Source organism: Pinus tabuliformis, chromosome 3_2 (genome assembly GCF_031772625.1).
Source record: "Pinus tabuliformis cultivar Carrire ecotype Pingquan chromosome 3_2, CPIR1, whole genome shotgun sequence".
Classification (NCBI taxonomy): Eukaryota; Viridiplantae; Streptophyta; class Pinopsida; order Pinales; family Pinaceae; genus Pinus; species Pinus tabuliformis.
Window position 1 is genome coordinate 37,859,202 of NC_142302.1, and position 576,716 is coordinate 38,435,917.

The 576,716-nt window shown below is 38.8% G+C and overlaps 2 protein-coding genes and 2 pseudogenes across 8 annotated transcripts; 1 reads left to right on the top strand and 3 right to left on the bottom strand.

Annotated features, from left to right (window-relative positions):
- Positions 1-23,605: 23,605 nt before the first annotated feature.
- Positions 23,606-422,582, bottom strand: LOC149179703 (GPI transamidase subunit PIG-U). 5 transcript variants are annotated; one of them, XR_016256865.1, is made up of 16 exons: positions 422,233-422,582; positions 335,688-335,735; positions 290,428-290,488; positions 290,191-290,223; positions 289,737-289,861; positions 217,927-218,061; positions 187,772-187,848; positions 135,117-135,397; positions 25,843-25,899; positions 25,572-25,740; positions 25,324-25,381; positions 25,044-25,129; positions 24,575-24,631; positions 24,351-24,465; positions 24,124-24,165; positions 23,606-23,911 (listed from the first exon to the last, which is right to left on the bottom strand). XR_016256865.1 is itself a non-coding variant. In XM_089415759.1 (15 exons), exons 1-14 carry the CDS (start codon positions 422,387-422,389, stop codon positions 24,364-24,366), a joined length of 1,446 nt encoding a protein of 481 aa, XP_089271885.1. In that variant the 5' UTR covers positions 422,390-422,582; the 3' UTR covers positions 23,606-23,911; positions 24,351-24,363. The 5 variants fall into 5 exon arrangements, 3 of the variants coding, with proteins under 3 accessions (XP_089271885.1, XP_089271884.1, XP_089271883.1); XR_016256864.1 differs by having other exon boundaries at positions 24,124-24,465; XM_089415759.1 differs by lacking the exon at positions 24,124-24,165.
- On the bottom strand, positions 179,597-181,288 carry LOC149179704 (kinesin-like protein KIN-14U). 3 transcript variants are annotated; one of them, XR_016257404.1, is made up of 2 exons: positions 180,472-181,288; positions 179,597-180,228 (listed from the first exon to the last, which is right to left on the bottom strand). XR_016257404.1 is itself a non-coding variant. In XM_089418040.1 (2 exons), exons 1-2 carry the CDS (start codon positions 180,618-180,620, stop codon positions 179,920-179,922), a joined length of 408 nt encoding a protein of 135 aa, XP_089274166.1. In that variant the 5' UTR covers positions 180,621-181,285; the 3' UTR covers positions 179,597-179,919. The 3 variants fall into 3 exon arrangements, 1 of the variants encoding a protein (XP_089274166.1); XR_016257403.1 differs by having other exon boundaries at positions 179,597-180,178; positions 180,316-181,288; XM_089418040.1 differs by having other exon boundaries at positions 179,597-180,178; positions 180,472-181,285.
- LOC149179705 (ATP-dependent DNA helicase 2 subunit KU80 pseudogene) lies at positions 338,448-341,704 on the top strand (annotated as a pseudogene).
- Positions 422,583-536,694: 114,112 nt separating the features above from the next.
- LOC149179706 (RAF-like serine/threonine-protein kinase 24) lies at positions 536,695-538,044 on the bottom strand (annotated as a pseudogene).
- Positions 538,045-576,716: the final 38,672 nt, after the last annotated feature.

Consider the following 576,716-nt stretch of genomic DNA (forward strand, 5'->3'; position numbering starts at 1 on the left):
TCCATCATTATTATGTACAAACCATGATCATCCGTGTTACTAAGACTATTGAGATATATATAGAGAATATACCTATGTTTTGTTTTCACCGAAATCACCCTTATCACTATCATCATTTCTCCTTCTTATTATGCCGAGATTGTGAGAGTGTGTATCTCTTGTAATATCCATCCGAAAGCATGTAGACACCTTCTTCAACCGAAATGTTGTAGCGTTGCCTTCATCTGAGATTCCTGTTCCATTACTTGTCACTATAATTATTAGTGAGATTTCAGAGATATCCGAATTTACAGAGGATTATACGAAGTTATGTTTCTCTATGACTTTAGCTGCATATTTATAGGTCTAATGTCTCTGTATTTAGCTGACATGTAAGGGTGAAATGATGTGTCCCTATTTCTAAGACAACTTGTCATTAATATTTATTTTGAGGCCGACTTAACTGTTTTCTTCATCGTTTTGCACGCAAACTTCTTTGTGCTTGTCTTGGAGGGTGGTTCTAGACTTGTATACATTTCATATATGCTCAAGAAGAGCTTTTTACACATGTCATTGACTCTTTGACTTTCCTAGACCTATGGAATGAGCAAGAAACTCATTCTTATAATTTACAAAAATAAATTTCTTTTTCTTTACAAGTACAAAGATCAAATTACATTTGTAAATATCGAACCTAGTTACACTTTCTTCAACAGATCTACCCTTGTAACATTCACCCCTGGCCAAATTAGCATGGCCCAACCAAACCCTTTATGGATTCTTAGGTGAATTTCATCTATCTCCTCTAGTTAAATCAGCATGACCCAGCCAAGTCCTTCTGGCTTCTCAGGAGAAGATTTGTTTAATCTTGCAATTTCCCTGGGCCATTCATGCCTGGTTAAATCAACATGACCTAGCCAAAGTCCTTCATGGCTACTTGGTGAATACATCCATCTCCCTTGGTCAAATCAACATGACCCATCCAAGTCCGCCTGGTTTCTCAAGAGATAGTATGCTCGATCCTGCAAAGACATCAACACTCCCTCTCAACGAGGGAGACACTCTACATCATGCCAAGCTTGTCTCTGAAGTATGCAAACTTCACTTTAAACATAGGCTTGGTGAGAATGTCTATAGTTTGCTCATCTATGGATATGTATTGGGGCTTCACTTCTCCCTTCTGCACCATTTCTTGGATGAAATGACTTGATCAAAGAGTCCTGCATGAAGCTTTTGAAGCCACACTACTTCATGACTTGCGACACTAGCTGTGATATACTCCGCCTTTGTAATCATAATCGATCCCAAGTTAAGGCAACACCTTGAGGTGCTATTTCTGTCTTTTGCACTCCCGACTCAATTTGAATCAGTATATCCCTACAACCTCACTTCACCACTTAAGACATATATCAAACCATATTCAATTGTTCCACGCAATTACTTCAACACATGCTTTGTTGCATGTCTTAGATCAACCATAAATTGGTTAGCGTCCTTCAATAGATCCATCACCATAGTTACTTTCTAGTCACCCTTACTGGGTGCTCCCTCTGACACTGAAGCATATCCTCTTGTGGAAATCCAGGATGACCCCTCTACCGCTGCTGCTCCCTTTATCATTGAACCGTATCCTATTGTATAGCATGGTCCCCTCATAGAAGGCATACTGCTTCCAGAGACCTCCCATCTCTAAGAATCTAATATGACAATCTCAACCCATGACAGCCTCTTGGAAGGTGGTTCCTTCCATTATGCTTGAATGTCTGCTTCCTCAGAACTGGAAGCTCTTTCGGTCATCTGGCATGGTCCTAAATGTCCTAACAATCTATATAATCCTCAATCTCGAACACCAATCACTTATGTTGAACTATGCTCGAGCTCTTAGGCCATACAAGAAACTGACCATATGGCAATTGGAGAAAAAAATATCCTCATAGTCCACTCCCTCTTTCTAGGAGAATCCTCTTGCCACAAGCGTTTCTTTGTACTTCTCGATGTCTCCATCTCTTGCATGAATCATTGCACCTCCACAATTCCTCCTTTCTGCAAAACTCCACTCAGGAGGCCATGGAAGGAAAAAAATATAACGAAGAAAAATACAAGGACAAGAGGCTAACCAAAAAATAAAAATGATAATAATAATCAAGAAAAAAAATGAAGTACTTATCTCTTGATTAAGGAAGAAATTGCCAAGGATTGTCAACTCCCTCTCTGAAAAATATGTAAGAGAAACTTGGAAGCCTGTCATGTGCCTAGAGGCACAACTATCCACAAGTAGTAGATCCTAAGGGAAGAATTATTTTTACTTCTTTTAAGGTGGATGCTCATCATCATCATCATCATTCCTTTTCTTCTCACCAAAAATGTTGATATCTTTCCCTGTTATGAACAAGAGTCAATCTCCTAGGGAATTGTTAAGATTCCGTTTACATTTTTATAGAGGTCATACTCCTATTTTTCACTCAAACCTTAAAATTACTTTTTACAAACAATAAAATAAATATTTTACTATATCGACACCTATGAGTGGACTAGGTGGTTAAAAGGAACAAGAAACAAATAAATTATAGTTGAAAGATCATAACCTTACAAACATAAATAACTAAATTCATTCCATCACATCTATCCATACACACAATGATGGAAACATATTTGAAACAATGTTTATAGATAAAAAATAAGATTGATGATTTAGAAACTCAAAGAGATTTAAATGATTTCATTCATTAAAAATAACAAGATGGATAGGAGAAACATACACAAGATCTCATACTTAAATAAAATATGGAAACGATAAATGCTATGAACTCCTAAAATAGCTCTTTGCGAAAGAAAATTATTACCAATTGATGTTCATGTTCGAATAAAGTGTGTGTCCATTACACAACATAATGTTCATGATACTTAAACGTTTAAAAGAAATGCATTCATCCAAATGGATTAAGATGGGGCACTTGTGGACCACATAAAATAATAGTAGTAACTTGGAGGAAAATGAGAAATGTAGTTAGGGATCAACTTTATAAATGAAAATTACACTTAATAAAGATGGATGATCAAGAACTGAGATGAAAGAAGGAAAATTGCATCAAATAAAATATACACACAAAATTTGCAAATGAATGTTGGATGGATTGATCTCTCTTTTGCATCAAGTTCTTCTCATATATATATTTGGGACTTGAGCATTTCTACTATAACCACATTTTGGTAGTTATTCTTGATTAAGACTATGTGTTAATGATTTTTTGAGCCACTATTTAATATATTATTTTAATGGAGGAATCGTAATATCGTGTTTAACCCCAACTAGAAAAATTACATCTTCAATTTCTTTGAATTCAAAGTGAAGTTGCTCCATTGATGCTATGTGGTCTTCATTATTATTGACAAAAGAGACTAACCACCTTTTAATTTCTTCCTCCAGAAAATCAATGAGACTATCAAACTTGCTAGCCCATGAAGCTTAACCACTTTCATTTATTCCTCCAATTCTTCCTTCATTATAAGTGCATATTCCCTGGTTACAAGTGGTTCCTCAGGATCCTCAACAATTTTAAATGCTTTTCTTTTATCATTGGTCTTTGTGCAACTAGAAATTGATTCTTGTAGCATATATATCCTTGTTGACCATCTTGCTTGTACATGTTTTATCCTTTTATTTGAGGGTTATCTATATTCATTTCTATGAAAATCGCTTAAACTAGATACTCAAGCAATGAAAGCATTTAAATCATTTTTATAAAAACATTCATCATGTTCCAAATCTTTCTACAAATACTCCATAAAATTGGAAATTCTTTGTGGCATATTTCTCATATTTGATTTGACCTCCTAGGTAATATTTAGTTGCTTATTAATGTTTTCTATAGCATACATTCTCACCCCACTAAGTAATTTAGCATATTTCTTTACTCGCGTTGATGTCGTTGTTTTATTTTGAGGCATTTGATCTGGAACAACAATAGCTAATGGTTCTATAAATAAAAGTTTAAGACTTAATGCACCCTCTAGCTCATTTATCCTTCCTTTTAATTTAATAGTTCAAACCCCTACTCTGAAACAAAATGAAGGGCATCCTTAGTAGTCATATGCAATTTTAGGACTCCAAAGGGTCCAACTCTTGCAATGTTCACTTTTGTGGTCCACTTTTGAGTCATTTTATTATTTTTCGCATTATGTTTGCAAATTCCTTTCTTCTTTATTATATTGGGCATTGTGCATTGCTAAATATTGTTCTTAAAAAATAATGGGTTGTTCTTGAGCCAATTGTTTTGTTGTCCTCTAGATTTCAACAATTCTCAATGCTACCCAGTCAAGTACAATAACAATGTGTACTTCCATGTCAGAAATGTCTCTTGACCCTTCAAAATTCTATAACCTTCTTTGCTTTGGTCTCTCTACCTTTCTGGTCTATGTGACTATATATGTTTTCTCAATGTCAACATGGAGGGGTCATTTCCATCACCTCCTCCAACTTGTTCTTGATTATTCTCTTCTATGCGTGTATTTCAGTCTTTCTTTTTCTTTGTAGAGGAGGAACTCCTACATGCCTTTGGAGGGGGAGGGGGAGAGGGGGCGGCAGTTTCAGAAGAAGATTGTCCATTGGTTTCATTTCTGCTTCTTTGTTTCATTTTGGTGCTTTGACATTGAGAATTGGTACACTTCAATTACTAAATCTTCATTGCATGTTTGTTTTTCTCCCTTTTTAGGAGTATTTGGGTCATAGTCGACAATTCCTTCTATAATCCTAGTGAAAAAATTGTCATACCTCATAGATGTCAAACATTCAAAAAATACCCCTTTGAGATTTGATAAGTTTTGCTTCCCTTAGGTCAAATGTATTGAGCATTTCAAAAAATCCTATTAAATGGAAATAATTTCTTATTGTCACATTAGATACATTGAAGGGTAAAGAAATGAATTGCTTCATTTTCTTCTTGTCAAAAAGGGTAGACCATATCATATACTGCCTACAAACTTTAATTACAAAATGTTGAGAAACCAAGTAGAATGTAGTATGAACTTCATTCCTCTATCTTGATAATTACTTGTGAATATTAAACTTCTTCTTATTTCTTATTACGTCTTATTCATCAAGCAATTATACAATATTCAGTCTTCCAAGAACATATAGAGATCACAAAGAAACAAGAGACACAAAGAATTAGGCTCCAAGCCAGGGCAAAACCCCACAAGGGGGAAAACCCAACCAATTCTTCTCTTATAGAATCAAATCAAAATGAGACTTCCAAGACCAAGACAAAGACTCAAAATTGTCACCAAAATGTCAAGTCCAACCCTCCTCCAAGTCACCTCCAAAAGCTTATCAACTCTGGTCAAAATCAACAATAATCAAACTGGTCAAATCTGGTCAACGTACTGAAATTATAGTCCTGCAGTAGGAGGCTGAAATTTAGCCCTGTGCATAGAATTTCATGCCACATGTATGAGCTACTTCTTAGTCAAACTTTTTGTCAAACTTGGAATGTTCTCTTGCTTTTGACTTCAATCTTCTCTCTCTTTTGACTTGTCTTGACTCCTCTTCCTTCGTTGATTTCATATGTCTCTTGTAGGTCAAATGGAAGAGCTCCAATAGGTCGAATTTGCTTCTTATATATCAATGTCCAGGGAGTCGAATAGGTGGTTCTTGGAGGCCTGAGCTGACTTGTCCCAAGGAGGGCCAATTTTGACCATTTTTGGTGGCCTTGATTCGATACAAAAATTCAAAATTCTTTTTCTTATAAATGTCTAAATGGGACATAACTCGAGTACATTTTGTTTGACTCAGAATAATTTTCTTTTTGACTTTTTTGACTCTATGAGCATGAAGAACATGCTTTGACCAAAAATGAAATATAATAATGACTATAATAAATACATCAAAGGTACAATTGTATTACATTATGAAAACCAACACTACTTACATTTTCAACACTCCCTGTTAACTAGGGAGGTATTCATAATGTCTTGTCAGTATTCATATAAGAAAGGATTTGGATTGATGAACATCAATGATGATTACAATATCATAACCAACATTGTCAAAATACCAAGGCCTTGACAAGTAAGCTCTATCTCTCCATAAGGTTAGAGCACAATGCTAGGAGGCATGGACACCACCGCCTCTCATGCACATACCCCACCTAGGTGTTCCCAGAGTATGTCCTCACAGGACCATTTCCTTCTCATCCCAAGGAAAAGCTCATCCTCTAAACCATTCTTACCAAGTCCATGTATCCAACTTAGGATGTTAATCCTAGTCACATGAATCAAGAATGTACATCCCTGAAGCTTATCCAATTCACCATTCTCCCTACCAATGTTCTTTACTAGGCTTACAACTCTTAGTCTTGTCCATAGTACATGACACATGGAGAATAAGGTGTCCATTTGCACTCCCTCTCAAACTGGGAGGAGATAATCACAAGCCTAAGCTTGTCACATAATACTCAACCTTTCCCTTAGGCTAAAACTTCATCAATACATCGACTAACTATTTGTTTGTGGAGATCTGTTGTAGCTTCTCGGGTCCTATCATGTCACGAATCGAAGTGTGCTTCGACCTTCCTAGTTCCTTGGTAATATTCATTAATATCACTATCATAATTGAATACATCATGTTATCAAGTAGTTTATCAAACATCTTGCAGATCCAAACTTCTTCATAGATAATTGTACAAGCCTTCACATCTTCTTTCTTCACAACATAATCTTTCTTTACACTCTTCCAAGAATTTTCATCAAATTCTAAGTATAAATGATCATCAATAGTATCAATATCAGAACTACCAATCTAAAAGATGTGTCCAAGGTTCGAACCAATCAGTGGTTGCTATAGTGTTGGATAAAAAAATCTTCAATGATGTTTGTCATATATCTGAAAACTATCATCCAAATTTCTAGAAAGTATCTTTTGACTTTCTACTCAATCATCTAGAAGTACTATGTTTGACCATCAAATATCATGTTATGCTTCGAACTCCCTTTGAAGATAATATCTCTAATCCATGAATTCTTCTTCAACTAGATTTTAAAGTGCAAGATCTACTATGATCATGAAATTCCCTCTTAAGAAAATAGGACTAACCTCTTCATCTAGGATAAGAGAGCTTCTCCCTCTAATTGATAGCGACTTCTTCTTTCATGCTGCCATCTAATGACTTCTTTGATGCATACTTCAAACTTCTTTCTTCTTGTCTTCATGCATTGCTACATTCTTTCAATTCTTCCATCTATTAGTCAATCTTAGATAGATCTTGTCTTAACCTGCAACTTTTATTAGAAGATTATGAAAGGGCAAGAGGAAAAGTGCATAGACAAAATAACAATAATAATAATTAAAGAAATGAGGTGTATGATACATATCTCTTTTAGTCAACTCCCTCTTAACCTTGATCCTTTTTCATCAATCTTGTTCTTATATCAGTATGATGTCATTCTTGTCATTCTAGGTTTTCTTTTTACAACGGAAATGATTAGTTAGGGTTTCTATTCCTAGGGTTTTCTAACTCAAATCTTTTCTAGGGTTTACAAACCCTAGATGCCAAAGTCATCAAGACTTGTTATTCAAAAATTGCAAATTCTACAAACATACTAGATTTAAAACCCTAGTGATACTATTCACAAGTCTTCTATGCATGAGATTTCATTTCTTGATTAAAAAAACCTAGTCTTCATAAAGAAGAGACTATATCAACTATCTCTAACATATCTTCATAGATATTTTCATAATATGACACTAACTTTCAAAAGAACAAAATATCATTAGCTTGTTTCTCATGTGAGTTCACCATGATCTAGATAACTTAGCATTATATGCAAAATAGTTTGCAAGACAACTTTGAAATGAACAAGAACTATACATACCTCTTTTGACCTTACCTTATCCCTTCTTGCAAAGATATGGTCCTTTGACTTATATTCTTCCAACAAACATACTTCAGATCTAGTAGACTTCAGTGTATCAGATAGGTCAGCTTTATTGATGCAAATAGTTCTTCTTCTATGTATAGGAGGAAGTCTTGGTGGTTGCTTCATACATTAATTTCACAAAGATATGTTTCATATAGCTTGAGATGCCTTGTCACTGTTGGAAATACTGAGGGGAGGGGAGGATGGGTGAATCAATATTTCACATACAATTAGTTATTTTTTCTTTTACAAAGCATTAATTAACTTCACCATCAGATTAAAACATAAATCAATAGTGCACGGAATAAAAAAATAGTAAACACCAAATTTTTAGGTGGAAGCCCTTCTAGGAGAAAAACCATCGAACACTTCTCTAATAATTTTAAGAGTACATCATATGCTTCAACTCCCACTGAAAAGGGAAGCCCCAACCCCCAAGTACTCTAGAAAAGTGTTCAATTTTCCAACTCCAACTGGAAGGTGTTGAAGAATCTAGGGCATGCATATTAAGTTGATTCTTCTTTTAACATGATAACGATTTGTGAAGTCTTTAAACAATTTATCTTAGTTTGATGTTTACTTCATTATTAGCATGTGTTTGTTAACTTCATCAAACTTCTATCAAAAAGAGACAGGAACACAAATGTTTGGCTATCTGCCAAGGCCAAAACCTCTCCCTCTTGGAGGGGAAAACCCATGCGTAAATTCTTCTTATAGAGATTCTAGTGATGAATACCAAGACAATGACCCTTGACACACTCTGCCACTCCAAGACCAAGACATCAATCCCTCACTTCTTTGAACATCATCTTCACTGCATCCTTGAAGTCAATATTGCTTGATGAGATCTTTCATCCTAAGATCATCATGCCATCACGCAACTATTGCATCTTCACTTGTTGTTCCAGGATCCTTATTGATCTGCATCCTTGGAATAATGAGATCATTGAAATGATCTCATGTTTTGTCCATGCTCGAGGTGAGGTTATGTATATACAAAGCTCTTCTCGAAACTTTCATCACAGCTATTCATCGTATCAACCGAGATGCTAGATCTAAGTGTATAACTAGATACGATCATGCCGAGATTGTCATAATACATATCCCTTAAGACTGTGACAGTATCCTAGATACTCACCCTTATATTGATGCTGAGACAGAGATGAGTACGATATTATTATTATGCTCGGAACTACAATTTCGATACTTGAGATTGTACCCAAGAACAATGTTCATCACTGCGGATGGTAGACAAGATAACAATATCACAGATCTATAGATCCATCATCACTGGGCCTCTGTCCGAGATCCATAATCACTGTGCCTACATCCAAGATTTATTATTGTGCCTTCGTCTGAGATCCATTACTGTACCTTCGTCCAAGATCCATCATCACTATGTCTTCATTGATATTTATTATCATTGTGATTTTGTTCGAGGTTCATCACAGGGATGTCGAGATCACTATGGCTTACTATCTTGTTTGAATATTTGCCTGCGGTTATGTCACGTCCAAGGTTGCACCTACCTACACCCAAATGAGATCCTCGACCTGCAATCCATCCGAAACCCAAATCATGCATGCCTGCACTCTATACCCATTGACATTTCAGAAGATCATGCGAGTTCTCTCTCTTCCATTTGTGGATGATTCAATGGGGTATTTATAGTGGTTTGCATCATCTATTTGAGCCGACATGAACCATGAATCGTTATGTCTCTTACCCAAGCTGACATGACTTTCATTAGTGTAATTAATTCATAATTTGAGCCGATATGTAGACTTCTTCATTGCTTTCTCTTGCAGACTTCCAGTGAAGGATTATGCTTGGTCTTTGGAGGGCTTCTTCACATCTTTGTGGAGTTGATTATATTTACATAAACTCATGAAGAGTTTCTATACCCATGACATGACTTTTTGACACATAAATAAATCCTAAAGACATTAAGAAGAAGTATTTCAACTAGAGACACTTCTTGCTCATGAAACCCATGTAGCAAGATTACAAGAATAATTTATTACATCATTTACAAAGATCATGTCACTACGAAGATCGAACCTAGTTATACTTTCTTCAACAAAAGGATGCTCCAACGCCCTAGTTTTATCAGTTGTTATTGATAGGATGCTCCTACACTCTTGCAAGCTCCAACTTTCCCTAGCACCACCCTACCACCTTGAAGTGTTTTCAGGTTACAACCTGAAGGTGACGTCAATCACCTGCCTTGTACCACCCAATCGCCCTGAAAATGATAATGAATTAGACCAACTATTGTGGACTCCCGTACTAGGGACAATGACCCACTTACAAATTATTCAATGAAACCCTTACAATGAAACCTTTAGTGCAAAACAACGATGAAACTCTATCTGATGGACTCCTTCCACTACTGCAGGATGATGTGTCACTGAAACACTTACTATTAAACAATTGCTACAAAAACCCTGCACTTTACTGTCGCAAAATGACAATGATGAGACTTCCTTACTGCTACACAATGACAATAATGTAATTTCTAATAGTGAAACCCAAGCTGACGCAAAACTCAAAAGAAAAGGGTATGCAAATTTGTAACCCTAACTGCAAACCAACATTGCAACACAGAGATATGATGATAAAGCCCTATTGTTTTTCACTGTTGCAAACAAATTCCTAATTGCTTCAAGATGATTACTTCATAACCAAACACTAACAAAGAAACCTTTGCACAAGTTCAAATCTCAATGACAATAGAAAGTTTGTTCTCAAGGTTTACTATACGATGTGTCTTCCATAAACAAGCTTAAGCTGTAATTTGAACATACCTCAATCTTATGATTTACAAGAGCTTCTTTATGATTGTCCTTGATCTAGTACTAACATTTAATATGTCAACTAGTCAACAAGACCTCAAGTATTTGTTCATAGCAAGAGACATAACCAGTGAAAACTTCAAGGAAGGGCCCAGATCAAAGTAAAACAAGAGACATGCCAATGTAATTGCTTCAAAATTACACTAGGCCAAAACATAAGAATTAATAGGGTTGCATGGTTTTTTCCATAATAGTAGTCACAATTATTGAGACAATTTATGTGCTACCAGTGACATAAAACAATCCTCAGATATAGGTCATTCTTTGCACAATCTAAGCACATAAAGAAAAGGTCTGAACCATACCATAGAACAACATAGAATTAGTTATGTGAGTGATTGTCCAAGCCATCGAAACTATTAATGAGACAATGCAATAATTAATCCACAAATTAGCATCGTTTGGCAACGCCAAAATAAAAACGAGTAGGCTATTCAATCAGTTTCCTTAGATCCACAACCTTCATACATCCGTATGTAGAATTAAAACCACATGTGTGATATTGTTGGATAGTTGTTCTAGTGTGTGCAACAAAAAGGCTCAAGCTTCTTTAGGATTAGCTTCAATACACTTAAAGTTCCCACAGGTGGAAAACAACAGGAGTCATAATCACGTTGTCTTTAAACAATGCCTTAGACACAAGTCAGACTACTCAATTTATTGCATAAGAATTTTCTCTAATCAAGGTTGAACCATGCCACTGGATACATAAGTGCAAGTGCTCAGAATTGTTGTTGTAGCCCAGCGAAAACTCCCTTTTGCTCAAAATTTGATGACTGCAGGCACAAAGATGTTTTGGAGTATGTTTGGAGCAAGTTTTAGGCCTTTGATCTAAAGAAAATTCACCCACAAAGATTAAACGAGCCAATGAAACCCTTAAACCCAAAAACATAAGCCATTAACCCACATTGTTCCTCAGAGATCAAAGAGTAGAAAGATCGAAAATTACTTTAGGCCTCTTGTTAGATTAGTCTCTTCTCTACAAGGCTGAAAATATTTCAGAGCTCACACACTTAGATGTGCATTCGATTCATGCCTTTGGAGAGCAATTGACTCTCATTTTATAGTGCTAGAGAGGGCTAGCTAAAATCCCAAAAAGGATGCAAATATTTGGAGCCAACTTAAATTGGAGGGTAATTTGAATTTCAAATTCAAAATCCCTTGATACCCTTAGGCCAACTTCAGTATTGATTTTTTATTCAACTTTTTATGCCCTCAACAAGATATCTTAACCAAAAAATATTTAATTTATTCTTAATAAGAAGACCTTTTTGACTTCATGATTTTGCCAAATAATAAGTTGCCACATCAACCATTTGTTGGGGTTTTTGACCACAAGGTGGGGCTTCAACTTTGAACTAGCATATCTCTTAAACCATGAGGGCTCTCGTGGCGTGCGACATACCGACGGAATCAGTATAACAAGGAGAATCCAACAAGGGTGATATTGACACGAGAAACCATGATTTTCCATGTCATTTTGAACAAAAAAGGTGAGGCATCTTCTAGTGCTACTTGGGTTGACATCAATGAAAATCACATTCCTTGCACAAAATTTTGTTCCTTCCATAGATTTGACAATATTAGTGTTGTTCTTTAAGAAGACTCGGCCCCCAAAGATCTAGTCTTCATAATATCACCATAGTGCCATAGAAGGCTCAGATGTCTTTTGCAATAAAAATTTGGTTGCCTCCACAGAAGGTTCAAATAGTTTTGATATGTAGTGCTCGGATCTTGGACAAGTGTTATTTGGTGTCATCAATGATGCAGTTCTTGCATAGTTCCTCAAGTATTTGATCTTGGATATCACAATATATATATATATATATATATATATATATATATATATATATATATATATATATATATATATATATATATATATATATATATATATATATATATATATATATATATATATATATATATCTTGTCATAATTGACTTGTATGAACCTCAGAGAAGTGCCACAGGATTAGATTCAAGTTGCAGGGGTATAGAGCCATAAGTACGCATTGTAGATTTATTACTGAAGCGTCAACTCGATTCTTCACCAAGCAATAATTGCTCTCATAAATTCTATCTGAGCTTGTCCACAAGAATTCAATGAAAGGTTCCTTTAAGAAGCTCGCATACTGTAGTGCCACAGTCTTATAAAATTTCGTATACCATAATTTCAGAGAGGCTCAGATAAATGTTTTCATTGTAAGTTCGGATACAATAGTGAGTTGTCACAATGATCTCTTGTCACACCAATTACCATAGATCTTTGTATTCTAGCTCATAGTGCATATTTCAGTTCATAAAGTATCACAATCTCAGCCTCTGGCATGGTTGTGGATCTCTGTTCACAATGTACCACCACAATCTAAGTCTCCTAGAATAGATGCGGACCTCTTGTAATAAATTAGGATTTCTTGTAGTACTCTCATAGGTTTGGTTTGTTCCTCATAATTGTTACCACATAATTCAGGTTAAACCACAAATTTTTGTTTGTCACAGAGTTTGGTTATGCATAGGAGATAGGATATATGATTCGTCCTTCACAGATTCATATCAAGCCACCACATATTTGGATTATTCACAAATGCTACCACAGGTTCAAACTACTCAAAATTGACATCACATGTTTGGATGGATTCAGATGCCTAGAATTTTCTTTCATATGCTATGGTTTCTTCATTAGTGCTCCTCCACTGATGAGCTCCACTGCCTCACAAGCCTTGAACAAAGATTCTGACCTTCCTTAGAAGATTTCTCTTTGATTGTCCTAGCTCTTATACTATGTTGAGAAACCAAGTAGAGTATGAACTTGATTCGTCTATCTTGATAATTACTTGTGAACATCAAACTTTTTCTTATTTCTTATTATGTCTCATTCATCAAGCAATTATACAATATTTAGTCTTCCAAAGAACATATAAAGATCACAAAGAAACAAGAGACAAAGAATTAGGTTCCAAGCCAAGGAAAAACCCCACAAGGGGGAAATCCCAACCAATCCTTCTCCTATAGAATCAGATCAGAATGAGACTTCCAAGACTAAGAGCAAGACTCAAAAACTATCACTCAAATGTCAATTCTAACCCTTCTCTGAGTCACCTCCCAAATTTGATCAACTCTGGTCAAAGTCAAAATAATCAAACTAGTCAATGTATTGAAATTATAGTCCTACAGTAGGAGGTTGAAATTCGACCTTGCAACCTTATAAAAATTCAACCTTGTACATAGAATTTCAAACCACACGTGCGAGCTCCTTCTTAGTCAAACTTTTGGTCAAACTCAGAATTTTCTCTTGCTTTTGACTTTGATCTTCTCTCTCTTTTGACTTGTCTTGACTCCTCTTCCTTCGCTAATTTTGTGTCTCTTGTAGGTCGAATGGATGAGCTCCAATAGGTCAAATTGACTTCTTATATATAGTTTTCTAGGTGGTTGAATAAGTGGCTCTTGGAGGCCCAAGCCGACTTGTCCCAAGGAGGGCTGACTTTGACCATTTTGGTGGACTTTGACTCAATACAAAAATTCAAAATTCTTTTTCTTATAAATGTCCAAATGGGACATGACTCAAGCACATTTTGTTTGACTCAAAATAATTTTCTTTTTTACTCTTTTGACTCTATGAGCATGAAAAACATGCTTTGACAAAAAATTATGAATGTTACATTTTCAACACAAAATACCAGTCACAAACAAATGTAGGAAGAAGAAAAGGGTTTTAATTCCTTTTCCTTTGAGGAAATCTTTTGCCTTCTAAATTATTTGTGATGGTTCTACTCCAGTTAACATATGTCTAAATTCTTTAAAAAAATTATCTTGAACAAAGTAGACGACCGACACTAGTTACATTTTCAACACAAAATACTAGTCACCAACAAATGTAGGAAGAAGACAAGGGTTTCCTTCATATCCATATGATATGATGTACGTATGAACTTTCTTCTTAACACAAATTCCTTTTACTTTGAGGAAATCTTCCGCCTCCTAAATTATTTGTGATGGTTCTACTCCAGTTAACATATGTCTAAATTCTTTAAAAAAATTATCTTGAAGAAGGTAGAATTGAAAAGCTGCCTTGTGTTTCTAGAGAATTGGGTACTAGAATTTTATGAACTATTTTTCAACATTTAAATTATTTGTTAAAGGAAATCCCTTAAACACATTATAGTAAGCAATCACCATGACATGATATGCATCCATAAAAAATATTTTAGCTTTGAAGTAGTTGGTCAATTGGTAGGATATCTCTTTCAAGATTACCTCGACCCAATCAAATATGGTTTTATTTTTAAGGAAAGATACAAAACATACAAAACTAACCTGGAAATGTCAGATGTAGACTCTCATCGCATTAAGCATTCAAATAACCATGAAACATCTTGATATAGCTTCATCAATAGAGATATATCAATAGTTGAAAGGTTAATTGATGTTTAGGCTCATGGAGCAAGGAAAACCTTTAATAAATTTGAACCACCACCCTAGGAATCCATAAAAGAATTTGCTTCAAGAAACTTGAGGCATTTATTGGGGTCAAAAAGTCGGAGCATCATTTTGAAAACATTAGGAGTTAACAAGACTGTATTCTTTGTCAGGCCAGGCAGTAACTCCTCAAAGCAAAATTGATTCGTATGTATTATTCCTTAAGGTAGGTCTTCATTATATACATGAGGGATACACTGTTCACTTCATCTCCCGATAACTGCTCATATTACTTATTTATTTATTTACATTATATTCACCCAATCCTGATGATTAGGGGTCAACATTCCCCCCTTAATCTAAAGGGATGTTAGTGAGTCCAAGCATCATTTTGAATCGTTCAAGCTTTTCTCTTCCAAGCACTTTGGTGAAGATGTCTACTATTTGCTCACTAGTGGAACAATGACAAAGATGGATTGTTTTGGCCTCAACATGATGTCGAATAAGATGATATTTAGTATTGATGTGCTTCGTTCGATCATGGAACTTTGGATTCTTGGTCAACTTTATCGCAGTGGTATTATCAATCATGAGTGGAGTTGATTGTACTTGTTTTACCTGCAAATCTTCAAGAATTTTCCTGAGCCACACAATTTCTTTTGTTGCTTCAGTTGCTGCCACGTATTCTGCTTCTGTTGTGGAATCTGCTGGGACTGATTATTTGCGTGATCTCCAGGAGACAACGCCTGATCCAAGACTCATAACATATCCTGAAGTAGATACCCCAGTTTCTTTGTCTCCATCGAAGTCTGAATCAGAGTATCCAATCAAGCTGAAGTCGTCCACCTATGTATACTTGATTCCAAAGTCTTGAGTTCCCTTCAAGTACCGTAAAACTCTTTTTACAGTAGACCAATGTCCCTCACAAGGTTTTTGCATAAACTTGGAGAGGATTCCAACAACAAACGAAATCTTTGGTCTGGTAGTAGTTAGGTAGTTCAAACTTCCTACAAGCTGTCTATACTTTGTTGCATCCTCAAATTATTTTCCTTCAATAGATGTGACCTTTAAGTTTTGTTCCATTAGAGTAGTAAGAGGATTGCATTCTGTCATGCCAAACCTGTTCAATAGATCTCCAATGTATTTCTTTTGAAAAAAAAAATATGGACTTCAGATGTCAGGTTACTTCAATACCAAGATAGTAATGAACATAGCCCAAATCAGTCATTTCATAACTTTTCCCCAATTCCTTCTTTATGGATGCAATGTAGCTTTCATTGTTCCCTATCATTAAAAGATCATCTACATATACCACAAGATATACCACTGTTTTTCCAACTTTCTTGACAAATAAAGTTGCATCATCAAGATCATAATGTTTGAAATTGAGTTTCAGAAGATGCTTAGTTAGTTTTTCATACCAGGCCCGCGGTGCTTGTTTGAGGCCATACAAGGACTTCACTAGTTTGCATACTTTATGTTCATGTCCTTTCATAGCAAATCCTTCAGGCTGGGACATAAAAACATTCTCTTTTAGATCTCCATTCAAGAAACCAGTTTTTACATCCATTTGATGGACTTTCCAACCGTTCTGCTTTGTTAGGGCAAAGAGTGTCCGGATGGTAGCCCATTTTGCTGTGGGGGAAAAAGTCTCCTCATAATCGACCACTTCCTTTTGTGCAAAACCTTTTGCCACAAGCCTAGCTTTGTGCTTGTCAAGTGAGCCATCAGCTTTATACTTGTTCTTGTAGACCCACTTGCAGCCAATTGGTTTGGTTCCTAATGGAGGATCAACTAACTTCCAAGTGTCATTCTTTATGAGGGCATCATACTCCTTTTGCATCGCTTCTTTCCATTCATCATGAGAAGCGGCTTCTTTGAAAGAAGTTGGTTCAAAATCTGTAGACAAGTTCAATTCACAATCATAAGAAACAACCATATCAACAGGTGAATTAGAGTCATGCACATCACCTCAATTTTACCCGTTTGAATTTCTAGTTCCTGTCTTTCCAACCTCATCGGGATGAACACTTTCAAGTGTCTTTGTCAACCACTTTGGGGGACCTTTCTCAGATGGTCCAGGCTGCTTCGTTGATTGAGTTGGTACTGAATCAAGATTGCGTCTCCCAATTCTATCAATCACATCACTTAAAGCATCATCCGTTGTTGGAGTTTCATGCTGGGGAGAGTGTTCTTCAGAAGAAGATTCCACATGTTGATCTAGTATAGGAATCCCCCTTTCAAGATGTGGAATCCTACTATCAAATTCTTGAAATGATTTTGCTTTTGCGAATCTATCCAAGCGATCAAATTGCCGCTCAACAACATTTTAAGTTTTGGATGATTCAAGAAAAATTGCATCCCTAGATACAACAAACTTTTTATTTACTTCATCATAGAGATGGTATGCTTTGGAGGTGTTTGAATACCCCAGGAAGATATACTTACGACTTTTAGCACCAAGTTTGTTTTTATGTACCTTTGGTATCAAGGCATAACAGGTGGAACCAAAGATCCTGAGATGCTTTACCGAAGGAACATGTCCATACCACATTTCATATGGAGTCTTGTTTCTGATAGCATTACATGGACATCTATTCTTTATATATGTAGCACATAGAACAGCATCAATGCAAAACATTATCTTTACATTTTTAAAGAAGCGCATGGATCGTACCATATTTAAGATTGTCCTATTCATTCTTTCAGTTACACCATTCTGTTGGGGATTATAAGCCACAGTTGTTTGATGTTTGATCCCATGTTGGTGAAGATAGTTTTCAAATTCATTTGATGTGTATTCTTTTCTATTATCAGTGCAAATAGACCCAATATGGGATTGTGCATCATTTTCAATCCATTTATGAAAATTCTTGAATGTTTGAAAAGCATCAGATTTGTTCTTCAATAAATAAACCCAACACATTCTGGTGTAGTCATCAATAAATGTCATCACATATTTATTTCCATTTGTAGAAGGAACATGCATTAGACCACATAAATTTGAATGAATGAGTTCAATTTTTCTATGTGTTCTTGAAAGTGAATCATGAAAACACTGTTTGCTATGCTTTCCTAGAATGCAAGCATCACATTACTTAAGTTTCCTAGGAATTGTAGGCAAACCAGCAACACCAATTTTCTTCAACAAGCGGAGGCTGTCATAGTTCAAATGTCCAAATCTAGCATGCCATAATAAACTTGATGGAAGTGTACCTTCTTCATGATGAGAATTATATGAGAAATGTTGTGCACGAGCAGAGGTTCCTTGCAGCTTGAAAAGTCTTTCTTCTTCTATTCCCCTCATGACAAGTGAGTGGTCAAATGCTTTTCTTACCTCAAGCTTGCCATCAAACATATGAAAACATATGAATGGAATGACCTTGCTGACGGATGTGGACCAAGGACAACAAGTTTCTCTTGAGTTGTGGGAGATAGAAAACATGATGCAGAAGAAAGTCTGGAAGACCAGGCAATTGAAGTCTGATTGTGCCAAGACCTGATGGCTTGATTTTGATTGGTCTGCAAAGTATACTGCTCCATCAACATTGTCAATAAATTCTTCAAAAAAAAACTTTTCTACAAGTCATGTCGCAGGTTGCTCCTGAATCAATTAATCAATCATTTTTCCAAGAAGTAAGTGAAGCATTAAATAAATCTTCCTTTACTCCAATATTACATTGTGTCACAACATAGTGAGCGGATTCAGGTGCTTTACCTTTGTCTGTATCATTAGTTTTACCTTTCTGTTGGTTTCTTTGCTGCTCAATTTTGTCCCATGGTAATTTACATGTAGAGGCATTATGTGATCAATTTCTTTTGCAGCATATGCAGTGCAAATCTGCCTTTTCTCCTTGAGAGTGTCTACCCCCCTGCCTCTAAAATATTTTCCTCTTCCTCTTTGACCACCTCTTCCTCTTAAAGAATCTTGAGCAGGATGCTTTTCTTTATGAGCAAGGCACACAGCCTCTTCAGAAGATTCAGGGGCTGTCTTCTTTCCAAAAGCTTTCTCCCTTTCAGCAAACTTTTTCACAAGAGAGTCAAAGGTGATATCTTTGAGATTTCGATTTGCTTGCAATGACTCAAGATAATTGGAGTAAGTAGGATAAAGTGTCTTGAGAAAAGCGATAAGAGGAATTTCCAATTCAACCTTAGTGGATTTGATATCATGCATTATAGACTTTACTTCAGATGCAAGAGCAAGAGGATCATTATTTTGCAGTTTAAGAGTGAAGAGTTTAATCATGAGTTGAACAACTTCAAGTGTTGAATGTGAGTCATAGAGTTCTTTCACCTTTTGTAAGGCTTCAAAAATAGTTGAAAATGGCGAAATATGGCGACTCACCTCTTCATTTATAGATGCTGCGATTAATGCATAAGCTTTGTTGTTCTTGTTTTCCCAAATGACAAGTTCTTTGTCGGAGGTAGGCTGTTCTGGCTCTTTGTCTCCGTCTCCGACACACACTCCTTTCCACAACTCATTGAAAATGAGGGTGTGTTTTATCATCTGGGACCACTTAGGATAGTTCTCCTTGCTAGTGAGAACTATTCCCACAATGGATACGATTGAATGCATTCTGTAACAAAAAACTTCTGCTGCAAAATTTTACTCTTAATGGGAAAAAATATACATCTGATATGATGGGACAGCAGATTCAAATGTCAATCCGCATTCATCTGGACAGCGTTAAAGTATAGAATATGGCAGTGTTTAAACAACACATATATGGCAGCATTAAACAAGATCACTCCATTGATACATGGGAGAGCGTACATTCAATGTACAACACAAATATCAATCTTCACCTATTACAGACCACAGTATTGCCAACAAAAGCGGCAAAAAATATATTCACTGTGTATACATCCATTGATACATGGGAAAGCGTATGTTCAATGTACAACACAAATATCAATCTTCACCTATTACAAACCACAGTATTGCCAACAAGATCACTCCATTGATACATGGGAAAGCGTACCTTCAATGTACAACACAAATATCAATCTTCCCCTATTACAGACCATAGTATTGCCAACAAGATCACTCCATTGATACATGGGAGAGCGTACATTCAATGTACAACACAAATATCAATCTTCACCTATTACAGACCACAGTATTGCCAACAAAAGCGGCAAAAAATATATTCACTGTGTATACATCCAGAAAATCTCATCAACAACGAGAACAATCACAAAAAAAATATTGCTGCCAGAACACTGCATTACAACAACAGCTATATATCATGGAGCGATACCAGATCTCTGCTTCTCGCTGGTCCGACCTGCTCGCTGGAATTGCTGGAAATTTAGTGAGCTCAACGCTAGCAACACAAACACAGTGTCCCCTTAAAGGGCATTCAATGCATAAAAAATTAAATGGCATTCAATGTACATGAGAACGTAGAACTACAAATATACATATGCACCATTAATATGCATACGCATCATCTGAAATTTCACGGTAGGGCATCTCACTGTAGCAGAGTCAGTTCACAAAGGCAAAGTCATTCTGTCTTCCGCACGGAATACTAAGTATCAAAAAAATCAACGCACAGACCAGCTTATGCACAGTCTCACAGTGAGCAACAATGCATAAAATCCAACAGTTTACTACAAGAAAGAAAGAAATGTTTGTCGTATACAGTGAAAACGTTTGACAACCATACGTGCGGCTGCGTGGAGGACCACTTGTTTCATACCACACTTGGCGACCTGTTCGAAGCAGCCCTCACGTTTCACACAAGTATGGTGCGCAACATTCCCTCAAACTTCAACAACACACTCTCTCATCTGCGTTCCTTCACGCTGATACCTAGACTATGGCACGAGTTTGAAAATCAAGGGTGGTACACTGTACAGAGATGGGCACAGGATTTCAGCCAAGGACGTTCAATCATGTGGAGAACGCCTTTTCCAAAACCGCCCTCTGCACTGGAACGCTGTTGCCAGGTCAGAGGTGTCAGTTCTGAAATATGGGCAGAACAAGAAAATAGGCAGAAAATGGAGTTACAAGGGCAGGAGTACTAAAATTAGGACTGGCTCTGATACCATGTCAGGCTAGGCAATAACTCTTCAAAGCAAAATTGATTCGTATGTGTTATTCCTTCAGGTAGGTATTCATTATATACATGAGGGAGAGAGTGTTCACTTCATCACCCAATGATTGTTCATATTACTTATTTATTTACATTATATTCACCCAATCTTGATGATTAGGTGTCAACATTCTTTCCTTCAACTCCTACTCGCATTGTTCTACTCTTAAAATCAAATCATTGAGCAGACCAAGAAATGATCTCCCTTAAACCAAATACTTCAAGTACACACCCTACTTTTACCAAATCAATCATCCAAATCTTGTTCTAGAGTTTCTACCATAAATTTAAATTCAAGAAACATTGATATGCAATAGAGCAATGGAAGTCTTTATCTTGACAAGCGAGGGTATTGATAGTATCTCCACAAAAGGGCTCTTTTCTTTTTATAATTACCATGCTCGTTATTCTTCCTACGCACTTTGATATACGTGTGACTATCACTTCATGAATTACATAGCTTTGGTTGTTTAAATGCTTAATTCATGAATATCATTTACTAAAACATCACCTCATTGTGTACCCTTTTTTATGGGACATGCACATATCATAAATGGAAGCTAATTGAAAATGCTAATGCTTCATGCGAAAATGAGATAATTAATCCACATTAATCCCGAATCACTACCTTTCTCCTTGTGAATTATAATCTCATTAATGAATCATAAGTGACCCTCAAGAAGTGCATAAGGCACATAATTAAAAAACTTTAAATTTGACCAAGTATGAAAAAGTTATTCGGGAGTGCAAAGGTAAAGACATGCAAAGGTGGAACCATAATAATCATTAAACGATTAAGTGCGGAACAAGCCTTGAGTAAGAGAATGTTTTGTGCGGAGTGCGGAGAGCGAACACGAACCATTGTGCAATATGTGGAGAACTTGTGTGGGGGAAAGAGTCTATGTAGAAACGAATATGTGGGGAGGGTGGGGTCTGTGTGGAATGCAAGGAAAGTTTTTAAAGGAAAAAAATTCATACAAGTACTTCCGCACAAGTTATAAATATGATTAAGTGTTGTGAAACTTCACCTAACATATAACACATAAGTTATAAATATGACTAAGTCTTTTGAAACTTCACTTAACATAGAAAGAAAGAAAGAAATTTTAACATCCATGAGGCTAAAGATAGCCTATGGAACAAATTGCTTCTTCATCTGCTTGATGTATTCGGATCTTTTTCTGTGAAGCTTCAAAATAAATGCTCCTAGCTTCTCAACAGACCCCTCGCTAAATAGATTATCCCAAGAGCTAGCTGCTAGCATATCTGCATAATTTTCCCTGTTGTCTTTGAAGGCTAAAATGAAATGTTTTTTTCTTTCCACTTTTCCAGAAGAACAAAAAATAATACTCTTTCCTCCCACACTTCCTTTGGCCTTTTCCAACGCCCTGTTTCACAACGGAGTTGATGAGAATTAGTCCTTAACTGAGCAATAAGAATTTTGGCTCTCCAAGAGATATTGGCCTCTATGTATGCTTTTGGCTGATGACTATGAGTGGGATTAAACACTTCAATATAGTAATTTTCCTTTCTTCCTAGCTCCTTATCCCAAGTACGCTTGTGGAACTTTTCCATAACAAAAACTTTCATCTCTTTGCTGTTTATGGGATATGCGTTCAAACAAATACCCCATTTACTAAACCATTTGTTATTTTGCTGCATCCAAGTTTTTTTGCTCTTGCACAATCTATCATTAAAGACAACCTTATGCCATCTACCCTCTTCCATTTGCTCAATTTTTTTAAATTTTTTTAAAACACCTTATGACTCGCACCATAGCAATTGCTTCAATGAAAGAACAAAAAAGAAAAAGGTGTTATGAATGACCAAATCTAAAAGTGAAAAGTGATACATAAAAATAGATCAATAAGACCATACAACTAGATTCTTTTGTCATTGTAAGTGAAATGAGGCATATGATTGTTCTATAAAATTGCTTACATATGGCTCAATAATCGACTAGTACTAAAATACTTCTTAAAATTCCAATGATATTAGACTCCGTCTTGATTAACCGTACTCATGGATGAGAATCCAATAGAACCATCCTGCTTAGTATTATTCATAGATAGAATCCATCTTAAAATTCTCACAACTTTAGAATCCATCTTGATCGATGGTAATCATAGAATTCAGTACCTTGTGAGCATCAAACCAGATTTGTTGTTTCTTCTTTTCATATTTATATTCTGACCGTTTTCATTTACAAGGTGATAGAAAACACCATGTTAAGAATCAGTCTCAATGCATATAAGTCGAACATATAAAGCTACCTAGATAACTTATAATTGATAACGTTAACTTCTATTGCTCCTTTTAAAGAGTGTAAAATAGCATCGATATAGAACCCGGTATTGATCCATATTGATATTTTTTTGAAGAACGACCAGTACATCAGGCTACAACATCAATGTGCCTCGACTACATCGAAAAAAATAATAATAAATCCCATGCAGGGTAAAATAAAGCTCCGAAGATAATGAGTTTGAGATAGGTGTTCTACATGTCTATTATATCTAAGAATCCCAAGTCGCATACAAAATCTCAGATGTATCCTGAATCTCCAACATTGGGATTAAAAAAACATTATGAAATTCTCTCCTTTTTAGATGCCAAATGATGGTTAGTCTCAGAATTTATGAGCCTGTCATATTTTCACCATGATTGATCATTAATAATCTTACTTTATCATCAAAACATGATGAATAATGAACAACAAATATCAAGATATAAATAACCCTGTGATTCACTGAGGAAATCCCAGTTAGTGTTTGTTCTAACCAAGTGTCATCCAATTGTAGGCAAATGCATAACACGCTTTCCGAACAAAAGAGAGATTTTTCACCTTTTACTCACCTCTACACTTTGCAAAACCTTTTGATAAGAATGTAACTACATCTGAAAAAAATTCGCAAGGAAATTAACAATTGCCTTTCAATGCACAATATATATGAGAATTTTCAAAAGTGAAATAGTCAAGGATAAGACCAAAGATCCTCCAGAAAGTTTAATTGCTTTTGGAGTTTGAAGAGAGAAAAAATTGTGGTAGACAATCCCAAAAGAGAGCTCTTATAAGCAAGAACCTGTAATTTCCTTTCACGTATCACCCGTTTGATGCACTGTATTTAGAGTAAGTAGCTTCCGAAGAGATCTATCATAGGAAAGCATTGTGCCAACACTTTCAACGATCAAAATCAGCTGCAAAAGAAGATCAAAGAGATGCAAACGTTATCAGTAAAATCATGTCACCTCTAATATTTTAGCAGAATCTCTAAATGGGGAGCTAGAGCTTCAGTTTATGCTTCACCTCAAAACAGGCGTAGGCCAAAGCAGTGGCAAAATAGAAGTTTGCATTTCCAGTTCCCTGTGAAGATGGAGACGTTTTGTCACTTGAATTTTCATGAGTTCAAAGTTCACGTGTAATGATGCATGCAATCCTCAAATTAGTAGTCTTTGTAGCGGCATATTTTTATCTAGCAGAGGTACACATTTAAAAGAAATAATGCATGTCCCAAAAAACAGTTGTAACAATTTGATATCAACAGAACATAATTGTGGATTTATTCTGATCACCGATCATCTTAGATGAATTTTAAATAGCAAAACATGATATCACACAGGACAAAAAGTTCTTCCAAAGCATGTGAGTGTCTCTCTTATTATACGACGATCATCGTCAACTGGAACAAGGTAACCTGTTGCAGTTACATGTTAAGGCAAATGTTATAAAGCATATGCATATTTGCAGAGAGAGAGAGAGAGAGAGAGAGAGAGACCCTCCAAATCCAAAGGTTGTACATGACTGGACTCAAAAGAGCAATCCCAGTAAATCCATTCAAAAGGAAGAACGAGAAACGCATCCCTGCACAGAAGTTTTTGAGGTTTCACAAAATGTTAGATGTAAATATATCGAAAAACGAGGAGGTCCCATTAATATGAAAGAAAAACAAAAGAATTAAGTAAAAAATTATAATTGTAAATAATTATGACTCTTGCAGATCATGAGAAAATAAATGTCAGAGTGAATACACCCTTATTCAGATGGTGCAATTTTACCTGCAAGTTCATTAATGAACAAAGCAATGAGGCTGAGGTAAAGTGCAGAGTCACCAACCTGTAGTTTTCAAAGTTAAAAGAGGTTTTGAGTCGCATCCTCTCAATGTAAAGGAAAACAAAAACCTAATCTCCATCATCATATATGCCTTGCAAGCATTCTGACAAGACACATTTCTTGCTTCTATACAGGCATCAATGTTTGCATTAAAGAGAAGAAGAGGGAAGGTCGGATATATGCAATCACTTACAGAAGGATAAGATTTCAGCATTGCTGTGATGGCAACAAAGATGAAGGCAAGAAAACATGGCCGATGGCTGAGGCGTATTGTCAATGGTATTATCATGAACAAAATATTTGCATGGAAGACCAAAAGGAAGAAAACTCTGAAAAAGTCAAAAATCTCGGTGAAGAAGTACCTGCAACATAATGCAGTGTTCATTTGAAATTACAAGCCTACATTGGAACTCTTGAATGGACCCAAAAAAAATACTATCAACAAAAGACACTTTTCCACTCACCAAAAGACACCTAAATTTGGAGACAGATCTTCAACGGTTAATATGAACCCATATGTCCTGCAAGATAAAGTTCACACTAATTCAAATGTGTGTCACATGAACAATCTGGTCAATGAAAAGGAAAACAAAACCTGGTCTGCCATTAATAAGCTAAAAAATGACAGATTCAAAAGAAACTACAGACACACATTGAAATAACGGTTTTCTCCCTTTCAAGTTGCTCTATAGCACATATATGTCCATTGAGACATTTATTCTCATTGACTAGCTTAGTAAGAATCTTGTTCATACACCACATTCTCACAACTGAAAAATCAAGTAGCACCTAAAGAACATAACATGAAGTATTTCATATTTGCAGAGAAGCAGGAGCACAAAAGCATATTATTCTTGTAAGATAAAATTATATGAACTCGAGGGTTTTTATCTGTTTAAAAGACTAGATTTTGATACAGATCTACCAAGTATTAACCTAAGGTGATAAGCTCTGGAATTCCCGTCCTTCAAAAACTTTATATCGACTGTTTATTAATAGATTCATGTGACATCAGAATGTAGATTTCAATTTGGTAAAACGAACAATGCTCTCATAATATACTCTTCATATGTTGGTGAAATTCATTGTCTGATACAACAAAATAAATAAACAAGTTTCTTTTGCCAATTTACAATGATGAATATTTGATAGAGTAGCATTTCTCATCAACTCATGTTGATTTTGAAAATATTGAAAACTGAATTTTGTAACGTGTTGGATTAAATGGACCATCATTAAACATAATCCAAGTCACCTGACATGTTGTCCCCCCCACCCCCCCACCCCCTTGTGTCTTGAATCCTTTGTGTCGGACACAACACATCGGTGACATGTGTCTGACATGAGTTTGACCCGTGTCTTATTTGTAGGACACGAGCCCTATTGGTGTCCCGAAATTTGGGTATGTGTCCTGTGAAAAAAACATCCTAAAATCAATTTATTTCCTCATTCTCACACAATTCGGTCACAATTTTGGAGCTCTCAAAGGCTTTGGAATGCAGGGAAGAGCAATTAAGCAATGTTAGAAGGGATTCCATGTAAGATATCCCCCTAGGAATATCTCAGTTTTTCCACTAAAATTTCTGAGTTTGCTTAGTTTTGTCAAACAGTTTGTATGCACATGGTTTTAGGTCCATTTTTGTATATTCTTCAAATAAAATATACACAATGCCAAATAAACAGACTGAAAATACTTCAAAACAGCAGTAAGTAATTTACATAGAGCCTAGAAATGGTAAATACCATTGACAAAGATAGCCACTGCAATATTAAAGGGAATACAATAATAAATATCAGCAGACTTTTGATGGATACATGGCTATAGATGACTGATTAAAAAACCCAGAAAGGTATCAGCAAATAAGTATTTGCTTCAGCAGTGATAACAATACATGTTCCACCTTCAAATGTGGTCCAAATAACTCTCCAGAGTCCACGCAGTTAGCAGCCAACTCAGCCCAAGAAACAATGGAACGCAGCCCACAAAAGAGTGATTACTCCTACAGCAAATTCAGCCAACCAAGGATGGTACTTGACCCCATCAAAATATTGTTCTCTGCCATCCCAAAAAAGATAGATTCAGCCTGAAATGGATGAGAGATACGCCCAGCAAGAAAGGGTTCTCAACTAGCAAGAAAGAGGGATTTTCGGCCTCCCTTTATGAGTGAAAACTCAGCCAATGAAGCTCTGAACTTGGCCACCCAACAGCAGAATAAATTTGGCCCACTACTCAGCAAAAGATTATGGCAACTCAGCCCTGATATAGCTCAACAATCACCAGCAAATAGAGTTGGCCCAATGCACTAGCTAACACAGTGATAACTTGCCCTGTATAAAGAAAATAGAGAATACTCAAGCACAAATTATAAAATCAATTGATAACACCTTCATACCTTCACCGTTTCTATCAATGCTTTCATCTCCATCAACAATGAAGCCCAATGTCGAAATCTGAATGATTCTACTCCAACACTAACTAGGGTGTATAGTTTCAACTTTCAACACTGAAACCAGCAACTGGAATGAGGTTTTTCAAAAACCTTAGACTATTTCTAAAGAGCTCTCCAAAATTGTAATTTTCAAGTGAGCAAATGTAAGAATGAGGAGGGACTCCTCATTTCCCTTTTTTTATAACTCACATGACCCTTTTGCCAGATTTTTACCTTTTTTTTCCAATTAAATAATGAAAAACACTTTTCACCTCTTTTATTTAATTGACTTTTTATTAACTAATTAAAGTCACTTTTAACTTCCAAAAAATGTGTAATTTGCCACCATGATCATACCGGCCACCAAAAGCCCCTTTTTATCATTCTGTCTCGTAGATCTTTTCATTCTATTTCCAACAAGCTATTACACTAAGGTGTTCTTCCATGTAATCAACCCAAAATCGCACCTTAAGCATAAATAATTTAAATATCCCTGATAATAACTCTATTTTATGGAAATTGTTAGAATGCAACGAAACCAAGATCGAATTGTGTGGAATTGATCCTGATGATGAAATATGGAAAGTGATCCTAGTCAGACCCTAAAACTCCTCCAAAACCCTCTGGGGTCCACCAGTGGTGCAATCCTACTCATACAACCTAGCTGACACAAGCTATGGGAATCCCCTCTAACCACATCACAAGGCAATCCAAAAATTTGGGACATTACATTCCAAGTGTTGAGAAGTGGATTTGTCCAGTTCCTACTAATGCTATTAATGGTAATGTTAAATTCTTAAAGTAATTACTTAAATTTTTAACATTACCATTAATTGATTCGAGATGTTTGAGAGTGGTCTGACCTCATTGGATTTCATATGGAGAAAGTAGAATTTTAGATCCCACTCAAAATACAGCAAACTTAACAGTTTTCAGGATTTTAGGATTGGGGGGATTATAATGTTTCCATTGGAGTTTGTCATGTATGAGGGTATGGAACTAGAATTTAATTAAGAGGACCAAGCCCTCTACCTCGATGTTGGTGGCATTGATTGTTTGAACTCCTTTGTCATGACGCTAGTAAAAATGCACCCATCACTCAAACATAATCTCAATTTGACATGCTAAGTTTTTTCTATTTTTTTTAATGCTTAGAGGGTGATATTTTTTGATTTTTTGTAGCATCGGGAGGTATTTCTGCATGGAAAAAGGGATCTCTAAGTCGTCCTAGAAAATTAAAATAAAATTTGTTTTTGGAGTGACAAGTCGGCCCAGGAAGTCAAGTCGGCTGAAGATGTCAAGTCATCCCAGCTGATGAAAGGGTGTGTCCCTTGGATTATTTTGCCCCATTCAACTTGTATAAATAGACATTGTGATGCCTCATTTCCAAATCAACGAAGAGCAAGCATTTTCTCTCACTTACCTCTCTTGGACAGCAGCATGTGGGAGAAGAATAGGCCAAGTTTGACCAGCAGCATGTGTGAAGGAAAAGTTGAATGTTTGACCAAGTTTGACTTGTCTTGACCGAGTTGTTTGACCTTTGATTTGACCGAAGATCATACAATGTTGACAAAGGGTTTGATTGCAATCTGCACACGTGGATTTGACCTCCGTCTGACCAATTGCAGGGCCGCACATGCACATTGACTAGAGGCAGCAGTTTACCAGGGCCGATTTTTTACTGTTTTGACTAGTTTGACCAATGTTGACCAGCAGATGATTTGACCAGGTCTAACTAGTATTTGGTCTTGGATATTGGCACAGATTTCTAGACAAAATTGTTGATTTATAAACCGTGTTGAAGAATAATTTCTCCTAAAAAAACATCCATTGGGTTTTCTCCCAAGGTTGGGTTTCCCAGGGTAAAATTATTGTCTCTATTATGCATGGTTGTCTTTCTATGATCTTTATTGTTTCTGTTGCATTTACTATTGATATTTTTTGAAGTGTAATTGCTCAATGATATCAGTGGCATAAGAATATTGTATGAAAATCATTAGGAAGTAATTATCTAGCAGAAAATTGTATTTACTATACATCTTGTAGAAAATTCAACATGGTATCAGAGCTTTACTAAAAGATTTGCTATTGAAGTCAGCCTTAGAGACCAGGTATTCAACAACTTGATTGGTTTTTGGATCTCTTGTCAAAATGGCACCAAGTCTCAGAGTTGAAGTTAAGTTGGATGGTGCCACCAATTTCAAATCTTGGAAAGCCAGGGTACTTCTTATCTTGGAAGAAAATGAGCTTCAGGATCATGTGGAGAAAGTCATTCGAGAGCTAGAGGAAGCTAAGGAGAAAGCCAAGTATAAGAAGGTTGAAGCCAATGCTAAGAGAATCTTGATAGATTCAATAAGGATCACTTGATTCCTCATGTTGTTGGTTTGAAGATTTCCAAAAGTGTATGATGCTTTGGTGGGATTGTATGAGAGTAGCAACACTATCAGGAAGCTAACCTTGAGGAATCAACTTCTAAGTGTTATGATGTCTTGATCAAATTATGTTGTTTCTTATCTTATGAGAGTCTCTAAGTTGAGAGATGAGCTTAGACCAATTGGAGATTTTATTGATGATAGCGAGCTTGTTACAGTGACTCTCAATGGATTCCCTTCCTCATGGGATTCATTTGTTCGGGGAATTTGTGCATGAGAAAATCTACCCAAATTTGATAAGCTATGGATTGATTGTGTCCAAGAGGAGGCTAGACCATTGTCGAAGAACAACTAGCAAAATCCTCAGGATGAAGAAACGCAAGCTCTTGTAGCCCATGCAAGGAAAAGGAAGACGAAGAAACTTTCGAAATTTTGATAAGAAGAATATAGGTAAAAGACCTGCTCCAACTCAGGATTAGAAAAAAAAAGGATATGTCAAAGATCAAGTGCTTCAATTGCCATGATTTTGGACACTATGCATCCCAGTGTCCTCAAAAGAAAAGGAAGGGAAAGCAACATGCATTGGTAGCCTATGTTGATAATGATGATGAGCTTCCACCACAGAAGAAGTCTAAGAAATATTTCCTTGTCTTCACTCTTACAACACTATTACAAATGGCAACGATGTTTGATTGGTGGATAGTGGTGCTTCTAGGCACATGATTTGTTTTCAAGATGCTCTCACTGATTTGACAGAGAGAGACTCAACATTGCAGGTGGAACTTGGGGATAAATTCAAGTATGTGGTGAAAGGAGTTGGGTCAACATCATTTCAGCTAGAGTCTGGAGATACACTTCACATGCGATATGTTTGTTTATGTCAGGATTGAAGAAGACCCTGCTTTCTATCTCAATATTGGACGACAGAGGGTACAAAGTTGCATTTGTGGATGAACAGGTTCTTGTATGGCCTAAGGGCTCGAACATAGATTCAACAGAAGTAATTGGTGTTCGAGAGGGAGGCTTATATAGACTGATAGGAAGACCAACCCAAGCATTGGTACATGATAGTATCAGTCTATGTGAGTTATGGCATCGAAGATTTAGTCACCTGCATTACAGAGCTTTACCAGAGTTGAGGAAGATGGTTACAGGTCTTCTAAAGCTTTAGGAGGAGAATGATGGTGTTTGCAAGGGGTGTGCACTTGGCAAGAATGTCAAGGGATCTTTTCGGAACAGTGACATTAGGTCCAAGGGGATCTTCGATCTAGTGCATTTTGATGTATGTGGACAAATGATAGTATCATTTTTGGGAGTTTACTTGCACTATGTGACTTTCATTGATGATTTCTCTCGGAAGACTTGGATTTACTTCATGAAGACCAAGGACAAGGTCTTCAACATGTTCCAGGAGTTCAGGGCTCAGGTAGAGAACTAGAAATGGAAGAAGATCAAAGTCTTGAGGTCAAACAATAGCAGAGAATATACTTCTAAAGACTTTTTTCTGCAAGGAGACAGTGATCAAGAGGGAGTGGATCATTTCTTACAACCCTCAACAAAACGGGGTTGCAGAAAGGAAGAAAAAGTCCATTGTGGAAGTTCTGAAGGTTGCTAAGAACAAAGTTCGCACTTCACAATAATCTTTAGAACACTTCGAAGATGAAGACCTCCATTGAAAATATAAGTATGTATATTGAATAGTATATATAAAAATTGATGTGAGATATTTTGATTACAACTGAGGGTCCTGTATATATACCTAGGCAAGTACCCTTTAACGAATGGGCATGTCCTTATAGACATGCCTTTTCAATACTAATTATTAGTTAATTAATCATTATTAATTTATTACTATTTATTATTATTTATATATTTTATTCATAACATTGCATCCCTCTTTAGAAAGCTTTGTCCTCAAAGCTTTATTGCTGACAAGGCGTAACATGTGTTTCATTGTCTTGGTAATTTATTTGTATCTTTTAGAGTTCTTCAAGTTGTCATCTTCATTGATTTATGATGATAGGATCCTCTGAGAGATAAACAAAATTGTCTCTCTGAGAAGGGAACTGACCACCCTAAATCAATCTTTTGTGGAATCTTCTGATTACTGGAAATTTATAATGAATTGTTATCATCGGACTGAATTGTGCAAACTTCAGTATTCTTCAGAAAATAAGTTTGTTGTTTCTATTCTAAGTGATACAGATATGTAGCTTGGCTGAGTTCTCTACTCTTTTGATATGGATGTTGATAAGGAATTCGTTTGGTTTGACTTTCCCTTATCAAGTGTGTCACAATTTTCTGATTTACTTCAGGTACTGAGGATGTTGAGTTGGGTACAAAATCTTCACTTGGAATTTCCATCGTTTGAACTGCAATATTTGAGTGTGTTTTGTTTTTCAACTGGCTTGTTTTCTTCAGTTGTGATATTCACTGGATTGGTATTCATTCCTTTCTCTTCAACTTGAATTTCTTCATTTGAAGATTTTGATGCTTCCATCTCAATAAGTTGTTGTACCTTGTTTTCCAACAACTTCTTGTCCTTCTTAAGGTTCTTAATTTGCGTTAGTGTTTTTTCATTATGGTCTTTAAGTCGAAAAACTATTTCATTTTTGTTAGCGGTGATTTTGTCAACTTTTCCTAGCATATTTTGTAGTACCTTTTTACCTTCTTGAAAAATCACTTTTGAAATATCTTGTATGTCTTATAATGTTATTGAATCTGAATTCAATGTAATGTCTTGTAGTGTTATTTTTTCTTCCTGTAGGAAAATGTCAAAAACTTCTTTTTCGTATTTAGGATAAAAGACCCTAGTGATTCCATCTAGGGTGAACCTAGAATAATGTCACCTTGATGGCTCCACAGGGATCGAACTGAGAATTGTGATATAAATGTATAATCCCCAATGTTTAGTTGTAAATTGGTTATGTCATATTGTTTTTTATTCCAGTAGTCTAATTTTTCGATAACATTTGACTCAGGAATCACCAATTGGTTAGCAAGGTTAGGGGTTATGAAGTTTTCTTCTTTGGTGGGAGAGGTAGAAATAGTAATATGAAATATCTTTTCTTGCAACAGTCCCCTTAAATCTAAATAGCACGAGAACATAAGTTAATGAGGTTTCTGGAAATCTTCCTTCCTTTATTTCTGAATTAGACTCCATTTGTATTCATAGATAATTTCGTCAACAATTGCTTTGACAAGGACGTATATTTTCTTCATAAGAGAAGCTTCTTTTATATATATAAATATATATTAAATAACCTTAATTCTTTTCTTCAAAATTACCTCCTTTTACTTTGTGGAGATGAGCTTAGCGTTTAATAGATGACCTCCCTTTCTTTTATTAAATATTTATTATTATTATTATTATTATTTGTTATGTTTGATATAATATCTCCTTTTTTTTTAGTTATAGTACTCTTTTAACTTGTAACCTTCCTTATAGAAATTTCAATAAACCCTCTTTTGTTACTTATAATTTGGTACTTCTTTATTATACCCTTTATAAATACTCCATTATTTTTAATTGTCCTTTTAATAATTTTTACTTTAATAAAATAAACTTGTAACATGAATGCTTAATTAAATAATAGTTTGGGCATTAGATAATTGAGGTTGTTTATGAAAAATTACGGCTCTTGATGACTGCGTTCAACTTGATTTTGAGTAAGGGATTTTTTCAGTGGGGGAGAGAATCCCCGCTGAAGAATCATAATGCATCATATATCGCCGAAGCGAGCAGATTCATCATATTCATCATACAATATTTATCGCCGAAGCGAGCAGAATACGTCATCATACGTCATCATCGAGCAGAATACATCATCATCAAACACATTACCAAACACATTACGTCATCATCAAACACATACATGAACATCGAAATGCTGCAGCAGCAATGCGCATCCCGCAGGAATCGAACGTGGTTGGGGGGTGCAAAAGCCAACCGCCCCAACCAACACATCATGCACTCACGTGCTACCCTTCGTGGCTGAGAGATACCCACGATTTCTGATGGCCAGTGATTGTTGGATTTTCTAATCATGTTTTTATCTTTCAGGGATATTTGTTGTGTATAAATTTAGTTGACGGTGAATGTACAATTGTTGCAATTGTGTGTTTGATTACCACAATTTGCAATGAACAGGGTGTGGTGGCGTTTTATTACCACTGTAATGCACAAGCTACGACAGTGATTGGATGAGCTCGTTCAGAGGATGGAAACAACACAAATAGGAGAACATCGATGGGGATCCAGTTGCAGTGTGGGAGTATTTGCTCGATGGGTGTGGATCAGGTTGAAGCACTAGGGTAGAGACAACAGACAATAGACGACGGAGTTGTCATTGCAAAGGCAGAGGCGACAACATTGTTGCAACTCGAACATTGTGGTGGAACTTGTGTGGTGGTGGTGTTGTGAGCGGATGGATCCACCTGGTGGCGGTGGTGCCCAGTTGAGAAGTGGCGGCGGTGGTGGTTGTGTGCCCAGTCGTGCAATGGTTGAAACTCTGTCAACCGCACCACAGATTGTGGCGGCTTTTTTTATTTTATTCGTTTTTTAAATACAATCCCCTTTTTTACAATTTTTTTTATATATAATATATATTTTTTTAAATTCCTTTTTTTTATAATTTTTTATAAATATATAAAATCCTCTTTTTTTCTATTTCCTCTTTTTCTTTCTTTATTTTTGCTCTTTTTATATTTTTTTAATAATTTATTTTCTTGATCCTTTTATATCTTTATTTTTTTTTGTAAAAATCTCCTTTTTTTAATAAATTTTTCCCTTTTTAATTTTTTTTCTTTTCTTTTTATGGCTGAAGGCCTCACAACGTAATGGAAAACCTCCAAATACTTTTATGGCTAAAAACCTAAATTCCAATGGCAATGAACTTAATGAAAGGTTGATGGCCAAAGGTCAGATTAGACTGGCTCTGTGTAGCGGTTGAGTAGCTAGAGGATCAAACAACTCTGATACCAATGTCACGAACAAAGTTCATACTTCACAATAATCTTCAGAACACTTTGGAGATGAAGACTTCCATTGAAAATACAAGTATGTATATTGAATAGTATATATAAAAATTGATGAGAGATATTTTGATTACAACTGAGGGTCCAATATATATACCTAGGCAGGTACCCTTCAACGAATGGGCATGTCCTTAGAGACATGTCTTTTCAACACTAATTATTAGTTCATTAATCATTATTACTATTTATTATTATTTTTATATATTTTATTCATAACAAAGGCAATGATTCATGATCAAGATCTACCCATGTTCTTATGGGCAGAGGCATCCAACACAATCATTTATGTTCAAAATAAGAGTCCTCACCATATATCGGAGAACAAGACTCCTTAGGAGGCATTGATAGGAGAGAAGCCAAATGTTGGTCATTTGAGGATCTTTGGTTGTCCAGTATATGTTCACGTGCCCAAGGAGAAGAAGTTGGAACCTTCTGGTAAGAAGGGCACTTTTGTGAGATACATCGAGACATCTAAGGCATACAAAATCTACATTCTAGGACAATGTTAGATTGAGGTTAGCCTAGATGTTACTTTTGATAAGGAGGTAGCCTTCAAAAGGTCTGTAGAGTCCCACATGGAGATTGATAGTGAAGAGCGGGAAGCTCTGAAGGATGCAAGTACAGGTCCTTCTATTCCAATTGTTCATCCTTCAAGTGATTAGGAGAAGTCGGTAGAACTAGCAGAGCCAGTGGACCCACCAGGAAATGTTGCAAGGACTAGGAAAAGGTCAATATGGTTTCGTGATACTTTGCAGGATGCAAAAGGGTATGCAACTCCAAAAGGTACTTTCCAAGGAGAGCAAACTACCACAAAGGTACTTGGGTTATATGGCATTGATGAGCCACATCATTGATTCCAAGCCTTCTAGTTATGAGGAGGCAACAAGCCAGTAGGTTTGGAAGGATGCCATGATGGAGGAGTATCAATCCATCATGAAGAATGATGTGGGGGAGATAGTTTCAAGAGTAGAGGGGAAGTCAGTAGCGATTTCCAAGTGGATCTATAAGATCAAGCATGTAGTAGATGGCATCATCAAGAAGTACAAAGCGAGGTTTGTGGCGAGAGGGTTCTACCAAAAAGAGGGAGTGGACTATGACGAGACATTTGCTCCAGTCGCCAGGTATACTTCTATTAGAAATGTTGTTTCTCTTGCCTCAGTCATGAGTTGGAAGATACATTAGATGGATGTAAAGACCACATTCCTCAATGGTGTGATTGAAGAGAAAGTGTACATAGAACAACCTCAAGGCTTCGAGATACATGGGAAGGAGTCCCATGTTTGCAGATTGAAGAAGGCCTTGTATGGACTCAAGCAAGCACTCAAGGTGTGGTATTCTGAGATTGATGGATACTTCATGAGCTTAGGCTTCACCAAGAGTGTTGTGGATCGTGACATTTACTTCATGATTCTTGACAAAAATCTTTTGATATTGGCGCTATATGTGAATGATCTGTTCCTTATAGGGGCAAAGAGGCTCATTGTTGGGAGCAAGAGGGATTGGCCTCAAGGTTCGAGATGAAGGATCTTGGCCTGATGCACTATATCTTGGAATTAGAGGTGTGGCAGAGAGCTGATGAGATCTTCCTCAGACAAGGGAAGTACATTGCTTAGATTTTGAGGAGATTCGGCATGATGGACTGCAAGTCCATGGCTACACCTATGGTGACCAATCTGAAGAAGCTAAACAATTATGCTTTAGATTCAAATTTGGTGGATCCAACGATGTACAAACAGACGATGAGATCCTTGATGTATCTGGTTAACATTAAGGCGGATACTTGCTTTGCAGTGAACACCCTGAGCTAGTATGTGGTTGACTCGAATCAGGTACATTGGATTGCAACAAAGCATGTGTTAAGGTACCTGCGTGGTAAAGTTAGGTATGGTTTGAGACATGTCTCAGGTGGTGACTGTTGAGAAACCAATAGGCTAGCAAATTAGGATTGATTTCTCTTACTTGATAATTTTGCTTGTGAATATTTGTTGGTTTCCTATTTCTTTTATTATGTTCTCTTCATCAAATAATTACCAAAACATATAAAACATGAAGATCACAAGAGACAAGGAACACAAAGATGTAGGCTCCAAACCAGGGCAAAAACCCCACAAGGGGGAAAACCCAAACAACTTCTCTTCTTATAGAATCAGATCAAAGTGAGATATTGAGGACCCAAAAACCAAGACCAAGAACTTCCACAAGACCCAAGTCAGTGTTGAGAAATCTAGGGGCAGCAAGTGTAGGTGGTTTATCTTGCTTTGATAACTACTTGTGATATATTTTTACTTAAATTGATGAGCTTCTTCTTTCACTTGATTATTATTAATGTTCTTCTATCATTAAACAACTACCAAACAGTAAAATCAATGAGACAATAGGACACAAGATGTAGGCGATCAACCAGGGCCAAAACCTCTCCAACTTGAGAGGAAAACCCACCAGAATTATTTCCCTTCTTATAGACCTATTGTTGCACAGATTGTCATGACAACGCTCAGACCGGGGGCTGTCACCCTGATCCCTGATCTCTCGGTTTAAGCCGTCTCCCGAGGCTAAGGGGGCTAGACCCTATGGGACAAAGGAAGACCAACTGTGGACTAGTTGGGTTGGCAGACACAGCAAGACAACTTAGCACCTAATTGATTTTAGAAATTAATGGACCAGTGTGTTATGGAGCTAATGATTAAATAATTGTTTATCAAAAGCTACAGAAATATGAACTTTATAATTCCATGATTGACAATCATTTATAAGCAAAATGCAAGATATTCAACAAACGCAGAACGCCTTAACAATAATCCAACAATTAAGAAAAATCAAATGCTTTAAAGTTTAAATGATCATAAAATTTAAATGTTGACCAGTTACCACTTTCACATAGCTAACTTCAAATAAACATTTAAGTGCATTTAACTAGGGAAAAGTGGAACATAGATACCACTAAAGACGCCAAAAAATGAATTTTCAATTTATTTTTTTTTTTTTGTCAATTTTTTTTTAATTTGTATATATTTTTATATTTTTTATAAAATTTTAAGTCTAAAAACAAAACTACAATACTAATAAAAACTAAAATCTAATCTAAACTTAAATCTAAATTAAAAAATAACCTAAAGACTAAGCCTTTTTAACTTTTATTTTTTTTAAATTCTAAAATTAAAAATCAGAATAGAAAAACTAAATCTAAATAAAGCTAAAACCTATTCTAAACTAAGATTTAAAAAAAAAAATGAAAAGGAACCTTTTTAATATTAAACCATTTATGATTTTTTTTTATATATATATTTTTTATGATTTTAAGATTCTAAAAAAAGAACAACTAAAATCTAATGTTTTTAAAACTAATAATAATCTAATTCTAGAACTTAAGATCTAAAAAAAAAAAAAAAGTACGCTAACTTAACTAGCATATATATACATAAATTATAAAATTAACCTGAAGCTGAACTAATTATAAACTTAAATGAAATGAAAATTAAATAACATGAAAAGAAAATGAAAACGCATATATCAAAAGAAATGAAACAGACTATGCTAACCCTAACACACACGATATCAAATAAAAATCGAACGCTTTGTTTGTGTAGGTCGGTGTGCAGGATGGACGGATGAGGGAATGGCAGGTGCGATGGGCAAGGGCTGCTAAGGGAAGGCGGATTGCAGGCCTGGATAGCGTAATGGGGTTGTAGTTCTAGAGCGTGGGATGGAACAGCGATGAAAGGAAGGATATACAACTCGACGGGCAAGGCAAAAAGGTGCAGCATGGGAATAGATGTTGGAGGCTGCAGATTTGAAGGCTTTAATGCAGAGCTGGATAGGAGTGGGGGTGTGCTAGCGTGAGGGAGGAGCTGAGAGCGAGTTGAAGGGAGCTAACGCAGAGAAAGGAGGCCAAACGTTTAGAGGAATAGGCAGCGATTTTGCAGGTTTGCTGAAGCCGCAGAGGGGTGGAAGAGCTGCAGTGGGGCAGGAAAAGCTTCACGCAGGAGGCATCAAGTGAAGGGCAGGTGTATGGCAATGAAGAGATCCGTGGAGAAATGAGCAGCTCGGACCAGGTAGCACGCCAAGCGGGCAGGGATGCGTACAGGTTTGATGGCGTTGAGGGAGAAATGCCTGAGAGGTGGCTGTTGGAAGAGTTGCGTAAGGAAAACAATGATTTTGGCAGCGTTTGGAAGAGCTTCACGCAGAGGAAACGTGGATCTGTTGAGCATGGAGCTGAAATGGATATGAGAGTGGGATTTTCAGTGCGTGAAGGCAGAGAACGATGTAGCAAGGGTTTTGAAAAGCAGCATGGAAGGATGGTTGAGGTTAATAGCTAACTGCGCTTGAATGGGCAACTGATTGAGATTTGTGTGGTGGTTGAGAATGCCAGAAGAAAATGCGGCAGCATGAGAATGAAAGATTTGATGGCCAGTGCTGCAGCTTGAAGGATGCAGTTCTCGGTTACGTGATCAGAGTGTTTAATTTTCCTGATTTCGATCTCCTTATCACGTTTTTCCAGGTGGGTGCATAAAGTTCTCACATCATTGCCGTAATTAGTTTGATTAATCTCCATAATTTTTAACCAGCCGCATTAGTTCTTGCATAATTTGCTTCTGATTTTCTTTTTCATTGTCGACACTGATTTTACAATTTGTCCTTGCTTTTGCACTATCATGGATTTGATCTGCAATGGTATAGGTGGATGGCACATTCTGATATGAAGAATTGTCTTGAAATCTTTCATCGACAGTTGGACCTTTTATAAGATTACTTTCATTCTGTTGCACACTTTTAGGGGCACAAGGCGAGCTATCTGAATAACCATATCTATCTTTAAAAGCATTGAAAATGTCTTCTAAAGAAGTGAAAGAGTCTTCAGGACAATTATTAAACCAATTCAAAGCATAACCCTCTAAAGAAAGGACAAATAGACGCATTTTGAGATCTTCATGATCATATTGAGGAAGTTTACAATACATTAACGTTATACGATAAAAACTCCATAAATGCCTTCTAACAGCGACTGAACCACCACCCGAGAACAAAGGTAATTTAGAAATGGCCACTTCCGGTAAATCATGGAGATCATTAGTAAAATGACATGGTTTAAACGAATAATCCATGATGGATAACGAGGGACCAAATGGATGATAGAAAGAGATCTCTGCTCAAGAAAATCAAGAGATGAAAGAAGTGGAGTCGCCACTTGAACAATGAATCTAATTCTAGGATCCAAAAAGCAACCAACAAGCAGATATGAGGGAGGCTTCTTGTCTGGGAAAAATAAAAGAAATAAAATGGAGTCGCCACCCAAACAAGAAACGAACCGAAAAGTAGTTGCTGATATGACGAAAGATAAGGTGATGAAAAGATCCAATGATGCCCAAGAATGTTGAATCTGCCAGCACAAATGAGAGATGAGAAAGATGAAATAAATGATGAAAAATGAGAAGATGAATGTCGTTGAAATGCCGAGAACAAAATATCCCCGGCAACGGCGAGAAAAAATGTTGTTGCACAGATTGTCACGACAACGCTCAGACAGGGGGCTGTCACCCTGATCCCCGATCTCTCCGTTTAAGCCATCTCCCGAGGCTAAGGTGGGTAGACCCTATGGGACAAAGGAAGACCAACTGTGGACCAGTTGGGTTGGGAGACACAGCAAGGCAACTTAGCACCTGATTGATTTTAGAAATTAATAGACCAGTGCCTTATGGAGCTAATGATTAAATAATTGTTTATCAAAAGCTGCAAAAATATTAACTTTATAATTCCATGATGAACAATCATTTAGAAGCAAAATGCAAGATATTCAACAAACGCACAACGCCTTAACAATAATCCAGCAATTAAGAAAAATCAAATGGTTTAAATGATCATAAAATTTAAATGCTAACCAATTACCACTTTCACATAGCTAACTTCAAATAAACATTTAAGTGCATTTAACTATGGAAAAGTGGAACATAGATACCACTAAAGACGCCAAAAAATGAATTTTCAATTTTTTTTATTTTTCAAAATTTTTTAATTTGTATATATTTTTATATTTTTTATAAAATTTTAAGTCTAAAAACAAAACCACAATACTAATAAAAACTTAAATCTAATCTAAACTTAAATCTAAATTAAAAAATAACCTAAAGACTAAGCCTTTTTAACTTTTATTTTTTTTTTAATTCTAAAATTAAAAATCAGAATAGAAAAACTAAATCTAAATAAAGCTAAAACCTATTCTAAACTAAGATTTAAAAAAAAATTGAGAAGGAACCTTTTTAATATTAAACCATTTATGATTTTTTTTTATATATATACCTTTTTATGATTTTAAGATTCTAAAAAAAGAACAACTAAAATCTAATGTTTTTAAAACTAATAATAATCTAATTCTAGAACTTAAGATCTAAAAAAAAAAAAGTACACTAACTTAACTAGCATATATATACATAAATTATAAAATTAACTTGAAGTTGAACTAATTATAAACTTAAATGAAATGAAAATTAAATAACATGAAAAGAAAACGAAAATGCATATATCAAAAGAAATGAAATAGAGTATGCTAACCCTAACACACAAGATATCAAATAAAAATCGAACGCTTTGTTTGTGCAGGTCAGTGTGTAGGACAGACGGATGAGGGAATGGCAGGTGCAATGGGCAAGGGCTGCGAAGGGAAGGCGGATTGCAGGCTTGGACAACATAATGGGGTTGCAGTTCTGGAGCGTGGGATGGAACAACGATGAAAGGAAGGATATACAACTCGACGGGCAAGGCAAAAAGGTGCAGCGTGGGAATAGATGTTGGAGGCTACAGATTTGAAGGCTTTAACGCAGAGCTGGATAGGAGCGGGGGTGTGCCAGCATGAGGGAGGAGCTGAGAGCGAGTTGAAGGGAGCCGACACAGAGAAAGGAGGCTAGACGCGTGGAGGAATAGGCAGCGATTTAGCAGGTTTGCTAAAGCCACAGAGGGGTGGAAGAGCTGCGGTGGGGGTAGGAAAAGCTTCACGCAAGAGGCATCAAGTGAAAGGCAGGTGTATGGCAATGAAGAGATCCATGGAGAAATGAGTAGCTCGGACCAGGTAGCACGCCAGGCGGGCAGGGATGCGTACAGGTTTGATGGCGCTGAGGGAGAAATGCCCAAGAGGTGGCTATTAGAAGATCTGTGTAAGGAAAACGATGATTTTGGTAGCATTTGGAAGAGCTTCACACAGAGGAAACGTGGATCTGTTGAGCGTGGAGCTGAAATGGATATGAGAGTGGGATTTTGAGTGCGTGAAGGCAGAGAACGATGTAGCAAGGGTTTTGAAGAGCAGCGTGGAAGGATGGCTGAGGTTAATAGCTGACTGCACGTGAATGGGCAGCTGATTGAGATTTGTGTGGTGGCTGAGAATGCCAGAAGAAAATGCGGCAGCATGAGAATGAAAGATTTGATGGCCAGTGCTGCAGCTTGAAGGATGCAGATCTGGAGGTTTGAAAAATGCACACCTAAAACAAATTTCGAAATCCTTCTGCGAAAAAGAAACCCTCCAGGCAGCAGCAGAAAACCCTTGAATTTCCTCAGAAATTGTAAAAAAAAATTAAATCAATCCGCTTCAGATTGCCTGATGGAAACCCTGAAAATTTTTCAAAATTTGTACCTGCAACCTAAAAAAACCTAACACCCAGAAATAAAATGTGCAAGGAAGAAACCTAAAATCTTAAAACCAGCTAAATAATTACAGTAATTATAGCTCAAAGGCTCTAAATAGCCAGATTTTCCAATATGCCACAGAAATATTTTCAGAATTTTAAATTTAATGTGAGGTACTTCAGAAAACCCTTCATGCATTCATAAAAGAAAAAAAAAAAGAAAAAAAGAAAAAAAAGGAAAAAAAATAAAATTCAAATGATAAGCCCGAGATCAAAACTGGCTGCGCTCTTTCAGAAAACGCAATCCGGGAGTTGGCTGGTTCAGCCGAGAACTTCCCCTAACACCCGGTAAGCTTAAAATTAAGGATATCCTGCACAGCTTAAATCAACCATTAACATAGAGGGAGAAAACAATAGTGAAATTCAGATCAAATGGAGATACCTGCCATTATATTTCAGAAATTAAAGTATCATTCAAACCCCAGAGATCAGACAAGATACCTATGCCTAAATCAATCTTCATCAAGCTATCATCAATGACTGAAAATAAAATTATGCAGAAAAATAAAACATCTTACAGCATTTCCAGAAGAGTAACACTAGTAAGATTTCAACCCCAAAGTCTTTCTTTATTGCACAAAAAGTGACTACAAGGGAGCTTTCTTTAGCACACGACTCTAAGATCCAATCTCAAATGACCCCTGACACCCTATTTAAAGGAAAATTTCCCAACAGCTAGTTCGAGTGATTCATGTCAAAATGATCTCAACCATCGATGAGGATCAAAATCCCTTTTAATCTCATTCGTCAAAATTTTAAATGCATTTTAATATATTAAAAAATTAAAATCTTGCATTTATTTTCTCAAAACTTTGACTTATTATTATTTTATTTTATTTTTCAAATTTTTATTTATTTTTGATTTATTTTTTGAATTTTTTGAATTTTTTATTTTTTTAGTTATTTTTTAATTTTATTTATTATTTTTAGTGGACCCTCGAACTTAGCCTTTGGAAAAATCACCTAGGACCTAGGACTAATGAGAGGATTAATTATTTTCTAACCCTCAAGACACTTTACATCATGACTTTTACAATTTTACATCTCAAGGGGGAAAACCCATTTGACATAGACCCTCATAGACCACCCAGTTCTGCGACACAAATATAATCTAGCAGATCAAGCAATTTGTAATAACCTAACCAAATAGTTAGGATTATTTCCAAATTACTTTTACATAAATTCGAAGCACACTAGGATTCCCCTAAGATTCTAATGACAAAATCCATTCCGGCTTTGGGGTTAGGCTGAAGGAAAACTCTGCCGACCATAGGTCGGTGAGACAAAAAACCTTCCGGTACGTAGATTATCATTAGAAAATTAGGTTTGCCTAAGTAATTTACATACATGACTCAAATCTGCTAAGATTATTTACAATTTACACATGCAGACTGGGTTTACAATGTAACACGATCGGGTCGACGATGACTATCGAATGGCACAGACATATCGATCAAGCGCTATCCCTTTTGCGAAGAAAAAAGGGGGTGTACTGCTATGGGTAGTTGACACGTAGTGGTCAACAAGACCTTCAATTAGCAAATTCCAAGACCTTTGACCCTTGACCAAGACCCTCCAAGACTAAGTCACACCTTACTTCTAACGACTTTTGTAAATTTTGACTTCCAGCGGCTTCTTCTACAACTTCGACCTGCCTAGCAGCTTCTTCTGCAACTTTGACCAGCCTAACAACTTCTTTCTACAACTTTCAACTGCCTAGCAGTGTCTTTTTGCAACTTCAACTTGCCCAGTAACTTTTTCTGCAACTTCGATTTGCCCATCAGCTTCTTCTGAAAAAACCTTAACCCTAGCATGAGTGAGAGATGATGGTGTGATCTTGTTCCTTTCTCCTTTACTTGGGTAGATTCTTTCTCCCAAAAACAATTCCAAAAACTTGATTTTCTCTTCCTCCTTCATAATCTTCTTCTTCGCACTCTTTTTCTTTCTTGTGATCGAACTTTTGTGTGTGAAGTGTGTGGCTCCAAGTGAGGTCTAAGTCTCCTTTATATAGGCTTCTCATAAGGTCGAATTGCTTCTTTCAGGCCGACTTGTCTCTTCATGTAGGTCGACTTGATCTTTGTGCCATGACAAGGTCTTGGAGGGTCATTGACTCAATAGATTTTCTTTTACAGTATGTAACAGGCCTAAATGGGTCTTTAGTACATGACAATGACTCTATGACAAACCTAGAAGCACTCAATGCATGCTTGACCTATAAAATAAATTCTCTTAAGCGTGAAACCCATGCCTCAAGACTCACAATAATAAATTTATTTTTCTCTATTCATTAAATACATAAAATCATGATTACATATGTCATTATGAAGACCAAACCTAGTTACATATTTCAACACTCCCTCTTAACTAGATAGGTACTCATAATCCATACAAGGTACTTGGACATTTTCAATTTGAAGAATCCTTATAAGAAGATTCGAATTGGTAACCAATCTATTTAGCATCATATCATCCAACATTATCACATAACAAGGCCTTGACTAACAACTCTTTCTCTCAACAAGATCAACGCACAATGTTGGCGAGACAAATGATTTATAGACACCATCATCATTGTCTATCAAGGAACATATTCCACCCGGGTGTTCACAGAGTATGTCCTTCTAGGACTATTCTTTTCTTGGATTCTCAGCCCTCAAAGAATATCGGTCATCTATGACTACTCTTATCTTGGATGCCCTACCACATCCTCAAAGAGTATCAGATGCTAGATGCTCACCCAATCCTCCATTCTTTCTTCCAAAGTGAAGACAAAAATGAATGGAGGATTGGGTAAGCATTTGGCATCCTATCTCTCCCTCTCAACTAGGGAGGATATACCCATTGCTATGAAGGAATGTACCCAAGCTCCCTCTCAACGAGGGATTTGTCCAAGCTCCCACTTAGTGAGGGACTTGCTTTCCAAGTTTCTTCTTTACCAGAAACTTGCTTTACCAGAAAGATGTGCCTATCTCTCCCTCTCAACTAGGGAGGATATACCCATTCCTATGAAGGAATGTACCCGTTCCTATAAAAGGAATGTACCCAAGCTCCCGCTCAACCATGGACTTGTCCAAGCTCCCACTTAGCTAGGGACTTGATTTCCAAGTTTCTTCTTTACCAGAAACTTGCTTCCAAGCTCCCTCTTAACTAGGGACCTATTTCCAGTAGCAGCCATCTCTTCTTTGGTGGAGATCATGGGACCTTTAGCTGCTTGCAGAGCTCCTTCATTCAATGTCATGAATTTCATCTTTTTCGTCTTGTAGGGCATCAACCATCCATCACATTCCTTCATGAACCATGTCAGTCATGTCATCCTTCCTTTCATCAAAAAGTGATCTGCTAAACCATATATGGCTTTCCTTCATACAACTCCATTTTCCACATCATGTATCCTTCAGGATCTTCCATCCTTCCATATGAGTAGCTATTTGTAGATGACATCCACAATTCTCTTTTGGTAGTCTTGTATTAGCCAATCCAGATATTGTTCAAAACTCAAAATGAACATCAAATCAAAATTACCATTTGAGATGGCCCTTCAGCATGACATTTGCTTGTTGCAATATCAACATCCTGCACACATATTGACACATCTCCAAGATATTCAATGTCAAGGGTCTTCTTTATTTTCAGACTTTACCAAGGTCTTCATATCTTTCCCATGGAGATATCATGGCCAATTCTTCTAGTTATCAGATGTTGATTTCCTTTTTCCATAGTTGCATCTTTCGTGATCTCTTCTTTCTTTCTTCACATATTGCTCTCCAAGAACTTTCATTCATATTACCTTCATCTTTGTCAACCACCTCATATTCCATATGAGGACATATTATGTTGATTTCATCTAATCAATATGTGAACCATGCATCCTTCCAATAAAAGAGATCCACCTTCTCTTCTTTTGGTCATCTAGGCTTTCTTTAGCAACTTCCTTTTCCTTGATTGGGAGAACCTCAACCATCTCGACATGCTGCACTCCTTTGTCATCGTATCATCATTCTTCCAAACAATGAATCCCATGCAAGGTGGAATTCTCAGCAAGACACTTGCTTCTTCCAAGAGATGAACCTTCTAATGAAGATTCCAACACAAGATCTTAATTATCCTTATCCCGTAAATGCTCCTTTCCAATGATGTATGATGATTTCTATACTAGATGTCTCTCTTGTACCCATAAGTTCTACTTATGCTCACAATGAGGTTACCAAGAGCTACCTTTTTCTAATAACGACTGCCATAGACTTCTACTCCAACCATCATTCAAGCTTCTTATGATGATGTCATGCGCTCTTGCTTCAATCGTATTCCCTTATAATGCCATCTCAAAATGATGCATCCTATCATGCTTCTAGAGTTTCCTACAATGATAGCTTTGCAAAAACTGAAAAGAACTTGGTGGAGAAGATTATCTCAATCATAGTAGAGATCTTTCACTTCCTCCTTTGATTTCTTCTTTTCAGCTTCTTCCACTTCTTCAGTGATATGAGCTTCTTCCCTTCCTCTTTTGTTATTGTCCTTCTTGAGTTTGGGACAATCTCTCTTATAGTGCCCATATTCTTGACAGCCATAGCATTGGACCTTCGCCATATTCTTCTTCTTTTTCTGAGGAACAAATTTCCCAAAATTTCCTTTTCTATTTACCATGCCAGCAAATGCTTGTGTTTTGCTTGTTTGATCCTACATCACTTTTTGCCTTCAGCGTTGTTTATTCAATTTCGCATAGTGACTAAAGTTCATTGAATGGGATTGCTTCCTTCTTTCCATAGATGCTTGATGTAAAGTTGTCCCATTCCTTTGGTAGTGCATTGAGCACTATGGTGGTCATTTCCTTATCATACATTATTTCTCCTAACTCTTGTAGTTGGTCTCTAATTTCTGACACCCTCATAAAGTATGAGGCTATTCCTTCTTCTTTTGATATCTTCATCTTGCAGAGTTCTTGCCTTAATGAGATCACTTCTCCTACAGTGCTTATGGAGAACAATTCTACAAGTTTGTCATATATTTCTTTTGATGTTTCCAACTTTGATATAAGGGAATGAGGGGATCTTTGATGGATTCTGTGAGAATCTTTTCAGCCCTTACTTCCCCTTTCATGTACTTTGCAAAAGCTTGAGCTTCTTCCTTAGTAGGTTTAGTGATTGAGCCCTTGACATAGTCCACAACTTCATTTTCTATGAGGATCAAATCTGTCCTCTTCTTCCATGCAAGAAAGTTTGATGCCCCAACCAACTTGTTGTTGTCCTTGCAAAAAGACATTTTGATAGATTCATATGTGGATATAAAGATACTTACTTGTGAAGATACTCCTTGATGACAATATCTTCAACCTGCTACCTTCTTGATTTTGATGATGATATTGATAGTGGAGGATGACTTTTTGATGAAGATGTCTTCCTTCAAAAATGATCCTTGACTCAAGAAGAGGGAGATCACCTTGAATCCTTGATGATGATGATAAACGCCTCTTCTTGCTTCCCTTGAATGTGTTGACTTCAAGATGCTTCAATTTGAGGTTCCTGATTTGAGTAGAGGTAGGGTCTTTTGAGGTCTCCTTCTTGAGGTTCCCAAGAATGCTTGAACTGTAGAGTCCTTCTTTGAACAAACCAGGGTTTTTGACGTCTTCTTTAGAAAATTCTTTGATGATTGATGCTCTTGATGATCTTCTAGTGTTTTGGCCCTTGAGTGTCCTCCTTTAAGCTGCCCTTCCTTGACTTGTCACCTTAGCTCTAAAAACATGTTGAGAAATCTAGGGGCAACAAGTGTAGGTGATTTCTCTTTCTTTGATAACTGCTTGTCATATATTTTTACTTAGATTGATAAGCTTCTTCTTTCACTTTATTATTAGTGTCCTTTTATCATCAAACAACTCCCAAACAGTAAAATCAATGAGACAATATGACACAAGATGTAGGCGATCAACCAGGGCCAAAACCTCTCCAACTTGAGAGGAAAACCCACCAGAATTCTTTCTCTTCTTATAGACCTTCAATTGACAAATTCCAAGACCTTTGACCCTTGACCAAGACCCTCCAAGACCAAGTCACACCTTACTTCCAGCAACTTTTGTAAATTCTGACTTCCAACAGCTTCTTCTGCAACTTCAACCTGCCTAGCAACTTCTTTCAACAACTTTGACCTACCCAACAACTTCTTCTGCAACTTCGACCTGCCCAACAGCTTCTTCTGCAAAAACCCTAACCCTAGCACGTGTGAGAAATGATGGTGTGATCTTGTTCCTTTCTCCTTCACTTGGGTAGATTCTCTCTCCTAGAGAATTCAGCTTCCAGAATAGCTCTTCTTGATGACCTAACTTCACTTCTGCAACTCAGCTTTTATTGCAGTAGCATGAACCCTAATTCCTTCACACGTGTGGAGAGAAGTAGCCCAAAAACAATTCCAAAAACTCGATTTTCTCTTCCTCCTTCGTCCTCTTCTTCTTCGCACTCTTTTTCTTTCTTGTGATTCAACTTGTGTGAGTGAAGTGTGTGGCTTCAAGTGAGGTTGAAGTCTCCTTTATATAGGCTTCTCATAGGGTCAAATTGCTTCTTTTAGGCTGACTTGTCTCTTCAAGTAGGCCAACTTGATCTTTGTGCCATGACGAGGTCTTGGAGGGTCTTTTGACTCAATAAATTTTCTTTTACAATATGTAACATGCCCAAATGGGTCTTTAATACATGACAATGACTCAATGATTTTATGACAAACCTAGAAGCACTCAATCGGTGCTTGACCTATAAAATAAATTCTCTTGAGCATGAAACCCATGCCTCAAGACTCACAATAATAAAATTATTTTTCTCTTTTCATTAAATACATAAAATCATGATTACATATGTCATTATGAAGACTGAACCTATTTACATATTTCAACAGTCAGCCCTCCTTCAAACCTTCCACAACCAAGTCAAATCCAACAAACTGAATGTTGGTCAATGCTCCTCAAATTTGGTCAAACTCTGAAATTTTCGGCCTTGTAGTAGTTCTGAAACTTTCAGCCCCTGCAACAGTCCTGAAATTTTCAGTCCCTACAACTCCTCAAGTGGAGATAATGGGACAACCAGCTGCTTGAAGAATTCCTCCTCACGATGTCATGAACTTCTTTTCGTTATCTAGGAGTCTTCATGTTTGGGACTTTTACATAGGGCACCGACCATCCATCACTTTCATCCATGAGTCAGCCATGTCATCATTGAAAAGTGATCCATCAATCCATATATGGCCTTCCTTCATGCTATGATTCTTTCTTCATGTCAGGTTTACTTGAGGATCTTTCATCCTACTACATGTGCATCGGTGGTGGAAGACATCCATAGATCTTCCCTCAACAGCCCTGCATAAACCCATCTAGATATTTGTTCAAAAATAAAGGAATGAACATTAAAAACAACATTACCTTTGTGATGATCTTTCATCATGACATCTTTTAGTTTGCATCAACATCCTGCATACATATCAACACATCTCCCAAAGATATATATTGTCAAGGGTCTCTTTCCTTTTCAGACTCCATCAGAGTCTTCATATCTTCCATGGAGATATCCTAGTCAAATCTTCTTGGTCATTCAGATGTTGATTGCCTTTACCATGGTTGCATATCCACAATATCTTCCTTCCTTTCCTCACACATTGCATTCCCAGGAGCTTCCAATTAGAGTTCCTCAATTGTAGTCAACCACCTTATTCTTCATATGAGGACATACTATATTTATCTAGTGAATGTGTGACCCATGCATTTCTACATCCCTTTGAGGGAGGAGATCCTTCCTTTTGATTATGCTCTCAATATAGAGCATTGATCCATGTTACCTGCAACCATATGACATGACTTCAAAAATATCAAATGTAAGCATACATACCTCATTATTTTTTTTCTTTGGGTCATCCAGACTTCCTGAAGCAGCTTTCTTGATTGAAAGAGCTTCAATCCCTTGATCTCCTTCACTTTTATGTCATCATACCATCATCCCATAAATTCCACAAGTTTGGAGTTCTTGATGAAACACTTGCTTCTCCTCAGTGAACCTTTCAATGAAGATTCCATCAGAGAATCTTGAGGATCTAAAGTATCCCCATCAACAAATGTTTCATTTTGACAGAAGTATGATGAACCTTGTACTAGATGACCTTTGCCACTTATATTCCCAATAAGATTCCCAAGAGCTATATCCTTGACTTCCATAGATTCTATCCATTTTTCATGCTTCTCTATGATGATGTCCCGAGCTCTTGTTTTCAATGCTTCCATGATGCCTTGATGCATCCCATTTAGTGAATAGCCATATCTTACAACAAAAGACTTAGGAACTTGAAAAGAACATAGGTGAGGAAGACTATCTCAGTAATAGAGATCTCTTACTTCCTCTTTCTTGGACTTCTTCTTTTCAGCTTCCTTTACTTCTTTGGTAATATGGGCTTCTTCTCTTCCTCTTTGGTTGTCCTTCTTGACCATAGGACAATCTCTTTTGTAGTGCCCATATCCCTGACACCCATAGCATTGAATTTTAGACATGTCCCTTTTCTTTTTCCAAGAACCAAACTTTCCAAATTTTCCCTTTCTTCTTGTCATTGCAGCATAAGCTTGATTTTGCTCACCTACTCCCACATCAAATTTGGCCTTTAGTCAAGATTCTTCAATCTTGCATAGTTACCATAGATCCTCGAATGGAGTGGCTTATTTCTTCCCATAAATACTTGAAGTAAAGTTACCCCACTCCTTTGGCAGTGCATTTAATTTAACTATAGTCATTTCTCTATCAGACATGACATATCCCAGATTTTGTAGTTGATCTCGGATCTCAAATATCGTCATAAAGTATGAGGCTATTCCATCTTCCCTTGACATCTTCAACTTGTAGAGTTCCTGCCTTAATGTGATGACTTCTCCAACAGTGCTTACAGAATATAACTCTACTAGTTTGTCATAGATTTCTTTTGAAACTTCAAGTTTAGAAGCATATGGGATGAGGGGGTCCTTGATGGATTCTATGAGAATCCTTTGAGCCTTGACTTCCCCTTTCATATACTTGGCAAGAGCTTGAGCATCTTCCTCTCTTGGTTTAGTGATGTAAACTTTGACATGTTCCATAACCTCATTTTCAATGAGATTCAGATTTGTCCTTTTCTTCCATGCAAGATAGTTTGAAGCCCCAACCAATTTGTTGCTTTCCTTGCAAAAAGACATTTTGATAGATTCAGATGTGGACATAAATATACTTACTTGATAGGATGCTCCTTCTTCTTGCTACTTCCTTGATGTTGATGATGATATAGAGGATATAAAACTTCTCCTTAATGAAGGTAGTTTTCTTCAAGAATGAACCTTGATCCCACAAAGAGTGAGATGATACCACCTTTTGATCTAGCTTCCTTTGGATGAATAGTCTTCAAAATACTTTGACTTGAATAGATGTAGGGTTTTGCCTTTCTCCCTCTTGATGACAATCCCAATACTTCTTTGTAGACTACTTTGATCTAGGGTTATGATGCTTCCTTTGACTTCAAGATGATCTTTGCTTTGATGCCTTCCTTGAGATTTGATCCTTGTGTGTCTCTTGATAAGATGCCCTTTCTTGACTTAGTCACCTTAGCTCTGATACCATGTTGAGAAATCTAGGGCATCAAGTATTAGGTGATTTCTCTGAGAGATAATTTCTTATGAATGCTTTTTACTTTTTAGATTAGATTCTTCTCTTTTAGATTATTATTGTGTTCTTTCATCAAACAGTTAACAATGCATAAACAATAAAGAGACAAGAGACACAGAATATAGGCTATTCGCCAAGGCCAAAACCTCTCCAGTTGAGAGGAAAACCCACATAAATTCTTCTTCTTATAGAGGCTCCAATTGACGAATACCAAGACCAAGACCTATTCAACATCTCCAAGACCAAGACCCTTGACCTATTTAACATCTCCAAGACCAAGACACCTAGCTTCTTGATTTTGACCTCTATTTAGAGTAGAAAATAATCAACTGCCTGCTCCTTCTACTTCTACCATAACTTCCTTATAGATCTCGGCTTCCTTGTCTTTGCTTCAGACCTGAAACTCCTCGCCCTAATTGAAAGGCCTTTGTACATGTAGATGGCCTTCTTCTGCAACTTGATTTCCTTCGTTTAGGGTAGAGACCTTTCCTTGCTTAACTCAGCTACTCATTCTTCTGCAATTTGGCTACCTAGATGACTGGAGTATTTCAGTCCTTTTTCTTGCACAAAACATTCCTACAATCTCGTGTGTGGAGGTAAGTTGGCCCACAAAAACAGTCCCAAATCAACACAAAATAATTCGCTGCTCTTTCTTCCTTCCTCGCTAGAAATTTGGCTCCCTTGATGACCCTCACACTTCAGATCTAGACCAAACTTATCTCTGAAATTCTGTGTTGGAATGGAGTATGAACAACCCTATTTATAGTTGTCTGTCATCATAATTAGCCGACATGTAGGAGGGTGAGCCGATGTGTCATTTGTAGGAGATATAATTATCTTTCTTGAAGCTGACTTGAGGAGAAGACTTAATCTTGGTCTTGGAGGGCTTTCTAACTTATTTAAGGACTTATATAAATATATAATATGCCCAAGAAGGGTCCTTCATACATGACATTGACTCAATTTGACTTTATGATCAATCATAAGGACTCACAATGGGAGTCATACTAAAAATAAAATTCCTTGCTCATGAAACCCATGAGACAAGCATTACAATAATAATTTTATTTTTCTTCTTTTCATCAATTACATAAAATCACAATTACACATGTTATTATGAAGACCGAACCTAGTTACTTTCCAACACCCCCTGTATATGTGTCTCATGCCCTATCACCTACGCCTACTAATTGTGCATTGAGAAAAAAGAATTTGAACTTGAGAGAGAGAGTTGGAGAGACTTGAAGAAGATTGTGAAAGAGAGAGAGACTTGGAGAGTAAGAGCAGAATTTGGTGAGCCAAGGTTGATTCAGTGCTTCAGTGTTTCAGTGTTGATTCAATTGAAGGGAAAGTTGAATCAATGTTTGCATCTGTTGTTGCTACCAGTGATCTTCATGTTGTAGCTTGTTCAAATTTGGGTGAACTTAGTCATTCTCTTGATCTCTCATTCTATTCTATATCTCTGCTAAACAATTGATATCTAATAGTGTTAAAATTGGCAACTAGGGCCAAACTCCATGTGCGTCATCTTATTTATAGCAGCTGATATTTTTCTTGGATTCCTCTCATGAATTTATTTATATTATTTGACAATTTGTCAAGGTCATCCAACAACCAAATTACTACAGCTCAACCTCAATGTTGCATTATAAATAGAAGAGGTCTCAAGTCATTTGACACACACACTTCTCTTATGATCCTTCTCCACTTGTTTGGGTTTGGAGGCTAGAGAGGTCAACAGGGAGAAGCCTTAGACACAGTTGAAGGGAGAGACACCTAGCCACAGTTGAAGGAGATCTAGCCATGCCCTAGCCGCAATCACAAAGAAGGTATAGCCGCGGTCTTGAAGGTGTCCTAGTGCCCTAACTGTAGGCCTTATTTTGCAGCAAAATAAGGTCTAATGCAGCCCTATATCCGCAGTTGAAGGAGGCTCCTATACGTTGTCTAGAGGAAGCCTAATACGCAGTCCTAAAGACACCGCTAAGGAGACAACAAAAGAAGACGTAGCCGCAAATCTAAGAGGCTCCTATCCGCAGCTAAAGAGGCTCTAATCCATAGCTAGAGGGAGGCCCTAATTCCATAGCAAAGAGACCCTAATATGCACAGCAAGCAAAGGATAGGACAACAAGGAATGGAAGGCTGTTTTGGGCAGGCCGAGGTGCTGTCTTGAGGGCTACAGTACTGATCTTGAAGGCCGAGGGTGAGAGGACTGTCTTAGAGCCTTGTTGAAGGGTGAACAGTTCTGTTAAGAGAATGCTGCAGCCATTTTTGGGGTGACAGGTTTGTGCGTTGGGCTTGAAACTGCCCTTAAAGAGCAGCGTGGAGGGCAGCACCCTATTGGAGGACAGCCGCAGTAAGAGGAAGCAATTCTGGGTTAGTTTGAGGGTTTGTTAGGGACTATGGTTGGGTGCCCTAACCAGTCCAAAATTGCAGCAACCTAATTACCCTAGAACAGTGAACTAATGCACACATTCTGAAGTGTATCTTGTATGTGTTGAGACAGCTTGATGGGCAACTTGTAGGAGTCCTTAGGACAACTAGTTTGCTGACAGCGTGGAAGGTTAATGGTTGCCTATTGTGCCCTAACTAGAATTGTAGGAGCAACTAGCAATAAGAGGAATGTTGCATCAACATTATGTGAAGGGCCATTAGCATAGTTTTTAAAACCGGAACCGGTGATCAAACCAGTCCACCTAATGAACCGGTTTACCGACCAGAATCGGTCTAATTGGGACTGGTTTGGTCTAAACGAACCGGTTTTAGAAAAATACATTAAATAATTAATTTTTAATGAAACAAAAATATTTTTAAGATTTAAAACCATGATTCCAAGACAATAGAGACAAAATATGCAAAGTTTTCTCATTTATATACCATGTAAAGGTGAATATATCAAAATGGCACCGAGTGCAATACATATCATCGACAAAATAGCAAAATACATAAGCAATGAGGCTCTAAATGGCCTATAAAGTCCAAAAACAATGCTGCAAGCTATGAGGCCATTGGCCTACTACAAGTCTACAGTGTACACATGATCAATCATCAAGTTCATCACCACTACTAGCCACACAATCATCATCAGGAGCTACATGGACATCATTTGGTTCAGAGTCTGAGGATGCCTCAGCCTGATCTGCAACCTCAGTATCAATGCCACCAATAACAATAGAAGTGGACCTAATGGAAGCACGAGTTTGTTGACCTGCATGACTAGTGCCTTCCATTGGTTCTTTGCCTTTCCTTGATGCCGCTATTGATCCTGGTTCTGATGCCACCACATAATTTGCTTCATCCCCTGCTAAAGCCATGTCGATATCAAAATCAGCCTCAAACACAGGTTCTTCAGTCTCCTCCACCCATTCTGATGTTGGATCAATATCGTCCAACACAATGGGATCTAGATCAAGAGTTTTGCTCATCATTTGGAGCTCCGATTGCATTTATTGTTTACCCCCAAACCATGAAATTCTGAAAACCATTATGTCTGTTGAATTTTGAGTGAAATCTAAAATTTTAGTTTCTCCATATGAAATCCAATGAGGTCGAAACCACTCTCAAACATCCTGAGTCATTTCATGGTAATGTTAAAAAGTTAAGTAAAAGGATGAAAATGAAAATTAAAGGAAATGTCACTTTTACTTTAAGAATTTAACATTACCATTAATTGCCAACATTGTTAGGGTTGAAATGTGTCAGGAAAATGAGAGGGTAGGCCTGTTTTTCTTGGATGGACTATTTTTGGAGGAAAACAACCCTAAATTTCCCTCAAAATAGCTTCAAAACACACAAAAATGCATTTTGTGGGCGTTATACTTGCCCTGGCCATAAACCGGCCGGCTTAGGACAAAACTGGCCGGTTTGACCACAAACTGGCCGATTTCGTCTTAAACCGGACGGTTAGCACCGGTTTAGGGCAAAAATTGGCGAAATGGGCTAATGAACCGGGTTTTTTGGCCGGTTTCGACCGGTGGGCTTGCTAACCGGCCGGTTAGACTGGTAATCGGTTAGCAAGACTGGTTCTTAAAACTGTGGCCATTAGTTTGGTGATCTCCTCAAAGGATTTACTTCAGCACTCTTTGTGATTGGATTCAGGGTTGCATCTTTGAACAGACATCATTGGCAGAATGATGGACTTTCTTTTGCTGTCATAAATATCAGTGTTGTATATTTGTACTATCTCTCTCTTTGCTGAACTATTGAAGAATATAAGAAGATTTGATCAAGCGTTTCCCCACATTGGGGTTTGTCCCTGGCTGGTGCCACATCTTTTGTCCTCTTGTCTTGGCTTGTCTTCTACTGTTTATGTTTATGTTCTATCTGCACTTTACTATCATGCTGATGTTATTGCTAATCTGAATATTGTCATTCGGCTAATATGAAAAAAAATTGAAGTAAATTGCTCTAAACATAGAACATACCTAACATTTAACATGGTATCAGAGGTGAGGTGAAGACGAAGCCCAAGAAAGAGTGAAAAAGCAACACCGAAGACAGTTGGAAAGGACAGAAGGCTCAATGGGTTCCTCATCCCACTTCCCGGCTGAAGACAAGCTCCGTGAAAAATCTAATTATCACGGATGGAAGATGTCTCTTGATTTGACATTGGAAGAACAAGAAGTGTTGGATTATGTGAAGGGTAAAATCCCTGAGCCTCCATCAAATGCACTCGTTGCTACAAAGAACAAGTACACCAAGGGAGAAGTCAAAGCGAAGAAGATTATCTGAGATTCCATTAACAAGCATCTGGTGGCTTACATCTTCAATTTGAACATCTCCAAGGAGATCTATGACAGATTGGTAAGCATGTTCAAGGTTAGTGATGCAAATCAAATTTTGTTCCTCAAAAATAAGTTGAAGGATATTAAGAAGGGCAAGGACGAGGATATTCAATCCTAATTCTTAAGGATCACTGAGATCAAGAATGATCTTCTATCGATTGGAGAAATTATCTCTGATAGGGAACTTACTATCACTACCCTTGGAGGGCTCCCACCCAAGTGGTATATATTTAGAACCACTATTCTCAATAATGATCGAATTCCAGGGTTTGAAGAATTGATGTTGAGATGCATTCAAGAAGAAACCAGGATGGTGGAGCAAGAAATGCCTCTAATAGAGGCAACCCCACTGCTTTCTCCGCTCAAGCCAAAAGGAGAAATAATGCAGGCTCTAAAGGTCACTTTAATGGAAAGCCCAAATCTAAGGGTGGAAGGAAGGGCAGATGCTTTGCTTGCAATAAGTTTCGCCACTATGCAAGGGAGTGTCCAAATAGAAAGGACATATCACATGATGATGATCACAATCATTCCAGGGGCAACTTCAACAACAATGATCAAAGGAATGACAAGTACAATGGCAAAGGAAAAAGGAATGCATGACATCAAGGAAATGGTTGACCCTCCAAGAAAACAAGGAACTCCAGGTATGAAGAATCAAATGTTGTTTTTGATAAGCAAAAGCAGTATTATCTTATATTGGTCCTCTCCACTTCCTCTCCTCCGGACACTTGGGGAAATTGGCTTATTGACAGTGGTGCTTCAATGCACTTCACCGGATACAAGGAAGCTCTCTCTAATTTGATCCAACAATTCTATAAATAGATCAGGGACTTATCACAAGTTCAATTCTACAATTGCCATAAGCATGTCCACTATGCTCATGACTTTCCAGAAAATAAAAGAGTACCAAGATCCAACTACAACAATCGTAGCAACAATTTCAGATTTGATTATAGAAGAAGAGAAGCTCCTGTTGTTCTTAAAGAAAGCAACCGTTTTGTCATGTCCCCGTTTTTATTCTTCTTCATAGTACAGCCAGGTGGGATTTCTAGGACAGGGGATGGCCAGGTCAGTGGAGCAGGTTTATGTCATCAGGGGTCCCAATGGAGTTTTGAGGAGTTTTTATGGGATTTGATGGCATTCGCTTGGCATATTCCATCATCAACACAATTTGCCTTTTGTTCCGTTGCATTCCGACAACTTTCAAAAATCAGCATTATTATTGGGCATAACTTAATTAATTATGCTCGAGGTGGCATTCTGGGGAGATTAATTGATGGAACACCTCAGTGTAATAGCTCATTGGAACCGGAACGAGAAGATCTACATGATGGGACTTTTGGATGGGAGTTTCAGTGACCTGAGGAGACATGGTGGCCAATTTACCCTTTTCCCGCATTAAAAAGAATATTTTAATTAAAATAAAAGAGGGAAAAGTGCTCCATGATTAAAATAATAATAAAATAGAAGATTCTAGAGGGGTCCATCAGATCTATAAAAGAGGAGGAGGAGGCCATTGGAGGACATCTTGGTTTTGATATTGTTTCTTGTATGTGAGGTTGAGAACCCAGTTCTCTACTCCAGCAGTAGCCCTAGGACGGAATCCCTCGGGCAATTTAGTGAGAGTGGGCAAGCACCTATCCCTTCCCTTGGTGAATCCATTCAGGGTTCATAGGTTGCAATGTATTGTTTTTTAGTTGTTTGTAAGCCGATTTGTGGTATTGTTGTAGACCTGTTTGAGGCCATTTTTCATCTCAGTTGTATGGGTTGTATGTGCATGTAAAACCTTGGTTTATCTAATATAATAAAGCTGGGTATTTTTCTGTTCATGGTGTTGTGGGATTGCAATAATTTCTTCGCTTCATTTTTACATGGAAATCTTCTATTAAACGCACGATTAGTTTTATGTGAAGTGCCTGTTCCAAATTTTCTACATTGGGGACATTACAGTGGTATCAGAGCATTAATCTTGGCTCAGCCTACGGGTTTTTAGTTGCAGCTACTATGGTTCGAGGGTTGTTATTTCTTTTATTGTAGATGATTGGTCTCCAAGGAACATAATAGATCTTGTCGAATTGCCAGTATTGGAGGGTTATGGGTTGAGCTCAAGTCGTAAGGCTGCCATCATTGGAGCATTGCATTATTGCATTGTTATTTGAAGGATCAACTTCGAGGGCTGAATAATTGCGTGAAGCCAAAAGTATTTAAGCAGTAACCATCAGTTCAAAAGCAAATTAAACTAGATACCTGTGTTGCACGGGTACCCGCACCCGGGGGTGGGGTTCTTGAACCCGTCCCGGGTTCCCGCACTCAAGTACCAGATTCGGGTACGGGTTCTTCCCAGACGAACCCAGAAGAACCGGGTTCTTCCATGAAGAATCGGGTTCTTCAAAAAAAAAAATTTGGGTTCTTTTCCTTTAACGGGTTCTTGGGTTCTTGGGTTCTTCGGGTGCTTGGGTTCTTGGGTTCTTCGGGTTCTTCGTGTGCTTGGGTTCTTGGGTTCTTCGGGTTCTTTGGGTTCTTCATAAAAAAACTATATTAAAAATTTAATTTTCAAATAATTTTTTTTATTGAAATTTAAAAAGTGATATGCCATAAACAAATGATATGCCATAAACGAATGATATCATTTTTGGAGTCATTGATGGTCATTGGTCTGGATTGTCCTTCAGAGATGGTTGTAACCCTGTAAGGTCTTCTGAATGTTTCTCAAGGAAATTTTCTGCCATCATTTCCAAAGATTACAGTTTCCAAAGACTGTCTTTGTTCACATGCCTTAGCATTGCTCTGTGGGCATGACGTGCTGCTCAAGGGTAATGAATCATTGTAAAAATTTATCAACAGTGATAAGTTTTTCAAAACTTATGAGCGACACATTATTCTGAAATCATATATGATTATGATATCTCAATATTATAAAAGGAACATTATGGGTGTACAATCCCACAAGCAGAATATCATATCATATTGGCTGTAGCTTTGTGGAAATATTTAATAGGGTGATGACCATAGTTGGAAAAAAAAGGGTAGCTGTTTGCACATTCATGAGTCCCTTCCTACCGCAGGAGACTCTTATGATCAGTCTCTCCATTAGTCTTATGCTATAAATTTATAAAAACAATTTCAAAACTTATGCCCAAGGTTTGTTAGAGTCTGAATGTAAATTATGAATCTCCTGTATTTGTGGATCTTCAATGCCTTTAATATTATATGGCATCGAAACCAGAACTGGAAAAGAGACCTCTTACTCTGTAATTTGAGCCTGTAGATTCTTGTAAATCAATTTGGAATGAATTTATGAAACATTCATTCCCGAGCCAAATAAGTTAATAACCATCAAATTATAAACTGTAAATGCACACATACAGGTTCAGACATTTTCTATCAAATACAAAGTAGGATTGAGACCAGCCATAAGCTGTAATCAGCTGATGCTGTTAAATGGCGAAGGGCTATTTTGGAAAATGGCTAAAGTAAGTATCAAAATCTGCCAATTTCTCACAGCATTCTGATAACATCATGTTAAGATTAAAACTAGGAAAATATGCCTAAATGAATAAGCGTGTTTTGTGGAAGGGTAAGGCTGCCACTGTTTTAACTTTTTGGGATTGCTTTACCACAGAGCACACCATGCATGGGGTAGGTGGATGATTAGACATCAAGAAAAGTCTAGACCACTATCAGGTTGAGAAGAATCTCCTATGAAAAAATTGTGTTTTTATATGGAAGAGACTAAACATGTTTAAATGATTATCATTAAAGTTTTCTTGTTTAAAGTTGAAACAATATACAAATTCAAATTTCATATATGTTATTAATTATAAATTTATAATTTATAAAATATAATTATTAAAATTTAATATTATTATATTACTCGACGAACCCACGCACCCTGTTTCCAAAAATGCCGTCCCCGTCCCCGTTCTCGTCCCCATCCCCGTCCCCGCACCCACGTTTCCTGGCAACATAGCTAGATACCCTTAGAAGGTTGAATTGATAAAATCTGGTGGAAATTGGACTGCAATTCGTGGAAAGATAAAATTGGAGATTACGGTCTGCACAGATCTCAGTAGAAGCGAATGGAAAAGAGGGTGAATTCATATTGCACTGTTGAGTTGTCTGATTCATCTATTAAAGAGGTCGCAACACTGTTACGACATGATTAATAGCTGAGGGGACCACTAGGTGGTCGAATTCATTAACGGGCAAACAACAGTCAAGTTTCAGGGGCCGCATTAGATCTCTTGAAGTTGATTCATGTTGCGTGCAATTTAAAATTTCATTGATCGTTGCACATCCCTTGTTCCGATAGAAGAGTGTGTTGACTGAGCATACCAATTCATGGAAGTCATTGTTAACAGAGGAGGGAGCACAGGTCTAGTCTAGATCATCATCAGCTCAATCAACACCTGAAGACGACGGGAGCATTTAGACAACACAATCAATTTGATGCGTTGATTTGAGTTACTCTGGGCGGACATTACATATGCATGGGATCGAAAAGTCAATTATGGTAGCAGAGGGTCGAACGGTGGTCCAAGTTGCCTTTGCAGAAGTTAAAAGTATTGTATAAGGGAAGTGTGCGTAGGAGTTCGAAGATCATCCCATCAGAGAGGGGCATCCATCATAGCATGGCATCCTGCAACCAATCAATGCAGAGATTGACGTCATTATTCATGTGGAGCAACAAAAAATCCATCGCAACATTTCTAATGCGTAATACAATGCGGGTATTGTAAAACCATTTTAAAAATATACATGGAGGTCAGCGTCTAACAAAGGGCCAGAGGGTCGGGCCACCAATTCTAGAGAAAACTCGATCTGCTATTCGAGGAAGCGCGTGACTGTTGTGAATCAAAGAGCTCACTACAAAAAAAAAGTCGATCAACGTCGGCTGTATGTGTGCTAGTACGTTGTCTCCTTGACAAGTCAAATACCGGGCCAAAGCTACCACAAAGGATCGAGCTCGATCTGTTGAAGTTGTCTAACGCTTCATTGCTAAGACAAGAGGTCGAGTCTGCTGACAGAGTTGTGGCTATGCGTGTATCTCATACATAGCATGTACAAAATGGCATTATTATGTTCGAGAAGTTTGATGGTGGTCTGAAGTTTGCGCTGACTTGTAGTCAAGGATCTGGGTATGGTGCACACTTCCAGTTAAGCGCGTGTCATTGGATCGTTGGACTTTACGATGCAATTAACATGCACATAGGTGAAACTAAGCCAGAGTACGCACTCAAAGCGTTCGTATGCAAAATAGATACTTGCACATGTATTCTCCTGTAGCTACGTTTAGAGGGGCGACAACAGAAATTTAAAATCAATGCTATTGGGACGGATGTTGGTACCAATCATGGATTGAGAAGGGATTGAATTCAAGGCGGAAGGTCTGAAAGCTAGATTGACCAATTGAAGGTTGCTTTATTGAAGCAAAACTTCCAATGTTATAGCCAACTATTCTTTGGAAGCTAAGCATCATTGTTGGAATAACATCGAGCATAATTTTATTGGCAGAGTTGGGAGAGTCAAATCGCTGGGGAAAACTTCAGAAGAGTTCCAGACACCAGTCAACAAGCAGCCGATTCAAAATCAGGTTTATTTCTCTATTGAATGTTCAGCCCTCATGTCATGTATTAGTCTCAAATCAATCATTTTCATTGGCACATAACAGAGGTCTATGTAATTTTCTGAGCGTATGATTGCTATCATCTAATGCATGTCAAATATATGATGAGAGTTGTCAATGAAGTTTTATATGCTAGATTTCAGAGACACCCTAATACCATATGCCTATACATTACTGTCATTGGAGCCAAGCCTTGTACATTTGAGTGAGAGTCTGTGTTGTTATAGAATGTGTTTAGGCTGACATTCTGAGAGTAAGATAGTTGAGCTGCTAAGGTTTGAGGAGCTTGATTGAATGTTGATGTCTTGTTGCTATTGAATGATGGAGTACCTAAAACACCTTTTAAATCAACACAATAGAACATCAATGACTGCAATTTGGACCAAAAACCCACACGGAACAACAAACCATTCTAAAAAGAGATCCACACCCTTCTCCAGCGAGAACTACCAAAAGAGTTGCAGAAGGGGCATGAGATAGGAAATAAAAATTTTGCACTAGGGATTGATTTGAAACATATGAGGGTCACCTGGAAGGTTCTTTTCAAACTGGATGAACTAAATGCACTCATTTATGAAGTAAACCAGTTAGAAGGAAGAAAACTGATTTGGGCTCTTAAACCAGGCATGCTTGCTCTCATACAACACAAGTTCTTGGAGGAACCTTGTGAAGGGGTTAGACTTCTAGTTGCATTTTGTCTCAGTAACATCATGAGACTGACCGCCCCCATAGCTCCTTACAATGATGATGTTATGAGGAGAGTTTTCAGACTGCTGATAGAAACTTTCTGAGACTTGGACAACAGTGTAGGCTCTACCTTTGGGAAGAAGCTTGATATTTTAGGAGGCATGGCCATGACTAGAACTTATGAAGTCATGTTTGATCTAGAGTGTGATGGTTTGATCTTGCAAATGTTCCAATGCTTCTTCAGCATTAGGAAACATCATCCTGACAAAGTCATAACACACATGCAGTCCATCTTGTCCTCATGTATGACAGGCCATGATGCCATTTGTTGGGACATGCAGTCGTGATTGTTGTCTGTTTGGAGGAGATAGCAGTGGGTCTCACTCGTCGCTTATGGTCTAGGTGAGAGGTTGGTTGAGCAGAACATTGGGTTGTTCAGGAGACAGTTGACTAGGGAAGAGCAGCTCAAGTTTCAGGGCTCATGCAGCAAGAATGAGATGAGGAAGAAGGCACTTTGCTTCATCTGCAAAGGACCTTGGGGACCTGACCACTCATGCTTGAGTGACACTGAGGAGATGACAATGGTAGAGCAGGGAGATATTCTTTATGTCTGTTAGGATGAGGACTCTTCGTTGGACGAGTCCATGGGTTCATACGATGATACTTTAGAGGAGTGCAAGCAGTTATATGGAGTTGATGACAGTAGCCCAGATATGCATCCATGTGTGGTAGAGGAGTACGAGGAGCAGCTGATTGTTCCCATGTGGGAAAGAGATCAAGGAGCAGATGAGCGGCTGATGATTCAACATAGGGAGCACATAGAGGAGCATGAGTCATGGCGAGTCATTGACATCAAGCCAGATTCATATGATGAGCAGTCCGTGGGTCCTAGGAGAGACATTCAGGATAGTGTGTCACCAGTGATGAGTTAACATGAGCAGCATATGATGGAGCGTGAGTATGCAATGTGCATGATAAGCCTTTTTGGGAGAGCCAATTGGAGGTTCATATTAAACCTGTGATGATGGAGGATGAGAAGCCACCCTTGGGGTCAGTTGTTGATGAGGAGCAGACAGATGTACAGACAGTTGGTAGGGTGACGATGTTCGTTGACACTTGTCCTCAGGAGATGTTGGAGTATGACAGGACAGTTTGGCAGGAGATTGGTGGATTGGAAGAGCGTGGAGTTTCCTATTAGGCGAGGGAGATGGCAATGCATCCATCTTTGGGTCTACCCATTGATGAGGTGCAAACAAGTGTAGTGGCAGCTAGCCGAGCTGCAACATTTTCAGGCAGCAGCCCTCTCCAAGAGTACATAGACAGGGCTTGCAGCACAGTTTGGCTACTTGTACCCATTACAGGGAGAGAGGCAGGACTTTCTCGATGGATATTGTTGACCAACCAGATAGGGCAGCATGAGTTGAGCATGGACCAACATCAACATAGTAGACTTGTTCCTTACACAGGAGTCCATGACTTAGATTGGCGGGAGATCATGAGTTGGTATCCTATTGATGGGGTATCATTCTTAGTCGGGAGCAGTGTACTACAAGAGCCCTTAGAGGTGGGTTGGCAACACATTAGTATCTCAGCGCAGCATCAGTATGGTGAGACTGACCTTGGGGTATGCCAAGGATTGGATTGAAGCGCAAGGTCCGGCAGGGTGCGTAGCACGCTCGACTAATAAGGAGAGGGGCTCGACTGATAAGGAGAGGAAATAAGGTAATTTATTGCTTGTCCGCACCAGGCAAGGAAGGACCGCTACGAGTTGATAAGGTCAATCTTTTGACAATGCATATATTATAAATGTCATTATGCATTTAAGAATGAGATATGTCATTTCGCTTGAAATTAGATTGATCTCGCGAACCTCTGCGTGAAACGATGGGGGCCTTCTAATCAATTAATCTTATGCACGAATCAATTGATCATATTCGATAAGGAGCTCTGCTCCCGGCTAGATCAATCAAACTCAAAATAGGACCGGCAGGGAGTTCATAGCCGGAGCTAGAGCACAACAGGAGCCATGTAGCATTAACGCTCCTTCTTGGTGGCATTGGGATCCAGGTGGATCTACTGGCAGCAGGATGAGTCAGAGATGGACATGGGATCCAAGTATTGGAGGATCCAGTCATGTTTTGATAGCCTGGAGATGTGACATGGACCAGTGGTTTGTATGGGATCCAAGCATTGGGTCTCAGAGGATTTGGGCCACCAGATTGTTCCATAGATTTGGATTGCTTGAGGGCAAGCAATCTTGGGGTGGGAGGACTGTCATGTCCCCATTTTTATTCTTCTTCATAGTACAGCCAGGTTGGATTTCCAAGACAGGGGATGGCTAGGTCAGTGGAGCAAGTTTATGTCATCTAGGGTCCTGATGGAGTTTTGAGGAGTTTTTATGGGATTTGATGGCATTTGCTTGGCATATTCCATCATAAGCACAATTTGCCTTTCGTTCCGTTGCATTCTGACAACTTTCAAAAATCAGCATTATTATTAGGCATAACTTAATTAATTATGCTTGAGGTGGCATTCCAGGGAGATTAATTGATGGAACACCTCAATGTAATAGCTCATTGGAACTGGAACGAGAAGATCTACATAATGGGACTTTTGGATGGGAGATTCAGTGACCTGAGGAGACATGGTGGCCAATTTACCCTCTTCCTGCATTAAAAAGAATATTTTAATTAAAATAAAAGAGGGAAAAGTGCTCCATGATTAAAAAAATAATAAAATAGAAGATTCTAGAAGTTCCATCAGATCTATAAAAGAGGAGGAGGAGGTCATTGGAAGACATTGGTTTGAACATTGTTTCTTGTATGTGAGGTTGAGAACCCAGTTCTCTACTCCAGCAGTAGCCCCAGGACGGAAACCCTCGGGTGATTTAGTGAGAGTGGGCGAGCACCCATCTCTTCCCTTGGTGAATCCATTCAGGGTTCACAGGTTGCAGTGTATTGTTTTTCAGTTGTTTGGAGGCCGATTTGTGGCATTGTTGTAGATCTGTTTGAGGCCAACTTTTCATCTCAGCTATATGGGTTGTATGTGCATGTAAAACCCTGGTTTATCTAATATAATAAAGCTGAGTATTTTTCTGTTCATGGTGTTGTGGGATTGCAATGATCTCTTTGCTTCATTTTTACATGGAAATCCTTTGTTAAATGCATGATTAGTTTTATGAGAAGTGCCTATTCCAAATTTTCTGCATTGGGGACATTATGATAATAATGTAGTTGAAACACAATCAAAGTACTTTCTCATTTCTTCTCTTTCGAGTTCCTCTCCTGCAAATTCTTATGACAACTGGTTGGTTGATAGTGGTGCTTCAAGACACTTTACTAGTTATAAAGAAGTTCTCTCAAATCTGGTTGAGAGGGAGACGGATCTGAAAATCATTCTTGGAGATAACTCTACATATCCTATAAAGGGATCTGGTTCTATTTCTTTTCATTTGGATCAAGGTAAAACTATATCTCTTCAAGAAGTTTTGTATGTACCTGGTTTGAAAAAGAATCTTGTATCTATATCTTCCTTGGAAAAGAAAGGAATGAAATTTGCTTTCATATATGGAAAGTTTATCACTTGGCCAATGAGATCTAGCATGAGAGATGCCTTCACTCTGGGATTAAGATTTGAAGGTCTTTATAAAGTCAATGGAAGACCAATCCATGCGTTGATTCATGACAACAATCATCAATGTGAACTTTGGCACTGAAGGTTCGCTCATCTGCACTATAAAGCATTGCCTCATGTGAGAAAGATGGTTTCCAGAATGTCTGAGATTAGAGTGGATCATGATGAGGTCTGCCAAGGGTGTGCAAATGGAAAGCATGTAAATGGACCATTCCCTTCATGAAAAAGTAAAACCAGTCAGGTACTTCATCTTATACATTATGATTTATGTGGACCTATGTCTGTTACTTCTCTTGGTAGCTACATGTATTATATAATCTTTGTGGATGATTTTTCTCGTACGACATGGATTTTCATTTCGAAAAAAAAAGTCAAGCATTTAACATGTTCAAAGACTTCAAAGCTCTGATAGGAAAAAAAACTGGAAAGCAGATCAAAATCTTCAGATCTGACAATGGAGGAGAGTTCACTTCAAATGATTTCATTGACTTCTGCAAAGAAGTTGGAATCAGGAAAGAGACCACTGTACCATATAACCCTGAACAAAATGGTGTGGCTGAAAGAAAGAACAAAACTATCATGAAAGCAGTCAAAGCTATGTTGCATGATCAAAAGCTACCAAAGTTTCTATGGGGAGAAGTTGCTAACATTGTTGTCTATGTCCAAAATAGATCTCCACATCGAGCCTTAAACAACAAGACTCTTGAAGAAGTCTTCACTGGTGAAAAGCACGAGGTTGGGCAGTTGAGGATTTTGGTTTCCCTGTCTACTTTCATGTGCCAAAAAAAAGAGGGACAAGCTAGAGGCTTCAGGTAAGAAAGGTATATTTGTTGGTTATTGTGAAAATTCTAAAGCTTACAGAATATACGTACCTGGTCAAAGAACTATAGAGTTTAGCAGGGATGTAACATTTGATGAAGATGCAGCTCTTGGAAAGGCAAGAGACATTCCTCTTCCTCTTGCTAATGTTGATAGACAAGATGATGCCTTTGAAATTCAAGAAGATCCTGAGCCTGAGCTTGATCTTGTTGATGAACCCATGGAGCCCATGGACCCCTTGGATCCTCCTCCATGTGATCCTCTTGCTAGAAAGAGACCATTATGGCTTCGTGACACTCTACAAGATGCTAATAGATATGCTGCCCTAGAGGAACCTTCAAAGAAAGCAAGAAACCATGCCGGTTCTAGGGATACGTTGTAGCCATGAGCAACATTATTCAAGTTGAACCATGCACTTTTGAAGAAGCAATGAAAGATCAAGTATGGAAAGATGCAATGGCCAAAGAATATGAGTCCATCATACATAATGATGTATGGGAAGTAGTTCCAAGGCCCAAAGGTAAGTCTATTGTGACTTCTAAATGGTTATATAAAATTAAACATGGTGCAAATGGCAGTATTGAAAAATATAAAGCTAAGTTTGTGGCTAGAGGTTTCTCTCAGAAAGAGGGAATAAACTATGATGAGATTTTTGCACCTATTGCCCGATATACTACCATTTGATCTATTGTGGCTCTAACTGCTAGCCAGGGATGGACTCTTCACCAAATGGATGTGAAGACTACTTTTCTGCATGGCTTCCTCAAGGAAGATGTATTTGTGGAGCAACCATAAGGCTTTGAAATACATGACCGAAAATCATGTGTGTAGACTGAAGAAAGCTCTCTATGGATTGAAGAAAGCCCCAAGAGCTTGGTATGCCTGCATTGATAGCTTCTTGATGAAGCTTGGTTTTACCAGAAGCAATGTTGATCCAAATCTCTACTTCAAAACGGTCCAAGGTATGCCTTTGATTTTGGTATTATATGTTGATGACTTATTCTTGACAGGTGGAGAACCTCTTATCCTCCAATGTAAGAGGGAGTTAGCTTTTGAGTTTGAAATGAAAGATCTTCATTTGATGCACTACTTTTTGGGCCTAGAGGTATGGCAAAGACCTAGTGAGATTTTCCTTTCTCAAGGAAAATATGTTGTCAAGCTACTGGAAAGATTTGGTATGACAGAATGTAAGTCCATGAATACACCAATGGAAATGAATTTCAAGAAGTTATGTGGTGAAGTTGTAGGTCCTGATTTGACAAATCCTTCTAAGTATTGACAATTGATTGGGGCACTGATGTTCTTAGTGAACACTAGACTGGACATATGTTTTGCGGTCAATACTCTGAGCCAATATATGATTAAGCCATCACATGCACACTAGATTGTTGCAAAGCATGTGTTGAGATACCTGCATGGGACCATCAATCTTGGATTGAGATATACTATCGGAGATGTAAGACTACATGGGTACTCTGATGCTAATTGGGTTGGTAACTCTGCTGACAGAAAGAGCACATCTGGATGTTGCTTTAGCTTGGGATCTGCCATGATATCTTGGATGAGCAGAAAACAAAAGTTTGTAGCACTTAGCACGACTGAAGCCAAGTACATTGTTGCTAGCACGGCTAGTTGTGAGGCAGTATGGCTGAGAGATCTCTTTGGAGATGCGTTTGAGCATGTACTAGATACAACAGTAATTTACTGTGATAATAAGAGTGGGATTCGACTTGCAGAAAATCTTGTGTTCCATGACAAGTCCAAGCACATTGAGATTAAATATCACTATATCTGGGATATGGTGCAGAGAGGAGTAGTGGGACTCCACCATATTGCAATTGATAATCAGATAGCTAACATACTTACCAAGCCTTTGCCGAAAGGGAAGTTCTTGGATTGGCGGATGTGACCCTTCCTGGTGGGGTCAGTCATGGATGATCGAGAACACTGAGCTATGCTCTTCCCTCTTTTTTGAGCTCACAAGTTGGCAATGGAGCCAAAAGAGCTCCTAGGATTGAGGGAACTCTTGACTACAGGTTGTACGTGATCCTTGTCATGTGCTGACAAGTGGTAATCCCCCCTACCATCAAGTCTAGACTTGCCAAGAGTATATCCCAGTATGCATCCTACCCACAGGTTGGGCTTGTTGGGATTGCCACCCATCTAGCCAATGAATGTGGTAAATCTTGGTCATGTGTGATCCTTGTCATGTGTTGACAAGTAGTAATCCCCCCAAGCAGAGATAAGAATTGGTTGTGCGTGATCCTTGTCATGTGTTGACAAGTGGTAATCCGCCCAAAGTCTATGGATGTAGGTGTTTTACCACTTGATTCTTATGGTAAGGCTTGGTTGTGCAGATCCTTTCCATGTGTTGACAAGTGGTAATCCCAAGAAGTACAGATGAGACTTGGTTGTTTGTGATCCTTGTCATGTGTTGACAAGTAATAATCCCCACAAATTTGTGTCAAGGTGGGAAGATCAATGGATATAAGGTGTGTTACCCACCATTTTGTGGGTGATATCCCTAGGAGAAATTTTTTATTTTCCAAGATGGTCCTCAGCAGGCAACCAATAGCCACTTGCAGCCACCAGCTAGCTCATTGTGCCATTTCTCCGCCACCTGAGCCAACCATGTGGTCTCTCGCCCATCTACCATGATCGTATGTTTGAATGTGGGCCTCATGAACCTAAAGGTATGCCATGTCATTCGGTAATTGAGTATTGTAGTCTGCTTATCATGGACACTTCCGGGCATGGATTAATGGGGGGATTCGGCAGAAAGAATGGGCAAGGTTTGTGCTCTTGTCCCCTAGAACCTTTTTGGATATTAACCTTGGATTCTAGTCCCGTGGGATTTCTTTTACTAACCATTTGGATTTAGGGATGGTATTTCACGGGGAAACTTTGATTTTGGTTGTGTGGTCCCACTCCCTTATCCACATATATGATTGCCTTTCCACTCATTATTACCCCATTCATCATTTCTCCCACCTGGGTTCACATTCCCCCACTAGGTCCACATAGGGCTAACTCACCCCTTCCCCTTCCCCATACCTTGGGTTAGGCCTGGAATGATGCCCTGGATGTTGATGCAGCTAAAAAGAAAGATAAAAGCATATTTGGCCACATTCAACAAGAAAATGTACCACAAAATGAAAAATATGGTTGGGACAAACACATTTAGCACATGGGCAAAAGCCAATACATGAGCTCTATCCCATCATTGTGGCCATCACCATGGTTCCTACAGGTTCTATGAGCCTCCTTCATCATAGAGGAACCCATGATTGTCCCAATCCCCTGGTGGGCAATGAACTACCCTACCCTAAAAGGGGGTATCCACTACTGTATCTCATACATCATGCTCTTAGACCTTGAGCCCCGAGCAGTTAATCAAAGAAAATCATAAAAAGGAAAAAGGCATATAAAGAAGGGTGGAAAAATCAAGGTCGAGGCACCTCATCTACCACGATTGCTCCCTCTTATACATTATTAACCCAAGTGTGGGCTTCTCTTTTATTGGCTACTCTTGTACACCAGCATGTGGCCCAGGGTTGCGCCTTCTCATCCCCTACTTCATTCACCTATCTGTCACATGCCACCACCTTTTGAAGGATGTACCTTGAGCATATTATCCCCTTTAGAAGTACAAACCACCTAATAGGATACTTGGTTAACCCCATTTGGAGTTTAGGAGACATTGGTGTTAAGTTTAGGTATGTTCTATGCTAGAGCAATTTATTTGAATTTTCACAGTTAGCAATCACATCAGCATTAAGATAAACTGCAAATAGGACATAAATATAAATCGCAGAACACAAGCCAAGACAAGAGGACACAAGATGTGATGCCATCCAGGGACAAACCCCACAATGTGGGGAAACCCTTGATCAATTCTTCTTTTATATTCTTCAAAGTTTAGCAGAGAAAGTGAGAGAGATAGTACATTTACAATAGAAGTCAACATTTTGACTTTTGATATCTACAGAGATCAGTTGAAGACATATTGCTTCAACTGATTCTCTAAGGTGACTTCTTCACCTATCATAGTGCTGCATCTCGTCCATTTCCTGCACCTTACCATGTAGCATCATCATGTTGCTTCATGCATCATCATGCTGCTCATGATCACTATGTTGCCCATACATCATGTTGCCCATGATCTCATACATCATGCATCATGTAGCTCCTTGCTAATGTGCATCATCATCATTATGTTGCCTCTGCTAACATGCATGATTATCATGCTGCCCTTGCTAATGTGCATCATCATGATTATCATGCTGCCCTTGCCATAAGACACTAAGATCTATATCTCAGGATTGTTGTGTGTAATATAGTCCCTTCGTCCAAGATTTTCATCTTCAGATCACTGTTGTATTACACTGTCCAATATGCTTAGAAAGACTGCTTCTTTCCATAGACAGCCTTGGATTTACCACGCTGTCACCTACAGCTTTGTATTACAGCGACTCCACTTCCAAGCTGGACTACGGTTATGACTTCATGGCCTGCGTAATAGACAGCCTTGGATTTACCACGTTGTCACCTACAGCTTTGTATTACAGCGGCTCCACTTCCATGCTGGACTACGGTTATGATTGCAGCTTCATGACCTACATATTAAGCTACAGGTCAGCATATTAGGGCCTCCGTATAAGGCTCCTAGACAGTGTATTCAGGGCCTCCGTATAATACATCTGGATAGTGTAATAAGGTCTCCCTTGACTGCGTTCAGGGCTGTTCCTTTTGACTGCGTGTTAGGGTATCATTAAGACCGTAGCTAGGTCCTTAGATATGACTGCGGCTAGGTCTTCAATGAACAATGTATTATATTGAACAGCGTATTGATTGACTGTGGTTCCATATGCTTTGACTGCGGCTAGGTCTATCCCTGCGGCTTCATATACCTGCTCCTTAATTCGTAGATCAATACATCTCCATTGCCTGCGGATTCATGACTGCGTTCTCCATTAGGGCATCATCATACTAGGCCAGTGTATTCCATAATGTATCTCCTTCTCCAAAAACCCAAGACGTGGAGAGGAGATCACATAAAGAGTGTTGCCAAATGACTTCAAATCCTTGCCAATTTATACTAAAATGTAGATGATGAATAGACATGTCTTTTGGGCTTATTGAGCCTACATAAGATGCTGGCCAACTTGACAATAATTCCATATTCAAAATAAATTCATATCTCCATAAATACTTATTGGAATCGGATGATCTTTAGATCAATCCTACACCTCTCGATGAGAGGGATCCAATAAAAACATCAACTGCCATAAATAAACTGACCCACATGGAGTTTGGCTGTAGTTGCCAATTTTAACACTCCCTCTCAACTAGGGAGAACTCCATCCGCTGATCCATATGTCCAACTGTACTATCTCTGCTATCATTGCTCTGCATTGTTCTGCTCAACTCTGCTAGCTTTGTTCAGCTCTGCTCAGCTCTGTTGGCTTTGCTCTACTCAACTCTGCTAAGCTATGTTGGCTCTGCTCTGCTTTGCTTAGCTCTTCTGGCTCTGCTCAGCTTGGCTCTGCTGGCTTTGCTCTGCTCTGCTCAGCTCTGCTAGCTCTACTCAGCTCTGCTGGCTCTGCTCTGCTTGGCTCTGCTGAACTATGAAGAGGAAGAATTGATCGAGAAAGTCTCATACCATTCTCCACTGACCCAAAGTCAGTCTTAGAGTGCGTACTACTGGTCCCAAACCAGCCTCAACCGACCCAAAGTCAACGTCATAGTGGGTACCACTCCTACCACTGGTCCCAGACCAGTATCATTAGTCTCAGAGTGTGTACTACTGGTCCTAGACCAGTCTCAACCGACCCGAAGTCAGCGTCATAGTATGTACCACTCTCACTGGTCCCAAACCAGTCCTCCACTGACCCGAAGTCAGTCTCAGAGTATGTACCACTGGTCCTAGACCAGTCCTCAACCAACCTGAAGTCAGTGTCATAGGGGTATAACTCCTACCACTAGTCCCAGACTAGTATCATTGATCCCAGATCAATGAAGGTCATCCTAACATAGGGAGTACGGTAGATACAACGATGCATCCATCCGTACTACTATGGTCCCTATCCTCATTTCCCTGCTCATTGATCAGATGAGAGGTACTTCCCATGAGTCCCAAACTGCATGGGTAGGATGCCTCGACAAGAGAACTAATCAATCCTGTCCTCACAGTCATCATGGAGAACACATCATCCAGACCTCACCGGAGAACTAATCATCCTGCTACACAGGAGAGTGAATCATCCTGTCCCACAAGAGAGCGAATCACCTTGTCCAAAGGAGAGTGAATCAGCCTGTCCCACAAGAGAGCGAATCATCTTGTTCACAAGAGAGCGAATCATCCTGTCCACAAGAGAGCGAATCATCTTGTCCACAGGAGAGTGAATCATCCTGTCCCACAAGAGAGTGAATCATCTTGTCCCAGTGCGCATCACCAGGGGAGGGTCAGTCACCCTGTGGTCGTATGTTGCTCTAGTAAGAACCACAAGCCCCCAGAGCTCCCAGAGCTCAATGTATGCAACATGCAGGACCCTTTTACAAGGGTCTCTCGACGACTCCAAGTCGTTCAGGAAAATCACAAATTTGATCTTTCCTCGGGGCTTTGACAAAGTGTAGCGACCTGTACATCATCTCAGTGCGATGGAGCCTCCTTGCTCATCGATTTACCATATCCCAGATAAGGCAGTATCTGATGTCTATCTGCTGGAGCAATACGAGATTCCTCAAAAATCGAATCCCACCTCTGGTTGTCACAGAGAATCACAGTGGTATTCATCATGTGTACTCACTAAAAAGTTTCCACAACCAGGCAACTTCATACGAGGTCATACTCGTAGTTATGTATCTGGTCTCGACGGTACTTATAACAACCGACTTCTGCTTCCTGCTCATCCATGATATTGAAGCAAAATCCAAACAGAACCAGCACTGAGAAGTGCTCTAGTGATCCTTCACACTGTCTACCCAGTCAGCATTCGAATAATCATGCAGTTTTCATATTTCCGACAGTGTATCTCAATCCATGAGAGATTGTGCCCCGAAGATATCTCAAAATATTCTTGGCACCAATCCAGTGAGGCTCAACCAAATATGAGCTCACCATGCTAACTACAAAACATATGTCCGGAATTCAACTCCCTCTTACTTTTGCAAATGAGAGGGTTTGCACCTATTTGAAATAGTTCGTCTGCATAAGGTGTCAGTATATCATCCACAACCTTTGAGTAATGGTTTGGATCGATTTCACTCCTAGTGAATCTCAGCTTCATCAAATAGCTATCAATCCTCTCATACTATGCCCAGGGTGTTTTGCTTCAAGCCATAGAGGGCTTTCTTCCACCTGTATACATGAGATTCTCGTTCATGAATCTCAAACTCCACAGGTTGTTCCAAACCTTGGACCTACTACATGAGGGGAATGGTTCCCTTGTAAGATTTTCCTTCGGTACATCTCAGACATGTACTTTCATGCTCTTTTTGAATTTAGGCATCTCTGTCACCATCTGACTCACAGACCTTCAGTGCTATGTCAATGGACATGGTTCCCAATGGACTTCCTGCAACTTGATACAACCCTGAACTCAATAACATCTTTGAAAAACTGTTTTCAAACACGTACCTTTCCATCGATGAGTGCCACCATGAAACCTTTGATTTCCATTTCCAAGATGGTCACCAGGTTCTTCTTGCGATCAGGTACATAAAAGAGATTCTGGGGTTCCTTACTTTCTTTGAAGAGTCGACCATTTCCTTGATGACCTACATTACTAGTCATTCATTTGATCATTGAAGATGTCCCCGGAATGATTATTATCTTCATCAAGAGATGTGTCCCTGTCCTTCGAACAATCCTTCGCATGATGGCCAAACTTATTGCAACCGAGGCATCTGCCTTTCCTTCCACCCTTAGATCCAAACTTCCCAATGAAGTGATCTTTAAGTAGGCCATCAGAAACTTCCGCTGTGTTGAAATTTGGTACCGAAGGACAGGTGGTTCCCTTAGGCTTTGATCTTTGGCCTAGGGAAAAGTGTCCAAAAGAATTTAATTTTTTCTCCTAAAGTGACTTTATAATTTTATAAAGTTAAATCTAACTTAAAAGTGACTTTAAGTGATAAAGTTATTAAGTCTAATTTTAAAGTGACTTTTATAAAGTCAATGAAAAATTAGAAAGGAAAAGTGACTTTGGAAATAAATGACTAAGTGGGTCTTTATTAAAGTGGGGTGAATTAAAAAATAGAAAGTGAGATTTAAATGAGCATTTAATCTCAGCCATTGATCTAAATCTATTTCAGCCATTGGATTTAGAGATCACCCAAAAGTCACTTGGATCACCCAAAAGTCACTCGGAGTTATATTAAAGGAGGAAAAGGTCATTCATTCTTTCATGAGCAGATTGGGAGAAGGAGAGCAAGAGAGCAAAAGAGATTTCTGAGCAGGGAGGAGAAGGAGACAGCAGCTTGGCACACATTCCAAGGCAGCAGTTGAACAGATTTGTACAGCTGATTCAGCACATAGTGAAAGGCAGATTTTTGCACAAAAATCGAAGAGCAGTTTGCTGATTTTTCTGCACACAAAACGGAGGCCATACAGCATTTATTGCTGTCCTGTTTGCTGTAATTTCCAGATTGCTGTGAGGCACGGGAAAGGAGATAAGTTGTAAATTTGCTTGCTGATTTTTTGCTGAATAATTCTCACTGTAAAAAGGCAATTTTCAGAAATAAAGAAGAGCTCTCAAACTGGTTTTCCCCAAGAGTTGTAGGGGGTTTTTCCAGGGTCAAGTTGACCAAAAATATCAGTGTTTTAATGTGTTTTAATGGCTGTTTTTGATTGCTGATTTTTAATTCTGCAATTTCCAGCATTCTGAAAAAATTTCCAGAATTTGTGTTTTCAGCAATATTTATTTTTTCAGTCTGTTAAATGTATGGTTATGGGAATGGGCATTTAACTACATGGGAGAAATAAGGAGAAACTGAAAACCGGGGTGGGAAAACAGAAATTTTTACACGCTGCGCCATTATGATAATATGCTCTGCTTTGACTTCACCATTTGTGAACTTAGAAGAGAGATGTGGAACCCATTGATCCTTTTTGTCCTGTCCCTATTGTCTTCGGTGATTGCTCTTTCACTCTTGCTTGGGCATTGTCTCCACCTCAACTCTGATACCATGTTAAGTTTAGATATGTTCTATGCTAGAGCAATTTATTTGAATTTTCACAGTTAGCAATCACGTCAGCATTAAGATAAACTGCAAATAGAACATAAATATAAATCGCAAAAGACAAGCCAAGACAAGAGGACACAAGATGTGGCGCTAGCCAAGGACAAACCCCACAATGGGGAAACCCTTGATCAATTCTTCTTTTATGTTCTTCAAAGCTCAGCAGAGAAAGTGAGAGAGATGGTACATTTACAATAGCAATCAAGCAGGCTTCCACAAGCAGTGGTGGGGGCAAAGGCAAAGGTAAAGATAAACAGGGGAACACACAGAAGGACTATTCCAAGGTGAAGTGTTGGAATTGTCAAAAGATGGGACACTATGCAGTTGTGTGTCCGGAGAAGAAGAAGAAGAAGGAGAAAAACCAGGACGTGGCAGCTTCAGCAGAGATTGAGGACTTTGCTGGTCGTTTTGACCGAGAGTTTGCGTTCGCTACGTGTGAGTCCTCTAGTGCAGGATCACCTGCTACACAGGTTCAGAGGGAGCATGCTTTTCCCTCGATTAACGGAGCATCTTCAGGTATCTGGTATGTGGACAGTGGGGCTTCACGTCACATGACAGGAGTCCGTGAGTACTTCTCAGAGCTTTCAGAGAGTGGCACTGATATCGAGGTAGTACTCGGTGATGACAGAGTTGTTAGAGCAGTCGGGGTGGGGACAGTGACATTTCAGAGGGAGTCCAAACCTCCCTTGAAGGTGTCAGAGGTTCTTTATGTGCCAGGGATGAGGAAGAACCTCATATCCGTCTCAGCTTTGGAGGACAGAGGATATGACGTATTGTTCAGGGGAGGACAGGTGTTGATGTATCCCAGGGGCACTCCAGCTGATTCAGCTAGAGTGATAGGTGTACGCCATGCAAAGGTGTACAAGTTTGCATTTCAGCCCCTTTTGGCATTGAGCAGTAGTACCGACAGCAGAGCTAGCAGTTCTGAGCTGTGTGAGATTTGGCACCGCAGGATGGGACATATGTATCATGGAGCCTTGAGGACATTGCGGGAGATCACTACAGGTGTGCCAGATTTCAGTACTGATCACTTTGATACTTGCAGAGGTTGTGCGATGGGCAAGTTTGCCAAATCCCCTTTTCCCAGCAGTGACAGCAGAGCGACGGGGATACTTGATTTGATTCATTCCGATGTGAGCGGTCGGATGTCTCATGTTTCCTTGAGTGGATATGAGTATTATGTTTTATTCATTGATGATCACTCCAGGAGGACCTGGATTTATTTTTTGAAGACCAAGAGTGAGGTCTTCAAGCGGTTTTAGGAGTTCAAAGCTCTTGTGGAGACTCAGACAGGTCGAAAGATCAAGTCCTTGAGGTCGGACAATGGAGGAGAGTACACCCTTGGAGAGTTTGTTGACTATTGTGCGGAGGCAGGCATTAGGAGGGAGTTCACTGTTCCTTACAACCCCCAGCAGAACGGGGTTGCAGAGAGGAAGAACAGATCCATCATAGGGGTTGCCAAAGCCATGTTACATGATCAGGGGTTGCCATTGTTTTTGTGGGCAGAGGCCTGCAACACAGCTGTTTACTTGCAGAACAGGAGTCCGCATCGTGCCTTGGGGCACATGACTCCGGAGGAGGCTTTCTCTGGGAAGAAGCCTGATATTGGTCATCTTCATATCTTTGGATGCATTACATACTCCTATATACCCAAGGAGAAGAGGACCAAACTAGAGCCCACCGCAGAGAAGGGTATCTTTGTGGGCTACAGTGAGACCTCAAAGGCCTTTCGGATTTACATTCCTGCACAGAGGAGAGTTGTTGTCAGACGGGATGTGAAGTTCGAGGAGGACAGGGCCTTTAGGAGGTCACGGGAGTTAGAGTATCTGGATCAGCCAGACCCTCAGCAGCAGTTGAGTCAGTCGCAGGGATCCAGTGGGCAGGGATCAGGAGGATCCGGAGGTACATCTATGAGGATGTCAGGTCCGTCAGTGAGCAGTGGCTCATCGAGCCAGAGGGGTGGTGCTCCGGGCAGCATGCAGAGCAGTTCACAGAGTAGTTCACTAGGGAGTCCACTGATGGACAGTTCACACAGTACCTCAGCTTCTACAGGTTCAGGTGCAGGCAGGAGGACAGCAGACAGACAGTCAGGAGTTCAGGCTACTGATGGTGATGAGGAGGAGGAGTTTCATTCTCCTATGGGAGAAGCATGCTCAGGGAAGAGGAAGCCCAAGTGGCTTCAGGACACCTTGAGAGATGCCACATCTGTTGCTGAGCCGAAGAGGCCGGTCAGAGAGAGTAGACCACCTGAGAGGTTTTGTAGCTATATGGCGATGGTTACCAGCATCCTTGACTCTGAGCCTTCTAGCTATGAGGAGGCAGCTAGCCAGCAGGTCTGGAGAGAGGCCATGCAGGAGGAGTATTCTTCTATCATGAAGAATGATGTTTGGGAGGTGGTGCCGAGGCCTGAGGGCAAATCCGTGGTTACTTCCAGATGGCTTTACAAGGTAAAGCATGCTGCAGATGGCAGCATTGAGAAATTCAAAGCGAGGTTTGTGGCTAGAGGGTTCTCCCAGGTAGAGGGAGTTGATTATGAGGAGACCTTCGCTCCCGTGGCTCGATATACTTCGATCCGCTCCATTATATCGATAGCAACAGAGATGGGTTGGAAGATCCACCAGATGGATGTGAAGACCGCATTTCTCAATGGCTTCATACAGGAGGAGGTGTACATTGAGCAGCCACAGGGCTTTGAGGTGCATGGGAAGGAGTCCCATGTGTGCAGATTGAAGAAGGCCCTTTATGGCCTGAAGCAAGCTCCCAGAGCTTGGTACTCCAGGATAGATGCATACTTGCAGGGGATGGGTTTCACAAAGAGTGAGGCAGATCCGAACCTTTACTTTATTGTGATTGGTGAGGAGCCTCTCATTCTGGTGCTGTATGTGGATGACTTTATCATTACAGGTGCAGAGAGACTCATAGAGCACTGCAAGAGAGATCTTGCGGCGGAGTTTGAGATGAAGGACATCGGTTTGATGCATTACTTTTTGGGTTTGGAGGTGTGGCTGGAGGAGGGGCATTTCTTCCTGGGGCAGGGGAAGTATATTGTGGACATCCTTAGCAGATTCCACATGGAGGATTGTAGACCCATGTCGACACCGATGATCACCAACTGGAAGAAGCTTCATGCTTCGGATTCCGAGTTGGTGGATCCCACATTGTACAGGCAGCTGATTGGTTCCTTGATGTATTTGGTCAACACTAGACCAGATATCTGTTTTGCAGTCAACACGATGAGTCAGTTTATGTGTGAGCCTAGGAAGGTTCACTGGGTGGCTGCAAAACACATTTTGCGGTACTTGCAGGGGACAGTGGATTATGGTCTGGACTACAGGTAGGGAGATGGAGTGAGATTGGCAGGATACACTGATTCTGATTGGGCAGGTTGTGCTTCTGATAGGAAGAGCACTTCAGGGTGTTGTTTTGGGTTGGGTTCAGCAGTAGTGTCATGGTTCAGCCGGAAACAGCAGTCAGCAGCATTGAGTTCAGCGGAAGCAGAGTATATGGCAGCCAGTCTAGCTAGTTGTGAGGCCATCTGGCTTCGCAAGATGTTGTTTGGCTTATTTGGTCAGCCGTTGAGACCTTCAGTGATTTACTGTGATAATCAGAGTTGCATTAAACTCACGGAGAATCCAGTATTTCATGACAGGTCAAAGCATATCGGGATCAGATATCATTTCATCAGAGACTGTTCAGAAGGGAGTTGTGAAGCTTGAGTATATTTCCACTGATGAGAAGGTTGCAGATATCCTTACCAAAGCCTTACCACGGGGCAAGCATGTCTACTTCAGAGACAAGATGGGTGTGGTGAGGAACACCTTCCTCGGTAAGAGGGAGTGTTGAAATTTGGTACCGAAGGACAGGTGGTTCCCTTAGGCTTTGATCTTTGGCCTAGGGAAAAGTGTCCAAAAGAATTTAATTTTTTCTCCTAAAGTGACTTTATAATTTTATAAAGTTAAATCTAATTTAAAAGTGACTTTAAGTGATAAAGTTATTAAGTCTAATTTTAAAGTGACTTTTATAAAGTCAATGAAAAATTAGAAAGGAAAAGTGACTTTGGAAATAAATGACTAAGTGGGTCTTTATTAAAGTGGGGTGAATTAAAAAATAGAAAGTGAGATTTAAATGAGCATTTAATCTCAGCCGTTGATCTAAATCTATTTCAGCCATTGGATTTAGAGATCACCCAAAAGTCACTTGGAGTTGTATTAAAGGAGGAAAAAGAGGAAAAGGTCATTCATTCTTTCATGAGCAGATTGGAAGAAGGAGAGCAAGAGAGCAAGAGAGATTTCTGAGCAGGGAGGAGAAGGAGACAGCAGCTTGGCACACATTCCAAGGCAGCAGTTGAACAGATTTGTACAGCTGATTCAGCACATAGTGAAAGGCAGATTTTTGCACAAAAATCGATGAGCAGTTTGCTGATTTTTCTGCACACAAAACGGAGGCCGTACAGCATTTGTTGCTGTCCTGTTTGCTGTAATTTCCAGATTGCTGTGAGGCACGGGAAAGGAGACAAGTTGTAAATTTGCTTGCTGATTTTTTGCTGAATAATTCTCACTGTAAAAAGGCAATTTTCAGAAATAAAGAAGAGCTCTCAAACTGGTTTTCCCCAAGAGTTGTAGGGGGTTTTTCCAGGGTCAAGTTGACCAAAAATATCAGTGTTTTAATGTGTTTTAATGGCTGTTTTTGATTGCTAATTTTTAATTCTGCAATTTCCAGCATTCTGAAAAAATTTCCAGAATTTGTGTTTTCAGCAATATTTATTTTTTCAGTCTGTTAAATGTATGGTTATGGGAATGGGCATTTAACTACATGGGAGAAATAAGGAGAATCTGAAAACCGGGGTGGGAAAACAGAAATTTTTACACGCTGCGCCATTATGATAATATGCTCTGCTTTGACTTCACCATTTGTGAACTTAGAAGAGAGATGTGGAACCCATTGATCCTTTTGTCCTGTCCCTATTGTCTTCGGTGATTGCTCTTTCACTCTTGCTTGGGCATTGTCTCCACCTCAACTCTGATACCATGTTAAGTTTAGATATGTTCTATGCTAGAGCAATTTATTTGAATTTTCACAGTTAGCAATCACGTCAGCATTAAGATAAACTGCAAATAGAACATAAATATAAATCGCAGAAGACAAGCCAAGACAAGAGGACACAAGATGTGGCGCTAGCCAAGGACAAACCCCACAATGGGGAAACCCTTGATCAATTCTTCTTTTATGTTCTTCAAAGCTCAGCAGAGAAAGTGAGAGAGATGGTACATTTACAATAGCAATCAACATGTTGACTTTTGATATCTACAAAGATCATTTGAAGGCATATTGCTTCAACTAATTCTCTAAGGTGACTTCTTCACCTATCATAGTGTTGCATCTCGTCCATTTGCTGCGCCTTACCATGTAGCATCATCATGCTGCATCATGCATCATCATGCTGCTCATGATCACTATGCTGCCCATACATCATGCTGCCCATCCATCATGTAGCTCCTTGCTAATGTGCATCATCATCATTATGCTGCCTCTGCTAATGTGCATGATTATCATGTTGCCCTTACCATAAGACGCTGAGATCTATATCTCAAGATTATTGTGTGTAATATAGCCCCTTCGTCCAAGATTTTCATCTTCAGATCACTGTTGTATGACACTATCTAATATGCTTAGAAAGATTGCTTCTTTCCATAGACAGCCTTGGATTTACCACGCTATCACCTACAGCTTTGTATTACAGCGGCTCCACTTCCAAGCTGGACTGCGGTTATGGCTTCATGGCCTGCGTAATAGACAGCCTTGGATTTACCACGCTGTCACCTACAGCTTTGTATTACAGCGGCTCCACTTCCATGCTGGACTGCGGTTATGACTGCAACTTCATGACCTGCGTATTAGGCTACAGGTTAGCGTATTAGGGCCTCCGTATAAGGCTCCTGGACAACGTATTTAGGGCCTCCGTATAATACATCTGGACAGTGTAATAAGGTCTCCTTTGACTGCATTCTGGGCTATTCCTTTTGACTGCGTGTTAGGGTATCATTAAGACCGTAGCTAGGTCCTTAGATATGATTGCGGCTAGGTCTTCAATGAACAACGTATTATATTGAACAGCGTATTGATTGACTGTGGTTCCATATGCTTTAACTGCAGCTAGGTCTATCCCTGCGGCTTCATATACTTGCTCCTTAATTCGTAGATGAATACATCTCCATTGCCTGCGGATTCATGACTACGTTCTCCATTAGGGCATCATCATACTAGGCCAGCGTATTCCATAATGTATCTCCTTCTCCAAAAACCCAAGATGTGGAGAGGAGATCACATAAAGAGAGTTGCCAAATGACTTCAAATTCTTGCCAATTTATACTAAAACATAGATGATGAATAGGCATGTCTTTTGGACTTATTGAGCCTACATAAGATGCTGGCCGACTTGACAATAATTCCATAATCAAAATAAATTATTATCTCCATAAATACTTATCGGAATCGGATGATCTTTAGATCAATCCTACACCTCTCGATGAGAGGGATCCAATAAAAATATCAGCTGCCATAAATAAGCTTACCCACATGGAGTTTGGCTCTAGTTGCCAATTTTAACAATTGGCATATCCCGAAGGCCATTAGGGAAGGGCAAGCCATTATGAAGTCCCCACCTGTGGTCCATGGTTGGTAAGTTCATTTACTCGATTTCTCTAATGACTTGTTATATTGGAAGGCTAGGGGATGCATTGGATCTTATGCAGGCTTGCAGATTGTTTCCATCTTGGGTTTGGTCTCCCTATACGGGGTCCTAATTCTTCATAGGGCTACATTGGCACATGTAGGGTGTGTGTTGAGAGCCATGGGCCTCCACAACAGTAAACAGTACTCCATGGATCCCCGAGGATGTTCAGAGATTGCTCAAGATTCATGTATTGGACAAAGAAGATGTACCTAGTTCACCTTTGCCCAGCCAAACCCACAAATGTACCATACACTTGGTAGCTGACCCAGGACTTGTAGGATGATGTGGCATCACCTACACCATCATCAAAGACCTTGCAAATGATCTACATGCATCTTCGACTCATTTGGAGACACATGAGGTTATTATTATGCCCCAACACCCACTAGGAGCACCACAGGTTTATTGATTGGAGAACAATAGGCCAAACCCCTTGTCCATCACTTTTGAGGGTCCAATTCTTCATTATGGCACCATCGACCTCATCAAGCCTCTTGGAGGGCCCCACGACATGTATTATTCATCATTTGACCTCTTAAGAGGCCTACTCTTTCATTTGTGAGCTAGTTTGGTGGGCTTGTCACCAAAAGTTAGATTATTAGCACATTATTTTATTTTTGGGGCATATGTAGGCCAAGGAGACTAATTCGAACTCCTCATTAGTGTATAAATACAAGGGAGATGTGTTCATTTGCTCATCATCACTTTGGATTAAATCTCTTCTCTTTCTTAAGAATTTCGCACTTTTTCTTCGAGGATGAATTGGAGCTTTATGGATGAATTTTTATGTGTGGATTTGGTTTATCTTGGAGCTTCTCCATTGTCAAATTGTGGATGGTTGGATATGTTCTATTACATGTAAGTACATTCTTTTAATGCTATTCTTGTTTTACTTTGTCAGATACATTGGATTGGGGCTTTTGTTATTTTTAGGGCTAATTACTGATGCAATTACTACTTAAATTGTGGAATTTTGTCTCTATATAGCATCTATCAATGTATGGGCTATGTAATTTGAATGAAATCTCCTAGGGGTAATTCTATCAACGAATTCATCTTGATAAGCCATCACCTTTTGCACATCGAAGTATAAAAGAAGCAAGATTGCTTCTCTTTGACCTAGAAGGCTAGAGAAGTAGTCTTGCAGCCTCCTTGACTGAGAACCAAAGGTCCTCATTCATATTTATCATAAACTCCATTCTCCCAAGACTAAGGCACTGATCTACCAAGAGGTGGTCACCTACAATCAATTCCTTTTCACCTTTTCCTAGGTCTAGCCAAGTTAGGTCACCTAGGGCATCATTTTCCTTACAAGATAGCCCTCCAAAAAGTTGGATCTCCTAGCCTCTCCTGTGCTGGTGTCTCCCCAAGGCCTCCTCCAATTTTGAAGCCATTCAGATGATGGAGTTGTGAGAAAGGCCAAGCCCTAGATTTGAGATCAAACATTGCCCTAGAATCCCCAAGGCTAGTGCCTCATAAGATCAACTCAACACCTTTAAGTGAATATTTTTTATTTGATCCTTTCCCCTCCTTGTCTGGGTTAAGAACATCATTGGTTGCTAAACTCTTACCTCCTAACCTAGGTTGGGTCCACTTGGTCTTGTGTGGTCCCATTCCTTTGAAAAGACAATTCTTCAAGAACCATCCAGGATACCAATTTCAATCAAAATTTTAGGGATTGGGAAACTCTTTCACAATTCATATTCCCTAAACCTAACTCTCAAATCCTCCCATCCTTCTCTTAGAAGACATTGTACCTTGCTTAGAAAGAAAGCAAGCTCTATCCTTCAACCTCTTCTGGAAAGGGATCATTTGGGTCACTCCACATCCACTCATTGATTTATCCTTCATTGGTGACTCCATAATATACTGGGTCTCCTCCCATCGGTGAAAGTTCATAAATAGTAGGGAGCCTTAGCTGAGGTGACAGTGGGCTAAGTCTCCATTTGTTGCCCTTGGTCTAGCATTTTCCCTTTAGGGATCCCCTTTAGGTCCCTTGCTAGTTTGAGCAGTAACAGGGCGATAGATAAATCTCCCCTATCATGATTCTTCTTCATTAGATTGAGACATCATTATTCTCGAACAGAGATGAATAGAGATGAGCAGAGAAAGCAGAGATCCTTGTTGCAGAAAGAAATTCCTCCCTAGCTAAGAGGGAATGTTGAAAATTGGCAGCACAGGGATGAATTTCCTTGAATAAAATCTCATTTATGACAATTATTGAGTGACTTTCTAAAAATAAAAAGTCATGTTTAACATCTCAAGTATGACTTTCCAAAAATAGTAAATCACCTTGCATCAATTGGTAATCAAGTATAGTTGAAGGAAAATAACTTAACTTATCATTAATTAATCCTAATAGTTCAATCTCGACTTAATCATCAATATTATTATTATTATTATTATTATCCTTTACGATACTATGATATTATAATTAAAAGGAATTACAAGTCACCTTACCGTCATCACCTCGATCACTTAGAACCTCTCTCCTTAATGACTCACATGAAACTTCGTAACTCTTTCTCTCTCTTAATGATACATTACACTCTCTCTTACGCATTCATTAAAGTCATGGCATATTCCTCTTACACTCATTAAAGGCTTGTAACAAAAGATTCCTCTTGTGCTCTCTTTAATGCATATGTTACACTCTCCTTAACTAAGGCATGCATTCCTCTCCTGATGGCATAAGTTACTAAGGCATGTGTACCTCTTCTTAATGGCATAAGTTACTAAGGCATGCATACCTCACCTTAATGGCATAAGTTACTAAGGCCTATGTTTATCTCCTTAATGGCATGAGTTACACTCCCCTAAATGGCATATGTTACTCTTTCTCAAGGCATGCTTATTGCTCTTCCCATATATGTGTCTCATGTCTTATCACCTACAACTACTACTTGTGCATTGTGAAAGAAGAATTAGTACTTGAGAGAGAGAGAGTTGGAGAGACTTGAGCAAGATTGTGAGAGAGAGAGACTTGGAGAGTAAGCGCAAAACTTGGTGTGCTAAGGTTGATTCAGTGCTTCAGTGTCTCAGTTTTGATTCAGTGGAAGGAAAGGTCGATTCAGTGTTCGCATCTGTTTCCGCTACCAATGATCTTCAAGCTACAACTTGTTCAGATTTGGGTGAACCTACTCATTCTCTTGATCTCTCATTGTACTTCGTATCTCTGCTGAACAATTGATATCTAATAGAAGAAGAATCTGGTTGGATTTTCCTCTTTGTTAATTTGGCAGCGCAGTGACAAATTCCAATCATTGGACTAGATTCCTCTTTCTGAGAGGACCAAAATTGACCTTTGAAGCACTGGATTCGGATAAGGGAAAGTGTATTTTTGAAGTGAAGCCCACAATGACACATTTGATCAGGTTGGCCTAAGGACAAATTGCCCCTCCTCCAACGCATATAAATACAAGTGACCTCAAGCTCATTTGGACATCATCACACAACAACTTCTCTTCTTCTCTCTCAATCTGATTGGTTCGTACAGGTCTGAGGCAGCTATTCTCTTCACACATGTGGGCAAGAAGGACAAAATTACAAGTGGCTGAAATCTGAAGTTGTTCTACAACTTTGACAAACGTTGACTTTGAATTCCTAGGCTGGATTTTGGTTCGATCTTTTGGGAAATTGTCTCTCTAGGCCGCAATTTTGGGCACAAAAACCAAGGCATTTGGAGCACTTTGACTGCAAAAGAAATTGCAGAGTTGACCGCAGAAATTTCTCTCTGCTTTGACCAAGTTTGACTGAGTATCCTTGGACTATTTTGGGTTGACTTTGACCAGAAATTGAGGCCAAGTTTGAGGACAGTTGACCGAGCTTCTAAAAGACAAATTTGACCAGGATTGCAGATTTATATCAGTTGACCAGATTTGACTATTTCATCGTTGGCACATTAGTTTTATGTTGGTTGATTTATTAGATAAGTCAAGGCTTTGACTTTGACTATTGTTGATCGATTTGGGCTCATTGGACTCTGCTAAACATTTTATGACAATCTAATAGAAGAAGATTTTTCAAAGGGTTTTCAACTTTTCCCCCTTGTGGGGTTTTTTTCACTAGTTTTTGACTAAATCAGTGTCTCTCGTTGATGTGTTGATCGTCTCTTATTGTCATTGCATTTACTGTTCTATCTTCAATTATTGTTAATTATTGGAAGAATTAATTGTTACTGAAAAGATTGCTTATTGAAGAACTAAATTGGGCTAAAGTAATTGATATAACATAAAGCATTGGAAAATTAACATGGAATCAGAGCTAAGGTGAAGGATAAACCCAAAGGAGGCAAGAGCTAGAGAAATCATCTTTGAAAAAAATTGGAGTCTATCTAATCAAGTCAAAATGTCTACCTCATGCTTCAAGGAAGCTGAGACGCTGGGAGACTCATCAAATTTTGTTGCTTGGAAGATTAGGTTGGAAATCATAGTTGATGACAATGATGTCTAGAGTACATACAAGGAAAAGTTCATGAGCCTCCGAAAACAGCTACCGCTGTTGTCAAGAACAATACAAGAAAGGGGAGTTAAAAGCAAAGAAAATAATTGTTGATGGTTTACAAGATCATTTACTGGCCTATGTTGGGAATTTGAAGAAGTCTAAGGATATGTATGATAAGCTGGCCAACATGTATGAAGTCAATAATTTGAATGAGATCATCTCCTTGAAAGATCAACTCAATGGTATGAAAATGAATAAAGGAGAATCTACACAAACCTATATCATGACAATATCTCGTCTTAAAGATCAATTGCAAAGAATTGGGGAAACTGTACCTAATAGGGAGTTGGTGTTGGTAACTCTTAGAGGTCTCCCTCCTATTTGGGAAACCTTCATTACCACGATAGGCAATAACAACAGTTTTCCATCATTTCATGAGCTTCTTGTGTTGAAATATGTAACTAGGTTCGGTCTTCAAAATGTCCAATGTAATCTTGATTTTATCTATTTGATGTAAAGAAAAAGAAAATTTATTATTATTATTTTTATAGCATGGGTTTCATGCTCTAGATCAAGTTAATTTTAGGTCAAGCACCCATTGTGTGCTTCTAGGGCTTTGTCATAGAGCCAAATAAGTCAAAGAGTCATTTTCATATTCAAATGACCCTATTGAGAATTTTGTATCAAGCCAAAATAATTTATTTGAGTCATAAATCGTGTCAAAGTCCCTCCAAGACCAAGTCGACCTACAAGAGGACAAGTCAGCCTCATGATGACAGTTCGAGCTCCAAGGGAAGTCTATATATAAGAAGCAATCGACTTCATTTGAGATAGCATCCAAGACATTCGATCAAGAGAGAAAAGAAGTTTGATCATAAGGAGCGAAGTTCAAGGAAGAAAAATCGAAATTTTGAAATTTGTTTTGGGCCTCCATCTCTCACACGTGCAAAAACTAACGCACACTTTTGTAGTAGCAAGAACAAATTGCAGTCATCTCAAGGAGTCAAATTTAGGTGTCAAGAAGATCAAATTTGGAAGCTGAATACCAAAGGAAGAAGAAGTAATTCAAGCGAAGGAGAAAGAAAAGTCAAATTCAACCTATTTCACTCACAGGTGAGAGTTAGGGTTTTTGCAGTAGAGGCTGAAAATTGCAAACTTGAAGCAGTCGCTGAAATTCTGAAGAAGAGGCCGAAATATGAAGTGTTGAAGTAGTTTGACTTGGGTTGACTTTGTGAAGGACAAGCTCATCAAAGGAGAGGTTGACTTGGTCTTGGAGGGGTCTTTGTCTTGGGTCTTAGGTCTTGGAATTCATCATTTGAAGATTCTATAAGAAGAGAAGAATTCTTGTGGGTTTTCCTCTCAAGGGAGAGGTTTTGGCCCTGGCTAGTAGCCTATATCTTGTGTCCTCTTGTTCTATTGATCTTCATAGTTTGGCAATTGTTTGATGATAAGAACACTATAATAATCAAGAAAAGAAGAAGTTGACTACAAGTACACCAAAATTGAAGTAAAGAACATTATAAGCAGTTATCAAAGTAAAGAGAAATCACCCTAATCTAGCTACCCTAGATTTCTCAACATGTTGGAAAACTCACTCAAGAAGAATCCAGGATGATTTCAAGAGGAGAACTCAAAGGTGCGAAGAAGAAGAGCCTGTTGCATTTTTTACTCAAGACGAAAGGAAAAAAGGAAAATGAAGTCCATTTGGTTTAAACAGGCCCTCTCCCAAGTCAAAGGACTCTAATAGAAGATCAAGGGATATCGAATGCTACAATTGTCTAAAGCATGGTCACTATGCCCGAGACTGTCTGGGAAAGAGATATGCTCCAAGATCCAACCGAATCTACAACAATAGGTACAATGATAGAAGAGGAAGCAATGATGGAAGAAGGAGAGATGATAGAAGAAGAAATGATGATAGAAGAAGGTGAGATGATAAAAGAGCAAGAGACGATCGAAGAAGACGAGATGCTCTAGATAATCGTGAAGAAAGTCCTCGTCCTCAAAACAAGTCAAGAAACTCCAAGTATGAAAGTGACGTAGCTACTAGTCAATCTGAATACATTCTTATTTCGGCCCTTTTTGGTTCCTCTCCTCCAGATTCATATCATAGCCGGCTAGTAGATAGTGGGGCTTCTAGACACCTCTTCGAGTATAAGAAAGTATTATGAGAATTGAAGCAAGCTCCCTGAGCCTGGTACACCAGAATTAACAGTTACCTGGTGAAGCTTGGATTCACAAGAAGCAGTGTTGATTTGAACCCCTACTTCAAACTGGTCTAAGGTATGACTTTGATTTGGTTTTATATATTGATGATCCATTCTTAACAGGTAGTGAACCTCTGATGATTAAGCATAAGAAGTTGGATTTTGAGTTTGACATGAAAGATCTTGGTCTGAGATACACTTCCAAAGATATGGGACTACATGCATACATCGATGATAGTTGGGCTAGAAACATTAGTGACAAGAAGATCACATCAGGGTGTTGCTTGGGATCTACGATGATATCATGGATAAACAAGAAACAAAAGTTTGTTAACTTGGAAGAGTTGTTTGAGTGGGTCCTAGACACGTCAGTAATATATTGCGACAACGAGAGTGGGATCCAATTGGCAAAGAATCTCATGTTATATGACAAATCTGAGCACATTGAGATAAGATATCATTACATATGTGATATGGTACAGAGAGGAGTTGTGAGACTCTGTCATACTTCAACTAATGAGCAAATTGCAGACCTGGAGTAGCTTGGACAAATGGATGTGACCTTCTTGGGCAAAGATCCCGACTGATTGAGAGGACATTGAGCTATGCTCTTCCCCCCTGTTTGAGCTCTTAGGGTGAGGAATTGAGCCTTAGAGCTCTTGGGGTTGAGGGACCTCTAGATTTGACAGAGTATACCCCAGTTGGCATATGTCTTTCCCACCCATCTGGCCAATGGGTGTTGGTTGCTTGAGTTAGGCACGATTCTTACCATTTATGGTAAGTGGCATCCCACTCAAGCTAGAGATGCAGGTGTTCTACCACTAACTCTTTAGAGTCAAATTGGGAAGCTCAACAGATAATAGGATAGGCGTGATCCTTACCATTTATGGTAAGTGGTAACCCTCCTAAGTTGCAGGAAACGTGGCCCTAGGGGGCGTTTCTCCAGGGGAAACGAAACGAAACGCGTTTCCCCGTACCGTACGGCCTAGAAACGCGTTTCCGGCCGTACGGCCATGTTTCCCGAAACGGAAACGTGGCCGTACGGCCAGAAACGTGGCCGTACGGCCGGAAACGCGTTTCCAGGCCGTACGGGCCACGTTTCCCCCAAAAAAACATTTGTTTTTTAATTTTTTTTTTTCTAATGTAGATCTCTTACATTTGTTTGCCCTAGTGTTGATATGCAGTTCATGGTAATGTTAAATTCTTAAAGTAAAAGTGATATTCTCCTTTATTTTTCATTTTCATCCTTTTACTTAAATTTTTAACATTACCATGAAATGACTCAGGATGTTTGAGAGTGGTTTCGCCGTCATTGGATTTCATATGGAGAAAGTAGAATTTTAGATCTTACTCAAAATCCAGCAGACTTATCTGTTTTTCAAGATTTCAGGATTGGGGGGATTTCAATGTTTCCATTGGATTTTATCATGTACTAGGGTATGGAACTTGTATTTAATCGAGAGAACAAAGCCCTCTATGCAGGGGAGACTCCCGATAATCAAGAGAATGTAGGGTACTAGGGTATGAAACTTGTATTTAATCAAGAGCACTAAGGTCATTCGACTATGTAGGAGGAGACTCCCAATCAACCACGAGACAAAAAATTAGAAATTTCTCGTGGCTGATTTTGGATATTTCTATTTTCATTATGTGATTATTCATGAGTAAATGTGATGTAAATTTAGATACTTATAGTCTATGCATTGACAATTGACAATTTTATCATAATGTAATAAATTAGAATGTATCATATATGCTTTATGATTGCACATATTTCTTAAATTCCTAATATATATATATATATATATATATATATATATATATAGATATATATATTATTATATTATTATATATTATTATATATATTATTATATATATTCGCGTTTCCCCGTTTCCAAAATTTGGGGAGGTCGCGTTTCGTTTCGCTTCCCATTTCGGAAACTCGTTTCCGTTTCCCCGTTTCGTGCAACTTAGTAACCCTCCTATTATCACCAGGCAGTGGGATAAGTGTGATCCTTACCTCATAAGGTAAGTGGCATCCCTCCTATTGTTTGTGGTTTCCCAGGTCGTGGCATTGATTCCCGCCTGGTAGAGATTCCAGATTCGTAGCAATGGCTCCCCACTGGCAGAGATTCCCAGGTCGTAGCATTGGCTCCCCGCGGACAGAGATTCCAGGGTCGCAGCATTGGCTCCCTGCTGGCAGGTGATTCGTGGGTAGCAACATTGGCTCCCTACTGGCAGTTATTCCGAGTGGTAGCACTGGCTCCCCGACCGATAGAGGGTGGTAGTTGAAGCTCCCCTATGATTCTTCATCTTTGGATTAGAGAGTAATTCAGCAGATAGAGTCATGCAGAGATGAGACAAGATTTGATGATGAGATATTTGCGATGATCACATGATGCAGTTGGAATTTCTCCCTAGCTGAGAGGGAGTGCTAATTTGGCAACTCAACGACAAATTCCAATCATTGGACTAGATTCCTCTTTCCAAGAGAACCAAAATTGACCTTTGAAGCACTGGCTTTGGATAAGGAAAGTGTAATTTTGAAGCCCGCAGTGACACATTTGATCAGGTCGCCCTAAGGACATTGCCTCTCCTCCAATGACTATAAATACAAGTGACCTCAAGCTTATTTGGACATCATCACACGACTTCTCTTCTTCTCTCTCAATATGATTGGTTCATACAGGTCTGAGGCAGCGATGCTCTTCACACGTGCGCAAGAAAGATGAAATTACAGGTGATTGAAATCCGACATTGTTCTGCATCTTTGACTAGCATTGACTTTGACTTAATGGGTTGAATTTTGGTTCGAGTTTTTGGGAAAATTTCTCTCTAGGCCGCATTTTTGGGCACAAAAACCAAAGCATTTGGAGCACTTTGATCGTAGGAGAAATTGCAGACTTGACCACAGAATTTTCTCTTTCCTTTGACCAAGTTTCACTGAGTATTCTTGGACTATTTTGTGCTGACTTTGTCTAGCAATTGAGGCCGAGTTTGAGGATGTTGGCCAAGCTTCTAAAAGACATGTTTGATCGTTGACTTGGGACTGGTTAGGGCACATTGACTATTGTTGACAACTGACCAAGATTACAGATTTATAATAGTTGACCAGATTTGACTATTTCATCTTTGGCACATTAGTTTTTGGTTGGTTGATTTATTGGATAAGTCAAGGCTTTGACTTTGACTCTTGTTGATGGATTTGGACTCATTGTACTCTTTGCTGAACATTTTATGACAATCTAATAGAAGAAGAATTTTCAAAGGGTTTTCCCCCTTATGGGGTTTTCTCCTGATCTTTGACCAAATCGGTGTCTCTTGTTGATGTGTTGATTGTCTATATTGTCATTGCATTTACTGTTTTGTCTTCAATTACTATTGATTATTGGAAGAATTAATTGTTACTAAAAAGGTTACTTATTGAAGAACTGAATAAGGATAAAGTAATTGATATAGAATAGAGCAATGGAAAATTAACACCCTTGTGGGTTTTGCCCTGGTCATTAGACCTAAATTCTCTTTGTTTCATTTTGTTCTTGGTTGTCTTCTATTGTGCATTTGGTTTATGTTCTATCTATAATTTCTTAACTAATATTGCAGTAGAAAGAACATTTTGGAATAAGTAATTGATTTAGCATTGAACATCAGAATTTCAAAAATACATTTAGACACCACCACCGCCTCTCAAGGCACATACCCCATCCGATGTTCACCAGGTATGCCCTTACAGGACTATTCTTGTCTTGTATTCCCAATCCTCAAAGAATGTCGATCCTCGGGACTACTCTTATCTTCAGTACCTTATCTTCAAAGAGTATCAGTCTTCGGGACTACTCCTATCTTCGATACCATTCCTCAAGGAGTATCGGGCCCAGATGATTATCCAATCCTCCATTCTCCCTACCAATGCCTTCACTAAGCTTATGACTATTAGTCTTGGCCATAGTGCATGACACATGGAGAATATGGTGTCCATCATCACTCCCTCTCAATTGGGGAGATAATCCTCTCTCCCTCTCAAACAGGGAGAAACAACCACAAGCCTAAGCTTGTCTCATCAAAGCATCGACTTCATGTTCTTTTGTGGGGATCTGTTGTAGTTGTTGAGCTCTTTATTTGCATCACATCATAACAAGCTTCGACCTTCCTCAATCTTTGTTAACCTTTCATGTAGGTTCAACAAGTCATCAGGTAGTTTCTTCAAACATCTTATTGAGCTAAACTTCTTCACAGTTGATTGCACAAGCCTTTCTTCGAAATAGGATTCTACTCTCATATTTTTCAAGAAATTATATCAGCTTCCAATTATCAATAGTATCAATACTATTAGCTCAATCAATGTATTCCTGAATCGAACCAATCAGTTGTTGATACAACATTATCATAACTCTTCAACTTTATGCCAAACAAATTATAGCTCCCTCTTTCATGACCGAGGTTGATGGACTTCTATTGAATCAATATTGAATCCAACATATCATCAACTGATTAACAAACTATCTCATGACTTCTTGAATCGTTTCTTTGCCTTTCCTGCCATTATAATGTTCATACTTCGGTATATTCTTCCTAGAAGTCATACCATATCCCAAACATAATGATTATTATTTTCCAAATCAATCAGAGTGACCTCTAGTCAAGATGTAAAATCTTTTCATATCAATTTATGCTGCTAGCTCCCTTTAAGGTCAACAATACTTCTTTCGTGTACAAGTTCTGCCAATGATGTGTTCAGTTACTAAACTAGGGCTAGTGATGTTGTCATATAATTGTTAATCAACCATCAAGGAGAGTCGAGGCTTTCCTTCTAACTATTTATACGAGATATGTTATGCTATTGACTTTCTACCCATCTGTATGCATCATGGTTTTCCTTCAACTCCCTCTAAAGTTATGATTCCTTTTTCTAGATGTCTAATGTAGAACCTTTTCTAAGATAGACATACTTCTTTTCATGTTGTCATTTAATTGACTTCTTTATGAATGAACTGCTACTTTGACCTTCTTTGAAGATGATGTTCATGATGAAGTTCCTTCTTCCATGTTGCTTCTAGACTATCTTCTAGATTGCTTTAATGTCGCTTCCATGGTAGTCGAATGGACTTTTGCTACATTATTTTAATTCTTTCATTCAAGTGCTAAACTTTGAAACTTCTATATTGTTTCATAATGACCTTGATTTAGTTATAGCTCTGCTTCTATTGAGAAACTTTTAGTTCTACTTGCTATGCAACTTCTTTTAAATCTTCATGATAGAACTAATTGCTTCGATGATTGCAAAATGCTTGGGACTATTGAATGATGTGTAGACAACTTTAGATGACCAAATTCTTTTATTCTTGGCTAGCTGGTATTCATCATATTCTTCAATAGTAAACATCCCTGTTATCTTCAACTTTAGGTTTCTTCTTTGCTTCCTCTTCTTCTGCAATGTGAGCTCAACTTCTTTCTTTCCTTTTGTTGTTCTTATTGTTTCTAGGATCCTTGGGACAATCTCTTTTAAGGTATCTATATTCATTGCAACCAAAGCATTCTACTTTGGACATGTCTCGATCTCCACATAGTCAATTGTTGTTGTTCTTGTATCTTTGACGAGTTTCAAATCTTTCAAATCTTCCAAACTTCTTCTTTGATCTAGTAGCAAAAGCTTAAGATTGTTCATTGTTGGGTTCAATGTCATCCTTGGCTTTCAATCTTGTTTCTTCTACAACAAATAAAGCCCATAGTTCATCAAATGTTGGAGTATCTTTTCTTGAATAAATGTTGGTCACAAAACTACTTCAATTGAAAGGTAGAGCATTGAGTACGCAAGTAGTTAACTCAGAATCAGATATGATTTCTCGAAGCCCTTGAATTTGATCTTTCAATTTCGAGATATTTACAAGGTATGATGTCAAATCTTCATCTTTTGATAACCTTGTTTTGTAAAGTTGATTCCTTAAGGATATTTTTTGACTTGTAGTTTTGACAGAGTATAATTTGACCAACTTGACATAGACCTCTTTTGATGTGACCAAATATGAAACAAAGGGGATAAGATGATCTTTGATGGACTAGATGAGAATTCTTTGAGCCCTTATTTCTCCTTTATTGTATTTTTCCACTTCTTGAGTCTTGTCCTTGTCTGATTCTGGATTTTTGTGTAGAACGTGATCCATGACTTCATTTTCTGTGAGAACCAAATCAATTCTCTTTTTCCAAGCCTTTAAGTGCAAGTTTGAGACATGGAGTATAGTAAAGTACTTAATTGTCAAAGGAGTGGAGTGCTTGAATGATGATGATACTTCCAAGAATGTAGATGATGCTCCCAAGAATCTTGATGCCTCCAAAAATCTTCAAAGGTGTTCTTGAGTGATGTCTTTTGTAGAGATGTCCTCAAGCTGCTATGATGGCTTCAAAGATGAGTGATGAGCAAGAACTTTTCAATAGAGTCAAAAGAGAGGGATTGTTGCTACAAAGATGATGGTCTTCTTCAAAAAGATGACTACTAATGATGATGATCCTTGTGCCTTTTGTTGAGATTTGTAGCTTGGGAGATACTCCAAGACCTAGGGTTCAAGGTTTGGAGGAATGAGCACCAAAAATCTGTTTTGTGGACTTAGAACCCAAGGAGTGAGCTTTGCACCCAAGCTTGTGTGTGTGAAGCCACAAGGAGATCTTGACATGTGATCTTTGGAGATTGTAGAGGACCCTAAAAGGAGTTAGAGGGCACAAAGAATACCAAGAAAGGACATGTAGTTTGGGAGATATGAATTTATTTATGTGTTGGTTGCACTTGCGCAACAAGAAATCAAGTCGACAAGGGTAAAATTAGCCCTCATGACAGTTCATTGCCACCTCAAAGGAAGCATATAAAATATGTGTGATGTTAAGGCTTGAAAGACACATCCAAGAGCAACGAAATTCATAGAAACACCTTTGTCTAGGCCGCAGATCTAAGGAGCCCAGCGAAGGAGGAAAGAACAAGGCTTTGTGTCTTTTCAAGACTGCTAAGAGGGCCAAGTACAAAAGAAGGCAGACCGAAGTTGTTTGGAGATATTTTGGGCTAGTTTGGTGGAAGTTTAGGGTGGTTTACTCTATGTTTTGGCAAGCCGCAAGCTCTGAGGCATAACAGGAGTACCACAGGTCCTGTTATGGGCTAATTGGAGGGGTTCTAAGGCCTATTTCCCATAGAAAACTAGAGCTATAGGCACCGAGTTGAGGCAGCAAAGAAATGGAGGTAAGTCGCAGTTGTTGAGTGAGTTTTTGGGCAGAAAACCAAGGCTGACATGGGCTAATAACAATCCTAACCAAGTCTCAAAAAGCTATAGCAGTGCACTAGTCCTAGAAGGTATGTTGATGACGTGTTTAAGTTGGATTTGTTGCTAGAGGATAGGTCCAAGTTGGACAAATTTGATTGGGCACCTTCTAACTGTTAGGAGGGAAGCAAGTAGGTGACCCAAGTATCCTTATATCAGCTTGCCAAGAAGGACATTGATAGTTGTAAGGAGGATGAATGTTGGGTAAAGCTCAGAATTGATTCTTGAAGGACAAACAAAGGAGGTCAAGGGAGCAGATTACGTTAGCCCAAGTTCATTGTTGGAGAGGGACATCTTAAAGTGATAGGTGGCAGCGCTCTAGCCCGAAGTTTGTCTTCATTGGAGCAGCGCGGGAAGGCATTAGAGAGAAGAAGTCCCAAAAGAGTTGAGGAGTAGCAGTGGGCAGTTGAGAGTTGTTCACAAACGAAGTTGTGAACAACTCAACAAGAGTCTCTGTGTTGATACGTCGAAGGACTAACGATCAGCGAGAGAGCAGGTGGAGAGTCGTGTTCAATTACCTAAAGGAGTTGGTACATTGAAAAAAGCAAGAGCTGCAAATTGGGAGCACAAGGACCAACAATTGTGTTTAGGGTATGACAAGAGTGTTAGAAAATCAGAAAGGCAAAAAGATTCTCTTTATATTGATAATTATTTGTGATATTCTTATGTTTACTTATGTTCCTCATTTATCTTTAGTTCATCAAGCAATTACCAAAACAATAGCACAAAGATCACAAACACCAAATGTAGGCGGACAGCTAGGGAAAAACCCAGTCAACAACTATTCCTTAATACACCAGATGTAGGTGGGCAACCAGGGGAAAAGCCCTATCTAGGGGAAAACCCAATGAACAACTCTTCCTTAATAATTTGACGAGATAATCCAGGACTCCTTAACCTAGACACAAGCTTCCTCCACACCAAGTCAACCCTTTCTTTCTTTTGTAGATGATAACCCTTTTAGCAACAACTTTGACCTGGCAACTTCGTCTTAGCAGCAACAACTTCAACCCAGCAGTTAACCCAACAAAAACATCGACCCAGTAGTTAGCCCAGCAAAACTTCGACCCAACAGTTATCCTAGCAAAAACTTCGATCCAACAGTTACACTTTGATCCAACAGCAACACTTTGACCCTCCAGTGATAGACTAGAAAATCCACACATGTGAGAGAGAGATGACTCAAAAACTTCGATCTTCCTTCTTCCAGCAAGTCTCCTCTTTCCTCTGCAACTTCGCACTTCTTTTGCTCTTTTTCTTGGATATCGAACTTGTGAGAGAGTTTCCTCCAAGTGAATCGAACTGCTCCAATATATGGGCTTTGGGTGAGGTCGAATTACATTGTTTGAGGCCGACATGATCTCCTTGAGGCCGACTTGGTGTGGAGGTGACAAATAACTTATTTCACTCAATAATAAATCTTTTTACATTATTCAAAAGCCCAAGAATGGTCTCTTTTAATGGCCAATGACTCTAATGGCTTAAGACAAGACCTAGAAGTCCTCAATGGGGACTTGCACCTAAAACATGATGACTCAAGCTTGAATCCCATGCTTTAATAAGTCATAAAAAATTCTTTTTTTTCTTTTGATAAATACATTTCATTGGCTCAAATACAACTTATGAAGACCGAACCTAGTTACATTCTTCAACACTCCCTCTTAACTAGGGAGGTATTCATACATACATATACAAGTACATGGAAGATCTCAAAACACATGAACCATGAAGAGTTTAGGCACTTACAGTGCCACGAACTAGATTCCTGACCAAGGAAATCTATCCGGGTGGGACTAAGATGGACTAAAGATTTTAGCCTCTCTAGGTACCATTAGGCTTACTTGCTAACCATCAACCTAGGGAACTAGGTGCGTAATGAAAGGTCAGAGCTCTATGACCAACGCCACCCTCCCTACTACTTCGAGAACTAGACATCAACACATATGCCGACCATATGTCCTCCCAGGCATTTTACACACACAATGCCTCAACACATCAAATCTCTCTAACCTCAAGCATGTTTTTTCAAAAACTTCGAGAGATTTACCTGAACAGTCACAACCCCAATCAGTAACAAATTTTCAAATACTCATGAGTAAACACAAACCTTAGAGGTCTTCAAACATCTTGATATTGCTTCACAATTTTTCACAATACGACTTAGAGGCTTCCCAAACAAATCTTTGACAAGGATTTCCTCAATCATTTAGCTTCCTCTACTACTTCACATACAACAACCAAATCCTATTTTTCCTTCTTTCAACAGTACCTCAATATTCATTCTCTAATTTCTTCAAGGTATCCATCATGACTATGATATGCCCTCCCTCTCAACTTGGGAGGTATCCTTCCTTTTGTCTCGAATCCTTCTTAACTTAGGGAAATCAACTTCTTTCAATGACATCGGAGAATCTTTCACAACTTCCATCCTTGATCATCATTCATATAGCTTCCTTCATCATGCTTATTCATGTGAAAATTCGATTACCCGAATCACCACTACAACAACTGATTAAGTTCCTTCTATTTGTTAATCACTGAACAAATTATTTACTGTTTCCTACATTAAACACCGAAACTAATACGATGCAGTCTTCACTAATTATATTATAAGAAGAAACAAGAAATTGAGCAAGAAAAAAATACACAACACATTACACTATTGTTTTTGGACAAAAGTCCCCGGAAAAACCCAATGCAGGAAAAGCGGTGCAACACTTGAGGATTTGTATTATTAAGCAGTAGTTTCTTAATAAATCTCTAGATGCCTCGCTGGCTATCCAATACAGAGAATATCACTGACAGAAGAATAGTGAGAAGTATCTCACACTATCACAGTTGATCCCGACTGATCCAACCATAGAATGGCTTGCCCCTCGCTACCTCTGCGTTAGCCCAACGTCACAGCGACTAGGGACAACGTCACTCCCTCTGTTGATCGATTTGCCTCCCAAGAACTTCGATTTACACCTCTCGGTCTCACACCCCGGCTTCTGGCTTTGGGCTTCAAAAATCGATTCCTCCAACAAAAATACAAACCTGCTCAAGGCTCTATGTTGCCTTTGCATCAACCTACATTGGCCAGCTTAGCCTCTGCGTTGCCTCTTCTAGATCTCTCTCTGCCTCCTCTACTGAGTATTCTCGGATCAGGAGAAATCTCCAACCAAAACTATCCCTACCCCTCACTGCAAAATATCACTTCAAATTCTCTTCCCGACAACTGTTGTGCTTCAGAAATTCGATCTTCTGATCTCCACTCGATGTCTCTTCCAAATGTCCATCAAGCCTCCTCTTATAATCCTTTTGTTAAGAACTAACGGCCCAGACTGGATCCTAATCAATGGCTCAGATCATTTTGGCTTAATCCTCATCTTCTTCTAGAAATTTCACCCACAGTTAGATTAATACCCTTTAATTATTTTAATTTCCTAAGTTTAGACTTAGGCACCCATTAAAAATAATTAATTATTTCAATAAAACTGATTCCAGGTGGAATTTCCCAAACCGATTTCTGGGTATTGTGTGTTGATTTGGGGTAGCATCGGATGTGCTCTAACCACGAAAATTGGTGGAGAGGCTAAGGCACATGAGATCTCCAATACCCAGAAAGGGTTTGGACAGATTCTAAACAGTTTGGGAGATATTAAAATAATTAATATTTTAATGGAGTCCCTAAGTCTAAACTTAGGAAAAATAAAATATTAATGTGAATTAATATAAAATTGTATTAGAATGGTCCAAAAGTCATGGATCAAGCCAGATCTAATCTTAGCCTTGATTAGGGACTTAATCTCGATCATTGATTTATCAACGAGAAAAGTATAAGAGGAGGCTTGAGGGTCACTAGGAGAGCACACCGAGTTGATCAAGATTTCGACTTTATGGGGCTGGGTTTGTTGAGGAAGTCGAGAGAGTGATTAGAGTTGCAACTAAGGGGCACTGAATACAAAAGCAGAGAGGCAGAGATAGCACCAGGAGGATCAGCACAGTAGCTGAGAGTGAGGGACGTAGAACCAACCAGGGGTTCATGCAGAGCCAGCCAAGAGTTGCGCAGTGCCTCAGAGGGCCAACATGGGTGACGCAGAGGGCCAAAGGACTAATGCAGTGCCTCCAGAGGCTGACGCAGGCCAAGCCAAAGTGACGCCGGGCAAACGCTGGGCCTAGAAGCGCTGACGCTGTCCCTAGAGGCTAATGCTGGGATTTCGTGGGGCAAATTGGAGCTATGAAGCTGCCGAAGTGATTATCTGGGGTTTCGGCCGGGACATCTGTCTCTCACTGAGAGGTACTACTGCCGAGATTATTCTCTGTTGGGTGAGCTGGTTTTGGCACCCAGATTGTATTTAGAAACTGCATAATAATAAAACCCTCAGATAAATGCACCGATTTTCCCGCATTGGGTTTTTTCGGGGACATTGGTCCAAAAACAACGATGTCATTTATGTGCTTGTTTTGTTTCCTTTAGTTGATGATCTGTAATGTGTTGATTAACAGAATAAGTAGGTAGGAATAAATCAGTATAGTACATGAAGGGTTTCTAACAATTAGACTTAGAAATTCCAACATGGTATCAAAGCGTGGTTGCAGATCACAGGAGAACTGAGGACATCATCCGAGCAGAGCAGCAGCAGTAGAGAACAGTTGTCTCGAGTGATAGAAGTTGTTCCTAGCAGAGTAACAGTAAGGAAGGGGTGACGCAGTGCTTGCGTCATCAAGATTGGGACAGGAAGAGGCCAGCGCAGAGGCTGAGGAGGGCAAATAAGGCTCACGCATAGCCACGCAGAGACCAAGAGGGTTGACACAGTTGGCTAGGGAAGCATTTCAGCCAATGCCTAATTGCACAGAGCCTAGGAGTTCTAACCTTCAGTTTGTTGGGGTTTAGAACGCTGTGGGTAAGTTGCATAGTGGAGTTGGTGGGGTACTAGTCAGAACAATACCTAACAGGGCAAGGCCAATGAGGAGGGAGTTGCTACCAAGGATTTCTAGCCGAGAAATCTGGATCAGTGGTGCAGCTACACTAACGATCGGAGTGGGGGCATCTCGACATTGGCAGAAGGGTTTCTAGGAGGGAAATCGAGGCTCAGAGGGAGTCACACAAAGAACTTCCAGGAGGGAAGTAGAGGAGCAGCAAGATGGCAATGAATGAGGTAAGAGACCAGAACACACTGGACGGAGCCTCAAACTTCGTAGTCTGGAAGGCCAAAATCTTATCCGTTCTAGACAGGAATCATGTCAAGCACTTTGCCTTGAGGACAATAGCAATCCGGTTGACCCAGCTGATAACGACAAGTATGAGGAGGCAATGGCGAGGGCCAAGAGCATCATTCTTGACAGGGTCAAGGACCATGTAGTACCACATATTGCTGAAAAGGGCACGGCAAATAAGATGTGGGAGGCCCTAAAGAAATTGTACCAGCATACTTCTGTGCAGAGAAGGATGTTACTAGAAAATTAGCTGCGGTCATACAAGATGCAGAAGGGAGAATAGATCGACCCCTTCCTCAATCGATTGAAGGAGATTCGGGATCAACTGACTTCCATTGGAGCCACGCCTGATCAAGAATTGATGGTGAGAACAACCTTGAATGCAGTCTTAGAAGATTGTGAGGTGTTTGTCCAAAGCATACTGGGAAAGGCAACCCTTCTAGATTGGGAGGAAATGTGGGCGGCTCTTTGCCAAGACGAGATCAGAAAGCTTAGCAAGGTAGGAAGCAGCGGCAAAGGGATCAGAATCAAGAAAGAGGAGGAGGTGGATGTTGCCCTAGCATCTGAGGGAAAGCAGGAGAAATGAAAGAAGGACCTCTCCAAGGTCAAATGCTTCCATTGTGGGGAGCTGGGTCATTATGCGACCAAGTGTCCAAGGAAGAAGAACAAGGGAGAGGCCTCTGAGACCAAGGTTGTGCCAGCAAGGGTAGAGAAGGAAGTGGAGATAGACGATGATTGTGCCATGAGTGCACACACACCACTTGAGTGGAAGTGGGGAGACATCGAGCTGTAGTCAGACGGACTACAGGCGATGAGGGGCAAGATCCTCGAGGTACCTAGCCTCTTGGATTAGACCTTGCTATGGGAGCCCTGAAGAGGAGTAACAGTATTGGAGAATGTCAGTAGAGACAGATGCAGATGGAGTGACAGAGGGAGCTACAATGCAGGATTCCCATGACAACGTGAAGCAGCAGTGCGAGAAGCACGGGAGTGTTGCACCAGTGCAAGATGGCACAGAGAGGTGTGCAACGTTGCGAAATGCATGGAATAGTTGCAGCAGCGCAGAGGTCAGAGAGGGAGCACTTGTCAGCGACAGAGGGAGCTTCAGCATCATGGGTGTCTCTAGCCTGACAGAGATGTCAGAGTTGGGAGATCAGTTACTTACTTCTCAGTAATTGGGTTGCAGTGCAGCAGTTAGCAGTGATAGTGCTATGGGCAGCACGATGCAACAAGATGAGAGGGAGTTGCAGTACGGATGCAGCAGTGACAATGGTAGGGCCATGGGTAGCAGTACAGGATGCAACAGTGCAAATGATGGGTAGCAGGCCTAGCATCAGCACAGGGACCAATGCCGAATGATCAAGGTGATACTCAGTGAGGAGTATTGCTAGAGCATAGTCCTCGCTAAGAGGGAGTGTTGATTTGGGGTAGCATCGGATGTGCTCTAGCCACGAAAATTGGTGGAGAGACTAAGGCACATGAGATCTCCAATACCCAGAAAGGGTTTGGGCAGATTCTAAACAGTTTGGGAGATATTAAAATAATTAATATTTTTAATGGAGTCCCTAAGTCTAAACTTAGGGAAAATAAAATATTAATGTGAATTAATATAAAACTGTGTTAGAATGGTCCAAAAGTCATGGATCAAGCCAGATCTAATCTTAGCTGCTAATTAGGGACTTAATCTCGGCTGTTGATTTGTCAACGAGAAAAGTACAAGAGGAGGCTTGAGAGTCACTTGGAGAACACAATGAGTTGATCAAGATTTCGACTTTCTGGGGCTAGGTTTGCTGAGGAAGTTGAGAGAGTGATCAGAGTTGTAGTTGAGGGGCAGGGAATACAGAAGCAAAGAGGTAGCGATAGCACCAGGAGGATCAGTGCAGTAGCAGAGAGTGAGGGACGCAGAACCAACCAGGGGTTCACGCAGAGCCAGCCAGGAGTTGTGCAATGCCTCAGAGGGCAGCGTGGATGACGCAAAGGGCTGACGCAGTGCCTCTAGAGGTTGATGCAGGCCAAGCCAGAGTGATGTCGAGCAAACACTGGGCCAAGAAGGGTTGACAAGGGTTTTGTGGGGCAGATTAGAGCTATGAAGCTGCCGGAGTGATTATCCAGGGTTTTAGCTAGAACATCTGTCTCCGACTGAGAGGTACTACTGCCGAGATTATTCTCTATTGGGTGAGCTGATTTTGGCACCCAGATTGTATTCAAAAACTGCATAATAATAAAACCTTCAGATAGCTGCATTGGTTTTCCCGCATTGGGTTTTTCCAGGGACAATTGTCCAAAAACAATGGTGTCACTTGTGTGCTTGTTTTGTTTCCTTCAGTTGATGATCTGTAATGTGTTGAGCATGTATTTGTATTTATTTCCAGTGTTTACATGGTAAATAACTTGTTAATTAACAGAACAAGTAGGTAGGAATAAATCAGTAAAGTACATTGGGTTTCTAACAGTTAGACTTAGAAATTTCAACATTGTGGAATACATGTGTCCAAGCCTCCCTGCAAATTTTGAGGCTTAGAGCACATCTGATGCTACCAGAAATCAACAATTCACCAAATCAACTTTACTTACGAATATCTTCAGCATCTTGAAGATTATGTACCTGCACAACCTAGATAGCAAGTACAACCAAATACATATATGGAAGCATGAACTTAACTATATTAGAATCATATAATAAAGGAAGCATTAAATTTTAGACAACAAATACCTAAACTTAGTTAGGTTCATAAACAACAAGAGACACATTGTTATACTTCAACTTCTTGTTAGAGTTTTGTCATAAACCTTAGACTTCATCATCAAGACTTTTGAGCAACTTAATCTTCATTATATCTAGGGTCTCAATTCTTCTAGAGATAAGACACATTCTACTATAATATATTGCAAACCCTAGAAGCAATTCAAACAAGTATAGTTCTACAATGCATCCAACAACTTTAGAATTCATATGTTAAACTTTTGCCAGGATTTAACGCAAACCCTATATTCCATATTTGAGACACTAAGCCTTAAATGTCAACAAATAAAACAATCACAATGCAATCTAAGGTTTCAACGATATGACCAGCTTCTACTAGGGTTTGTTGCAAACCCTATATTTTATCATCACATTAGAAACAATATCATCTCATCTTATACTAGAAAACTTCTACTAGGGCTTAAACCCTAAAACTTTTAAGAACATCAACACATATATCTAGGATTTCATAATCATGCACAAGCATACAACAATATCCATTAGGTAAACTCAAGACACAAATATCAATACATTTGAAGTTAGGCATATAACAATCTTGATTACACTAGGGTTTTGATCAAACGAACAAACATACACCTAGGGTTCCATTCCTAGGAGCTTATTCTCGATACGTAATGGATTTACTCATAAAACCTAATTTACCAAAACCTCAAGGTTTAGGAACACATTACCATTCAACCCTAAAGGACTAGGGTTTCCTTACTAATACTAAAACTCCAAACATGACATTACCATCAAAACCCCAAACATCAAAAGAATAGTATTTTCTAGGTTTCATTAGTAACCCTAAGTAGACTAGGGTTTTCACATTATTATTGACATACCCTTAGGTTAGGGTTTTACAGAGAACCTATTAGGGTTCCACAAACATAATGATTTTAATGAGGGTAGATTCAATCTAATGATTAATATCCCAAACAAGAATCTCTATGATTCAAAGGTCCTATACATAACACTTGTTACTAATGTAAAGCAGATGAATGAATATACCTTTATTACGAAGAGAAACAAAACTTATAGTCTAAGACATACCTTTGAGTTAGACAAACCTTATAGGACATCAATTCCAATAGAACATCTATTATGCTTTGTCTTGTGAGGTCTTCTTCATAGCCCTTGAGCATATCAGCAAGCTTTTCCTAAACAAGGAAAATATAAAAGGAAATGTTATTAGCATCTAGTATAAACACATCTAGATAAGAAAAGGAAAACCAAATATGAAAGATAATACAATGAGTAAGATACTTATCTTTGGAAAATGGTGAGGGCTCCCTCTTAATCCAATCTCAAGGGATACCTATAACTTTAACAAAACAATTCAACAATGTTTTTCCAAAGCATGTTAAACCTATAAGTACTAAAAATAAAAAATACAAAACAATTCAAAAACTTAGAGTAGAAGGACTTAGTAGTATAAGTCCTTTATTTCTGATTCTTCAGTCTTGTGCTTCTTTGGAGATCCTTCTTCGGCAACATTTGCATGATACCTATTTCTCGGATTCTCGGGACAATCGCTTCTATAGTTACACATCTTGTGACAATTGTAGGCCCTTTAGACTTCTTGAATGATCCTTTGTTCTTGTGATGAGTGGAATAGGCATTTGAAACTTTCTCCTCTTCATTCTCTTTGTTGCTTACTAGAGAAATTCTGACTTCTTCCTAACTGCATGCATTCCATAGTTGTTCGAATGTAGGAGTTTCCTTCCAACTGTTGAGACCTGATGAGAAGGCACTCCAAGATGTTGGTAATCCTAGAAGTGCAGTGATTACAAGCTCCTTTTCAGGTACTATCTCATCAATTGCCTAGAGTTCATCTCTGATTCTAGCTATTCTCACAAAGAAGGATGCCACAGTGTCTTCTTTTGTCATCTTTATAGATCTTAGTTCATTCTTAAGACTTGCTATTTGACCAAGATTCTTGATAGTGAATAATTTGGATAATGCCTCATACATCTCTTGAGCAGAATCTATGTTGGATATATATGGGATGAGGTTATCCTTTATTCCATCCACCATTAGTGTCATGGCCAATATTTTTGTTTCCCTGAATTTTGTCTTCTCTGCATCACTTGACTCATTAGTAGACTTCTTTACCTTTCCTTTGACTAGATCCAAAACTTTATTCTTCTCGAGGATGAGGTCTATCCTATTCTTCCATGCCCTCTAGTTGGATGCTCCTTCTACTTTGTTTTCTCCCTTCATTGAGTTAGACATTGTCCTTGAAGATGGTAGTCTTGACTTATTATATGATCCTTTTGATGATCTTTATTCAAACTTCTTGCAACTCCTTATTCTCTTCTTAATAGATCTTCAAGCTGCCTTTTTCCTTCTCCTTCACCTTAGCTCTGATACCATGCTAGAAAATCTGAAAGGCAGAAAGATTTTCTTCATATTGATAATTACTTGTGATAGTCTTATGTTTTCTTGTGTTCCTCTTTTATCTTTAGTTCATCAAGCAATTACCAAAACAATAGCACAAAGATCACAGACACCACATGTAGGCGGACAGCCAAGGCAAAACCCCTATCTATGGGAAAACCAAGTCAACAACTCTTCCTTAATAATTTTACGAGATAATCCAAGACTTCTTGACCTAGACACATACCTCCTCCACACAAAGTCACCTCCTCCACACAAAGTCAGTGCTTTCTTCCTTTTGTAGATGATAACCCTTTCAGCAACAACTTCAACCTGGCAGAACCAACTTCGACCTAGCAACTTTGACTTAGTAGCAGCAACTTCAACCCAGCAGTTAATCCATCAAAAACATCTACCCAACAGTAAGCCCAGCAAAACTTCAACCCAGCAATTAGCCCAACAAAAACTTTGATCCAGCAGTTAGCCCAACAGAACTTCGATCCAGCAATTACACTTAGATCCAGCAGCAGCACTTCAACCCTCTAGTAGTGGACCAAAAAATCCACACGGGTGAGAGAGAGATGACTCAAAAACTTTGATCTTCCTTCTTCCAGCAACTCTCCTCTTTCTTCTGCAACTTCGCCCTTTTTTTGCTCTTCTTCTTGGATATCGAACTTGTGAGAGAGTGTCCTCCAAGTGAATCGAACTACTCTAATATATAGCCTTTTGGTGCAGTCGAATTACCATCTTTGAGGCCGACTTGGTGTGGAGGTGACTTTGACCTAAAAACATGATGACTCAAGCATGAAACTCATGCCTTAATAAGTCATAAAAAAATATTTTTCTTTCTTTTGATAAATACATTTCATTATGACTCAAATACAATCTATGAAGATCAAACTTAGTTACATTCTTCAACAAAGAGAAACTATGATCGTCGACTACATCAGCTAGATCATCAGAGTATCTTGTTCTTGTACTCTTGTATCAGTGGATGTATGAGGGTCATTATCCCTGATACAGGAGCCCTAAACAGTTGTATTATCAGTTTTTTAATACAAAGAGGTTGTGTTATTGAAAATTGTAAAAAGTTGTTTATATTTGTGCACATGTTGATTTACTACAGTTTTATATTCTATTGTGCAAAGTAGTTTGTCGTGATACTTGGATTGGTAGTGACAGTGATTGTAAGATTCTAACCTAGACTCTAGTATCGTGCAAAAACAACACCACCTTGTTTTAAAATATAGTTGCTACAAGTAGTGTCTTCCTTTGTAGATATGTCTTGAAAGTGAGATGACTATTTTAGAGATGCCTTCAACTATGCCAACAAAAGTGATCTTCTAGCCGCCCTTCCTTTACCTTAGCTTTGATACCATGCTCAAAAATCAATAGGGTAGCAAGTTAGGATTTATTTCTCTTGATAATTGCTTGTGAATATTTGTTGGTTGCTAATTTCTTTTATTATGTTCCCTTCATCAAACAATTACCAAAAGAGCAAGGAACACAAAGATGTAGGCTCCAAGATAGGGCAAAAACCCCACACAGGGGAAAACCCAAACAACTTATCTTCTTATAGAATCAAATCAAAGTGAAATATCCAAGACCCAAAAACCAAGACCAAAACCTGTCACAAGACCAAAGTCAGCCATCCTTCATGTTGAGAAATAAATGTAAGTAGATTAGGGTTTGATTCCTCTTACTTGATAATTACTTGTGATTTAGGTTGCCTTCTTTTACTTTTTTATTATCTTATCTTTCATCAAGCAATTACCATATTATGTGTGTACGAAGATCACAAAAACACAAGACACAAGATGTAGGCACTATGCCGGGGAAAAACCTCCCTTGAGGGGAAACCCAGTGAAAAATTCTCTTCCTTCAATCATATTCGTTGAGACTCTTCAACCTAGACATAGACCAAACCTTCACTCCACACCAAGTCAACCCTTCTAGATCTTCGACTCTTTTGCAGCAACACTTCCACCCCAGCAACTTCGACTATGCAACAACTTACGACATCAAGCAACAACACTTGGAGGACTTCGATCTCCCAAACTAGGGCATGAAAGAGAGAGTAGCACCAAAAATTCGATTTCTTCCTTCACCTTAGACTTGACCCAACTCGCGCTTCCTTTAGACTTCTTTGACCCACTTCGCACCTTTCCAGCTTCACTAGAGATATCGAACTTGCTTGAGATGAGATCCTTTAAATGAATTCGATCTTCTTCTATTTATAGGCTCCAAGTGAGGTCCAATTGGTGTCCCTTAGGCCGAGTTGGTGTGGAGGTTACATAAATTATATTTGACTCAATAATAAACCTTTTTACATGATTCCAAAGCCCAAGAAGGGTCTCTTTAAATGTACAATGACTCTATTGACTCAAGATTAATCCTAGGAGTCCACAATGGGGCCTTTGACTCATATAATGATGACCCAAGCACGAAACCCATGCTTTAATAAGTCATTCATACAATAATAAAACTTATTTTCTTTATTCTTTTCCCAAGTACATTACATGATGACTCAAATACATTAATGAAGACCGAACCTAGTTACATTTTCCAACACTCCCTCTTAACTAGGGAGGTATTCATAATATACAAGTATAATGGAAGATCTCAAACTATATGAACAATGAAGAGTGTAGACACCGCAATGCCACGGACTAGATTCCTGACTAGGGCAATCTATCCATTGGTCTCTCAACAGTTTAGGCACCACAATGCCACGAACTAGATTACTTACCACAGCAATCTATCCAAGTGGGACTAAGGTGGGCTCACGCTTTCAGCCTCTCTAGGTACCATCAAGCTTACTTGCTAACCACCAACCCAGGGACTTGGGTATGTATCCAAGGTTAGAGCTCTACAACCAACGCCACCCTCCCTACTTTGGGACCTAGACATCAACACAAAGTGTCGGCCAGATGTCCTCCCAAGCAATGCTTCACTCGCAAAGCCTCAACAAATCTCTTCCAATCTCTTATCATCAATACAATCAGCAATATCTACTAAACCAAGCATGTTCCTTAGATATTCAAACTTCTTATTAGGAAGAGCCTTTGTTAGTATGTTTGCTACTTGTTCATCTGTCGAGACATACTCCAACTTCACGATCCCATCCTGCACCAAGTTCCTAATAAAGTGGAACTTATTGTTGATATGCTTTGTTCTAGCATGAAACACGAGATCTCCAGACATCTTGATACAACTTTGATTGTCACAATTAATCACAGTAGGACCCAGAGACTTCTCAAACAAATCTGTCAGAAGCTTCCTTAACCAAACAACCTCCTTTCCTACTTCACATGCAGCCACATATTCTGCCTCAGCACTACTTAAAGCAACGGGATCTTGCTTCCTACTCATCCATGAGATCATAGCATCTCCCAAACTAAAACATTCTCCGATAGTGCTCCTTTCATTAGTCTCACTGCCACCCCAATCAGAATCTGTGAAGCCAAATAGCTTGGCTTCCTTACCATCATACTTCAGGTAGTGATGTATAGTCCCACAAAGATACCTTAATATGTGTTTGGTAGCTATCCAGTGATCATGACGAGGCTCCAAAGGAAAATGACTAAGAATGTTTACTACAAAACATATATCTGGCCTAGTATTTACTAAATACATTAGGGAGCCCACCAACTGATGATAGGAGGTAGGATCCATGAGACTAGAGTCAGAGCCCCTCAACTTCTTGAGATTGGTGATCATAGGAGTAGTCATCGGCTTGGAATCCATCATTCTGAATTTCTGCAACAACTTGATGATGTACTTTCCTTGCCCCAAATATATCTCCCCAGGTCTCTGTCATACTTCTAGACCCAGGTAATAGTGCATCAGTCCTAGATCCTTCATTTCAAATTTAGCTGCCAACATCTTCTTGCATTCTTGAATTCTTCGCTCCACACCTGTGATGAATAGATCATCCACATATAGTAGAATAATGATGGTCTCATTATTCACGACCTTGATGTAGAGATTTGGATAAGAAGAACTCTTTACAAACTCAATTCTAAGTATATATGCATCCATTCTTGCATACCATGCCCTAGGTGCTTGCTTCAAACCATATAGAGCCTTCTTGAGTCTGCAAACATGAGAGTCCCTGCTATTAAATTCAAAGCCTTCGGGTTGTTCAATATACACTTCCTCATCAATGGTCCCATTCAGAAATGCAGTCTTCACATCCATTTGATGGATATTCCAACCCATTGTAGCAGTCAATGAAACCAAAGATCTAATGGTAGTGTTCCTTGTTGTGGGTGCAAAGTTTTCTTCATAACCAATGCATTTCTTTTGAGAGAAACCCCTTGCAACAAATCTAGCTTTGTATTTCTCTATACTTCCATCAAAATCATGTCTGATCTTATAGATCCATTTGGAGGTGACAACCGATTTGTCACTAGCTCTAGGAACGATTTCCCAAAACCCATTCTTCATAATGGATTGATATTCTTCCTGTATCGCTTTCTTCCAAACCTCTTGACGAGCACCTTCCTTGAATGTAGATGGTTCGGCTTCAATTAACTTCGTCATATATGCAACATAACCAAAGTATCTCTTCGTTCTTTTACTTTCCCTGGAGGTTCCTTTTGTAGCTTCATGTCCTTCAGCATCTTCTAATGTAGCTTTTAACCAATTTGGTCTTTTCCTTGTGGTTGGGATGACAGTGGAAATTTTTGAATCTACACTTCAGAAACCCCTACTGCAATCACTAGTTTATCATCTCCTACTTGTTCTTTGCATTTAACAAGTTATTTAATTACATAAACATCGATGAAAAACACTATTGCAGCCTACACATACATACAGATCATGAACTGAAATAAACTGAGACAATCACACAAGGGACACTGTTATTTTTGGACAATTGTCCTCGGAAAAACCCAATTCGGGAAAACCGGTGCAGCATATAGAGGGTTTGTATTATTAAGAAGATTCTTGAATACAACTAGGGTGCCAAATGCGGCTCACCCAACAGAGAATAACCTTGGAAAAAGTACCTCTATCTGGAGACAGATATTTCAGCAAATCCAGCAATTGGATGATCAACCCCACAGATGACAAATGTTGTCCCCAGTGCTGGGCAGCGATGGCTACTCCAAGCTCTGCGTTGGAACTGCGTCACCTCCTCTAGGAGCTGTGTCACCCTCTCAGTGAGCCTCCATTGCTCAGAAAGTCGATATGCTGAACTGCTCTCTCTCTGCCCCACAGACAGCGCTGCCTCTAAGGGCCTGCTTCAGTGCCTCTAGCTTCTATGTCACCTACGTCAGCCACTTTGCCCTTTGTGTCACCCTCTCTAGAGCTGCGTTGTCTCTCCTGGTGCTGCTCTGCCTCTCTACTATGTATTCTTCGGCCTTGGACTGAAGTCCCTCTGCCGAACTGCCCCTCACTGCAACTCAGACCACTAGCTCGATTTTCTCAGCAAACCACACCCCAGAAAAATCGAACTCTTTGATCTCTTGGTGTATCTCCAACTGACCCTCAAGCCTCCTCTTATACTTTTCCTGTTGATGAATCAACGGTCGTGATCTAATCTCTAATCAACAACTAAGATTAAAACAAGCTTGATCCTCATCACTTAGAACCTTCTCACCCATATTTTTATTAATACACATTAATATTTTTATTTTCCTAAGTTTACACTTAGGAGCCCATTAAAAATATTAGTTATTTTAATAACTCCTCATCCGGGTGGAATTTCTCCAAACGATTTTTGGGATCTAGAGATCTCATGTTTTCTGGCCCCTCCACAAAATTTCAGAGCTAGAGCACATTCGATGCTACCCAAAATCAACACTCACTCTTAGCGAGGAATGTGCTCTTGCAATACTTCTCCATAGAAGCATTACATTGATCCACTACATTGGTCCTTTGTGTTGTTGATCCTTGGTCTACTACCTTTCATCCACTGTACTGTTGCATCCTGTACTACTGCCCATGACTCTGCCACTGTCACTGCTACATCTTTACTGTAGCTCCCTCTCAAAATGCTGCATCATGTTGCCCATAGCACTGCCACTGCTAACTGTTGCACTGCAACTCAATTGCTGAGAAGTAAGCAACTGAAACTTCACCCAAACATTGACATCCTGGTCACTATGGATGCCCTGTGATCCTGAAGCTACCTCTGCTACTAATCTGTGCTGACCCTCAACTGCCAATGCGCTAATGCAAACTGCTTTGTGCCTCTCATACTACTACAACATTCACTACCCTGCCTCAGACTTTGGCACTCTAGCTCTGCCACTGTCGCTCCATCACACCTCGCTCCAACCGACACCCGTCATTTTGCTATTGTCGTTAAGGGCTCCCGTAGTCGTATGTGATCCAAGAGTTTGGGCACCTCAAGGATCCTGCCCCTCATGTAGTCCTCTCGACTACAACTCGATGTCGCCCCACCTCTTCTCCAGAGGTGCATGAGCACTCATGGCACAATCGTCATCCTCGCCTTCCTTGTCCGCTTTCGCTAGAGCAACCTTTGATTCAGAAGCTTCCCCCTTGCCCTTCTTCCGAGGGCACTGAGTGGCATAATGTCCCAGCTCCCCACAGTTGAAGCATCTGACCTTGGTGATGTCCTTCTTCTTTCTCTTCTGTTGCCCTTGTTGTCCCGACGATGCGAGAGTTGCATCCTCCTCCTCCTTCTTGACCTGGGCTCCCTTGCTGCTACTCCCTGTCTTGGTCATCCTCCTGAGCTCTTCTTGTCAAAGAGCTGCCCACATCTCCTCCCAACTAGGGAGAGTCACTCTGCCCAAGATACTTTGGACAAAAGTCTCCCAGTCCTTGGTGACTGCATTTAGGGCAGTCTTGACCATGAACTCAGGATCTAGTGTAGACCCCACAGAAGTCAACTGGTCGTGAATCCCTTGCAACCTGAGAAGGAAGGGATCTATCTCCTCTCCTTTCTGCATATGGTACTGTCTCAATTGATTTTCTAATAGCATCTTTCGTTGCACGAAAGAGCCCTGGTATAAGGTGGTCAGGGTCTCCCACATCTCCTTTGTTGTTTCCTTCTTAGCTAAGTCACATGACAGGAGGACACGAGACACGGAGGACAAGTAAATACGAGTATTTGACACGAGACGCAACGACCCCGGAAACAAGACAAAAGGGACACGTTTTATATATATATATATGAAAAAATATTGAAATATAGTACCTGATCTATATAGATATGAATCATGATGATATCTATTTAGTATTTAGTATACATTATTTACTATTTAGTAATTTACTAGTTAGTTTATTAATTTACTACATCAATGATGTTCACAGTTCAATGTTCATTGTTCATGTTATAATTTTTGTTATTAACTTCAAACAAGATTGATCATGTTCAAACTTCACATAAGGTAGTTTATGAACTATAAATTTCTATGTGTTCAAACTTCATTGTTGACCAAAGCGTTAATTGAGCTTTCCCTCCCTTTAAACCTTGAAGGTGTAGTGAGCAATGAGCGCATGATGGGGAGTTGGGATTTTTATTTCAACACACGATCTATACGTGGTCACTTGTGTATAATTAAGTTAAGTTCTGTAAGCTATAACACAACTTACAAGAAATTTAAGTGCTCCAAACTCTCAGCAAAGCATGCGAACGCTCGTCTCCTACATCTCCAAGTCCAGGTCGATGTGAAGTTGTAAGCATTGCGCTCGAATCTAAAGGAATTCCTCACACTGCACAACAAATTGGATTCCAGCGTCAAGCAAACTCAACTTCGGTGGCGAACAATGACAAAAAAACCCCAAAAATAAACCATGTTGCAGGTTTTAAATGTCACTTTTCATGGGACACATGTCCTAAGAACCAAAAACGTTAGGGCACGTTTTCGACACGTCCAAAACAAGTGTCTCGATTAGAGGACACAAAGAAAAATGTTTTCGACATGTTTTAGGGCAGTTTTCGTGTCCGACACGTGAAATACGTGACACGAGACCCTAAGGGACGTGTCTTGTGACTTAGCTTCTTAACAATGTGTGGTACTACATGATCTTTAACCCTGTCTAGGATCATGCACTTTTCTATCGACTGGGCCTCCTCATACTTCTTTGCTGCATCAGCGTCAACCAGAACAACAACCACTTTCAAGGCATAGTTCTTGATGCGATGTTTATCTAGGATTGCCAGGATCATGGCCTTCCAAATGACAAAATTGGATGCTTTGTCCAATCTATCCTGATTCGTCAACCCATTCATTACCATCTCTGCTCAAAAATAGGATTGGTTCTCTTCTCCCTCTCCTATTGTCAGTCTAGCAACACTTGGATCTGGATTTCTTTGGCGCGAGAAACCTTCTAAGGAATAAGCTCCTTCTAGACTCCCTCTGAGTCCTGATTTCCTTCACGGAAATCCTCCGGCCGAATGTCGAATCACTTCCTCTCCAATCCTCCTTTGTTGCTGCAACTCGGATCTATATTTCTTTGGCTAGAAATTTGTCAAGTCAGTGACTCCCTCTACCTCGGCTCTGTCTCCACAGACATTGTTCTGCACCAACAGTAACAGCGTCCCACCAGCTCCTCAATTCGTATTTTCTCTGCTCCTCTAGCCCCGGCAACTGGCTAATTCGAACCTCTCAAGCTCTACACTAGCCCAAAGAGCTGACGCAGTCACTGCGTGGGCTCCTCTCAGGCTCTGTGTCACACTCTGCAGCGTCGAAATGCTGATGCAAGCACTGCGTGAGCCTCTGCATCACTCCTGCAGCCGCTCCTCTGCCTCTGTAATAGCACTGTCACTCTGGACAGCTGCTTCTCTGGATCTCTCGACTAGTGTCTTCAATCTCCTATGATCTGCAATGCTCTAATACCATGTGAAAATTTTTTAATCTACACTTCAAAAACCCCTACTGCAATCACTGGTTTATCATCTCCTACTTGTTCTTTGCATTTAACAAGTTATTTAATTACATAAACATCGATGAAAACCACTATTGCAGCCTACACATACATACATATCATGAACTGAAATACACTTAGAAAATCACACAAGGGACACCATTACTTTTGGACAATCGTCCCTAGAAAAACCCAATTCGGGAAAATCGGTGCAGCATTTAGAGGGTTTGTATTATTAAGCAGATTCTTGAATACAACTAGTGTGCCAAATGCGGCTCACCCAAAAAAGAATAACCTTGGCAGAAGTACGTCTATTTGGAGACAGATATTTCGGCAAATCCAGCAACTGGATAATCAACCCCACAGATGACAAATTTTGTCCCTAGTGTTGGGCAGCGATGGTTGCAGCAAGCTCTGCGCTGGAACTGCATCACCTCCTCTAGGAGTTGCGTCACCCTCTTAGTGATCCTCCATTGCTCAGAAAGTCGATACGCTGAACTACTCTCTCTCTGCCCCACAAACAAACCCCAGCATTGCCTCTAAGGGCCTGCGTCAGCCCCTCCAGCTTCTGCATCACCTACGTCAGCCTCTCTGGCCTCTGCGTCACCCTCTCTGGAGCTGCGTTGTTTCTCTTAGTGCTGCTCTGCCTCTCTACCATGTATTCTTCGGCCTTGGACTGAAGTCCCTCTATCGAACTGCCCCTCACTGCAACTCAGACCACTAGCTTGATTTTCTCAAAAAACCACGCCCCAGAAAAATTGAATTCTTTGATCTCTTGGTGTATCTCCAACTGACCCTCAAGCCTCCTCTTATACTTTTCTTGTTGATGAATCGAAGAATCAACAATCGCGATCTAATATCTAATCAATAGTTAAGATTAAAACATGCCTGATCCTCGTCACTTAGAACCTTCTCACCGATATTTTTATTAATACACATTAATATTTTTGTTTTCCTAAGTTTAGACTTAGGAACCCATTAAAAATATTAATTATTTTAATAACTCCTCATCTGGGTGGAATTTCTCCAAACGATTTCTGGGTTTTGGAGATCTCATGTGTTCTAGCTCCTCCACAAAATTTCGGAGCTAGGGCACATCTAATGCTACCCAAAATCAACAATGAGCACAGATTGAATAGGCTCACTTGGTCCTTCTTCTTCTTGATTTGTAGTAGGGTTTTCATGATGATCTTCTTCCTCAAATACTGGAACTTCTTCATCATCAGAATCAATAGGAATATCTTTTGATTTCTTGTAGGCTTGATTTTCATCAAATATGACATCCCTGCTTACTTCGATATGTCTTCCTTCCTTAATGTAGATTCTATATGCTTTTGAGGAGAGACTATATCCAATGAATATTCCCTTGATACTTGTAGAATCCAACTTCTTTCGCTTGTCCTTTGGAACATGGATGTATGCTAGACTTCCAAAAATTTGGAGGTGATCCACACTTGCCTTCTTTCCTATGAATACTTCTTCGGGTGTTATCTTATTAAGACTTCTATGAGGTCTTCTATTTTGAATGTATATGGCAGTCATTGTTGCTTCTCCCCATAAGAATTTTGGTAGGTCTTGATCAAGAAGCATTGTTCGAATGCCTTCTTCAATTGACCTATTCTTCCTTTTGGCCACTCCATTTTGTTCAGGATAATAGGGAACAATGAGCTCCATCTTAATTCCTGCTTCCTTACAATATGCAATCAATTCCTTAGAAGTGTATTCCCCACCATTTTCGGACCTTAGTGCTTTTATCTTTCTTTCGTTCAGGGTTTCCACTTCAGTCCTAAACTCCTTGAACTTTTCAAATACTTCATCTTTTGTTTTGAGAAGGTAGAACAATGTCTTTCTAGAATGGTCATCAATGAATGTTACATAGTAGAGATGACCTCCAAGTGATTTGTCAAACATGGGCCCACACACATCAGAATGAATGAGGTCTAATATCTATTTAGACCTAGTTTCACTATTCGGAAATGGCTTTCTTGTATGTTTTCCCAAAGAGAATCCCTCGCACACACCTTCATGACCTAACATCATATTGGGGATGCCATGAACCAATTGACTAAGAGTAGGGATGACCTTATAATGTAGATGACCATACCTCCTATGTGATAGCTCAATGGGATTGATCTCCACATGAACCAAAGCTTGAGGAGGTGGTGTAATAACTCTATAAAGGCTTCCTTCACGAACTCTAATAACCCTAGCTTTATCAATGCTAGAGACTTTTCCCCAAACCAATACTTTTCCATAAACAAAAACAACTCTATCCCCGTTGTCTTCTGAACAAGAAATAGAAAGAAAATTCTTTTTCAAACCTGGAACATATCGTATGTTGTTGAGGTGCAATTTCGATCCATTTTCTAGCTTCAACAATGTTGATCCCAAGCCTCTAACAGCATAGCTTTTGATGTCACCCAATTCCACTGCATGAGAAGATGAATCCTTTGATAGTGTATGAAGTTGTTTACTTTCTACTATCATGTGCCTTGATGCTCCACTATCAATGATCCATGCATTGTCATCACTAAGAGAACCTGTAAGAGTAGCCAAGAACCCTTGACATTTGACCTTGTTGAATAAGTAATAGATGGCCTTCTTGATCCAGCTTCTAGCAGTGTTGATACCCATTCTCATGTAGTTTATCAAAGAGGGAGAATCCATGCCAAAAAAATGATCTTCAACTTTTCATGACCTTAGCTCTGATACCATGTTGAGAAATCAATATAAGTAGATTAGGGTTTGATTCCTCTTACTTGATAATCACTTGAGAGTTATGTTGGTTTTTTTACTTCTTTATTATCTTATCTTTCATCAAGCAATTACCATATTATGTGTGTATGAAGATCACAAAAACACAAGACACAAGATGTAGTCAATATGCCAGGGAGAAAACTAGTGTTCCACGGGGATGCGCTCCCCCACGCTCCGGGGCTGGGGAAACTCCTGGGGAAATGTTTCCCCCACGTCCCCTTTTTGGGGAAACTCAGGGAAACTCTGGGGGGACGTTTTTCTGGCGGCGAAACGCGACTCCTTTGCAGGGGGGATGGGGGGACGTCAGAGGGACGCAAGGGGGACCGGGGGACGCATATGAGTCCCCCCATTTTTTTGTCTAATAATTTTTATAAAACATTAAAATTTTAAAAAAATACAAATTTAAATATATGAAAAAATTAAAAAATAAAAATAAAAAATGAAACTATATTAAAACTTAAAACCAGTTAAAACTTTATTTTATTTTTATTTATAAATAATTTATATTATATTAAAATTTAAAACTTAAAAAATAAAATAAAAACAATAACAAAAATTAAAAACTTAAAGTATATTAAAACTTAAGACTTAGTATTTATTAATATTATTTAGTATTTTTTGAGAAATTTACTAGTATTTCATTGCTCAGTGCTTTCTATGTTTACTTTTAGTTTAGTATTTTATGGCTATTTTAAACTATGGCTATATTAAAACTTATGATTGTTGTCATATGATGAATTTACATTTTATTGTTCTTGAAAATTTGATGAGCATTGCATAATTTCAATTGTCAAATGATGAATTTATTAATTTAATTTAGATGTGCCTTGCATCATGCCAAATGATGAATTTAGAAGGAACATTGCATAATGTCAAATGATGGATTCAATTTAGTAATTTACTTTTAGATTTACAATGCAGAAATGTCAAATGATAATTCATAAATAATAATAGTCTAATATGTAATGATGATCATATTTAGTCTTTAGATGTACATTTCATAATTATTAAGATTTTCTATTTAGTTATTGACATATTTTTGGGATTTTATTTTTTATTTTTATATATTAAATTTTTAATAATTTATAATTTTATAATTTTTACGACTATGGCATCCCCCTGTTTCCCTGAAAGATCCCTAAAATTTTGGGTTGTTTATATACATCCCCCTTGTGCGTATCCTCACTCCCGCATTTCCCCGTCCTGGAAACTCGATGGAACATTGGAAAAAACCCCCTCAAGGGGAAAACCCAGTCAAAAATTCTCTTCCTTCAATAGTATTCTTTGAGACTCTTCAACCTAGACATAAACCAAACCTTCCCTCCACACCAAGTCAACCCTTCCAAATCTTCAACCCCTTTGCAACAGCACTTCCACCCCAACAACTTCGACTATGCAGCAACTTACAACATCAAGCAGCAACTGGAAGCAACAACACTTGGAAGACTTCAATCTCCCAAACTAGGGCATGAAAGAGAGAGAGAGTAGCACCAAAACTTTGATTTCTTCCTTCTCCTTAGACTTGACCCAACTTGCACTTCCTTTAGACTTCTTTGACCCACTTCACACTTTTCCAGCTTCACTAGAGATATCAAACTTGCTTGAGATGAGATGCTCCAAATGAATTTGATCTCCTTCTATTTATAGGCTCCAAGTGAGGTCGAATTGGTGTCCCTTAGGTCGACTTGGTGTGGAGGTTACATAAATTATATTTGACTCAATAATAAACCTTTTTACATGATTCCAAAGCCCAAGAAGGGTCTCTTTAAATGTACAATGACTCTATTGACTCAATATTAATCTTAGGAGTCCACAATGGGGACTTTGACTAATATAATGATGACCCAAGCATGAAACCCATGCTTTAATAAGTCATTGATACAATAATAAAAATTATTTTCTTTATTCTTTTGACAAGTAGATTACATGATGACTCAAATACATTAATGAAGACCAAACCTAGTTACATTTTCCAACACTTCAAACCTTCCACAACCAAGTCAAAGTTAACATTAGTCAACGTTCTTCAAATCTGGTCAAACTATGAAATTTTTCGCCTTGCAATAGTTCTGAAATTTTCAGCCCCTAAAACAGTCTTGAAATTTTGCATGTGAAAAAATTAGGGAAAAAATCTCAATTTCTCTTTCTCCTTTGTACTTTGCTCTCTCTCCTTTGACTTTGGCTCCTTTTTTCTTAACTTTCGCAAGGTTTTTCCTTCTCTTCTTGGCATAGAAATCGAAGTGATGAATTGGTGCTCCAATGAGGTCGAACTGTGCTCTACATATACAAATCTAGGAGGTCGAATTGCTCTCTATATATACACATCTAGGAGGTCGAATACTTGCCTTTCTAGGCCGACTTGTATAGGAGGGCTGACTTGGTAATGTGGAGGACAAATTGACTCTTTTGACTCAAATAAAAATAATTCTTTTTCTTCCAAGATGTCCAAATGGGACTTTGATTCAAGTACATTTATTTGACTCATGCAAAATTTTCTTTTGACTCAAATAACCCTACAAGCATGAAGAATATGCTTTGAGTAATGAAAAATAATAATAATAATAATAATAAAATTTCCTTTTCATTTGTTTCTCATTTGGGGGTCTAAGTTCCTCGGGAATCAAATGCACAAGGGTGTTAAATCTTTGGTTGCATTCTTTAATAGGTTCTTCTTCTTCTCTTTCGCTGGAGAGGGAACTTTTGTATAACTCAACTATATCTTTCACTTTGAACCATCTTCTTTTGAACTTATTGACAAAGTCATTCCAAGATAAGATAGAGGAAGGACCTAAGGATTTGTACCAAATGTGAGTGTCACCTTGAAATGTTAGGGCAAACATGATCATGCGTTCATCTTCTTTATATTTTGGGTCACTATTGAGGAACTCGAATTGAATGAGATGCTCTTGGGCTTCTTCCTTTCCACTGAATTTTGGTAACTCCAGATGGTAAGGGAGAGGGTGGTGGAAGGCTCCTCGTATATTACCAAAGTTTAGTGGATGAAAAAACAATTCCTTGTGTTTACCTAAGCCTCTTCGTTGGTAGGTCAGAATGGAGGGGTCCTATATTTCCTTGAGAGAGTCGTGGAGTTGTTAGAGGAATATTTATAATGTCGTCAATGAATCAATTCCTTAATGATTCACAAGGAAGGTAGGCATACTTCCTCCCTGCAAAGGTGCCAAAAATGTTGTTGCACAAACTAGCAAGCCTTGATGGTAGGCTAAAACTAGAGGGCACAACAACAATTTGGGACAAAGACGCACTGCCAGAACAACCTATGTAACCTTCTCTACTCGGATTTTCACCGATAGGAGGATTCTCAGTAACCATCACCTTTGATTAATGTATCTATACTAGGGTTTGAAGTGAGGCAAGGATGGCTCATTCAATGGAAAGGCTCAATTGAGGTGTGAACATTGTGAGAAGCTAGAATGGCTTTCCCCAAAAATCCCCGTGGGAGAAAGACTATATTCAACCTAGGGTTGCAGTATGTGACGGTCCAAGGTCAATATAGTCAAGAGAAAAGGTTTTGAATGATATGTTACCAAATTGCAAACCCTCAAGAAATCCCCAAGTCAAAGCAACTTCAAAGGGTTCCTACTTGGTGTGATAGCTAGGGAATCAAATAAAATGAGATTCAATTGTCGGAATTTGTTCAAAATTTGTGGATGCCTAAAGGAGAAACTAAGGAAGAGTTTTGTCTGGAAGGAATCCAAAAATTCCTCCTCCCTAAAATTTTGCGCGAAGCCCTACAGAGGCTCCCTTAGCCTTGAGGGACAAGGGTAAGGAGAGAGAAGAAGGTGAAGAAAAAGAGATTTTTCAAAGAGAAGGTGATCGTCAAGGATTTCTAGACTAGTGCCTGCCTATTGGGAAAATGGAATCAAGAATTACTTAGATTTGATGATATCGCTCTTCAAGGAGACCTAATACAACTTCGTTAACCCTGGAGGAGGCAACTTCGCAGCTACAAAAGAATTTTATACTTCGTTTTCAATATGTGATGGAGTTTCAAGGTTGCAATATGCAAGACTAACCCCTAGCAACATTCATTCATCATTATCCATGAGTAATGCATGTAATACTTCCAATAATTCTAATGTTCTTACATTTTCGCATTAATTAGGGCACATTAAAGATCATGAAAAGACATTCCATACATTAAGCATTAATCATTGTAAAATAGAGCATCAAAATATACTTACAAGACAATGAGAGTATATCCATCCATCAATATTGCAAAAAAAAAAAACTCCAAGAAAAGATAATGAAAATTTCCAACTGTCAAAGTGCATCCCAACATCCAAAATTTCGTCCAAAATTGCAGGTCTGAGTTTCTCAAGTAGAGAGATCGAAATCCAAGTGAACATACAAAATGAGGCTCTCTTCAATTTATATGAGCCTCTCACAAGTTTGAATGGTCTAATTAGCCTAGTTAAGCCTCTAATAATTATTTGAATATGCAAATAACAATAACTTTGGTGACAAGCCAACCAAATAGCTCAAATGTGTAAAATAAGCCTTCCTATTTAGGTAGAAATGATAAAATAATGGTGCAAAGGGCTGTTGGAAGCCCAAGATGGGTCTTGAATGTGCCATGATGAAGAGGAGGGCTCCAAAAATGATGATCAAGGGGGTGGCCCCCTTGATTCCTAAGAAAAACATCTTGTGGTGCTCCCAAGTGATTGTGGGGCACAATCAATGGTCTCATGGGTCTCCAGTGGCTCAATAACAAGTTGATGCTCCATTAGTGAGGGCTAGAAGATGATCTTGGACCTGGATCAACAACCAAGTGTTGGGTGCAAGTCTGTGGTCAGTTAGGCAACGTGGTCCAAGTGCATCATTATTTCTCTAAGCAATGTCTAGTGCTGAAGAAGCTCATGATGTAGCAATCAATGCTTCGTTGTGGTGGAGGCCCATGGCTCTAAACATCCACCCTACAAGTGCCATTATGACCCTCTGGAGGGCTTGGATCCCGTACAGGGAGGCCAAGTCCAAGATGGAGACCCACTTGCAATCCTGTATAAGATCCAATGTGTCTCCTCACCTTCTAGTACAACCAATAATGTATTTGAGTAAATAAGATTGTTAATCAAGGGCAAAAGTGAACACTTCATAGTGGCATGCCCTTCCCAATGGGTTTCAGAATGTATAGGTGTTTCCTTGCTCGACAAGAGAGGTTAATAAAGGACCCTATTTGGTGGTTTCAATCTCTAAGGGAGTGACAAGTCCATGGTACATCCATCAAATGCCAGGTGTCATGTGAAGTGACGATGGAACTGAGTGGAGCAATAGGGAAGGCTCCAAGCCACATGCCATGGTACAAGGGAAGCTATAATGAGGGAATCCTACACCATGGGTAAATGAATGTAGGAGGGAGCAATCGTGGTGCATGCATTACCCTAGCCTTTGTTTTTCCACCCTTCTTCATATGCCTTTTGCCCTTTATTGATTTTTCTTTCTTTTATTGCTCAGGGCTCCAGGGGATGAGAGCATGATGTGAATGATGTAGCAGAGATTACCCCCTTAAGGTTGGGCATTTCATCGCCCACCACGGGTTGGGACAACCATGGGTTCCTTGATGATGCAAGGGGCACAGATAGGGGCCCTAGGAACCAAGGTGATAGCCATGATGATAGGGGTAGAGCTCATGTTTGGCTTTTGCCCACGCACTAAATTTTAATGTCCCGCCAATCTTTTGCATTTTGTGGTACATTTCCTATTGTACATGGCCAAATTATGCTTTTATCATTCCTTTTAACTGCATCAACCTTCGGGGCATCATTCTAGGCCCGACCCAAAGTGTGGACAAGGGGAGGCGGAAGGCTAACACCATGTGGACCCAGATGGGAAAAGTGTGAAAAGAGGTTATAATGCGCAGAGGGGTGTGAAATATATAGTGTTAGGAAGCGGGACCACGCAACCAAAATTAAGGTTTCCCATGTAATGACATTCCTAAAGCTAGTAGCCAATAGAGGAGATCCCATGGGACTATGATACAATATCAACCACCAAGATGGGATAAGAGAACAAGAGTACAATCCAAGCCCATTCTCTCTGTCGAATCCCCCAACTAATCCATGCCCAAATGTGCCCAAGAAAAGCAAGCATAAACACTCGATTACATAATGAAAAGTCATACCTTTGGGTTTGAAAGGCCCACCCTCAAACATACAATCGTAATAAATGGGCAAGGGCACACAATGCTTGGCTCAGGTGGGGGAGAATAGTGGCACATCGAGCTATCTGGTGAGTACAAAGGGTTGTTGGTTGTTGGCTGAAGACAAATCTAGGAGAAAGATTCTCTTATAGGGGTCACCCACCGGTGGTGGGTAACACCTGGCTCCAATTGGGACATGAACTCTCAATAAAGTGCACAGACCATGTACTCGAATGGGGAGGTCATGAGAACACCAACAATCTCTTGGGACAGTAGACCTGTTACCTGCACATAAAAGACTAAGCAAATGGGGCAACCTGCTTTTATGGCATCCTTTGATTGCCCATGCTTATGTTAGTTCATAAAATTCAATAGGAAATAAAATCTACTCTAGAATGCAAATTTAATCGAAATGCATCTAATTTAGCATGATAACATAATATGATATTAATTTCTAATGCAAAAATCAATATGAAATGCATCCTACTCTAACATGCATATGATATTGTGTCAAGTGCCCTCGGCGAAAGTACTCCTTAAGCAATTGCCCATTCATAGGAATGGGAATGGACTCTCCATTAAGAGTTTCTAAATGTTAGGAGTTTATACCGGATATATCAAATATCCTATAGGGACTTACCCATAAATTGTCTAGCGTCTTGTGCATACTGGGCTTTTCTCTCCTTTTGTCCCATAAAAGAACATGGCTTCCAGGCGCAAAGGATTTATTCTTTACATGTTTATCAAAAGTGTTCTTCATTTTCTCATGACTGTGAACAAGCTAGTTAAGGGCTTTCCTTCTAACATCATCAGCCTCAATGAGTTGGTCGATTTGGGCTTGTATTGTATCTTGTTGGTCATGAAACGCCTTTAAACATTCAAGGGCAGGCAACTGGAGTTGGATAGGCAACTTAGATTTAGCGTCGTAAACCAATTGAAACGAGCTATATCCAGTTGAGGCTTTTACGGTCGTACGGTCGGCCCACAAAGCATACTTGATTTTGCTATCCCAATTTCAATTGTTTTCACCAACCATTCGTTTGATTATTTTTATGAGATTTTTATTACTTGATTTAGCTTGGCTATTTCCTTGAGGATAATAGTTAGATGAGTGTGACAAGATTATTCCATATTTATTACACATGGATGTCAAGGCCATAGAATCAAATGCTTTTGCATTATCAGTCACAATCTTGGCAGGGACACCAAATCTAGTAATAATTCTTTCCTCAAGGAAATCCATGACTACTTGATCAATCACTTTCTTGGTAGGTATTGCCTCAACCCACTTGGTGAAGTAATCAGTGGCAATGAGGATCCATTTATGCCCATTGCTTGAATTATCCTTGAATTCACCAATGAAATCAAGGCCCCATTGTTGAAAGGGTGCATCCACAATGACATTCTTTAGGGGCATAGCGGTAAGTTGCTGCTTTCTAGCGAATAATTGGCATGGTTGGCATCATTTGAAAAAATTTAAAGTATCAGCAAAAATGGATGGCCAATAATATCTAGCCCTTAGGATTTTGTGTGCAGTGGTCCTGACAGCATAATGTCCTCCACAAAATCTGGCATGGAATTCCTTTATTAGATTTTTAGATTCCTCTTTACTCACACATCAAAGAATCACCCCATCAGGGCTCATCCAACCAAGGCCTTCTTGAGTCAAGCAATATTTCGCTACCTTTAATCTAAGAGCTCTTCTTTTGTGATCAACCAAGTGAGGAGGGGCAAATAAGTTGCGTAAATAGTAAATGATGTCGGAATACCATTCATCATTTTCCAGTTCAATAGCGGTGGCGCACACTTGCTCCTTCTCTCCTTCTTGGATAGCCTTGTTATTACCTTCAATCAACATTTCAACCAAACCTTGGCACTTAATGATCTTCTTAGGACAAATATCTAAGTCATATTCTTGTATCTTGGCCACCCATTTCCCTCTAAATCCAAGGCAATCAGTTTGTGACAACACATCTTTCACAATAGGGTAAGGAACATAGGCATATATTTTGTTGTACCCCACATATGCTCTAAAATACTTGAGAGACTTGACAAGGGCATAAGCTTGCTTTTCAGTGATAGTATACCTTGTCTCAACATCTCGAAGTGGTTTACTCATGAAGGCTATTGGTCAATCATTTCCTTCATTGTCCTTTTGCATGAGTATGCCAGCGATAGTATCCTTGGAAGCAAAAGAATAAATGATAAAGTCTTTAGTGTAATCAGGACTGGCTAGGACAGGGGCAGAAGCAATTCTTTCCTTGATTTCCTCGAAAGATCTATCCTTTGTACTATCCCATATGTAGGAGGCATCCTTTTTCAACAAGTCATTCATTGGTTTAACGATCTCTACAAAATTTGGTATGAATCTTCTCACAAAGTTGATCTTACCAAAGAATGACCTTAAGGTTCCTTTGTCCTTAGGGGCAGGAATTTTCTTGATTACTTCAACTCTTTCGAGGTCAATACTAATCCCTTCTTTAGATACAACATGCCCTAACAATTTACCTCGATCAACCCCAAAAATAGATTTCTTACAATTTAGAGATATGTTGTAATACCTAGATTTTTCGAACACTTTTCTTGGATGCTTGCAATGATCCCTTCTTTCTTTAGATGCCACAATTAAGTCATCTTGGTATATCTCCTTGATTTTCCCTACAAGGTCTTTTAAGGACAAATCCATGGCTCTTTGAAAAGTGGAACTTGTGTTTCATAGACCAAAGGGCATCCTAAGAAACATGTAATTCCCCCAGGGAGTGGTGAACACAGTTTTCAAGCAGTCTTCTTCTTTTACCACAACTTGATTATACCATCCAAAAATGACATCTTTTGACAACCAGTTATTCTTTATAGCAACTTTTTCATGTTTGGTAGCGGGTAATTGTCTTTTAGACATACCAAGTTAAGATCCCTAAAGTTAGTTCACATTCGAATGTTACCAGTCTTCTCTCGGGCAATCAGAGGATTAAAGATCCATGAAGAGTGACAAATAGGGGCAACAGAGCATGCATCGACCATCTTTTGAAGCTTCTTTTTAACCAAGGGGGTGAACTTAGGATTCATTTTCGTCAACTTTTGCCTGACTGGCTTAGCCCGTTCTTTGAGAGGGATAGTATGTTGTATGATTTTAGGACTATATGCTTTCAAATCATCACAAGACCAAGCAAACACATCTTTGAATTCTCTTCACAATCTTTCAAGTTCATCCTTAGCCAACCCTTTTCCAATCTTGACCATTCTGGGGGAAGATGCAGTTCCTAGGTTGAGGTCCACGGTATCTGGGGAATTGTGATCTTCAGGCTTGACTATATTATGGTCATCTCTATTGAAGCGTTTCTCATTGACCAAATCCTCCTCTTGCATATGTGATTCATCATGGTTTTGGAGCATGTTATTTATCTCGCTGTCACTTTTGAATATAGGCCAATGCTCATTGTAATCAGGAATGGAAGGTCGGTATATGGTGTCTACAACACATCTTCCCAATTTAGAAATATTTTCATCAATGCATTGGGAATTTGATGCGGCCACAGCTAAAGCATCGACAATGGGATTAACGCATTTGGGGGTAGCTCGGAATGAAACCTCCTGGAAACCTTTAATCATATTAGTAACCCTTTCCCTGTATGGTTTTAACCTTTCATGCTTGGTATTAAAGGTGCCCCTTACTTGCAAGACAATTAGGTCTGAATCACCTATTACGATCAATCATTGAATTTTCCTTGATTGAGCAGCCTCAAGTCCCAATAAGAGAGCTTCATATTCAGCCACGTTGTTAGTACACTCAAATTGGAGTTTTAAGGAAAACATCATATAAGTTTCGGATGGGGATATGAGAACTATACCAGCCCTAGAACTACCCTTTGAGTCAGCCCCATCAAAATACATTATCCAAATCCCAAGGGGCACAGGGGTTTCAATGGGCTCATTCTTGAATATCCTCCATTCCTTGAACTCATAATCTTCTTCCCTCCAATCCTCATCAGATTCCCATGAGCAAGTGATCATAGGGATAGTACAATCATGTTTATATATGATGGCGTAAGAAATCTCTCCCATAGGAATGTATATACTAGACTTGTCTTTGTTAGTAGTTATTTTTAGGTCTTGGACTAATTGCTTGGATAAAATCATTCCCCATGAGGAAGGAGTTTGCACAACGAGTATATTCATGATGATTTCTTTTTCAGGATGACATTGGAAACATACTCTTTTCCCTTCTATAACCCCATGAACTTCAACTTCTTTAGAATTAATGATACATTAATTTGGACATGGTTTGGATATCTTCAGTCCTAGCTCTTGCATTATTCTTAAGGGCATAATGTTAGTCGGAGCTCCAGAATCAAGGATACAATTCCTCAAGACACAATCATCAATGTTTAGAGCAATATAGAAAGGATTACTTACATCGAAGTTCACTACAATGGGAGGATCAATTCCTATAATCTTGGGAGGTTTTTCCTTGTGCCTTTTCTTTCTTGTGAAAAATTCACCACTAAAATTCTTATTGCAGCAACTAGAATTATTTCTTCTAATTGTAAATTAATTTAACAACTTATTGTTATAGTAACAATGAAATAATCACACTGTAATCTTCACAAAAATAATGCGGAAAATAAAAGTGTTGGAAACTGAGAAAACACTGCCCCACATACACAAAATTATGACATAGCTATTTTGGACTAATGTCCCCAGAAAAACCCAACTTGGGGAAACCGATGCAGCAACAGAGGGTTTTGATTATTAAGTAGCTGTGAGAAATTCTTAGTACAATCTATGGATGCCCATCTAGCTGTCCAATTAGCAAGTATCTAATAGAAATAATTAGAGAGAAAATTATCTCACTCCACAAGCAATCCCGACACTAGCTCCTCCAGAAAATTTGGTCATCCAAACCCTTGCGTAGGCCTTTTGTGTAATCCTTGCACTGCCTCTCGCACATGTGGCTCTATTCAGCCTCTGATCAAGTTGTCCTACCTGTCTCTGTTGTTGGAAGTGAATCTTCGGGCCTCTGGAAGCTTAATCGACTTCCTCTCCAACTAAATCGAACTGCTTAGTGAAAGCTTTTGCACAGGCCTTGCGAAGCTTTTGCGGGTAATACTTTTGCCACTTGTTGCAGCCTCTCCGAATCTAGAAAACTTCCTCTGAATCATTGTCCCTGCCCCTCCCTGATTCTGCTTCCCTTCTCTGGCTCGAACTCTTCTGACAAACTGTTGCTACTCTCTAGAAAATCGAATTGCCCAAGGAAATCGATCTCAAGTGTGTGTTCTCCATCTACCTATCGACTTCTTCTTATAAGCTATTGTTGGGACTCCAACGACCAAGATTAAAAATTAATCAAGGGCTAAGATTATTTCCTATTCGATCTGTGTGAGTTTCTAGATGATTCGCACCTTTCTCAATTAACACTGATTAATTAACCCATTTTCCTAAGTTTAGACTTAGGAAATATTAAAAAATAGGCTAATGATCTAATTGAGACACTTCTAGGTGGAATTTCTAGAAACGATTTTTGGGTTATGGAGAACTCTTGTGTTTTGCCTCTCCACAAAGTTTCGAGACTAGAACACCTCTAATGCTCCAAAAACTAACATTTTTGACCTTCTTAGCTTTTGACAACATTAAGTCATCATCAGAAGATGGTTCATTTTCCTTTATAGGGGTATCTTGATTATCTAATTGCACAATATTAATGGATGTTTCCTTCATGACTTGATCAAGATCAAAAGCAATGTTTTGATCTTGAAAGAGATCAGTGGGCTTCTTGTTCCTAACATCAAATACTAACTTTCCAGTAAAGGCGCTAAGGTAGGTCACAAGGACGACCTCATTTGAGGGTCTAAGTTGCTCAGGAATCAAATGCACTAGGGTGTTAAATCTTTGGTTGAATTCTTTAATAGGTTTTTCTTCTTCTCTTTCGTTGGAGAGGGAACTTTTGTATAACTCAACTACATCTTTTTCTTCGAACCATCTTCTTTTGAACTTACTGACAAAGTCGTTCCACGATAAGATAGAGGAAGGACCTAAGGATTTGTACCAAATACGAGCGTCACCTTGAAATGTTAGGGAAAAACATGTGTTCCTCTTCTTTATGTTTTGAGTCACTAACGAGGAGCTCGAGTTGAGTGATATGCGTTTGGGCTTCTTCCTTTCCATTAAACTTTGGTAACTTCGGATGGTAATGGAGAGGGTGGTGGAAGGCTTGCAGTATATTACCAAAGTTTAGTGGATGGAAAAATTCTTCCTTGTATGGGGTAGAGCTCATGTTTGGCTTTTGCCCACGGGCTAAATTTTTATGTCCTAGCCATCTTTTACATTTTGTGGTACATTTCTTGTTGTAAGTGGCCAAATTATGCTTTTATGTTTCTTTTTAATTGCATCAACCTCCGGGGCATCATCTCAGGCCTGACCCAAAGTGTGGATAAGAGGAGGGGGAAGGCTAACACCTTGTGGACCCAATGGACAAATGTGGACTCAGATGGGAAAAGTGTGAAAACATGTTATAATGCGCATAGTGGAGTGAAATATATGGTGTCAGGAAATGAGACCACGGAACCGAAATTAGGGTTTCCCATGTAGTGCCATTCCTAAAGCTAGTAGCCAATAGAGGAGATCCCACGGGACTAGGATACAATATTAACCACCAAGTTGGGACAAGGGAACAAGAGTACAATCCAAGCCCATTCTTTCCGTCGAATCCCCCCACTAATCCATGTCCAAATGTGCCCAAGAAAAGCAAGCATAAACACTCAATTACATAATGAAAAGTCATACCTTCGGGGTTGGAAGGCCTACCTTGAAACATACAATCATAACAGATGGGCGAGGGCACACAATGCCTGGCTCAAGTGGGGGAGAATAGTGGCACATCGAGTTATTTGGTGGTTGCAAGGGGCTGTTGGCTGCCTGTTGAAGACGAGTCTAGGAGAAAAATTATCCTCTAGGTGTCACCCACTGGTGGTGGGTAACAGATCCCACTAGAAAAAAAATGATTACTTTCCAACTTCAAATTGGACTGTAATGATGAAAATAAAATCTAGGTGGAGAAGGCCAAGCTTCAATTTTTTTAACTCTTGAAAAAAACCTTTCAATTCACATTTACCACTTCAAAGAAGCCTTTAATTATGCCTTTTTAATAAATCTCGGACAACCTTTATCAACACCTGATTCTTGAATTTGCAAAGGCTTTTCATCATGTGCTTGAAAATCTTGATTATCAAATAATGTCCGGTCACAACCTCTTAATACTTTTGATTTTTATTGCATGTGTTATGTCAGAACAAGAAAATATGCAGCCCTAATGTAGTTGGTGGTTCCTAGAACGCTGAAAGTTGCAGCTGTGATCCCAACAGACTATGGTAGGAAAATAAGGAATGGAGGTTGCAGTGGCAAGCTGCAAACCTGATGGTTGTTGTAGTGATGTCCACAAATGATGTGGAAGGCCCCGGCTCCACAAACTACTAATTTCTGGCAGCTGTAAGCAATTGAATGGATGGTTGGCTGAGATTTCGAAATGGCAATTCCAATAGTGATTTGTGGTACCCTTATGTCTCTGCCAACAGATGCCCACAACCCCGCTGTGCTTCCCTGGTTCAACTTGAATGGTTTATGCCCAAATTCAGTTTTGAAAGAGTGTGAGGGGGTTCCTCATTGGATGGCAGATCAATGTTATCACTCAATTTTCTTTTTGTATTCTTTGGCTTTTGTAGCAATGCAATTACTGGGGCGGCATTTGATTTCACATTGCTTTCTTTGATGAATGGCCTTGGAAAAATTATGGCCACAGCCCTAGAGTTACTTCCAGCAGCAGACAGAATCTTTGGCCATGGACATTGGGGAAACATAACCCACTCTGATACCAATTGTCATGGACAGAGAGGGTTCATAGCTCTACTTGCACACAAAGCACGGAATTTCAAGGCACACAAAGCGCACAATATAAATATGAGCGTATAACTCACATTAAGAATAATGATTGATAGCTTGATGAATACAATGAGTAAATATCTGGGCTTATATAGCCTTAAATAGGAGTGCTCAAAATAAAGAGTTGTGACAGTAGCATCCTAATTGCATTAATAATATAATCTTTAATAAATATATCAAATTAAGTATATTACACACTTTCCACTAAGGAAAGAGGAAAAGATGAACAATAAAATAGTTTTGTCTAATTTAAACAGTTTTTTAGCACAGCTCTTTTCAGTGCACCTTGGTCCTTGTGTGAGAAGAGCTAACTATGGTAACATATTTTCATTTAATATTTGTTTTTAAGATCTATTTTTATCTTCAATTTTAAATTTTGTCATAATTTGGTATTATGTGTATTAGTGAGTAATATAAAGACAATGTTGGCTGGGTTTTGTTCTACTGGTTGATATAGGTGTTGACATATAATTGACCCAGTTCGAATCTTTGCAGGCATAGATCCTTGAATTATAAGTTGGCCTAATTTTCCAGGTTACATTTGCAGCATTATATATATATATATATATTCTCAAAGGGAATCATCCTCCCTCTCAACTCAAGGGTGAGAGTGAGGGTCAATACAATTATATTCATAGGTCCATGGCCATTACATCAATATCTCTCATCATCATGTCACTAGCAAGGAATTGAACCTGGGTGGGGGTGATAACAACCATTCTTCCCAACCACCCGAGATAACCCCAATTGACATATATATATACACAAACAGAGCTACCTGCATAAAGTTCTTGTCTCCACTATCTGCTCATTATAAAACCCTTAATAAAATTAAAAAATTTAGGCAACAAATCGTGGCTTGCCTCCTTTTGGTTAATGCTTTCAGTTGTGAGCATACATATGCCATATTAATATAGACCCATGAAATATACAAAAAAAATTGTAATGATTTTCTCAAAACTCAACCTAAAAAAAAATTGTTAGGTGGTTATACAATGACATGATAAAATTTTAGGAGATAGGAAGAATATTACTCATGCATTTTGCAAGTTCTTTTTGGACAGTTAATGAAGTAAAAAGGTAAGATAAGGATAAGGCATACTCTTTGAACATTTCTTTTAAGCCACCATAACGCTTAAGGGAAATACTGCATAGTCCTAGAATATATATCCACCAGATTGTAGACCAAACCATAAAGCTTGTTACAGGTCGCCACAAGAAATGAAATGGATAGCCTTCAGCTTGAATATCTTTAGCTCCATCTTTTCCATGGATTTGCTTTGCAGGATCTGTATTGTCCTGACCAGAGTCACTAGATTGTTTTGTATCTCTAAACAACTTTCTTGGAGGAGTGTCAGGACCATAACCTAAAAGAAATATGACCTGAGACACATACCAAATATATGTTAGTCCAGAACACAAACAAGGAAGCCATGATATAACAATTATATATACCCAAATAAATGAAATGAAGATAAAAACATTCTGAGATACTTGCTGAAAAATAAAATTGTTTTATCCTAACTTGAATCTACCGTGGAAGGTGTTACCTGCTCAGATGTAACCTAGCTGGGAACAAAAACCCCATTGCCCAATGGACAAGGCACCTATAAAAATTTCAAGTTCAGAAGGCATCAGGGCAATTTTGCCCCTTTCTCTCTCTATCTTCTCTCTCTTCTTCAATGCAAATTCCATGCTTCCATGGGGGAATTGTATAAAATAACACTAGCATGATGAACTTATGTAACAGACTTAGGCCCTTGGGATCTGGTTAGTAAGAACATCACTCTAAAGTGTTTTTTTTTTACTTAATTAATTATTTTCGCTTTTTAGCGATAAATAATTAATTGAGTTTTTTTCACTCATATCCTCCAAAGCTGGAGTGTGATTACTAACTGGGCCTTGAGTGTGTTTTCTAAGTCTAGGGTCAATGTATATTACCATGCTAGGCATTATCTAGAGTCTCACAGAATTGCACTAGGTATTTCTAGGATTCTTTTAATCATTAAAAATTTCCTGCAGAACAGGAATCTTTAATAAATTTCTATATAACAAATAAAAAAGTGGCACTAGGAAATGTTGTATGGCATGCAAGTACTCAAAATTCATAATCACAGTATCAATATTATCCTAGTACCCACTTTGGGGTGCAAAATATCGATTATCCCTCACCAAAAATCACTTTTACTCAAAAAGAGAGGAAAAAGACGAGAAAATTCAGTAATTAAATAACTGGGAACATATTAAAAACATGTTCTCAGTCAACTTTTTCTCACAATCAATGAAGTGAGGTGACAAGGCAAATAAGAGTGAGTTAAATGATGAATTGGAGGCTAAGGCCCATGAGTTGAGGAGACAAGTGGCTGCCTACTAGGCCGAGTTTATTGCCAACTTAGAGGGCTGAGTTAGCTCATTAGAAAGAGGCCAAGTTGATGCATCAATGGACACGAGTTTGACTTCTAGTGAGGGCCGAGTTATGACTTGAGTGAGTCATGAGTTGGGTAGAACATGTGGCAAGGAACTCACACACTTGAAGCCACTCACTCACACATTGAAACGAGTTGTCTCCAGCATGTAGTACGCAATCCACACTTGGCGAATACGTAGCAGCTTGGAGAGGCATACACTCAGCCATTTGGGAGAAGACTTCGAGTTCCTTGAGAGCTGCCACTGCACACTTTGTTGTGCATGATCCCCTTGCCTAACTCACTGCTACACTTCAAGACTGTGCAGCACATACTAAGAGATATTGTTGGACACCTAATCCTCTAAGGGTTATGGTGTGGAATGTGAACAGTGATTGGAGTCCAAGAGACCACTTGGAATATGGAAACCAAGGGTCATAAGACAACGTATTAACATGTAAATCTTTGTGAATAGAATGCATCTCATGATTTATCATATCTTGTCTATCATTTGTGAGTGTTTAACATGGTATCAGAGCACGTGAATTCTTGCCCTGCTCTAATTTGAACCGCTAGTTTTGTCGTCTTCATCAACCTGTTGTTCTTGCAAGTGATCATAGATTGCCTTAGCGGTTTCTTTTACATTCTTATTAGAATCTGGATGCTTAGAGAAGTGGTAGTTTAAGCCTATCCATCAGTTTACCTGCACTTTTCCCTGCAAATATGTTAAATTCCTGAGCCTAGCACAACCGTATTCACGCTCAGTGCCTCGCCTATCCCTTTCCTTGTCAGAACCGCCACCCTCAACCATTTCACTGTGTGCATGCCATTTCGTTGTTGTGTGTCTTTGACATGTTAATATAGGGCGGTTCAACCATATTTAAGGTTCTATGGTCCTTTACAGCCCCAGAAATACAACAAATTTTGATCTCCCTGGTGTTAATAAAAGAACAAGTATTCCATCGGACAACAATTGATTCTGCTCTGATTGCCGAGAATATTGCAGAGTAAAAAAAATTGCGCTCTCCAACATAAAGTTTTAAAGAATTTCGGGAGTAGGGAGAATCTTGAGCGTAAAACACTAAGGACTTTAAGTGTTTAAAGAATGACTTCAAAAATACAGAAAAGCGTTGAAGCTTAAGGGTTTCTGTTGGAATTGAACTCTCTTGCAAAGGTTTGGAAGTTGATAATTCCAAGCGCTTCAACTGTTAGTGTGGAAAAAATTATTGAATGTGGTCTTCCATTGTCTTGCCCTTGGACTAAACCCTACTACATTTTTTTTTTTTGGGAACCAGAGATTTGAGTATATGAGGAGTTTTGTCATCATATCTTTTGATTCATTTCAAAGGATCATTGATATCTAAGAGCATTAATGTGAGAGCTGGAGAGGAAATATGTGAGAAAGATTTTCACCAAAGATTTTGTGGTTGGGTTCAGTGGCGTCCATCACGGTTGCTACAATTTGTGGTCACCCTTACAGTTACTATGGACATTTGACTGAACATTGATTTATCTGTTGTGAGCGCCCCTTCAGTTTCTACAGCTTGACATAAATATTACAAAAATACAGACCTTGTACCACCCTTACATTTTTTGTTGCAGTTGTCCTTACAATTTATAAAAGTTACACACCTCGTCTCAGTTCTAGTCTTGAAGTCAAGGGCGTATTTGTTCTAGCATTGAAGTGTCCTTTCTTCTCATGTAACTTAAGTTGCACGAAACGGGGAAACGGGTACGAGTTTCCGAAACAAGCATGGTTACGAAACGTGACCCCACAAATTTTGGAAACAAAGAAACGCGATATATATATATATTAGAATTTAGGACATTTAAGAAATGTTATGTGCAATCATAAAGCATACATGATACATTATAGTTTATTACATTTAAAGTTTAAATATTATGATTAAATTTACATCACATTTACTCATGAATGACCACATAATGAAAATAGCAATATCGGAATATCCAAAATCAACCTTTATTATATATCCAAATCTCAAAATCAGTGTTTATTATATATATGGGGTTGCAAGTACAATGAAGACTATGAGGTTGCAAGAACTATAAAGACAAAAGACTAATCCTCATCATCATAATCCTCACCAAAAATAAAAGCAGAAGCATGCTCAAGAGTGGATGGTGGTGTTGAAGAAGATGATGGGCCAATTCCACTTCCAGGCTGAACCTCAATATTCAAGGCAGCAAAAGAGAGATCCAAATCAGAACTTTTTGGATCCACATCCCATTCTTTAGAAGGACCATTGTTGTATTCTAGACCCCTATGAGATGCAAGGTGAAGGTTGGAGTGCAAATAAACAAGATCCTCTACCTTCTGTGAGCCCAACCTATTGCGCTTCACAAAATGAACAAAACCATAGGTGCTCCAATTCCTTTTTGTTGATGAAGAGTTTACCACTTGTGAAAGAACACAAATAGCAAGGTTTTGCAAATGTACACCATTTACTCCATGAAAAATCCACCACCTAACTGGAATCATGGGGCTTCTCTCCTCCAAAGTTGATATATCTGAATAATCATCTAATCCTGCAACAAAACTGGCAAATTCTTCCTTTACCTCCCTGTGTAGATGAGATGGAAATATTCTCATAAGGGCTTTTTCCACCACATTAGCCTCTCTATCCTTATGGGGTGCCTTCCTCTTCCCATTGCTTTGAGCAATAAGCTCCTCATCGTAAAATTTGGGGTTCAGTGCATGTGCTAAAGTGTGCAATGGAGTGTTGAAATTTTTCCACCTATCAACAATGATTTTCTTGACTAAATCAACAAAATGATCATCAACAAACAGAAGCTTTGGAGACTCTTGTGAAATGATTTCCATAGTTTTCTCAACCATGGAATCCATGCCATCATATACCTCTCCTAAGAAAGGTTGGTCAATGTCAGCATTCCAAAGAAGCTCAAATGCAAGGGTTGTGAACTTTAACAAGAAATCTATCTTGCTCCACTAGTCTTCATCAGGCACAATCTACACACCATATATCCTTGCTCTGAATCTACTTGTCTCCACTCAACCCAAAGTTGACTCACCACCATAGAAACTAATGCTTGCTTAACCTCAACAAGGCAGCGCAACATCAGGAAGTTTGAGGCATATCTTGTCTCAGCAACTTTTAACAACTCCAATTTGGAGTACTCTCGAAATATTGCCTGAGATTGGTGGTGGTTGGTGATGAATTTAACAATCTCCCTTGCTTCCCCTATGATTTCCTTTATTCACGGAACTTTGTTTTCGATCTCCTCTAAGATCATATTCAGATTGTGGACAATGCATGGTGTCCAAAAGATGTAGTCATACCTCTTGTAAAGCTTTATAATAGTTTACTCTAAAATTTACCTTAAATATAATATGAAAATTGTTATCAGAATTTATCAGTTGATGTCGAATACCTACCTGAATTTATGTGGTTGGAGATGCTACTCGTTTACTCCTGCTCCCATTCCCGCTCTCGTTACCAAAATACCAAAACCTCCCAGCCAAACCGAGTACAACCTAGGTACTTAGTTCCAGAGTGCGTTCCAGTTGATGCAGTCTGGTCCCCCATGCCCAAAATCTTAAGAACAATTGAGGCTCAATGAGATTCCATGATAGGGCATTGACCGTAATCCCACTAGGAGGGGTGGAGGTATTACCCATTGTCTACCCTCCAAAACCTAGAGTCATGGGAAAACTGTGTGAATCACACTCCCCCAGACGTGTCATGATGACTACCAGATGCCTACTGAGAAGTCAGGACATAGTCGACGCAATCGTTCTTAGGATCTATGAATGGTTAGATCAGTATAGCTGACACCATGGCATACTTCAGTAGAGGACGGATAGGATGGAAGCGGAAGAGATTAGGAAGGATAGGATGATTCTAGAATAGCTTGGAACCCCAATAGAAGTAGAACATGAATATTGCAGCTGAAAATAAAATATATATATATATATATATATATATATATATATATTCAAGAAAACGAATTTAAGTAACCCATGTCAAACAAATTCAATCCTGAAATACAAAGACTTATGTGATCGCACTAATTACTAATATACTATGGAAACCCTAACTTCGGGACGAAGTTTTTGGAAGGATGGATGTATGTAATGACCCACCTATAACTATAAATAAAATACGAATATTAGCATACATACGAGACCTCATACGGTAGCTACGTATGCATGGACCCGCATGTATTGCACTATATATATGCTGGTTACTACAGGGAAATGTATAAACTAAAGTAATGAATTGATTATCGAAAGAAATCCTCATGAATATATGAAATTAGGTAAATAATACGTATACCACTTTAAATACATATATATAGATGATAAACCCTTAACTAAAAAGAAAATGTTAATTTATATTTATATTCAAAATTAAAAGTAATAAAATAATAATATGAATTAATTAAAATTATAAACTAAATAAATTAAATTAATTTATTAAATATAAACTTTAATCAAATCAAGCCTATGTATCCAAATAAAATCAACAAAATCAAATGAGATTTGATTTTATAAAAGTTACACGTAACAAAAAAAGTGACGTGGAGATGGGAGGAAGGCAGTGGACAAGGAATTAAAAGGAGGAAGGAAATCTTGAGGAAGGGGGAAAATAAGAAGAAATTTCTGAGAGAGTCTCAATTGTTCTTAAGATTTTGGGCACAGGGGACCAGACTGCATCAATTGGAACGCACTCTGGAACTGAGTACCTAGGTTGTACTCAGTTTGGCTGGGAGGTTTTGGTCTTTTGGTAACGAGAGCAGGAGTAAACCAATAGCATCTCCAACCACATAAATTCAGGTAGGTATTCGACATCAACTAATAAATTCTGATATTATAGATGCTAATTAGATCCTGATAACAGTTTTCATATTATATTTAAGGTAGATTTTAGAGTAAAATGTAAAGCTCTATAATAGTTTACTCTAAAATTTACCTTAAATATAATATGAAAATTGTTATCAGGATCTAACTAGCATCTATAATATCAGAATTTATCAGTAGATGTCGAATACCTACCTGAATTTATGCAAGGGAGTGTCCAAATAGAAAGGACACATCACATGATGATGATCACAATCATTCCAGGGGCAACTTCAACAACAACAATCAAAGGAATGGCAGGTCCAATGGCAAAGGAAAAAGGAATGCGGGACATCAAGGAAATGGTCGATCCTCCAAGAAATCAAGGAACTCTAGGTATGATGAATCCAATGTTGTTAACAATAAGCAAAAAGAGTACTATCTTATATTGGCCCTCTCCACTGCCTCTCCTCCGAACACTTTGGGAAATTCGCTGATTGATAATGGTGCCTCAAGGCACTTCACCGGATACAAGGAAGCCCTCTCTAATCTGATAGAAAAGGAGACAAACTTGGAGATCATTCTTGGAGACGACGCCACCTATCCCGTGAAGGGAGTAGGGAATGTTACCCTTTAATTGAATCAAGGTAACACTATTCATTTGCAAGAAGTACTATATGTACCCGATCTCAAAAAGAACCTGGTGTCCATTTCAGCAATGGAAGATAAAGGATTCAGGGTGGCTTTTATCGATGGTGTTGAGTTGAGGTAGCATCAGATGTGCTCTAGACACGAAAATTGGTGGAGAGGCTAAGGCACATGAGATCTCCAATACCCATAAAGGGTTTGGGCAGATTCTAAACAGTTTGGGAGATATTAAAATAATTAATATTTTTAATGGAGTCCCTAAGTCTAAACTTAGGGAAAATAAAATATTAATGTGTATTAATATAAAATTGTGTTAGAATGGTCCAAAAGTCATGGATCAAGCCAGATCTAATCTTAGCCGTTGATTAGGGACTTAATCTCAGTCGTTGATTTGTCAACGAGAAAAGTATAAGAGGAGGCTTGAGGGTCACTTGGAGAACACACTGAGGGAGACCAATCAGTTCAATTTCTGGAGCGGGGTTAGCTGAGAAATTGAACCAGTGGTCTGGTGAGTAGTCAGGAGGCAGCAAGTACAGAGCAGAGAGGCGGGATCAGCCACTAGAGATCAGCGCTGAGGCAGAAGAGGCAAACGCAGGGCTTTTCAGGCAGATGTAGAGGCAGCAGAAGACCACGCAATCACTTGCTGGGTCTGTGTCAGTGACGCAGAGAGGCCCAGGGCTGACGTAGAGGGTTTGAGGGCCACGCAGAGGTCAGCCGGGCTGATGCTGGGATTGGGAGAAGTGCTAGAGAATTATTTCTCTCTGTGGGTAAGCTTGTTTGGAAACCTGTTGTACAAAGGAATTGTTGAATAATAAAATCCTCTCTTACTGCACCAGTTTTCCCACATTGGGTTTTTCTGGGGACTATTGTCCAAAATATATGTGTCAATGTGTTAATGCTTGTGCATATGTTTGTTTCTGTATTACGGTGTGATATCTACAACAATATTTATTTTAATGTTTATTGAAGTAATTTCATACATAACTTATTGTGGAATAAGTAGGAAAAATAAATCAGTTGCTGCAGTGATAAAATGTTCACATGGTATCAGAGGGAGTAATCAGAGACAGAAAGAGAAAATCAGTTATGGGTAGAGACCACGATGCAGAGGCATCCACGTCAACGGACTCACACAGATTTTCAAAAGACTGCACAAGAGAGAGATTTCGATTTCTCTATGTTGGCTTCCAGGCTGGAAGAAGCAGCGGCGTGTATGACTAGTGTTGCATCATCAGAGGTATGGTATATAGACAGTGGAGCTTCGTGGCATATGACGAGAATCAGGGAGTGTTTCTTAGAATATCGAGAAGAGAAGATGAACTTTCAGATCACCATGGGGAACAAGGCAAAGTGTACTCCAGTAGGGAAGGGTACCATAGCTTTTCAAACAGAATCGGGAGAACGGTTTCGTGCTACAAATGTACTGCATGTACCAGGATTGGGGATGAACTTACTTTCCGTGTCGCAACTACAAGGCAAGGGCTATGATGTCTACTTCATCAAGGAGAAGGTATACGTCAAACACCCGAGCTAGAAAAAGAAAGTGCAGATCGAGATCAAAAGTAATCAGTTGTATAGATTGCAACTAGAATCACCAATGGCACTAATAGGCAGTCATGGAGACAAGGACTTGAATGAACTATGGCACAGAAGAATGGGTCACTTGCACCATGGAGCTCTGAGAATTCTCAGGAGCACTGTAACAAGAGTTTTGGATCTGAGTACGGAACGAGATGATGTATGCAGGGGATGTGTTCTAAGAAAGTATGCCAAGGCAGTATTTCCTAGGAGCAAACACAGGGCCAAGAGTGTACTAGGATTGAAACACTCTAATATCTGCGGACCTATATCCGTCAAAGCTCTCAGTGGTGCCGAGTATTTCCTTACCTTCATTGATGATCACTCAAAGAAAACTTGGATTTATTTTCTACAAACCAAGGATGAGGTTTTCTGTCACTTCAAGGAGTTCAAGGCTCTAGTGGAGAATCTAACTAGGAAAAAAATAAAATTTTTGCGCTCAGATAATGGTGGAGAATATGTCGATAAGGACTTCACTGATTTTTGTGCTAAGAAGAGCATCAAAAGAGAGTGGACAGCTCCATATAATCCAAAGTAGAATGGGGTAGCAGAAAGAAAGAACAGGACTATTGTAGAAGCAGCTAGGGCCATGATGTATGATCAGGATATGCCAAAATTCCTGTGGGAAGAAGCATGCAACACAGCAGTCTATGTTCAGAACAGGACTCCTCATCGGGCAGTGGGCAAGATTACTCCAGAGAAAGTCTTCACAGGGAAGACACCTGAAGTTAGTCATTTCAGGATATTTGGGAGTCTAACATATTGCCGCATACCTGAAGAAAAGAGGAAGAAGTTGGATCAGACTGCAGAAAAGGGATATCTAGTAGGATATAGCGAGAACGCTAAGGCATACAGAATCTATCTTCCAAGGAGCAAGAAGGTAGTAGTACGACGAGATGTAAAGTTCATGGAGGACAGGGCTTTCAGAAGATCTCACGAGATGCCTTCCGAGGAGCAGTCGAAAGAGGAGTCGTTGGTTAAGCCTCTTCAACCAACAGAAGTAAAGAATTCTTCCTCAAGACAGGAAGATTCTCAGGATGAGGAGGAGGAGCGAACAGAAGCACCTGCTGGCAGAGGAAAAGCGAGCAGGGAACTTCGTCAGATTCTGTGAGATGCAGAGGACTTCATCGGTGTGCAAGAAACAATAAGAGGGAGCGAAAACAGCCAGATAGATATCAGGCATTAGTAGCTCAGGATGGAGAGCCTGCCAATTTCAAGGAGGCAGCTCAACATCGAGTTTGGCTAGATGCGATAGTAGAAGAATACAACTCCATAATGGTAAATAATGTCTGGGAGGTGGTGCCAAGACCTCAAGATAGATTAGTGGTAGGTTCAAGAAGGATCTACAAGATCAAATACGCTACAGATAGCAGTGTTGAGAAATACAAGGCCAAATTTGTGGCTAAGGGGTATGTGCAAAAGGAAGGGATTGACTATGAGGAGACCTTCGCCCCGGTAGCCAGGTATACATCTATTAGGACAGTGATATCTCTTACAGCCCAAATGGGATGGGAGATCCATCAAATGGATGTCAAAACAGCATTTCTGAATGGGGTAATAGAAGGGGAGGTATACATTGAACAACCAGAGGGCTTTGAAACTCATGAGAAAAAGTCTCATGTATGCAAATTGAAGAAAGCCTTGTATGGTTTGAAACAGGCACCGAGAGCATGGTATGGTTGAATAGATGGCTACTTGCAGAAAATGGGGTTTATCAAGAGTGACGCGGATCTGAATCTCTACTATCTAGTTGTAGAGAACGAGCCGCTAATCTTAGTATTGTATGTGGATGATCTCTTTCTGACAGGATCATCCAGACTCATTGGGGACTACAAGAAGAATCTAGCCACAGAATTCGATAGGAAGGATTTGGGACAAGTGCACTACTTCCTAGGGTTGGAAGTTTGGCAGTAGAAGGGAGAAATCTTCCTTGGGCAAGGGAGGTATGCTATAGAAATCCTGAAAAGATTCAGGACGGAGGACTATAGACCTATGGCTACACCAATGATCACCAACTGGAAGAAGATTGATGCATCAAAAGACAAGGATGTCGATCCCACCCTATACAGGCAACTCATAGGGTCCCTGATGTATTTGGTCAATACCAGGCTAGACATTTGCTACTCTGTCAACACCCTCTATCAATTCATGGTGGAACAAAAGAGGGCGCACTAGACAGCAGCCAAACATGTTCTCAGGTATTTATAGGGAACAGTCGATTATGGACTCTTGTACACCAAGAGTAAGGATATCAGATTGAGTGGATTTACTGATGCAGATTGGGCAGGAAGTTCAATGGATCGGAAAAGTACCTCTAGGTACTGTTTCAACATTGGATCAGGAATGACCTCCTCGTGCAGTAGGAAACAGAAGTCTGTGGCTCTGAGCTCATCTAAGGCAAATTATATGGCAGCAAGCACAGCTTCGTGTGAGGCCATATGGCTTAGAAAACTGCTTCTGAACTTATTCAGAAGGAATATGGAGGCAACCAGGATCATGTGTGACAATCAAATTTGCATCAAGCTCTCAAAAATCCAGTGTTTCATGATAGGTCGAAGCATATTGATATCCGGTGTCACTTTGTCAGGGACTATGTCCAACGAGGAGCTGTACAATTGAGCTACACTGCTACAGGAGAACAAGTGGCGGACATCCTCACCAAGCCCCTTCGAAGGACAAAATTTGACTACTTTAGAGAAAAGATGGGGATGGTAAAGAACCCGTTTCAGTAGCAGAAATGGGAGTTATAACTACAAGGATGCAAAGGGAGTTGCAGTGCCGATGCAGTGTTGGGAGAAAGGACTAGCAGCAGCGCGGATGCAAAAGGAGTTGTCGTACAGATGCAGCAGTGGCAGTAGCAAAGCCATGGGCAGCAGTACAGGATGCAGCAGTGCAGAGGATGTTGGGGAGGGAGGCTTAGCATCAGCACAGGCACCGATGCCAGATGATCAGGGTAATACTCAGTGAGGAGTATTACTAGAGCACAGTCCTCGCTAAGAGGGAGTGTTGATTTGGGGTAGCATCGGATGTGCTTTAGCCACGAAAATTGGTGAAGAGGATAAGGCACATGAGATCTCCAATACCCAGAAAGGGTTTGGGTAGATTCTAAATAGTTTGGGAGATATTAAAATAATTAATATTTTTAATGGAGTCCCTAAGTCTAAACTTAGAGAAAATAAAATATTAATGTGTATTAATATAAAACTATGTTAGAATGGTCTAAAAGTCATGGATCAAGCCAGATCTAATCTTAGTCGTTGATTAAGGACTTAATCTCGGTCGTTGACTTGTCAACGAGAAAAGTATAAGAGGAGGCTTGAGGGTCACTTGGAGAACACACTGAGGGAGACCAGTCAATTCAATTTCTGGAGTGGGGTTAGCTGAGAAATTGAACCAGTGGTCTGGTGAGCAGTCAAGAGGGAGCAAGTACAAAGCAGAGAGGCGGGATCAGCCACTAGAGATCAGCTCTAGCGCAGGAGAGGCAGATGCAAGGCTTTTCAGGTAGACGCAGAGGCAGCAGAACACTGCACAGTCACTTGCTGGGCCTGTGTGAGTGACGCAGAGAGGCCCAGGACTGACGCAATCACGCAGGGGCTGATGCAGAGGGTTTGAGAGCCATGCAGAGGTCAGTCGGGCTGACACTGGGATTGGGAGAAGTGCTGGAGAATTATTTATCTCTGTGGGTAAGCAAGTTTGGCACCCTATTGTACAGAATAATTGCTGAATAATAAAATCCTCCCTTGCTGCACCAGTTTTCCCACATTGGGATTTTTCGGGGACTATTGTCCAAAATATCTGTGTCAATGTGTTAATGCTTGTGCATATGTTTGTTTCTGTATTACGGTGTGATATCTGCAGCAGTATTTATATTAATGTTTATTGAAGTAATTTGATACATAACTTATTATGGAATAAGTAGGAAAAATAAAACAGTTGCTGCAGTGATAGAATGTTGACAGATGGAAAGGTGCATGTTTGGAAAAGAAATTTCGAGGATGCTTTTACTCTTGGGTTCAGGATTAACACTTTGTATCAAGTTGGTGGAAGTCCATTGGGAGCCATGTCTTGCGACACATCTCTACAATCTGAACTATGGCACCTGAGGTTTGCCCATCTTCATTATAAGACCCTACCTGATGTGAGACAGATGGTGACAGGTGTTAGTGTCAGTCAATTTTGCCTGCCACCAGTGATCAAATGTTCTCTTTCAAAATGTCCATTAGGGTTTAAGGTCAAGTTTTTATCATTTCACTAGGTCCTCCATTCAAAAATTCTGGTCACTAGTTAGTGTGTCTAGGTTGTCAATTACTCCTTTACAAATTGCCATGTTTTGGTCACTATCATTATGCATTTGGATGTGCCATCTCCGAAAAGCTTTATGGTCATATCAGTCTCATTATCATGGTCTTCATCCAGCTCACTATCATCCATTAGGTCACTAGGGTTTTAGTCATTGAATTTCTCATTCCATTCATAAATTGGCATGTAAAGGAGTAGTGATACAAAAATGGTTCAAGAAGGTTTCATTTCAAAAGAATATTTTGTAATAAGTTTTAAATAATCTCAAGCTGTATTCAAAAGGTTCACAAGTACATGATTTTCAAATCAACAAGAAGAAAGTATATGGTGGGCCACCCCACTATAATCAAAGCAAGTCACTTCTCAAAGCTACAAAAGACAATTTTCTCTCATTTCTCTCATTCATCACATTGTCAAGGGAGCTCTCATCCATCATCCATCATTTCCTCACAATTTTAGGGCCATACATTTTCAAAAAATCAGTTTTTGCCCCCAGTCGTTGCGCTTTTCCTCCAATCGCTGCGCTTTTCCAACTGCACGCTTTTCCTTTAGACGTTGCGCTTTTTGCAGTGGTGCTATGCTTTGTGGTAAAAGGTTTCTAAATGGTTGCAGAAGGTCTCCAAGCTCAGCACAAGCTTTCACAAAGGTCAAACAAGTAAGTTTAAGGCTCTCACACTATCTTACACTCAGTTTATCAAATCTTATGGTGTGGAAACTTATCATTGGCTCCTACGCTACGCTTTTCTTGAAGACTGTCTTTTTCAATTTGTAAACCCTAGCAATCCCTCTCCTATTATACCCTAACATCTCTCCCCACCTCCTAAAATTTTATCACACCTATTCCTACTCTCTAACCCCATCATCCCATTCTTTTTTCCCTTCCCCTGTTTTGCCCCTAGGGTTTGCTATCACAGTCTACTATGGAGGAGGAGAAGAAAACTTACAACAAAGGTGGGAAAGTGTCAAGATATGAACCATCAAATACTCAGGAGCTGATGTCTTCACCAATTACCAAACAGTGTTTTCAACATGTAGGGTGTCTTGAGTTTTGTGAGTTGGTGCAAAAAGTTCAATACCATGCTGAATTGACCAGGTTGTTTGTCACAAACCTCAGAAAGGATAAAGTCACAATTGCAGGTGTCACATTCTCTATCTCAGCTGATATCATAGCAGCAGCTACTGGGATACCCAACATTGGTGAAAAGTGGTTCAAGACTCAAGAATTAGATGCTCAACTATATCAACCCTACCTCAAAGCTCCATACAAAGATAACATCAAGAGGATCTTTCCTTTTGGCCAGCTCCTTGACAAGTTTGCACCTTTGATGAAGATCATAATGAAATATTTCACTTGTGAAGGGAGATTCTCTAGACTCTATGGCTATCACATAAGATTGCTTATGCATTTCACTAGGGTAAAATTGCTCAACATACCCTACTATCTTTACAGGAGCATAGAAAAGATGTCATACAAAGTGCAGCATAGGAAAAGTGAGCTACAGCAAAATAGCCTCTTTCATCACTCTCTCATCAAGATTATTGTCCTTCATCATCTTAAGCAGCTAAACATTGATTGGGAGACATTCATTGGAGAAGAGGTCTTTTTGCCTTCTTCCAACCAGCCTACTAGACCTACTTCATCCTCAACACCCCTTGTTCAAACAAAAATTGGCTCATCAAGTAGGTCTGCAATGAAAAAGAAGAAAGGTGAGGATAAAGTGGTTAAAACTTATCAGAGAGGAAACAGGCTTGTGTTTGCTCCACAGGTTGTGGAAGGGGCCAAGCCTTCTACATCAGCACAACAGGGATCACCTTTGCATCATGAAACTACTTTAAAGGCCAATGAGGACCCTATGACAGTTGAGCAGCCTATGGTGAACAAGGAGAATGAAATCAAAAGGTTGCAGGATGAATTGACAGAGGCAAATGCTTTGATAGCATGCCTGCAGCAGGAAAACATGTAGTTGAAGGTTGACAGAATGCTTCAAGAGAAACATATCATGAAATTGCAAAAGGAGACTAAAGGTAAATCAGTGATAGAGGCAGAGGACCTAGTGGAACATCAAGAGCAGGTGGCAAAACACAAATCAAAGGCAAAAGGCCCTAAGAAGGCACTTCAGCAACAAAGGAAGCAGATCATGGTGAATGATCTTATTGACAGGGAAATTGATGAAGACAAGGAATATTGGCTAGGAAAAGTCAATGATCATTTAGAGAAGCTTCTCAAGAAAGCCAATAGGGACAAGAGGCTTCAGAAACACATGGCTGCCCATTATTACACAAGGAACATGATTCTGAAGGTCAAAGTCAAGCAAATGAAAGCAAGGCTAAATGAAACACTAATCAAACAAAGAGGGAAAGAAAAATTAGATTTGCTTTCTAATGCATCCCTTATAGCATAGCATATCACTTGGTGGCCTTGCATATCAATTTTGAAGAATTTTGGAAGAAATTTTGTTTTTTTTAAATTTTTGCAATTTTGGCACAGTCAGCCTGGAAAAAGCGTAGCGTGGGCCACACTACACTTTTTCTGGAGAGCTCCAATGGGAAAAAACTTTACATGGTTGGATAGCATTTGACTTCTACATCAGCTTTGGACACTTGGCTGCCTCATTCATCAGTTTTTACAGGGAGAAAATGCCCAAAAACCACCTAAAAACACCTTTCTACCCTGTTTTTGGAGGCCACGCTATGCTTTTTTACTAGTCTTAGGAGAATTGATTTTTGAGGGGCTATAATTGGTCTTTTTCAGTGCTTGAGGACTCCATTGTGTAGCAGACAAAAAGATCTTTCCAATGAGCTATCATGAGCTCAATTTGGAGTTCAGGAAGGCCTCCAAAAGTGGCCTGCAAGTTCACATTGCGCTTTCTGCAGCCCACACTGCGCTTTTTCCAAGAGACTGTTTTCTTTAGCAGTTCGACCTAGTTTGACTTTTTCACTTATGTAAATGATGTAATTGAGTAATCCTAGTGTAAATATGATGTAATAATAGGTGGTTAGTCTTTGTAAGTTGTTTTGATGTAAATTTGGCCTCATTTATGAGAGTGGTTGGAAGTCAAAGTTAATTAAAGAAGTTGTGGTTGGAAGTCAAAGTTAATTAAAGAAGTTGTTTTTAACTTCCCTAGACAATAGGATTTGGTTAGAACACCTCATGGAGTAGTTCCTAGAGTCATGGATTCGACCCCTGAGAGTGGGGAGATATTGTTTTGGTCTTTATGTATCAGTTTCTTAGTCATAGAATGGGTTGGACTTGAGAGGAGAGAACTATTGTAGCTTGTACTTGCATATTTTCTGGAAATCAAAGGATACAGTTTGCAGCTATTATCTAGGAATTCATGTGCAGTAAGTTTGTGATGTTGTTTTTTCTTTGTTATCACTTTATATGAAAGATATTCATCTTCTCTTTCCATTCATCAACTCTTCAATGGTTTTCCTTACAGTTTATAAACATAATTCTTTACATTAAGCTCTGTTTTGATGGAAAAATCATTATGTGTTACTTTCTTTCTTGCTTAATGAATTCATGTTTCATGCTCATTAAGACCTTTAGCTTCTTCTGAACACTACACTACACCGACAAACCCTAAGATCCATCACAAAAGTATTGCTACCTTGCTCCTTTATATCTTTGTTGATATAACCCTTTGACCCTGTTAACCTAGCTACCTGGCTTACTCCCTTATCTAGCAACAAAACCCTAAATTTTCCAAAACCTCCTTGAGCCTACCTATCTAGCCCATTATCCTTTTACATTTCAATCAATTCTTTGGTTGTGATTTCATAAAGAGAGCCCTCTCTAGTTTGGTAGGGCTAGCTACCAAACTGAAATCTTGGTCTGTAGTTACCTCCGTCAATCTCCTCTTAGCCTGGGACATTGTGGAGGATAACAACAGGTATGCCCGAGTTCAAAGTAGAGCATGAACGTGTATGTCCGGGATGTGCCAAATGAAAACTTACAAGGGGACCATTCCCCTCAAGTACTAGAAAGACCACAAATATATTGCAATTGATCCACTCCGACATATCTGGTATGATGCCCGTAAACTCTTTGGGAGGATACTTAGATTATCTCACCTTTACAGATGATTATTCTCGCAAGACCTGGATCTACTTCTTGAAAAAGAAGGATGAAGTGTTCACCTGGTGCTGACACTTCAAAGCCTTGATCGAAACCAATCCGATAAGAAAATCAAGATATTATGACTGATAATGGGGCCGAGTACGAATCCAATGAATTCCTAGATTATTGCAGAGAAGTTGGCATTAATAAGGAGACTACAACACCATACACTCCTGAGTAGAATGGTGTGGCTGAAAGGAAGAATCGCTCTATTGTAGAAGCAGTATGCGCCCTGCCTCATGATCAAGGCCTTCTAAAGTTCCTATGGGCTGAAGCTACAAATACTGCCATGTATGTTCAAAACTGATGCCCTCATCAAGCATTGGACTCCAAGACTCCCGAAGAAATGTTCACAAGTAAGAAACTCGATGTCTCTCATTTTAGAATTTTTGGAAGTCCCGTATATTTTCATGTGCCAAAAGAGAAAAGAAGCAAATTGGGTGTGTTGACCACTACGTGTCAATGACCCACAGTAGTACACCCCCTTTTTTTCGCAAAAGAGATAGCGTCTGATCGACGTGTCCGTGCTGTTCAACTATCATCATCAGCTTGATCATCATGTTATGTTGTAAACCCTTTTTGCATGTGTAAATTGTAAATAATCTCAACAGATCCCTGTCGTATATGTAATTGCCTAGAAAAACCTAATTTTTTGGTGACGATCTACATTCCGAAAAGTTTTTTGTCTCACCAATCCATTTTCGGATGGTCGGCAGAGTTTCCTTCAGCGTTACTCCAAAGCCAGAGTGGATTTTGTCACTAGGATCTTAGGGGAGTCCTAGTGTTTTAGATCGAGTCTATGTAAAAGTGATTTGGGAATAATCCTAACTATTTGGTTAGGTTATTTTATTACAAATTGTTTGATCTACTAGATTATATTTGTGTCGCAGAATTGGGTAGTCTATGAGGGTCTTTTTCAGATGGGTTTTACCCCTTGTAATGTAAAAAATGTGAAAATCATGATGTAAAGTATCCCGAGGATTGGAAAAATAATTTATCCCCTCATAGGTTAATTAATTAAATTTTCTGACTAAAATTAAATAAAATCCTAAGCCAAAAATTTGATTAATTCTAGGTCCTAGGTAAATTTAAATTCTCCAAAGGCAAAATTCGTTGGTTCTAAAAAATTAAAATTTAAGAGGTCCAGGGACTAAGGTAAATTAATTATTTTGTTAAATTTTAAGTCTTTGGTCCATGGGGTTAAATCAAAGTCAAAATTTTGAGGAAATTAATTCAAAATTTTAATTTTTGAATTAATTAAAATGCATTTAATTGAAAATTTCGAATTTCCTCAATAATTTAAAATTTCGACAGATGAGATTAAAAGAAATTTTAATCCTCATCAACGGTCGAGATTGCTTTGACGAGGATCACTCGAACTAACCGTTGGAGGATTTATCTTTAAATAGGAGGTCATTTGTCAGTCAGTTCATCCGATCTCTGGATCGTGTACTAAGCTCTCAAGCTCTCTTGTATACTTTTTTGAATTAATGCAAAAGTCTTTGGGATTTCAACGTGTTGTAGTGTTCCTCTTCATGAATTTATGGTAACATTGTTTTAATTTCTGTTTAATACCATGTGAAAACTATCAATCAATAGCTCTCTTAGAATAATCTGAATACAGGTATCTTATTCAGTTTGTTGGATCTAGGGTAACATTTTTAATTTTGATTGAAGTTGCAAGTATCTCTATTTCTTCATAATTTTATTGTTGTTCTATTTCTCTACTTGATTTGATAGTTGATCTAGTGTTCGCAAAAGATCTCTCATGTTCTCATTGAGCGTTTGGGGATAGTTTTCGGTTGGACCAGCGAACTCTCAACACATATTTTCTAAAGAGCCTACTTTATATAAGTCTCAGAATTTATATAACAATATTTTTTTTTTCTGCAGAGTGTTTTTGGGCTAGTACTTCTCTAAAATTTCAAAATCTTTTAAATATTTTGCGGAAATTTTGATAGATCTGGCTATTAAGAGCCTTAGATTATCAGATCTGGGAGCGGAGTTGGACTCATACTCCTCAGATTTGATAGATCTATAAATTATTTTTATAGATTTGTAAATTATTTGTATAGATCTATTATTTACTTGTGTAAATCTGAAATTTTGTAACATAATTTTGAATTTTAGCACTTGGGTTTTTGGATTTTCTTTATTTTTGTACATATTGGGTATTGGGTTTTCCTCTTTTCATTTGTGCAGGAATAGATCTGAGAAATCAGCCAAGAAAATATTCAAATCTAAACTAGATCTAGACCCTGGAGGGCAAGATCTGGACTCAAAGATTGTTTGCAGGAATAAATCTGAGAAATCAGCGAAGTAAATCTTCAGATCTGAGCTAGATCTAGAACCTGGAGGGAAAGATCTGGGCTCAAAGATTGTTTGCAGGAACAGATCTAAGAAATCAACCAAGTAAATCTTCAGATCTGAGATTTTTCAAGCAGATCTAGGGGTTTTGAGACAGATCTAGGCCCTGGAGGGCAATATCTTATCCCAAATCTTTTTATAAGGCCAGCCATTAAAGATTTTGCAATAAATCTGAAGATCTGAAGCAAAATAATTTTTTTTTTAAAAAGGGTTTCAAATTTTGGAGCTTCTAAGCCCAGATCTACCTTCCCCTAGCCCAACGCTAGTTCTATTGGGCCTAGTGCTAGCTCTCATTCACCCTAGATTCCCTTGCTCCATTTCTGATTTGAATATTTGATTTTCTGAAGCTAATCATTGGTGGGTTTTTGCAGAAAATTTGGTAAAAATTTGTGTTTCAGATATTGAAATTTTTTTTGCAACTTGGGCAAGTGATCTTCAAGGCCTAGGGCCTAAGGGTTTGATCTCTAAACCATATTTTTCTTCATTGTTTGTGACAGCAGTATACCTTTCTAATAGTGGTGAAAAACATATCTAAGTGGTTTGAAATTAACTAAAAAATTGCTAAATACATTAATAAGTCATTTATATTTGATGTGTATCAAGTATTTGGCCTAAATCTACATTTTGGGTCATTGTTATCTCTGAATAATTCTGTTTCTGAAGTCTAAAATATAACAATGGAAAAATTTCATGTGGGTTAGCCTAAAATCAGTGCCTAAGTTGTCTAATATATTAAGGAATTAATTTCTTGAGTTGGGCATTCATCATTAGGCTTATTTCATGTTTTAATTGCTGGCTGTAATAAGTATATCAGATTTGATATAATTCCAGAAATCACATCATAACAGGCTGAAAATTTTTGATAATTCATGTGGGCAAGTTTGGAAAAATTTTGGTAAATTTTTGGCATAAAGATATCATTGATAGCTTATTGTTTTCATTGTCATATTGCTGCTGTCATAAAGTTTTTCTTACTGCTGTCCTAAAAATTAATTTCTGAAAATTAAGTACTCTGTCATGGAATTGTGATAAAATGCATATCCTTTGTTTCATAAACTGAGTATTTTTTGAGCATCTGTTGATATTAATTGCAAAGAAGTTTTTGTTCTCTTTGAGCTATAACTGTATCAGAAATATTTGAAATAAGCTTGTGTTCTAATTGTAATATCTTCAGGGGTTTAATTTTGAGTCTTCATTTAATAAAGCGAACATTTCATTTGGGTATTGGAAGTTTCTGCGACATAAGCATCTTTTCATCCTTGAATCTAACTTCATCTCATCTTCTCATCATCTGGTGCATTTGCATATAAGTTAGTTTTGCATAAATAAAATTTACTTCCAAGCATAAGCTTGGTCGATAGAGAGATAGGTATCCATCAATCTTTGCTTGAGAACCCTGTTTTAATAGTACTTAAAACGGTGACCTTGCAGTTGTCAGAGCCACAGCTCTCTGCAGCGCTGGAGGCACTGGGTATGTTAGAATTTCAGGAGAGGTATCGTTAATTACACCTTAGTGTACTTCTCCTTATCTTCTCTCTGTCAATTACTACGAAATCAGGCTCAACATAGAAAGGATTGAAGGGTTCACATTTAAATAGGCATTTAACTAAAATTAACCAAGATTCTTACATCTCACATTAGTTTTAGGATCTGCATTTCATATAAAATAGTCATTCATCTAAGCAACAGTTGCTAATCGATTACTTGGTCTTAATTTCCCTAGCAAGATCGTTGACTCCATAAGGCACTTGTATCAATCGTTTAAAATCTAATCAAATCCTATAAGTCTTGCCAAATCTTAATCAAGTACTTGATTGCTTCACTGTGTCTCCCAAACTGGCTGGTTCCCAACTAGTTCTTCTTCATTCCACTTTTCCATAGGGTCTGCCCCCCTTAGCCTGCTGTAAGGAGACAGCTTAAATGGAGAGATTAGGGATCAGAGTGACAGACCCCGATCTGAGCCATTGTCATGGTGCCTAGACATTCTGTGCGACAACAAGGTGCATCTAGGAAGAAAGGAATCTTTGTGGACTATAGTGAAATTCTAAGGGATATAGAATTTATGTTGTTGGTCAAAAGGAAGTTGAGATAATTCATGATGTCACCTTCGACGAAGATATGGCCCTCAGGAAGATCAACAACCTTCCTATCCTAAGTAAGGACAAAGAAGCTGACACCGAAACTCAAGCTGCAAAAGAAGACGAAACGATGCCTGATGTTGATAAACCTAGGGATCCTATTGACCCTCCTCCTCATGAGCCCTCCTCCTCGAAAAAGAGACCCTCATGGCTTAAGGAGACTCTCGAAGATGTCGAGAGACACATTGTACCAAGGGGCACTTTCCGTGAAAGCAAGAAGTCCAATAGGTATCAAGGATATTTGACCGCCATGAGCACTATCATTCAAAATGAGCCTTCGTCATTCGAAGAAGCCGTGAAGCATCAAATATGGAAGGATGCTATGGATGAAGAATACGAGTCAATTATGAAGAATGATGTCTGGGATGTGGTCGATAGACCCCAGGACAAATTGGTTGTCACCTCTAAGTGGCTCTACAAAATCAAGCATGGAGCTGATGGAAGTGCAAACCCTCTCATTCACAAATGTAAGAGGGAGTTGGCTTCTAAATTTGAGATGAAGGACCTAGGAACGATGCACTATTTCCTAGGGTTGGAGGTCTAGAAAAAGCCAGGGGAATTTTTTCTCTCTCAAGGAAACTATGTTGTGAAGATATTGGAAAGATTTGGGATGGTGGACTGCAAACCTGTGACTACTTTGATGGAACTTAACTTTAAGAAGTTATGTGGTAGTGTTGATGGACATGAATTGGGAAATGCTTCTGAGTATCGTCAACTCATAGGAGCACTGATGTTCTTCGTGAAATCCCGTCTGGACATATGTTTTGCAGCTAACACATTGAGCCAATATATGGTTGAGCCTCATCACATACATTGGATTGGTGCCAAGAATCTTCTGAGATATCTTCGGGGCACAATCACTCATGGACTGAGATACACTGCAGGAGATGTGAGGTTGCATGGTTATTTTGATGCTGATTGGGCTAGCAGTGTGGTGGACCGCAAGAGCACTTTTGGATGTTGTTTTTCTTTGGGTTCTACTTCAATATCCTGGATGAACAAGAAGCAGAAATCAGTTGCCTTGAGCACCGCCGAGGCCGAATACATATGTGCTAGTGTGGCCTCCTGTGAAGTTGTCTGGTTGAGGAAGCTCTTTAGTGAGTTGTTTGGACATGTGTTGGATACCACTGTGATCCTCTGCGGCAACCAGAGTGGGATCCGATTATCAAAGAATCTTATGTTTCATGATCACTCAAAGCATATAGATATCAGGTACCACTTTATCTGGGATATGGTACAACGAAGAGAAATAAGGCTCTATCACATTGGGACTGATGAGCAGGTCGTCAATATTCTGACAAAGCCCCTAGGGAAGGTCAAGTTCTTGGCCTTCCGAGAACAACTTGGAGTCGTGGAGAGACCCTCTTATGAGGGTCCTATATGAGATGGACATTGAGCTCTAGGAGCTCTGGGGCGCTTGGAGTACTTCTTGGAGCGATGAGCAACCATAGGGTGAGTGATTCAGCCTTCCCCTAGTGGTTTGTTGTGTACAGAGTAAGTGGTTCAGCGTTCCCCTAGTGGTTTGTTGTGTACAGAGTAAGTGGTTCAACATTCCCCTGCGATACCCCTTGGCAACATGTAAGCAGGATGAGTGGTTCATCCTTCTCCTACTAAGACATCCTACCCATGTAGTCACAGACTCATGGGAAGTACCTCTCATCTAGCCAATGAGTAGGGAAATGAGGATAGGGACCATAGTACTACCGATAAACGCATCGTGTACTATCGTAATCCCTATGCTAGGATGACCGATATTGATCTAAGATCAATTGGAACTAACTTCGAGTCAGGAAGAGTGGTATGAGACACTCTCTTTTGATTGGAACTGACTTCGGGTCAGTAAGAGTCGTATGAGACACTCTCTTTTGATTGGAACTAACTTCAAGTCAGTAAGAGTGGTATGACACACTCTCCTTTGATTGGGATTGACTTCGAGTCAGTAGAGAATGGTATGATACATTCTCGATCACTTCTTCTTTTTCATAGTTCAGCAAAGCAGAGCAGTGCATTGATGGCAGAGATAGTACATATTGGCAAATGGATTAGCAGATGGAGTTCTCCCTAGTTAAGAGGGAGTGTTAAAATTGGCAACTAGGGCCAAACTCCACATGGGTCATCTTATTTATGACAACTAATATTTTTCTTAGATTCCTCTCTCTGAGAGGTGTAGGATTGATCTAAAGATCATCCGCTTCTAACATGTACAAATGAAGTTATGAATTTATTTTGATTATTGTCAAATTGTCAAGGTCGGCCAACAAGCTTATGTAAACTCAGAAGCCCAACAGTCACGTCTATTCATCCTAATGTTGCATATAAATAAAAGGTGACTTAGCCTCATTTGGACACACTCATCATCACACTTCTCTCTCTCTCCTCATTGGTTGGGTACGGATTTTTGGGCCTCTCTCTCTCGACACATCTGAAATTTCAGGAGAGCGAAATTTCAGGAGGCCGAAATTTCAGGGGACCGAATTTCTAGACAGTTTGACCAAGCATTGACCAGCATGCGTTAACCTTCTTTGACTGCGTTTTTGTGAGTGTTATCTCTGTTTGGGCAAGCCGCATTTCTAGGCATAGAGATTGATGTTAAACGTTGACTGTTGACCAGTGTTGACTGCAACTAGCGCTGACCGCAGGTGGGTTGTTTGACCAGACTTTAACTGGGCTGAACTTGACTATTTTGAGGGTTGTTTTATCTTGTTGCTTGGAGGCCAAAGTTGACTGAAGTTGACCGATTTGCTGAGGGTCAAATCTGCCCTGTTGACCAACATTGACTTTTCTGATTAGGGCTCTTTTGCTACTGTTATAAATTATCTGATTTGTAAATTGTACTATCTCTCTCTATTAAACTATTGAAGACTTAAAAAAGATTTGATCAAGGGTTTCCCCACATTGGGGTTTGTCCATGGCTGGTGCCACATCTTGTGTCCTCTTGTCTTGGCTTGTCTTCCACTGTTTATGTTTATATTCTATCTACATTTTACTATCATGTTGATGTGATTGCTATTCTGAATATTGATACTGGGCTAATAAAGAAATTGAAGTAAAATTGCTCGAAAGCATAGAACATACCATTGTTGTCTAAAATTAACCCTTCTTGGGCTTTCAAATCATGTAAAAAGAATTATTTGAGTCAAAAATGAATTTAGTCTCCTCTACACCAAGTTGACCTCAAGAAGGGTAATTCGACCTCACTGGAAGGCTATATATACAAGGCAGTTCGAATTCATTTGGAGCAATTCACTCTCTCACACATAGTTTGATATCTGAAGCTGGAAGCTGGGAAGTGCGAAGTTGGAAAAGGGTTGGAAGGAGAGCTGAAAAGGAGTGCGAGTTTTTGGAGGAAGATAGAAGACACCAAGATTGAAATTTTCGGCCATCTATCTCTCACTTCTTAGGTGTATCAAGGGAGATCGAAGTTTTCTTTATCTAGTCGAAGTTGTTGTTGTTGCTACTATTGGGTCAAAGTTGCTACTGCATGTTGATGCTGCTAGGTCGAAGTTGCTTTTGAAGAGTTATCATCTGCAAGAAGGATTGAGGGTTGACTTGGTGTGGAGGAAGTCTTTGTCTAGGTCAAAGAGTCTTGGATTATCTCAAGAAACTATTGAAGGAAGAATTGTTGACTAGGTTTTCCCCTAGATAGGGGTTTTGCCCTAGTTGTCCGCCTACATATGTTGTCCTTGTGTTATTGTTTTGGTAATTGCTTGATGAACTAAAAGATAAAAGAAGAACATAAAGATAAGAGAATCACAAGTAATTATCTATATAAGAAAATATTTGTCTTTCTAATTTTCTAACTTAGTATTAGAGCTTTGGTGAAGGAGGAAAAAGGCAGTTTTGAGTATCTACTAGAAGGAATCTAAAGGATTGATAAAAGGATCATATAAGGAGCTCTTATAAGTGAAGAAGCTCACTATCTTCAAGGACAATGTCTAACACAATAAAGAGTGAGAACAAATTGGAAGGAGCATCAAACTACAGGTCTTGGAAGAAGAGAATTGACTTCATTCTTGAAAAGAACAAGATCTTGGATTTGGTCAAAGGAAAGGTGAAGAGACCTAACGAAGAATCCAGTGATGCAAACAAGGTGAAGTATAGAGAGTTTGAGATATTGGCCATGACACTAATGGTAGAAAGAATAAAGGACAATCTTGTCCCAAACATTTCCAATATAGACCATGCTCAAGAAATGTATAAAGCATTGTCAAAATTATTCACTATTAAGATCATCGGTCAGGTAGCAAGTTTGAAGAATGTGGCTACAAAAATCACAAAGGATGATACTATTGCTTCCTTCTTTGTAAGGATATCTAGAATTAGAGATGAACTTCAAGCAATACATGAAATTGTACGGAAAAAGGAGCTAGTAATTACTGCACTATTGGGATTACCACCTACTTGGAGTTCTTTTGCTTCAAGTCTCAACAGTTGGAAAGAAGCTCCTACCCATGAGCAGTTATGGAATGTTTACACCCAAGAAGAGATGAGAATCTCATTAGTATCCAACAACAAAGAAGAAAACTTAAAAGGTTTCAAATGCATACTCCGCTTCTTACAAGAAAGGACACTCCAAGAAGTCTAGAGGGCCAAGAAGGAAAGTCGATATGTCCAAGATAGAATGCTACCAATGCCACAAAATGGATCACTATAGAAGTGACTATCCTAACAATCCGAAGAACAAGAAAAGAAGAAAATACCAAGCCAATGTTGTTGAAGAAGGATCTCCTAAGAAGAATAAACCCGAAGAACTAGATATAAGGGACTTACACTACTAAGTATTTTGATCTAAGCTTTAGTTATTTTATTTTTGATTTTTAGTATTTATAAGTTTATCATATTTTGGAAAAAAAACAAATTATTTTGTTCTTAAGGTTATAGGTATCCCTTAAGCTTGGAGGGAGCCCTCACCAACCTCCAAAGATAAGTATCTTTTTACCATTTTCACTTTTAGTCTTCCTTACTTAGTTTTGCTTGCATTAAATACTAATCACATTTCTACTCATATTTCCCCTTTTTAGGAAAAACTTGTTGAAGACTCAAGGAAGAAGGCCTCACAAGACAAAGCATTGGAATTACAAGATTTGTTAAGAAACAAGAGGAAAAACTTGTTGGAGACTCAAGGAAGAAGGAAGAAGGCCTCACAAGACAAAGCATTGGAATTACAAGATTTGTTAAGAAACAAGAGGAAAAACTTGCTGAAAACTCAAGGAAGAAGGCCTCACAAGACAAAGCATTGGAATTACAAGGTTTGTTAAGAAACAAGAGGTATGTTTTGAACTACAAGTTTTTTCTCTTCATATTCATTCTTGATAAACTATTACTAACATCATTGTGTCTAGCTTTCTTGAATCTTGAAGATTCTTGATTGGGTGATTCATCATTAGATAAATCTACCCTCGTCATATCTTTGATTACTCTTGTAGAACCCTAAAAAGGTTCTCTAGTAAAAACCCTAACTTAAGGGTATGTCGATGACAAAGGGTAAGTCAAAAGAAAATGTTTGATGTTTTGATGAAGTCATGTTTGGGATTTTGGTATGGGTATGAAAATCCTAACTTGTTAAGGTTGAATAGTAAGCTCTGAAATCCTGAACCTTTGAAGTATTGGTAATTTAGGGTTTGTTATGTTTTGTATTGAAATCGTAGACCATTGGGGTTTGGTAGGGTGTATAAGGGCCCTTATAATGTCCTAGAAATGAAATCCTAGACATGTGTGTTTGTTTGATCAAACCCTAGTCTGATCAAATTTGTTATATGTCTAACTTTTATTGATATTTGTGTCTTTGGGTTTGACTAATACGTGTTATGATATGCTTGTGCATGATGATGGAATCCTAGATGTATGAGTTGACCTAATTTTTTATGGTCATGAGTCCTAAGTTTGGAACTAATCCCTGGTCGAGGTTTGATTCTCTAGGATGATAGTATTTGTGAATTCTAGGGTTTTGAAACTAAACCATAGTAGAAGCTAAAATCTTCGATATATGATGACCTAAGAACCCAGATTCGCTCCCCTGGCCCCATGTGTCCTGAATTGGACACGATTCGGTGGGACACGTGTCCTTCGGATCGTGTCTGATTGTATCCCCAGAACACGTGTCCTCCGGATCGTGTCCGATTTTGTCCCCAGAACACGGGTCATGGATTTTTGCCCTCCGCATGGATTTAAAAGTGTGATTTGGACATTCTTTCTTCACCAAAGTCGTCGTGGGTTTGTTGTGGGTGTGTGAGAGCAAAGAGCAAAGGGTGTGGGAGCATTTTGGAGGTGATTCAAGCAACAAGCGCATTTTCTCTCTATATATTTTTCATTTTTATTATAGCAATTTGCATGTCCATTTGTTTTACAAATTTGTGCATTTTTTCTTTATTTTTTTACAACATTCATGTCTCAATCAAGGGTAGCAGGGAAGGGGCAAAGGAAGGGGAAGAATGTCCCCATTGGAGATGCCCCTCCTCTTCCAATTTGATCAGGGTCTGCAAGTGTTCCCTCTATTGCAAGTGGGGTTGCAATAGCAGCCTCAAGATAACAAATATCCCTTGTGGAAATATGTCACAAGAGAGCAAGGGCCAGGAGTCAAGATGAAGGGAGGAGGCAATATTGCTTGGAAATGCAACTATTGCAAAAATCATTTTATGAGCACATATTTCTGTGTGAAAGCTCATTTGTTGGCTTTACCAAGTTGTGGAATTGCAGCATATACACAAGTGTCTTTAACTAAGAAGGAGGAAATGGAAAAAGAGGCCAACGTTCGTATGGCAAAGGTGGCTGCAACATCTAAAAAAAACAAGAACGAAGACCCCCTTGCATTCTTGAGGAAAAGCATCAACAAAATTCCATTTGAGAGTTCTAGTGGGGGACAAGCAGCAAAAATAAAGGCAATGGCACTTGGTCCAATGGACAAGATTTTTCAGAAAGAGAAACGGGAAGAGTTTGATCTCACCATTGCATATTTTTCTATCAGAACTTCATATCCTTTAATGTTGCACGCTCACCTTTATTTATTGAGATGTGTCGAGCTCTAACTCAAGGGGCTCCATCAAGGTATGTGCTTCCTGGGTCAGAGAAACTTAGAACCACATTGTTGACGAAGGCAAAGAAAGAGGTGGACAAAATGCTTGAGCCTATTAAATCAGCGTGGCCAACATCTAGGGTTAGCATTGTTTCTGATGGATGGACAGATCCAGCACAACACCCACTCATCAACTTCATGGTGTCTTCCTTGAATGGTCCAGTTTTCTTGAAATCAGTGGATGCACTTGGACAATACAAGGATGCACAATATATGGGTGAGTTGTTTATTAAAGTTATTGAAGATGTAGGTGTTGATTCTTGTGTGCAAATCATTACAGATAATGCACCTGTTTGCAAGGTTGTTGGCATGATTGTGGAAGCTAAATATCCACAAGTATTTTGGACACCTTGCATTGCCCATTCTTTGAATTTAGCACTTAAATCTATTGCTTCTGATGTGCTTTGGATTGGAAGCATTATTGAGGATGCATGGCATATCTGCAACTTTGTACAAAATCATACAAATGCCCTCACTATCTACAAGGAGTACACCAATCTATCATTGTTGAAGATTGTGGATACACGGTTTGCCTCTTCATTCATCATGTTGAAGAGGTTGAGGGAGGTAAAGGCCGTTCTTGGCGCCATGGTTATTTCAGAGTTTTGGTCTTTTTGGAGAAAGACAGATCAAGCAGCCTCAAAAAGAGCGAAGGACACAATGTTGATGCTTGGTGGGAGAGGGTAGATCTACTTATTCAGATCATGGACCCTATCATTTCTTTGCTTGAATTTGCAGATACAGACCAACCCATCCTAGGAGAGGTTTATGAGGGATGAGATTCCATGATTGACTCTGTGAGTAGCATTATTTTACAAAGTGAGTGCCCCGAGTATGAGACATCATCAGAGGCCTTCTTCACTACCATACAGGATATTCTTGTCAGTAAATGGGACAAGAATTGCACACCTTTACATTGTTTGGTTCACTCAGTGAACCCAAAATACTATAGCCATGAGTGGTTGAATGGTGGACCTTCCCACAGATTCCCTCCTCACATGGATGGGGAAATTTCACAGGGGAGGAAAGCTGCATTGAGGTAGATTTTTTAGGATAGAGCATCCCTTGATGAGGTGGAGGATGCCTTTGCAGAGTTTTCCACTGGCACTGGTCGATTTGCAGGATATGATGTGATTAGAGACAGGGGGGCTAAGAAGCCCTATTCTTGGTGGGCAACTCATGGGGAAACAAGCCCTCCTCTACAGCAGTTAGCCATGAGGCTCCTTTCTCAAGTGACTTCATCCTCTTGTTGCGAGAGGAATTGGAGCACATATGGGAATTTGTATAGTGTCAAGAAGAGCAGGCTTGAGCAGTCCAAGGCAGAGACAATGGTGTATGTGCACACCAACCTTCGTCTTATTTATAGGCAAAGGGATAAGTGGTTGAAGGGAAAGACAAAGATGTGAGATGTCTTTCCTGATGATATGGGTTTGGACAATAGTGTTGAGCTGGCATTGGCCAACATGGATCTTAATGACCCAATGCTAGAGCCTGTCACTTTTGATGATGGTCATACTCTTGAGGGGTCATCCGCCACACCAGCAGATGCATAGATGACACTGGAAACAGAGGAGGAGGATGCAGCAGAGGAGAGCAGTGGTGACCATTATGATGAGTACAGTGATGCTGATTTTGATTATGAGGATTGATGACTCATGAGCTACCTACTGCCTTCAGGCTTGTAGTTGTTTTGTATTTGCTATTTCTATTTTCCATTGGCATTGCTACTACCTATGTAACATTGTACACATTTTGATTTTGATGACTTAATGAGAAAACTACAGTATCTTGTCTTTCTCCTATTGGATCATTGATGAATATGTATTATGATTTATCATTTATGTCACAATTGTATTTGTATGCATAATGTTACTTAGTAAAACTTACATCTAGATGAAGATCTATGTTTTAATCAATGAATTTGTATCATGAATGAGAATTGTGTAAGAAATATATATATATATATATAAAGTGTCATAACGTGTCTGTGTTTGACACTCGAATCCCCGTGTCCTTCGTGTCTCATGTCCCCATGTCAGGTGACTTAGATGATGACAGTGTGATATTTTGGGAATTACATAAAGTTGAATTTGTATTGTGGTTGTTGAGAATTAGTAAAATCTAGGGTTTACAACAAACCCTAGTGGAAGCTAGTCATGTTGTTACTGAGTTGTGATTGGTTTTGACTATTAAAAGCTCATGTATGAAATCTAGGGTTTCACACTAAATCCTAGTAGGAAGTCTAACATATGAATTCTAAAGTTGTTAGATACATTGTAGATCTATATTTGTTTAAATTGCTTCTAGGGTTTGCAATATGATGTAGTAGCATATGTCATGCCTCTGGAAAAAACATTGAAACGCTAGATGTAATGAAGGTTGTTATGAAATGCTCAAAGTCCGGATGAAATAGTCTAGGGTTTATAACAAAAACCCTAGCAAGAAATTGAAGTGTATGTGTCTCTTGTTTGTAACCAATTTTGAGTATTTGATGTCTAAATTTGAATGGTCCTATTATACGATTCTGATGGTTAACTTCATGCTTCTATAGATTTGGTTGTACTTGGTATCTAAGTTCTGCAGATACGTAGTCGTCAAGATGGTGAAGATGCCCATAAAGTAAAAACATGATGAAGAAATTTATAATAGTCATGATAACTCTAATGAGAAGGATGGAAGCCATGAAAGATTCTTCGATGTCGTACAAAAGAAGTTGAGCCCCCTAAGTTAAGAGGGAGCTTGGATGAAAAGAATCTCCCTAAGTTAAGAGGGAGCTTGGATGAAAGGTATCTCCCTAAGTTGAGAGGGAGGGCATATAATAGTCATGTTGAACACCTTAAAAGAAATTGTAGACTGCATTTTGAGGGGTTGTTGAAATAAGAAAACAAAGGTCGGATCTATGTAGAATATGTTGTTACATATGAAGTAGGAAAAGAAAATGTATGATTGAGGAATCTTCTGTCAAGATTCATTTGAAAGTCCTACTGTGATAAATTGAGAAGCAACATCTAGTTGTCTCGAAAACCCCCATGGTTTGTGTTTACTTAAGTACATTTGAAAGTTTGTTACTAATTAGGGTTGTGTTTGTACAGGTAAATCTCTCTGAGGAATGATAGCATGTAGGTTACACGAGAGAGATTTGTTATTGGTCTGTTTGATCGGGAAGGATTTGTTACGATTGGAATAATTGGGAAAGTTGAGGCTTTGTGTGTGAGACACATTGCATGGGAGGACATCTTGCTAGCACTTTGTGTTGATGTTTAGTACCCAAAGTAGGGAGGGCAGCATTGGTCATAGAGCTCTGACCTAGGATACACACATAGATCCATGGGTTGATACTTAGCAAGTACGCATGATGGTACCTAGCTAGGTTGGAAGGTTTAGTCCATCTTAGTCCCACCTGGATAGATTGCCCTGGTCAGGAATCTAGTCCATGGCATTGCGGTGCCTAAAATTCTTCATGGTTCATGTGTTCTGAGATCTTCCTTGTACTTGTACTTATGAATACCTCCCTAGTTAAGAGGGAGTGTTGAAATATGTAACTAGGTTTGGTCTTCATAAATGTATTTGAGTCACAATGAAATGTACTTATCAAAAGAATGAAGAAAATATTATTATTATTATTATTATTATTATTATGACTTATTAAAGCATGGGTTTCATGCTTGGGTCATCTTGTTTTAGGTCAAAGTCCCCATTGAGGACTTCTAGGATTTATTCTGAGTCATTAGAGTCATTGTCCATTAAAAGAGACCCTTCTTGGGCTTTCGAATCATGTAAAAAGAATTATTTTTGAGTCAAAAATGAATTTAGTCTCCTCCACACCAAGTCGGCCTCAAGAAGGGTAATTCAACTTCACTAGAAGGTTATATATACAACGTGGTTTGAATTCGTTGAGAGAAATTCACTCTCTCAAACATAGTTCGATATCTGATGTTGGAAGCTGGGAAGTGCGAAGTTGGAAAAGGGTTGGAAGGAGAGCTAAAAAGGAGTGCGATTTTTTTGAGGAAGATAGAATACACCAAGATTGAAATTTTGGGCCATCTCTCTCTCACTTCTAAGCTGTCTCAAGGGAGATCGAAGTTTTCTTTGTCTAGTCGAAGTCGTTGTTGTTGCTACTACTGGGTCAAAGCTGCTACTACATCTTGATGTTGCTAGGTCGAACTTGCTTTTGAAGAGTTATCATTTGCAAGAAGGATTGAGCGCTGACTTGGTGCGGAGGAAGTCCTTTTCTAGGTCAAAGAGTGTTGGATTATCTCGAGAAACTATTGAAGGAAGAATTGTTGACTAGGTTTTCCCTAAGATAGGGGTTTTGCCCTGGCTGTCTGCCTACATTTGTTGTCCTTGTGTTATTGTTTTGGTAATTGCTTGATGAACTAAAAGATAAAAGAAGAACGTAAGGATAAAAGAACCACAAGTAATTATCTATATAAGAAAATATTTATGCCTTTCTGATTTTCTAACAAACAAAGTTATACAAGCCACAGTGAACTATAAGAGCAAGCCTCCAATCATTAGAGCGAGCCACAGACACAAATTTTTCTTCTGTAGAGAACCACCCAATTCAGATATCTGTATTTTCAACCTTTAACATTAATGCAAACTTCTTAAATACTTGGCAAATATTCAATTTGGATCACAAGATCGGATCTTTTGATAAGGATTTCAATAGAGTTCTTTTCAAGGATGCCAACAGAAATGTGATCTTCAAACTGCCAACCTTAGCTCTAATACCATGTTGAGAAATCAGTTTGACTACAAAATAATGTAGATTTTTCTTCCTTGATAATTGCCTGTGAATGTTGTTGGATTCTTATTAATGTTTATTATGTCTTGTTCATCAAACAATTACCAAACATACAAAACATGAAGATCACAAGAATAAAAAGAACAAAAGATATAGGCTCTAAGCCAGGGAAAAACCACTCCAAGGGGAAAACCCAGAAAATTTCTCTTCTTATAGAATCAAATCAAAGTGAGATATCCAAGACCCATGACCATAGAAAGACTCCAACCCTCAAGATGTCAAGTCAAACCCTCCTTCCACATAGCAAATCCATCAACAGCAAGACAGCAACATGTACAGCATCAAAAACAAACCTTCAACAAGAGATGTGTCAAGGCAGAACTTTCACAAATCTGAGCTTAAGAGAAACCTTTTTTTACTTGTCAATTTTAAACTTCGACCCTCCTTATGTAGTGTCCTTTTTTGCCTAGTATAATTTTGTCACTCCCGTTAAGGGTGATTCTTGAAAATTTATGTATGGCAGATTGACCACTTGAATGAGGAACAATGTTTTATATACATAGTTATATTTCCTCTTATGTTTATGTATGGCAGATTGATCACTGGATGGGGTAACAATGTTTTATATACATAGTTATATTTCCTCCTATGTGTGGTATCTTTGATTATGTGTATTAGATGGTTTTGGTTAAGTAAATGTTATACATATCTTTCTCTTTTTGCATCTCACTTATAACGCAAGTGTATGACATGGATGGTGATCCAGGATTGAGACACATAGATCCATGGATGATCATGATTATGTGGAACAGATGGTTAATTACGATTTATGGATGATACATGATTTGTATGACTATATATGTCCAATATTGTACTAAGCAGGATGCGGTAGGGGACTTGGTCATTTTCCAATAAGGATGTTCAATTACGAATAACTGTGGATGTCATTTTTTCAAAGCCAAAACGACTATGGAAGTCATGCACCATTCTCGGTAAAATATGATTAAGTTAATTTCATTATGAAATTCATTTGATTCCTTTGATCTATGAGATTGTGATGTGTGCATGTCTTGGAACAAAGCCTTACCAATGAACCATCAGAAGGGTAAAAGCTCACAATTAGTACCATAAGGAGAAACATGGAGTTTCAAAGCACAGCAAATGAGAAGGCATGGAAATTAGGGCATTGAGTCCTAAATCCAAGAAAAATAAAGGCGTGGAGTCTTGTATATTTAAGGTGCAGAGTCTTGAATATTTAAAAGATCAAGGTGTGGAATCTTGGATCTTGGAAGTAGTTCAGGGCGCGGAGTCCTCAATCTACTAAGGCATGGAGATGCATGAAATAGGGGTGTGGAATCCCTATTCTCCAAAAGAAAAATACCACTCATGGATGTTGAAAATCGACAGCTCATGGATGAATTTCCTTAAATAAAATCTCATTCTAACAATCCTAGAGTGACTTTCTAAAAATAGAAAGTCATGTCTAGCATCTCAAACATGGATTTCCAAAAGTAGTAAATCACCTTGCATAAATTGGTAATCAAGCGTAGTTGAAAGAAAATCACTTAACTTGTCATTAATCAATCCTAATAGTTCAATCTTGACTTAATCCTCAATATTATTAATATTATTAATATCTTTTATGAGACTATGATATTATTATTAAAAGGGAATTACAAGTCACCTTCATCTCCTCAATCACTTCACACCTCTCTCGTTCATGACTCTCATGGCTCTCTGTAACTCTCTCTCTCTTTTAATAATACATTACACTCTTTTTTATGCACTTATTATTGATTTATGGTAGCATCAGATGTGCTCTTAGCCTCAAAATTTGCAAGGAGGCTAGGACACATGTATTCCACAATACCCGGAAATCATTTTGAGAAATTCCACCCGGAGACAGTTTTATTAAATAATTAATTATTTTTAATGGGTGCCTAAGTCTAAACTTAGAAAATTAAAATAATTAAAGGGTATTAATCAAACTGAGGGTGAAACTTCCAGAAGAAAACGGAGATTGAGTCCAAATAATCCGAGCATTGATTACAATCTAATCTAGGTCATTCGTTACTCAATTGGAGGATTATAAGAAGGACATCGATGGGCATTTGGAAAATACATTGGGGAGAGATCAAGAGATCGAATTTCTCAGAGAGGGCGATGTAATAGTTGCTAGAAAGAAAATCGAAGTGATTTCTTGCAATGAGGGGTAGGGATAGTTCCGGTTGGAGAGTTTCTTGATCCGGGAATACATCACAAAGGAGGCAAAGAGAGATCCAGAAGAGGCAGCGCAGAGGCTATGTTGGGCAGCATACAGCCATGCAGAGGCAGCGCAGAGCTTCAGAGGGAGTCTGAAATTCAGTTGGGAAATTGAGTTCTAGCGCCAAAAGCCGGGGTGTGAGACCGGAGAGCCAGAGGAACAAAGCTCTAGACAGCAAGAGATCCGGGAAGAGGTGACGCAGATCCCCAGAGAGGTTGATGCAGAACTGCATAGGCTAACGCAGTAGCTGCGCAAAGCCAGCGTGGGGCCAGCCATCCAAGGCTTGGATTAGTGTCGGATCACCAGTGATAGTGTGAGGTATTTCTCACTAATCTTTTGCCAGTGAAATTCTCTGTATTGGATAGCCAGTAAGGCATACAAAGATTGTATTCAGAAAACTACTGCTTAATAATACAAACCCTCAGTTGTTGCACCGGTTTTCCCGCACTAGGTTTTTCTGAGGATATTTGTCCAAAAATAACAGTGTCATGTGTCGTGTATTTCTTTCTTGCTCAGTTTCTTGGTTCTGCATTTAATTTAATTGGTGAAGGCTGCAATGTATTAGCTTCGATATTTGTTGTAGGATGCAGTAAACAATTTGTTCAGTAATTTAACAAATAGAAGAAATTTAATCAGTTGTTGTAGTAAAAATTTGGGTCTTCCTAATTTTCACATGGTATCAGAGTGCAGGTGAAGCAAGAGAGAAGACCAAAAGAGCCAGCGTTGAAGAGAAGGAGGGAGTTCGAAAGTGCAGCATAGGTAGCAAAACGAATCCCCAGAAGGATTGCACAGTCTAGGCCAAGAGGTCAAAATTTTTTAGCAAAGTCTCTCTCTGAGTGAGTTGACAACGAGAAAGACTTCCAGATCAAAGTTTGCCAATGTTAGAGGGAGCAGCACAGAAGCTTCAGCACAGAGCAGTTTTTCGGAGAGACGCAGTTTTCTGCAGCAATTGTTGGGGCAGAAAAGCGTCAAAAGGAAGAAGGAGACATTGTTGAGGGAATTTCTTCCTCAGAGAATTCCTAACCAGGGAATTCGATTTCTCTATTCCTCGACAGCAGCAGAGAGGAGCATATCTACTAACTCTAGCAGGGATTGTGTAGGCTAGCCTAGTGTTGCGCAGAGGAGAGAGGAGGCAGTTTGACATTTCGCTGGAAAAAATGGCAGCTAGTGAGTTAAGAGATCAGGATCGGTTGGAAGGTGCATCCAACTATGTGATCTAGAAGGCAAAGATCTCATGCCTTCTGGATGAGCACGATCTCAAAACCTATGTCGATAGTGTGGTAGTTGTACCCGTGGATCCAGATTCGCTCAAGAAGTACAAGGCTGAAATGGCAAAGGCCAAACAATTGATCCTCGACGGAGTGAGAGATCACGTAGTATGTCACATTGCCAACAAGGATACTGCCCGGCAGATGTGGGAAGCATTGGCCACACTATACGAAGGATCTTCCGAGCAGCGGAAGATGTACTTGGAGCAGAAGATGAGATCCACACAGATGCAGAAGGGGGAACGCATTGATCCATTCCTAACGAAGCTTCAGGAAATCCGAGACTCGTTGGCAGCTGTGGGGTCAACACCTCAGCCTACCGAGATGGTGAGGCTGGCCCTAAATTCAGTCTCAGAAGAATGGCAAGTGTTTGTCCACAATATCCTGGGCAAAGAGAGATTGTCGGATTGGAAAGGAATGTGGATCGCTCTTCGGTGAGAAGAGATGAGGAGAGACTTAGTCAAGTGCAAACTTGATAGCAGCAGCAACAGTGGAACAAAGCCCAAGGAGGAGGAAGAGAATGTAGCCCTTGCATCAAAGGGGCAGCAGGAGCAACGGAGAAAGAAGAAGGATGTCTCGAAGATCAAGTGCTTCCGATGTGGTGAATTTGGTCACTACGCTACACAGTGTCCTCTCAAGAAGAAGGACAAAGACGAGAAGCATGATCTGAAGGTTGCATCCGCAAAGATCGAGGAGGAGGAGTTTGCCATGATTGCCCAAATACCTCTAGGGGAGAGGTGGGGTGATCTAGAACTGTAAGTTCGAAAGAACTACAGATGGGCAGGATCCTTGAGGAGTCCACCTCTCAGATCAATACCTTGCTACGGGAGCCCAGATCAGAAGTAGCAGGATGGACCAATGTCAGTTGGTGCAGAGGAGTGTCGAAGTGACAGTTGCAGTGGCTAGGAGCGCCAAAGACTGAGCAATGCAAAGCAAAGTTGGCAGCAGTGCAGTTGGCACAGTGCAGAGTCAGCAACAGTGCAAAGGCTTCAGAGGGTCAGTGCAGAGACTAGCAGCAGTCAAAGCTCTAGCAACAAATGCATCATGTTGAACACCCGTTCAATAATTTTGCATGCTTTTCGATTGCTAATGCAGTTTTGGCAGTGGCAGGGTCAACAGCAGTGCAGATGCAACATTTGTGCAGTAGTTGATGGGCAGCGATGTCAGACATCAGCAGCGCAAAGGGAGATGTTTCAGAGTCAGAGTGATGCTTCAGCAGGTTGCATTACTAGAGCACATTCCTCACTAAGAGTGAGTGTTAATTTCTGGTAGCATCGGATGTGCTCTTAGCCTCAAAATTTGCAGGGAGGCTACGACACATGTATTCCACAATACCCAGAAATCATTTTTGGAAATTCCACATGGAGAGAGTTTTATTAAAATAATTTATTATTTTTAATGGGTGCCCAAGTCTAAACTTAGGAAATTAAAATAATTAAAGGGTATTAATCAAATTGAGGGTGAAACTTCTAGAAGAAGGCGAAGATCGAGTCCAAATGATATGAGCCATTAATTGGAATCCAATCTAGGTCATTGATTACTCAACTGGAGGATTATAAGAAGGACTTTGATGGGCATTTGGAAAATACATCAGGGAGAGATCAAGAGATCGAATTTCTCATAGAGGGCATCGCAGCAGTTGCTAGAGAGAAGATTGAAGTGATTTCTTGTAATGAGAGGCAGGGATAGTTCTACTTGGAGAGTTTCATGATCCGAGAATACATCACAAAGGTGGTAGAGAGAGATCCAGAAGAGGCAGCGCAGACGCTACGTTGGGCAATGTAGGGACACGTAGAGGCAGCACAGAGCTTCAAAGGGAGTCCGAAATTTAGCTTGGAAGTCGAGTTCCAGAACCAGAAACTGGGGTGTGAGACCACAGAGCCAGAGGAACGAAGCTCCAAACAGCAAGAGATCTGGGAAGAGGTGATGCAAATCCTTAGAGAGGTTGACGCAGAACTACGTAGGCTGACATAGTAGCTGTGCAGGGCTAGCATGGGGCCAGCCATCCAGGGCCTGTATTAGTGTCAGATCACCAGTGATAGTGTGAGGTATTTCTCATTAATCTTCTACCAGTCAGATTCTCTGTATTAGATAGCCAGTAACGCATCCAAAGATTGTATTCAGAAAACTATTGCTTAATAATACAAACCCTCAATTGTTGCACTGGTTTTCCTGCATTGGGTTTTTCCGGGTAAATTTGTCCAAAAATAACGATGCCATGTGTTGTGTATTTCTTTCTTGCTCAGTTTCTTGTTTCCACATTTAATTTAATTGGTGAACGCTACAGTGTATTAGCTTCGGTATTTGGTGTAGGATGCAGTAAATAATTTGTTCATTGATTTAACAAATAGAAGAAACTTAAACAGTTGTTGCAGTAGAAATTTGGGTCTTCCAAATTTTCACACTCATCAAAGAATGCCATATTCCTCTTACAGTCATTAAAGACATGTCATAAAAGATTCCTCTTACGCTCTCTTTATTACATATGTTATACTCTCCTTAACTAAGCCATCCATACCTCTCCTTAATGGCATGATTTACACTCCTCTAAATGGAATATGTTACTCTCCCTTATGACAAGAATTGGTTGCTCCTCCTATATAAGTGTCTCATGTCTTCTCACTTGAAAAGAAAGGAAGTGCATTGTGATGCCAAGAGTGGGAGAGACTTGAGGAAGATTGTGAGAGGGAGAGATATGTAGAGTAATCAATTATTGTCGAAATGAATCTGAAAATTCTTACTAAACTACTAAGTAGCTCTAGCTAGTGAAGTTGAACATGAGTGGTATTGAGAGGAAGTGAAAATTATCTTCCTTAGTTTACCTTGTATATCCCTCTACTATTGTATTTTTTTACTACTTGTGAACTTTTACAGCTCGGATATTCCAGGGGGAGAAGTTCTTCATGGATATGGTTGGGAGGAAGACCGGATGGTTCACAATGAGTTGGTAAGGATATCAGAGCTGGAGCATACTCCCATCTTTTTGGAGTTGTATAAATACACTGTCAAGTATGTTGATAGCATTATATTGTGTCTTTTTGTAGTTCATTACATGGTTTTTGCTTATTTGGTTGTTGGCTGAAACTTAGATGTATATAAAATGTTGCACATTAAATGTTGAAGAAATTCCACAATAGTTGTAGTTCATTTTATGTAAGTTTTTTTTGTATAGTTTTGTTGCAAACTAATTGATAGAAGGTCTTAATGGCTGAAGCATTCAGGCTGCCATGAGTTTGATGAAAATATCATATTAGCATAAATCTGGTTTTTCTTTCTCCTTGTACAGTTGTAGATGAAGTTTGCACACTAAGTGTTTGACAAAAGTGATAAATGAGATAGTAGAAAAAAATTGGTTGTTGTTTTAAAGAATCGCATTTCTATTGCGATTCAGATCAACATCAGGGGGTTATCCATACCTTATGGCCATGTAACCCGCACTTTGATTCAAAAAAACAAGTTTTCAGACTCTGATTCTCTAATCTGGTAGATTTTGCAGATTTGTTGTTGCATGTATGGACTGCCTATTGTTTGGTTTTGCTGAAATATTTTTCATCTTGGATGCTATATTGATGACACTAACCTATTTCATGCACTTGAAATTTTTGTTTTGAAGTCTCAATGGTTGATACCTTGATAGATTAACAACTTTATGGTATTTGAATTCAAGCTCTGTGATCCATAACTTGTTAATATAAGAAGGTTTTTGGAAAAAATCACATTGCAAATATTTGGTCGACGCGTTTCGAACCAGCTAGTGTGGTTCATCTTTAGTACAAGATGAAGAGACAGATCTCAGAGGAAGGCTAAATAAGAAGATAGGCCATCTTAAGTTTTAACAGCTAGAAGAAAACGGCTATATTTGACTAGGGAGGGAAATTTATTTATTTATTTACATATATTATTATTATAATTTAACTCAACAACTATATTTGACTAGGGGAGGGAAATATTTAGATTGTTTATAAAAAATTAATAATTAATAATTATGTATTTATTTAATTTACTTATTATTATTATTTATTTAAATATATGTTTATTATTATTATTATAATATAACTAAACGGCTATATTTGATATTTAAAATAAAAATTATGATTATTTATTTATGAAGATAGGTGTTCTCAGCATGTTAGCCACTCATGCTCTAAGGATTTCAGATGAAGACCACCTTTCTAAAGAAAAGTCCCATCTCCTTAATGTCTTCATCCAGAATGGTTATAGTAGGCAACAAGGTGTTAAAGCTTTCCTCAAAGCTAGTAAGGGTCCTAAGGTTAAGACTGACACAATTGATCATTGTTCAGGAGTTCACCTCCCCTTCATCCAAGGGACGACAGACAAGATTGCGAGAATCCTGAAGAAGCATAATGTTCCCTCAACCTTTAGACCCCTCAACACCATTAGAAGCTCCCTAAAGTCTGTTAAAGACCAGGTGAACCCTATGGATTTGAAAGGTGTTTATATCATCCTGTGCTCGTGTGGGACCTCATACATTGGCGAAATGGGTCGGTCTATTAACCAAAGGATTAAGGAACACGCTGCTGATATCAAACATGGGAGGACCAAATCTTCAACTCTGGCGGAACATGCGATGAAGACCAAGCATCATATATGCATTGAGGAGGCTAAGGTCATCACAAAGATTTCTCATTTTCATCACCGCAAGTTTAGGAAGTCATTGGAATTGAGAAGTCTTCTAATAATATTAATAGGGATAAAGGCTGGAAAATTAGTAGCTGTTGAATTCCCACCCTCTCTTCTTAGTTTTTCTCCTTCTTTGTCTATGCTTTTCATCTCGTTTCTTAGTTGTTTTATGTTCTATTCCCTCTTTATTCTTCATTTTATTTATTGTTCATTAGAGAGGATTACCCTCCTTTTTTTTATTTTATTAATTTTTATTAGTAATATTATTTATTTATTCATTATCAGTGTTTATTTATTTAGCACTATTATTATTATTTATTTATTTATTTATTGATTTATTATCATTATTTTTTTTTTTTGAGCGAAGAACCGCCTCTCTTTTCATTTGGTATTATTATTTATTCGTTTTTAATATTTATTCATTTTTTAAATAATTTATTTTTATTTTTATTTATCTTTTTTATTTTTTATTTTTATTTACTTCTTTTTTTTAAATCCTTGTTATTTTTTCCAAGTCGGATAAACATATAAATATTAATAATATGTAAATAAATAAGTTATTTATAATTAAATAAATAATTAATCATAAATTTTTTTAATATCAAATATATTCGTTTAGTTATATTATTATAATAATAATAAACATATATTTAAATAAATAATAATAATAAGTAAATTAAATAAATACATAATTATTAATTATTAATTTTTTTAAACAATCTAAATATTTCCCTCCCCTAGTCAAATATAGTCGTTTTCTTCTAGCCATTAAGATGGCCTATCTTCTTATTTAGCCTTCCTCTGAGATCTGTCTCTTCATCTTGTCCTGAAGATGAACCACACTGGCTAGTTCGAAACGCGTCAATTTTTTTAAACAATCTAAATATTTCCCTCCCCTAGTCAAATATAGTCGTTTTCTTCTAGCCATTAAGATGGCCTATCTTCTTTTTTAGCCTTCCTCTGAGATCTGTCTCTTCATCTTGTCCTGAAGATGAACCACACTGGCTGGTTCGAAACGCGTCAACCAAATATTTGCAATGTGATTTTTTCCGAAAACCTTCTTATATTAACTTTATTGTAACTTATTTTATCATTGCTAACTGTTTTCCAAAATTTTCCAATGGTTGTAGCTTACATGGCTGCAAGCTATTTGCAAAATTTCCCAAATGTTTGTAGTCATTCATGTTCCTGAATTGTTGGTAGAGATGCAACAATGAAGATGGTTGATAGTTCTACTTATATGTTAAGTTCAATTATTGGTATTACTGATAATGAAAAATGAAGTTATGTAATCTTAGATTCATGTTAGCTAATTGTTGTGAAATTGCCTTAAGGGATTATGGTTGTCAAGTATTTGACAAAATGCCTCAATGGTTGTACATTGCATGCTAGCAAACTATTTGTCATAATGCTTCAATGGCTAAGCTAATTACATTTATGAATTGTCTGCGAAAATGCCTAAGTGAAACTAGGATTTGTAACCAAGGTGTTCCTAGAAATGTCTCAATGAATATGCGTGATAATTCCATCGAGTTAAAAATTAATGCTAACGAAGTCAAATTTGGGTAAGTGAATTGTTGTAATGTTAGCTTACATATGAATTCATAATTATTGGATACCACTCCTTTAGAAGTTGAATTATCCTTTTAAGCAAAGAATTCATAGGCATGTTATTTAGAATAAAATCAAATTAGTCACTCTTGAACACATTTAATTGCAACAGAATTAACAATTAGCTTATTGAAAATTGTGGTTTGTAAAGTTTGATATTTATTCATCCCACTAAAGACTCTTTCTTTTAAATGTGATTTTAAGCTTGAGAAGCAAGTATTATGGTTGTAAGTTTTGGATCTTGATGAACCATGATCCTTGTAGCTTTGATGAGAAGATTAAAATTACCATGGGTTCGTCAGTAAAATTTAGTGTGCAGTGTAAATGATACTAATAAATATATATATATATATATATGGCCCTGCATTAACTTTTTTGTCTTAAAAAGTTAAAAAATAATAATAAAAATAATAATAATAATATAATAATAAAAAATATCGCATTTTGAGTCTTAGTGTTCATTATTTCTCTATAATACTGATGGTTGGTAAGGTGGGACCTTACACCTTCCTTCTGCAATATTTCATAACAGATCATGTGAATTGTGTGTGTCCAAAATTCAAACGAGCTCAATTCTCACTCTATTTATATTCTCCAAAGGGGTTCAAATAGACATGTCTTCTAGGGTAGGGCCAACTTGACAGGCAGGGCCGACTTGGCATCTAGAGGCAATTTTGACCCAAATTACATATTTGAAAAATTCTTTTCTAGGCTATAAATAAGCCTTTGACTTTGACCAATACAAATAATAATGAGCATGAAGAACATGCTTCAATAAAATAATAATTTGACTTGAGCATGAAACCCATGCTTGAAAAATAAATTTTCTCTCTTCTTTTCGATTTTGCATAAAATATACAATGGCATAAATACAATAATAATTATGAAGACCAAACCTAGTTACATTTTCCAAAAATTTTCACTTTTCAACTGATAAAATAAATAAACACCATGCACATAAATTTAGGACACTTAGTTTTTGGTCAAACTCTGACCCTAGAAAAACCCACAAGGGGAAAGCTAGTCTAGAAGAGGATTTTATTAGCTTATCTCAGAGAAAATAATTACACGGCACTAAAACATCAAGGTACTTATCTCCCCTTGAATGTCATGCCGACTACCTTGGAATTCGTGTCACAGCTTTAGCTCTAATTCTGGAAATTCGAGCCACAATTCTAGAACTCTGACAACTTTGGAGTTTGAACGATAGTCAATTATCTTCTCATAAATAGACCTTAGTTCTGAAGAATCCTCCTCTAAAGTTTTCCTCGAGTCTAGTGCACATTGTCCCCCTTTTCATCCTTTATCTGCGTGCTAAACACCCTAACAGATCTCCATAAAATGTAGGCCAGCCAATTGAAAACTTTGCCAGAAAAACGAGCTTCAGACAGCTCTGATTTCTCCAAGAAATTCGTGTTATGAATCTCTCTCAGCCATTGTTTTACAACCAGACCGAGTTGACTCGGAAACGGCCTGGTCAAACCGAGCCGATAAAAAAAATTACGACCAGGCCAAGTAACCGGCTAGGTTGGCCGAGTCAACTATGACTCGGCCTAGTCATCCAATGACCAGGCCGAGTCATAGTTGACTCGGTCAACCAGGCCGAGTACGTATTGACCAGGCCTAGTCATTGGAAAACGGCTGGGCAGCGTAAAAAATAAATTTTATTCACTTTTTTTTGGATTTGTGGTGTGAAATTAATCTGTTTGGATGTCTGTAATTTTATTATGAAGTACACAATGCATAAAGTATGCCATGAACCATTGCAAAACTATTTGTAATCAAGTTAATAAGAAGGCGCCTTGCTTATAAAAGGTAACCTCTCCCTCGTAATAGAATGGTGATATTCTTTTCAGAATCTTGCTGTTTATCTCTCTGATGTTTTCATTATGTCAGGTATGACTAATTTTTTTCAGATCTGCAAGTAGATCAAAGATCCTCTTCATACTTTCGAATCCAAAAGTCCAAGTACCTGTAAGATATGTGAGGCTGTTTTCCCTGCAATATACTGATAACATCTCCAAAGGCAGAAAGTGACAAGTTTATAGCTTTTGCTTCTTCCATAGTTTGGCCACTAGCCTGTGTCTTAAGAATTTGTTCGCTTCCACCTAAATTAACCATCCACAACTTACCTGTTATGGCGTATGTCTCATCAACTCTCAAACCCCTAGTGACAATCCTGATCAAGCTGAAAAGAGGAACAGCTTTCTTCAGGAAAAGCTTTCTAATATGCATTTTCTGAAAAACCAAATTTCCCAGTAAGCAAAATTATGCTGAAAGGTGTATTAACACATCTAACCTTTAGTGTTGTATCTAGATGTCTACCTGTAATACATATCTTCTTGCTTACAGAGACAAAAGGATGTCATGAATCCACTGGACTTGAGGTTTTTCATTCTTTAAGATTTTGCTGAGGACCTCAATCAGGAAAAAACAGAGCACAAAATTTAGTAAACCCCACTGCCACAGTGCAACTCTCACCTATGTGACCTGCTTGAAGCCTCATTGACATTGGTCCACACAGTAGATCTTGTCCATCTGCCAATAAGGTACCATAGAAATGCTTGTTTGAAATCCATCGCTACAGCTTCAATCAGATTTTTAATCTCCATACCACTTGGTGCATCCATTTGAATTAAAAGGCTATACCAATATTAGAAAGTTCTTCAATCTATTCAAATCTTTAAATCAAGCTCTGTGAGAGAATAGAAGCACATTTCAAAATCTTGATTTGAGAGGCAAATCAATCCCAACACTTAAATAACCAAAATTTTCCTTATGCAGAATATAAAATGGCATTATGTAATTACTACCACAATCCAGAATTACTATTGCAGCACCGCAAACATATTAATAAATCCATTTAGAAACATGGAAGACCTGGTAAAAACAAGCAAAATTTGTAAATATGAAGAGCATTTTAACACAGAAGAATTAAATAGAAACACATATCTATATATGTTTAGTTTTCAAGGTTAAAATGTGTATACTATAATCTAGAACCTGAATTAAAAGTGTTCGAACCAAAGTGTAAATACATAAGACCCTCCGGTATAAACCCCCCTAGTCAAGTTAAAAAGTTTGATCATATGTTGTCTTCCATCTATATTATAATGCTATGTGTTTGGAAACATGAATGAAAATCTTTAAAATTATGTTTAAAATATTTAAAATTATGTTTTTTTATAAAAAAAATAAATATTTAATGTATTTTTTACAACGACCGAGTCATTGAAATCGACTAGGCCGAGTCATTACCGAATCCTGGTCGGAGTCGGAGTCGATCCTCGGCCTGGTCGGAGTCCTGGTCCTGGTTGTAAAACACTGCTCTCAGCCCTCCTCGTAAACAACAGAGATCTCTCTTGGAATCTCAGCCTGCCAACCCTACCTAAATTTCTTGGTCTGCATGCATATTACCTCTGCTGGAAACACGAATTTGCACTCACTTCCTTTGTTATATGTTTTCTCTTCCTCAGTCTTGCTATCACAGCCTCCTCTTCTTTGCTCCTTGCTCTCTTCTCCAAAAATGTGCTTGAAGAATAATGAACTCACTTTTTCTTTTTCCCTTTTTAGTCTCTCATAATGATGAGACAACCCTAACCCTTTGATCTATGGTTGAGATTAAATCTCATCTCTCATAGATCAATGGTGGAGATCTACTCTTCACTTGACCCCCTTTTTTATGTCCCCCCTTCATTAAGAGCCAACCTAGTCACTTTAATGGTGTTTTTGTACCTTGTACATTTTTCCACATAAAGTCACTTTAAAAACATAAAGTGACTTTAATAATATAAAGAACATAGTACTAAAGTACCTCATAAAGTGACTTTTAAGTCACGTGGCTTTAATAACAAATAAAGTCACATACTAAAACAGTGTTTTCATGTGTTTTCCTAGGAAAAAGGCAAAAGCATTAGGAAACACCTCCTTGGTACCTTTTCTCAACACTCCCTCTTACCAAGGAAGGTGTTTCTCACCACTCCCAACTTGTCTCTGAGATACACATGCTTGCCCCTTGGCAATGACTTGGTGAGAATGTTTGCAACCTACTCCTCAGTGGATATGTACTCAAGCTTCACTGCTCCTCTCTGAACCCAATCCCAGATAAAGTGGTACCTGACCTCTATGTGCTTTGACCAGTGATGAAATACTGGATTCTCCGTGAGTTTAATGCAACTTATCACAGTATATCATAGTCGATCTCAGCCTCTGATCAAATAAGCCACAGAACAACTTGCGAAGCCAAATAGCCTTGCAACTTGCCTAACTGACTGGAATGTACTCAACCTCCGCAAAATTCAGTGCCACTAATTTTTGTTTCTTGTTGAACCATGGCGCAACTGTCGAACCCAACCTAAAACAACATCCAAAAGTACTCTTCAATCACTAGCACTGCAACCCAATATGAGTCTATACAACTTGTTAACCTGACTCCATCCCCCTAGATACAGTCCATACCATAGTCCACTGTGCCTTGTAGGTATCGCAATACATGTTTTGTAGCCATCCAGTGCATCCTCTTGGGCTCCATCATAAACTGACTCAATGTGTTGACTGCAAAACAGATATCTGGCCTAGTGTTGACCAGATACATCAACGAACCGATCAACTAACGATACATAGTGGGGTTCACCAACTCGGAATCTAAAGCATGCAGCTTCTTCTAGTTGGTGATCATCGAAGTAGCCATAGGCCTGCAATCCTCCATACGAAATCTCCTCAGTATGTCCCCTGCATATCTGCCCTGGCCCATGAAGATATGTCCATCCTCTTGCCAAACCTCCAACCCCAAAAAATAATGCATCAATCCCATATTAGTCATGTCAAACTTTGAAGCAAGGTCCCTCTTGCAGTGTTGAATGAGTCTCTCCTCTCTTGTAATAAACAAATCATCCACATATAGAACCAAAATGAGTGGATCCTCACCAACCATAATGAAATATAGTTTCGAATCTGCATCACTCTTTTGGAAACCCATCTGCTACAAGTAAGCATCGATCCTCTCGTACCATGCTTTTGATGCCTACTTCAATCCATATAAGGCTTTCTTAAGCCTACACACATGAGACTCTCTCCCATGCACCTCAAAGCCCTATGGTTGCTCAATGTACACCTCCTCCTATATGACCCCTTTAAGAAAGGCGGTCTTCACATCCATCTAGTGGATCTTCCACCCCATCTCAGCTGCTATAGAGGTCACTGCCCTAATAGAGTTATAACGAGCAACCGGTGCAAAGGACTCCTCATAGTCAACTCGCTCTACTTGTGAGAACCACAATGCCACAAATATCACTTTGAACTTCTTCACGCTGCCATCCACAACATGGTTAATCTTGTAGAACCACCTGGAAGTTGCCACTAGGTTCCCTCAAATCTCAGCACTATCTCCCATACATCATTCTTCATGATAGAGGCATACTCCTCCACCATGGCATCCTGCCAAATTTGTTGTCTCACAGCCTCCTCAAAGCTAGTTGGCTTAGTCTCCACAACATCTGCCACATAGCCACCCAATCTCTCTGGCGGTCTACTCTTCCTCACTGACCACTTGGGTTTCCCCACTGACTCTTGTACTTCCTGCAAGGTCTCACGAAACCATCTTGGCATCCTCTTCCTTGAAGTAGCCTCGAGGACTAGTATGGGAAAATCCTCCCCTGGAGCCTCTCCTCCTAATGAGGATGTCCCTCCTGCAGTCTGTGGTGAACTTGTATTCTGAGATCTTGTGTCTGGTGATCCTGAACTCTGTCATCCTGTCACCCCATAAGTAGGTGATACTCCTAACCCTGGTGCACCACCTGAAGATCCTAATACCTATGGTGTGGCTCCCTGCAGAGGAGCCTGCTTCTCTACTCAATCATTTTCTTTGGACCACCTCAAGGCCCTCTTCTCCTCAAATCTCACATCCCTCCTCAGGACAACTTTCGTCTGCGTAGGAATGTATATGCGGTAGGCCTTGGAAGCCTCACTATAACCCACAAAAATACCCTTCTCTATGGTGGGTTCCATCTTTGTCCTCTTCTCCTCAGGGACGTGTGAATATGTGCCCAATCTCAAGCTTCTTCGCAAAAAAAGCCTCCTCAGGAGTCTTACTCCCCAAGACTCTGTGTGGACTCCTATTCTGCAAGTACATTGCAGTGTTACACGCTTCAGGCCATAAAAAAAGGTAGTCTTTGATCATGCAACATAGCTCTCGTTGCACCCACTATGGCCTTGTTCTTCCTCTCTGCCACCCCATTCTACTTGGGGTTATAAGGCACTATGTAGTCCCTCCTGATGCCTGCACTCCTATAGAACTCCTTCATTTCCTTGGAGGTATATTTGCCCCCATTGTTTGCCCTCAAGGCATTGATCTTCTTCCCCGCTTGGTTCTCCACAAAAGACTTAAACTCTTGGAACCTCTTGAAGACCTGATCCTTGGTCTTCATAAAGAAAATCCAAGTCTTCCTAGAGTAGTCATCAATGAAAGTTACATAGTACTCAAATCCTCTCAATCATACATGAGACATAGGACCATACACATCAAAGTGTATCAAATCCAAAATACCTACTACCCTACTATCACTACTCAAGAAAGGTGCCTTGGTGTAATTTCCCAAAGCACACACCTTGCACATATCATGATGCTTAGTGTTGAACTTAGGTAAACCTGTAACAATCTCTCTCAGCATCCTGAATGCTCCATGGTGCAAGTGGGCCATCCTCCTGTGCCATATCTCGCACAACTCACTATTGTTGGTCTGCGCACTAAGGCTCTGGTAGGCTAAAACATAAACCTATAAAGCCTCCCACTGCAGACTCTAATCACTCTAGCACAAGTGATATTGGAACCATTGGGATACATAAGCCCCTGTCCATCCTGGAATACCACTACATATCCCCTGTCCTCAATACTTGAGACTAAAATTAGGTTCTTCTTCAGCCTTAGAACATATAAGACCTCTGTCACTTTCAAGGGAGGCGATGACTCCCTCTGAAAGGATACAGTCCCCACTCCTGTTGCTCTGACCTTGGAGTTATCTCCAAGCACCACCTCCAAGTCTACATCATCCTCTGTAAGAATTGTAAATTGCTCCCTCACTCTAGTCATATGAAAGGAAGCTCCACTGTCTACAAACCAAACACTGGAAGACGTGACACTAGTGACAAGACTCACCACTAAAGCAAACTTTGTGTCAAACCTAGTGGAAAACTCATCCACCTCTGCTAAAGCGATTATGCCCTTCTTCTTCCTGGTCTTGTTGGGACATTGAAAGGCATAGTGACCCATCTTACAAGCAGAGCATCTCACTTTGTTCATGTCCTTCTCTTGGCCTTTTGTTTCCCCTTTTGCTGCTTGGGCCCACTAGAAGACCCTTCTTGGCCTTCTTCTTGCCCTTAGCTACGAGGGCAACAATCTCCTCCTCATCTACCCCAGCACGCTGCTTGCCACTCTTGGCACTCCCCCTGGATGAAATCATCCCACATCCTCATCCAATCAGGAAAATGCTCTCTGGAAACAATGTCATCTATGAATTCATCCCACTACTTGGGAAAACCATCCAATGTCATCCTAACCAACTAGTCCTTAGGGATAATCTCTCCCACTGCAGCCAACTCATCTCTCACCTGTGTGACCCTAGTGAGGTATGAGGTCACAGTGTCAGTCTTGGTCATCTTGGTGTTTCTTAACTTCTGACACAACACCATCTTCCTATTCTCATTGGAGCTCTGGTGAAGTTTTACTAGGGAATCCCACATCTCATGGGAAAACTTCTTCCCTGTCACATGAAGGAATAGGTGGTCTTTAATAATATCGAGAATGATTCTCCTTGCCTTCACATTCTGCTTGTTGAAGTCTGCCAACTGAACTGGATTAGTGGGAGGTTGTACTGCACTCTCTACAATATCCCACACCTCAACTTCCTCAAGCAGCAACATCATTCTCTCCTTCCATGGGCCAAAATTCTCAGCCCCACTCAACCTATCCTCCACCCTCAAACCAGTAGCCATCTGACCTCCACAACCAACACAGTTTCTCAATCACTAAAGACTGTCAAACTCCTCCCCCTCAACTATAGATCTCTGGTATATAAGTAGTTTTATGCTTCTTGTAGGTTCACTGTTTATCAGCTGAAGGTTTCACTGGCTGCTCTGATACCATGTAGAAATTTTTAAGGTTTGCACTATAGTTTAGTTTTGTTGTAGCCCACCCCAGTTTCACTGCGTTTTGCATAGAAGTTTAATGCCCAACCCACAGTTTTCTTGCATACAAAATTTCAATGCAAATTACAAGAGAAACATTAAGGACTATTTCTACTTCTTTTCACTTTTCAGCTGATAAAATAAATAAACACCGTGCACAGAATTTTAGAACACTTAGTTTTTGGTCAAACTCTCACCCTAGAAAAACCCACATGGAGAAAACCAGTCTAGAAAAGTATTTTATTAGCTTATCTCAGAGAAAATAATTACACAGCATTAACACATCAAGGTACTTATCTCCCCTTGAATATCATGCCAACTGCCTTGGATTTGTGTCACAGCTTCAGCTCTAGTTTTGGAAATTTGCCACAATTCCAGACCTCTAAAAGCTTTGGAGTTTGAACCAGAGTCAATTCTATGCTCAGAAATCGACCTCTATTCTGAAGTATCCTCCTCTAAAGTTTGCCTCAAATTTGGCGCAGATTGTCGCTCTTTTCAGCCTCAGTCTGCATGCTAAATACCCCGACAGATCTCTTAAAATGTGGGCCAGCTGATTGAAAACTTTGCCAAAAAATGACCTTCAGATAACTCTGACTTATCCAAGAAATTTTTGTTGAGAATCTCTCTCGTCCCTTCTCAAAAACAGTGCAGATCTCTCCTAGAATCTTGACCTTCCAACCCTGCCCTAATTCCTTGGTCTAATCTTACCTTGACCCCCCTTTTTCATGTCCCCCCATCATTAAAAGCCTCCCTAGTTACTTTAATGTTGTTTTTGTACCTTGTTCCACATAAAGTCACTTTATCAAGAAATAAAGTCATGTGATACAAGGTACCTTTTTCCACATAAAGTCAATAGGAGTTATTTCTTGCTATCGAAAAGACCAGAAAATACAAGATGTGCCTTCTAATCAGGACAATAGCAGAGAACGGGGAAAAGACCATGCTAATGACAATGATCAAATCTGAAGAGTGGGGGCCTATCCAAGCATTGCGATTTTTGGTATTCAATATTGACCCACAAATATATATGTTAGAGAATTGTAATTAGGACAAGAATTAGATTAATATAATTCATAAGGGCAAAATATTATTAAATAAATTGGAGCATTATCATTGGAGTTAAAATTTATTCTTGGAAAAGGTAAAATGAAGTTAAAGTTAGTGGCAACATAAAGTTTTATAAAGTCAATCAAGTTAATTTTGTTTTCAAGGAAAGAGATTAACACCTAATTCCAAAAGTGGACTCATCAAGGGAAAAAAATTTGCCTACAATATCCTTCATTATCCTTACGTTGAGGACAAAGCAATTTGAAGAGGATGGCAATGTTATCAACATAATAATAAGTTAATTAGTTAATCAAAAGATGTGTCTTTCTGATAAGACACATCTATTAGTGAAAAAGCACCTGGCCTAGGTATTTATAACAGGGGCCCTCATTGTAACATTCAATCATTATTATTCATTCTATCAATAATTTATATATCAATACATTTATACAATTACAATATTGTCTACATACATACAAACAGGAACTGTTTGTTACATTAGACATGGTGTTTTCCAAAGTAAAAAAAAAAGAAGTTAAAAGGACAGTGTTACCGGAATGATTAATATTGCGGGATAAAGGGCTAAATGAGTTGCCATCACCCATCCAAAAGCTGCCAATGGAACAATGCCTGCATTCAGTACAAAATATATGATAAGTTTCAGAAATAAATACGGGTATATCTGGCAATGGTTCTTGAACTGGATCCATACAAAACCGATTATACTTGCTCGGATATGTGAAAAATCATTTTGAATTAGCAGGGCCCATACTATAAGTATTGCCATGTCAATTTAGTACCTTTTCCCAAAACAAGAAAAAACAAAAACACTTTAATTGGAATAATGATCATCCAGACATGTGATTTAAGGGCTTAACTCATCAGTAGGCTAGAAAGTAACACATCAGAAGAAAGTTGAACTTCATTATCGTGATTCGTAAGCATATTCTACTTAATAAGCATATATTCATTTCATGTGAAACAGAACACCCTGGCATCTCACCAGGATGGATAAATAACATCCCCCTGCAAGCTGTGCTATAAATTGGTTGATATATTAGCAACAGCATAACAAAAGCACAAATTAGAGTATGTACTAACAAGCTCAGGTTTAGTCTTGTGCATGCTGTAACTTGTAATAGGGGAGAAGTGATTTTTCTCTACACAATGCTGTCCGGTGCCAAGCATCAGTTTAAGATCACATGGTCAACTATTTAAGTCAAAAAATCAGCAACACAGAAGATCAAAAAGTTTAGAGAATCAGGAATAAATTGGGAAAAACTCCGCAAGTATAAAAAAGTAAAGATATACGCATAGATTTCCAGTGGCATCAATGGATGACATTAAATGGAATACTTCATCCTCCTGTAACTCTGTTTATCACCGTTTGTCACTTGCAGTCAACTGGTAGAAACTAGCTCAAACAGGGAGAAAAAATGGGACAAAGCCCACAAAATTTTTGCTTTTATAGACAACCTGGTGCAATCTTTCTTTGACTTGCGATTTAAAACTGTAAACTAAAATCACAAGTTTGACACATGTTGACAGAGTCAAACTCAGTCAATGCAGTTTTGAATCAGCAAGCTTTGGATCAGCACATTTGGACACTGATTCCGTTCAAACTCTGAAAATTTCACTTTAAGGCATGATTCTTGCTTCACTGGCCAATAATTAGAAGCTATGTCAATGACTCTACAGATCTAAAGGAACCAGTTTACCTCCCATAGATGTGAGATGAGACCTCACTACCAGATTCATTTAAGCTACAAAGGAGGCTTCAACCTCAGTTACTAGCTCCATTACAGACTTGCCTTCAACACAACAAAGATAGCATCATCTAACAGAAATTGAGGGATAATACAGACATGATTAAAAACTGAGATCATATAGGCTTCTAGATATATTGAAATGGCCTACTTATATCGTACAACAGGAGCTAATTTGTTTTTCGCACCCTATTAAATGTTAATTTTTAATCATTTTCAACGTATATTAGACTAACAAAAAAGTCTTGTGCAGTACCCTTTTGATCCGTATGAGATGTATGCATCCATCTCATTGGTTGATTTTATTCATGATGGACTGAATATAATTTCTTTTTCATCTCCTGATAAATCTTTACAAATGGATACACAAAATGTTGAAATGTTTTCCCTCGTAAACATTGAATAGAGAAATGAAGGACATTTTAAATGCTTTTATCCCCAAAGCCAAACACTAATAGAAGAGTCGCCATGGTTCCCTGCCTGCCCTCTGTAATCTCAATTTTAACCAAGTTTAGCAAACCAACTAGAAAAACATAGTTTAAGAGTGAAGTATCTTTCCCAAAGGGTTTGCATCCACTGGTGAAGAATGAGAAATTTGTTATTAGTGGGAAAGGTCCAATTCTCATGAGCACTATTCCTAGAGCCATGGAGCCACCTTGAGGTAGTGGTCAAATGTATGGTTTTTGTTGATTTCTGATAGCATTGGATGTGCTCTAAGTCTCAAATTTTGCAGGGAGGCTTCGGCACATGTATTCCAAAGAACCCAGAATTTGTTTTGGGAAATGTTGATTTGAGGTAGCATCGGATGTGCTCTAGCAACGAAAATTGGTGGAGGCTAAAGCACATGAGATCTCCAATACCCAGAAATGGTTTGAGCAGATTCTAAACAGTTTCGAAGATATTAAAATAATTAATATTTTAATGGAGTCCCTAAGTCTAAACTTAGGGAAAATAAAATATTAATGTGAATTAATATAAAACTGTGTTAGAAGGGTCAAAAAGTCATGGATCAAGCCAGAGTTAATTTTAGCCATTGATTAGGGACTTAATCTCGGTCGTTGATTTGTCAACGAGAAAAGTATAAGAGAAGGCTTGAGGGTCACTTGGAGGACACACTAAGGGAGACCAATCAGTTCAATTTCTGGAGCAGGGTTAGCTGAGAAATTCGAACTAGTGGTCTGGTTAGCAATCAGGAGGCAGCGAGTACGGAACAGAGAGAAGGGCTCAGCCACAAGAGACCAGCGTTGAGGCAGGAGAGGCAGACACAGGGCATTTCAGGCAGACGCAGAGGCAACAGGACACTGCACAGTCACTAGAGGCCCTGAGTGGGTGACGCAAAGAGGCCCAGGGCTGACACAGAGTGTCTGGGAGTCACACAGAGGTCAGCCAAGCTGACGCTAAGACTAGGAGAAGTGCTGGAGAATTTCTCTCTGTGAGTAAGCCAGTTTGGCACCCTGTTGTACTGAAGAATTGTTGAATAATAAAATCCTCCCTTGCTGCACAGGTTTTCCCACTTTGGGTTTTTCCGGGGATGATTGTCCAAAATATCTGTGTCAATGTGTTGATTCTTGTACATGTGTTTATTTCTGTATTACGGTGTGATATCTGCAACAAAATTTATTTTAATGTTTATTGAAGGAATTTCATAAATAACTTATTGAAGAATAAGTAGGAAAAGTAAATCAGATGTTGAAGTGATAGAATTTTCACAGAAAATTCCACCCGGAGATAGTTTTATTAAAATAATTAATTAATGAGATCCTAAGTCTAAACTTAGGAAATTAAAATAATCAATTAGTATTAATCTAACTGTGGGTGTAACTTCTACAAGAAGATGGGAATCAAAAATAAATGATCTTAGCCATTGATTAGCTTCTAATCTGGGTCATTGAATGTCAACGAGAAGATTATTTAAGGAGGCCTGATTGTTGATTTGGGGTAGCATCGAATGTGCTCTAGCCATGAAAATTGGTGGAGAGGCTAAAGCACATGAGATCTCCAAGACCCAGAAATAGTTTGGACAGATTGTACCCGGTTTGGGAGATATTAAAATAATTAATATTTTTAATGGAGTTCCCAAGTCTAAACTTAAGAAAAATAAAATATTAATGGGTATTAATATAAAACTGGGTTAGAAGGTTCCAAAAGTCATGGATCAAGCCAAATCTAATCTTAGTCGTTGATTAGAGATTTAATCTCGGTCGTTGAAGGACCAACGAGAAAAGTATAAGAAGAAGCTTGAGGGTCAGTTGGAGAATACACTAGAGTGATCAGTGATTCGATTTGCTAGAGCGGGGTTGCTAAGCAAAGTCAAATCAGTGATCAACAGCGAGGGACAGAGAGGCAGAGATAGTGCCAAGAGACTAGCGCAGAAGCAGAGAGTGAGAGGCAGCTGCCAGTTCAGGCCATGCAGAGCCAGTAGAGACGGCACAGAGGCCAGAAGGATTGTGTCATCCATGCAAAGAGTAGCTGGAGTGATGCAGAGGGTCCCAGAGGCTACGCAGTGCCTCAGAGGGCTGACGCAGAGGCTAGAAGGGTCAACGCATAGCTTCAAAATCGTTGGAGAGGGTTTCGCGGGACAAGTTTTCTGAATACCTATTTCCGAATAGAGAGGTATTGTTGCTATGTATTTTTTCTTTGTCGAGTGAGCTGGTTACGCACCCAGTTGTACTCAAGGAAATACTGCATAATAATATACCCTCAGAATAACTGCACCGGTTTTCCCGCATTGGGTTTTTCCAGGGACATTTCTCCAAAAATAATGGTGTCACTTGTGTGTTTGTTTTCTTTTAGCTGATGATCTGTAGATGTTGAGACTGTATTGTGTTTATTTCGTTATTTATATGTTTTAAATAACTTGTTCAAAATTTACAAGTAGAAGAAATAAACCAGCAGAATACAGATTAATTTTGTAACGGATAAACTTAAAAAATTCAACATGGTATCAGAGCGTGGTTGCAAATAACAAGAAAGTGGATGGCATCAGCTAAGCAGAGCATTTGCAGCAGAATCAGCTGTCACGAGTGACAGAAGCGACAGAGTAAGGGTTGACGCAGAGGGACTATGTCATCATTCTGGGCCAAAGAGAGGCCAGCGCAGAGGCTGAGGAGGGCAGAGAAAGGCTCACGCAGAGACCAGGAGGGTTGACGCAGTGGCTAAGGGAGTTGTTTTTGCCAGTGTCGGGATTGCGCAGAGCCTAGAGGCTCATTCCTTCAGTTGTTAGGGCATAGGAAGCTGTGGGCAGTTTGCGGGAGCGAAGCTGGTGGGGTACTATGGTCAGAACAGTACCTAACAGGGCAAAACCAAGGTAGAGGGAGTTGCTGCCAAGGCGAATTTCTAGCCAAGGAATCCAGATCAGTGTTGCGGGTGCGTAGATAATCGGAGAGGGGCAACTTGACGATTAGCAGAAAGATTTCCAGGAGGGAAATCAGGACTCAGAGGGAGTCCAGCAAAGAACTTCCAGGCGGGAAGTAGAGAGACTCAGCAGGAGTCGAAAGGAGAACTTCCAGAGGGAAGTAGAGAGACTCAGAGGAGTTAACAGAAGAGCAGCGAGATGGTCGTGAATGGACTGAGAGATCAAGACAGGTTGGACGAGGCGTCCAACTTTGTGGTATGGAAAGCCAAGATCTTGTCCATTTTAGATAGACATCGCATCAAGGGCTTCGCCTTGAGAGTAATGGCTATCCTAATTGACCCAGTAGCTAACGAGAAGTACGAGGAGGCAATGACCAAGGCAAAATGCATCATCCTTGATGGGGTCAAGGATCATGTGGTCCAACATATTGCCAAGAAGGAAATGGCAAAAGAATTGTGGGACACCTTGAAGACGTTGTACCAGCATACTTCCGTGTAGAGGAAGCTCTTACTTGAGAATCAGCTACAGTTATATGAAATGCAGAAGGGGAGTAGTTGGATCACTTCCTCGGTCAGTTGAAGGAGATCCGGGACCAACTGGCTTCCATAGGAGCCACGCCAGATGAAGAGATGATGGTAAGGACCGCACTTAACGCAATCTCCGAGGATTAGGAGACATTTGTCCAGAGCATACTAGGCAAGGCGGATCTTCCACATTGGGAAGAATTGTGGGCGGCTCTTCGAATTCTTGATCTCTCTTGGTGTGTCTCCAACTAACCCTCAAGCCTCCTCTTATACTTTTCCTGTTGACGATTCAACGGCCGAGATTAAGTCCCTAATCAATGGCTAAGATTAGATCTGGCTTGATCCTCGTCTCTTAGAACTTTCTCACCCATTTTATATTAATACACATTAATATTTTAATTTTCCTAAGTTTAGACTTAGGAACCCATTAAAAATATTAATTATTTTAATATCTCTTCATCCAGGTGGAATTTCTCCAAACGATTTCTAGGTCTTGGAGATCTCATGTGCCTTAGCCTCTCCACCAATTTTCAAGGCTAGAGCACATCCGATCCTACCAAAAATCAACATTCTTGCCCTGGTCAAAAATCTTAATTGTGATGTCAGGAAGTTCGGAATACTGATTTTCCAAGTCTACAGTGCCTATGTCGGCATGAGGTAGATGCTTATGTACCAAGTCTAATGATCTGTTTTCTTCGATTTGTGGCTTGGTAGGGGATCCCATGTTCAATATTTTGGCCAACTCCTCCTTCAGTTTTTGACAATTTGCAGTAGCAGCAAGAAGATCCTCACTTACACTTCCATACTTGCGTTTGCTTGAGCCTTTCATTGTCTTCTTAAGTTTATATTTCGGTCCATGTTTTCCTTCTCTACCTAATACATTATGCCAATTTTTCCACAGATAAGAAATTCTGTCCCTATCACTGTGATTGTCCACCTCATCCATGCTTGGCTGAAGCTGAAGTTTTGGAGGCATAGACCCTTTATATCCTTCTTGTAGATTTTTCTTTTCAAACTGCACGCTATCCTTGCCTCTTAGGCAGATTATCCATCATATTCTTAACTTCCACTTGCAATCCCTCTATCCCTGCTAACAAACAGTCCCACTCGACTACACCATTTCGTCCCAATACAACTGGATTTTTCATTGCATCAGTCCCTTTTCCGTCTGAAGTTTCCAGAGGTTCTGACTGTTCAGTCACAGAGACTGTGGAATCTGAACTATTCAGGAGATCTGAACAGCAAATGTGTCTCTTTTCTGCGTGAGCTTCCTCTGTGGTAGACTTTTCAATTTCTGAAATCTTTTTATTCTTTCACGGCTCTGGGTCTTGGGTTTCCGACCTACAATCTCTATTTTCTCTCTTTGCCATCTTTGATGATACCCATGCTTCCATGAGTTCTGTCACCTTTAAGAAAGTTCTGTTATAGTCTTCAAATTTCTGAGCAAATTCTTCTTGTCTTGAAAACATTTTAAGTCCCACAGCTGGCCAAGAACGTCGCTCTGATACCACAGTAAGATACCCAACCGGAGTACCTTGGGAAATCCACGAAATTTTCTGAGTTTATAGAATCTTGTTCACTGTGATATTTTTACAAATGGTTTGTATGCAAAGTCTTGTAGGTGATTGTTGGAAGTTTATTTCCAAATATACATATACAGTGAAGAGCGAATGCCAAATAAAGCTTCAAAAACCCTTGTATGAAATATGTATTGAATCCAAAAGAGGCATACAAACTGATACAACTCAATATGACAATATATTTGAGTTATGCAAGTCTTTCCCACAAGCTAGAACAATGATACACAGTGAGAAATAAGAGCAAAGTAACCTGATTTGAAGTCTGTAATTTATATCAGATATCAGTACTCTTCCTTTGTCAATGTGTGGCAACTCCCAAAGGTTATTTGATTCAGGAATAAATTCTGAAAATCAGTTAGAACTCAGCTCCTCCTAAAAGTGCAAACTCAGTAAAGTCCATGGCTCCCTTTTCTCAGAAATGTCCGCTTCAATGCACAGGTATTCAGCGTGTCTCCACAGCCCACACACAGAGACAAGATGGCAGTCACTGGTGGTTAAATTCATCCCACAATATGTGCTACAGTCAGTAGAGGAACTCAACCCACCAACTAGTAACTCGTCCCACAGTGTGGCTCTCATGTGGCTCAAACTTTCAGCAAATAAAGAGAAATATCAACCCTTCCTTCCAGGTACACGACCCACTGGACATATGCCAAACTCGAGCTCCTTGTGACTGGTTAATACACTGCCCTTGGTACAAAAATTCTGGAATAAACTTTCTGATAAATATGGCTGAGTGAAAACCCAGCTCGGCATCTCTAACTTTGAAGCAAACAAAGTTCGTTCTTCAAGCGAAATACTCCAGAAGACTTGGAATATGTAGATCTCCATTGAGATACAAGATATATATTAAAATGTATAAATAAGAATGATGTTACAATAGAGTGAGGATCTTGTATATATAGCTAGGTAAGCACCATTTCACGAGCAGTCATGTCTCCTTAGACATGTTTCCAATTATTAATTAACTAATCATTATTACAATTACTTATATTTAAATTTTTTATATATATTTTATTCGTAACATTGCCTTCCTCCTCAAAAAAGCTTTGTCCTCAAAGCTTGTTGATGCAAAAGGCTTGGTCTCTTTTTCAGTTCGAATGTCTTCTCATCTCGGCACTGTCATCTTCGTTGATACAAGTTGATATGATCTTCTAAAGGACAAACAAAACTGTCGCACTGAGAAAGGATTAGACCTTCCTAGATTAATCTTCTATGGAATATTTTGATCACTAGAATTTTGTAACGAATTGTCATCATAGGACTGGATTGAGGTTACATCAATATTCTTTGGAACATCAGTTTGTTGTTTCTGTTCTCAATGGAACCGATACGTAGCTTGGTTGAGTTATCTACTCTCATGATTCGAATGTCGATAGGGAACTTTTTTGGTTTGACTTTCCCTTATTAGGTGTGTGGAAATTTTTTGATTTTCTTCTGGTACTATAGTTGTTGAGTTAGGTACACAATCTTCGTTTGGAATTTTCAACATCTAGATTGTAACATGTCAGAGTGTTTTTCCTTCAATTGATTGATCCTCTTCTTGAGTTCTGTTATTGACTGGTTCAGTATTTGTTTCTTTATCTTCAACTGAGGATGTTACGACTGGCGATTTCAATGCTTCCTCTTGAATTGTTAATTTTAGGTAACAATGGTATGTTCTATGCTTAAGAGCAATTTTACTTCAATTTCCCTATTAGCCCAATGTCAATATCCAGTTTAGCAATCACATCAACATGATAGTAAAATGCAGATAGAACATAAACATAAACAATAGAATACAAGCCAAGACAAGAGGACACAAGATGTGGCACCAGCCAGGGAGGGAAACCCTTGATCAATTCTTCTTATATTCTTCAATAGTTCAGTAGAGAGAGAGACAGTATAATTTACAAATCTAATAATTTATGATAGCAGCAAAAAGCCCTAACCAGAAAAGTCAACGTTGGTCAACAAGGCAGAATTCTTCCTCTATTCAGCTCAATCAAACCCAGTCAACTTCGGCCTCCAACAACAAGTGTAATCAGTCCAAAACAGTCCGAAAAAGTCCAGTCAAAACTGGTCAACGAAAACTCTGTGGCCAGCCCTAGAACAGTCAACACTGGCCAAAGCAAAGGTCAGATTGCCTCGATTTTAGTGCCCAAATATGTGGCCTGCAAGGAAGGAGATACCTCACCCAAACCAAAGTCAAAACAGATCAACACATCAAGTCAACGCAGTCAAACAGCCTCCCTACAACACGGTCAATGCCAGTCAACGCCGGTCAAACAGAAATTTGTCCTCCTTTCCTTCGCACGTGTGAGAGGGAAAATTGCCCAAATCTGCGAACCCAATCACAAGAGGAGAGAGAGAGATGTGAGATGAGATGATGGTGAAAATGACTTCAGGTCTCCTTTTATATGCAACGTTGAGGATGAGCTGGGGGTTTGAATGCCTATTTTGCTTGCTAACCAACCTTGAAAATTTGTCCATAATATAAATAGATTCATATCTTCATTTGTACATGTCGAAATCGGATGATCTTTAGATCAATCCTACACCTCTCGGAGAGAAGAATCCAAGAAAAATATCAGTTGTCATAAATAAGATGACCCATGTGGAGTTTGGCCTTAGTTGCCAATTTTAACATGAATACAATGTTCTAACTTGTCTTTTAACGACTTCTTGTCTTCTTAAGCTTTTTAATTTGTGTTAGTAATTTTTCGCCATTATCCTTAAGTTGCAAGACTTCTTCATTTCTATCAACAGTGATTTTGTCAATTTCATTTTGCATATTTTGTACTATTTTACCTTCTTGAAAAATTGCTTTTGAAATATCTTGGATAATCTTTAAATCAATCCTACACCTCTCGGAGAGAGGAATCCAAGAAAAATATCAGCTATCATAAATAAGATGACCCATGTGGAGTTTGGCCCTAGTTACCAATTTTAACATCAATACAATGTTCTAACTTGTCTTTTAATGACTTCTTATCTTCTTAAGCTTTTTAATTTGTGTTAGTAATTTTTCATAATGATCCTTAAGTCGCAAGACTTCTTCATTTCTATCAGCAGTGATTTTGTCAATTTCATTTTGCATATTTTGTACTTTCTTACCTTCTTGAAAAATTGTTTTTGAAATATCTTGGATGTCTTCTGGTGTTATTGAATTTGGCTTCACGGTGACATCCTATATTGTTATTTTTTTCTTTTTGTAAGGAAATGTCAAGAACTTCTTTTTCGTATTCAGGATGAAGGAACCAAGGGTTTCCATCTAGGGTGAACCTAAAATAGTGTCCCCTTGATCGCTCCATAAGGTTTGAACTGAGAATTGTGATACGAATGTATAATCTCCAAAGTTTAAATGTAAATTGGTTATGTCATATATTTTGTTGTTAAAACAGTCAAATTCTTCAATTATATTTTAGTCGGGAATCACTAATTGCTTTGCGATTTTAGGTTTTATATAATTTTTATTTTCGGCTAGCGAGATAGCGATAGTAACATCTTTTCCCGCAATAGACCCTTTAATTTTAAATAGCACTTAAGCGTAGTTATATTTAGTCTCTGGGAATCTTTCGGCCTTCATTTCTGTATTAGGCTCCATTTTGCTTCTCGAGATGAACTTTCTTCAATTTCATCCAAAAATTTGGAATCTTCTCCTTTTCTTTTTTTTTCTTGGTCACGAACTTCTAGAACCACACATATCCCTTCTCATGACGATTGGTAGAAGGTGCCAGTGGCAATCTACAGCTTGTTTAATCATAAAATTAAATATACGATGAATGGTACGGACCCAAAACAAATGTTTGTACAGCGATGTGATTATAACTATCGTACGGATGGTATAGTTGTGATGCGGCTAGCATGTATGATAGCATCTGTCTAGATTGTCTGGATTTACTAGAGTTGGCAGAAATTTAAAAAAATAAATAAATAAACAGTAGCCATATGAACAGTGTTGTACGGATTATCAGTTATTATTTTAATGGAAACTGTGGTAAGATGGAGTATCTATCGAAAATCAATTGGCAAATATCATGTACACACTGTATGGACAGCCAATTTGATTTTGTAGCTGCCAGCGACTGCCCGACAACCAAAGTCAATGGCAACTGTTATGGTAACAGTTGTATTATTTTGTAGTTGTATCAATTAGGAGCGATTGGTATGAATAGATAGAAGTGGCTATTCAAACAACCCACAACAAATTTATTCCGACAACGGCAGTGGATTGTACGGTGACTGTTGTGTGAAGCTTAGCGTCTGTTCGTAGGAGTAAAACCAGTCCATGTTTAACATGGAAACCAGGATAGTGTGGGGTTCAATATTCCCAGTTGGTGTGCAAAGGCGGATGAAAAAAATGTTGCATTTGCAAATGGCTAATGCAAAATCTAGGTGCGAGAGTGAAGGAAAAGGACCCTGCGGCTGCGTAGGAGGGACGATTGACTGGGTCGTACCGGGGCTCTGGTGCAGCAGCAAAGTAAGTCGCTTTTTTTTCTTTTTCTTTTTCTAATAACTTTTTATATTTTTCTTTTAAAATAATATTTTTTTTTAATGAGTTTATTTTATTTTTTTAATAATATATATTTTAAATATTTTCTTTTTTTTATAATCTCTTCCTTTTATATAAATTCTCTTTTTATATATATCTTTCTTCTTTCTTTTTAAATGGCCAAGGGCCTCTAACAAACTCAGCAACGGAGAACTCCAAAAGTGTAGTGAAACGCTTCAATCTTGACGACAACAATGTTGACGAAACCTTGATGGCCAAGGGCCTAGATCGGAGAGCGTGACTCTGTGCAACGGTTCAGCAGCCTAGAGGACCAAATTGCTTTGATACCAAATGAAGCGAACAAAGTTCGTTCTTCAAACTAGATATTCCAGAAGACTTGGAATATGTAGATCTCCATTGAGATACAAGAATATATATTAAAATGTATGAATAAGAATGATGTTACAATTGAGAGTGAGAGTCCTGTATATATAGCCAGGTAAGCACCCTTTCACGAGCGGTCATGTCTCCTTAGACATGCCTCTAATTATTAATTAACTAGGTTTGGTCAACATAATGACATGTGTAATCATGATTTTATGTAATTGATGTAAAGAAGAAGAAAAAAAATATTTACGCTTGTGGCATGGGTTTCATGATCAAGGAATTTTATTTTTATAGATGAAGCTCCCATTGAGAACTATCAAGATTGGTCATCAAGTCATAAAAACTATTGAGTCAATGTCAAGTACTGAAGACCCATTTGGGCATGTTATACATTGTAAAAAGAGAATTTATTTGAGTCACAAACCCTCGAAGACCTTGTCACAAGTACTATCTCATGTCGGCCTTCAAAAGGAGATGAAGATGATTCTAGAAAATCATGTCGGCCTAGTCACAAGGTAAAGTCGCCCTATTTTACATGGACAAACCACTACATATAGAAGTACTCGGCCTCACTTGAAGGATATTCGATTCAAGCATCTGAAATACATCAAGAAGTGTGAAAATCACAAGAAGAGCAGTCTCATAACCAGCGAAGAGAAAGGCAAGAAGAGTGAAGAGGTTTAGCATTATTTTCGGGTAATTTTCCTCACACGTGTGACAAAGATTAGGGTTTTTGCAGTAGGGTTATATCAGTCCCTAAAGAAACCAACAAGGAGGTCACCAACCATCATTCTTGCTAGCCAAAATCACCAAAAGAAGACTCCAAGTCAAGTGAAGAAGGAAAGCATCTCCAATCTACCTCAAGCTAGCTCACACGTGCGAATTGCAGAGGTACAGGAAGGCCGAGAGTTGTAGGATTGTGGAAGAGGGCCGAAATTTCAAAGTAACAGCGTTAGAAGTCAGTTTGACTTGTGTTGACTTGGGCAAGAAGAAGTAGTGAAGAAGGGTCTTATGACTTGGTCGTGGAGAGGTTGATCAGTCAATGGTCTTGGTCTTAGTCTTGGTATTCGTTAATTGAAGATTCTATAAGAATAATTTGTTTGGGTTTTCCTCTCAAGTTCGAGAGGTTTTGGCCCTGGCTGATCGCCTACATCTTGTGTCTCTTGTCGCATTATCGTTTATGGTTTGGTAGTTATTTGATGAAGAAGAACACTATAATAATCTAAGTCAAAGAAGAACCTAATCTAAAGAAGTAAAAAGTATTCTCAAGCAGTTATCATCAAAGAGAAATCACCTAATTCCTATGGCCTTGATTTCTCAACACACAAGGCCAAGAAAAGGCTTAAAATATATGAGAATAATCAATTGTGGCACAACAAGCCTTCAAGAAGCCCCAAGTTGAAGCATGGAGCAAGACTAGGGTTTAAAATAGGGCAAAGGGCATTAGCCCTAAAATGGAGAAACTAGCCACGAGAATAGGCTGATTTTGAGGCACTAACCTCACAACCAAGTGTTGAATCCCACAGGCAATCTCTGGTTGGACTTTACCTATCAAAACTCGGCCTCCTGGAGCACTGCGTTAGCCTCTGCGTAACTAGTTGGATGGCTTGCTCTGGACTGGGCTCAAATGAAGTCGTTCTGTCTCTCAAAGCTGAGAAAATTGTCTCTCCGACCCTCTAGGAATCCTTCCCTGCCTCTGGAAATAAGAAAGGTTTTTTCTCCTCACCAAATCGATCTACCTGATTGAAGCACTGCACAGTCCCTTAGCGCTGCCTCTCTGGGATAATTCGACTCACTTGCTGCTGCCTCCCCGAATCTGGAAAATCTTTCCTCCGACTCACTGTCCCTACCCCTCAATCACTGCTTCGATCTCACTGGCTCTCTCTCCGGCAACTGATTGTTGCTACTCTGGAAATCGATCTACTCATGAAATCGAACTGCTGAAGTGATTTCTCCAAGCCCCATCGACTTCTTATAATCCTCTGTTGAGACTTCAACAGCCAAGATTAGATCTTAATTGATGGCTAGGATTAACTTGAAGTCGATCCGTGTGAGTTTCTAGAACATTCACACCTTAACTTAATTAATTCTAATTAATTAGTCATATTCCCTAAGTTTAGACTTAGGAAATATTTAAAAACTGACTAATAATCTAATTAAGTCATTTCTAGGCGGAATTTCCAGAAATGATTTTTGGGTTTTGGAGATCTCATGCATTCTAGCCTCTCCGCAAAATTTCAAGGCTAGAACACATCTGATGCTACAAAAACTAACATTTCCAATGGTAGGTGGTAGGTCTCCTAATTCCTCACAGTTGAGGAGTTATTCCTCTATGAAGTTTGGAGCCCCATTCTTGGTCAAGAAGCCCAGAGGATATGCCACAAGAAAATTGTTTATTCAAGAAAATTAAAAATAAAATAGCCCTAGTCAAAAGATGATTTTATTAAAGGACAAAAGCAACCAAAATTAAATTATAGTCACTCGAAGGGAAATCATTTTGGCTTCAAATTTTAAATTTGAATTTTAATCTTTTCCCTCCCATTTGCATAATTCGGCTTCCCTCCAATTTTTCAAGTCGGCTCCTTTAAGGGATCCGCCCTTTCTCCTCAATAAAATGGCACTCATTTCCTCCACAAAGGTACAGATTAAGCATTGAACTTGTTATCTTGGTGACCATTCGTGGCCTTGTGTAGTCATGGAGATCTTAAGTTGGTTGAAGGTTTGAAGCAAAACTCTTGAATGTAATATGTATTTTGATTACTTTTCTGGTTAGAAGTTTGAGATAACTTGATCATTGTGTAAGGGGGTATTTCGTAAATCCTTTCAGTGGAAACCATTGCATGAAGCTTCGTGGGCCTATTTAGCAGACCATGTGACACCTAATCTGAAACACAAGTTCAAGACTATTTTGCCTCCCTCCTTGACAGACTAGTGGCAGAATATTCCTAAAAAAAATCATGTATCAGAGGTTGTTCTGAAGCTGTTTGAAGGCAGTCATTCAGAGGCGGTTCCACAGGCATCCTAAGGAGCAACAATTGTGGGAGTGATATCGGGAGCACAAAAGAACTTTTTATCTACTTGTGAAGATATCAGTGACATTATCAAAGTCTGCAGAAGAGGTATGAAATGTCCTTACCAGAATCATTGAGAGGTTGTTCTGAAGCTTGAAGGTTGACAAAGCTTAATTCTTCATTGCATATTTGAAGAATACATCTTCTACTTGTGAAGATATCAGTGACATTATCAAAGTCTGCAGAAGAGGTATGAAATGTCCTTACCAGAATCATTGAGAGGTTGTTCTGAAGCTTGAAGGTTGACAAAGCTTAATTCTTCATTGCATATCTGAAGTACACATCTGCAGAAAGATATTATATATATATATATATATATATATATATATTGAAGGCAGTTGGGTAGTGCAAGGCAGGAGAGTGAAGTCTCCTTCAGGTTGGAGCTTGAAAACACTTCAGGGTGGCAAGGTGGTGCTAGGGCAAGTTGGAGCTTGCAGGGTGTTGGAGCATCCTATCAGTTGTAGCTGATAAAATCAGGTGTTGGAGCATCCTTCTAGTTGGAGCTGGTAAAACTAGGGTGCAAGAGCATCCTTTTAGGAGTTGGAGCTACCTAATAAACTTGAATGATTTTCTACAGTACTAGGGAGTTAGGGTTTCCCTTTCAGTTAGAGCTAAAGCATTTTTGTACAGACAAAATATTAGAAAAGTGTTCGGTGGTTTTTCTTCCGGAAGGGTTTCCACCTAATAATTTTGTTGTGTATTGCTCTTGCCATGTGTTGTTGATTACTATTTTATTGTTCATGATCTAAAAAATTTATAATTAACTAATTGTAAGTGAATTATTGATTCACACCCCTCTCAGGGTTTCTAACAGAAAATATGTCGGTGTCGCACACCTTAGGGGACTTGGGAACCTTATGGTCGAAGTGCTCCCTGGAAGTATTCCCGCATGCCAAGAGGCCTCCTAAGTTGGTCTAGAAATATTATGGAAAGTAAAATAAAATAAATTTTATTCTTGGGTTTCATGTAGGCTCAAAAGGGACAAGTCAGCCCCATCATGAAAGCGTGTGTCCCTTCGAGTAAATGCACCCATTCAACTTGTATATATACACGTAATGTGACACTTCATTCGTCTCCCTCACTCGTCGTATCTCTTATCTAGAAGACACTCATGGGAGCAGAAAAAGGATGAAATGGCTAAAGTTTGGACTTGGTTTTTGGCACAGATTTCTAGACATTTTATTGTAAACCTTGTTGAAGAAGAATTTCTCTTAGAAGAAGAGTTGTTGGGTTTTCTCCCAAGTTTGGGTTTCCCAGGGAAATTTTGTTGTCTCTATTGTGCATGGTTGTCTCTTTATGATCTTTATTGTTTCTACTGTTTTCACCACTATTTTCTCTATATAATTGCTTGATGATATCTGTGACATAAGAAGAATTAATTAAAGATCATTAGAAGTAATTATCAAATCAGAAAATTAATTTTCTACTATGCATCTTTGCAAAAAACTCAACAAATCTAAGACCGGTTCAAGGACGAATCTGCACAGTGCGCGATTCAGACCTTTGATCTAAGCGAACAGTTCATGCAACACTGGACCACATGTTGATTTGGGGTAGCATCGGATGTGCTCTAGCCATGAAAATTGGTGGAGAGGCTAAAGCACATGAGATCTCCAAGACCCATAAATGGTTTGGGCAGATTCTAACCGGTTTGGGAGATATTAAAATAATTAATATTTTTAATGGAGCTTCTAAGTCTAAACTTAGGAAAAATAAAATATTGATGGGTATTAATATAAAACTGGGTTAGAAGGCTCCAAAAGTCATGGATCAAGCCAAATCTAATCTTAGCCATTAATTAGAGATTTAATCTCGGTTGTTGAAGGACCAATAGGAAAAGTATAAGAAGAGGCTTGAGGTTAGTTGGAGAACACACTAAGAGAGACCAGTCAGTTCAATTTCTGGAGCGAGGTTAGCTGAGAAATTTGAACTAGTGGTCTAGAGAGCAACAGGAGGCAGCAAGTACGGAACAAAGAGTCGGGAACAACACCAGCGGAACAGCACAGAGGTTGGAGTGGCAAGCGCAGAGGCTGCAGACTGCACAATCACAGGATGGCCTGCGTGGGTGACGCAGCAAGGCCCAGTGTTGACACAAAGAGGCAGGGGCTGACACAGAGGGTTTGGGAGCTACGCAGAGGTCAGTCAGGCTGACGCTGAGACTGGGGGAAGTGCTGAAGAATTTTCTCTCTGTTGGGTAAGCCAGTTTGGCACCCAGTTGTACTGAAGAATTGTTGAATAATAAAATCCTCCCTTGCTGCACTGGTTTTCCCACATTGGGTTTTTCCGGGGACTAATTGTCCAAAATATTTGTGTCAATGTGTTAAATCTTGTGCATGTGTTTGTTTCTGTATTATGATGTGATATCTACAGCAGAATTTATTTTAATGTTTACTGAAGGATTTTCATAAATAACTTATCGAGAAATAAGTAGGTAAAATAAATCAGTTGTTGCAGTGATAGAATTTTCACATGGTATCAAAAGAAGTAATCAGAGACAAGGAAAAATCAATTATGGGTCGAGACCATGATGCAGAGGCATCTACGTCAAGAGACTCACATAGATTTTCAGAAAACTGCACAAGACGAAGTGATTTCGATTTCTCTATGTTGGCTTCCAGGCTGGAAGAAGAAGTGGCTTGTGTGACTAGCTCTACATCATCAGAGGTATGGTATATAGACAGTGGGGCCTCTTGGCATATGACGGGAATCCGAGAATGTTTCTCAGATTATCAGGAGGAGAAGATGAACTTTCAGATCACCATGGGGAACAAGGCAAAATGTACTCCAGTAGGGAGGGGTACCATAGTTTTTCAAACAGAAACGGGAGAGCGGTTCTGTGCTACCATTGTACTGCATGTACCAAGATTGGGGATGAATTTACTTTCCATGTCGCAACTTCAAAGCAAAGGCTATGACGTTTTCTTTATCAAGGATAAAGTATACATCAAACACCCGAGCTAGAAAAAGAAAGTGCAGATCGAGATCAAAAGTAATAGGTTGTACAGACTACAACTAGAATCACCAATGGCACTAATAGGCAGTCATGGAGACAAGGATTTGAACGAACTATGGCACAGAAGAATGGGACATTTGCACCATGGGGCTCTGAGAATTCTCAAGAGCACTGTAACAGGAGTTCCGGATCTTAGTATGGAACGAGATGATGTTTGCAGAGGATGTGCTCTAGGAAAGTATGCCAAGGCAGCATTTCCTAGAAGTAAAAACAGGGCCAAGAGTGTACTAGGATTGATACACTCAGATATCTGTGGACCCATGTCCACTAAAGCTCTTAGTGGTGCCGAGTACTCCCTTACCTTCATCAATGACCACTCAAGGAAAACTTGGATTTATTTTCTTAAAACCAAGGACGGGGTTTTTTGTCGATTCAAAGAGTTCAAGGCTCTAATGGAGAATCTGATTGGGAAGAAAATAAAAGTTTTGCGCTCAGATAATGGTGGAGAGTACGTCGACAAGGACTTCATTGATTTTTGTGCTAAGGAGGGCATCAGAAGAGAGTAGACAGCTCCTTACAACCTGGAGCAGAATGGAGTAGCAGAAAGAAAGAACGGGACTATTGTAAAAGCAACTAGGGCCATGATGTATGATCAGGATATGCCAAAATTCTTGTGGACAGAAGCATGCAACACAGCAGTCTATGTTCAGAATAGAACTCCTCTTCGCGCATTGGGCAAGATTACCCCAGAGAAAGTCTTCATAGGGAAGACACCTAAAGTCAGTCATTTCAGGATATTTGGGAGCTTAGCATATTGCCACATACCCAAGGAAAAGAGGAAGAAGCTGGATCAAACTGCAGAGAAAGGATATCTAGTGGGATATAGCGAGAACGCTAAGGGATACAGAGTCTATCTTCTAGGGAGCAAGAAGGTAGTAGTTCGACGAGATGTGAAGTTCATGGAGGACAGGGCTTTCAAAAAATCTCGGAAAATGCCTTCCGAGGAGCAGTCAAAAGAGGAACCGTTGGTCAAACCTCTTCAACCAATGGAAGAAAAGAATCCTTCATCAGGTCAGGAAGAATCACAAGACGAGGAGGAGTTAACAAAAGCACCTGCTGGCAGAGGAAGAGCAAGCAGGGAACTTCGTCAGATTCTGCAAGATGCAGAGGACTTCATCGGTGCGCCAAGGAACAACAAGAGGGAGCGAAAACAGTGAGATAGATATCAGGCATTAGTAGCTCAGGATGGGGAGCCTACCAGCTTTCAGGAGGCAGCTCAACATCAAGTTTGGTTGGATGCAATGGTAGAGGAGTACAACTCCATAATGGTGAACGATGTCTGGGTGGGAGTGCCAAGGCCTCAAGACAGATCAGTGTTAGGTTCGAGATGGAGCTACAAGATTAAATATGCTACAGACGGCAGTGTTGAGAAATACAAAGCCAGGTTTGTGGCAAAGGGGTATGCTTAGAAGGAAGGAATTGACTACAAAGAGACCTTCACCCCGGTAGCCAGGTATACATCTATTAGAACCGTGATATCTCTTGCAGCACATATGGGGTGGGAGATTCATCAGATGAATGTCAAAACGGCATTTCTGAACGGTGTGATAGAAGAAGAGGTATTTATTGAACAACCAGAGGGCTTTGAGACACAAGACAAGAAGTCTCATGTATGCAGATTGAAGAAAGCCTTGTATGAGCTGAAACAGGCGCCTAGAGCGTGGTATGGGCGAATCGATGGCTACTTGCAGGAAACGGGATTTGTCAAGAGTGACGCAGATCCAAATCTCTACTATCTGGTTGTAGAGAATGAACCTCTAATTTTAGTATTATATGTGGATGATCTCTTCCTGACAGGATCATCCAGGCTCATAGGGCACTGCAAGAAGAATCTAGCCACGGAATTCGACATGAAGGATTTTGGACGAATAAATTATTTCTTGGGGTTGGAAGTTTGGCAGCAAAAGGCGGAGATCTTCCTTGGGCAAAAGAGATATGCTATAGAAATTCTAAAGAGATTCAGGATGGAGGACTATAGACCCATGGCTACTGTGACGATAACCAACTGGAAGAAGATTGATTCATCAGAAGACAAAGATGTTGATCCCACCTTATACAGGCAGCTCATAGGGTCCCTGATGTATCTGGTCAATACCATGCCAGACATTTGCTACGCTGTTAACACCCTCAGTCAATTCATGGTGGAGCCGAAGAGGGCGCACTAGGCAGCAGCCAAACATGTTCTCAAGTATTGACAGGGAACAGTCTATTATGGACTCTTGTACACCAGGGGTAAGGATATCAAATTGAGTGGGTTTACTGATGCAGATTGGGCAGGAAGTTCAATTGATCGAAAAAGTACCTCTGGGTACTGTTTCAACATTGAACCAGGAATGACCTCCTGGTGCAGTAGGAAACAAAAATCCCTAGCTCTGAACTCAGCTGAAGCAGAATATTGGCCGCAACCACAGCTTCATGCAAGGCCATATGGCTTAGAAAACTGTTGGTGAACCTATTCAAAAGAAATATGGAGGCGACCAGGATCATGTGTGATAATCAGAGTTGCATCAAGCTCTCTGAGAATCCAGTGTTTCACAATCGGTCAAAGCATATTGATATCCAGTGTCACTTTGTTAGAGACTGTGTCCAACGAGGAGCTGTACAGTTGAGCTACACTCCTACAGGAGAACAGGTGGCAGACATCCTTACCAAGGCCCTTGGAAGAACCAAGTTTGATTATTTCAGGGAGAAGATGGGGATGATAAAGAATCCATTTTAGTAGCAGAAATGGGTATGATGTTGCAGTGCAGTAGCAGTCAGCAGTAGCACGATGCAACATGATGAGGAGTTTGCAGTGCAGATGCAGTGTTGGGAAGAAGGACCAGCAGCAGCACGGATGCAGAGGGAGTTGCAGTGCAGATGCAGTGTTGGGAAGATGGACCAGCAGCAGCACGAATGTAGAGGGAGCTGCAGTACAGATGTAGCAGTGGCAGTGATAGAGCCATGGGTAGTAGTACAGGATGCAGCAGTGTAGAGGATGTTGGGCGGGGAGGCCTAGCATCAACACATGGACTGGTGTCGAATAATCAAGGTGATGCTCAGTGTGGAGTATTAGTAGAGCACAGTCCTCGCTAAGAGGGAGTGTTGATTTGGGGTAGCGTCAAATGTGCTCTAGCCATGAAAATTGGTGGAGAGGCTAACGCACATGAGATCTCCAAGACCCAGAAATGGTTTGGGCAGATTCTAACTGATTTAAGAGATATTAAAATAATTAATATTTTTAATGGAGTTTCTAAGTCTAAACTTAGGAAAAATAAAATATTAATGGATATTAATATAAAACTGGGTTAGAAGGTTCCAAAAGTCATGGATCAAGCCAAATCTAATCTTAGTCGTTGATTAGAGATTTAATCTCGATCGTTGAAGGACCAACAGGAAAAGTATAAGAAGAGGCTTGAGTGTCAATTGGAGAACACACTGAGGGAGACCAGTCAGTTCGATTTCTGGAACGGGGATAGCTGAGAAATTTGAACTAGTGGTCTGGAGAGCAGCAAGAGGTAGCAAGTACGAAACAGAGAGTCAGAAACAGCACCAGGGGAACAGCGCAAAGGTTGGAGCGGCAGACGCAGAGGCTGCAGACTGCACAGTCACAGAAGGGCCTGCGTGGGTGACACAGAGAGGCCCAGTGCTGACGCAGAGAGGCATGGGCTGACGCAGAGGGTCTGGGAGCTATGCAGATGTCAGTCAGGCTAACGCTGAGACTGGGGGAAGTGTCGAAGAATTTTCTCTCTATTGGGTAAGCCAGTCTGGCACCCAGTTGTACTGAAGAATTGCTGAATAATAAAATCCTCCCTTGCTACACTGGTTTTCCCACATTTGGTTTTTCCGAGGACTGATTGTCCAAAATATTTGTGTCGATGTGTTAAATTTTGTGCATGTGTTTGTTTCTGTATTATGATGTGATATCTACAACAAAATTTATTTTAATGTTTACTGAAGGATTTTCATAAATAACTTATCAGGAAATAAGTAGGTAAAATAAATCAATTGTCGCAGTGATAGAATTTTCACACCACAATTCATAGCATTGGGAATGTGTTGAGAAGGTGCTATATTCTTTCATGGTTATCTTCATGGGTTGTTCGTATCTACCAGGCACACTAGGTGGGTCACAAGGAAGGTTGGCCAGGACCCCCCTGTGGAGGTTTTAGGGCCCCCACCCCCAAGAGAGATTTTGGGTTGTTTTTTATCCGTATTTGGCCTACCTCAACTGATGGTTTTCTGGTCCATTGTAATCTAATCCCAATTAAGGGATTATAGGTATAATCTAATTCAGGTTAATGGATTAGTGTTTTGGATGCCGCAAAATACATAAATGTTTTACTATGTGTAGACAGGTTAATACATAAGAAGATAGAGGTGAGTCTCTAAGGTTTGTTGGTTCTCCAAGTTAAGAGCTTCCAAGGTAAATCTATGCGTACTGTGTGGGTATCCCATTGTTGTTCTTTCTATTTTGTTGAAGGCTTTGTATGCATTGTTTCACTATAAAGCTTAAAAATTTACATCTGGTATCAGAGCAGTATCCACCCAATCTATCTATAAGGAGTGCTTAGCACCATGCTCTGGATCTTAAAACGTGTGACACACTCTATGAATCAACACGCATTCCAGCATTAACTTATAAGCACCCAAGAGACATTTTTCTCTCTCATTAGCTGAACGAAAGTAACTACAAATTACATGAGTGACACAAAGCTACTACCTTGGTGCTTGGAACTTTATACTTTTGTGGGTGCTAGATTTTGTTGTAACAAACCCCATAAATTTTAGCATTACTCTTGCTCATCATATTTGAATCAAAATTAGAACCTGGTACTTAAGGTAATAAGATTATGATCATATAGACTTATATACCGGTGAGCATACTCTGGCAGAAAATCACCCCGAAACCTCGTGAAAGTCACCTCAACCTTCACAGGTCATAGATTCAGTGAATTCAAGTTCAATGTGACTTTGCTCACAGATGTTATTGTGCAAATGTACTCGCAATAAAAGAAAGATGGTTGTGATCATATGGCACTCACCATTTGAGGAGAGTTTTAGCTAACAATATATTGTGTACCTATAGGTGGGATTCCACATTGCGCAAATAATATTGGACTTGGTCACTGTATTGTCCCCGACCACTTAGGAAGCTCATGACAGAGTCCACTAGCCTAAAGTGGTTCCCATAGGCTAAGGCGGGGAAATATTTAATAAAGGGGACTTAAATAGCCTAAGGAAAACATTATAAAGTCTAAAAAGGAGAAAGGGTGATATTTCTTAGGCAAGTGAAATATCATAAAGTGACTTTATAAAAGTTGATTTAACAAAAGGAAGGTGAAAAGGTGACCCTAAGTTCATAAAAAAAGGAAAATGAGGAGACTCTCCTCATTCATGCATTGTGAGTTTTGGACAAAGAGCACTTGGAGAGTTTTCTTGAGGAGAAGCTTAGGGCTTTGGAACCCTAGCCGCCATCGCTGACTTCGGTGTTGAAACTAGACACCCTAGTTGGATTTGAGAGTGAAATCACTCAGATTTCACCACTGTGCTTCAATGGAGAACAAGATTTGCAAGAAATATTGAGGTACCCAAGTTTTATCAATTGATTTTAGGAGCTTATTTGGTATTTCTATATCGTTTTGGCAGGTAGAGGAACTTCATGAAAGTCTGAGCACACAAGCTCAAATATGAGCCTTGGAAATCGAGTCCCTTAGCCAAGCAGAGGTCGAGTTGTTTCTTTAAGGTGCTGCTCACAGCATGAAGGATATTTTAAGGTGTTGGTGGTTTGATTCACCTTTTGGGATGAACAGTTCTAATTTACAGTCATGGCTGAGAGCACACTTCACTGCTAACTGAGTCTCCCTTCTATCTGGGCTGTGTATCACTCAATGGCTGTAGCGTATGGGTTGCAAGGGTGAAGTACTGTCTCAGGCAGGTCATATTTCATATTTGGGCACAAACTAATCCCTAAAGAGGCTGCATTCTATTGCTGTGTGGGCCCACGAGTTCTGAAAATCATATTGAGGAGTTCAAAAGCCATTTCCTCACCTTTATTTGCTGCTGTAGCTTTACTGGAGGGTATGCGTATTACCTCAGGGACATATTTGAATGGCTTGGTGCTGATACAAAGACCTGGGTACAGTGTGAACCTGTGTATCAATTTCTGGGCAACGTATATCCTAAACAAGTGTTGGAGCATTGTTCCAAAGGTCTGATAATTGTGTATGCATCCGTTCCTATTGATTGTTTCACTACCAAGGAGCTGATATCCACGCCAAGTGAACTATTGTTTCCAGATCTGTTGCCAGAGCACATTCCAGGTTCCAAACTTAAGTTCTATGCATTATATCAGTTATTTATATGCCTGTATATGAAAGAGTTAATGGTTGTTGCAATTCTGGGTTATTCTCCTTGATGAAAGATGTTCAATTCCTCATAACATGGTGTTTAATAGCAGTGTATTCCTTGTTAAATAATTGTGAATGATATATATAACCACTTGAGCTCATTTGTCTGGTTTTGTTATCATTTAACTGGAAATATAGTGGAAAAATGTGCACCTACAGCCAACAGATAACAAACTGATTTGCAAAAGGGATCACTGTAACCTTCACATAGACTCAGAAATTTATTGGAAATCAAGAGAATATACGGGAGGGAATCTTACAGTCGCATACGATAAGGTAGTGTAGCATCTACATGAGAAGTATTGACATAAGCCAAAATTATAGCTTTGGGCATGAAAAATAGTTATATACAAAAGTTGCAAGGTACCTAACTGAAGTGTGACATGTGCATACTAGCTACAGATTCCTGTGTTAATACTGTAGAGCAAATCTACTTGATAAGCAAGTTATACTTTAATATTGTGAATTAGCATCTCTCATTTCTGTATGGTTCGGAGACATTTGAACTATCTCAGAACATTTTGGCCTCATTATAAACGTATTCCAAGTCTGATTCTTGAGTATTTTAAGTTTCCTGCAAGTGGTTGAAGCTACCAAGCATGCCTGTAGATCAAGAAATGTGCCGGAATTAAGAGTTCCATAAAAGAAAAACACAAGTATGGCACTCACCATTTGAGGAGAGGCTTAACTAACAATATATTGTGAACCTATAGGTGGGATTGCACATTGTGCAGATAATAGTGGACTTGGTCACATACACACAGTGATAAGGTAGTGTAGCATCTAAATGATAAGTATTGACATAAGCCAAAACCGTAGCTTTGGGCATGAAAAATAGCTATATACTGAGGTTGGAAGGTACCTAATTGAAGTGTGATATGTATGATTCATGTTGATTTGGTTTAGCATCGGATGTGCTCTAGCCATGAAAATTGGTGGAGAGGCTAAAACACATGAGATCTCCAAGACCCAGAAATGGTTTGGACAGATTGTACCCAGTTTGAGAGATATTAAAATAATTAATATTTTTAATGGAGTTCCTAAGTCTAAACTTAGGAAAAATAAAATATTAATGGGTATTAATATAAAATTGGGTTAGAAGGTTCCAAAAGTCATGGATCAAGCCAAATCTAATCTTAGCCGTTGATTAGAGATTTAATCTCGGCCGTTGAAGGACCAACGAGAAAAGTATAAGAAGAGGCTTGAAGGTCAATTGGAGAACACACCAGACTGATCAGTGATTCATTTTGCTAGAGCGGGGTTGCTAAGCAAAGTTGAATCAGTGATCAGCAATGAGGGGCAGTGAGTACTGGATAGAGAAGCAGAGACAGTACTGAGAGACCAACGCAAAAGTAGCGAGAGCGAGAGCAGCAGCCACGCAGAGCCCAGCAGAGACAGTGCAAAGGCCAGAGGGACTACGTCATCCACATGGAGGCTGCTGGAGTGATGCTGAGGGTCCCAGAGGCTGTGCATTGCCTCAGATGGTTGACGCAGAGGGTCCTAGGGCTGACACAGGTCAGCAGGAGGCTGACTCAAAGGCCAGAAGGGCCAGCGCTGAGCTTCAGAGTCATCGGAGAGGGTTTCGTGAGACAGGTTTTTTGAATACCTGTTTCCGAATATACAGGTATCGTTGCCGTGTATTTTTCTCTGTCGAGTGAACCAGTTAGGCACCCAGTTGTACTCAAGGAAATACTACATAATAATAAACCCTCATAATAACTGCACCAGTTTCCCTGCATTGGGTTTTCCCGGGGACACTTGTCCAAAAATAACGGTGTCACTTGTGTGTTTGTTTTCTTTCAGCTAATGATCTATAGATGTTGCGACTGTATTGTGTTTATTTCGGTATTTAAAAGTTTTAAATAACTTGTTCAGAATTTACAAGTAGAAAAAATAAACCAGCAGAATTCAGATTAATTTTCTAACGGATAGACTTAAAAAATTCAACATGGTATCAAAGGGTGGTCGCAGATCACAGGAGAGCTAAAGGCATCAGCCGAGCAAAGCATTTGCAGCAGATTCAGCTGTCCCGAGAGACAAAGCTGATCCTTGTAGAAAGCAACAGAGGAAGGGTTGACACAGAGGGACTGCGTCATCAGTCTGGGCCTAAGAGAGGCTAGCATAGAGGCTAAGGAGCGCAGGAACAAGCTCACGCAAAGGCCAAGAGGGCTGACGCAGTTGGATGAGGGAGATGTTTTGGCGATGTCGGGATTGCATAAGGCCAAGAGGCTCAATCCTTCAGTTGCTAGGGCAAAGGAAGCTGTGGGCAATTTGCGAGAGTGAAGCTGGTGGGGTATTGTGGTCAGAACAGTACCTAACAGGGCAAAACCAAGGTAGAGGGAGTTGTTGCCAAGGCGAATTTCTAGCCAAGGAATCTGGATCAGTGTTGCAGTTGCACAGACAATCGGAGAGGGGCAACTTGACGATTGGTAGAAGGATTTCCAGGAGGGAAATCGAGACTCAAAGGGAGTCCAAAAGAGAACTTCTAGACGGGAAGTAGAGAGAGTCGGAGGAGTCAAACCGAGAAATTCCAGACGGGAAGTAGAGAGACTCAGCAGGAGTCGAACCGAGAACTTCTAGGCGGGAAGTAGAGAGACTCGGAGGAGTTGATAGAGAAGAGCAGAGAGATGGTCGTGAATGGGCTGAGAGATCAAGACAGCCTGGATGGAGCATCCAATTTTGTGGTTTGGAAGGCCAGGATCTTGTCCATTCTAGACAAACATCGTATCAAGGGTTTCGCCTTGAGAGTAATGGCTATCCTAGTTGACCCGGTAGCTAATGAAAGGTACGAGGAAGCAATGGCTAAGGCAAAGCACATCATCCTTGATGGGGTCAAGGATCATGTGGTCCAACATATTGACGAGAAGGAAACGACAAAGGAGATGTGGGACACTTTGAAGACATTGTACCAGCATACTTCCGTGCAGAGGAAGATGCTCCTAGAGAATCAACTAAGGTCATACCGGATGCAGAAGAGAGAGCAAATAGATGTCTTCCTCGGTCGGTTGAAGGAGATCCGTGACCAACTGACTTCCCTAGGGGCCACGCCTGATCAGGAGTTGATGGTGAGGACTGCACTTAATGCAGTCTCCAAGGAGTGGGAGACATTTGTCCAGAGCATACTGGGCAAGGCGAGTCTTCCAGATTGGAAAAAACTATGGGCGGCTCTTCGTCAAGAAGAGATCAGACGGCTGACCAAGACAGGAAGTAGCAGCAAAAGGGTCAAGATCAAGAAGGAAGAGGAAGAGGATTCGGCTCTGGCATCTACGGGAAAGCAGGAGAAGAGGAAGAAGAAGGACATCTCCAAGGTTAAGTGGTTCCATTGTGGGAAACTGGGTCACTATGCGGACCAGTGTCCAAAGAAGAAGAACAAGGGAGAGGCTTCTGACTCGAAAGCAGTGCTAGCGAAGGCGGAGAAAGAAGTCGAGGATGACGATTGTGCCATGAGTGCTCATGTGCCACTTGAGAAGAAGTGGGGAGACATCGCGCTGTAGTCAGGAGGACTACAGGCGATGAGGGGGAGGATCCTTGAGGTACCCAACCTCTTGGATTATACATTGCTACAGGAGCCCCGAAGAGGAGTAGCAGGATTGGCGGATGTTGGTAGAGACGGATGCGGATGAAGCGGCAAAGAGTGCTACAGTGCAGGAGTCCCCAAGCAGAGTGAGGCTAGCAGGTTGCAACAGTGCGAGAGGCACGGGAGTGTTGCAACTGTGCAGGATGGCACAAAGAGATGTGCAACAGTGCAAGATGCAGGGAGTTGTTGCAGCAACGCAGAGGTCAATAAAGGGAGCACTTGTTAGCGGCAAAGAGAGCTTCAGCATCGAGAGTGTTTCTAGCCTGACAAGGATGTCAAAAGTTGGGTGGATCAGTTACTTACTTCTCAATAACTGAGTTGCAGTGCAGTACCAGTATGCAATAGCATGATGCAGCGTGATGAGAGGGGATGCAGTGCAGATGCAATGTTGAGAGGATGGACTAGCAACAGCATGGATGCAAAGGAAGCTGCCGTGCGAATGCAATAGTGGCAGTGGCAGGGCCATGGGTAGTAGTACAGGATGCAGCAGTGCAGAGGATGTTGGGCGGGGAGGCCTAGAATCAGCACAAGGACTGATGCCGAATAATCAGAGTGATGCTCAGTGAGGAGTATTACTAAAGCACAGTCCTCGCTAAGAGGGAGTGTTGATTTGGGGTAGCATCAGATGTGCTCTAGCCATGAAAATTGGTGGAGAGGCTAAAGCACATGAGATCTCCAAGACCTAGAAATGGTTTGGATAGATTGTACCTGATTTGGGAGATATTAAAAGAATTAATACTTTTAATGGAGTTCCTAAGTCTAAACTTAGGAAAAATAAAATATTAATGGGTATTAATATAAAACTAGGTTAGAAGGTTCCAAAAATCATGGATCAAACCAAATCTAATCTTAGCTGTTGATTATAGATTTAATCTCGGTTGTTGAAGGATCAACGATAAAAGTATAAGAAGAGGCTAAGTAAAGTTGAATCAGGGGTCAGTAGCGAGGGTCAGTTAGAGAACACACCAGAGTAATCAGTCATTCATTTTGCTAGAGCGGGGTTGCTAAGTAAAGTTGAATCAGTGATCAGCAGCGAGGGGCAATGAGTATTGGACAGAGAGGCAAAGACAGTACTAAGAGACCAGCGCAGAAGCAGGGAGAGCGAGAGCAGTAGTCAGTTCAGGCCACGCAGAGCCCAACAGAGAGTGCAGAGGCCAGAGGGACTACCTCATCGACGCAGAGGCTGCTGGAGTGACGCAGAGGGTCGCAGAGGCTGCATAGTGCCTCAAAGGGCTGACGCAGAGGGTTCTGGGGCTGACGCAAAGGCCGCAAGGGCCAGCGCTGAGCTTCATAGTCGCCGGAGAGGGTTTTGTGGGACAGGTTTTCTGAATCCCTGTTTCCGAATATAGAGGTACTAGTGCCGTGTATTTTTCTCTGTTGAGTGAGACGGTTAGGCACCCGGTTGTACTCAAGGAAATACTGCATAATAATAAACCCTCAGAATAGTTGCAACGGTTTTCTCGCATTGGGTTTTTCCGGGGACATTTGTCCAAAATAAACAATGTCACTTGTGTGTTTGTTTTCTTTCAGCTGATGATCTGTAGATGTTGTGACTGTATTGTGTTTATTTCGGTATTTAAATGTTTTAAATAACTTGTTTAGAATTTACAAGTAGAAGAAATAAACCAGCAGAACACAGATTAATTTTCTAACGGATAGACTTGGAAATTCAACAATTCCTGCATTAACACTGTGGAGCAAATCTACTTGGTAAGAAAGTTATACTCTAAGATTGTGAATTAGCATCCCTCATTTCTGTAAGGTTCGGAGACATTTGAACTATCTCAGAACATTTCGGCCTCATTATAAACGTATTCCAAGTCTGATTCTTGAGTATATTAATTTTGCTCCAAGTGGTAATAGCTACCTCAAGAAATGTGCCGGAGGAGTTTCATAAGAGAAAGACACAAGTGAAGTGTTCCATACATGCAAATATGCCTGATTTTTGTTTTCAATATTTTTATATTATAAACCTAAGTATATGTTTAAAAAGAATAGTTATATTAGGCCTTTGGGGTAAATGGCCTCTGAAAAAACTAACTGGTAGGACTGTTTGGAAGGTTTTGGCCATTGGATCATGTATAATGGATTTTAATTCTAGAGAGATCAAATTGATCAACCACCAATACTAATGTTTGTGCCATAAAACCTATTGACCAAATCCATGGGATTTTGTCTATAAGGTGGAATAAGAATCAGTGGATGCCCAGTGGGAAAAGATATGCAATATTGTTTGGTGACCTAGGATTAAGAGTCAAGACCTATAAGCTGACAATCTGTAACCAGTTACATGCCTCTCAAATATTCAACTGGGAAAAAAGTCCACATCCATTATGATCACTACCCATCCACCACACAATAAAAACAAATTGCATTAATAAATTGTTACTAGGGCACAAAAGATGCCACAAAATTGCAAAGCAGACACAAAATACACAGATTTTTTTTCAAGTAATGGGCACTTTCTTTCAGCACATTTTGCAACAGTCATATAAATAAAGATGCAGATATATTAAGAAAGTAATATATGATATAAAGGCAGTAAGACTTGACACAAGATTCGATGTCTTACATGTAGATGCTCCATAAATGGCCACAAGAATCATTAAATTTTCTATAGATGACATTGATGCACCCACGCAGCTAGCAATCGCCAAAGGATTCCATAAATATACAAGTGCTGCAACATCTCCAGCTCCTAAATTTCCTGAGGTTCAAAATATAATGTAATCATATTAATTAGTAGTTTCCAAATGAGAAATTTCAGTCATGAAAATTAGAGAGAGAACCCCTATTTAAAGCTGCAAAAACAGTGCTCTCCCAAGCAGTATGAACTTAATTCCATACAAATGACTAATAGATGTTCTAAAACAAATCCATATAAGAAGGGAAAAGCAGAAAACTGGAATATAAATGACTAATACTACAATGTCATTTTTGTGAAATGTCAAATGGCAGTAGTTGCTTCGTGTCCTGGAAATCTGCATAATCTAATTCTTTATGATTGACTTTGTGAAACAAATAGCATGTTGTCAACAAAGGTTCAGCTGGTTGGTAAAACAGGGGTTCATTATTCCCCACACCAAAGCACAAATCCCCTAAAGACATGTTCACCCCTTGTGGACCAGCACATGCACATAAGCAGGCTGCTCGTATTTGAGACCAGAGGCAAGGCCTGGGCAAAATTTGGTATAATAGATCACCCCCAATCCCAATAGCTTAGCCAAAGGATTGTTTTCACAAATCCACTTGCTCCCCTTGACTGGAAGAACCCATCCAAAAATAATTATAAAAAAGGACCAAAAAAATAAAAGAAACATATAACACAAGCTCTCTATGAAAGCTTTATGTACACCAAGAAAATAGGACCTGTTACCCACCAAAAGTGGGTGACCCCTAGGAGAAACATTTCTCCTATTCATCTCTTCCAGCCAGCAGCCAGCAGCCCCTAACAGCCACCCTGTAACCGATGTAACGTGTCATTCATATCTCTGCCACCTGCATCAGTCGTATCATGTATGTCTCCTTGCCCATTTGCCCAAAGCACATGTTGGAAGGTGGGTTTCTGATCAAAAGGTACTTTATTCATTTTGCAAGTGAGTGCTTATGCTTGTTTGTATTTGGGCATTTGGCATGAATTATGGGGTAACTTGGAAGAAAGAAGGGCCTTGGCCATGATCTTGTTCCCTCGCCTTAAATGGGGGGTTAATTTTCAATCCTAGTCCAATGGAACCTCCTCTAATGGCCCATGAATTTAGAAAGGGGCACTACTTGGGAAGCTATGATTGAGATAGCACAGCCCCATCTCTCCCTATTCCATACTTACCACTCCCATCTTACATTATGAGCCCCTATTCCACCTCTCTTCTTCAGGCTTAACTGACAATTGGCTCTCTAGGATTTGGCACCCACACATCTGTTGAGAAATCTAGGGCAGCTAGATTAGGGTGATTTCTCTTTACATTGATAACTGCTTGTGATGTTCTTTACTTCAACCTCTAGTATTTATAATTAACTTCTTCTTCACTTGATTTTTATAGTGTTCTTATCATCGAACAGCTACCAAACAATGAAAATCAATAACGCAAATGGACACGAGATATAGGCTGCTAGCCAAGGCCAAAACCTCTCAGAGAAGAAAACCCACAAGTAATTCTTCTTTTCTTATAGAATCTTCAAATGACAAATTCCAGGACCTAGACCAAGACTCCTCCAAGACCAAGTCAACTTCATTTTAGATGAATTCTTTTTTCACAAATTCAACCCAAATCAAAACTTCTTATTTTGCACAACTTTGACCCCTGCAACAAATTTTGATCTCTTCTTCAGTCCTGTAATTTCAGAGTTCTGCAATTTTGTCTTTTTTTGCACGAGTGGGGGATATTAGGGCAGAATAAGGTCTTCTTCCTCCTTCACTAGACTTGCCTTCTTCTAATAGGTGTTACGGTTTTCAACTTGATCTATTTGACAATAAATTTCAGCTACTTTAGATGGCTGCAATTTTTGACTTTGCTGCGACAAAGTGTGCTGTAATTTCCTTCACACCTGTGGGAGAATGTAATCCAAAATTCAGACTTCAAACTTCAATTTTCCTTCTTTTGTTCTCCTCTTCTTCGCTTGATTTAAGGCTTCTTTTCTTGTCTTCTTGCGAGCTTCTTCAATAATCTACGAGTGAGGTTGAGTGACATATATATAGTTGTTCATGGAGGACAAATAGCCCTAGGCAGGGCCGACTTCTTCTCTTGCAGGCCGACTCCATCTTTGTTAGGCCGACTTGGTCTTGGAGGAGTATCTTGACATATTTGACTCAAAAATAATTTCTTTGACTTGTTACAAGCTGCCCAAAGAGAGCCTCTACATATGACAATGACTCTATTGACTCCTAGACACTATGACAAAGCCCTAGAAGCACACAATGGGTGCTTGACCTATAAATAAAATGACTTTGAGCATGAAACCCATGCTATAAAATAGATTATGAAGGCTGAACCTAGTTACATATTTCAACACTCCCTCTTAACTAGGTATTCATAATACATACATGGTACATGGACATTCTCATACTGAAGAATTCTCATACGAAGCGTCAGATTGGTAAATGATCATCTCATAACCTATCTTTTCAGCTTATATGAGTGCATCTTATCATATCAACCAACATTGTCATATAGCAAGGCCTTGACTAACAACTCTATCTCTCTACTAGATTAGCGCACAATGTTGGGGAGACAAATGATTTATAGACACCTTCATCATTGTCTCTCAAGGCAAATACCAGTGTTTTAAGATTCAGTCGGCTCGGAACAGACTCGGCGGAGTTGGTTCGAGTCAAGGCCTCATCGGGTCGACTTGGCCAATGAACCGATTCGGACGGCCGGGTTATTACCGAGTCGGCCGAGTTGTCTAACAACTCGGCGGGCTTGATAATAATGCAGTCGGCTCGGCTGAGTCCAAGCCTACTTGGTCGAGTTGGATGACAGCCGCCCGTAACCTCATAAACAGCGATTTTTTTTAGCTTTTTGCTTTGTGGGGACCCCAAACAGGTTTGTAATTTGCCTATAGTTTATTTGGGGTCCATTCCCCTCTCCTAAACCCTATAAAACCCACCCAACCCCTCTCATTTCCTCACAGCCATCTCATTGCATTTGAGTGAGAATTTGAGTGAGAGTTTGTGAGGAGTTGTGGAGTTTGTTTTTGGAGCAGTAGTGAGGAGTCTTGGGCAAGCATTGTAGCAGGAGTGAGGAGCTTCTTGGGCAGCCATTTGGAACAGCATTGAGGAGTTGGTTTTGTTGGAGCAAACTTGAGGAGGCAGTTTGTGCTTGGAGGTATTTTTTTTCACTAGTAAAATCCTGTTTTTGCTTATTAATTTTTATGTGCAAATCTGGAAATTGAAAATAGTGTTTTTTGTGAAAGAAATGAACATTGAAGCAATGCTATTTTTTTTGTTTTCATTTTCAGATTTTTTGCTTTCATTTCCAAGTCAAAAAATGGCACCTAGAGTGAGAGATGCTGCTTGGGCATATGTTGAAATGGTTGATAGTCAAATGCATTGCAAATTTTGCCATAGAAAAATTAAGGAAGGTCCTGGGGGCATTAATAGGCTGAAACAACACTTGGCAGGGATTAGAGGCCAAATTACTCCATGTGAATCAAATGAAATTGGGGAGATTAGGAAGGAATTGTTAGCCAACTTTGAGAAGTTTAAAGAAGAAAAGGCTAGGCAAAAAGAGTTAGAGGCTGAAATTGGGAGGAAGAGGAATATACAAAAAATGTTGGCTACCAACCCCCATTTTGATTTTGAGGGTTCTTCCTCTATCCCTTGTACTGATGCAACCAACCCCTTCTAATATGTTCCTCCCTCTTTGGAGTCTATTCAAGAAAAGGGTTAACGGTAAAATGAAAAATAAGGGTGATATGAATATCAAAAGCTATTTCACTGTCACACCCTCCTCTCCATCAGATGCACATGGTCCTCAAGCTAGTAGAACTTTGCAGCCCACTTTAGATGACCATTAGAAGGAAGAATTGAGGGAGACTGCTTGTGATTACATATGCAGATGGTGGTATGATGCTGATATCCCCTTCAATGCTTCCCGTTCACCATATTATGAGCCTATGTTTGATGCCATACATGCTATTGGAAAAGGCTTCAAAGGCCCTACTATGCATGAGATAGGGGGTATCATTTGCAGAAGGAAATTGCCTCCATTAATGAGTAGTTGAAAGATTTCAAAAACTCATGGTTAAGAACAAGATGTACCATCATGTCAGATGGATGGATTGATCAAAGAAACTGTACCATCATAAACTTTCTTATAATTTGCCCACAGAGAACCATGTTTCTAAAATCAGTGGATGCATCTGATAAGGTAAAAGATGGACAATTGTTGTTTCAGCTATTGGATGAGGTTGTTGAGGAGGTGGGGGTGGCTAATGTTGTTCAAGTCATCACAGATAATGCCTCTAACTATGTTCTTGCTGGTATACTGTTAGAGGAAAAACACAAAACCATCTTTTGGACCCCATGTGCTGCACATTGCATAGACCTCATGCTTGAGGATATCGGCAAATTAGATTGGGTCAAAAACACTGTAGATCATGCCAAAAGCATAACAAAATCTCTACAATCATTCATGGATTTTGAGCCTGATGAGGAAACACATAGGGGGCAGGGATATTATTAGGCCTACCATTACTAGATTTGCTACTCATTTTTTGACATTGCAATCTATGCTTTCACAACATAGAAACTTGCAAAAGATATTTTCCAGTGAAGAATGGAATCAAAGCTAGTGGTCTCACACACAGGAAGGCAAAGAATTGAAAAAGAAAGTTAATGAAGAAATATTTTGGAGAAACGCAGCAGAGATTGTAAAGCTTGTTGAGCCACTGGTTAAGGTGTTGTGGTTGGTGGATGGGGAAATATTGGCTATGGGCTTCATTTATGAGGCCATGGATCAAGCAAAGGAGCAAATAAAGAGGGCATACAAGGATAAAGTGGCTAAGTATGGGCCCATTTGGGCAATCATTGATGAAAGATGGAACAATCAACTCCATTGCCCTATACATGCAGTTGGGTATTTTTTGAACCCACGGTATCATTATAAAGCTAAGGAGACAGGAGCTTTGAAGGGGGAGGTTAGAGATGGATTGATTGACTGCATTGATCGCATGATCCTATTGGAGTGTGATCAGCTGGAGATACACCGACAGGCCACAACCTTCAGCAATGCCTCGGGTACCTTTGGGAAGAAACTAGCAAAGATTGCAAGGGAAGCAGATGAGCCAGGTAAACAAAAATTTCAATTTTCAAATTCTTAATACTTATTTTGTTAAATCGTTTATAATTTGAAAGTTGGATATAATTTGTAATTTTGTTGAGCTAACTCATTACACTCCTATGTTTTTTGCAACACAATGGTACGAGGCTTTTGGTAGCCATTGTCCTAAATCACAAAAGTTTGCAAATTGTACTTTGAGTCAAACTTGCAGTGCTACTAGGTGTGAGCGAAATTGGTCTGTCTTTGAGAGGATTCACACGAAGAAGAGAAATCGTTTGGATCAAAAATGGTTAAATGATCTAGTCTATTTCCAATACAACCTCCGGCTCAGATGCAACCAATTGCTAAACAAAAGGCCTGATTCAGATCCCATTGTGGTGGAAGACATTGATCCAACATCAGATTGGGTAGTGGAGAGTCATCCAGCAGAATTTTCTTCTGATGAGGATATTGATTATGATTTACAGAAGATAGCATCACTCGAACATAACGTTCAGTTGAATGCAAATCCTGATCCACTTGTACTAGCCTCAGCCTCAGAGCCAGCAAGTCCTCCAGTTGCAGGCGCTTCCTCTGCTCAGCCACGACAGAAGCGCATATCTCGTTTATCTCAGCTTGCAGCTGCTGCACAGCCTACTAGTGCTACCACTTCTACAATTGTAGTTGGAGATGATGATGAGGAGGAGCCATGGGGCCCCCTGTCTGACTCTGATCTAGAGGTTGATCCAGATGATCTTGGCTCCTCTAGCAGTAGCCAGTAGTACTGGTCACAGTTTACTTTTGTTGTAGAGGCCATTTCTAGCCTCCTTGGTTATGTGTTTTTGTTTTGATCTCTATATCATCATCATGTATGTATTGGACAGTGCATTGGGTGCCATTTTGACATCATGGATATATTCATGAGCCTACTTTGATCATATGTTGTCTTCTATCTATATTCTAATGCTGTGTGTTTGGAAACATGAATGAAAATCTTTAAAATTGTGTCATTTTATATAAAAAAATAAATATTTAATGTATTTTTTACAATGACCAAGTCATTGAAATCGAGTCGACCAAGTCGATACCGAATCAGAGTCAGAGTCGGAGTCGGAGTTTTAAAACATTGGCAAATACCCTGTTTGAATGTTCACAGGGTATGTCCTTTTAGGTCCATTCCTGTCTTGGATTTACACATCCTCAAAGGATTTTCTCTTCGACTACTCTTGCCTATTGGATGCCCTACATCACCCTCAAATAGTATCGGTATCAATCTCAGATGCTTGCCCAATCCTCCATTCTTTCTTCTCAATGTGAAGACAAGAATGATGTGTCTATCTCTCCCTCTCAACTAGGGAGGATCTACTCATTCCTATAAAATGAATAACCTCAAGCTCCCTCTTAACTAGGGACTTGTATCCAACAACACCTATCTGATCTTTGGTGCAGATCATGGTACCATCAACGGCTTGTAGGGCTCCTCCTTTTTGCATCATCATGTCATGGATGAACTTCTACTTCTTCATTATAGAGCCATCTTCTTCCATAACTTCTTTGTAGTCTTTTGTCCATCTTCTACATCACTTTTCCTTTTTCTTGTCATAGTGTTGAACCAAGTAATGCTAGTCATGTCATCTTCTTTTCATCGGGAAGTGACCTTCTTTGTCATCATCTGGCTATCCTTCATACTGCTACCTCTTTCCAAGTCATGTTCCTTCCATAGTTTTTCATCCAAGTCTATTTGTACTAGTTGTAGGTGAATTTCTACAACCCTCTTTTAATAGCCTTGTTCCAACCCAACCAAATGCTTGCTTTCAAAATCAAAAGTGAATCATTAAATCAAAATTACCTCTTAATGATGGCGCATCGTCATAATATCAACTTTTGCAACATCAACGCCCTACATATTGTATAAATTCATCTCCAAGATATTTACTACCAAGGTTCTCTTTCTACTTCATACTTATCAGGGTCTTCATAACTTCTCCATGGAGATGTCATAGCTAATCCTTCTAGATGTTGATTAATCTTCTAAGTGGCTATAGATACATCTTTACAAACTCTTCTTCTAACTTCTTCTGGATCACTATACATAGCTCCTTTCTAAATAGGAACAGTTGTTATCAACCACCTCATATTCTTCATGAGGTCATATAGTGTTGATTCCATCATGTCATCATGTAGAAGAGTTCAAGGCATATTGTATTTATGCCTTCATGTATCATTCATAAGGAAGAGTCCCTTCTTCTTTAATCATGCTCCTTCTAACCATTCTATCTGTAATTAAGTGATGACATGGCTTTATCCATCTATCAAAGTTAACAAATATATGCATACCTCTTCCTTCATGTGATCATCTAGGCTTCCTTTAGTAGCTTCCCTTTCCTTGCTTGAAGATGAAAATGCTTCAACTAAATTGTCATGTTGCACTTCTCTTGTACCATACCTTCATCCTTCTAAACTATGGATTCCACACTAGGTGGAATGTGACACTTGCTTCTTCTAAGTAGAGGTGAACCTTTTAACAAAGATTTTGATGGAGGATCTTGATGATGTGAAATTTTCAACTATTTCAGCAACTAGAAATTATTCTTCTAACTGTAAATTAATTTTGCAGTTTATTTGCTATGGCAAACAACGAATAATTCACAACTACAATTTTCACCAAAATAAATACTGCGGAAGATAAAATGAAAACTGAGAAAATATTGGCACACACATAAAAATATAACATTGTTATTTTTCGACAAAAGTTCCCAGAAAAACCCAATGTGGGAAAACCGATGTAGTAGTTAGGGGTTTTTATTATTAAGCAGCAGTAAGAAAATTTTGAGTACAACTGAATGCCCAAACTAGCAATCCTCTATAGAAGAAACTGGCCACAAAAATTAGTGAGACAAATTTTGTCTCACCCGGCACTGATCCAACTCCAAAACTGGCAAATACTGGGCTCCAAGAAACCCCTGTGTCACTCCTGCACAAGCACTGGTACGCTTTGCCCAGAAACTGCGACTGATGAACTCACCTACCCAACTCGACCTTTGAGGATGACTCGTTAGCCCTCTTCGGAAATTCTCCCGGTCTCCAACAACTAAATCGGCCCTCTAACTGGCCAAATTGATCTCTGCCTCTGAAGTTTTTGCGCTAGCACTGTGTAGCCTCACTGAAGAAACTCGGCCCTCCTGTAGCTAACTCTTCGGAACTGGAAGAGTTCCTCCGGACTCACTGTCTTTTCCCCCCTCTATCTCTGCATCCCCTCTTTGGCTCGGACTCTTCCGTCAAAATGATGCTCTCTAGAAAATCAAACTGCCCAAGGAAACTCAACCTTAAGTGTGTTCTCCATCAACCCATAGACTTCTTCTTATAATCTCCAGTTGGGACTCCAACGACCAAGATTAAAACTTAATCAATAGCTAAGATCATTTCCTAGTCAATCCATGTGACTTTCTAGATAAATCTCACCTTCCTCAATTAATTATTGTTAATTAATCATTTTCCCTAAGTTAGGCTTAGGAAAAATTTAATTATTGATTACTTAACTTAATTAAGGAATTTCTAGTGGCTTTTCCTTAAACCTTTTCTAGGTTCTGGAGTCCTAGTGTTTCTTAGCCTCTCTGACAACTATCGAGACTAGAACACCATCTAATGCTACAAAAACTAACACTCCCTCTTAGTGAGGAAGGTGTTCTCTCCAACTATATTTTTGCACTGTTGCTACAACACATTATCTATATAACATCCTCCATATACGTTGTTGATTTCTGACAGGAAACTCTGTCAAAAATTACTACGTTTCTCCCTCAATCACAGTGCAGCTCCCTCAGTCACTGCGTTCTTCCCTTAGTCACTATGTTGTTCCCTCAGTCACTGCCCATCAACCACTGTGCTACTATGATGTTGCATCTGTGTTGCTGCTGACACTATTGTACAATCTGTACTTTCGCCAACTCTACATCTGCATTGCAACTCCCTCTCAATTGTTGTTGTTGCTACTGCAACTATAGCAACTGAGAAGCATCCAACATATTAAATCAATTGTGCCTCTATGTTGCAATTGTCTCCTGAGCATCTGATTGCTACTAGTCTCTGAACTATCCACTGGGGAATCTGCACTACTACTAACTCTGCTACTGAGCCTTCTTCTCTGTTGTCAACAATGTCCTGCGCTCCTCAGCATCTGATTGCTACTAGTCTGCAACTGTCACTCCGGATCTGACTGCATCAACTGACATTGATCCTCTTGCTACTGAATATTGTGGGCCTCTGTAGCAAGGTATGCTGCAACAATTTGGAACTGACTTCCTTATTGTATTTGCATTGGACTGTGCCCAAATCTTTGCGCAACTCTCAAGCTATAGCTACATATCGCCCCACCTCACTCCCTGAGGTATAGCTGCAAACATGCCAAAGTCTTCCTCCAACCTGGAGGACAATTTTCCTATCTCTGCAGATGTTGCCGCCTAGTCTTGCTTCTCCTGCTTGTCCTTCTTCCTATGAGGACACTGAGTACTGTAGTGGCCAAACTCGCCACACCTGAAGAACTTGACCTTAGATAGGCCCTTTTTCTTCTTCTCCCCTTGTGAACCCTATTCCTAACTCGGACCCTTTGATGCAAGGGCCACATTATCTTCCTCCTTCTCACCTTTCAAACCCTTATTGCTGATTTCATTGATGGAGGTCTTCACTAGTGCTCACCACATCTCCTCCTACTGCAGGTCTGACCACATCCTCACCTAGGTAGAATATCTCGTCCCAAAATGCCTTAGATGAAGATTTCCCAACCATCTGAGACATTGTTCAGGGCTAAACACAGAAGCTCTGTATCTTGAGGCGCTTCCCCAATGGCTGCAAGTTGATCCTAGATTTCCTGAATTCTAGTGAGAATGGGATCAATGCCTTCACCCTTATGCATCCTAATGTTCCTCAGATTTTCTTTCGAGAACATCTTCAGCTGCTTGGAAGGATTTTGACATAGTTGTGCGAGAGCATCCCACATCTCCTTGGCCGATATATGCAAGACTATATGGTCCCGAACTCCATCCAAGATCATCTGCTTCACCTTAGCCATCTCCTTCTTGAATTCCTTCAGTTGGTCTGCATCAATAGGTTTTGCCACAACGTTCTCTGCATAGGTCTTCAGACCATGCTCATCAAGGAGAAAGGACATCCTAGCCTTCCAAATGACATAGTTGGAGCCATCGTCCAAATGACATAGTTGGAGCCACAGAAATCTCCCTCTTTCTCCTGCTCAGCTGCTAGCTCTGCTATTCGCACTCCCTTCTGGAGTGAAAAAATCTACTCGCTGCTACTGTCGACTGTAGCTGAAAATTTAGATTTCTGCAGCTAGAAACCCTCTGAGAGAAATCCCCTCTGTGTGTTCACTTTCTCTTCCACCCAATGTTGATTATGCTCTAGTAAATCTACTGCAAAACCCTTTTGCTCCCAGACAAGAAATCTACTCAACGAAAATATTGATTTGCTTCACCAGAATTACTTCCTGGATTCATTATTGCCTGTTGGAACTGCTACTGGGCTCTACGAATTTTTCTTGCCACCTACACTAGAAAAATCGAACCCTCTGCCCAGAAGTTCAAACTGTCTGGCTAGCCTCTGCGCAAATCTGGAAATCGAGTTGCCAAACTCGCTCTGAATCTAGACGATTTCTTCCTTCCGCTTTTGAGCTTCCTGTCTGATCAAATTTGCTTTGATACCATGTGAAATTTTCAACTATTGCAGCAACTGGAAATTATTCTTCTAACTGTAAATTAATTTTGCAGTTTATTTGCTATGGCAAACAACGAATAATTCACAACTGCAATTTTCACCAAAATAAACACTGCAGAAGATAAATTGGAAACTAAGAAAATACTGGCATAGACACAAAAATATAACATCATTGTTTTTGGACAAAAGTCCCTGGAGAAACCCAATGTGGGATAACTAGTGCAGCAGCTGAGGGTTTTTATTATTAAGCAACAGTGAGAAAATTTTGAGAACAACTGAATGCCCAAACTAGCAATCCTCTATAGAAGAAATTGGCTACAAAAATTAATGAGACAAATGTTGTCTCCCCCGGAACTGATCCAGCTCCAAAACTGACAAATATTGGGCTCCATGAAGCCCCTACGTCAGCCTCTGCGTCACTCCTACACAAGCACTAGTATGCTCCGCCTAGAAACTACAACTAATCAAGCTATCTTCCCAACTCGACCTCTGAGAATGACTCGTCAGCCCTCTCTAGAAATTCTCTCGGTCTCCAGCAACTGAATCGGCACTCTGAACAGCCAAATCGAACTCTACCTCTGAAGCTTTTGCACAGCGTCACTGAAGAAACTCGGCCCTCTTGTAGTTGACTCTCTAGAACGGGAAGAATTCCTTCGGACTCACTGTCTCTGCCCCTCTTTGTCTCTGCGTCCCTTCTCTGGCTCGAACTCTTCAGGAAGAATGCTACTCTCTGGAAAATGGAACTACCCAAGGAAACTTAGCCTCAAGTGTGTTTTCCATCAACCCATTGACTGCTTCATATAATCTCCAGTTAGGAATCCAATAGCCAAGATTAAAACTTAATCAATGGCTGAGATTATTTCTAGTTGATTCATGTAAGTTTCTAGAGAAATCTCACCTTCCTCAATTAATTGTTGTTAATTAATCATTTTCCCTAAATTAGACTTAGGAAAAATTCAATTACTGATTAATTAACTTAATCAAGGAATTTCTAGGTGGTTTTTCCCGAAACCTTTTCTAGGTTCTAGAGTCCTAGTGTTTCTTAGCCTCTTTGACTACTGTCAAGACTAGAACAGCATCTGATGCTACAAAAACTAACAGCTGATTCTTATTATGCAAATGCTTCTTCCTAATGATGATGAGGTGTGATGATAGTCTTCTCCTTCTATCTTGTAAGATGACTTGCTTTAACCATTCAAACTGCTACTTCAGCTATCCTTTCATGCTTCTATGATGTCATCTCAATATTGTTATACTACATCTTATCATGATTGTAATGCTTCCTACCATGACTTGCTAACTTCTATATATTGAAAATAAACTAAATGTGTGAGAGACCTTTAATAGTAGAGGTCTTTCACTTCTTCCTTCTTTGATTTCTTCTCTTCTGGTTCTTCTACTTCTTCAGTCACATGGGCTTCACTTCTTTCTTTCCTTTTCTTGTTGCCCTTCTTGAGTTTAGGACAATTCCTTTTGAAGTGCCCATATTCATTACATTCATTACACTAAATCTTAGACATGTCAATTTTCTTTTGAAATTTCTTTCAAGGCTCAAATTTTTCAAACTTCCCTTTCCTCCTTGTCATAGTTGTATATGCTTGTGTTTGCTCATTTGATCCAACTTCATTCTTTGCCTTTTACTCTGGTTTCTTCAATCGTTCATAATGACCATAGATCATTTAATGGTGTAGTTTCCTTCTTTCCATAGATCCCTGATATAAAGTTGCCCCATTCATCTTGTAATGCATTGAGTACAAGAGTGGTCATTTCTGGATCTGACATTGTTTCTCCTAGCTCTTGTAGTTGATCTCTTATTTGAGATACCTTCATGAGATATGAGGCTACCCTTCTTCCTTTGATACTTTCATCTTGTATAGTTCGGTTCTTAAAGATATTATTTCTCCTGTTGTACTTACAGAGAACAATTCCACCAACTTGTCATAGATTTCTTTTGATGTCTTCAATTTTGCTACATAGGGAATGAAAGAATCCTTGATAGATTCAATGAGGATTCTCTGAGCCCTTCTCCTTTCATATACTTTGATAGTGCTTGAGATTTCTCTTGTGGAGGTTTGGAGATTGAGCCCTTGACATATTCAATAACTTCATTTTCTATGAGGATCAAATCTATTCTCTTCTTCCATGCAAGGTAGTTTGATGTCCCAACAAGTTTATTGTTCTCCTTGCAAAAAGTAGTCATTTGGTTTGTAGATTGAGACATAAAATATAAAGTACTTAATTGTCAAATGAAGATGCCTCCTTGACTAGATGCTTCCTTGATGATGATGTCTTTTATGAGCTTTATAAGAAGGAATGATCTTCCTTCTTCAAAAATGACAATGCTTCTTCTTGAAGGTAAGGAGAGGATATTCTTCTTCCTTCAAAGATATTTGAGATATGTTCTTTCCTTCAATATGAGGGAGATCACTTTGATTCCTTTGAGGATGATGAAGTTCTCTTCTTCCTTCCTTTGGATGTAGAATGTGAGAGACTTCTTGTGATGCTTCAAATGTGTGGAGTCCTTCTTGATCCTCTTCTTCTTGTATTTGACCCTTATGTATCCTTCTTCAACTAAGTGATCTTCAAGCTACCTCTTCTTGTCACCTTAGCTTTCATAGCATGTGGAGAAATCTAGGGCAGCTAGATTAGGTTGATTTCTCTTTACTTTGATAAATGCTTGTGACGTTCTTTACTTCAACTTGTAGTATGTATAATTAGCTTCTTCTTCACCTGATTATTATAGTGCTCTTATCATCAAACAGCTACCAAACTATGAAGATCAATAACACAAACGGACACAGGATATAGGCTGCTAGCCAGGGCCAAAACCTCTCCCAGAGAGGAAAATCCACAAGTAATTCTTCTCTTCTTATAGAATCTTCAAATGACAACTTCCAAGACCTAGACCAAGACTCCTCCAATACCAAGTCAACTTCCTTTTAGATGAACTCCTTTTTCACAAAGTCAACCCAAGTCAAATCTTCTTCTTTTGCACAACTTTGACCCTTACAACAAATTTCGGCCTCTTCTTCAATCTTGTAATTTTGGTCTTCCGCAACTCTGTTTGTTTCGCACGTGTGGGAGATATTAGTGCAGAATAAGGTCTTCTTCCTCCTTCGCTAGACTTGCCTTCTTCTTCTAGGTGTTAAGGTTTTCAAACTTGATCTATTGGACAATAAACTTCGACTCCTTTAGATGACTACAATTTTGGACTTTGCTGCAACAAAAGTGTGCCCTAATTTCCTTCACATGTGTGGGAGAATGTAACCCAAAATTCAGACTTCAAACTTTGATTGTCCTTCTTTTGTTCTCCTCTTCTTTACTTGATTTAAGGCTTCTTTTCTTGTCTTCTTGCGAGCTTCTTGGATAATCTACAAGTCAAATTGAGTGACACATATGTATAGTTGTTCCTGAAGGATGAATAGCCCTAGACAAGGCCGACTTCTTCTCTTGCAGGCCAACTCCATCTTTGCTAGGACAACTTGGTCTTGGAGGAGTATCTTGACATATTTGACTCAAAAATAATTTCTTTGACTTGTTACCAGATATCCAAAGAGGACTTTTACATATGACAATGACTCTATTGACTCCTATACTCTATGACAAACCCCTAAAAGCACACAATGGGTGCTTGACCTACAAATAAAATGACCTTGAGCATGAAACCCATGCTATAAAATAATAATAATAATTTCTTTTCTCTTTACATCAAATATATAAAATACATTATGAAGACCGAACCTAGTTACATATTTCAACAACATCCTCATACTTAGGTAGGGCCTGGAAATGCACCCTAGGAGGTTGATGCGACTAAAAGAAACGAAAAGAGCATATGGTGTCCACAAGAAAAACAAGAGAAAAGTCAAAATGCAAAAGATGGTCGAGACATTTGAATTAGCACGTAGGCAAAATCCAAGCATGAGCTCTACCTCACCCATAAGAACATCACCCGATTCCTGGGCCAATGTTGCCCTATCTCATAGAAGATAAGGAACCCTTGCATGCCCCAACCCCTGATGAGCAATGCACTACCCCATCCTTAAGGAATTAATAACTACTGCACATCATACAAAACAAGCTCTCATTCCGTAAGATACGAACAATAATACAAAGAAGAATCAAGAAAAAGTAAAAGGTCTTTAGAGGGGTGAAAAAACAAGGACTGAGGTAATTCATGCATCCACGATTTCTCCCTCCTCGCATCTATACACCTAGGATGAGGTACTCCTTCATTCCATCCATTATTCACACGGTACCTATCAATTGAATGGTGGACCCAAGGACATGTCACTTCCCCTTGGAGATTGAAAACACCTAATAGGATGATCTATTAACCACTCTTGCCTAGGAAGGTAACACCATTCCATGACTAAGGCCCTAATTCTGGAAAAGAAGCCTCATATGAGGTGTTATTTTGCCCATTTCTTTCAAGCTTGGTTCACTTAGATGCAATAATGATTAATGTTCCTGATGTTGAAAGTTGCAGCACTTGATATTGTGTGTAATTTGCAGATGGTTCCATCTATAGGTTTAGGCAACTTCACTGAGGTCTAGGTCCTCCAAAGGACCATATTGACACCCACAGGTGATGCGTTGAGAGCCATGGGACTTCGAACAATTGTAGAGCATCATTCATAGCCATGGTCACCTTCAGTACCCTCAACATCCCTGCATTGGCTTTATTATTCATGGGATGATGCACTTGGACCAACTTCCCCCAATCGGCTCAGAAATGATCACATGGTTTGGCAGTTGATACAAGGCCTAGATGAGGTTTGTCTCATGCCTTAAGACATGGGACGGCTAGCACCATCTTCAATGTCCTCAACGATGGAGTAAAATCAGAGTTATTCACCACTTGGACACCCATGAGATCCAGTTTTGCACCCCAAACCCACATTTGGGATCTACAGGGTGATTCTAGAGAGATCTTGGGGCCAACCCTTAGATTATGATTTTAGAGCCCCTCTACACTGGGCATGGCATTTAAGGAGCTTAATGCTTTCCCTAAGCAAGCCTACACTAGCACAACGTCATCATTTTGACTTGCATTTATGGAGATAAATCTAATTTCACAAAGGCTACTTAGTACTAGGTCAGCTTGTGACCTAGGCTTATGTTGCACATTATTTTATGAATATTTAGAAATTAGGAGCTTGTAGGCTAAATAGCATTTTCACCTCCTCATATAAGTAGAGGAGAGTCTCATTTGAATCAAATCATTATCACTTCTTGGAATTTCAGCCTCCTTAGAGGAACTCACACTTTATCTTTTGTGGATGTTTGGAGATATATTGGATGCACTTTGATGGTTCAAGCTGAATTTTGGATGTTCTTGGAGCTATTCTTTGGTCTAATGGATCGAAATCTTACATGTTATCTTGTAAGCGTACTTTCTTATTGAATATCTATTTCTTGAATGAGTAACGTATGGAATTATTGATTCTAGGTTATGTTAATTGTGCCCTAATTTATTGAAGATCAATTTTGAATTCTATCTAGATGAATATTGCATGCATTACTCATACATAACATGTAATGAAATGTCCTAGTGATCAACTCCTTGTAGCTCTTCCATAAAACTCCATTTTTCCATTGAATGGGCTAATGCTAGAAATTTGATTGCTAGGGCATCAAATTTCAGTCTCCTTATGAAGAAATTTGGCTAATTTTTATCATCCTATACTCCATATTCCCAAAGGATAAGGCACTAATCCAACTTCTTGGTGGTCATTCTTGAATTTTCTCCATATTTTCTCTCTCAAATTAAGCCCTTTCAAGGCCTAGTTGGGAAACTAGGGTTTCATGTGAATCCCTAGGCAAGAGGAATTTTGGTGGTTGGAGAGCCTAAACATCATAGTATTTTCCACTATATCTATCATTTTGGTGGGCATCTACTTCAATTTCATCCATAAATTCCCTTGCCCTAGTTGTTTGCCTAATAGGGAAACAAGGGTTTGAAGGTTTCATGAGCCTTGCCATAGTTAATATACATTGTAAGAAACCTTTTCTCCTAGCCTTGACCTTGAGTTACTCCAACACTCGTCAAATTTATCAAACCCTAGGTCTTCTGCCCTTATTTATAGGCCTCTTTATAGAAAGCAAATTGCTTCCTTGCAAAGCCTTGAACTTCAATTTCTTGAGGGTTCCTAGTGAGATCATTTCACACATTAACGCTAGAATACTTATTATAAGTGATCTCTTTTCCTACTGGGACTCCTCCCAACCATAAAAGTCCATAAAGAGCAGGGGGGTTTGGCTGTTGTTACAGTGGGCCACTACCCCATTGTTGTCCCTTAGTCTAGTGTATACATTGTAAGGTTTCCCTCTCCAAGACCTGCTAGATTTTGCAGCAACAGGACCTACCTGACTTTGGGACAAGGTGGTATGTATAATAAACAGGCACATCAAACCTTGCATGGACTGTATGACACAGCTTTCAATTCCCAGATTTATATCTCTAATATAATTCATTTACATATTACTCATTGAGCCATCTTCCATTGTAGCAAATAAATTCCATGGTGAAAAAACATTCATGCATGTCTACTACAAATTGTTAATCCTATTGACTGGTCCCTGCCTAATTCTCAGACCAGCAGTTCCAGATTGAGGAAATCTTTGCCTTGCAAGTTGGTGGGGCCTCCACCTTTGGGGGTTTGGGTGTAGGCCATTTGGACTGCAATTTATGGTTGGTAGGAGAGATTAATCCTAGATTATACATTATTATGTATTCTTGCCCAGGATATGCTATTATGTATTCTTGCCCAGGATGAATTCCCTGACCTTTGTGGTCATTATATGTATTCTTGGATAGACCCAGACTAGATCTGGATTCTGGGATTCTTTTGCATACCGCTTGGCTGTAAAGCCTATGTTGGAAGCATACTTCTTCCAAGGACAGCATCAAGCAAAAGACGTGGGACCCTGGCAGATATGTGCAGCCTCATAAGCAAGTTAGATGTAACACTGGTTAGAGCACTGTATTAGTTAAAAAAAAAGGAATCTTCCCCTGGAAGAAAAAATTATGCTATGAATTATAGGCTTGTGATGATAAGAAACCCTGATGTGCTATACTCATATGATACATGTGACATACCTGCCCATGCTCTCCTATGTAGTAGACTGACAGCCACTTAACCATACTTAATTTATGTATTACCAATAGGAAGGTAAAAGTGGTCATCCAACAGCACCCAACAAACTGCTAATGCCATCCAACTGTTGAATTCAAATCTTATGCATCAGCAGAAAGCTTATTCATGCATATGCTGTTCATTCATCTATTCTTATGCTTAGCATTTCTATAAATTGCAGAACAGCAATTACTTCAGAAGATCCATCATTTAACCAGGGAAGCCACCAGCTGATGACTATTCTCATGAAAATGCCTGATGCATATGTAAGTCATGGCCAGAATTCATCTATAGAACAGAATTTCAAAGACTTATAATGCATAAACAGAATTTATTTTAATTTCAGCCATAAAATTGGTTTCATAACAATTTATATCCCATTTTGTGCAGACATCTGAATCGCAGAAGTGGCCTCTATTTTCTCTCAGCCACAACTTCTTCCTCAAACCAGCAACTGAAGCCTCATACAATCCACTAAAATCTAAGGCTCACACAACTCTCAAGTTTATTCTTCATTCTGCAGATTTTCAGGTAGTTGTAGGTTGGAGGTTCCTTCTAACTTTGGCATGGAGAATGGAATTGCAATGGGAGAAGTTTCCAAAGCTAAACTCATGCTTCATATACCTCCCCTTTGCATGAGAGCGTGGGTTCTCAAAGTACATGATCCTTTCCCTTTGGAGCTTCGACACATGAGGTATTTGGGTCAGGAATTCTCCATTTGACAAGTAGCAGGGAATATTTTAATGTTGTTCCCCAAGGAAACCCCATTTTCTTCCTCTCTCTTGGGGTCATATTCTGCCTTTCCTCAGCATCCATTAATTGGACATTTCCCATTTCTATTTTGTTCAATATTTTCACAAGATTTTCATGTGACATGTTGACAAATGCACTATTATTGTCAGGCAGTATTATAAGGCACTTCTGTGATTTATAGTAGTGAATAAAGTACGAGAAAAAACCACTATGAGCATTGGAATAGGAGTTATTTGTTGTTCCCTTCCGCATTTTGGCTCATGCCTTTATTCATAAAGCCATTTCTGAAAATTATGCAATGTGAATTAGGATATTTGGACTATATGATGGGGGTGATGGGGATGTGGTTTGATCCATCAACCTGGTTACCAGCTAAGTCACCTGACACAGAGACGGGACACGTAGGACACACAAATTCAAGTGTCCAACACGGGGCACATAGACCCCCCAGAACAAGGCACATAGGACATGTTTTTAATATATATATATATATGCTAAATAGATATTTCAATGATTTCATATTCAACAAATTCTCATTCATGATACAAATTCAGACAGATCTAGATTCGACATTGTAAATTTGTAAGTTGTAACCATTATGCATACAAATACAATCGTGACAGATTCATCAATGATCCAATAGGAGAAAGACAAGAAGCTGCAGTTTTCTCATTAAGTCATCAAAATCAAAATCTGTTACATAGGTATTGAGTCCTGAGGAATCCTGACTAGCAATGCCAATGGCAAATAGAAATAGAAAATACAAAACAGCTACAAAGTATTAGGTAGCTCATCAATCATCATCATTAAAATCAGCATCATTGTCATGGTCACCACTGCTCTCCTCTACATCCTCCTCCTCTGTATCCAATGTAATCTCTGCATTTGCTAGTATGGAGGATGACCCCTCAAGAGTATCACCATCATCAAAAGTGACAGGCTCTAGCACTGGCTCATTAAGATCAAAGTTGGCCAATGCCACCTCCAAAATGCTCCTAAACCCTTTGCTACTCGCTCCCACACACCCACAACAAGAGAGAGACACAAGAATGAAGAGAAAGTGCCCCAAATCGGGCTTTTAAAGACCCGCGGCATGCTTTTCTAGAGGAACATGTGTCCCAAAATCGAGACACGCTAGTTGGCTGAATCCAATTCACAGGCCCATCGAATCCCACATGTCCATACACACTCGAGCCACGAATCGGACACGTGTCCCGCGAAATCATGTCTGACACGTGGGATTCGGGACACAGGGGGGGGGACGAATCTGGTTTCTTAGGTTACCAACCATTTTGTTTTACACTAATACATTGAAAATATTATGGAGTTCTCTTGCACTATACAGGAGTATGCAATCCTCATATGAAGCCAATTGTTACCACTAGATCATGCAAGGCATTGTAGATAACGGAGTGTTATCACATCTACTAAGGCACTCTCTTTCATTAAGGTTACCTTTGATGCCTGGGCACATTCTGTGAGGCACATTTGCATATTTGGAGGGCCGAGGCATGATCATCTATGGACACATTTCACATCACACAAGACATTTGCATTTTTGGAGGCATGATCTGACATGTTGGCATTGTGTATATGGCACTTTGATGGAACGTTGTTATGAGTATAATATATAAAAATAATAATAATCATAATAATGATTAATTAAATAATAATTAGTTACTAAAGAGACATGTCCCAAAGGACATGACTATTCGTGAAGGGGTACCTTGCCTATTATATAAGTAGGGCCCTCATTTATAACCATCCATATTCTTCATTCACACATTTATACAATATACTCCCAATTCCTAAATGGATTCTTTTACTATATTCCGAATACCTTGGACTCTTTAATTATTGCATATACGAACCATGTTCGTTACATTGGTATCAGAGGCTAGAGCCACCCTGATCCTGGCCATTTGCCAACCTTTTACCACATACTCGAAGATTTTGGAGTTTCTCTTACAGCTTGACAGTCAGTGTGATCCAGCATTTGTCCATTAACTTTGTTAAGTTCGTTGCCATTACGATTGAGGTTTTTAGCCACAGAAAATTTTTGGAGGTTCTCCATTTTTCCGTCAGACCTTTGACCATTAAAAAAATTAAATTAAATTTAACAAAAAAAAAATCAAAGATAAAAGATATAAAATAAAATATAAGTTATATAAAAATACAATTATTAAAAAAAAAAGAAAAAAACAAAACAAAAAGGAAAATTAAAACAGCAGTTGCAACCGCCACCATGACCTCCGAGGTGTTGATTTTTCCAGTACAATAGATGCAAAGTATTTTTATTTATGAACTAAGATAATTACTTCCAATGATGTATATGTTGATTAGCGCAACAAGATGATCATTAAGTAATTATACTTCAGAAATTCAACCACACAGACAATAGAACAATAGAGATCACAATGCACAAAGAGACAAGAAGATTTTACCCTAGGAAAACCCACTAAAGGGGAAAAACCCAGCCAACCTTTTCCTTAGAGAATCAATGCAACAAAAGATACATCAAAGTCAAACTAACTAGCAAGATGACAACCAGAAGATGCCCAAGATGCCAAGTCAAAGCTCAACCAAAATACTTCAAGATGCCTCTTCCCAAGTTCGCACTAGATTTTGACCTCTCCTTTGCATCAGAATTTCGAACCAATACCACAAAAATTTCAAAACTCTGATCACACGTGCGAGGGCAGCACAGAACTCACAAGTGTGACAATACTCTTCCTTGAGCCCTGCTTTCTCTTCTTCTTCTATTCGGCTTTCCTTTCCTTCGTCTTCCTTCGCTATATTAGATCAGAATTATGCTTTAGGTTGTGATGTGAATTATGTTTGTATGGGACACAAGTGCTCTCTATATATACATACTGGAGGAGGGTCGAATAGGTGCCTCTTGGACAAGGCCGACTTGGGCATCTTGTGGTGTCTAGAATACAAATTCAAATTTTCATTTTCTCACTCTTGATAGGGTCATGAAGAACATGCCTTTCATAATTTTTCTTTTGAATATAAAATCAAATAAATACTTTCTTTTACTTGCAAGCATGAAGAACATGCTTCAAATAAACTTTTCTTTTACAAATATAATTTATATTTTTCATCATTACAAGTACAAATGAATATTATGAAGACAGGCCATAGCTACAAAATTCAACACTCCCTCTTATTTAGAGGGGTATTCATAATGACTATCCAAATGTTCTCTTTATACATGATCTCTCTAAGGAAAGGTACAACTCATCAATAGCATCATCATTTAGGTCAACACTCTTGACCCACATCAGCATCATCATCAATAGGCACCACGACCCAGGCTAGCACTCCTAACCAATGGTGCTCACTCAACTAGTTACCATGATCCAATGGGCGCCTCACCTCATGGTACTCCGACTAGTTCAGGTTTTCCATCACCCATGGTCAAACCCTAGGGACACACATGTCCCAACTCCAAAGGCCTCACTTTAGGCCATGATGCTAAAAAGGCCCCCGCTCCATTGAGTGTCCAAGACTTAGGGACCATTCTCTTTAGAATGCTCGTCCCTCATGCTATCTCACCAACAGTCTGGACCATGATCCTGTTGTCACTAACAGGCCAAGCCATGCCCCTGTTGTCCATCCATCAATAGTTCGGGCTATGCTCTTGTTGTCACCAACAGTCCAAGCCATGCCCCTATTGATGTCACACCAATGCTCCCTCTCACCAATAAAGGGGTTCTACACAAGTTCAAGCTTTGTACCTGAAGCATACAAACCTCGCCCCGGACAGAGGCTTTATGAGAATATCAGTTGTCTACTCATCAATGGGAATATACTGGAGCCTCACTGCTCCCTTTGGTACCATGTCACAAACGTAGTAGTACTTGATCTCAATATGCTTCTTCTCATCATGAAACACTAGATTGTCTGTCAGCTTCACACAACTTTAATTGTCACTGAACAACATAGTTGGTTCCAGCATCTGGTCGAACAATCAAGAGAGTAGCTTACAAAGCCATACTCCCTCACAACATGCCAAACAAGATGCAATATACTTTGTATCTGCAACACTAAGTACGACAAAGGTCTTTTTCCTGCTCATCCAAGATATGATAGCAGAGCCCAAACTAAAACATACACCAAATGTACTCTTCTAGTCATCTGCACTCCCTGCCTAGTCAGAATCTATATATCCTTGCAGTTGTACCTCACCACCTGAGGCATATCTCAATCAATAGTCAACAACAATCCAATGCTCATATCTCAATTCCCTCTGGAACTAGCTCAAGGTGTTCACTAGAAAGCAAATATTTAGTCTGGTGTTAACCAAATACATCAACGATCCAATCAACTTACAGTCATGGATAGATCTACCAAATCATACTCATAATCCCTCAGCTTCCTCAAATTTGTCACCATGGAAGTTGCCATAGACTTGCATTCCATCATCCTAAATTTCTGAAGGATCTTGATGGCATACTTTCCTTGCCTTCAAAGGCTTTCACCAGGTTTCTGCCAGACTTCCAGTCCCAAATAGTAACACATCAAGCCAAGATCCTTCATGTCGAATTTAGAGGCCAACTCCCTCTTACACTAAACAAGAAGATGCTCTATGCCTATCAAAAACAAATCATCAACATATAGTAGCAGCATCATTGGCTCACCCTTCACAACCTTGATATAAAGGTTTGGATTAAAAAAATTCTTCGAGAAACCAAGTCTCATCAAATATCCATCAGGTCTAAAATACCAAGCTCTCGGAGATTTATTGAGTCCATACAAGACCTTCTTTAATCTGCACACTTGAGATTCCCTATCATGAACCTCAAAACCTTGAGGTTGCTCTATGTACACCTCCTCCTCGATCACGCCATTGAGAAAGGCAATCTTCACATCCATCTGATGTGGCTTCCGTCCCATAAACGAAGCAAGAGAAACAAGAGATCTAACTGTGGTGTACGTGGCAACCAGTGCAAAGGTATCATCATAGTCTTCTTCCACTTTTTGAGAGAAACCTCTAGCCATGAATCTTGCCTTGTATTTGTCAATTCTCCCATCTGTTGCATGCTTGATCTTATATATCCACTTTGATTTAGCCACCGATTTTCCTTCAGGTGGCTACCTCAAAGTGGATGGATCTACCAAATCAGACTCAGAATCCCTCAGCTTCCTCAGAATTGTCACCATGGGCGTTGCCATAGACTTGCATTCCATCATCCTAAATTTCTGAAGGATCTTAAGGGCATACTTTCCTTACCTTCAAAGGCTTTCACCAGGTTTCTACTAGAGTTCCAGTCCCAAATAGCAATGCATCAAGTCAAGATCCTTCATGTCGAATTTAGAGGCCAACTCCCTCTTACACTAAACAAGAAGATGCTCTATACTTGTCAGAAACAAAACATCAACATATAGTAGCAGCATCACTGGCTCACGCTTCACAACCTTGATATAAAGGTTTGGATTAACAGAATTCTTCGAGAAACCAAGTCTCGTCAGATATCCATGAGTTCTAGAATACCAAGCTTTGCACACATGATATTCCCTATCATGAACCTCAAAACCTTGAGGTTGCTCTATGTACACCTCTTCCTCAATCACGCCATTGAGGAAGGCAATCTTCACATCCATCTGATGTGGCTTCCATCCCATAAACGAAGCAAGAGAAACAAGAGATATAACCGTGGTGTACATGGCAACTAGTGCAAAGGTATCATCATAATCTTCTTCCACTTTTTGAGAGAAACCTCTAGCCATGAATCTTGCCTTGTATTTGTCAATGCTCCCATCTATTGCATGCTTGATCTTATATATCAACTTTGAGGCAGCCACCGATTTTCCTTCAGGTCTTGGAGCAATCTCACAGACATCATTCTTCATAATGGATTGGTATTCTTCGATCACTGCATCCTTCCACACTTGTTGGGTGGGTGCTTCCTCAAACTTGGAAGGTTTGGAATCAATCAATGTAGTCATTAAAGATGCATAACCAGAATACCTCTTAGGTCTCCTAGACTCCCTAAAGGTACCTCGTTGAGCTACATGTCCTTCTACATCATGCAAAGTAGATTTGAGCCAAGCTGGTCTTTTTCTATTTTCTAGAACAACCACAGGATCCAACGGTTCACAAGGTCCCTCTAGCATTTCTTCATGATCTTCAGGATGACTTGAGGATGTGGGAGGACTTGTAACCTCTTATTTGGGAGCCACGTGCTTCTTTTCTTCATCTTCAATGTCCAAGTGTTCTTCTCTGGATTTCCAATAAGCGACATCTTCATCAAAAATCATGCCCCTGCTTATTTCAACCTTTTGTTGTCCTGGAGTAGATCCAGTAGGCTTTTGATGACTCACTATACCCAACAAATATCCCCTTCTTTCTGGATGGCTCTAGCTTATTTCTCTTATCCTTGGGTACACATATGAACACTGGACAACCAAAAATTCTCATATGATCAACTGGTAGTTTCTGACAGGTGAATGCTTCTTCAGGAGTCTTATCTTCTAAAAGTCGATGAGGACTTCTATTTAGGATGTAGACGACTGTCTTGGTTGCTTCTCCCCACAAGAACATTGGTACATCTTGATCATGCATCATTGCCCTCATAGATTCTCTCAGCCGCTCCATTATGTTGAGGATTATAGGGAACTATCAACTCACTCTCAATCCCAACTTCCTTATAGAAGGGAATGAGTTCCTTGGAGGTGTATTCTCCTCCATTATCTGATCTCAAAGTCTTGATCTTCTTCCTTGTTTGGTTCTCCACTTCAACTTTGAAATCTTGGAACTTTCTGAAAACTTCATCCTTTGACCTTATAAGATAGATCCATGTCTTGCAAGAGAAGTCATCGATAAAGGACACATATTAAATGTTAGAAAATGTAACTATGTTCGGTCTTCAATAATGTACTTGAGTCATTATGTAATGTACTTGTCAAAAGAATAAAGAAAAGTATTTTTATTATTGTAACAATGACTTATTAAAGCATGGGTTTCATGCTTGGGTCATCATTATATTAGTCAAAGTCCCCATTGTGGACTCCTAGGATTAATATTGAATTTATAGAGTCATTGTACATTCAAAGAGACCCTTCTTGGGCTTTTGAATCATGTAAAAAGGTTTTGTATCAAGTCAAATATGAATTATGTACCCTCCACATCATGTCGGCCTAAGAGAGATCAAGTCAGACTAAGGACCCTCATTTGACCCACAAGAAGCCTATATATATATTATATACAAGGAGGTCGAAGTCATTTGGAGCATTCACTCTCAAGAAAGTTCAATATCTCAAGAAGAGTTGGACAAGTGCGAAGTCTATTGCTGGGAGGTCAAAAAGAGTGTGAGTTTGGGGAAGTCTATAGAGAGGAAGAAAATCGAGATTTTGGTGCCTCTCTCTCTGTTTTGTGGTCTGGGTTGGGAGATCGAAGTCTCCTAAGATTTCGTTGTCACTGGAAGTTGCATGTTGTCGGAAGTCGCTGCCTAGTCGAAGTTGTTGGAAGGGGTCAAAGATCTGGGAGGCTGACATGGTGTGGAGGGAAAGTTTGGTCTTGGTCTAGGGTAAAGAGTCTCAAAGAATACTATTGAAAGGAAGAATTATCTTGACTGGGTTTTCCCCTCGAGGGGGGTTTTGCCCTAGCATGTGCCTATATGATTGTTTGATGAAAGATAAGATAATAAAGAAGTAAAAGAAGCCAACACATTCACAAGTAATTATCATGAAAGGAGAATCAAACCCTAATATAATATCTTTGATTTTCCAACACTAAAGAGCGCCTCCAAGAGATTTCATCGGCATAAGACCACACACATCGAAGTGGACTAGATCCAAAATCTCTTTGGACCTATGTTCACTGCTTGGAAAAGGTTTCTTAACATTCTTTCCAAGAGCACATCCCTTACACACACCTTTATGATCCATCTGCAAATTTGGTACACCTAAAACAATCTGCTTCAAAGATGGCAAAGCTCTATAATGAAGGTGTGCATATCTTCTATGCCATAGCTCATAAGGATTAATATCATTATGCACTAAAGCTTGGGAAGGTTGCCCCAAGAGTTTATACAACCTTCCTTCATGAATCCCAATAACCCTAGCAGAGCTTATACTAGAGCCCTTGTCCCACACAAGGACTTTCTGATCAGTGAGGCTACTCTATTGCCTCTATCTTCTAAACATGAAATTGAAACCAAATTCTTTTTCAAACTTGAAACATAGAGTATGTTGCTCAAGTGAATGTTTTCACCTATTTCCAGCTCAACAGGTGTTGTCCCAATTCCTTTCACTGCATAGTTGTTGTCTCCAAGCTCCACCTTTTGATTCAATCTCCTTTCCATCAAACTTGTAAGATGATCATGATCTCTCATCATATGTCTTGAAGCTCTATTGTCAATCAACCATATGTTGTTGTCATCTGCAAGAGATCCTGCAAGTGTAGAATAGTAAAAGTGGTATTTATCTCCTTCAACTTTGGGTCCATTGGAATGTTCATCAAATTCTCTCATGGTAGCATGTTGATTCCGTCTTTTCCTCCTATCATTGAATCTTTCAAGGTATTGAGCTTTGAAGTGACCAAATTTATTGCAATGGAGACATTGGATCTTTGACATATCTTTCTTCCTTTGAGGATAGGTCTTCTATCAATATCCCTCTTCTTCTTCTGAAAACCAAACTTCTTTTTTCCTCTAGCTTTCTTGGAATGAGTTGTATAGGCTTGAGAATCTTCTTCTTCCTTTCAATTTTTCTGTAGGTTCAATCACCTTGCCTTGCACAATTTCCAACATATCTTTCCTTGCAATAATTAGGTTGATTCTTGTCTTCCAAGTTCTAAAGTTAGAAGCTTCTTCTAACTTATTCTTTGATTTCATAGTGGAAGCCATGGATGCAACTTAATTGTAGATCGGGTTTCTTCAAAGTGATCTCAAGATAGGACTTCTTCAAGAGTGATCTTTGTGCTCTTTCCTTCACCAAAGTTTTGATACCATGTTGATTTTTCTAGTACAATAGATGCAAGTACACTTATTTCTTAACTATAATAACTACTTCCAATATTGTAAATGTTGTTTAGCACAGCAAGATGATCATTAAGTAATTATACTTCAGAAATTCAACCACATTGACAATAAAAAAATAGAGATCACAATGCACAAAGAGACAAGAAGAATTTACCCTGTAAAAACCTAGCCAACCTTTTCCTTAGAGAATCAATGTAACAAGAGATAAATCAAAGTCAAACTAACTAGCAAGATGACAAGCACAAGATGCTCAAGATGCCAAGTTAAAGCTTCCCCAAAATACTCTAAGATGCCTCTTTCCAAGTTCGCACTAGGTCTGCTCTAGGGTCGAATTTCAGCCTCTCCATTGCCTCAGAATTTCGGACCTGTACCATAGAACTTTCAAACCTCTTATCACACGTGTGAGGGTAACACAGAATTCACACGTGCGAGGATACTAGTCGTTGAGCTTGACTTTCTCTTCTCCTTCTATTTGGCTTTCCTTTCCTTCATCTTCCTTCGCTATATCAGATCAGAATTATGCTTGAAGATATGATGTGAATTGTGTTTGGACAGGAGACAAGTGCTCTTTATATATACACGCTGGAGGGGGATCGAATAGGTGCCTCTTGGACAAGGCCGACTTGGGCATCTTGTGATGTCTAGAATACAAATTCAAATTTTCATTTTCCCGCTCTTTATAAGGTCATGAAGAACATGCCTTTCATAACTTTTCTTTTGAATACAAAATCAACTATTTACTTTCTTTTTCTTGAAAGCATGAAGAACATGCTTCAAATAATTTTTTCTTTTACAAATATAATTTATATTTTTCATCACTACAAGTACAAACAAATATTATGAAGACCGACCATAGCTACAAAATTCAACACGAGGGCCTGATCCACCATCGTATGTCGCACAACAGAGCAACTGACGCAGTGTTTCCACCATACAAGAGCCACGAAGGTCATTTAACCGCCACCATCTAAATTTGCAGCAACAAATTTTATCAACCAACAGTACAATGAGAATCGCAATGAATGTTTTGAATGTGGTGCCACTAAAAACCTATGAACGCCTTGATTTGCAGTTTTTATCCTAAGTCACTAAAGTTATCGCCAAGCCATTGGGTGCAAATCTTGTTTTTAACTCACTGACAGTGATGCAGAGCGTACAATATTAAATCCATAATTGCATATAATTACCCAAGCCTAAGATCATGACAAGTGTGAGTGGTGTCATTTCTTTTATTCAAAGACATTTTACTGTGCCAATTCCATCTTAAACTCTTCGGTTAAGATAAAGAATTAAATATTAAAAGTGTTTAAGTTTCAAGGTCAAAAAAATAAATAAATAAATATTACTTGTAAAGTTGATTAAAAAGTTTTTTAATTCCATTTCAAGTGATTAAAGGGTGTTAAAAAAATTACTATATGTTGAAAGAACTTTAAGAACAAAAGCGAAGAGTTACAGATAGATAAATAAATAAATAAAATTGTTCAAAGGTAGCATTAAGGTACAAAATTACAAGGGAATGAAAAAAAAAAAAAATCTTAGGAATCCATAAAATTGTTCAAAATCCATAGATAAAAAGGACTTAAATTATATTTTGAAGAAGTGGGTCACTCATACAAAGAATATATAAACTCTTTAATCAAAGGTATTGTTTTTATCGATGAACACAAAATGGAGTCAATCATTGAAAAGAAAAGAACGAGTCTATAATGGAAAAGAAAGGAAGACTTTTAGAAACTTCATATAACTATGCTTTAGTACTATTTGTTGGAAATGTAACTAGTGTCGGTCTTCATAATGTAATTCAAATGTACTATTGATGTATTTATTATATTCATTATTATTATTTTATTTCTAGTCAAAGCATGTTCTTAATGCTTATAGGGTTTATTGAGTCAAAAGAAAATTTATTATGAGTCAAAGATATATAATTGAGTCAAAGTCCCATTTGGACTTCTTGTAAGAAAAAGAAAAATTATTTTATCTTGAGTCAAAAGAGTCAAAATGTCATCCATAGACCAAGTCGGCCCTCCCTGGATAAGTTGGCCTAAAGAGGTAGTCATTCGACCTCGTGGACATGTATAAATACAAGGCAATTCGACCTCATTCACTCATCCATCCAATCACATCAATCTTTGTGCGAGAAGAAAGAAAATTAGTGAATGTCAAAGGAGAGAGAGAGTGAAGTCAATGGAGAGAGAAATCTGAGTTTTCTGCCCTAATTTGTCCACACGTGCGAGTTTTTTTTGCAGTGTTTCAAAGCTATTACAGGGCCAAAATTTGGCTATCATTGCAGGTCCGAAATTTTCAAAAGCTTGACCAAAATTTCAGAGGTTTGACCAACGTTGACTTTGTTAACCTTGACATGTTGGAAAAATTCTTGGAGGAGGGTTGACTTTGGGTCTTTGTGGCAGTCTTGGTCTTGGGTCTTGGATATCTCACTTTGATCTAATTCTATGAGGATTTCTTGTGTTTCCCCCATATGGGATTTTGCCCTATATTGGAGCCTAATTCTTGTGTTCTTTTTCTCTTTATGATCTTCATGTTTTTGATAATTACTTGATGAAGAGAACATAATTTTAATAAGAAGCCAACAAACATTCACAAGTAATTACCAAGTAAGAGAAATCAATCATTACCTACTAGTATCTTGGTTTCTCAACACTATTTAGAATTAAAGGGGATTTTGCAACAAAAGATGTCACCATTTCCATCTTACCTGCCGAAGATAGAAAATTATATAAACCCTTAACTCGCTAACCAACTAGACCCTGAGTCCACCTTAGGAAATCAGAGGAATACCAGAATACCAGGAGGAAATAGGTATACCATTCTTGAAATTGGAGCCTGAGTCCACCTTAGGAAATCAGAGGAATCAGCAATGGAGATATTTTGATGTGTCAATTATGACACCTCATGTTTTTCATGTTTTGCGAATATTTCATTTCAAGAAGGAATCAAAATATGTTAGGTAATCATTAGGACAACTAGGCCATTCGCATGCTCAGACAATTGTAGCATTAAGGATATTTTGTAACTGTTTGTTTGGACTCTCTCCCTATAAAAGAGAAGAGGAACTCAGTAGTAAGGGTTCGATTTTCCTGTTCTAGAGGTTGTAATTGTTTTGAAAATTTCGCAAGTTAGTACCTGTGAGATGCATTTCATTCTTGAAGATTAATGAAGAAGTTTCTAGTGATTCCAAGCATTGGGATATGTATTATGTGTTCTACCTCTGTGTGTCATTTCATGTCTTTTTCTTCTTCATAAATTGTGTAATTGTAGTTATTGGATTCACTCTTAAGTCGCAGATTTACTTATGTTGTAGCAGACGGTACCTATGAGATTGCAGATTTACCTATGTTACGTAATAGCATATGGTACCTGCGAGAGTGCAGATTTACCTATGTTATGATATAGCAGATAGTACCTATGAGATTGCAGATTTACAAATGTTATGATATCGCAGATAATACTGTCAGATATTGAGTTGAAAGCCTTAAAACGCGCTCCATAATTTTTGCACCTCATTTCCTTTATCTTTTCATGATTCTACTGGGATTTAGTGCATAGGATTTTGTGTCTGTCCAGCCCTCTACACTGGGTTTCTTCCTTATATTTATTCTTTTCACCTTTACTACAATGACCAATCAAGTTGCATTCTCTATGTGTAGGCCACCAGACCTGAACATTTACTCTTGGGAATGATATATTGTTTATGTGTATATTGAATTCACCTTTGAGTAGGGTAATTGGACCAATTTTCATAAGTATATTTCTAATCCTTGAGCAGAACAAATCTACCCTTAAGATATTGTAAGATGTCTTAGGCACTGACCCTTCTCCTCAACCTGAGGGTTGTCTCTAGGAGCGACAACACACAATACATGACACAAGAATGTACATCCCTGATGCTTAACCAATCCACCATTCTTCATACCAACGTTCTTTACTAGACTTATGGTTGTAAGTCTTCGTTGTAGTACATGACACATGGAGAACACGATGTCCACCCTCACTCCCTCTAAACCAAGGAGGAGATCCTCACTGCCTCTCAAACAAGGAGGAATAACCATAAGCCTAAGCTTATCTCAAAAATACTTATCCTTGAAAAGGGACTTCATCAATGCATCACTTCATGTTCTTTCGTGGAGTTTTGTTGTAGCTTCTCGGCTCCTATTAGCATCATACTCTCGAGTCATAAAGCACTTCGACCTTCCTGGTTCTCTGACAATCTTCATGCAACTTTGAATCCAATATGTCAAGTAGTTCATTAAACACCTTATGGAGCCAAACTTCTTCACAGCTTATTGCACAAGCTTTCACATCTACTTCCTTCGTATTGCGACAAAATTCTGCTTCACGCTCTTCCAAAAAATCATGTTAGCTCCTAATCATCAATAGTATCTCTATTAGCATTAGTATTGTCAACTCAATCAATGTGTTCCTTGTTGAAGTATGTAACTAGGTTCGGTCTTCATAAATATGAAGTGTATTCTTGATTCTTGTTTATTGTAAAAAGTAAGAAAAATTATCATTATTATTTTTGTAGCATGGGTTTCATGCTCAAGGTCATTTATTTATAGTTTAAGCACCCATTGAGTGCTTCTAGTGTTTGTCATTGGATCAAGAAGTCAATTGAGTCATTGTCATATATGAAAGACCCCATTGGGCATCTTGTGTTGTGTCAAGAAAATTTATTTGAGTCATAAAAGTGTCACAAAGACCCTCCAAGACCTAGTCAACCTACAAAAGACAAGTCGGCCTACAAAGCAATGAAGTTGGCCTCCAAGAAATGACAAGTCAGCCTATTAGGGTTCTCAAGAAGCCAATAAATAAGAGGCATTCGGCCTCATTTGAGAATCATTCCTCAAGTTCGATCAAGTGAAGAAATAGAAGACCAGAAAGCAGTGAAGAGAAGGAAAACAAGAAGAGAAGATAAATCGAAATTTCAAGGACAGTTTTGGGCTATATCTTTCCACACATGCGAGATCTAGGGCATCATCATTGTTGCAACAAGACCAAATTACACACCTGTCAAAGTGAAGCCAAAGGATCAAGGAAACAAGTTGAGTTGCTAAGGAAGTGGAAGCACCCCAAGCGAAGGAGAAAAAGATTCAATTTTTGCCCTAAGACAATCACACATGTGAAATTGCAAAAGGTACAGGCAGGCTGAAAAGTGCAGTTTTGAAGCAATGGCTAAAATATGAAGCAGAGGCTGAAAATTTGAAGTGTGAAGCTAGTTTGACTTGGGTTGACTTTGAGGAAGAGAAGTTCATCAAAGGAAAGGTTGACTTGGTCTTGGAGGGGTCTTTGTCAAGGGTCATGGGTCTTGGAATTTGTCATTTAAAGATTTTATAAGAAGACTGTTAGTTTTTGGTAGCATTGGAAGTGCTCTAGCCTTGAAAATTGGTGGAAAGGCTAAGGCACATGAGTTCTAAAGAACTGAAAAACCGTTTGGTGAAATTCCACCCGGATTGTATTTTATTCAAATAATTAGTATTTTTAATGGGGTTCCTAAGTCTAAACTTAGGGAAATTAAAATATTAATGGGTATTAATCAAAATATGGGTGAGAATGATCTAGAAGGCGGATCAAGTCATGTTTTAATCTTAGCCATTGATTAGAGACTTAATCTCAGTCGTTGAAGACTCAATAGGAAAAATATAAAATGGAGGCTTGGGGTTCATTTGGAAACACATAGAGAGATTGAGGAAATCGATTTTTTAAGGTGAGAAGTTCTCAGGAAGAAAATTGAATGGGGAGATCATGCAGCTGAGGGGCAGAGAGAATCCGGGAGAAGGACTTTCTGGAAAATACAGAACAGAGAGGCAGAGAGAGCTTGCAGAGAGGCAGCGCAGTAGCCAGGAGTGCGCAGAATCTAGAATTGTCGGAACTGTCAGGAATTGCTGGAACAACCAGAACTGCCGAGAACTGCTGGAAGAGCGCAGAATCCAGAACTGTCGGAACAGTCGAAACTGCTGAAACAGCTGGGAGAGATAACGCAGAGGGCAGAGAAGATGACATAAAGCCAGCACAGAAATAGTTGGGGTTAGCCAGTCATGTGCCAGATCAGCCAAAATTCTGCCAGGGGAAGTGAGGTAAAACTCACTAAGATTTTTCGCCAGTATTTTCTCTGTATAGGATTGCTAGATGAGCATCCTAGATTGTATTCAGATATTTATTGCCAATAATAAGAATCCTCAGATCTGCTGCACCAGTTTTCCCACATTGGGTTTTTCCAAGGAAGATTGTTAGAAAACAAGTGTGTCAATGTGATTGTTCATATGCTGATGTTTCTCTTGTTGTTTAATTTTCAATTCTAGTTTGTGAAGTTTGCAACTGAATTTATTTTGGTATTTACTGAAGTATTGGTAAATAACTTATCATAAATAAGTAGGAGAAATAAATCAATTATTGCAGCAAATTTTCACATGGTATCAGAGCAAGGTTTAGGCAAGATGGAAGCAAAGAAAAAGGGCATGGAGAACAGTAGGGATCAGAATATTTCCGAATTAGCTTCCAGGCTGGAAGAGGAGTTTGCTTGCTTATCAAGTTCTGCATCAGCCGAGGACTGGTACATTGATAGCGGGGCTTCAGCTCATATGACTGGAGAACGAGAATATTTCTCAAGCTATCAGGAGGAACAGATGAACTTTCAAATCACAATGGGTAACAAGACGAAGTGCACCCTAGTAGGAAAAGGAACCGTTATATTCCAGACAGCAGCAGGAGATAGTCTTCGGGCCACGAATGTACTGCATGTGCCAAGTATGGGAATGAATTTGATTTTTGTCTCTCAATTACAAGATAAGGGATATGATGTATACTTCATTAGTAATAAAGTATATGTCAAGCATCCAAGGTGGAAAAAGAGGGACCAGATTGGAACTCGAAGCAACAGATTATACAAGTTGCAACTCGAGTCTCCTATGGCACTGAGGAACAGTAATGTCGATGGAGAAAAAGAATTAAATGAGTTGTGGCATAGGAGGATGGGGCACTTACATCATGGGGCATTATGGATGCTCAAGGAAACTGTTACAAGGGTTCCAGTGCTTACTACCAAGCATGATGATACATGCAGAGGCTGCGTGCTAGGTAAAAACGCCAAATAAGCATCTCCCAGAAGCAACAATAGAGATAAGAGTGTATTCGGGTTAATACACTCAGACATTTGCAGTCTGATGTCAACAAGGGCCATCAGTGGCGCTGAGTATTTTGTTACCTTCATAGATGACCATTCCAAGAAAACTTGGATCTATTTTTTGAGAACAAAAGATGAGGTCTTTGATCGGTTTAAAGAGTTTAAGGCTCTAGTGGAAAACCTGACAGGAAGGAAGATCAAGATATTGCGCTCAGACAATGGCGAAGAATACACGGATAAGAACTTCACTGATTTCTGTGCAAGAGAAGGGATCCGAAGAGAATGGACAAGCACTCTACAATCCAGAACAGAATGGAGTCGCAGAAAGAAAAAACAAAACTATTGTTGGAGCAACAAAGGTGATGTTATACGATCAGAATCTACCCAAGTTTTTATGGGCAGAAGCATGCAACACGGTTGTACACATTCAGAACAAGACTCCTCACAGGGCTTTAGGAAAGAAGACACCAGAGGGAGTTTTCATAGGAAAGAAGCCAGAAGTAAGTCACCTCAGGATATTCGGAAGTGTAGCTTATTGCCATAATCCAAAAGAGAAGTGGAGCAAGTTAGAGCAGACTGTCGAAGTTGGGTATCTAGTAGGTTACAGCGAGACTTCAAAGGCATATTGGATCTACATTCCGAGCAGCAAAAAGATTGTAGTAAGGCGGAATGCGAAGTTCATGGAAGATAGAGCCTTCAAGAAATCTCGTGAGATGCCATTTGAAGAACAGGATGACGATGCTCCTCTAGTCCAGCAACAAGAATCAAATCTGGCAGGAAGACAAGTATCTGGTTCAAGCATTGTAACCAGTACTAGCATCTCCTCAAGAGAAGAGGAGCCAGGAGTGTCACAACAGGTACAGGAAGGGGAATCGATGGAACCTCCCACTACCAATGGAAGAACTAGCCGAGAAGTACGACAGACTCTAAGGGACGTAGAGGAATTCATTAGAGCTCCTAGAGCCGAGAAAAGGCAGCATAGACAACCTGACGAGTACCAAGCATTGGTAGCCCAGGTCGAAGAACCCTCTAGTTTTCAAGAAGTCATACAACACCAGGTATGGGTGGATGCCATGGTAGAAGAGTACAGTTCTATCATGACAAATGATGTTTGGGAAATTGTACCAAGACCAAAGAACAGATCAATTGTAGGTTCGAGATGGATCTACAAGATCAAGTATGCTGCAGATAACAGCGTAGATAAGTACAAGGCTAGGTTTGTCGCAAAAGGATATGCGCAAAAGGAAGGAATAGATTATGAGGAAACCTTTGCCTTAGTAGCTCGATATACCTCTATTAGATCCATTATATCCCTTGCAGCACAAATGGGATGGGAGATTCACCAAATGGATGTCAAGACAGCGTTCTTGAATGGGGTGATAGAAGAAGAGGTATATATCGAACAGCCAGAAGGTTTCGAAACACATGAAAAGAGAACTCATGTGTGCAAGTTGAAGAAAGCCTTGTACGAGTTAAAACAAGCACCCAGAGCTAGTCGAATTGACAGCTACTTACAACAGTTGAGATTCATCAAGAGCAATGTCGATCCCAATCTTTATTATCTGTTGGTAGAAGGTGAGTCGTTGATTTTGGTATTGTATGTGGATGATCTATTTTTGACAAGATCATCTAGACTCATAGAGGATTGTAATAAGAACCTAGAAACTGAGTTTGATATGAAAGATTTGGTGCTAATGCACTATTTTCAGGGATTGGAAGTTTGGCAACAGGATGGTGAGATCTTCCTTGCCCAAGGAAGATATGCATCAAAAATTCTGAAAAGATTCAGAATGTAGGATTGTCGACCTATGGTTATGCCTATGATTACCAATTGGAAGAAAATAGATGCTTCGGGAGAAAAGGAAGTGGACCCCACCTTATACAAATAGCTCATTGGGTCACTTATGTATATGGTCAACACCAGGTCAGACTTGTGTTATGTTGTCAACACCCTTAGTTAGTTCACGGTGGAACCAAAAAGGGCGCATTGAGCAACAACAAAGCACATTCTCAGGTACGTGTGGGGTGTTGACCACTACGTGTCAACTATCCATAGCAGTACACCCCCTTTTTTCGCAAAAAGGGTAGCATCTGTTCAACATGTCCGTGTCGTTCAACTATCATCATCAGCGTGACTATGTTATGTTGTAAACCCGGTCTGCATGTGTAAATTGTAAATAATCTTAGCAGATATGTGTCATGTATGTATTTGCCTAGGTAAACCTAATCTTCTAATGATGATCTACGTTCCGGAAGGTTTTTTGTCTCACCGACCCATGGTCGGCAAAGTTTTCCTTCAGCCTAACCCCAAAGCCAGAATGGATTTTGTCATTAAAATCTTAGGGGAATCCTAGTGTGCTTAGAGTCTATGTAAAAGTAATTTGGAAATAATCCTAATTATTTGGTTAGGTTATTACAAATTGCTTGATCTGCTAGATTATATTTGTGTCGCAAAGCTGGGTGGTCTATGAGGGTCTATGTCAAATGGGTTTTCCCCCTTGAGATGTAAAATTGTAAAAGTCATGATGTAAAGTGTCTTAAGGGTTAGAAAATGCTTTATCCCCTCATAAGTCCTAGGTCCTAGATGATTTTTCCAAAGGCTAAGTTCGAGGGTCCAATAAAAGATATAAATAATTAAAAATTAAAAATTAAAAAATAACTAAAAAATAAAAAATAAAATAAAATAAATAAATGAATAATAAAATAATAATAAGTTAAAGTTTTGAGGAAATAAATGCAAGATTTTAATTTTTTAATATATTAAAATGCATTTAAAATTTCGACGGATGAGATTAAAAGAGATTTTGAGCCTCATCGATGGTCGAGATCATTTTGACATGGATCACTCGAACTAGCCGTTGGGAAATCTTTCTTTAAATAGGGTGTCAAGGGTCATTTGAGACAATTCGATCTGTGAGTCTTGTGCTAAAGAAAGCTCTCTTGTAGTCATTTTTCATATGCAATAAAGAAAGACTTTGGGGTTGAAATCTTGCTGGTGTTACTCTTCTGGAAATGCTGTAAGATGTTTTATTTCTGTGCATGATTTCTTTTAGCCATTGATAATAGCTTGACAAAGAGTGATTTTAAACGCAGGTATCTTGTTTAGTCACTAGGGTTTGAATGGTAGTAGAATTTCTGAATGTGATGGCAGGTATCTCCATTAGATTTGGATTTTATTATTGTTTTCTCCCTCTTTGTTGATGGTTGAAGTAAGCTGTGCAGGAAAATCTAGATTTCGAAAATCAACGGGCATTTGGGGAAGTTCTCGGTTGAACCAGCCAACTCCCGAGAAGCACTTTCTGAAGAGCCTAGCCAGTTTTGATCCCGGGTTTATCATTTAAATTTCTCTTCTGAATGCATGAGGATTCTCTGAAGCATCTCATAGTAAATTTAAAATTCTGAAAATATTTTTGTGGGTTATTGACAAATCTGGCTATCTAGAGCCTCTTAATCTGTGAATATTGTAATTACTTAGTTAGTGCTTTGGTTCTTTTTAGTTTCATCCCTGCACATTTTGTTTCTGGGTGTTTGTTTTTTTATTGTTGCAGGTTTTGGATCTGAGGATATAATCTTGTTCTGAAGCCAGATCTAGGCCCTAGAGGGTAAGATCTGGCCTCAGCATCATTTTTGCAGGGATAATCTTCAACGGATTTTCAAATTTTTTTTGAGGGAATTTGAGGGTTTATCAGAGCTGTCTGCTGCTCAGGGTTTCATTTTACTAAAAAAAAAAATCGAATTTTTTTTATCACAGCTCCTGGATTGCTGCCAAATCTCACGCAGCCGTATACACAACTGTGATCCTCTCGCTGTCCGCTCAGCCATCCCTATCAGCAGCCATCACTCATCACTCTCCTTTCCTTGTTGTCTTCAACCTGCAAAAATCCATACCCTTCTATGCTGGCCATTCCTTCACCAAGCCACAGTTCACACGCAGTCTCGCCCTAGCATTCCTCTGCCAGCGTCTTGCTCTCCTCCACATTTCAGATCTGCCCACAATCCATAAAACCCTTGCTCCTTCTCCACACTGCCGCATTTCCTTCTAGCATTCTCAGCCACCACACAAATCTCAATCAGCTGCTCATTCATGCTGCTGCTATCCCTATCCACCTGCAAAATACATCAAATTCACGCAGCCATCTCCATCGTGCAGCCATCCTTCCATTTCCACGCAAACCTGCCATACATTCGTTGCTAGCTCCGTGAATCTCATCCCCGCTGCCCTCTATATGCAGCTTTCACCTTCGCGGGAGCTACGGCCGGACCTGCACACCTTCTACGCATATCCCTCAACCTTCTCTGCATCCAACCCGCGTGCTGCCTCTTTTCATCGCTATACTTTTGCTCCTCAGCAACCTGCCAGAACCGCGTTCCTCAGTCGGCCATCACCTGTACACACACACACAAGATTTCGATTTTTTTTTCATGCGTGGGTAAAGCTAAGGGTTAACATAGATTAGAACGTATTTGAAATCTTTATGTTAGCGTATTTTCCTCTTAGTTTAGATTAGATCTTTTTTTTTGGCTTTAGATTAATTAAGGTTTAGGTTAGCGTATTATTTTTAGGTATGTGTTAATATATTAAAAAAAAATACAAAACAAAACGAGTTTCATTTGATTTAGATTAAAGTTTAGTTTTGGTTTTAGATTTATTTGATTTTAGTTTTGTCTTAGTTAAATTTTAAATCTAGAATTTTATCTCATTTAAAAAATTAAAAATATAAAATATAAAAAAAAACCATAAACAATAAAAAATAAAAATGCTATTTTTGGTTTCATTCAATTTTGATTTGTTTTAACTTAGGACTTCATAAAAAATAAAAAAATAAAATTTTAGATTTTAATTAGATTTAGATTTGATTTTACTTTTTCTATAGTTTAGAATAAAATAAATAAATAAAAATAAAAAGGTTTAAGTTTTAATGTTTTGGTTTCATTTTTTTATTTTTAGATTTATTTAAGTTTAGTTTAATTTGGTTTAAATTTTGATAAAAAAATATAAAAAAATAAAAAAACCCAAAAAACATAAAAAGTTAGTCCTTAGGCTTTTATTTAGAATTTTGTTTTATAGTTTAGACTTTAGTTTTGTTTTATTTTAAACTTTGAATTTTTTTATAAAAATTCAAAAAAAAAATTGAAGAGATTAACTAAAAAATTGAAAATTCATTTTTGTGTATTTTGTGGTATTTATGTTCCACTTCTCTATAGTTAAATATGCTTAAATGTTTATTGAAAAGTGGTGAATCATTTTGTGAAGTGGTCAGCGTTTAAACTTTATGGTCATTTAAAGCATTTGATTTTTTGAAGTTTAATTGCTGGAACATTGTTAAAGCATTGTGCATTTATTGAATATCTTGCATTGCTTGGGTTATTTGATGGTAAATGATTGTTAATCTTGGAATTACAAATTTCATATCTTTTTTTTTGCAGCAGTTGGTAAACAATTATTTAATCATTAACTCCATAAGGCACTTGTATTAAGCATAACAAAATCTAATCAAGTTTTAATCAATCAAGTGCTTGTTTCCCTCGCTGTGTCTCCCAAGCCAACTAACTGCCAATTGGTTTTCTTTTATCCCAAAGGGTCTACCCCCCTTAGCCTACGGAGATGGCTTAAACGGAGAGATTGGGGATCAGGGTGACAGCCCCCGGTCTAAGCATTGTCGCAACGCTTAGACATTCTATGCGATAACATTTTTTGGTGTCGTTGTCGGGGATAGAGTTTTTTCTGTCCTTAGTTCCTTTGACATTCGTCTCATTCCTTTCCTCTCGTCCTTTCTTGTTTTTTTCTGTGTTATATTCTTTGTCCGAGTGGCGACTCCACTTCATATATCATCTGCAAGAGTGTATACTAGAAGACATCCAAGCAGTTTGTGCAATCCTGCTCCTAATCCTAAAAGGGTTCTCAGAGTACGATTACACAAACTCTCTTCTCGTACACTTCTTGTTAACCTTGGACAAGAAGCCCTCTCTAATATCCGCTTGCTTTTTACTAGCCCGGTTGAGCACGACATCATGGATATATATGCCCCTTGCGATTTTTCTAACATTCAAGGTTATCCCAATGATCTTCCAACATTTGGGATAGATAAGTTGCCTAGCTTTCAGGGAAATAACGCGATTAGTGCTAATTCTCATTTGAAATCTTTAGTTTATGGATGGCTAAGTACGCAAGGTCTGCAGATTTTGATCATGAAGATGTTAGAATGACTCTTTTTATTCTAGCCTTGGAGGGCGATGCTCACAACTAGTTTTCATAAAAACCTCGGAATTCATTTAATTCCTTACAATCGATCATTAATGCCTTTAAGGAAAAGTATGGAGATAAGAGAGAAGGAAGACACCTCGTGAAAGCTATTAGCATAATAAAAAAGAGAGAGAATGAAACCGTTGAAGAATTTAATAAAAGGTTTAATGATATTATTAAAGAGTTACCTCAAGATTATAAACCTACCAACAAATCTCTTCGAGATTTTTATATTGACGCCTTTAGCCCTGAGCCTTCCTATGAGTTGAGATGCGCTAAACTTAATGATTATAGGGATTGCCAAGCCTTAGCAGTAGAACTTGAAAAGGACAAGGCGGCATCTGGGAAGTCTGAGATCCCAGGTTTCGATAGGGCTGCTATGAAACTAAAAGAACCTAAAGGAAAAGCGGTTCAAGAACCTGATAGTGAGCTGGTTCAGAAATTGCTCCAGAAGATCGAAAGCATGGAAATTAATCATACTAAGGAGATATCTACTTTGCAGAATAGGTTGGTCCAAATGGAAAGAGCGCAAATGCAAAATTTCCAACCTAGAAATAATAATAACAGAAATAACAATTGGCAAAAGAAGGGTCAATCTAGTGAGCAGAGACCTCCTAATCCGCTTACTAATTTGGTCGATAATGCTCCGCCTTACTGTCGGGTTTGTGATGCTCTTCATGAAGAGGCCACTTGTCCCATCGTTAGAAGAATTTTAGATAATGGAATGTTTGGGGCAGGTGATCAAATAAATGTAGTGGGTAACGAGTTTCCTTTGTCTATGGACGATTGGATGGAGGTTAAGGAAAATAGTCGTGACGTTATGAATCCCTCGTCAACTTTTAGTATAAATAACCTTGAAAATGAAGATGACATTTTGGCTAAGTTATATGGCGAAAAACCCTCTCCAGAGCAAATCATGGAAATTGCTAGAGATAAAGGTTTAACCTATCAAAGAAGAGATAAAGATCAGAGCAGGAATCAAATTCCCCCTCAAACTTTTAACCCTGGTTTAAACTCTGGATTAGATGTCGATTTGGGAAGTTGGTTTAACAATGCGAAAATCTGGGTTCCTGTCTTCGAGATTGCAAAAATCCCTTCCCAAAGAGATAAGTTACTAAAAGCTATTCAAGGTCCTCAAGTAAATATTTCTCAACAGAAGACCCCGGAAGTTGATTATCACGATGCTCCCATATATTTGCAAAGTTTAGATTCGGATAACAAAGATCACCAACCTTTCTTTATCACCTTGTTGGTTAATGGATATAAATTGAATAATTGCATGTTGGATTCTGGTGCATCAGCTTGTGTCATGACTAAAAGGGTCATGGAACAGCTTAATTTAAGAGTTTCTAGACCCTACTACAATATATGTGCCATGGATTCTAAGAAGATTGAAGTTCATGGTTTGATCAAAGATTTACAGGTTCATTTATCAGTTTACCCGGACATCATGATTGTTATGGACATTGTTGTTGTTGATGTGCCTGATGCTTGGGGTATGCTTTTATCTAGAAAGTGGGCCTCTGATCTAGGAGGAAGTATTCAAATGAATTGGTCATATGCTATGATTCCTTCCCCTAGAGGTGATGGTTTTGTGAGACTTAATAGAGAGCCTGAAAGAAAATTCCATGTTGAAGATCCTAAGAGACCTCATAACGAGATAATTAAAGAGCAATCTGACATTGGGAATTACGCTATCATGTCTAATTTCATAATTCCTCCTGATGATAAGATTAAGGATCTCAATGATAAAGTTTGGTACATGTATTTTGATGGTGCATCGTCTAGGCATGGTAAAGGTGCAGGAATAGTGTTGAAGTCTCCCCTTGGTCATATTTTCAAGTTTGCCTATCGATTGGAGTTTGAAGCAACCAACAATGTCGCTAAATATGAGGCTTTACTGTTGGGTCTTGAATTGGCAAAATCTTTGAGAATTAAGTTGCTTAGCATTAAGGGGGATTCTGATTTAATTATCATACAGCTTAAAAATAAATTTACATGTAAAAATCAGAGATTAAGGAATTATTGAAATGCTGTGTGGGATACTATGGAACACTTTGACGCCCTTGACCTTGAAGCTATCCCAAGAGGGCATAATAGTTTGGTGGATGAACTTGTCGTAGCTGCTACTACCTTCCGGTTATCTGATGAGCTAATTAAGGATAAGATTAAAATGGAAGTTATATTTAGACCATCTGTTCCAGATAACTCAGAGCATTGGCAAGTCTTTAATGATGAAAAGCAAGTGATCCATTTTCTTGATAGTCTGGATGAGTTTGAAGATTTTCAGATAGATCCTGAGGAGGATGGATCTGGTAATCATGAGCATATCATAAATCCCATTCCTAGGAATGTGGTTGCATTAGAGCAGCACTTTGATCGTCATGATGCCACAAAGTTGAGAGAGGAAAATAAAATGGACCCAGGCGAATACCTCGAGATAAACATTGGTACTTTTGCGAACTTCAAAGATTGTTAAAATTGGTAAAGGTACTAGTGTTGAAGAACGAAAAAAGTTAATCAATTTACTTCACAAATATCGAGATGTTTTAGCATTTTCTTATGATGAATTAAAAGGCTATAGGGAAGATGTCATGGAACACACTATCCCCTTAAAAGATGAAAATGCTAAACCCTTTCACCAGAAACTTAGGCAGATTAATCCTAAGTTAGCCCCTTTGGTTCAAAAAGAGCTTTCAAAGATGCTTGCAGCAGGAATTATCGCTCAAGCGAGGCATTCAACATGGTGTTCCAACCTGCTGATTGTTAGAAAAAAGAACGGTACGATAAGGCTTTGTGTTGATTTTCGAAATCTTAATCTAGCGTGTAAGAAAGATAATTACCCTTTGCCAAACATGGAAACTCTGTTGCAAAGAGTAAACGGTTTTGGAATGATGTCATTACTAGATGGCTTTTCTGGGTATAATCAGGTATGGGTTAAAAAAGATGATCGTCACAAAACCACATTCACCACACCATGGGGTACCTTCGAATACATTAGAATGCTGTTTGGATTAACCAACACTGGGGCTACATTTCAAAAGGCTATGGATTATGCCTTCAAAGGTTTAATTGGGAAATTTATCGAAATTTACCAAGATGATCTTACTGTATTTTCTAAAGATGGTATCAGTCATATAAATCATCTTAGGCAGGTTTTCGATAGATGTAGAGAGTATGGGATTTCTTTAAATCCGGCTAAGTCAGTTTTTGGAGTAACCGAAGGGAAATTACTTGGTCACATCATTTCTAAAGATGGAATCAAGATTGATCCTGAAAGAATTGAAGCGATCCAAAAGATTCCTCTTCCCCACAGTCTTAAATCCGTTCAGTCTTTCCTTGGAAAAACAAATCTTTTTAGAAGGTTTATTCCAAATTATGCAGAAGTAGCTAAGCCTATTCAGAGTCTGCTGAAGAAAGATGTAAAATTTATTTGGCAAGAAACTGGTAAAAAGGCTTTTCAGGAAATCAAATGGGCTATTGCAAGAGCTCCTATCTTAGTTAGTCCTAATTACTCCAAAGATTTCATGATTTTCTCTTTCGCTTCTGAAGACACCATTGCTGGTGTCCTGTTACAGAAAAATAAAGATGGTCACGAGCAGCCTATTGCTTTCATGAGTAGGGCGCTTCAAAATTCCGAATTAAAGTACAAAACCATGGAAAAGCAAGCCTATGCCTTAGTCATATCCCTTAAGCATTTCAAAACTTATGTGGGTTATTCTAAAATCATTGCTTTTGTCCCACATTCTGTTGTTAAAGACATATTAACTCAAACCGATTGCTTAGGGACTCACGCTAGGTTGGTTACTAAAATACAAGAATATGATTTAGAAATTAGACCCACCAAGCTAGTCAAAGGCCAAGGCTTGGCTCAAATGTTGACCGAAGGTAATGAAAAGGTTCTTGGTTGTTTTGTCTTAACGATCTATCTTCGCCTGAGTTGCAAAGATTGGGAGAGAATGAGTGGTACAAGGACATTATTTATTACTTGTTAAATCTTACATGTCCTAACCATTTAGTGGTTCATAAGAGAAGGGCTCTTAAATTAAAAGGCACTAAGTATTGCCTCATGAAGGATGGCCTTGAATGGAGAAATCCTGAGGGCATAGTACTTAGGTGTGTTGATGAAATTATGTCCAAAAGGTTAGTTTCTGAGTTCCATTCAGGATTTTGTGGTGGTCATTATGCTGTTAGAAATACTGCCCACAAAATTTTGAGCGTTGGTTATTATTGGCCTTCTATTTTTTCTGATGTGCATAAGTTTGTTAGAAGTTGTTAAGCTTTTCAACTGTTCACTGGGAAACAGAAGCTTGCTACCCTGCCCCTACAACCTGTCATTGTGGAGGCACCTTTTCAGCATTGGAGTATGGACTTCATCGGGAAGTTCCATGAAAATTCTAGCAATGGCTACTCATGGATTTTGACTGCTACTGATTATTTCACTAAATGGGTTGAAGCCATTCCTGTTAAGAATGCCACTGAAAAGGTTATTATGGATTTCATTGAAAATAATAGCATTACTATATTTGGTGTCCCTGCTAAGATCACTACTGATAATGCCAAGGCTTTTAGTTCCTCAGAGTTTTCGTCTTTCTGTTTCAAGTATGTCATTGTCTTATCTCATTCATCAAATTACTATCCTCAGGGTAATGGTCTGGCTGAATTGAGTAACAAGAATCTCATAACCATTATCAAGAAGATAGTAGGAGATAATAAGAGATCATGGGATAGCAAAATCAAGTATGCTTTATGGGCAGACAGGATCACTAAAAAGAAAGCTACTGGTAAATCTCCCTTTGAATTGGTTTATGGCTTGGATGTAACCTTACCTGTGCACCTGAAATTGCCAGCCTATCAGCTCCTTTAGCATTTTTCTACTAACAAAGATGTTGTTCAAAATAGAATAGATCAGATTATGGAGTTAGATGAAGCTCGCAGGACAACTTTTGATAATATATGTAAAAATCAATCTAACATTAAGAAAAGCTTTGATAAATCCTCTCGATCTAGATCTTTGCAGGTTGGAGATATGGTACTTCTTTGGGATCGCAAGAATGAAAAACCAGGAAAACATAAGAAGTTCGACAGTTTGTGGCTGGGACCATACATCATTCAAGATATAGCTGGACCAAACTCATTCCACTTGAGCAGATTGGATGGCGAACCACTTGATTTACCTACAAATGGCCAAATGCTCAAGCTGTTCTTCAAAGATGATATCTGATGCCATGGGGCATCCTTTGTATTGTATTTCTAACCTTACTCCTTGTCATTTCAGCATTTTATTTATGTTTTAGGATTAGATTTACTTTTCATGTTACTAGATAGATAATAAATGAAGAGCTTATATCTTTCATGTGCTTAATGTTATATGATGATTTTTTGGATGGACGCTACTTATATTTTGTTGTGTGTTGCATGGATGCAGATTCTGGATTCTCACATTCCTACAATGCAGCGACGTGTCCCCAAGTAGAGCCAGATGTTGACCACTACATGTCAACTACCCATAGTAGTACACCCCCTTTTTTTGCAAAAGGGGTAGCACCTGTTCAACATGTCCGTGCCATTCGACTATCATCATCAACCTGATTATGTTATGTTGTAAACCCATTCTGCATGTGTAAATTGTAAATAATCTTAGCAGATCTGTGTCATGTATGTATTTGCCTAGGTAAACCTAATCTTCTAATGATGATCTATGTTCTGGAAGGTCTTTTGTCTCACCGACCCATGGTCGGTAGAGTTTTCCTTCAACCTAACCCCAAAGCCGGAATGGATTTTGTCATTCGAATCTTAGGGGAAACCAAGTGTGCTTCGAGTCTATGTAAAAGTAATTTGGAAATAATCCTAATTATTTGGTTAGGTTATTACAAATTGTTTGATCTGCTAGATTATATTTGTGTCGCAAAGCTGGGTGGTCTATGAGGGTCTATGTCAAATGGGTTTTCCCCCTTGAGATGTAAAATTGTAAAAGTCATGATGTAAAGTGTCTTGAGGGTTAGAAAATGTTTTATCCCCTCATAAGTCCTAGGTCCTAGGTGATTTTTCCAAATTCTAAGTTCGAGGGTCCAATAAAAGATATAAATAATTAAAAGTTAAAAATTAAAAAATAACTAAAAAATAAAAAATAAAATAAAATAAATAAATGAATAATAAAATAATAATAAGTTAAAGCTTTGAGGAAATAAATGCAAGATTTTAATTTTTTAATATATTAAAATGCATTTAAAATTTCGACGTATGAGATTAAAAGAGATTTTGAGCCTCATCGACGATCGAGATCTTTTTGACATGGATCACTCGAACTAGCCGTTGGGAAATTTTTCTTTAAATAGGGTGTCAGGGGTCATTTGAGATCATTCGATCTATGAGTCTTGTGCTAAAGAAAGCTCTCTTGTAGTCATTTTTCATATGCAATAAAGAAAGACTTTGGGGTTGAAATCTTGCTGGTGTTACTCTTCTGGAAATGTTGTAAGATGTTTTATTTTTGTGCATGATTTTAATTTCAGCCATTGATAATAGCTTGATGAAGAGTGATTTTAAACACAGGTATCTTGTTTAGTCACTAGGGTTTGAATGGTAGTAGAATTTCTGAATGTGATGGCAGGTATCTCCATTAGATTTGGATTTTAGTATTGTTTTCTCCCTCTTTGTTGATGGTTGAAGTAAGTTGTGCAGGAAAATCTAGATTTCGAAGATCAACGGGCGTTTGGGGAAGTTCTCGGCTGAACCAGCCAACTCCCGAGAAGCACTTTTTGAAGAGCCCAGCCAGTTTTGATCCCGGGTTTATCATTTAAATTTCTCTTCTGAATGCATGAGGATTTTCTGAAGCATCTCATAGTAAATTTAAAATTCTGAAAATATTTCTGTGGGTTATTGACAAATCTGGCTATCTAGAACCTCTTAATTTGTGAATATTGTAATTAATTAGTTAGTGCTTTGGTTCTTTTTAGTTTCATCCCTGCACTTTTTGTTTCTAGGTGTTTTTTTTTTTTTTTTTTGGGCAGGTTTTGGATCTGAGGATATAATCTTGTTTTGAAGCCAGATCTAGGCCCTGGAGGGTAAGATCTGGCCTCAGCATCATTTTTGCAGAGATAATCTTCAACAGATTTTCAAATTTTTTGAGGGAATTTGAGGGTTTATCAGAGCTGTCTGCTGCTCAAGGTTTCATTTTACTAAAAAAAAAAATCGAATTTTTTTTATCACAGCTCCTGGATTGCTGCCAAATCTCACGCAGCCGTATACACAGCTGTGATACTCTCGTTGTTCGCTCAGCCATCCCTATCAGCAGCCATCACTCATCACTCTCCTTTCCTTACTGTCTTCAACCTACAAAAATCCATACCCTTCTACACTGACCATTCCTTCACCAAGCCACAGTTCACACGCAGTCTCGCTCCAGCATTCCTCTGCCAGTGTCTTGCTCTCCTCCACATTTCAGATCTGCCCACAATCCATCAAACCCTCGCTCCTTCTCCACACTGTCGCATTTCCTTTTGGCATTCTCAGCCACCACACAAATATCAATCAGCTACTCATTCATGCTGCTGCTATCCCTATCCACCTGCAAAATACATCAAATTCATGCCGCCATCTCCATCGTGCAACCATCCTTCCATTTCCACGCAAACCTACCACACATTCATTGCTAGCTCCATGGATCTCATCCCCGCTGCCCTCTATATGTAGCTTTCACCTTCGCGGGAGCTCCGTCCGGACCTGCACACCTTCTACGCATATCCCTCAACCTTCTCTGCATCCAACCCGTGTGCTGCCTCTTTTCATCGCTATACCTTAGCTCCTCAGCAACCTGCCAGAACCGCGTTCCTCCGTCGGCCATCACCTGTACACACACACACAAGATTTCGATTTTTTTTTAATGCGTGGGTAAAGCTAAGGGTTAACATAGATTAGAACGTATTTGAAATCTTTATGTTAGCGTATTTTCCTCTTAGTTTAGATTAGATCTTTTTTTTTTGGCTTTAGATTAATTAAGGTTTAGGTTAGCGTATTATTTTTAGGTATGTGTTAATATATTAAAAAAAACAAAAAAAATACAAAACAAAATGATTTTCATTTGATTTACATTAAAGTTTAGCTTTGGTTTCAGATTTATTTGATTTTAGTTTTGTCTTAGTTAAATTTTAAATCTAGACTTTTATCTCATATAAACAAAAAAAACAAAAAAAAAATGCTATTTTTGCTTTCATTCAATTTTGATTTGTTTTAACTTAGGACTTCATAAAAAATAAAAAATAAAATAAAATTTTAGATTTTAATTAGATTTAGATTTGATTTTACTTTTTCTATGGTTTAGAATAACATAAATAAATAATAAAAAATAAAAAGGTTTAAGTTTTAATGTTTTGGTTTCATTTTCTTATTTTAGATTTATTTTAGTTTAGTTTAATTTTGTTTAAATTTTGATCAAAAAATATAAAAAATAAAAAATCCCAAAAAACATAAAAAGTTAGTCCTTAAGCTTTTATTTAGAATTTTGTTTTATTTTAAACTTAGAATTGTTTTATAAAAATAATAATAATAATAATAATAAATAAAATAAAATAAAATAAAATTTTGAAAAGATTAACTAAAAAATTGAAAATTCATTTTTGTGTCTTTTGTGGTAATTATGTTCCACTTCTCTATAGTTAAATACGCTTAAATGTTTATTGAAAAGTGGTGAATCATTTTGTGAACTGGTCAGCATTTAAATTTTATGGTCATTTAAAGCATTTGATTTTTTGAAGTTTAATTGTTGGAACATTGTTAAAGCATTGTGCATTTATTGAATATCTTGCATTGCTTGGGTTATTTGATGGTAAATGATTGTTAATCTTGGAATTACAAATTTCATATTTTTTGCAGCAGTTGATAAACAATTATTTAATCATTAACTCCATAAGGCACTGGTACTAAGCATAACAAGATCTAATCAAGTTTTAATCAATCAAGTGCTTGTTTCCCTCGCTGTGTCTCCCAAGCCAACTGACTGCCAGTTGGTCTTCTTTTATCCCAAAGGGTCTACCCCCCTTAGCCTAGGGAGACGGCTTAAACGAAGAGATTGGGGATCAGGGTGACAGCCCCCAGTCTAAGCATTGTCGCAGTGCTTAGACATTCTATGCAACAACACGGGGAACAGTAAATTTTGGATTAAGGTACACCAAGGGCAATGATATCGAATTGACTACATTCACTGATACAGATTGGGCAGGAAATTCAGTAGACAGGAAAAGCACCACTGGGTATTGCTTCGGGATTGGATCTGGGATGGCCTCCTGGCGCAATAAGAAGCAGAAGTTTGTAGCTTTGAGCTTTGTTGATTCTGAGTATATGGTAACTAGCAAAGCAACATGTGAAGCTATTGGATCAGGAAACTACTTGTAAATCTATTCAGGATAAGGATGGAAGCGACAAGGATCTTCTATGATAATCAGAGTTGTATCAAGCTCTCTGAAAATCCAGTATTTCATAATCGCTCCAAACACATCGATATTTGGTGTCACTTTATCAGAGACTGTGTTCAACGTGGAGCGGTACAGTTGGAATACACTCCCACAGGAAATCGGGTGGCAGACATACTCACCAAGGCTCAAGGAAGAGCCAATTTTGTTCAATTTCGGGAACAGATGGGTATGTTGGAAAATCCCTTTCAATAGAATGACGCAGAGTTTGAGAGGGAGTTGTAGTACAGATGCAATAGTGGCAATGGCGGTGTCATGGGCATCAGTACAGTCGCAATAGCAACACAGTGTTGGTGGCAGAAACAGTGTAGAAAGGAGATGCTTCAGAGACAGAGCAACATGCAGTTGGACAATGTTGTTAGAGCACTTTCCTCGCTAAGAGGAAGTGTTAGTTTTTGGTAGCATCGGAAGTGCTCTAGCCTTGAAAATTGGTCGAGAGGCTAAGGCACATGAGTTCTAAAGAACCCAGAAACCGTTTGGTGAAATCCCACCTGGATTGTATTTTATTAAAATAATTAAAATTCTTAATGGGGTTCCTAAGTCTAAACTTAGGGAAACTAAAATATTAATGGGTATTAATCAAAATATGGGTGAGAATGATCTAGAAGGCAGATCAAGTCATGTTTTAATCTTAGCCGTTGATTAAAGACTTAATCTCGGTCGTTGAAGACTCAACAGGAAAAGTATAAAATGGAAGCTTGGGGTTCATTTGGAAACACAGAAAGATTGAGGAAATCGATTTTCTTAGGTGAGAAGTTCTCAAGAGGAAAATCGATTGGGAAGATCTTGCAGCTGAAGGGCAAAGAGAATCTGGGAGGACTTTCCAAAAAATACAGAAAAGAGAGACGGAGAGAGCTTGCAGAGAGGCAGCGCAATAGCCGGGAGAGTGCAAATTCCAGAACTGTCGGAACAACCGAAACTGTCGAGAACTGTCGGAACAGCCGGGAGAGCGCAAAATTCGTAACTATTGGAACAACTGGAACTATCGAGCACTATCGAAACAGCCGGGAGAGCACAGAATCTGAAACTGCTGGAACAGCTGAGAGAGCTGATGTAGAGGGCCGAGAAGGTGACACAGGGCTGACACAGAGCTAGCACAGAAATAGTTGGGGTTAGCCAATCTTGTGCCGGATCAACCAAAACTCTGCCGAGTGAAGGGAGGTAAAACTCACTCAGATTTTCCGCCAGTATTTTCTCTGTAAAGGATTGCTAGATGAGCATCCTAGATTGTATTCAAATATTTACTACCATTAATAAGAATCCTCAGATCTGTTGCACCGGTTTTCCCATATTGGGTTTTTCCGGGGACGATTGGCCAAAAAAAGTGTCAATGTGATTGTTCATATGTTGATGTTTCTCTTGCTGTTTAATTTTCAGTTCTAGTTTGTGAAGTCTGCAATTGAATTTATTTTGGTATTTGTTGAAGTATTGGTAAATAACTTATCATAAATAAGTAGGAGAAATAAATCAATTATTGCAGCAAATTTTCACAAAGACAATAATTCTTGTGGGTTTTCCTCTCAAGATGAGAGGTTTTAGCCCTAGCTAGTAGCCTACACTTTGTGTCCTCTTGTCTCATTGATCTTCATTGTTTGGTAATTATTTGATGATTAAAGAACACTATAATAATCAAAATAAGAAGTTAACTACAAGTACATCAAGTTAAGTAAAAGAACAGCACAAGCAGTTATCAAAGTAAGAGAAATCACTTAATCTAGCTGCCCTAGATTTCTCAACATTCATTAATCGAACCATTCAGTTGTTGGTACAACAATATTAAAACTCTTCAACTTTTTGCTAAAGGGTATTGCCCTAGATTTTTCATATTCTCTTTTGATCACAAGCTTCTCTAGGTTTTCTGCCAAACTTCAAGCAATATTATATCCATTCAAGATCTTACAGCTCCCTCTTTTCATTTGAGGTAAGTGAACTTCTTCTCCTTTATACTGCAGCCTGCCATCTAATCTACTTCTTTGATGCACACTTCAAACTGCTCCCACCTTCTTAATCTGCATGCTTTTCCACGTTCTTCCAATTCTTCCATTTTCTAGTCAAGTTTAGATAGTTCTTGTCTTGACCTGCAAGCTTTATTAGAAGACTATGAAGGAACAAAAAGAAAAGTACATAGACAAAATAACGACAGCAATAATTAAAGAAAGGTGTAGAATGATTATCTCTTTGAGGAAAGTCATCTCCCTCTTAATCTTGGACCTTTTTATTAACCTTGTCCTCACATCAACATGATTTCATTCCTGTCATTCTCAAGAACTAGGTTTCCTTTTTACAGTGGAAACGAATAGTTAGGGTTTTTATTCCTAGGGTTTTCTAACTCAAACCTTTGCTAGGGTTTACAAAGCCTAGATTGTCCAAAGTCTTAGAAATCTTCCATTCAAGAATTGCAAATTCTACAAGCATACTAATGGGTTAGCTGCAAACCCTAGAAATGTCATTAGCAAGCTCTCTAATCATTTCATTTCTTGAATTCAGAAACCCAGTCTTTGTCTGCAAGGAAGGACTTCAAATGCTAACATATCAATGATCTCTAAAATATATCTACACGCTCCTTTTATGATGAATTGGCATTATATATGCTACAATTGATTGCAAACAAACAAAGTTTATATGTACCTCTTCTTACCTGTCCATCCTTACAATCTTTTCTATCACACGAATTTGGTCATTTTTGCAACAGAGATTATCATCTTTCTTTAGCAGAGATGCCTCAAACCTTCAATCATCGAACTAGAATATAGAGACTTCTTTGGATTGCTACAATATGTTCATAACAAAGTCGGGCATCTCATCATGGTAGCTCAATTCAACTTTTCAATTCTTGTTCAATTCTATCCATAAGTTGTCATATTGTCTTAGGAGCTTTTTCTAATACTATCTTAGTTAACGAACTTATCACTCTGTCATAGGAATGCTATTCAAGATTCTTTAGATGTATCTTCTTACATTTATATGACTTACTTAAGTCGACCCTTTTGCATGCTGGATTTTGTAATCCTTCATTATGTATAGAGATGTTGACATGAAGTCTTTGAAGTTTGATTGCCCAGAGCTTATGTTAGATTTCAGAGAGGTCATATGATTTGGGTTTCTTAGATAAGTTCAAATGAATGCCTTTGATATCTGAATCATAGTTCTTCATCAAATTTCACAAATTTTCAGTCCTTTCCACGTACTATTTAGGTCTAGCAAGATGATCTTGTAAAAATGTCATAGGTCTATTAGCCATTGTAACAAGGTCACGTTAGATTATACTTTGCACATGATGATCCTTAGATACCAAAATTTTGCTCTTTGTATATGTTCCTCAGGTTCTAACGTGTCTCAGAGTTTGTATAGAAGGCATTGCTACAGAAATGCATATGAAATATTGTCACAGAATTTGCTGATATAGAACCACAGTGCTTCAAACAAGTTGTCATAGAGAATTTCATCATTTGATTGTTCAAAAAGATTTTGGATATAGTTTGGTGTCATCATAGATGTCTTGGTTGTTCATAGTAAGCTTGGGTCCCTCAAAAAAATGTTGAGAAATCTAGGGGCAGCTAGACAGGTGATTTCTCTTTCTTGATAACTGCTTGTGAAGTATTTTTACTTATCTTAATTAGCTTCTTCTTTCTCTTCATTATATTTAGTGTTCTTTTCATCAAATAGCTACCAAAAATCATAAAGAACAATAAGACAAAAGGACACAAGCTGTAGGCGATCAATCAGGGCCAAAACCTCTCAAGATGAGACGAGACCCATACGAATTCTTCTCTTCTTATAGAACTTCAACTGATGAATTCCAAGACCTACGACCCTTGACCAAGACCCTCCAAGACCAAGTCAAATCTTAATGAGCTTTCCTTCCAGCAATTCCATAGCAACTTCTACAATTTCAACCTCTAGCAAATTCTTCTACAAGTTTGACCCCCAGCAAATTCCTCTGCACTTTCAACTCCGCAGCAGAATCTTTTGCAACTTCGACCTCGAGTAATTTCTTCTGCAGAAAGTTGAAACCCTAGTCTGAGTGGAAAAGATGATGACTTCCTTCTCCTTTTACCTTCGCTTGGATAGATTCTTTCTTCTTGACAATTTGGCTTGCTAAATAGACTTCCTTTGACCCAAACTCGGCCTTCTTGAAGTGACTTGCAATTCAGTACTTGTTGTTGCGATAAGATGCCCTAATCTCTGCACGTGTGGAGAAATATAGCCCAAAAATAGTCCAAAATGTGCTTCGCTCTTCCTTCCTTTCCTTCGTTGGGTATTAGGCATCTTCTTCTATCTTGATCAAACTTCTTAATGCTTGAGTGAGTCTCTTCCAAGTAAGGTCGAAATCTCCTTTATATAGGTCTTCTTACTAGGTCGAATTAGTCCTTTTAGGTCGGCTTGTCCATGTGTGTAGGCCGACTTGATCTTTACATTATGACGAGGTCTTGGAGGGTTTTGACTCATACATTTTTCTTTACAATATGTAACATGCCCAAGAAGGGTCTTTCATACATGACAATGACTTTCTTGACCTATAGACTCAATGACAAGCCCTAGAACCTCTCAGTGGAAGCTTGACCTATAAAATAAATTTCCTTGAGCATGAAACCCATGCGTCAAGAATAACAATAATAAATTTATTCTTCTCATTACATCAAATACATAAAATCATGATTACATATGTCATTGTGAAGACCAAACCTAGTTACATATTTCAACACTCCCTCTTAACTAGGGAGGTATTCATAATCCACACAAGGTACTTGGACATTCTCAATCTGAATAATTCTCATAAGAAGAGTCAGATTGGTAAGCCATCTATTTGAATCATATCACTCAGCATTATCACATAGCAAAGCCTTGACTAACAACTCTATCTCTCCACAAGATCAGAGCACAATGCTAGTGAGACCAATGACTGATAGACATTGTGTCTCAAGGCACATACCCCACCCGAGTGTTCACAGGGTATGTCCTTCTAGGACTATTCTTATCTTGGATTCCCAGTCCTCAAAGAATATCGGTCCTCTTTGACTACTCTTATCTTGGATGCCCTACCACATCCTCAAAGAGTATCGGATGCCAGATGCTTACTGAATCCTCCATTCTTTCTTCACAATATGAAGACAAGAATGATGTGTCTATCTCTCCCTCTTAACTAGGGAAGATATACCCATTCCTATAAAGGAATGTACCCAAGCTCCCTCTTATCCAAGGACTTGTCCAAGCTCCCTCTTAACTAGGGACTTGCTTCCAGTAGCTTCCTGCCTTTTGGTGGAGATCTTGGTACCTTCAGCTGCTTGTAGAGCTCCTCCTTTCAATGTCATGAATTTCATCTTCTTCATTATGGAGCCTTCATCTTTCATAGGGCATCAGCCATCCATCATTTTCATTTACCAAATTAGTCATGTCATTCTTCTTTTCATCTAAAAATGATCTTCTAGTTCACATCTGGTTTTTTTTCATACTGCTACCTTTTCCACGTCATTTTCAAGATCTTCCATCCAATCTCATGAGTGCTAGTTGTAGATTACTGTAATGTCCCAAATGGAAAAATTTTGGGTTTTCTTGAAATTCTATCTCAGAAATACTTCAAATAAAAATTCAATTCATAAACAAAAGATTGCCATGTAAAACCAAAACACCGGAAATCTGATAGAAACACTAAACCCATAAATTGCACGAAAATCTCATTAAAATATCACAACATGAGGAACAATGAGAAATGCAGCAACAATAACAAAATCCAGCTTTATTATATAGAAATATATGCCAATACAATATCTAGGAACAACCCTGCAAGATATGTGATAGTGTTGATGCCGGCCTCCAAACTGAAACGGGAAATCAATCTCTACACCTGTGGATTCTGAATGAATCCACCAAGGGGAGATGGGTGCTCGCCCAATCTCACTGAATCACTCAAGGATTTCCGCCCTGGGGCTACTGAAGCTGGGAACTCCGGGTTCTCCAAACCTCTCAACAAGAAAGAAAACTCAACTCTAAGATGTGTCTCTAAATGACCTCCTCCTCCTCTTTTATAGATCTAATGGATAGATCTCCAAGCCTCTAGAAGCATCTTATTTTATTATTTTATTATTATTCTAGAAGCTCCTCCATTGACTTTATCTTAAGTGACCTTTTAATTTTATTTTATTTCACTTAAGTCACTTTTGGTCCATTTCCTCCAATTAATTATTTTTCCTTAATTAAAAGACTAATTAAAGTCATTTTTAATCAAGGAAAATGGTAAATCGCCCACCATACTCTACCTAACCACCAGAAATCACTTCTCAACATCCCATCCTGTAGATCTTCTCATTCTGGTTCCAACGAGCTATTACACTAAGGTGTTATGTCAAATATTCCTCTCGGAATGCCACCTTAAGCATAATTAATTAAGTTATGTCCAATAATAACCCCGTTTTATGGGAATTATCAAAAAGTCACGAAACCAAAAACAAGATGTGTGGAACTGCTCATGATGATGAAAATGCCAAGCGAATGCCATCGGACACAATAAAAACTCCTCAAAAATCCATTGGGACCCCTGATGACATAAACCTGCTCCACTGACATGGCCATCCCCTGCCCTGGAAATCCACCCTGGCTGTACTATGGAGAAAAATAAAATTAGGGACATTACAAATCCTCTTGCCCCAAGATTGCTTGCCCTCAAGCAATCCGCACCTGTCCACTATAGAGGCATCTAAAAACTGATACCATGACCCCATATGAACCACTGGTCCACATCATGCCTCCAAGCAATCCAAACATGACTGGATCCCCCAATACTTGGATCCCATGCCCATATCCGACTCAACCTACTACTAGTAGATCCACCTGGATCCCAATGCCACCATGGTCAATCATCACCCAAGTCCCTTGGCTCAGACTGTGCTCTGTCTCTGGCTATAGTTGTTGCTCCATCAAGTGAATACCAACTCATCACCTCTCTCCAATCCAACCTCGAGCATAGGCCAAGATCAACCCCACTCTGCTGATGCTGGGCTAGTGCTACTAAAATACTAATGAACTGTCGGTCCACATCCCACTTCCCACTGAAACATATAGTAACCCCCTCACCTAAGTGCTTCGTTGTACTATGCCCCGAACTAAGGTTGATACTCCATCAAAAGGATACCAACTCATGATCTCCTGCCAATCTAAGGCATGGACTCCGGTGTAAGGAACAAGTCTACTATGTTGATGTTGGTCCACGCTCAACTCGTGTTGCTCTACCTGGTCAATCGACAACACCCGCTGAGAGAACCCTACCTCTCTCCCTACAATGGGTATGAGTCGCCAAACTGTGTTGAACCTGTGTTGAACGCCCTGTCTATGTACTCCTGGAGAGGGTTGCTGCCTGAAAATGTTGCAACTTTGTCGGCTTCCACTACATCTCTTTGCACCTCATCAATGGGTAGACCCAAAGATGGATGCACTACCACCTCCCTCATCTGATAGGAAACTCTACGCTCCTCCAGTCCACCAATCTCCTACAAAACTGTCCTGTCATACTCCAGCATCTCCTGAAGACATGTGTCTGCAAATACTGCCACCCTGCTAGCTGTCTGTACATCTGCCTGCTCCTCATCAATGGTTGACCCCAAGGGTGGTTGCTCATCCTCCACCATCACGGGCTCAATATGAACCTCCAACTGGCTCTCCCCAGAAGGCTCATCATGCATACTGCGAACATCATCCTCCTCAGTTGACTCATGTTCCACCATATGTTGCTCATGTTGAATCACCACTAGTGACTCATCATCCTGAATGGCTCCCACAGGGTCCACTGATTGCTCATCATATGAATTTGGCCCGTTGTCAACGACTCTACATGACTCATGCTCCTTGGATGCATCCTCGTATGAACCCATGGACCCGTCCAAAGAAGAATCCTCGCCCTAAAGGACAAAACGAATCTCCACTTGCTCTACCTCTGTCATCTCCTCAATGTCACTCAAGCATGAGTAGCCAAGTGCCCAAGGTCCCCTGCAGATGAAGCAAAGTCCATTCCTCCTCAACTCATTCCTACTGCATGATCCCCTAAACCTTAGTAGCTCCTCCCTGGTCAACTATCTCCTGAACAGCCCAATGTTCTACTCAACCAACCTTTCGGCTAGCTCATAAGCAGCAGGTGAGACCAACTTCTCTCTCCTCCAAACAGACAACAATCGATACTGCAACTCCCGACAAATGGCATCATGACCTCTCATACATGATGACAAGATGGACTGCATGTGTGCTATGATTGTGTCAGGATGATGTTTCCTAATGCTGAAGAAGCATTGTAACATCTATAGGATCAAACCATCACACTCTAGATCAAACATGATTTCATAAGTCCGTGTCATAACCTTAACTTCTAAAATCTCAAGCTTCTTCCCAAAGGTAGAACCTGCATTGTTGTCCAAGTCCTAAAAAGTATCTACTATCAGCTTGAAAACTCTCCTCATAACATCATCATTGTAGGGATCTATAGGGGCGGTTAGTCTCATGATGTTACTGAGACAAGATGCAACTGGAAGTCTGACCCCTTCACAAGGTTCCTCCAAGAACTTGAGTTGTATGAGAGCAAGCATAGCGGGTTTTAGCACCCAAATCAGTTTTCTCCCTTCTAACTGGTTCACTTCAAAAAGGAGTGCATCTAATTCATCCAGTTTAAAAAGAACATTCCATGTGACCCTAATGTGCTTCAAATTTGTCCCAAGTGCAAATATTTTGTGTCCCATCTTCGGTTCCTTCTGCAAATCCCTTGGTTGTTCCTTCTGAAGAATGGCATAGACCTCTCTTGAGAAATGTCTATTGTTCAATTTTGGTCTCTAATCTATATTGCAGCCCATGGAAGTATTGCTTTGCTAGTTCATGAGGTGTTTTAAAAACTCCATCATACAACAGCTCTACTAGCAACATATAACAGCTATAGACTCGAGCATTAATGTTTTCTGCTAACCTCAAGCCTTGTCACAATATAACCACTCACAGCATGTAGTAGCAATCTTTCCCCAATGCAACAAACCTATCGTACTATACCCTCAAGATCAATATACACATACTAACAGCAACAACACTTCACTGTTTAGACACCTCGGCCTCTTCCAAGAAAATTGTTAGACACACCTTTAGAAATAACTCTGCCCTGCTATGAATTTTTTGAGTTGTATTGGTTCAGTTTTTGTGAGATTTTGTCATTCCAACATATTCTAGCACTGTAATATACTCAGGAATAGCTTTCAATATATCCTTTAAGACTCAACAGCACACTTCATAGCATGAGAAGTTACAGGGCTTTTGGTGTAGCAATATGTCACTGGAATGTACTATGTACTAGCTGCACAAAGACTCCTGAGAAAATTTTTGGGAGATAAATTCCATCTTCTGTGGAATTCTGCAAGTAGTGGGTATATAGTTTGTTGTGGGTGTATTCTTGTTTATTTATTTATCATGACACAAACCCTACTTACAACTAGTTCATGCATCTAACACAAACTGGAAATGATCAGTCTTAACACAATCAGATACTAAGAAATATAAGGCAGCGGTAGAACCTGGGAAAAAAATGTAATATCATCATTTGTCATCCTGAACATGTGTGACCAGTGGGCTCTGCTACAGAAATTCACGCCCTTTATTCAGCTTCCCACAAAATTTTGCACTTCAACTTGCCTCAGGAACTCGATCTGGATATTGGAGTAATTCGGCCCCTTAATGAATCAACTTAACTGTGAGAGAAGAAATTTGGACTCCAATATTCCCAATACCGCCAAGTTAGGCTTTTGTCCTCTTGATAAATTTGGTCACTTAGTATGATCTCAGCCTGTAAATTCTCGGTGGAATTCTCTGCTACAGTGCTCTCAGTAGCAATATAATTTCAATGCAGTCTCCAAGATCAGCTTCCATGTTAAAATTGCAGCTTTTTGCTACAGGCAACCCAAAAATAACCTTCAGAAATGGCAGTGTAGTCTCCCACAAAATTGGCATGACCTCTATGGAAGAGGGTAACTCGGCTCAGAGGATAGATAGGTGGCAAACATCCTGATTCACGTTCCTGCAGTGTGATCTTCAAGGCAATAGAACCAATATTAAATACCAGGCTCCTGTAAATGACAACTCGGTCTGTAGGAGCCGAAGACTCTCGCTCTCAATTATTAAACATTCAGCCAGTCAATAAGGAAGGCACTCGGCCTGCCAACAAGATAGGGCTCTCAGCCTTCAAACTAGAACAATCTCGGTCCTTAATGAACTAGGTTCCTTTCTTAAATTGCTATTTAGCCTGTCACAAATGCGCTCACAGTCTTCCGGCCCAAAACTCGGTCCACAAATCAAAACAACAAATCGACCCCTTCTTGATGGCTCCTCCTGCAATTAATCGTAGCCTGGTCTTGTAACAACCTTCTTGAACAAGTGATTCTTAGGCACCTGCAGAAATAAATATTGGACGACCCTCCTTAATATTTTAATTATTTAACTTTCGCTTCAGAAATAATACGTGAGCCTCAAAATGATAATAATTTGGTCCTTTGAATATACTATTGATACAAATATTAATTCGGCGTTTTTATAGCCCAGGAGTTTGTGGATCAATAAAACCCTTATTCTGCTGAAGAAGACGTGTGGCCTTCTAAAACTCTTGCATTTCCTCCCACCTTCCTTAAATCGTTGCTCGGCCTGCCAAATTCGGCCTCTATGTGAAATATTCAAACTACGACAGAGGGATTCTTCTTCATACGATTTGTTCTCAGCACTTCAAAAAAAACAATAAAAGATTTAATGCAGCCCCTCTTAAAACTCGGCTTTAATGAATAATTGGCCAAGTGAATAATTCGGCCCAAAAAAATTAAATTTCTTCTAAAAAAAATCTGAAGCGGCAAGCTCAGCCTCCACGTTAATCTAGAAATCGACCCCAATTTAACATTCGGCCCCTCCTTTAAAAAATTTCAAAATAATGATTGGCCCAAGCCAATTAGCTACGACTTCTATGCTAGAGTCCACAAATTATTTGGACTTTCATAAAAATTTCCACAGTCCCTTTCAAAATTGAGATTCAGCTCCCCCTTTTTCAAAAATAAATATTTCAGCTTTCCAATAATGCCACGTCCAAAATTAGACTCTCCGCCAACTATTATTGGTTCAATAATTTGAAACAAATTGTCGGATACTTAAGGGAGGAAATCTTCAACAATTTTGTTCTATCTTCAACACTGGAAACTTTTCCAAAACCTTAACCCTTGACTTTCTCTGAGGTTGTTCAGCAATAAACCCTCAGGCTAGCAAGATGCACAACTCTAATACCATTGTAATGTCCCAAATGGAACAATTTTGGGTTTTCTTGAAATTCTAACTTAGAAATACTTCAAATAAAAATTCCATTCATAAGCAGAAGATTGCCATGTAAAACCAAAACACCTAAAATCTGATAGAAACACTAAAACCATAAATTGCACGAAAATCTCATTAAAATATCACAACATGAGGAACAATGAGAAATGCAGCAACAATAAAAAAATTCAGCTTTATTATATAGAAATGTATGCCAATACAATCGCTGGGAACGACCCTCCAAGATATGTGATAATGTTGATGTCGGCCTCCAAACTGAAACAGGAAATCAATCTCTACACCTGTGGATTATGAATGAGTCCACCAAGGGGAGATGGGTGCTCGCCCAATCTCACTAAATCACCCGAGGGTTTCCATCCTGGGGCTACTGAAGTTGGGAACTCCCAGTTCTCCAAACCTCTCAACAAGAAAGAAAACTCAACTCCAAGATGTCTCCAAATGACCTCCTCCTCCTCTTTTATAGATCTGATGGATAGATCTCCAAGCCTCTAGAAGCATCTTATTTTATTATTTTATTATTATTCTAGAAGCTCCTCCATTGACTTTATCTTAAGTGACCTTTTAATTTTATTTTATTTCAATTAAGTCACTTTTGGTCCATTCCTCCAATTAATTATTTTTCCTTCATTAAATGACTAACTAAAGTCATTTTTAATCAAGAAAAATGGTAAATCGCCCACCATACTCTCTCCGACCACCAGAAATCACTTCTCAGCATCCCATCCTATAGATCTTCTCATTCCAGTTCCAATGAGCTATTACACTAAGTTGTTCTATCAAATACTCCTCTCGAAATGCCACCTTGAGCGTAATTAATTAAGTTATGCCAAATAATAACCCCGTTTTACGGGAATTATCAGAAAGTCACAGAATCAAAAACAAGATGTGCGAAACTGCTCATGATGATGAATATGCCAAGCAAATACCATCGAACCCCATAAAAACTCCTCAAAACTCCATCGGGACCCCTAATGACATAAACTTGCTCCACTGACCTGGCCATCCCCTGGCTTGGAAATCTACCCTAGCTATATTATGGATAAAAATAAAACTGGGGACATTACAATGACATCTACAACTCTCTTTTCAGTAGCCCCTATCAACCCATCTAGATGTTGGTTCAAAAATCAAAAATGCACATCAAATCCATGTTACCTTTTGCGATGGCCTTTCATCATGACATCTTGCTTGCTTGCAACATCAACATCCTGCACACATCTCCAAGACTTCATATGTCAAGGGTCTTCTTTCTTTATAGACCTCATCAAGGTCTTCATTCCCTCTCTATGGAGATGTCATAGCCAACTTTTCTAGACATTGGATGTTGATTTTCGTGACCATAGTTGCATCTTTCACGGTCTCCTTTCTTTCTTCACATATTGCTCCCCAAGAACTTCCATCCATAGTTCCTTCATCTTTGTCAACCACCTCATATTCCATATGAGGACATATTATGTTGATTTCAACTTGTCAATATGTAAGCCATGCCTTCATGTATATTTTTAAAGGAAGAGATCCATTTTCCTTGATCATGCTCATAGGGTAGAGCATTTACCCATGCTATCTGCAACTACATGATGAAATGACTTAATCTATCAAATATATATTCATACCTCTTTTCTCCTTTTGGGCATCTAGACTTCCTTTGGCAGCTTCCTTTCCTTGATTGAAAGTATTTCAACCATATGGACATGTTGCACTCCTTTGTGACCATACCATCATTCTTCTAAACAATGGATTCCACACAAGGTGAAGTGATCAACAAGACACTTTCTTTTTCCAAGAGAGGTGAACCTTCTAATGAAGATTCCAACAAAGGATCTTGATTATCCTCATCTTGCAAATGCTCCTTCCTAATGATGATGATGCATGGTGAACTCTTTCTATCTTTTATCATGCTAGATGACTTTCTTCTACCAATAAGTACTACTTATGCTTTCCATGAGGTAACCAAGAGCTACTTTCTTTCTATGATCACTGCTACATTCATGTAGACTTCTACTTCAGCTATTCTTTCAAGCTTCTATAATGATGTCATGAGCTCTTGCTTCAATTGTATGCTTCCTAATATGATGCCATCTCCTAATATGATGCATCCTATCATACTTACAATGCTTCCTACCATGATAGCTATTACTTACAAAACTAAAAAGAACTTAGTGAAGGAGATTATCTCAGTCATAGTAGAGATCTCTCACTTCCTCCTTTGATTTCTTCTTCTCAGGTTCTTCCACTTCTTTGGTGATATGGGCTTCATTCCTTTTCTTGTTGTCCTTCTTGAATTTCAGACAATCTCTCTTGTAATGCCCATATTTCTGACAGCCATAGCATTGGATCTTCGACATATCCTTCTTCTTTTTCTAAGGACCAAACTTTCCAAACTTTCCTTTCCTCCTAGCCATGGCAACAAATGCTTGAACTTGCTCATTTGATCCTACATCGCTTTTTGCCTTCAACCTGGTTTCTTCAATCTTACACAATGACCAAAGTTCACTGAATGGGGTAGCTTCCTTCTTTCCATAGATGCTTGAAACAAAGTTGCCCCATTCCTCTGATAGTGCATTGAGCACAACTATGGTCATTTCTTTATTAGACATTATTTCCCCCAACTCTTGTAGTTGGTCTCGTATTTTTGACACCCTCATGAGATATGAGGCTATTCCTTCTTCTTTTGATACCTTCATCTTATATAGCTCACTTCTTAGAGATATGTCTTCTCCAGGAGTGCTTACGAAGAACAATTCTACAAACTCCTTGTAGATTTCTTTTGATGTTTCCAATTTTGCAACATAGGGTATGAGGGGATCCTTGATGGATTCTATGAGAATCCTTTGAGCCCTAATTTCCCCTTTCATATACTTAGCTAGAGCTTGAGCTTCTTCCTTTGGAGGCTTAGTGATTGAACCCTTAACATGTCAATGTCTTCATTTTCTATGAGGATCAAATTTGTCCTCTTCTTCCATGCAAGAAAGTTGGATGACCCAACCAATTTGTTACTTTCCTGCAAAATGAAGTCATTTTGATAACAAATTCAGACATAAATATAGAGATACATACTTGTCAAGTAAAGATGCTTCGTAATGGTGATATCTTCAACTTGATGTCTTTCTTGATAATATGGATGATAGAAGATGTCTTCTTGACGAAGATGTCTTCCTTCAAAAGTGATCCTTCAAAGAGAGGGAGATCACCTTGATTCCTTGATGATGATGATAATGCCTCTTCTTGCTTCCCTTGGATGTAGAGACTTCAAGATGCTTCAATGTGTAGTCCTTCTTTGAGTGGAGGTAGGGTCCTTGAGATCTTCATTGTGTGAGCTTCTCAAGAATGCTTCAAGTGTAGAACCTTTCTTCGGATGAGCTAGGGTTTTGAGGTCTTCTTCTCTTTGAGATGTGATGATCCTTGAAATGTGATGAATGGTCCTCCTTGATGATCCTTAGATTATTTTGGCCCTTATGTATCCCTTCTTGATGGTTTGATGTTCTCTTTGATACCTTGACCTTTCTTGATACTCCTTTTGATGGTCCTTCTTCAAGCTTCCTTTCCTTGACGTAGTCACCTTAGCTTTGATACCATGTTGAGAAATCTAGGGGCAACTAGACAGGTGATTTCTCTTTCTTGATAACTGCTTGTGAAGTATTTTTACTTATCTTAATTAGCTTCTTCTTTCTCTTGATTATATTTAGTGTTCTTTTTATCAAACAGCGACCAAATCATAAAGAACAATAAGACAAAAGGACACAGGATGTAGGTGATCAGCTAGGGCCAAAACCTCTCCAGATGAGAGGAAAACCCATATGAATTATTCTCTTCTTATAGAACTTCAATTGATGAATTCCAAGACCTATGACCCTTAACCAAGACCAAGTCAAATCTTAATGAGCTTTCCTTCCCGCAATTCCTTAGCAACTTCTGCAATTTTGACCTCCAACAAATTCTTCTGCAACATCGACCCCCCTAGCAAATTCTTCTGCACTTTCGACTCCCCAGCAAAATCCTCTGCAACTTAGACCTAGTCTAAGTGGAAAAGATGATGATTTCCTTCTCCTTCTACCTTCGCTTGGATAGATTCTTTCTTCTTGACAATTCGGCTTGCTAGACTTCCTTTGACCCAAACTCGGCCTTCTTGAAGTGACTTGCAATTTAGTACTTGTTGTTGTGATAAGATGCCCTAATCTTCGCACGTGTGGAGGAATATAGCCCAAAAACAATCAAAAATGTGCTTCGCTCTTCCTTCCTTTCCTTTGCTACGTATTAGGCTTCTTCTTCTAGCTTGATCAAACTTCTTGATGCTTGAGTGAGTCTCTTCCAAGTGAGGTCGAAGTCTCCTTTATATAGGTCTTCTTACTAGGTCAAATTGCTCCATTTAGGCTGACTTGTCCATGTGTGTAGGCTGACTTGATCTTTACATTATGATGAGGTCTTGGAGGGTCTTTGATTCAAATACATTTTTCTTTACAATATTTAACATGCCCAAGAAAGGTTTTTCATACATGACAATGACTTTCTTGACTTGTAGATTCAATACAAGCCCTGGAAGCTCTCAATGGGAGCTTGACCTATAAAATAAATTTCCTTAAGCATGAAACCCATGCCTCAAGTAACAACAATAAATTTATTTTTCTCATTACATCAAATACATAAAATCATGATTACGTATGTCATTATGAAGACCGAACCTAGTTACATATTTCAACAAAAAATGTGTCACAGAACCAATTCTTTAGAGATATCTTGTATTGTTCTCCAAGCCTTAGGAATGTACTTCACCCAGTGACAAGCTTTAGAAATGTGACTCGCACTATTTCATGCTTCAAGGACAAACTTCGCATTGTTTATACATCAAAGATACTACAGAGACACTGTTACTTAGAGTAAATAGCCTCAACTTTTGTTCTCGACCCCAAGAGTGTGTAGTTGTTACTTTAGGCGTGTATTCAGGTCCTTTACCACAAAGTTTGCACAACCTTTACAGAGAAGAAATGATCAGTTCCAGAACTTTGCTAGGATTTTTTAGAGAAAATAACTTCAAAGATTCTTTCTTCTGAACAGAGATAACAACTTGTCCTTCAATATCTTGGCCTTCAATCTTCTTGTGATACTTGGTATGATATTATAACTTCTTTGGACTGTGTGAATGAGAAGTTTTGAACTTCCATAGATTAACTCTTTCCATAGCAAATAACAATGGTTCAACAACCCTAATAATCTAGGCTTCTTAGGTCTTCTTACACACTGGACTTTTCTTTTGTTTTTCCTTCAAATTGAACCCTACTTACAGCTTCTTCATAAGCACTCTTGTCATCACCATAGCTCTGATATCATGTTGAGAAACCAAGTAGAGTGTAGATTAAAACTTGATTCCTCTTCTTATCAATTACTTGTGAATGTTAGATAGCCTTTTATTATGTATTATGTCTTCTTCATCAAGCAATTATACAAATGTTCAATCAACGAGGAAAACAAAGAGACAAAAGACACCAAAATTAGGCTCCAAGCCAGGGCAAAACCCCACAAGGGGAAAGCCAAACAATGTTTCTCTTATAGAATCAGATCAAAATGAGATAACCAAGACCAAGACCAAGACCAAAAATTGCCACTAAAATGTCAATTCCAACCCTCCTCCAAGTCACCTCCAAATCTGGTCAACTCTAGTAAAAGTCAATGATGGTAAAACTGATAAAATTTTCTATCTTCCTGAAATTTCGGCCCTCTTTTGAAATTTCAGGCCTGCAGTAGTAATAGAAAAATTCGTCCTTCTTCACAGAAATTATCCTCCACATATGCTAGATCTTTTCTCCTTTAATTCGAGAATCGACTCCCTTTTCTTTTGCTAGTTTAGAAAATTGCTCCTTGAATTGTGCTTGATTGATGTGCCAATAGGTCGAACTGTCCTTTGTATATATATCTGTCAGGAGGTCGAGTAGGTGGCCCTTGGAGGCCCAGGCCGACTTGTTCCCAAGGAGGTCTGAATTGACAACTTTGGTGGACTTTGACTCAATACAAAAATTATGTTTCTTTTCTAACAAAAAGTACAAATGGGACTTAACTCAAATACATTTCATTTTGACTCGTAATATTTTTTTTTACTCTTTTGACTCTATAACCATGAAGAACATGCTTTGACCAAAGATAAAATAATAATAATGAATATAATAAATATGTCAATGATAAAAATTACAATGTATTACATTATGAAGACCGACACTAGTTACATTTTTCAACAGTGCTCCCTCGAGTCTGGACTCAGTGCACTACAGCACTAGCCCACACTCCAATGTTCAACTCTGCGGAACACTACAAGGCTGAGACCAGCTAATATTACACCTTACAAAGTTGATTCCAGCTGTGACCAATTGCAAAGCGCTCTTTCTGGAAAGTCCCTAGCTGATAAGGAACCCGGATGGTTTCAACCTTACAGCTTCGTCGTTATACCCCCAATCTAAGGTGATAAGTTGCCCCCGTAACTTGATCGTTGCGCATAACATTCCCTGTCGCAATCAGATCATCAACAATAGGCTGGACTGTTGTACTCCAAACTATATTCCTCAGCAATGACCACTAGCATTGACTCTACTCAGACGACCACAAGGAACAATTTTGCAGACGGCTACCTGCCAGGAACAATTGTGCGTGGTTGATGCCAACAGGCTTGTATTGTATTTACAACCAATAGTTTATTTTTTACAATATGCCAACAATTTAATGTAAAATCATTCCCTTTCTTTCAAATCAAGAGCATCAGACTTTATTTTAGTATATGTTTATAAATACTCCATACACAGAGATGGATACAGCTTAGCAAAACTAAGGTCTATAATTTTAAAGAATGTTTGTATCAGGTTCAAGAAACACAGACCCATATTTCATAATGTGAAATGCCAATCAACTAGCAATTCCTGCCAAATAAAATTCAGTACAAGGGACGCATTGTTTCATATGAGTTGCCAACAACCAACAAATTAAACATTCAATTGAATTCCAACTACTGCTTGGTAATAGAATTTCGTTCTGGACAGATTGATAGTCCACAACTATATAAAACAATGCACAAGATTTTAGATTTGCCTTGTGAGTCGGTCAAAAGTCCCCATTTCTATGAAATAACACACACAAGTTACAAATACGCACAGGTTACTCATTGGACTTGACAAGGGAGATCGATGGTGCTGATAATATCGCAATATCCAACCCTAGCAATCAAATTTTTGGCATATTAATTCAGATGTGTCTAGATGTATTTCATCCCTCCTATCAACAGTTCAAGCTATCACCCAACTCTTGCACAAAATTACAAAGACTTGGTGTTTGTAGTAGCGTAGAGTTTCTTTGATCCAGCACTTATGACAACAATTCAATACATATCTTCCATGAGTCTAGCATGGCACCTGCAGATTTCTGTGTTCGTTGTTGGTATTGATCAACAAAACTCACTCCACTGGCTTGTCATATCTCCTGTGACCAAGCCACCGATCTGATTCAGCCTTCCAGGATTCGTCGTAATATTAATCCTGCGAGTAGCTAGCTTCGTGGCCCACGCACATGGAAAAATGAAACCCATGACACTAATCTTCACAGCCTTTGACGGTAAATATTTGCACAAAATTTCACCGTATCAAACCCTCTACGCAAGGTGAAATGGCAACAACTAGGTCTTACAATGATGCAAACAAAAAAAAGTCAGTTGTTCTTACTCACGTCCTCAGCCCCACCAAAATTAGCTCGACCTGGCCTGAGAAATTCGCGCTAGGGTTTCTTGCCTCTAAAATATTACTCGGTCTTCAAGATTCTAAAGCCTCGATCATACTGAAAATTTGGCCTCCACAAAAATACCAGACTTAATCTTTGGCACGATACTACTGCGAATTTCTTATTTCTTAAACAACCCCTTCAGGCTGGCAGGAAAACTAGCTCCGATACCACTGTAATATTTCATTTTTAAATATTTTATAAATTTCAATAATTTCTCTCTTTTTATTTCTTTAGAAAATATCCACAGAAAAAATAAGTCAACCAGATGCACAGATATGCAGCAATAAACTCAGACAGTTATTTATTTAATTATAATAAGAAATTACATGCTAACAATGGCCTCTACTAAATGCAGAAATTGATTTAGAGGAAAACCTGGCTGTCTTGTGGTCATGACTCATACCAGTCGTTGCCAATATACTTTCCTGATATGCCTAGAAACTGCTGCAATTGGAACTTCCTTCCTATGTTAAGTGCCAATGGAGAATATTAAATGATTCCCCTTTCAGACTAGCTAGGGTGGATGTTTCACCACCAAAACTAGTTTTACTGTAATATCCCTAGGGAGGATAGTCTCACCTCTAAAGAAGATCTACACTAGGGTTACCAACCCTCATACAAATACTCAGAGAGCCACAAAATTGATTCACCAAATCATTCACACACAAATGCCCACTATAAGCTCATGCTTGTCTTTTTATAATGATCACTTATCAGAATACCATGGGTCACTTTTTCTTCTTTTAATAAGTTTCTTTATAAAATTTATTTTTCTTTAGTCACTTTTAATTAGCTAATTCCCTAATATTACATCATTACCCTTTTAATTTGTAGCCTATGGGAATGGCTAGGCTAGTGAGTTAGTCTCCATTCCCAATGATCAGAAAAAGGGATATTACAGTTGCACACCACTTGGGTACATAACTATTACAGTTTTGCCTCTTTGTTCCTATCTTATCCATAACCTTTGTTATCAGTAAAAAGATGCCTTGTGCACTTCTTTGTGTTGTACATGATTTAATTTCCAGTAGTAATCTCCATTTTTTATTGTTTGTTAAAAATATATACGTATTTCAATATTCCTTTCCCACTTGAAACATCCTCAACTTAATATCCTGGGTTGGGGTCCGAGGATCTCCTTGTCAGTAGCAACTTGCAAATTGCAACAACCTTCACAAGTTCAAGATCCATTTAAACAAACCTGTCATACTCATCAGAGGACACTTTACAAAATTGCCACTAAGCAACTCTGGAGATGGGTCAGTTTTGCATTATCTATACCAACTAGCATAGACCCGTCTTCACCCTACATCTATTAAGCATTGGAAAGGGATAAAGAAAACAATGTGCAAACCGCTTGGAAGTTGGTGTTTAAAAGACCCAGGGTTAAAATGGATCTATGTTAGTTTCTTTTATTTACTTATTTTTTACACCACTTCTCTTGGCACAGGTTGGACATCTCTTATTCATTTTAGTTTATGCATGTCACACACACACACACACACACACCTATGACATCTCCCTTCCACCACCAGCTGGAAACTGCACCTCGCTTCTCTCTGTATAACAAGTATCCTGAAAGCATCACTTCACATGACTTGTGAAGCTTCCCCCATGGAAATGAATAGTCTCTTCTCTGTATGCTTTTGGTTACTTTTCAAATTATGTTCTGAAATAAAAAGCCTTTTAACTGTGCATACCTTATAAACCTGGTTCATTGTTGGTAGCATCTGCAGATCTCAATAACTAACTACAAAGTTCATGCTCATATACTGGCTTTCTACAGCCCAAGAAGTCAGCTCAACCAGTTTTCACCAGTGTTGTTCAGCATTTGGCTAGTTCTGTGCCAGTAGGTGCCCAGTTGGAATCCCGATGGGTTAGGTGCACTAGTGTAGACTCTAGACCAACAGGTTTACTAGGGATGCTATCCACGAATGTCACGAAGCATCCCTTGGATTTCCCCATGAGGTTTTTCTTGGATATATATATATATATATATATATATATAGGCCTTCCATGCAATTCAAATAAACTCTATAATGATAAGGTGGCTGTATATAAATTCTGAATTCATAATAACTTGCCTGGGATTCGTAAAGACTTCAATAAATTCAACGATGCATTGCTTCGCATATACGATAGATGAAGAGCATGTCCAATTCTGTGCAATAGCAGAGCTGCCAAAAAATCTGCAAACACGAAAACAAGACTGCAGCCAGACAAGGTAAATTTAATACTTGAAATATTAATCAAATAGCTATGAGAAATTTATTAGATCATCTAACTATGGACATGTACAGCAAATAGTAACAAGGTTTTCTGTCTCAAAAAATGGATTTTGTATCTAATAACTTGACAATTTTACACCTCCTCCATAGTTTTGCTGTTTTGCTCCTTTTCCAACATTCTTTCAAGAGATAGAAAGAAGAGGAGACATTTAAAGGATGTTGTGTAGATATAAGTTGATTGAGATGCTCAGATGTTTAAAGAAGCATAGCTAAGTATCAGTATCTAGAAGGTATGAGAAAAAGTAAATGCCTGCAAAAAAGCTCCTTTGTCTGTCCCCCTGTTCTGTATCAACCAAAGAGACAATGATACATTAAAAAACATCCTTAATCTATTAAAGTCAACATACCTATGTAGATCAAGGTAAACAAATATCCCACTGAAATGAAAGAAGCAAAAGAAGCATTGCATAAGTATGTATAAGAGATGAATAAACAACAATCTAAAGTTTAAGTCTGCCAATAAGAACCTTATTAAGATATTTCTCACCTACTGACTGTTAATGGCCCAAGGACTGCAAGTAGTAAAGGTGAACCATGGTACATAGAGCCTGCACAAAAATCCTTTTATAGTGATAGCATACTTATAAGTGAAGCATTAAAGGTCAGCTTTATAATAATAACAACCTACTCAAAAATAATGGTCCGTGGACTGAGAAAGAGGTAAATCGTGATATTAATACAGTGAAAATCATTGCACCACTGATTACCATGATAATCAAAACTCGTCTGAAAATTGGAAACAGTTATCATGTTCAGAAGTACGAAAGATACTAGGCAGCACAATGCAATAGGAGTCATGGCATAGGTAAGAGTCTAAGACAACCAAACAAAGACTTGCATTACAACTATTTACAACACAGAATTTAGGTTTAAACTATAAACAAAAGTCCAACTCTACGTGCACTAAGGAAGGGTGGGTCAGAGCTGTTTGGGCAATGGCTCATAGGTGGTTAGTGTCTCATCAGGGCCCATGTCTGTTTTGGCCTGTTGAGGCACTCCCCCCAGCCAGTTCTGAAAAGATGACCTCCATTTAAAGAGAGGAAGTGCCTCAGGTAGGAAGTGCAGTACACATCCATAAGTGCAGCTCCCCTCCTTTGTGGAAGATCACCCAACAAATTGGGTAGGAACCTACCACCACACTCCCCACCCAGGAATATTGCAAGGCATCTATCATCTTCAAGATTTGCATCAGCCCACCACAGCTCCGTCTCCTGATCTCTGAAGTTAGCATGTTCCCTCAAACCAAGCCAGGGAATCTTACTAGGACATGGTAGAATGAATGACTCTTGTCTTCATTAATCGCAAGGCATCTCTCATCTTAAAGTTTCATGTCAGCCCATCATAACTCCATCTTGCAATCTCTTAACATTTAAGTTTGCATGCTACCTTGCTTGAACCAAGCTTGGGAATCTTACTAGAATATGGTACAAGGAATCACTCACATCTTCATTACAAAGAGAATACCTAAGACCTATTTCAAGGTCAAAAATACCTAGCCTAACATATGTACTAGCTAGCACACCCCCTTCCACTCTTGCATTAAGAACCCAACATACAACCTGTAGATAAGATAAGATAAGATAATTTTATTAATGTCCAATAAATGACCATAATAGATCAACGGGACTGTCGGTTACAATGATTACATCATGCCAAGCCGGTGGACCAAACGGTCCCCTTTAACATTTCTTTTAAAAAGCAGAAAAAAAATCTATAATCTAAGTAAATGTAAATGTAGAAGCTAGAAGCTGTCGGCTTCGAAACAAAGCATTGCGATGAAGCAGAGATGGAGAAGAAGAAGAAGGAGCGATGAAGAAGGGAAGGAGTCTCCTGCACAGTTCCTACTCCTAACATCCGAGGTCGAGAGAAGAAAACTGAGAGAAGCTTGTCAAAGTCTGTTGTCCTGTGGGCATACTGGGCTGTCGCTGCTATCGCCTAGAGGTTCTAGGGCGCCTCCCAGGGGTGGATCCAATCCTGGAGCACTAGTGTAGTCTGGTGGGTCGGCCCCCCCGGGACCGCACTGATCTGGTCTCAGCGTCTGCGGGTCGGTCAATGGTTCTTTTGGTGCCCCACGCTGATGGTAGCGCCCTAAAGAAGTCTGTGATCTTCTGTGTGGTGTCCGATCTAGGGGGGGCTGAAGAAAACGGGACCGAAATCTGAAGGTCTCCTGGAGATAAAGTGCAAGGCATCTCTGATCAACATATCTGAGGAAGTTGGTCAAAGTCTGAGAAGACCTGAAGAGACAATGGAAACGACCTCGAATCTCATAGTAAGCAGGGCATCTGAAGATGAAGTGTGTCTCTCTCTCTATCTCCTATAAGTGACAGAGCTGGAAAATCCTATCTGCCCTATCGATGTGGTGATCTGTCTCCACCCGGAGTCTGTGAGACCCAACTCTGAGCTGCCCGAGGGGGATTCTAAGGGCATGCATCCAATGCTGGAACGTGTACTGGGGTCTGATGATGAGCCCATCCCTGATCTCCAGGCAATGCTCCGCGTAGAAGGCCATTTTTGGACGCAACCCATTGGGAGGATTGGTCCATGTAGTTTGAATGTATCGTCTGTAAATATCCTCCTTAATGATTTTATTCAGCTCTTGCTGATTGGGAAGGAGGTGGCCTGGAGCATTCAGAGAGTACTGAAAAGGAGGGAGATGGTCAATCTGGATTCCTGAAGCCTCCAGAAGCTCTGTCACACCGGTGTACCAACATTTGGATCGGCCTGTCTGCATACGGGCGATGTTCTCCGAGGAGCAATATGCTAAATATGGGTATCTGTCACGACCCTTCCTCATGTCTGCCAGGCCTCGGAGCCTGTGTAGGAGCGACACTAACCTGAATATCACCTCTAGGCGAAAAGGTTGAGCCCCGAACTCTGCTAGAATGATGTTATGAGGAACTGTCTGCTTGCACCTAATGAAACAGTGCAAAAGGAGGGTCTGGACCTGCTCCGCTGAGGCCCAATCTAACTCTAGGAGAGAGGGACCCCAAATCTCTGAGCCGTAAAGCACTGTGGGGCGAATCAAAGTGTCCATGATGCTCATTTTGGACGAGATGTCCTGGAAATGGTGCCGGAAACACTGCCTCTCCAGAAGGGCTAGGGAGCCATACCCTTTGTTGATCCGAGGCTGAAGGGTTGGCCGCAGGCTGAAGCGAGGCCCTGAAAACTGAACTCCCAAATATGTATAGGTGCTGACAATCTCGATCTCTTCTCCTTTAAATAGGAAGTGGAAGTCCGAGGTTTTCTTGACTCCATTGAAGATAATCACTTTGGTTTTACCCAAGTTCACAGTTAGATGCCTTCGGTCACAAAAAGTTGCGAGAGCATCCAACTGTCTCTGAAGGCCTTCTTGGGAGGAGGCAATAAGGGCAATATCGTCTGCAAAGAGGAGGATGGAAATCAGGACCTGGTGAAGAAGACACCCATCTGTATCTTGGATATGCTCCTGGAGGAAGGACTCAAGCTCATCGATATAGATCCCAAATAAAGTAGGAGAAAGGGGGCATCCTTGCTTGACTCCAATGGTGCTTCGAATAAAATCCGACATTCCTCCGACTGTGCGGAGACGGCCAAGGACGACCTCATAGAGGCGCATGATAGCTGTCAGGAGAGTCAAGGAAATGCCAATCTCTCTTAGCCTCTAGAAAAGATCTTCCCTCGGGACTGAGTCAAAGGCCTTCTGGAAGTCTACAAAGCAACAGTATACTTTAGAGGATCGATGCCTAGCCTCTTCGATCACCGCACGAAGAGTAAGGATGTGGTCGATCGTCTGGTGGTCTGGGCGGAATCCTGCTTGGCCCTTGGCCCTGAGTTGTCTCTGCTCAAGGAAATGGGAGAGTGTCCTGTGGAGTGTTGTAGCATATAGCTTGGAGAATGTGTGCCCAACCATGATTGTCCTGTAGTTGTTGGGGTTGGAAGTAGGCCCTGACTTGTGGATCGGGTAGATAATGTGGTGTGACCAACCATCCGGAAATCCATCCTGAACCACCTAGTTGAAAAGGTCCACCAGATATCCTACTAGGGGGCGAAGTCCATGCTTGAAGAATTCTGCCTGGAAGCCTTCTTCGTCTGCTGCCCTGTTGCTATTCATTGTCCATATTGCCTCTCTGATATCTTTGTCGGAGAAAAGGTGGCAGGAGGTGGGGGGGGAAGTAACCTGAATCAGAGGCTGCCCAGGAATGTCATACAGCTGGGAGGTGTGAGAGAACATTGAGGCAGGATCAAGGTCGACTGGGGTAGGTGAGCGCCGGGAAAGGATGGTCCCCCAGAAATCTTTTGGGGAGCGAAGGAGGAGAGTAGAAAGAACCTGTCTCCTATGGGCAATGAAAAGGCGCTTCTTATGGCGAAGGAGGCGACGGTAGGCTGAACAGAGGTCTGGGTATGTTGGTAAGGAGTTCCAGAATGCGTGTCGGAGGTCCTGATGCATAGACTTGCATTCCTGGTCATACCATTTATTCATAGGGCAATTTCTTGGTTTGCGGGAGGTGGTGGCGGTACGGGTAGAATGGGGGAAGGATTGGAGCGCAGCTTCCCAGATTGCATATGAGAGGCACTGGTATTTGTCCTTGGCAGAGCTGAGAGAGGCGAATTGGGACTCCGATGGGAGTGTCTGTATGAGGATAAAGGAGAAGAGATCAGGGTAAACCTCCTCAAATCGGAAGGTGGTCCTGGGGGGGCTGCGGGGAAGAGTAGGAGATGGATTCGGGAGGTCAAACTGCAGAGAGAGTGAGAGAAGTGCATGATCTGCGAGAGGGATGGGGGTGATAGAGAAATTTTTGATGTAAGAGAGGAGATCTGGGTTTGCAATAGCGTAGTCAACCACACTTGCCCCGCCTCCAAATGGTCTGCAAGTAAAGAAGTGCAAGGATGGGAAACATGGTAGGCCATTCAGAATTACTAGCTCATGAGATTCTCCCAACTGTAGCAGATATCTCCCATACGCTGTGGTGGGTCCCAAGCGATCCTCGGAGGTCCGGTGCATGCCGATCGTGGTCGGGTCAATCCCCCAAGTACAAAATATATCCTCTGTCCGATCGTGCATAGGAGTCTGGAGGTCTTTGGTCCGGGCATTGAAGTCCCCCATGAGAATGACATCCCCTACTGCCGAAAACCTGGTGATGTCAGAGTACAGGTCTGTAAAAGGGTCTCCCTCTGAGCTATTATGAATAGCATAGGAGGACGAGATAGGTGGGAAGTAACAAACTGCGACATAAATGTCTCTCGGAGGTGATGTTCTGGCTCTGATCTGAATCCACATGAATCTGGCATGCTCATCAGTCGCGACCACTGATACTCTGCTCCTTAGGCTATCACGTACGAGGCAAGCAACACCCCCTGATCCCCTGACACCTCCTGAACTCCGTGTCTCCTGTCTGCAAACTGCAGTCCACTGGTATCCTATAATGTCGGGGAGAGGTCGGACTGGGCTCGCATGAGTCTCAGTAACCAGGAGGATGTCTACTGAGCTAAGGGCTTCATAAAGTAGAGACATAGGTTCATATTTTTGGTCCTTCTCAATTAAATGCCTTGTTTATATAAGTTGAGACAGTTGTAGAAGGAAATAGATTTGAAAGGTGCCTATCTTGCCAATGACTCCCAAAGACTTTCCTAACACTCTCCCCACTCCTTCAGACGTCAGGCACTTATATCCTCAAACACAATATAGTCTTTTTAAGCTAATGTAAGTCATCCCCTACCCTGTCGGGTGGACTGTTGTTTACCAAGTCAATGATCCAAGTTTTTGGACCTCTGTACTTATAAAAGGCTTGCAGATGTTAGCTCACATTGAGGACTAAAATTAGGAAAATATTCAACTCTTTGTGCAAAATTGTTGCCCCTGCCAAGCTTGATTTAATTGATTTTCCAACAATCCTCTTCGCGAATTCAACAACCACCTTCTATAATGCATTCTCCTTGGAAATGTTGTGAATCTCACTATCTTGGTTTGAAAAGTAAGCATGGGGTGAAAAAGGCCTTCAAGGCCAAGACCTCAAACCAAGTGGGTACATTTCAAAAAATGAGGAAATGCCTCATACTACCTAAAGCTCTCCCCACTATTGCAGACCACACCCAACAACTCTTTCAATTGAATGTTGAGAGTCCAACTCCACCCCTAGGTAACTAGGGATTTCATACAAGCTAGCACTACCCTCCCCAAGAGAAGTTATTCCTCATAAAACACATCTTCGTGCCCAGCCTTTGAGGTCTTTCATGATATCCTTCATGAAAATGTTAACAATGGTGAGAGATGCAACACACCTTCATCATACTCCTCTTTGGACATGTGTGGGTTCAAAGATAAGCCCCGCATAACACACTCGAACAATAAAGACATTGTAAATCTCCTATAAGAACTTGAGAGCTTTAACTTTGATGTCGAATCCCCTCAAATATTTTAGGATAGCCTCATGAGGGACCAATATCATATGCCTTTGTAAAGTCAATGGCCGTGACATACATTAATTTATGGAGCTTGATCTTCCATGGCATGTTGATCTGAGGGACCATATCATATGCCTTTGTAAAGTCAATGGACATGACATACATTAGTTTATGGAGCTTGATCTTCCACAGCATGTTGATCTCAAGAACAATTGCTAACTATCCAATGCACTCGCTATCCTCCTAAACCTTATTCCACTTTAATAATATAATTTTCTTCTTGCTAGTGCTATATTAATTCGTGTAATGATTACATTTGCGAGAATGTTGAATGCAACAATAATCAAATAAATTCCTAGATAATTGTCATGGTATGTGAGCCCTCCCATTTTCAAAACAGAAACCAAAATTTTGTAGTTCATATATGTTACCCCTTTGTCAATGGCGGTACATAGATTTTTTCAGTGCATTATTCGCCATCACTATAAGCCAAGGTCACCAGTCAAAGCTATGTAAAAACCATGTGAGGCCCTATATTGGGTCTCCTAAACCTATGTCTTGTTACTTTGAGTGTGTATCCATTTTGTTTTGGTCAAACCATGTCCTTGTTGAAGAATGTAACTAGGTTCGATCTTCATATTTATATTTGAGTCAAAGAATGAAAAAAAAAATATTATTATTACAACGACTTATATAAAGCGTGGCTTTCATGCTTGGGTCATTATTTAAAGGTCAAAGTCCCCATTGTGAACTTCTAGGTTTTATACCGAGTCATTAGAGTTATTGTCCATTTAATGAGATCCTTGTTGGGCTTTTGTATCATGTAAAAAGAATTATTATTGAGTCAAAAAATGTATTTTGTCACCTCCACACCAAGTCGGCCATATCCTAATGAAGTTGGCCTACAAGAGCACAATTCGACCTGTTGTAACTTTTTTTCACCATGTAAATTTTTCCATTTCTTTTATGTTGAAAAATAGAAAATATATATATATAGAAAAGAAAATAACAAAAAGAAAATACAAAAAGAAAAGAAAAGAAAAATAGAAAAAAGAAATAAAATGGGAAATAATATATATATATCAAAAAAATAAAAATGAAATCCCAAAGTATAGGCGAGCTTGTTTAAATGCCGCCACATTATTATTGTATTATTTATTAATCTTTATTATGTTAATTAATTGATGATTAATTAATACTTTGTTAATAAAGCAAATTGACTTGACGTTTTGTCGGCTTGTGATAAAGTTTGAGCAACAATCAAAGGTTGAGATCACTCCCACCCGGATCAACGGCGGGGGATGAACTTCGGACCCTCCCCCCCACACACTTTCGACGTTTAACCAAGGGAGGGGTTCAAAGAGTTGTTTAGCGCATTCTGCCCTTAGCTACGTGGCCCCTCCACAACCATTTCGGACCCCGCCCTCCCCAAAACCATAAACAACCTAGCCCCCCCCTCCAAAACTGTAAACAACCTACCCCCCCCCCCCCCCCGAAAACCACTCACTCATCCGCTCCACTCCCATCGCCACTTCCTCACGCCTCACCACTTGTCACTCCCCCATTCATCCATACCATTTTACCGTTACGATTAATAAATTCACTTGCCCAACAGCTAATTAACATTACACTAATAAACCTTTCCCGCCAATGTCTAGTGCATTAACTAGACGTGCCAAAAACGGTTAATTTGCCCAATCCCTTTAAAACATTTTGTTGCCCTCCACATTCCTTTTCTTCCATCCTCTTTCAGCAGTGCAGGCATCATTCACATTCTATCAGCAGACAAGCATTTGCTACACCAACGATCACCAGTTCCCGATACACTTGTCTACAAATTCATAGTTCAGCATGTCGTCGTCCAAGGGAAAGTCCAAACTAGTCGTAGAAAGCCCAATGTTGCCCCCTGTAGTCAATTTAGACGAATTTCCCTTGGTTGACAAACAATACAAAATCTTTAAAACCCAATGTGAGTTTGATCTTTATGAACTCCACAACTGAGCAAATCAAAAATTCTTAGATGATAGTGATGAATTGAACATATGGGACTCCTTCCTGCGTCAATTTGTCTTTCCTCAGACCCATTTCTTCCCGAAATTTGTCACCTGGTGTCGTTTAAGGTATTTACCCAGTCAGAGGGTCATAATTGCCCAAAATAATGAAGTCTTGTTTACTGTCACTCCTGAGTCAATATGTCAAATCCTTCAAGTTCAACCTACAACCCCTCTGCATCCTTTTTCTGTAGATTCTCTCATGGAGATCTATCAAAAACTCACATTCCCTCAAAGAGCCAAGATCTTCGAATCATTTTTACTTGAGAACTCTAAGTTACCAAGAACCAATCCACCCTACTCTTCAATATTTCCAGAAACGTCTAGGAAAGTCATCTCTATGGTTTCATGTTTATTAGGTTACCCTAGTGATCAGTGAGTTGATGAGGTAATTCTAGCATTTTTATTAGTGTTTATCAGCAGGTGATAAACCATCACTAATTTTCAATTACAGTCAATTTCTGGCAGATAACATTCATGATCAGTTTCTGAAGTTTTCTACTCAAGGTGCTTTTAAGCATCTATTAGTGCTTGTGTATTTATTTCAATTTTTCCAAGCAGATAGATTCAAATTTCCATTGCAGAAATTAAATGCACAGGGGAATCCTCAGTCAGCTATTCATTGGATTTCATTGGTAAGAAAGAACACAAAGGAGTATTCTTTCAACGATTATGTAAATTTGTTTTTACATACTACATTGTGTCTTCTCAACAGTGATATTATACCTAGAATTTCACTTGAAATCAAAAGAATTCTTCACCTCTCTGAGCAATCTAAGATTGGAGATTGGTACCTCTATCAAAACTACACAGAAATCAGAATCTATGGGTGTGATTTTCCTCCCTATAGGTTGCCAAAATTTGTGCCAATCAGAATTTTTGCACTGGAATAATAAAGACAAATGATGAACATGGATGATCTTCATTTTGTATCCAGCAAGAAGAAATCTCAGTTTAAACTAAAACCACAGATTGGACCATTTATTATCAACACTAGAGCAACAGCAAAGGAGGCAGATCTTCTCTTGAAACAAATGAAGTTCAAATTGAGCTTCACCTGGTCTTATGATCCTTTGGGGATTATTTCTAAGTTGAGAGTCGAACAAAAGACTACACCTTATGCACATACACGAAGGGCAGCAGAAATAGAACAGTATGCAAATCAAGAGGAGTGGTAGGAGAACACATTGCAGGAGGTAGAGGAACAAATTGATATTCAAACAGCTTCACAAACTCCAGTTCCTCAAGAGAAAGAGACTAAGAGGCCAAGAGCAAGTTTGTCTCCTTCAGTTTTAGAAATTCAAGAGATAGACTTCCAAGTGTTTAAAAGAAGAAAGAAAACTAATACTCAAGGGGAGCCTTTTCAAGTAGAAAGTTCACAGGAGCAAGAAACAATGATATTGATAGGTTCTCATACTTCTACCTTTCCAAGGATTGAGGAGATTTCCACAGATTCTCCTATATCATCTGTTTCTCAGGGTACAAAACAACAAAACATTTTTGCTAGGTATAAAGAGATCAAAAGAAAGAATGAAGCACTGAAGGCCACCACATATTCTGAATTCTAGAAACAGACTTCTACCACCCAGCACAGACTTTTGTTTGCACTCGACACTAAAAAGGGAAAATTTCAGCTAGCTTTCTTGGAACCCAAAGTTTCAGTCCCTAGAGGTGCAGAAGATTATAAGACATCAATTTTTGCTTTTGACACCAAACAGATTCATGCTATCGATCAAATTGATCTGCATAAGCAGGCTAGAGAAATGATTTATTCTACTTTGACCAGTTCATCCATGGCAGCCTCCAAACTACAAGCTTCACTGAATAACATTCATTCACAACTAAAGATGGAGAAAATGTCATCCCTGGCCAAAGATACTAGAATTAAGTCATTGGAAGACCTGGTAACAAAATTGGGATATGATCCTAATGATGTTAAAGCAGCTGAAGAAATGACCAAGAACAAGAATGTTGATATTCAAGGATTAAGGAAACAGTTGAAGCTTCCTATTATAGAACATCCACAGGCCAAAGACGTTAGTCAATTGGAGAGAGAAAAAGAGAATATGTTCAAAATGATAACTGAACAAAATGTCCAGATACAAAAGATGGAGGCCAAAATGGAGACACTGTTAAAGGAAAAAGAACAGTTGGATGTTTCAGCAGTTATCCCCATAGCAACATCTATTGTAGGTACTTCTACAACAGCAACTATTACAGTGGATACACAGTCCACTGATGCAGCAACAAATTCATCAAAAGCCATGGGAGAGTTAACACTGAAAGATTGGGAGACTGAGAAATTAAAGACTCTACTTTAGAAGCTCCAAGAACAAAAGATTAAGACTGACAATGCATACTTGGCTGAGTTGCAAAAAAGTTATAAGTTGACTCAACAAATAGCAACTTATGAAAATGAAGTTGTAATTGCTCAAGCCAAAGAAAATATTTGGCTTAATATTAATGAATCAATTACTGAATTATGACCTTCAATTGAGATTATTTTTGAACAGGAAGAGTTGTTACAAAAATCAAAGGAAGCAGTGGCAAAAGTAAAGGAAGACCTCGACCACAAACCAGGAGATGCTACAAAAATAATCAAAGGTTCTGAATTCCAAGACAAGAGAAGAGCTTGAAGAGTATGGTATTGAAGACAGAACTAAACTTGTCTTCGAGGAAAGAAGAGCACACTAAAAGAAATTTAATGCTACAGCTGGAGAATAAATGTCATAATTTAGAACTCCAAATTAAAAAGTTTCATAGAAAGTTTAATTCATTACATGTAAAAGGACTTCCAGGTCTGCAGGGTATAGGTAATAAATTAATTCCATTGGAAGAATATCAGCAGAGATTGCATGATATAGCAATAGATAAAGCTAAATTTGCTAAAATCAAAGGAACCATCACTGGAAAGGCTTTCATGGAAGGTCTTAGTTATGATTTATTAATTCAGCATGAGATCAAGCATATGTTCATAACTAGGCCTACTTTTGAGAAATACACTGAAGTGGATGAATCATACAAAAAATTACTAAAGTTTTCTATTCCTGATGAAAAAAGATGGGACAAGTTGTGTGAACTCATCGAATGAGAGAGTAGATTTTCAGTAGCAGAATACCAAGTTTTCAGGGACAAAGAACAGATTTCCAGGAACAACAAATAAAACAGCAACTTTATAGCTCCAGTCACCAGCAACAATTCTTGAATTCTGTGCAAGATGTCAAAACAGTTCAGATTTCCTATGTTCTAGTTCTATTTTTGTAATAAATCCAAATCAGTTTGGAAAAGATATTTTGTAATAAATTTTGATTTTAAGTCCAGATATTTTGATTAGAAACTCTATAAATACTTTGTAATTCAAAGTAAGAAGGGTTGAACCCTTGTGATAAGCCATTGAGCATGATTGTAATTATCGGAGTTTTTCTGAGATTAATAGAAGGATTCTGAACTCATTTTGAAGCAGCTTGTGTTTTCCTATGAGTTTTCTGGTTTCTTATTATGTTTTCATCTTATTTATTTCTACACATGCTTAAAGTTAATAGGAAATCTAGGTAAGATAAGATTGAATATCAATCTTTCTGAAATCCCCTGCGAAGTTATAATCAATTACAGAGATTAATTAACTGAAACTATTTGTTTAAGTTGATTCCTCTACATAATTTAATTGTTGCTTCCTATTATCTTTAAATATGCTTTGTTTGGTTGTAAAAGGATTTTACACGCATCATCTATATATGACAAGTTAAATATTCTATTTGAATGTTTAAGGAATCATATATATCATCTTAAAATTCTACCTTTCATAAACATTTTAAAGCTTAATTATGTTAAAAGTGAAGAATCGGCCCTTTTATTATATTAGAAATAATTAGGATTTGCATTTGTTTAATAGTTTAAAGCATTGGTCATCCAAACCCAAATTAAAACAACATTTTAGATGCTTTGACACAGTTCCTTAGCCTAGAACTGTCTACAAAGGACAACATCAGATTGGCGCCATTGCCGAGGAACGAAAATTTGAAGTTTCTTTTCCCTGGGACAACGATAAAACTTTCTTCTTAAAGGTGAATAAGAAGTTATCTAGCTAAAATCATTCACCTGGCAACTCCATTAAGTAAACCTAGCTTCACGCAAGCACACTAGGTCTCATTCTGACTCTGAGCTTCAATCCCTATTATCATGAGGAAGCTGACTACAATCAAGGAACTATGATTGGAAGCTCCTGGGAATGAAGTGTGTGAGAAAAGATAGGAAGAGATCGTGATAATATGCAACGAAGGTAGAAGGCATTCAAACATCCAAAGTCCAAGAAGATGTGACTGGAATATCTCCCGAAAAGATGTGAAGACTCTAATGGAAGTTGGAAAAAGATAGAGACCCTTGACACTAAATATCTGTGGGAGATGTGTCAATCTGCATGCAGGATGTTGATACTTACAAGAAGATGTCATGGTGAAAGATCATCACAAAGGTAATTTTGATTTGAAGTGTTCATTGATTATTTTTGAACTAACATCTGGTTGGGCTTATGTAGGACTGTCAAAGGGAAGATCTATGAATGACTTCCAAGCAGACCATATAGAAGGATGTAATGTCCTTCCGAAAATTATGGCATGAAAGCAGAATGACATGAAGCAAAGCCAAATGGAAAATCTGATGGATCACTTTCTGATGAGTTAAGAACATGACTAACTCATGAATAAAAGTAATGGATGATCTATGCCCTATGTAGAAGTTCCCAAAGATGAAGACTCCTTAACGAAAAAGAAATTTATGACAACGAAGGAAGGAACTCTTCAAGCAGTTGACTGTTTTAGGATCCCCACTTGAGGAGCTGCGGTAGGTCCCTAGTTAAGAGGGAGCCTAAAAAGAAGTTTCTTACCTAGAAGAAATTTGGAAAATTCCTAAGCATGGAGCTTAGGTACATTCCTTTGTGATAGGAATCAGTGCATTCCTTTAATAGAATATGTCCTCCTGGTTTCAAAAGGAGAGACAAACATGTTGTTCTGTTCTTCACCTGGGAAGACAGAATGGAGGATTGTGTAATCATTTGGCATCCGATGCTCTTTGAGGATGAGATAGGGCATCCAACAGTAAGAGTAGTCGTGGAGGACCGATATTCTTTGTGGGACTAGGGAGTCCAAGAAAAGAATAGTCCTTATGGAGCATATCCTGAGTGAACCCGGGTGGGGTATGTTCTTAGAGACATAATGATGAGTATGTCTATAAATCATTGGTCTCGCCAGAATTGTGCTCTAATCTTGTGGAGAGATAGAGCTATTAGTCAAGGCCTTGCTATATAACAATGTTGGTTGATATGATGTTATACAAATGAGTTACAAATCTGAATTATTCTTATGAGAGATTCTTCAAATTGAGAAAGTCCAAGTACCATTATGAATACCTCCCTAGTTAAGGGGGAGTGTTGAAAAATGTAACTAGGTTCGGTCTTCATAATGACATGTAATTATGATTTTATGTAATGAGATGTAAATAAGAAAAATTATTATATAGACTTGTTCATGGGTTTCATGAGCAAGGGATTTTGTTTTTGAGTCAAGACTCCCATTGAGAGTCTTTAGGATTTATTTGTCATCTAATCATAAAAAGTCATTGTCATGCAAATGAAGTCATGTTACACTTTCTAAAAGGTCAATATTGTCTATGTAAAGTATCCTCCAAAAACTTGTCATATATCCTCTTCAAGTCGGCCTACAAATGATAAAGGAACTCTCTAGATGAAGTCGAACTAACTCCAGCAATCATGTCGGCCTAAAGGTCATATGAAGAAGTGTATATATAGCCTACTCGGCCTCACTTGAAGAGCATAATTTGATCAAGCAACTCGACTTGAATTCAGAGAAGCAGAAGTACGAAGAGAGGGTCAAGAGAAGTACGAAATAGAAGTGCGAAGAAGATAGATCGAAGATAAGGTTTCTTCTGGACAATATGAAGGAGTTTCTTCTGGGGAATGCGAAGTTAGGGTTTCTTCTGGACCAGTGAAAAGATTATCTTCTAGGGCATTATGAAGAAGGGTATCTTCTTGGCAGTACGAAGAAGGGTTTCTTCTGGGGTAGCAAGGAAGGATTCTTCTAGGAAGGTCGAAGTAGAGATCTAGAGACCGAGTTTCTCTAGGAGCCGAGGTGTTAATTTATGGTATGTTCTATGCTTAGTGCAATTTACTTCGATTTCTTCTTATTAGCCACTGTTTTGCAATCACATTAACATAAAGTAAAATGTTGATAGAACATTAATGGATCGATAGAAAATAAGCCAAGACAAGAGACACAAAATGTGGCGGCTAGCCAGGGACAAACCCTAATGCGGGGAAACCCTTTGATCAATTCTTCTTTAATCTTCAATAGTTCAGCAAAGAGAAATAGTACAATTCAGAAATCTGTAATTTTATAACAGCAGCAGCAAACCCTAAATCAGCAAAGTCAAACTTAGTCAAATAGCCCCAAATTAACCTCTAGTCAACCTTGAAGAACTCGGTCTTCAACAGCAAACTTCGGCAGCCCAAAACAGCCCTTGGTCAACGGTCAAAACAATAGTCAAAGATCAGCAGTCTGCGGTCAGCCCTAACCAGTCAACGCTGGTCAACGCTGGTCAACGCAGCGCCCAAACAACATGCGCAGATTAGCCCTTCGTCAACGCTTGGTCAACACTTCACAAAATAGTCATTCGCTTGGTCAACGCAGCCCTAGAAAAGTAAACGCTACCCAGAAAGTCAATGCTGCCCTAAAATCAGTGAACACTGCCCTAAACAGAAAATGCGTCCTTCTTCTTGCACGTGTGAGAGAAGTTGCTCCTTCACTGGCCCAAAGAGATGAGGAGAGAGAAGATGAGTTGAGATGAGATGAATGAATAATGACTCTACCTCACTTGTACTTATATGATGTGTTGGGCATGTGTGCCACACATTTAGCTGCTGGCCAACCTTGACAATTTTCAAGTAAAGACAAATAAATTCATATCTCCATAAATACTTGTCGGAATCGGATAATCATTAGATCAATCCTACACCTATCGATGAGAGGAATCTAGGAAAAATTTCAGCTGCCATAAATAAAATGACCCACATGGAGTTTGGCCCTAGTTGCCAATTTTAACACTCCCTCTCAACGAGGGAGAACTCCATTTGCTACTCAGTCTAACCGTTGGTACTATCTCTGCCATCAAATGCACTGCCCTGCACTGCTCAACTCTGCTCTGCTCTGCTGAACTATGAAGAAGAAGAAATGATCCAGGATGTTGCTCCTTCGTTGGCCCAAAGAGATGAGGAGAGAGATGATGAGTTGAGATGAGATGAATGAATAATGACTCTACCTCACTTGTACTTATATGATGTGTTGGGCATGTGTGCCACACATTTAGCTGCTGGCCAACCTTGACAATTTTCAAGTAAAGACAAATAAATTCATATCTCCATAAATACTTGTCGGAATCGGATAATCGTTAGATCAATCCTACACCTATCGATGAGAGGAATCTAGGAAAAATATCAACTGCCATAAATAAAATGACCCACATGGAGTTTGGCCCTAGTTGCCAATTTTAACACTCCCTCTCAACTAGGGAGAACTCCATCTGCTACTCAGTCTGACCGTTGGTACTATCTTTGCCATCAAATGCACTGCCCTGCACTGCTCAACTCTGCTCTACTCTGCTGAACTATGAAGAAGAAGAAATGATCGAGGATGTATCATACCATCCTCCACTGACCTGAAGTCAGTCTCAGAGTGTGTCATACCACTCTCACTGATCCCAGATCAATGGAGGTCATCCTAGCATAGGCAATACAATAGATACAACAATGCGTCCATCAATAGTATTGCTAATGGTCCCTAACCCCATTTCCCTACTCATTGATCAGATGAGAGGTACTTCTCATGAGTCCTAGACTGCATGGGAAGGATGCCTCGACAGGAGAACTAATCATCATGTCCCAAAGTCGCCATGGGGTATCACAGGGGTAGGTTGAACCTTTCACCCTGTACATAGCACACCACTAGGGGAGGGTGAGTCGCCCTGTGGTCGCATGTAGCTCCAAGAAGTACCCCAAGCCCCCCGAGCTCTTAGAGCTCAATGTATGCATTATACACAACCCTCATAAGAGGGTCTCTCAACGACACCAAGTCGTTCTCGGAAAGTCAAGAATTTGACCTTTCCCAGGCACTTTGTCAAAATGTCGGCGACCTACTCATCTTTACCGATATGTTGGAGACTTATTGCTCCCTGCTGCACCATATCCCGAATATAGTGGTAGTGATCATGAAATACGAGATTCTCGGATAAACAAATCCCGCTCTGGTTGTCACACAAGATCACGGTAGTATCCAATGTAAATCCAAACAGCTCACTGAAGAGCTTCCGCAACCAGACCGCCTCACAAGAGGCCATACTCGCAGCAATGTACTCTGCCTCAGCATTGCTCAAAGCCACCGACTTCTGCTTCCTTCTCATCTAGGATATCGAGGCAAATCCCAAAGAGAAACAACACCCGAAAGTGCTCTTTCGGTCCACCACACTCCCTGCCCAATCAACATCGTTATATCCATGTAACATCACATTTCTGGCAATGTATCTCAACCCATGAGTGATTGTGCCATGAAGGTATCTCAACAGATTCTTGGCACCAATCCAATGTGTGTGGTGAGGCTCAACCATATGTTGACTCAACGTGTTCACTGCAAAACATATATCCGGACAGGGGTTCACCAAGAACATCAATGCTCCAATGAGTTGATGATACTCGGTAGCATTTTGTAAAACAGGTCCGGCAACACTACCATCTAACTTCTTGAAGTCAAGCTCCATCGGGGTAGTCACGGGCTTGCAGTCCACCATACTGAATCTCTCCAATATCTTCACCACATATTTTCCTTGAGATAGGAAAATCTCCCCTAGCTTCTGCCAGACTTCCAGTCCTGGGAAATAGTGCATCAGACCTAGGTCCTTCATCTCAAACTCGGAAGCCAACTCCCTCTTACATTTGTGAATGAGAGGGTCTACACCTGTTAGAAAGAGGTCGTCAACGTACAACACCAGTATGAGAGGTTTTTCATCTTCAACCTTAAAGTAAAGGTTAGGGTCGGCTTCACTCATAGTGAATCCCAGCTTCATCAAGTAGCTATTGATCCTCCCATACCACGCTCAAGATGCTTGCTTCAGCCCATAGAGGGCTTTCTTCAACCTGCACACATGAGATTCCCGATCATGAATCTCAAATCCTTCGAGTTGTTCCACATAGACTTCCTCTTTGATCGAACCATGCAAGAATGCGGTCTTGGCATCCATCTGATATAAGTTCCATCCTTGTGAAGCAGCAAGGGCTATAATCGAGCAGATGGTGGTATATCGAGCGACAGGTGCAAATATCTCGTCATAGTCTATACCTTCCTTCTGAGAGAAGCCACGAGCAACAAAACAAGCCTTATACTTTTCAGCTCTTCCATCAGCTCCATGCTTTATCTTGTAAAGCCATTTTGAAGTGACAACGGCTTTGTCCTGGGGTCTGGGGACCACATCCCAGACATCGTTCTTCATGATGGACTTATATTCCTTAGTCATAGCATCCTTCCATACTTGATGCTTGACAGCTTCTGCGAACGACAAAGGCTCATTTTGAATGATCGTGCTCATGATGGTCAAGTATCCCTGATACCTGGTCGGCTTCTTACTTTCACGGAAAGTCCCTCTAGGTGCAATGTGTCCTTCGGCATCATCAAGTGTCCCCCTGAGCCATGAAGGCCTCTTCCTAGAAGAGGAAGGCTCTTGCAAAGGGGGATCAATAGGATCCATAGGTTCTTCCACATCAGGCATCGTCTCATCTTCCTTTTCCTCCGGTTTCTTGGTGTCAGCTTCTTTAGATTCCCTTAGAGTAGGAAGATTGTCAACTTTGCTAAGAGCCATATCTTCGTCAAAGGTGACATCATGGCTAATCTCAACTTCCCTTTGACCAGCCACATAGATTCTATAGCCCTTAGTATTTTCGCTATAGCCCACGAAGATTCCTTTCTTTCCAGATGCACCCAATTTATTCCTTTTCTCTTTCGGCACATGAAAATATACAAGACTTCCAAAAATTCTAAAATGAGATACGTCAGGTTTCTTACCAGTGAACATTTCTTCGGGAGTCTTGGAACCCAATGCTTGATGAGGGCATCGGTTTTGCACATATACAGCGGTATTCGCAGCTTCAGCCCATAGAAACTTCGAAAGCCTTTAATCATGGAGCATAGCATGGATAGTTTCCACAATCGTACGATTCTTCCTTTCCGTCACACCATTCTGCTCAGGAGTATATGGTGTTGTAGTCTCCCTCTTAATGCCAACCTCTTTGCAAAAGTCATGGAACTCATTGGATTCATACTTAGTCCCATTATCAGTCCTTAAGATCTTGATCTTCTTTTCGGTTTGATTCTCGATCAAGGCTTTGAAGTGACGAAACCAAGAGAACACTTCATCCTTCTTTTTCAAGAAGTATATCCAAGTCTTGCGAGAATAATCATATGTAAAAGTGAGGTAATATAGATATCCTCCCAAGGAATTCACAGGCATCATACCAGATATGTCTGAGTGAACCAACTGCAATATATCAAAGGTCTTGCTATGAATTGAGGGGAATGGTCCCCTTTTGAGCTTTCCTTCGGCACATCCCGGACATACACCTTCTTGCTCTACTTTGAACTCGGGCATCCCTGTCACCATTTGTCTCACATCGGGTAGAGCTTTATAATGAAGGTGAGAAAACCTCCGATGCCATAGTTCGGACAGAAGAGATGTGTCACAAGACATGACACCCAACGGACTTCCTCCGACCTGATATAATGAATCAACTCGAAACTTAAGAGTGAAAGCATCTTTAAAATTCTTTTTCCATACACATACCTTGCCATCAATGAAGGCCACCTTGTAGCCTTTGTCTTCCATTGCCGAAATGGACACCAGGTTCTTTTTTAGATCAGGTACATATAGGACTTCTTGTAAATGAAGTGTATTACCTTAATTCAATTGAAGATGACATTCCCTATGCATTTCACGGGATATTTGGAGTTGTCCCCAAGAACAATTTCCAGGTTGGTCTCCTTCTCTATCAGATTAGAGAGAGCTTCTTTGTAACCAGTGAAGTGCCTTGAGGCACCACTATCAATAAGCCAATTTCCCAGCGAGTCCGGGGGAGCAATAGTAGAGAGGGTCGCTGGTAGATAATATTCATCTTGCTTATTGTTAACAACGTTAGATTCATACCTGGAGTTTCTTGCCTTCTTGGAGGGTTGACCACTTCCTTGATTTCCGGCATTCCTCTTTCCTTTGCCATTGAACCTGCCATTCCTTTGATTGCCTCGAGAGTGATTTTGATCATCGTCATGATGTGAGTCCTTTTTATCAAGGCACTCCCTTGCATAGTGGCCCATTTTGTTGCAATTGTAACATCTTCCTTTTCTTCCACCCTTCGGTTCGGCCTTTCCTTTAGATTTAGCCCCGAAATTGTTTCTCCTTTTAGCATGAGAGGAGAATGCAGCGGGATTGCCTCTAAGTGCAGGCATTTCCTGCTCTTCCATCCTTGTTTCTTCTTGAATGCATCTCGCCATCAGTTCCTCAAATCCTGGGATTACATTATTGTTGAGAAGAGTGGTTCTGAATATATACCATTCAGATGGGAGCCCTCCGAGAGTTGTGATAGTCATTTCCCTGTCAGGAACGACTTCCCCAATTGATAGGAGATCATTCTTGATCTCGGTGATCCTTAAGAAGTATGCTTGCATACTCTCATCTTTGCCCTTCTCGGTGATCCGGATGATCTTCTTTGCTTTGAATTCTCCCCTGGTCCACTTGTTGCTAGCGGCAGCAGATGCATTTGATGGAGGCTCAACGATTCTGCCTCTCACATGGTCCAACACTTCCTGCTCTTCTAATGTCAGATCAAGAGACATCTTCCATCCGTGATAGTCAGACTTCTCACGGAACTTGTCTTCAGCGAGGAAGTGTGATGAGGACCCCATGAAGTCTTTGAGATTGCTTCAACAGCCTTCAGTGATTTCTCTTGCTCTTGCTCTTGCTTGGGCTTTGTCTTCACCTCAGCTCCGATACCATGTTAATTTATGGTATGTTCTATGCTTAGTGCAGTTTACTTCGATTTCTTCTTATTAGCCATTGTTTTGCAATCACATAAACATAAAGTAAAATGTTGATAGAACATTAATGGATCGACAAAAAACAAGCCAAGACAAGAGACACAAGATGTGGTGGCTAGCTAGGGGCAAACCCCAATGTGGGGAAACCCTTCGATCAATTCTTCTCTAATCTTCAATAGTTCAGCAGAGAGAAATAGTACAATTCAGAAATCTGTAATTTTATAACAGCAACAGCAAACCCTAAATCAGCAAAGTCAAACTTAGTCAAATATCCCCGGATTGACCTCTAGTCAACCTTGAAGAACTCAGTATTCAACAGCAAACTTTTGGCAGCCCAAAACAACCCTTGGTCAACGGTCAAAACAGCAGTCAAAGATCAACAATCTGCGGTCAGTGCTAACCAATCAACGCTTTGGTCAACTCTGGTCAATGTAGCACCCAAACAGCATGAGCAGATCAACACTTGGTCAACGCTTCACAAAACAGTCCTTCGCTTGGTCAACGTAGCCCTAAAAAAGTCAACGTTGCCCAAAAGGTCAACACTGCCCTAAAATCTGTCAACGCTGCCCTAAACAGAAAATGCGTCCTTCTTCTCGCACGTGTGAGAGAAGCTGCTCCTTCGCTGGCCCATAGAGATGAGGAGAGAGAAGATGAGTTGAGATGAGATGAATGAATAATGACTCAAGCTCACTTGTACTTATATGATGTGCTGGGCATGTGTGCCACACATTTAGCTGCTGGCCGACCTTGACAATTTGTCAAGTAAATACAAATAAATTTATATCTCCATAAATACTTGTCGGAATTGGATGATCGTTAGATCAATCCTACACCTCTCAACGAGAGGAATCTAGGAAAAATATCAGGTGCCATAAATAAGATGACCCACATGGAGTTTGGCCCTAGTTGCCAATTTTAACACGAGGAGAGCAGAGACCAAGATTCTCTAGGGGAAGTCAAGAAGGAACAGTGAGAAGGATAGAGACCGAGTTTCTCTAGGAGTTGAGGAGAGCAGTTCAAGATCAAGAAGAAAGGCGAAGGAAGGAAGAGGCAGAGCATCAAGATTAGTGACAATGGTCTTGGGAGGATACTAGAGTCAAGGGTCTGTGTCAAAGTCTTGGTACTTATCAATTGAAGATCTAGAAGAAAAATTTTGATCGGGTTTTCCTCTCAAGAAATGAGAGGTTTTGGCCCTGGCTGAGAAGCCTATACACTGTATCACTTATCTTTTATTGTGCATATTGGTAATTGTCTTGATGAAGAGAACACATTAATAAGCTAATGAAGAAAAGATCATAAGCTAAGAAGTAAAAGTATATCACAAGCAATTATCAAGCAGAGAAATTGTTAACTTTGAATGCCCTAGATTTCTCAACATGAATAATAAGTTAGTTGGCTAAAATCATTCACCTGGCAACTCCATTAAGTAAACCTAGCTTCACGCAAGCACACTAGGTCTCATTCTGACTTTGAGCTTCAATCTCCATTATCAGATCCTGAAAGGTTAGTAAGAATCACCTCTTCTAAACACAGATTAGAAGCCTCTTCTTCTATTCCTGCATCTCTTCCACCAGAAACTATATCACAACCTGATCCTTTTCAACCTATCCCAATTCCTACAAAATTATCAGATCTACCACCAAAAGTGTTAGAACTATTATCTAAAGGAGTTGACCTTCAATCAACTTTATTGGTTCATCAATTTGAATCAATTCACCTTTCCATTCCTACTTCACAGGCAGTTGATACAAAAGCTTAGTTAGGATCTGAATTACCTGATTTCAAACCAACTGATTTTATTTCTTCTGTGATACAAACTTACCCATCTACTTCTATCAAACCTGAGGAAGGTTTTACTATTTATACCAATGCTTTTGCTTTTAAGAAGAAGACAAATCTATCCCAGAAGTTCAGAAATTAGTTATCCCTTCTCAATTCATACAACCCCTTCCACCTCCTATCATCCATCTTCATCTCAAGTAATTTCTTCCCAACATCTTTCTTCTTCTTCTCCTTCTACTTCCTCATCTTCATCTTCATCTTCACCCACATCACCACGTTCAATGGATGGTTTTCGGCCAATCATAGCAACTCGTTATGCAGCATTAGTCCTTCCATATGCAGCTCAACTCCATCCTTTTCCTTATGGATATCTGAAACATTTACCCAGATTCAATGGAGAAACAAGTCCATCTGTTGAAGATCATCTAGCTGCATTTTTAGATTTTGCTAATAATTTGAATATCGAACATGAAGATGTTTATACTAGACTCTTTGTCCAGTCATTAGAAGGAAATGTTCCCGAATTTGGTTTAGACAAATACTATAAATTCATGGGCTGAATTAATAAACATTTTTAAGAATCAGTGGGGAATTAAGAAAGACGTTGTTTACTATTTAACTAAATTTAAAGATTTGAAAAAAAAACCCAAATGAACCTGTTGTTGACTTCATCAAGAGATTTAATAAATTGTATAACAAAATGCCCCTAGACTGTAAACCTCCAGTAATTGCTGCCAAAGTTAGATTTTCTAAGGCATTTGAGGATGATTTTGTTGTTATGCTTAGAGAAAGGAAGTCTGAAACTTTAGCAGATATGCAAACCAATGCAATTGAAGTTGAAGCTAATAGGTTAGCATCTAGTAAACTGAGAGCAAAAGCTAAAAAGGTTGAAAAGAGGATGAAAGCTAGAGAAGAAGGTGCATCATCATCAAAAACTAAAGATGAAGGAACCAAAATTGATGAAATAACTTCTTCTTAGAAACCTCTCTAATAGAATCTCTAAGATGGAATCTCAACCTAGAGTTGTTCAACCAGTTGCAAATAGACCACAAGTTCAATATAGAAGACCTTTTCAACCTCAAATTTTGCAAAGGCCAAATAATGACCAACAAATCCAACCTCCCTTATTGATTGATGATCAAGACCCTGAAGAAACTATTCCTATTGTTACAAATGATATCAATCAGTTTGAAGATTCCTCATCCCACAATGCAATTGTTCCAATAAATGAGGATCAGGTCTCTGCCCAAAATCAAGAAAGTTCTCAAATTTCTAAATATTCTAGATATGACTTAAGGTCTAGACTAGGACCTGGTAGACCAACCAAAAAGGTGACCTTTGATGAACCTCAAGTTAAAACTTCTGAAACTCAAACATCGTCAAGTTAAACACATAATTGTTGATTTCTGGCAGCATCAGATGTGCTCTAAGCCTCAAAATTTGCAAGGAGGCTTGGACACATGTATTCCACAATACCCAAAAATCATTTTGGGAAATTCCACCAAGAATCAGTTTTATTAAAATAATTCATTATTTTTAATGGGTGCCTAAGTCTAAACTTAGGAAATTAAAATAATTAAAGGGTATTAATCTAATTGTGGGTCAAACTTCTAGAAGAACACAAGGATCAAGACAAAATTATCTGAACCATTGATTAGGATCTAATTTGGGTCGTTGGTTCTCAACAAAAGGATTATAAGAAGAGGCTTGATGGGCATTTGGAAGGCACTTCGAATGGAGATCAGAAGATCGAATTTCTAAAGCACAGCGGTTGTCGGGACGAAAATTCGAAGTAATCTTTTGCAGTGAAGGGCAGGGATAGTTCCAGTTGGAAATTTCCCCTGATCCAGGGATACTCAGCAGAGGAGGCAAAGAGAGATATGGGAGAGGTAGTGTAGAGGCTAAGTTGGCTAGCGTAGGCTGACGCAGAGGCATCACAGAGCCTTGAGGAGGTCCGTATTTTGCTAGAGGAATCGATTTTTGAATCCAAAAGCCAGGGTGTGAGACCGGGAGGTGGAAATCGAAGTTCCTGGGAGGAAAATCGATTAGTAGAGGAAGTGACGTTGTCCCTAGATGTTGTGACGCTGGGCTGACGCAAAGGCAGCGTAGAGGCAGCAAGGGGCAAGCCATTTTGTGGCTGGATTAGTCGGGATCACTTGTGATAGTGTGAGGTAGTTCTCACTATTCTTGTGTCAATGATATTCTCTGTACTAGATAGCCAGCAAGGCATCGAGAGATTGTATTCAGAATTACTATTGCTTAATAATACAAACTGATATTCTCTGTACTGGATAGCCAGCAAAGCATCCAAAGATTGTATTCAGAATTACCACTGCTTAATAATACAAACCCTCAGTTGCCGCATCGTTTTTCCCGCATTGTGTTTTTCCGGAGACTTTTGTCCAAAAACAACGGTGTAATGTGTTGTGTATTTCTTTCTTGCTCAGTTTCTTGCTTCCGCTTATAATTTAATTGGTGAAGACTACAGTGTATTAGTTTCAGTGTTTACTGTAGGAAACAGTAAATAATTTGTTCAGTAATTAGCAAATAGGAGGAACTTAATCAATCACTGCAGTGGTGATTCGGGGATTCGAATTTTCACAATAATCAGTTACCAGGACAACATATTCCTGAAAAAAACTACTCCAACAACTTTTAATGTTGAAAAAGAACTTGAAAGAGTTAAAATTCCAATCCCATTATCTAAATTCTCGAAAAACCCAGGTTATATTAATCAAGTTTCAAAATGGATTCAATCTTCAAGTATTGATGCAAAAGAGGATGTCATAAGTTTGCAAGATGAAAAACCTCAAGTAGTTTTTGGTCCTAGCTCTGATATGATAGATGAAATTGTGTCTCCATTCTATGTCACCCTGAAAATTCATGATTACCTTTTATATAATTGCATGTTAGATTTTGGGGGCTCTCATAATTTAATGCCTAAAGTAATCATGGATCAACTTCAACTGCAAATCACCAGACCATACCATGACCTATACACTTTTGATTCTAAGAAAGTACCTTGTCTCGGATTAATCAAAGATTTAGTGGTAACACTCACCCAAATCCCTGTCAAGAGTATAGTCTTGGATATAGTGGTCACAGATATTCCACCCAAATTTGGAATGTTATTGTCTAGATCTTGTTGTGCAAAATTGGGAGGGAGTTTACAAATGGACATGTCTTTTGCTACAATCCCAGTTTATGGAGGTGAACATTTAAGGTTATATAGAGAGGTCAGATTTATTAACACTGTTTGTAAAGCAAATCAAGCTATCAATCACCCAATTTATGCTATTGATCAAGATGATTTGTTATCAATCACCCAATTTATGTTATTGATCAAGATTTTGGGTGCTTTACTCTAGCTGATAATGATCTTTCAAATTCTCAGATCAGCATTCAAGAAGTTGTTAATACCCCTCCAATTTTAAATACTGATATTTGGAAAATGTACTTTGATGGAGCATTTTCCAAAGATGGAGCTGGGGCTGGAATTGTACTCATTTCTCCTGATAAGAAAAACATAACTCAATCCTTTAAATTAGACTTTGATGTTACAAACAATGTAGCAGAATATGAAGCCTTACTTTTAGGATTGCAGTTAGCTAAAAGCCTAAAGGTTCAGAATTTGATTGTGTTTGGTGATTCAGAGTTAATTGTAAAACAAATTAGAAACCTTTGTCAAACTAAGCACCCCAAGCTTAGATCTTACAGGAATGAAGTTTGGGATTGTATTGAAAATTACTTTCAAGCTTTTAATATAACATCAATCCCAAGAGAAGAAAACATTCATGCTGATGCCTTGGCAATTTCTGCCAGTTCCTTTAAAATTCCTGATCCTATGCAAGTGCATTACCAGATTGAAGTGAAATACAGTCCCTCTATTCTGGATAACCTTAAACATTGGCAGGTCTTCGAAGATGATGAACACTTAAAAAACTTCTTACAAGCGATGAATTCTCAACCTTGCATATTGAAGAAGAACAAATTGATGAAAGTAAATCAAATGAAGACAATCAGAATTTAAAGTTAGAACAGAAAATAGCAGATCACAATATCATTCAATTATCTAATAATTACATTACAAAAATGACTAATTCCTCTTGAAAAACTCTTTGATCATAATGATGTCTCAAAAACCTCATTATTAAATTCACAACAAGAGGATGTTCAGGATTGTAATATTGGAACTTCTGAAGAAATTAGAAATGTTAAAATTTCAGCATCATTGCCTCAGGAAATTAAAAACCAATAGGTCAATCTTTTCAAAGATTATAAATACGTATTTGCATAGTCATATGATGAGTTGAAAACCTATGACAGATATTATTGAACATAAAATTCCTCTCAAACCAGAAGCTAAACCTTTTCAGCAAAAGTTAAGAAGAATAAATCCAGTCTTGCTTCTAATTATTGAAAGAGAAATTAAAAAGCTATTGGATGCAAAAATAATTGTTCCCTTAAGATATTCTGAATGGATAGCTAACCTAGTACCTGTCAGGAAGAAAAATGGTGAAATAAGACTGTGTGTCAACTTTAGAAATCTAAACAAACTGTCTTTAAAAGATAATTATCCATTACCAAAGATGGATCAATTACTTCAAAAAATCTCAGGTTCAAGTAGAATTTCAATGTTAGATGGTTTTTCTGGATATAACCAAATTCTGGTTAGTCCAGAAGATAGAGAAAAGATAGCATTTACAACTCCTTGGGGTACATTTATGTATGCTAGAATGCCATTTGGTCTAATCAATGTTGGAGCAACATTTCAAAGAGCAATGGATCTTGCATTTATTGGTAAGATAAATAAATTCATTGTCATTTATTTGGATGATTTAACTGTATTTTCTAATTCTAATGAGAAACACTTAGAGCACCTGAGGAAAGTTTTTGAAAGATGCAGAAAATATGGGATTTCACTTAATCCCAAAAAATCGTTGTTTGCAATGAAAGATGGGAAGCTATTGGGACACATAATCTCAAAGGAAGGAGTTGTCATTGATCCAAAAAGAGTCTCAGCAATTGAGGTAATTACTTTAACTAGAAATAAAAAGGAAATTCAAGCATTTCTAGGAAAGATAAATCTCTTGAGAAGATTTATACCTGTTGTAGCGGCGGCAACACCCTCCAAAATTTTGGCCCGCATCCAATTTCGGAGCCTCCTTTAAGAGTTTTACTTCATGTCTACACGCACTCAAGTTCACCTCGTGAGCTCGTGTGAGTCTTCGCCCCCACCTTACTTGATTGTTCAACAGATAACTTTTGCATGTTAATGTCAATGTCATGCTTGCGACCATGTTCTGGTCATACACAAGGTCTTCGCTTCGTGTGTACATGTTGTGTTCACTATGTAAACATCTGTCACGCTCACACACGAATTCATATACATTGTCGCGCAAGCGTCGTCGCGGTCGTCCAGCGATCAATCACAAGCATCACACCTGTCACTCACACCGTTGGGTCATCAGAGTCATTGTCCATTTAATGATACCCTTATGGGTTTCATGCTTGGGTCATCATTTATAGGTCAAAGTCCCCATTGTGGACTTCTAGGTTTTATACTGAGTCATTAGAGTCATTGTCCATTTAATGAGACCCTTCTTGGGCTTTTGTATCATGTAAAAAGAATTATTATTGAGTCAAAAATGTATTTTTTCACCTCCACACCAAGTCGGCCCTATCCTGATGAAGTCGGCCTACAAGAGGACAATTTGACCCACAGAAGAGGCTATATATACAAGAGCAGTTCAATCTATTTGGATATCAACTCAACAAGTTCGATACACATCAAGGAAGTGCAGAAAAAGTGCGAAGTTCAAGGGAAAGAAGGAAGAAGTGCAAGTCGAAGTTTTTGGGCTATCTCTCTCTCTCTCTTTTATGCGAAGTTACTGGGCTATTTGCTGGATCGAAGTTTTGCTGCTGGGAGGGTCAAAATTTTGAATGTGCTGGGTCAAAGATTCTACTGCTGGAAGGTCGAAATTATGGATTTGTTGGGTCAAAGTGCTGCTACTGCAAGGTCCAAGATCTAAATTGATGTTGTTGGAAGGAAGGGCTAACTTGGTGGTTGGAGGAGATCTGTGTCTAGGTTGAAGAGTCTTGGATTATCTCATCTTAACTAATGAAGGAAGAAGTTTGATTGAGTTTTCCCCTAGATAGGGGTTTTGCCCTGGTAGAGTGCCTACATCTTATCTCTTCTTCTTCTGATCTTCATACACACATAATTTGGTAATTGCTTGATGAAAGATAATATAATAAAGATAAAAAAGAAGCCAATATAATTCACAAGTAATTATCAAGAAAGAAAAATCTAACCCTAAAGCTACTAGCATTGATTTCTCAATAGTCCTATCCCTTAGAAGTTTCACAAAGGAAATCTTGTCCCTAATCGGATTGGAGAACCTTGGTTGACTTATCACAAGGACTCATTGTTTTATGGGAGTCTGCACTTGTAGGGGGGATCATGGATGTATGGGTCAGTCCAACCCATGTCAAGGTGCACCTACGTCATTCCACATGGTTAGTGTCTATAGATTCTATAGGTGACCTTGGCTTTGGTATAGTATTACTCATGACAGCTCTCACAACATAGCAGTCTCTTATGACAACTATCACATTTCCCGAGGCAGGTCACAATTCCCAATGCTAAATGGTTAAGGCAGTTAAAAAGTCAACCCAGTCTCATAATATAGAGCATGATCAGAGGATTCGAGCCACATAGAATTTTCCCAATCTGAGCATCTAGTGGCTAGATACAGCTTGGTTAAACTTGGTCAAAAAGTGATTAAAATTGTCAAAAGTGCCCAATACTGATTCACCCCCCCTCTCTGTATTGGTGAATATTCCAACAATTATTACAAGTCAGAAATGTAGAAATAAACACTGAAATAGAGTTAAATGCTGAAAAAGCCTGTTCTTCCCTCCCTCAATCTGCAATCTCAGAGTAAGAACACCTGGATACTAGCTTTAAACACCTAAACAGCCAGGTATCACTTAACAACACACAGAATTCAGATAAATCTGCCCAAAACCCACATATATTGATGAATCTACTCAAAATCAGCAGCAAAACATACAGAAAATACAGATTTATGATCAATCTGCCCAAAAACAACAGTAAAACACTCAGCAACTATCAATTTCTCCATGGATTTGCTGCAAATCACCAGATCAGCCACCAATTACATGGAACAGATCCAATATGCTCCCAAATCATCTGAATTGCAAAAGCAATCTCAAATTTTTCACTCAAAAAAGGTCCATACACAAAATATTTATGTGTGGCAACTGATATTCCTATTCTGCAAAGTTGTATGGCTCATTGGCAGCTTAATTTTTGTTCCATACAGTTTGATTTGCTCTCTATGGTGTCCATATAGGTCAGTCCATACTAGTAGAATCCAATTTCATGTAGCTCAACTTTTGCAGCATACAGCTCTGTAACAACTCGTATGACTCAATTCAGTGTCTTACAATCCCACATCAAACTGAAAATTGGTTTGGCAGCTATTTGACAGCCATACAATCGTACAGTTGAATCGTACAACTTTTTTTCACAATTTTTTTCCTTTGAACCTATCTCTAGAACCAAAACTTTTCAAACAATTCTAGTTTCTAATGATTCAAAACCCTTTTGATTCTTTCATGCGTCATGATGGTGGTCCTTTGATCCATCTCTACTGACAGAAATTGCTAGGTCTTCACACTCACACAAACTCTATCACACCTCGAGTGTTGAAGTTGCAAGAGTGGAAATTTTGTCATTAAAATGCTTGAGATGCTTGATATGGCTTTGAAACTCCCATGTTGTGATACCATATCATAATAACACAAACACATGAACAAAACCAAGATTCCAATTTTAATGTGAAAGCAAAAGCTTTCTCATAAAGGGTTACAAGCTAATCAATTCAGTCCACTTGATGAACGTGGGATGAACCGAGAAATACACTAAAGTGAAATAAAGCGTAAAATAACCGAAATTCAATGTGTCTTTATTCATGCCTATGTCTAAAATATAATTGACTGTAATGTCCCTATTTTCAGTTTCCTATAGTACAGGCAGGATGGATTTCCAGGGTACGTGTTGGCTAGGTGACAGGAGTAGGATAACGTCATCAAAGGTCTCAGAGGGGTTTTGAGGAGTTTTATGGGCTCCAATGGCGTTCGCTTGGCATATTCCATCATTAGGGTTAGTTCTACACCTTGCTTTTGGTTTCATTGCATTGTGATAATTCCCATAAAACAGGGTTATTATTGAGCCTATCTTAATTAATTATGCTTAAGGTGGCATTCTAGGAGGAATATTTGATGGAACACCTTAGTGTAATAGCTCATTGGAACTGGAACGAGAAGATCTACAAGATGGGATGATGAGAAGTGACTTCCAGCGGCCAGAGAAAGTATGGTGGGCGATTTACCATTTTCTCGGATTAAAAGTGACTTTAATTAGTCACTTAATTAAATAAAAGAAAGGGAAAATAATTAATTGAAGGAAAAAGGCCAAAAGTGACTTAAGTAAAATAAAATAAAATGTAAGTCACTTAGATGAAGTCAAGGGGGGCTTCTAGAATAATACTAAAATAATCAAAATAAAATACTTCTAGAAGATTGGAGATCTATCTATCGAGCCTTTAAAAGGAGGAGGATGAGATCATTTGGGATAGCTTGGAGTTATGATTGTTTCTTGTTGTTGAGGGTTGGTGAACCTAGTTCCCATCTTCAGTGAAGCCCTAGGACGAAAACCCTTGGGATTCCATTGCTTGTGAGTCAAATGAAAACCCAGCTCATCTCGAGGAGATTTCACCCAAAAAACTCAGTGCTTCAATGACATATTAGAGAGCAGATCAATAGTTTATCTGTACATTGGAGTGAGGATCATCCAAATCCTCAATTGGAGTTACATCTTTATTGCAGTTTGCTATATCTCAGCTACCCTAAGTTGTATTAGCATATTTTCAGTTATTATAATAAAGCTGAGTTTATTCCATTCATCATTTCATTCAGCTTTTGGGTTTCCTTTTTCTGGCAATTTACGTTCAACGAATGAATTTTTTTATTATGCTTTGGATGAATAATTTTGTTGAAGCTAAATAATGAAATATTAGCCAAATATTTCATCCAAGATATTACGTTGACTATTATAATTTGGCATTTACTTTAACATTATTTGCATTTAATGATGAGTTGAGCACTTTAATTAGAGAGACCACTCTCCCAGTGCGCACATCTCCTCATGCCTAGTGTACCTTAGCTAAAAAGACTCAAATATCTACACAAGATCACTAGACACATGTCGATTGAATTTTTAGTACATTGATCTCCTAAGTAGGGCACCACTCTTACAATAGTTATTCCATCAGCTTCGAAATTAGGTGTGACTTTTGACTTCTTCATTGTTGTTCACCTCCCTCTACCACTTGGATGCTTGAGATGAACATGTGGTGAATTTTAGTGTGAGTTGAATTGACAAAACTCAACCGAGTGGAACACCTACCATCCTAACACATCTTCCTCTTGTATCGTATCATTGTAATCATTCTTTCATGACAATTGAGAAGTTATGTGATTGTTGTTACAAATTTCAAGCTTGTCAATTTTGATTTGCAACAATATTATTTCTCTAATCTATCAACCAATTACTTGGTCGATTCCAAAATTCAAATATATTGTCTCTTTCCATGATCTATATGTTAATGTTTGTAGCTCAGGCACGCACTTCTACACAAGGATAAGTGTCTAGGTGTGCAAGAAGTCATCTAATAGTCCTTGAACCTTAACAAATTACTTTAGTAATTAAAACAATTTCTTTTATAAGAGAAAAGGGAGTTCAATCTAATCTAATGAAAAGATTATTTGAATTTTGCATTAGTGAATTAGATGAATCTCAACCATCGATCTCAAGTGAGGCGAGATCTAATCTCAGTCGTCAATCATTTGGGAGATTAGGTTTGTCGATTCGATCATAATTCAAGCTTATAAAAGAAGGGCTAGGCCAAGAGTGAAGACACAACACACAATAGCACAAGGCATTATGAGAGGTATGTCAATCGTTAGGTGGAGAAGGACTTCTACTCAAGTGTGTTGTGTCCAAGGAAGGTGCCAAGAGGTGAGCAAGGAGATCCACATTAGCCAAGTCTAGGGCTTGATCAACTAGATCAAATCCGAATTGTTGCATGTATTTTCCTCGGTTTGGGCCATTTTCCTAGTAAGGGAGCCCAAGTAGGTTTTGATTAATGAAATGAAGAGTTGTTGATTGGGTAGAAATTTGTGTGTGTGTGTGTATGCATGTGTGAGATTGGTTGATTTAATGTGCTTTTGGTAAATATTATTTTTATTTTGTTAAAACCCTAGTTGTGCCTTTTTATTCAATAGATTTAAATCTACTAGTAGTAACTAATTACCGAGATTGTTAGGGTTAGAAATTAACACTATATTCCCATTGTAACCTTCTTCGAAAATATGAAGCTTTCATTACTATTTCATTAATTTTACAGTTTCAAACGTACATTAGATATGTGGAATCAAAACTACTCATCATGAATTGAAAGTTTAATAGCAACAAGACTCAATGCATTGGTAGGAACAATCTTCTCTTCAATCTCATCCACTCTCAACATCATGCATTGGCTTTAGCCATGGAGAACACTCTACCATCAAGGATGAGTTTAGTGCACCTCAGGGAAACAAACAACACCACCTAAGGTGTACAATTTCATTTCCAAACAACACCATCATGCTAGACATAGCTTGTTGCATCCAACCACTCTAATCCCCATTTGAGTAACCATGCAAAAGTATGAATGAGCTAGTCTTGAGTGGGCTACCTAGAATTCCTTTTGCTACCACTACATCAAGATTTCTAGTTACCCAAGGCTCCTCATGTTCACTCAAGGTGCTAGCCCTCTCATTCCAAGCTCATTTCCCCAAATTCACAAATAATTTGAACAAGTTCCTCTTTCCTCTAAGTTAATGAGATTCTACAGTCAAGGCCTTGGAGTCAGTAAAAGGAACCTTTGTTCCTATTTGATTCATAAATGGTAAGATAACTACATTATATCTCTTATTTTTGTACTTGTGCATTGAGTAGCCATCCTTAAAATCTAAAATTTGTTGGCCTAATCAAGATCCCCTAGCCTTTTCTAAATTGACTACTCCTTCCAACCAGCTTGGAATGATCTAGTTCCATCCACTAATCTCTATGGGATTTTCCCTTATGGATGTGAGAAGAAACCCTTGCCCACAACAACAACATCCACATTGTGCCTTTATGGTAAGGGATGGCACTCCCATTTTAGTTTTTGCTTCACCCTCCTTTTAGGCATGTTTCAATTCCTTCAAACAGTACTCCCCTATTACAAATGCCCAAGGAGTCTGCCCAAGCTTATTCAACAACAAAAAAAGATTTCAAGACTGCCCCTGATGCTTTATCCCATTAGACACCTAACTAATTAAGGTTTGGGAGGTCAAGGACCCAAGACAAAGATTTGGTTACTTGTCTAATCAACAAGATACGTCTTGTGTTGACCACTCCCTCCTATGAGGGAGCCTAAAGTACTCTAATACATTGGTGTGACTCCCAATTTTAAAGGCCTCCCCGAGGGTGGTAATGAGTCCACCTTCCTTTTGTCGATTTCCAATCTTGAATTAGGGGTAGGGCCCTCTCTTTGTCTCATATTCAATATCTCACCCACGTTTTGGGTGATTAGTTGCAATGCCAAGAGGAAAGTATGCTCTTACCAACATCTTCTTGTTGGTCCCTGTGAAATTTTTTGGCTACCCAAAAGGTGATATTAACCCAATTACTTATTTCCTATTACTTGTTCACAGCAAATTAATTTTTTTGCTAGAAGTAATGAATAACAACACGAAAAAGCACCATTCACAAAATAAAATTTGCAGCAAAAAATGCGAGAAACCAATCACACAATGGACACAAGTATTTTTAGACAAATGTCCCTGGAAAAAACTCAATGTGGGGAAAACTAGTGTTCAGATTTGAGGGTTTATATTAATATCTTTAGTGAAAACTACTATTGAGAAATTACAACTGCTTGCATGATACTGACAAAGCTTCGGCAAAATTTTTATCTTCACTTCTAACCAAATCGAACTGGTAAGTACCACAATGATACTATCTCCATCTGTAGATCGACTCGACCCTTTCTGGAATTCGCACTACCCTCTGGAACTCGTGATGACAGCCTCCAACAATTTGCACTAGCAATCTGGCAACCTCTAGAAATTCACACTACCCTTTCTCGCAATTCGCACTGCCACTGGAAACTCGATCTACCCTTCCCGGCAACTCGCATGACCTGCGCGAAGTTGATCTGGTAATTCGCACTAGTAAACTAGCAAACTCCAACTAGCAAATGTAGCCTCCTTCTGTCACTCAAAAAACTGGAAACCTCTATGAAGAATAAACCGCAGCAAATTTCATCCCTATCATTGTTGTTGAAACACTCCTAGTGTCTCTGAAAATCACCCATGTTGAGAAATGTAACTAGTATCGGTTTTCATAATTGTATTTGAGTCATGATGTAATGTACTTGTCCAAAGAAAGAAAAAGAAAAATTTACTATAAAAGAAAATTATTTACAAGCATGGGTTTCATGCTCTATTTATTTTATTTCTAGGTCAAAAGCACCCATTGTGTGCTTCTAGGGTTTGTGTCATGAGTCATTGTCCATGTCATTATGATCTAGACCCTTCTTGGGCTCATTGTGTCAAAGAAATAAAAATTATTTTATGTAATTGGTCATGTAAACCCTCCTCCATCAAGTCGGCCTCAAGCACATCAAGACGACCTCATTAAGGGAGCTACAACCACTATAAATAGAAGTGCTACTCAACCTATTTGTGCATCCAACCAAGGAGACTTAGATCTGCAACTCTAGAAGGAAGAAGGAAGTGTGAATTACATAAAGAAGAGCCTATCTCATAGCAAGAAGTGAAGGAAAGCCTAGCGAAGAAGATTAGAAGCCTAGCGAAGAAGGCGAAGGTCTGAAGATTGTCTTTTTCTATCACACGTGCGAAAGGACTGAAGCACTGCAAGGCCGAAGGTGTCGGACTATGATTACAAGTCGAATTGCAAAGGGTCGAAGCCCTATTTGATTAGTTTGAGGCTTGGCTTGAGTTGACCCTTTTGGTATATTCCATTTTGTTTTGAAGGAAGATTCTCAAGGTCTACCTTGGTCGATGGAGGAAAGTATTTTTCTTGGTCAAAGGGTCTTGGTTGTCTCATTTTATTTGATTCTTGAAGAAGAGAAGAGGATTTTTGGGTTTGCCCCTTGAAGAGGGGTTTTGCCCTGGCTAAGAGCCTACATCTTGTGTCTTTGTTATTTTGATCTTCATGCATTTATGTTTTGGTAGTTGCTTGATGATAAAAAGATAAGAGAAGACATAAAATAAGATAAGAAAAATGCAAAGACATCACAAGTAATTATCAAAGATAAGAAAATCTTTTTGCCTTTATGATTTTCCAACAACCCACTCGATTGATCTCCAATGTTGCCCATTGATTCCCTTTATAATCTCATTCACAAATGAATGGCCACAATTAGAAGTTCACTTGATCCAATCGATGGCAACGATCATCTTAGAAACTTTCTACAAGCTTCTTGAGGAAAATCAATCTTATCCTAACTAATGTCAATTAATTATCCACTTCCCTAAGTTAGGAAATAATTAAATAATCACTAATTGACATAAGTAAGATATTTCCCTTATGAAAAAAATCACATGGGCTTGGAGTTAATTAATTCCTCCGTGTTCTTAACCTTAATGACACCTCTAAAGACTAGAACACATGTCTGAGCCACAAAAAACTAACACTCCCTTTTAGCGAGGAAGGTGTTCTCCACAACACCCTACTTATCCCTGAAGAAAACAAACTTTCCTTTACCCAAGGCCTTCATCAGAATGTTTGCAACCTGTTGATCTATGGGAACGTACTGTAGTCGAACTGATCCACGTTGTACACAGTATATCCCATCAACCTGAAACCATCACCCTGAGTATACCTCAACCCATACTCAATTGTACCTTGTAGATATCACAGCACATGCTTCGTTGTTGTCTAATGCACCCTCTTTGGTTCAACCATGAACTGACTAAGAGTGTTGACTGCAAAGCAAATGTCTGACCTTGTGTTGACCAGATACATGAGAGAGCCAATAAGTTGTCTATACAAGGTGGGGTTCACTGCCTCCTACTTAGAAGCATCAATCTTCTTCCAGTTGGTTATCATATGCGTAAACATGGGTCTACAGTCCAACATCTTGAATTTCTTCAAGGTCTCCATAGCTTATCTCCCTTGAATAAGGAAGATCTCCCCATCTGTCTGCCACACCTCGAGTCCTAGAAAATAATGCATCAACCCCAAATCCTTCATCTCAAACTTTGCTGCTAAGTCCCTCTTAATGAGCCCTGGTGACCTAGTAAAAAATAGATCATCTACATATAACACGAGAATGAGTGGTTCACCTCCAACCATAAGATAGTAGAGGTTCAAATCTGCCTCACTCTTCACAAAGCCCATTTCCTGCAAGTAGTTGTCAATCAGACCACACCATGCCCTGGGTGCCTTTGTTGCAAGTGAGATCACAGCCCTAATGGAAGTATACTTGTCCACTGGAGCACACGTCTCATTATATATTCCCTCCTTTTGAGAGAAACCCTTGGCCACGAACCTTACCATGAACTTTTCTATACTACCATTTGCATCATGCTTGATCTTATAGATCCAGTGGGAACCAACCACTACCCTATCCAAAGGTCTCGACACCACCTCCCAAACATCGTTCTGCATGATGGAAATGTACTCCTCCACCATCGCATCCTGCCACACCTAGTGTTTTGCAACCTACTGATAGCTGGAAGGCTCAATCTCAATAAGCTCACTCATCAACGCCTTGTACCCTAAATATCTCTCTGGTGGTCTCCTGTCCCTAGTGCTCAATCTAGGAGCTCCCACAAATTCCTGCGCATCTCTCAATGTTTGAAGCACCTCTCTATTCCTTCTCCCACAAGTGCTGGGTGGAGCTTCAAACTCCTCATCCTGTTGTTGCTGCTCCACATGTTGTGAACTCTCCTCTACACCTGTACCTATCCTCGTACTGATAATTGTACTCGTACTAGTGCCTTGAGCCTAAGATCCATTTTCATCCCTTGGAGCTTCTGTTGGTTGACTCTTAACAACTACTGGTAACTCATGAGATCTTTTGAAGGCTTTCTCCTCTTGGTACTTTACGTCCCACCTCATGATGATCTTCCTTTTATCTAGAATGTAGTTCTTGTATGCCTTGAAGGTTTCCTTGTAACCAACGAAATACCCCTTTTCTACAGTTGAATCTAGCTTAGTGCACTTCTCATTTGGAACATGACCATAAGTGATACTGCCAAAAAACCTAAAATGTCCAACTTCTAGCTTCTTTCCTATAAATGCCTCCTCGGGTGTCATCTTTCCCAACACCTTGTGTAGGACCCTATTTTGAATGTACATTGTTGTGTTACATTCCTCTGCCCAAAGATATCTAGGCATATCCTGAACATATAGCATTGTCCTCGCTTTTCCAACTATCGTGTTGTTCTTTCTTTCTGCAACCCCATTCTACCACGAGTTGTACGGAGTTGTCCATTCCCTCTTGATTCCTTCCTTTGCGTAGAAATCCTTGAAGGATTTCTTGTTGTATTCGCCTCCATTATCTATCTAAAGAACCTTTATCTTCCTGCTTGTCGAGTTCTCCACAAGAGCCTTAAACTCTTGGAAGCAACTGAAGACTTCATCCCTTGTCTTCAAGAAGTAAATCCAAGTCTTCCTGGAGAAGTCATCAATAAAGGTCACGAAATACTCATAACCCCTAAGAGACATAGTGGACAATGGACCACAAATATCAGAATTGTATACATTGAGATCTACTTTCACTCTGTGGAAATGTTGTCTTTGCAAACTTCCCAAGTACACACCCTCTGCACACATCATCATGTTCTGTGCTTACTTTTGGAACACCTGTCATGGTCTCTCTGAGCAACTTAAGTGCTCCATGATGGATATGACCCATCCTCCTATGCCATAACTCTCCCATATCTTTGTTACTGTTGTTGCTCACTAGTGCCTTTGGAGCATCCAACTGCAACCTGTACAACTTGTTGCTTCTTACTCCAATTTCCTTCATTGACTTCCAATCTTGGTGTTTTATGTACACCTTCTCTCTTTGAAAATACATGCCATACCCCTTATCCTGAAGAGTAGAAATTGAAATCAGGTTCATTCCTAAACCTGACACATGCAACACATCTATAACATGAGTACTCTTGCCTAACTCCCTCTGAAAGGTAATTGTCCCTCTCCCAACTAGAGTACACTTAGACTTATTTCCCATCTGAATCTGGAAGCCTATCTCCTTTGCTTTGTAGTTGGAGAAATACTCTCTAACTCCTGTCATATGACATGAAACCCCACTATCAATATACCAAACTTTTGAGGTGGTTGAGCTAGATAAACAAGTTATGAGAGAAAACTCATCTTCTATTCTTGAAGATAACTTGTCAATATCCACTAAAGCTATTGTCTATTGGTACTTCATTTTATCACCTTTCTTCCTGTTTGGACATTGACTGACATAGTGTCCATGTTGATCGCATCCAAAACACTTGATTTTACTCAAGTCCTTTTTCTTCTCTCCCTTGGAGTTAGGCCCTTTGCTTGAGCCCTTCTTGGCTTTGCCCTTTCTCGCAAGAGCAACATTCTCATCATCCTCATGCTTTTAGCTTTTACTGCTACTGCCACTAACAAGGCTCAACCTAAGATCCTCCTGAGTGAAATCGCTCCACAAACAATCCCAGTCAGGTCGGTCCTATCGTCCATTGATCACTTGGAAAAACACGTCCCACTGCTTTGAGAACCCATTTAAGGTAGTTCTCACAAGCTCATCATCATTTATCTTCTCTCTAACAGTTGTTAACTCATCCTTGACAAGTCTGATCTTGGTGAGGTAACTGACTATGCCTTCTCCCTTGTTCATTCTGGTGTTTCTTAGCTTCTCTCTAAGGATCAACTTCTTGTTTACAGTAGCATTCTGGAACAATTTCAGGATGGCATCCCACATCTTCTTGCTTGTATCCAATTCTGCAATATGCAGAACTATGTGATCTTTAACCAAACATGCCTAGCCTTGGCATCCTCCTTGTGGTAGGCCGCTATCTACGTTGGATTTGTCAGTATGGCAACCACTGTGTTACCTTAATTTTTTAGTCCATGCTCCTCCAGTGATAATAAAATTTTGGATTTCTAGACACCAAATTTCAATGCACCATCAAGTTTGTCTTGATCCCTCAAACTAGTTGAAGCCATTTCTGAAACCCTCGAACAATAAACCCCAATAAGTCTGAATAGATCTGAAGAGAAAATTTGTGATAAATCCTTTGATTTCTCCTTCGAAACCCTCGCGTATAGATCACCAATAACCTTGGCACTTCACTGCTCTAATACCATGTAAAAAAAATTGGCTACCCAGAAGGTGTTATTAACCCAATTAATTATTTCCTATTACTTGTTCACGGCAAATTAATTCTTTTGCTAGAATTAATGAATAATAACATGAACAACACCATTCAAAAATAAAATTTGCAGCAGAAAATGTGAGAAAACAATCACACAATGAACACAAGTATTTTTGGACAAATGTCCCTAGAAAAAACCTAATGTGGGGAAAACCAATTTTCAAATCTAAGGGTTTATATTAATATCTTCAGCAAAAATTGCTATTAAGAAATTAAAACTGCTTCCCTGACACTGGCAAAGCTCCGGCAAAATTTGTATCTTCACTTCTAATCAAATCGAACTAGGAAATATCACTGTCTCCCTCTGCAGATCAACTCGACCCTTTCTGGCATGAAAGTAGCCAAATGCCCAATAACATTGGTAAAAATAAATTACGGTAACCCTTTGGGCTATAATGTTCCTCAAATATAATTCCATTGAGAGAGATATTCTAGCAAAAAAAATTGTTAGTCTAAGATGTAGACTTAAGCAAAACACTCAAGAACAGAACAAGAAGCAAATGCTAACCCATATTTTGAAGTGATGGTCCCATTTTGTCTTTAAAATATTTTGTCATTTAGTGTCTTTAAGTTAGACAAAATATGAAGCACAGGTTATGTTGAGCTTGAAAATTATAAGTTGTTTCATAAGTTGTTAAGGGGATCACTAAGTTGGATTAATAATTCATGATAAGCTCCGGGATAGGGTAGTTGTCTCCAACCATTATGCATGTACAATCTTCAAGAAAATATAGAGGCCCCTATTTTAAAATGGTGTCCTTAAAGAAGTTAAGCGGTGTACATATTTTATGATGATCATCTTACGTACACTTTTTTCCAAGGAAAATCTTGGGGGTGTTGAATTTTGTAGCTATGGTCAGTCTTCATAATATACAATTTGTACTTGTAAAGATAAAATATAAATTATATTTGTGATGAAAGAAAAATTATATATAGCATGTTCTTCACACTCATGATAAAAGAGAATTTATTTATTGATTACTCAAAGGAATATTTTTATAAGGCATGTTCTTCATGGCCCTTTCAAAAGTGGGAAATAGAATTTTTACATTTAGATTTTAGACACCACAAGATGTCAAGTTGGCCTACATGCGATCAAGTCGGCTCTGCCCCATGAGACACGCATCCAGAACCCTTTTAGTGCATATAAATAAGTGATTCGTTCTCCATAAAAAGCACCAATTCGAATCTCTCATAAGACAAGTTTGTTTCTGATCTAGAGCGAAGAAGACTAGAAGAGAAGACTGAGAAGAAGGAGAAGCAGCCAGTCGAGATATCTAGAAAGAAGATTCCTCATGCACGTGTGAAGAAACTATTGTTGCAGGTCTGAGATTTCTGAGATCAAATCCAAGTTTCTAAGGAGAAAAAGTCTATGATCTAGACCGATTTTTCTGAGTAAACCCTGTGATCAAGACCGAGTTTCCTATGGAATGAAGTTGTTATCAAGCCCAAGTCTTCAGTAAATTAAAGTCTATGATTAAGTCCGAAGTTTCTATGGTGAGACTAAGGTCAAGTCTGTACCTTTTTGTGAAGAGAAGCAGGCCGAAACTTGGCCCAATTGCAAACCTTGACTGAGCTACTCAAGGAGGATTGTGTGGACAAGTGAAAAAGGTTTGACTTGACATCTGTGTGGTTGTCTTGCGATGGCGTCATGTTGGTTAGTGTGACCACAAGCTTGACTTTGATGCATCTCATGTTGAAATAAATATTTCTCTAAGAAGAAGGTTATTGGGTTATTCCCCCAAGTGGGTTTTGTTACCGCTCAAAGTAGTAGGGGTCCTAAAAGAGGATCCTTGAAGGGTTATTACTAGGCTAAGGGCAACAATGGAGCGATAGCCCACTATCACCTCGGCTAAGGCTCCCTACTCTTTACGGATTTTCACCAATGGGAGGAGACCCGTTATTATAAGGATCATGAAATGGATGGACCAATGATAGGGCGAGGGGTGATCCTGGAAGCCTATTCACAAGAGAGGCTCAAATATGTGGCTTGCTTGTCTTGGAAGACAAGATGGAAGGCTCTCTAGGAAGGGCTTGGGGAAAATTTCTAGGGTTAGGTTTTGAGTACGTGTCTTATAAATGAGATCCCTAAGTACTAGAATTTTTGTGGAAACTTGGGTTCCAAGTGATATTTGAAGAATTAACCTTGATAGTGCATGGGACCACATGGGACCAAGTGGACCTGAGGTTCGATCAAGGGGATAAGATTTAGCAACCAATAATATGCTTGACCTAATTAGGGAGGGAAAAGGGATCAAGGAATGAAGTTTCAATGAAAGGCAATGCAAGGATCCCAGTGAGGTTTCTACCAAAGAAAAACCAAGGGCAAGAATTGGTCTTCAAGCTAGGGCTTGCAATATCTCAAGATCCCACCATCGGAGTCTCATGAAATTTGGAGGGCCTCTTGAGGACACATCAGAGCAGTTGTGGACCAAAAATCGAAGTATTTGGATGGATAGACTGTGAAATAATTGATGTCGTAGGTGACCTAGAGGACTAAACCTAGAGAAGAGGAAAGGGAAGAAGGAAAATAGGTTTAAGTTGATCACCTTTTGGTGGACCAATGCCTAATCCTTTGGGGAGATTGGAGTCGAGTAGAATTATGACTATGAACCTTTGAATTTTCTAGGTCAAGAAGGCCTCAAAGACAACTTCGCTTGGCACTAGGGCAGCAGCAAAAGCAGCTTCAAAGACTTTATACTTCGTTTTGCAAGGTAAATGGCTTGTTAAGATGAATTTCAGTAATGAAACATCCCTAGGAACATTCATTCATTATACATGGCCCATACATGAAGCATTCACTATCTAGAAACAAAATTTCCACAACTTTGCATAAGAGATGCAGCAAATAAGCCCCAATATAGCGAAATCCCAACAACAATGTATGTGACAAAATTAGAAAGAAAGAATAGCATTAAAATGTACTTACATGTATAAGAATATATCCAACCATCCAAAAACTTGCCATCAAGAAGCTCCAAGGCATATGAAAATTATCCAAACATCAAAATTCATTCCATGCTCCAAAAGCTCGTCCTCCAAGCAGGATAGCGAAAATCTCTAAAGAGATACTAGCTCCAAATCCAAGTGATGATGAGAAATGAACTCTCATCATTTGTATTTATACACTCCTAATGAGTTTGATTTAGCTACTTGAGCCTAGATTAGCACCTAAAATAAAAATAATGTGCAAATAAATAACTTTTGGTGACAAGCCCACCAAACTAGCTCATAAACAAAATAACAAGCCTCTCAAGAGGTTGAATGATCAATAATACATGTCGTTGGGCCCTCTAAGAGGCCTGATGAAGTCCATAAGTGCCATAATGATGAATAGGATTTCCAAAAGTAATGGACAAAGGGTTGGCCCCTTGTTCTCCACATAATAAACCTGTGGTGCTCCCAATGGGTGTGAGGGCACACAAGTGACCTCATGGTTCTCCAAGTATGTGTGCCCTCATGGTTCTCCAAGTAAGTCGAAGATGCCTGTATACCATCTGTAAGGGCTCAGATGATGGTGTAAGTGATGTCACATCAACATACAAGTCCTAGGTCATCTACCAAGTGTATGGTACAACTGTGGGGCTGGCTGGGCAAAGGTGAACCAGGTGCATCTTCCTCATCCAATAGGTGAATCTCGAGCAATCTCTGAACATCTTTGGGGATCCATGGAGTGTTGTCTACTGCTGTGGAGGCCCATGGCTCTCAACACACACCCTACATGTGCTAATGTAGCCCTCTGGAGGGTTAGGACCCCGTATAGGGAGACCAAACCCAAAACGGAGACCACCTGCAATCTTGCATAAGATCCAATGCATCCCCTAGCCTTCGAGTACAACAAGTCATCAAGGAAATCGAGTAAAAGAGCTTACAAACCATGGACAACAGGTGGGCACTTCATAATGGCATACCCTTCCATAGTGGCTTTGCATGTGCTAATGTCTCCAAGCTCCAAATGGAGTTAACCAAGTATACTATTAGGTGGTTTCTACTTTTAAAGGGGATAGTATGTCCAAGGTACATCCTTTGAAGGGTGGTGGCACGTGATAAAGAGATGAATGGAGTAGGGGATAAAAAGGGGCAGCCCTGGGCCACATGCTAGGGTATAAGGGTAGCTAATAAAAGGGAATCCCACACTTGGGTATATAATGTATAGGAGGGAGCAATCGTGGTACATGAGGTGCCCCGACCTTGATTTTTCCACCCTTCTTTATATGCCTTTTGCCTTTTATGATTTTTCTTTAATTGATTGCTTGGGGCTCAAGGGATAAGAGCATGATGTGTGAAATATAGTAGTGGATACCCCCTTTAAGGTAGGGCAATTCATTGCCCACCAGGAGTTAGGACAATCATGGGTTCCTGAATGATAAATGAGGCTCATCTAGGGCCTGTATGAACCAGGGTGATGGCCATGATGATGGGGTAGAGCTCATGTATGGGCATTTGCCCACGTGCTAAATGTGTTTGTCCCGGCCATCGTTTGAATTTTGTGGTACATTTTCCTGATGAATGTGGCCAATTATGCTTTTACTTTTCTTTTCAGATGCATCAACCTCGAGGGCATCATTCCAGGCCCGACCCAGGGTGTGGTCAAGGGGAACGGGACGACTAACCCTATGCGGACCCAATGGAGGAATGTGGACCTAGGTGGGAGAATGATGAATGGAGTTATAATGAGTGGAAGGGGAGTAATATATATGGATGAGGGAGCGGGACCATGCAATCAAAACCAAGGTTTCCCATGTAGTGCCATCCCTAAAGCCCAAGTGTTAGTAAAAGAGATCCCACGGGACTAGAGTTAAAGGTTAACATCCAAAAGAGGTCTAGGGGACAAGAGCACAGACATAGCCCACTCTTCCCACCGAATCCCCCCATTAATCCATGCCCAGAAGTGTCCATGATAAGCAAACTACAATACCCAATTACCAAATGCCAAGGCATACCTTTAGGTTTGTGAGGCCCGCCTTCAAACATACGATCATGACAGATGGTTGAGGGACCACATGGCTGGCTCAGATGGTGGAGAAATGGCACAACGAGCTAGTTGGTGGTTGCAAGGGGTTGCTGACTGTTGGCTGAGGACCACCTAGGAGAAAAAATTTCTCCTAGGGATATCACCTACAAAATGGTGGGTAAGAGGTTTTCCCAGGGTAAAAATCTTGTGTTCTTTGTTTGGTTGTCTCTTAATTATCCTATTATCATAAATGCTATAATGTTGATGTCTTATGTGTAATTGCTTAAACATGGAAGTAATTATCTATATAGAAGACACTATGAAAAATCAATAGGGGGGAGAACCCAAGGGATGCTTCCCCACATTCATTGATGGCATCCCCAATAAACCTGTCAGCATAGACTAGTGCACCTAACCCAAGGAAATTTGAACCAGGCACCTACAAGCATCGAATTAGCTAAATGCCCAACAACATTGGCAACAACCAATTGAGCTAACCCTTTGGGAAATGATCATCTTATGCACATATTGTAAACTAGTATGATTAATCAATAGGAATATGTCATTCTTTATACTCTCCTAGATAATACTTTGTGTTATCATATTTATTTAAGTCACATACACATTATCTATTTACTCTACTTCATTGGAATTACTCTAAACTTGTAACAACAATGAATATCTATGCTCAAAAGTAAGCAATATGACATGGCAAACCATCAAATCAAAACACTAATTACATGACATAATTAGCAAAGAAAACTTTCTATGTATAAAAGCAAAAATAATTACTAACAATGCAAAAACTATTGTTTGTAAATAACAGTTTCATCAAAATCACAAAAGAAACAACAAATTGATAAATATGCTCTACCTGCATAAGGAGAGATGGATAACTGCTTCAACCATTGCCCCTCAGCTACTGCACAAGACAAATTTCATTACATAAATACAAACAACTCCAAATTTACGCATCAGTTCAACCTTAATATGATATTAAAACCAAATTTATTGTATTTGATTATCATATCTGGATATATGCACATAAAGACGAAATCACATCAACTACCTAATATAACACCATTCGATTGAAATTATATGATACATGTATTTCAAATTGTCTATTACTTCCATAAAATCAAGCATGTCATTGTGGAACATTAAAAATGTTAGAATTAATGCCCATTTTATAGTTACGTTTCAGGTGTTCATCGGTTACACTGGATTTATGATGTAATGCCATTTGTGTAATATGTTTATGCTTGTGAAAATAACATTAATGATGATTAGATCAGCGATCAGGAGTTAGGACAACCATCACAATAAAGAAAATAAACAAGTCATCATCACCATTATTTAAGCAAATCATATTTAATAGAACCAACATCCAAGCATCATGTTTCTATCTATTTCATCTCTCTCCTCTCACAAATGTTTTAACATTTTATCAGTGACATGTTATTAAGTATACAAGGTCATCAGCCTCGAGGGTTAGCTCAATTGGTCGAGTTCCTGTCGCTAAAGCACCTTTGCTAATGGGAGGTCACTGGGTCAATTCTCCTCGACGCCCTCAGGGTTAGGCTTTGCTAATAAGCTGGTGGGATGTGGTCCCTTCGGGTGGATCTACCCAGATATTTCCTCCAAAAAAATTAAGTATACAAGGCCATCGAGAGTAAGCATAGAGAAAGTAGATGAATTTGTAAGAGAGAAACCACGGAAATTGAAGGCGACAAATTTGACAAGCGTTGAAGATGTAATGTTCCCAAATTTTGTGCATGCAAAATCACTTAGGAGTTTTGCAATTTTGGAAATAATTAACAAGGAGACTTTATTAAAGAAGGAGAAAGGATGATATTTCCTAGGCAACTTGGATGTCACTTTATAAAGTGGAGTATCATAAAGTGACTTTATAAAAGTGAATTTAATAAAAAGAAAAAAATAATAATAAAAGTGAATTTAATAAAAAGAAAAAATAATAATAAAGAGAGAAAAAGGAACGTGAAGATTTAAAGACAAAAGGAAAGGCAAAGATGAAAAGACAATCCTAAACTCATTAAAGAAGGGAATTAAGGAGACTCTAACTCATTCGTGCATTGTGTGAGTTTGAAGGGAGAGCTCTTGGAGAGAGTTGGAAGAGGAAGTTGAGGGCTTTGAAGCCCTAGCTGCCATAGCAGACTTCGGTGTTGCAACAAGACACCATAGTCTGAGAGTGAAGTCACTCAGATTTCACCGTAGAGCTTCAATGGAGAACGAGATTTGCAAGAAAAACCGAGGTATCCAAGTTCTATCTATTGATTTTAAAAGTTATTTGGTATTTTCTATATCTCTTTTGCAGATGGGGAAGCTACCAGAAAATCTGAATCAAAGCCAACACTATGGGAAGACATTCCCTCCATTTTGTCATTCAAGCCATTAAGAAAAGGGAGTACGAGAGGATAAATGTGCACAAGGAATGAGCTTCTGTCATAATAACTCGAGTTTCCTTAATTCTGGAAGAGCGAGTTCCTTCTTTCTTCACTAGTTCGAAGACTAGGAGCAAGGTGGCACGATTATACTTTTGTGGAGGCCGAGTTCTATACATTATGTTGTTGGGACAGAAACATTGTTCACAGAACCGAGTTTCATTGCTTCTTGAGCTGCGTATTGGTGACAGACATGAGTGAAATAGTCGTGGGGCCTGCCTAATGTCATAATAAAGTCGTGTAGACATCTTCTGGGGCTGCGAATTGAAATATGGGCGGAGTATATACACAGTGGAGCCCAACCACACTCAAGGTAGGGTTGTGTTGCTGACTGTTGAGCATGCCAAGCAGTTTTGTCTTCTTTTGAACGTGAACACCTTCCAGAACAGTCTATGCGTATTGTAGAAAGGACGTGTATGCTTGGAGTGGTCCGATTCATTTTTGTTGGGGGTGACAAAGGGTTCTATCACCAACGTCCCAAGTAATTGGAGCAAAGGGGTGGAGGTGTTGTACAGGTGAGGATCATGAATAGTAGCTGCTAGGCCATAAATTGATTTGAGGGCCCATGTTACCCATCTCTCACTGTTGAACGTACCTATGGAAGTTTTATATATTTCACGTGGTTGTATTTACTCTTGGTTGGAAAGCGTGTTATCTGCTGCTGCAAATATTCTCTGGGACCCATTCGAGCCACTACAGGAGACCAGGTTCCACTACATCCTCAATTGATGTAATTATGAGATTAAATATTAGTAGAAATTATATGCATTGACCACTCATTCTAAAGATAATATATGTTCCAGCTCCTTTAAGTGTTTCTGAAATTAAATTAAATAATCAGTGGTTGGGAATAAGTTGGATTCTCCTGGTATTTATCACTGTATTTCTCACTGAGAAAAAAATAGAAATTAAACTTGGTTGCTACAACAACACATTTTAAAGGGACTGTCATAACACCATCCACACAGTTAGCACCACAGACCAGAAAAACTCTGAATATCTTGGGAAATTTATAGTCGGAATCCTACAGTGGTATCAGAGCCCTAATCTTGGCTCATCCTGTGGGAAACCCTCCATTTTATGACACCATAGCATGACTCTGGCCAGTTGTGGGTGATATCAAGGAGAAAAATTCCAGGACCGGAATTAAAGGCTAAAGGTAACTAAGAGAAATGCTTCCCACTCAAAAATTCGAAAATTACAGTCAAGCTTTCACAAAAGTGACAGAACTTATAGAGGCTTGGGTCTGGTCAAAGAAAGCAAGAAAGGAAAAGGAAGGTTGCAGACTCAAAGATAAATCAGTGGCCACAAACCCGGAAGAATGTGGAGAAGGATATGAAGTTGGCCTCCCCAGAGATCATCCTCAAGATGGTGATGAAGCACTATGCAAGCCCATAGATGATTCTTTGACAAATAACAGAGAAACAGAAAAGATCAAATTTCGCCAGGAAAATGTTGATTTAGTTTGTCAACCATCTGTTCATGTATGGGATGTGGATGGCACTAATGCTGAAGATTGCTCCATCATTGTCGAAGAAATTATTGCTATTCCACTACAGAATGACAGGACACTTGCCCAAAGATTAAAGAAGGACAAAACTATGAAAGAGGCTTTTTCCAATTCTTGTAATGTTGGTGGTGACATGAGAAGAATTGGAAAGATAGACAATGGCAGAATTGGCCTAGCAGTAAATAAATTACTGTCTACTGATGTCTATAATATTGGGCCTCAGTGTATCATGGGAAGCCTCATGGATCATGTTCTTTTATTTATAAATGAACCACTTCTATCATATGCAACAGAAGAGAGGCGGAAAGGAATTTGGACAGCCACTGTGTTTGATCGAGGCAAGAATAAGGAGGTTGGCATGGTACAGGAGTTTTACGAATCAACCTTAGGTGATGAGTTTGCCAATGAAATACAATTCAAAAATCTGTCTGAAGAAAAACACCGTAAGTATATTCACTGGGGTTTTCACAGGGCCTTCCAAAGCAAGTCTTTAAATGTTTTAGCAGACTTGGAAAAAATGGCAGATGAAGCATTGCACCCTACAGGGTTTAATTACAGTAAAAGAACGTCAGGTCTTAAATCGGAGCTAGAAGTTGACAATGATCTGCAGAGGGAAGTTGGTGGCTATGAGAGTGTGGTTGATTTCCGACCTATTAAGGTTGTTGATGAGGATCTTCTTGAAGCCTTGAACAGGCTACCAAGAGGAATGGTTCCAGGTGATTTTTTGGATGCCATAGAAGTTGGAGTAGAGTTGCCGATAAAGGAATTGGGAAGAAAGAGTGCAGGAAATAAACGCCTTTGTTTAATTACAGGTGCTCAATCCTTGATCAAAGAACCTAAAGAAGGAACAAAAGAGGACCAGGTAGACATAATTGCTAACCAGATGGAAGAGCATGATATCCAACTTGACATTGTAATTTTCCGACAGAGGATGCCTAGACAAACTAATCAAAGTTCTTTTGTGAAGATCTTTCCCTTTTAAACAGATTTTCGAAGCAAGCACAAGCAGAAGTGATAGTTTTTGAAAGTTCAACCTCACTATTGGGTGCTATGGAAGCCAGGAACATTTTTCCAGGTAACTTGGAGCTGACTCCTATGATGAGAATTCATGTGTGGGTTTATAAGAAGACAAGGAAAGAAAGTATCCCTCCTTTAAAGAGATATTCAGACATGGCACCTCCAAATGATCGAAATGCAACACGAGAAGTGAAGGTGGATGTTGTGTACCAAGGTAGGGAAGATCCTGACAAGAAAATTCCTCCAAATCAAAGGATCAAGGGTTTTCAGTATGGACCACAAATGGCTCCTATTTCCACTGCAGAAGAAGAAGCACTCAAATTCAAGCCTGAGAAGGGCCTGAAGCTTTTGGGCTTTACAGATGCATCAAACATTCTGAGGCACTACTATATGAGAGATACAAATATTTTTATCACAGCACCAGGTAATACCGTGGCCATTTTTGCAGTGGCCAAGGCAATGCAAACAACAAAGAATGTTTCCATTTTGCGTTGTGTGTGGAGGAAAGGACAATCAAACGTTGTGCTTGGTATTTTGACCCCCAACATATCTAACACAGACAATGTTATGCTTGACTTGGTGCCCCCTGGAAGAGAGGAGGCAATGAAACTGGAGCTAACATTGAATCCTATTTTAGAGCGGTTCTACAGTTTTCTTCATTTAAAATCAAGAAGATCAGATGTTGATGTGCCTCCAATTGACTATGTTGTTAAGAGGATAATTGAGCATGACCCAGAGTTGTTTGCAAAAAAAGAACTTAAGAGGTTTTATAGCCTATTCCAATTGAAAAAGAATCAAAAGACAAAGAAGGTCTCCAATAGATTTTGGAGGGACAAACCATTATTATCTGAAGAACCAGCAGGGAAAGATGCAGGAGATAATGTGCACAGTGGCATCTCCTTCGACAGTCTTGCAATAAGGAAAGCAGAACAAGTTGGAAGATTGACACCAATTGCAGATTTTGAGGTTATGCTGGCATGCAGAGACAGTGATGAATGGGTTCCCAAGGCTATTAAAGAAATGAAAAAGCTTATCATTGATCTGTTGGATTCTTCTTACAGAGGAAACACATACCATAAAATGATGGATTGCTTAGCAACACTACGAACTGGATGGATACAACAAGAGGAGGCAATGGAATTCAACAATTTCATGCATGGGTTAGCAAATAGGTGCCAGGGTAAAAGACTGAATGAGTTTTGGGAATTACTTGTTCCCAAGAATGTCAGTTTGATAAACAAGGACGAAGTTGTTGACAGTGATGTGACTGAAGTACAAGCGAAAGCAATTCTATTCAAATCTAACGGAGCACATGAGAAAGCACCAGAAATAGATGTAGATGAGATGGAACATTTGGAAAGATCATTGTTGGGTGCCTTAGCCATCGTTTCTGCCGGCTTAAAAAGACAGTTTGCATGGTACTTGAACACATGGCCTCAAAACCATGTTTTGATTTGGCTAGCGTCAATAGACTCTTTGGTGAAAAAGGAAACTCAAGGCAGTGCTTTGGTAATCAGTACTCCTGATAGGCACAATCGTTTGAAACCTGAAAAGGACAATAATTCTTTGGTGCATCAAGGAGTTGACACTTTACTGACAGATGAAAACAAGGAATTTGAACATAGGAACCATGGAGATATTGGTTACATCACTCAAAGCGCTAAAGATTTAAAGATCAAAGACACCATTGAGCATAGCATCATAAAAAACCAGAGAGATGCAGAAGGTAACAGGGGTGTTTCGCCTAACATGTTGATGGTTGAACAGAAGGGCCATTTGAAACTGGCCAGCCTTCCATTTGCAGATACTTCCATGAAGGTTGATAGAACAACTACTCCAGCAGGCAGAGTGGGTTCAGTTGTACGAAGGCATTCAACAAGTGGATTTGGGATCATGGCATAGATATGCAGATTCTGGATCATTTACAACAAGAGTTTCCCAGGTATGTGTGGGATCCGGGAATACAATTCCAATTGCTTGAGGACAAGCAATTTTTGGCGGGGAGGACTGTAATGTTCCCAAATTTTGTGCATGCAAAATCACTTAGGAGTTTTGCAATTTTGGAAATAATTAACAAGGAGACTTTATTAAAGAAGGAGAAAGGATGATATTTCCTAGGCAACCTAGATTTCACTTTAACTTTATAAAGTGGAGTATCATAAAGTGACTTTATAAAAGTGAATTTAATAAAAAATTAATAATAATAGTAAAGAGAGAAAAGGGAAGGTGAAGATGAAAAGACAAAAGGGAAGGCGAAGATGAAAAGACAATCATAAACTCATTAAAGAAGGGAATTGAGGAGACTCTAATTCATTCGTGCATTGTGTGAGTTTGAAGAGAGAGCTCTTGGAGAGAGTTGGAAGAGGAAGTTGAGGGCTTTGGAGCCCTAGCTGCCATAGCAAACTTCGGTGTTGCAACGAGACCCCCTAGTCTGAGAGTGAAGTCACTCATATTTCACCGTAGAGCTTCAATGGAGAACGAGATTTGCAAGAAAAATTGAGGTGTCCAAGTTCTATCTGTTGATTTTAAAATTTATTTGGTATTTTCTATATCTCTTTTGCAGATGGGGAAGCTACCAGAAAATCTAAATCAAAGCCAACACTATGGGAAGACATTCCCTCCATTCTGTCATTCAAGCCATTAAGAAAAGGGAGTACGAGAGGATAAATGTGCACAAGGAATGAGCTTCTGTCATAATAACTCGAGTTTCCTTAATTCTGGAAGAGCGAGTTCCTTCTTTCTTCACTAGTTCGAAGACTAGGAGCAAGGTGGCACGATTATACTTTTGTGGAGGCCGAGTTCTATACATTAGGTTGTTAGGACAGAAACATTGTTCACAAAATTGAGTTTCATTGCTTCTTGAGCTACATATTGGTGACAGACATGAGTGAAATGTTGATTTTTTAATGTACCATGGACAAGTGGTTTCCCATGGGTTAGTCTTTACCTCGAGAAAAGTGTCCAAAATAATTAGTTTCCTAAGTGTGACTTTATAAAGTGAAAGTAACTTTATAAGTGGTAAAGTCAATGTTAAATTATAAAGTGAAAAGTGACTTTAGACATAAAGTACAATGTGGGTACTTTATTTAATGGGTGAGTTAAAAAATAGAAAGTGAAAATTAAATGCACATTTATTCTCATCCCTTGATCTAAATGAATCTGATCCATTAGATCTTAGGGTTGCCCAAAAGTCATTTAGGGAAACAAAAGGGGGAAAAGAAAAGAGAGACTGCATTCATTCTTCATGCGTAGATTGGAGAAAGAAGGCTGAGAGCTAGAGAAATTTGTTGCAGCAAGCTGAAGGAGTGATTTCTGGGCAAAGTTGGGCATGGAAATCAAGGCATAGAAGACAACAGAAGGTACAGTACGAACAACATTGAATGTTGTGACTTGCACGCCGTTCGAGAGAAGCTTTTGACAAAATCGAGGCAAAGTGGGCATGGTTTTCAAGGAGTTTTGGGTTGAAGAGATAAGTTGTATTTTGCTGTTTTGTTTTGTCTGCAAATGTATTTTTCCTGAACTTGAAAGATAAATAAATTTGAAGAGCTCTCTAATAGGTTTTCCCCAGAGAATATTGAAGGGGTTTTGCCTGGGTCTAAGTTAACCAAAAATTTGTGTATTTTTATGTGTGTTGCTGGTCTGGGAATGTCGATATTTATTTTCAGCATGTGTTGACAGTCCCATGTGTTTTAATCTAAAAATTTCATTTCCAGAATTCTATATGTTGAATGTATGTTTATGGGAAAGGGCATTTAACTGAATGGGAGTGATAAGGTGAAATTAAAACCGGCTTGGGATTGCAGGAAACTTTTTTAGTCATCAAATTTCAAAATGAAATAGTCGTGGTGCCTGCCCAATGTCATAATAAAGCCGTGTAGACATCTTATGGGGCTACGAATTGAAATTTGGGCGGATTATATACACAGCGGAGCCCAACCACACTCAAGGTAGGGTCATGTTGTTGATTGTTGACTGTGCCAAGCAATTTTGTCTTCTTTTTAACGTGAACACATTCCAAAACAGTCTATGCGTATTGTAGAAAGGACGTGTGTTAAATTTTATGTATGTTCTATGATTAGAGCAATTTATTTCAATTTTCACAATTAGCTCAATATCTTTTCCAGATTAGCAATCAAATCAGCATTAAAATAAACTGCAGATAGAACATAAACTTAAATCGCAGAAGACAAGCCAAGAGAAGAGGACACAGGATGTGGCGCTAGCTAGGGACAAACCCCAATGTGGGGAAACCCTTGATTAATTCTTCTTATATGTTCTTCAATAGTTCAGCAGAGAGAGAGAGAGATAGTACTTTTACAACAGAAGTGACTTATCTAGATAAGAGCATAGATCATCTATAAGAAGATGATACATGAGATCAGTTGAAGACATGGTGCTTCAACTGATTCTCCAAGGTGACTCCTTCACCTATCGTTGTGCTGCACTTCGTCATCATGTTGCACCTCACCGTGTTGCACCATGCTGCACCCATCATCACCATGTTGCATCTCATCATGCTTCATTAATCATGACTGTACCCATCACTGTACTCCATTATGTGCCATTACTGCACCATGTTACCATACTGACTTATGTGTTGGCTACATCTTGCTTGCTTGTCCCTAGCTTGCTTGTTGTCCCTAGCATGCTTGTTGTCCTTTGCATGCTTGTTGTTGCATGCTAGCTGTCCCTTGCATGCTAGTTGTAACATTGTGTGCTTGGTGTATTTGCTGCTAAGTACCATACAACTATCCCAATGTTAGTTAGTTGTCCCTTGCATGCTGCTCTCCTTCGGAGATGGCTGTTCCCGACAGTTCTGGCAGTTCCTGCTGTTCCGGCAATTCCAGTTGTTCCCGACAACTCTTGCTATTCCCGGCAGTTCCGATAGTTCCGGCAATTTTGGCTATTCCTAGCAGCTCCGGCAGTTCCGGCTATTCCCAGCAGTTCCGGCTAATTCCCAACAGTTACGGCAGTTCTGGCTTTTCTCGGCAGTTCTGGCAATTCCAGCTATTCCCGGCAGTTCCGACAGTTCCCAGCAGTTCCGGCAATTCCGACTATTCCCGGCAGTTTCAGCAGTTCCGACTTTTCCCGATAGTTCTGGCTTTCCCCGGGAGTTCCGGCTTTTGCTTGCAGTTTCGGCTTTTCCCGGCAGTTCCGACAGTTCCGGGAATTCCAGTTACTCCCAACAGTTCTGGCAGTTCCCAACAATTCTGGCAGTTCCGGCAATTCCGGCATTCCGGCAATTTCGGCTTTTCCCGACAGTTCCGGTAGTTTCGGCAATTCCCGGCAATTCCTGACAGTTCTGGCAGTTCCAGTGGTTCTGGCAATTCCAGCGTCTACCCTCTAGATTAGGGCAGCGTTATCCCTTAGGATCTCTCCTCCTACTAAAACCCAAAGACAAGTAGAGAGGAAGGGATCCCAAGTGTGTTGAAAATGACTTGAAGGCCACCTCTATTTATACTAAAACATTGAGCACAAGTGGGGTTTATTTGGTTGCTGGCCGACCTTGACAAATTGTCCCATAACACAAATAAATTCATATCTCCATGAATACTTATCGAAATTGGATGATCTTTAGATCAATCCTACACCTCTCGATGAGAGGGATCCAAGGAAAATATCCGCTTCTATTAATAAGATGAACCACATGGAGTTTTTCCCTAGTTGCCAATTTTAACACTCCCTCTCAACTAGGGAGAACTCCATCTGCTGATCCATATGTCCGACTATACTATCTCTGCCATCAGTGCCCTGCACTGCTCTGCTCTGCTGAACCATGAAGAAGAAGAATTGATCGAGAATGTCTCATACCATTCTCTACTGACCCGAAGTCAGTTTCATCTGAAGAGAGTGTGTCACATCACTCTTACTGGCCCGAAGTCAGTTTTATTGATCCCAGATCAATATCACAAGAGAGTGTCTCAAACCACTCATATTGATCCCAAATCAGTTTCATTGATCCCAGATCAATGGAGGTCATCCTAGCATAGGGAGCATGGTAGATGCATCGATGCGTCCATCGATAGTACTACTATGGTCCCTAGCCCCATTTCCCTGCTCATTGATCAGATGAGAGGTACTTCCCATGAGTCCCAGACTACATGGGTAGGATGCCTCGACAGGAGAACTAATCATCCTGTCCACAAGAGAACGAATCATCCTGCCCCAAAGTCGCCATGGGAGAACTAATCATCCCAGCCCACAGGAGAACTAATCATCCTATTTCATAGTTGCCATGGAAGAACTAATCATCCCGGCCCACAAGAGAACTAATCATCTTGTTTCACAGTTGCCACGGGAGAACTAATCATCCCGGCCCACAGGAGAACTAATCATCCTGTTTCACAGTTGCCACGAGAGAACTAATCATCCCAGCCCACAGGAGAACTAATCATCCTGTTCCACAGTTGCCACAGGAGAACTAATCATCCCAACCCACAGGAGAACTAATCATCCTGTTCCACAGTCGCCATGGGGTATCACAAGGGAAGGTTGAACCTGTCATCCTGTACATAGCGCACCACCAAGCGAGGGTGAGTCGCCCTGTGGTCGTATGTTGCTCTAGTAAGTACCCCAAGCCCCTCAGAGCTCCTAGAGCTCAATGCATGCAAAATGCAGGACCCTTATAAGAAGGTCTCTCAACGACTCCAAGTCGTTCGGGACAGTCATAGATTTGACCTTGCCCCTGGGCTTTGACAAAATGGCTGCGACCTATACATCAGTCTCAATGTGATGGAGCCTCCTCGCTCATCGACTTACCATATCCCATATAAGGCAGTGTCTAATGTCTATCTGCTGGAGCAATCATCGAATATGGGATTCCTCAATAATCGAATCCCCCCTTTAGTTGTCACAAAGAATCACAGTGGTATTCATCATGTGTACAAACAGCTCACTGAAGAGCTTCCACAACTAGGCAGCGTCATACAAGATCATACTTGTAGCTATGTATTCGATCTCGGCGGTGCTTCTAGCAACCGACTTCTGCTTCCTGCTTATCCATGATATCGAAGCAAAACCCAAAGAGAACCAGCGCTGAGAAGTGCTCTAGTGATCCTCCACACTGCCTGCCCAGTCAGCATTCGAATAATCATGCAACTTCATATTTCTGGCAGTGTATCTCAATCCATGAGAGATTGTGCCCTGAAGATATCTCAGAAGATTCTTAGCACCAATCCAGTGAGGCTCAACCAAATATGAGCTCACCATGCTAACTGCAAAACATATGTCCAGACGGAAGTTCACCAAGAACATCAATGCAAATGAGTTTATGGAACTCAGAGGCATTTCCCAAATCTGGTCCGGCATCATCACCATATAACTTCTAAAAGTTAAGATCCTTGAGGTAGTCACGGGCTTGCAGTTTACCATTCCACATCTAGAATCCAACTCCCTCTTACTTCTGCAAGTGAGAGGGTCTGCACCTGTTTGAAATAGGTCGTCCTCAGAAGGTGCTGGTATGAGAGGTCTATCATCCACAACCTTCAAACAATGGTTTGGATCGGCTTCAATCTTAGTGAATCTCAACTTCATCTCATAGCTATCAATCCTCTCATACCACGCCCAGGGAATTTTGCTTCAAGCCATAGAGGACTTTCTTCCACCTGCATACATGAGATTCCTGATCATGAATCTCAAACCCCTCAGGTTGTTCCAAACCTGTGGACCTGCTACATGAGGGGAATGGTCCCCTTGTAAGATTTTCCTTCGGTACATCTCAGACATGTATTTTCATGCTCTTTTTGAATTCAAGCATCCCTGTCACCCTCTGACTCACAGTCCTCCGGTGCTATGTGTCAATGGACATGGTCCCCAGTGGACTTCCTACAACTTGATACAACCTTGAACTCAAAAAAATCTTTGAAAATTCTATTTCAAACATGTACCTTTCCATCGATGAGTGCCACCATGTAACCTTTGACTTCCATTGCCGAAATGGACACCAGGTTCTTCTTGCGATCAGGTACATAAAAGAGATTCTGTAAATGAATCGAGTTACCCTCATTCAATTGAGAGATAACATTCCCTACACCCTTTCCGAGATAGGTGGCATCGGCTCCAAGTATAATCCCACGATTGTTTCCATCTCTACCAAATTAGAGAGTGCACCCTACTATCCGATGAAGTGCCTTGAAGCATTACAATCAATAAGCCAGATTCCCAAAGAATCTGAAGGAGAGGGCCAATACAAGATAACACTTCTTTATCTTATCAAAAACAACATTTGATTCTTCATTCCTGGGGTTCCTTGCTTTCTTTGAAGAGTCGGCCATTTCCTTGATGACTTGCATTACCTGTCGTTCCTTTGATCATTGAAGATGTCCCTGGAATGATTGTTATCTTTATCAAGAGATGTGTCTCTGCCATTCAGACACTCCTTCGCATAATGGCCGAACTTATTGCAACCAAGGCATCTACCTTTCCTTCCACCCTTAGATCTGGACCTCCCAATGAAGTGATCTTTAAGTAGGCCATCAGAAACTTCCGCTGCACCATTCTGATAATATTCTCTGCTTCGACTTCACCCTTAGTGAATTTAAAGAGGGATGAGGAATCCACGGATCCTTTTGTCCTTTCCCAACTGTCCTCGGCGATTGCTCTTTCACTCTTGATTGGGCATTGTCTTCACCTCAACACTAATACCATGTTAAATTTTAGGTATGTTTTTGCTTAGAACATTTTATTTCAATTTTCACAGTTAGCTCAATATCTTTTCCAGATCAGCAATCACATCAGCATTAAAGTAAACTGCAGATAGAACATAAACTTAAATCGTAGAAGACAAACCAAGACGAGGACACAAGATGTGGCGCTAGCCAGGGACAAACCCAAATGTGGGGAAACCCTTGATCAATTCTTCTTATATGTTCTTCAATAGTTCAGTAGAGAGAGAGAGAGAGATAGTACGTTTACAACATAAGTCAACACTTTGACTTATCTAGATAAGAGCATAGATCATCTCTAAGAAGATGATACATGAGATCAGTTGAAAACATGTTGCTTCAACTGATTCTCCAAGGTGACTCCTTCACCTATCGTTGTGCTGCATTTTGTCATCATGTTGCACCTCACCGTGCTACACCATGGTGCACCCATCATCACTATGCTGCATCTCATCATGCTTCATTAATCATGACTGTACCCATCACTGTACTGCATTATGTGCCATTGTTGCACCATGTTGCCATACTGACCTATGTGTTGGCTACATCTTGCTTGCTTGTTGTCCCTAGCATGCTTGTTGTCCTTTGCATGCTTGTTGTTGCATGCTAGCTGTCCCTTGCATGCTAGCTGTAACATTGCATGCTTGGTGTATTCGTTGCTAAGTATCATACAACTGTCCCAATGTTAGTTAGTTGTCCCTTGCATGCTGCTCTCCTTCGAAGACAGATGCTCTGGCTGTTCCGGCAGTTCCGGCTGTTTCGACAGTTCCAACAATTCCAGCTGTTCCCAGCAATTCCGACTATTCCCGGCAGTTCCGACATTTCCGGCAATTTCGGCTATTCCCGGCAGTTCTGGCAATTCCGTCTATTCCGAGCAGTTCCGGCTATTCCCGGCAGTTCTAGCAATTCCGTCTATTCCGAGCAGTTCCGGCTATTCCCAGCACTTCCGACTTTTCCCGGCAATTCCAGCTAGTTCCAGCAGTTCCGGCAATTCCATCTATTCTCCGCAGTTCCGGAAATTTCGGCTATTCTCGGCAGTTTCGGCAGTTCCGGCTATTCCCAGCAGTTCCGGCAATTCCGGCTATTCCAGGCAGTTCCGGCAGTTCTCGGCAGTTCCTACAGTACCGGCTATTCCCGGCAATTCCTACAGTTTCGCCAACTCCGGCTATTCCCGACAGTCCCGGCAGTTCCGGCTTCTGCCCTCTAGATTAGGGTAGCGTTATCCTTTAAGATCTCTCCTCCTACTAAAATCCAAAGACAAGTAGAGAGGAAGAGATCCCAAGCGTGTTGAAAATGACTTGAAGGCCACCTCTATTTATACTAAAACGTTGAGCACAAGTGGGGTTTATTTGGTTGTTGGGCAACCTTGACGAATTGTCCCATAACACAAATAAATTCATATCTCTATGAATACTTATCGGAATCGGATGACCTTTAGATCAATCCTACACCTCTCGATGAGAGAGATCCAAGAAAAATATCAGCTTCCATTAATAAGATGACCCACATGGAGTTTAGCCCTAGTTGCCAATTTTAACAACGTGTATGCTTGGAGTTGTCTGATTCATTTTTGCTGGGGGTGACAAAGGGTTCTATCATCAACGTCCCAAGTAATTGGAGCAAAGGGGTGGAGGCGTTGTACAGGCAGGGATCACGAATAGTAGCTGCTGGGTTATAAATTGATTTGAGGGCCCACGTTACCCATCTCTCACTGTTGAACATACTTGTGGAAGTTTTATATATTTCACGTGGTTGTATTTACTCTTGGTTGGAAAGCGTGTTATCTGATGCTGCAAATATTCTCTGGGAGCCATTGGAGCCACTACAGAAGACTAGATTCCACTACATCCTCAATTGATGTAATTCTGAGATTAAATATTAGTAGAAATTATATGCATTGGCCACTCATTCTAAAGATAATATATGTTCCAGCTCCTTTAAGTGTTTCTGAAATTAAATAAAATAATCAGTGGTTGGGAATAAGTTGGATTCTCCTGGTATTTATCACTGTATTTCTCACTAACAAAAAAATAGAAATTAAACTTGGTTGCTACAGCAGCACATTTTAAAGGCACTGCCATAACACCATCCACACAATTAGCACCACAGACCCAGAAAAACCCTGTATATCTTGGGAAATTTATAATCGGAATCTTACAGAAGATCACAAGTTAGTAATAAAGATGTCAAGGTCAACTGTAAATCATTTAAATTTCATAATTTTTCGTTGTGTGTTGCAACTCAAAAGAATTAAAAAGAAACTTATTTTCGTAAACCTTTAAAAGGAAATTAAAAGGCACAGTAGAGAAAATTTGACAAATAAGTTGAAAATATAACATAAAGCAGCAACCAGCATCAAATTTTATAAGCAAATTGTGCACATTCAATCAGCATCAAATTCTGCAGGAAGTTTTTGTGGGTATAGTGAATGTTGATTGCATCTCTGCATAAACCAACAGGGATTTAAGGGGTGTCAAAGACAAAAAGAGACAATGTTGGAGGAAGCCAATGATTGTGCAATAAGATCGGGGGATTAAGACCACTAGTTTGGCAGCAATCGAAACATGTCACAAGTCAAGTTGAGTTTTATAGGAATGAAAGCAGGTGTGAATTGCATTAGAAGTTATTCGCAACGATAGTAGAACAAAAAGGGCATAATCTGCATTTAATGACAATTGAAAAATGTGAACATCTTGAGAGATGAAGATGCAAGGAAATGTTAGCATCTGGAGAATAGAATTAGGCACTGTAATGTCCCCAATTTTTGGATTGCCCTGTGGGGAGATAAGGAGGGATCTCTAGAGCTCATGTCAGCGAAGTCACGGGAGCAGGATTATATTATTACTGGGCCCAGAGGGTTTGGAGGAGTTTTATGTTGTCCGAGTGGGATCGTTCGCCATATTTTATCATCAGGATCAGTTCCGCACAGTTTGCTCTTGGTTCCGTTGCATTTTGGTGATTCCTGTAAAACAGGTTATTAACAAGCGTAATTTAATTATCTACACTTAAGGTGTTATTTGGGGTTGATTACTTGGAGAAATACCTCAGTGTAATAACTCGTTGGAATCGGGGCGAAAAGATCTACAGAGCAGAATGATAAAAACAGGCTTTGGATGGACAGTGTGACCATAGCGGCAAAATAAGCATTTTCCATTATCAAAAGTGACTTTAATTTGTTTATAAAGTCACTTCATTAAATAAAGAAAGAAAAAGTGTTTTTAAATATTTAATTGGAGGGAAAAGGTAAGTGAGTTATAAAAAGGGAAATGAGGGGCTCTCTCATTCTTTCACTTGCATTTGAGAAAATGAGCTCTAAGAGTTTTGAAAAAAAAACTTAGGGTTTGAGAAACTCTAGCCACCATAGCTAGCCTCAATGTTGAAACTAGACACCCTAGTTGATTCCAAGAGTGAAATCACTCAGATTTCACCATTGTGCTTTCATGGAGAAAAATATTTGCAGGAGATATTGGGCTTGAAGAGATTTTATCAGTTGATTTTATTTCCTGAGATTGTAATTTCTATATTTCTTCTCACAGGTGGAGACTCAAGCTAAATCTAAGGGAGCCATTGCCAAAGAAGAGGCCTTAGTTCAGCCATCTTTCTATGGGTCAAAGTGCAGGCATTCAGGGATGATTGGGTCAAAGTTCAGGCATTCAGGGATGAGTTCCTACAGCCAAAGAAATTGTGTGCTCTGTGACCATTTGAAATTGAAGTTCTGCTCTCAACAGGATGAATCTCCTTCAGTTTAAAGGGCCGAGTTATCCTCACCATTTGTTGGCCGAATTTCTTTGTGCCCCTAGTCAAGTTCACTACCACAGAAAGAGGATAAATTTATATTCTAATCCGCCGACTCGAGGCACTGTGGAAAGGGAACAAATAGCTGAACCTCAAGGTCAAGTTTTGCTGTAGCTAAAGAGGCCAAGTTCTGAGTATACATTGACCAAGTTTGTTCACAAAGGGGTCGAAACTCCATTGTTGTTGCTGGCCAAGAGTGCTGGGAAGAGACATTAAAGAAGGAAATATTTCTCCCCGTGTATACACATGCTGTTGCATACCCTGCTTCTGGAGCTGTGTACACTGTTAAGGATGATTTCTGAGCTGTATGGTTGAAAGGACTGTGGCTGAACTTAAAGAAAATGCTGGTCTGATAAACCAAGCTTATAAAACAGGTGCTACTGCTCCATTTTCATTGTAAACCCAACTGCAAATTAATTCAAAGACTCTGTACTACCCATAATTTATTTCCCTGTGATATTATGTTAAATTCATTGATGTTCATGATTATTTTCACCACCGTTTTGTATCAGCATTAAGTTTATTTCTGGGCTTAATAAAAATCATATTTGGTGGTTATGAAGCATTTTCCAAGTTATATATTGGTCAGTGTGTGTGTTATTTGAATTAAAATTGTGAAAAGTGCATCTACAGCAGTGTGTTGCTAAACTGTTTGATAAAATGTCTCACTGAGAAAAACAATTAAACTCAGAAATTACAGTTGTGTCTGGGGTTTTTTCCGATCAGGAATATTAGAGGCACCAGCACTAGAAGTTGTAGAGAAGAGGCAATAATAAGGAGACTAAACAAAAGAGCTAAGCATGTGGCAACATCGCATTAGCAAGTTGGCAAAGCAAGATGATGGGAGACCAATAACAGTAACAACTGGTGCATCATCAAGAAATGATTTATAGTGTCAGAAAGTAGAAAAATATTTGTTGGTGTGGCGTGAAAACCAGTAAATGTCATTTTTTGTCTCTATTTGACATAGATGAACAGCAACTACATGGAATCTATCCACCAGCATATAAAGTGTTGGAGATGGCACACGTCTGGAAATGAATTTCGCAAATAGGATGTATATCTGACTCTCTGAGACAAAGAAGTAGAAATGCTTTGTCTCACAATCTAAGACACCGAGATCATTCATAGAAAGGGTACAATTAGTGATGCCATGGAATGACGTAAATAAAAAATAAAGGCAATTACAGTGTGATGTGAGATGCCCCAACATGAGCAGAATCCCAGCAAATCAAAGATACATACAAGCAAAAATTAAGAGGACAATATGCAATCATAAGAAAAGAAGATTGCCACAATTGTAAACATGTTCTACACTCATTTATATTAACTATATATATAGTAAAGAACTTTCAGGACAGTGATCACAGTTGACCAAATCTCCAATAAAATATTAATAAAGTGGGTGAGAGATAATATAAGTACAAAAGTGTGCTGAATTATAAAATAGATAAATTACATGTATAATAACATTTTCACATACATACACTAGACTAAGTCTCATCAAACCCCCCCTACTCAAAGAAAATCATTCCTGATTTCTACTGGAGAGAGGGAAAATGCTCCCGAAATGCTTACTATGGCAGCCACATGGCTTGAGCGGGCAACGTGCCTTTGCAACTCATCAAGTAAGTGGTCATTTGACAACACCTAGTGGTGGTGGTGCAGACATCAAGAAGGGTATCTTCTAGAAGAGGATGCTTAAAGACTGGAATGGTGGCCTGTGAATATGTGACTAGAACTGATTCCTCCAAGTGAGGTGGCTCATCTGCCTTCGATTAGCTGACATTTACCAGATCATGGATTCCAAGTTGAGTTGAGAGATCCAAATTGAAGGCATTGGTATCCATTTGCTATGTGGTGGTGTAAGGACCATTCAAACAGGTATGAGCTTGTGATGTTGCTAATTTTTGAACCATTGCTTATGTGATGGCTGCCACATTCATTAAACCAGCTAAAAAAGTGGCACAACTTGATGTTGTCGGTGCAATGCCTTGCACATAACCTCATGTCCTTGTTCCCACACTTCCCCTAGGAGGTTAGTCTTTGGCCCTAGTCCAATCAGACCTCCTCTAAAACCTCATGGTTTAGGGACGGCAATATTGGAAAGACACTTATTTATATAGCACGTCCAAGGTAATCCATACTTACCACTTTCGATATCTCCCAATTATTCATCTCCAATCATTAGGTTGATTGTCATTGGTCATTAGGATTGTGTAATATTCCTACTAGGAATTAACAGTGATAATCAAAACAAAAATACCATATGCAACACACAAAATTCAACATGCAACCAGACACCCAGAAATTTGACAAAAATTGTGCCAAGTTGAGCCATTTTATTAATATATCAAGGAGAGTACAAAGATGTATGGAGTAGGTGCACTTGGGCTTGCAAAAGCAAGCTAGACAAGTCCCATGTGATAAAATGTGTTGCCCGGATGATAAGAAGTATTGCTCCTTCAACCCCTGCGTTGGCCCAAGAATTTTATTGTTGCTAGCTAGAAAGGAATTGGAGTTTGCCCCCTCTAGAGTGCTCAAAAAATTTTGTGAAATTAACCACGGGCTCTCCTCACCAAACCCACAAAGACCCAGAAAGGGTTTGGCCTAGTTCAGAACTCCCAGAAATACCCCCAATTAGTGCAAGCTCCTTTTTACAGCTGGGTATTTGCAACCCTGTGAATTTGCTGCCCAAATGACCTCCAAAATGCTAAGAAATCCCTCCAATAATTCTCCTTATGACCCCTAGCAAAACTCAGCCTCCGACTCTCGATCAAGCCACCCATGACAAGTGCACTCCTCAAGTGACTGCATAGGCCCAATCAACCCCCTTTGCACAAGTCCAGAAAGAAGAATTCGGCCTGAAGGATGGCCACCCAATCAGCTCACCAAACCACTGCAAAAATGCTACCAAATGCCAAGGAAATGTGCTCCTAAAAACCCAGAACCAGCTCTGCCCTGAATTTATCTCTCCACAAGAAAGCGTGGTCCCTTTCTGCACCCAATCTACTCCAAAGATAACTTGAATTTCCCTGAAGTACCTCCTGAAACAGCTCCTCAAGTGTAGTAATGGCTCCTCTAGGGTGGCACTTGGAGTCCACCGAAGAAGGAGGTGAGATCTCCTCTCAGAAATCTGTAGTGTTGAACAACACTTCGTAGACTTGGCTCAACAGCTCAAACATACAAGTGAGTAAGTTTGTCAAATAATCAAAAGCCCCAAAATGATGCATACTCCTCCTATTTATCCTTGAGCCCCCTTTTCTCCATGTGGGTCCCATGCATCAAACCCCTCTTGTCCCATCTACTGACAAGAATATCCTGTATGGTGGTGAAAAAAGCCTTTGATAATGTCTCATACTCTGGGCACTCACTCTGTAAAATAATGTTCCTCACAAACTCAATCATGGAAACCCATCCCTCATAAACCTCTCCTAAGATGGGTTGGTCTGTATCTGCAAATCGTAGCAAAGAAATGAATGGGTCCATGATCTTAATAAGTAGATCTACTCTCTCCCACCAAGCATCATCTAACATTGTGTCCTTCACTCTTTTTTAGGCTACTTGAACTGTCTTTCTCCAAAAAGACCAAAACTCTGAAATAACCACAGCCCCAAGACTGGTCTTGACCTCCCTCAACCTCTTCAACATGATGAATGAAGAGGCAAACCGTGTATCTGCAATCTTCAACAATGATAGATTGGTGTACTACTTGTAGATTGTGAGGGCATTTGTATGATTTTGTACAAAGTTGCGGATATGTCATGCATCCTCAATAATACTTCCAACCCAAAGCACATTAAAAGCAATAGATTTAAGTGCTAAATTCAAGGAATGGACAATGCAAGGTGTCCAAAATACTTGTGGATATTTACCTTCCACAATCATGCAAGCAGCCTTGCAAACAGGTGCATTATCTGTAATGATTTGTACACAAAAATCAACACTTACATTTTCAATAACTTTAATGAACAACTCACCCATATATTGTGCATCCTTGTATTGTCCAAGTGCATCCACTAATTCCAAGAAAATTGGACCATTCAAGGAAGAGACCATGAAGTTGATGAGTGGGTGGCGTGTTGGATCTGTCCATCCATCAAAAACAATACTAACTGCAGATGTTGGCCATGCTGATTTAATAAGCTCAAGCATTTTGTCCACAATGTGGTTCTAAGCTTCTCTGACCCAGGAGCCATATACCCTAATGGAGCCCCTTGAGTTAGAGCTCAACACATCTCAATAAATAAAGGTGAGCGTGCAACATTAAAGGATATGAAGTTCTGATAGAAAAAAAATGCAATGGTGAGATCAAGCTCTTCCCCCACCAAAACTCTCAAATGGAAATTTGTTGCTACTTTTCCTCAAGAATGGAAGGGGATCATCATTCTTGGTTTTTTTAGATGTTCCTGCCACCTTTGCCATACCAACATTTACCTCTTTTTCCATTTCTTTCCTCTTAGCTAAAGGCACTTGTGTACATGCTACAATTCCACAACCTGGTAAATCCAACAAATGAGATCTCACACAGTAATATGTGCTCATGAAATGATTGTTGCAATAGTTGCATTTCCAAGCAACATTGCCTCCTCCCTTCAACTTGTTACCTGGCCCTTGCTCTCTTGTGACATACTTCCACAAGGGATATTTGTTATCTTGAGCCTGTTGTCTTCCCTCAACATTTGAAGTTGTTGTTGTTGCCCCACTTCCAATAGAGGGAACACTTGTAGACCCTGATGAAATTGGAAGAGGAGGGCCATCTCCAATGGGGACATTCTTCCCCTTCCTTTGCCCCTTCCCTGCTGCCCTTGATTGAGCCATGAATGTTGTAAAAAAATAAAGAAAAAATGCACAAACTTGTAAATAAACTGCAAATGCAAATTGTTGTAATAAAAATGCAAAAAATAGAAACAAAATGCACTTACATGTTGCTTTAATCGCCTCCAAAATGCTCCCAAACCCTTTGCTATTCGCTCCCACACACTCACAACAAGATAGACACTCAACAATGAGGGTGAAATGGCCCAAAAACACCCTTTATGGGTCGCGCGGCACGTCGTTCAAGTGGACGCGTGTCCCAAAATCAGGACACGACAGACACAATCAGAGGACACGTGTCCCATCGAATCGTTTCTGATTCGCTCGATTTGGGACACGAAGGGGGTAAGGGTTGAATCTGGTTTCTTAGTCGAAAACTCGATGCAGCTCGAAACTCTTCACCCATCGACTACCATTCCCTGAAATACTCCCCCATAGGCATCTCGTCTTGCCCAAACTGCTCACTAGCTCCTGAGGGTAAAAACGTGGGCAATGTGGTCCTGGTTGGCCCACTGAAAGTGTGTGGGTGAGTCAAAGGAGAATGGTGGTCGTACTAGTGGGAAGCCCCTGAGGTCTCCCCAAACACGAAATCCCGGTGGACACTCTTGTCACAGTTTTGCTGCTTAATCTCCTCCAACATTTATTTCTGCCCCTTTGCCATGTCATTCAAAGCCTTCAAGAGGCTATTGAATGTTGCCTCCTCTTTGCTTGGTTCCCCCATGTTTGCTTCCACTACCTCTTGTTCTGGGGTCTCAGTATCAGGTGTGATCTCCAATTCCCTCTCTCAACTCCTATATCTATGCCTCCTGTAGGTAATGTTCTACTTCTCTTTTGTGCTCATAGAAGATTTCCCCCACGACTAAGCCAAGACCAGTGCATTGATACCACTGTAATATTCCTACTAGGGATTAACAGTGATAATCAAAACAAAAACACCATATGCAACAGAAAATTCAACATGCAATCAGACACCCAGAAATTTGCCAAAAACTGCGCCAAGTTGAGCCATTTTATTAATATATCAAGGAGAGTACAAAGATGTATGGAGTAGGTGCGCTTGGGCTTGCAAAAGCAAGATAGACAAGTCCCAAGTGATAAAATGTGTTTCATGGATGATAAGAAGTATTGCTCCTTCAACCCCTGCACTGGCCCAAGAATTCTGTTGTTGTTGGCTGGAAAGGAACTGGAGATTGCCCCCTCTAGATTACTCAAAAAATTCTGCGAAATTAACCGTGGGATCTCCTCACAAAACCCACAAAGACCCAAAAAGGGTTTGGCCCAGTTCCGACCTCCCAGAGATATGCCCAATTAGTTTGAGCTCCTTTTTCCAACTGGGTATTCGCAACCCTATGAATTTGCTGCCCGAATGGCCTCCAAAATGCTAAGAAATCCCTCCAATAATTCTCCTTATGACCCCTAGCAAAACTCAACCTCCAACTCCCGGTCAAACCTCACACGACAAGTGCACTCAAGTGACTGCGCAGGCCCAATCAACCCCCTCTGCACATGCCCAAAAAGAAGAATTCAACCTGAAGGATGGCCACCCAATCAACGCACCAAACCACTACAAAAATGCTACCAAATTCCAAGGAGATGTGCTCCTAAAAACCCAAAACCAACTCTGCCCTGAAGCTATCTCTCCACAAGAAAGCGTGATCCTTTTCTACGCCTAGTCTGCTCCAAAGATAACTCAAATTTCCCTGTAATAGCTCTCGAAACAGCTCCTCAAGTGTAGTAATGGCTCCCTTAGGGTGGCACTCGAAGTCCATCGATGGAGGTGAGATCTCCCCTCAGAAATCTCCAGTGTTGAACAACACTTCGTAGACTTGGCCCAACAGCTCAAGCGTACAAGTGAGTAAGTTTATCAAATGATCAAGAGCCCCAAAATGATGCATGCTCCTCCTATTTATCTTTGAGCCCCCTTTTCTCCATGTGGGTCCCATGCAGCTGAAAGAACGACAAAAACATATAAATCCACAATAAAAAGAAAATGTAAAATGCAAAAGATGGCAAGGAATTATTTAGCATGTGGGCAAAAGCCTAGCATGAGCTACACCCCCCCATTAGCTATCATCCAATTCCTAAAGCATTTAATGCTTCATATAAAATAAAGGAATTCTTGAATGTCCGAACATCGATGAGCGAGAAACTACTACATCTTAAAGCAATATTGGAAAAGCACAAAGCAAGCTTGGGCTCCTAAGCCATTCACCATATAAAGATAAAGCATTAAAGAGAGGCACACAAGAGGGGTGGAAAAACCAGGCCCAAGAAAGGGGTAAATCATGCTACCGCAATTGCTCCCTCCTTACATCATTACACTCAAGATTGTGAACCCCCATTAGTCGGTCTCGTGTTGGAAATACTAGAGGGGGGGGTGAATCAATATTTCTTTACAATTGTTATATTATGCTCTGTGAAATTTTCACATTCGCAACAACTAGAATTATTCTTCTAACTGAATATTATTATGTGCAGCTTACTTGCTATTACGGCAAACAACGAATAAAATCGCTACTGCAATTTTCACCAAAAATAAAATGCACTGCAGAAATAATGTTGAAGTTTCTAAGTTTACTTAATTTAGAAACCCTTCATGCACTTTTCCTAATTTATTCCTACCTACTTGTTAATTTTTCTTTAACAAGTTATTTACAAAGTAAATACTAAAAATAAACACCAGTGCATGCTCAACATATTACAGATCAGCAACTAAAAGAAACAAGAACAAACACACCACATGACACCATTATTTTTGGACCAATGTCCCCAGAAAAACCCAATGCGGGAAAACCGGTGCAGGTATCTGAGGGTTTTATTATTAAGCAATATCAGAGTACAATCTGGGTGCCGTAATTGGCCTACCCAACAGAGAATTTCCTTAGCAGCTATACCTCACAGTTTGAGAGAAATCTCCTAGCTGAAACCCTGGAAAACCCTTCCGGCAGCTCCTCAGCGCAAAACTGCTCCTGCAACCGCAGCATCTGCCCAATCTGGACTGCGTCAGCCCCTCTCTGTCTCACGTTAGACCTGCGTCAGCCTTTCTTGGCCTGCGTCAGCCTTTCTTGGCCTGCGTCAACCCCAAGAGGCCCTGCGTGAGTTCTGGGAGCCTCTGCATCAGCTACACTGGTCCCTCTGGTGCTTTGCACAGCACTTGGTTGCTTCTGCGTGAGCCCTTGTTGGCTCTACGTCACCCTCCTTGGTTGTTGCGCTGCTCTCCTAGCACAATCTCTGCCTTCTCTGTTCCTCTGTACTCAATGCCCCTCAGCTGCTCTTCCAATCATTGATTCTATCTCTCTTAGCAAACCCCTCTCTAGAGAATAGAATGACTGATCATCTGGTGTATTCTCCAAGTGACCCTCAAGCCTCCTCTTATACTTTTCCTATTGACGATTCAACGGCCGAGATTAAGTCCCTAATCAATGGCTAAGATTAGATCTGGCTTAATCCATGTCTTTTGAACCACTCTAACACAGATTCATATTAATATCACCTGAACCACTCCATTAAAAATATTAATTATTTTAATATCTCCTGATCTGTTTAGAATCTGCCCAAAACCTTTCCGGGCATTGGAGATCTCATGTGCCCCAACCTCTCCACCAAATTTCGTGGCTAGAGCACAGCCGATGCTACCCCAAATCAACAAATAAAACTAGAACTAAGAAAATAAAGCACACGCACACTAAAAAATGACACTGTTATTTTTGGACAAATATACCTAAAAAAACTTAATGTGGGAAAACTAGTGTAGCAGATGAGGGTTTTATTATTATTATTTAGCAGCAAAATCTGAGTACAATATCTAGATGTCAAATTGGAAATCCACTCCTGAGAAATCACTAGCAAAATATATGAGAGAAATTTCTCTCTCCGCATGCAATCCTAGCCTAATTTGGCCCCATAATCAGCTCCCAATCTGCTTCTGTGTCAACCTCTACGCAGGCTGAAACTCGCACTACCTGGAATAGTTGTTATCTGCCTCTGTTGACTGTCTTTGCCACTGAGAAGGATTCACTAGCCCTCTAGAAGAATTTTCCCAGCACTAAGCTATTGTTTGATCTCGCCTCTGGCTGAATCGAACTACCTCCTTGAGGCTTTGCGCAAGCCCCTACATAGCCTCTTGTGGATTAAGTCGCCCTTTATCTGCTGCCTCTTCCAACACTGGAAAAATCCTCTGGAATTACTTGTGGATGCTCCTCAATCTCTGCTACTCGATCTATGGCTCGAATTCTTCCCTAGTTGAATCTCTGCTCTTAGGGAAATCCAATCTTCCTAGATCTTCATCTCACTCGATGTGTCTTCTCCATCCCCATCGTCCTGCTCTCATAATCTCTTGTTGGCTCACTAACACCCATGATTAGATCTCCATCAACAACTAAAATCATCTCAAACTCAATTCATGTGAGTTTCTAGAGCGTTTTCACCTTTCCTTAATTAATTACTATTAATTAACTCCTAAGTTAGACGTAGGAAAATTTTAAATGATGATTAATTAATTCAATTAAGGCGTTTCACAAGCTTATCTCGTGAAACCTTTTCAAGGTTTTGAAGATCTCGTGTTCTTAGCCTCTCTGACAAAAGTCGAGACTAGAACACTTGTCTGATGCTACAAAAACTAACACTCCCTCTTAGCAAGGAAGGTGTTCTATTGTCTTCACTTGTAACATCTTCCCTCACGCAACTGATGTCTGACATCCTGCCATTATCCACCAAGCCACTGTGCATACTTTGATTCATCTTCCAACTCTATCGTTGAACCACCCTGCATTTGTGTTGTTGTTGACACTGCATTGTGCCACCCTGCGCTATTGCCAACACTGCTCTGCTGCAACTTATCTCATGTTGTTGCTACTACAACTGAGAACCAATCTATGAATCAACTATGTCCCTGTACTAGCTCTGCAATTGTCTCTGAGTATCTTACTGCAACTAGTCTCTGGATTGTCTACTGAGTAACTGTTTGTGCCCTGACTGGTTCTACACCCCTCAAGCAACTGACTGCAACTAATCCCGCAACTATCCCTCAAGATCTAACTACGCCACGCTGAACATTGATCCAACTGCTATTGAAACGGGTTCTCCACTATACCCATTTGTTCTCTGAAATATATGATCTCTGATGAAGCAATATCAAATGTCTATGTGTTTCAACCTATAATGAAACACTAGATTTTCAGAGAGCCTAATGCAACTCTGATCATCACAGTAGATACGGGTCGCCTCCAACCTCTGACTAAACAAGCTCACTAACAACTTCTGAAGCCATATAGCTTCGTACATAGTTGTACTAGCTGCCATACTATGCTTCAGCAGAGCTCAGTGCTAGTGACTTCTGCTTCTTTCTGCACCAAGATACAATCCTTGATGCAACACTGAAGCAGTATCCTGATGTGCTCTTTCTATCCACTGAACTACCTGCCCAATCCGCATATGTGAATCCATATAGTTTGACACCACCACCTCGAGTATACCTCGATCCATACTCGATTACGTCGCGCAAATATCTCTGAATGTGCCTTGCTGTTGTCCAACGCACTCTCTTTGGTCCCACCATAAACTGACTGAGAGTGTTGACTGCGAAGCAGATATCTAGTCTAGTGTCCACCAAATACATGAAATAATCGATAATTTGTCTATACAACGTTGGATTACCATCATCGTCCTCCGATGCATTGATCTTCCTCCAATTCATAATCATGGGCGTAGACATGGGTCTACAGTCCTACATCTTGAACCTCTTCAGAATCTCTATTGCATATCTCCCTTGACCAAGCAAGATCTCCCCATCCTTCTACCACACTTCTAGACCTAGAAAATAATGCATTAGTCCCAAATCCTTCATGTCAAACTTTGCTGCCAATTTCTCTTGCAATCTCTATGAGCCCTGATGACCCAGTCAAGAAGAGGTCATCCACATATAACACTAGGATGAGTGGCTCATCCTCTACCATCAAATAGTAAAGGTTGGGATCTGCATCATTCTTGACGAATCCCATCTACTACAAGTAGCTGTCAATCTGATCATACCATGCCCTAAGAGCCTGCTTGAGCCCGTATAGAGTTTTCTTCAGTTTACACACGTGTGCCCCTCTCATATGTCTCGAAGCCCTTTGGTTGTTCTATATATACTTCCACTTCTATCACCCCATTCAAGAAATTTATCTTGACGCCCATTTGGTGAATCTACCATCCCATCTGCGCTGCTAGAGATATAACGGACTGGATAGAAGTATATCTTGCAATTTGGGTGAACATTTCCTCATAGTCTAGACTCTATCCCTTCCTTCTGCGCATACCCCTTTGCTACAAACCTAGCCTTGTACTTATCCACGTTGCCATATGTAACATACTTGATCTTATAGATCCACCGAGAGCCCACAATTGACCTACCCTTAGGTCTCGACACTACCTCCCAAACATCATTTGTCATGATGGAGCTATACTCTTCCACCATGGCATCTATCCACACCTGATGTTGTGCAGCCTCTTAATAGCTAGAAGGTTCTACAACTTGTGCCACCAATGCTTGGTACCTGTCTAGTTGTCTGCGCTCTCTCTTGTTCGTCCTAAGGGATCCTATGAACTACTCTGCATCCCTCAATGTCTAACGAACTTCCCTACTAGTTTGACCACTAATCGTGGGAGGATCAACTAGCTCCTCATCCTGCCTCTGTTGCTCCCTCTGCTACGAACTCACAAGATCTTTTGCACCTGAGGTTTTGCTTGTACTACTAACTGTACTAGATCCCTGACTGTCCTTACAGTTGTCCCTGCGACTGCCCCTGCTGCTAGACTAATGGAGCTTCTTCTAGCCCACTTTGATCACCTGCAAGCAACTCGCGAGATTTCTTAAAGGCTTTGTCCTCCATAAACTTCACATCTAGTCTCACGATAATCTTCCTGCTCCTAAGAATGTAGATCCTGTATGCCTTAGCGGTTTCGCTATACCCAACAAAGTACCCCTTCTCTACAGTAAGGATGATGGAAAGAGACAAGCCCTCAAATGGAAATAATCCTACCGCCTTCTCCGCTCATTCTAAAAGGAAGAACAATGTTGGTCCAAGAAATCAAGGTCAAGGGTTCAAGCCTGGATTCAGAGAAGGAAGAAAAGGAAGATGCTTCAATTGTAACAGGTTTGGCCACCTCGCTAGAGAGTGTCCTCCAAAGAAGGATACTCCAAGATGTGATGACAACAATAACAACAACTTCAAGGGCAATGGCAATCAAAGGAACAACAGGTTCAATAACAAAGGAAAGAGGAATTCTCTCGCTGCTCGAAATGGAAATGGTCGTCCTCCCATGAAGTCGAGAAACTCCAAGTATGAAGAAGTTAATGTTGTAAAGCAAAAAGATTTTTATCTTATTTCTACTCTCACCTCTGCCTCTCCTCTGGATACATTGGATCATTGGTTGATTGATAGTGGTGCCTCAAGGCACTTCACTAGGTACAAAGAGGCTCTCTCAAACTTGATTGAAAAAAAGACAAATATGGAGATTATACTTGGGGATAATGCCACTTATCCCGTGAAGGTAATTGGGACTATTACTCTCCACTTAAATCAAGGTCAAACTCTTCATTTACAAGAAGTGTTTTATGTACCTAATCTGAAAAAGTACTTAGTCTCTATTTCTGCGATGGAAGATAAAGGTTTCAAGGTGACATTTATTGATGGAAAGGTTCGTGTTTGGCAAAGGAACCCAAGAGATGCATTCACTCTTGGATTCAAGGTTGAAGGTCTCTATCAGGTTGGAGGAAGTACGTTGGGAGCAATAACTTGTGATACTTCTCTTCAGTCCGACTTATGGCACGGAAATTTGCTCACCTTCATTTCAAAGCCTTTCCTGATGTAAGGAAGATGGTCACAGGTATGCCCGAATTCAACTTAGATCATGAAGGTGTTTGTCAAGGTTGTGAAGCTGGAAAACATACAAGGGGACCATTCCCCTCAAGTGAAACTCAAACCACCAATATTCTTCAATTGGTTCATTCTGATCTATCAGGTATGTTGCCTATGACATCTTTGGAGGGATATTTGTACTATGTTATTTTGTGAATGACTTATCTCGCAAGACATGGATTTATTTCTTAAATAAGAAGGATGAAGTGTTCAAATGGTTACGCTCTTTCAAAGCCTTGGCCGAGAATCAAACAAGGAAGAAGATCAAAATATTGAGGACCGATAATGGTACCGAATATGAGTCAAATGAATTCAAAGACTATTGTAGAGAAGTTGGCATTAAGAGGGAGACCACTACTGCATATACTCCTGAACAAAATGGTGTTGCCGAAAGGAAGAATCGTACTATCATAGAAGCCACCTATGCCATGCTTCATGACCAAGGTCTACCGAAGTTCTTATGGGGAGAAGCTACCAACGTCGTTGTATATGTTCAAAATAGATGCCCACGTCAAGAATTGGACTTCAAGACACCCGAAGAAGTTTTCACCAATAAGAAACCTGATGTTTCTCATTTTAGAATTTTTGGTTGTCCCATATATTTTCATGTGCCGAAAGAGAAAAGAAACAAACTAGATGCATCTGGGAAGAAAAGAACGTTTGTGGGCTACAGTGAAACTTCTAAGGCATATAGAATCTATGTGCTTGGTCAAAGGGAAGTGGAATTAAGTCATGATGTCAGTTTCGATGAAGATTATGCTCTTAGGGAAGTCCGAGAACTTCCTATCCCTAGGAAGGACAATGATGATGCTGATGCAAAAAAGCAGGATGAACCTCCGTCTGATGAACCGATGCTCGATGTGGAAGGTTTGATGGATCCCATTGATCCACCTCCTAGTGAGCCCTCTACTTCAAGAAAAAGACCTTTGTGGCTCAAAGATACTCTTGAAGATGTTGAGAAACATACTGCACCGAGGGGGGCATTTCGTGAAAGCAAGAAGTTGAATAGGTACTAGGGTACATAGCTGCCATGAGTACCATTTTACAATCTGAGCTTTGCACATTCGAAGAAGCCGTGAAACACCAAGTTTGGAAGGATGCGATGAACGAAGAATATGAGTCAATCATGAATAATAATGTCTAGGATGTGGTTCTTAGACCCAAGGATAAGTCAATGGTCACTTCAAAATAGCTCTACAAGATCAAACATGGAGTTGATGGGAGAAGTTCAAGGCCAGATTTGTTGCTCGAGGCTTCTCTCAAAAGGAAGGAGTAGACTATGATGAAATATTTGCACCAGTTGCCCGATATACCACCATCTGTTCGATCATAAGCCCTTGCTGCCTCGCAAAGATGGAGCCTACACTAGATGGATGTCAAAATTGTCTTCTTGCATGGTTCGATTAAAGAGGAAGTCTATGTGGAACAACCCGAGGGGTTCGAAGTTCAATATCATGAGACACATTATGCAGGTTGAAGAAAGACCTCTATGGGTTGAAGCAAGCCCCTAGGGCTTGGTATGAGAGAATTGATAGTTATCTTATGAAGATGGGATTTACAAGGAGCGATGTTGACCCGAACCTTTACTTCAAGGTTGAAAAGAACAAGCCCTTCATTCTAGTCATTTATGTGGATGACCTCTTTCTAACATGTGATGACCCTCTCATTCATCAATGCAAGAGGGAGTTGGCTTCCAAATTCGAGATGAAAGACCTAAGATTGATGCATTACTTCCTAGGGTTGGAGGTCTGGCAAAAGCGAGGTGAGATTTTCCTTTCTAAAGGAAAATACATTGTGAAGCTACTTGAGAGATGTGGGATGGTGGATTGCAAGTTCGTGACTACTCCGATGGAACTCAACTTTAAGAAGCTATGTGGAAGTATTACTGGGCTTAGATTAGCAAACCCTTCCGAGTATTGTCAACTTGTGGAGGCCCTGATGTTCGTGGTCAACTCCCGTCTTGACATATGCTTCGTTGTGAACACGTTGAGTCAATTTATGGTCGGGCCTCATCACATTCATTGGATTGTTGTCAAAAAACTCTTGAGATATCTCCGGGGCACAATCCGCTATGGAGTGAGATACAGTGCTGAGAATTTGAGACTACATGGATATTCAGATGCTGACTGGGCTAGCAGTGTGGTGGATCGTAAGAGCACGTTTGGGTGTTGCTTCTCTTTGTGGTCTGCTTCAATATCTTGGATGCGCAGGAAGCAAAAATCGATTGCATTAAGCACCACCAAGGCCAAATACATTGCTGTGAGTATGGCATGTTGTGAAGTTGTTTGGTTGAGGAAGCTCTTTAGTGAGCTATTTGAGCACGTGATGGATACCACCGTGATCTTCTACGACAGCCAAAGTAGGATTCGCCTATCAGAGAATCCTATGTTCCACGACCGCTCCAAGCACATTGATATCAGGTACCACTTTATCTGAGATATGGTACAATAGGGAGCAATAAGACTCCAACACATTAGAACAGATGAGCAGGTTGCAGACATTCTCACGAAGCCTGTACGAAAGGTCAAATTCTTAACCTTCTGAGAGAGACTTGGAGTCGTGGAAAGACCCTCCTATGAGGGTCCTGTATGAGTTCGACACAAAGCTCTGGGAGCTCCTAAGGCTTGGCGTACTTCTTGAAGCTATGAGTGACCACAGGGTGAGTGGTTCACCTTCCCCTAGTGGTGCGCTGGATACAGGGTGAGTGATTCACCTTCCCCTATGATACCCCATTATGGTTGACGTGTGTAGGGTGAGTGCTTCACCTTCCCCTACTCGAACACATGCATGTAGGGTGAGTGGTTCACCTTCCCCTATGATTGACATATGCATAGGATGAGTGGTTCACCTTCTCCTAGGTCATATGAGCAGGATGAGTGGTTCACCTTCTCCTAGGTCATATGAGCAGGATGAGTGGTTCACCTTCTCCTGTTGATGCCCCGGCACACATCCTACCCATAGAGTCTGGGACTCATGGGAAGTATCTCTCATCTGGCCAGTGAGTTGGGAAAATATGGTTAGGGACCATAGCACTGTTGGTGGACGCATCGTGTATCGTCGTACTCCCTATGACTAGGATGCATGGTGTTCAACAACTTGATCTAGGATCAAGGACTGACTTTAGTCAGTGGAAAGTGGTATGATCTTATGACTCACTCTCGATCACTTCTTCATTATTACTTCACGGTTCAGTAGAGCAGGGCAGTGATGACAGGAATGGTACAGGATGATAGGATGGCATGATGATAGTTGGATTGATAGGTGGAATTCTCCCTAGTTGAGTGGGAGTGTTAAAATTGGCAACTAGGGCCAAATTCCACCTTAGGACAGCTCATATGATAAAGATGATTATTGCATTGGATTCCTCCTTTCGAGAGGTCCAATTTTGATATAGGATCATCTCATTCTGACAAGCAGAAATGGAATTTTGAATATATTCTTTCTCATGCACAAATTGTCAAGGTCAGCGTCAGCGAAATGTAGGCTCATGAATCCCAATGGATGTGTCTCCTCACCCTCAACACAGTGTATAAATAGGAGTGACCTCTCTCTCATTTGGACATCATCTCAACACATCACATCAGCTCTCTCGTCTCTTCATTGGTTTGTACAGCTCAAGGACAGTGTCTCTATTCTTCCCACGTGTGGCAGGAGGCCAAATTTCTGGATTGTTTTGGAGGCTGAAATTTTCAGGGAATAGGGCAGCGTTGACTTGGACTATTTGACCATGTGTTGACTTCGATCTTGAGGGCAGAATTTCGATTTCTGAAGGCCACATTGATTGGCATGGTTTTCGAGGTGATTGGGACAGTTTGACTGAGTTGACTTCAGCGTTGACTTTTTGATTTGACTACAAAATTTACAGCAGGGTTTTCTCTCTCCTTTGACTGGTTTGACCGAGCTGTTTTTGGGTTGACTTTGACTCTCTTGGAAGGTCGAATTCTTCTGCTGTTGACCGAGCTGCTTGGAGGACATTTTGGGGCTGCTTTGACCATCGTTGACTTTCTGGTTAGGGTTGCATTGACTGTTGTTGACTGCTGATTTGGCAGGACTGTTTTGGGCATGTAATTCTGATATTTGTATACTCTCTCTCTCTGCTGAACTATTGAAGAATAATAAGAAGATTTGATCAAAGGGTTTCCCCACATTGGGGTTTGTCCCTGGCATCCGCCATATCTTGTGTCCTCTTGTCTTGGCTTGTCTTCTGCACATGTTTTTATGTTCTATCTGCATTTACTGTCAATGTGTTTAAGTTAATGTGATTGCTACTAGATATAATTGGAAATTGTCATTGGGCTGCTAAAGGAACATTGAAGTAAATTGTGCTAAAGCATAGAACATACCATTGTTATCTCAAATTAACAATTTCTTAGTCTCTATTTTTTATTTCTGCAGCGTATTTTAATTGGTGAAAAATCACAATGTGGTTTATTCGCTATTTGTCATAATAGTAATTACAGAAGACAAATAAACTGTAAAGTTAGGAGAATAATACTCAGTTGCTGCAGTTCAAGGAATTTTCAGACAAGATGTACAACAACAAAAATAATTTTATTAATAAAAATGATGAGGACTCCAATCCTCTTACAAACAACTAGGCTCCAACCTATACAATAAAATTCTAAATCACTCAAGGCTCCAACCTTGGTTTCAACAAGGCTCCAACCTTGTACGAGGACTCCAATCCTCTAGGGCTCCAACCTTCTCTCTTGCTTCAATCCTTTAAGGTCACTTCAACACTGTTTCCAGTGTTCCAAAAGCTTCTTCATCAAGACTTGAAAATTTTCTTCAGCAATGCTTCAATGATGTCTCCAATACTGCTCCAACAATGCCTTACATACCACTTCAAGATCTACTTCAACAATTGCTTCTAGAGGTGCCACAGATGGTCTCCAACATACTTCAAAATAGCTTCAATGGATTGCTTCTTCAATAGTCTGCTTGATATATCTTCTAATGTACTTAGGTCAAGGATCTCCAAGTCTGTTTCAGGAGGTCTCCAGAGTCTGCACCAAAATATCCAAGATTTACTATAGATCATATCCCAAGTTTTGTCTCAAATTGTCATAGGTCTGTCTGCACACCATCAGAGGGTCCACCACAAATACATTTAAAGGTTCTGCTCCAAAAGTTTTCAACAAATCACATGTCAAAGTCTGTACCTAATGTCGAGACGATGCCACAGTAACTCATTCTGGTCACAAAGATGATGGCACAGAACCTTCAAATCTCAAGTTACAAAGATGATGCATATGCATCACACCCTTGCTCCTTTAGCATAGAGATATACCTTAGATCTTTGGTTCTCTTTAACATAAATACGCCACATAATTTCGCTCTTCTTCAACAAAGATATGATAGAAAATTCGGCAGCCAAAGGTGCCTTAATCTAGGGTTGAATCTGTATCTCAGACTGATGTATCACAGTCACAAAAAGGGGCCGAAATTCTGACCTCAGGGCCGAATTTTGTTGGCCTCAAAAACTGGTTCTCCACAAAGCCAAAAGTGACCAAAGAGGGATAACACTTGCTACCAAGAGGGGTTGAAGTCTGCTTCAAAATTATCCAAATATACCACAAAAACTACAGAGAATATAATCAAAAAAACAAAAGAATCTTGCCTTAATTCCTTACTTCAGTTCTTCATAAAGTCTCTGGCTCTTTTCTTGGGGTAATAAGCTCTTGATGATGCTCCCTTCAATGAAATCTTCTGTGTTTCTTGCTTTCTGAATTGACCACCAAATTTGCGAGCAAAAGATTTCTATTTATACAAATTTGAACATTGAACTATCACGACAGTTGGGAGGAGCCGACATGAGTAGGCTGACTTGAACAATTAATTTTAATGTTTTATGTAGAGCCGGCCTGTGTATCAATTATGTGAATTCACGAAGGTAAGACAAAGTTGCAAAAGAGAGGAAAGGCCCATGAAGGAGATCAAAAACAGGAAAGAATAGGAAACTCCTTGCTCACAAACAGATCATCATTGTAGGGATAGATCATTTCAGAGAATACTTCAAATCCCCTTGTTTTAAAGATCCTTTCCTAATGACAAAAATGCAAAGTGAGTTCCATATACTAACAATTGTTTTCTCAAAGCATTAACATTCTGAAACTGATCAGGAGAATCGACTCTTAGTATGCTATCACTTGTTCCAATGTTTATCACGGGATATGGGTACAAGCTCTGGTTTCTATCTAATATTGTAGCATCAAGAATCTACCATTATACCCTCTAAGGGTATCCTCCTTACAATCGGTGTTTACAATACTCTCATCATCATTACAATGTATAATATACAAGACATCTTCAGAACTCAGCTAGCTTAACTGAAGTATAACTATTGTTCACATTCACCATTGAGGATGATGTCGCTGACTCTGGCACTTGCTTTGATATCAATGACAAACCACTCAACATCATGGCTATGGCATCTTCCTTTGACAAACCACTCAACATCATGGCTATGGCATCTTCATTTAAGTTTTTCCCACTCCATGACCACCTTATCACACACGCCTATGGATTGATGAGTCAACCTCGGACATGTCACTTCCCTTGGGGGGCTGGAAAAACCTAATAGGGTTGTTGACCTAATCATCCCTAACATAAGTGAGGTAACTTGTTTACAAGTCTTTGGCTAGTTAGGCATTTAAAGGTTAGTTTTGTGTTAAGTATTTTTGTGCTCCTAGCATTAGATATGGTCCATTATGATGCTTTAAGGGTTTTATATCCTTAATGAAGTTGATCTCACTTGATATTGAGAAGTTTTGTTCAAGTGTTATCACATATGCAGGAAAGATCCCTTGAGGGATAGCTTGACTCCTCTCCAACACCTTACAATTTGCACATAAGCATGTGGGAGCCCCCAGATCTTTAGTGAGGCTAAGTATGCCTCCTAGGAGATATATTGCTCATATTGCATTAGCGTCTTCCATTTATGAGCCTTCCAATAGTCTTGAGGAGATGAGGTGTGATGTATGTTAGTTTTAGTAGCATCGAATGTGTTCTAGCCACGAAATTTTGTGGAGAGGCTAAAAAACATGAGATCTCCAAAACCCATAAATCGTTTCTCGAAATTCTGCCTTGCTATTGAAAAGTTTTGTTCAAGTGTTATCACATATGCAGGAAAGATCCCTTGAGGGATAGCTTGACTCCTCTCCAACACCTTACAATTTGCACATAAGCATGTGAGAGCCCCTAGATCTTTAGTGAGGCTAAGTATGCCTCCTAGGAGATATATTGCTCATATTGCATTAGCGTCTTCCATTTATGAGCCTTCCAATAGTCTTGAGGAGATGAGGTGTGATGTCTGTTAGTTTTTGTAGCATCGGATGTGTTCTAGCCACGAAATTTTGTGGAGAGGCTAAAAAACATGAGATCTCCAAAACCCAGAAATCATTTCTCGAAATTCTGCCTAGAAATGACTTAATGAGATTATTAACCAGTTTTTTAAATATTCCCTAAGTCTAAACTTAGGGAATATGGTAAATTAATCATATTAATTAAGTCAATGCGAAAATCATCTAGAAACTCACACAGACCGATCCAGAGATGACCCTAGCCATTGATTATATTTTAATCTTGGTCGTCGGTGCTCCAACAAATGATTATAAGAGGAAGTCAATGTGGTGATGGAGAACACACATGAGAGGTTTGATTTCGCAGCAGATCGATTCCAGAGTAACAGCAATCAGATAGAGATCGAAGCAGTGTGAGAGGGGCAGGGACAGTGATCCGGAAGACAGATTTCTAGATCCTTAGAGGCAGCCGCAAGAGGGCCGACTTATCCCAGAGAGCCAATGTAGAGGCTCTGCGAAGTAGCTTCAACTAGGCATATCTATTTGCTAGTGAGAAAAATCGTTCTCAGTTCCAGAGGCCAGGCAAAGGTTCCAAAAGGTCAGAGAGACGATTTCCTCAGCAGCTGGAGGCAGAACGACTTCATCAGAGGCAGTTTCGAGCCATATCTGTGGCAGATAACATAGAAGAGGCTCACACTGGGGTTTGAACAGCTAGTTTTCTGAAGGCAAGTCGTGCCAGAGATTACCTGTGGGAGAAGGGAAATTCCCTTCAATATTTTGCCCAGATTTTTTTGTTGTGGATTGCTAGTTTCAGGCATCCAGATTGTACTCAAATTTTTCACTGTTGCATAATAATTAAAACCAATGTTGCGAACATCGCGATCGGGATTAAATCGATGAGGGGAAAAATCGGCAAATACAAAAATATTCATTTTTTTTCAATTTTTTTAATATCTAAAGCATCTACAACATAAAATAGTGTCGTTGACACATAAATATGATAAAAGAACTAATATAGAAGATGTGTAATATCATTTCTAGTGCTACAACACACATAATTGTGAATCATGTCCTGAATAATAAGTCTTGAGTCCCAACTTCGCCTCAAAAAATCAACAAAAAATATAATAATGTATCTCATATCATGAGTCATAATGCCATATACAATGAAATGAACTAAATAGCTAATACTATTGATTTCTCTACCCCTCTTGTGAGAAAATGCAATAGCTTTCCCTCTAGCTGGAGATGGCAGTGGAGTTGGCAGTGGACTCTGTTGTGCTCTAGAAGCTGAAGAACTAGGAGCTACAGGAGGTAGACCACGTGCTCTACTAGTGACAGGGGTAGCCTGGGTGTGGTGTTACATCCTCCTCCTGTTGCCCCTGCTGCTGCTCCTCCTCCTCCTCCTCCACTACCTCCTGCTCTAACCAATCAACAGCTGACTCCATGAGAGGCCTCTCGGCCTCAACCCTCCATGCAGCAGTGGTGTCAATCCCATCCAATGAGATGGCCTCCACATCAAGTGTCCTCTCAAGTTGCCTCACCCACAATCAAAGATTGTACTAGACATAAACCATGTCATTAAGTCGTTGGGACTCCAACCTGCACAAGGGTCATAAATTAATAAATTACAAATAATCAAATAATAATTATAAAAATATATATTATTTAATGAATTCAAAAAATTCCCCAGATGCGGGTGTTAGTACGTCAGCCAGGGACGAGCCACATGCCCAGCATGTGCCGCCCCGTGTTAATGCAGCATAGTTATTGCTCACTGCCGCCGAGGTATGAAGCTCAGCAGCCCGAGCTCTTGGCATTCAATGTTACGAAGGGTGAAGCGATGTTGTTGCAGGGAGCAGTTATGGAGAGCTCTTATCGAGGGAATGTTGCAAGATTTTTTAAGGATGACGGTTCATTGCAGGTTCATTTGCGTGGTAAGGTCTGTGTGGCGCAGGCCCTGGAGGAATTTCGGCCGGTGGGCGCTCTTCTCCTTCAAAACGCAGCCACTGCTGTTGCAAATTGCCATTTCGACTCTGAAGAATGCCTCAGGTGGGAACAGAATTCTGAGGGCAAATGGAGAGCAATTGAGGCGGAGAGTGAAGGCACTCACTTGGGCAAAGTTCGCTTCATGCTGGCTAATCCTGGGCGCGGTCCATGGGCAGTTGAGCTCTGCCTTGAATACATTCGGGGACTGCACTCAATTGGCAGTGACAGCCGTGACTTCAAGCTCACAAGCTCGGTCCTGGAACAAGTTGAAGGAGACGCGGAAAATATGGCGCGACTGCGTGAAAGACAGCCGAGTAGGAGAGGACCTGGGCGTGGTGCACCTTCACGCCCCCCTGCAGCGGATGTACACCATCACTGCTGCTGCTGCTACTGCTACAGGAGGGTGGGAGTCATACCAACTCCAGCCAGTCAGTTCTTGGAGGTCGGCAGCTCCAGTAGAGGAGAGCCCGTGCTTCCAGCATTCGGCTCAGTCGTTTTCACCTTGGGCAGCTCGCAGGAAAATGCAGGTATTAATGCACATATCTCAGTTCTCTTTACGAAGGTTCCTGAGGAGAATGAAGCTGGACAACAACCGGGTTCGGCTGAGATACCTCCAGAAGGCAATCGTGAGGAAAGTCCAGTGCTGCAGCCACCAATTGAACAGGGCAATTCTGGGAAGGAGCCTCAGCAAGCCCCTCCCCAACCTCCAGAGCAGGAACCGCCGGCCACTGCGAAGGATCCTACGGCAATGTGGGCAGGCATTCCTGAAGGCCAAGGCTGGAGCTACATCATTGAGGAAGAGCCTGAAGATTAATCCCCAGAGACACTCTCCGGCTTACTTTTCTCTCTCTCGGGTCTGGTATAAGTTAGAGGTCTCGGCTGGTATCTGGACTATGCTACATTTCTATGTTTGTATACTTTCAGTTCTTTTTCATTTTATGTGTCTGTCTGTCATACGTCGTGGCAAGGTTTACTATGAGTTTTTTGTTGGAAGCCCCTGCGCGGGCCGTTTCATTACTGTCTGAGCTCAACACTGTGTCTTATGTTTTGGTATATCCTGGAGGTGCTGCCCCTGCGAGGGCGAATTCTGTGTCAAGCAATGCTATCCAAGGTGCCACAGTTGGCCCTGGACGGCCTGTCTTTTTGCATGTAATGTTTACCTGTATATAATATAATAGATTAGCTAGTTTTACCGAGAAAAAAAAAATGAATTCAAAAAATTAATTGAAAATTTGGAATATTTTAAGTTTTAACCTGTTGCGCTTCTTGGTGTGTATTTTTTCAAATACACTCCAATTGCGCTCGCATCCTGAGGAGCTACATGTTTGGTTGAGCACTCGAATGGCAAGCCTTTGCAGATTGGGTACTCTGCCACCATAGCTTCTCCACCATGCATCTACAACAAATAAGATAAACATAAGAAAAAAAATGAAATTTGAAAGTTGAAGCAAAGTATGAAGTTATGAACTTGAAGAGACAATGAAATTTGAAACAAACTAAAACATACCTGGCATTTTAGTCTTCCTATCAACCACAGCCATGTCAAAGCTAAATGTGCCACCTACCATCCTGTATATCTCCATTTCTTTGGAGATTTCTACACATTCTGCTGGAGATGGCACCATCCTCTGAACACAAGTGAAGAATCCATCCATGACCTCAGCATCAAATAAGAAACCACAGGAGTAAGCAAATGCAGGGTTCAGGTAGATCCCTACAACATGAATGGGACGATGGAGTGTATTGTTCCATCGTTCATCAATCACTTCCCATAGGAGGAGTTGTTTCTGAAACCCCTCATCCCCCTTATCATCATAGTAGGTCCGAATGGATTCTTTGGCCCTATCCATGGCCTCATACAAGTAGCCCATTGCGGGTTTGTCTCCATCAACTAATCGAAGGACCTTTACCAAAGGTTCAGTAACACTACACACCTCCTACACTCCCGCCCAGAAGCTTTCCTGGCATGAAACTAATCTGCATATGGCGTCTCCCTCTGGTTTGCGACTAAATGCCAAAGCATAACACTCATCTGAAAGAAACATTCTCTTCACATCCCACATAGAATTCAAGAGGGATTGAAGAGATATGAAACTGGTGGCAAACTGTGTAATGGCAAGGCGCACCAACTCCTTGTTGTTGGTGAATGTTCTCATCAAATGAAGCACAAATGCATGATTATATATAAATTTTGTAATGTTTTTTTATGAGTTATCCTTGACAAAATGAGTTTTTCTTATGTCCTTCAACATCAAATCAATGCAGTGTGCAGCACAAGGTGTCCAAAATAAGGTAGGATGTCTCTCCATAAGCATCTTGCCAGTAGCAACATAATTTGCAACATTGTCCGTTATGACTTAGACAACTGTACAACATGCTCTCGACCCTCTAGAATGAACACATCCAGCAAATCACATAATAACCATGCATCTTTGATATGTGTAGATGCATCAACAGATTTCATAAACATTGTTCCCTTGGAACAATTAACCAAGATGTTTATAAGGCTTCTACCCTTTTGATCGGTCCAACCATCTGACATCACGATGCATCTTGTGTGTGCCCATGATGCTCTAAACTCCTCCAATCTCTTGGAAAAGTCAACCTTTTCATTTTGAAGAATGTGCCGTCTAAAGTCATCATGAGAAGGGATTTTGTACCTTGGGCCAACAACTACAATAGCATCAGCTGCGGACTGGAAAAATGAATTGTTTCTTGCAACGCTGAAAGGAATATCACTCCAAAAAAAAAAACTTGCCCAACAACTTGTCAGCGTCTTCTTTCTCCTTTTTATTAATAATTGAAGAGATAGATGGTTGTGAACCAGGTGTGGTTCTAGGAACAAAATATGATGAGGCAACTACAGGGTTGGTTGTACATACTGATGCTGAAGTAGAACCAGTACCACTCTCATGTTCACCTCTCAATCTTAACACTCTACTCCCAGTCCCTGCTAGTTGACTCTTCAAAGCTGACTTAGACAATTTGGTTTGCTCTATTTCTTCCAATGACCTGAGGGATCTTCAAATGATTCCTGATTTGTATTTGTGCAAGGCCCTACCTCATGTCCAAGGATTTGTGCAAGGTGATACTTCAATCTGTATACCCCCCTGTCATATGATGCCCACATAACTTTCAAGTCAAGTTTGATCTGTTAAACCCTCCATCAGGTTCACCAAATTCCCACAGAGGGTCCAATTTCCTTGGCATGTCTGTAACTTTGTTGAACTCTTGAATTTTAATGTAAGATGAAATTTGAAATTGAACCTAGGGCACAAGAAGAATTGCTAGTATAAAAAATAAAATTAAAATTTACATAACACACATTGAATTTTTTGACAACAAAGAAAAAACCTCAACTCAATGCAACAATAATGGAAACAATACACATTCAAACCCAAGAAAAAATGATGGAAAAAAACTAGGGCACAAGAAGAAATTAAACTTATAAATCTAACAATCAAGTTTTTGCATTTTTAACCAAAATGAACCCTCTCCATAATATGCAACAAAAATGAAAAAAAACACAATCAAATCCACTCAAAAATCATTGAAAATAAATCGGTTATAGAAACCCAAGAAAAAAAAACAAAAAAATGGCCAAATTTGATGCTCATACCTAAAAACCACGCTTTGCTGAAAAAACTTGGTCCAAACTCGAATTTTTATTGCTTGGGATGCTAAATTCCATCACTTTTCTCCTCTCTTGCCCTTGTAGATGACTTCTTCTCCTCCTCCTCAGCTCTCAATCTTACCCTCTGTCTGAAAAAAATGACAAAAAAAAACTCAAAATCGCACTTTTAAACTCGTTGTTTCATCTCATCACTATTTTTTGGGATCGGATCGCGATTTTTTGAAAATAAAAAAAATCACTGAAAAAGATCGCAATTTAATTGCAATGTTCGTAACACTAATTAAACCCCTCATTTGTTGCACCGGTTTTCCCAAGTTGGGTTTTTCAAAGGATTTTCGTCCAAAAATAACTGTGTTATTTTTATGTGTGTGCTAGTATTTCTTCCAACGTTTATTTTTCCACAGTTTTATTTGTGCAAATTGCATTGTGATTTATTCAGTATTTTCCGTAGCAAACAACAAATAAATTGTTAAATAAAATTAACAATTAGGAGAATAATTTTCAGTTGCTGCAATAGGATTCCAGTTTGGAATTTTCGCATGGTGTCAGAGCATGAGTGATCAGCCAAGAATCTCAAAAGCGAAGAAGGGAATTTTGCTATTCAGTGAGAGTAGTAGGCCGAAATTCCTAGAGGCAGCACAATCCATTGCCAGGCAGGCCAAGTTACTTGGGAAAGTTCGATTTTCCTATGCAGAGTGGCAAGAAAAATTTGACTTTTCAAATTGAATGATTCCAGCAGGCAGAGGGAGCAGCAATGTTGGAAAATGTGCCTAGGTTCGAGCTTCATTAATGTATTTGAGTCATCATTTAATGTACTTGTCAAAAGAATAAAGAAAATAATTTTTATTATTATTATTATGACTTAGCATGGGTTTCATGCTTGGGTCATCATATTTTAGGTCAAAGTCCCCATTGAGGACTTCTAGGATTTATTCTAAGTTAATAGAGTCATTGTACTTTTAAAGAGGCCCTTCTTGGACTTTTGAATCATGTAAAAAGTTTAGTTTTGAGTCAAAAAGGAAATATGTTGCCTCCACACCAAGTCAGCGTTAAGATGACCAAGTCAGCCTCAAGGAGGGCTATTCGACCACACCTAAATGCTATAAAAAAAGCAGTTCAAATTCATTTGCAGGAGAACATCTCAAGCAAGTTCGATATCTCTCTGGAAGCTGGGAAAGGTGCAAGTGAAGGAAGAGAGCTAAAGAAGTGCGAGTTTGGTCAAGGTGAAAGAAGAAAGGAAAATCGAAATTTTGGTGCATCTCTCTCTCTCCCTCGTGCCCTGGATTGGAAAATCGAAGATCTCTTGTTCATGTCGCTGCCAGTTACTGCATGTTGCTGCTGCTAGAACAAGTATAGGCCGAAGTTGTTGTTGTTGGGTGTTGCTACCTCAAGAAGTTGTATTGGGCCAAGATGGAAGTTCCTAAGTCAATATCAAAGTCTTTCAGCCAAGATCGAAATCTCCAAAGCAAGGTCGAAGTTACTGGGTGCAAGAAAGTGTTGCATAGCACTGCTACTACTACTATTGTTGCCAGGTCAAATAGGATCATCTGCAAAGGAAGAAGAAGGCTGACTTGGTGTGGAGGAAAGTTTGTGTCAAAATCTAGTGTCTTGGATTATCTCGAGAAAACTATTGAAGGAAGAATTACTGACCGGGTTTTCCCCTAGACAGGGGTTTTGCCCTAACTGTGTGCTTATATCTGGTGTCCATTGATTTATGTGCTATTACTTTGGTAATTGCTTGATGAACTAAAAGGAAAGAAGATATAAAGGAAATCTAACCAGAAATCAAGAAAATCACAAGTAATTATCAAGTATAAGAAAATATTTTTGCCTTTCCGATTTTCTAACATGGTATCGGAGCTTTGGTAAAGAAAGGAGAAAAAAGCAATCTCAAGTACTTGATCAAGGAATTATTCAAAATTATTATTCAAGGGAAGAAGTCTACTATCTTCAAGGACAATGTCTAACACAATCAAGGGAGAGAACAAATTTGAAGGAGCCTCAAACTACAGGTCTTGCAAGAAGAGGATTGGCCTCATTCTTGAAAAGATGAAGGTACTAGACATGGTCAGAGGAAAAGTAAAGAAGCCTACAGAAGACTCCAGTGATGCTGATAAAGTGAATTTCAGAGAATTAGAATTAGTGGCCATTACTCTAATGGTAGAAGGAAAAAAGGACAACCTTGTCCCATTCATAGCCAACATTGACCATGCTCAAGAAATGTATGAGGCCTTGTCAAAGTTATTCACTATTAAGAACGTTGGTCAAGTAGCAAGCTAGAAGAATGAACTAAGGACCACAAAGATGACTAAAGAAGACACAGTGGCCTCCTTCTTTGTGAGAATAGCAAGAATTAGAGATGATCTTTTGGCCATTGATGAAGTTGTTGCTGACAAAGAACTTGTCATCACTGCTCTATTAGGGTTTCCACCTTCTTGCAATGCATTTGTTGCAGAACTTAACAGTTGGAAGGTAACTCCCACTTTTGAAGAACTATGGTCTGCTTGCAGCCAAGAAGAATTAAGGATCTCATTAGTTTCCAACCCTGAAGAAGTTTCAAATGCCTACACTACTCATCACAAAGGAACTTCAAGAAATCGAAAGGACCGAAAAGGAAGGTAGACATGTCCAAGGTAGAATGTTACCAATGTCATAAGAAGGGTCACTACAGGAGTTGTTGTCCCGACAATCCAAGGAATAAGAAGAGAGAGAGATCAAGTTAATATTGTTGAAGAAGAAGACCTAAAGAAAGCCAAACCCAAAGAATCTGACATAAGGGACTTACACTACTAAGTCCTTTGCTTATAGTCTTAGATATTCTATTTTGTATTTTTTATGTTTAGTATTTATAGGTTTTAACATGTTTTTTGGAAAAGACATTTTTATTGTTTTTATAAGTTTATAGGTATCCCTCAAGCTTTGGAGGGAGCCCTCAACATCTCCCAAAGATAAGTATCTCATTTCTTTTCAGTTTTTGGTTTCATGTACTTATTTAAGTTTTGGTTATATTAAATACTAATCACCATTGTACTTGATTAGGAAAACATCTGTTAAATCCTCAAGGAGTATAGAAGAGGGCCTCCCAAGACAAGGTTTGTCAAGGAACAAAGGTATCCCTTAAACTACAAAACATTGATCTCTTCATTATAAATGTTTATTCATTTGATAATCTATTACTAACATTATTATGTCTAGCTCTATTGAATCATAATGATTTTTGTTTTCGCTGATTCATCATTTGATAAATCTACCCTTCTCATATACTTGATTGATTATATAGAACCCTAAAAAGGTTCTCTGGAAAACCCTAACTTAAGGGTATGCTAATGTTAATATGTGAAACCCTAGCTTGCTTGGGAAATGCTATTTGAAGTTTTAATGATGATGTCATGTTTGGGATTTTGATATGATCATGAAAACCCAAACTTGTTAGGGTTGGATGATGTTGTTTGTGAAATTTAGGGTTTTGCAGCCAAACCCTAGTAGTAGTTAAATTCTCTAGTATGTGTGATATGATAATTTGGAATCTATGAATCTATATAGTGATTGCTGCAATTGTGTAAATGAGAAATTTAGGGTGTACATCAAACCCTAGTAGAAGCTAGTTATGTTGTTGAATAAGCTGTGATTGGTTTTGATTGTTGTGTGAAATCTCTAATATGCATGAAATCCTAGTGAGGAGTCTAACATATGAATTCTGATAGTTGTTAGATACATTACTTGTTTGAATTGTTTCTAGGGTTTTCTATATGAAAGAACTGAATATTGAAATTCTATATGAATTTAATATTTTGAGTTGTTGATGTAGGGCAAGAAGTTGAAATATAGTCTCTCGCTGATTATGTTTAATGCTTTCATTATTATAAGATTTTGTTATGGCTAACTTCATGCTTCTATAGTTTTGGTTGTACTTGCTATCTACGTTATGCAAGTACATCATCTTCAAAATGGTAAAGATGATCGCAAGTAAAGTTGATGTGATAAGCATGATATATGAATGACTCTAATAAGAAAGATGGAAGCCATGAAAGATTCTCCAAAAAGAAGAAGTTGATCTCCCTGGATAGAAGAAATCTCCCTGAGATTAAGAGAGAGCCTCGATAGAGGAAATCTCCCTGGTTGAAAGGGTGGGAATAACATAGTTTTGATTGGAGAATGCATTTTTGAAGGATATGTTGTTGCATGTGGAGTAGGAAAGGAAAGTGTATGAATGAGGAATCTTCTGTCAAAGATTTGGTTGATAGTTCTACTGTGTTGAGAAGCAAAATCAGTGGTTTGAAGACCCCAAAGGTTTGTGTTTGTTTAATTAACATGTAAAAGTATATTATTGATTGAATTTTTGTTTGTACAGGTAAATTCCTCGAAGGTTTTGATAGCATGTTGGTTACCGATCAATTTGATCGAGAGAGATTTGTTGTCCTTAATCTACAGGATCACGGAGTGTTGAGGCTTTGTGAGGAAGAATTGCCTGGGAGGACATCTGGTCGGCACTTTGTGTTGATGTCTAGGTCTCGAAGTTGGGAGGGTGGTGTTGGTCATAGAGCTCTGACCTCGGATACACACCTAGATACCTGGGTTAATGGTTAGCAAGTAAGCCTCATGGTAGCTAGAGAGGCTAAAAGCTTGAGTCCATTTTAGTCCCACTTGGATAGATTTCCCTAGTCAGAAATCTAGTCCCTGGCATTTCAGTGCCTAAAATGTTGAAGAGACCAATGGATAGATTGCCTTGGTCAAGAATCTAGTCCATGGCATTGTGGTGCGTAAAAATTCTTCATGGTTCATATGGTTGAGACCTTCCTTGTACTTGTATATGATGAATACCTCCCTAGTTAAGAGGGTGTGTTGGAAAATGTAACTAGGTTCGGTCTTCATTAATGTATTTTGAGTCATCATGTAATAAGAAGAGAGAAAGAGCTCAAGTTAATATTGCTGAAAAAAAAGACTTAAAGAAAGCCAAACCCGAAGAATCTGACGTAAGGGACTTACACTACTAAGTCCTTTGCTTTTAGTCTTAGATATTCTATTTTGTATTTTTGATGTTTAGTATTTATAGGTTTTAACATGTCTTTTGGAAGAGACATTTTTATTGTTTTTATAAGTTTATAGGTATCCCTCAAGCTTTAGAGGGAGCCCTCAACATCTCCCAAAGATAAGTATCTCATTTCTTTTCAGTTTTTGGTTTCAAGTACTTATTTAAGTTTTGGTTATATTAAATACTAATCACCATTCTACTTGATTAGGAAAACATTTGTTAAATCCTCAAGGAGTATAGAAGAGGGCCTCCCAAGACAAAGTTTGTCAAGGAACAAAGGTACGCCTTAAACTACAAAACATTGATCTCTTCATATTAAAGATTTATTTATTTGATAGTCCATTACTAACATTGTTATGTCTCACTGTAATAAATCATAATGATTCTTGTTTTAGGTGATTCATCATTTGATAAATCTATGTTAAAATTGGCAACTAGGGCCAAACTCCATGTGGGACATCTTATTAATGGAAGCTGATATTTTTCTTGGATCCCTCTCATCGAGAGGTGTAGGATTGATCTAAAGATCATCTGATTCCGATAAGTATTCATGGAGATATGAATTTATTTGTGTTATGGGACAATTCGTCAAGGTCGGCCAGCAACCAAATAAACCCCACTTGTGCTCAACGTTTTAGTATAAATAGAGGTGGCCTTCAAGTCATTTTCAACACACTTGGGATCTCTTCCTGTCTACTTGTCTTTGGGTTTTAGTATGGGATCTCTTCCTCTCTACTTGTCTTTGGGTTTTAGTAGGAGGAGAGATCCTAAGGGATAATGCTGCCCTAATCCAGAGGGCAGAAGCCGAAACTGCCAGAAAAAGCCGGGAATAGCCGGAAAAGCCGAAATTGTCAAAACTGCCAGGAATAGCTGGAACTGCCGAGAAAAGTCGAAACTTCCAGAACTGCCGGGAAAAGCCAAAACTGCCAGAACTGCCGAGAAAAGCTGGAACTACCGAAACTGTCGGGAATAGCCGAAATTGCCGGAACTGTCGGAACAACCAGGAATAGCCGAAATTTTCAAAACTGTCGGGAATAGCCGGAACTACTGGGAACGGCCGGAACTGCATGGAAAAGCCGGAACTGCCGGAACAGTCGAGAAAAGCCAGAACTGCCGGGAAACGTCGAAACTGCAAGGAATAGCCGGAACTGTCGGTAACAGCCAGAATTGCCGAAACTGCCGGAATAGCCTAAGCATCAGTCTCCAAAGGAGAGCAGCATGCAAGGAACAACTAACTAACATTGGGATAGTTGTATGGTACTTAGCAGCAAATACACCAAGCATGCAATATTACAGCTAGCATGCAAGGGACAGCTAGCATGCAACAGCAAGCATGCAAAGGACAACAAACATGCTAGGGACAAGAAGCAAGCAAGATGTCGCCAGCACATAGGTCAGTATGGCAACATGGTGTAGCAATGGCACATAATGCAGTACAGAGATGGGTACAGTCATGATTAATGAAGCGTGATGAGATGCAGCATAGTGATGATGGGTGCAGCATGGTGCAGCGTGGTGAGGTGCAGCAGCATAGTGATGATGGGTGCAGCATGGTGCAGCGTGGTGAGGTGCAGCATGATGATGAAATGCAGCACAACGATAGGTGAAGGAGTCACCATGGAGAATTAGTTGAAGCAGCATGTCTTCAACTGATCTCATGTATCATCTTCTTAGAGATGATCTTTGTCTTATCTAGATAAGTCAAAGTGTTGACTTCTGTTGTAAATGTACTATCTCTCTCTCTCTGTGCTTAACTATTGAAGAACATATAAGAAGAATTGATGAAGGGTTTCCCCACATTGGGGTTTGTCCCTAGCTAGCGCCACATCTTGTGTCCTCTTGTCTTGGCTTGTCTTCTGCGATTTATGTTTATGTTCTATCTGCAGTTTACTTTAATGAATGTGATTGCTAATCTGGAAAAGATATTGAGCTAACTGTGAAAATTGAATAAATTGCTCTAAGCATAGAACATACCTAAAATTAACAATCTACCCTCCTCATATTCTTGATTGATTATATAGAACCCTAGAAAGGTTCTCTGGAAAACCCTAGCTTAAGGGTATGCTAATGTTAATATGTGAAACCCTAGTCTGCATGGGAAATGTTATTTGAAGTTTTAATGATGATGTCATGTTTGGGATTTTGATATGATCATGAAAACCCTAACTTGTTAGGCTTGGATGATCTTGTCTAAGATCCCAAACCTTTGAAGTTTTGGTATATTAGGGTTTGTTTTGCTATGTTATGAAACCCTAAATCTTTAGGGTTTGGTTGAGCCTATAATCAAAACCCTTGTTATGTAAGATCTAAGGAATGAAACCCTAGGCATGTATCCATTTATTGAATCCCTAACCTGGTATATTCCTTATGTATTAATGTTGTCTAACATATGATGTGAATTCCTATGTATGTTTGTTGACCTAATTATTGATGGTCATAAGTCTTAGGGTTTAATCTAAGCCCTTGTCTGAGTTTGATATTCTAGGATAATGTTGTTTGGGAAATCTAGGGTTATGTAGCTAAACCCTAGTAATAGTTAAATTCTCTCAGTATGTGTGATATGACAATATGGAATCTACGAATCTATATAGTGATTGTTGAAATTGTGTAAATGAGAAATTTAGGATGTACATCAAACCCTAGTAAAAGCTAGTTATGTTGTTGATTAAGCTATGATCAATTTTGATTGTTGTATGAAATATAGGATATGTATGAAATCCTAGTAAGTCTAACATATGAATTTCGATAGTTGTTAGACAAATTACTTGTCTGAATTGTTTCTAAGGCTTGCTATATGAAAGAACTGCATATTGAAATCCTAGATGACTTTAATATTTTGAGTTGTTGATGTAGGGCAATAAGTTGAAATATAGTCTCTTGTTCATTATGTTTAATGCTTCCATTATTATAATATTTTGTTGTGGCTAACTTCATGCTTCTATAGTTTTGGTTGTACTTGCTATCTAAGTTGTGCAGGTACGTCATCTTCAAGATGGTGAAGATGATCGCAAGTAAAGCTGAAGTGATAAGCATGATATATGAATGACTCTGATAAGAAAGATGGAAGCCATCAAAGATTCTCCAATAAGAAGAAGTTGATCTCCCTGGATAGAAGAAATATCCCTAAGATTAAGAGGGACCCTGGATAGAGGAAATCTCCTTGGTTGAGAGGGAGGGCATAAGATAGTTTTGATTGGACAATGCATTTTTGAAGGATATGTTGTTGCATGTGGAGTAGGAAAGGAAAGTGTATGATTGAAGAATCTTCTGTCAAAGATTCGATTCATAGTCCTACTCTGTTGAGAAGCAACATCAGTTGTCTAAAAGACCTTGAAGGTTTGTGTTTGTTTAATGAACAATTGAAAGTATATTATTGATTGTGGTTGTGTTTGTATAGATAAATCTCTCAAAGGTTTTGATAGCATGTTGGTTACCGATCAGTTTGATCGAGAAAGATTTGTTGTCCTTGATCTACTAGATCAAGGAGTGTTGAGGCTTTGTGAGTGAAGCATTTCCTGGGAGGACATATGGCCGGCACTTTGTGTTGATGTCTAGGTCCCGAAGTTGGGAAGGCGTTGTTGGTCATAGAGCTCTGACCTCGGATATACACCTAGATCCCTGGGTTGATGGTTAGCAAGTCTGATGGTACCTAGAGAGGCTGAAAGATTGAGTCCATCTTAGCTCCACTAGGATAGATTGCCCTCGTCTAGAATCTAGTCCATGGCATTGTGGTGCCTAGAAATTCTTCATGGTTCATATAGTTGAGATCTTCCTTGTACTTGTATACGATGAATACCTCCCTAGTTAAGAGGGAGTGTTGGAAAATGTAACTAGGTTCGGTCTTCATTAAAGTATTTGAGTCATCGTGTAATGCACTCGTCAAAAGAATAAATAAAAGAATTTTTATTATTATTATTATGAGTTATTAAAACATGGGTTTCATACTTGGGTCATCATGTTTTAGGTCAAAGTCCCCATTGAGGACTTCTAGGATTTATTATGAGTTAATAGAGTCATTGTACTTTAAAAGAGACCCTTCTTAGGCTTTTGAATCATGTAAAAAGGTTTATTTTTGAGTCAAAAATGAAATATGTTGCCTCCACACCAAGTCGGCCTTAAGATGATCAAGTGGGCCTCAAGGAGGGCTATTCGACTTCACCTAAAGGCTATAAAAGAAGCAGTTCGAATTCATTTGGAGGAAAACATCTCAACCGAGTTCGATATCTCTCTGGACGCTAGGAAAGGTGTGGATTGAAGGAAGAGGGCTAAAGAAGTGCAAGTTTGGTAAAGGTGAAAGAAGAAACGAAATCGAAATTTTGGTGCATCTCTCTCTTTCCCCAGTGCCCTAGATTAGAAGATCGAAGTTCTATTGTTGATGTTGCTGCCAATTGTTGCATGTTGTTGCTGCTAGAACAAGTATAGGTCGAAGTTGTTGTTGTTGGGTGTCGTTGCCTCAAGAAGTTGTATTGGGCAAGATCGAAGTTCCTAAGTCAAGATCAAAGTCTTTCAGGCAATGATTGAAGTCTCCAAAGCAAGGTCAAAGTTACTAGGTCCAAGAAAGTGTTGCATAGTGTTGCTACTGTTGCTGTTGCTGCCAAGTCAAATAGGATCATCTGCAAAGGAAGAAGAAGGCTGACTTGGTGTGGAGGAAAGTTTGTGTCAAGGTCTAGAGTCTTGGATTATCTCAGGAAAACTATTGAAGGAAGAATTACTAACTGGGTTTTCCCCTAGAGAGGGGTTTTGCCCTGGCTGTGTGCCTATATCTGGTGTCCATTGATTTATGTGTTATTGCTTTGGTAATTGCTTGATGAACTAAAAGGAAAGAAGATATAAAGGAAATCTAATAAGAAATCAAGAACATCACAAGTAATTATCAAGTATAAGAAAATCTTTCTGCCTTTCTGATTTTCTAACATGGTATCAGAGCTTTGGTGAAGAAAGAAGAAAAAGGCAGTCTCAAGTACTTGATCAAGGAATCATTCAAAAGGATTATTCAAGGGAAGAAGTCTACTATCTTCAAGGACAATGTCTAACACAATCAAGGGAGAGAACAAACTTGAAGGAGCCTCAAACTACAGGTCTTGGAAGAAGAGGATTGACCTCATTCTTGAAAAGAACAAGGTACTAGACTTGGTCAGAGGAAAAGTAAAGAAGCCTATAGAAGACTCCAATGATGTTGATAAAGTGAAGTTCAGAGAATTAGAATTAGTGGCCATGACTCTAATGGTAGAAGGAATAAAGGACAACCTTGTCCCATTCATAGCCAACATTAACCATGCTCAAGAAATGTATGAGGCCTTGTCAAAGTTATTCACTATTAAGAACATTGGTCAAGTAGCAAGCTTGAAGAATGAACTAAGGACCACAAAGATGACTAAAGAAGACACAGTGGCCTCCTCATTTGTGAGAATGGCAAGAATCAGAGATGATCTTCTGGCCATTGATGAAGTTGTTCCAGACAAAGAACTTGTGATCACTGCTCTATTAGGGTTGCCACCTTCTTGGGGTGCATTTGCTGCAGGACTTAACAGTTGGAAGGTAGCTCCCACTTTTGAAGAACTATGGACTGCTTGCAGCCAAGAAGAATTAAGGATCTCATTAGTTTCCAACCCTGAAGAAGTTTCAAATGCCTACACTGCTCATCACAAAGGAAACTTCAAGAAATCGAAAGGACCGAAAAGGAAGGTAGACATGTCCAAGGTAGAATGTTACCAATGTCATAAGAAGGGTCACTACAGGAGTGATTGTCCCAACAATCCAAGGAATAAGAAGAGAGAAAGAGATCAAGCTAATATTGTTGAAGAAGAAGACCTAAAGAAAGACAAACTCGAAGAATTTGACACAAGGGACTTACACTACTAAGTCCTTTGCTTTTAGTCTTAGATATTCTATTTTATATTTTTGATGTTTAGTATTTATAAGTTTTAACATGTTTTTTGGAAAAGTCATTTTTATTGTTTTTATAAGTTTACAAGTATCCCTCAAGCTTTGGAGGGAGCTCTCAACATCCCCCAAAGATAAGTATATCATTTCTTTTCAGTTTCTGGTTTCATGTAGTTATTTAAGTTTTGGTTATATTAAATACTAATAACCATTCTACTTGATTAGGAAAACATTTGTTAAATCCTCAAAGAGTATAGAAGAGGGCCTCCCAAGACAAAGTTTGTCAAGGAACAAAGGTAGACCTTAAACTACAAAACATTGATCTCTTCATAATAAAGATTTATTCATTTGATAATCTATTACTAACATTGTTATGTCTAGTTGTACTGAATCATAATGATTCTTGTTTTGGGTGATTCATCATTTGATAAATCTACCCTCCTCATATTCTTGATTGATTATATAGAACCCTAGAAAGGTTCTGTGGAAAACCGTAGCTCAAGGGTATGCTAATGTTAATATGTGAAACCTTAGCCTGCTTGGGAAATGTTATTTGAAGTTTTAATGATGATGTCATCTTTGGGATTTTAATATGATCATGAAAACCCTAACTTGTTAGGGTTGATGATCTTGTCTAAGATCCCAAACCTTTGAAGTTTTGGTATAGTAGGATTTGCTTTGCTATGTTATGAAACCCTAAATATTTAGGGTTTGGTTGGGCCTATAAGCAAAACCCTTGTTATATAAGGTCTTAGGAATGAAACCCTAGGCATGTGTCCATTTGTTGAATCCCTAGCCTGGTCTAGGTCAGTATATTCCTTATATATTAATGTTGTCTAACATATGATGTGAATTCCTAAGTATGTTTGTTGACCTAATTATTGATGGTCATAAGTCTTAGGGTTTAATCTAAGCCCTTGTCTGAGTTTGATATTATAGGATAAAGTTGTTTGGGAAATCTAGAGTTTTGTAGCTAAACCCTAGTAATAGTTAAATTCTCCAGTATGTGTGATATGACAATATGGAATCTATGAATCTATATAGTGATTGTTGAAATTGTGTAAATGATAAATTTAGGGTGTACATCAAACCCTAGTAGAAGCTAGTTATGTTGTTGATTAAGCTGTGATCGGTTTTGATTGTTGTATGAATATAGGATATGTATGAAATCCTAGTGAGTCTAACATATGAATTTTGATAGTTGTTAGACAAATTACTTGTCTGAATTGTTTCTAAGGTTTTCTATATGAAAGAACTAAATATTGAAATCCTAGATGAGTTTAATATTTTGAGTTGTTGATGTAGGGCAAGAAGTTGAAATATAGTCTCTTGTTCATTATGTTTAATGCTTCCATTATTATAATATTTTGCTATGGCTAACTTCATGCTTCTATAGTTTTGGTTGTACTTGCTATCTAAGTTGTGCAGGTACATCATCTTCAAGATGGTGAAGATGATCGCAAGTAAAGTTAATGTGATAAGCATGATATATGAATGACTCTGATAAGAAAGATGGAAGCCATGAAAGATTCTCCAATAAGAAGAAGTTGATCTCCTTCAATAGAAGAAATCTCCCTAAGATTAAGAGGGAGCATGGATAGAGGAAATCTCCCTGGTTGAGAGGGAGGGCATAAGATAGTTTTGATTGGAGAATGCATTTTTGAAGGATATGTTGTTGCATGTGAAGTAGGAAAGGAAAGTGTATGATTGAGGAATCTTCTGTTAAAGATTCGGTTGATAGTCCTACTGTGTTGAGAAGTAACATTAGTTGTCTAAAAGACCCCGAAGGTTTGTGTTTGTTTAATGAACATGTGAAAGTATATTATTGATTGGGGTTGTGTTTGTATAGATAAATCTCTCGATGGTTTTGATAGCATGTTGGTTACAATCAGTTTGATCGAGAGAGATTTGTTGTCCTTGATCTACTGGATCAAGGAGTGTTGAAGCTTTGTGAGTGAAGCATTGTCTGGGAGGACATCTGGCCGGCGCTTTGTGTTGATGTCTAAGTCCCGAAGTTGAGAGGGTGGTGTTGGTCATAGAGCTTTGACCTCGGATACACACATAGATCCTTGGGTTGATGGTTAGCAAGTCTGATGGTACCTAGAGAGGCTGAAAGCATGAGTCTATCTTAGTCCCACTTGGATAGATTGCCCTAGTCTGGAATCTAGTCCATGGCATTGCGGTGCCTAAAAATTCTTCATGGTTCATATAGTTGAGATCTTCCTTGTACTTTTATATGATGAATACCTCCCTAGTTAAGAGGGAGTGTTGGAAAATGTAACTAGGTTCAGTCTTCATTAATGTATTTGAGTCATCATGTAATGTACTTGTCAAAAGAATAAAGAAAAGAATTTTTATTATTATTATTATGACTTATTAAAGCATGGGTTTCATGCTTGAGTCATCATGTTTTAGGTCAAAGTCCCCATTGAGGACTTTTAGGATTTATTCTGAGTTAATAGAGTCATTGTACTTTTAAAGAGACCCTTCTTGGGCTTTGGAATCATATAAAAAGGTTTAGTTTTGAGTCAAAAATGAAATTTGTTGCCTCCACACCAAGTCGGCCTCAAGGAGGGCTATTCGACCTCACCTAAAGGCTATAAAAGAAGCAGTTCGAATTCATTTGGAGGAGAACATCTCAACCAAGTTCGATATCTCTTTGGATGCTGGGAAAGGTGCGAAGTGAAGGAAGAGGGCTAAAGAAGTGCAAGCTTGGTAAAGGTGAAAGAAGAAAGGAAAATCGAAATTTTGGTGCATCTCTCTCTCTCACTCATGCCCTAGATTGGAAGATCAAAGTTCTATTGTTGATGTTGTTGCCAATTGTTGCATGTTGTTGCTGCTAGAACGAGTGTAGGTCGAAGTTTTTGTTGTTGGGTGTTGTTGCCTCAAGAAGTTGTATTGGCCAAGATCGAAATTCATAAGTCAAGATCAAAGTCTTTCAGGCAAGATTGAAGTCTCCAAAGCAAGGTCGAAGTTACTGGGTCCAAGAAAGTGTTGCAAAGTGATGTTGTTGCTACCAAGTCAAATAGGATCATCAGCAAAGGAAGGAGAAGGCTGACTTGGTGTGGAGGAAAGTTTGTGTCAAGGTCTAGGGTCTTGGATTATCTCAGGAATACTATTGAAGGAAGAATTACTAAATGGGTTTTCCCCTAGAGAGGGGTTTTGCACTGGCTGTGTGCTTATATCTAGGGTCCATTGATTTATGTGTTATTGCTTTGGTAATTGCTTGATGAACTAAAAGGAAAGAAGATATAAAGGAAATCTAATAAGAAATCAAGAACATCACAAGTAATTATCAAGTATAAGAAAATCTTCTGCCTTTCTGATTTTCTAACATAGTATCGAAGCTTTGGTAAAGAAAGGAGAAATAGGCAGTCTCAAGTACTTGACCAAGGAACCATTCAAAAGGATTATTCAAGGGAAGAAGTCTACTATCTTCAAGGACAATGTCTAACACAATCAAGGGAGAGAACAAATTTGAAGGAGCCTCAAACTACAGATCTTGGAAGAAGAGGATTGACCTCATTCTTGAAAAGAACAAGGTACTAGACTTGGTCAGAGGAAAAGTAAAGAAGCCTACAGAAGACTCCAGTGATGTTGATAAAGTGAAGTTCAGAGAATTAGAATTAGTGGACATGACTCTAATGGTAGAAGAAATAAAGGACCACCTTGTCCCATTCATAGCCGACATTGACCATGCTCAAGAAATGTATGAGGCCTTGTCAAAGTTATTCACTATTAAGAACATTGGTCAAGTAGCAAGCTTGAAGAATGAACTAAGGACCACAAAGATGACTAAAGAAGACACAGTGGCCTCCTTCTTTGTGAGAATAGCAAGAATCAGAGATGATCTTCTGGCCATTGATGAAGTTGTTCCAGACAAAGAACTTGTGATCACTGCTCTATTAGGGTTGCCACCGTCTTGGGGTGCATTTGCTACAGGACTTAACAGTTGGAAGGTAGCTCCCACTTTTGAAGAACTATGGACTTCTTCCAGCCAATAAGAATTAAGGATCTCATTAGTTGCCAACCCTGAAGAAGTTTCAAATGCCTATACCGCTCATCACAAAGGAAACTTCAGGAAATCGAAAGGACCGGAAAGGAAGGTAGACATGTCCAAGGTAGAATGTTACCAAAATCATAAGGGTCACTACAAGAGTGATTGTCCTGACAATCCAAGGAATAAGAAGAGAGAAAGAGCTCAAGTTAATATTGCTGAAAAAAAAGACTTAAAGAAAGCCAAACCCGAAGAATCTGACATAAGGGACTTACACTACTAAGTCCTTTGCTTTTAGTCTTAGATATTCTATTTTGTACTTTTGATGTTTAGTATTTACAGGCTTTAACATGTTTTTTGGAAAAGAGATTTTTATTGTTTTTATAAGTTTATAGGTATCCCTCAAGTTTTGGAGGGAGCCCTCAACATCTCCCAAAGATAAGTATCTCATTTCTTTTTAGTTTCTGGTTTCATGTACTTATTTAAGTTTTGGTTATATTAAATACTAATCACCATTCTACTTGAATAGGAAAACATCTGTTAAATCCTAAACGAGTATAAAAAAGGGCCTCCCAAGACAAGGTTTGTCAAGGAACAAAGGTATGCCTTAAACTACAAAACATTGATCTCTTCATTATAAATGTTTATTCATTTGATAATCTATTACTAACATTGTAATGTCTAGTTGTATTGAATCATAATGATTCTTGTTTTGGGTGATTCATCATTTGATAAATCTACCTTCCTCATATTCTTGATTGATTATATAGAACCCTAGAAAGGTTCTTTGGAAAACCCTAGCTTAAGGGTATGCTAATGTTAATATGTGAAACCTTAGCCTACTTGGGAAATGTTATTTGAAGTTTTAATGATGATGTCATGTTTGGGATTTTGAAATGATCATGAAAACCCTAACTTGTTAGGGTTGGATGATCTTGTCTAAGATCCCAAACCGTTGAAGTTTTGGTATAGTAGGGTTTGCTTTGCTATGTTGTGAAACCCTAAATCTCTAGGGTTTAGTTGGATCTATAAGCAAAACCCTTGTAAGGTCTAAGGAATGAAATCCTAGGCATGTGTCCATTTGTTGAATCCCTAGCCTAGTCTAGGTCAGTATATGCCTTATGTATTAATGTTGTCTAACATATGATGTGAATTCTTAAGTATGTGTGTTGACCTGATTATTGATGGTCATAAGTCTTAGGGTTTAATCTAAGCCCTTGTCTGAGTTTGATATTCTAGGATAATGTTGTTTGGGAAATCTAGGGTTTTGTAGCTAAACCCTAGTAGTAGTTAAATTCTCTAGTATGTGTGATATGACAATATGGAATCTATGAATCTATATAGTGATTGTTGAAATTGTGTAAATGAGAAATTTAGGGTGTACATCAAACCCTAGTAGAAGCCAGTTATGTTATTGATTAAGCTGTGATCGGTTTTGATTGTTGTATGAAATATAGGATATGTATGAAATCCTAGTGAGTCTAACATAAGAATTTCAACAGTTGTTAAACACATTACTTGTCTGAATTGTTTCTAAGGTTTGCTATATGAAAGAACTGAATATTGAAATCCTAGATGAGTTTAATATTTTGAGTTGTTGATGTAGGGCAAGAAGTTGAAATATAGCATCTTGTTGATTATGTTCAATGCTTCCGTTATTATAATATTTTGTTATGGCTAACTTCATGCTTCTATAGTTTTGGTTGTACTTGCTATCTAAGTTATGCAGGTACATCATCTTCAAGATGGTGAAGATGATCGCAAGTAAAGTTGATGTGATAAGCATGATATATGAATGACTCTAATAAGAAGAAGTTGATCTCCCTGGATAGAAGAAATCTCCCTAAGATTAAGAGGGAGCCTGGATAGAGGAAATCTCCCTGGTTGAGAGGGAGAGCATAACATAGTTTTGATTGGAGAATGCATTTTTGAAGGATATGTTGTTGCATGTGAAGTAGGAAAGGAAAGTGTATGATTGAGGAATCTTCTGTCAAAGATTCGGTTGATAGTCCTACTGTGTTGAGAAGCAACATCAGTTGTCTAAAAGACCCCAAAGGTTTGTGTTTGTTTATGAACATGTGAAAGTATATTATTGATTGGGGTTGTGTTTGTACAAGTAAATCTCTCGAAGGTTTTGATAGCATGTTGGTTATCGATCAGTTTGATCGAGAGAGATTTGTTGTCCTTGATCTACTGGATCAAGGAGTGTTGAGGCTTTGTGAGTGAAGCATTGCCTGGGAGGACATCTGGTCGGCACTTTGTGTTGATGTCTAGGTCCCGAAGTTGGGAGGGTGGTGTTGGTCATAGAGCTCTGACCTCGGATACACACCTAGATCCTTGGGTTGATGGTTAGAAAGTAAGCCTGATGGTATCTAAAAAGGTTGAAAGCTTGAACTCATCTTAGTCCCACTTGGATAGATAGCCCTGATCTGGAATCTAGTCCATGGCATTGTGGTGCCTAAAAATTCTTCATGGTTCATATAGTTGAGATCTTCCTTGTACTTGTATATGATGAATACCTCCCTAGTTAAGAGGGAGTGTTGGAAAAGGTAACTAGGTTCGGCCTCCATTAACGTATTTGAGTCATCATGTAATGTACTTGTCAAAAGAATAAAGAAAAGAATTTTTATTATTATTATTATGACTTATTAAAGCATGGATTTCATGCTTGGGTCATCATGTTTTAGGTCAAAGTCCCCATTGACGACTTTTAGGATTTATTCTAAGTTAATAGAGTCATTGTACTTTTAAAGAGACCCTTCTTGGGCTTTCGAATCATGTAAAAAGGTTTAGTTTTAAGTCAAAAATGAAATATGTTGCCTCCACACCAAGTCGGCCTTAAGATGATCAAGTTGGTCTCAAGGATGGGCTATTCGAGCTCACCTAAAGGCTATAAAAGAAGCAATTCGAATTCATTTCGAGGAGAACATCTTAAGCAAGTTCGATATCTCTCTAGAAGTTGGGAAAAGTGCTAACTGAAAAGGAAGAGGGCTAAAAAAGTGCCAGTTTGGTCAAGGTGAAAGAAGAAAGGAAAATCGAAATTTTGGTGCGTCTCTCTCTCATCCTCATGCCCTAGATTGGAAGATCGAAGTGCTCTTGTTGATGCCACTGCTAGTTGTTGCATGTTGTTGTTGCTCGACCAAGTATAGCTCAAAGTTGTTGTTGTTGGGTGTTGCTACCTCAAGAAGTTGTATTGGGCCAAGATCGAAGTTCCGAAGTCAAGATCGAAGTCTTTCAGCCAAGATTGAAGTCTCCAAGGCAAGGTCGAAGTTATTGGGTTTTGCAGCAGTTGCAGTAGCAGAATCCGCGTTGGGTGGAAGAGAAAAGCACCAATGTTTTAAAACTCTGACTCTGACTCCGACTCGACCGAGGGTCGACTCCGACTCCGTTTCAACTCGGTCGGCTCGATTTCAATGACTCGATCGTTGTAAAAAATACATTAAATATTTATTTAGAAAAAATAAATAAATAATTTTAAACATTTTCATTCGTGTTTCTAAACACACAGCATTAGAATATAGATAGAAGACAACATATGACCAAAGTAGGCTCATGACTATAACCATTATATCAAAATGGCACCCAGTGCACTGTCCAATACATATATGACGATGATATAGAGATCAAAACAAAAACACATAACCAAGGAGGCTAGAAATGGCCTCTACAACAAAAGTAAACAGTGACCAGTACTACTGGCTACTACTAGAGGAGACAAGATCATCTGGATCAGAGTCAGACAGGGGGCCCCATGTCTCCTCCTCATCATCATCTCCAACTGCAACTGTAGAAGTGGTAGCACTAGCAGGCTGTGCAACAGCTGCAAGCTGAGATAGATGAGATATGCGCTTCTGTCGTGGCTGAGCAGAGGAAGTGCTTGCAACTGAGGACTTGTTGGCTCTAAGGCTAAGGCTAGTACAAGTGGATCAGGATCTGCATTCAACTGAACATTATGTTCGAGTGACGTTATCGTCTGTAAATCATAATCAATATCCTCATCAGAAGCAAACTTTGCTGGATGACTCTCCACTACCCAATCTGGTGTTGGATCAATGTCTTCCAACACAATGGGATCTAAATTAGGTCTTTTGTTCAGCAATTGGTTGCATTTGAGTCAGAGGTTGTATTGGACATAGACTAGATCATTTAACCGTTTTTTATCCAAACGGTTTCTCTTCTTCGTGTGAATCCTCTCAAAGACAGACCAATTACGCTCACACCTAATAGCACTGCAAGTTTGACTCAAAAAACAAATTGCAAACTTCTGCAATTCAAGACAATGGCTACCAAAATCCTCCCACCATTGTGCTGCAAAAAACATAGGAGTGTAATGAGTTAGCTCAACAAAATTACAAATTATATCCAACTTTCAAATTATAAACGATTTAACAAAATAAGTATTAAGAATTTGAAAATTGAAATTTTTGTTTACCTGGCTCATCTGCTTCCCTTGCAATCTTTGTTAGGTTCTTCCCAAAGGTACCTGAGGCATTGCTGAAGGTTGTGGCCTGTCGGTGTATCTCCAGCTGATCACACTCCAATGGGATCATGCGATCAATGCAGTCAATCAATCCATCTCTAACCTCCCCCTTCAAAGCTCCTGTCTCCTTAGCTTTATAATGATACCGTGGGTTCAAAAAATACTCAGCTACATGTATAGGGCGATGGAGTTGATTGTTCCATCTTTCATCAATGATTGCCCAAATGGGCCCATACTTAGCCACTTTATCCTTGTATGCCCTCTTTATTTGCTCCTTTGCTTGATCCATAGCCTCATAAATGAAGCCCATAGCCAATCTTTCCCCATCCACCAACCGCAACACCTTAACCAGTGGCTCAACAAGCTTCACAATCTCTACTGCCTTTCTCCAAAATATTTCTTCATTAACTTTCTTTTTCAATTCTTTGCCTTCCTGTTTGTGAGACCACTGGCTTTGATTCCATTCTTCACTGGAAAATAGCTTTTGCAAGTTTCTATATTGTGAAAGCATAGATTGCAATGTCAAAAAATGAGTAGCAAATCTAGTAATGGCAGGCCTAATAATATCCCTGCCCCTTGCGTGTTTCCTCATCAGACACAAAATCCATGAATGATTGTAGGATAAATTTTGTTATGCTTTTGGCATGATCTACAGTGTTTTTGACCCAATCTAATTTGCCAATATCCTCAAGCATGAGGTCTATGTAATGTGCAGCACATGGGGTCCAAAAGATGGTTTTGTGTTTTTCTTCTAACAGTTTACCAGCAAGAACATAGTTAGAGGCATTATCTGTGATGACTTGAACAATATTAGCCACCCCCACCTCCTCAACAACCTCATCCAATAGTTGAAACAACAATTGTCTATCTTTTACCTTATCAGATGCATCAACTGATTTTAGAAACATGGTTCCCTGTGGGCAGAAGATAAGAAAGTTTATAATGGTACGGTTTCTTTGATCAGACCATCCATCTGACATGATGGTACATCCTGTTCTTGCCCATGAGTTTTTGAAATCTTTCAAATACTCATTAATGGAAGCAATTTCCCTCTGCAAATGATACCCCCTTATCTCATGCATAGTAGGGCCTTTGAAGCCTTTTCCAGCAGCATGTATGGCATCAAACATAGGCTCATAATATGGTGAACGGGAAGCATTGAAGGGGATATTAGCATCATACCACCATCTACATATGTAATCACAAGCAGTCTCCCTCAATTCTTTCTTCCAATGGTCATCTAAAGTGGGCTGCAAAGTTCTACTAGCTTGAGGACCATGTCCATCTGATGGAGAGGAGGGTGTGACAGTGAAATAACTTTTGATATTCATATCACCCTTCTTTTTCATTTTACCCTTACCCTCTTCTTGAATAGACTCCAAAGAGGGAGGAACATATCAGAAGGAGTTGGATGCATCGATACAAGGGATAGAGGAAGAACCCTCAAAATCAAAATGGAGGTTGGTAGCCAGCTTTTTTTGTATATTCCTCTTCCTCCCAATTTCAGCCTCTAACTCTTTTTGCCTAGCCTTTTCTTCTTTAAACTTCTCAATGTTGGCTAACAATTCCTTCCTAATATCCCCAATTTCATCTTATTCAGATGGAGTAATTTGGCCTCTAATCCCCGCCAAGTGTTGTTTCAGCCTATTAATGCCCCCAGGTCCTTCCTTAATTTTTCTATGACAAAATTTGTAATGCATTTGACTATCAACCATTTCAACATATGCCCAAGCTGCATCTCTCACTCTAGGTGCCATTTTTTGACTTGGAAATGAAAGCAAAAAATCTGAAAATGAAAACAAAAAAAAATAGCATTGCTTCAATGTTCATTTCATTCACAAAAAACACTCTTTTCAATTTCCAGATTTGCACATAAAAATTAATAAGCAAAAACAGATTTTTACAATTGAAAAAAAAAAATACCTCTAGCCACAAACTGCCTCCTCAAGGTTGCTCCAACAAACCAACTCCTCAATGCTGCTCCAAATGGCTGCCCAAGAAGCTCCTTACTCCTGCTACAATGCTTGCCGAAGACTCCTCATTGCTGCTCCATAAACAAACTCCACAACTCCTCGCAACCTCTCACTCAAATTCTCACGCAAATGCAATGAAATGGTTTTGAGGAAATGAGAGGGATTGGGTGGGTTTTATAGGGTTTAGGAGAGGGGAATGGACCCCAAATAAACTATAGGCAAATTACAAACCTGTTTGGGGTCCCCAAAAACCAAAAATAAAAAATAAAAACGTTGTTTATGAGGTTACGAGCCGTTATCATCCAACCCGGCCGAGTAGGCTCGGACTTGGCCGAGTTGGCCGAGTTGTTAGACAACTCGGCTGGCTCGGTAATAACCCGGCCGACCGAACCAGTTCATTGGCCGAGTCGACCCGGTGAGGCCTTGACTTAGACCAACTCGGCTGAGTCGGTTCCGAGCCTACCAAATCTTAAAATACAAAAAAGCACACACAACAGAGGGGAAATTTCTCTCAGAGTGTTTCTAGCTAAGAAATCCAATTTTCCAGCAACAGATTGGCAGTAGCAACTAGCAAATTTGGGCATTCTAGGAGGGAGTGTGAGTAGCAAACCAACATCTTAGCAAAGGGAAAGAGAGAGATTCTTGTTTATTTTCCAGTTTTTGAGTTTCGCAGATTTTTCAGCGTTGCAGAGATGGCCATACGAGATTTCCAAAGGCAGCCGTGTGAGTTAGCCAAAATGCAGATCTAGGCAGCAGATCGACTTTCGGTTGCCGGAGACAGGTACCAAAGGAAGTACGAGTTTTTTGGTGCAGGTTGCAAAGCGAAGAAAGGTCCTAGTAAGGGACAAGGCTCAAAAGGAGATAGTGAGGCACCAGATCCAGGAGGAGTATGAGACTCCAGTGTGCCAGATGGGCAGGGTCCTTCAAGAGTCCACCTCATGGATCATTACCTGGCTACAGGGGCCCACGGTGATCAGTAGCAGAATGGATCAGTGGCAGTTGATGCAGTCAGAGACCAAGTGACAATTGCAGAGACTAGTAGTAGTCAGATGTTGGGAAGCACAGTGCAGAGTTGGCAGCAATGCAGATGGCACAATGCAGAGTCAACAGCAACGCAGATTCTTCAGTGACAGTGCAAAGGCTAGTAATAGTCAACGACTCGGGTGACAGATGCACTATCCTAATCACAACTGAGTAAGTAGTTTGGATACTTTTCAGTTGCAGATGTTGCAGTTGTATCAACAACAGATGAGAGGGAGTTGCAGTGCAAATGCAGTGTTGGCACCAGTTCAGCAGGGTCAGCACCAACACAGATGCAGCGTATATCAGAGTTGCGTGGTGGTTGGTGGGCAGTATGGCCAGAAATCAACAGCGTGACAGTAGATGATGCAGAGACAAGATGTTGCTACAAGTCGTGCAGTAGCACTACAACACATTCCTCGCTAAGGGGGAGTGTTAGTTTTTGTAGCATTGGATGTGTTCTAGCCATGAAATTTTGTGGAGAGGCTAGAATACATGAGACCTCCAAAACCTAGAAATCGTTTCTAGAAATTCCGCCTAGAAATGACTTAATTAGATTATTAACCAGTTTTTTTAATATTTCCTAAGTCTAAACTTAGAGAATATGGTTAATTAATCATTATTAATTAAGTCAAGGTGAGAATCATCTAGAAATTCACATGGATTGATCCAGAGATGATCCTAGCCATCAATTATGTTTTAATCTTGGTCGTTGGTGCTCCAACAGATGATTATAAGAGGAGGTCGATGTGGTGATGGAAAACACACTTGAGAGGTTTGATTTCGCAGCAGATCAATTTCCAAAGTAGCAGTAGTTAGTTGTCGGAGAGAGACCTAGAGATCAAAGCAGTGTGAGAGGGGCAGGGACAGTGATCTGGAAGAAAGATTTCTAGATCCGGAGAGGCAGCAGCAAGAGGGCCGAGTTATCCCAGAGAGGCAGTGCAAAGACTCTGCACAGTAGCTTCAGCAAGGCAAATCGATTTGCTAGTGAGAAAAATCGTTCTCAGTTCCAGAGGTCGAGCAGAGGTTCCAAAAGGCCGGAGAGACGATTTCCTCAGCAGCTGGAGGCAGAACGACTTCATCAGAGGCAATTTCGAGCCACACGTGTGGCAGACAGCGCAGAGGCAGTGCAAAAGAGGCTCAGGCTGGGGTTTGAACGGCCAATTTTCTGAAGGCAAGTCGTGCCAAAGATTGCCTGTAGGAGAAGGGAAATTCCCTTCAATGTTTCGCCCAGATTTTCTTTCTGTGGATTGCCAGTTCTAGGCATCCAGATTGTACTCAGATTTTTCGCTGTTGCATAATAATTAAAACCCTCATCTATTGCACCGGTTTTCCCAAGTTGGGTTTTTTCGAGGACTTTTGTCCAAAAATAACTGTGTTATTTTTATGTGTGTGCTAGCATTTCTTCCAGCCAGTGTTGCGGGGGAGCGCCCCCCCCCCCCACGATCCCGCTCCCAATCCGCGCTCCGGGTGGGAGCGACTCAAGAACGGGTCAGGAGCACGCTCCTGAAATCGCTCCCTAAAATTTTTTTCACTCCCTACCTTTTCGGGAGCGTTTTGCCTTTTTTGCAATTTTTTTTTTGTAGTAATGTTCGAAATGCAATTTTTTTTGAAAGAAACAAATAATTTTTGAGTGGGGCAGCTTAATGATCAAGTCTAGGCCCTAGTATTGATATGTTATTCATAGTAATGTTAAATTCTTAAAGTAAAAGTGACATTCTCCTTAATCTTCATTTTCATCCTTTTACTTAAATTTTTAACATTACCATGAAATGACTCAGGATGTTTGAGAGTGGTTCCAGCCTCATTGGATTTCATATGGAGAAAGTAGAATTTTAGATTTCATTCAAAATCCAGTAGACTTATCAGTATTTTAGGATTTCAAGATTGGGGGATTGCAATGTTTCCATTGAATTTTGTCATGTATTAGGGTATGGAACTCATATTTAATCAAGAGCACCAATCCCTCTATGTACCTTTGTCAGGCCAGGGTAACTCCAGAATGAGCGGGAGAGAAAACTAATATTATTATTCATTAGCTAACTCATATTTATATACATAAATACAACGGATCAGTTCATCTTCCTGATGACTGTCCAGTTCACCCATCCGTTTCGGATTAGGTGTCAACATTCCCCCCCCTTAATCTGAAGGGATGTTGGTGAGTCCAAGCATCGTTCTGAATCTTTCAAGCTTTTCTCTTCCAAGCGCTTTGGTGAAGATGTCTGCAATTTGCTCGTTTGTGGAACAATGACGGAGATGGATTGTTTTGGCCTCAACATGATGTCGGATCAGATGATATTTAGTATTGATGTGCTTAGTACGATCATGGAACTTTGGGTTCTTGGCCAACTTTATTGCAGATGTGTTATCAATCATGAGTGGAGTTGATTGTATTTGTTTTACCTGCAAATCTTCAAGAATTTTCCTGAGCCACACAATTTCTTTCGTTGCTTCAGCTGCTGCCACATATTCTGCTTCTGTTGTGGAATCTGCTGGTACTGATTGTTTGCGTGATCTCCAGGAGACAGCTCCTGATCCAAGACTCATAGCATATCCTGAAGTAGATACCCCAGTTTCTTTGTCTCCATCGAAGTCTGAATCAGAGTATCCAATCAAGTTGAAGTCGTCCACCTGTGTATACTTGATTCCAAGGTCTTGAGTTCCCTTCAAGTACCTTAGAACTCTTTTTGCAGCAGACCAATGTCCCTCACAAGGCTTTTGCATAAACCTGGAGAGGATTCCAACAGCAAATGAAATGTCTGGTCTGGTAGTAGTGAGGTAGATGAGACTTCCTACAAGCTGTCTATACTTTGTTGCATCCTCAAATTCCTTTCCTTCAATAGATGTGAGCTTCAAGTTTTGTTCCATTGGAGTACAAAGGGGATTGCACTCTGTCATGCCAAATCTGTTTAACAAATCTCCAATGTATTTCTTTTGAGAAAGAAATATGGACTTTGGATGTTGGATGTTGGGTTACTTCAATGCCAAGATAGTAATGAACATAGCCCAAATCAGTCATTTCAAAAAAAATTCCTAATTCTTTCTTTATGGATGCAATATAGCTTTCATTGTTCCCTGTCATTAAAAGATCATCTACATATACCACAAGATATACAACTGTTTTGCCAACTTTCTTGATAAATAAAGTTGCATCATCAAGATCAAAATGATTGAAGTTGAGTTTCAGAAGATGCTCAGTTAGTTTTTCATACCAGGCTCGTGGTGCTTGTTTGAGGCCATACAAGGACTTCACAAGTTTGCATACTTTGTGTTCATGTCCTTTCATAGCAAATCCTTCAGGCTGGGACATAAAAACATTCTCTTTTAGATCTCCATTCAAGAATGCAGTTTTTACATCCATTTGATGGAGTTTCCAACCGTTCTGAGCAGCTAGTGCAAAGAGTGTCCGGATGGTGGCCCATTTTGCTGTGGGGGCAAAAGTTTTCTCATAATCGACCCCTTCCTTCTGTGAAAAACCTTTTGCCACAAGCCTAGCTTTGTGCTTGTCAAGTGAGCCATCAGCTTTGTACTTGTTCTTGTAGACCCACTTGCAGCCAATTGGTTTGGTTCCAAATGGAGGATCAACCAGCTTCCAAGTGCCATTCTTTATGAGGGCATCATACTCCTTCTGCATCGCTTCTTTCCATTCATCATGAGAAGTAGCTTCTTTGAAGGAAGTTGGTTCAAAATCTGTAGACAAGTTCAATTCACAATCATAAGTAACATCCATATCAACAGGTGAATTAGAGTTATCTACATCACCTCCATCTTGTCGGTTTGTATTTCTGGTTCTTGTTTTTCCAATTTCATCAGGATGAACACTTTCAAGTGTCTTTGTCAGCCACTTTGGGGGACCTTTCTGAGATGGTCCAAGCTGCTCTGTTGATTGAGTTGGGTCTGAATCAAGATTGAGTCTCCCAATTCTATCAATTACATCACTTAAAGCATCATCCGTTGTTGGAGTGTCATGCAAGGGAGATTGTTCTTCAGAAGAAGATTCCACATGTTGATCTAGTATAGGAATCCCCCCTTCAAGATGTGGACTCTGATTATCAAACTCTTGAAATGATTTCGGTTTTGTGAATTTATCCAAGCGATCAAGTTGCCGCTCAACAACACTGTCAGATTTGGATGATTCAAGAAAAATGACATCTCTAGATAAAACAAACTTTTTATTTACTTCATCATAGAGGCGGTATGCTTTAGATGTGTTTGAATACCCTAGGAAGATACACTTACGACTTCTAGCACCAAGTTTGTTTCTATGTACCTTTGGTATTAAAGCATAACAGGTGCAACCAAAAATCCTGAGATGTTTTACCGAAGGAACATGTCCATACCACAATTCATAAGGAGTCTTGTTTCTTATAGCACTAGATGGACATCTATTCTTTATATATGCAGCACATAGAACAGCATCAGCCCAAAACATTGTCTTTACATTTTTGAAGAAAAGCATGGATCGTACCATATTCAAAATTGTTCTGTTCATTCTTTCAGCTACACCATTCTGTTGAGGATTATAAGGCACAGTTGTTTGATGTTTAATCCCATGTTGGCGAAGATAGTGTTCAAATTCATTTGATGTATATTCTTTTCCATTATCAGTGCGAATAGACCCAATATGAGATTGTGCATCATTTTCAATCCACTTGTGAAAATTCTTGAATGTTTGAAAAGCATCAAATTTGTTCTTCAATAAATAAACCCAACACATTCTGGTGTAATCATCAATAAATGTCATGATATATTTATTTCCATTTGCAGAAGAAACAGGCATTGGACCACATAAATCTGAATGAATGAGTTCAAGCTTCCTATGTGCTCTTGAATGTGAATCATGAAAAGACTGTTTGCTATGCTTTCCTAGAATGCAAGCATCACATTGCTTATGTTTTCTAGGAATGGTAGGCAAACCAGCAACACCATTTTTCTTCAACAAGCGGAGACTATCATAGTTTAAATGTCCAAATCTAGTATGCCATAATAAACTTGATGGAAGTGTACCTTCTTCATGATGAGAAATATATGAAAAATGTTGTGCATGAGCAGAGGTTCCTTGCAGTTTAAGAAGTCTTTCTTCTTCTATACCCCTCATGACAAGTGAGTGGTCAGATGCCTTTCTTACCTCAAGCTTTCCATCAAACATATGAATGGAGTGACCTTGCTGGCGGATGTGGACCAGGGACAGCAAGTTTCTCTTGAGCTGTGGGAGATATAGAACATGATCCAGAAGAAAGTCTGGAAGACCAGGCAGTTTAAGCCTGATTGTGCCAAGCCCTGATGGCTTGATTTTTGACTGATCTGCAAAGTATACTGCTCCATCAACATTATCAGTGAAATCCTCAAAAAAATCTTTCCTATGAGTCATATGACAGGTTGCTCCTGAATCAAGCAACCAGTCATTTTTCGAAGAAGCAAGTGAAGCATTAAACAAATCTTCATTTACTCCAATGTTACATTGTGCCTCAATATAGTGAGCGGATTCAGGTGCTTTACCTGTGTCATCAGTTTTACCTTTCTGCTGATTTCTTCTCTGCTCAATTTTGTCCCATGGTAGCTTGCATGTAGAAGCATCATGTGATCCATTTCGTTTGCAGCGAATGCAATGCAGGTCTGCCTTTTCTCCTTGAGAATGTCTGCCTCCCTTGCCTCTGAAATATCTTCCTCTTTCTCTTGAATGCATACTGTAACAAAAATTATTTCTGCTGATAGAAAAATAATTTTGCTGATAAAAAGAACTTCTGCTGATAAAAAATCCTTATGCCACAGCCTTATGCATTCTGTAAAAAAGTTACTTCTGCTGATATACAGTGAAAAAAAATCTCTGTGCGAAATAATCAATCAAATCACCATAAATCCCTTTGATTCTCTAAAATATGGCGGTGTTAAAATTCAGACATTCTCTCCAAATTTCACAAGAAAGGATGACAGGCGGGAGCTCTGTTTTCTTGACTAATTGCTGCTATTAAATGATAAAATCTATGTTCAAAGAGTTGAAGAATATTTCATTCAAAAAGACTGAAATCGATTGATACCATGTCTCGAAAGAGGTCATATTGTTATGAAGAAGATACAGAATTTTCGACTTCCAAGAAATTCCGCCCTTCTAATTCGACACTCCATGTTTCTCCCATTAAGAGTCCCGCTCATCCAAATCCAGATCCACATGCAACAGCGGCTAATCCAGTTAATGGTTGTCAGTGGGTCGAGTTTCTTTTGCGAGAGATGCAGAGTTCACCAAATATGGATAATGCAAGATCACGTGTTTCAAAATTAATGGAGGGACTTGAAAAGGCCATAGTTGATGGCACAGGAAGAGATTTTATTCATGCTGAAAACTTGCAAAAAGAAAATGTGGTGCTGAAGCAGCAAGTCGAAAGTCTTTCACGTGATAATACTATTCTCAAACGAGCAGTAATCATACAACATCAACGTCACAGTGAGCACGAGGAACGTGAATGGACTCGCTACCACTGAATTCTCAGATCTAGGCACAAACACTTCTGCGTGAGGAGTCCGCAGAGTGAAAAAGATACAAAGAATTGATCAAAAAAAAAAACCTAGAATATCCCTGCTCGGGTCGTGCTTCTGATCTCCACGAGTTTATGAGGGCATCATAAATCCGAGTGTGAATTCACCTTAACTCCAGAAAATCTATCAAAAATTCTTGCAATTAAAGGTAAGAGCCGATACCAATGTTGTCATTGCTCAGAGAGGATCGCTTGAAAAGGATTATGGATGTCGTCGAGCTCGCAGTCGAATACAACGCCAATACTTACGCATCTCTCTTGCAGCTCTGTGCAGATAGAGAAACATTAACGCAAATCCATGCAATGTGCTGCCGTTTGGAGGTGGAGGCGGAGAGGACAACAAAGCCCTCAGTTGCCGGCGCTTCTTCGCCCTTCGTAGACAAAACTCTGGCTCCTGGAGACACAGTGCTAGACCGAACGTGACTCGATAATCAGACTCTCAGACGGTGGGAGGACGTTACATGCATCTCTGGGCAGCGACAGAGGCAGAGTAGTGTCAGGCAAACGTTTCAGGCAGGCAATCAATGCGCTAACGTTCAGGGCAGAGTAGCGCTCAGGACTGAGCAGTGCTCAGGACAGAGGCAGGAGTTACAATTATTTCTGGGACCTGTGCTCTGATACCATGTCAGGCCAGGGTAACTCCAGAATGAGCGGGAGAGAAAACTGATATTATTATTCATTAGCTAACTCATATTTATATACATAAATACAACGGATCAGTTCATCTTCCTGATGACTGTCCAGTTCACCCATCCGTTTCGGATTAGGTGTCAACAACCTTGATGCTAGTGACATTGGTTGTTGAACTCCTCTATCATGACCCTCCTAAAAATGTATGCATCACTCAAACAAAATCTTGACTTGACATGCTATGCTTTTTCTATCTTATGTTAATGCTTAGAGGGTGATATTAATGACAAAGATCCCTATACAGATACAGAGGTAATGACAAAGATACCTCTGGATATTAACGCTCAGAGGGTGATATTAATGACAAAGATCCTGATTTTCCAACAAGACTAAAAAATTATACATTTCTCGTGGTGGCAAGAGGCCCAATCATAAGAAATAGATAATAGATTTACTTCTCTTTTCTAGTTTCTAGTAGCTTTTATAACTATTGACTCTTGCACATTTATTATGATATTTTTTTAAACAATATATGACAATTTAAGTTTGAAGTTGGCAATTATAACTCATTAGTAATGAATTATGAATATGATGCTTCATGAAAGTTGAAAGCTATTTCATTTCATTTCATTTTATAACATTTCATTTCATGTTAGATATTATTTGTTGTAATGGTTACACTTAGCTTACAAGTACAACTTTGGTGATCAATGATGATAAATGTTATATATTGAATTTTGAAAGCTTGAAACTTTAAGATTGATGAATCATGAGACTAAATATGTTGTATGTTACTATGTTACTAACTTGTGGACGTGGTTGATGAAGATTATAACTTCTAGATGATTGTTGTTATATGGTTCAATCTATGTTTTTTTATGTTTTTTATATCTAATTCATTATTCTACATGTTTTTGTTGACAAATATATATCAAAATATAAAAAATATATATATTATATAAAAAATGCTCAGGGATTCGCTCCCAAACTGGGAGCTTCTGAAAATGTCGCTCCCGCTCCCAAGTAACACTGCTTCCAGCGTTTATTCTTCCGCAGTTTTATTTGTGTAGATTGTAGTGTGATTTATTCATTATTTGTCGTAGCAAACAACAAATAAATTGTTAAATAAAATTAACAATTAGGAGAATAATTTCCGGTTGTTGCAATAGGATTCCAGTTTGGAGTTTTCACAATGTCTTGATGGAGGATGATCTTTGGATTGATCCCAATACTACAACAAGATACACATTTGCAAATGGCACATTTGGGTGAGTTGCAGAGGGAGAAGACAAGGATCTCTGAAAACACTTTCCTCATAAAGAGGGAGTGTTAGCTCTTGAGGTTACTATGAAAGTGTGTACACCATGTTTGGGGGTGCTTCATGTGACGTGGGTACATGGTGTATGGATGACCCTTGGATTATTCCGTGATGGACATGCACATGTGGACGTGACTTACTCTTGGATTACTAAACTTTGATCGATACTTATGAGGCATTCGCCCTTGGAGAATTGAAGACTTTGACAGTGCGGTGACATCTTCATGATGGCCACATGGAGGAGGTTCAGTTGCTTTCTTGGAGGATACCTTACTTTGGGCAAGGAGCGTTGGACATTCTAGAAGAGGGTGTTGAGCCCTAGATGGCACTAGCATACTCGATTTCTTGAATGGAGACTTGTGCTTGAGTTGAGGACACTTGGGTTGAAGTGATGACGTAGATGTGGCACACCAAGAGGAACACATTTCTTTGGAGGAGCATTAGAACCGTGGAAGCTTGTGGAAAAGACCATTGGGCATATCTTGTGGAGCATTCATGCCTTGGAGCCTTGCTTGTTGACAACACCGCCTTAGAGCTTGACATGTGTTATTTTCAGTGATGCGAAAATCGCGATAATATCGGATTATCACGATTTTTAAACTTTCACAATATTATCACCCGATTTTTACACGTATTTTTTTTCGCGATTGATTCGATCGGTTTTTATTGCTGGGCCGGCGGACAGCGAGTTTATAACACCAAAAAACGAATTTTTTTAATTCATTTGGACAGACAACGGCAGCGGCGTGGATTGGGAGTGACCTAGGAGAAAAACCTTAGTCGATTGGGAGTTGAGGAGGAGAAAAACGACTCAAAAACCCTAGTGGACTGAGAGCTAAGGAGGAGAGGATCAATTTTCTCCGGCAAACTAGTATGGGCAACAAATTTATGTGTTTTGTTTTGGTTTTTTTTTGTTTTTGGTTGGGTTTGGATAACCCATTGTTTATCAAATATTTTTGAGTTGATTTGATGGTGTTTTTGTTTGTTAAATTGTCAAAAATTCAATGTGTTTTGTCATGTTACTCATGTATGTAATTTTTTTTTTTTTTTTTGTAACTTGCAATCCTTATTTTGCCATAGGTTCACCATTCAACTTCAAAGTTCAAAGTTCAAACTTCATCTTACAAATTTAAAACTCAAGAGTCAAGAGTTCAACCAAGTTACAAACATGCCAAGGAAATTGGACCCTCTGTGGGAATTTGGTGAACCTGATGGAGGGTTTGATAGAATAAACTTGAGTTGCAAGTTGTGTGGGCATCATATGTCAAGGGGGGTTATAGATTGAAGTATCACCTTGCACAAATCCCTGGATTTGATGTAGGGCCTTGCACAAATACAAATCTGGAAATCATCCGAAGAGCCATGAGATCATTGGAAGAATTAGAGCACGAGAGAGAGGCCAAAGCAGAAATGAAGAAACAACTAGCAAAGAGGGTGTTAGGCTCAGGTGAACAAGGAAGTGGCACTAGTTCTACTTCAGCATCAATATCTACAACCAACCCGGTAGCTACCTCATCATTTTTTGTTCCTAGAACCACGCCTGGTTCACAACCATCTATCACTTCAATGCTTAAAAAAACTGAGAAAGAACAAGCTGACAAGTTGTTGGCCAAATTTCTCCTTTGGAGTGATATTCCTTTCAGCGTTGCAAGGAATAATCCATTTTTCCAGCCTGTTGTTGATGTTATTGCAACTGTTGGCCCAGGGTACAAAATCCCTTTTTATGATGACTTTAGAGGTCAGATTCTTCAAAATGAAAAGGTTGACTGCACCAAAAGATTGGAGGAGTTTAGGGCATCATGGGCACAAACAGGATGCACTATGATGTCAGATGGTTGGACCGACCAAAAGGGGAGAACCCTTATAAACTTCTTGGTTAGTTGTCCCAAGGGGACAATGTTTATGAAATCTGTTGATGCATCTTCACATATCAAAGATGCAAAAATTTTATGTGATTTGTTGGATGTGTTTATTTTAGAGGTGGGTGCAGAACATGATGTCCAAGTCATAACGAACAATGCTGCAAATTATGTCGCTACTGGCAGGATGCTTATGGAGAGGCATCCTACTTTATTTTGGACACCTTGCATTGCACATTGTATTGATTTGATGTTGGAGGACATAGGAAAAATTTCCTTTGTCAAAGATATTGTTGACTCATAAAAAGCATTACAAAATTTATATATAATCATACATCTGTGCTTAGCTTGATGATAAAATTCACCAACAACAAGGAGTTGGTGTGCCCCGCCAATACACAGTTTGCCACCAATTTCATATCTCTTCAATCCCTCTTGGATTCTATGTGGGATGTGAAGAGAATGTTTCTTTCAGAGGAGTGGCGTGCTTTGACAATGAGTCGCAAACCAGAGAGAGAGGCCATGTGCAGATTAGTTTCATACGAGGAAAACTTCTGGGCAGGAGTGCAGGAGGTGTGCACCGTTACTGAACCTTTGGTAAAGGTTCTTCGATTAGTTGATGGTGAGAAGCCCGCAATGGGCTATTTGTATAAGACCATGAGCAGGGCCAAAGAATCCATTCAGGCCTACTATGATGATAAGGGAGATGAGGGGTTTCAGAAACAACTCCTCCTATGGGAAGTGATTGATGAACGATGGAACAACACATTCGATTGTCCCATTCATGCTGCAGGGATCTACCTGAACCCCGCATTTTCTTACCCATGTGGGTTCGTATTTGATATTGAAAAAGTGGATGGATTCTTACCCTGTGTTCAGAGGATGGTGCGATCTCCAGCAGAACGTACAGAAATCTCCAAAGAAATGGAGACATACAGGATGGCAGGTGGCACATTTGGCTTTGAGATAGTTGTGACTAATAGGACGACTAAAATCCAAGGTATTTTTTAGTTTGTTTCAAATTTCATTGTCTTTTCAAGTTCATAACTTCATACTTTGCTTCAACTTTCAAATTTCATTTTTTTCTTATGTTTATTTAAAATTTTATTTGTAATTTTGTTATAGATGCATGGTGGAGAATGTATGGTGCCAGGGTACCCCATCTACAAAAGCTTGCCATTCAAATCCTCAGCCAAACATGTAACTCCTCAAAATGCGAGCGCAACTGGAGTGTATTTGAAAAAATACACAACAAGAAGCACAATGGGTTAAAACTTAAAATATTGCAAATTTCCAATTAAATTTTTGAATTCATTAAACAATATTTTTTTTATAATTATTATTTCATGATCTTTGTACAGGTTGGAGTCCCAGCGACTTAATGACATGGTCTACGTCTACTACAATTTTCGATTGTCGGTGAGGCAACTTGAGAGGATACCTGATATGGAGGCCATCTCATTGGATGGGATTGACACCACTGCTGCATGGAGGGTTGAAGCCGAGAGGCCTCTCATGGAGTCTGTCAATGATTGGTTAGAGCAGGAGGTAGTGGAAGGCGTAGAGGGGGAGGAGGAGGAGAAGGAAAAGGAGCAACAGGAGGAAGAGGTGACACCACCTACCCGGGTTACCCCTACTACCAGTAAAGGACGTGGTCTACCCCTGCAGCTCCTAGTTCTTCAGCTTCTAGAGCATTGCAGAGTCCACTGCCAACTCCACCGGCATTTACATCTAAAGAGAAAGGGAAAGCTATTGCATTTTCTCACAAGAGGGGCAAAGGAAATCAGTAATATTAGACTTTAGTTATTTGGTTCATTTCATTGTATATGACATTATGACTCATGACATGAGATACATTATTATATTTTTGTTGATATTTTGAGGCTGAGTTGGGACTCAGGAGTCAGGACTTACTATTCAGGACATGATTTACTGTTATGTGTGATGTAGCACTAGAAATGATATTACACATCTTATAAATTAGTTCTTTTATCATATTTATGTGTCAATGTATTTATTTTATGTTGTAGATGCTTTAGATATTAAAAAAATTGAAAAAAAATGAATATTTTTGTATTTTATGATTATTTCCCAATTTTTACGATTTTTTCCCGATTATTTCCTGATTTTTGCAATTTCTTCACGATTTTTTCCCTTGCCGATATTATCCCGATAACGATAACTGCAACATTGGTTATTTTGAAGGGTAAAGCTTCACGTGTGGTCCTCCTTGTTAGATATATTGCTAGTAAGGGTTTAGGCCCACTTTATATTGTTGGCCTCACTTATAAATAGAGGAAGAAAAGAGTCCATTCTCTAACTATCCATTCACCATCTTGTGTTAGAGATGTGAGGAGAGTAGCGCACTACTCTCTCTCTCTCTCGTGTGTAATCTTCATTATATCATCTCTCTGTCTTGAGTGCTAGGTTTCTTGGTGAAGTTCAAGGTTATTCTAAGGTTAGGGTTTTACTCTAAGGAGGCAAAGAAGCTACATTTTATCCTAGAGGTGGTTGAATGAGGAATAGAGAAGTTAATGTCTTGGACACTTGTGGGAGACAAGTGTTGTAGCCAAGGAGGACTAGCTTGTTTTGATGCTCGTTTGTTGAAGATCTTTGGTCAAGGCTACAGTTTTCATGATTTTCCCTAGCTAGGGCTTGGAGAGCTAAAGATTGTATCAACTTTATGATAAAACTATGGTATGTGCACGTACTTCATTCTTATATATATATATATGAAGTTTCCATCTATCCAAAACTTGTGTAATTGCAGATTTGACTTTTCAGCTTGCATTGTCTTCTTGATTGAGTGATATCCAATACTTGTTGTTCATTCTGATTTGACATAACATAGTTCTAAAAGTGTTAAATGATTTGACATATACGCTGAAAATAATAGAACAAATTTATTATTGTAAATCTATTGTAATTAAAGTGATTTCAGATTTGGTTTATGCTTGAAAAATTGTGCCCTAAATCTGAAACTGTTAGCATATATTTGGTATATTTTCACTTGAGCTTCCAAATGTGTTGGGTTGAAGTGAAATGGAATATTGTCCATTGTTTGTTGTTGTAAATTAATATTTCAGATCAGCCCTAAGGCTGAAGTTCATAGCAACTAAATCCAAGCAAACTTCTTGTGAGATGAAATTTCTGAATTTGCAATAAAAGTCCTAAAACCGGAAATTTCTACACTGTCTGACCATCCAAAACAATAGAGCACCCTGTCTACACCCAAGCATCACGATGCATCCTGAATTGCACATTCATCCTTGTATTTGTTTGTCTAGAAAGGAAGTCCTCACTGTATGTTCCCCTGAGAGCACATATGAAGTCCCTATTGTTGCAGTCTTTAAACCATATCCTTCTTATAAGGAAAATGGGTAACATGGAAATAGATGTCATTGGTAAAAAGAATCAGACAATCGCATCATCTACATCCTCATGGAAACGATGCGATGAAGGGCAGAGGGCACAATGGAGCAGGCAACCGATGAGGGCCTATAGTGTTCAACTACAGCAATGCCCTCCTCTGGTTCTCGACTCCTCCCTAACATCCTACTAACAAGTCGGGTCGCTTTGCATGCCCTCTTGCTCCATGCAACCCTCTGTTTTTACACATGCTTTTTGTTTTTTTCCCCAAACCGTCAAGGTTACATCACTACAAGCGTTTCGAGCAAGGGGATTTTTCCTTCACACAGCAAAGATTACAACAAATGGTTCATAGCATGTAAGTGGTTTTTCTCCCATCCGCGTCGACGTTTTGGTAACAACGAGCCTAGCTTTGAAGGCATTTGTATGATGGTGTTACAGTTTTAACTTTTCACCCTATGGAGGAAATATTGGTTGATTTTTTTTAGGAACCCTATGAGGGTTTACCCATTTTCACCTCATCAATTGCCATTCCTCAGAACGGGAAGCAAAATCACCGAGACTTGGAAGGTATGGACCTGGAGGAGGCAAACACCCACAAGAATGACTGCGATTTGGACGACCAACAATGGAGGAAGTCAAGCTCAGCGAATGTGGTGGCCACCTGTGTTGGCTCGGGCACTTTCGTTAGTATCTCCAACCCTACCTCCAAATCAAATGCTAATCCACCAACAAGCTCCTCTGCTGGTGAGGTTTTTGTTCCCCCATCACCCTTTCTAAATGGTTTTTCCTCTCTGTTTCAAAATTTCCCTCCGTCTATAGCTCAACTCTCTGTCGGGCCTTCTACCAGTGAAGATTGCTTCCTACATTTCGGTTGCTTCTCCTCAGTCTATACACACCCAAAATATCAGCTCCCTCTGGGTTTCTCTAAATCCCCCCAACTAAATCCTCCTCCCTTCTTCATTGACGCCCCTAGCTCTCACTCTCTCAAGCTTATTTTCCTATACAGGTGGTCGATCAAGTTCTTGCTAGGGCTTTTTGACATCATACGCGAAGACCTCCATAGAGTCATAGAGGAATCTAAATCATCCAACCACATTCATGCCTCCTTCAACTCTACCTTCCTTACTCTAATCCCCAAGTCTGACGCTCCCTCCTATTTTGATGACTTTCGCCCAATCTCGCTTCTACAAAGTCATCGCCAAAATCATTGCCCAAAGGCTCAAGCCCATCTATCCAACTTTATATCCAAGGAACAATTTGCCTTTCTGAAGGGAAGGCAAATCCACGAAGCCATAAGAGTTGCACAGGAGGGCCTCCACAATCTAAAGCAGCAATGCCTGAAGGGGGCAATCCTTAAAATCGACCAATCCAAGGCCTTCGATTGAGTCAGTTGGCTCTACATCAGACTCCTCCTTACCCACCTAGGTTTCAAACTAGACTTTGTACAATGGATCATGAGTTGTATATCTTCAGCCTCTTTTGTTGTTCTTATTAATGGATCTGCCTCCCCTTTCTTCAGAGTTGAACGTTAGGGCAAGGATGCCCCCTCTCCCCTCCTCTTTCTTTTGGTCACCGAAGGTCTCAGCAAATCCCTGGAGGAAGCATGAAGAAGGAATGGTCTTCAGGGCATCAAGGTTGCTCCCACTCTCCATATCACTCACCTTCTTTTTGTTGACAACATCCTTATCTTCAACAATGGTTCACGAAGGGATGCAAGAGCAATCAAAGAAGTTATTGCACTCTTTGAAGTTGCCACGGGTATGGTCACAAATCTCCTCAAATCCTCCCTCGCTCCTTTCGGACTTAGCGAGGGTGAGCTAAGACTCCACCAGCATTATTTTCCTTTTAATTTGGTCACGCTGGAGCATGGTTTCAAATACTTGGGCTTCCTTCTCAAACCAAATTCCTATACCTACACTAACTGGAAATGGCTCCTATCCAAAATTGAAAAAAGGCTTAAATCCTAGAGCATGCACTAGATATCTAGCGTTGGACGTTTAGTGCTTATCAAATTTGTCTTGGAAGTTATACCTGTCTATTGGATGTCCCTATCCCGGATCCCAAAAGGCACCCTCAACAAAATTCGGAAATTGATCTGAATTGGATCGTTATATTGATTTTCATCCATCTCAATGCATTCAGAGTGGAAAAAGTAGAGGAATCAACTCATGGGACCGTTTTTACCAGCAGGACCCAGTTTGGCAAAATGGGGTCTGAAACCTTCCAAGAGCGTTTTGAGGCATCAAATGACTTTTTTGGGGGGTAAAACTTTGTTGCTTTAGCGTAGCACCTTCTCATGTTATTCTACACACAGAGATCTTTCCAACGGCGCAAGAAGCGCGTCAATCGGAGTCCGTATGCAAAAGTTATGCCACTCAGAAGTTGACCTTCCTGTTTTCACCACCATGGTTCGAGAGGATGCCGTGTCAACCCCCATTATTCATGGAAAAGGGGCTAGCCACGTGTTTGTGATGTAAAAGACTCTAGAAGAGTCTATATTGTAACTCTAGTTAAGAGTAATGTAGTCAAACTTAACCACTAGTAGGCTATCGGGTTGTGTTATAATCGGGCCACTAGGAGGAAGAGGTATTCCATTCTTTCGAGAGCATTTTGTTCCATAGCTGAGCAAAGATAGCCAGGAGAGATAGGAGGTAGAGCACACAGAGAGGATCTATGCACTATAGCAACCCACGGGCCACAGGCATTACTTCTTTGTACCTACAGCCTTATTTTCCAGACAGAGAAAGAGAGCGAAGCAGCCTCACCTTCCAGCTAGGTTTTCTCCCAAAAGGGTTTCCTAGAGCATATCTTGTGCCTTATGTGTGTGTGAGAGCTTATTTTGTCGTTCTCTACTTTTCTGCATAATTTCCATTCGCATGCATGCACTAATTACAGTTAAATTTACAAATCTAGAGGTTTAATAAAACTGTAATAGTGTAGAAATTCAGAATTTTTAAGATAATATTATCAGATCTGTTGTGACAAACTGTACAATGGAATATCCACGGCACTTTACGGATCAAAAATTTTGCTGCAATTTCTTAAGGGTTGGTTCATTAGAGCAGTTCACTTTTCCTTGGGTAAAATGGGCCAGAATTGCTACACACAAGGCATGGGGGGGATGGGATTTGAAACAATGTTGCGAACATCGACATCAAGATAAAATCGGCAAGGGTCCGAAAAACCAAAAAATCGTAAAAATCGGGAAAATATCGGTAGGAATCGGCAAACATCAGCAAAATTAAGGTACCATCTAAATATCAGTGAAAATCAACAAACATTGGCTAGGCCAAAAAATCGTGATTTCGAGATAAAATAGGGATGTTATCGAGATTTTCGCAACACTAGTTTGAAACACCTACCCTACTATTCCCAAGCTTTGGTAGCAAAGGTAGGTTCGCAGCTTCTTTCTACTCGAACTATGTGGTCATCAGTGGTTTATAGAAAATATATCTTCCCTCTGGCCCTAGAGGAATGGATCTGGAGCACCAAGAAGAATAGGTAAATGACTCAATTATTTGGAGGGTTGTTATTAACTCTTTCCCCCTCATAGAAAATTGCCTAGCTTGGAAAGTGGGGGAGGGTTCTCATATATGTCTAGGAATAGACCCATGGATCGAATGCAACAATGCTCACCATCTCCTAGAGGATCTAATCGCCCCTCTTCATAAGAAGGGGCTATTCACCCTCAATCAAGTCACGGCTACCCATCAAAATCCTCTAAGAGAACAAAAATGGCTAACTGGTGATCACTGAACCTACCACGGGTTTTCAAAGACATTGGTAAGCCTACATTCATGCTTTAAGGGAGGCCCATATCTACATCATAGATAACCCAAACGAACTGGTTTGGATTCATTCTACCTCGGGGACCTACACCTCCAAAGAAGGTTACCTCACCCTCATTTCAGATCGGGTACCGAAACCTCAAGAGGACTAGTGGCGACATCTCTAGAAGCTCAAATGCCCAGCCAAATCAAGACTGGTTTTGTGGTGTGCTCTGAAAAACAAAATCCCCCCCCCGGGGCTTCTTGCGCCAGAGACAAAAAAAGAGGGGCCTGGCTGGTGCAGCCTCCATAAATCTGCGGAGGAAACTGCCTCCCACCTGTTGATTGACTGCTCATATTCCCGAGCCCTCTGGCACTTCTTCACAGTCAAGCTAGGCCAAGCTTGCATCTGGTTTGGACCAAATCTAATGGAATCCTGGCAAACATGGTAAACAACATATAAACTAAAGATTTCATCGTTCTCCCTCTCCTCCCATTTTGGGGCATATGGCTAGCCAGGAACAAGGCAATCTTCAAAGACAGCTTGACCCCTCCAGAATCCATTGTGGCTCAATCCCTAGCCATCCTAGAACTCTTACCAAAGCCAAAGTCTGTGCAACACTCCAGAAACACTCCTTTTCCTCAAATTGACAAATCCAAATCTTGGGCCTTTTTTTACGGGGCAGCGTAGGGTGACCTGAAAGTTTGTGGTGGAAGTGTTGTTCTCCACATTGATGACAACCACTATTTCCACATTAAAATGGGACTGGGGAGGGCACAAACAACTATGTCAAACCAAGGCTGCTTAGAAGCGAGAGCGAGAGTGGGGAGTGAGAGCGGGGAGCAGAAGTGAGAGAAAAAGCGAGAGCGGGAAGCGACAATTTTCAAAAGCTTCCAAGTCGAGAGCGAATTTTATATAATATATGTTTTTTATATATTTTGATGCATATATGTCAACAAAGCCATGTAGAATGATGAATTAGTTATAAAAAACATAAAAACATGGATTAAACCATATAACATCAATCATCTAGTAGTTATAATCTTCATCAACCACAAATCCACAAGTTACAAGTTCTCAGTTATATGGCATGTAAGGGTGCACATAACCAAAATATCATCGAGTGCAATCCATCTTTGAACCAAAAATACATCAACAAACAGACTCTAGATGGCCTCTAGAATCCAAAAAAATCATATGCTACAACAAATACCTACATATCATCGTAATCATTGCCTATCTTGGGACCTTTGTCATTAATATCACCCTCTAAGCATTCAAGTCAAGATTTTGTTTGAATGATGGGTACATTTTTAGTAGGGTCATGATAGAGGAATTTGACAACCAATGTCACTAACATCAAGGTACATAGAGGGCTTGGTGCTCTTGATTAAATACAAGTTCCATACCCTAATACATGACAAAATCCAATGGAAACATTGCAATCCCCCCAATCCTGAAAAATTGATAAGCCTGCTGGATTTTCAGTCAGATTTAAAATTCTACTTTCTCCATATGAAATCCAATGAGGTCAAAACCACTCTCAAACATCCTAAGTCATTTAATAGTAATGTTAAAAATTTAATTAAAAGGATGAAAATAAAGGATAACATTAACCATGAACTGCATATCAATACTAGGGCCATAGGCTTGAATATTAGGCTGTCCCACTTAAAAAAGTTTGTTTCTTTGAAAAAAATTGTGTTTGGAACATTTTTGCGAAATAATTTTTGCAAAGAAAGCAGGAGTGCACTCCCAGGATTACTCCCTAAGCGCTTCCGTCCGGAGCGGGAGGGAGGAGGGGGGAGAGTGGAGGGGTGGCAGTGGGTGGATATGCTGAACTTATGGCTCCCAAGCACTTATTAATTTTTGCTCATGAATAGAGCATACACTCTCTTCAGATTTTTGGAGACTCACAGCTGATCATACACTGGACAAGATGCACACACAGATTTCACAAACTATGGATTCTACCTTTTTGCAAATGATATTACGCGTTTAAAATCAGTTTTCTCACTTTTCTCTGCTTCTCACATCTACAGGGAGCACAACACCACAGCAGACACCCTCTCTAAAGAGGGTGTTCTGTTGGCTCACGGGTCATGGCTGATCACAGAATATCACAATGGCGAGACACATGAGTTCTATCATCGTCCTTTCAGTTTTTTGTTTTTCTGGTTCCTCTACATCTACAGCACGGTTAAAATGGGCTGCCCACACAGTCCAGCATATCTATTTTTGTACTTTATATCTATGCATACTCTCTGAGAACGTTATTACAGCACTCATCATAGATGAATTCTACAGTTTTTATATAAACAAACTTGTATATGACAGCATAAACAGCAGTTTTTACTATCACATGAATACATGCACGACATGTATCAACAGAATGTAATTTTATTTCTCTCAATAACAAAATTACACTTTTTTCTGAGGAAAAAAAATCATCTGCATCCTCACAATGTCATGTGTTATACATTTGTGTAATTGAGGCAATGTGAGAAACTCACAACCTCTTCTTACAAGATCTAATAGAAGACCCCAAATCTACATTTTCACTCTTTTTAGCTTCACTTATCCCAAGCCTTACATTGGTCGATATTATGAACCAGGATCCAGAACATCCACAATCTGCCTCGGTTTATAACCCATGTCTTCAGACTTTTGAATCGTTATTATTTTATAGATTTGTACCCCTTGGCCAGCGATGAGAAGAACATGATCCTTCACCCCACTATAACTTCCATACCAAGCGTGAGCACAAATGTTATGGCTCCACATTTTTTTTTGTCAGTAACAAATTGAAGGGGTCTCCTGGGCTTAGTAGGGCCTTTTGCACATTCTGCCAGTATACTTCCAAGGACATTTAATTTTTTCTGTTTCAGGCTCAGCCCCAACCTCCTTTCTCACTGCTGTCTGACTATCTGCTGTCATTTCATTCTCAGAATCAGATTGGGAACCACCCTCCCCGTAACTGCTGCTTGAGTTAGACAATGTGTTTGTTTCGTACTGTTTGTTGAAAGGATTTTGTTTGCCCTAGAAATTAAGTTTTGCATTGTTTAAAACAAAAAACTCCAAGCTTGAAACAGTGAATAAATGAAACATTCAAAATAAAAATGGAAAACAGATTTGTAGCATGCACTCACTTCCCCAAGCTTGCAAAATCGCCCTTCCAGCAATTTGCAGGTTGATGGAATTTGTAGGTGGATTTGTGTGTAAAATCAGCGAGGAAATGCTATTTCCAAGCACAGATAGATTCTTGTGGGTAAAATCAGCAAAAAGACACTGCCTTGTGTAAAATCAGCAAAGAAATGATTCTTTGTGTAAAACTACAGTCAGAAGAATGCCTCCTTTATGCCCAGTGTTGAGTCCGATGGAAACGCGCGAGAAATCCATTTTTGTGATGAGTTGCATCTACCAAACCAACACGCAGCACCAACGAACACACAAGCAAATGTTCAATATGATTTGATTTATGGTTTGTTTAGGGTTTAATGAAAAATAGGAGAGTTGCTGTGATCCATTTGAAAAGGGTAGGAGGGAATAAAAGTATCTATTTTTTTGTTTTTTCTATCACTTTTGGACATAGATCAGCCCCGAGCGCCGGGTGAGTTTGGGCACCCCTCGCGATATGGAGCATGTCCTGTGATGCAGGAGTGAGTTATAGAGACGGGAACGTACCCTCCTGCATGTCCCAAGTATTGCCACCTGACATACCCAGTCCAAAGCATGGGATGAGCGTACCCTGTAACATTGATGTTATTTCCTCACCTTCACCCAGGTTCAAATTCCAAAAGAGACATGTTTTACTTGTTATGGGAGATCTCATTTGTGCAAGCAGACAGCTTCGATCAGCTGGGGCCAGGTGCAATTCTTAGGTGAATTTAACAGAATAAGTAACCATCCCTGCCTCCTTACCCAAAGGGATCCTTTGAGAGTGTTGTAAGCCTGCTACAGTCACTGTCAATTCTCCCGGATGAGGGAAGCGCTCACTTGCCGGACAAAGATATTCAGCAGTAACTTGTCAAAATAAATAAAACACAATCGGTATAACTCAGAAGGGGCACTACCCAACCAGTGGTAAAAATTCCGATCCCTGTGGAATCTAACCTCTCCCACACACAACACCTAAATCAAAGTTTGGCGTATCTAGAGTTCACAGGTCATGACTATTCGACCAAGCTAATGACTCATATGCCTTGATTCGTGAACTCTTCAATCTATGTCCGTCTATGGAGTTCCATTGCCTTGTTTACAACAATCTTTCTTTATAATCTAGGATCTCTGTCATCTGGTTCAATTATTTAACCACATTAACTGCCATAAGTAGTGTCTGTTATTGTTAAATTCGGTCATAATGTGCCCACATAATGATCAAGAAGAACATGAACTCGATTCTGGACTTCTTTTAAAAACGAACTCGAATCTAGACTTGATTAAAGTGAAAAATGAACTTACATCTGCGGAGGCTGGTGAGAGGAGTCGCTACTTCAGGGCGGACGACCAGTATTTGAGGAAGTCCAGTCATTATTAGAAGAAGGCGAAGGATGAGAGCCATGCCCATGGCTGGCAAAAACCATCTCCATCTCCTCTCCATCACCGTGTCCGCCATCATTATTGTTTCGGTCGTTTGCAGCGAATGTAGCTGGATTCGGTTTTCAATTATGATATGGTCTCATGAAGTGGTAGGCTTCACATATTCAGACCAGGTGGTCCAGGAAGCCTTTCTTGCATGCAAGAATGGCACCTTGCCATGCTTCATCACTCTTCATCAGAGACATCCATTATCGTTCACTGTCTTATATCATTTTCCTAATGCATATGACTTTTATTTACATAAGGAAATTAAATTAAAATTTTATATGGTCAATCTAGATTTATTTTAAATTAGTTTTTAAATGTTTATGTTATATATTAAGAAATTTATACGTTTTTATTTATTTGTATGACTAATAGATTTAAAATTAAGTTTAATATAAGTTGATTCATTTTAAAATGTTAAAGTAAATCAACTTATTATTTATCACTAATGAAAATTAGTAGGGTTCTTAAAATCTATTAGTAGATGAAGTATTTTTCAAAATTTGGTGGAGTGAGAATGAGATAGGGAATGTCACTTAAGAGTAGGTTTTTCAAGAGGCTCTTTACCTATATGGAGAAAGGGGACAAAACCATGTTCTACAATTCTACCTTGAGTTGATATTCGATAAGATTTAGGTATAGATGTCAGATACTTGATTCTAAGGGAAGTAAATAATGTTTGTCATGATATGTGATTTTTCCGTAAAATATTTTAGTTGATATGGCATTTCTGAAGCGGTGTAGAGATGCAATGGTATTGTTAGGATTTAGTCGTTGCATCTCTACTATTTATTAGTTCTCTGGTCCCAGCTATCCATCTATGTTCTGATGATGGACCACAGTAAGTGGTTTGAAACGCGTCGACATTAAAATTGATATGTGATTTTTTCTGGAAAAAATATTGCGTTGATCTGGCATTTCTCAAGCGGTGTAGAGATGCAATCGTACTATTGGGATTTAGTCGTTGCATCTCTATTATTTATTAGTTCTCTCATCTCATCTATCCATTTGTGTCCTGATGATGAACCACAGTAAGTGGTTCAGAGTGTTTCAACATTTAAATCGATATGTGATTTTTCACGAAAATATTTTAGTTGATTTGGCATTTCTCAAGCGATGTAGAGATGCAATGGTATTGTTGGGATTTAGCCGTTGCATCTCTACTTTTTATTAGTTTTCTAGTCTCAGTTATCCATACCACAATAAGTGGTTCGAAACGCGTCGACATTAAAATCAATATGTGATTTTTCCGAAAAATATTTTAGCTGATCTGACGTTTCTCAAGCGTTGTAGAGATGCAATGGTATTGTTGGGATTTAGTTGTTGCATCTCTACTATTTATTAGTTCTCTGGTCTCACCTATCCATCTATGTCCTGATGATGAACCATAATAAGTGGTTCGAAACGCATTAACATTAAAATCTATATGTGGTTTTTCCGAAAAATATTTTAGTTGATTTGGCATTTCTCAAGCGTGTAGGGATGCAATGGTAATGTTGGGATTTAGTCGTTGCATCTCTACTATTTATTTGTTCTCTGGTCTCAACTATCCATCTATGTCCTGGTGATGAACCACAGTAAGTGGTTTGAAACGTGTCGACATTAAAATCGATATGTGATTTTTCAAGAAAATATTTTAGTTGATCTGGCATTTCTCAAGCAGTGTAGAGATGCAATGGTACTGTTGGGATTTAGTCGTTGCATATCTACTATTTAATAGTTCTATGGTCTTAGCTATCCATCTATGTCCTGATGATAAACCACAGTAAGTGGTTCGAAACACGTTGACATTAAAATCGATATGTGATTTTTCCAGAAAATATCGTGTAAAAAATGATCTTAGAATTCTTCATCTTGAAGACTGACAAAGGAAGATTCATCAATTGCAAGAAAAATATGATAATATTTAGATATTTCATGTCTATAGGGAGCAAAATGTCATAGTAGACATGCTTTCAAAGCAAGCACTTATTTTAGATGGAGTATGTTATGTAGCTTAATTTCATAGGGATGTGTTAACTTCTGATATGTCCTTTAATCTTTTTTAATCTACCAATTATTTTATGAGTTAGATAGTTTTTTAGATTTTTTGATGTAATGAATGGAAGGAAAATATAAGCTTTAGACAAGTCACAAGCACACTAAATAGCAATTAAGGGATTGTACTTTTTGATTTCAAATGGAATAGCAAAAGTATGTTATTTGTTTTGAAAAAAACTTAATTTTCAATCTATTAAGCATAAATAGAAATAAAAACATATAAATTTCTTAATATATGACATTAAAATATTGAGTTGTAGAGTTAATGTTTCAATCTAATATAGTCTCATTTAAATTGTAATTGAAATTTTATATTGCGCAAAATCTGCAAAAACACAAGAAGATTGACCAATAATCTCTATCTTGCCAAAACTCTGCAAAAACACAAGAAGATTGACCAATAATCTCTATCTTGCCAAAACTATGAGGCAAAAAGGTCTAATTCAAATATTGCCAATAAAAAGAACACGGTTTACTTAGATTGCCAAAACACTTAAAATACTTACATTCCAACATTTCCGACATGAATATATTCTCACAAATTGATTAATAACAATAAAGAAAAGTGGTACATGATGTGTTACTTCTTGTGACCATTGGTTGAGATACTACCGGATGTTTCTTCTTCTTCTTTCCTACTTTTTTCAAGACTTATGTTGAATTAAGGGGATTGCTTACTAATTTGTATAGATCTAGAATATCTTATGTTGAGGATTGTTCTTGTTCTTGAGATTCGGTTATCAACCTTATCTACCTAATTTTTTGTTGTCTAAGGGCCAAACTTACTATGGGATTCATGACCCAAGTCCTATGGAGCCAAATCTACTTTCAACGGAATTTGAGGGACCTTATCTTGTTGCTTTTCCTTGGAGACTAGAGTAACTTCAGGGTGGAGGAGTATCTCGAGGAGATTTGTCTTACAAAACTAATTGATGATCCTCGATGGAACCAACCCACCAACAAAAATTATGTTGCTTATTTTTAGATCTCTTTAACCCAATTGAGCAATGAGAAGTTATATGGCATGTATCAAAACAAGCCCTATACAATAAGGAAAATGCTTGTAATCTAATTGTTGAGTCCCAAAAAAATATTTCTCGATCATATTAATTTCAGCTATAAACCCAAGATTGAGGTCCATTTCCACACGGAGCGTAGCATAAGTAGCAATGTTTCTCCTTTGAGTTTTTTGGGAGGCAAAATGGAACTTTCCTAAAGGAGACCCAGTAGCCTAAAGAGAGGGAAAACACCACAAATGTTGCAGCAGATTTGGAAGCCACACCCAAACAAGGAGAGCTTATGACATTTTCATTGGATCTAAGAGGGAGATCAAGGTTTCAAAAAAAGACTAGCATTTCCCCAAAACCATGGACCTAAGTTAAAGATCAAATCCATATCTTCAACACTGTCAAAACCAGCAACAAAATTCCCTTAGCACAAGGGTGGATGAAAAGTTCTTGCTTGATCATAGGAAGCCAATTTTTCGCCATCCATGATTGAAGAAGATCTACTAGCCATGGCTAAAACCCAATTAAAGGAAAAACCAAACTACTAGATCTGGGGAAATATGCTCCCTCATCAACCCTTGAGCAAATCAGAATGGAAATAGAGGTAGCTTCATAAACCAAAATAGATGAAGAAAAGGTTGTAACACAACATATTTGAGAGAAATAGCTACACTAGAGGCAATGGTTGGATTTGAAACCACAGGCCCAGACAGATCGCATAGACGTGGGGATTCGAGGACATCTGTAGCGAGAAGGATCGTTGTCGAGCATAAAAGTTTAAGAGGATGGGCACGATAGTATATGGGGCACAAAGTGGCGACTAGGGCCAAACCCTAGTTGGTACAAACCTGAGCGTGCACAGCATTCTTAAATCCATGGTAACATAGTTATAAAGAGGTTTAATGTTAAAATGTTTTTATTCATTGTTTAAAGTATATATTTAAACCATATTGTGTTGGAAGTCCAGGGTTTTATCACTTTATTACTTAAAAGCATTTACACATGTGTTAAAATTGCAATTTTACAAGAGAGTAACTTAATAAATGGACAAATCCATTAGTTTTTTTATGAAGCTCATTCTCCAAATAGGATAGGATTTTTTGTCAAAAGTCATAACTCCACCTATTTTATGTGAATTAATGGCTATTGAACTTTATCCTCAAGGATTTTTGCCCTATTTTAAAATACACAAATCAATGAGTACTGGAAAAAATGAGTGGATTCAACAAGAACTTTACCTAACCAAATAAAATCACTCACCAAAAAGGTTAGGAAAGCACTTATACACTTACTAAATTACTCTATTTTGCCAATTCTCAAGTCCAAGATAAGTGATCAATTCATAAGATCTTGCCTCAAAGTCTCATTCCCACATTTTTTTTCTTTTTTTCTAGAGAAAAATAACATTAATGATATTCATAACTAAATGAATAGTTACAATGTTTAGGTGCTCAAAGCAATTGAACATAAACAATATACAAATATATGTATATCCTTCAAAACTCAAAATGACTTCAACTATAGAAAATATTACATATAATTGTTCTTTCCTATTGTTCTATCTAATTTTTTGAACGTTCTTCTACTACCACAGTTCATGTGCATACCACGTCCACTAATATTGTATTCTCTTTCTGGTAAAACATCTTGGGATCCCATTTCCCTCCATTTAGTACATCCACTATGGATGCCTCCACATCATTGACCATGCCCCTATCATTTGACTTTGGGAGAGGCTTTAGTTCAATTACAAGTAGCATACCCACATCACATGTAAGAGGTTTGAACTCCACATTCACATATGCATCTACAGGGCCCACTGTTGGTAGTGGCATATCCATAGATAGTTTGTTCATACTCAATGTTGGATTTCCATTTAGTTGTAATAATCACACTAAGTCCATGTTGTTCCTTAGCACAACTAGGGGCACTTTTTTTCTGATGGGTTCACATTTCCTTGGGGTACTCAATCATCAGTGGGATCCATTTTTTAGGGGAACATCCCATTTCCATGGAATGTACAAGGGGTTGGGGGAACTATCCCTAGTATTGCATTTAGTCCTTGCGATACCAACTTTTTTGGTCAGCCTTTTGGTCCAAGAGCATCTCCTCTTGGTGCACCCTTTGGTTCCAGTGGTCAACAACCTTTCGTGAATCCTTTTTTATTGGGGGAATTCCCCCTTATGGGCACTAACTTAGAAAATGTCTACATGGGTATTAGATATAACTCCTCTAGGAAACTTACTTTTGGAAACCATGTTATGGGCAGAACACCACCTCCAACTGGGTCACAGGGGGCACCTACCCCACCCCCGGTCGCGCGGCATCATTCAACTAACCATTCTTGGTAACCGTTGCATTGCATGACTTTCAAAGTTAATGAAAGATCCCATCAAGCATAATCCTACATGGTCGACAGCCCCGCCTAAACTACTAGCTGACAATCCCTAAGTTTAATGGTAAACCTAGCGAATACCCTGCAACTCACATTAACATTTACCACTTACAGTTCTCTTTTAACTCTCTTTCACGAATGATAACATTAGGTTGTGTCTTTTCCAGTGGACTCTTACCGACAATGCCACCAAATGGTACATTTATATACAAAGCATAGCTTATGATAACTTTGTGTATTTGTCATAGACCTTTGTTAACCATTACCAATTGCCTGTTAGGTATGAAACTATAATCGATATACTCACTAACTTCTGTCAAGGTACCTCCATCCACATCTCATATCACATCCACGAGTGGAGAAGGGAACAAAGCCTATTCCAAACCAAGTTTCCTAATGTGTTGTTAGGTGAATTGTTTATGAAGTCTCTCATGCCAAGGGTTGTTGAATATGTTGCTAAGGTAGGAACCTAAACTGAGGAAGAAGCCATCATGTGTGCCCACCAAATGGACTTGATATATTCTCAAGAGGGTACTCTATATGAAGTCATTCCTTGCTCTCCCCCGTCATTAAATGAAGTTTCGAAATCCAATATTGGATCCCACACCGATGGTGCGGTAGGGTATGTATCCTCGAGAAACATGGGACAATTAGCGACCCAAATGGGCCAAATGAACATCTCTTCTAATGCCCTAACTATTAAACCTACCACTCAAACTTCCAGTGCTCCTATGGAAACCTCTGAGGTGAATTCCATGCAATCAACATTTGCAAAGAATCCTCAATAACCTATAGGAAAAAAGAATAAAAATAAGTCCACTAAAACTTCAAACATTGAACAAGGAGCACCTCAAACCCAAGAGACTTTTGGGGGTGGCATGAGAGAGAAAAAGAAGAAGAGTCGTTTTCATTGAAATATTTAAGGGGATGATCATCTTACTCATGAGTGTCCCCGGATGGATGAGATCCATCATTAATTCTCGCAGCAAAACACTGCTCGTCAACTTGTTGTCTTGATGTCCATTTTTGGCCCAGCAAAAAAATATGGTTGCAAACCCTCCACCTCCTTAGTAAGGGGGAGTGGGGGAAATTCTTCCAATAATGCTTCATCATCCACGCAAGATATCTTCATGGTGGAACAACCAATACATGTCACAACTAGAGCACATTACTATGAGAATCCTGAGAGTGGTACTTCCACATCAGAACCCATGAACCATGCTCCACTTGATGGTCATATTCACTTTTATAAACCATCGTTGAATACTATGTCACATCCTCATAAAGTCGTACTTCATAAGACTATGCATAACCCAAATGCAAGGGTTGCTCACAACTACAATATTGTCAAGGATCTTGCTCGAGCACCTGTTGCTATGTCTACACTCGAAGTTTTGCAAAGCTACCCAAAGCAATGCAAGGCACTTTTAAATGATATTAGTGGAGTGGATCCCTTAGATTCAAATATTTCACCTTCCATTCATCCTCATGGAAACCTTGTCTTCCACATCATCTAGCCTTCTAAATAATTTTCCATGTTTTTGGATGGCATGTTCATCAAAATGTATTGGACGAAGAGGCATCTACCTGTATCATGTCATTGAAGTGTTGGCAAGCTCTTGGTTAACTAACTTTGTCATTTCTTAAATCTATGTTAAATACCTTGGGCATACCTTACAACCTCAAGGGATTTTTCCTGCTTTGCCAATTGAGCTCAAGGGTAAAATGATATCAATTGAAGTTGAGGTCATTGATGCCCCACTAGATTATAACTTCTTTCTTGGGAAAATTTGGTTTTATGCCATGAATACCATTGTTTGATTAATCTTTTGTGTCGTGATGTCCCCCCATCAAGGTAAAATGGTCATCATCGACTAGTTGACCTTTTGCAAGCCCAACTTGCATTTTCATGATAATCAATTGGTTCCATTTGTAGGAGATTCCCCTTCTAATCCTGAAAGCATTAGAGCAAGGATTTTCAAAGACTCTTCGTTGATGGGCACCTTTCCCTTTGCTCCACATAACCCGTCTCCATCTACTTCCACCATCAATATGATCTCTTATGTCACCAGTGAATCCATTGGACCTCCTAATTCTTAGGCAGTGCTTACTAAAGAAGAATATCATGGGAGCATAATGCCACCTATTATGGAAGCAATTACCTCATCAATGATCTTGGTGGAACCTGTCAACACTAATCAGCAGCTTCATCCTAATATGGAATATGAACAAACTATTCTACTCACATAGTTCGTCAATCCATCAGTTTCACGTGACTTCCTTAATATTGAGTTGACATCAGATAAGGCCACATTGGAGGTCATGGCTTTGCACGAGAAGCTAAGGGAGACTATGCTTCATGATGCCTATACTCTCCCAAATTTAGAAATGGTGGACATTGGCAAACAAAGCCTTGAATTGGGCTAGGGAGCATGTCTTGAGTCATCCAATGAAGTACAACCCTTGGACCAAGTCAAGTCTAGGATTTCTACTACTGAACTTGCCACTGAATTATCCACTCTAACCTCCCCGGCCAATGAGTGTTTTATACCATCTTTGTGTCTTAACCGTCATAATCAAGGAGCTATCTTAGCTCATGATACCATTCACCCTTTATGTCATTCGGTCATCCCTAATAATGCTATGGTTCTAAGCTATCCCTGGAATCATCAAACCTTAGAAACATGGAAATTCAGTTGGATGTGGCATGGACCCATCATAGTGTGCCATATGTTTCCAACAACTACACTTGAGTTCATACACGTCAATTGGAATCCTTGGACTATACCACATAGTAGGGACTATATTGCATAACCTATCATAATGTGTCATGATTTGTATATATGTATATACTACATCATCAAAACCCCCCAAAAAAACATATACCACATTTACTGCAACATAAAGGTATAATATCAGAATTGGCATATAGGGTTCTGATACATCAACCTTGCCACTGCATTTTTTACCTTTCCATATCGTTTCACTATGCCTTACGACCCACCCCATCAGGTTGCAACATTAACCGTGTCTTTCTGCACATCGTAACTTGTGTGATAAAGCCTACCCTTCAAGGGTGCTCTTGAATAGCACTTGATTTCCATTTTGGTGACCATGGTGTGATCATGTGTAGGTCTATGGATCCTCTTTAGAACCCACCATGACATCAAATTGAGCCTCATGCCTCTCATTGTCTATTCTTTTTGGCCATTTATCGCCCTTATAAGGGGTCCCCACTCTTTTTTATCGTTTTTTTTTTGTCGCCTACACACAGTTTTCAATGTCTTGCTAGATGTTGTCATAATGTTTCTTGCCTTCATTCCACTCACCAACCTTGTAGTCATGCTGGACCTCTTGATTTTGCATCAGCCTTGCCTCCTTCTTACAACCCATCTCACCCTTTCAGAGATACCGCTATGATTAGTGGATTTCCATTGCCAGACACTTTGCCACTGCCTCTTGCTTTGCCTAGGTCAGTTCCATCAACCTCAAAATAAGATTCATACCATTATACCACTCGTCTCTATGAAACGAGCTTTCTTTTGGTCATATTTTCATACTTGTTAAACAATGAAAATCCCAAGCTTATTTTTCCATCTTTTCACTCTGGCTAAACTAGTTGAAAATGCCAAGTTCTTTATGTTATTTCCTACTCATTATTCAAGATGAGAGCTGATGAGAAATCTCTTATCTATTCTCACACTCATTAAAACATGATAAAGACAAGAGTGTACTTTTATCTCCTTTTTGGCCTTGCTACAAAACTTGCGAAAAAGACACCAATCTAAGTATTTTTTGAATTATTTTTCTAGGCTTGTTAAAATTGAATGAAAAAGACACAACCGGGCTCACTTGTCCTCTCTCGTGCTCGTTAAAAAGTGAAGGGGATAATATATATATACAAAAAGGGAAATGGGGGAAGAATATTTTGTTTTATGTTTTATCACAATAGTTACTAGTCGCCCTTGAATAGTGCAATTGTTTGTTTCATTCTCTTACAATTGGTATTTTCCTAGATTTAGAGCGACACCATCAACATGAGTCGAGTCACTATGTTATTGAGTGGGTATCTCACTCGATTGGTTATGCTTCCAGTTTCTAGGCTATGGTTATACCTCTTGTGTCACCACTATGTATGTATGATATTCTTAAGTCCAAGCTGCCAAGTTCACATTTGTGTCATCTCGTTATATGTTCAAGGGAAGTCCTAGCTAGAGTCGGCCATCTCCGGTATCATTCCACCTGGTCATCCCTATGTCAGTTGTGTATAATTTATTTAGCTGCTACCATCAAATATCTCATATTGGTGTTAGTTTAGTGTCAAATGTTGAGGGATACATCAAGGCCCTCATTTAATGGATCTCTTCCCATCGACATAAACTCTTTATCTGGGATGTAGCCCTAGAAATAGTCCAGTACCTTCGAGCTTGCGGTCCTCAGTGGCAGGCTTCCTCGCAGTTGATGGTGGGTTTTCCTCATTGGCCCATGTTAACTAATTCTAGTAATGCTCGACGTCAACTCATTAATTTGTACTCGTTAGATTGTGCTAAGTACTTTGTGAGCCATTTTCATCATTGGTGGTCTCTCTCACGTCTGTTAACAAGATCCTTCAATGCCTAGTAATAAAATGATATCCCTACACGCTCGACATCGTCTCATTCATTCACATGTAGTTGATTCATGCCATCAAGACGAGTCAAAGACCTTGAGTCTTGAGGTTACCTCACTTAAGCACATTGCTTCCCCCAAGTTGCATTAGAGAATGTATTATGTATGTTGAGGGTCGTTATATGGGCACTCCTCTCAATGTCCGCAACTCTACTGATATCTACATTATATCATGACTAGTCCTTAATGGCATGAGTCTACAGGAGGTTATGTGGGCGATCATGCTTTATTCCTTCAATATCAAGTATGAGTATGTATACCTTGGGAATGTACTTTATATGTATTTGACTATAATTTCTGTAGCCTCTGCAAATCCTACATATGTGGTTCCCTCCCTCCCCCTAGATGATCTGTGATCTTTTCTTTAGTGATGTTAAACAAAATTGCTTAAAGAGAATGTAAATACCATAAATGTAACATGCATGAAGAATCAACAAAAAAAAAAAGAAGACATCATAGAGAATGAACCAAGATTTGGTAACAGAGTTCATTCATAATGTGTGAACTACGTCTCCAGGCACAACTTCAAAGTGGAGAGGCCTCTATATTATCTTGGTAAAATAATTGCAAGTGGTGATGACCCAAAAATTTGCTGCTCAAACTGCAAAACACTCCATACTAGTAGCTTCACCTCAAAATTCTGCAACTTTAGAGTATAAACATGACCACCTTCTAACACGTGCAAGGTTGCCTCAAAGTTCATGCCAAGAATTTAATGACACATGTGGGCTTATGCCATGAACCCTCTGATCTACTACTCGAATCCAAATTTTGATTACACCAGTGAGTTCCTTATGAAATTTCAAGAAAAATGAGTATAAACTTGACCAGGTTTTGGACTATCACCTCCTTAAATTTTGTGCCACAATAGCGTAGAATATTCCAAAAATATTCCCTTAGAATATTCCTTAAAATATACTCTAAGATATTCTCTAGAATTTTCATCGGGATTTGTGCCCACACGGAACCCCTCTCGATCTTCATGTTGAACTCGACCTCCATGTTCCTCCTCCACTCATGGGTCGAATGTCATGTGCTTAAATAACTTGTTTTGGGAAAAAATTACAAAAAGAGTTGTTGGCTCTCATGTTTGCCTCATTATAATTAGTACATTGGTGGTTGGAGGGGTCCTAGGGTCAAAACCTATAGGCCCCTAATTTTTGGTTTTCTGTTGCATAAATTTAAAGCATATATAATATATGGTATTTGTGGTTCCAACCCACCAAAAATGACCCCCCGTGTAATTATAACAAACCATGCATCTTAGACAAGAAGAGGTTGCGCACATTTCAAGGCCACTTGGGCCTAATTCATGGTGCCACATGGCACCATGGGATTAGGCCACATGGCAGGCCCTCATTGGTCCATGTGTTTTCCACCTTATGCCCTGTCAAATGTCTAGCCAATAAATCTGCTATATGTCCTCCAAACTTGCCACATTAGCTACCGTAGGTCACACATGGGCCTGCTTCTAGGTTTTCACGTGGTAGCCTGTGGGAGTGCCATGCGCACCTTGTTGGTCCCACATTCACATACTTTTTATTGTTTGTTCCAACCTTCATATGATCATACCTTCCTCATACGGACTCATATTGAGGTGTCGTTTGCGCTGTTGGAATCGTCTCAATGAGATATATGACTTGGTGTTGGTTTTGTCGAGATTTTAGAACTTTGAATTTTGGACCTTTTTGGATCTTCCTTGATCATTCCTCCCTAGTAAAGGACTTTTGGTCCCAAAAGTTACATACAAAGATCATACATGTTTTCTCTAATTTACAATAGAACCCATACCCTTTGTTATCTAACAAAAGGCGAAAATATCATTATGTTGCATACTGAAGTGATGGTATACACTTCATCACTTTTATAAGTTGTTTCTGAACTATGGGGACTTTAATAAGAAACATGTGATTTATAATAGTGGCCACACTCAATTACTTAAAAAGGCTACAAATCTCTTATCTAACTAGGCTAATGGGATTTCTTCCTATAGTTGTCCTTCTTCCTGAACTGCTTCATTAACTAGTTTCTTCTTTGGACGTAGCTCTAATGGAGCTTCCAATAAGTGGCTTTCTGATGTCCACCCTTGTTGCAATGGTCACAATAGTTTATCTTTATCCAAACTTTCATGACCTTCTTTTTCTCCTGATGTGGAGAGGAATATTTATGTTGTTTCTCCTTCCTGGTCGACATCACCTTCCTTGAATGGTTGTCTTTGGTGTAGCTCAGATGAGGCAACTTAGCTCATCCTCTGGAATTCTCACCTCCATTTGGAGATAACTGAAAATCACGATCATTGGAATGGTTTGATGTGATCTCATCCTGCATTGATTAAGGCTCTCTTGATTTTGCAACTTTTGAGTGTCTTTCATTGGTGGTCTTGGGGCTTCTTTCTTTGTTGGACTTAGATAATGTTCCATATTCCTCTCTAACATAGCCCGATTCTGCATATCGAGGTATTTGTACCACTTGTATGGGGTTCACAATGCATTGGCCATTAACTCCCAAGCCCTTTCCTTCATATACCATCTTCTTTATTAGTTTTGAACTAATGCATGTAGTGTGTTTTTCAAAAGCACCAAAATCATCATACTAATGGGAACATGAAACCAAAGAATGACTGGCATTGTTTACCACAATTGTTGATTTTGGAGCAGGTAAGGGTGGCGTCGCTAAGCCTTCATTACACTGCAACTTTACAATGGCCTCTTTTGTGGCTTGTAACTGAAGTTGCAATCCCTGCTTCTTCTCTTCTCCTTTTTGTAGCAATCTCCTCAACTCAACATTCTCTGCTTAAATTCTTTGGTTGTTTTCCTCGATTTCTTGAAGCCATGCATTATTTGATGTTTTTCCCATATTTGGTCCAACATCTACAAGTCTAATAGTTGTGATATTCATCTCATCGCTTGAATTAGAACCCAGGTCAAGTTGCACTATAGCAACAATTTTCTACTTCCCTTTTCTACCTGATCTCTTAGACTTTAGCTCAGTATGTACTTTCCAGCAGTGCTCCTTATCATGCCCTTCTTTCTTGCAATGAGCGCAAGAGGGCTTTCCTTCCTTTTTCTTTGTTGTCAATGTATTCTTTGCATGGTCATCTTGTTGATGCTTTCCCCTATTTTCAAGATGAATTGCTTTCACACTAGCTTCATCTAGATTAGTGGGATCAAACAACAATAATGAGTGATGAAGATAATTGTGTAAAGTGCCAATGTATTTCATCAAAGTTTCTAGTGAGTCTAAAGGAATATTCAATGTCAATTCTTGCTTCCTAAACTCTTCTGTAAAACTTTGAACATTCTGATATTTATCGTCTCAAATGTTGCCACTCCATCATGGCTTTTTTTCCTATAACCCAATGGGTAAATTTTCCCTCTTAATCCAGAAACAAACTCAAACCATGAAGAAAGGAGTTTACCATTATGTTGACCACCTTTCTGAAGTTTGCTCTACCACCATACAATATTTGTGCCTCTGAGTTGAAGAGATGCCAACTAAATCTTTGTTTCATCTTCTTCGATCTATTGTATATAGTAGTGAACCTTGATCTTTCTAATCCAATTATTTAGCTTTTCTACATTAGCTTCTCCATTAAACATGGGAAAATCAAATTTCACATATAACTTTGAAAATGGCTTTTTAGAAGCATTTTTCTAATGACTATTTGAATGGTGAGAATGAGGGGAAGAGGAATAGATTGAACTTGAAGATGGAGATTTAGGAGGTTCTCCTCCACCTCCTCAATGCACTAACACATTATCATCTACTAGAGCTCCCTCTTTCTTTCCCTCTTTTGCAATTTTCCTTTCATAATATACAAACAACTTTTCCACCCGATCTGCCATTTGGTAAAAGGCCTCTTGGAAAGCTTGATCATTCTCTATGCACATGTCATTATCCTCCATTTTCATTTTTCGTGTTGCACATCCAATCTCGGGGTTAAAATACTTGAGTTTTCCTTCACCCTCTTTGAGTTTGGCCTTGGTAGGCATTCACACTCATAATTCACATTAGAGAAGATTTCTCTAAAACCAACATGATCCAGGATCTTTTCTTCGGTGATGTTAAACAAAATTACTTAAAGAGCATGAAAATATCGTAAATGCAACATCCATGAAGACGCAACACAAAAAGAAGACATTATAAACAACACACCAAGATTTGTTACCAAATTTCACTCACAATGTGTAAGCTACATATCCATGCCCAATTTCAAAGTGGAGAGGCCTCCATATTATCTCAACAAAATAATGGAAAGTACATAGAAAATACCTCACATATTGGGATGACCCAAAAAATTATTGCTGAAACTGCAACACACTCATACTAGCAGCTCCGACTCATAATTATGCAACTTTAGAGTATAAACATGACCACTTTCTAACATGTGAAAGGCTACCTCGAAGTTCATGCCAAACATTTAATGACACATGTGGGCTTCTTCCATAAGTGCTCAAATCTCTGCTAAAATCCAAATTATGACTGCACTAGTGGATTCCTTGCTTAATTTTGAGAAAAAATGAGTATAAACTTGACGAGGTATTGGATTGCCACCTCCTCCTCAAATTTTGTGCCACAACAGTTCAAATATTCTTGGAATATTCTCCATAATATTCCTCGATATCTGTGCCCACACGAGATCCTTCTCAGTCTTTGTGTTGAACTCGACATCTATGCTCCTCCTTCGCTCGTGGGTCTAATGTCATGTGCTTAAATAACTTGGTTTAGATAGAATTTATAAAAAGAGTCATTGGCTGACATGGATGGCTCATTATAATTAGTATATTGGTGGTTGGAGGGGTCCCGAGGACAAACCCCACAACCCCTCCAGTTTTGGTTATCCGTTGCATAAATTTAAACAATATATAATACATGGTATTTGTGGTTCCAACCCACCAAAAACGACCCTCCATATAATTAAAACAAATCATGCGTATGAGACAAGAAGGAGGTTGTACGCATTTCAAGGCCACCTGGAACTAATTCAAGGTGTGATATGGTGCAATGTGGCAGGCCCTCATTGGTCCATGTGGCAAGCCCTCATTGGTCCACGTGTGTGCCACCTTGCGCCCTATCATATGTCCAGTCAACAACTCGGCCATGTGTCCTCCATATTTTCCACATTAGTTGTCATGGGTCCCACATGGGCCTGCTTATTGGGCTACCACGTGGCACCCCTGGGTCCCACCTATACATATTTTTTGTTGTTTGTGCCAAACTTCAAATGAGCATATCTTCCTCATATGGACTCGAATTGAGGTATTGTCTATGCCATTGGAATCATATCGACGAGATCTACAACTTGTTACCATTTTGCTGAGATTTGAGAACTTTGACTTTTGGGGCTTTGGGATCCTTCTTGATCACTAGTGCACTGAAATTATTGTAATGTGTTTCAGCCATCAGTTTCTCTTATGATGTCATACATTAGGGGGTATCTGTTATAGCTCAAAATGTCACCCCCTTGGGTTCATTAGGGAATAATATCATATTGAATAATGGAATGTAGAAATTGGTCCATGGAAGCTTCATAAAAATTGATGTTTTGCACCTTCAACGCTTCTCGAACACTAGCAAACAAAGTTGTCAGGCCTAACAATGCTCCTGATGACTTGAAGAGGAGAGTTGAAGGGCTCAACAACTCTCCAATTACTTAACAAAAGAGATTTGAAGAAGCAGTGCAAATGGATAAGAGCAAACAGGGTCAAAGTTGATCAATTTTCGAGGATAAGGATGAAAGGATCATATTAAACATGGTCAACAAGTGTCTAGGTGCAACGTGATCACTCCTCCAAGTTATCTATAAAAGAAATAACCTCCACGGAACAAAGAGAAAAAAATTATATCGTAACGAAGAGTTGTTGGATTACAAACTTGTAGCCTTCCTTGTGATACATTGCAGACATTTTGTGCCTTGATAGTGAGTTGTGGCGAGAGGAGGACCATGGACTAGGGACTATGAAGGAATAACTTTTGTAACGTTGTGGTATAACATAAATAATATTCCCCCCCAAAACATTGTTTGTGTTCATTAATTAATATATTTGGATCTAGTTTATTATGCTAATGCTAATGCTAATGGGTGTTGTAGGAACATGGGTTTTATGAGTTGTTCTTTGTGTTGAGGAAATTGATGTAGAGAGCTCAAGAACAAGGATTTTTTCCCTCTATCTAACTACACCAAGCTTCCACCTCTCGATAAAAGGTGCACTATATAATCCTTCTTCTTGTTCATTTCCTTCTTTGAGCTATAACACTTATGATTCTTCTCACACATACAAAAGGATATATATCCTATGCATCTACAACCTTTATAGTAATAATCATAAACATATTATGTAAATGAAGAAGGAAATCCATCCAAAGATTCCTCAAGTTGCATGATTCCAACTTCAAGTTGTTGTGCTTCCTTTTGGAGCCCATTATCAACAATGTAAAGTTCTCAAATTAGACTCCTTCAAATAGTCCTAAAATTATTTTTAACTAATCAACAAGAAGTTTGAGTCCAATATTTTCGATCTGATTTCCCCCTCATCTAATCAATAACAAATAAGGAGTTCCAATAAACCTGCAATCAATAAAATCCTTTCTTATTTGACAATTTTAGAAGACATCTTAACATCGTCAACACAACCAAATTATTAGAGCATGTGCCCAACCATACTTTGCACTTAACAAAGTTCCTATTTCTAAAATATGTAACACCTTGAATGCTTGAAAATTCATGTGGCGCTTACTTGGCCCCATGAAACAAACCCCGTGTGATTGATTTATTAATGAAAATCTCTCAAATTTATTTTGGAGCTTTTTCCTTCATCTCCTTGAAGTATTCTATATAGATGCAAGAATAATTTGAAAAATTATCTTTTGTTTATCATTAAATGAACTATCATTGAAAACTAGCTAGATACCCCAAAGGATTAAACAAGGTAATTCTCTAAAGACCTTTAACTCCTTCTTATAAACCAATTTTCAAACGTTATTAAATAAATGTGTTGATAAATACGTTTGAATTGATCTATAGAATATCATGGATATTCCATCATAATAGTGCATCACAACAAATCCTACAATGTTTGAAATACATAATAAATTTTGTAACTAAATAAGGATCTCCATCCAAACATTCCTCCAGCTACACGGTTCCAACTTCAAATTATTGTCCTTCCGTTCAAATCCATCAATAACATTGTCAAGTTGATCCATAAACTGTTCTAGATGATCCATTGGATAGTTCATTAATTTCCTTAGTTTCCAAAATTTTTAATTATAGTTTTCTGCTTATGCATGTAATAGATGAAGTGCGAAACATAGAGAACACAAATACAATCACATACCAACCATAATAAACACAAGATTTTCTTTAGGAGCCGAGTTTGCTTTGTTGTGATATCTCTTTCTCTATAATGGAAATAATGCAAGTACAAAGGAGAAGGTACTCTCTACGGGGTTACTTGAGACCTTTGGCCTAATAAGTTTCCTCAAAACCTTAAACCCCATATGTTATGCTCTCCAACTCCCACTTCTTGTTGCTCTTCTCCACTACGCAACAAGGTAGAATCAAAATGACATAGAATCCCTTCTCCTCTTAATGGCATGTTTTAACATAACCCAATAACCAATTGGGGGTCAGGTTTAATTGCTTCAAATCTCAACTAGAGTTATAAATTTGATCCTTTTAGAGTCTTATTCATAGTTCTCACATGGATAACCCTTCTTCCATGAGTAATGAGGGCTAACACGACATCCTCTCGAACCATGGTGGTAAAACACAGTAGGTCAACTTGCAAGAGGAATGCATTTCTCATATGACCTCTGATTCAGGTGATTCTTACATTGTTGGGAAGGTATAAGTGTGTAGAATATGAATCTTGTTCCATAGAGGGTTTATGAGCAGAACAAATTTTCATTTAAGGCCTTAAAATGGATTTGGAATTTTTTCACCCCCAATTTTCCAAACTTGGATAACTAGTGAAAATAAACCTACAAGCTTATTCCTGCAATTTTTCCAATTTAAAAACATCAAGATAGATAACAAACAATATAAATGATCCAACCCAAATCAAAATAATGTGGAGGCTTTTGTTCCTCATAAGATATATTGAATGAGACGAGGAAAATTTTATGTTACCTTCTCCCTAGAGTACCTTTTATCCTTTTTAGGAAGCAGTCCCTTCAACCTAATCTACCAAAGGTCACGTTTCCATTGTCTTGTAGTTATATACCTTTTGGAAAACCTCATCCTTTATAAAATTTGGATGGGACTCTGGATCTAAGTCCTCTATGGAAGTTAGTACATGCTTCTCTTACTGATCTAACATGGAAGGATAATAGAGTTTGATATTTCCATCATTCACCACTAAGTAAATGAGTTGTATGGGGGTAGAATGAGTTATATCCCATCTTTTCCAATATCTCAAAAGGACTATATTTCATATCCTTGTTTTTCTTATCAATAGCCTATAGCTTCTCCTTGTTTAACTACAACCATACTCTATCTCCCACTTTGAATGACTTCTTTGTTTTGTGTTGATCATTCCTGGCCTTGTACCTTTCTTGTGACTTCTTTAATGTTTCCTGTATTTGCAAATGGATCTGCCTAATTTTATCAATATTTTTTTCTTCTTAAAGCATCACTTATGAGGTTTCCCATCACTCCTCCTTGTTTCCCATATACAACATCCAAAGGGGAAGGTGGAAAATATTAAAAAAAGTTTCAAATGGGGACTTACTAGTAGAATTTTGCACTACTCTATTACAAGAGTGATGTATATATGTCATATTTTCATCCCATGCCTTTAAATGTTTTTTATTCTAAACCCTTGAAAGTTGCACCAAAATCTTGTTGACAACTTTTTTTTTCCCATATAGTTGTGGATGGAGTTTTGTGGTCTTCTTTAACTCCATATCCATCTTAGCACATAATGTAGTCCAAAATGCAATGATAAATTTGGTGTTCCTGTCCAAAATGTTGCTCCTTGGTATCCTAAAGTGAACCCAGACCTATTCAAAGAATACATTTACTGCTTCTTGTCCTTTTATGGTATTTTTAAAATGCATGGGAATGTACATCTTGTGAACCTATCAAATACCATGAACAAGTAGTCATGTCTCTTCCTATTTGTGGGTAAACCTCCTACAAAGTCCATGGAAATGCTTTCCCAAGGACAAGTGGGTACACATAAGGGATGGTATGGACCCTGTTTTCTATTACTGGGCTTACTAATTCAACAAAGCATACATCATATAATGAACCTCACTACATCTTCTTGGATGATGGGACAATACACATACCTGTATAAGTTGACCACTATCTTCCCTACACCAAAATGCCCTAGAACGTAGGAGGCATAAGCCTTTTTGATTAGTCACAATTGCTCACCTTTAAGAACACATAACTTGTCCAGCCTGTAGAGTAGCTCATTGTGAAGATGATACTCAACTGTGTTGTCACCATCATCTTCATGAATTTGGCTCTACGATTGTTGAAACACCTCATTGAAGGCATCATCCTATTTATATGCCTCTTTGTATGCATCATGAGTGAAAGGTTCCATGTCCATAAGAGTTCCCAAAGCTATATTTTTTATGTGGGTGGCCAACTTGTTTGTGTTGCCCTTCTTATACGTGATGACTAAATGAAATTGTTGTAAGAACCCCATCTACTTGCAATGTTTAGTTTGTTGTAGCTTACTCTAGGCCTGCAAGTATTGCAACAACTAGTGATTTGTGTGTATGATGATCTCCTTTCCCATTAAATAGTGTTTCCAATTTTTGACAACATGTACCATAACATATAACTACTTGTCATAGGTAGGGTAGTGAAGAATTGCCCCATGAAATACTTCCTCTCTACATTGAGACGACTCTTATGACATACCCACTAATATATATGTCCACTTTGAAGGGTTGTTGCAAGTTTGGTAATGTGAGAATTAGCGCTTGACTGATTTTATTTTTCAACTCTTCAAAGGTGTTCTACTAACCCTTCCCTAATTGGAAACTCTTGCCCCTTGCTATTATTATGTGGAGTGGTGTAGCTATTGTTGAACGTGAAACTATGAATTTCCTCCAGTGTTATGCTACCTGAACAAAACTATTGAATTAAGAGACATTTGTAGGAATTGACCACTTCATGATGACCTCCATCTTTATAGGATCCATCTTGAGCTCCCCTCCACCAATCACATAGTCTAAATGTAACAATGATTGTTGTGCTAACTCACATTTCTTAAGATTTGCTAGTAACTAGTGCTTCTTCAGAGTATCTTGCACCTACAATAAGTGTGAGATGTGCTCCTCCTAGTTAGCATTTTAAATGCGTATATCATTCAAATAAATAATAAAAATGGAATCTATATAAGGGAACAACACATCATTCATTAATCTCATGAATGTAGATAGTGCATTGCGTATAGCAAATGACATAACTAATCACTCATATAGACCTTGTTTTATTTCAAAGGCGATCTTCCATGTGTCTTCTTCTTTGACTTGAACCTTGTGATACCCTAATTTTAAATCTAGCTTGGAGATATATTTCACTTACTGCAATCTTGGGCCATGGGTACTTCTTCTTGAGCATAATCTTATTTAACACTTTATAATCAATGCACATTTTCCAAATCCCATCCTTCTTTGGCACGATTATGAAAGGTGACCCCTAAGGCGAGGTACTTGGTCGAATTAGAACTTAATCCAAAAACTACTACAACTACTTCTTCACCTTGCTTGCTTCTAAAATGGACTACCTACATAGCCCAATATTTGGCAATGGAGAGTCTGGAAATAATTTGATTTTGTATTGCATTTCACTCCGTTGAAGGCTCAAAATTCTCTGCCTACAACAATATAAGGGAGACCACCTGGTCTGGACCTTAGAGCAACTCCCTTTCCGTTGAAAGTGGTTCTGACTGGTTAAACTAAGTCCAGTTACCTTCTATCTATCTCTAATGTCTTAAAGTGTGACTTTCATCTACCAATAGAGAAGAGACATCAGATCATCCCTCTTGTTGGTCAAGCAAGAATGTGATCCTTAAGATGATCTGGGACTCAACCAAGCCACAACTAAAGTTTGCGTCTTTGATAAGAGGACTTCTAGAAATATAGAATTAAATCTAAATGCTAATTAATCCGAAAATGAAAACAAAGGAAAAAAATTCTAAGCCTATCTCGATTAGGAAGATATAGATCTAACCCAACCCAGAGCATAATATTTAAATGATTGGGATTTAAATATGTATGGCTTATAATGAATATCAAGCTAACGAAGAAGTTCAATTAATTGATATTATGAATACCTAAACACATTCTGTTCAGAGACCTCTTAACTGAGATAATCAATCAACAACATTTAGGAAGCAGTTCACAAAATGATGATGATTATCAAATTAGTAACTCGAATGATTAAACAATAATATAAGGAAATAATTCACAAAATATTATTGTTTGTTAAATCAGAATTAAAAGACAGATTTCTGAGCAAATAGTTACTTAGAAATCAAAATTCAACCCACAAGAGCAGAGATAAATAATAACATATTATTGAATAAAATTACTCACAATGACAATAGTGCACAAATATGAATAAAATGACACATTTATGCCATCATAAAATGAAACTAGTATTTAAAACAATAGTATTATAAATACCAATTTATTGAATCTGTTTCTTTGGCTTTGGTCTCCAACAGTCCTTTACAATGCTTTGAACTTCTGTTGTTAAAACAAGAGCTGCAATAGTGCAAGCTCTGCCCTTCATACATAATTCAAAATGCAAAAGAAAAATCCTCAATAATCCCCCAGATCTGAGATTTTCTCTCCTCTCACCTACAACTCTAAATCCTCATTACAATAGTGCTTTTAAGAATTCTAGAATTGCAGAGAAGAGAAGCCCCTAATACATTCTACAATCTACTATTTATAATTTTACAAAAAGAATTCTCAATAGGAAAGTTGTTGAAGAGTAGTTATGCTCAATCAATTTTCATTGGCCCAAAATCATATTCTTCTATTGCTGGAGCATTCTCATTGATTGAAATCTTCATCTCCTCATCTCTTCAAATTGTTTCCCTACAAAAAACCAATCAAAATTTAATTAAATTGCAAATTAAAATCAAAATACTAAATCTGGAATATAAAACATATCCAATCAAAACTCAATTACATAATTAAATAAAAAGAAATATGAGCTTTCTATTGATGTCTGTGAAGATCTAATTGGTCAAGGAGAACATAGACGAATGAATCTTCATTTAGTAGAAGTTGTGGGCAAATGAAAATGCAGAAAATTAAACTTAGAAAATTAGTTTTGTTTAAAAATTCAGAGCTTGATCTTCTGCTGAATTTTAGACCCATTAAATAATCAAATCTAGTTATGAAACCACTTCAGAAATATTCTCCGTGATTTTATCTATCCAACGAGCTGTCCTGGGCCTCATTTGGCCAAGTAAAACTCAACTTATGAGCTTCTAAAGTTGAGGAGTCAAAATTGCTAGAATTCTGAAAAATATGTTGCCTAGGCTAAAAATCATTTTTTTTAATTAAAAGTAAATCCAAAATTAAAACATAATTATTTATTAATTAGTACTAATTTAATTTTAATTAGAAACTTAAATTAATTAATAAGAAATTAATTAGATATCATTTTTTGGGATTCGACTGCATTTAGTAAGTCATTTATCTATGACCATTTCCATGAGAGGTAATCGTAACTGACTAACTTCTCATGATTTTTGAATAGTCCACTTAGCACTCATTGCATCTCGTGATGCTCATAGGGGTGAAGAAGTGGGATTGAAACTAGTTAAATGAATCACATAGCGTCAATCATCACTTCCGGGGCTTGCACCCAGTAACCAGGACTTCCTGGAAGGTCACCCATCCCAGATCACCTTTGGCTCGGGCGTGCTTAACTGTGGAGTTTTCCCCACAATCAAGCCCACTTAGCTTGCTACCCCATTTAACATAATTAAAATAATAAAATAAATCATTTAAAAACTAATTAAAAACTAATTATATTATATTAAAATTATATATATATATATATATATCCCCACAATCAAGCCCACTTAGCTTGCTACCCCATTTAACATAATTAAAATAATAAAATAAATCCTTTAAAAACTAATTAAAATATAATTATATTATATTAAAATTATATATATATATATATATATATATATATCCAAACTAGAACAAACCAAACTCCATGTTATAGGATATGAAATTTAATGGAGGAAAAGTGGAAGGTGAGGTGGAGGGTGGAGTGAGGTCACGATGGCAGAGGGATAAGGTGGAGTGGGAGTCATAAGGAGTTTCAAGAAAACCTTATAATAAAACCAAATAGTCAATCGCATAAAACTCTATGGGCGATCGGAAACATATTATATCGCAAGTTTCATTATGAGCACAAAAACTGCGATATGCGATATCAGAGTTTTTATATCAGATCGGGATATTTTTATTTCAGGATTTTATTTCGGGGTTTTGGAAAGGAAGAGGTGATGTGAAGTGGGTCCCACATGGAAATAAAAATTCCACAAAATGAACTACAACCACTTTGCAATTTTGAGATTTCGGATTTAGCAATTTCTTTTAAAATAAGAAATTGGAATAAATTACCAAGATCTTGGAAAACACATTTTTTAATTGTTCTACAATTTGGTTGGGTCATTTTGTAGGACCGTTAGTGAAAAATGAAAAAAAAAAATAATAATTACCTAGGAGTTAATATTTTTTTTTTTTTCTAAGCAACATTATCTACTATGTATTAATATTTACAGCGGAAAATTACATGCAGTGTGTCATGCTGCCCTATGGCAGCTGTAGCAAAGTCCCCCAACCCATTACATTTCTGAGAAACCCACCTGAAGATACCTGAATTGTTCCCTAATACCTTCAACAAAAAGACAAAAACCATCTCTGTAAAGCCCTCGCAGGGGCAGAGATTGTCACATAGTACCAGAGCTTGTGGAGATAGCCCAAGCCAAACAAAACTCAATTCCATAACGGAAGAGTGACACAGAAACAGCAGATGATTCATATGACCGAGAATGACCGACATATAACAGAAAAAACATACTAGAACCACTAAAGACAGCAGGAGAGAGAACCAACCACGAGCCCAACACGCGTCCAGTCTTCATGCATGAGAGCCATCTGGGCTTAGCCCTCTCTCTCGTCATCCCCGGGCTCGCCCTCCCCTGGTTTAGCTTCCCGAATCCACGCCCAGCCATGTCCTTCCGGTAGTCCGTCCATGAAAGCCGGCAGCACAGGTTCGTTCTCCCGCAATTCTGCCTCCCTTGAGCTTGAGGCCTCCCCCACAGGCCTTTTGCCTTTATCCACGAGCCTACACTCTGCCTCCATAGCCTGAGGCAGATTTTCCTCTCGCTCCGGGTGGAGTCTCTCTTCAGTGACCGCGGGGTGCTCCATTGCAGAAGGCCGAGGCATGCCTTCTTCCAATTCTTCCGGTATTCTGGTAAACAAGACTGAAATATGAGCATTGATGCCCAGATTTTCTCTGGGATTGCACAGCGAGAAGATGACAGAGCCGAATGCTGGTAGAGTTTGCTCGCCATTGTTGGACCCTCCAACCTCCACAACTTGACTTGCCTGCACCTGAGGTGCACCTCCTCGTCGGTGGCAGTAAATGCAACAACAATGGTGGTGTTGGTCAGTTGCAGGCCCGCGAGCGGATCTGGCTCTCCCTGAGCCTCTGCCCCGACGGCATGGCATTCTATCACGCACCATTTTCCCAAATTCCACTTCCTCCGACGAAGCTTTCTCCCAATTCGGCTCACTATGGCAGACAAAAGACTGTAGGCATGAACCAGGGAGGACCAGCAGTCGACCAGTCTCCCCCAATTCCACAAAGACTCCAGAATTCTCAGGACACAGAGCAGGAGCACCATCACTGTGGGCTTCGTCCGCGTCCAAATCAGCAAATTTAACGACCTCTGCATTCCGTCGGAATGTCCCCGCATTGAATGCGGCCATCCGCCTTCGCTGTGAACCCTGCGCCTTCATTAAGGCTCGAATGCTGCCTTGCAGGTTGATGGGAGGTGGCGGCGAGGAGCCTTAATGCTCTCTGTCCGTCGCGTGTCCTGTCGACCGTGCCAAGTGGCCTTAACACGTTATGCTTGGTGGCACCCGCATCCGGGCACCTAGGAGTTAATATTTACAATGAATGACTATTTTAATTGCAAAAGTTAAAATATTATACCTTTTGTATGTTTTTTAACTCAGGCAACAAAATGATAAAACTTCAAAGGAGTATCATTTGCAAACTAGTTAACCAAATGATGTGAAACAAGTATCGATGGAAATCTTGCTAAAAGGTGAATTCAAAGAAACAATCAAAATAGAAATCCAATGAAAAATAAAAAATGACAAAATTGTAGGACAATTAAGTAAATGAGAATCATAAAAGGTGTTTTGCCAAAAATTAATGTAAAGGGTCCCCATTATTTGAAGTAACTATGCGAAAAATGGGGGTGTTGGGTTTTCCCTACAACACACTCTTAGATGGTAATCCTTTAGGAATTTAGAACACTCCCCTATATGCCTATAACATCCCTTCCAATTGATGTTTTTATTCTTTAGTGCACCCATCCAGTGATCCAAATCGGATCCATAAACGACTGTCAAAGAACCCTGACTGTATCAGGACGAAACAAATCCTTGAAGAATCCAAAACAGCAATCGGAAACACCCTGAACCAGTGGCCATGGCAGCCGGTGCGGAACGACGAGGACCTCGGTCAAAGCTCGCTGATCGAGGCCCATTAAGATTGCGCAGGAGGTCGATGTAGCCCCTGGGAGCCTTGGAACGGGAAAAGGAGCTGATTTTTGATGCGTGATTAGCGCACTGGGCAAACAGGGCCGAAATGGAGGGGCCTTAAGCCCTTGGTCACATTGGGAGCCGGAGAACCGCGAGCGGAGAAACGAAAAGCGCCAACGTACGAAGGTGGGACCCACGACCTGGAAACCGGCGGTTTTGATCAGGGTGCCCTTGAACGGTAAGAGGTTTTGGAGGAGAGCGGAGCAATCCCACTCAGTGATCGACGCGTGGCAGTGGAGGTGAGAGAAAAACCGTCATTGATCGTGCGTTATCGGTCGAGCAAATCAGCCGCGCTCGATGTGCGTATGACGTCGGATCTTAAGGAGCCCATATCGGACGGCTGAGATTGTGCCCGATAGACAGAAGTGGAATCGACAGGGAATTAAGTTGCAATTTAAGGGAATTTGTAATCCGTTGACCGCCACGGTGGAGAAAGAACATATCCACGACATAACTGAAGAAACGAATCGACGAGCAGGCTGGCGCTGTTCCGATGGGGACGCGTGGCTACTTCCTGAGCGTTCATGCTGACGCCGAACAGGGAACTCCAAGCACATAGGCGGTAGGCGAATCGACGTAGGCGGGAGAGGAACCGAACATGCATGGAGATCGAATGGCTAAAGCCATGAACAGAGACAGTCGAATGGAGATTGAGAGAGGAGGAATAGAGAAGAGTCTAAGCGACCAAGAGAGACAGTGAACAGTGAACCTTAAGAGGAGGACTGAGCACAGAGAGCAGTAAAGCCAAGCAGAGGAGACAGAGGGCCGAGCTGACCACAGGCAACATCGAGCACTAGAGAGCTTGAAGATTCAAGCCTTCCCATAGAGGAATCTGTCTGGATTGAGCATCACAGTTGGCTCTTTCCACTGTAGACCGAGGGTCACAGAGCTGGTAGGAAGGAAAAGAGTTTGTGAACTCCGAGTGGCTTGGGGAATCCAAGAACCACCCTGCCAAGAAAAATCTGCTTTAGGAGAACTCATATTGAGTCCCTGTATTGTAATTTCTCTGCTGAAAGTCACAATAAAACAAGGCCACCACTGAAGCTGGACCAGAGACGTAGCCTTGGAGAATAGGGTGAACTCCTTATTAAAAACTGCTTGTGTCTTTGTGTTTCTTACTGTATTTCTCTGCTGTCTTTCCATTTATTTTCTGTGTATTGGCAATTTGATCGATCCGTTGTTTCAATAACATAGAACACACACACACCATCACATGAGTCTGTAATACCTTTTGTTTAATAAATCTTCAACTGAGGTCACTCATAGGGTGATTATTAGATCATCCAGGGATGCCTTTTCCCTTATTAACTTCTCGCTGAAAATTTTTTCTCTTAAAAATAGTAGAACATATTTCTTGTTAAAATTGATTAATTTCTTGGCTTGGTTGGCATTTACCAGTGAAGTCTTGGACTTGCATTTATGCATATTTATGATGAATGATTTCCCATCCTTGATGAAGAGGTACTGGTTGTTCTCTATATGAAAATTACATCCCACAAATACATCTAGGGATTTTGAAACACAACTTCACATATATTAGGTGTGACTACATCCAATTCTACTTCATTAATAAAATCAACACTGATAAGAAATTTTATCCTACACATTTTTGTTACCTTGATGTCAACATCATTATTTACTCATCCCAATGGATATGGGTTGGGATAATCTCAAATCTCTAATCCAATTTTGTTGACCAAATATGTTGCTATTAGATTAGCTTGTGAACCTGAGTTGAACATGGCATCAACCTTGGTCTTCTTGACTTATATCTTAAAGTGGAAGAGCTTGGTCATCTGGTTATCTTCTTATTGATGAAGGATACCTAGATTTACCTCCTTTTATTCTAAGATATAGATAATCTTCTTGTACATTCCAAAGCTAGTTTCCACCTAATTGCTCATTTTTTTTGGTGCTAAGACTCTTTTTCTTCCCATTCCTCTTTTAGTTCTTCAAGTTCAACTCTAGATGTAATTTCCAACACTTCTCCTTTGTTTGGTCCTCAATGTTGTAGTGATTGCTAGGATCCTTACAGTAATGTTCAATGCTTGCTATCCTCTTGCCCTCCCCCCTTACACTTTTTCTTCCCTTTCTTGGAGGCCTCCTAGTGCTCTTTTTGTTTCAAACCACTCAATTGTCCTTTTATTTTGGCCTATATTTTCAAGTAATATGCCTATACACAAGCCTCATCCAACATTCTTAGCTTTAACAACATCACTTGCTTTCAAAGATGGTTCGGTGGATCCCCCTCACATACTTGAGGAATACATCTGGGCTCTTGGGAGAGATACTCAACATGATAATCGTCTTCTTGAATTCAATGGTGTATTATTGTACACTCTACCCCAGACTTTGTTTGAAATAATGCCATTGAATCCATTGGTCCTCCACATACGCAATAGGGTAGAATTAGGACTTTATGAGGGTTTTAAAGTCCACCCACTTAGTTACCAGAGAATCAACTTCCATCCTAAGTGTCTTTGTATGGCTTTCCCACTAGTTTAGGGTATAACCCTATAACTTCAATATAGAAAATGATATTTTATACTCATCATTTAAGTGGTAGATCCTAAAATATACTACTAATTGTTACAACCAGTGATTAACTTTGAAGGCATCATTCTCACCTTGATACAACTTGATTTCAACCTCTACTTCCATCTTGATCAAGGATTATGAACGGTTAATGGCATTCAAACTCAACTTCTCTTTCTTGGGTTCTTTCCTTGACCCCTTTTCTAGGTCTTCGTCTTCCCCTGATTTTCCCTTTAGTTTGACCCTTGATTTGGAACCTCTATCTTCTCTTATTCTAAGCTTGTTTTCTAGATATTCCATAAGGAGATTATATTGTACTTGATATATGTAACATGTGGTTCCAACCTTGAGAATCTCTCCTTTGTTGGATCTCAAGGGTTATTATTAACAAATTTGTTACCCGTGGTTGGGGTTTTACGACTTCCTATGTAAATCGGCCCTTGGCTCCCAATAACTTCCCACAAGATTCCCCAAACAAATATGCTCTAATATTTTCCTTTACCCAGTTGTATTGTTTAGAGTGGTTTCCCTTTTTTTCCATCTACTTTGCTTTCACATATAATTGTTCTTTTATATTACCCTATCAAATCTTTTGGACATTAAACAAACTATGAAAAAAAAGAAAATTATGCTTCATCTCGTACATATAAAAGTATCTATATCCTATTCATCTATAACCTTCAAAATAATCACCATCAAATAAATTGTGTAAATAATGAAGGGAATCCATCCAAATATTCCTCTAGCTACATGATTCCAACTTCAAGTTGTTGTCTTTCCTTTCATAGCCCATTAACAATAATTTCAAGTTCTAAAAAATATGTGTATATTAGATGCTTTGAAATAGTCCTAAAATTGTTTTTAACTAATCAACAAGAGGTCTAAGTGTAATATTTTGGATCTAATTTCCCTCCTTTATCTAATTAATAGCAATTAAGGAGTCCTTATAAACTTGAAATGAAACAAATCATTTCTTGTTTATCAATTTTAGAAGACATCTTAATGTCGCTCGCATAATTAAATTATTAGAGCACATGCCCAACCATACTTTGTGCTTAAGAAGACTACTTTCTAAAGATTACACAACACCTTTAGCACAACAAAATTCATGTGGGCCTGACTTGGTTCCATCAAAGAAACCCCATGGGTTGATTTAATGATCACCATCTCTCGAAATTATCTTGGAGTTATTTTCCTTCATCTCCTTGAAGTATTCCATATAGATGCAAGAACACTTGAAAAGTTGGCTTATGTTTATCACTAAAGAAAATATCAACGAGAACCAACTTGATACCCCAAAGGATTAAACAAGGTAATGCTCTAAAGTCCTTTAATTCCTTATTATTAAACTAGTTTTCAAACATTATGCAATAATTAATGTATCAATATATACATTTGAGATTGATCTATAAAATTTCATAGATATTCCACTAGAAGAGAGTGTCACATCGAATCTTATAATATCAAGTGAAATCACTTCTTATGCAATGTTTAACTTTAGATTTTAAATTTGATATTATTGACTAAGTGTGCAAAGCAATAAAAGAACCTAAAACGAAAATGAAAGAAGCTAAAATAATAACACACCATCCATACAATTAAAGCATAGATCTACCTTAGTAAACCTAATATAGGAAAAACATAGCTAGAAGGTTAGGCATACGCCATTATATTTACATCTTAATTATGAAATGCAAACATAGAGAAAGTGCACTCGCTGTAGAGCTTCCATGGAAATTATGGCATGAATGGTTGTTATATGTTCTTCTATTTCTTCTGTTATGTTGGTTTATCTCACTCCTACATGCTCTTCTCGATTATGGAACAATAAATAATATGATTAGAAATGGAACCTCTTCCCTTTTTAACAACCTATTATTTAACATGGCCTAATAGCTATGTAGGTGTTGACAGTGTTGGACTCGCCAGCATGTTAGGGGATCTCCCCTGTAAGAAGTCCCAACTAGACCTCAGACCATTTGGAGTAGGAGTCCCAACAGTGGGTAATATAGTAGTGCCTTGAATGTTGTAGTGTGCAGAGGTGAGTATGATAACTTTGTTGGAAGCAAGTGTGTGACCTTGCAGCGAGTCAAGTGAGATGCATGGGGGTTCTAACACAAAGAGGGAAAAATGAAGTGTGTCCCTTAGAAGCCTATAATAGTACGCAACCAGAGGAACACATGAGCGGAATGACATCACAAGCTGGAAGCAGAATAGTCCGCAATCCAAAGTGACGGGTTAATACAACAACACGTCTCCAACAAGATTCATACAATCGAATACAAAATAGTTCATACACAAATGCGTAAGTTAAATAGCATGCAATTCTAAAGTAACTATAATAGTCGAACTACAATAACAATATATGCATGAAGACGTGATGGCTCAGTTATATTATTAAGTGAAAGTTCCATCCATACATACACCATTAACAACCACTAGCCCTAATAGTGGAACATTACAGTTAACATGCCTGCTTCTCCAAAGATATTTACTTGCTCTACTATGTGGAGAAGCCAAGGCTTGTCACAATACTCTCCAAACCTTCTCTAAGCAATGCCCAGCCAAAAGTTTGGCTCCCAAAAGCCTGTTCTATGAGTTATGAGGTTCTATTTATAGCAAAGGGTGGGGTGACCCTTGACATTCCCCTTTGTGACTCTTCGTATACCCTCATGACTCTTTACATTACATAGTGACTGTTCACATTCCACTAATGACACTTGGAATTTCACTTACAACATATTTACAATAATATAAAATTTCCACATATACCCATGTGGGACAAAATAGGCTAGAGACAACATAACAAGACAAAACACTATGACTCCGGAGTGTGGGAAAAGACCAACTTAGCAACCTCCACTTGATGCTACTCGGTCACATACTGATGCCAAGATTGGTACTGTGTTGTGATGTCGTGATGTTGTCTTGCTAAAAGCGGACTCTTGCCTCCATGGCATCTGGGCATGTGGTCTTGGAACTTGTGTCCGTCTCATCTTGAAGCATGTGCAGTGTTGTCCTGAGTGTGGCTGGACCACCAATGTACTTCTGCATGTTTTCTGCACCCAATTGCAAGTCATCACTAGTGGCCTCGCGCATCACTTGCTCCATGTACCTGTTGACCTCCAGTCGAAATTGGTTCTTGTGCTTAGCTTTGGTGAGGCAACCTGCATCTGTTCACTCTCTTCTTCAGCTGCTGGTTGTTCAGGCTCATCAACTTGTATAGTGTTGTTGATTTTTCATTGTGCCTTGCCTTTGTTCTTCTTACTGTTTCTGATTCTGAGCTCCTATTCCTCCTTTTACTCTCATTCTGCTTGCTGCGATCTCAGTTCTGCTACCTTCAAGCTCTGGTCTTTTCTCTTGCTCTTATTTGTTTTCTTTGTCTTGTGCTACCTTTTGCTTTTGCTGGAAAAGCTGCCTGCATGAAGAGTGAATGCACTTTCACTTTGTAGCTTTTTCCTCCCTCTGTTATGTCAATGATTTCCTCTTTCCCTGATCCTGTAATGGCTTACTGCCTTCTGCCACTTCTGCTGGTTTTGCTACTATATTTGTGTTGATTCCTTTTCTGTAAAAAGTTGGGCATATGCATATATTAGTAAGTAAACTAGCGCTTTCTCTACTGCTTCCCCGATACTTCTTTTAGTGGTCGCTCTTGAAGCAACTCTCTTTGGTGCCATGGTACAATGACTGTTGGAGAGAAGCGCTTCATGAGTGTGGTACTTATGGGACAAAACAGACACTCATGGCAAGCAAACATTAGATATTACAAATCTAACTTTACAACATGATCAATCAACAGCCAGGGCATATAGTGAGAGGAAATGTGTAGTTTTGACTGACAAGGAGTGTCTGACTGACTGTGGGAACTACGCACTGCACAGTCCTGGCAATCAGTATGGAAGCCTACTGACTGGAACTGCGCAATTCACAGTTCAGTCTGGGATAGGGTCTAGGAGAGAATGCTCATTGTGCAGTCTTAGTGACCAAGTTGGGAGACTACCTCCTGGAACTACATAGTGCACAGTTGGAGCCAGCCCAGGACAACCTCTGCGCAATTCCAGAAGCCAAGGTAGAGGCCTTGAGCTGTTATATTGTGTAGTGAATGCTGCGCAGTCTTAGTGACCAAGCTAGGAGACTGGCTCCTGGAAATATGTAGTACACAGTTGGAGCCAGCCTAGGACAACATCTTCACAATTCCAGAAGCCAAGGTAGAGGCCTTGAGCTATTAGATTGCGCAGTGCATGCAAGTGAATGTGAGACTCGGGCAAGGGGAGCCTAGATTTGTCCACGGGAGTGTGCAAACAAGCAGATCTGAAGGATGATGTGAGGATGAGTGCAAATCTAACTTAGTGTAGATGTATGCATGTAAACCAAGTGCAAAAATGGATCAAACCGAAGGAGCAAGAGGCATGCGAAGGGAGTTGTCGCACGATGACCATTGGTGCAAAATGGGAAAACTCATGCAATGCTTTAGAAATGAAATCTATAACTTGAAACAATGCTTCTACAAGTTAAAATAAGTTAAAGCACTAGTGATCGTTCAACAAAATGAGTGAAACAACACTCTCACAAGCTAAACAAACAAAAGCGACAAAAAAATTAACAAAAGGCGATAAAAGAAAAACTCACCCCGAAAAGCAATGGCAATGCTCCGAAGGCTCCTTGATCTCCTAGGGAAGTTAGAGCTTGATGATCGAATGCATAAGTAAGCTCTAGAGGCATCCATTACATATATTTGAGAAAATGGAGTTCATGACGCGTATGCTTGAGATCAAGGACAACAACGACACTTAGTAGAAACTTCTAAAGATGGAAATGTGTCACCTTCGGAAAGCTAATAATAGATTCCCTACTTTCCAGACATTCTTTTCCTCTTAGCTTCTTTCTTTTCGGGAACACTTCCATGCACTGCTCAGAAAGATTGTGCAGTTCTGTGGAGGACTAGGAAACTCTCTGGTTCATGCACTGACAGTTTCTAAGCACAATATGGTTCTGCACAATTTATAGGATGAGTGGCTTTGGGCTGCCTCTTAGGCTCTGTGCAATTTCCCAGCTGAAGGCAGGCTTTCAACTAGCTCTGCACAATTCTGGACTTGAGTGCTAACTATGCGTTTGGACTGTGCAATTCCTAGGCTGAAGGTTAGATATTAGCTAGCTTTGTGCAATTCTGGAGCTGAAGGCTCACTTGCTGGCTTGGACTGCTCTGCGTAGTCTCCCAGTTGAAGGCAAGCTGCCATCTGGGTCTACACAATTCTAGAGCCTAAGCTCACTATTGGCTTGCACTTTGCATTTCCCGAGAGTAAGGCTGGTTGCCCTCAAGGATTGCATAGATCATCAAGGCAGTGCAAGAACCGGGTTTCAATCAAGTCACGGGTTTAGCTTGTGGTTAGACGGAAAAGCAAGTAACCAAACACAAGGTGTAAAGTAAAAGATAAAAATCAAATGAAAGCACAAGTACCTGGGCAGTGCAAGACAAGCTGCTGAGATTTTAATTGGGAGGCTCCCAAAAGAAGCTTAGTCAAAATTTTGGAGGGTGGTTGTAGCCACTACAACATTGGTGACACACTGGTAGAACTCCAACTCTCTGGACCTTGTCTCGTGTAAAGCGAGTCTAACCTTTCTGGAAGTATTGTTCGATTCTTTAATTGTCATGACTTCTTCACTAGCTAGAGTTAAAGATGTAATCCCTGCCATTCTCTTGATCAGTCAGCACACATACCAAGGTAAGTTAATCAAGTTGTTTTGATTGGGGATGAGGGGTATATTGATGCACAATTAATATAAACTGTTAGAGTTTAAGTTTCTTCTTTGGTGTTTCTTCGCTACCAGTAGGCGTGGACATTACCCCAGCAGAGTCACTTTAGGAACGCAAGCATCTTCCTCTACCAGCGAGCCTGGACAGTACCCCGGTAGAGTTACTTGCTTCACCTCCCTATGTAGGAAGCCTTTCTCTTCTTTCACCTTTATTTTATTTTTTTCATTTTTTCATTTTCAAAGAATTGTGCATAGGCACTTATTTATTTCATGAGGCGGAAGAGGGATCCCAACTTATTGAGAGCAGAAGAGGTTGTCCCTTTAGAGGAGGATGTTATATATACTTTTGACATGCTTGTTAAGGTTTTCCCCCTCACCTTACTCTACTTTATTGAGTCGACAAGGGTTAACCAAATATAGAAGAACTGATTGGAGTAAGTAGTACTAGTTAAAGTGTAAGCATTGTGTTTCACCAAGACTCACTCTAAAAAGAACGTATTTTCCATTAGGGTATCATTGACTAAAAGAACGCAAGATCTTCACAAAGAGATCTTGATAGTTGTACAAGTCCTCTTATGTTTCACCCAACTTGTCTCAAGAAGCCAAACACGGTTTCATGGGAAGCTAAACCTACGGGTGCAAAACAAACAAATAAAGAAATCAAAGGAAAAAGTAAAACAAAAGCAATCAAGTAAGCGAAGCAAAGAAAATCAAGACAAGAAAACCAAGCAAACAAGAAAGAAAACACTACTCCTACTCCTAAACTAAACAGTGCATGGGCCTACTCACATGAAGTGATATTTCCAATGTAGCCACTAGTACATTGGTTGGCCCATGTTGGTGAAGGCATGGTTGATAAGAAGCGTATTCAGACAAACCAAAATGCAAGAAAGATAAAACAATGAAACCCAACATGCTCAGTTTGAATGCGTCCACAAAAAAGAAAAAAGTAAAAGCACAAGACAAACACTCTGTGGACGTACCATGGTGTGGCAACACACTATGCATAGATGACGAACATGCACACTCTTTTGATCTTAACATACGAGAAAACATGCATAAAGAATAAAACTTTCACTTAGCAACATGAGTTGCTACGTATGACTCCTCCAATGCATGAGTGATAGGATCGTGTGATTCTGGTGGAGGGTGTAAGATGTGCGGATCAGATTGATTTTCAATGTGTGCAAGAGAGTGATGAGGAGCCTAAGGTGGTTCAACAGATTTCTGATCACGAGCAAGACTAACCTCAAGACAGTGGAACCTGACATAACCATCAGCTCAGGCTGAAGTGCCTTGACATCTTGAGGGGTTTCCACTTCTTCAGCGGGTAGATCATCAAAGATTGGTGGCCTAGAAAGATCAACAACAAGTGAATCAGAATCATGATTGAATGAAGGAGTGAAGAGATCACGACAACCACGATCGGAAAATTTGAGATGTACATCGACATACTCATGGTTTGACAAATCATACAGAGGGGTAGATGAGAAAAAAAAAAAAATTCACCCTCTGAATTTCCAAAAAGAAAAGATGACAGATTTGGTGGACTTGGAAAGAAAGATTTGTCGTCACCACAATCAAATGACGGATTGACATCCTATGTGTTCTGTAAATGATCGAAAGTGGAAACATCCAGTGATGAATTTTCACAAGATGAATCAGAAATGACAAGATCACAAAAGATGCTAGGATAGAGCAGACGAGGTGCGGATAGAAGGAGGTCATCCTTCACCGCAAGTTCTTCTTTAGATTCCCACACATACTCATAAAAAATGACAACGCAGGTTGGTTGCTCAACACCAACTCCATCGACAACTTGATCCTTGTGAACATCACATGCGGAGTCTGGAATGGACGAACACAAGACACCAAAATCCGGAGGATCAACAAAACGAGAGGATGAAGGTTGAGAAAACAAGTCCACATGACAACCAACAGGCTTGCAATCCACATCTGCGTAGATATCCAGAGAAGGTGGGGTGGGAGGAGGTGACGGTTCAACAGATGAGTTCACAACTTCTCCCACCTCGTCCTACGAAGCTAGAGTTGTTTGATGAGGAGTGGACGGTGAGTCACCTGTGACAACAACCTTGTCTATCTTAGATTTGGCAACTCTAACACCAAGGTATGCTGGGAGGGGTTCGAATGATTCTAACTCGTGAGGATTTTCAGATACGTGAAGAAGATACTGAAACCGTTCCCTGAGAAATTTCCAATCAACTTCATCTTTAGGGATTTGAAAAGAAAGATTACAAAGGCGATCCCAAAATTGTACAATAGATTCATCAGGTGCTTTCTGTAATTCCAGAATTTTTTTATTGAGTGCTTGACGATCATAATGATAGAAAGCATGACCTAACTCTTTGATCATGTGATCGAAAGAGTGAATGGAGGTTGCGGGCAATGTGCGACACCATTGTTGTACACGCCTTTTGAACGTGTAAGTGAACAACCCACATGCAATGTTGTCCAAGGGGACTTCATTCCTATGACAGAAGCCTGTGAAGGCAACTTTGTGCCTTAGCAGGCCTGCTTCGCCTTCACCGTCATATTTAAAACGTGACAAGTCATCAAGGACGTCCTCTAACACTTCGAAATCATATACACGAGAAAAACATGCTAGAGGTATGATTGTAATGTAAGTCATGAATAATGTGCAGAGATTCAGAACAAACTTTGAGGACTCAGCTTGTCATCTGGCCCTCCTTCTAGCACCAAAAATGTTGACAATGATGGACCCGCCAACATGTCAGGGGATCTCCCTGGTAAGAAGTCCCATCTAAACTTGAGACTGTTTGGAGTAGGAGTCCCAGTAGTGGGTAGTACAATAGTGCCTTGACTGTGGTAGCGCGCAGAGGTAAGTATGATAACTTTGTCGGAAGCAAGTGTGTGACCTTGCAACAAGTCAAGTGAGATGCATGAGGGTTCTAACACGCAGAGGGGAAAAGGAAGTGTGTCCCTTATAAGCCTGTAATAGTACACATCATGAAAGTAACACACAAGCGGAACGATATCATAGGCTGGAAGTGGAATAGTCCAAAATCCAAAGTGACGGGTTAATACAACAACACGTCTCCAACAAGATTCATACAATCACATACAAAATAGTTCATACACAAATGCGTAAGTTATATAACATACATTGCTAAAGTAACCAAAATAGTTGGACTACAATAGCAATATATGCATGAAAATGTGCTGGCTCAATTATATTATTAAGTGAAAGTTCCATCCATACATACACCATTGACAACCACTAGCCCCAATAGTGGAACTTTACAATCAACATTTCCTGCTCCTCCAAAGAGATTACTCGATCTACGTTTTGGAGAATCCAAGGCTTGTCACAATATTCTCCAAGCCTTCTCTAAGCAATTCCTAGCCAAAATCTTGGCTCCTAAAAGCCTGTTCTATGACTTATGAAGTTTTATTTATAGCAAAGGGTGGGGTGACCCTTGACATTCCCCTTTGTGACTCTTCGTCTACCCTCATGAATCTTTACATTACATAGTGACTGTTCACATTCCACTAATGACACTTGGAATTTCACTTAAAACATATTTACAATAATATACAATTTCCACATATACCCATGTGGGACAAAATAGGCTAGAGATAGCCTAACAAGACAAAACACTATGACTTCGGAGTGTGGGAAAATACCAACTCGGCAACCTCCACTTGATGCTACTCGGTCACGTACTGATGCCAAGCTTGGTACCGTGCTGTGATGTCATCTTGCTGAAAGTAGACTCTTGCCTCCATTGCATCCGAGTATGTGGTCTTGGAACCTGTGTCTGTCTCATCTTGAAGCATGCACAATGTTGTCCTGAGTTTGTCTGGACCACCAACGTAATTATGCATGTTGTCTGCACTTAGCTGCAAGTCATCATTGGTGGCATCGCGCATCACTTGCTCCATGTACCTGTTGACCTCCATCCAGACTTGGTTCTTGTGCTTAGCTTTGGTGAGGGAACGTGCATCTGTTCACTCTCTTCTTCAGCTGCTGGGTGTTTCAGATCTTCAACCTATATTAGTGTTGTTTCTCTGTCATTACTTCTTGCCTTTGTTCTTCTTCCTTTTTCTGCTTCTCAACTCTTGTTCTTCCTTTGACTCTCATTCTGCTTATTACGATCTCAGTTCTTCTACCTACAAGATTTGCTCTTTTCTCTTCCTATGTTCTGTTGTTTGCTTCATGTGCTTCCTTTTGCTTCTATTGTCAAAGTTTCTTTCATGAACACTGAATGTGCTTTCGCTTTGCAACTTTTTCATCCCTCTATTATGTCAACAATTTCCTCTTTCCCTAATCCTGTACTAGCTTGTTTCCTTCTACCACTGCTGCTAGTTTCGCTGCCATGTTAGTGTCGATTCGTTTTCTGTAAACAGTTGGTCATCTACATATATTGGCAAGAAAACTGGCGCTTGTTGCACTGCTTCCTCGGTACTGCTTTCAATGGTTGCTCTTGAAGCAACTCTCTTTGGTGCCATGGTACAATGACTGCTGGAAAGAAGTGCTTCACGAGTGTGGTACATGTGGGACAAAACATACACTCATGGAAAGCAAATATTAGATCTTACAAATCTAACTTTACATCATGATCAAGCAACAACTAGGGCATCTGGTGAGAGGAAATGCAAAATTTTGACTGACAAGGAGTGACTGACTGACTGTAGGAACTATGCATTGTGCAGTCCTGGCAGTCAGTGTGGAAGCCTGCTGACTGGAACTGCACAATGTGCAGTTCAGTTTGGGATAGGGCCTAGGAGAGACTACACATTACGCAGTCTTAGTGACTAAGCTGGGAGACTGGCTCTTTGAACTACGCAATGCACAGTTGGAGCCAACCCAGGACAACCTCTGCACAATTCCAAAAGCCAAGGTAGATGCCTTGAACTGTCAGATTGCACAATACATGCAAGTGAATGTGAGACCCGGGCAGGGGGAGCCCATATATGTCAATGGGAGTGTGAAAATAAGAAAATCTAAAGGATGATGTGAGGATGAGTCCAAATCTAGCTTAGTGTATATGAATGCATGTAAATCAAGTGCAACAATGGATCAAATTGAAGGAACATGAGGCATGCGAAGGGAGTCGTCGCACGACGACCGTTGGTGAAAAATGGGAAAACTCATGCAACGCTTGAGAAAGGCAATATATAACTTTAAACAATGCTTCTACAATTTAAAATGCCAACAGTCATTCAACAAAATGAGTGAAACAACACTGTCACAAGCTAAACCGACAAAAGCTACAGAAAAAGCATCAAAAGGAAATAAAAGCAAAGCTCACCTCGAAAATCGATGACAATGCTACGAAGGATCCTTGATCTCCCAGGGAAGTTAGATCTTGATGATTGAATGCATAAGTAAGATCTAGAGTCTTCCATTGCATAGATTTTAGCAAATGGAGTTCATGACATGCAACTTGAGATCAAGGACAACAACGACACTTAGCAGAAACTTCTAAAGATGGAAATGTGTCACCTTCAGGAAGCTAATAATAGATTCCCTACTTCCTAGGGATGGTTTTCCTCTTAGCTTCTTGGTTTTCGGGAACACTGCCATACATTGCCCAGAAATATTACGCAGTTCTATGGAGGATGGGGCAACTGTCTGGTTCATGCACTGACAGCTTCTAAGCACAGTATGGTTCTGTGCAATTTCTGGGTTGAGTGGCTCTGGGTTGCCTCTCAAGCTCTGTAAAATTTCCCAGCTGAAGGCAAGCTGTCAACTAGCTTTGCGCAATTCTGGGCTCGTGTTCTCACTGTGGGTTTGGATTGCGCAATTCCTGGGCTGAAGGCTGGTTGTCAGCTGGCTTTGCGCAATTCTGGAGCTGAAGGCTCACTTGCTGGCTTGGATTGCTCTACGCAGTTTCCCAGCTGAAGACAAGTTGTTAGCTGGGTATGTGCAATTCTGGAGCCTAAGCTCACTGCTTGGTTGCACTGTGCATTTCCTGAGAGCAAGGTTGATTGCCATCAAGGATTGCACGAATCATCAAGGCAGTGCAAGAACCGAGTTTCAACCAAGTCATAGGGTCAACTTGTGGTTAGATTGCAAAGAAAGTAAGCAAACATAAGTTGTAAAGTGAAAGATGAAACTTAAATGAAAGCAATACCTGGGCACTGTAAGACAAGCTGCTGAGATTTTAGTAGGAAGGCTCCAAAACAAATCTTAGGCAAAATTTTGGAGGGTGGTTGTAGCCGCTACAATAGTAGGGTTAGGGTTTTTCAATACCTCAACTCTTGATTAGGATTATGGTTTTGGACCCTATAGAATCTTTTTGAAATTCCATATATGGCTAGCTCTACATGTGCGAGTAATGGAAGTTGGTCTGGCATCCACTTGTATCATGGTGATCAATAGGATAAGTCTACTTGTAGGAAGCATAACATCCTCATATGAACTCTAGTTGAGATGATCTTCGCATTGTTGAAAAAGCTCTTGATGTGTAGAACAATGTTGAGAGGTTAAGAAAATTATTCACAAAGTTTTGACTTGGTACAATTAATGCCTTCAACAAGCTTTGTGAGCTTTTGGACCCTAAATCACTAAAGCAAGACCCGCTTCTAAAATTTCTCTACAAGTAAGTGCTCCAATTTTTCCACCCAAAAATTACTAAAGTAGATGACAAATCAGACATCCATTTCAAATATACTTGTCAACTTATCTACATCCTTCTAAATTTGTTGAGCATACAGACACTAGATGTTGGGTCCCTATAATACTAGTGATTACCCCATTACTATTGTAGTTATACCCCTTATTAATATTGTTGTGCCCCTATTGCCCCCATATTGTTATTACCGTGCCCATAGAATCCCTCTATTGTTATTTTTGTGGCTTTATATTATTATTGTTAGGTCGGCTGGATTATATTGTGACTCCTTAGACTCCTATATATAGAAAGGAGGTTTTGTCATTTGTATCATCCAAGAATTGTTCATTTATGTAATGTAAAGGAGGTTGCCCCCTCGAAGAGGCTGAATTCTAAGGCGTTGATCTATCTTTTCTATCTTTTCTTGAGCTGGTTTCATAACATTTGGTATTAGAGCTTTGGATTCTAGGGTTTCGCTGCTCCAAACAGGTCATCGTGGCATTTTCACTATAACTTTTTTCTGTGACGTTTCAGAAGTCGCAAAAAAAACTCATTTGAGAAGAAATCACGCTGAACCTTGGGTCCGAATTTTAGAGCTTTTCGCACGATATTTGCGGAGATATGATCTGAGGAAGTTGGTCTTTTTGCAGACTCCTGAATTACATTCAAAACAGGTGACTTGGGGAAAATCGTCATAACTTTCTCTCTGGGGATCGGATTGAAGTTTCGTAAGAAGGTACAAAAAGAGGACGGACTGTAGTTTCTTGTGGATGTTTTTCAGATCCAAAGGTCGAAACAGTGACTCGTGGCACGTCGTACAAGTTCGCTCTACTGAACTAGTCTATAATCAAGTCACTGTGGGAGATTTCGCATAACTCTTCCTTGGAGAATCCAATTTGGGTCAGACTTGTGGCATTGGAAAGAGGACACAGAGGGCTACTACAGGTCACAAATTCAGAACTAGATAATCAGAAAGTACAGAGATACATCAGAGGCAATATCGAGCTCCTACAAAGTGAAAAAAGGTGTGTAGATTTTCTTTAATTTTTGCTTAAGCTTGGTTTGAAAATTTATTTTGAAGGAATTCAAAGGGCATATTAGAGAATTATTATCGGTAACTGATGCCTCGAGGAAAGAAAATGCAAACACCTAGTAAGGAACCTGAAAGCTCTAGCATGACTCATGAAGAAGAAGAAGAAATGCTATATGATATATCAAAATTACAAGAACAAGTGCAACAAGTGTCACTTGCACAAAAAGCAATAGAATCTAAGATGGATGGTTTAAGGAAAGATGTAGAAGCTAAGATGGATGGTTTAAAGAAGGGTGTAGAAGCTAAGATGAATTGTTTAAAGAAAGGCGTAGAAGCTAAGATGGATGGCATGGAAGCTAAGGTGAATGGCATGGACGCTAAAATTGATGGCATGGATGATAAGATGGAAGAATTGAAGATAAATATGAGTAAGTTGCTACAAGAAATGGTCACTAAGGGTGAAAAGGTACTAAAGGAAACTCATGATGAGAACAAAAGAAATGTTAATCATGATTCCATAGACTCTAATGTTGGATCGAAGACTCACCATATTCCAAAAATCGATATGAGGAAGTTTGATGGCAGGGATCCCGCCACATGGATATTACAGATGGAGCAATTCTTCGATCTCAATAATGTGCAAAACACACAAAAGGTACGTATGGCAACTTAATATTTGGAACCAAATCAGTTTGTATGGTATCAATGGCTTTGCTCTCGTAAACAATTTATCACTTGGGCAATTTTTACGGAAGAATTGATAGCACATTATGAGGATACAAAAAGCAACACTTTTTTTAGCCAATTGATAAGTCTCAAACAAAAGGGTTCAATAATGGAGCACATTGAGGAGTTCCAAAAATTGAACATAAGTGTAAAAGATATTCCAGAGGAGCATAGGATTGCTGTGTTCATAGGGTCTTTAAAGGATAATATCCAACATGATGTTCGCCTTTGGGAACCTGATTCATTAGAGAAGGCATTCAGGATAGCATACAAAACCTGTAAGTTCAATTTGGTGGCTCATGCTAGAGAATTGCTCCAATAGCAGGTATGGAAGATATAAATGTTTTACAGTCAACTTCATTGGTAACTCAGATGTATGTTTCATGTTATAAATTGCAGTATTTTTTCAGTTGTCATTACACTGATTACAAATTTTAATTTTTGTGTTATAAATTGTAGTATTTTGTCAGTTGACATTACACTGATTATGAATTTTAATTTTTGTGAAGTTCAGTTGTTATTAGCTATGAGTTCATTGAGAAAGTAACATTGAAGGAGGAGAATTGATGTTAAGGTTATTTATCTTTTATGGTTGGGCTTCAATGAAGCAGATTAAAGCAGGTGCAAACTAATGATGGTTTATCTTTTGGGGTTTGTTTCATCTCAAAGGCTGAATCTAGCCCATGAAAAGGAAGGATCTTCTCCGATAGAGTGCATTTGTCATGGAAGGCTTTCATTTTCCATTCAAAAGCAGTGATCTAGCTACTGGCATAGACAATGTTATTAAACTATCCATATCTATTGTAGGGATTGGATTCATTACAAGTTTGCAAGTCCCATGGGAGAGATTAGAAATTGTTTTCCACAGTGGAATCATCTATTTCTCCAGATCTCCAAAAAGTCTTGGACAATCATTCCAAGGTATTTGAGACTCCCAAATGTCTCCCACCTATTCGTGATCATGATCATGCTATTCATCTGATTCCAGGAAGTGTTCCTCCAAACATTAGGCCGTACAGATATCCCTATGCCCAAAAGAGTGAAATTGAACGTATGGTTGCATAAATGCTAGAGGCTGGTATAATTCAACCAAGTCAAAGTTCTTTCTCTACTCCAGTCGTATTGGTGCACAAGAAGGATGGATCATGGCGCATGTGTCCGGATTATAGGGAGCTCAACAAGCTCACTATTAAAGATAAGTTTCCCATTCCTGTCATTGATGAATTACTGGATGAATTGCATGGATCAATTTACTTCACCAAGTTGGATCTTCGTTCGGGATATCATCAAATCAGAATGAAGATTGAAGACATTCCGAAAACAACATTTAGAACTCATGAGGGTCATTATGAATTTTTGGTCATGCCTTTTGGCCTTACCAATGCACCTTCAACATTTCAAGGTTTGATGAATTCAATTTTCAAACCATTCCTTAGAAAATTTGTGTTAGTATTTTTTGATGATATACTAATCTACAGCAAGTCTTGGAAGGATCATGTTGAACATGTTGACAGGGTGTTACAACTATTGGAGGAGAAACAGTTATATGCAAAAAGATCCAAATGTTTCTTTGGAGTACAAGAGGTGGAATATCTGGGTCATATTGTATCTCATGAAGGAGTTAAGGTAGACCCTAGCAAAATTAAAGCCATTAAGGAATGGAAAATTCCCACATCCATAAAGCATCTGTGAGGATTTCTCGGGTTGACAGGGTATTATTGCAAGTTTGTTAAGAATTATGGGAGAATAGCAGCACCTCTAACAACATTATTGAAGAAAGATGCATTTTCATGGACCCCAGAAGCAACAAAGGCATTCGAACATCTTAAAGAGGTAATGTGCCAAGCACCAGTCTTAGCTACACCGGACTTCACAAAAACCTTTATTGTGGAATGTGATGCTTCAGGAAATGGAATTGTTGCTGTTTTAATGCAAGATGAAAGACCCATTGCTTTTGAAAGTCATCCAATCAAGGGAAAGTTTTTACACAAAGCTATTTATGAGAAGGAAATGTTGGCAATACTCCATGCACTTAAGAAATGGAGACCCTACCTAATGGGAAGACACTTCAAGGTAAAAACGGATCATGATAGCCTTAAATACTTTTTAGAACAAAGATTATCCTCTGAAGAGCAACAAAAGTGGGTCACAAAGATGTTGGGTTATGACTTTGAAATCATCTACAAAAAAGGGAAGCAAAATGTGGTGGCAGATGCACTCTCAAGAAAGGATGAGGATGTGGAAGCATTGTTGTGCGCCATTTCTATTATCCAACCAGATTGGATAAATGAAGCAAGGGAGGAATGGAAGAATGACGAAGAAGTGTGGGCACTTATTCGAAAGTTACAAAAGATTCCAGTATGTCTGATACATTTAGCTGGCAAAATGATTCGTTATGGTACAAAGATCGCTTATACCTCTGTAAGAATTCCCAGCTAAAACAAAAGATTCTTATGGAATTGCACACTTCTCCCTTAGGAGGGCACTCAGGATTTTTAAAAACTTACCACAGGGTTAAGAAGGAATTTTTTTGGGATGGCCTTAAATCAGATATTCAAAAGTTTGTGGCGGAATGTTTGGTTTGCCAACAAAATAAAGTTGAAACAATTAAGACACCAGGTCTATTACAACCTTTATCCATTCCAAGCCAACGTTGGGAGGAGGTTTCAATGGATTTTATCACAGGTTTACCAAAGTCTGAGGGAAAGAGTGTCATCATGGTGGTAGTTGACAGACTTACCAAGTATGCACACTTTTGTGCATTATCACATCCATTTAAAGCCAGTACAGTTTCTACTGCATTTATGGAAACAATTCAAAAGCTACATGGAAACCCAAAGATTATTGTAAGTGACAGAGATCCCATTTTCACTGGAAATTTTTGGACATAATTATTTTCTTGTCTTGGTACTTAGTTAGCTCATAGCTCATCTTATCATCCTCAATCTGATGGGCAAACTGAGATAGTAAACAAATGTTTGGAAGGATATCTTCGTTGCTTTGTATATGATAAACAGACACAATGGGTCAAATGGTTGCCTTTGGCTGAATGGTGGTATAACACTTCCTTCCATACAACAACAAAAATGACCCCATTTATGGCACTTTATGGGTATCAACCACCATCCATCACATCATATTTAAGAGAAAATTCTAAGGTTCAGGCAGTGGAACATCACATCGAACATCAACAACAAGTCCTCCAACTCTTAAAGGATAACCTCGTGTTGGCACATAATAGAATGAAACAACAGGCAGATCAACATCGCAGTGAAAGAAGTTTTGATGTAGGTGATTGGGTATTCCTACGGCTACAACCATATAAGCAAATGTCCCTCAAGCAAGCTAAGAAGGATAATAAATTATCACCAAAGTATTATGGTCCGTACAAGGTGTTGCAAAAGATTGGTACTATGGCATACAAATTGGAGCTTCCTGCAGCTTCTCGATTGCACCTAGTTTTCCATGTTTCATGTTTAAAGAAGGTTATAAGCGATAAGCTCCCAGTTCAAACAATATTCCCAGAACTTGACGAGGAAGGAAAAATTATATTGGAACCGGAAGCAGTCACAGAAACAAGAACTCGACAGCTACGAAATCGATCAATTTCAGAGTATCTTATCAAGTGGAAGAACTTATCCGCTGAAGATTCCACATGGTAGGATGAGAATTTTATGCAGAAGTATCCAGAACTAGTCAAGCGTTGAGGACAACACTTTTTTGAAGGAGAGGGGCATGTTGGGTCCCTATAATACTAGTGATTACCCCATTACTATTGTAGTTATACCCCTTATTAATATTGTTGTGCCCCTATTGCCCCCATATTGTTATTACTGTGCCCATAGAATCCCTCTATTGTTATTTTTGTGGCTTTATATTATTATTGTTAGGTCGGCTGGATTATATTGTGACTCCTTAGACTCCTATATATAGAAAGGAGGTTTTGTCATTTGTATCATCCAAGAATTGTTCATTTATGTAATGTAAAGGAGGTTGCCCCGTCGAAGAGGCTGAATTCTAAGGTGTTGATCTATCTTTTCTATCTTTTCTTGAGCTGGTTTCATAACACTAGATCATTAAATGTCCAATGCTTTACTAAGAGGGAAAAGTTTATTTGTAGGGAACATGTCCTTAGCCCCCCACCTTGTCTAAAATCTTTGGGAACATATGTGTTTATTTTCTCATTCACCTGGAAAAGCTCTCATCCAATATTTTTATTATGACCATGATTATGGACTTTATTTAATGAAATTTAGAACGTTGGAATGTAAATACATTGCATAGAATTTCCTTTTCCTTCAATTGTTTCCTTGTGAATATGAATACAAAGATTAGAGACAAAGACATAGAATTATTAAAAATGAGTAATTTTAGTGTTAATATCACACCAACTTATTTCACAAGGAAAAATATAATTGATTAATAATCATAGCAATAATAAGGTGTTTTCCATTTAGCGCGCGCGTGCACACACACACACACACAATGAAAAAAACAAATTGAAAAAATTGAACAATTGCAAAAAACTCTTTTTCATGTAGATTTGAGAATGTTCTGTAACTTCTTGTGTTTAGGTTTAGATTTACTAACAAAGGGGATTTTTAAGAATGAGGGAAAACTAGTAAATATGGGATATGGCCATAATCAAATGCCATATGCAAAGATCACATACGTTTGTAGAACAACTATAGATTGCTTCGTAACTTGGACACTTCGATAGGGATCATACTATGTGTGTCATAAGTGAAGAGATATGCACTTTTTTTGTTTTATGTTCTTGAAACTTTTATAATCTAATGGATATTATTCCACTTCAATATTTGATCATGTAGATTTAAATGAACTTGTCATTTCTTGGCTCCATGACATACCAAGGTCCACAAAACGTTTCCAACATAAGCAATATGTTGTGTAGTTTGCATACATATTCAACCTTCTAAAGAAAGGAGGTATCACTCAAGACACATATGATATATTTCATGTTTAAGAACATGCAAAGTATTAAAATTTAATGGGGGTACATGGTTCAACATTCATCATTTAATCACATTCATTTAAACTATTAAAACTTGAGGCATGTGTAATGAAGATAACAACTTACATATCATCAAGATATATCCCAATGACATACACATGCGTGGAACAATTCTCTATTGTATTAGTAGACTAAGCATTGCATAACAAAACATATGCACAACTCATAACAAGGTGTAACTCTTCATGACTAAAAGCTCTAAAAATCATCTATCTTTGATTCTTTACAATGCTCATATATATAGACAACTAGAGTGGTTACAAAAGATTCCAAAATATGCCATAGAATATACTAGTTCTAGCCTAATCATTCCAAAGGATCCATGCCTTTAGAATCATGCAATTTTTTTTACAAAGACTAGGTCCTAAGGATGTATAAGGCAACTACTTGAAGACCACATGCTTAGGCTTCTAGGGTTCCATTTACTGATGCTCTTCAACTTTTAGTCATTTATGTATTCATCTTCTGTTGAACTCATTTCTGTTTCCAATGGATCCATGCCTTTAGAAATATGCACACCTTGGACTCTACATATTTGGTCTTTTGTAGTTTTATGTATTTAAGATTCTATAACTTTTGGTTATATGTGAATTTATGTTATGCTAAACTAATATATGTGCTAATACCGAAACTAGGCCAAAATGTTTCCCTGATCACACCTTCTAACTCCTTGAGTTGCCTTTGGAATCACACTACTTAAAAATGTTAGGTAAAATTGACTCGAGGAAAGAGTCAAAGTTGACTGGGTCAACAGTAGTGGTTTTGGTCCCATGGTTTTTTGGTTGCCCATGGTTTTGTGCTTATGGAATTCATGTAATGGATCCTTTAAAAGGTTCGGTGGAACTCTATTATAATGTGCCACGAGATGTGAGCCATGAAGGCTCACTTGGTTTGGTTTTAGCTAGGGGATCTCATGGAATTCCGTTAGCTGGGATTTTCACAGGGTAAAAATATTGTGTTCATTGTATTTATGCTTTGTGTTTTATTGCTTGTTTATTTTTCTCTTTGTAAATATTGTTTCTCTCCAATAAAATTTCTACAAAAAAGAAGCTCCACTTCACGTAATTCTCTGATAGAAACATCACTATATCTATTAAACTCATCAAGCATGAGCTTCCATCCTACAATGACATGTATCTTTCAGATGAATTTTATCATAGGTATCTCCATCATAGCTCCTCCCTAAGGACTAGTCTTTGTTAGTGCCGTTAGCTCAACCTTTACTTTTAGTTTCATTTGCTTTGTTGGTGTGAATTAAGATTGTTCTTGGTATGTTCATTTGCTAGATTCCTCAATTTTTTCTTTTCATCCGCTAAAGCATATTGCCTCATCTAAATGTTATGTGGTTCCTCCAATTTTTCACCACTATTAGATATGATGGCCTTAGAACACGTATTCTTTAATTTGTTCTCATCTCACCTAAATATTGCTATATTGTTTGCTCAAATAGTGACATGATGTCACCATGTCATTAAAGCTTTATTGTGAGTTTCATCCTTCATAACTACTTTTCATGTCTCTTTCTATTTCTTTTCTTCCTCCTTTCTTATCTCTACTTCTATTGCAAACTCCAACAACCCCTCCCCATTGTCTTGATCTAACATAGGGTTTTTGTGACCTTGGTTATAATGTTTCTTTTTGTTATGTGCACTTGAAAGCATTAGATAAGTGAAGGAACACTCCTATAAGAATGTTGATAATTCCTCCCCCACTTTTGAAGTTGTTTCATTTCCTTATACTTCTCCTATTTGTAACACCCTCCTCCCACATCTACCCAAGTAACTGGCCAACCAAGGTAAACATGTGATGAGAGGGATATGATTCAACCTCCTAAGTCATGTTAAGGAAGTGGAACCAATGGAAACACACCATATAGACCTTCAACAAGAGCATTAGGACCCTTAGGAACCATCCCAACCTTTTTGCTAACTAGCCCCTGGGTCCCACTGATATTTTGGACCATTTGATCCCCGGATGCTCTCATGCTATAGGCGTGCTAGCGTCTAGGAGGCTCTGGACGCTCTCATGACAATGCATGCTAGTGTCTAGGGACTATTTTTCTTAGCGTTGTGCCAGCATCCCCAAGATTTGAGCCACTTTTTTAAGCCCAGATCCCAGGTCATTGCCCATAATTGAACGACACCTTCAGAACAATAAGATAAGAGGGAAATGACAGTACAAATGTAGTTACTTGAATAAGACCTTGACTGGACCCCTACTATCCATGACCTGCATTTCGTCAAACATATCACGAATATGTAATCTATAGGTGTAAATAAAAGATCTGAGCATAGGTGCCTCATACTTAGCTAAGAATCGCTAAGAATCATTGATGCCTCAACACATTAGCTGGCATTTCATCCATTAGGTCATAGATACATTGTTCATTCATTTACAAGTAAAAACATGATGAGATCCATACATAGATACTATCATAAAACATATACATAACCAACATAATAGCAACAAAAATAATAAGGAAGTCACAGCCATATGATCCACATATAAACTAGTATAATACCCATAGAAATATAAGGAGAAATAACCTCATATTGATGATGCAAAATCCAAACCCAAGATGAGACTTCCATGTTCCACCCAACTGTAGAATGGCTAAGCCAAATCTCTCTTCAGCCATTCACCCCCGTGCCATATTCCAAGCATGAATGTGGGATCTCATAAAACACATCAATCCAAAACCATCCAGGGCTTCCAGAGGCCAACCACCTCAACCCATCAAATAGTGATTCCACCTCACGGTCGTACATCACCAAACCATCATCAAATTTGTCTCTATCCAAGCCCTCCAAGGCTCCAGAGTGTTTGTTCCAGCCAAGGTTCCAGGACTAGTAACTCAATCCACAGTTGCTACCAAGCTCTAGAGCATTTGTCCAACCAAGGCTCCAGGACTAGTAACTCAACCCACCAAGGGATCAAAAGTGTTTGTCCAACCAAGGCTACAAGACTAATAACTCAACCCATGCTGTTACAAGGCTCCAGAGAATTTGTCCAACCAAGCCTGCAGGAACTAGTAACTCAACCCAAGCTAAGGAAACATGAGAACTGACCAGAAAAAAAAGCAACTAAACCCACAACACCATGGCTATCCAAGAAATGGCAAGGCTACGCAAATCCACTGTCAATTTAGGAAATCCTCCATGCCAGTGACAAATCATGACCAATAAACCACCTGCATATGTTATGCATGCCAAAACTAGTGAGGAAAACATACAAACAACTCGGTACCTGCAAGCCAAATCCACTGTAGCTACTGATCCCGATGTCCTCTTCGCTTTCCTACTCTTCCTTTTCCCTCTTGCTCCAAAAATCCAAGTGTGCCACACCCTCCAAGAGTGCTCCAAGAAAAATCTAAGTATCCAAGAATGAGAGAGAGAGAGACAGGAAGTGAGAGAGCTCCGAAACTAAACTGACAAAAGGTTACCAACTAATCCTTTGAAGCCTTTTTATCAATGAGGCCTCTATTTTCTTCATTCTCCATTATTTTTCCTTCATTCTTCTCCTCACATGCAACCTGTGACCTTTCACCTCCCTTTTCTCCTAATTTCCATTATTTTCATAAATAAATGTGCCAAAAATTCCATTGCCTTTGCCACTTCCTTAGCCATTGCCTTTGCCACTTCCTTAGCCATTAATAGACAAATGAACACCCACACTAGGATGTCTTTCCCAACATTCATCTTGTAATAAGTTTCCCATCAATTGTGGTTATTATTTTGCCTTTATTACTTTTATTACATGGAATTTTCACTAGGGTTGTTACACTATTATTGTATTCATAATTTTGTTCCTTAATTTGTCCACCACAATAGTGATTTCCTCTACATCCTTATTTAATCCTACAATGGCCTCTTTTGATTGCCTTTTTCCATTGGCTCTCACTCTCTATGGCATGTTATACTTGATTGTAGATGGCCTCCTTTTCCTTTTCCTTCTCCTTCAATTGATCCTTTAGGCATAAATGATGGATCAATGAGAAGGAATTCATGTTTTTTATTGAGCTAGTTCATGATATCTAAGATGGATTACATGATTAAATTAGCAAGGAAGGGCATATCCATATTTTTAAGATCTACATAGGGATACCTCTAGACTACATATCCTTTGCATACTTCTACAATCACATCTTCTCTGGGTACTTCAAACTCTAGTTCACCATCTTCTTGCTCCGTTGACTATGCAATTGAGTCCATATACCCTATCTAAAACTCAAACCCAAAGCTTAAGATTAGGTCTTGAAAGGGGGTTAGTAGGTTGTAAATTTCAATGAGATGGAACTAAGGTAATTAGTTGACCATTATTGAGGGCGATGTTGCCAAAGCTAAGGGGTGACCTATAAATGCAAGTAATGTCCCTCAAGACTTTTTTGCATCCAAATTCATTTTCAAAGGACTTCATCAAGTCCCTTATGTGTTCTTCTATCAAACCCTCTTCTATGATAGTCATATATTATGTTAATCTTGAGGTTTCTACTTTCCTGGGTGGTCATGGTGGGGGCATCTCCATTGGAATTTGTTCTATTACGGTTCCCACATATACTTATTCCTAAAAAGTCTCTTGTGATCTATCCATGGATCCTATCTCTAAAGAGAGTGGTAACTCTTCTCCTTCTTTTGTTCCTTGCATGCCTCAACCAAAATTGTTCGAGTCTGACTTGTCTAACTAACTTAAGATGTGGATATAGGTGAGGTACAAGTAGGTTTCAATGGAGTGTTCAAAAGACATGGTTGTAGGGTGAGTTGAGGGGTAGTCAAAGTCTATGATTGAGAATGCTCCTTTGTCTATTTCCTAGTGTTGAAGCATTTGATGCAAATGCCTTGATGAAGATTGGATCTTACTACTCTATTGTAAGAATATCACCTAATCATGAGAAGCAACATGGTGCCCCTTCTCTACAGTGACTTTGAATGGTCATGTTAAATGGTCATGCATCACTTCATTGTTGGATGCAACTATGGTTGGAGGACGGGGTTGCAAATATTTCCCTATCATCAGGTCATAAGCTTTATCATGTACAATGAGTGAAACCTTCTTCCTTCACATTTATAGTTCGTAATATTATTGGAATCAAATGTCATTTTTCCTTGAATTTATACTTTGCCTTCTTCCTCTTTAGATGTTCCTTTGTAGTGATTACTACTGACAATGATCTTTTTTCCATGTTTTTGTTTGTTGATTTGTTGCTTCTTCAGCCCATCAACTGATGGAAAACTCCATAGACTTGGGTGTCAACGCTAACTCTAGTGTCTCAACCTTTTCCGTAGATTCACAATATCAAATGTTACATTTCGTGAAGGAAAAGAGTCTAACCACTTCAAATTAGTACTACCAACTATGCATATTGATAATGACTAGTGGAATCCTTGTTATTTTTGTGATGGTGTTCCATGAATCTCTACTAAATATTCATTGCTATTTGACCTAAATCCCTAGTAAATCCTATCTAGATCCAATCATCAATGTAGGACAAGGCATTGCTTTCTACAGTGGCTTTCTAAACCATAAATGCAAAGTGTCTGATTAATTTTTGGCCTATGTAACATTAAAAGCCTATGACGGTGTCACTTATGCACAATTGTACTAATGGTGACAACACTTGAAATTTTTTTATTAATCCTCCTCAAGTATAGATTTTTGATGCAAATACTTTGCTCTCACAAAGACTTGAGCCTACTCAAACACACCCCCTACATTGCAGTCCTTAGATCCATATTTTCTTTAGTTCGATGACACCCATCCCACCCCATTCACAAATCCCATGTTCCCATTAACACCTCAATCATAGATATTTTATTTGGTGCATTACTTTGAAGATTCCACAACCATGGATTTTCTCTAATGTTTTATTCTTAAACTTACAATCTGTTAAATAAAAAACTAGTTTAAAACTACATTAACCTTACTAAAATTGAATCTATGGAAATATGCTTGTAGAAATGGAGTTACTCAAAATAAATTCTAACTCCTCAATTCTATTATGCTAAAATAGTTGGCCCCCTCCACTTCTCACCAAGAGCTTGGGGTGGCTCCATAGGGTTTATGGAAATATATGGTTTTAGGCATGTGCCATTCACCCATCACCTTTTCAAAATGACCATCTAATTATGCAATCTACTCATGCATTCGCCAACTATCTGCACAATTTTGCATGGTCCCCAACAATGCATCCTCAAATTCCATGGATGTTACCAAAATTTATTTTCATACATTAACGTAAGGTCCCCTTGTTCAAACCATTTATCCTAATATGTTTATCATGCCAAACCTACTAGCATATATTATGTACCATTTGATGGTATCGTACTAGAAACCTATGGTTTTCTAAATATACCAACATATCTAGTTTCTCTTGTAACTATTGTGTTTCACTTCTATGTCGCTATGGTTATGTCCATATTGAATATCAAATACTTTAGTGGCATCATTCCCTCCATGCCATACACCAAGTTGAACAACACATGCTTCATGAAGGTTTTTTCATGTAGTCTTGTAATCCCATAGAACAACATAAATTATTTCATCCCAGTAGTCAATATTTATCAAGCACACCTTACTTTCTCTACATTCCAAAATCTTGATGAATGCCTTTATTGTTATATTAGACTATGGATGATATGCAATTAACTTATGGTGATAGATCATGAATTCATTTTGCAAAACAACCACAATTCCACCCAAAAAATGTTGAACCCAGTTGCTAATGAGGCTACATGGGCATCTAAATCTTGTGACTACATGCTAAAAATGAATCTAGTAGGAATCATTACTTTCCAATCTTAGTTTAATGCGGCCTCTATCAAATACATTAATTAATATGTGGCACTAATTATATACTTAGCCCGTAAATGATATGCTAAGGGATGGATAGGTCCAATAAAATTCATTTCCCATTGTTGAAATGACTCCCCAAACACAATGGGAGAATACAACATTTCATCATGCTTTTTTCACACATTCCACATCATTTTCAAACAAAGTTTACTGCTAAATCCCTACATGTAGTAGCCTTACCTTTGTAGTGTCCACTATCTTGGTTATCACATGATTCCCACAATACCACCAGTCTTTGTTCCAACATGCATCTACTTAGAGTCCCATTGATCACCAATTTATCCAACTACCCTTGTATCATCTACTAATTCATCGTGCACTTGTATTCATTATCATTAATAATAATCCTTTGATGTTTAAACCAAATTGAGTAATTCAATGTTCTTTATGAATATTTCTAAAATGTTTTCCACACAAAAGAGATCAACATTGAGTTGTTCATCAAATATCCCCATATTTTCCCCATTATATACCTGAGAAAGATGATTGAGTCCCATATTTTGCTTCCTTGGCTTCATCGCAACCTGAAAGTTAAACTATTGGAATAGTAGTAACCATTGGCATATATGAGCCCACCATTTTGGTTTGTTGACCAAATTCTTCAACATCAAGTGATCTATGAAAAGCCAAAATGGATGATATAGGAAATAATTTCTAAAGTTCTAAATTGAATACACCATGGCCAATCCTTCTCATTTCATAGTAGTGTAATTTCTCTACCCATAATGGTTTCATTCTTGTAAAATAGACCCAGTGATACAATGTGATGATATAGGAAACAATTTCTAAAGTTCTAAAGTGCATACACCATGGCCAATCCTTCTCATTTCATAGTAGTGTAATTACACTCTACCCATAATGGTTTCATTCTTGTAAAATAGACCCAATGATATGGTGTGCCTTCCTCTGGTTGTGATAAAGTGTTTCTTGGTATGATGTTAGAGGCATCTACACGTACATGAAAAAATTTACTCCCATATTGAAAACCTAGAATTAGAGCAATTACTATCCATTGTTTTAATTATCCAAACCCTACCTCATAAACTGATATCCATATATATGATAATCTTTTCCATGATAATTGCTCCATCATTCTCATCAACTTTGTGTAGTCCATAATAAATCTATGGTAGCACCCTATGTATCATAATATAAACCACAACATATACACATTCCTAGATGTAGGTAAATTGAAAATTACAAAGATCTTGGTAGGATTAGCTAACAAACCTTCTGTACAAATGATATTCCGCAATACTAACCAAAATATGTACAAAATACACACTTTTTAATATATAGAGATAATTGCATCTATTGGCACCTATCCAACATTAACCGAAGCTTCGCAACATGGTTCTTTAACAAGTTGTATATTGTCTAGTCATCCAAATATACCTCCATAAACCTATAAATGTATTACCTAAATGCAACAAATTCAAATTTAGAAAATACAATCAGTGCATTCTTCAATTTGAGAGGCATTATTTCATAAATGTACAACCCCCATTCTATAGCAAACATATTTTTCTTCTTATCTTCCCAATTATAATGATAACTTGAAAACCCATATATGAAAGAGTATGATTAATTCCCTACAACCTTCTCCATAATTTCATCAATCCCATGAGAGTTGGCACACATGCAGATTCCACTTGTCTTGTTTTCCATATATCACAATCATGTAGATCCAATTAGAATCTTATTTAAAACATAAATTTGACTTTCAACATCTTATCTATTTTCTATTTTCTATTTCACTTGCTCCTCTTAATGTGTGTTCAACTTGTATAGTCTCTTCTTTATTGATTGAACAACTAGATTCAATTAAACCTTCATGTCACCAAGCTCTCCTACAATGAATTTCATCTTAGTAAATCTTCAGTATAATAGATTGGAATATTGATGGAGCATAATTACAATTCTACAACCATATGTTCATTCCATTAATCCCCTATCATAGCTAGCTTAGGTGTATCTTTGGTCCCAATGTTGACTCATTTCATCCATAGTGGATCATGGTAATACAATGGAGCATTGGTGTGCCCTCTTTCATGTAATATATAGTGGCCTTCTATATTTTTTAATTGTAGATGCTATATTTCTTCAATGGGATCTACTTCATGTCGCTCAGGTCTAAGGGTCCTCTTATATGGAATTTGTTTATGTAGGACCCCTTTCAAGTAGTATGCTTTTGTGGAGGCCACATTTGCATAAACTAAAATTAAACATTATAAGTGCTCCATATTTGGAAGACACTAAATGCATCGAATTATCATTGTTAATGATGTTTTATTCCCACAAAGTAAAAAAGTATTACAAAACCTTTCCTATAGTTTTGACCACTTACATGTCTATTGTTGCATTTATGCCTGTAGATACCAATTCTTCAATAATGGCTCTAAGGTGTTGACACATTTATGTGTCCATTTATAAATTGAAACATATTTCTTTTTTTTGGTCAAGTAAGAGTGGAGCCTTCAATTAACCGATAAAAATATTACATATGGTACACGTCTTTACAAGTGTAAAGACCAGCAAAAGACAAACCCATTGCTGGTTAACAGACAACAGGGTCAACAAAACCCAAAATCATACATCGCATCATGGAGTTACAAAGACTCAAAAGCATATGCCCACAGGATTCCCGACTTGCGATATGCGATTTCCCTTTTCCACCGTTGATCTCATCCGCCAGATCAACGGCTGTCGCAAGATCGCATCACACCATCAAGTGATTTCACTGCTCTCACATGCGAAATGCGAAAACAACTGGACTTCAAATAAATTGAAACCGCGTCGAAAATCTTCTCGGGTCCGCTCGCCCAAGCCTAATCACTCAATCACCACCATCGAACTTACCTTCAATCTGACGGTTAATACTTCCTCCGATCAATAGAGCTGCTCGGTGATCCAGCGCCATAGATCAAAACCCATTTGATCCGACAGTCTACAATGACATCGCCTCGGACCACTTACACGACATTTAACATCCTTACGAAGCCGATAAGGATTAAACCACTTTAATCTATAAATGTTCGGGTCCGTCCATGAGGTTAATGTTTGATCCCTTTTCGGCCCGATATCTGTTGGATGACGAAGGCCATTAAATCCTATGGTCTGCAGCCCTTCATCTAGCAAACGGGTTAACCAGCTCTCGACCCCTATAGTTGACTATGATGTAAGCAATGACTGTGGGATCGACGGTTAGGATTTACTGTGACATTTCAACCAGGCTCAAGGACTTCCGCTCTCTCCTACTCCCGCTAGTCTACTGATCACCGTCGATCCACCATGTCGATCTGATGGTCCAGATCGATACTCGCCATTCAACATCCGCTAGTACTTAGATTGAAACTCCGCCTTTCATTTCTAAGCTCCACCTTATGCAACTTAATCCTAGCTGCCCATCACAAACAAATCTCGTCTGTTGATCTTCTAGATCCAACGGTTACTATGCTTCAACACTTCACTTCTTCGCTCTTCTCTTCATTTTAGTTTTTACGGTTAGGAGTTACTACGGCTCAAGGGCTTCCGCTCTCTCCTCCTTTCGCTAGTCTTCCTCCTGCTCATTGTTCATGGTCTGGAAGTGCTCCATATCTTTGGCAGCTTGACGTTGACAATCATCACGCAGTTTACCAGAGGGTATAGAATCCCAATCGTGCCAAATATAGCTTTCCTTACATAGCACTCCTTCATTCGCCAGACGATCAGCTAACATGTTGGCTTTTCTTCGCACATGAACGAAGCTGACGGTTCTCAGGGTTCGCAAGTGGGAATGAATACGCTGAAAGACCTATGATAGCCTCCAATGTTTTGACACTTTTCCAGGTGCCATTCCATTACACATTTTCTTGGCCGCATTAATGACCAATTCAGAGTCAGCTTCAATGATGGCATTGTGTAAATTTGACTCCACCAGGATTTCTAGGCATTGCTCTAAGGCCATGAGCTCCACCATGTTATTGGTGGTAGTCCCCAAATGACTGTGAAAGATATCCTTTATGCGCCCCTGCTCATCTCTTATGACACTGCCAAATCCAGCCATCCCTGGGTTGCCCTTAGAAGCCCCGTCTATATTGATTTTCAAAAAACCATGAGGAGGAGGCTGCCAGATATCTTTACCAACAGTTGTTTTGCTCACACCCTTGTCAGTGCCTTGGGGAACCAGAGAATGGAGACCCAACTGCAGCAGTATGCTAGCATCCTGGGGTGATGGAGGGTCCTCAGGAATTTTCCACATTAGGGCTCCTACTGTATCTTTGAGCTGTCATAAAATTTGGACAATGATGTTTTGGGTCGAGCCTGTTCTATTCTTGAAAATCCTGCCATTGCATTCTTTCCAGACATCCCAGATAATAAAGCTTGGAACCAGAGTCCAAGCCTTGTTAATTATTTCATTACCTGAGAAGTATTTCCTCCAATTCTTCAAAGTGTTGGTAATGCTGAGTTTGTCCCTGTCAGTTTGCCTAAAGACTAAGGCCGCCCCACAAGGTTGAGGTGAAGGGACAAAGGTTTAGTAAATGTTCCATTGTCTCCTCTTGTAATCCACATAGATGGCATTTGGATGGGCCAACAAAACCCCTTTTTAGAAGATTCTCCCATGTGAGAATTTTGTTTTGGTGAACCAACCACATAAACAACTTGATTTTCATCCATTGTGAGTTCTGCCAAAGGTCATTCCACACCTGATCAGGGTTTGGATAATCAAAACCTAGGGCCATGTGTTTAGCCTCTTTGAGCTTAAAGGTGCCTTCGGTGTTTCGACCCCATCTCAGTTGGTCAGACGAGGATGACACCAAAATCTTTCTCTACCCCAGGTCAAGAGAAGGGAAATCCGCCTGGGCCTTCAAAGGACTCTCTTCACTATAACGAAGATCCTTCCACAATCTCCATTTACCATTGCCCCTTACCTGATCCCAGAAGTCACTTACCATAAGTAAACCTTTGTTTTCAGTGTCATTTTTGAGAGCGGTTAGTTCTTCTCTAAACAAATTTGGTTCCTGCTGCCAGTTATCCTCCCAAAACCGTGCAAGGTTCCCAGCTCGGATCTCCCAGAAACTATGTTGTTGGACAATGGATCTATTCTCCCAAGCAAGGTTCCAAATGTGGGAGCCCTTGATGAACCCAGACATTCGGATATGATCCCTCTCCTGCCAATTATTTGCATATTTCTATTTCCAAAGCTTGGCCCAAGGGGTTGCCGATTCCTTGAGCCACCTCCACCAAAGTTTGGCTCCCGAAACTCTGTTGAGGGTTTCAGGGTCATGAAGCCCCAAACCACCATGGGCCTTAGGTTTTTAGAGCTTGTCCCAAGCTACCAAAGCCCACTTCTTTTTCTCTTCCCCTTTGCCCCAAAGAAAATCTCGTTGAATACTCTTGATTTGTTGCATAACTCCTTTAGGAGCAAGAAGAGCTGAAAACATGAAAATGGGAATAGCCTGCAGGACAGCCTTTGTAAGCACAAGATGCCCCGCCAAATTCAAAGACCTGCAGGTCCATTTCCTGACTTTGTCTTGAAGTTTATTAGTTACCGGCTCCCACACTCCCTTGCTTAGAGGTTTGTCTGTAAGAGGCATTCCAAGGTACTTGGAAGGTAACTGATCCCTTTGAAACTCGAGAATTCTGGTGAGGTTCCTCTGAATAGCAATGTCAGTGTTAAAAAAGAAAACCTTTGATTTGTCAAGGCTTACCTCTGTACCAATGACCAAAGCAAAGTTGTTTAGGATTTGTTTGAAAGCTCTGGCTTCCTTGACCGTGGGAATGCCTTGCAACATTGTGTCATCCACAAATTGTTGATGAGTATAAGCATCACCATCCAGGGTAGGTTTCAGCCCATGGATTCTTCCTTTAGCATTTTCCATTTTGATCGCTCTGCCTAGCCCTTCCATCATGAGAACAAAGAGGAAGGGGGAGAGCGGATACCCTTATTTGAGACCCCTAGAAGTCATAAAGGTTCTAGAGGGAGAGTCATTAAGCATAATGGAGAAGCTATCCGTGGATACCAGGGCCATAACCCATCTTATCCAGTTGTGGTCGAAGCCATAAGCTCTTAGCACTGCCCTGATGTAAGACCAGCTTAGTTTATCATAATCTTTCACTAGATCAAGTTGCATGATCATACCAACTTGCTTATTACTCTTAAGAGAGTGTACCACCTCGTGAGCTTGTATGATGTTGTTGAGAATTTGTCTTCCTTCCACAAATCCAGTTTTCTCCTCTGAGACAAGAGCAGGAAGAAGGGGCTTGAGTCTGTTAGTGATCACTTTGGAAATAATTTTGTACACCACATTACATAAGGCTATGGGTCTGAATCTGTCTGGTGTCATAGCTTTTTCCTGCTTTGGAATCAAAGCTATGAAAGAGGCATTAAGAGCCTTCAAGACAATTTTGGATCTTCTAGAGTCCTCCACAACATCAAGGATATCTTGTTTGACTATTTTCCAACAAGCTTTGAAGAAGTCCACATTGAAACCATCAGGGCCAGGAGCTTTCCCATTTTGCATCTCATTGATAACTTCACTGACCTCCTCTTCAGACACTGGCCTGTTAAGATTGTGGTTGTCTTCCTTGGTTACAAGCTTAGGAATGAACTTTGTGAAATTGTTAATGAACCGAGATCTGTCGATGAGAGGCTCCTCTACTATGCTAAGGAAGTGTTGAACTAGGACAAATTCCATTTCTTTGTGAGAGACGAGCTCTTTCCCTTGAGAATCTTTAAGTTTTGAAATTCTGTTATGTGATCTGTGATCCAAGGTTGATCTATGAAAAAACTTTGTGTTTCTTTCTCCTTCTCTAATCCACTGCACCCTCGATTTCTGTCTCTAGAAAATCTCCTCTTACATGCACCAATATTCCCATTCGTTTTGAAGAGAGTTAGCTTGAATTTTCCGTTCCTTGGTAAAACCTTCTGTGATGATGATATGATTAATCCCCTTGAGTTTCTGCTCAAATTCTTTTTTGGCTTTAAAAATATTACCAAACTCTTTTTCATTCCAATCTTTAAGCCTAGATTTGATGTGTTTAAGTCTCTTTTGTAACATGAACATTTTAGTGCCTTGAATGGGCATATCTTCCATCCACCATTTGTCAATATTTCTGGTGAAGTCAGGGTGAGAGAGCCAGACATTTTCAAACCTAAAAGGTCTGTTCCTCGGTGTACCCATAAAAGTAGCTTCAAGTTGGACAGGCCAGTGGTTTGAGCCTTCGAAGGGAATTATTAAAGTTGACACATCAAGGCCTGTGAGAAGGAGGTCCTCTGAGATTATGAATCTATCTAATTTAGAGGCAACTTGAGAAGCCCCTCCCCTCTTATTGTTCCAAGTAAAAGTGCCATTTACTGTTTCAGTGTCCACTAGCCCCATGTTATTCATGAAGTTTTGTAAGGAAATGGAGTCTCTGCCTAGTTTTCTGGTATTGCCTTTTTTCTCTGTAAGAGATATGAACCCTCTTTTCCTACTCGGGTTCTTGGAAGAATACATTGGTGTATCCTCCATCGTTTTCACCCCTCTATTCTCCTAGATATCATGGTTTATTTTGACTCCAGAATACTTCTTTTGTGATCTCCAGAGGAAGAGCTGTTGAACCTTGTCGAACTCCTCTTTTGGCAAAGACTCTACCCCTTTAGTGATTCCCTGTGCCAGAAACTTTTCTAGATCTAAATTCTCCCTCTCTAGAATCTCTTGCAGTTCATGGTCTTCCGTTCCAGCCTCACTTGGGGTCATCTCATGGTCCCTACTGAGCTCCATAATGCTCGACATATCATCCTTTTATTTTTTGTTCTCTATATATCCTCCATATTGGCATCCCTTTCCTTCTTAGTGGGAATATTCTCTGATTCCTGGTTTGTCCCGTTGTTCCCAACTTCTTCTTCTAATATCTTGAAACTATAGGAGCTTGGCTGTCCATCTTCATTAATTTTCTTTTGGTATCGCTTGCCTCCTTTCCCTTTACCCGCCACCTTCGTAAAAACCTCGGGATCTTTGCCTATAGTGTCTTTCGTCTTGCTCTCCAACTTGTTCAATAGGCAGTCCCTGTATAGGTGCCCGTGTTCATGGAACTTATGGCACCTAAATGGGACGTGTTCATAGTCCACCGCCTGCACCCATTCCTCATCATACACCTCTAAAATGATTGCATCCGGAAGTGCCCCAGATAAGTCCATTTCCACACATATCCGGGCGAAGGAAGTGTATTTGCCTCTTAGAGTAGCATCTGAGATCTTTATAAAATGCCCTAGCTTGTTTCCGATAGCCTTTAGAGACTCTGGCAACCAATAATCTAAAGGAAGGGAGTAGAGTCTTATCCATACCGGTATTGATGTGAAAGTTTCTCGTTCCGGGACAAAGTTCATCACCCATGGTCGCATGTAAAGGCCTGCAGAAGCGTAAAAATAGGGTCCTCCCTCGAACACTCTGTCTTTATCCTCTAAGCTTGTGAACACCACCATGAAGAAGCCCTTGGACCCAAGGTGAAGGTTGATTTCCCCCTTTGGTTTCTAGTGGTTCCTTATCCATGCTTGCAGAGCCTTCTCTGTCGGCCAAATCCCCATAAATTTGCAGATAACCGCATATTCTACCATGTGATCTCTGTGCACCTGTAGCGTTGGGTCACTTAAAATGACCCGAGGAATAGTGGTCAACTTGGGTTTACAGACCCCTGTTTTACTCATAGGAGCAAATTTCTGACTGCTAACCTCTGTCCTCTTCTCCTTACTAGCTTCCTCATGATTCTCTTCTTGTCCATGAGGTCTGATATTTTTCGATTTTTCTATATTCGTAGCCTCTGTTGGTTTCTTGAAGCTATGTGATCTAGTTCCCTTGCTTCTATCCGCAACCACTTGACTGTAGGAGGGAGCTGAACTCCCTCCTTTGCGCCCCGCCATGGTGACCAGTGACAAAACCCTAACGTAAAACTGTAGTTCAAATTGTTGCCGCTGACATTCCGATTCTAAATTGAAACATATTTCATTGTCCATGCTAGCTCACAATTGTCTTTAGGTTCATGTGGGTTAAAAGTTTTTCCAAATTAGAAAGACAATCCAATAGGGTTGGAATTGACATTTATTGCTAGCATTGCAATGCTTGGTAAGAGGTGACTTTGTAAGACCTCTATTGTATCATTCAAATAATTAGATCCACTCTTATGTGTTGCATTATTCTTCTTTCGCATGACCTATTCCTTCACTTATGCCACAAAATCAATTTTGTTAGCTGTGTCGACAAACTTTGATGATTCCTTCAGCTTAACATCGACCCAGATGCACACTTTTGGCACCATGTGTGGAATGTTCATAGCCACAATTTTTCCATTGATTAACTGCAACTTCTAAGTCTATTGCAAATGAGAGAATGTTGTACCAACTTAACTTTTCATCCACTAAGAGATTTATGTGATCCTCTCAGTGACTAGTAACCAAATTATATAGTTGATCCAAGGTAACCTCATCCAAGTTCATCCCCTAGTTTGAGAAAGTGCTTACCTAATGTGGTATCCAACGATTTATTGAATTTGTAGCCTTCTATTTCAAATGACATATTCCTTTTTTATTTAGTAAAACATCATTATCAAATGCTTAATCAATCCCTACCAATGTATGATAAGGGTTCTTATAATCCAATCTCTCGATGACTTCAAAATTTGCGTAAGTCTTGACCCCATCTAGGTGAACCTCCATTTGTTCCAACTAGCTAATTGGAAAATATGTGATTGGTTATCCAACTACAAGTGGATCAGTGCAAAACAAAGCTAGGCTATCCCATGAATTCCTAGGACTTCTTGGGAAAGATACTCATGCTTGATCATAGATGGAAGATGACCTATCACACTTCATAGCCTATAATCAATGCATTTAGTAGTAATTCATTCCTTGATATTTCCCTTTTCACTTGTTGGAGGAATCAATCAAATGCCTTGATAGGTGATCCCAACACCCATGTAAGGACCTCCTTAATAGTGGCCATAACATAGTTATTTTATAGAATCAATGAGAGTATCTTTAGACACCCCTAGGCTTCATCTTCAGTTGATTGCATTGGTAGACTCAAACATATACTCAATTGTTGAATTATAGATAACAATATTTCCATTTATATAGACCTAAAATCTCATACATGAGGAACTTCACATGTCACTTCTTTTACGTTGGGCAGAAATCCTTTCTACCAAGCTAAATCAATTACTAGCACTTTTTGCAAAGCTTCATAGACAAGCCCTTGATCCATGCCCCCTAAATTTTCTCCTATATTAGCGCCACCCTAAATGATGGTATTTATGCATGTATATGCACAAACCATTATATCACTACTAATGGTCCACAACTCTAATTGACCATGTTCACACCATGTTACCTTTTATCCCATGCCCCCCATTTTTTTTTATCAACTTTGAACAATATTCAATGTTATGCACTATCCTTCTAAAGTGGCTGCAACAAAGCTGATTGCATGCAATGTGCCCCACCTCATTGTAGTTTTAGGTGGATGATGATTCACATCATTTCTCATTTCTCAGTTATCTTGGTTTTGGTTCTTCCCATTGTTCCCAACCCTAGTTGACATTATCATGAACACATTCTTTTAAAATATATAGAAAGTGTAGGAAATGCATGATAATTTCTCCATTGTGAGTGTTCACACTATAAAAATCACAATGTACTACCACCACAATGCTATTGCACTTCCATAACATCAAGTAATGATGGGGTCCAAGTTTCTACATATTTCACTTAGTTCAACATCTAATTTTCCAAGCATGTTTCCCACAAATAAATTTGACACTATTATGAAAAATCTTTGGGCTATGGGGCAATTACTTTCCAAGAGGCCTTATAATTTGCATAATGTGTTCCACATTTCCTCTCCTATTATTTGCTTCCCCTTCACCAATTCTTGAATTTTCTCAAACATGGTAGTGAATTGATACTAGAACTATGCTATCCTTGGAACTAACCTCAAAACTAAAGCTTTAGTCAATCCACTGATTTAACCACATGGAAAACTTCAATGCTTCTCACTATGTTACAACCTCCATTGTAGTAATGATACCCACAGGTGAGGTAACAACCCTCTAAGAGCATTCCTTGTGATGTACTTCCTAAATGATGTAATTCAATTGATTCATCAAATATCAAAATAAATGGTCATACTTCGAGATGGTCTCTCTAGCCTCTTGCTTAATGTCTTTTAATTTCATAATAATTTCACAATGAATTGTTTTTATGACTTTGACCTCTTGTATTCCTTTACAAAGTATATGTTTAATTGAACGAAAGTCACACCATGTAGAGTTAGCATGCTTTACTTACTCTTAATATACCATTGCGTCACTTTTTCTTGCAATGTTGTTTGGAATTCCACCATGCATATTGTATCCTTGGTTACTTGCTCATTCTAGATGGCATCATAGAGGAATCGATGTTACTATGTGCCTTTGTCACCTTTACTATGAAACAAAGGCAGCCATAGGGATGACTCATCTTTATTGGATCATTACCATTCTTTTATGACTCTCTACCAATAGAAATCCCTTGATTCTTCACTATTGTATAAACAATGTTAGTCATGGAACTACTTACAAAACTCGATACTACCAAATATATATTTTGACTCCCTTTAGTGATTACACTTATGTTGTTGATATCCATTTTATTAGGAATTCTCAAACTAGCAATCAAGCATGCACTCGTGCTCTTTGTAGCAATGGTCATGGGATATTAGCAAAAATTAAAAAGTGTATAGGGTTAGGAGGAGGAGGGATTGGTTTCACTACCATTTTAGTTTGCTTCTTTGATGACATGTCTTTTTGTATGGTTAGAATAGCAAAATAATGCAAAACTAAAGGCACATGCAAACTTATTTTCTTGCTTCTACTCTTTCATGAATTCTACAATAACACCTAGGTTAATAGGCTTGACCAACATCTCTAAATTTGCAGCCTATGCATCTACTTCTTGGGCCCATGCATCTTGAAATTTCCATTTCGATTCTTCAAAAGCTCCTTTTACCTCTTTGAACTCCTAGGTTCTCCATACCTTTTTTCTCTTTTATTTTAAGGCTAGTAAAATCTCCTTCTCACACTTATCTCATCCTTTGTAATGTACCACACTATGGATGCAATTCAAGGATGTATCCTCTTGTCAATACTTTTGCTTAGAAAATATATTTTCCATTTCTTCCAAGTGTTTGTTCTCTGTTATCTCTACACACTTTTGTTGTTGCTTCCATCACTCTTCTTGCAAAATCCATTGCCTTTACCACCACCTATCCTTCAAGCAACACATGACACCAACTCCGCCATTAGAACCTCCTACTTTCCATCCTCCATGCAAGGCTTATGGTTCTATCTTGGTGGGGCTTAACAATATACCCCATTCCACCATCAACATTTTTATCCACATCAATATCTCTTTAATAAAAATCCCATGTAGTCCCTTCTTAAATTGTTCTAGTTCCTTTGTCAATAATAGATGATATTCTACCACGAACTCCAAAGAAGATACTTCCATCACACATTGCACCCAAAATAAGACAATTGGGTTAACTTCTAGTCATATCATTAAATCCTTAGCAAGTTCTTGGTCGTCCACTCAAATCTTTACCATGAAATCTAACAATGATGCTTCTATGTGAGCCTCTCTAGCCATTCATGCAAGTTTACCAAAATTTTGCCTATAAATTATCATTCAAGTACTCAAATGAGTATTTATATTTAATATTGACACACTTTCTCATACATAGGAACTTTCTTGATAAAACAACTCATGAATTCTTTCTTCTAGCCTAATCTAGTAATGAAGACTAGAAAGAAAAGAAAGAAAGAAAAAAAATCAAAGAAAAAGGGTTTTTTCAAAAGTTTGTATTATTATGTCATGGGCTAACATGTTCCAAGAAATGCCGCACTTATACTTATGCATGTTACGGTATTTACAATAACAACCACATATACTTATGCACATTTGCTTCAACCAACAAATGATCATACTGCTCATGGAGCTTTATAAATCCATCTTGATACAATATTTACAATAATATACACATATACACATTTCCTCAACCAACAAATAAAAGGATACGATACCCGCATCAACAACATGAGAATCTAGAGGCTCACACCTCCACTGTAACAACCCTGGTGAAAATTCCATGTAATAAAAGTTAATAAAGGCAAAATAATAACCACGGTTGACGGGACACTTATTCCAAGTTGAATGTTGGGAAAAATCATAATGATGGGATCACTTGTGGTTGATTAATGGCTAAGGAAATTGACAAAGGAAATGGCTAAGGCTTTGGAAAGACAAAATGACATTTTGGCACATTTATATATGAAAATAATGGAAGTTAGGAGAAAAGCAAGGTGAAAGGTCACATGTTTCATGTGAGGAGGAAATTGAAGAAAAATAATGGAAAATGAAGAAAATAGAGGCCTCATTAATAAAAAGGATTTTGAGGACCGGTTCACAGACTTTTGTTAGTTCAGTTTTGGAGCTCTCTCTCTATTCTCTCTCTGATACTCCTTGAAACTTAGAGTTTTCTTGGAGCACTCTTGGAGGGTGTGGCATACTTGGAGTTTTGGATCAAGAAGGCAAAGGAAGAGCAAGAAAGCACAAGAGGACATCGGGATCAACAACTAAAACGGGTTTTGCTTGCAGGTACCGAGTTTCATGTATGTTTTCCTCATTAGTTTCGTCATGCATGGCATATGCATGTGGTTTATTGGTCATGATCTGTCACTGGCATGGAGGATTGCCTGGATTGATAATGGGTTTGCCTAACCTTTCCATTTCTTGGTTAACCATGGTGTGGCAGATTTATTTCTTTGTTTTATGGATGGAAAAAATCTTTGGAAGCCTTTGGTGGGTTGAGTTACTAGTCCTAGAAGCCCTGTTTGGACAAACGCTCTAGAAGCCCTGTAACAACTTGGGTTGAGTTACTAGTCCTAGAAGCCTTGGTTGGACAAACACTTTGGAAGCCCTTGGTGGGTTGAGTTACTAGTCCTAGAAGACTTGGTTGGAACAAACACTATGGAGCCCTGGAAGGATTGGATAGAGACCAATCTGATGATGGTTTTGTGATGTCCGAATGTGAGGTGGAATCATTGTTTGATGGGTTGAGGTGGTTGGCCTCTGGAATCCCTGGATGGTTTTGGAGTGATGTGTTGTATGAGATCTCACATTCATGCTTGGAATATGGCACGGGTGTGAATGGCCGAAGAGATATTTCGCTCAACCATTCTATGGTTGGGTGGAACGTGATAGTCCCATCCCGAGTTTGGATTTTGCATCTTCAATATGAGGTTATTTCTCCTTGTATTTCTATGAGTATTCTACTGGTTTATATGTGGATAATATGGCTGTGATTTCCTTGTTATTTCTGTTGCTATTATGTTGGTTATGTATATTTTTTATGATAGTAGCTATGTATGACTCTCATCATGTTTTTAATTGTAAATGAATGAACAATGTATCTATGACCTAATGGATGAAACTCAAGCTAATGTGTTGAGGCATCAATGCTTCTTAGCAATTCTTAGATGGACATGAGACCCCTATGCTTAGATATATTGTTTACACCTATATATTACATATTTGTGATATGTTTGACTAAATTCCTGTCATGGCTAGTAGGGGTCCAGTCAAGGGCTTGTTCAAGTATTTGCATTTGCATCGTTGTTTCCTTATTATCTTTCTATTCTCAAGGTGTCATTCAATTTTGGGCAGTGAATAGGGCTCTGAGCTTGAAAAAGTGGCTCAAATCTTGAGGACGCTATCACAAAATTGAGCAAAATAGTCCCTCGACGTTGGCATTCCTTGTCATGACAACATCTAGAGCCTCCAGGACCCTGTCAAACCCATATCATGGGAGCGTCCAGGGGTCAAGTGGTCTGAAAGCTCAATGAGACCCAGGGGATGGTTACCATAAATGTTGGGATGGTTCTTAGGGGTCCTATAACTGATGTGGGAGGTCTGTATGATGTGTTTCCATCGATTCCATTTCCTTAAGGTCACCTAGGAGGTTGAATCTAATCATGATAGCCTCTCGTCTCATGTTTACCCCGATTGGTCGATTACTTGGGTAGATGTGGGAGGAGGGTGTTACATCCACCCTCAAAGTAATACCGGGATTCACCTCCTTCCCAGGAAGTCTAGAATCCATTGTCAAAATCAAATCTGCATCCAATGTCTAGCACTACAATCTTGCACCACTTGTCCTCTCAATGAAAAATTATTGGCTCATTGTTCCAAGGCACACTCCCAATGTGCATCTAATTCAATCTGGAAATGAGAATATCCATCCCTGACCTTCCGTCCTCTACTACGCAGTCGCTCGGGAAATCTGGTCACCCCCTTTCGTGTAGTCACTCACTTTCCAATTTCCCCAGCATCCCCTATCCTGGGAAATCCATCCCTTGGCAAGGTTTCCTCGCATCATAAGGTCTAAAAACCAAGGCATATCCCTACCTCAAAACCATCATACCGACCATAGCATGCTCATGGAAATTAATGGAAACTCTTGGGTACTAGTGTCCCACAATGCCCCTGCTCCTGAAGTGCTTTACCAACATATTGTTGCTCGTTCCAATTCCTTTTTTCTGTTGCTACTAATCCTTGCAGTCAGTTTCAACCACCCCAAACCGAGATTTTCTGTGCTCTCCTATACTAAGCACATAACTGCCATTATATTTAAAATAAATTGAAATAATTTTAAATCATACCTCATTGGTAGCTCGTTAATAAGGTACACCTACAACTCTGTTTATTTCCTGCCACAATAAGTCAAACTAACTCTTGGTCAAATCATCATGTATAAGCATATCACATCTAGTTAGCTCAAAACACAACCATCATAGATCAAAATCATGAACTGCATGTAATCATCATAAACCAGAATCATAGATCACATGTAACCATCGTACATCATAATCATAGATCACATGTAACCATCACAAATTAGAATCATAGATCGCATGCATAATAAAACTGAAATAAAATATTGATACTTATCCTTTAAGCGGTCCTTCGCTTCTACCTTTGTCCTTTGTCCTTTTCGTACACACATTGGATCGTTTGCGACACCCAAGAAACACCCAGTGTGTTTTCTTTTCTTCAATCACATACACATACACAATGTACATCACAACACATACATCCACACACAACATACGACACCACACAATACATACACCTACACCTGATATACATCACAACACATACACCTACACTCGGTGTACAACACAACACAATACATACTCCTACATCCGGTGTACAACACAATACACATACATACACATAGTACAACACAACGAATACACATGTCATGATGCCACGACTACACAATGCACATACATAGTACTGCATGTACACAACACAACATGTACAACATGCACACAATACCACATGTACACCAGTACCACACGTACAAAACATACACAGTACCACCTGTACACAACACCACCTGCACAATGTGTACACAACATCACATGTACACGACACCACCTACACAACGTGTACACAACGCCACATGTACACCACACCATCTATCCAATGTGTACATAATACCACATTTACACAACACCGCATGCATGACATGTACACAACACCACTTGTGTACATAACATCACATGTACACAACACCACCTGCACAACGTGTACACAATGCCACATGTAAACTGCACCACTTGTATAATGTGTACACAATACCACATGTACACAATGCCACATGCACAACATGTACACAACACCACATGCACGACATGTACACAACACCACTTGCACACATCACCACATGTACAACATGTACACAACACCACATGTACAATTATGCACTCAACACCATATGTACATAGCACCAGATGTACAACATTCACACAACACCATATGTACACAACACCACATCTCCAACATGCATACAACACCATATGCACACAACACTACATATCTAACATGCACACAATATGATATGTACACAACACCACATATCCAACATGTACATTGCACCATCTATACCCAACACTGTATATGCACTATAAACACAACACCATATATACAACAAGCACATAACATCATATGTACACAATACTACATATGCTACATCTAGACAACACTAATACTACATATCATAAGACCACACTATCCTTACCAAATGACCTTGCTTCTAGTGTTTTAGCCATGCTTGTCCCAACATGTCACAAACCACACTACTTCCATTCAGTTGATGTATCCATAAACATTACATGCCATAGCATAAACATAGACATACTATAATCACCTAATATCAATTCATATCCACATGATACTGACCTCATAAATTTGTCAGGGCTACTTGTCCCACTTGATTCCTCATAAGGTGAGGAACCTCTTCATGCCATTCACCTGCATAAGAAATCATTCCTCCACAAGGATGATCCATAATGACCTTGTAAGACAATGACATACATACATACATATAAACGTTAGCATAAAACAATCATGATCTCTGACGACCCTATCAGACAACAACATACATACATACATGTATATAATCATTAGCATAAAACAATCATGATCCCTGATGACCCTGCCAGACAACAACATACGTGCATACATATATACACATATAGACATCAACATAAGCATAATCACAACACAATTACAAGATATCCTAAGGTCTAAGGTTAAGATAATTCCTTTTATCCATGCACAACATGCACAACATTGAGAACACCAGTTCCCAACTTAGCCAAGGCATCTAACGCCTCAAATCCATTTATTTTACCTTTTTTTCCACCTTTCTCATGATTGTACTGCCACTGTCCATTTACACCAATGGACCCAACCAATCCAACTAATTGACATATTCTTGCCTTCAACTGCCCTTTACTCATGCATCAGGCTTCATTCGGGTCTTACATTACCTATTATGTTCCATTCATCTCTCCCCAAGCTCCATTAAGTTCCTCTTTCTCCAACCAATTCCCAAGACCCAAAACATAAAAGGCAAGAACCAAAAGAATCCAAGAAGAAAACCATGAAAACCCAATAGCAATATGACACCTCAAACAAATGGCATGGGCATGCATAAGACGCAAACAAAACTGCAAATGAAGCACAACCAAGTCACAAGATACCCAAAGCACAAAAATAGCAACACACCATGACTCAATCCCCATGAGTTCCCAATGCTTCCAAGGGAAAGCTCAATCTGAGCCTTCTTCAAGATTTCATGGGATCCTCTTTTTCCATGTAACTCCCTGCATCATACTACCATAAACACATAACTGTCAGTGCATAAATAGATATACAATATACCAATTACCTTACCTTACTGTATGAAGCACACCGCCTTGTAATTGAACACGTACATATATCATCTCTCGAGGAATTCCAATTCCTTAACGAATCCAGCCATAACTGGAAGCCAATTGTTTACCTGTCAAACACATGTTCACGAATATAGAACATATCCACATAATGTCAAAAAAAAATTAGGGTTAAGAGGACTTCCTATATTCATGCAAAGCACTCATTGGTTTTGAAGTGCAGTTTTCAAACATAGCCAAAGGAATTCTCACCCAATTCCTTTCTTTTAACTGTTACCTTGCTACAATTGAGTCTTACTATGTATTTTCACATCACCCCACTATTATTTATATAAACAATTCAATGGTTACCTTGTCATGCTCATACCAAGCATGTTGCCCTGCAACTGTTCACACACGTCAATCACACATTCTAAAGATTAAGACATCAGATTTATTAATTTGAAACCGACCATTACCAAGACTAACAACCATGTCATAATCAACTAATAGTCAAAATCATAATACTTCAACTAGCACACACTTACACTCAAGTACATATCAAATATCTCAGCACATAATGCGTTAGTAAAATCACCTTAAAACAAGACCATTCATTGGTGCAATCTTAGATACACATACTAATATCATGAAATTAATCAAACATTCAAATAACTTGCAAACATACCATGTTAAATAAATCAACTAGATGATATAATCAAACACTCAAACACCAAATACATGACATAATCAAACTCATACCTTGATGTGTCTCAGGGAAGGATGTCTTGTCTACACAATCAATCTAGTTTAGCATGTTATAACTTCACAACACATCAACTCAAACATAAATAAGGTCATGACACCCACAACAATAACTAGCTAACATGTTCACCTCATAAATTCATAAACAATTGCCATTCATGCTTAACAATCACATATGCACAGTCAATCTAGATTAGTATGACATAATATCACAATATATTAACTCATACCTTAATGTCATAACCATAATGATATGCATAGGTCAATCCAAATTAGCACAAAACATAATAACATCAATACCTCAGCTGCAATGACCCTAATCATTAGGCATATGACCACAATGCATACAACAAGAAGTTACTATCATTCATGACTATTTGACACATGTGCATATGAATACACTAATCAACTAACAATTATCATACATGTAACCATAATAATAATAGAATGAAAAGCATATAAGTAACCTTAATGCTTATAACAACCATTAACCACATGCCTGCATGCCAAACATACAAACATATATGATGATATGCTCTTATCCCGAAGTCTAGTGTTGCAATCTCGCTTTGGTGATCTACACCTCCTGCTCTATCTCAGCCAACACATCAACATCATAACATGCCAATAACATCACAATGACACAATACCACAACAATTTCCATCCCACTGCATCTCTTTCCTACTATACATGCATAGCCATGACCATGACAATGCATGCATAACAACATATAACATTGACATGCATAAAAAAATCATATACAATTGACATGCATTCATGACAAACACATCCCAACAACAACATCATCGACTTCTACATGACAACACAATTGTAATAATGACCACCATCATGCATACATAACAAGGAAATAGACAACCTTCATGCATGCGTGACAATCCACATTCTGCCCATCCAGTCCAAGTGTTGAACCATCCTCTGTTACCACTCTGTAACACCCTCCTCCCACATTTACCCAACCTAATTGGTCCACTGGGGTAAACATGTGACGAGAGGATCCTATGATGTGATTAAACTCCCCATTTAAAGTTAAGGAAGTGGAATCGAAAAAAGTAAACCAATCTGACCTTCCACACATCCTACACAACCTTTAGGAGCCAACCCACCCTTCCAAGGGACCAACCCCTGAGGAAAATTGACATTTTACTAACCTAGAGCCCCAATCGCTCCCATGACAAGGCATCAGTGCGGCTGATACCCTCTAGTCACTCCCATAACAAGGCATCATAGCGACTGCACTCTTTTTCAAGTAGTTTTGTGCCAGAGACCTTGGATTCCAAGCCACTTTTTCAGGGCTAGGACCCAGGTCTCTGCCCATAACTCCATGAGACTTACAAAAAGGATAAATAACGTTGTAAACAAGAATTAAAATGAAAAACTTGAACAAGGACTTGACCTGACCCCAATAGCCATGATAGGAATTCTGTCAAACATATCACAAATATGTAATCTACAGGTCATAACAACAGTTCTGAACATAGGGGTTTTATACTTATTTGACATTCGTCAAGAAGGATTGATGCCTTCTCACAATAGCTACATTATCATCTATTAAGTCATACAATCATTATACATTTATTTACTAATCAAAACATGGTAAGAGCCATAAATCATCACTGCCATAAAACATTCTTATAACTAATAAATAACCAGAGATATATCAATGATAGAACAACCATTAAATCCACATAATAACAAGTGCATTTACACATAGAAAACAAGAGTAAAATATCTCTTATTAATCATATGCAAAATCCAACCAAGCCAGGGACTTCCACGAACCACCTTACCATAGATTGGATGAACCAAATCTTTCTTTCAGCCAATCACCCCCGTTCCATATTCCAAGCATGAATGTGGGACTCAAAACAAAACCAGTCAAGGCTTCCTCAAGATTTACTGTATTCCACCAAGGGATTCCTAGGTATGAAAACCTCATCAATACAACTAGGCTTTACCGCAATCCCCTCCAGATCACTAGGCCATAAACAAGCATGGATGCCTCCAGATATCTCCACCTAAATTGTGAGGAATTTTTCCGTCTCAACCTCTCAGCTTTACCGTGTATCCCGCCACTACCGGTCAAGGGATTCCTAGGCTTGCGAGGTCTCCACCCTCTAGGATTTACCATGTATCCTACCATTACTGATCAAGGGATTCCTAGGCCCATTCAAGGGTATTCACCACTGATCTTTACCATGTATCCCACCATTCACAGGTCGAGGATTCCTAGGGTCAATCAAGGTGTTCACATCTAGGATTTACCATGTACCCCATCCCAAGATTCCTAAACCTTTAGAATAATCTTGAGAACCCACTCAACTTCGAATCCATCCGACAATCCAACTCAACCAAAACAGAGAACCCCATCACACCATGGCTATCTGAAAATGGAAAGGTAGGGATGAAAAACACTATCACACCTGGAAAAACCCATACCAATGACAACAATAGAACCAAAAACACACATGCATAACCATGCATGCCAAAACTAGAAAGGAAATCATACATGCAACTCGATACCTACAAGTAATCCCACTGTAGCCGCTTGATCCCCCTCTTCCTTGCTTGATCTTTACTTCCTATTGATTTCTTGTCCCTCCTTTTCCTTCTTTCCTCCAATGCTAGAGTGCTCCAAGAATACTCTAATTGTCCAAGAGTATGTGAGTGAGAGAGAATAGAGAGAGAGCTCCAAAACTAAATTGACAAAAGTCTGTGAACTGATCCTAAAAAGCCTTTTTATCAATGAGGCCTCTATTTTCTTCAATTTCCATTAGTTTTCCTTCATTTTGCTCCTCATGCAAATCTGTGACCTTTCTCCTTCCTTTTCTCTTAATTTCCATTATTTTCATAAATAAAATGCCAAGTACTGCCACTTGCCTATTCAAAGCCTTTGCCTTTGTCTTTGGCAATTTCCTTTAGCCATAATAAACGAAATGAATACCCACTAGGATGTTTCTCCCAACATTCAACTTGGAATACGTGTCCCATGACCTTGGTTATTATTTTTCCTTTATTAATTTTATTACATGGATTTTTGACTAGGGTTGTTATAGAACCCTCCCCCTTGGGGGAACACTATCCTCTATGTTCAATGATACCTATAACCAACAAACCGCTGAAAAAATATATACTGCCCATGGAGGTGTATAACAAAGCTTGTTGCAGTATTTATAATGACCACTGCTCAAATGATCCAAAATGGATTCTAAAACCCTCTAAGTCTTCATATACTTAAACACTATCGCAAGGGAAAAACATTAGCAAATGGCGGAAAAAACTATTGCACGGGAAAAACATGAAGAAATGGTGAAAACAAAGTTAAGCGGAGGCTAAATCAACATTGGACAAGAGCCATCAGATCGGACCGATCAACGGTCTAGATCTTATTGGCATATCGCAATCAGAGGTGGCAAGTGGAGTCTATTGGAGGCGGCCTTATGGAAATCGCGATAGCAATCAGTGTGATGAAACGAGGGCCATTGATCAAGCGCGCAGATCAACGATCCAAATCTACTCGCAATATCTCATCGCTAGTACACACACAGACGAACTTAACCCGCGGCCCGAAGGTTAGGCGATGTGCGATATATCGCATCGCAACAATACAAAAGAGCGGGCATGCAACATGCGATACACTCAGACCTGATAAGGATTATAGGTCAGGTTTAAATAAATTTGAAGTCTGGTTTCTTTGGATTTCTTTGTATTTCCCTATGTATTGACATATGGCCACATGCAATGCAATATAGCGATAATGCAATAAAGCCAGACCCAAAAGGGTTTATGGTTGCGAATATACATATTATTTGAGTTCCGGTAAAAAGGGTTTTTCTATGTATTTTCGCATTTTCGTTAAAAAAACGAAATACAAAGGAAATGCACCCGGAGCGATAAAACAGACCCGAAAGGTTTATACATGCAGCTTTATATTATTTGAGTTTCGTAATGAGCGAGATTTTGGGCGGGCCTCAGGTAGTAAGTGGTATTGGATGGGCTTTGCCCGATCCCATACACTGGCCGACACATGGCTTGGCACCGGAGAGAGAAAACCACCTTTTCGGGCGGGTAATCTCCGTACGCATAAGCCACCTGAAATTAATATCAACCGTTGGATCAAAGATCACGCAGATCAACGGTGGACTTGTAATTGCGACCAAAGGCGAACCTCATAGGGATTCTAGGGTGGATTTAATATTATTTGAAGTCCGAGATCAAGCCATTTGTCGGGTTTTTCTATGTATTTGGGGTTTTCCATTATAAGCTGAAATACAAAGGAAACCGCGACTTGCGATAGTGATATAAAAGCGGACCCGATGGAATTGTAGGGCAGATTCAATGATTTTTGAAGTCCGATAGAAAGAATTTTTATGGGTTTTTCAATGTTTTTAGTGTATTTCTCTTTCTAAACAGAGAAACATATTCCCAGGGATTTCAACCACGCCAGTGGTCCTTTCTGTTTAAAAACAGGTGGCCACCATACTTGAAGGCGTTCCACAATGATTGTTTAACGCTTAGAGGGGATTTGAACGGACAGAGGCTAGGAGCTAGAGAGCCCGAAAGGGGAAACGAACAGACAAGCACCGATAAGCTTAAAAGCCACTCAATGTCAGAGAGAGAGGTAAGGGGAGTTGTTGAGACAGAGAAAAAGTAGAAGGCAGAGCCATGAGACAAAGCCAGATCCAGAAAGCCTGAGAGCTTCAGAGCCAGGGATGAGATGGTGTTCTAAGCCCATTGTGTCCTATGTAAACAAGTGGAGTTGAGCATGGAGCTTGTAAAAGAACTGTTGCCATAATCCCAGAGAGCTTAATCGAGTTGACTAGAGCTCAAGGAGACATATCCCAAGAGTTTTGGGTGAACTCCAAATTAATATTGCTGTTATGTGTGTTGTTTTATTGCTGCATCTTGCTGCTATGCGTGTGTTGCTTATTTGCTGCTTTACTTACTGTCATATGTATTTTATACCAGCATAAGCAAGTGAACTTACAACACATAACGGTTTTAAAACAAATATAAGCATACACCTATGTTCAAGTACATTATTAATTTCGCATTGGTTAATCACTAGATCTTGGGAACATTTAAGCTTTGGAAGTGGGAGAGGTTCTTGTAAGCTTGACAAGAAGCCTTTAGTGCCCCATTTTTAGATCAGGTGGTATCAGAGCTTGAGATTGATTAACCCCACCTTCAAAGAAGGTTATATCAGAATGCTTGATTGACAGAGCAAAGATTGCTTGTCTGAAAGGTGTTTAAACAGTCAGAGGTTGATTGTATGCTTGTTTGTAGACTGACTATTGTTTGAGTTTGCAGAGGTGAAGGGAAAGCTATTGATAGCTCAGTCCAGGAAGGATAAGAAGGAAGAAGGGCTAAAGGCATTCTTTTATCCCAAAGGACCTCAAGGCAATCCTTGAAGCACAAGAGGTTTGTTGCAAAAGGTTGCTGAATAAGCTCTTTATTAATCTTGTTTGAAGTTATTTTGTTCATTGGCATAATGACAACTTCTACAAGTGAGTCCTCAAATTCCTCCTTCATCACAAGATTCTTTGATGGAGACATGAAGCAAGACTTGTTCATCATGATGGACAAGGTGAGGGAAATGTATGAGGATGGAAGGAAGAGCAACATACTTAGAGAGCAGTTGAATTCCATGGAGGAAGAGAAGCAGTTTCTTTCTGACAAATTGCAGGAAATGGAGAGGCAACTTCATATTGCAAATATGAACCTGAAAAGGATGCATGAGTTGGAGTCACAACTCTTTGTTGCCAAAGAAGCCTTAGTCAAGTATCAGCTTGAAGAAGAGGTAAACCATTCTTGTTTGTCTTCAAATTCTTCTAAGAATGATTATATTGGTTCTTTTGAAAAACATACCAGAGGCATAGGTTCCAAGCTAATGTCCAAGATGGGCTATGAAGGAAAAGGCTTGGGTAAACATGCACAAGGTATTGTTGAGCCAATAATAGTTGAGGAAAGGCCTAAGTATTTGGGTCTTGGTTATGGAGAGTCTTATGGAGAAAGTTCCAAAGCTACCATGAAGGCCATTGAAACAGCTCCAAGAAGGAGTTGCATTGCAGGTCTTCTACCTCAAGAGTGTGAAGATTGTATTAAGGAGGAATCCAATAGCTTGAAACATCATTGTAGGATGCAGGTGTTCATAAGCACACACTTGAACCAAAGAGTTGTGGAAACTCTAACAACCTTGAAGCGATTGATGGTGTTCCAAAGGGAGCCACTTCTTCATTTGCTTCACCTCCTCATGAAGGAAATAAAGGTGAAAGAGAAAGGTATAAATCTGGTTCTAAACATTTTCCTTTTAATTATGCAAAGCATGATAAATTTCCATATAGGTATGGGAAAAGAATTGCATGTTCCTTTTGTGGTTTGGATAACCATAATGTTTCTAGATGTTGGAAGAGAATGGCCACATACAGGAAATTTTTGAAGGAAACGAAGCAAGAAGCCAAAGGTCCATTAGACAACGCAAATCATGCTGTCAAGAGGATGCACATGTAGTGCACTTACTACCATAAGCAAGGGCATCTTGCTGAAAAGTGTTGGACTCTGAATCCATCAATGCTTCCACAAAAGTTGAAGAAAGTGGAAAGAGAAGATGGAAGAAATGGAAAGGAAGTTTCCATGATTGATGTGTCTCAGGATGATTCACATGTTGATGCTGATGTGTAGACAAAGGAAAGACCTTTGAAAGGGATTGGTGAGAAATGGTTAGAGTTCTTATCCAATTAAGATTGCATGTCTATTTTGCATCTATTTGCATTTCTTTTTTAATGGAATGCAAGTTGCCGGATTTTACCAAGAAGGTGAATGGAGAAGTTGAGTAGGAGATTCACTTTGTTGCTGCAACATTGTATTTCATTTCAGCTTTGAAAGTACAGTGTGCTTAAGCGAAAGTTGAAGGATGAAATGCATGCATGAGGATGATGTGCATGAACACAGGGATGTTGATGATTTCCTTGTATTTAAACATGTATGTATAAATAACTTGAAGGGTTGATTGCTTTGGCATGCATGTAATATAATGTTGACTTGGGAGAAGTTAACTTAGTCTCCAAGATGGAGATGATGATGAAGTGTTTCATCTTTTGAAAAAGAGTCCTAATGGTCTTTTTCTACATGCTGGACTTAAAGGGTCATTTGTTTTAAAGGCATGTTTTGTGGGCTTGTTATCTAGTCCATCATTTGTATGCAGATGTAAGACATGGAGGTGTTCACAAGATGTGAAGTATGTTTCTTTTATTGAAGCAGGAGTTTAGGCCATCCAATTGTTGTTTGTATTTTTGTTGTTGTTAACAGTTGTTGTTGGCAGCTTGTCAAACGGGTACAAATGAAAGTTTTGTGAAGCAGATGTACTTCACATTTGTTTGAGCCACCTTGGATCAATGATCAAGGCATAGAAGTTCAAACTGTTAGCACTTGAAATTTCACCTCAGGCTGAGAAAGGTAAACCTCAAGGCTACATCAAACCATTCAGCCTCGTAGCTAGCCCTACGGGGCAGGAGAAGGCTCTCTCCGGTCAATCTCGGCAGATCTTCAATGGGATGAGATGACCAACAAGGTAACACTGATATTAAGCTAGTAAACTGATTAAAAAGGTTGATTTGGGGTTTTTTTGGGTTTTTGGTGGCAATTTGAGGGACTGCAATTTAGGGTGCGGGGATTTGACACAGTTTCTGCAGGGGGGTCTTTGGGGCGAGATAGGAGCCTGTATTGATGCCTTAACTTGAGATGGATGATCGGGAATGAAAGATGAGGAGCTAAAGAGAGCAAACAATGACTTTGAATTCTCTTTAGACAGTAGAAAACATTGAAATTAAATAAATTTAAAAGCAGAGCATGGCTAGCATGAATTCATACTTTAACACTTCATTTGTTTAATGTGCAGAAGTAAAGAAAGGAAATGAATCACATAATAAAGCTTACAAGAACATTGAGAAACACACCATCAACACATGAGTCCACAAGAATCCCAAAGATGACTGCAAAACCCTGGTCTTCCTTAGCCAAAAATTGCAGAGATACAGTGAAAATATACAATGATAGCTTCTCCCTCCAGAGTCCAACCATGAAAATGAGCAAGAAAGTACGTAATAGAGATGATCTAACCTCTTTCCCTGCCTCCATGGGTCGATCTCACTATCCTAGGGGCTGTTTCAACAACTTTTAAACTAGACACTAGAAAATAGGCAGTCAAAACAACTTGCCTCTATAAACTTGGAAACCAGTTCATACATTCAATTTTTACCCTTTACATGAATGAATCATCTAGAAGTGTTAAACAAGAGTAAAAGTATCTAAAAAGTGTCACAATTACATCCAAGAGGACCATCATTAACCTCAAAAAGTCAAAAAGAGTCAAATCTGCGTTTTCTGGGCTGAACAAGTCAATTCTGGCAAAATCTGCTCAACGGGTCGCGCCCCCTTGCTCAACGGGTCACGCCCCTTTGGAGCTCTGTTTGGGGCACTTGCAGGTGTCAGAATTGGGTGCAGGATAGCTCGTTGGAAAGGTCTTTGAGTCTAATTTCCAACCCAACTAGAATTTTTGAATTTGGAGGTCATTTTCCCTGTCAAAACTTAATTCTCCCAAGACTGGTTTTTGCAACTCAAAAAAGGGGCAGAAAGTCAAATTTTGCATGTATTTTGACCTTTTGGAGGCCCAAAACTCCATAAAAACTCAAGTCCATCCATAGGCATATGTAATTTTGCATGAAAAATCAGGAAATGCTGAGTTTTTGTGAAAAGGAGTTGCCATGACAAAGGGTCTCACCGGGGGTGAGACCCGTTGAGGAGCCAAAACCTGTAAATTTCCAAAAATTGCCAAAATTACCCAAAATTCTCAAATTTTTTTGGGATTTGAGCTGTGGCTAGGCTATTGAGTGCCATGATCTTTGAGTGAAGCCTCAGCCAAGATACGGAGGGGATTTGGCCTCTTTCTCCTTTTTTGTGCCTTGGCCAAACTCCTTGGATCCGGCAATTGTAATTTTGGCATTTCTCTAAAACCATGACATCTGTGCAAAAAGTGAATGAGATTTTTCTTCTTTGGCATGTTATGGACAAAAACCTCTCTCAGTTTTCTAAAATTCATCTTTTATTGCTCTGAAACATCATTTGAGTGAAACTTGTCCCGATGTGTGAAACAAGGAATTTTGTCGAAATGAAGCGAAATGAAGGGGATAAGGGGCTTCTAAATTCTTGGGGAAATTTTGGGGAGTAGGGAGGGATGTTAGGAAGTAGGAGAAAGTGGAATCTTAGAGATTGAGTGAGGGGAAGGGGTCCAAAAGGGCAAAACACAGGCCCAACCTAGAAAATTGCCAGGTTGTAGCTAGAAACTAGGGTTTGTGCGAAAATGAGGAATTTGGGGAATCTCAGTGATGGGAAGTGTTTGATAAGGTAATTTAAGGATAGGGGAAGGTGTATGAACATCAGGATACAAGTTTTTCCGATGATTTGACCGTCCAAGAGAAATTAGCTTTCAAAACCCTAGGAGAGGGAAATGACCTTACCTAGGCACAACTGAAGCATGAATAAGGTGTAAAATGACTCATTCGACACTGACATGATAATGACAACCCTCTGAATGATGACAGGCTCAGCTGAATGATGACATGGAATGACATTTGGGCAAACCCTAGACCTAATGCCTAGTGACCAAATTTTGCTTGAAGACTTACTGAAATGACAAAATTTGACCTTGACACTTCAAAATCACTTTGTAAGAGCACGTTTGATCACTGGAGGAAGGCTGGAAAGACTGACACTAACACAAACTACCTTCTGTAAACATCTCAGAAGGAGTTCTGCATGAAGTCAAGAAGGAAGACAATTCTTCGTAGGAGGACCAACACATTTGGGAAGGAGAGTGGTCAAAGGCTTTGGTTCAGAGGCACTATGCAAGGCAAGTGTATGAAGGCTTAAAGAAGAGGGTGAGGTACTCTCATTTACTGTTCAGATTAGTATGTTAGTCTTTTGGAGACCAAAAGTTCTTTTAGTGGGAAGGCATGATCCAAAATGGATCCTAAAACCCTCTAAGTCTTCATATACTTAAACACTATCGCAAGGGAAAAACATTAGCAAATGGCGGAAAACACTATCGCATGGGAAAAACATGAAGAAATGGTGAAAACAAAGTTAAGCGGAGGCTAAAGCAACATTGCACAGGAGTCGTCGGATCGGACCGATCAACGGTCCAGATCTAATCGGCATATCGCAATCGGAGGTGGCAAGCGGAGTCTATCGGAGGCGGCCTTATGGAAATCGCGATAGCGATCAACGCAATTAAACGAGGGCCGTTGATCAAGCGTGCAGATCAATGGTCTAGATCTACTCGCAATATCGCATCGCTAATATACACATAGAAGGACTTAACCCATAACCTGAAGGTTAGGTGATGTGTGATTGCGATATATCGCATCGCGGCAATACAAAAGAATGGGCATGCGACATGCGATACACCTGGACCTGATAAGGATTATAGGTCGGGTTTAAATAAATTTGAAGTCTAGTTTCTTTGGATTTCTTTGTATTTCCCTATGTATTGATATATGGCCACATGCAATGCGATATAGCGATAGTGCGATAAAACCAGACTCGAAAGGGTTTATGGATGCAAATATATATTTTGAGTTCCGGTAAAAAGGGTTTTCCTATGTGTTTTGGCATTTTCGTTTAAAAAACGAAATACAAAGGAAATGTGCTCGAAGCGATAAAACGGACCTGAAAGGTTTATACATGCATCTTTACATTATTTGAGTTCTGTAATGAGCAGGATTTTAGGCAGGCCTCAGGCGGTAAGTGGTGTTGGACGGGCTTTGCCCGATCCCATACACTGGCCAACACGTGGCTTGGTGCCGGAGAGAGAAACCGCCTTTTTAGGCTAGTAATCTCTGTACGCATAAGCCGCCCGAAATGAATATCAACCATTGGATCAAAGATCACACAGATCAACGGTGGACTTGTAATTGCGACCAAAGGCAGACCCGATAGGGATTCTAGGGCAGATTTAATATTATTTGAAGTCCGATATAAAGCCATTTGTCGGGTTTTTCTATGTATTTTGGGTTTTCCATTATAAACCCAAATACAAAGGAAACCACGACTTGTGACTTGCGATAGCGATATAAAAGCGGACCCGATGGAATTGTAGGGCGGATTCAATGATTTTTGAAGTCCGATAGAAAGAGTTTTTGCGGGTTTTTCAGTGTTTTTAGTGTATTTCTCTGTGTAAACAGAGAAACATATTCCCGGGGATTTCAACCGCGCCAGTGGTCCTTTCCGTTTAAAAACAGGTGGCCACCATACCTAAAGGCGTTTTACAATGATTGTTTAACGCTTAGAGGGGATTTGAATGGATAGAGGCTGGGAGCTAGAGAGCTCGAAGGGGGAAATGAACAGATAAGCGCCGATAAGCTTAAAAGCCACTCAATGTTAGAGAGAGAGCTAAGGGGAATTGCTGAGACAGAGAAAAATAAGAAGGCAGAGCCACGAGACAAAGGCAACGCCAGAAAGCCTGAGAGCATCAGATCCAGGGATGAGATGGTGTTCTAAGCCCATTGTGTCCTGTGTAAACCAGTGGAGTTGAGCGTGGAGCTTGTAAAAGAACTACTGCCATAATCCTAGAGAGCCTAGTCAAGTTGACTAGAGCTCAAGGAAACGTAGCCCAAGAGTTTTGGGTGAACTCCAAATTAATATTGCTGTTATGTGTGTTGTTTTATTGCTGCATCTTGCTGCTATGCATGTGTTGCTTATTTGCTGCTTTACTTACTGTCATATGTATTTTATACCAGCATAAGCAAGTGAACTTACAACACATAACGGTTTTAAAACAAATATAAGCATACACCTATGTTCAAGCACATCATTAATTCCGCATTGGTTAATCACTAGATGTTGCGAACATTTAAGCTTTGGAAGTGGGAGAGGTTCTTGTAAGCTTGACAAGAAGCCCTTAGTGCCCCATTTTCAGATCATCAAAACATGACAAACATACCGTTTACTTGGGCTTTATAACACAACTCATTATGATATTTACAATAACAACCACATATACTTATGCACATTTTCTTCAACCAACAAATGACCATATTGTTGATGGAGCTTTATAAATCCAACTCGATACAATATTTACAATAATATACACATATACACATTTTCTCAACCAAAAAATAAAGGATTCGATACCCACATTAGAAACAAGGGAATCCAGAGGATCACACCTCCACCCTCAAATTAATACCAGGATTCACCTCCTTCTTAGGAATTCTAGAATCCACTATCAAAATAAAATCTGCATCCAATGTCCAGCGCCACAATCCTGCGCCACTTGTCCTCTCAGTGAACAGTTACTGACTCGGGCACACTGCCAATGTGCATTTGATTCCATCTGGCAATGCTAATGACCAAAACAAATCCATCCCTGACCTTCTCTTCTCTACTACATAGTCTCTACTACACAATGCAGTCACTAACCTTCCAAGTTCCTCGACATCCCTTATTCCGGGCGATCCATCCCTTTGCAAGGTTTCCTCGTATTGGAAGGTCCAAAAACCAAGGCATATCCCTGCCTCAAAACCATCATACCAGTCATAGCATGCTCATGGAAATCAGTGGACACTATTAGGTACCAGTGTCCCACAATGGCCCTACTCCTGAAGTTCTTTACCAACATACTACTGCTCATTCCAATTCCTTTTTGTTGTTGCTACTAATCCTTGCAGTTAGTTTCAACCACCCCAAACTTGCCTTTTCCATGCTTTCCTATACCAAGGGCATAACTGCCATTAGATTTAAAATAAATTGAAATAATTTCAAATCATACCTCATTGGTAGCTCTTCAATAAGTTACACCTACAAATCTGTTTACTTCCTGTAGCAATAAGTCAAACTAACTCTTGGCCAAATCATCATGTGTAAACATATCACATCAGGTTAGCTCAAAACACAACCATCATATATCAAAATCATGAATCACATGCAATCATCATACACCAGAATCATAGATCACATGTAACCATCATAAATTAGAATCATAGATCACATGCATAATAAAATCGAAATAAAATATTGATACTTATCCTTTAATCGGTCCGTAGCTTCTATATTTATCCTTTGTCCTTTTCATACACACACCGGATCGATTTCCACACCCAAAAAGCACACAATGCCTTTTTCTTTTCTTCAATCACGTACACATAAACAATGTACATAAAAAAACATACATCCACACACAACATATGACACCACACAATACATACATCTACACTTGATATACATCACGACACATACACCTACACCTGGTGTACAACACAACACAATACATACTCCTACATCTGGTGTACAACACAATACACATAGTACAACACGACGAATACACATGTCATGATGCCATGACTACATAATGCACATACGTAATACTGCATGTACACAACACAACATGTACAACATGCACACAATACCACATATACAACATGTACACAATACCACTTGCACACAACACCACCTGCATAACATGTACATAACATCGCCTGTACACAACACGACCTGCACAACGTGTATGCAATGTGACATGTACACCGCACCACCTGTACAACGTGTACACAATACCACATGTACACAACACCACATGCATGACATGTACACGACACCACATGTACACAACACCACATGTACACAATGCCACATTCACGATAAGTACACAACGCCACTTGAACACAACACCACATGTACAATATGTACACAACATCACATGCATACAACACCACATGTACAATCATGCACACAACACCATATGTACATATCACCACATGTACAACATGCACACAACACCATATGTACAAAGCACTACATATACAACATGTACATAGCACCATATGTACATGTCAACACCACATTTCCAATATGCGCACAACACCATATGCACACAACATCACATAACCAACATGCGCACAATACGATATATACACAACACAACATATCCAACATGTACATAGAACCATCTATACCCAGCACTGCATATGCATTATACACACAACACCATATATTCAACAGGAACATAACATCATATGTAAACAATACTATATATGTTGCGTGTACACAACACCAATACTACACATCCTAAGACCACACTTTCCTTACCAAACGACCTTGCTTCTAGTGTCTTATCCATGCTTGTCCCAACATGTCGCATACCACACTACTTCCATTCAATTGATGTATCCATCAACATTACCTACCATATTAGTAAACATAGACATAATATAATCACCTTATATCAATTCATATCCACATGATACTGACCTCATAAATTTGTCAGGGCTACTCTTCCCACTTGATTCCTCATAAGGCCAGGAACTTCTTCATGCCATTCACCTGCATAAGAAATCATTCCTCCACAATCATGATCCCTGATGACCCTATTAGATAATGACATTCATACACACATACATACATACATACATATAAATGTTAACATAAAACAATCATGATATCTGACGTCCTTGTCAGACAACAACATAAATACATACATGTATACAATCATTAGCATAAAAAAATCATGATTCCTGAAGACCATGTCAGACAACAACATACGTGCATACGTATATACATATATAGACATACACATAATCATAAGCACAACACAATTACTAGATATCCTAAGGTCTATGGTTAAGAGAATTCCCTTTATCTGTGCACAACATTGAGAACAACAGTTCCCAACTTAGCCAAGGCATCTAACGCCTCAAATCCATTTACTTTACCTTTTCTGTCACATTTCTAATGACTATACTGCCATTGTCCATTTACACCAATGGACCTAACCAATCCAACTAGATGTCATATTCTTGCCTTCATCTGCAGTTTACTCATCCACCAGTCTTCATCGGGGTCTTACATTACCTATTAGGTTCCATTCATCTCTCCGCAAGCTCCATTAGCTTCCTCTTTCCCCAACTAATTCCCAAGACACAAAACATAAAAGGCAAGAACCAAAAACAATGAAGAAGAAAACCATGAAAACCCAATAGCAATATGACACCTCAAAAAAAGTGGCATGGCCATGCACAAGGCATAAACAAAACCACAAATCAAGCACAACCAAGTCACAAAATACCAAAAGAACAAAACTAGCAATAAACACCATGAGTTAATCCCCATGGGTTCCTAATGCTTCCAAGGGAAAGCTCAAACTTAGCCTTCTTCAAGATTTCATGGGGGCCTCTTTTTCCATGCAAATCCCTAAATCATACTACCATGAACACATAACTGTCAGTGCATAAATAGTTATACAATACTAGTTACCTTACCTTACCATGCCAAGCATGCCACCTTGTAACTAAACACGTACATATATCATATCTGAAGGAACTCCAATTCGTTGACAAATCCAACCATAACTGGAAGCCAATTGTTTACCAGTCAAAGCACTCATTCGTTTGGAAGTGTGGTTTCCAAACATAGCCAAAGGAATTCTCACCCAATTCCTTTCTTTTAACTGTTACCTTGCTGCAATTGAGTCTTACTATGTACTATCACATAACCCCATTCTTAGTTATATAAATAATTCAATGGTTACCTTGTCATGCTAATACTAAGCATGTTGCCCCACAACTATTTACACATGTTAGTCACACATTTTGAAGATCAAGACATCATATTTATTAATTTGAAATCAACCTTTACCAAGACCAACAACCATGTTATAATCAACTAATAGTCAAAATCATAAGACTACAACTAGCACACACTTACACTCAAGTACATATCAAATGTCTCAGCACATAATGTGTTCGTAAAACCATATTAAAACAAGACAATTCATTCATGCAATCTTACAAACACATAATCATATCATGCAATTAATCAAACATTCAAACATCTTGAAAACATACCATGTTAAATAAATAAACTATATGACATAATCAAACACTCAAACACCAAATAGATGACATAATCAAACTCATACCTTGATGTATCTCAGGGGAGGTTATCTTGTTTGCACAATCAATCTAGTTTAGCATGTTATAACTTCACAACACATCAACTCAAACATAAATAAGGTCATGATACCCATAATAGTAACTAGCTAACATGTTCACCTCATTAGTTCATAAAAATTTGTCATTCATGCATAACAATCACATATGCACAGTCAGTCTAGAATAGTATGACATAATATCACAATAAATTAACTCATACCTGAATGTCATAACCATAATCATTTTCATAGGTCAATCCAAATTAGCACAAAACATAATAACATGAAGATCTTAGCTACAATGACCCTAATCATCAGGCATATGACCACAATGCATACAACAACATGTTATTATCATTCATGATTATCTGACACATGTGCATATTACTACACTGATCAACTAGCATTTATCATACATGTAACCATAATAATAATAGAATGACAAGCATATAAGTAACCCTAATTCTTATAACAACCATTAACCACATACTTGCATGCTAAACATACAAACCTATATGACGATCTACTCTTACCCCGAAGTTTAGTGTTGCAATCTTGCTTTGGTGATCTACATATCCTGCTCTATCTTAGCCAACAAATCAACATCATAACATGCCAATAACATCATGATGACACAAGACCAAAACAATGACCATCACAATGCATCTCTTACCTACTATACATGCATAACCATGACCGTGACAATGCATGCATAACAACATATAGACATTGACATGCATAACAAATTCATATACAACTGACACATTTTCATGAAAAACACATCCCAATAATAACATCATCAACGTCTATATGGAAACACAACTTTAACAATGAACATCGCCATGCATACATAACAAACACATATACAACCTTCATGCATGCATGACAATCCACATTCCACCCATCCAATCCAAGTGTTGAACCATGCTCCGATACCACTTTGTAACACCCTCCTCCCACATTTACCCAAGCTCACTGGTCCACTGGGGTAAAAATGTGATGAAAGGCTGCTATGATGTGATTCAACTCCCCATGTAAAGTTAAGGAAGTGGAACTGACAAAACTAAACCAATCTGACCTTCCAAACATGCTACAGAACCTTTAGGAGCCAACCCACCCTTCCAAGTGACCAACCCTTGAGGAAACTTGACATTTTACTGACTTAGAGCCCCAGTCGCTCCCATGACAAGGCATCAGTGCGACTAAGACCCTCCAGTTGCTCCAACATCAAGACATTCCAATGACCGTAGTATTTTTCAGGTAGTTTTGTGCTAGTGACCCTGGATTATGAGCCACTTTTTTAGGGCTAAGACTCAAGTTTCTTCCCAGAACTCTGTGAAACTTCCAAAAATGATAAATAAAATTATAAACAAGACTTCTAATGCAAAAATTGAACAAGGAATTGAATTGATCCCTACTAGCCAACTAGACATGACAAGCATTAGGTCAAACAAGGTCTTCACCAACCAAAGTAGTTGGAAATCCCTCTGAAGATAGTTGATTATAGTCTTTCCCTTGAGAGTAGCAGTATTTTCATGAGAAGAGTCCACCTTACTCTTAGCCTCCACTAATAGCTGCTCATATTGCTCCCATGGAAGTAGGTTGCCTCAGAAGTCCCAATAGCTAGGTAACCCTACTCTGGTTCTCTGATCAACCTTTGAATTGAATGCAACTACGAATTTGGCTAGATCATTCAAACACTCCTCAACTTTAGCCCTCACTGCTTTTTCTAGATCACTTTAATAATCTCAATGATTGCTCCTGTCCTATCTATGATATACATGAATCTCAAGTCATTGGCTAATTTCTCATTGAGATATATGATAAAATTTTTGGTAGTCTTGGCATTCCTAACATCTTCATTTTTGGATGACAGGATAAAGAATTCAGTATTCTTGACTACAACTTTTTGTTCTGCAACTAAGCTCATGTGTCCCCATATCTTCTTCATTTCAGAAATAATTTCATCCCAGATTAGTTTCCTAGCTTCAATGAAGGACATGTTGTCTTTAAATCTATTCTTCAACCCTTTGATCTCATCTTGTGCCACTTGATATTTATTGTTAATTTGTTCCACCCTTGCCTCAAGGCATAGATGAATTATTTCGAGGAATGATTTCACTTGAGTTACAAAAGAGTGCACAACTGCACTATATCCAGAATCCTTGAAATTATTTTTACTATGGGGAGTCAGAGAAGAAATGATGGAAACACTCAACCTTCTGGCCAACATATACATTTATCAGCTTAGTTATGATGACATCAAAATGGTATTCAAAAATCATTCTAGAGGTGTTAGAAAAAGAGGTAGAATAAACAAAGGTTTGGTAAGTCCCTCTTCCTCCTCCAAAGTTAATAAGAATGAGATAGGAGGTATGTTAGGGGACCTCAAGACCAAGATCTTGCACACCTTTTCTATGTAGATGGATACACTACAAATCAAGAGAAAACAAGAAAAAGTAGAAAGGGAATTAGCTATATTTTTCCCTAGATGCACTAAAATACATCCTATGAATGTGTGCTTTAGATGTCATAGAGATGTTCTTTGTGCAAAGAAAATCACTCCGTTGACAAATGTCCATCCTTGTCAGTTTTGAAGTTGTATACCAAGGAGTAAAAGGGAGCATGGAGCAACTCTGCTTTATCAATCAAAAGAGGCCACAAGGCCCTAGGTAGTATCAACAAGGTATGAACTACCACTCTTCTTTCAATACAAATTATAATGGCCTTATCCTCCCCAAAATGTCGTTCCTCCTTTTGAGGCATATCCACACCAACCTCCGTAACGGTGTAATCCATCTTCTGGATGGAGACCTAAGGAAGCCCAACCACTTGCCTCAATTCCTCTTCCTCCTCAACCATAAATACCCTAAAATAATCCTCCAAAACAACCTTAGATGCCTGCCCAACCAAGCCCAAATCCTAACAACAAGTAGGCTCAACTAGTCTACAATGGAGAAATCACCTATCCAACTTATGCTATAGAAATTCAAGAAATCAACCTTAGGTTTGGGGAAGTCCTTTTGGATACTCATCCACCTTCTCCAACAAAAAATATAGAAAAAGAGAAGGAACATCACGCACCTCAAGTGACTAAACCCCCCTATCCTGAAAGGTTGACCACTCATAAAGCACATACCCCATAAGAAGCTAAACTTCTAGGAGATTTGAAAATTTGTGTTTCAATATTCCTCTCCTTCAGGCCATCAAGGATGTTCCCATATACAACAATTTCATCAAAGAGGAGTGTCTTAGAAGGCTAGGGAGGAGAGAAAGAGATGCCCCTACTATCAATTTCATTGAGCAACTAGTAGATCTTGTGCTTGGGAGTGTCATCATCCCAAAGTACTTAGATCCTAAGATCCCGGTAGTAGATGTCCACATCAATGATATTGTAGTTCCTAACACTCTCATTGACTTGGGAGCTGAAATAAATGTCATGACTAAGGAGACTATGCTTAAATTCAATCTCTAAGAATCCTTAAGGAAGACCACCACAATGCTACAACTTGTTGATAGATCCACAGTAGCACTTGAAGATGATATCGAGGGTATTATGGTCTCCAATGATTTTTACGAACATCACAAATATTTCCTTGTTCTTCAGTCCAAGACCAAGTTTAATGGATACCCTTATATCTTGGGAAGACCTTGGTTGGTGATTACTGATGCCTACATCAACTATAGGGCTAGAAATATGACTACCACTAATGGGCAATCTAAAAAACAACTTGTATTATATCCACCTGCTCAACCCCTCATTGAGCATGGTTATCATGTTTGGGTAGAAGAAGAAGAAGAAGAAGAAGAAGAAGAAGAAGAATACCTTTATCTATCATCACCCTACCCAATATGTACATTAGAAACCACCATTGGTAGTGGACAAATGGATGAGGATAATATGATTGACAAATTTCTGCCAAATAAATATCTTGCTGCCATGAATGTTGATGGCTTGAAAGATCAATCTATAGGATAACTTGGCTGTTATCAACACATTTCATGGGAAAATCTGATTAATGTGAGAACCATAAAAATAAACCCTTCCAAAGCCTTGAAAATCAACCCCTTTCTTTTAGTTGAATAAGAGGATAAACTACTCACTGTTTTGAGACAACATGTTGATGCATTTTCATGGGATTATAAGGAAATGGAGGGAGTACATCCTTTTGTATGCACTCATCATACATACATTAACGAAGACCACAAACTTGTTTGCCAGGAACAAAGGCGAATGAACCATGCCTTGAAAGACATTGTTAAAGACGAGTTGAGGAAATTGTTTGATCCTAGATTCATCTATCCAATATCGGATAGTGAATGGGTGCCTCCCTTAGTTATTTTCCCTAAAAAGAATGGAAAATGGAGAATCTATGTCAATTACAGAGAACTCAACAAAGCCACCAGAAAGGACCATTTTCCCTTTCCCTTTATTAACCAAGTTTTGGATGTCCTTGCAGGGAAAAAGTTCTTCTCATTTTTGGATGGATTCAATGGGTACAATCAAATCCAAATAAGCCCTGAGGATCAGGATAATGCCACCTTCACATGTCCATGGGGAACCTTTGCTTACAAGGTTCTTCCATTTAGTCTATGTAATGCCCCTGCTACCTTCTAGAGGGTTGTATTGAGTATTTTCTCTAAACTTGTGCATGATTCATTGGAAATCTACATGGATGATTTTATATCCTACAAGTATGATTTCCAAGAGGCTCTCTCCAACCTATGCAAAGTGTTACAAAGGTGCAAAGAGATGAACTACTCCCTAAGCCATGCAAAATTCCAATTTTTGATGAATGAAGGGATTGTTTTAGGGCATTTTCTCTCTGAAAAAAGAATTCAACAAAGTAGACTATCAAACAGGAACTGTGCCAAGTTCTCATTTTTTTGAGGTAGCAAAAAATTATTTGATTTTGAAAAGTGTTGATTTAGAATACACATTTTTTTTAGAGAATATTTTTGACACTTTAAATTTTCTTATGTATCAAGTACAATTTTTTTTTTTTTTAAATGTTAGTGATTTTCATGCTGATTTTGAAAAATGTTGATGGAGCATCAACCCCCTTTTTTAGAGCGCTTATTTTTTAGACTTTAAATTTTCTAATGTATAAGTGTGGCCAATTGTTTTAAAATGTTGGTAATTTTCATGTGGCTTTCGAAAGCATCAACATTTTTTTAAGGCATATTTTTGACACTTAAATTTGCTTATGTCCTAAGTATGCACAATATATATTTTTTTAAATGTTGATTATTTAACCATTTTTCAAGTTGTTTAATTCTTCTTCTTATTTTTCGTCCCAAGATGTTTGTTTTTTAAGGGTTTTCCAAACTTGTGTTTTTTGTTAGTCTTTGCAATGTTTTTTTATAGTGAAATTGTGTTTTTTTTTTTTGTTAGCGTTAATTAATACTTCAATACACAAAATAATTGTCACTAAAAAATAATAATTTTAAACACTCGACAAAAAATACAAATTTGCATATAGAGATAGCTAAAAAAATATGTATTTCGGGACTTTTTTGCTAAAAATGACGTGTTAAATAATTTTTTTAGTGAAAAAATTAAATTAAAGAAAGATGGAAAAATAACAAACTTTATGATTTTTTTTTTTATGAATTTTATATTCAAAGATGATGACATTTGAATTTTTTTTCCAAACAAATTGATTCAGATAAAATTTTAAATAAAAATAACAAAAAAATGTAAAAAAAAGCAATAAAAAAAAATTAAAACATAAAAAAACAATTTCATTTAAAAAAAGCCATTGATTTTTTTTTTAAACTTAAAGAAAAAAATATTAAAAAAATAAATTGAAGAAATAAAAAAAATAAACATTAAAAATAAATAAATAAATAAAATTATTAAAAAAAAAGAATTCTAATAAAAAGAACATTTAAAAAAACAAAATTAAAAATAAAAAAAATTAAACCCTGCCCAACCGCCCAAGGTGCCATGGGCCAGGGCAGGCGGAGCTTCATGGAGCTCCCCTTGCCCTAGCTCATAGCCCCGTGGGTGGCTAGGCTGATTTCGGGAATTAGCCAAGGCCCCTAGTCGCCCGAGGGGCCCTTAACCATGATAGGGGGGAGTTGCATGCCAAGGGTCTGTCGGGTGGCTGGGGCCTTGGCCGATTATGGGAATCGGCCAAAGCCCCCAGCCGCTCGAGGTTTCGCTAGCCAGCGTGAGGGAGAGCTGCAGGCAACTCCCCCAACCCTAGCCAGTGGCTGGGGTGGCTTAGTTGATTCCAGAAATCGACTAGGGCACCCAGTGGCTCGAGGGGCCGTTGGCAAGGGGCGGGGGAGCTCGTGCAACTCCCCCCAGCCCTGGCTAGTGCCCCTCAGGTGGCTGGGCCGAAATCAGCCAAGCCCCCCATTGGCCCGAGGGGCCATGGGCTAGGGTAGGAGGAGCTCCGTGCAACTCCCCTCGCCCTGGTCAATGACTCGTTTGGTGATTAGGCAAGGGTTTAATTTTTTAAAATAATTTTTTATTTTTAATATTTTATTATTATTTTAAATTCTTTCTATTATTTTTTTAATGTTTTTTATTTTGTAATTATCTAATTAGTTTTTTTTTTTTTTAAGCTAATATTGTTCCCCCCCCTCTCTCTCTATCTATATATATATATTATTTTTATTTGATTTTTTTTTTGTCTTTGTTAGGCCCCTATACTACCAGTGTAACCCCTTATTGTTATTAGTATAACCCACTTATTATATTGTTGTACCCATGTAGTGCCCATATTGTTACTATTGTGCCCCATAGAAGCCCACTATTGTTATTATTGTGCCCTTACATTATTATTGTTATGTCAGCTCTGATTATGTTATGACCCCTTAGACTCCTATATATAGAAAGGAGGTCTTTTCATTTGTATCATCCAAGAATTGTTCATTTATGTAATGTAAAGGAGGTTGCCCCCTTGAAGAGGCTGAATTCTAAGGCTTTGATCTATCTTTTCTATTTTTTCTTGAGCTGGTTTCATAACATTTGGTATCAGAGCTTTGGCTTCTAGGGTTTCGCTGCTCCAAACAGGTCATCGTGGCATTTTCGCTATAACTTTTTTTTTTTTTTTTTTTTTTTTTTTTTTTTTTCTGTGACGTTTCAGAAGTCGCAAAAAAACCCATTTGAGAAGAAATCGTGTTGAACCTTGGGTCCGAATTTAAGATTTTTTCACACTATATTTTCGAAGATATGATCTGAGGAAGTTGGTCTATTTGCAGACTCCTGAATTACATTCCAAACAGGTGACTTGGGGAAAATCGTCACAACTTTCTCTCTGGGGATCGGATTGAAATTTCGTAAGAAGGTTCAGAAAGAGGACAGATTGTAGTTTTTTTGTTTATCTTTTTTAGATCAAAAGGTCAAAACAGTGACACGTGGCACTTCATACAAGTTCGCTCTTCTGGAAAGGTCTATAATCAGGTCATCTTGGGAGATTGTGCATAACTCTTTCTTAGATAATCCAATTTGGATCAGACTGGTGGCATTGGAAAGAGGACATAGAGGGCTACTACAGGTCACAATTTCATAACTTAAAGATCTGAAAGTACAAAGTTATAGTCGTTTCAAGGTCGAGCTCCTAAAATCAAGAAAAAGCAAGATGAGGAAGTTTGATGGCAAGGATCTGGTAAATTGGATACTTCAGATGGAGCAATATTTTGATCTACATGGTGTACAACTGTTACAAAAGGTACGTATTGCATCTTCATATTTAGAACCAGTTCAATATTTATGGTACGAAGGGCTTTGTTCTTGTAAACAACTTGTTACATGGTCAATTTTCACGGAGGAAATGATAGCACATTATGAGGATACAAAGAGCAACACCTTCTTTAGAGCAACACCACAACAATTGGAAAGAGTAAAAGGCCTTTGTGACATAGTTGAAAGAAAAATTATGGAAACTAGGAAGCGTACCCCTCACAACTATAAAGATGGAAGTGTTGTTTCTCCTAGCCTTCCACAACCTACAAGGGTTACACCACAACAATTGGAAGAAAAAAGAGAAAAAGGGCTTTGTTACAATTGTGATAGAAAATGCACTAAAGGTCATAAGTGTGCTGAGAAGAAATTATTTTACATAGAATATGAAGAGGAGGAAGAAAAGGATCAAGAAACATCAAAAGAAGAAGATATACGCCAGGACCCCACCCTAGAGAAAGAAGAAATGAATCAGACCATATCTTGTAAAGCATTGGCAAGAATTACCACTCTTCAAACTCTCAATATAGAAGGACATATCAAGAAGAAAAATGTGCAAGAAGTGAAAGATCACATTGAGAAAGAAGAAATGAATCGAACCATATCTTGTAATTCATTGTTCGAAATTACCACTCCTCAAACTATCAAGATAGAAGGACATATCAAGAAGAAAAATGTTCAAGAAGTGAAAGATCACATTGAACATCAAGAAATGAATCCGACCATATCTTGTAAAGGATTGGAAGAAATTACCACTCCTCAAACTCTAGAGATAGAAGGACATATCAAGAAGACAAAAGTTCAAGCAGTGAAAGATCACATCGAGCATCAACAACAAGTTCTCCAACTTTTAAAGGATAACACCACTTCGGTGCAAAATTAAACGAAACAACAGGTAGATAAACATTGTAGTGAAAAATGTTTTAATGTAGGTGATTGGGTATTTTTACTGCTACATCTCAAGCAAGCTATTTTGGCAATACTACATGCACTTAAAAAATGGCGACCTTACCGAATGGGAAGACTCTTCAAGGATGAGGATGTGGAAGCATTATTTTGTGCTATTTATATTATCCAACCAGATTGGATAAACGAAGCAAGGGATGAATGGAAGAAGGTAGAAGAAGTATGGCCACTTATTCAAAAGTTGCAAAAGATCTCAATTCAAACAATATTGCCAGAAATTGAAGAAGAAGGAAAAATCATATTGGAACCTGGAGCAATCACAGAAACAAGAACCCGATAGCTACGAAATCGATCAATTTCAGAGTATCTCATCAAGTGGAAGAACTTACCCGCTGAAGATTCCACATGGGAGGACAAGAATTTTATACAGAAGCATCAAGAACTACTCAAGCGTTGAGGACAACGCTTTTTGAAGGAGAGGGGCATGTTAGGCCCCTATATTACCAGTGTAACCCCTTACTGTTATTAGTATAAGCCACTTATTATGTTGTTGTACCCATGTAGTGCCCATATTGTTACTATTGTGCCCCATAGAAGCCCACTATTGTTATTATTGTGCCCTTACATTATTATTGTTATGTCGGCTCTGATTATGTTATGACCCCTTAGACTCCTATATATAGAAAGGAGGTCTTTTCATTTGTATCATCCAAGAATTGTTCATTTATGTAATGTAAAGGAGGTTACCCCCTCGAAGAGGCTGAATTCTAAGGCGTTGATCTATCTTTTCTATCTTTTCTTGAGCTGGTTTCATAACAGTCTTATTTTTTGTTTGTTTTGTTTTGTTTTATAAGTCAAGGATATATTCATTTATAAAAAAGAGAGTACATAGTTATCAAAATGCAAGTGGTCTCACCTCGACTGAGTTTGTTGACCAATGCTATCACCATATTACAAAAAAACAGTAGGAGAAGCAGATTAAAGTCTAAACCTTGACAGGCCAAAAGAACCAAAAGACAAACAAAACCAGAATGACGCTTGTGACCATACTCAATCATCAAAAGTGATTGACATTGGATTATCCAGCCCAATCCTGGGAGGGGGAGGGGGGCGGTATGAACATCTAACATGTTTCTCAAAGTGAGCAAGCCATGTTTCCAGCTTCTCGATCTTCTCTGCTAGCAAATTTTTCCCTCGCCAACCACCACAATCCTTTCTCTAACATGGCATTGAAAGTAGTGCAATTGGTTTAGCGTGGCCATGACAACCTCATGCTCTTCCTTTCTAGTTCTGTCATATGCTTCCAGACGATCTAGAACTGACTAAAGCAAATCATGTTGAGTAGTAGAGCAGTTCTACCGACCAACATTTGTACGCCTTGGAAGACCTACATGCCCCCGCCACTACTCCAACACCACACGCCTGCTCCACAACCATGACCCACACTCCCATTCCTACCGCCGCAAGCTACACAACCACCCTGCATTAAACCCCCGCTACTTTACCACATCGAGCACCAAACGCCGCCTTGTCCATACCACCAATGACACGTGCCTCCTCGCTTGGATCTTGCAGCAACCCTATCCCCCAGTGCCACCTCTAACTCTCTACCCGAGCCACCCCGATTGGACGAGTTAGCCATTCGTAGGGGTTGGGAGTGAGAACTCCACGGTACAGGTCACATGGTGAATGCCCAGGAAGACACCCCCAAGATGAGACCTACAATGCTCCTCACAACCTCTCGACAAACCATGAGCCAAAGCAAGCTTGATGCCAACCCCAAATCAACCAGCAGGAGCCTCCCCTTTGGAACTATCAACCACCACACACCATCTAGGAGGGAGACAACCTTGGCCACAACTAAAATCCACACCAGCCAAACCAACAGATTTTCATCTCCGCTGTTAGGGGAGACATCTGGAAGGAGATTGACGGGGTGACTGACTTCACCCAAGAGCGCAGTGCCCCAAGATCCTAACTTGAGCCAAGTAAAATTCAGAGAAAACACCACCAAACCCCCCAGTGACCTCTAAGACCAAATGATAGTCACCCAATTGAGAAAACTGCTAGCCAGGCTTCTAGCCACACTCGAAACAAGCTAACCCAAAGCCCCACTACCTCCGTTTCCAACAGTTTTCCTCCCCGAGACCCAAGAGATTATACCCCAACATGCATTCATCTCAAAAGGCCAGGAAACAATGAGAGAGAGGAGGATTACCAAAAAACTCGTTGTAGACAAAAGACCCAAGTACCACCCCAACCACAAAGAACACTCATAGAAATATCCACCAAGCATCGCAAGAATGGACACCATGTCTGGCCACCTTACCATGAAAATTGCCCACAGCCCACTTATGAAGGTGAAGAATTGGGCACAAGCACTCAAACTTGGAGCTTTTGTTGTCTGTTCACAGTGGAGGAAGCGACGACGTCGTTTTCTCCACCACTCCAAGACTACCTGAGGGCCAAAGAACCCAACCAAATTGCAGCTGCTCGGACCAAAGTCTACCAGCCTCCACATTGCCAGCCCAATATAACCTACAACAACCCCAACATTCACCATTAATCGCCTTACCTAACCAGCACACCTTCCTGCGGAGGACGAATGAAATCTTGCACGCCTCGCAGATCCTTTCACCTTACACCTTACATAATGGGAGGTTAGATTACCTGTCCTCCTCCCCATCTGCCGTATAGGACCCTTCATTGTCGACGCGTCGAGCATGTCTCAGATACTGACACCCTCAGCGAGGACTTTTTTTTTTTTTTTTAATATATATATATATATATTTTAACTTTATTATTAATATTTTAAACTTTTGTTTTTTAGTTTTCTTTTTTTCTCGTTGTGTTTTTGTATTTTCATTTTTATTTATTTTTTATTTTGTTTTGTTTTGTTGTTGTTTTTTCCCCTACAAGGCCCGCATCGATCCTTGACTAGCAACCCTACCCCATTATGTGTCAATTTGATATTTGATTTTAAAGTTTCCATTATAATGGATTGAGTCCACCCCCACAATGTGTCAATTTCATGGTTGAATTTTAAGTTTTCATTTCAATGGGTCAAGTTCACCTACACCGCGTAAATTTGATAGTTGATTTTTAAATTTTTATTTCAATGTGTCAAGTTGTCTTAGGCTAATATTTTAAAATATCTATACTTTTAGTATTTAAAAAATAAATTACCCTTGGTATAATGGCTCTTTTATTTAGGTGTTCATTTTTAAAGTCTTTTTAGTCATATAATTTTTCCATAATACCATGATTGAAATATGTTGAAAACTTTAGGTTTTTTGTAGTCATGATCTTTGGTTTTAATTCCATGGTTGAAAATTTGTCAACATTTTAGGGTTTTTCCAAGTCATGATATTTGATCTTTAATGCTATGGTTGAAAACAATTATAAGTATTTTATCTTTAACACCATAGTTGAAAATTGTTGGAATTTTAAGGCCTTTCAGAGACGTGATATTTTATCTTTAATGCCATGCTTGAAAATCGTTGGAATTTTAAGGTTTTTCAGAGTCATTATATTATATCTTTAACACCATTGCTAAAAAATGTTTGAAATTTAACCTGAAAAAAAACGTTATTATAGCATCAACACTTTTCGTTTTCAGGGTATTTTTTGCACTTAAAAAAATGGCTTTTAATGCCATTTAAAAAAAAAAGAAATTTTACCCCAAAAAAAGAAGAAGACATTATTCCAAAATCAACGCTTTTCATTTTCAGGGTGTGTTTTGCACAAAAAATTGGCTTTTATTGGCTTTTACCACCATTTTTAAAAAATGTTGAAAATTTACCCCAAAAAAAAAACATTATTCCAACAACAACACTTTTTGTTTTTGGGCTCTTTTTTCATGTTTTTTTGGGTTTTTTGGCTAGAGTTCTTGTTTTGAGGTTACAATTCTTGTTTGATAGTTTACTTTGTTATCCAAGTAGATTTTAAGAAAATTGCTATCATAAAAACGTTTCTGTTCCTAAAAAATTGAAAGATGTTAGAAGTTTTCTAGGTCTTGTTGGATATTTTCGAGGATTCATCAAAGATTTTAACATGATTACTTCTCCTTTTTTTCCTTTAAAAACAAAAGATTCAAATTTTTATTGGACAAATTTATGTCAGAAGGCATTTGAGGAAATTAAAGAAAAACTAATAACTGCACTTATCCTTAGAGGTCCAAATTGGATTTTTCCCTCCCACATACATGCAAATGCATCAGATAAAGCAGTTGGGGCAACATTGAGACAACTCAAAGGTAAACTTCCATATGCCATTTATTTTATTAGGAAGAATATGTACAAAGACGAGCTTAACTATACAATCACTGAGTAAGAATTCTTAGTTGTTGTACATTCCTTGAAAAAATTTAGGCATTACATTACTAGCTATAAGGTCATTGTACACATTGACCATGCAACGATCAAGTACTTAATGAAAAACCGGGTATGAATGCTCACATAATTAGGTGGTTACCGTTACTGCAACAATTTGATCTAGCTATTGTTGACAAACCTAGAAAATAGAATGTTGTTATAAACTTTCTTTCAAGACTAACCTTGTCTATAGATGATGGAGAAATGATGGATGATCAACTCCTCGACAAACATATTTTTTCCATCTCACTCTGATCTCCATGGTTTGATAACATAGCCAATTTATTAGCTACTAGCTAGTTCCCTCCTCAGTTATTTTCAAAGGAGAAAATAAAAATTGTTAGAAAGAGTGTCTCTTACACTCTGATTGGGGGTAACCTCTTCAAGTTGTAGCCTGATCAGATCCTAATAAGATGTGTGAGGGATGATGAGGTTTTTGACATCCTATTAGCTTGTCTTGATGGACCCTGTGGTGGCCATTTTGTTGCCAATAGGATAACCTACAAGATCTTACAAGTAGGATACTACTTTCCAACCTTTCATAAAGATGTCATAATATACACAACACAATGTGATGAATGCCAAAGGATGGGGAAACCCACTTAGAAGGATGAAATGCCTTTACATCCTCAAGTGAATTTTGATCCATTTGAGAAGTGGGGCATGGACTTCATTGGTCCTATTGATCCTCCATCTGGACAGAAGAAGTACATCATTCTACGCACAAACTACTTGACTAAGTGGGGTGAGGTGAAAGCAATAAAAGAAGCTACCAAGCAAAGGTGGTTGAATTTTTGAGGGAAACATCTTTTGTAAGTTTTGATTCAGAATTAGTGACAAATCAAGGTTCCCAATTCACCTCCAATTTGATCGAGGGGATCATGAAGTAACATCACATTCGACACCGAAAGTCTACTCCATATCACCCTCAAGAAAATGGGAAAGTAGAGTCGACTAATAGAGCATTAGAAAGCACACTGACCAAGGTGATCAATAATAGCAAAAAGGATTTGGAAAAGAGACTTGTTGAGGCCACCTAGGCATACAACACCACTTAGAAGACCACTACTAGGTTCACCCCCCTATGAGCTATTGTATGGAAAAAAAAAGCCTTGTTATCTATTGATTTTAAGTACAACACACTAAGGATGGAAACCCAACTCAACTTGGATCTCACCAAAGCATAGGAAGGCAAGATAAAAAAAATTAAATATACTTGATGAATACAAGATGTAATCCTTATTACATACCAAAGTGGTTCAGTTGCAAAGAAAAATATGGCATGACAAGCATATCAAGACGAGAGCATTCCAAAAGGGTGATTGGGCCCTCTTATACGACTCTAGGTTTAGATATTTTAATGGAAATTTCATGACCAAATGTAGTGGGATCTTATCTAGTTGAAAAATGCTATGATAATGGTTCAGTCTAGATCAATATAATAGTTGAAGAGAAAATTCCACTTTTGGTAAATGGTTATTGATTTAAATTCTAAAAGAAGCCCCTCTCGAAGGCTAAATTTATTGATTTAATAAGAAAGGAGATGAACTTGATTGGGAGCATCAGATTTACCAATCCATTTAGCCTTTTACCAACAAGAAGAACAAAGAAAAATAATAAAGAAAAAGGAAAAAAAGAAAAAAAACCTCAAGTAAAAACCTCCTAAGAGGCACTTGAGGTAGACTCATTAGCTGAAACCATCTATGAGGTATCCAGTGAGTCAGAGAAAAAGAAAAATAATAAATATCCCTAGGTGAAAACCTCCTTTGAGGCACCATACCTACTAGCTAAAAACTTCCATGAGTAGATAGTGGGCCTTGAAAAAAGAAAAAGGAAAAAAAGAAAGAAAAAACAATGGAGAAATTCATGATGAAAAATGTTTTATCTTACTTTGATTTGTGTGCAGGTATCACAGAGAAGAAACAATAAGATTAATTGGACAAACTAGCCTACACATTTGACCCATGACATCATTTCATGGACTCTTAAAGGGTCTAGAAAGCACCCCTACAATATTTTCCATCATTACCCATCATACACAACATCATCTTAGCATTTCCAACCCCTTTTCACGTATTTCTGTCCATTTTCATGAATTGCTACAGGAAAGTCCTGTAATGTTATAAGATAGTCTAGATTTTGCTAAAAAGTTACAGACTAAGGATTTTATTTGCATACAAGCAAAGGAAAAGCTTTAGAAGCATCCTAACACTCAACCATTCCATTGACATGCCTCACCTCTCAGTTTTTCCTCCATTGTTCATTATTTTCTGTCCACGTCAATATAAAATCCTTGTCTTATACATCACAACCACACCCAAAAACATTTTCATCACCATCACTAACTCCTCCCAAAATTATCAGAGTTCCTTGATATTTTAGAAGGATAAAATGATGAGCATGAAAGTTTTCATGACTGAAATAGAAGTCTACACAATCTTGTAGTAGCCTTCACAAACCCTACAATCCAAAGTCTCCAACACTCTTGAAGAATATTTCTACATGCCACAAATTACCACATCTCAAGAAGCAACTTTGATAGTCAATACACAACTCTCAGCTCAAAAAAATCACCCTAAGCATCTACAAGATCTACTATAGATTGCTATAGGATATCTTGTTCAACAACAACAACATTAGATCACATGCAAAAGCTTCAAAAACCATCTTTAGAAGCAGGAGAAGGTAAGGCACCAACTCATAACCTCACACATTGAAATTATCCCAAGCACGAAGAAATGTTAAAAGTGAAAAAGGTAGAGGGATTTATAGCCAAATTAATCTGGTAGGGGTCTCAGCCTAATCTGGCAAGGAACTTCACTTTTCTCCAAGTCACCCACACGTGTGAAAGAGAGTAACACAAAAACTGGGGATGATTCGAAAGTAAGCCATTGTTGCTTACTAATGGAAAAATACATGGAGTGTGAAATATGACAAGAAGTAGGTGGGGGCTATCTCACTCATTACATTTTAAGCCTCCTCTCATTAACCACCGACAACAACTCCACTTAACTTAGGAGCACTCTAAGATTGCCACTTCATGTTTTGCATGCAGTTTTTGCTTAAAAATTCTCAAAGAGGCCTACCATCACTATACGAGTAAGATACCACTATCAGGATTACAAACTCTCTATAATAGGCACTGCTACATGATATTACCTGCATTTCTATAATATACATGTAGACTGCTACAAGATATTGAATCCTTGCCTAGAAGGCCCACAAAAGTTTCGAATGAGTTTAGAAACAAGAGTATCCTCAAATAAAATGTAATTCCAATTCCCATACTCAAATTTTGCATAAGGTTCAATTCTCAATTTCCACAATTTATTTATCAGTAGAGTTTTCTATGTTAAATAGTTTGAGTTAAACAAAGAAGCAACCTGATAATTTGTTGTTTTCAAGAGTTCAAATTGGAAAAATGATTTAGACCATGATGAATTGAATGGAGTAATGAGTTGATAAGTTATTTCCTTCTCTATTTGAATACTATACATTTCTTTGAGCTACAAGATCCTCTGCCACCACGAGAAAACCCTAATTCCTATAGAAACATAGAACTAGTGCTCCCTTGCAAAAATTTCATGTCCAAATATATGAAGAGATGTATCATACAATGGGCAGGGGATTCAATAGAAGAGAACCCACAAAAACAACTTAGATTCATTAAAATCCTAAAGTCAGGGATATCTTAGAAATCTGCCATTGGCTAAGGTGCTTTGAAAATTTGACATGGTATGATGATGAGATTTCCTAGAATTTGTTTTGAACTTGCAACATCTTGAAGGCCATGAAATAGTCATTGTAGTTAAGGGTTTGATCATATATATTGATGAATACCTAATCAACAGAGTCACTACCCTTCACAAGGGGACTAAATGGAGTAAGGAGGAGAGACATGAAGCAATCAATGCAAACAAAGGATTTTTCCTCTCTAATGAACAACCATAGGAAGATAAGAATGGGATTAGCAGGGAAAAACTGCCACACCCTTGGGATGAGGTTGCATATCATATCCTTAAATATATTTCTTGTGAAGGGAGATTAAGCATTGTATATGCTTACTAGTTTAGACTCCTATATCAACTCAGATTCCAAGCTAACCTGCCTTTCCAATAGAGGCTTAAAATCCCACAATTTTCTCCTTCAATACATGAATATATGAGCACAAAAGTAAAGGATAGGAAACATAATTACTTGGCCCATCATGGCATCATCAGGTTAATAGTCATGGATGCCTTGGAACAACTTGAAAAACCTATTCCCCATAAATCTTTTTCTAACATGGATAGATAAGCCTTCTTAGAAGCCCAAGCCGAATTAACAAAACCTATCTATCAATGTTAGCAAAATATTTATAGGGAATAGTGTTTTCAAGGTGTTCTAAGAGAGGCTTAACATCCCACAGTTCTCCTTCAATACATGAAATATATGAACACAAAAGCAAAGGAGGGGAAACACAAATACTTGTCCCATCATGGCCTCATTAGGTTACTAGTCATGGATGCCTTCGACACCTTGAAAACCCTATTCCCTATAAACATTATTCTAACATGGATAGATAGGCCTTCTTAGAGGCCCAAGTTGAATTAACAAAACCTAAGGTGGAATTGGGAGAGATAAAATTATCATAGCCATAGATGGAGTTGGATGAGTTAGGATTGGCAGAAACAAGGACAAAAACATAGGAAAAAATAGAGTTAGCAGAGCACCAAGTTGAATTAGTAGCCCCAATGACATAATCTCAGGAAAAAATAACAGAGCCTCAAAAGGGATTGGAAAAACCTTAGGAATAAATTAAGAAACTACAAAGGATTCAAGATAAGAAAAGGGAGAAGGAGGCAGTAGAAATCCCTGTAGCACAAGAAGGAGGGGAAGGAATTTTAGAGGAGGAAGAAAAGGAGATTATTGTTACATTGGTAGCCTTAGGCACTCTAACAAGGCCCAAGGCTATAAAACCCACTCGACCACCTACTTAATTAAGAAGAACAAGAGTATCAAAGTGAGGTTTAGTGGTAAACCTAGGCCTCCATCTCCCACTCCTATAACTATTGAAGAAACCCCTAACCCTGAGAAAAAAGAGCCTCAAAATATAGAAGGGAAAAAACCAACTATATCAATGGTACAAACAACAATTATATGCACACCTCTCGAGGAAAAGAATTTGCAATTATAACTAGAGGGACCAAGCACTTAGCTTGCAGGGATACATAAACAAACAATAGATCTATAGGAGCACTTTGCAAGGCTACAGGAACAAATAATAGAGCTACAAGAAATTGACATAACAACAAATTAGCCAGCTCAAAGATAATCCACTTCCTTCTATTCTTGGATTGAGGTAGGTAAAATACTTCCTATACACTTAGTACAATGATTATTCCTTGAGGTTGAACAAGAGAAGGCTAAGACTCATAGATGGAAGCAAATTGCACAATCCAAGAAGTTGATAATGTTGGAAAGATCGAGGATGAAATGAACAATTTGAGAGAAGAGATGGAACTACTAAGATTTGATGAAGCCAACATAAGGGATTACTTAGAAAGAGGAAAAAACCAACTAAAGGCTTAGTTGCAACAAACACAAATATTTTTGTAGGAAAAAGAAACTCAAGTTGCAACCCTAGAGGCAAACTTGGGCACCATGGCACATATTTCTTTGGAAGTATTGAATAACAGACAACCATCCAAAACCTACTCATTGTTTCTAAAAGAGCAGCAGTGCCAATTTCAAATAAAATGCTCACATAAAAATGATATTTCCCTCTACAAGACGTTAAATAATCCATCGACTTTTATCTTTAGCATAATATAGAAGACAAGGCCATGGTTGTTAAGTTTTACATTCACAACCTTATGTTTCCTAATATGACCATATGTGACCGAAATCCATATTTTGGAGATACATAACTAATGGCCCTAGCATATTGGCTAATGCATGAAGAGGTCAGGGTAGAAGAAATAAAAATATCCTTGGAAACAATATTGAAGGAACCACTTTGGATCAGAATAGATCATCCTATTTCATCCATCCTCACTTCTACCCATTCAATCCTACTAGAGGATACTGAAGTGGTAAAGTCTTACTAACCAAGGCAAGTAGAGGCCATCCTCCACTTTGAGGATACCTTCAAACTATTAGGATAATAAAGTTAACTAGCATGTTAGATGAGATGGAAAACACTACCTTATAACATGAAGATCAGGGAATATTATTCCCTTGATATGTTGTAGGTTTCATTGGTAAAAACCCCTTTATATTAAAGGATCATTCAAAAGCTTGAGAGCTAATGGATTGGACTAAGATTCAACCCTCCTTTGCTGTTAGGACTTCAGGAACATCAAAGTCAATAGGAATATGCAAGAGAGTGGTAGGATATTGAGACAAATGAAACATTCTTTATAAAATATCAATAAAATGAAACATAAAAAGTTCAAAATAATAAAAAGATGAGTCTGTAGTGCATGCTTCATAAGTAATCTCATTTAGAAAAAAAAAGAAAAAAAACAGAGTGTAAGAAACCACACGTTCTCATCACTACCACACTGCTTAACCACACGTTGTCATCACTTCCACGCTTCTTAGATGAAATTTTATGCAAGTGGGTACATACCTTTTCCAACAAGTACCAAGCAATCTTACAACTTTGTGAAGTTGGAGTCTTGGTAGCGACCCAAACCCTTGCGTCTTTGATAGTGACCTCTAAAGAATATATTCAGAATGAGTGCTTGAACTAGGAGCAGAACATTGTCTCACCTTTTTGAACCAAGGGCAGAACATTGTCTCGCTAAATATGTTCAAATAGGAAACCACTATATGTCATCCTTGCTTAACAACAAACCCTGTAGAGACTTCTAGAAGATCAGGGACTTAAAGCTTCAGTGGAGAAGATATTACCTCTTTGCTCAGCTTTTGAAAAAAACAATGTTCTGAAAGTTGAATAGCTACAGAAAGAGCTACATATGTTTGTAAGATTTGAATAGACCAGCGTTGTGGCTAATGTTGTGGAGGGTGGGGTGAGACTAACTCTAAATGGAGAAAGGCGCCAATCGAGATGTCTATATCAGGCAAAATGAATGCGAAGATGCTTTGGAGAGAGTTACGAAAGAGATGTTAAACACTGAAAACTCACCATGAAGTGGAGCTGGTTGGTATGGTGTTTATAAAAGTCAACAGACTTAATGCGACATCACTTCAACATTAATGCATGCCTTATGGTTACGTCCATGCCAACTCAACAAAAACCACCGCCAAATTCACCAACTCCACCACCTTTGCTATTAAATAAAAGGCTTGGTCTACTGATTCTATAATTTCACCCATTTTTTTGTGGAATCTGGTAATTTTTGGATTGTAAAATTTTAAATTTTTAACATTTTAATCAAACTTTTAAAATTAAAAATGGATTTAGTATCATCAAAAACCCTTAAAGTGCCTCAAATTTAACAACTTGACAACTATAACCTTTTTTTTTTTTTTTCTTTAATTCCAACCAAACTTAACCAAAATTTTGCCAAAAACAAGAATCTTCTGGACAAAACCAAAAAATGTTGGTTGTTTAGACTACACGCTAAATCAATCTCATATCATGATCACAATGTGTCTATATATACATACCTCAATTAATTTATATCAACTTTGCATATTATAACAGGTATGGCATAACCATGCCTATAAACCATATAATATCAATATGCATGCCATGTTTCAAACCAAATGTGTAGGGCAAGTTTAATGTCTTACACATATGCCACATCAATACTTAAACAATGCTTATTTCCGAGATGAGGACCTGCGTGCTATGATTAAAGGGTTATAGATCCTGTATGAGGTAAGCACACTTCTTTTAGTGAAACCCTTAGCATTATAAGAAGGTTCATTTAGGTTAGGCTTTGTGCCTTCGTTCAGGTTAAAAGTTGAAACCATCTGGTATTTGATCAAATGCAAAACCACCCGAGAGGAGAACCTGCGTGCTATGCTTTAAGGGGTATTGTTTCTATATGAGGTAAGCACACTTCTTTTAATGAAAATCTTAGCATTATAACAAGGTTCATTTAGGTTGGGATTTATTCCTTAGATCTGGTTACATGTTGAAACCATATGGTATTTGATCAAATGCAAAACCACAAGAAATAGATATGTGGTTTAGAATAGCTATCATGGACCTTCCAAACATCAAAACTTACTCATGAATGTCACAAAAATGTGTCATAGCACTACTTGTTTCTCCTTTTAAATGCCACGTGAAGTTATATGAAACCAATTGCATTATGAATAGAGAAGCATTAATCAACATAGACATGTGATGCATCAATGAAATCGACAAACCACTGATTTCATGCCCAATATAAGTGCCATATCAGATAATTATGGACTTTTTATAAGGGACCCACCTACTTTAGTTTCTTGTTTAACACAAAGATATAGGATTTAAAACATTTTCACGCCTTAAAAGTAAATGGACGATATAAAAATGTGGTGAGTAGATTCGATGTGGACAATATATAATATAAAATGTACAATACAAAGATTCGATGGGACATGTCTTTACTAAACCAATATGTATTACATGAAGAGGGAAACTGAAAAGTTGGAATGAGACTCGAAGCAACTAGAGGTGGAGCATTTCCAACCTAGCTGATGATTTCATACCTCAACTGCAAGCAATGAGGGACCTGAATTCATTGTTAAAACATAAAAGAAAGCTAGGAAGAACCACTCAAGGAAGATTTAGGACTGCCCATTGAAGATAGATGCTCAACCAAGTAACTCATCCAGGAGACAAGTAAAACAGAAGTTCCCCATTTGACAACTAATAAGTCTCACGACAGGGAATATTAACGATAAAATTGTATGTCTAGGTAAATTTTTGAATTCCCACAAGAAAAATGTCTATTTTTGGATGAATAGACAACCAACTTAGGGTTTTGATCTAGCTAAAACCTAATTCCAGAGAGGCTTGTGATATGGACCGAGACCGCTTATATAAATGTATTTCTTCCAACCAGAAAAAGGACTAACCCTATCTTGTTATTATATACTAATGCCTTCCTTAAAGGAACTTTTGGATATAAATTTCTCTTGATAAAAACAGAGGGCAATAACATTTTTTTGTTCATAATGACCTCCAAACTCCAAACCACAATGTTGAAGAATCTTGGGCAAATTAGGTTAATAAGAATCTTCTTGCCATGATAACTATTTGTGAGGTATTTTTAACTTTTCTTATTAGCACAATATTCACTTGTTATTATTAGAGTGTGTCTTCTTAGTTCATCAAATAGTTACCAAAACAAAGAGACAAGAACACACGATGTTGGCTTTTTGCTAGTGCCAAAACCTCTCCCCCTTGGAGAGGAAAACCCACACAAAATTCTTCTTATAGAGATTCCAATTGATGAATACCAAGACCACGACCCTTGACCTACTAGGCCACTCCAAGACCAAGACACCAATCCTCTTCTTGCAATTCAGATCATCATCATCATTACTTCTTCACTGAGATCATCATCATAGTACCACAGAGGTCCTTGGAGTTTCACCATTTCTTGCTTCATCATCATGTCAACGAGGTATTTCTACTTGGATGTGAGCTACACTGAGAATTGGATCATGAAATTGTCTTCATTAAGAATGATACCATGATTTCTACCTCACTGAGATCTTGACTGTGTCTAGAATGCTGATAATATATAACTGTGAAGTCACCATCATGTAGAGATTGTGACTATGTCTAGAATGCTGAGAGTGTATGTGCTACTGTAGGATTCCTGAGATCATCTTCACCACCGAAACTATGACTGTGTTTCCTTCACTGAGATGTGCACCACCGAGGAGGAGAATACTGTCATCTTTCTCACTGTAATTGTCCATGAAAATTGTAGAGGTGTCTACTGTACCCATCCGAAGTTGTTGAGCTTGTGGACAGACCTCCGAAAATGTTATCCAAAACTGTCTTCCTGTACCCATCCGAAGTTGTAGAGACTTGTCCGAAAATCTGTGTTTCTATGGTGACTATAGCCACATATTTATAGTTTTCTGTCCATGTATTCAGGCCGACATGAACCAATGAACTAATGCGTCACCTTATGTGAGCTGACTTGTCATTTATATTCATTTTGAGGTCGACATAACTGTTTTCTTCATTTTTTTGCTTGCTTCCTTTTTCAACAGGATTGTGCTTGTCTTGGAGGGTTGTCTTGTCATTTATATTCATTTTGAGGTCGACATAACTGTTTTCTTCATTGTTTTTCTTGCTGCCTTTTTCAAGAGGATTGTGCTTGTCTTGGAGGGTTGATCTAGACACTAGGTTGACTTATATACATTACATATATGGTCAAGAATAACTCTTTAACATTTTCTTTGACTCTTTGAATTTCCTATAGCACTTCAACATGTGCTAAACCTATGTAATGAGCAATAAACTAATTTTATAATTTAGGAAAATAATATTTATTTTCTTTTACAAGTACAAAGATCAAAATTACATTTATGAAGACCGAACCTAGTTACACTTTCTTCAACACACAATCCCCTGGTAACAACCGAGAGCAATAGAAAACATTAACGAACCATGTCAGAGCTGGTGTGTATTTCATTGTAGCAAGCAAATAACTATGACCTCACAATTGCTTCTATCACTCCTTATATAGTATATCACATCACAAAAATGAGTTTATTGTTAACAAGTTTGAGTTCTCAGTGTTATAGAGAGCTAAACATGGAATGTTACAAAATTTATGGGCCCTGGCAGACAAAAATGACTTTGTGTCTCAGCTGTAGCTGATATATAATGGTTTAAACTTCCAAATATGTCATCAGTGTACATATATTACCCAAAAAAAACTTAAATGTCATTGGAAAGCGATTCTCTCTCATCTTTTCCACATTTTTTCCTTGTAAATAGATGTCAAGTTCAACCACTAATGAATGATGTAGAGATGATGATACAAAATGACCATTGTGTCTCAATTGCAGCCATAATAGAACAATCTAAACTTCCAAACATGTCATCAATGTACAAAGCATTACCAAAAATTTGTTTTAGAATGTGATTAGAGAGCAAATGTCTCTAATGTTTTGCACATACACTTTTAAGTCTTTACTTATAAATTGAAATCAAAGTTCAACCACTGATGATTGATGCTAGACAACGATTTTCATATGTTCACAAATACAAGATATCCCAACACCTTGGGGTTTTACATAAAAAACCACACACATATAGAATAAAATGACAATAACAAATCAACTTCAACCAAAAGAAACAATTCAAATGTGCAAGAAATGAGCCAATCTTATAGAGTAAATCTACATGATTAATTTAGAAACAATAATCCTTTTTTTACATTTTGTTTTCAAAACTGGTAATTTTATAATGCAATATGCTCAAGATCTGAAACTCGAAGATGCTATAGTTTGTTGTGGTTGAGCTATTTCTGATTCATCTTTCAAACTCCAGTCAACTGCATGTGACTCCTATGCGAAAAAACTGAAAAACAAATGACATTAGAAAACAATTTTCATAATATGTTGTATAGGAGCTCTCCTTCATACCTATTAAGAAGTAAGCAACCATCCTTAATACTACATATAGATTCCCTTCTCCAACAAGCAGTGAGAATGTGCATAGATTTGTGGAATACCTCCACAACAGTTGGACATAAATATAACAACATGAAATGGGAAACTAAGCATAATACATATGCAACAATGCCCTATTTCAACAAGAGACAAGAATGTTGCAATGATTTCAGGAAAGCCTCCATACTATATGGACAAAAATATAACAAATAGAAAATTGTTTGCAAACCAAAGAATACCATATGCTATACATATGTAGGTTTAAGCTTGTTTTTGAGCATGCACTTGAACTCGAGCATGATGACCTTGTCCCTTGGAATGAAGTGATGCTGCCATTGCCCATAATTCATTGACAATTTCAGTGAAAGAAAGTATTGTAGTGGGGTCAGCTGACCAACACTGTTCCATTAGCGACCACCATGAAGGATCACACTAGTTAGGCACATGTGGTCTTAATGTATTGCTTACTATCCCTCCTGAAAAGTCATCCCAAAACAAAAACCTCAGATATGGGAAGATCATTGAACGAATCATATAGAAATGTAGATGCCTCAGAAATCAGAAGATCATAGAAGAATTTCTATGTAATGAACAATTTTCACATCCTCAATCCCCCATCTACCAAAAATAAATTGACAACTCAAAATTGGAAAAAAAGAACAAAGCGTCCAAGTGCATACCAATAATAGCTCCATAATGCATATTAGCATAATGTTCGTCGCAAGTGAGAAGCTACCACATTACTATGCCAAAGGAAAACACATCAACCTGAAGCCAAATTAAAAAAATAATTAAAAACAATGTCAAAAACATTAAATTAGGGCCATAAACTATTGCTTTTCACCTCCCTAGATAGTTAACCAAAAATCTAAAATGGAAACCTTTATATGACTATACACCATTGTTTCACCTTTTTGGAAACCTTGCTACTACTACCATTTAAAAGCTCTAGAGCTATCCATGGAAGGGTTCCCCAGACACCACTAGACACTAAAGTTTGATGTTTGATTTTAGCCAAGCCAAAATCTCCAACCTAGAGAAAACAAAGGCAGAGATAACATATTAGTTGATTTCCATTGTCAACTAAGTCAATGTATTCATACATTTTAAGGAATTTCACAAGTTCAAGTCTTGAAACCTCTGGATACCAAGTTAGTAGGACAGAAGTAGGCCAGAGGATTAAAATTCAATTGAAGCAACGAGCCAGGTGTAAATCACCGGTATGCAATTCCAAGCAAGCTTGAACACACCCTCTACACCTATCAACAACTTTAATTAACTAAGCCACCTAAACTGTTTCATTATTGACCTTAAAGAGCTTTAAGTTCTTGAACTAAAAGAGCCAAAATATATATATGTTTCTCATAGAACAAGATGCAATTAAGACATGATTGGAGGCCTTTTGTATTAGAAAAGTTGTAATTTTATTCGTGAAACTAACCTTTAAAAGTATATATGCAACAGTGCAAATAAAATGACAAAATATACCGTTTACTGAAAAGAATATCCATGTACCTTGCATATAGGACGTTGAGGATCCCTCATGTTAACTAGCAAATTCTCACATTTCAGATCGAAGTGCACAATTTTTTTGTTATGTAAATATTCCATTCCAACAACAACATTTGTTGCAATTATGACACTTTTGCGGTGATCAATTGTCCTAGCAACAACAATGTGACTTGTAAAATATTTAATAATCAAATCGTTTTCTACCTCTTCGTCACTTCTTGAACTAGGAAGAACAAACACCCTTAGCAACACAATTGATACCTATCCTTCCAATGCAAAACATGTTTAAGAGAGCCATTCACCATATATTCTGTTATAGTTTCGAAGGTTCCACCATCTCAATCGGGTACCATACCTTAGAAGGCCACAATATTTGGATGATGGAGTTTTGACAGAAAGCAAGATTCACTCCAAAAATAAGCTTTCTATGGAATTATGCGATAGTATGTTATGCACATCATAACAATATAAAACTGATAGGAAAGAAACCATAAACTGCACCTATTGAAAACTTTGGATTGAAGATCTCACCAAACGATCTTGTTGAGATAACCATCCTACAAAGCAACTATTTTTTGTCAATTTAATTACAACCTCTAATCCTCTCCATTTGCCATGGTATATTGTTCCAAAAGTTCCAGAGCCTAGATCTCACAATTCTTCAAGATCAACATTATTTATTATTTTTTGACAAAAACATATGATAAAAGGAATATTTAGAATAAAAATGACCAAATTATAGGGACAATAAATTATGATCTAATTAATTATCATATTGATATTGAAATATTAAAACCTGCAACCCCTGGAGACTAGCTTTAGCTTCAACAATGACTACATCACTAACTGGGTCATCATTATCTGAGTCCTTAACCTTAGCATCCTAAACACATCAAATGACAACTTAACGTAAATCAAAATTCATATGCTAACAACTTCCTAAGAATGTTAAAGAAAAGATAGGAGGTCCCTAAAAAACCTATGCCTCTTCATTCATAAATTTATCCTCCCCTGTTGCTTCAGTCACTCTACCATTTGAAGTGTGTTCCTCATGTTTTACAACATCATTGACCTAAGCCCATTCATTCATTGATAATGTTGGAGCAAGAGGAAGAGGTGGTCGAAGAGCAACTTCTACCACATTCTCTGCTACACTCTGTAACTCTGCTTTGACACGCTCTTCTAACATACCTTTCTTTATCCTTGCATGGGAAGAGATAACACCTTCTCCCTCAAATTGGGGGCTAAAAGAAACTGAATTACCGCTGGAAAAAGTTTGAGTATCCTTAACTAATGAAGGAATAAAGGTAGTTGGCTCAACCATCCAAGAGGTTTGCAATGTTTCTGAAGTGGGTAAGTCAAAATATAAAACATTAATCATATTTGTATCAATGATACTTACTGACAAGGTTGTAACTTCAGGGCCGGAACTTCTTGTCCCTCCATCAAAAGGGGATTGGGAAATTTTTTGGGTTGCAAATAAACATACTAGTCATTATTGTCATCAAGAAGGATCTTAACAACTAATGCCGGTAGGTGGCCTTGAGATCCATGGGATAGATGACTTGGATTTTCATTAAAACAACCCATGTTAAGATTATCAACGTCCTGGTGTTCCTTGTCACTTGATATCAAGAGTGATACATTATTGGATTTAGTTTCACTTAAGTTCCCCGCTTGTCAAAGGGAATCCATAGACACTTCATCTTTAGCAAGAACTGCATCTAAGCAGTCACCCAACCATGTTTCTGAGTTTCTTAATGGTACTTTCTGGTTGATAGAATGATTTGTAACAAGATGAACTCCTCTATGATCCTGTATACTATCCATAGAGGGAGGCACTCCCATTTATTTTATTGATATGTATGCTAAACGTAGGATAATTAATGGTGCACAACAAGTGTTTGACATAATGGTGGAATGCAATGTTGTGTCTTAGACTGCCATTTTGACAGGGTATTATCAGAATGGGTATAGTGGGGAGGCCTTGAAGCTTTTTTACCAAATGCAAAAGGCTTGGATAAAGAAAGACTAGTGCACTTTGGGCAGTGTCTTGGCCACCTATGCTAAACTTGTAGCTCTGCAACAAGGTAAGAGATTCAAAGTGCTCCAAATGAGTAGATCTTGGTGGAAGTAGGTCAAAGAACTAACCTCAACCAAGAAGAAGGCCACCATCTGACTCCGTCACTCCTCTGCTTTCACGCATATGATAAAAACCCAAAGAATGTTTCCCAATGCTCACTGTGAAGACTCAATCGATCACGAAGTTGCTTCTGAGTGTAGATACACATTTATACAGGTGAATCAAATTGTAAATGCAAGCAAACCCCTAAAATCCGGGGCAAATTCAACCATAGCCTTGATTTCCAAGAATGGTAGAGGGTGAAATAGCCCCTAAGCAGTGCCATTCCTAGAAATTAGGGGCAATTGGAAGCAAATCCCACCTGCAAACGATATTTTCAAGGCAAATCGGGGCTTGGAATGAAATTTGGAGAGGCAAAATTGTGTTTTATCAGGCTTATCTTTCATAATATTGGTGGAAAAATACAATATTTATTTATTTTTAAAATAATTTTTGGGTGAACTATAGAAAAGGGGTGTAATATAAAAAATTCGCCCCTCCAAAATATAAAACCCCTTAAATTTCACCCATGGGCTAAGATTCACCCCTAAAATTTTCTATGCAGCGGGCATTAGAGAGCCAGCATGGGAAAAGTGACAGGCATTGAGATCCAATGGTGGGCTTGCCTACTGATATGAAAACCCACAATGTCCTGCACCATCAACATGCTCAGGGTTTAACCCAACCGAGGGGTGTGGAGAGGGCCATGAAGCACCCTCTCATGCCCCCTGCACTGTTTAAAAAATTTCAATCATTAGTTTACGGGCTATGCGAAGGGTGCCACATGGCCTTTGACATGGGTGTCCCATGCATGCCAAGATACCACCCAACCCACCACGCAACCCTTCCACATGTCAACCCTTCCATGTCAGTCTCCTGTTGCGTCAACACCTGACACATGGTAGGTCCCATGTCATGTTGACATCTTCATGACATCAACATGACATAAGCCCAAATTTAATGGCCAATGAGGCTTTGACACTTGTTAGGCCAAAATATTTTATAAAAAGGGCTCAGGGGCACGTTTGTTGCCATTCAGTCCTCATCGACTTCCTACTCAACTCAAGCACTCATAAACCAAATTTTCTCATCCCTGCCATTTAAGCTCAAAATTCATGGTTTCAACCAATCGCCCCATATTCAAAGATTTCACCTATTAAAACCTCACTTAAGCTAAATTTGGACTAATTTGAGTTTTAAAGCAAACATGAATCCTTCCTTGTGGAAAAAATGTGTGCCTCATGTGACAAATCCCTCGTTTCAACGCATAAGCTCTTCATTTTATCCAACTAATCTTCTAAGTGTTTTTGCAAGCTAAATTCACCTTCGAATTTGCCAAATTTGAGCTCAATTTGCTCAAAATCCCTTAATTTGACCTTGCGTGCACTAATATCATAGGTCAACAAATTTGAATAAGCTTCCATCCATGTCACTGGCCAATCCCTACAAGCCATGTGCCAGTGGTACATTGACTAACTAGTCACAACTGCACATATCACTATTATCCCTTTTCCTTACGTCACTATAGTAAACTAGCCATATTCCAACAAATCGCATATTCTCAATGGCCACCTCTTCTGCTCGAAGATCTTCTGATGTCCAAATGATTGAGAAAACCAAAGTGTTGATTTTTTTTAGGGCTATATTATTCTTTGCATTAGATAATTGCATTTCAGCATTCACATATTGAATTCACCCCATAACATCATAACATGATTATCAACATATGCAATTATGTGGAAAGAACAATATCATCAACAATGCAACAGAACATAAACGAATAATAGAAGAAAATTATTCACACATAGAGACACAAGGATTGATTGGAGACCATGGAAAAATCCCACAAGGGGGAAAACACTTTCAAATTCTTATTCTTGTTATATTGTCATAAATGTTCAGTAAAAAGAGAGTATAATATTCCAATTTCTTCAATCAAAAAATTATCTAGCAAAACCAACCAAATAATATCCCAGAGATGAACCCATCCATACTAATCAAAATCATGATTCAGAAGCCTATGGTCAACTGTCAACATTTGCGGTCAACTATCAAAATCTACGGTCAACTTTCACTTGAAACCCTAGGTCTTAACCGCACAGAGAAAGTGCTTCTACATGTGGTTGAAGCATTCTAGCCGCACAAAGAGGCTTCAATTCGTGTGGCTACGACCAGAAATTTCTTGTGAAAATCCCACGGTTGTGAACCAAAAATCCTAATCTGCACGTGCAAGCTTCAGACCCTGCAATCTTGGACTTGTACGAACCAATCTTTGCGAACCAACTTTAGACTTGTGTGAGCCAAACCAAAGAAGAGAGAAGAAGAAAAAATGCTTGATGATGATCTCCAAATGAGGGTCACTTGACTTGTATTTATAACCATCCAAGGGTGTTCAATTTCCTTTTAGGGTTGACCTGTCCTTTTGTGCACATGTGGGTTTCCATAACAAAATTATATTTTTTTCTTCAACAAATTAAATTCTTCCAAGGGCTAGGAGGGGTCTTTCTTGATGAGGAAGGTTTTCCAAAGGAGGAAATTTTTCCTCGAGTTGCAAAATTAACACTCCCTCTCAGCTAGGGAGAAATTACCAACTGCAACATATGTCCCATCACAAATATCTCGTAAAAAAATTTCATCTTCGCTCATCTCTGCTCATTTATGCTCATCCTTTCTCATCTCTGCTCGAATCTAAAAGAAGAAGAATTTGACATTGGATGAGAGCCCAAAATACCACCCTCTATCTATTAGGGATCCACTGCTACTACCTAGAATCACTACCAGCGGGGAGTCCAATACCACTGCTCGAGAACCAATGACAATGAGGAAGGTCTTATGGGTCACTCCCACCTCATGTCTGCGACAATGGGGAAGGTCCTATGAGAAACTCTCACCCAAAGTCATCTCACATAGGGCATCATCTAACTACCACCCTATATCAAGAAATAGGAGAGATACTACTTACCAAGAAAGGATCAAAACCATCCCATTGTAAAATCAAGGGGCAAGATACCACTTGCTATATGAGGTAAGGATCATAACCATCCTATTTCCTGCTGATCTTCCCAGCAATGACCCTTAAGGGTCATGTGGTAGAACACCTGCATCATAATTTGAGCTTTGGTGAGATACCCAACTTACCAAAGGTAAGGATCACACACCCCCAAGCCTCCTCAACCCGTTGTCCAAACAAGGAGGGACAATCCTACCAAGCCTGAATTGTGGGTATGATGCCAACTAGGGTATACTCTGCTAGACTAAGATAGGGGGAGATACTCGACTTGTCAAAAAGGACAAGGATCACGCACACCCTATGGGTGACAATACGGGAGATACCCGACCTACTGCAAGAGTAGGGATCACACACACGTATTGTCTAAAGTTCCCTCAAGCCCAAGAGCCCTCAATGCTCCATTCCCTCTTTGGAAGCTTAACTAAGGGGGGGAGAGCTATGCTTAGTGTTCTTGATTAGACTGAACCCTTTCTCAAGAGGGTCACATCCATTAATCCATGCTACTCTCTATATATTAGAAACATATCAATGTGGTCATATCTGATATCGACTCAAACAATTCACTAAAGAGTTCAATCATACTACTTTATGCATTTCTTTTGAGAAACAATCCTCTAATTTCCTGTTCATACTTAACATCAAATAAAATATTATGTTAGAGGAAATACATATCATAAAAGGATACCTTATTCATGTTCCCTCTCATCGAGGCAACAAGCACAAGCCTAAGCTTATCTCATACAACAATGCTGTCTCAATCTATGAAGATATATGTATACCAACTATACGGATTCCCTGCCAATCAAATCCCAGTCTTGTTGTGGAAATATATCATTGGAATAACTAGAACCTCCTCAAACAACTCTCCAAAGGGATTCCTTAACCAGACTGTCTCACAGATAGCCATGCTAGTAACAATGTACTCAACCTCGGTCATGCTTAAAGCTACGAACTTCAATTTCTTGCTCATCCATAATGTCATGGAAGATCCCAAGCTAAAGAAACATCTAGATGTGCTCTTCTTCTCAATAAAATTTCCAGCCGAGTCAACATTAGTGCATCCATGCAATTGTACATCCCTTTTAGTATATCTTAGACAAAGATTGATCGTCCCATGCAAATTATTTCAAAATATGCTTGGCAGCAACCAAATTTGTATGAAACGACTCAGACATGAATTGACACAAGGTTTTCACTACAGAGTATATATCCAGATGACTGTCCATAAGGAACATCAACTATTGGTACTCAGATCCAACGTTATCTTTGCATAATTTCTTAAAATTCAATTCCATCGGGGTGTCCAAGGATTTGCATTCCCACTTTCCAAATCCCTCCAGTAGCTTCACGACATATTTTCCTTTTCCAAAATTCTAATCCTAGAAAGTAGTGCATCATGCCAAGATCCTCTATCTAGAACTCATATGTCAACTCCCTCTTACTTTGATCATCAGAGGCTTATTACCTATCAATAATATATCATCAACACATAAAACCAAAATCAAAGGCATACCTTGGACCACTTTGAAGTAGAGGTTTTGATCGACACAACTTCCAAGATTCCCTAGGTAATTGTTAATGCGGGCACACATGGCTCAAGGAGCTTTCTTCAAACCATACAAAGATTTTTGCAAACATAATATTGATCAAACCAGTATACCCAACTTCAAACAAATCAATACTATGCAGTCAAATCAACCAAGTGTACTTATCAAGCCTTAAATGCCAAACCAAAACTAATATCAAAGCCATGAAAGTTTCTACCAATATCACTCTTAAAATTTTCAATCCAAGTCCCTAAGTACCAGGTTACAACCTTGTCTATTGTCATGACAACAATTTTCATTTACTAAGCAATATTAAGCTGAAATTCATCAAACCATCCACATGATCATAATATGAATCATTTCTGTTATTAAATGTAAATGCATATACCAAGGACAAGTCACATGAGTTTCTCCCATCCATTCATTATGAGATTTCTACCATAATAAAATTACTGCATACTAAGGAGCAGTCCTTTACTATACTACTGGTTCCAGTGATCAAATAAACACAAATAACATATTGATATGCATACTACAGACCCTTGCAAACACAAAATGAGTCAAAACATTATGTAGATTTCACTGTTCCTTAACTCTTTTCTCCATGTCTTTAGATTTTTCATACTCCTAATGTGCTCTTGGTCTTGTAACATGCTCCTCCCACATCTACCCAAGTAACCATGCAAACCGGGGTAAACATGCGATGAGATGCTACTATGATTTGATTCTACCTCCTATGTGACCTTAAGGAAGTGGAATCAACTGAAACATAACACACAGACATTCAACATCAGCTTAAGGACCCTCAGGAATCAATCCAACACTTCAGACATCTTTCCCTTGGGTCCTACCGAAGTTTTGACCAACTTAAGAGTCAGTCGCTCTCATGCTATAGGCATGACAACGTCCAGAAACCCAGAGTCCCTATCACAGGCTTGCCTTCCAGTGTCCAGAGACTCATTTTTCCAGTTCTATGCCAGCGACCCGGGATTTGAGCCACTTTTTGAGGTCCAGAGCCTAGGTCATTGCCCATAATGGAATGATAACTTAGGAGCAGTCAAATAATAGGGAAACAATGATGCAAAAGAAATAAGTTAAACAAGACCTTAATAAGGCCCCTACTAGCCATGCCATGAATTTCGTCAAACATGTAGCAAGCATGTAATCTATAGGTGTAGCCAACATAATTAAACATAAGGATCTTGTACTTATCTGAGAATCGCTAAGAACCATTGTTCCCTCATGTCATTTGTTGCATTACCATCTATTAGATCATAGATACATTATCCATTCATTTATAAGTAAAAACATGCTGAGAGCCATACATAGATGCTGTCATAAAACACACATATAACCAACATAATAACAACAGAAATACTCATGAAAGTATAGCCATATAGACCACATATAATCCATCAAAATTCTCATAGAAATACAAGGAGAAATAAACTTTCATTAATGATGCAAAAACCAAACCCATGATGGGACTTCCATGTTCTACCCGACCATAGAATGGCTGAGTCAAATCTCTCTTCAACCATTCACCCCCGTGCCATATTCCAAGCATGAATGTGGGACTCAAACCAAAAAAACCAACCAGGGCATACCGAGGCTAAACCACCTCACCCTCATCAATAGAAACCAGGCTTTACCGTAATCCATCCCAGATCACTAGGCCAACAAAATGAACACATCATAACATGCTTTACTGTGATCTCCACCCGATCACTAGGCCAACCAAGCATAGATGCCATCGGATTTCTCCATCTACACCATGAGGAATTGTTCTGCCTCCTAGTCTCTCAGGCTTTACTGCAATTCAAACCTAGATCACTATTCCCTAAACCGAGACCCACTCTCTAGGATTTACCAGATATCCCAAACCCAGGATTACTAGGCCCAACAGAAAGCAAACCACCTCTTGGCTTTACCGTATACTGCTTCATCGGCAAGGATTCCTAGGCCATTTGAGGCAACACAAAATCTGGCTTTCCCGCAACCCACAATATGGTTCAGGGGTTACTAGGCCATGTGTTCTATCATTTCAAAGATCCACCTCACTCAACTTCAAATCCATCCGGAAATCCAACTCAACTAAAACATCAAAACCCCATCACATCATGGCTATCCAGAAATGGAAAGGCGAGGCTAAAAACACTGTTACACTTAGCAAAACCCATGCCATAACAAAAAAATAACCACATGCAATACCATGCCTCTCGAATCTAGCAAGGGACATACACATGCAAATCGATACCTGTAATGAATCCTGCTGTAGCTGCTTTATCCTGCCTTTCCCTGCTCGATATTTTCTTCCTCCTTCTTTCTTTTTCCTTTCTTGATCCAATGCCAAAAATTGCTCCAAGAAAACTCATAGTGTCCAAGAGTGTGAGAGAGAGAGAGAATAATGGGAGACCTCCAAAACTGAACTGACAAAAGGTTACCAACTGATCCTCAGAAGCCTTTTTAAGAATGAGGCCTTTATTTTATTCATTTTCCATTATTTTCCTTCAATTTCCTCCTCACATGCAACCCATGACCTTTCACCTCCTTTTTCTCCTAATTTCCATTATTTTCATAAATAAATGTGCCAAAAATTCCATTTTACCTTTCCAAATCCTTATCCATTGCCTTTGCCAATTTCCTTAGCCATGAACAACCAAATGAACACCCCCTAGGATGTCTTTCCGAACATTCAGCTTGGAATAAGTGTCCCATCAACCGTGTTTATTATTTTTGCCTTTATTTACTTTTATTACATGGAATTTTCACTAGGGCTGTTATAGGTCTTGTACATAAGATTTTAGTTTTTGTATTCTACAGATTCAGTCGCATCCATAGGCCTTCTTCAGTGTGGATGGGAGGCCTATAGCTGCACCTTTAATCCTTTCTCCTAACGGTCAGGGATTATACTAGGGGAAACCCTATCTACTCAGACCAAAAATTTCCAAAACTAACAACATCAAATGATCATCTATTCATGTCCAGAAAACTTACTTCTACAATCAAGAGTATTCTATTCATTTACTACAAATAATAATAGGTATTGGGATCTTATGGAGAGCTTCTCCCTCTAAATGGAAGCTTCTTCAATCATCATCAATCAAGACATCAACATGTCTATCATAATATTTTCATGCATTAACAAAATCGTTAGATCATGAAACCAAACTATATCAGGTTATCAGACATATATCATAACAAATCACCATCAGTTGCCTCATCATCACATATGAACATGTCATCAAACATTCATCAAGGGTTAGTGTCATATAGGTGTATGTTCATAATTCAAGGATCATAATCACAACATCACTTCTTTATCACATTACTCAATCATCAATTCAGGGCATCCAATTTTACCACATTGTCAAATTTACTAAGCTTATAAAAACCTAACCAGGATCAACAAGAAGATCCCCAGTATCACTCTTATCGTCGCACATTTCTCATCAGGGTTACCATGCTTATCACAATCATTAACAATAATACCAGGTTATCAAAATCAATGTTTATTGCTTTATAAGATCAAGAAATCCACCATGTCTAAAAAATGTAAGATACTAGTAAAATATCAAGTGCACCAATATATCACATGTACCAGAAATCAAACCTACTTTCATATGCATGCATGAGTCATTTATGAAGGTGATATTATTGACGTACCTTAGGGATTAATTTTCCATCCAATCTTGCAACTAAATCATAACACTTAAATAATATACTACACATACCTTGTAGTATTCATATACCTTTGCAATTTTTAACGCTTATTTGTCATTGAAAGTTGTAGCACTTTGTCAAATTTCCATCAGGTACCTATTTCCCTTTCCAACACTAGCTCTTGTCTTCATGGACTAGCTCTCTTATCCTGCAACTTGGATGATCCTTAAGAAGGATTTTCTTATCACATCACATATGGAGGTTAGAAGTATTCAAATACTCAAATATTCATGTAGGAAGTAAATGCAATAATCAAAACAATAAGTCTAGTATCATAAATAAATAAATAAATCTAAAAGGTACTTATCTTTATTGAGAAGTGATCATCTCCTTCTTGAGCCCGTCTTCAAGAGTTATTACTGTCCAATATCCATAAATCAATGTTTCCTTCAATATTTCCAATTGTATTCATTAGCAACTAGGCCTAATTGATATTAACCCATCTAGGGTTACACTGAATCTGTCACAAGTGCTAGAACAACATCTCACTCATCATGTTAGGGTTTCAAGACTGCATAATTCAAGCCTTTTCATTCTCTAACGTTTCTTCCAAACCCTAACCTCTTGATATCCATTAAACCCTAATAAACAGATTGCCTAGGGTTTTCTTCAAACCCTAACATTCTTTTTGGTCTCCTCCATCTTCTCTTGCTTCCATCAACGGTGTGTTCACAAGGGTGATCTTCAATTAATTTTCTTTAACCCAACTTTGATACCATGTTAATTTTTGGTAGGGCTATATTGTTCTTTGCTTTAGATAATTGCATTTAATCATTTACATATTAAATTCACCCCATAAGATCATAACATCATTCGCAACATATGCAATTATGTAGAAAGAACAATATCAACAACAATGCAGAACAACATAAAGGAACAATAGAAGAAAATAATTCACACATAGAGACACCAAGATTGGTCAGAGACCAGGGAAAAACCCCAAAAGTGGGAAAACCCTTTCAAATTCTTCTTCTTGTTAGATTGTCATAAAATTTTCAACAAAGAGAGAGTACAATATTCCAGTTTCTTCAATCAAAAAATTATCCAGCAAAACCATCTAAACCATATCTTAGAGATGAACCCAACCATACTAATCAAAATCATGATTCAAAATCCTACGGTCAACTGTCAACATCTGCGGTCAACTGTCGGAATATGTAGTCAATTGTCAAATGAAACCCTAGGTATTAGTCGCACAGATCTAGTGCTCCTACGTGTGACTGAAGCATTCTGGCTGCATGGAGAGCCTTATGTGCATGCAACTACAACCGAAAATTTCCTATGAAAACCCTGCAGTTATGAACCAAAAACCTTAATCCGCACATGCGTTATTCAAACCCCATAATCTCAAACCTGTATGAACTAATCTCCACGAACCAACTTTAGACCTGTGTGAGCCAAACCAAAGAAGAGAGAAGAATAAAAATTGCTCGATGATGATCTCCAAATGAGGGTCACTTGATTTTCATTTATAGCCATCCAAGGGTGTCCAATTTCCTTTTAGGGCCAACCTATCCTTTTGTGGGTTTCCACAATAAAATTATATTTTTTTTCTTAACCAAATTATATTCCTCCAAGGGCTAGGAGGGGTCTTTCTTGATGAGGAAGATTGTCCAAAGGAGGGAATCTATCCTTGAGTTTCCAAATTAACACAAAGACCTTGAATTCTATGATGTTGTTGCAAATGTCCGAGACCCACTGATAACTACTTATGACATGAGGCAATCCATTCAAATTGTACATAACACCTCTGATAGAATCGGGGATCACAAAAATCTATCTGCATCAAACTTGGTCCTAACAGTGGTCCCACAAGTGTATCACGTTCTAGAAATGGTATCTTGGTGTGTCAGTCGATACTTTTAAGGTCAAAGAGTTATTGTCTCATCTCAAGGAGACAACACAATAATCAAAGTAACTCCAGCCGCGATTGTAGACATGCTCTCATTTCTAGACAAAACATGTTTGAAAATCTTGGATAAGGAGACACTTGAAGAGAAATGCAGTGTTCTTTCTCTAGAAATAAAGAAACAAATGGTCAGTATGTCAAAGAGGGAGTAGTTTCCCGTTCCGGTCCTCCTCCCTACCTAATTACAATCTTTAATTCTATGCCCAAGTTACCTTTTTCTATGGTTTCCCAAGTCCTTGGTCCTAGTACCAATGTTTATGTACCTGAAATGATTCTAGGTTTCCTAGTTTCCTTGTGTCACCTAGCCACCAAGGCTTGTACAAAATTTGATTTTCCATAATTTTTTCTGATGAGATCCATTCCCAAATGATAGAATTTGTAGAAGGGAGAGCTTTCCATTATTGAGCTTACCTGGTCCACTTATTTATCCACCAACAATATTCTCACCTTGAACACCTAAAGCCTAAGTGGATGAACATAATGCCTTGTTACCTGTTTGTGAGTGGCTACCCATGGTTAGAAAACTAGAAAATAACCAAGGATTCTTCAAATATGTGTCATCTTTTATGTCTATGGTTTATGCTCTCGTGATATCCCTTGGCTTGATAATTTATGTACAGTTAAATGTGCATATTTGTATTTATGGTTAAAGCATGCTAGTTTAAAAAACATTTGAAATTTTAATTATCAGTAAATTATTACTGATAATAATTGACTGTAAAGTTGCAATTAATATGTTTCTTAGAAGATAGGGAGTTGTCCTCAAGAGTGGGAAACAGGAGCTCATTAATGAGATGATAACTACCTGCGACCTATTGGTGAGGTGGAGGAAGTTATTAACCACCAAAAGAGTCGTAGATGGGTTGGAATAAAAATATTTTGTCTCCTTGCTTTTGTCTCATTCTGAGAGCGGAAGAGACTGAAGAGAAGAAAGAATTAGAGATAGAGAAAAATTGCAGGCCTAGTATGCTCAGGGGGACATTGGCTGGTTGCAGTGTCAAGGTTGGGAGGAGCCAATTACTTGAATATTAATTTTCCAGATAGTTATTCGCAAGTAAGAATTATTGCCTCATGTTCTGTTTAAATAAGTTGATTTAAACTGATTATATTATGCTTATTTTACCAGTTGTGAAGTGATATATATTGTATTGAAGTAGAAAGAAAATGGACAAAAGAAACATGTTTATTATAACTATGCTATAAATGACTAGAATAGAATGAATTGAAAAGACAAAACTAGGAAGATTTGTGTTAATAAATCTAAAATTGTTGTGTTGAAAGTTTCTAGAATAAATACGAGTTTTGATTGTAATAACTAGGAAAAAAAGGCAATATGTTGTTTTATTTTTACATAGAATTTGATGCTTCTAAAATGAGCCTAGCATAAAAGTAAGAAATGTTACAGGTCACATTTAGAGTAAAATACAAAAAAAATAACAACACAAAGCTTTGTAATATCTTTAGAAATATATATCCTTATACTCATATGCTTTGAAAAGAAGAGAGAGAACGTGTCTACTACATGGAATTATTATTATTATTATATTATAGTGCGAAGGACGAGAAAAGGAATTATAATACATAAGAGTAAAGGTCGAAAATAATTAATTAATAAATTATATATATATATTAGAATCAAATAAAAATTGTAGATTATAAACACAGAGCATAACTATATATATATATACACACACATTAGAATCAAATAAAAATTATAGATTGTAGATTATAAAAACAGAGCATAACTATGTATAAATTTTTATTTGTAAAAGGAAGAAATTCCTTTTCTTATCATATATACATATATGTATATATAAAGAAGAGAAAACACATGTCTAATACAAAATATTATTATTAAATTATAGTGTGAAGGACAAGAAGAAGAATTGAAATACATAAGAGTAAAAGTAAAAAGTATTTAATAAAAAGTAAAATGTACATTGATACATAGCAGCATCAAATAAAAATTGTAGACTACAAACACATAACATAAGTGTGTATAAATTTATATTTATAAAAGGAAGAAATTCCTTTTCTCATATATATATATATAAAAACATACAAACATTTAGAGTTTGGCATTATTGGCCTGAGAAGATCTTTCTAAATGAATCCCTTCTGAAGTAAACAATTTTAAAATAAACATCCCATAACTATTAATAATATACAATTACAAAAGGCTGAAGCCAATTTTCCTCCAATAAGGAAAGGAAATTTAAATTGAAAAGAGATGATATATGTCTCCACACAATGAATTTATGCCAGGAGGAGCGAGGGACCAGAGGGGATTGAAGTCTTCGACCTAGTGAGGAAGCAATCAAATAGTTAACAAAAACGTATAAGCATATGAGCATTAGAAACGTCAAAAGAAAAGATACGTGACGTGCATGACATGATGGCTGGGGCGGATGGCTTTCGCTCCCCCCAGCCAGGATTGATTCTTGCGGCGGTGGTTGAGGCCCCGCGCTATGGTGTATTTGTGACGGCTATGTAATTCTGCGCATCTGCTGGCTTAGGCCATATGTAATTGTAAAAATATCTACGGGCTTCGACCATATGTTGATTTTCCCTCTAAAAAAAAAAGAGTTACTCCTTGAAACATACAAACAATATTAATAAGAAATAATTAAATACAAGGACTATACTCGAACTCAAAACAAAGTGCTAACTATAAGGAAACAAACAATGGAAAGAAACTCAAAACTTTACCTTGTAATAGTAGTTAAGTTTCCAGTAAATCATATGCAAAAATAAATATAACAAATTAATTTGTGTATAGAGAATGCAAATATATTATAAGCTCTGAGACTGTAAGGCTTATAAATTACATAAAGAAAAGAGAAATTCATTTTAAGAATAATAGAAAATGAAGGGTCGAGGTTCAACAAGGAATCCTGAACAGACTTCATGACAACAACTATGATATATTACAACCCCATTGGGATGTTAAAAAATATACAATAACATAAACATTTGCAAAACCAACGGGAAAACCATTAGCGGAATTCATGTATATAACACTACTCTATAATACGTGGATATCCATAAACCGTTGTTGTTGGTTGACAATTAGGGTTTGAAAGAAGAACCCCAAACTGTATGAGAAATTAAAACACAATTCTATAGATAAAAGTCAGACAAAACCCCAAGTAGGATATATAGGAATTTTAAAAGAATAGAAAGAAATTGAACTGTATGCAATTTCTTACGGTTGTATATTTCAAGGCCAGAAATTGAATTAAAAGTAATAATGTAACTATGTAAAGGGGTATGAAGGAAATAGAGAATAAGAGTATTTACTTGTGACCGTTAGCATTCTGAATTAATAAAATCCGCCTGTTGAATTAGGCTCTTTTAACGGTATTGTGACTTTGTAGACAAACCTCCTTATCAATAGAGATATAATGAAACCCCAAGTAAAATCAAAACAACTATAGAAATTCAAGGAGAAATATTAAACTTTAAAGTTACTAAAGGGGAACATCAGGAAATTTTCCACTTAAATTTGAAAGAAAAATGGATGCCATTCTTACCCATAGGAATCTGATAAAATCAAAGCCGATTCAGAACAAACATCACATAATGAACCAAAGATAATTTGGGCCTGTCAAATGGTGAAAAATGAGACAGAAATAAAACCATGTTGTCCTATAATCAAATTAGATGATAAACATTTCAGCAACCGAGATGAAGTGAAAGTTTGAGTTTTCAAAATATAAAATGAATTAAAAACATAAGGAAGGTTTAAAAACCCCATTACGTCCGCAACTGAAGTTATAAACTTGGAGCAATTGTTCCTATAGACAAACTGGGGTCCATGGTATCCAGGAATTGAAGAGAAAATCCACAAAAGCTATATAAAGAATACTGTGCTAAAACCCTTGGTAATGTAGTAGCAGAGCAGTAGAAGCTACAGACAAAGTCATAGAAATGAGCGAAAGCTCAGTAAACATAGGTAGTTAATAAAGCTTCACAAACCCTAGATGCATTCCCTACCATAGATCTTGTTCAAGCCCATCTTGACCACTGATCAGATAGGTCAACAATCCCATGTGTGGCAGCGCATTGGTATGCCAAGTGTTAACACAGAGAAACCTAAAATTTTCTTGGTAAAAGCAATAAATATATTCACCAACAATTCAATAAACACAACAACAAAATCCCAAATTCAAACAACGAAGCCATAGCAAAGACCTTTATATAGTTCAATAATAATTATATAATATTAAAGGGAATAAATATGTAATATGTCGTGTTGTTGGAAAGTGTTGCTAACAAAGGTTGATAACAGTTTCGATGATGGTGGTTAATATAGAGAAATCTTTTAGAACCCATATTTTTGTTGATGAGAGCTTCCGGAGAACTATGTGAATTCATTGAAGAGTCCAATGTTTTGGGTGAACATTTTACCCATCTTCAGGGGTAGGAAGCAACTGATGATAGGAAGAGTGCATGACCAAAGTATATATAGAGATTAAGGGAATTAGCGGTTAGAGATGAATTTAAATAATTGATTATTTTGATTATCAAAGGGAGAGAAATTAAAATTAAATTCTATTAAAAATTTCTTTTTGAATTATGATGGGAGGAATTAGAAATAAGGAATAAAAATTTAAGAATTTTTATTTTTATTTTTATTTTTAAATTAAAGATTAAAGATATTATTTTAGTTGGTTCAAATTTCAAACATAAGATAAGAATAAAATCATTTATTATGGGCATAGATAGTTAATAAAAATAAAAGATAAATAATATAAAATTAAATGAATAAGGGATACAATATATGATATGATAGGAGATAGTCAAAAGTCAAAGGGTAAACAATCAGAAAGAAAAGGAAAAATTAATTAATTATTAAGGGTGAGAATCCAATAAAAAGGGGGAGTGGGGGAGATCATTATTAAACAATTTCAATAATTCTATATTCCTATTGAATATTAAGTTTGGGGGTAATGAAACATTCTATAATTAAATCACCTATGAATGATAAGGGATTACAACAAAAAATGATAAATTGAGAGAGGGGAGATAGTTAAAAGGCTAAGTGTTAGATGGAAATTTATTATTCATTAGATATCCAAGATTATTAATTATATCAAAGGTGGAGGGGAAAATTGATAGTCCACTAAAATTAATGTGAAGATGAGGATTAGACCTGATTCAGGGAAAGAAATCACAAAAAATATTGAAACAATGAAGAAGGGGGGGCAGGTGTGGGAACTAGAGGTGAGAATTTGAGTTAGTGGGAGAGGGTTTAGATGATAGGAGATGAATGGTGGGCTTCCAAGAATTGCTTAAATGGTAACCATCATCCTGGTTAAAATTATGAGGATGTTTTTCAATTTCAAGGGCCTTCATAATGACCTGGGTGGAATGATAAGGGGCAAAAGCTAAGATTTTGTTATTGTCAAAACTAATGAGATGCTTGGTAGAATGGTAATGTTCAACAATGTCAGAATTTTCAATGCGGTTATGGAAGTTATCGGCCATGTGTTATTTCAACTGAGCTTTAAAGGATCTTCCGATTTTACCTATGTAAGACATTCCATAAGAACAGGGAATCTCATACACTCCGGAACATGACATAGGGTCATTTTTATCCTTAGTTGATCGAAAGAGATGGTTGAGGGTTTTGTGGGGCTTGAAGAAGGTTTTGAAATTTTTTGTTCCTTAAATTTTTATACCTTATTTCTAATTCCTCCAATCATAATTCATTTTTTCTTTTAATAGAATTTAATTTTAATTTCTTTCCCTTTGGTAATCAAAATAATCAGTTATTTAACGTTCATCTCTAGCGGCTAATTCCCTTAATCTCTATATATACTTTGGTCATGCACTATTCCTATCATCAGTTGCTTCCTGCCCCTGAAGATGGGTGAAGTGTTCACCCAAAACATTGGGCTCTTCAATGAATTTACACAGGTCTCCAAAAGCTCTCATCAACAACATGTTAATGACTGTGGAAACATTCATACCATTAACCCATATTTTTCATAGAATAAAGTTAGATATATAATCATTCCATTAATGAAACAAGACATGGAAGTATTATCTAGTAAGTGATTAGATTCTTTCTTAAGGAAATAAGAATAAGGTATTAAACTATTGAATCTAAACATTAGGTGTACCTATGAGACAAGTGAAATGAGAGGTGGTACAATTTTACCAATGGTTATATATATGTGTGTGTGTGTATAGAGACTAAAGAGTTCAAAGAGATGATATTGGTTGGGTATAGTAATGGATGATGTGAAGTGATAAAAATAAATATCATTGAAGTTTCCCTTAAATAATAGTTATTCCAAAAGAAAATGTAGATGTCCAAGTAAATAAAATAAAGTGATAGGGAATTCATACAATTAGTTTTATATATTTGTCGGTATATATATATATATATATATATATATATATATATATATATATATATATATATATTGGTTGTATAAGAGGTATATTACAAGTGCTATCAACGTTATTGGTTGCAACATTCAGCCTTATATGGGTCCTAAATTGAAAAATAATTTCTTTGTGATATACAAAGTTGAACAATTGAGAGTATGGTTGAAGATATAAATGGACAAACCTCTATAGGATCACCCAAAGAAGGTGAGGAGCACAACATTGAATATGGAATGCTGGGTGGAGGAAATAGCAGTACAAAGAAATGTGAATATGAAATATTACAAGTTGTTCATAGTTTGAAGGTAGATTTAGACACCATTAAAGCTAATTAGGAAAGATTGTCCAAAGCAAAGGAGGAGCAAGAAAATATTAATGGTTATATACTTAGAAAATTAGAAGGAAAAATGAGTAGCAGAAGATTTGAAGACACTCATAGGAAAAGATCTAGAAGTGAATCTATTGATAGAACCAACTCCATAACTTCTAGTGAAAGCCAAACAAATGAGTCTAGTGACCAGGGAGAACATAAATTAGGTAGCAATACCTATATGCCTAGGAAAAGGAGGTCTACCTCTCAATTGCAGGGAGAGTTTAAAAAGATTAGGCCCCCTAATTTTGATGGAGAATCTGAAGAGGGAGCTGAAGCATGGATTTTGAATATGTCAAAATAATTTGAAGTCTATAACTATCCTAGCAATTTAAAGGCAAGACTAGCCACATACTAGTTAACTGGAAAGACAACTTTATGGTGGGAAGAAAATAAAGTTGTAAAAAGGATCAGAAGTAAAAAAATTGACATGGAAACTGTTCAAGAAAGAATTCAAAAAGAAGTATTTGACTAAGAGGTACTTTGATGAAAAGGATAGAGAGTTTCATGAACTAAAATTGGGACAATCTACCATGGATGAGTTTGTTAATAAATTTATGAGTTTATTAAGATATGTACCTTATTTGAAAGAGGAGAAGGCAAAAATACAAATATTTATCAGATACCTACCTTTTTCATATACAAAAAGGATAGACTTTGACAACTCGAAGATTATGGATGAGACCATCAAAAAGGAAAAGTTATGTTTCAATCACAAAAAAAGAAGAAAGTTATAAGGGATGGGTGACAAAGAAACATGACAGATTCAATAAAAGAGAAAGAACTTTAAGAAACCTACCTTTTCTAAGAGTATGCAAGCAAGAAGCTATAAAATAAACTTTAGCCAATAAAAGAATCTGGGGCAGAAAGGAGGATCATGAACATGAAATAAAAATATTGGTGAATCAATAAAACCACCAATAAAATTTTGGGGTTGTAGTGAAAATCATTTATGGAGAGATCGTCCACATAATCCATTAAATAAGCAAGCAACATTAAACAATATTCAAGAAGCATCTACTGTAAATGATGTTGCCTGTAACATACCCAAAATTAGTGTTGCATTGGATGGGAGGTCAACATATCATTAGTCCACCATGGTGGAAGTTCAAGGTAAAATTATTGAAAAAGATGTGTCTGTACTTATAGATCCAGGATCTACATTAAGTTATATTTCCCCTATTGTAGTTGAAATATATAATCTTGTAAAAGAGAAACAAAGCAAGCCTTGGTTAGTACAGTTGTCCATAAGAACTAAAAGAAAAGAATTTGAAATAAGAAAAAAATACACAATAAATGTAAATGGAATGCATACCACACTAAATCTGAAAACATTACCCTTGGGATTGTATGATGTTCTCATAGGTACTAGTTGGAATCACATAGAGTGATATTAAATTGTTTAGAAAAGTATTTTACTTGTATTAATGATAAGGGGGAAGCATGCACAATCCAAGGAATACCAAGAAACATTTATGTCAAACAAATATCTGCAATACAAATGAAAAAATAAGCTAGAAAATGATGTCAAATGTTCACAGTCCAAGTGCAAAATATTTTTGAGATAATCATAAACCATCATTAGAAGAATATCCTATACTGGAAATTTACAATAATGTTTTTCCATAAGAAATACCAAGACCTCCTCTAAGGAGAGATATTAATTTTACCATTGATATTATATCTAGAGTTGTTCCAGTATCAAAGGCCCCATATAAAATGAGTATTCCTAAGTTAATGGAGTTGAAGATCCAGTTACAGGAAATTTTGGATAAAAATGTATATAAGGCTAAGTGTATCTCCTTGGGGGGAACTAGTTCTATTTTTCAAAAAGAAGGATGGTACTCTTAGGTGCATAGATTACATACAACTTAATAAAATGACCATCAAAAACAAATATCCCTTACCCAAGATAGATGACTTGTTTGATTAAGTCAGAGGACTTTCTATTTTTTCTAAAATTGATTTAAGATCATGATACCACCAGATTAGAATTAAGGATAAAGATATTCACAAAACAACACTTCTTACATGTTATGGGCATTATGAATTTGTGATACTTCCATCTAGACTCACTAATGCACAACTACCTTCATGTGCCTTATGAACAATGTACTTAGACCATTCCTAGATAAATTTGTAATTGTATTTATAGATAATATTCTGGTATACTTGAAGAGTAAAGAAGAGCATGACCAACATTTGTAGATGGTCCTTCAAACTCTTAGAGATAATGAATTATATGCTAAATTCAACAAGTGTTCATTTTACCATAAACAAATTCATTATCTAGGACATGTAATATCATAAGAAGGAATTGTTGTTGATCTGGAAGAAGATAAAGGAAATAATGGAGTGGTTGATACCTAAAAATGTAGAGGAAATTAGATCCTTTATGGGAATTACAGGCTATTATAAGATATTTATAGAAGGATTTTCCAAACTTTCATATCCAATTACTTCTTTACAGAAGAAAGGAATCAAGTTTGAATGGAGTCAAAAGTGTCAAGACAACTTTGATAAGTTAAAACAACTCTTGACCATAGCTCTAATTTTAAAATTGGTTGATCCTAACAAGGATTTTGTGGTATGTACAGATGCATGTAAGGAAGGTTTAGGAGGATTTTTGATGTAGGATGGTCATGTTATTTGTTATGAATATAGAAATATGAAACAGCATGAGAAAAACTATGCTACTCATGATCTAGAATTAGAAACTATCATTCATGCATTCAAAATGTGGAGACATTATCTTATAGGAAGAAAATTTCAATTGAGGACAGATAATGTTAGTCTCAAATATCTATTTGATCAACCTAATCTAAATGCTAGACAAGCAAGATGGTTAGCATTTATTAGTGAATATGATTTTGAGATTACACATATTAAGGAAAAGGAAAATAAAATAGTTGATGCTTTAAGCAGAAAGCTTAATCAAATTTGTGCTACATCAACAACAAGTTGGTCAACAAACTTAATATATAAAATCAAAATGGATGCAAACTTTGATTCAGAATACCTGAAAATTAAGGAAGAAGTTCACAAACTGAAACATTGGACAAAGAGGGGAGTGATTTTTAAGATATAGCTAAGACATATTGTTGTTTTAAGGCATAATTTATGTGTCTGATTATATAAAGCTGATTTTTATTTTTATTTTTTTTAGATGAGTTGCACAAAAATACAACAGTTAGCCATCTTAGCTACAAAACACTGATTATTGTGTTGAGAAAGGATTTTTATTGGACAAATATAAAAAATGAAACAACAAAATATGTGGCTAAATGTCTTGAGTGTCAACAAGTTAAGGATTCTCATCAACACCTTGCTGGGTTATTACAACCCCTATCCATTACAAAATGGAAAAGGGAGATAATTTCAATGGATTTCATTAATGGACTACCAAAGATCTAGAGGAAACATGACTCCATTATGGTCGTGGTTGATAAACTAAGTAAAACAACAAACTTTCAAAGAAATAAACATTGCAAAAATATTCATGAGAAAAAATTTCAGACTCCATGGGATACCTAAAATTGTAATCTCAGATAGGGATGCAAAGTTCACATCCAAGTTTTGGAAAGGATTGTTTGAAGGTATGGGAACAAAGTTAAACTTTAGTACATATTACCATCCTCAAATTGATGGCCAAATAGAAAGGACCAATTAGATATTGGAGGATATGTTAAGGATGTATGTTAAGAACAAACAGACTCAATGGGAGGATTATTTTCACTTAACAAAATTTGTTTATAATAATGGATACAAAACCTCCTTGAAAATGAGCCATTTTGAAGTAATGTATGGAAGAAGGTGCAAGGTACCCCTAAGCTAGGATGATCTTGAGTATAGATTAGTGTTGTGACTAGATATATTAAAGGAAATGGAATAAGTGATCAATCATGTTAAACATAATTTGAAAATATCCCAAGATCATTAGAAGAGCTATACAAACTTGAAAATAGTTCAGAAGGAGTTTAATGTGGGAGATCATATGTATTTAAAAGTTAAACCCAAGAAAAACACACTCAGACTTGGCAATTGTGCCATGTCATCACCTAGATACTATGGACCTTTTGAAGTTTTAGCCAAAATTAGACCTGTTTCTTATCAACTTGCCATCCCAACAAACATAGAAATTCATAATGTTTTTCATGTGTCTTTATTAAAGAAGTATGTACATTATCCAACTCAAATTATTGATTGGAATGTTGTACATGTGGAACTATGTTGAAGAATGTAACTAGGGCAGTCTTCATAATTGTATTTGAGTCATAATGAAATGTATTTATCAAAAGGAAAGAAAATGAAATTATTATTATTATTGTTATGACTTATTAAAGCATGAGTTTCGTTCTTGAGTCATCATGTTTTAGGTCAAATTCCCCATTGAGGACTTCTAGGTTTTGTCTTGAGTCATTAGAGTCATTGTCCATTTAATGAGACCCTTCTTGGGCTTTTAAATCATGTAAAAATAATTATTATTGAGTAAAAACTGTAATTTGTCACCTCCACACCAAGTTGGCCCTTACCTGATCAAGTCGGCCTACATGAGGGTAGTTCGAACTCCAAAAGAGGCTATATATATAGTAAAATTCGATTCATTTAAAGGACAAACACATAAATTCGATATAAAAGGAGGAACATAAAAAGTGCGAAATTTACGGATAGGGAGAAGGATTTCTAGATCAAAGTTTTTGGGTTGTATATCTCTCACTCATGTGGATTTACTGGGCTATTTATTGGATCAAAATTCTGTTGCTGGGAAGGTTGAAGTTATCGATTTTCTAGGTCAAAGTTTTGCTGATGGGAAGGTTGAAATTTTGCTGCTGGGAAGGTCGAAGTTTTGCTGCTGGGAAGGTTGAAGTTTTGCTGCTGGGAAGGTCAACATTTTGCTACTAGGAAGGTCAAAGTTTTGCTACTAGGAAGGTCGAAGTTTTGCTACTAGGAAGGTCAAAGTTCTGCTATTGGGTCGAAATTCTATTTCTAGGGAAGTCGAAAGTCTGCTACTGTATCAAGGTCAAAGTTGTTGCTGGAAGGTTATCATATGTAGAAGAAAGGAAGGTCTGACTTGGTGATTGGAGGAAGTTTGTGTCTAGGTCAAGGAGTCTTGGATCATCTCGTGAAACTATTAAAGGAAGAGTTGTTGACTGGGTTTTTCCCTAGATAAGGGTTTTTCCTTGACTGTCTACCTACATTTGGTGTCTTTGATCTTCGTGTTATGGTTATTGGTAATTTCTTGATGAAATAAGTTAAAAGAAGAACACAAGAAAGTTAATAAGAACATAAGAATATCACAAGTAATTATCAACATAGAGAAAATCTTTCTGCCTTTTTGATTTTCCAACATGGTATTAGAGCTAAGGTGATTAAGAAGGGAAAATGTAGACTGAAGATCTATTGATAAGGAGTTGTAAGAAGTTTGAATAAGGGTCATAAAGGAAAATGATCATATAATAATTCAAGCCTACTATCTTCAAGAACACTATCTAACTCAATGAAGGGAGAAAAAAAAATAGCAAGAGCATCCAATTACAGGGCATGGAAAAAGAGGATAGATCTCATCCTCGAGAAGAATAAAATATTGAATCTAGTCAAAGGAAAAGTAAAGAAGCCTACAAATGAATCAAGTGAAGCAGAGAAAGCAAAGTTTATAGAAACAAAAATATTTACCATGAGCCTAATAGTAGATGGAATAAAGGATAACCTCATCCCATATATATCCAACATAGATTTCGCTCAAGAGATTTGGAAGGACCCTCCTACATTCGAGAATGCATGCAGAAGTCAGAAGATGTTTAGTAAGCAACAAGGAGAGTGAAGAAGAGAAAATATTGAATGCCTATTCTGCTCATCACAAGAATAAAGGGACCTTTAAGAAGTCCAAAGCGCCAAGGAAGAAGATAGGCCTATCCAAGATTGAATGCTACAATTGTCACAAGATGGGTCACTATAGAAGTAATTGTCCTAAGAATCCAAGGAATAGAATAAGAGATAGGGATCAAGCAAACATTTCCAACGAAGGTTCACCAAAGAAGAACAAGATGGAAGGATCCAAATTCAAAGACATATTTTCTAGGGACTCTTAGGGAATATATCCCTTACATATCTTTCTATTCTAAATTGTTTTCCTTTATGATTTGATTTCTAGTACTTGTAGTTCTAACATGGTTTGGAAATTTTTTTTTGAGTTGTTATAGGTATCCCTCAATATTGGATTAATATGGAGCCCTCACCATTTTACCAAATGTAAGTATCTTACTCGTTGCATTATCCTTTTATATTAGATTTCCCTATCTTATCTAGATTTGTTTGTATTAGATGCTAATACCATTTATTTTTATATTTTCCTTGTTTAGGAAAGGCTTGTTGAGTGCTCAAGGGTTATGGAGAAGACCTCACAAAGCATGGTAGAAGTTATATTCGAATTGATGTCCTACAAGGTTTGTCAAGAAAACAACTCAAAGGTATGTCTTAGACCATAATATTTGTTCTCTTTATAATAAAGGTATATTCATTCCTTTTAATAATATGTTCTACATTACTAACATTGTTTTGTCTAGCTCCTTCTAGTCATAAAGATTCTTGATAGGGTGATTAATCATTAGATAAATATACCCTCATTAAAATCATCATTTTTGTGGAACCCGAAAAGGTTCTTTGTAAAACCCTAACCTAAGGGTGTTTCGATATCGTTGATGAAACCCTAGTCTTCTTAGGGTTATTGATTAAATCTAGAAAAATACTATTCTTTTGATGTTCAGGGTATTGATGGTAATTTCATGTTTGGAGTTTTAGTATTGTTGTGGAAACCCTAGTCCTTTAGGTTTGGATGATAATGTTTATGTGTTGAAATCCTAGACCTTTAGAGTTTTTTGAAAATTAGGGTTTTCTGTGTTATGTATTGAAACAATATATCTTTAGGGTTTGGTAGGGTTTATAAGCAAGACCCTTATTTTAGCTAAGATGATCTCCTAGGAATGAAACCCTAGGTGCATGTTTGTTTGTCAAATCAAAACCCTGGCCTAATCAAGATCATTATATGTATGAATTTAAATGTATTGATATTTGTGTCTTGGGTTTGTCTTATATATGTTATGATATGCTTGTGCATGGTTATCCTAGATATGTATATGTGCTAATCTATTTGTTGATAAGTTATAAGGTTTGTAAATAAGCCCTAGTATAAGTTTGATATTCTAAGATATGATGAGATGATATTGTTTCAAATGCGATGATAAAATCTAGGGTTTAAAAAAAGGTTGGTCATATTATTGAAACATTAGATTGTGCTATGATTGGTTTTGATTATTGAAGCTTAGTCTGAAATCTAGGGTTTGCATTAAATCCTAGTAGAAGTCTAACATATGAATTCTAAAGTTGTTTGATGCATTGTAGAACTATACTTGTTTCTAGGGTTTGCAACATATTATAGTAGAGTATGTCATATATTTGGAAGAAATATTGATACCCTAGATATAATGAAGATTGCTATCTTTATTGAGTTGTTGAAAGTCTTGATGATGAAGTATAGGGTTTATGACAAAACCCTAACAAGTAGTTGAAGTATAAAAGTATGTGTCTCTTGCTGACTATGCACCTAACTAAGTTTAGGTATGTAGTGTCTAAAGTCTAATGCTTCCATGATTATGATATAGTTAAGTTCATGCTTCTATATATGTATTTGATTTAAGTTGTGCATGTACATAATATTCAAGTTGCTGAAGATATTCATAAGTAAAGTTGATTTGATTGATAAGCATGAGGAAGGAAGTTATATGAATAGTGATGATCAAGTTGACTTTGATAAGAAGGATGGAAGCCATAAAAGATTGTATGATGTCATAGAAAGAAGTTGATCTCCCTAAGTTAAGAGGGAGCCTGGATAAAGGAAAGAGTATAACTCCCAAAGTTGAGAGGGAGGGAATATTATAGTAATGATGGATACCTTGAAGAAGAAATTGGAGAATGAATGATAATGTGCTGCTGAAAGAAGGAAATCATAATCCTTTTATAAAATATGTTGCTGCATGTGATGTAGGAAATGACGTTGTATGATTGAGGAATATTATGTCATGATGTGTTTGGGAAGCCTCTAAGTCCTACTGTGATAAATTGTGAAGCAACATTAGGATGTTGGAAGACCCCAAAGGTTTGTGTTTACTCATGAGTATTTGAAAGGTTGTTATTGATTTGGGTTGTGCTTGTTTAGGTAAATCTCTCGAAGTTTTTGAAAATCATGCTTGAGGTTATCGATCTGTTTGATCAAGAGAGATTTGATGTGTTGAGGCATTGTGTGTGTAAAATTCATGGGAGGACATCTGGTTGGAATATGTGTTGATGTCTAGTTCCCAAAATAGGGAGGGTGGCGTTGGTCATAAAGCTTTGACCTTGCATTACACACCTATTTCTTTGGGTTTATGGTTAGTAAGTAAGCCTAGTGGTACCTAGAGAGGCTGAAAGCTTTAGTCCATCTTAGTCCCACCCGAATAGATTGTCCTGGTCAGGAATCTAGTCCGTGGCACTATGAGTGCCTAAACTCCTCATGGTTCATGTGTTTTTGATATCTTCCATGTACTTGTATGTATGAATACCTCCCTAGTTAAGAGGGAGTGTTGAAGAATGTAATTAGGTTCGGTCTTCATAATTATATTTGAGTCATAATGAAATGTATTTATCAAAAGGAAAGAAAAAGAATTATTAATATTATTGTTATGACTTATTAAAGCATGGGTTTCATGCTTGGGTCATCGTGTTTTAGGTCAACGTCCCCATTGAGGACTTCTAGGTTTTGTCTTGAGCCATTAGAGTCATTGTCCATTTAATGAGACCCTTCTTGGGCTTTTAAATCATGTAAAAAAATTTATTATTGAGTAAAAAAAGTAAATTGTCACCTCCACACCATGTTGGCCCTTACTTGATCAAGTTTGTAATAGCCTCAGTGAAAATTCCATGTAATAAAAGTTAATAAAGGAAAAATAATAACCACGATTGATGGGACACTTATTCCAAGCTGAATGGTGGGCAAAACATCATAGTGTGGGTGTTCATAGATTTATTATGGCTAAGGAAATTGGCAAAGGCAAAGGCATAAAAAAGGAAAAAAGGCATTTTCGACACATTTATTTACGAAAATAATGGAAATTAGGAGAAAAGGAAGGTGAAAGGTCACAGGTTGTATGTGAGGAGGAAAATGAAGAAACATAATGGAAAATGAAGAAAATAGAGGTCTAATTGATAAAAAGGCTTATGAGGATAAGTTTGTAATCTTTTGTGAGTTCAGTTTTGGAACTCTCTCATTATTCTCTCTCTCTTTCACTCTTGGACACTTAAAGTTTTCTTGGAGCATTTTGGCATTGGATCAAGAAAGGAAAAGAAGCTAAGAGGAAGTTGAAAACAAGTAAGGAAGAGTAGGATCAAGCAACTACATCAATATTCTTTGTAGGTATCAATTTACATGTGTCTTTTCCTTGCTAGATTTGGCATGCATGGTATTGCATGTGTTTCTTTTGTTATTATGACATGGGTTTTGCCAGGTGTGACAATGTTTTCAACCTAGCCTTTCCATTTCCGGATAGCCATGGTGTGATGGGGTTCGCATGTTTTGGTTGAGATGGATTGCCGAATGGATTCAAAGATGAGTGAGGTGGATCTATGAATGATAGAACACATGGCCTAGTAACCCCCGAACCGGACTGTGGGTTGCGGTAAAGATGGATTTTGTGTTGCTTGGGTGGGCCTAGGAATCCTTGACAGTGAATGACAGGATATATGGTAAATCCAAGAGGTGATTTTCTCTCTATTAGGCCTAGAAATCCTGGGTTGGGTTATGCAATAAATCTTGGAGAGTGGGTCTCGGTTTAGGGCCTTGTGATCAAGTGTGGATTGAGGTAAAGCCTGAGAGACTAGGAGACAGGAAAATTCCTCACAATGTAGGTGGAGAAATTCGGTGGCATCCATGCTTGTTTGTCCTAGTGATCGGGTGAAGATCATGGTAAAACTTGTTATTACATGTTCATTGTGTTGGCCTAGTGATTCAGAATGGATTACGGTAAAGCCTAGTTTATATTGATGAGGGTGAGGTGGTTTAGCCTCAGGATGCCCTGGTTCGTTCTTTTGGTTTGAGTCCCACATTCATGCTTGGAATATGGCACGAGGGTTAATGGATGAAGAGAGATTTGGATCAGCCATTCTATGGTTGAGTGGAACGTGGTAGTCCCATCCCAGGTCTGGATTTTGCATCATCAATATGAAGTTATTTCTCTTGGTATTTCTATGAGTATTATACTAGTTTATATGTGGCTCATATAGCTTTGATTTCATTGGTATTTTTGTTGCTATTATGCTTGTTATTTATGAGCTTTATGACAGTGGTTATGTATGGCTCTCATCAAGTTTTTACTTGTAAGTCAATGGACAATGTATCTATGACGTAATAGATGATAATGCAACAAATGATATGAGGGAAAAATGGTTCTTAGAGATTCTTAGATAAGTATGAGATCCCTATGCTTAAATATGTTGTTTACAAATGTAGATTACATATTTGTGATATGTTTGAAGAAATTCATGTCATGGCTAGTTGGGGTTTGGTTAAGGGCTTGAATTATTTTCTTTTGGATCATTATTTCCCTATTATCTTAATGTTCTGAAGGTTTCATTCAATTCTGGGCAGTGACCTGCGCTCTGGGCCTGAAGATGTGGCTCAAATCCCGGGGACGCTAGCACAACACTAATCAAAATAGCCCCTGGACGATGTCATGCCTTGTCATGAGAGCTTCCGGAGCCTCCTGGATGCTGGCAGGCCCATAACATGAGAGTGTTTAGAGGTGAAGTGGTTAAAAACTTTAGTGGGACCCAGGGGCCAGCTACCTGAGTGGTTGGAATGGTTCCTAGGAGTCATGTAGCTAATGTGGATGGTCTGTATGTTGTGTTTCCATCAATTACACTTCCTTTAGGTCACATGGGACGTTGAATATAATCATAGCAGCCTCTCATTACATGTTTACCTTGGTTTGCCGGTTACTTGGGTAGACGTGGTAGGAGGGTGTTACAGAGTGGTATCAGAGCATGGTTCACCTCTCAGACTGGATGGGCAGTGTGTTGTTTATTCATTCATGTCGTTTGCACATGTGATTAATCATCCTTGTGGTCTATGTGCTTGATTGCATATGCATGGTGTTAGTCATGGTTGTAGTGATGTCACCATGTGGAAGAGGATGTTGTTGTTGTTAAGTATGTTTTCATGAGCGTATGATTATTTACATGTTGTTTATGCTTGCGTATTGTTAGTGTACGTCAGTATGGTTGTTGTCATCATGCATGAGGTCATGGTATGTGTAGTTGATATGGTCATGCATTGATGACTAGACTCTAGCTAGACTGATGGTTACATGGTTATGTGTTTATGTATTATATGTCTATATGCTGTTATGATTATGTTTATACATGTATCACGCTGATTTGATGATCTTGCAGATGAGATATCCTCCCGAATTTTTCTAAGGTACGTTGGTTTATTGTGATTTGGTTTAGCTGACATAGTATGCCTTGTAGGAGAAAGATCAAAATGAATAGAAAGATGGTAGACTACAAAGACTCTCCCTATGAATTAGATGAGCAGCGTGGTGTTGGGCACTCTTCTGATTTGGCAGACACATTGAGAAGCTTGAAGGAAGAAATAAGGAGTTGTAAGGCATATAATGACAAGATCATATAGGCACAAGAGAAACAAGCAGAGGTTAATGCTATACTTCTTCAAAGTTTGTCAGAATTGTAGCGATAAGGGCCACTTCGGATCAACCATGGACATGAGGATAGAACTAATGGGGCATATGGTAGTAGGTCTCATGGTGGTTACAGGTCAGATAGAGATGACACAATGAGAGATGGCAAGTTGTTGGATACTTCGGATAGGAGAGGTGATGGATACAAGTATTATTCTAGTTCTGGTTTTGACATGCATAAGGATCGTCATCGTTATCATCATTACAGGAGGAGTGATAAGGGATACTTTCCAGATGATTTTAAGAAAGCAAAGCCACCTAATTTTTATGGAGATGTGAAGAAGCTGGAAGATGAAAATGCTTGGATACTTGGGATGAAGAAGTTATTTGAGTTGCATAATTACACAGATAATATGAAGGCCAGAGTAGTTATATTCAGCCTGAGAGGTAAAGCAAAAATTTGGTGGGAAGATGTGAAGTAGGTTAGAGACATCAGGACCAATGACTTAAGTTGGAACGAGTTCAAGAGGATTTTCAGGAAGAAGTACCTGTCAAAAAGGTACTACAACGGTAAGGCCAAATAATTATATGAGCTAAAGATGGGATCAATGACAAATGAAGAGTACACGACTAAGTTTATGAAGCTATTGAGGTATGTACAATACTTAAAGATGAGAAGGCTAAAGTTCAATGATTTGTTAGTGGATTTCCATTGGCGTTTAGGGATCGGATTGGGTATGATGAGCCTTTGTCACTTGAGGAAGTTATTGGGAAATTGAAGCATTGCTATGAAAAACCAAAATGTAAGAATGAATCTTGATGTTGGAAGGGGAAAGACAAAGGTAAAGGTAAATGGAAGCCTAAGAGAGAAAGGCCTCAGAATGCAGAAGAGAAAGAAAATGTGGCATCACAAAAGAGGTTCAATGCAGTTAGACAGGGACATGTGCCACAACAACAACATATAGGTGAGGGTATTGGTCTGTTAGAGTGTTGGACATGCTGATAGGAGTATCTTAAGAGATATTGTCCATAGAATTAGGGTAGTAGGCCTAAGATATATAGTGCACAAGAGGCATAGACTGTTGGGGATGTTGGTTAGAGTGTTCCTCATATTTATGTAGCATTGGATAAAAAACAAGTAGACCATTTGGCATCTATCATTGAGATGGACGGTAACTTTGTGATCAAGTTATTTCTATTTTGATTGACCATGGATCTAATTATAGTTAGTCCTGACTTCGTGGATAAGTGTGGTTTGAGTACGAAATTTCTTGCAGAATCTTGGTTAGTGTAGTTGGCTATAGGTACAAAGAAGCGAGTTCATTATTGGGTAAGAGCTTGTGAATTTGATTTTAATGGTATGCCTACCACAACACATTTGAATGTATTATCGTTGGGACCATACGATATGTTGTTGGGCATGGATTGGTTGTATCTTCATAAAACCAAGGTGGATTTTTATGAAAAATCAATTGAGTGTGTGGATTACAATGGAGAACCAAGAGTCTTACAAAGAAAGAAGAATGCCACATTAGTTAGGATGGTGACATCTCTGCATGAAAAGCGCAGTCACAAAAAAGGATGTGTGTTATTCGCAGTACACATTTCTAGTGAAAAAGGTTGAAGTTGAGGATGTAGATATTTTGAGCAGGTACCCAGTTCTACAACAATTTCAGGATGTGTTTCCTGAGGAGATTTCAGAGTTTCTAGCTCACAGAGAAGTAGAAATTTCTATTGAGTTAGTGCCAGGGGCAGCTCCAACATCAAAAGAACCTTACAGGATGAGCACACCTGAGTCGGTAGAGTTGAAGTTGCATTGAAGGAAACATTGGATAAGGGATACATTAGGCCAAGTGTATCACTTTGTGGCACAATGATATTGTTTGTTAAGAATAAAGATGGCACTCTCAGATTGTGCATTGATTACAGGTAGTTGAACAAAGTGACCATTAAGAATAGGTATCCGTTACCAAGGATTAATGATTTGTTTGATCAACTAAAGGGAGCAGCAGTTTTCTCTAATATTGACTTGAGATCTGGATACCATCAGGTACACATCAAAGAGGTGGACATTTACAATACAACTTTATGGACCAGGTATGGGCATTATGAGTTTATTATAGTTCAATTTGTTTTGATAATGCTCCAACTACATTTATTTGTTTGATGAATAGTGTGTTACGTTCGTGCTTGGATAAGTTTGTTATTGTTTTCATTGATGACATATTGGTATATTCTAAAAATGAGGAAGAGCATGTAGAGAATTTAGCAGTAGTGTTGAGATTGTTGAGAGAGAATCAGTTGTATGCTAAGCTCAACAAGTGAAGTTTCTTTTAGACTGAGGTACACTACTTGGGACATGTTGTATCCAAGGAGGGAATTGCAGTAGATACAAAAAAGATAAGGGCCATCATGGAGTGCGTAGCTCTTAGAAATGTGGATGAGGTGAGATCTTTCATGGGGTTGGCAAGTTATTACAGGAGGTTCATCAAGAAATTCTCACAAATTTCTTATCATATTACATCATTGCAGAGGAAAGGTAAGAAGTTTGACTGGACTGAGGAGTGTGAGGCCAGTTTTGAGTAGCTTAAGCAGTTGTTGACACATGCACTAGTGTTAAAGATTGCAGATCCAGATAAGGTGTTTGTAGTATGTACAAATGCTTTCAAGAGAGGACTCGGTGGAGTCCTTATGTAGGATGGATGGGTGGTATGCTATGAGTCACGAAAAATAAATGAGAACGAGTAGAACTACCTGACGCATGATCTTGAGCTAACAACGATCATACATGCACTAAAGATGTGGAGGTACTATCTTCTTGGAAGGAGGTTTGTACTGATGAGTGATCACATTGGGTTGAGGTATTTGTTTGACCAACCAAATCTGAATGCCCGGTAGGCTAGATGGTTGGCCACGATCAACGAGTTTGAATTTTAGATCAAGTACATCAAGGGTAAAGAGAACAGGGTGGTAGATGCTCTTAGAAGGCGGGTACATGTAAATCACCAAACAACTATGAGCTCCTATGGGACAGACTTACAAGATAGGATCTTGTAGGCAGGTCAGCAGGATGTCAAGTATATGGAGATTATGCACAGGTTCCAACAGAGTATAGGGACAATTACATGTACATGTATAGGTAGTAGTACAAGTACATGTACATGTGCAGGTGCACAAGATGTGGATTATTGTCTTACAACAGATGGATTGGTTAGATTCAGAGACATGATATATGTGCCAGACAATAGTGAGATCAAGAAGGTGATCTTGAGGGAGTTTCATGTGAAACCTTATTCAGGTCACCTAGGCTAGCAGAAGACATTGAATGAAGTGAATAAATTTTATTAGTAGTTGAATCTGAAGAAGTATGTAGCAGAGTTTGTGGCTAGGTGTTTCGTTGTCAGCGTGTGAAGGTAGAATGTAAGCACCCATGTGGACTGCTATAGACGATTATGATTCCATAGTGGAAATGAGAGGTCATTTCCATGGACTTCATCACAGGTTTTTCGAGGACAGTGAGATAGCATGATTCCATCATTGTTGTTGTGGACAAGCTGAAAAATGTTGCACACTTAATTCCAGTGAAGTCTACATTCTTAGCTAGTGATGTAGCATAGGTATTCATTAGAGATGTGGTCAGATTGCATGGAGTTCCAAATAATATTGTGTCAGTTAAGGATGAAAGTTCATTTCCAAGTTTTGGAAGGAGTTTTTTGCAAGTTTGGGCATAGAGTTGGCCTTCAGTACAGCTTATTGTCCACATGCTGATGGACAGACAAAGAGGGTCAACTGGATATTGGAGGACATGTTGAGGATGTACATGATGCATCAACAACGAAGGTGGGAAGAGTATCTTCCACTACTAGAGTTCACTTACAACAATATGTATCTTGAATCTTTGAAGATGAGTCCATTTGAGGCATTGTATGGGATAAGTTGCAATACTCCCATCAGTTGGAGTGATCCAGTGAAGAGGGTGTTGATTGGACCGGATATGTTGGCACAAATGGAATAGGAAATGCAAGTCATAAAGAAGAATCTAAAGGTATCACAAGATAGGAAGAAGAGCTATGCAGATCAGAACAAGTTATTTAGGAGTTCTAGGTTGGGGAAGATGTGTACTTTCACATCAAACTGAAGAAGAGCTTCTTATGGATTGGATCACGTGTGAAGTGATGAGCACCAATATTGCAACAAGAATGCTGCAACTCTTGGGGCTACCAACTTTACTTCATCAACCTGGGGTTCGTACGAACTTGGAGGTGACAATGCTGTATACATAATAGATGCAATGGTCTACTCTTGTCACTTTTCAACTGGGCGATGGACCACTAGGGTTTTTCAAACCAGTCTTCTATTGACTAGAAGGAGTCTGACTACCAACTGAAAAAGGGAAAATTATCCTTAATGAAAAAAGGGAATGTTGCCTACTCTAGGAAATGAAAGTGCTGAATTGGAAGGTGCTATAAAGTGACATGAAATCATCTAGCTAGACATTTACACATTTTGCTTGCAAAAGAAACCTAGCTTAACCTTGTTTATAACATCTAGTGACCTAGACTAACTGAGCATGGAATTTGATCTAAGAACTATTATGACTGCTGCATGCATGTGCTAACTTAGAAATTGTAGAAAAAGCCTTTTTGATGTTTTAGTTTTATGAATGCAAATGCTAATTTCCAACTTGTTCTTTGGCAAGGGAGACATGTATGGAGGAAAAGGTATGGACTAGTTTCAAGGGTATGGAATCCAAGTGGAGGCCTAACCTAAGCTTAGATGACCATTTATGCTCAATTCGGGCTTAAAACAAGCTACTATAGGGTTTCCTGTAGTACTACAGGATGTCCTAGTTCTACTACAGGATGCCCTGTTTTACTACAGGAAATAGGCCGAAAGTTTAGAAGATGGTAAGAAAGGTAGAATGAAGTGTGGGAAAGGTGTTTGATGGGGAAATAAGGCATGGATGAGGTGCAAACTATCCAAGGATCAGTCAAATTATTCAAGATGGTTGGATTTGCTCAATGGAAGTGACCACTTTGCTTACAAAACAAGAATTCATATTAGGGTTTGGTGGACCTTGGCAGCATAGGTGGAGAAGACTTGGATGAGGCGAATGAGATGAGGTCTCCCTGCAAATTAGAAGCTCTTGCAACAACATACACTCTTTTCTTCATTTATGCACAAATTCATTTATACATGGAAAATATGAGTTGAATGGAGGAAAATAGAGTTATTAATAGCTAATGGCTAAGTTTATGAATGGAAGTGCTTCTAAACCATAGCAAACTCAAGAGATCAAAATGACAATTGCAAATACTTCTAAGAAATTTAGAGACAATGATCTATTCAACAAGAAACCCTAGATTATGCAGTAATCAAATAAGAAATATGTTTTTGGGATGTGAATGGAACCCTCAAATCATGATCCCATAAGGGAGATGAGGTGAAAGCCACTATCACAAGCTTTTCTAAAGTGTTTACTGTCACTATGATACCATTGATCTATCTATCCACAAATGGAAGAAAACTAATTAATCATCCAAATACTTGCAGATTAACAAAACCAAAATTACTTTAGCAGCTAACTATGAATGTAATCTAAGCATACATGTACAGAAAGAGGAACCTCTGCTGCTAGAGTTGGGCCCTAACCCGAGAGCTTCATCCATCTGAGTCAACTCAGTGCTGGATCAAGAGAATGCTTCTCATTTTCATTAAAATATAAAAAATACATAAGAGTTATCAGTCACAATGTCTTAGCTTGAAAATTCCTCTTGGCTACAACAAAAAAAATCCGAATCCTAATGAGGCTCTAGGCCTTCTTATTTATACAACTGAAGCTACCAACAACTTCCTTAAATTTAGGGAGGCTTGGCTACGAAATCATGATCAATTGGTCTTTAACTATCACTGGCTTGGCTGCCAATGACCTCAATGGCTTGACTGCTTGTAACTTCGAGCTGATGAGATTTGGTGGAGGAATATTCGAGTGAGTGAGGAGTTAAGGAGGGAGATCTAATCTCCTAAAATCCCTCTTGCTTGTCTACTTCGAGTTCTTGTACTTTAATTGGCCAAAATTTCTCCAAATATTGCAATTAATGCACATTAGACCATAAGACATAACATCTCATCTTTACCCTTATCACTAAGCAAAATATAACAAAACATGTAAAGAAATGTGAGAAAATTTGATTTTAATAAGATGGAGAGTGGCATTAAGGTCCATATAATTTACCCATTGATGAGCCTCATCATCACCCCCCTACTAAAAGTGTTGCTCATCCTCTGAGCAACTCAATCTATGTCTATGTCTTTCATTTCTTTGGTGGCCTCTCTGGAATTCCATGATTCTGTTGTTGTATCCTCCTCTTGTGGATAAAATCCTGCATGCTTCTCTATTTCCTCCCATTGCTTTCTTTCTTATTCTTCCTTTCTTCCTTCTAACATACCCAAGAGAAATGGTGGACTGAGTTTCAAGCCAATCCAGTTGATTTTGAGTCTTTGCAGTTCCTTCTTATACAATGCGGTCCTCTCTAGTGCATCCCTCATTCTTTCAGGGGAACGATACTCCTTGATCTTTAGGCTGTATGGTAAGGTGCCCCATCTCCTTTAGCATGCTTGCTAGCTTTCATCCGCTAGAAATCTCAAACTGCCCTCAAAATGAGTGACTTATTTCTCTTGTGTAGTTAGGTATCTTGGTGCAAGTTGGGGATCATTGGCGATGAGGTTGTGGGTGCTAATGATAGCCATGGAATTGATCTGTTCTGCTCTGATGTAAAGGGGCTATGTTTCTTTTCTTTCCAAAACTCCTTTTACTTCCTTAGCCCTGACATCCTCATGAATCATCCATGATGCCAAGGCCATCAGTTGTAAGTCCCCAAACTTTGGATTGGTTTCCCACACATTCAATTCTATTAAGGCCAAGTTATGTAAGCAGAATTCAGATATCTTGGCCCTGTCCTCCAGGGTGCTTTAGTCACAGAGCTCAATGAACTGCCTATAGTCTTGGAAAGGAATAGTCCCTCGTTGTGATAGGGTATTTATCTGAAACTGCAACCATTGTTCTTTTATGTACAAGGCATATGGTTTTGCTGGCATCCTGCACTAGAGTGCCTCCATAGAGAGACTTTCCATACTGGCCATTGACTCTCTTTTTCCTGTACCTACCTCCTCAACCATGTGTTCTCAGCCTCTAGTTGAGATTTCATCACTCTTTCCCTATCTCTTATCGCACTCAACTCTCTGCCCATCTCTAGCAGCTTCTCTTCCATATAGAACACATCCTTTACATTCTTTTGTTTAGCAATTTTCATTCAGTGATGTGTCTTTTCTCTCCTTCTCAAGCTCAAAGAATAGAGGGATGACAAATTTTTGTGGTATTAATTTGCCTCCCTCAATGAATCTGTAATAGGAGCTGAGATTGGGTTGTGGGCTAGGTTCCTACAGCTCTTGGGATTCTCCCTTTACTACCTTTGGAGTATCTATCTCCCCCTGTACTTGTGTTGTTGCTTCTTTTCCTTTCCTTTGTCCCCACTTTCCTTCCTACTCCTTTTTCTATATTTCCTGTAGTGCTGACATAGTTTTTTGTAGGACTGTCTGTGTTTCTTGTAGGAAGATTTTCCCTTTTTGAAAGGGGGTCCAAAGTTCTTTAATTTTCTTTGTTGAGATTGATCTGGTAACAAGCCTCCTAACATAAGTGATGGGGGACCTTAGGGAAGCCTATTTTGATGTGCACTCTTCACCTTTCATTCCTGGGGAGACTAGCTTTTCTTGTCCTCTTGGTGAGTCTTCAATGATTATAGGAGTCTTGGTAGGTGTTTTTGGTCTCCCTTGTTTTATCCTGGTGCTCCTCCTTGTTTTGAAGTATAGGGGAGTCTGCCTCTGCCTTTTTCCTATGGACTTTATGGGTGTGCTTAGGGCAGTCAAGGCAGTAGCTGCCTCCTTCTCTGTGGGTTCAAGAGACAC

What these genes read in the sequence shown, in the direction of transcription:
- LOC149179704 (XM_089418040.1), bottom strand. Translation starts at nt 180,620, where the DNA reads ATGGATGCACCAAGTGGTATGGAGATTAAAAATCTGATTGAAGCTGTA. An exon ending in GCTTCAAGCAGGTCACATAG is followed by an intron (nt 180,179 to 180,471) that starts GTGAGAGTTGCA and finishes TCCTCTTTTCAG; the next exon opens with CTTGATCAGGATTGTCACTA.
- LOC149179703 (XM_089415759.1), bottom strand. Translation starts at nt 422,389, where the DNA reads ATGATGGCGGACACGGTGATGGAGAGGAGATGGAGATGGTTTTTGCCA. An exon ending in ATCCATCTCTCCTTATGCAG is followed by an intron (nt 290,489 to 335,687) that starts GTAGAGCATATT and finishes ATTTTTGTGCAG; the next exon opens with GCTCTATGTACCATGGTTCA. An exon ending in GAAGTCTTTACGAATCCCAG is followed by an intron (nt 218,062 to 289,736) that starts GCAAGTTATTAT and finishes TTTGAACCTCAG; the next exon opens with GAAATTTAGGAGCTGGAGAT.